Below are 487587 nucleotides of genomic sequence, written 5' to 3'. Positions count from 1 at the left end.
TGCCGTTTCTTCAACGCCGCTGCCCCTTATCTCCCGGCTTGAGACCGATTCTCTCTCACTCTCTCTCTCTCTCTCTCTCTCTCTCTCTCTCTCTCTCTCTTTCTCCCTGAGAAATGACCGGTTTACTGAAAAAAGCGGTCAGTTCGGATTTTTACATTGGCTGTTTACGTCTATTTCGCTGTAACGGACTTGAGATTGCGAGCGCGATTGTGAGCGTGCAGAAGCAGGATTGATCGCGCGGCTGTTGTAAAACGGGATAAATAAATACATCGCGATGGCAATAAAACATTTTTTTTCATTTTTCAATGTACATCTTTTTTACAGTGTATACAAAAATGCATCGGTAAGTACAGAAGACAATAGTGGACTCGTGTGTCATTTGTTAGTGTAAGCATTTACAATCATATGCAATCTGTCCGCTTACGAATCATTTGATATTTTCTCATAAATACAGCGCAGAAATCTGACAGATGCATACGCGAATTTACTGTAAAATTTCTCAGAAATTCCCGCGCTCTGATTATAATGCAATTTTTGTACTATGTTCATTCCACGCTTTCTTTTTTTCCGTATTATTGACACAGTAGAAAACTTTACACTTTCATGACGCAATCACAAATTAACACATCAAATAAACTATATAAGTTAGAATAATTTCTTCTCATCACAGTCGTTACAGATAAAATCTTGATATTCAATGTTGCTCTTTTCAATTTAACTTTCGCGATTAACGCGGGACACGTATTGCACATTATGTTTCATTATAGAATATACTAACTATTCTACATCCTTTCTTCTAACTGCATATAAAATGCTACACTATCCTCCTGGGATCGATTGTGCTTACGGTTAACATCACATCTTGCAACAATAATTATTTGCATAAAAAAAGAGAGACAAACTTTTTATATAAATCTATAATTAACAAGAAGTATTAACAAGTATAAGTAAGGTATTATTAAGCGCTCGAGAGTCACGTGCAAGTGCAAGTACCGCGCTTTTCGGATACGCATACCTGTGATCACAGAAAAACAGGGTACGAGAAGCGCGGTTACACCTATGTAAAGCACGTAAAAGCGAATCTACGAAAAGTATCGCGCTGCGTTCTCCAAGCAAGAACGCCGATATGATCGCTTCGATGATTCGCATTCGCGTTCTGACCGATTCATTGTCACGTTAACGTACAGTTCCTTAATAATATTAACTAGAATAAAAATCTGAATGTGTAACATGATGATTAAAAAACGACGTATATAATAGTTAAACACATATATAAAGATAAATGAGACCCAAAACTGCACACATTCTTCTTTTCGGTGCATTTCGGTGCAGTTTTGAAGTATGAAAAGATAAAACATGATATCGCAAATGTGCAGGATGTTTCGCAGCGTTCGTGATTAATGTAAAATATTCATTGCATTGATGTAATATTTTACATTCGTAATTCTAACGTTTACATCGATTGCGGAACGTCCTGCACACGTCAGAAGATATAAAACCGACGTTAAGCCTTCGCAGAGAATTACTTTCCAAAATTTCGTCTCCACTTCTCTTGAGAAACGGCAATCGCCGGGTTACTTAAAAACTCGGCAATATGCAAATACGACGAGATATTATGAGAAACGGTGTCGTATATCATGACCGAGAGGAGCGCCGCTCTCTTTTTCCCTTCTCCTTTTTTTAATCCTTTTCCGTCCGCGCGTGGAATTATTCCGCGAATGTTCACGCGTTTCACGCATATTAAGTAAAATTCGCAGTTTGCAAGTGAAATGTATTCATCGAGGGGGGCGGCGGTAACTCTCGTAAAAGTGATAAAAAATAGTCGGACTCCTCAAGTGTCATTGCGTGCGCACGAATTATTGCAGACTAGAGCAGCGTGTCCTCTTCTCCTCTTCTTCCTCCTCCTTCTCCTCTTTTCTAATACGAGAACAGGCAGTCGCTGAATAATTTAAAGACGAAGTTCACCACCGATTCGAGAAACCTGACCGCTTGGATTACTACGAGCGCGTGCAGCACCAAAATAAGTATCTCTATCTTATACATGTGCTGCAGCCTCTCCATCAGCGCGTAATAGATGCGTCGCGACGCCCGGCTGCTGAACTCGCTCAGCCTCTCCATCGTGTGGTGTAACTTCACGTGCTCACTGCACAATTTCTCTACAAACGGAAAGCGTCATATTAATTATACATATCGGCAAAAAAGTGTGCATTCTTTCCAATTAATTGATGATAATATCACGATTGTGTAATTTTCTTGACGTCATATACAAGTTATGAAAAATTGATCGCCATTAACATTGATTGTGTGACTCATATCTGAGCTTTAGAAAAATCGACTTATCTCACTCGACGAAGAAAATGTAAATACAAATATTACTAAATGTGTATACAAAATAAATAGTGTGGAAAATGTATTACATGAATTAATTATTAGTCTTATGAACTGTGCCAGACTTGGCATCTAAGAGGCCACTTTGAAAACTAAGAAAAGGAAAAATCAAATATGCGGAAAAACGAATTATGTTTCGCAAATCGTATATTCTTAATCAATATTTCCAATTCCGTCACGTCAAAGTTAACATGCCGTCAACGTACGAAGGAAACGTTACCTGTATCAGTGTGAACCTCCTCCTCTGGTGGCGGTAAGTACTTGTCCAGCATGATTTCTGCGAGATCGGTGGTATTGTCGACGGTCTTTAGAATATTAATACCCGTCTCAGTCGACATGACTTTGTCCGCCTGCTGCCAGCTGTAGACTCTCAGGTAGTGAACCTTGTAATACGTAAGCAGTGTCATGATCCTCACTCTCTGCTTCGTTTCCTGCTTCAGAACGGTAAAGGTCCTCACCGCGGGACGGAGACGTTCGGATACGATGGACTTGGTGCGGTTGAGTATCTGCATGAAAGAAATGTGTATAGAGTATGGTATATATTTCTATACATCATACATTACATAATATATTTCTCTCTTGATATAAATATCCAACAGTAATCCACGTACGAGCAGAAAAAGTTACCTGTTTAGGTTCCTCCTTGATAATGGGCAGCTTTATTTCAACGAAATCAATACCCTGACACAACGTTTTGTCGAGCGTGTAGATCGGCTTCTCCATCAGTCTGGCGACCGGCAGGGATTTCTCTATCATCGTGTTCACCACGCTCTCGACAGTGTCGAAGGCCCAGTTGACGAATGTGTTCGCGCCCTTCACGCGCTCGTACACCTCCGTGGATTTGTCCCACAAATAATTCACGCTGGGTATCTTACGAGCACGGTCGACCGCTTGGATACGGTAAAACTGATCTGTGAGTTCCGTGTCCATGGCTGCGATCGAGCCGAGACTTCCTTCTCCTGGATAAGACAGATCCTTTGGTCCTTTGTTTCGCGCGGCAGCAAAATCTGCAATAAAGAGAACAAGATTAAAAGTCTGGATAGAAAGCAGCAAGCACTGCGCTGATGCATGATCAGCGACGAATTAGCTTCTACTCTATTTCTGCACGTCTCATGGATTCGCCTTTGTATTTCACAAATAATAGAAATGCATTTACATTCTTCTAATATTTTAGAAGCTCATATCAAATGTTAATTTTGGTGCTCCGATAACTAAAGTAAAACTTCAATCGTAAACTGAATCTTGTCAAACGGATTCTTTACCTCAAGAAACAGAGGAGAAGAACAAAGAAACGCACATGTCGTTACGCGAGCCTGACGTAGTAAACTACTTTACATAAATTACGGTAAAAAATAAAAAGAGAAATAATCCAGGGATGCGGAAATAATTGTTTCCACGACACCGTTGCAATCAATAAAACATTCCTCGGCGTCGGCGTTGCATCATAATCGTCGTGATGACATTAGCTCCGAGGCACGTTGCAGCTGAGCAAGAGAGACACTCGCGATCTCATAATCACTGACGCAATTCCCCGTTTGCAGTTTGCCGTTCGCGTTTTCCGGCGAAAGAAAGGATGAATCGAAAGGAACATTCAAACGCAACGATCGAGTGCGATGTCACAACGCGATTGGAGCACAAAGCCGTACCAGCCGTAGGAGCACGCGTGGCCTAGTCTACTACGTCTCATTGTTGCGCGACCGATCGACGGCAACGTGCGAGGGAGCACCGCAAGATCAATGTCACGGGCGCAGAATTGACAGGTGGTGCAGACCGCAGCCAGGTAAATCAAGGTAAACCGGATGTCGGCTGGCACTCACCTGACAGTGAACGTTGTGAGTCCACACGAGCCTTCCTTCGGTCGGAGCTGCCCTGCGTGCTACTCTGCGCGTTTTCCCTTCCTTCCTCGTCGTCGGGATCCCTCTCCACGATCGGCCGCTTGTACCTTGATCCCTGACTCACACGGCCTCGTTCGACGAAATTTGTTTACTGCGATCGCAGCCGCGATCAATTATATATACACTTTCCGATCCGCCCGCGCGCCTGCCGTGAACCCTCTGTCATTTCTCACTACCCGACAACATCCGCCGGAGATACAGCACACTGCCACGAGATCGTGCTGCCGTTGCTGTGGATTGTTCTTGATGTAGTATACGAATGTATACTACATACTAGTTGCTACTGAACGAGTATACGTCGGTAACGAAACGACCGAGACGGTCTGCACCGAGGGAACGTATTGATCCGAGAGTAGACTTGAACTCGTTTCTGTAAGTTTCCATCCTTTGATTAAATAGGTCTTCGATCAAAAGAAGATATCAGTCAGAAAAATGTCATTCAATTACTCATCGTTTGATTATGGATGTAAACAGTCCTTGGAAAGTAAATGCAAAAATGTTGAATTGTTTCTTTAGAGTCTGATTGCAAAGTTTTCACTAGCAGAAGAATGTACAATTATTTCAGTATATAAATGTTTTTAATGATATTTTATATTTCGCACTTTTCTAAATAGAATGTTCAGAGAGAAGCAGAGTACATTTTCTTACAGTACCTCCTTTGGCAAACTTGGATTCTGTTTTCCTCTGCGAAAACTGAATATCTTGGTTCAATTTTCATTTTTCGAAGCAGTCGGAAGTAACAAAGTGTCACAAGCAACGTTTCCTTCAAAATTATATTTTATATGTGTATATAGAGTATACATTAGAATATTTTTTACAAAATATATATATCCGCGCTTATTTCTCTTATGTGTATATGCAGCAGTCCTTCGAAATGATATGCCTTGTGATGCTCAAAACGCATTTGTACATTATGCGTCAACTTTGCGACGCTAATAACAGTGATTCATCGATGAAAAGAATACTCCTCTGATTTCTGGTGCAAGAATCAGCGTAATTTCGCAGTTTGCTTCAATGTAACGTTTTCATGTGCATAAAAAAAGTAGAAGAAATGTACAATACATTATAATTACCGCTACCACGTAATGTGATGTACGTATACCGTTCAACAGAGACGTATAAAAATGCCAGCATATTCAGAAACTAGAAAATCAATCCATTCATCACGGAATTTTTGCATTAGGATCCTCAACAAGAGTAAACAAAAATTAATTTTTCGGTGCTGGCGTATCGTTATATTTTTAATATGACGTACTCATAATCAACATATTGAGAAACTATTAATATTTATAATATCTTATAAATATTAATGCCATTACGTATGTACGTGAAATTTTTAGGTAAAGATACGCTGCTCTCTCAGTTCGTCTTCGTATATTTTACACGTTTCTGTAAATATTTGAAAATTCTATAGTGTGTATAGTGTGTGACAAACGAGTCAGCTAAATTATACATTTTTCAATTCAAAAATTGAACGAGCCAAACGAGTTAAGCGAATTCTCAATGTTTTCAGGCTTATTTCTTCTCAGGCTTATCCTTCTTTTCTGTCGGGCTGCCTGCCTGTTCGTCCTCCTCCGCTTTCTGTCCAAGGTTCAAGAAGTGTGCGAGATGAAGGATGGACACCACACTAGATATATATGTCGCCACGTCTTCCTTCTTCACCGTTCTCAGCTGAGCGACGACCGAATGGTACACACGATTAGCGGTTTTCGTTGACAGCTGGCCAATTGTCTGCACCGCGTGCATCACCTTGTTCTCCTCCGCTGAGACTGGAGCTGCAACAATGCCATTACTTTTATTAAAAATAATCTGATAATTGCAATGGCGAAGGAAATCGCAATACTTTGTGAAACATTCTGCTCGATCCGAGATGCGTCACTTTCTTGAAAAAAGATATAGTTTAATTATAACTCTTTACATAATTCAGATTTTAATTGTAATTATTATTCAAATTGATTTAATAGTTGAATAAAAAATGTTTCTCTCATTTAAATCAAGCGATTGCATATAAATGCATCTCAGAATCGTCCATTTGCTTAGTAAAACTTTGCAAAAGTTCCGCACTTTGCTAGCTAGTATATAACAAACTTTCGAGAATACTAAAGAGACAATTATGTCATCACTATGTCATCATAGTGTAAACGATCTTCTCGCTGAGTATGCTTATGTGATGTACCTGGCGTATTCTCTTCTCCCTCGACTGGCGGGAAGTAATAGTCCAACAGGCGAGTGAGGAGCACACTGGTATTGTCAACACCCTGGACGGCCATATTACCGTATTGTGTGTTCAGAAGCTCGTTTGCCTTGGCTATGCTGGTTTCTTTCAGCGTAGATGCCTGTTGCGTGGCCGAGTCCTTTGCTGAGTTCAATTTCTCGATGGTAGGCTGCAATTTGCTACTCATAACCGCCTTAGCAGCATCGTATATCTGTAAAACATACATATCATCAGAAATCGTATATTTCTTGCATAAATTTCACATTAATTCGCAACTGAACAAAATAATATGTGAAATGAATTAAATTATAAATCACATAATGATAATTTGATCAAACATTTTTAAGAATAAAAGATATTTTAAAATATATGGAACATTAATAGAATATTAAAGAGAGTTAAAATTTTCAATTGCACAATTTCTAGAAAATTAAAATTTTTTAATTGCAAATGTTTACTTTTAAATAAATGTGCAGAATATTTTACTGAACGCTAACGAAGGCATGTTTCGCCATTTGTGATGAAAAGCATCCCATTCTGGTTCTGGGTTCAGAAAATGAAAGGGAGGCAGGTTTCCTTTAACGATTACCTGCTGCGGTGGCTCCTTCACAATCGGTACTTTTTGCTCAACGATGTCCAGCCCTTCGCAGAGCTTCTGGTCGACAGCGCTGATCTGTCCTTCGAATTTCTTGGCCAGGGGGGCTGTGATCGGTGCCGCAGTGGCGGTCGCATAATTCAGTCCGGCTTCGGCGTAGCTTAGTGCCCAGTTGACCAGATGATGGGAATCCTTGACGTAGGAGTACGTGGATCCTGTCTTCTCGATGGCCGAGTGGACCACCGGGATGTTCTTCACACGATCTATGACCTCCAGGCGAGGAGTACCCGCGGAGTTCGGGATGGATTTATTCGCTTCCGCCATTCTCTCTGAAAATCAAGCAACATTTTAGACTGGCATTCGAATCATTTACTTTAAAAACGGCATGTATCATATTTAACAATTCTTGTTAAAATTTAAAATTTTTATAAAAGAAGAATACATCGTGTTAGATTAGATTGTAATCTCGTCAGATGTATGAAATCAACATATGCACGTTTTTCTAAATTTATGATTCATATTCAAGATATGCGCTTTTTTCTAAATTTATGATTCATATTTTGAACTTTGGTACATGCCATTCTTCTGATGAATGATTGCAGCATTGACACAATAAAGTGATGCAAATAAAAAAATCATACTATGCAATGATACCATCGATAACGAACGATGACGTGTGCAGATCCAAATTGGATTCACGATAATAACACATTTCGAGGATAATCGCGCGCGTGCAATGAATAATAATTATTTTCTGCCAAGATCTTTGTACCTTTGGCGGCTCCGGCCAGTCGAAGTCGTTATCTAATCCGTTATTAAATTATGCATCGAAACGAACTCGCACTTTGATACCATCATCATTGCGCGCAGCTCGTTGCGGCCAAACCAACTCCATTTTTATTTTTCCAATGCACGTGTATGCACGATCGGCGAATTAATATAAAGAAAACACGATCGGTGCACGTCGCTTGATAACTATTATCATAGAAAGAGATGCCCGTACTATTTGATATCTCACACATTTATTTATGTGCATGTGAGAAATCGTCGTGCCATGAGTGCCGAGACACTGAGTGTACACAAAATTGACTGCTTGGAACGTTAATAAATAAATTAACAATTTACTCAACTTGTCATGAGATTATGGGCGTAATACATGATTCGTCCGCTAGACAAACAGGAGAGAGAATAATAGAGAATAATTGCCGTTATTATTGGAGCCAGTCGAGTGTTGCAATTGCGTTGCTGTATAACGTTTCAATTAAAGTTATTCTCGTTTCGTACAAAAACTTCTTTCGCAGATACTGAATGACTGATCGCCTGTTGCATCATTTCATAAGTAAAGCGCAACTTTTCTGTTGACATTGACTTGAGGCTCAATGCTATAATTTTATAATAAGATCTATATTGCAAAGTTTTCCTCGCAAAGGGGATTATTGATGTTTGTTGTAAAATATTCACACTAACTATAGATCTAAAAATGTGTCACTCGACAAGAATCTGTTACACGTGTCTGTATTACTAGATCAATGTAATATAACGCACAATGTAAATCATTGTATATTATAATATTAATAATAAATTATTAATAGTAACATAATTTCTTTTTATGTCTACAGTATGAGATAATCCAGAATGTAGTAAGAATCGTTCGCTGATTACTCATTAAGCTCATTAAGCAAAATTAATTAACGTAGAACATGCTTTCGTTAAATGGTCACTTTAAAAATACGATACGAAGGAGTAATGAGATAAAAAGTGACACACAAACGAGTGATATTTTTTATTACGTTGCAATATAGATTCTACAAACAGTTTTGTTTAAAGGAATTGTTTCAACGTTTCAATATCTTTGATATCTAATAAATTTAATTAGAGTTATCAATATCCTTATCACACTCCTAATACTTTCTAAAGTTATTTTGCAATATACTCACGTTTGTGGATCGCTTGTTGAAGAAACTAGTCGTGAATCACCGATTTTCACAAGACACCGGGTAAGACTGACGTTATATCTGTGTGAGGAGTTGCAAGTATCAGAGAGAATGCAATCCGGTGGGGGTACCGGATCAGTGCCGTATTTGCACGTACTCTTTTAAAGGGAAGTAGAAACCAGACGTCCACACTTCATCTGCAAAGAGAAACTTTATCAAATTATGAAACATACGCAAGGGATCGGATATAATGTCAAGCTCGAGAAGTCTAGCTATTAAGGTCTGAGTTTGAGGTACAAATTATTCGACTATTGAAAAATTCGGAGCACTAATTTCTACCACCAAACACGTAAATCATCGCTTAAAACAAAGTCTTAAACAGTGAATGATTACATGATCGAGAAAAAAATCTAGTTTCGTGAAATTAAAAAATTTTTGTATATAATATATTACGCATTATTGCATCATATTATGTGATCGCTTTCATTCCTATTTCCTATCCGGTATTGCCACACGCTTCCATGGATAGGGTCCACGCATCATACGTACGTTTGTGAAACCATTTGTGCTTCTGCGCAGAAAGCAGAGACGTTCCACCACGTCCATGACGTGGCGGTCACACGGTTCTCTTTGGCAGCTGCCTATAAATACACGTAAAAACTGAGTGGATAAGTCCACTGAGTGGACCTTACGAAGAATAATGATTGGAAGTTATGATGATGCTGTTTAGTGAATGTTTAATGAAGTTTAATGGATGAGTCTGATGCAACATTTTCATTCACTTCATGTCGCTCTGAGATACTCACGCGATCACGTGCGCTTCTTGCTTAATTGTTAATTAGCTTCAGAAGGTTTATCGGAATCATAATGCCTGCGAGACGTCGGGCTCGTAATATATTAATTCATTCGCAAGGAATAATTGCGTTATAAAGAACACGTAAACGTTTCGATAAGCTTTACTGCTCATTCATGTACTTGAGAGATTGTGGTCGCTTCCAGTTACAGAGATAAGACTGAAGGCCTATTATAGCTCCAATCAGCAAGAAAATTGAGGAATTCAGAAAAATAATAGCACAGTTCTCCGATGAACGTACTTACTGTTTTCGAAACATCGTTCTCCATTTACGATAAAAAATAGACACTTTTCTACAAAAAGACGTAATTTAAAAGGACGTAATTAAAAATTAATATTATTGTATTGTATCGTGATTGTATTTATTATATTTATATTACATCTATTGCAAGTACACGATATGTGTATCACTCTTAAAAAAAGAAACTAATCATTATCATATCAAATCTTAGAGCTTATCTTATTCCACCTAATATTAATGGAAACGATCTCGCGCGAACGTTTTCGTTTACTGTATTCGTAGTTCTTCAATTATAATCTATTCGTACTCTCTCACCGATTACAAAAGATATATAAATATAAAACTTATCTACAATTGTATATATATCTCACAATTATCCTTCCATATTAAAGATTATCATCTACTACAAGTGTACAGCGAACAAAGTAGAATCATGCGCACGTATTAATAATCGTCGATACTGAGTGCTTTTCGCATCTCGATTGCTTTCGCACCTGCAAGGAATAACCGGCTGATTTTCAGCTTGCGACGACGGACAAAGACCGCAAGAGGACGAGCGGTACGTAATAATTGAAAATAAATACGAAATTCGAAAAGAACGATATCCATTTTCAACGACGGGCATAGATGACGTCAATTTTCGAGCCTCGCGTAACCGTATATCGAGAAAACTCGACATGGAGGCCGAGGCGTTTCCTCATTCGTTCTTCTTCTCCTCCGGGTCTTTTTCCTGCGGTTCTTGCTTCTTCTCGCCATTCATGTGTGACGTATTCGTATTCTTTTCGTTAACCTTGTGAAGATATCGCGTAAGCCGGAGAAATTCGATCAAACTGCTAACGTAGCTCCTTAATAAGCCATTTTTGTTATTGGTGTTCAAGTGATACACTATGTTGGAGTATACGCGTCGAGCTGCTTTATTGGACAGGTGGCCGACCGTTTGCAAAGTGTGCAGCAGCTTATCTCCCTCAATCGTGTTTACCTCTGTGATAATGATATGCAAAATGTAAGATAATATAATCATAAATACAGGAGACTTACAAAATATTGTAGAAAAAATGTATTAATTGTAATTTTAATTGTGCAATCGAATATAATTAAGCCTCACCTAATATTTTCTCTTCTCGCGTCGCCGGGAAGTATTTATCGATGAGTTGATCAACGACGACAGCTGTGCTGTCCAGACCTTTTACAGCCGCAGTGCCATAATGCGTATCAAGTATCTGGTTGGCGGTGTACCAGCTGAAATCGCGGAGATTCACTGCTTGCGTGACGATCACATCATTTACGTGCGAAATCGTTGATACTGCTTTCTCATAAATCTGAGGAAATACAGCCCAGCTTTAATACATAGTACATTTTAATCAAATTAAATTAAAAAATATAAAGAGATGCATATCCAAATAATTGAACATTTGTCGTAACTACGTGACAAAAAATTGAATTCAGACCTGTGCGGGTGTTTCTTTAACCAGCGGCACTTTCTCTTCGATCTTGTCGAGGCCAAAACACAATGTACGATCGACGAAAGACAGAGGGGTCTCGAATTTTTTCACGATAGGCGCTGCGATGGGCACTGCTTGTTTCGTCGCGATGCTCACGGACGTCTCAGCGGTGGCGAGTGCCCAATGCACCAGCTGATATGAGTCTTTCACCCTGGAGTAGGTCTCCGCAGACTTGGCGATTGCCAATTCAACGACGGGTAATCCCAGCACGCGATCGAAGACCTTCAGATGGGGAAGTTGCACCACTTCAGCCGTCATGGTTTCGTGTTGTTGTATCACGGAGTGTGAAATAAGGTTTGATGATTAACTGTAATAATAAATTGGTATATTATGAGCGTGATAGATGTAAATAATACTTTCTCGTCTCTAAAAATAATTCTAATGTTACGTCAAGCAATCCGCAGGAATTTGCGTTAAATAAATTTGGGTGAAAGTTTTTATGAAACAGGAATATTGGAAGGATGACTCTCGTTTTAGAATGCAATCGCCTGCGAGAAGAGAAATTTCTAAATTTATGCACACACACACCCACCTGTGATGAGCATAGGTCAACGTACCCAAGTAATAGATCGACAAAACTTTCTCAAGCTTCTCTTCGAAGCGTATCTCACTTATTCTCTTTTCTGCTCCGCGAAATAATTATCTTTTATTTTTGATAACGTTGCGTGATGAAATTTTAATTTACTGTCGTGTTATGATTCTCTATACGAAACACTGGAATTCTATAATTCCGGTTGGCCTTCCATGACAGAGGACAATGGACAGAAACATAAATATCAATATTTTCGAGCACCGGTAATCGTCCTCGAGAAGCTATCATCATCAAAATCACGTGAATTAAATATTGATCATGAATCTAAATCATCAACATCACGTGAACAATTAAATATTGATCATGAATCTAGATCATCAACATCACGTGAACAATTAATGATCGTCGTAAATATTCCAATCATTTCTGTTTCAAAATACATGTAACTTATTAAATTTATAAATTAAAAATAAATAAAATAAATAGAAACGAAAAGCACACACGAATTATAATGCAAATTAAAATTAATAAAATGACACACGTATCGAGAATCGAAGAGATCGTAAAAGAGCTGATCAAATTTTTAGGACAAAATTTCATGGCGCACTTTACAGCAATAATTCTTTGCAGATCACACTGAGATTTTCAATACACATAAATAAAGCACAAAATAATTATCCTCACAGATTCTAACGCAAAATTCCTGTAGATACGTAGCTCGGAGCAACGGTCCAGTCTTTTCCTCTTTAGTCTCACCGCTGGACGACAATACTTCATTGACCGATATTAGATATTAAATAATAAATCAAAATTCGTTGCGATTCGTCGGGAATAATACTCACAGGTCGTTCAGATAGCCGCTACGTTGCCGTTCGGTACACTGCAAGTTCTCCGGCGCGATTCTCGAACGCGTCTGACACAGCGGCACGAATGCTCCCTTCCGTTACGCACGATGAACACTTATAAAGTGGAGAATGGCCTGCGCAGTGAACGCGGTTTGAATGAGCCAATGATAACCGAGCAAAGCAGGTCTGTCTTCTTTCTGGTCTCTAGATGGATGTACGTGACCATTTTCACGAATTGATCCTTGGGGTGGTTTTTCGAAGTCTTGGAAAGAAAACGCTGCTTGTCACTCCGAAAAAGCGAGGGTTGCCTTTGGTCTGGACAACCAATGAAAAAGCAAGCACGTTGAGATGCCTTTCACGACAACATCTTCTAATTGCTCATTATATATGCGATGTTTATTTCCATATTTACCTTATAATTACATGGATCGCAATTGCATTGTCCAATCCGGGCTGGATAGCGCGTCATTCTTTTTCAGAAAAAGCGAAATGCGTAACGCACGCGAGAGTCAATTTTGCGAAATAATGTATATGCAGTCGAAGGTGAAATGTTCTATGCTTTTTTTCTGGCTTCCTGCATTTTTATTTCACTAGATTAAACGATTTTCCTCAAATTAAATTAAAACATTCTGCTTTTGTACGATCGACATAAATGCTTGTACTAATTTACATGAAGCATAAATTGATAAATGATACGAGAGATGGTTTGTATCCGTACAGATTTGTATAATCATAATCGCGTCGTGGAAACTTTTGTACGTTTCCCATGATGCGCTTTTCCTTAGTTCCCTTGTTGCCATGCAGTGAAGGTGCATCGTATTTCTCACATGCTGCTGCGAAATGAAGAGGGGACAGAGTTCCCTGCTCTGTTCCTTCTCATAGTGGCCTGGTGCAAAGTCCGGTTCATCTACATCGTCACACGATCACGCCTGTGTTATCGTCGCCGGTGCGACATCGCCATAGACACACAGAAATGATTTGATGAGGAATTATCAGGAGAATCCACATCCGGGTTTCGCTGAGGAAATCTCAGCCCGAGGGATCTGTTCTTCTCAAAGAATTAGAGAATCATTAAATATCTGAGATATCGATTATTCATTTTTGAAAACTTTATTTCTTATATCGATACGATATCAGGCGTCTTATGCAACGTACAAATACAAATATCAATATTAATGATAAGAATCATTTAACATATAAATTGAATACCAAATCGTTACATATTGCGTTTCATAATTCTAAATAGCGTGGAACTGCAAATCATGAGGATTGGAGATGTGAAATTTTTCGTTAAGTATGTGTGATGTCGATCTTTTCAGTTTTCTAAAATATTTATGATCAGTTAGATTTGCATATGATCAGCAAATTGTACAACATTGAACTATAGTCAAAATTTTTTATGACTAACCAGATCAAAGTTAAAACGCTCGTTATCACATTGGTTTCACAATGTAAAGCGATTTGTAGTTGTCATCATTCTTATATCTATTTTTCCATTAAATTCCAGAGTCCATAACACGTTGCATCTAGGCTGTGCGATTCGCAGATAAGCGTCTTATCATGTATGTAATGCATGAAGTATCGCGTAAATACTAAATATAACACATGTCGCTTGTCTGTCTCGAGCGTTTGAATCATTTTCTCGAGAACTTTACAAGTCATGATTTAATAACATACGTAATTACATATATACGTAAGTTATAAAAATTTATATATAATATATATATTTATATATATTAAAACATCTTGAAGAAATCAAGAGTATTCTGAATAAAAATATGCTTATGAAAGTTTTCGCAGCGCAGAAAATAAACTTTATTCAAAGATATCATAAGTATAATATTACTTTCTAAAAGAGAAGTAGGTCGATACATTATTTTTGGTATCAATATTTAACAAAAACGATCTGTTGAATTACGAAAAACATGTATTAGCAACCTAGTAGAGTAACAGGAAGCGCAAGATAAAAATTCAGCAATTATCTAAAGATTTCTCCTAGCTTTCACTACTGGAAGAAATCTGAAGAGAGTGTAGCAAGAACGGAATATATGTGGATGTCTCTCGCAATTTCTTCGGCTGAATATCAAAGTCCACGGTTTTACACTTTAAACGATGCGCAAAAAAGTAATCGATTCGTGTTATCTGCGTATCTAAATCGAGAGATGAAGACTGAATAATTTAATATGTATTATCCACTTTTCTAAGCATAACATGCTTTGCGCAAGATCGGATAAGATATCTGTAATCATAAAGAAAAATATTATTAACTATAATATAATATTTACCTAAATATCAAGGATTATTGTTATCATAAGTGTTTCGTAAAATCTATGATGTTCAATATTAAATATATACTTATCTGCCAAATAATAAAAATTTGATTTAGCAATAAAAATAAATTTGACTTATCGCTATTTTAGACCTAAGATTTCGATACAGAAAGGTGAAATAAGTATCGCAGAACACGCGGCGATTACGATTAAACCAAGACGGCCCTTTATTTCTTCACTTACACTTAATTAGAAGCAACAGTGGAGACTAATGGCTAAATTGAGAAGCACAGAATGAGCGCGGCACGGGGTACACTGTGCCGATGATAAGAAATATACCTGTCGCTTGTATTATCGTATCGATATTCACGAGTACAAAATTGAATAGAACCGTAATAAAAATAATGACGTAACGTCACGGTTGACGGTTGACGACGTTATTTTACTTAGCAAGTGGCGAGCGACTCGGCGCGATTTCCATCCTCGTGTCTTCAACCTTGTAATCGAAAACCATACCGGAAGGGGAAAGAAACCTACACGTAGCAGGTTTTCGCAGGCGAGACTCTCTCGTTACTCGATACCGTTTATTGGGGGGCTGGAGATCACCGACATGTGGTTGTTGTGGTTCTGCTGGCAGTTTTGCGCGCACGTTGCCTTTTGGTGGCTGGAACGGCCAGCAAGAAATGCGGCGAATTTTTCCTGTGAGAGTAACATTTATTTTATTTATATAACGTTTAATATTGTTGTTATTATTTGTATTGGGCAACGTTATAAAAAGGTAATATAAAAAGAAAATGTTGATATGTAATACTCGTGGTAGACGTAATAATTATTCTGAGATTGCCAGAATTCAGATTTTGCCTTTCGTAAAATCGTAAACTATTTCTATCTCCTTCTTGTTCCTGAAATTCAATCGGATATCGAAGATGCTATTTCAGATAGGTGTAATACAAGATTATACGCACCAATAGTAGATTTGTCATTGCACTCAGCCTCTCAATGGCATCTCGTATGACGGATACTTGTTCGTTCGCCGCATTTGTGCTTTTACCAATCAGCGGTGTCATCTGAAAAATCATGCGTATCATATAAAATCTCTATTAAATATCGCTCAGTAATCTTATTGCATGATTTCACATTTTTGCAATCATGATAATAAACAAAATGAACATTTTTTTATCAGAAGCTTTCCATTTCTTCTTTGATAAATGCAATCGCGAAAGAGTGAGTGACTTTCGCGCGCAGCACGTGTCTATCGCATCTTTCAGGATTAATCGAATTGACTGATCAGATTAATTAATCAAGCAAGAACTAATGCGCCGGTTTAAATCAAATAAGTGAAAATTGATGTAACCTTCAATGAGGCGTCCGCGATGGCGAGCAATTGATGAGAGAGCCGGGTAAGGAGGTGACCTAAGCGACGCGGGGTCCTGGCCGCCAATGATGCTGTGCCGTTCACCAGATGGACCAGGCGCCGCGCGGACTCGCGTGTCAGGAGCACCAGCAGCTGCTCGAGTGTGGCCGGACGTGCCTGATTTTCCGGCTCGGGTTCACTCAACGTAGCCCACAACGCCTTAGCCTTCTCCAGCGCGAGTTTCGGGTCTGTCGCTATCTGTACATGAGAAAACGATAAGCTGAACGTCGGAAGATAGATGTGTAAACGGCGGGTGTATCTCCCTCGTGCGTACGATAAGAAAACGTCCTCTGGGATAGATACGAAATTCATGAGACCGTTCGGTGATCATTGCAAACGTTTGTGTTGCTAGTGTGAATCAGCTGAAACATTTCCTTCGCGTAACGCAAAAGATCCCAGAAAGAGAAAGAGACAAACAGAGAGAGAGAGAGAGAGAGAGAGAGAGAGAACATGAAAATTGAAGCTTGAATGTGTGTTATGTTTTCTTTATATCACTGTAGCAGAAAACTTTATCAGTTCTTGTGTAATTGTTATTTACGTTCCAGCGATTATTCACGATCTGCAAAAATCCACAAATGAACATTCTGCAGACGCTGCTCTTAGGAAGTCACTGTGGACCTTGTGGTATCAAGAGCATCGAATATCACGCATTTCATAAGTGCTTCTGGATATAAGTTTTCTCAAGCATAGGAAGAAACAAGTTTCTCGTTTAATCGACGCCTCGCGCACGGCAACGATATGTCGCAACGATATGTCTACGAGTCAGTAGTTATCTTCCACGAGCGACATTTTTCTAATTGATTGGTGGATCCAATCAATTGGTTTATGGTAATACCATTAATCACGGCGGCACGGAGTGTCACGCGCGATGCACGTACATTGTAGACGTTAAAAAATAATTAATTTTGCCACGATAACGGTAACTGAACGATATACTGATTGAATGTCGGGTCTTACCAATTCTACCACGTACAAAAGGACGTGGATGCACTCCGTTCCTTGCTCTTTAAGCGCGCGCGCCTCGGCCAAAGTGCGCCGTGTCAATCTCTTTTGCAGCTTTCGCGAGAATCTTGCGCCATGCTTGATCGCGCGTGTCGTTTTGCTCACGGGTTCACTGGGATTGACCTCTGAAAAGTGGATTGTCAACCATTCGATATTTATTGTCTCATTAATGTCGCGTTAATCGCTCTATCGCTGCTCTGCCGTTTTAATCTTCCTATGCAACAAGGCGAGTGAAAGCGTTAGAAACATTTCGAATCAAAACATATCTTCTTTGTGATAATCGCAAAAAGATATGAAAATTGCAATTAAACTACTAATTGAAACTCGATAGTATTTATTTATATTAGTGTAATTTAAATTGAATAATAGATCTAGCTAACTAATTTTATCATGCGTATTGAAATTTGCAGTAATATGCACACATTGATTGTTTAGTATGTCAATACACAGGTTAACACAATAATCTATATATTGACATACTAAACAATCAATGTATTATTGCGTATTACTGCAAATTTCAATACGTATGATAAAATTAATTTATAAAATTGACGTTGTATTTCCGCCAACGCGAAACAATATTTTATCAAAGTATAGGAATCTATTTGAACCTATCATCGTGCAACTATCTTACCATTTACGACTTTGTCAGATGGATCTGCCGGCAAATAATGATCCACGTACTTGTCCGCAACTGTCAACGCATCGTCCAATCTATCCGCGGCGGCATTGGCAGCTTGACTGCCAATTTGTTTAACACTTCCGGCACGCAGCAGAACCGGCCTCACAAATTTGTTATTTACATAGTCTCGTGTGTTCAAATACATCTTGAGCATGAAACGTAAAATAGCACTGAATTAATTTTTGCATGCAACCGTTTGGAAATTAATCGATAATATTGTATCGAGAATTTTCTTGTATTTCTCTCGCGATACAGCCATAAATAACTGATTGTTGCTATTATAATAATTATTGTCAATCTCGGAGAGGTAGAAATGTATCGGCGAACTTACGAGATGAGGAGGAAGGTGCACCACCGGCACTCTCTGCTCGACGATATCGATACCTTTGCACAACAGCTGATCGATTGTCGTAATGGGCCCATGGAGCGCGAAGATTGCCGGTTTTGCCGTCGCCGTTGCAATCGCTAATGACTGCTCGGCCGTATCCAAACTCCAGTTCATCAATGAATTGGAACGCTACGAAGGAGGAAACAGTTGCAACGAAATCAAGAGACAAATTGCGCTTTATATTATCCATATATTTGCATTTAATCAATGCGCATGATTTGTCAGTTCTCCAATGACGCGATGAATGATTCTGCCATGCGTGACGCATAGCTTTTGCAACATTACCTTTATTTTTCTGTACACATTGCCGGCGATGTGTATACCGCTCTCCACGATGGGAAGGCTCGAAATCCTAGCGACAGACTCGAAATGCGGCAAATCCGAGTGCCGCCTTCTCACGTTTGTTCGCGCCATGTGCGATACAGTCGCTGTAATGAAGCAGTTGGAGATTAGATTAACGATGAATCGGTAAAAATGTACATGTAAAACATACAAATAACATTATACCATCATAATATAACAATGTAAATTGCACATTACATATCTTATATTACAAAATACATTTTCTATAGAAAATATATGTATGTACGTCATGCATGTCATGCATTTCGGAACGCTTTCAATTACGATATAATCCATATATTTCTCTCCTAGCATCGTGCATCTGATGCTATCCGAAATAATTCGCTCCGGCTCAGCGTAATAATCGGTTATTTCCCCTTTTCTTCCATTTTAGCTTGCACTTTCGCCGTATCTAGAGACTGGTGCCGTTTGCGGCCAGCCGATAATAGATTATCGCAAAGACAACAATCCGTGGAAAAAATCACGTGCTTTCTTTGGCAAACGTAAACGGAGCCATATGTCAATCAAAAGAAACGACTCGCTCGGCATCGCCGCACCGATAAGGGAGGTCATACTGGGCGGGGATGACGAGTAAGATTGATTTTGCTTCGTGGTTAATGTCGAGGCTGTACGACTCTATTGAACCAGGCTTAAAACAACCTGCTTTAATCGTTGATTAAATGGTATCGGATCGCAATGCTGAATCGTTGTCGGTGACGAAGGAGGAAATCCGCCGCGCAAGTTCGTGAGTCGATCCGGCTACTCAATCGTCGCTTCCGGCAGAACTTTCACTCGCAGTTCACCGTGGCCTTACTCTTGCAAGTTGAAGAATTATCCGGAATCACTCCGGTGAAATCTGCGAGAAATTAAGCCGCTGCACGGATAGGAGGACTTTCTCGCGGAGCTCGAACTTTCCTTATACCGCCAATGCGCGCATCATCCTCATTGTCATCTGCAAGATGCTAATCCGCAACTGCAATCGCGCCTTAATTTCGTGTCGGTATAATTATTATTATATTAGCTTTGTTATGTTCACTGACGTGCATTAGAGTTATTACCGCGATGCTACCGCTATTGCTTCCGTTTAAGTTTCAATCTGATCTGTCGCGTAATTATGTATCGTCGATCATGCTTATCAGCCGTTAAAGCGATTCCAACGCGAACTCAACGCGGTCTCGCACAAATCCGGAATAGATCCGGATCGGCGGAGAACCGGCGGCGCATCGGGGGGATGCTTACCTGACGTCGAGGCGAGCTGAAATGACGAAGAATGCGAGCCTGAGGATGTTTTCTAAGGAATGGTGTATCGTGTAAACGAGGCCCGGATCGCGAACCCGGTGGCCGATGAGACTCGGCAGAAAACTCGGCGTTTCGACCGAAGAACGCGCCGTTGACTGCACGTCGCCGACTGCAAAACGATATCTCATCGGCTTGACCTATGACACATCGATTATATGCGGACGCAGCGGACGTAATGGCGCAGAAGAATAAAACTTTTCCCAGCGGCGCCGTCGTCGTCTCGCTGGATCAAGAAAGAGAAAGAAAGAGAGAGAGAAAGAGACAGAGACAGACTTTGATACTGCAGCTGAAGTCGACTTCAGTGCAGATCGCACTCGCGGATATCGGGAAGATCTGCGGTGCAGCCAGCCGCAGGAATCCCGATTCTGAAATATAATACATAAATTGCATCGAAATCTCGGTCGGCCGAGAATTCTCTTAGAAACGGAATATCTTACACTTGTTCACTTAAAGTTCGTCAGCTTTCTTCGGCCTCTTTTTTTATGCGAAACTTTTCGCTCAATGGAAGCCGCGAATCAATGAAAATTGAAGGCGCAATGAAAATCGCGGAGTCGCAAGTGCGTTCGTGTTTTGCGCTCTTATCGCAGATAGATCGTAACGTTTTTATTGGCCCTCGGTCCTTCCGAGCCGCGGCGATTGTTATTGTCCATTTTATCAGTCAAGTGTTGCGGCATACGTCACCGACGACGATATTTTAGGTACGTACGCGCGAAACAACGGCGCGCGTTCTCCATTCGGCTTCTGTACGTTCCTCGCGCGATCTGCGAGGCACGCACCTGCGTAAATATGTGGATGCGATTTGACGGTAATTGCGCTCGTCCCACTTTGCGATTGCAACATCGTGCCTGTCGTGGCGTGCATCGCAATCTAACACGCAAGACGAACGGAAATTATTGCTCTAGGCCACGAGAACGAGGTTCGTGAAAATGTGTATCGGCGAAAAAGAAAACACGGAAAACTCGAAATTATCGCTGGCAGACGCTCTTAATAGCCATGCAAAGTCCAGTTGGTCTGCACGAAGATCGACGATCATCCCATGAGCTCTTAAATCGCACTTTGCAACTGCAACTTGTATCGCGAACTTATATACATACATGTATGTTTGATTCTACATCGTTACATTGTTGAACAAGAAGACGAATGGTTAATGATATCGCGTCATCGTGAGACTTTAAAAGGTCAGATTAATAAAACAACCAGTCTGTCACTCATCCAGAGTAAAATTGTTGCTAGACTCAACTAATGTTGCTAGACTCAACTAGCCTGACCCAGCTAATATCAGTCAGAAAATTGCTGGGGCATTAATTCTCAGGAGCCTTGAGATGACTTTTCAATTGACGGAAAAACCGCACACGCGCATTTTCACGCACGGTAACTCGAACATTTGCACGCGATAGTAAATAACTCAGCTAAAAAACTCTGACAGTTAATTCATTTGAGATACTCGCCATTATTAGAACGCCCATTATAAGTCGATTATACGCCGATCATATCTGACAATTAATTAAAACAAAATTACATCTCTCCTTGTAATTATTATGTAATAAATTGATGAATCTTAAAAAGAAGCTTCGGGATACAGGGAAACCTGTATTTTGCATGCAACAAAGTGGTTTATCCATCTAACGATCAAAAGACTGACAAAGATAGTGATAAATAATCTAGTTAATTGAGTGACTTGTCAATTCAATTGATATCGCGATACTTATTGTTAATTACAGATACTTTCTCCATACATAACGTGTCCCATTCAGGGATCGCTAAGGTATATAAAAGGGGATGGTGGAATTTGTCACGTGTAGCACACATGTGAGCCTTTTCTTGCGGCATGCGCGCAATTACGAGACGATAGTGAACGTGTCTATTTTAATAGGTTGCAAACACACCATTATCCGAAACATCTTCTCATCCATAGGCGTACGCAAGAATATCTTTCACATGCTCTGCATGTTTAACCGCGAAGCTTCGTAAATCGTTGGCAAACGTTTATGGCAAACGTTTATGAAACACATGTCTTACTGCGAGCACTTTTACGTTAATCTTTACATGTTATGCTGCTTAACGTAGTTAAGTAATATAATTGAGTAAACTGACACTCCTACTTCGAAAAGAAAACGAGAAAAGATGAGAAGTTCCAAAACTTCATCTTAATATCGTTCGCTAGCAGTTTGTTAGTTTCATAATATAATATTTAACTTTTTATTTTAATGGCTGAAACTATTATTATTTATTAAGGAAATGTCTGTCTTCGCACTATAAAAATTTATATTTTATGTAGAAATAAACTTAGACTTAATATAGAAAGAATTAAGGGCTTCTTCCCGGGCGCCCTTGTTCGCCGACAATATTCCACCGTATACACACACATAACAATTATCCACGCTAAGAATGTCAATAAAAAGTTATTAGTTCCATTTGCACCGTTGTGCAGAACGTGTTACATGCAACGTAGTCTAATATTAGTTCCAATCAGTGCCAATAAAAAAGAAAATAACCACGTCACGAATACACGTGTACTTACATACAATCTTTGATATCTCGCGTATGAAAAACGATTCTCTTCGCGAATATATAAAGATACCTTAATCCCGAATGAACTGCGATATGTCACGCGAACGTCACCTAGCGCGCGAAATTGCTCGGTCGGATGTTGGAATGGAACATATTGCGGCTTGTCAAGGGAATCGTAAAGCTGTAAGATTATGACCGAATCAACTAACAAACGGGACATTAATTCCCTTCAACCTTCTTTACGGGACCATTATGTTCTCCTAGTTAAAAAGCGCTCGCGTTCCACCGCGATAAGCAAAGACGCGATCAGCTTCGCGGAGCAGCGTTAAAAGGGTGATATCCAGCAAAACGTAGGATCATCGGCGATAAGTTTGATATCGAAAGATCAGTACGTCCCTTCTGCTTTTTTTATTGACACATCCGCGTGTGGATATCACGATGCGCGAGGCCGAGACGCAGAAGGTCCTTCAGGACGAGCAGTGCTTCGAGATAATCCGCAAGAAGCTACAGCGGGACGCGATGGACGACTTCTCGCTGGTGGCTATGAAATCGTGCCAATCGACGTGGTGAACGGCTTCCTGGGCCAGTACTACACGCTGAGAGCCACCGTGGCGCGGTCGCCATTGGAGACTAAGAGCATCAACTTCTTCACCAAAACGCCGCCGCCGGTCAGCAGCCCGCAATACGACTTTATTCAGGAGTACGGCACGTTTAAGAAGGAGGTGGCCCTTTACACCACAGTGTTCCCGGAGATGCTAGACGGCCGTGATGAGCGGTGCATCCCGGAGTGCTGCCTCGGGGTCGAGAACGACGTGATCGTCCTCGAGGACATGGCTCATAGCGGTTACACGATGACCGACAAATTCATGCCGTTTGACTACGAGCATTGCGCGACCTTGATGAGGACGCTCGCGAAATTCCACGCGAAGTCTCTCATCTTCGAGCAGCAGTACAAGAAGACCCTGCACGACAAGTTCACTCCTTGCATGCAGGAGACCTTGTGGCCGCGCACGGATGGTCGGGCGAGGGCGATGTTCGACGCTGCCGTGAAGGGCATCGTCTCAATGGTCGATCTGCTGCCCGGGTTGAACAGCGATCACGACGGCTTCAAGAATAAGATCAAGGAATTGTGCGCGGACCACACGGATAAATTGTCGCCGTCGGCGAAGCATAAGAACGTATTGTGCCATGGCGATCTGTGGGCAAATAATATTCTGTTCAAATACGACGATGACGGGAAGCCTGTTGAATGCTGCCTCATCGATTTCCAGTTGGCAAGGTGCCGATATTTTTCAATCACTAAACCTATAATGTATTATAATATTAATGTAAAATATAATGTATTATAATATTAATGTAGGTTTTTTTTCAGAGAAAAGAGTAATTGTGATAAATCTAATTCTGATTAGTTATCACTTTTTAGATCATGATTTTATTTATAATAGAATTATATAATAGAAATTTATGTCTGTTTATTATTTTTACTATATTTTATTTACATAATAGAGATTTATGAATTAAATTCCTTTTATTAAAATTTAGTTATACAGGGTGTCCCGGGTTTTAACCGACAAACTGCGGGAGCATATTCTACTAGTAGAAATAAGAAAAAATTTTTATATCGAGTTTGCTTAGAAATGCTTTATTACAAAGTTATAAACCAATATTGAAAAGAAATATGAGATAAGTAACAACGGATTTTTTCACAAAAATAAAAATTATGTACGCAATGATTTAGTGACGCATTTCAAAATGTTGTCCTTGCACATCGATACAAGCTAGACATCGACGTAGTACAGAATTTGTTACAGCACGACATTCCTGAAAATTTTGTTGCATCTCAGTAACTGAATTAGTAATTCGTTGCTTTAAATCTATCTGGTACTCTCCTGTTAGGAAATCTACGTTGATACTCTCGTACGGCAGCTCGTGCATTTCCGTCACAGAATCCGTACACGAAATGAATATCAGTGTATTCCTCATTTGAAAACACTTTTGGCATTCTGATAGTAATTGCTAGTTGACACGACGATTGAAATCTAACAGCTACTGTTGTGAAAGTAATAATCATACTGAATCGTTTCAACATAGTGAACATGAATACATGTGAATACACATAACATAAACATCTTCGACCTTCCAAATTCTACACTATGTTCCGTTGTTACTTATCTGATATTTCTTTTCAATATTGGTTTATAACTTTGTAATAAAGCATTTCTAAGCAAACTCGATATAAGAATTTTTTCTTATTTCCACTAGTAGAATATGCTCCCGCAGTTTGTCGGTTAAAACCCGGGACACCCTGTATAATAAACTATGTGCGCATTTATTTAAATGTGTATGATATTGTTGCAAGTTTCATCCATTTTTCTATTATGATGTAGGTACAATCCACCAGCTCACGACGTACTATGTTTCTTGCAATTTACGACGACGCGACAGCTACGAAAAAAGCACCGCAACACGCTTTTTAGGATCTACCACGACTCCATGGTAGCTGTAATGAAGGAGGCTGGTCTGAGCATATCGGACATTTTCCCTTGGGACGAGTTCGACGAGTCGATCCGCGATTTGCACGTCATGTGCATGATCCACGGTGTCTTAAATACGCCGATTATGCTACTGGGACCTGATGCGGTTAGCAAGTACTTCTGTGAGAAACCGGAACTCCTCGAAAGCGTCTTGTACGTTGACAGGACACCGCTGATTTGCGGCCAGTTCAAAGAAGCGCCAGAGTACCGTGCTCGAATGATAGACGGCTTGCTGGAGTTGTACGATTACCTAGTCAATTAGAATCGCACGAGTCTTTGCACGTAGTTCAAACTTTAATGAGACGATAAAATATTCACGCTTCGTCGCCGAGAATAAAGTTTGCGACGTGCAAAGTTCGAAAGGAGTGCGAAGAACGCGCTTAAGATTCTTGGGTATGATATGCATGGATATCTCGGCATTGATAGTACCTCCCATAAACAAATATATGTTAACGTTAGATTACACTTATCGGGGAGAAGTTACCCAGCAAACATTTTCTGCAATTACAAATGTGGCAACAAATTATGTTTGCCGGAAGGTCACAAATGGAAAACATACTTTGTTAATATATTGGGTCGTCCGGAAAGTTCGTGCCGATTTTTAATAGATGGCGTTGGAACATGTCTGAATATATCAATGTTATTGAAAACATACGATTTATATACATATGCTTAAAAGTGACATTTCAACGCATCTTTAGGAAAAAAGTTGTTTCAGATAAATTGATTCGTGTCAGTTTTGTACTCTTTTGAAGATGGAAGAAAACAAAGAACATTTTAGACACTTGATGCTTTTCTATTACCGGAAAGGCAAAAATGCCTCACAAGCAACAAATTCGATATGTTCTGTTTACGGAGAAGGCGCTTTAGCTGAAAGAACCGTACGTAAGTGGTTCGCTAAGTTTAGAGCTGGTGATTTTAACCTTAAAGACCAAGAACGCTCGGGCAGACCCTCTACTACTGATGATGACCAAATCAAGACACTGATCGAGAATAACCCGCGCTACACGACACGTGAATTAGCAGAGATACTGAAAATATCGAAAACCACTGTCCACGATCATATAGTGAAGCTTGGTTACGTAAGTCGCTATGATGTATGGGTTCCGCATAATTTGGCCGAAAAAATTTAATGGATCGCATTTCCATCTGCGACTCGCTGTACAAGCGCAACGCAAACGTACCATTTTTGAAGCAATTAGTGACGGGTGACGAAAAATGGATCATTTACAACAATGTAGAACGAAAAAGATCCTGGGGTAAGCGAAATGAACCAGCATTAACCACTCCGAAAGCCGGCCTTCATCCAAAAAAAGTCATGCTCTGTGTCTGGTGGGATTGGAAAGGAATCCTATATTATGAGCTCCTACCACACAACCAAACGATAAATGCAGATAAGTACTGCTCGCAACTGGACGAATTAAAGACAGCGATTCAGGAAAAACGTCCAGAATTAGCTAATAGGAAGGGCGTCGTGTTCCATCAGGACAATGCCAGACCTCATGTTTCTTTGACTACCCGACAAAAGTGTTGGAGTTTGGCTGGGATGTGCTACCTCACCCACCGTATTCACCAGACATTGCACCTTCAGACTTTCACTTATTTAGGTCTTTGCAAAATTCTCTTAGCGGCAAGAACTTCAACTCTTTGATCGACATAAAAAACCACCTTGAGGAGTTTTTCGCCGAGAAACCTAAGAAGTTCTGGGAGAATGGAATCTTCCAGTTGCGTGAAAGATGGACAAAGGTTGTGAAACATAACGGTGCATACATAAGTCAATAAATATTTATCGACATAAAAAAATATTGCCTTTGAATTTTCCTTCAAAATCGGCACGAACTTTCCGGACGACCCAATACTTTGTTGCAATTCTGTTAGCACACTTCCGTCAATATGCAACATTTTCACCGTTCTATTGTCAGATCTGCTCTAATGTTGTCGTCAATTTGACTGTGGAATATGTTCGTCAGATTTGGTTCACATTGGAGACCAACTGAGGACACAGTAGGCTCTGGCTTTGGCATTATAGTTCCGCTGACATTTGTTTCTCATTTGGCAACATCCCACAACCAAAATGTTTGCTGGGTAGTTTTAAGATATGGTTCGCTAATTGACGCGACAAGACGCGTAATTTGAGGAGTTGCGCAAGTGTATCAAAGAGTATCTCGGCGGAACAGTAACGAAAATAAATTCAATATTGAAATGGAAATGCGAAACAACGACATACTAACAAGCTCCCGCGATCCCGTACAACGCGAGTATTTACTGTGTACGCGCCGAGTGTTTTTCGTAATTATTAGTAGCGGTTATCAGTAGCTCGTATAATTATCGGTAGGTTTCCACACGTAGCGATAACTTTACGACACCGCGATCTAACGCACTTTTTTATTAACGCATTCTGTCAACAAATAGCGAAATGTATTTTCAAAGTGGCGACTTTATCTTTATCAGCTTTTAAGAGATTTTCTCATCACTTTAGCACCGCGATTATCTTGTTTATCGGCGATCGAGTAAATGTTCACCAAATGAATGTTTTTGGGCGCAGATACGTTAGATTGCGTTAAATATTATCAGCGCACTGTGATATTTCGGAAATATATCTGTACTATTGTTATAGACTATAGAGCAGAACACATTAGAATCGTTAGCAATTTTCTTGTTCTTGTTGACAATAAAAATAATGTACATAAAGATGTATCTTGTGCACTTACCTTCACTGTATACGCTTTGTTATTTAAGATTTGACGTAAGACGTCTGAATGCATTCACAAAAAGATTCAACACAGGTTTCAATTGGAAATTTAAAAATTGTCAGATAACCATATAGGAGTATACATTAAAGCTGCTTTTTGTGTTATTCTAATATCATTTAATCTCTATCAGACGTTATCTGAATTTATTCGGATCAGACCTAAAAAACTGACCTAATTTTTTGGCACTTGACGAAATGACTGTGCGTCATTTATTTATGTTAAAGCAATAAGAAGCCTCTCGCAAAAATAGATCTTCCAACAGCGTTTATAAGAAACAATAACTGTTACATTTTTATAGTTTTTGTATTGTTCAATTCCACTGACAGAACGTAGAATACTAATTTAGAGATGGAAACAATTGATCATCTCCAATAATAAAAACTTAGTTTAATGCTTATACAAATAAAAATATGAGTCCAAAGTGATCCAGACAATGCCGGAACCGTCAATGTTGGGGCATCAGTGCATTCTGATGAACACCTCACGTGCAAGTAACAAACCGATACGTCGCGTATGTTTGTGGTAACTCGAGGAATAATTTTTCTCCTGTTCGAGGTGTCGCTTTCTCGCTTTCGTGTCGGAGTTACCGAGCTACGTGGCTACAAACTACGTGACAAATATAAATCATGGGCGTATGGATACTCCTGTCGGCATATCGAATACAGGCTCGCAGAAGGAGTACGGGAACACAGGCACTTTAACACCATTCCTCATGGCAGCGAGCGGTATTGCACAGATCGCGATTTTATGCCGGCAGTCTCATCCCGCCCAACACAGGTTTGTAAAGTACTTGTCTTTTTATTACAAAGTGACGTGGATCCGCATATCGAAACGCGAGGCGCATAGGGGTGGCGGGACTCTGACGGGGGTAAGGGGGATTTACTCTTTTATGTATATAATTATTTATATCATCAATTATAATGAATATATAGTTATGTACAATATTGAATCTCATTCTTTAACAATAACATCAACAACATGATTAAACAACGTTCCTCATTGGTACACAAATTGTAAATGTACAGATAAAAAAGCATTAGATGAGGTCAATGAGGCATTGAAGGTGGCGTACGCTCAGCGCGCCTTAATTCCCTCTCTTCTCTTTATACATTTGTTATTTTTATAATCTCCATATATATATATATATATATATATATATTTATATTTTATATCTCTCTCGAATCACTTCGAGTTCTTTGTTCGATTTTTCACATGTGGGCTTACTTATATTTATAATATATATATATATATATATATACATATTATACATATATTATAATATATATATATAATATAATATATATATATATATACATACTTCCTGAAGTGTTTACTTCGCTTTTTTTTCTTTTTTTTAGATACACACACGTTTCACATACACACAAATGCGTCATATTTGCTCCGCGCGACGCAAACGAGAACATGATTACGGCTGATGATATCGGATTGGAATCGGTGCGTGATTTAATTCTTAAAGAGAGTGCACGTGTGATTCGCGACGCGCGACGTTGGCCGGCCGTTTTTCTTTCCGTCGCGTTTTCATCCGCCGCAAACTCGCCGAACAGCGGAATCAGTTCGTTCTCACCTTAAAATATAAGTATCACACGAGGACCACATATGTTCTAATCGCGCGAGGTTCGTTTCCCGCATCGGTCCGTCAGCAATCTCTCAGATGTGCCAAGCAGGTACGATAAAACACGTGATCGTCGGGAATGAACCCAAGCAACTGCCGAAATCTTCGTTCCGTCTTTTTTTTCTTTTTTTTTCTTTTATTCGTGTTTAATTCGGCACGTCCCCTGCGCGACGCGAATCTCGACCGATCTAAGACTCTACACAAGGCTCCGACGAGTTTTCATTTTTCGTCGCTCGACAAACGACTTCCACGAAATCTAAACGCACGAATTTTGCTTTATCTTCGCACAGGATCGCGATCAAGGCGAGACGGAGGCTCGCCGAGGCTCTCTCTTAGCTCCCTCCGACGCTCGAAAACGCGAAAGGCTCTCACGCACGCACGTGGTTTGCCAGTAAACGTTCGTTCCTTCGCTGGGAGGCTCGAGGGAAGCGAAAGGAGAAACGAAAAAAATAGGATAAACGGACGTTTCTCGACAACAAGGCGATGCGCACGACAATCCGACACGCGTTCCCTCGAGACGTGGTCCTCGCCTTGCACGCAGCTTCCTCGCAGTCGATTCTCACGCAGATTCATCCCTCATCGTGAATCTTTCGGGGGCGGCGATCGTCGCGTTTGACGCGAGGAGACGCGCACGGTCTGCGAGAATGCCCGCAAACTCGCAAATTCTTCCCTTCTCTTCTCACAATTCTTTCCCGATCGTTCATCTTCCGCGTCCGACTGCTTGCATTGAACATGCGAGACGTCCCGTTGTCTCGAGTCTCGATTCGTGGCGGACGAAATTACGGCTGCGAGGAAGAGGAGAGACGAGGAGCAACGTGCGGAACTGATTTTCGCCGCGAAAATTATATTGTACATTGTCCATTTTTCACGCGAGCACCGTTCCGCGCGCGAGCTCCTACGTGCGAATCAGAAACGTGATTCTGCTTTCCGTTCCAAATCAATTTGGAATATCCTGAACGCTACGAGAGAGAGAGAAAGAGAGAGAGAGAGAGAGAGAGACCGCGTCGAGGAAACAAGAACCGAACGAGTAGCTTCGTGATCGATAGAATTACAAAAATATCCGGTCGTCTCTTGCGAACGAGGCAATTCGGGGGAGAAACGGTCACTCGATCCACGTCCAATCGCGAGTTTCCGGTTGCGACCGCATGTGCAAGTGCTAACGACGAGATATTTTGTAGCTTCGTAGCTTCACGAGAAGCTCTCTTGGGATACCAGCTGCACCGACGAATCCGGAGCTGATCTTGATCAAACAAATCTCTTCTTCATTCGCATCGAGCAATTTTACCGAGCACCACGACATCGTGACATGTCTCTCCCGTTCACTCACGTTGTCGCGAAGAGACGACTTCGAGCTGCAATCGAAGTTGATGAAATCGGAGGACTGTCGGTGCAACCGTGCCCAACCCTCGGCCGGCGCTACGTGCTCCCCGGTGTCACGCAGGGGGTACGTGTCCACACTCGCGCGCCTCGCCTCGCTTTCTGTTTCGCCGCACTCTCGAGCTATACATAGAAAGTACTGTACAACGATATTAACACGAACTGCAGTGGCAGTGAACAGTGCACGTGGATATTGCAAACAGCAGCAGCGGCGGCGGCAGCAGCAGCAGCAGCAGCAGCAGTAGTAGCGACGTCGACGACGACGACGACGACGACGACGGCGACGGCGACGGCGACGATGACGACAATTATACAAGGTGTACGCGTAATATACGAAACACGGCAGCGACTACCACAGTAAGTTTTCTTGAGTTCTGTCTGCTTCGTGATCTCGGTTCTCTTCTGTTCTCTTTCTTTCTCCTTGCTTTTCTGCTTTATCCCGGTCGCACCCGGTTACGAGTTCCCGACCTCGATCCCGCAGCGATCGAGCGCGGAATCGGTGCGCCCCGGGCCGGCACGCGTCGTCCGCTTGTCGCGTGTCGCCACGCGAGATCTTTTTTTTCTTCCAGTCGCATTTCGAGGTCCTCCTTCCGCTTCTTCCGGCTCCGCGTTGCCACTCCTCTTTCGAGAAGAACAGTCTCGCGCGTACGTGTCAATCCTTCTCGATCAGATTCTCGGTTTTTGCGTGTATGTGCGTGTCTATGGTGGATGTATGTGTGGGTGGTATGTGTGTATGTGTATGTATTGAATTGTGGATCATAGTGTGACTGCGCGCGCGTGCATCGTTATGTACATGCCTGTTCCTCGTACGTGTGTGATTGCATGTGCGTGTTTTCCGTTTTTTTTTACGAGCGAGGAGTCCATGTTGCACGCGCAGTGAGATAAAGAAATACAGAGAGAATATATGAGAGAGAGATAGAGAGAGAAAGAGAAAAAGAGAGCGTATATGTGTGTATATGTGTGTGTACATGAGAAAAGAGAGATAGAGTATTTTCGTGTATAGGTGTATCTGTGTATTTTTCTTACATATATTTTTCATCTTTTTTTATATATATATATATGTACGTCCGTATATATACACACGTGAGTTTCACAAAAATATATAAAAGAGAGAATGTCTATATGCATACATATATATATATGTGCATATATACTTATAATGTATATATACCGATATATAGACGATTTTTATACTTAGAGTTTTGTGTGGAAAAGGGTACTTTATCGTAGTTATCTATATGTATATATGTATATATTACATACATTATATACATATATATATATATATATATAGAACCTGTAGAAAGTGCTTGATTGAGATTCTCCTTCGTTTTCGTTTAGCCATAAAACAAGACACACGAGGTAAGGGTAGTAAGTCCGGCACTATGTTCATTCGCACGCTCGTTCGTTCGTTCGTTCGTTCGAGCAGACCTCCTTCAATCAGACCCAATTTTGGTAGGTCGAGTCCAGGATACGGGCGTTCCGTGAGAGACGACGCGGGATCCGCGGCGAGGCCTCGAGGATCTCGCGACGAGTCGCGCCGGGTCCAGCCCTCGTCGCAGCTCTCTCTCTCTCTCAGATCTGCCCTTCTCGCTGCTTGCCTCCTTTTCGCCTTTATCCTTCCGGCTCTTCGTTTCATCGTCCTTTTACGGCTCGCTCGTTACGAACGACGAAGTAGTGTTCTTCCTCCGGTACACGCGCGTTACGCGCATCGAAACGCGAAACGCGGAATTCCTACGAACGGCGATGCGTTTATTTACCGCGCAGGATACTTTACAATTTCACAGCACCCGAGTCAAGGGCTGCAAAACCACGCGCTAAAACTTTTTAGCTAGAACCCACCCCCGATCCGTGCTCCCCTGCCTCCTGACGAGGGGCAGGTAGTGGTCGAGGGGGGCTCCGGATAACACAGTGCTTTACGCTTCGCAAAAGTGTCCGATGTCCAGTTCTCACGACGAATCGTCCTCGCGCCCGAGGACGATTGTTCCTTCGGCTTTTAGAATAGGGGAAAGAGAAACGTGTAGCTACCCTCGGACCGCACAGCATCGTGCCAGCTTCCCGTTATCCCTTCTTCGTTCCTTCTTCCTTTTATTCTTCTTCTCGTCTTCCTCTCGTGATCGTTAGGCTTCTAGATCTTCGTTCTCCTTGCTGTCACGCATCAACTTCGAACGGTTCGACGACGACTTGGCGAAGAACAATCGGAGTCCTCTTCTTCTCTTTCGCAGGAGAGACCAAATCGACGAACGGGCGTTGTGTTTGTCAGTCGAGGAAACGGAAATGACTGCGACCTGCCTTGCGAATAATAATTCGCAACAGCTCGTTCACCCATCCTCTTGATGCGCGACATCATACGGTGGTGGTGGTGTTCTCCAACGAAGACGAGACAGTTGCAGGGATGACGGGTGGCACGATGATTCCCAACGCGCGATTAGATGTAGGAATATGGTCCGTCAGTGAGGGCGCTACACAGCAACAATCAGGAGGAGTCGTCCTTGCCGCGGGCACCTCTGCTCGGCCTGTACTCAAGACCCGGGTCGAACTGCATCAGCACGAACACCTGATGAACCGTGACGGCAAACCGTTAGAACGTGATTCGAGTTATTCGTTTGATTAATTGATTACTTGACTGAATTCAAAAGGAAAATTTGTATATTGATTCTTCGAAGAAAATGCAGTGCACATAATTACAAGAAAAAGATGCGATACCTGATCTGTAGGTAGCAGAGTAAAGTCGTCGGGTGGATTCGTGATCACGTACCGCTTGGAAGAGGCGTCGCACGACGAGCTGGTGTCTCGAAACCTAGAAGATTCAAGTCATGGGTCAGCGAGCGGACGGCACATGTCTACGAAAGAATGCGAGCTGGACTATGTACACCGAGTGTGACTAAACTAGTCCAAGACGAGCTGTAGAGTTTAAGCTAAACTAAAGTAAACTAAGCTAAACTAAACTAAATGTATGTGGACGTATGATGAATATAACTAAATGCTAATCAGATGACACAAAGACAGAAAAAGAAAGAGAGAGGAGGATAGAGAGATAGAGAGATAGAGAGAGAGATATATATAATAGTAGTAAAAAATGATAGGTATTTTTTGGATGAGGGCAACTTACAATCGTCGCTTTCATTACTTTCTTTTTTTTTGTTCGTGATGCAAAAACGCAAAGTGCAAAAGGTGTGCGGCAGAAAATCATAAGTCACACAGTATAAGTACGTGAATAGTAAGAGGTATATATAATAAACAGCGGTACAATAGTGGCAGCAATCGGAGAAAAGTCGCTGTTTCTCGGTAATATATGTATATGTACAAATGTATATAGAATAATACATATGTGCGTAGGATAATCCAATAAATACCATCGAGAGAGGGAAAAAAGTCCGGTACCTGTACCTGTACAGACCAATGCACAGCATTCCGTATGACTTTAATGCTGCGACAAAGAGGTCACCGTACTTGCCTCCCTCGCCATACTGAGCCAACGGTCCATCATACAACGCGATCTGACCAACGCGACACCGATCTCTGTTGGACAGGCTGTCTGCCGTACTGTAAACCAACCAACGTGATTCAGTCAGTATTATTCAGGTCTCATCAAGCAAAAAATTAATGCCGCAGATCACTAGGACTCTGATACCAAGAATCTAAAATTGACCACAATTAAAGACTTCATCACAACTAAGGTATCAAATTTTTCTGATATGACAGGATTCATCTGCGCAACGATAATTAATTGAAACAGGCCTTACCTGTAACCTCCCCTTAAGCCTGCCCCTTCAGCTAAGATCAGTTCCAATTCAGGCGTAGCTCCACCAGTGATCAGCGACCGGATCAGAGTCAACGCGTTTTGGTTGAAGTATGTCTGCAAAGTGAAAATGAATGATGATTTTCTAGGATTTTCTCGTTATGGATATTATATGACAAATGAGAATGTTAAAGGCCATCGCAAACAGATACGGAAGATGCGTTTATTCATTAATACTGACCGTCGACATGAGGGAATCCAATACGCTGACTGCGAAGGCAGTGCCGCAGGCGAACGGTTGTGTGAGGTAGAGCTCCGTGTCGGGGTCATCGTCGTCGTCCTGGTCAAGAAACTGCACGTTGCTGTCATTGACAAGTTCTGAAGGAAAAATAGAAAGAGGCCGTAAAAGTGCATTGATTCAATTTTATCCATCGTAAACTGCGAAAGCTTGATGAGACCTCACCTGTAATCATTGGCACATTCGCTCCGTAAACGGATCCTCGCCGCTGCAAGACGATCGGGCTGCCAACTGCGGTCAAATTACCTTGCTCATTATTTGCTGTAATTTGCACTTGAGATTTAATGATACAGTCTTTTTAGCAGGGAAGTAAGATGTCTATGTATCGCGTGGACGAGTAACAACATAGCGTACCTTGGCTGAGCACGCCGATCGTGTCGTCAAAAGTCATGGCCTTGATATTGAGGGACGCGAGGATAGCCTCCTTGTCGGCGAGGGTGGGGTCATCATTGCTAGGCACTTTTGCCGACAGGATGCAACACATGTCGCACAGATTCACGTTTACGGCACGCAAATCGGCTCTGCTCAATGGCGAACCCTGCGAAACGTCATTCTCGCGTTCGTCAAGTGAAACAAAAATTGCAGCAGGAATTACAATTAATTTCTTGCGAAACGTCGTTATTACGCTCACAAAATGGAGATGAGGTAAGACGACTAGTTATTTATTCCTCTTCTCATTCTTCTCGTTAACGTGATAAATGATCTACTCACATTTAGAACCGATATCTTGGGCAGATTCTGCAGCATCTTCCACTCGCGGCGTATGTAGTCCACCGACCCAACTATCACTACGTGTTTAAGCTCGTGGTAATGAAAATTGGAAGCTCGTAATGGCATGACAAGATTCCTCAGTCCGATGAGGGGCGAGTCGGGATCGGCGAACAGACAGACGACCACGTGCCCGTTCAGGACTGTCATCGCCGCCTGGTTACGATCCAGTATGCAGTCTTCGAGATTGCGGGAGGGGCTCCAGTGGAACATCCCCGTCGAGTCGTACTTCATCTCGGTCTTCTCGAAGTCGAAATCTTTCGCTTGATCATCCGCGATCCCGACCTGAAGACCGCCGTTGTTGTTGACGTTCGTGCCACCCGAGCTTCTGCTCGTCGGCCTGCAAAAATCGCGCGTAGTTGAGAGCCCGAGAGACTCTTGCGCGATATCGCGTGTACGAATAAATTTGCAAATGTAAAACGTCAATCGTCGACCGTGAAATGGTAGCGACAATAATCTGACACTTATCGGTGAGAAATCTTGAGGGAATCACACCCGACATTCCTCTCCAGACTCTTGTTAAATCGACAAGGACCGTCAAGCTGCACTGCCACATGCATTTCACACACACATACATCACATTATTTTCTGTTATCTGACACTACTGGTGGTTACTGGCTCTACTCGGACCGATTTTACCGTATGAGAGTTGGAGAACAAGTTACTCGACTGCGATAAATAGCGAAAGATGCAGAAGAGGTATATCAGATATTAAACTATCGTACTGCATGCATGCAAATACAGCGTTCTTGTGCTGGAGGTTTCAGCAGAATTTTGTCCCTATACGGAAATCATTTCACGATTCTTATTCCCCGAACCGATTACAACGTCACGAAATTTATCGAATATTTGGATTTACGTAATTGCAATCGTGCAGAAATTTCACCACTAATTAATTCAATCACATTCTCTGCAAAAGGAAGGAGAAACGTCTCATAACGTCTCGTAGCGATAATTTTTCGCATATTCCGAACGAGGCGCCACGTCGAACCCATTCCCCATACGACACCCACGTATTTTACGAGCCGGCTGCTCACGCGCGCGTGTGTTTCTCGAGATTAAGTATCCTCGTAAAACTCAGAGAGCTCCATAGTTTTTGCGGCCGCGTGACCAGTAACTGCAACGCGAAGCGGCGAGCGGATGATGCTTCATAGAAAACTTTAGCACCGCGTGGAAGATACCGCTCATTTATAATACTTATGTCCGACCGACGCTGATAATTTATCTGGAACTGAAAGTAGGAAGGTCGACTCTCACGATGCACATCTAGTTCGGCGGACTAACATTCCGCGGATTAACGATTCGAGCCGGAAAGGGACGCATATAAAAAGCCAATGGTGCATCCGGCATAACAGCAAATTCGTGTTCACATTTGCATGGTACATGAAGTACTTCCGTGAAACTTTTGATTCCAATATGACAAATTAATTAATTAATATGAATCATATTAAATCAAATTAAAATTGCTTAATGTGATAAATCATATTAAAATTAATTAATATGATTAATTAAAACTGAAAGTTACAGGAGAATGGCAATGTTCTCGATACTTAAGTTAGAAAGAAGAAAATGCGTCCGTTTCCGGGATCAATGCGGCAAACATTCTATCGCGGATCGGCGGCGGGAAACCGAGCGCCGTTTTGACGTGCATGGTGAATAGCGTTCGCTGTTAAACAGCCGCACAGGATGGAGCAGTCGCATAATCATGTCACAGTACACACACGAGGTAGAGCGTTAACAACAGAAGCGTACATGAGTTTTTTGACTTCGTAGGCGAGATGGTAGCCAGCGTATGCGGACTCCTCTTGCGATCTGGAATCAGAAGTTTTGCGTGACGTTGAATCTGCTCGCACGTGGTACTTTCTGATTTGACCCGCGGCGGAAAGGCGCAAATGATGACGATAGGATGAGTGATTCTTCGGCGATTACCACCAGATTGTCCGATCTTCCGTTAAGGGATCTCGTCGGAGGATTGCGGCTTACAAGATGCATCGCGAGGGTGCGAATCGCGTTCACTCGCGAGAACCAATGAACGGTTCTCGGAACAACAGCGGAAACTGCAGAAACTAATCTAGCGGACGTGTAACAGGTTCATCGGAAAATGTCAACGACCACCTGTGGCCCGTTACAGTTCGCGCCGTCCGATAACATAGTAGTAGAACGAGTGGCCATCGTTTGCGCGCGAACGATTTCTCTTGTGATTTATGCGAATGATTTGTCGTTTAAAGTTCGCGGCGTAAACTCTGTCAAAAATCGAGTAAAACGATGAAAAGCGCGCCACAGACCCGTAAAGTCGATGTCATCTCCGATAATCTACTCTACGCTAACGTAAAATGTGACCAACATTGCGGCATCTTGTAAGTTGCAACGTAACTTTTACATTGATCGTTTTTACTGTATCGTTACATTAATTCACGCAACGATTGTCGGTAATCATACAAATCACGAATTTGACGGTATCATAAAACAACATTGCACGTACGTAAAATTCCATTAAAACAAATTTACATTTGTCGAATATTATTTCCCGAATGATTTACGAAGATTTTGTTTCATAATTTTAAATCACGCAATTTATCCAATATACATAAACGTCAGAATTGAGATTCGATTGTTGATGAGTGATTCTGGATCGCATCGAAGATCTCTACCGAGAATCGGCACATTAAACCGTTACATGATTCGCATTTTTCAACAGTTTAACATGCTGATCGAAGAACAAAACGAATGCGGTGATTTCTGAATTACATTAATGTGCAGATCGTCGTAGTGCACTCGATCAGGGTGATGAGAAACGTCGTTTTATTAATAGATTAATCGTTTAGCTTGGGAAGGTACACGCAAAGAGGTTCACACACTTGGATGGCGAGATTCTGTTTCGTTCGTTGGATCTCAATCCCGAATTACGATCTACGATCTTGAATGACCCCTGTACGGTACGCGTGGAAGATTCAGCGTAACTCTAATCGTGCAGCTACAGCGAGTAAATACGTAAGCTTGTAACTGTAGTGCGAGATACTGATCATACAAGTTGTACGACAGGATAGAGAAAGATCAGAGTGTACTCCAAAAGGAAATTTATGTTCAAGCGACTCGAAGGAAAGCGCTCCGCTGTGTCACGTGGTGGTGTGTCGGACAGATCGGATGTCGAGTGCACTGTAAGTCTACCAAGTGACGTAGAGATGCGAGAAGAAAAAAGAAAAAGAAAATGGAGCAAGAAAATCCGAACGTCGTTGCTTCCCGCGGGAAAACCGATTCTCTCGCAGTTTTTCTTCGCCAAATATTAATTAATTACTATTAATTCTCGGTAGCCGAATAGAAATTCACGAGTGTTGCCTCGATCAAGTGCGTAATGGCCGCGCGAATACCTGGATGTTGATGATCGTGGACCGAAATGCGTCCGTTTTCATAAGATGGCGATGTAAGATGATGACGTTCGGATGAGCGGATGAGCGTGTGCACGTGGGGTGATAATGAGTTCGGGATGCGCGGGGGTTAATTAGGTACCTCTGATTATACGGCTGATTCGGGCTAGACAGGCTGTCGTTCGTCGCGCGGTTTACGTTTGGCTTCACCTTGTTCACCTGCTTCGTCGAGTTCATCATGGTCATCCCGATGGAGTTCCGATGGTTCCTCATGGCTGCAACATAGGGGAACATCGCTGTAGTGACATCGACACGATCGTTGTTGATGCACATATATCGAATTATGCCAAACAGTGATTATAATCATTATCGAGGTGGCTCATATTCACACTTGTTAATCGTGAATTTCTGGTTTGTTACAGAGATTTGTGCGAAATTTGGAACTTACCGTTCGGATCGTCCCGTTCACGGCTGATCTCACCTAAAACGGACGACAGCAGCGTTAATTCGACATCTGAGCATCCTATTTTATCATCAATAATCGACAAAGCAACAATGATCAAGACGATTAGAATGTCACACCGATCGTGACCTAACTCCCCCCATTTACAGCGCGTTATTACTTCCGATGCTGATGAGCCTACGCAGCCCCATGCTTACAGGCGCGCATACTTCACCCTACGCGAATTAAGCGATCAAATATATAGCAATTAATTAATGGCGACAATCAAATCAGAGAATGCTGCGATTGCATGGAAATCAAATAACAGATAAGCACGAGAGGATAATGTTTATCCCGGATCTGTCAGGCGCATGCACCTGCCAATAATGAACGAAACACACGAGCATATGCACAATCACGATTGAAACCAAAAGAATTACGCCTGTTCGCCTTCCTCCATTTTCTCTGATCTTCTGAAAACGTAAAATTCGCGCGTTTCAAACGTGAATAAAAAAAATGGCAACCGTTATTGCTGCTATTGTCCGACAAAAAACGTAAAGAATTAATCGTTTAAGTGTGCTTAACAAAGCCGAAACGAAGCGGAAAATCGCGCTCTCGACATCCGCGTCGAGAACAGCGATCTTCTATATTAAACTCAGTCACTAAGCGATTTTTTTAGTTGGTTATTACATGTTCCTGCAGTATCGCCGATCAAAATAAAAAAATTAGAAGGGCAGCTTGCGAGACTGTAGCATGGTTTTTGATTGAGGTGTAACTGTACCTCTTACGTGAACCATCTTGGGCAGTTCTGGCGGAGTGAATGTGGGGGGAGGATGGTGGTCGTCTGTAACAAACCACTACACATGTTAGCTACCCTAACTAATTACCTAAGGCCTAGTCGCTACACTATCGTTCGACAGTACTAAATTTGCGATTTAACTGCTAGAAGCAAAGTTCCGTTTCAGCGTCGTTCGTGCGATCACACTGATACTGATCATTCCGGAAGTCGCGATACGATTTATCGCGCTCACAGAAATAATATCTTCTGTGCTTATCATGCGCTGAAATCCACAGTAATAACAGAATAGCGGGACACGAGAATTTGATCTGCCATCAAGTCGTCGATTAAACGTTTGCTTTATTAATTATATAAGTATTTGCTCGTCAGCTCTATTAACTGCATGTATACTTAATAGACATAAAATCGATATATATTATAAATATATGACGATCAAATCGCCGCGATTGTGACGCTTACGTGATCAAGCTGAAACGGTCTTTCAGTAACGCGCTAACAAGATATCATCTATAACCACTAAAATATCGTAGACAGATGTGTAATTCTATAACGATTAAGAATTACAGTTCACGGCAACGTGGACGAGCGGACACGTACGAGTAAAACCAGGAGAGGTTTTATGAGGTAGTTTCCCATAACATGCGGGTACTTCGTCCACGTTGCGAGAACGTTATGCGACAGACTTTATACTAAAATCGATCTACGATCATAAACGTGCATGTGCTGAAAAACCATTCCTAATTCATGCCGAATTCGTGACGCAAGCGGGAAGACGCGCGACGGTATCGAACGTCCGCCAGGCGATCTTCGCCTCGTCTCTACGCTTCGAACGGAAGCGAGCAAGCAGCAACGGCGACCCGAACGTCGTCTCCAGCTTGCGTCATCGGTGGTAGTTACATATCATTATACTCGTAAGCATGCAACGGTGTGATCGTACAGAGTGAGAATATTTACTCGGCATTGTCAGTGTGCGTTTCGCATCCTCCAGGGGGGAGGGAGGGAGAAAGAAGAGAGTTTTACGTGCAGAATACGACAGAGACTTTTGGCGGAAGCACGGGGGGGAGTTGAAAGAATGCGTGAAAAGATCGATAGAGCTCTTCTACTGAAAGCGTAAGGTGGAAGATTCTCTTCGGGGCGGGATCTATGTCTCTGCGACGTGAACTCGTCGTCTGCGTGACGAGACGAGACGCGCCGATTGCGACCTGCGTCGTCCGTTTTTTCTTGCTACGTCGTCGTCGTCGTCGTCGTCGGCGTCAGCGTAGGAGTCGTTGTCGTTGGTATCGATACGGAACGAAAGAAATATATCGCCCGTGTGAAGCTCCCCTTTACGCACTTACTCGAGAATCCGTTGAGCGAGATAACGTCGCGGTAATTAGAAGCTATGGGCGTCGCGTCGTATCGCCTGTTCCCTGCTCGAAAAGTCAAAGCGAAGCCTCCTTTGACACGTTTCTTCCGAGGAAGCGCACTAATCTTATATCTCCGTTCCTGCGGCCATTTCGTGGGAACGCGAAATTGCGGAATTTGCAGTGTTCTCGGAAAAACGAAACGGAAGCTGACAAGGACACGGTTTCAATCGACGAATCGAGTTATACGAGAAAATATGTATTGCACCCAGCGGGATACGGAGAGAAATCTTTTCTTAGTAACCAGTTTTCAGATACGGAACGATTCAAGGAATCAAATTACAGACTTTGGGAAAAGTATTACGAAATAAATCTCCTTTTCACCATTAAACGTTAAATGCTACATCAAGACGAAGCAGTTAATCTTAAATCGACATGTCGCTCTTCACTCAATTGTAATTCAATCCCTCTTAATTGTCTTTTTTCAATCTCGCCTACTGTTGATCAATCTCACTAAAACTGTTTCTCTTTAATTTAGGCGAGATTAATGAGCTCGTTTTTCGTCGAGCGACATTTCTGAGATCCCGTAGCTCGCCCGGAGCATCGTTCCACGTTGGAGAACACGCTGCCCACGTTCCGATCCGATGTGAGCCTCGTCTTGTAGTCTCAACCTGTCGATTCGACATCCGTCTGGCTTGTAAGACCAAACGAGCTGGAAACCGACGAGCAGATCAAGCGGGACGTTCGAGTAAACGCGTAAGGGGGTGGTATGCTTCATCCTGGCGGTGGTGCAGCTTCCGCTGCTCTGTCAACTGGCGGTGAACATCCGCACGCTCTTCAGCCTATGCTTCTACAACGTACGTTGCAACGCGTGCGTGCGTGCACCATCGCGATCTAGATCGCGGCTTCCCCATAAACACGATCGCGGCAGATGTACGTAAAATATATATATATATATACATATATATTTAAAATATATATATGTCGTATATACAGAAGGAAATGCACATAAGAGAGAAAGAGAGAGACAGATAAAGAAAGAGTGAAAGAGAGCGTGTTAATATACACCCGCGCTTGTTGGCTGGACTTACTTGCGTACGAGAGGTCCTGGCCTATTGCGGTAGCGGAGGAGACGAGGAGGAGAGATAGACAGTTCGGACAGATAGACACACACAGAGAGTTAGTTAAAAAGAGAACCTTGCATGAGAATCTCGTGTTCTGTCGTGAGCCCGTGCGCGCGCGCGTGTCTTCCTCCTGTTTCTCCACGTGTGTGCGGATCTACGTATACGTACGTGTACGTGTGCGCGTGTAATTTGACGTTTAGTGCTGATGCACGTGTCTCGTCGTACATGTATGTACATGAAATATATATATTATGCGTGTACGCTCAAATGAGCAGTGCGAGTGGCGGTCGGTGAGTCCGTCGGTCTGTCCACGTCCGTGTTTTACCTTGCTTCACATACGCGCGCGTCGCTCACACGTGTACTTGTCTAGGATCTAACGTCTAACATCGTGAAGACTGATGCTCGACACCGGCTAAACATCGATCTGCTTTCGAAAAAGGAAAAATTGCCGATCGGAGTAACGATGGCCCTTCGCCGATTTCGTTTATCGATCTTCGATCACAAAGCGGATCGTCCCCGCAAGGCTGCTCCGATGGCCGGCGATCTTTCTCGCAGAGCACTTCTTGACACGTTTTCAAATGAAATTCAAATTGAGAAGTAATAAAAAAAAAACATTTTAGCCGATCATGAACAATAATTATGATGAAACAAATTCATTCAAGGAGTGCTCTGCGAACTCTTTCGTGACAGGCACATGAGTATGTTCAATAGCGACACTCATGGTTGTCACGAGAGATACATTTTTCTTTTCTTTTCTTTGCTACGATGATTGAAAGTACTTGCGGGATACCGAAGCGGATGATCGGATTACGACAACGAGACGAGTCACGAGTTTGATCGGTATCAACGAACGTAGTCTTTGCCACTGGCGGAGAGTAAAAGGAGTCCACGCACCGAAGGGCTAACTTCTAACAAAATATCTCTAATTTGCACGTCGAGTTAGATATCGAACACTGATATGCTGAGGTTGCATGGATAATTGGAAGTCCAAGTATTCAGAGTTTTCTTTTTTTTTTTGGACTCAAGGCAGTGCGCGTCACGCCGATTTTCAATCAAGTTAATCTCATGATTAGATCACTCACAACAATAACCATCGAGTAACATTGACAAACTCTCAGGAGAACTACATTCAAAACGACATTGATAGTAGTGTAATCTCGGTTGCAAAATAGTTAAGAACACCACACCAATATAGGGGGTCAAACACTAACACGATGTTCTACGCTGGAGCCACTTATCAATCCGAATAATCTTTGGCAAACTAGCACAACGACGTTAATTTTATTATTGAGATTTATCGTGGCAGATATGGATTTCGTAAGAGTAGAACAAATAAATATCTTGCGTTGCAAAGATCTCTCTATAACATGTTTCACGCGTTGTGCTAGTCTTGTCGAAGATGTGGACAGTAATTCTTTAGTTCGATAATTAATCCTTCGCGTTCGCGACCGCGAAGAATTTATTTTTCGCGAAAACAGGCCTTGATGAGACAACATTTATTGTTTGCATATTAAAGAGCAAAAAACAAATAACATAAATAATTCGAATTTACAGTTGATATAATCGTATAGAAATTATATGTATGTATATCAGAATTTTAAAATTGTCAAAAAAAAATAAAAAAAAGAAAGGCCTTGTTAATGAAATATTTTAAAATATAAATAATCTCAACTTAATTTGGAATTTTTTGCTTTCTAAATAATATATTCATAAAATAAACGGTGTAATTATATAAAACCGCTGTTGGCATAGCCTTTGAATCGAAATTGCGTGATGATATAAATAATGTGACGATATTAAAACAGCTTTGGCTGCTTATACAGCAATACATATTATTGTAAATTAAAGTTATGTTATTGAAATATCTCAAACATCACACACACGTAAGCTTTTTTAATACTTCATAATAATTTCGTATTAAAAATTTTGAACTAACAATTTTGCGCTCACATTTGCGTGTATTGTAAATGATATCTACATCTAGAAAGTATTTTATTTTTATTTTATAATAGCTGTAGCTATTAAAACTGTAACTCTGTAGAGTTACAATTGTATTAATACCTAATGTTTCTTCGAGTCGAAGGCCATGCCATTAAAACGTTATAATTTATCTTTTTTCCGTTTTTCCGTTCGTATTCGCGCTCCATTCAACGAATTTTCTCGGTAAACTTCCATACAATCGGAATTAAAATAAGAAATGACACTTGGTATACAGTCTACACACGGGAGATACGTACTTGCTCTTCCGACCATTTGAACAGCTCGCACGCCTTTCCGGAATGTGGCCACTGCCCGAAGGGAGGAGAACCAGAGCTGTTAGTTGTCACACCAAAACAATTGTCAACCTAGATGCGGGGGTCTCAACGGGTGTGTATAGGGGAGGGAACTAAATCCGTGGTCCCGATCGATATGTCACGTTTTAGTATACTCAAAAGTGTGACTTATCTTTATCAGATACTCCGACCGCTTTTTGCGATTTTCGACTTTCGAGTGCGATTTCTCATTGAATAATCGAAAAATTTCAATCATGTGTAACAATTTCTGTGCAGAAGCCGAAACATCGCAAGATCGCGTTGAAGACCGGAAATCTCAAGAGAGAGAGAGAGAGATCTCCAGCGCGATTTCGAGCGCGGTCACGGTTGATCTTGATAAATCACAAATACGTGTTCTCGTTTTTCGCGAAAATGCGCCGCCGTCGCTTACTGCAACGTGACCTTCGATAGAGGGATTTATTATTAATACTGGTGTTACAACCATTGCATAATTTACTTCGGTCTACTTTGGGGGCACGTCGTAACACGGAGAGATCGGTGTGCATCTGCACTTGGTGGACCGTCATGTGCTCGGGAATATATTATACCTCGCATCAAATCGCTTTCTCAAATGTCAGATATCGGTTGCAGAGTGTCGGCGTTATTGTTGTGATGTTGGTGAGGTGGTGTCAAATATGCTTGCGAAAGAGAGAGAGAGAGAGAGAGAGATACATATACATGTAAGGGGAGAAAATGAGATATTTTTAGCCGGTGTGTTCGATAAACCCTGGGCATCGATTATCATCGTCCCCTGCAAGCTGGTGTAAGCTCACAGTGAAGCTCACGTCTTCGGTGGACTTTCTTGGTTGCGTGCCGGATTCAATTAATCAGCCGCAGTTAGCGACATTGAAAATACAATATATCGCGGAAATGGAATTCCTCGTGCGCGCGGCCAAGATCGATACGTCGCGCTTAATAACGCGCTGACGTGGATCTTTTGCCAAGGTATTAAAAGCGGTCCGCAGTTAGAAATAAGAACGACGCGACAAGAACGCGCATCGTATCTCGTTAAACTTAACTTAAACCGGAACTTCTCTCGAGCGACGCTCGAGGCGTGCTCTGTCGAGTCTGTGCATGTGAACTGTGCTCTATCTTTAAAAAATGTACTCTATCATTATCTGTTTTCTTCTGTTTTTTTTAGGTGGATGCCGAAGATAAAATTCGCGTACTTCGAGTATTGACGCAAAACTTTCAAGATGGGCATCTGCAACCACTATCTACCTTCGTAAGATCGACGATATTGCATGTTGGATTAGATCAGAGTAGCACCAAAATTTGTTGCAGCAGCTTGATTCCAACAACGATTAATTGTACAACTTATTACAAGTAAGGGCAAAAAGACGTTTCTCGAGAAAGTATAAATGAAAATTATAACATTAATTCCACGTGCAATTGTAACATTGATTCTATGATACATAATACATAATACATGATACATAATACATTTAAGAAAACGACCTTCGCGAGAAACGTTCGATCAATGCAAAGACAATGCATACCTTTATATAAGAAAAATATACAAGGTGACTCAAAATAGTAATTAATCAATTCCGTTCAATTTTGCAGATACAAGAGGCAAATGTACGTGAAATATACAGTATTGGGCAACCTTGTATACCAAACAACACCCCAGCTCCAAACTGCCGCGATCATCGCAGCGAGCAGTCCAAAAAAGAAACTGAGCAAGTGAGCGCGATAATTTGAGACTGGGGATGAATGAGTTATCAATAAAAATCCACGTAAGCACACTGAACGACAGAACGAATAATCGTTAGACAGCAAGCCTGAAACATGATACGAGCGTACCCGCCGACTGGTGTTACGTGGCAACCACTTAACGTGAAGACATTGATTGTATATTACGGCTCGGCAACGTGCAAGAATGCGTTTCTGCGCGGTAAGCGGCCATTGTATTGTAATTGTATATACTTGTGAACGTGAAGCTGAACGTGTTACGCATTAAGTTAATTGATCTGCGACACATGATTGTCCGCTCCGTTCAATCTGCCGTGCTTGTTAATCAGGACCTCTTCGGGCCCCGAAGGGGACCGAGGAAGAAGAAGAAGCGGCCAACAATGTTAGTGCCAACGTATGCTAATAACGACTGTATGCTGCTGCATTAAGGAGGAGAGAGGGCGATGCGCTCGATAAACTCGCTCATGTAATGCCATCAGCTCTAGCGAAAGCCCAACGATAAACAATACGAGTATCGAACGGATCCAAGGGGGGTAAGTGGATGGGGATAAGGTGGAGGGTGAGTCCAGGGGATAAGTATCGAATATTGTGGACACGTAAGTGCACGTGGTAAGTGAGACGAACGGTGGTTCGCCGTGATTATCGTACATTCAGTGTACGTTCACTTACGCCGTCTTACCTCGTTACACGTGTCAGACCCACGATTTCGCCGGAGCTCTGCAGTAATTTTCCGTAATTATCACACTTTAAAACGTATTAGGAAGCTCACTCACATCATTTCGCCATTGATTGCGATTTCTGATACACGCACACACGGAAAATTCAGCGAGTCCGGCGAAATGTCGTTTTATCAAAATAACGAACGCGGATCGGATTGATCGAAGTGGTCGACAGTGTTTGTACGTGATTTTTCAGAAGCTTGTTGATTGTGCCGGATGCATTTGCGCGAACGCGTTCGTTTATTCTGACAAAGCTGTTAAGTGGGTGTTGATAAACGGGATGCGAAAAGGGATGGAAAAGGAAGCCGGTAACAGGCATACCGTCGAGGTAACTGCTGTAGGCAGTGTTTCCCTTCACCATGCCGGTCTGCATCATCATCATCCCCACATCTGCAAAAATCCAGCGATCGACCCGGACACGGGCTTGTAAGTGTAAATGGACAGACGTCGTATATACACGGGGAGGGGCGGAAAGAAATAAAAAACAATGAAAAAAAATGTGAACAGCTGGCGCGTTCATGGCGCGCTTTCTTTTTAGTAAGGCACTTTTGCGGAATTCGTACGTGCACGTTCACGCGAATGAATGCAGAATACGATACTTAAAAGACGATATCATTTATCCGATCAGAGAGAAAAATTCGATACTAAATTAATACAAGTAAAAATTCAACGAAGAGAAATTTCTGTACGATATATATCTTCTTCTTTGTTTCATCATGATATAATAGAATATCGGAGTAATTAATACCAGAATAAAATGATTCAACAGAAAAACATTGATTCCCTCGTTTCAGGTCCACGTACGAATTCCGGCATGGCATTAGTCACAACGTATGGATTACATCCAATCACAATGACGGGTAATACCCGGATACAGCCACGCAGGATACGCAATGCTGAAAAACAACAGAAAATAAGCTCTCGGACGAGTATCCAGCACTTCTCCGTCACTAGATTTTCCAGGAAACCTAAAACCATTGGATTAACGCTGATCGCGATCAATCAATCGATCGACCGCCTGCAGATCGCGCCCGGCACTCTGCACGCTTACGAGTACCGAGAACGTTGATTGCCCAGGGTTTAGATGGTATTATGCCATTCCTGTACATGGACAGAGACTCGATCGTGTGACTGATCGAGCGCAGCAACTCAGGGGAGAACAGAGAGAGAGAGAGAGAGACTCATCGAGTGGATATGGTCGTGTACGTATGGTTGTGTGTAATTCGAGTGTGTGGCTCGACCGCAAAACGCGGCAGTACGTCTTCCTCGCGTGTGACATGGACGGTTTCATCGACAGGGTGATCTGAATGTACCTCCCTTTTTTTTTATTGTGCCCCTGTACGACATCGGTACGAGGCGGAGGATGCCACTTCTGTCATAAGCGCGTCATCAGCTGATCCGAACTTCGCGACTCGGAAAAACGAAAGAAAACGCCGACGCGATCGGCGAGAGTTCTCATCGACAACATAGCTGGTACGTTGAGAGAGAAAGAGAGAAAGAGAAAGAAAAAGAGTGAGAAAAAATGAGGGGAGAGAGCTGGCACACGATTGAAGAGAATAGAATTTCGGAAAGAAGGGTGACTTCGCGGAGACAGCAAAAGAGAGAGAGAGAAAAAAAAGAGACAGACAATGATCAAGAAAGAGAAAGAGAGAAAAGCTGTCATTACCATTATGGCGTAAAACCGGGTCCGAATCCGGGAGCTAGTCATGCATGCAAGGCGAGCGAGGGGAGAAAGGGGCATTACACTAATATAGTGCAGTCTAGTTTTCGTTCTCGGTCAGGTGGACATGAGCCAACTGACTGGATTGGACTATCGAGGGGTTGGGAAATTACGTGTCCGACTCGCGGTACTTCATTTTTCACGTCATTTAATGCGATTGGTATCGCTCGCGAGATCGGAAAACGGCCACGAGGAACGAGCGCGTTCGTTCCGTCTGAGTTTCAACCCCTTTCCGTAGAGCGCGGATCGGCGAGGCATCTTCTAGAAGACGAACGACGTGACGGTGAAAAATGAAGAAGTACCCGATTGGTAGCATCGCCATTTTGTCTTGCATGGGGGGATTAAAGATGCAATCATTGTCATATTGATCGTCATCGTCATTATGATAGTCATCATCCTCATAATCATCATCTTGGCTTGCATATGCAAGAGATCGATTAATGTTAGAGATAGTAAACGCATCGATAGACACAGGGACAGAGAGAGAGAAAGAGAAAGATAGGCGGAAATGTACAGACAGAAAGAAAGATCGAAGAAGTAAACCAGAAAGGGAAACAAACGAGAGAAGAGAGGAAGAAAGAAAGATTAACAGAAAGATAGAAAAATCGCAAGGCGCGACAGATAGACAGATAGACAGACAAACAGAGAGACAGAGAGACAGGGTATCAGCACAGAGGCAAGAATGACAGAGGGCACAGTCAATATGAGGGTCGTTAATTGACGTCTGGTGATGGGGGTTCGGATCAAGAGCCAGAGATCGCATATATAAAAGGGTAAGAAGACAGAAACAGAAAAAGTAATACAATCGTTAAAGAGATAGTCACAGTACGATAGAGTAAAGTGTCAGACTTAACGAACGAGCGTGTCAGAGAGAGAAGACGTTACCTAAGTCCCGGCCCCAGGAGCGCTGCTGTTGCCCCACTAGATCATATATCACAAGGGTGTCACAACCATGTCACTTCGTTAATTAGTCGCATTTTATTACTGTTTATTACGCTCTCAAATGATGGAGGTGAGCAAAGAAAGGGATTGTTAGGTAAAGGAGGAAGAAAGAGAGAGAGAGAGAGAGAGAGAGAGAGAGAAAGAAAGAGAGCTTTCTGCGTGAGATCCGTTTGTACGTTACTTTACGCCATGACGGATTATACTTTCTTTTGCTTTTCTTTTTCTTTTCTGCGAGTCACACCGCAATCGGTAACACGCGATACTCGATCAATATCGATCGGCGGAAAAAGAGAGAGAGATAGCGAAAAAGAAAGAGCGATGGAGAGAAAGAAAGAGAGAAAACGGACAGATACCTCGCGTCGTGAGACTCGCAACGACAGATCGAGCGCGTTCTATGTACATCTGTGTACAGTTACATGTTAGATAATATAGACATATGTATAAAACCGATGTACAATAGAGAAAGACAGAAAAAATCAGATATTGTTTAGCAGAGAATTTGGCAAGAGAATCGAGATAGGTCATTTGTTATTTTTTAAAGAATCACTGGACTAGAAAGACTTACAATTTTTGCACTTGCACTTCTTGATCAGAGTCTCGTCTTTAATTTCGTCGTGGCATGCTTTGCAATAGAACCACGCTCTGCAAACAAAAGAACACGACGAATATTATTCATTTGTTAAATAATAGAACAATAGGAAAACAGTCACAAAATTATAGAAAATAAAAGTGCACAGTTTGATATTTATAAAATAATACAAATAAAACATTATTCGATATAATATACAATTATATTATTACATATACATTATTCGAAAATAATGTATTCTATGTTTGTATTAGATAATATTTTGTAAAAATTAATAAAAGAGATAATATGAATCGTAATGTTTGAATAAATTTCTTCCTCTAATTTTAGGAATATCGTGAAATGTCCTGGTGCGCTTACCGCTTTACTTCGTCAGCAGATTGAGCAATGAAGAATCCCTGAGTATTCGCAGCGATCTTGGCACCGCGCGGGTTAATCGAGATCTTACTGTCGGAGCCTCCTCCTTCGCCCTTTATCTCGATGGCCAGCAGTAATAGCTTCAGTTTCGTGAAGCACAACCTACGGCGAATCCATGCGTGACGTTCGGTGTCTCGTGAAACGACACATCGCGTGTGTATCAAGCTAACAGATTCTGCGTACATTTTGCGTACACAATACATTCATGAATGTGGCAACACATCGTGTACATGAAACTGGCCAATAATGAAAAAGCAGCTGAAGATGTTGCCGAGATAAAAACGTCGATGATAATGAGTTGTGCGTACGAATATGAATAATGTGCAAAAATAACATTTGAGCAATATTCCGCAATTATAAAAATGTTTATGGTGTCGATCGTTGCGCAACGATCTACGAGTAACGTTTAATATAAATAGCATTAGATTTTTTGTAAATTACGTGCTGCTGTCAAGAAAGTGGAACATCAGAGATAGCTTAGTCGAGAACAACTCAGTATCATGTACGTTGCACGGGCAAACAATGAAACTTGCATTCGCAAGAGATGGAACTCTTGTTTCTCGAGTAAAATACTAGTTTCGTTACAGCGTCCCATTGTAAAACAAATATCACGCGAGAATTATGCGACAGTCCTGCAAGAATCATTCTTTGCCGCGGCAAGACATGTTAAATGCAAAACGAAGGATAAAGTGCCTCCACTGGTTTTTTGAAATGCGCAACGCGCGAAAAGCACGGCAAACGGAAACGGCTGCGTTAAAGCGCTCGTTTACGCTTCACAACTCATCAACCGAGACATTGCAGCTCGGAAAAAAATTAATATTTCAAACGTGACATGTCTTCATTCACAGTATCTCATGCGATTTGATATCAGGTTTTTTCTTTCTGCACTTTATGCGCTTCGCTTGACATTGATTGCGAGTAACAGTTAGACGGGTAAAGTATGTGTATACACCCACAGCGTAACAGGACGTTGATGCTCAAAAACGTAGAGATGAATTTTTAACATTTTAATGTTTAGACAAGGTTTCCAAGGCCAATCATTTAAAAATTTCAGCATGTACAGTTATTCTTTCTCATGCGTTCTCATATTCGTTAAGAGAAAGTTAGATCCTATCCGCGTCTAAGCGCATCAACGCCCGATTATACCACCTCGGCGGTAAACAGAAACAATTAAACAATTATGCAAGCGGTGCAACGGAACATATGTACATATATCGATGAAACAATCCTAAGTGAGACCATGCAGGAAATTCTTACGTAAACGATCATTACTTATCTAATAATACGAGCCGAAGCATGCCAAGATAGACCGAAAGTTTCTCTATCGCTTTTCTGGGTATCCGTTATGCTCTCTAAGTTCCTAATCTACTTCGAGGTCCCAGAAGGCATTCTCGGGAGGTCTTAGCCGTGCGAGGATCCAACGGATTAGCCTTAACGTTCAACAAGCGTTTTACGGAGGTACACGGCACATCGTATACAGGTATACACGGCGATGAGAACGTAATGAAGGTACATCTATGTCGGTGCGTATCCAACAGTGAAGATTCGCTTCCTACAGGTAGACAGGTAGACCTCTCACACACGCAAACCAAATGACAGCGATAAGATAGTCCATAAGATAGTGTGCTCTTAAATCAAAAGAGAAAACTCGGAGGGACCGCAGCTCGTCTGTCTCGCGATTGAAAACGACGAATGCAATTCTCGACCGATCTTCGGTTACGCTGCGCTAGCGATACAGGAGACTCCTGCGATCTCTTTCAACGTTACTCTTCGAGGGATTTCTTTGAGATATTGTGAAATTCGCAGATGTATTTATCGCCGTACATAGCAACCTGCAATCAGAGTAGAGATCAGAGCAGAACGAGATTCTAACGCGACGCGTGAATTATAACACGTGATTTTCTGATATCGCTTTTCTCTTTTTTATAGGACGATCGTTGATGGTGAGGAATATCGTTTCGCTTTTTCTGCTTGACGTACATACTTTTTTCGCGACTTTTTCCGCGGTCAGTGCACACGCCATGTACTTTACATGGTACGCGCGCATTTATACGTATACTCTTCACGTGCGCGACATGCACACATACACGACTTTTCTAAAATTATCACCTGATTAATTCTGATTGCAAGTGACTATATATAACGCTGCGACTAATTTTTACTACATATACGTGTATCGGCGAACGTTCTCTACGGGACGTATTAGTGGTCGCAGGAAGCGGCACTCGCGTATGTTACCCCCGATATTTCTCGCAAGGACAGCACTGCGGGCACGATTAAAGTCGAACAGTGCGTGCTGGTAGAGATTTATACGTGTCCGATCGGAATCCAGCAAAAAGGATCGATTTTCCGGCTCGTAACGCTTCTCCGATAATCCTGTGTCAATGTGTTACGAGAGAAGATAAGTTCCACATACTTTTACATAGTAAGAGCAGCAGGCATGCGTGTACAAAGAACGCGCTTTTGTTAAGAGTAAGATTAGAAACGCTACATCTAAGAACACACACCATGACAAGGATACGGACACTGCCGACAAAAAGAGACAAAAATCTCGCCCGTTACAGCCTCGCGTGCTCGTGTAAAATTCAAAAGAGCGATCGCTCGTGATTGCTTTTCTGCTAAAAAAAAAAGACCAAATCAAAGTCGTTCGCGAAAAAGAGGGTAAAAATACGCGCGCGCAATCTTCTTTCTCATTTCATTTGGCGCGAGAGAACTACGATGTCGTCGAAGCAGGATACACCGGGTTTACCGGGAATGCGGATTTCGCATACACATTATATACTTCCTGCATACACGTATGATCGCAGCAAGTTGAAAAACTTGCAGGCACAACCGGCTGGTCACGTTATACCACGGCGCGCGATTATGCGCGATTCGAGATTAAAACATTCAAGGCCGGTAATTAAGTTGTATCCGTGATATTTAATGCGTGCGCGTTGCATGTACTTTGCGACACGAGTGCCTCGATTAATTTCCTTCCGCCGATAAAAGAGCCGTTTCAAGAAAATCAGAGAGAAGGAAAAACACAAGCTTATTCCGCGATTTCCGCGGCGCCTTTCCACGGACCTCGTTTCCGGAATCAATTTTGACCACGCTTTGCGACTTGCAAAGTGATATTTCCCGTAGCGAAACGTGCGCATAGAAAAAAACACTCGTTGGGAGAAACGAGAGCCTTTGAAAATACGCAACAAGAGACTTGCGCGGATAAACGAATCGAACTGCAAGGGAATTAAGCAACGCACGATTCCAATCTCGATATCAATTGTTCCGCGAAATAGCGTCAGCGATATAGCGGAGTGGTTCCGGTGGTCTCGACACGGTCGTCACATGGTCGTTCCCGATGGAAAGAGCGCTTTTTGAAATCGCGCTCGCTCGCATGTGAATCGCGCACGTCGATGTCTCTGGCAATTTCCGATTCGGACGTTTAAAACACTTTCGTTTCCGCGCGAGTCGATTCCCACGTCGCCAAGCATATGTGCCCCAATTATAATATCGAGTGCACCCACTATCGCATCCCCCGCGTAACATCTCGGTTGCAGCGAAGTCCGCATTCGTCCGCGACACGTATCTCTCTACTTTATTTCTACGCAATTCACAAAAAGATCTGTGCAGAATTTCGAACAGCCTCAAAAACGAAAAAGAAAAGAGAAATGAGAATGAAAAACGGGGATGAAGAAAACGTACGAAAAAATTGGGGGAGAGGGTACGGTCGAACGGAGGCGAGAAGAAAAGAGAAGACTCGTACAGCGCCAAAATTCTGTGGACTACTCTCTACGCAAAATACAAACAAAAGGATAGACAAAGACGAATATATAGTATAGAGACTATGATAAAGAAAATCGCTCATAGGCCAGAAAAGACCGAGGTGAGGGGCGATATATATACGTTCTCAAGTATAGATATGTACGTTGTAACACATGTATGTATCTCGGTATATATCGGGATTATAGTTGAGTGTGTTTAGATATAATAATGACGTGACGAAGATATAAGATAAAGAGAGATACTTAGAGACAGAGATATATAAAGAGAAAGTGACAGAGAAAAGAAAAAGAGTCATGACCGAGTGTATTTCGTGTCTTCGTATGTATTTCGCTCCTTCTTCGTTATGTATATGCGTGTGTTGCATCATAAGTCGTATGACACTGTCAATTCTGTATAGTGTACGTGTATGCGTGTCTGATCGGTACGTTAACGGTGTCTGACAGCCGTTGGCAGCGAGAACTTACTCGCTGGCTTGGGGAAATGTCATCCCGGTAAAGGACGGGGAGAGGGTTTCCGTGTACATCTCGCAGCCCGTGCCCTGCAGGTAATCATTCTGCCACGCCTGTGTGTCCGGCGACTGAAACACCAACCAACCAGGCCCCAACGTCATCAAAATCTTTCATGGACCGCGATTGCGGAGCGCGGTGCCGGATCCGCGTCCCCGCGGCAAGGAGTGTCATCGGCGCGCGTTTCCGGCGCGAGCTGCCACTCCTCGCGACGGGGTGATCGGGGGCGAAAAAAACGGGGCGCCCTGCGTGCCGAGAGAGAGAGAGCGGAGTGTATCGATCATCCGATCGACCCCCGCGCCCGTCTGGAAAAAAAATTCACACCTAACAATAAATGACACATACAATGCGCCGTTAAAAGTCCTCGAACGCGCTCGAGCGAGCTCTGTAAGAAAGTCTGATTAGGTTCTTTTCTTTCTACTGACAGGCTGTAGCTTTCTGTTGCATCCTCACTGGTCTCGCTACCAACACGGCCGAGAGGTATTCGGGACACGTCCCACGGACTTCTGACGGATCAGGAGATCGGTCGGACGTTCTCCCGGAATGACTTTCGACACGGTGATATCGCCGGGAACCATTTCCGGTTGGTGCAGGGAATGTAGGTCGGGAAACGCTCGTCGTTGACGTTGATCCCGGGCAGCGACGCGGTTCCCCTGTCGTTGTCGTCGCTCGTACGCTGCGTCCGATCACGCGATGATGCATTTCGCAATTATGGCGACCGACCGCGAGGGGAGTAGGAGTTATTACCGCCGTCGAAACGAACGACCGTCCGGTAATGATCAAATTCCAGAAGCCGCAATTTCGGGAGGGCGCGCGCGCAGTATCATTCCAGTTCACTCACACTCACTCAGCATCGCACATATACGTATGCGTATGTATGATCTTCTCGCGAGCGCACACACCTGACGCCCCCCGAACTTTTGGCCCTTCCCACCCATCGATCACGAATTCGTCGATCGTGGCCCAATCGTTCCTCGCGTTTTCCCTCCTGCGGCTGGGCTCGCGCGGCGTTCGCGCGCAACTTCTCCAAATCAAGCTGATTCCTTGCAGCGGCACAGCAGAGCTCGAAACTCTGCTGAGGGTGTTCTTTCATCGACATGAGAGGCAGCACGACACGTCTTCGATCGAATCATCGATCATTTTTTGCAGACCAATTTTCCAGATTCACAGCGCGATACTTTGATCATATTTGTTTCTGGTCTTAATCCTTCATTCTTAACTGTAATCTTCATCTGAGAAAATATTATGCTCTAAAAATGTTATCTTGCTTTAATACTTTCTGTATACCGCTTCTAATTGTACGTGATGCAAAACTCAAGAACGTTTTAATCCCTTAAAATGCGTCGTAAAATTAACATAATTGGCCATGTTAGACGGAGGGCAGAAAGAGAGATTTCGCGTTCTCCGTGTTTGCGAGTCTCTTTGTGTGCACGAAATTACTGCGAGGGGACTGAAAGTATGGGTCACACGGTGACGTGTTGGTCAGGGAACGTCTTCCGTCAGGTAACCGACATAACAGCAAATACACGGCGGAATTAGCAACGAGAAACTCGGATCAAAGGATCGCCCTATGAATCTGGTGACTCCGCCACGTGGTGACAACACGGGAGTTCTCACTATCCACCGTATTTACCCCGAATAGCTCACTATGGTGGTCTTACAAAAGTTCCCATCCGAGCTGGAAACTGTACAACGATGCGGATCGCGTCAAAGGAATTCAAGGCGCACTCAACGAGATCGAGCTCTAACGAGATCGAGACGTGCCGTTCCGCCAGTCGTACCTCCTTCCATCCGCTGTTAATCAATATGTTATTGTTACAGGTTCTTTCAAAGAGTTACACGTATATGTATATATATCAGTTGCAGAGAAGGGTGAGAATATACAGATACGTTACTGAAGCGATGAAGGGGTGGTTTACATCGATTAGGTGTAGCACAGAGATAAGGTTTTGTACAGTATATAATAGACACATGTTCATGTATCATGTCGTAATATACACACATATATACGCGCGGAGGCCCTCTCGCTCCGCGTCTCATATATATGTGCATATATATATATATATGTATACACGTATATACGTTTACGTATATAGCGGAGTGGAGCGTAGTGAGAGACATAGGCGAGGCGAAGCTTCATCCCTTTCTTTTTCTCGCTCCGATTCAAGAGACAACGGACCTCCCTCGAGCGGCTACGCCGTCGTTGAGCGGTCGCGATCGCGAGCGGAAACGGGTATTCTCGAGTTCCGGTACTCTTCTTGCTGCTAAGAGAGGGACAATTCGCGCGAGACCCTCTTGAATCCAATTTCGAGAGCGACTACGCGAGAGCGCGACGTGCAACGCAAAAAGTTCATAAAAATAGCGGGTGACCGCGAGTCCCTACTTTTCTCCGTCGTTAGATGACAGAATCGATCCACCGAACCACGTGTTCGCTACGTCACTGGTACTGAAAGAAGCATGAATTAAAAATAATCGCACGCGCGCGCACCGTCGTGTCGGCGCGGTTGAATCAGCGGTCGCATCGACGGCTTCGCTCATCCCCCGTGACGATTAAATTCATCTGATGGCCGTGAAAGGAGAAACGAGACGATTTACGATGAAACGGGATTGCGCGAGGAAGCGATCACCGAGGGGAGCAAACGGATTGATCGGCGAACGACGCATCATTGCAAAAAAAAGAACATTGTCGGTCCCGTCTCTTGAATCAGATGCGCGCGTATCTGATCGGATGTTGAATTGGTCCGTGGACCGACTTACTCAGTGGCTTTCGCAAAGGGCATTCCAATGAAGGTAGGGCTCAGTGTCTCGGTGTACATCTCCATTCCGGTTCCACGCAGGTAGTCATTCTGCCAAGCCTGCATATCGGGCGACTGGTACCAATCAACCAACCATTTCTAAATCACACACGCTCCTATGCATGTACGGATTGCGCGTTTGTCCACAGTGAGGAGTACTGTTTGTACCCGACTGTTACTTCCGGAAGTAACGCGACGAAAATTTCAAGTCGTTTTTATTTCACATTTTACCGATTTGATATTAAAAAATCGACGTATTAACGGGAATAGCAGATTGCGCGCGAATCACGAAGAAGGGATCCATCGGAGATGATCTCATCGAAGTGAAACGAAGCATCCGCTGCACGAAAAGAAGTCGATCACGAGATCGACGGCGAATTTTACGTCGGGAAAAACACGGTTTCTCTTTTCCGAATCACGCGATCACTGTGAACATCCTGATCGTAACAAAGACCTATACGAAGAACTTTCAGACATGCATGGAGTAGGAGACGGCAGGCGAATTGCCGCGCGGAGAACGATGATTTACTGACCGTCTTGAAGGAGCGCATCGCGAAGAGATTGGCCATCATCGTGCTGAAACCGGGCGCGAGGCAGGACTGCGCAATGAAGCCTAGTTTTAGCTCCGCCAGGCATATCACGTCGTCGCCCTGCTTCCAATCCCACGATGGAATGTTTAGTAAGTAGGCCTGGAACACACGATTTCGATATGACTGGATACGAAGGAACGATCGCTCGAAAAATGGAAACGTCATCGCGTGACGCAAGCAAAGAAAAAGCCCGATCATTGGAACAGACATTAAAAAAATATTTAAAAAATTTCCTCGGAGAAATCTCTTGATCTCTCAATGTATCCACATTCGTAGATTTTCAGTGTAATTGTCACTTCGAAATTAGGATTTATTGCCCGACAACGGTTACCTTGTTGTGATACTGCATTAATTGAATGATGACGCGAATGTCGTCCGAATAGTTCTTGATGGAGATGACGCGCATGATGTTCGCCGCGTCCTCCGCGTCCGGATCCTGGCAGTACTTGTTCGCCAGCACCAAGCACGCGTCCGCCTCATGCACCTAAAAAAGCACAGTCAGGATAATCCGATTTGCCCGTTGCGCTGCGTTCCGTAATTTGATTGAGGACAGGAAGAATGTATACTGGGCAGAGGACATTGGTCTCAAAAGCGATAGCGAAATGTAGAGATTGCTCACGAAGCGTATATTCGCGAAAATAGGACGGGGAGAGAGCGGTATAAAGTAAAAGTGTATACCGTTGCTACCAATAAAACGCCGCGTGCGTTCGTTCAAGAGCAAAGAGAGAAGCGATTCGGAAACTATTTTCGAACGAGTCGCGAGCGTCGTCGCAAGATCGTTACGTTGCGTGTAAGCTGCTAAAATCTCTACGGATTGTCGATCTACGCTTTTACTCGAGAGAAGATAATCTCTTCTTCTCGTACAGACTCTTTTTGAAATTGTGAAGAATTATGATGAACGAGGGAGTATCGACAAGAAGGTACAACATAGAATGGAAAACAGAACATTTCTCGATATGTAAGGATACTATGGGAAAATGTATACGATATAAGTCATATAAAAACATTCAATGAAACAACAATTGCTACTTGGTATCGAAGATTCGCACGGCCAGCAAGACTGATCGCTTCGCAGAAGAAATACTCGATTAAACTATTATAAATTTCGATAGGTTTAATCGATGTTACAGATTTAAAATAATTTAAAATAATTTCAAGCAGGACACAAAACTAAGTACTCGATTAAGGATACTGAATCAAGATTAATACAACAAGAAAGTTAATACTGATTCTTGATTTCAGAACAAAGTCTGCGACAACGGCAACGCATAGGCATCTTCGGTATAGGCTTCCTTCGTGCGTACCTTCGACGCAGTCGCACGATTCGAGCAACGATCAAAATATGAAAGCGAGCCTCTACGACACATTCCTCGGATATGCAAACCTTATCGATCATCGGACGGAGGAGCAGGAGTCGGGGGGGGGGAGGTCATCTAAATTCTATACATCTGAGTAGAATGGACAAGCGCCTCTATCTACATGCTAATCTAACTCGGGCTAACAAGACTTAGCATAAACGACTCGAACGAGGTGAAAAAGTAATTACGCAAGACAGTCAAAGAACGTACCGTCCCGTCTTCGGTCCGGTGCAGGATCGATACATTTAAACAAAGATAAAGAAACGCGATCGGCTATCCGATCGCACGCTAAGTGTCTAACACGGAGACTAAACGTAAACTGGAAACGTGATCGTCTGGCGAGCCAGCCTCCTCCCAACGAGAGATACAACGGGCACTTACCCACTTGGGTCGACAGCAGGCATTGGGTCTATCCGGTGGATGCAATACAACCTTAAAGGGACTCTTTCTCACGTAAATGTGTGGGTATACGCGAGTGTACGTGTGTCTACGTGTGCACGCGCGTGAATGTGGGAAAGATTGACGTTACTTTTCTCTCGGGTTTGCTACTGGGTATGTATAAGAAATAGAATCTATTGAGAGAGAAGAGGGATGAGACACAAAAGACGGAGAGATATAGATAGATAAATAGATAGACAGACGAAGCCCATCAGAGCTTCAGGGGAAAAAACTGGGGGTGGACGCAAAGTGTCGGAGCGTGGATCCGCGCTCTCTCAGATCCTTTTCGAGACGCATTCCCGCAGCCTTTGGAAAATCTTGTTGGGGATCCCGCAGACTGATCGATCGGATTCGAAGGCAGCGATCGCAAATTGACGAGACACGAAAGCATACGGACGACAGCGTATTATATATATATATATATACGGAGACGCGTCGGCGGGGTATCGTGTAACACACCGTCAACGTGTACGAGCATAAAGGGAGACATACAGGCAACAAACATCCTGGAGACAATAGCGTTTGTTATCGGCACAACGTCAGTTCCCGAACGTCTACCGATCGCCCACGGTAGCAGCCGTAACGTCGCCACTTTCCACACTATCGATTTTTCCGACCGTACCACGCCGAGCAGCAAATCATGTTGGGTTTGCTCGCTGCTCGCGTCGCGCAGTAAATACCGTTTAAAGTCCTCCGCAAGTCCACGTAAAGCGGAAGTGGCATCGCACGATGCACCTTGGACACGGCTATTTATTAGGTACACAAAAATGCAATTTCCGCTTTCTTCTCCCGTGAGAATTTAATTAAAAAATGAAGGTGACGGTGAATCGAAATTTCGAAAGGTCTCTGGAATCATCTGATCGTGATGCTTCGCGTTGATCGAAATGGCAGCTTCGAATATTTACTGACTGCAAGAGTGAAACGCTGGTACCGTGTGCGCCAATACGACGATCACTGATGGGTCACAGGGGGTCAACATAGAGAGGGAAGGTAAAAATGTAGTAAGAAAGTGATGTGGCGAACGTTATATGTAGGGAGAGATGGGGTTGTTTGTGGGGATATATCATATTGTGTATATATATGTATATATATATATATATATATATATATATATATATATAAATGGGTCGCTAATGCGCATATCTTGTATAGAGAGACGTGGACCGTTCGATCGTGGTAGCAGACTCACCTTAACCCGCTGTAGGTCAATCGGGTTCATGATGGTCCCCTGAAAGAACTCCACGGTGGTGAAGTGCCGCTTGAACAGTCCCTCCAGTTCGAGATCAGGCGGCTTCCTGAACGGGTACCACAAAACGATACGAGTTCTCTTTATAAATAACATTCACCTCAGCCATGACGTGGACGTGCGCCTTTTTCGCTTTTCTTTTTTTCTTTTTTTTTGTGACGAGAATATCGTCGAGCGACGGGCCGACGGTGGTCGGCGACGATTTCATTGACATAATTAGAAGTAACGTAAATGAATATAAATAGAGAATTGCGTCGTGCGTGCTCGCGATCTCCGTGGGTGGAACCGTGTTCGAAAAACCGTTTTCGTTACGTTACGGCAAACTGATCTCGGATCGCGCGCGTCCACCCTTCGAAGGAAACGAGCACGCCGAGGGCGCGTGTAGTAATAAAGTCTCTAATTAAGTCTCTACTGCACGCTGAGTCGGCTCCATAGCTCAATACAGCATACCATGCAGTCGCAGGCGGTTGCTTTCTACGTAAATATATATAGATACGTATGTATATATCTCTTGCCGTCCGGCAGCGCGTGACTTGGTATTCATGGGGTATACGCGGCGTAAAATATATATTGTACGGGAACGTGGTCCATTCTGACGTAACGAGCTCAAATAATCTCGCTTCGCGGAGAACATCGAGATGCAAGATGAAACATCAATTGTCGATCACGCTGCACCGGACGGCTTGATAACGCGTGAAAGATAGAAGATAGAAAGAGAAAGAGAAAGAGCGAGAGAGCAAATTGAGAGAGTAAACTCTAAAGAACGCAGCGAGCATTCTGGCGCGATCCGCGTACACGCGAATCACGCGGAAATACAAGAGATTCTATAAGAGAAAACATGATAGCGATCGTCAATGTGAGACTGCATGACGTGTGTGTATGTGTGACAGAGAAACATATTATAAATATAGATAATATATGCGAAATATAAATATATAAGTATATATAATCGATCGACCATCACGGCGTTATATCCAGGCGAATAACCGTGTAATAACCTAAAGAACTGCAAGGAAACAAGAAGCGCGAGCGGCCACGTGGAGGGCATTGATGGAGGGTTGATTGGTTGGTTGGTTGGTTGGTTGATTGGTTGGTTGATGGAGGTTTTCGTGTGGTTGGTTGTTCTAGAGTTCAGGGTACCTTGACGCGCTCCAGATCCACGGCATTCATCATGGTGCCCTGAAAAAACTCCACGGTCGTGTAATGCCTCTTCAGGAGACCCTCCAATTCGAGATCTGGCTCTTTCCTGAAAACACAAACCACCCCTTGCAACTATAGCGATCAGACCCTTCGCCGCCGCGGCCGGTAACCCCGGCCATCTCGCTCGTCTCACGAGTCCACTTAGTTACTGGCCATCCCTCCGTTGATGGAAAATCTCTGTTTGTAACATGAAACTTCGTTCCACGACAGCGCGGTTTTACGATCGGTGAGACGTAGAAGCTAACAGAATCTGATCGCTCTGAGTCGCACAACGACAGGAAATCTCTTGATCGTCGAAGGGCGACGTATACTCACCACGCAATCGCCAACGCATACAAGAAAGATTATTATTCAGTATAAAGAAGATGGACGATGGTGATGATGATGATGATACAACATTTAGCAAATGAATCTTATTAAAATAATGGGCGAGCAATTGTGCGTTCCATTTAGATAAAATTTTATTTAAATAAAACGCACGAATTCTCTTTTCCTGCCCAACGTCCTGCGCAATCCGATTATCGTTCAGCCGCGCAGAACAGTCGTAATGATGATGACCGAACGTGAAACGAATTTCACGAGACTGGTTCGAGCGACAACCCTTTCAAGACCACCCACGATATCAATTGCCGAGCTCAGCAAGGGTGAACGCTCGACAGCAGCCTCGATACGTGAAGGGAGACGTGACTTTTGCAAGGACGACGTTCATACCTGTGCAAGAAGACAACTTCCACGTCGACGTCCTCGCGATCCTCGTGCAGGAAATCCTTGAGGAAGTGCGAGACCGATTCGTAGGTGATGTGGCCGCACACGACAATATGTCTGCCAACACAACAAGCCGATTAGATTACATTCCCCTCGGGATGCGGATTATATGTACATAATGGAGAAAGAAAAATGAGAAATTGTCAAGCAACTACCATGTACACTCTATATAATATATATGTAATATCAACTACAGACCCGATTAAGAGTTCTTCTCTTTCCCCGCCTGGAACATCGCTTTCTTTAATCTGTCTCTCCTGTCCAGTTTTCCGAAACGAATATATCGTTTCTTGCGAGAGACAGGTACATGTACAGAGACATATGTACATATAAATACATGACTACACGCAGAAACGATGGAACAGCGGGGAAAGGGGAAAACACAATCGTCGATGAAAAAGCATATTATTTTTCCCTTTTTTTCTCTTCATGCCATTTTAGTCTGCTGCCACAGTGAGATCAAGCTTGGCTCTTCGCTTTACTTCGTTAAAATTTGTCCGATTAGTAAGAGATTTATATTTGTTACAAGAGTTATTTATCAACGTGTAGCGCTTATAAAAAGAAGAGGAAATAAAGCACGGATTTGGCGTTAATTGGCATTCCTCAAGAAAATTCTCGACGATCCATCGTGAAGTCGATAACGCGCTCGACAACCGAGTACACTTTGGAAGACTTCGATGGCCGTTAAAATAATAAAAAATAATAAAAATTAATACTTGACACTTGGACGATGCGCGCCGTTATCCGTTCGGTGATGAAGATAAGAAATCAGTAGGTGAGACTTACCAGGGAATTGGCGTGATTCGTTTCAATCAACTAATGTAAATAACTATGCACGCACACACACACACACACACACCTACATACGTGTCAAGTTAATTAAGAGAGAGATAGAGAAAGAGAGAAAGAGAGAGAGAAAGAGAGCGAAGAAGAGCACTAGGTATATCGCATACATACACATGTCACCAGTGTAAGATCAAGTACGCGTAAGTGAGTGCAGGCCCAATCGTGTGTTAGTCGTGGCAATATACGTCAAGCGCAAGACCCCTTCTACACGTGTAACACCTCTAGACGTGCCGTGTGTGTACCGACATACTGTGATTGTAACTCTCTACTCCTAGATGCCACATAACAAGGGTGAGAACTAGTGCGGTGGCTGTCTAGACAGTCTATCTAGAGTAGATCACAATCAGCAGACTTGCAGGGGAAAGACAGCGGAGTTCGACCATGATCATTCCATGCTTGGTGTTTTCTACATCTAGGTGTTTTCCATCTTTCTCGGTGGTGTCTGACGTTCGTGTCATCGAGAGCTCCATCGTGAACTCGGCGGCCTCGCCCTTCGTCACGCGACAAAATGATGAACTGATCGCGTGACAGGCGGTCCCACTGAATTCTCAACGCCAGCTCGATGTCAGCCCAATATCGAATTAGTTCTCGCTATACGGGGCCCGTGTGCGTGATGTGAGTGTCGTGGATACGAGGAGTTGTCGCGGGTCGTTCGTGTGTCGCTGTCGAGTCCGTCTGCAAGAAATGTCGCGGATCTACCGGATCCAGTCGAACCGCACGCACGTGTTCACACGATGAGAGCCGCAACCTGCGTTCTTCTCTTTTCGCGAAATTAATTCTCACGAGCATTCATGTTGTAGCTGGTTATTCTGGCATCGATGTGGTACCCTCGGGGATGCGTCTGGTTGATTAAGCTCGCAATACCTTTCGATCAAGCGACAAGGTTGACCCGTTAAGTATCAGTACATACGAAGAGACAATGCTCGCTATTGAAAATTCCAGTGAAATGACTAGCGGCATGTCCTTTGAAAAACGCGACAAAGACCGAGAACGATTTGCAACTTCTGCGACGAATAACAGAGTCTTGTGACGAGGCTGTCCTAGGTTGCGCGAATACGCGTGTTCTCTCCATCGGCCGTGGCGGCATGTGATCAGTAACTGGAGGAGAAAGTGCTCGAACAATGATGCAATAATCAGAAACAGCGTATGATTATCGTGTAACATCTTCTCGCGAAAGATCACAGCCATCTTTTGTTGAATAACGGTCGAGAAAGAAGGTTCCGTCGCCCCTGATCTATCGTCGTCTCGATCCACCGAGGGATGTCCTTCAAACCCTTAAGAATCCCTGAGCTACTACGTACGACCAACAATCTCAGCGATACACACGTTTTAGACACTCAAGACAAAGGTATCTCCTTTTTCCTTTTCGCCTCTTTGAGGCTTACGGATATAACGTAAAAACGATTATTAGTACTGTCTAAAACACCAAGATTATTACATTGAAGTGATAAAACATTAGATTATATATATATGCATGTATACATAATATATTCATTCTCAGTATTCGGATAATGCAGGGCACATGCTGGGCGTTGACCCCTTGCACTCGGAGAGAAATACAGCTCGACAGAGCAAAACGCGCGATTCGACGATACGTTGACTTTCGCTCGACCGCGACGCGACTTCGACAACCCGATCAAGTGATTAACTGAAGACTCGTTACGCAAACTTCCAGGCTTCAGATTATCAGCGCAACGTATATAGACGTTCGTCCGGTTCTCCAAGTCGGTCCGTATTTGCATACGAGATTATGGTAACCCTTTCGTCAGGATTCTGAGTCTTTCCCGATATCACGATTTATCACGCGGAAGTAAGACTCGAGCTTGATGCGATTCTTGCTGGAATCTTCAAACGGAGATTCGGAGATGCGAAGCGGAGATGAAGACATCTCTCGAACTTACTCGCGAACATCCACGCGTTCCACGTTTCACGTTCTCGCACGTACGTCAAGCGTATTAAGCCGTATTTGTCCCAAGTGCGGTCGGTGGTGAACAAACAAGCTAACACCAGTTGCTGAGTGTGGTGGATAGATGATCCGTGGTGCGGGCAGACGGGCTTTGGAGATTGGGTTCCGTCGAAGGGTTTTGCTTGGTAGGCTGGAAGTGGTACTGATACGGGGATGTTTTTTGGGATGGCGGCCGCGCGGCAACGGCTGCACTAAGACCGACTGACAACTAGTGCAATGAGCTGGTATGGAACTGCGGTTTCTTGCGAATATAACTAACACACTCATCTCTAAGTATATATATATATATATATATATATAATATAAATTTTTGTGAGGGGGATTCTCTCATCGGATCCGGGAGTTCCTGTGAATGGGGATCGCTGTACGTGCGTGTTTCTATCGGGGATTGCAATTCACAGGAAAGAGGGATTAGGACACCGGTGTTCGTGTGTGTGTCTTTCGGGGAACAGGCATGTATGCAAGATAGAATAAAAACGTGTAGAATCGTATAGAAACGTGTAGAATCAAATATGTACAGAGGCGTGTCGGATAGAGGAAGATAATTAGAGGTGGATATCGGCATATCAATCGTGTAGAGGATATGGGGACGTGGGTGGCGGATGGGAAAGTCAATCGGGAATCGGGAGAAGCTAATTGGTTCGTAGTGTCTCTCACCTGCGACCTCGCTCGTTCTTCAAAGTGCCGCCGTACTTGTTTCGCGTCCCGATCAGGTCAATTATCTCAGGGATACAACTGGCGAATATGGCCTACACCACGTAATAGAACAGAACATAACACTCGCATCAATACACTTGTATGACAGGGTTGGCAGTAATGGTTGCTTTTGCTGTTTTATCTTTTCTTTTTTTCTCTCATTTTTATCGGTTCGCAAATTGGTCGCGATCGGTCAGTCGGTCGGTTCGTGATCTTTTTCGTGATACTGTAATAGTCAATCAATAAGCACGGTCAATCGCCCAATCACAAATAGGACATTTTTTCACTTTTGTTCTCCTGTAAGGGACATTCGCGTTCGTGAGCGGAGAGACTTTGGCTAACGGCTACTTGGTCTGTGCGGCTGCTCATAGAGACACGATTATCAGTGTTGTACCACTATGCGCGCCGCGCCGCCGAGAATTAGTGATGTGAATTGGAGAACACGTTTCAGATAAAAAGGGCGGGCTAGGTAGACTACCTATACCTATAACTGGTCCTACACACCTACTTAAGTGAGCCTAACGGGATGCTACTATGTGCCGACATAGTCTATCTAGTTGATTTCGTTTCAATCGAGTTTTTCTTAACGCAACTTGTCCGCTTTTAATCACATCTTTTTCATTGATAAAAACATTCTTTTTATACAACATGATTCGATCAATCTTTGAGGTATCTGTTGAATTGTCGGATATTTGTTTATTGTTATTTTTAATCTAGCATTAGAAAGTTACATCGACAATTTTTTTAACTGATACAATATATATTCTCCAGTCAAGACCGAGCCAGCAATGACAATTTGCAAATCACCATATCGTTTTCTGAGTTGACAGTTTGTTTCCTCGCGGACACAATGGAATAAAAGACTGAACTCTCGAAGGTCTAGCCGACACATCGTTAGCGAACAATGTTAGTATCTGGTGTTAATACCAATCGTTTCTTCACACAATAGCGCACGATACAGTCGACACAGGACCACGATATACGCACCAACATTGTACAACACATACATATGCCTCCAGAACCCCGAAGAGAAACGTATGCACATCGTTTAATCACGATAACAGCGGAACCAGTGAAACTATGCTACAGCACACAATATTAAATGTCGACCTCTTTCTTCCTCATTTCAGGATTCAGGAAGCGTTCCTTTTGGGCATATTCTGAAGTGCTGAAAATCAATCCTCAAAGATCATCGACGGGACTGTCCTAACAAACGAGGCACCTTACTTCGTTAACGTTTCCGTCCCATCTTGTCTGTTATTAATGAACGTCACTTACAACTAACGACAAGTAGCAGCAATAATAACGGCGCTAATCAAATAACAGCCGATCGACAATCTACCGAGTCAGAGAACCTAATGACGCGAAGTGGTGCGTCTGCGGCAACGAAGTCTGTGAGCGCGTAATTGCGATGATTGTTCCCTTTGCGAGCCCGATGTATGTCGATGTGTGCCGTTTAGACGTTCTCGCCGAAACGCATTTCCATTTCAGGATATGGACCGATGTCGGATCTAACGCGTGCTTCGTTCCTACTTCTCGATTTATGGTCGCGCATTAATGACGCGAATGATTGCGACCGAAATTGCAGTGCTCAGGGACGGGTCCCTTTCGTTGAGATTATTACGTGCGTATCCACGTGCGTGTGCGCGTGTACACGTACGCATATACGACAACGCGAACGTTCACGATCATACGCCCATACGTTTCCCCTGCGGATGCACTTGCACGTGTCGTGAATAGGTCGGCTCGCGTGTCGTATGAAACGATGTGAGGTATGTGCGCTCAATGTGACCCAAGCTAGACTACCTGTATCACCAATCGATGGGATGAGGACGACGTTTCGCGGTGAACCACAGCGAAGACGGGAACGTGGACCCGATCAATTTTTCATTCGCTTTGAAGCAAAGGTCACAAAGACACTGCATTTTGCTGTATGCTTGATATTTTTACTGCGATAATCAAATTTCGCGGTAATAAGATTAACAACGAGCTCGTTTTGGAGAAGGCGAAATGTTTTATCAAATTATAAATGATTTATTAAGATCCATCGAGATTAATAATATATCACTCGTTCTGTGGTTAAATTGGTAATATGAATTTTGCGTATTTCTGCATCCAAATGTCAAAACCTTCAGTATTTTCTTCGATTTCCAGAATATCTCTAATTCGCGAAGAAGTACGATCGAATTCCAATCGGTTCTCGTTCTGAATTATCTTCAGCTTCGGGCTACGTCGTTCCGCGTCGAGTGTGATTATGGCGTCGTGTGTCGCAGTCAAGACGTGCAATTTCTACTGATATAAACCCCTAAAGAGCGACCGTGTGTGTGTGCCTACGTCTGCACCCGCTACTGCTGCGCTATTTCAAATGTCAAGAATCGTGTATATGTGTGTATATATGTGTATGTATATATATGTGTGTGTGTTAAGCCAAGAGGAAAGTTCGCGATGAACTAGAGACGGACCGCCCTCTTTGCTCGGACGAGAGAGGGTTGTTCTCTCTTTCTGAGGGCCATCCCGCGCTCGGGGGAAAGGTTGATCGCCTTTCGACAATCTACAGACTAATCAGAACACTATCGCATGCTACCAAGAAACTCAATCTGAAAGAGAGAGAGAGAAATATAGATAGATAGAAAGATGGATAGAGGAGAGAACGAGAGAGAAGGTTGTAGATAGTCAGAGACAGAGACAGAGACAGAGAGAGAAAAAGAGAGAGAGGAGTATCCACAATTATGCTGACGTTCTTTCTTCAGAAAGAAGCTTGGTCCAGTAATCGATCGAATTTTCTTCGCTCATGAAACAAGTTTCTTTTCGTCCCGACCTAATCGATAAATGTATCGATTGCCTTCATTGCGAAGCGTCGGCGTCATCCGCAACTCGCTGTTTCACAGCTATATCTGCGCTGATCATTCGTCATCCATGATGAATTGTCGGGGGAAATCGTGGCGTGTTCGACAATGCAATATCGCGTGATGCTGCGTGAGCAGCAATAGCCCCTTTGTATCGCTCAAGGGATAATTTAACCAAATATGATTCACACAGTGTGAACAGATGTCTCATTTATTTAAGAAGCGAAGATATCGTTGCACATAAAATTATTGTTCATATAATCATTTAGCAAAATTTGCCTTTTGCAGGAAAATGCGTTATTACTATGTGGGAGAGTGAAAAATGATTTTTCTAGACAAAACGGGGTAATGGTGCGAGCAAACGAAATGCTTTCGAATATATTTACTACAAGACTTCCATATTCCAATCGACTGCTACTTACTTCAATCTTTTCCCAAAGTGATTGCGTTCAAAATGCGAACTAATAGCCAAAGAACTGAAGCAATTTGCGTTTACTCGAACAATGATCATGTTTTTAATAGTGTTTAACATTATCTACTTGTGCTATCATCGCATTCGATACTCATCATCATTATCATTATCGATAGTATTCGCGCTGTGCGTGTAACGGGAAAATAAGTAAAATACTTTGTGATCGTGTTAAGAGAAGGAGAAAGAAAGAGAGAGAAAACGAGAAACAGACAGAGACAGAGAGACAGAGAGAGAAGGAGAAAGCGTTCGCTAGCTAATCTACACGGTAACTAGATTATCGTGGTGCATTATGCACGCGATGTAAGTCAACTCTCCGCACCCAGGTAACCAACCTACCTCTAATCTCGTTATAACAGGAAGCGAACTGGTGCCCTCCCGATGCGAAAGATATGTACATGTTAAGCATGAGGTGCCGTAACGGAGAAAAAAATAGTACGCAGCCCGTGGATGTGTACGTATACGTGTATGTGTGTGTTAAAGCAATAGGAGGATAACTATTCAAGTGCGTGTACATATCTATGAGGTCCTCGTGATACGTTCGTCCTAAGAATACATCCGGAGAACGGAACCCATCTTCGACGGATTCACGGAGAGTACACGAGGGAGAACGAGCTTTAACGAGCTACTTTATCGTGACCGTGCGAAATATAAGGTAAATCGTATATAATATACATATATGCGTATATAATATATAGACTTATTATACAACGTATGAGTGTATATATAGATAGAGAGGGAAAGGAGAGATGCAACAGTAAGATATACTCGTCTCATCTACTGACGTGTGTGTGCGTGTGTATATGGATGTCATAAACGTGTAATATAATAAAAACTCATGTGTGTTCTTGTCCTCTTTCCACAAGAGTCTAAGCATACCGGCACGTGTTACCAGGACAACTTTTTTGCTAACTTTGGTAAGAGAAGCGGTATAAAAGTCAGCGCAGGGTATTTTAAAGAAACGACGAGATTGGGGTGACTGAAGAGAGGAGACGGTGTGACTCAAGAGACCTATTTGGAGTACGATCTTCGCTAACAGTCACGGGTCCATCAGTGATGGCGTAGGACGGACTGGGAACACATTTGCTAATCTGAGAAAGTGATTTCGTCGCGGATAGCGAGAGTGGTCCCGTTCGTTAGAGCGCGAGTTTCACGAATTCTGGAGAAAGTAACAGCACGACTTCTAACCGGATGGCCACATGGACCAGCATTGCACACTCTCGTTTCTCCTTTCGTTTTCATTTGGAAGCTGCACTTTTTCATCGCGAGGGAAAACAGCGCGTCGCTGCACCTCGGAAAGTCAACGAGAGAGTCGCGCGCCAACGAAGATGCGACGACTATCAGGATACTTTGTTGCTTGGATATACCGCAGCTTTATCTAACTTCTCGTTCGCGCCTTTTACGAGGTGTTACACCGAGCTTCTCTTTATGGATATGATGGCAAAACGGTGAGAGACAAAACTGAAACGCATTAATCGCTTGCGATCTTCTCGGTAAGAAAAAACGATTTGCAATCATCCCTCATCATATATCTTATTGTTAATTTTAGATGGATTCTCACTGACTTGATTTTCATTTGTGATTTCATCGATCTAATGAAGCGACGTGGACATGCACGAGAAGATGAACGCGTGAACGCCTCACGACCGGACCGCTTCGCCATCCAGAGCGACTTTGCTACTTCTTATACTTATGTGACTACTACTAGGACAACACGAGGAGACGGGTCGGATTCGGAGGCTAGTTTGAAGGGGGCTGTTTTATGACTGGCTTCCACACCTAGGTGGATTATTCTGGGATACCTGCGTCCACGTTCGCGGCTGTACTGGCCACCGTACTTGCTGCGATTCGCGGCGAGCTCCGTGATCTCGGGGATCCAGCTGGCGAACACCGCCTACACACCCACAATCATCCGTTGCCGTCAGAACAGACCTCTAGCCTGAATCCTTTTATAATTTCTTTTGTTTCTTTCGTTAGCTTTTCCGTTCGTTCTTTTTCATTTCGCGCGTTTTCCCCGTTCTTCGACACGAGCGATGGAGAAGCGTGAATTGTGCGAACGGAGATGCGTCTTGGGATCTTTATTTGAAAGACAATATTCTTCTGCGTTCCTCCCTACTTTGACAAGAAGGGCCAACATGATCGAATATTTATATTATACAGGGTGGTCCACTTAAATCGATCATCTTAGATATTTCACTTGTTTTTGATAATACAAAAAAATGTCTAAGGAAAAAGTTGCACCGTTCGAAGGGGCTATCATGATGACAGAACAAAAAGTTTTTCAAGGCTATTTTTTTCGGAGATTCAAAGGTCAAGATAATTTTTTTAAATGGAACTACATATTTTTGTTTGCGCAATTTTATAGCCAACATCGAGAGGAGTTCAGCGACCTATGATAACATGACCTTTAAATGATCTTGAACGCGGGAAACAGAAAAATCAAACTTTACGCTCTTCAACACAAAAATTTATTTAAGGAGGTGTTCGAAATGATGTCCTCCGACTTCAATACATTTTCTAATACGATGCACAAATGATACTCTTACCCTTTCTATCATTTCTGAATTTATATTAGCACATGCATTCAAAATGCGCTCTCTCATGTTCTCTTGTGTAGTTGGTACATCATTGTAAACAGTGTTCTTTAACATTCCCCACAAAAAAGTCTAAAGGATTCAAATCAGGAGAACGTGCTGGCCAACTGATATGTCCTCCTCTTTCTATCCAGCGTTCCGGAAACATTTCGTGTAAAACTGTACGTGCAACACGTGCGTTATGAGCCGGACAACCATCAGGCTGATACCACATTTGTAAACGAGTTTCTAACGGCACCTCTTCCAATAAGTTTGGTAATTGTTGGGACAAAAAATCAGCATATTTTTAACCATTTAATGTACCATCAATAAAGAAAGGGCCAATGATTCGATTGTGTAAAACACCATACCATACATTAAAACTCCATGGACGTTGATGTTCTACTTGTCAAAGCCACCTTGGATTTTCAACGGACCAATAGTGCATATTTCTTCTATTTACTTGTCCATGGTTAGTGAAAGTTGATTCATCGGTAAACAATATTCTGTTGAAAAAGAATTCATTGACCTCCAACTGTTGTAGCGCCCATTGACAAAATTCTATTCGATTAATAAAATCATTTCCATGAAGTTCTTGATGCAATGCAATGTGATATGGATGAAATGAGTGGCATTTAGGAATGCGTAAAACACTTGTCTTGGAATACCAGTATTTCTTTGTATTTGTCGAGAACTGATATGTGGATTATTTGCCACTGCAGCCAAAACAGTAACTTCTGCTGGTTCATTAGTTTGCAAACGAGGTCGCATTTTCTTACGTGAACAAACACTTCCAGTTTCACGAAATGTTTTAATAAGACGGTCAAAAGCAGCGCGAGACGGTAAACGCTTTTCAGGATATCTTTGGCCGTACATTCTCTGCGCCTCTGTAGAGCTTCTTCCGCTTTCACCGTAAATAAGAAGCATTTCTATTTTTTCCTCTTTCGTATAATCAGTCATATTTAAACTCTGATATCGAGAAGCTCAGGAAATGAACTGAACTGTGAAAGCATTTCACGATCATAAATATTTACATACACATACACACACGCACACAATACATGTATGGAATTATTTCAATCTTACATTCCATTGAATTCCAGAACATGAGAGTGTTTACCGATGAATCAATGTTCACTAACCATGGACAAGTAAATAGAAGAAATATGAACTATTGGACCGTCGAAAATCTAAGGTGGCTTCGATAAGTAGAACGTCCATGGAGCCTTAGAAAATGTATTGAAGTCGGAGGACATCATTTCTAACACCTCCTTAAATAAATTTTTGTGTTGAAGAGCATAAAGTTTGATTTTTCTGTTTCCCACGTTCAAGATCATTTAAAGGTCATGTTGTCATAGGTCGCTGAACTCCTCTCGATGTTGGCTATAAAATTGCGCAAACAAAAATATGTAGTTCCATTTAAAAAAATTATCTTGACCTTTGAATCTCCGAAAAAAATAGCCTTGAAAAACTTTTTGTTCTGTCATCATGATAGCCCCTTCGAACGGTGCAACTTTTTCCTTAGACATTTTTTTGTATTATCAAAAACAAGTGAAATATCTAAGATGATCGATTTAAGTGGACCACCCTGTATATACAGGGTGAGGCACCTAAAACAGGCCACCTGAATATCTCGGCTGTTATTGGTGATAGAAAAAAATGTGTCAGACCAAACTTGCATGGTTTCGAGGGACACATAATTTGTTCTAAATAGCTTTTTATTAGGTGGACGCGTAGAGGTCATATGAAGGTCAACTTCGTTTTTTTAAATGGTATGATATGTTTTTTTACGTACCATCTAGTAGAGCGTTTGAAGATGCACATATTGATCTACGGGTCAAAATCATTCAAGGTCACTGAAGGCTAAAATTTCTAAGTGCTAGAACTTTTTAATTTCTGAGTTTACGGTATTTTCAATAGCAGAGAACTCTAGGCAATATAAGAAATAATGATATGAACAACTCAGAACTTCTCGGAAAAGAAAAAATTTCTAAGGGCTAGAACTTTTTCATTTCCAAGTTTACGGTATTTTCAATAGCAGAGAACTCTAGGCAATATAAAAAATAATAATATCATCAACTCAGAACTCCTCTGAGAAGAAAAAATTTTAAACTCGAGAACTTTTTCATTTCTGAATTTACGTATTTTCAATAGCAGAGAACTCTAGGCAATATAAGAAATAATGATATCATCAACTCAGAACTCGGAAAAGAAAAAATTTCTACGGGCTAGAACTTTTTCATTTCCGAATTTACGGTATTTTCAATAGCAGAGAACTCTAGGCAATATAAAAAATAATGATTTCAACAACTCAGAACTTCTCGGAAAAAGAAAAAATTTCTAAGGGCTAGAACTTTTTCATTTCTGAGTTTACAGTATTTTTAATAGCAGAGAACTCTAGGCAATATAAAGTAAATTATTTTCCCTTGCAGTTGGCCTTCAGTGACCTTGAATATCGTGGCGTGTAATACCGACAATTCCGAGTAATTAAGGTTGATTGCTAATAACGCAGCTCGCCTATTCTCGGAATAAGTGCAGGGGAACATCACTTTGCTTAAATCAGGGGACTGCAAAATAGCCGGTAATTATCTAGAAAATACCGGAAAAATAAATAAAATCCTGAATGATTTTGACCCGTAGATCAATGTGCGCATCTTCAAACGCTCTACTAGATGGTACGTAAAAAAACATATCATACCATTTAAAAAAACGAAGTTGACCTTCATATGACCTCTACGCGTCCACCTAATAAAAAGCTATTTAGAACAAATTATGTGTCCCTCGAAACCATGCAAGTTTGGTCTGACACATTTTTTTCTATCACCAATAACAGCCGAGATATTCAGGTGGCCTGTTTTAGGTGCCTCACCCTGTATATTTGTACATATAAAAAAAGGATAAGTAGTTTCGAAATACTTTCGTATAGCGCGATAGAATTGTCTTAATTGATGTATTCTTCCGTTTATCAATTATTCTTTTGGACACCACGACCTTGATTCGTTCGAAATCATTTAGTTCTCGCTAAGACAAGGTTTAAGAGGTTTCAAAAAAATGCAATACATCCTGCATGTGTAACGGGAAGACTAGTGCTGCATTCAAAACTACCATCATTCAAGCAGACAGAATGAAGACCAGAATCAATTATGAACCCTAGCCAAGCGTCGATTTCCCAGGATCGACAAATTCGTCAGCGTCAAATACAATCATGCGAATGTGCTAAACACGTCCGAGCGGAATATTACATCATGTCGAATTACGGAATTGCGTGTTAGCACGTAAATTGTTGATGCAAATTGTGCGTGTCTGATGGATTAATGCTGCACAGCTTCCTATAAAGAGATCAAGTGTTTCATAGCGAGCCAGGAGCAACAATACGTCGCAGTATTCTTGCGAGATGACGCGTGTTACTCGATCACTATCATCATAAAACGCAGTGCCGTTAGTTCCTCATTCTACAAACGTGCCATTTATTTACATAACTGACAATTTCCGGTAGTTAGTCGCTGGTTAATTAGCGTCAATTAATTCCACGTATCTCTCATTAGGCCGGAAGGACAAGTGCCATCGCAATGCGTAATGTTATGCGCGTTAAGTGTCATAAAAATCAATTTAACTGCATGCAGGCGCTATCGTGGCGTGTAATACCGACAATTCCGAATTAAGGTTAATTAAGGTTGATTGCTAATAACGCAGCTCGCCTATTCTCGGAATAAGTGCAGGGGAACATCACTTTGTTTAAATCAGGGGACTGCAGAATAGCCGGTAATTATCTAGAAAATACCGGAAAAATAAATAAAATCCTGTCTAGTGTGCCCTGCACACTACACAGAGATCGGTTGTGCAATAATGTGATCAGGTGTAGACGTATTACGTAACTTTCTAAGTGTAAAACAGATATTCAAATCATGCAAGATGATTGATGCTTGATCAGATAAAATTAATTAATCGGGTCATAGAAATTATGTTTATCTCTGTTTTTGTGTTAAGTTATCAATTGATAATTGATCGGTATTGTTTTGCATGATTTGATTTAAATATATATATCGGCGTATTATAATTATATTGAGTAATATAAATAATCAAAGAATAAAATGCACGTCAAAATGCATGTCAAATCATCACCGATATCTCAGTCTAACAGTGTGCAGTATATATAAAGATAAAATGTTGTATTTCTGTTCCAGACATTAAAGGTAGCAGACTAAAGTGGCAAACCATGTGTCTTGTGCAAAGAACTCTGCTTTCGATAAATGATGATTAATTTAATGACGGAGGCAACTTGACAGGATGTCGAACAGCTATCCAAGTAATTATTTCACAAGAATCTTTTTCAATCCACTTCCAATTAGTCGCTTGGAACTTGAAAATGTTATCAGACCTGCGAGAACGTAAGAGAATGCAATTCGAGTTCCATCAAGCTGCTCCCGCTTGCGCGTCATCTTGTGATGCATATTTCATCTTATGTGTTACGTGTGTTAATACGAATGCGAATGCTCTTCGTGTTCCTTCGTGCTGTATAAGTTGTGAGCGATAATCATTACACGATATAAAAAACCACTTTGATCGATAGTACAAGATGCATGCATCAGACGAACTTACTAAGCACAGCTGCTGCTCTCGTCACTTTGAACTTATTGTTAGACGCAGTCTACGCCGTCGACTTTTACCCTTCCGGTCAACTCGCCGTCGCACGATGAAAGGTCGTCGAATTCATCAGAATGCAATCACGTGCTCTAATTAATCACTCGATCGTCCTGATCTCGCGAACGCTTGCCAGTGAAAACGATCGGGAGCTGAGGCGTTAGTCCACAGTGAAAGTTAACTCTCATCGAGAGCCTCTTCGACGAACACGAATCAATCTCGAAAGCGTGCGAGCACGAGAGGCTGGAGAGATAATGATGTTGGCGTTAATGATCGCGCGCAAGAGGGTGCCGATTCACGCCGCAGCTGTGTTTTATCGACTTTAACTCGGCCAGTTGAACCGATACCAGAAAAGATCCGCTTCCGATTGCCGCAGATGGCTCAACATTTACTTGGCCGCCTGGCTGGAACAGCCTCCGTCTCCACGGTATGATAATAATAAAATCGATACGCTCATTTCACAACGATTGGCTGGCATATCTCTTCGCGAATCGCGAGAGGATGGAATCCGCGGTACGCCCATCTCTTATTTTCAGAACAGTATTAATAAGAATTCACGAGAATTCAGTCGAACAAAATGGATCTGTTCGAAGTGATTTTCGAAATGGAAAAAATACCGTTCTCGTAATCGCGAAGGAACGATTGCATTTTCGCAGAATTCCGTGTGCGGAAATTTCTGAATTTAATTAATCTTACAGACGGCAAATGGAAAATATGATTAAAAGAAGAAACAACGCGTACTTGCGTTATAATTTTATATAAAGCTCATCTATACGTTTCAATTACGTTTCCCATCACGCGGAAGTGAAACCGAATGGCGTTGATTCGGGGTGGTTTCGAGCGATGGAAAACGCGGCGACCGGATATCGGGATTCTTGATCCCGGGAATTTCACGTAGCCCTCTATCCCCCTTCACATCGTTTCGACCTTTCACCGTGGACGAGAGTGCCCGTTTGATTCATTGGGAAACGAAAGGGAATGCCAACGACGATTATACCACGCACGCGATACATGTATGCTTCGGATTGTTGTAAATTTTCATGCATTCGTCATCCGATCCTCGAATCTGCGAGGACTCGCCACATTGACGTGGAACCATGATCGAACGATGATCACTTGAATGTTATCGCGGGTGTGTTTGTATGCGTGCGAATGTTTGTTACACGCTCGTTAATCACCTTACGAGTAATTTAAATATAAATAATTAATATACACATACATAACTGAAAGAAAAAGTATGTAAAATTAAGAAATGAAAGACAAAGGACTGCAGGATCGTAAATTTGTTGGTAATACCTCTTTCCATGCTCCCGCTTGTACTCGCCGCTGTACTTGGACCTATTGCCTACGAGCTCTATTATCTCGGGTATGCTACTAGCAAAAATGGCCTGCAAATACAAAATTATAACTGGAAAAACACTATGCGACTACGGAATGATACGGAAGAGGGAGTGGGTGGTGGTAGAGCAAACTGGGTCAGCTATGCACGGTTTTGCGGGTCTAGCGGGGCAGTGCTTCCGCATCGTATTGGCGTAAGTAAAGTGCGTGTGTCGCATCGGGATGAAACGAGGGTGAAAACGGGGTGGACGGGAAAATATGGATGGGGAGAGTGGAAAAATGCGGCTGAGGAGCGACCATCTTTATTTTATGTCTCGTGTACGCGTGTGTGCTTGATTGTCGACGTGAATAACCGGACATATTGACGATCCTGGCTGACACCGTAACCTGGATCGATGTGCACGTGGAACGGAACGTATGGTATCAAGAAAGGTTAGTTTGCCGATAATCGTGCCAACGGGACCCATCGGGGCTGAATTCCGGCGCGGTAACGGCGACAAACCGACTCTGCTCTTTTCGCTCGCGATATTGCACCGGCGGAATGTATTAAATGCGAAATTCGAATCTCCACGGTAAACGTGTTGCGCGAATCCGCATTAATTCCGAGAAAAATGTCAAACTGTTCGGAATAATTTAGACGGCATTAATATATTTATTCTTGACGTGAAATTTTTATATAAAAATTTTAAATAGCTGTTGAATTACGACACGTGATTTGTGTCGCAATAATCATCGTTCTTTGTGGGTAGAAATCGCGTAAAACAGATCAAAGTCGATTTTGAGCCATGTTCAATGTGATCATAGCGAAATATTTTCTATCACAGTACTATTTTATACTACAAGTTTCATTGTTGTTATATTATACATCGATATACTTACATAACGAAGATTTTGTTGTAATCATACAGAATCGTTCGGTGTATATGTTTTATGTGTGCAGTATATAGTAATAATAATACGTGAACACATAGGTAGAAGCGCAGTACAGTAAGCAAGAGAGAAAATTATAAATAGAAATTATGGGAAATAGCAGAAATATATTTCCATTAAACATTAAAATCAGTGTTTTTAATTTCCCAATGAATCCATGCACTTCTAATCTTTGTAATCAGTAAACTACCAAGATAACTATCTTGCAGAATCAATATACTTATATTATTCATTCGACTTAATTAACAAAAACTCATCGCGAGTCTCTAGTAGAATTTAAAAATACTGGTTTCGCCAAATGAAATAATGACAAAGTTTGATATTGATCTTGCACAGTTCTGCCTTTTGCCCATAAAATAAATATTACTAAGAAAACACTAACAATAAGAGATGTCAAGTAATATAGGAGAAAATATAACTTATATAGTCAGCAATTATGTACAAAAGAAGCACAGGTGTGAAAAAGACGCAAGCGACTCCTTTGGATGAACGAAAGCAGAGAGGTGGTACGATAAATCGATTTTATATCGTGCATGTGTAAGGTTGAGGAGAAGCACTATTATGTAAACTGTCTACAATGGCGGATACTGTGAGCAAGATACGAGCCATCGTGAACGATCGACAAAACCGTGTCATGTCGCGGCCACGTAATTCTCCACTGATACGGGCACCAATATAGCGATCCACGACCAGGTAACTGATCGCGGTGCTTTGTGGATATACTTAGGCAACTAAAGACACTGCGATCAACGAAATCATACATCGTAAGAGACAGAACAGCGAGGGAACAGGGGTGTCGACGCCCTTTTGCGTTTGGCGTGATGCACGCTCCCGAGAAACAGCCAGCAATACATGTCCTGCGAAGTGTAGCATGGCGAAGCAGTATGTAATTGTACAACGATCGTTTCGCCGACGAGCGATGAGCATATGCAACGAAGTGAGAACTCACTCATCTCCAGAACTCGGAAGTTCTTTCTTTAGCAAGAATCACGTGTTCTGGAATTAGGCAAGTGAGATATTAATTCAGAATTTTTGAAATATAACAGTAACGGAAAGAGTATCGCGAGTACTTGTGTGCAGAATTTGAACGACAGTCGGAGCAGAGTTGAGATTTTAATCTGAGATTGCAGTACTCGGAAAATGTATATTTAATCCGCGAGATACGTCAACGAAATTAATGTCTTTGCAGATCTAAAGTTTGTAACCGAATAGCTGCTGTAGATATTTATAAAGATAATGACAATTTTCTTAATAATTCATGATTGAACTTTCTTAATAATTCATGATTTATAAATAAAATTCTGTAAATGTAAAAAGTTCTATATATTTTCCTGCAGCGATAAATGCATCCGCAATTGTATTATAAAACATGTTCGAGCGTTTGCGGAACATGTCGATTTATCTGAAAGCACATTACAACATTGAATGCAGTTTCTTTAACCCCGAGTGATCCTGAAACAACACGTAGCTTTCCTTTCTTCGGAGACAACGTGCAACTCCATTTCTATCTCGCTGTTGGGCGCCGAACACGACGAGCCGAGAGATTTTACCGATCTTCGAGCTCGAGCCCGTGCTCATTTGATTTACGATTGCGCGTCGTCGTCTAATTTCAGAGACTCGCTACGCGTCTGCGAAATATACTAGATTCGGTTAAAAGCAGTTTTCGCGCACCGAATAGAGAAGGAGACACGTGATATCATACTTTCAAACGAGTGCCAAGGCGCTTTGAGAGTGTTCCAAAAGAACCTCGCCTTTAAATGTTACGAGGACGTAATTTTTCATTCCCGACTGAACATGACTAATCGGGACGAGACTTGGACGATTCGGTTACAAACCTCTTCTCTTGGTGCAACGCGCAAACGTAATAACAGGCACTACACGTAGCGCTTTTTGCTGCAGCATCCCCAACAACAGATCGAGATACCAAACTTCTTACGTTACAAATTATGTTAAAACGTTTGAAGATGAAAGGAGGAATCTTCACTCCGTCTCTACTTCGCAAAAACAACTCAACTGAATTTTTCCGTTTCCGATAATCCGAAACCCGCTAATTTGAGGCGAACTTTCCAAGTTAATCGCGCAGGTACTCGGTCTGAGATGATTGTTCTCTAACAAAGTTTGCAACGCGCCACTTGAGATCGATAGAGAGGCGAAGTGGCGCGTTTCCCTTTTCTTCCGCCCCGCAATACAATAAAATTATATCACTTGTAGCTTTCGCCGTCTCTGTTGCGCAGAGGCAAGCGGATACTCCGGTAATACAAAGCGGACGCGCGTTGCTGTATCGATGAGGCCTCGCAGTTGTCGTTGGTCACCGGAACTCGTTACTGAAAGTATCGCAAGCGGTGCTACCACGCTCGACAAATTCAGAAAATAAGGTTTCAAGCGGAAAATAAGGTTTCCAGAATGATATTGCATCGTCGTAATGTGCCAGCAGCGTGTCAGCGTCGCAAGGAAACACACATATAGACAGAGTATGACGGATAAGAGAAGCGCACAGAGACACCATTGATCGAGAACACCGCAGAAAGTTCGTACAAAAAGACTTGCGTGATGATAATAGCGAGAACCTCGAATCTTCTGGCTGTAGATGGACGGATCGGTGCCGGATGGGCAGCGCGAGATTCTCAGCGAACCCTTTCACGGCCTCCTCGTGCTTTTGAACTTCGCACGGCACTCGTTCGATTGAGTGTTATCGCATCGCGTCGAGAAGCTATCATCTTGATCGCGGTCCCGCGAAAATTCCGTGAAAATCTCCACCTTTCGCTCGCCTTTCAGGCTTCTCGTTTCAAAGCGCAATCATTCAATCCACCCTTGTAAGTTTCAGTTGCAAAGAATGGCTAGAGACAATCCTTCTATTTTTTTTAATCGTTCAATTATGCGAAGGTGCGTAAGATTGAAACGAGTGCGCGACTTTTTTCAGTAATCACTTTTCTCGTAATGAGCAAGTGCTTTACACGCGTTTCCATCGCGCGGTTTTGATAATGTGAAACGATAATTAAGGGAGTTCCGTCGCTGCAAGAGTTTCGAGGCTCCTTAATCAAAGTCCTTCCGATGCTCGTTAATATTATCAAGAGATGAGGTCGCAGCATATACTGCAGCATTCGCAGCATGACAAGCCGAATCGATTCAATCGGTATGCGACCGATTCGTCGCTATTAGCTACAAGTGATTCTCCGATTGAAGAAAAAAGATAGACAAATGGCTGTAGCAAAATTCGTAGAATCAATTTAAGCTATAAGAAAGATAGAGACAGACAGAAATAGATAGATAAGTAGATAGATAGACAGATAGAGAGATAGATAGATAGAGAGACAGAGAGAAAGGAAGTAGTAAAATATATGCGATATCTACAATGTGTTGTACAAATACGTATCACCGTAATTATCTGTTTCACCATTTCGCGTAACACCGGAATCGATCGCTCGCGAATTAATTCGAGGGGAAATACGATACGGTACGAGCGAAATATTTCTACGCTAAATGCCGCACACAATGCATCGTTTTTGCAAATTACATTTATCCATTATCCATACGATCATCGATAACATCGAGCAAAGGTAATAATCGCGCTGGAAATTTAACAAGCCAAAAACCTCGACTGATATCCGTATGGAAATGATCGCTAATAGAACGAATAACGAACTGCTGAAACGGATTTCAGTCTCTCGATCTTCGCGTCGAGGCTCTCCAAGTTTATACCTCAAGCTCGCCTTAAGCTAGCAAGTTCTCAAGTCATGATTAACCTTGAAATAGAGCTACAAATTTTGTATTATTCAACAGATACTCGGAGCGATATCTACGCATTCTAACAATCTACGTTGTAAGGGTGAAGTCTTTCTCTCTTTCGATTACAGAGCGAGACATAGAAGTACGAAAATCATGTGAAGTCGCTGTCGAAATCCGAGTTTCGTATCTCCAACTGGAGCTAATATTGCGTTTACGGTCACTTTTAAGTACGCATCAAAAAATTACTTATGTAAATAGGACTTTTCAACTTGGTCTTGTTCCAAGTCTTTAAGTCTCTAAACTGGACGACTGTTTTGTAATGACGTAAAAATGAATATACTTTCTCTCAGCAGAGCGATCTGAAATGTCACGACGGTTCCGACAGCCGCATGATACATTGCAGAGATATAAAGCGGTAGGCTAGCTAGTATCTTTGTCCTTTTTCGTCTGTTCCGTCGTCGTTTTAGCTGAAAGTTTCGTGTGGTCGCGGTTGAAGCTACCGCGAACTGCCTCGCGCGGCGATAGCAATTTTTCGAGATGCTCCGGAGTATGAAAATGCAATTTGTACAGGAAGCGAGGGGCATATTTTACACAAGTTTGAGCGGCGCACGAGATAAGAAGTAAAGCTTGCCTGGTGACTTATGTTAAGTCTCTTTACATTGCCGTGTCGCGATAAAAGGCTCAACTGGCGACGAGAATGCAAAGTAAGTAGTAAATAAATGCAATTATATCTCGCGCTTGATATCTACAATTATGAATCACGTATGTCCTACTTAATAAAAACAAAATCGTTTCAAAGTCGTTGCTCCGGCTGGTACAATCGCAGCCTTTACACGCGATGGGAAAGAAACCAATGCTGCACAACAAATTCACGTATTTGTCGGTTGTACTTTGGGATTTTGCCTTCCCGGCTCGTTCGTAATCAACGTAATTTACGCATACTTTAGCATCGAGCTGCGGAACAAACGTTAGCGTGGATGCGGCGCGTTTGACGAACGTTCAAACGGCGATGCTCGCGTTCGAGCGAGAGGAAAGTGCAACGCATCTCTCTCTCTTGGAGGAAACCCCGAGGAGAACGGGGATGTTATCCCCGAGCAAGTCGACCGTGTACGCAAGGTTCGCGTGAACGATCGATAAACCGTACACGCACACGGACACACGCATAATGGTACACGTTCGCAGCAATGCGCGCATCGCCGTCCGAACGGATCGATCGATTTGACGTAACGAGCGGCGCCGGGCGTCCTCCGCCGTTGATTTCTGCCCCAAAAAACCATTTTCGCGTGACACTAAACGAAAGCGCTTGTTTCAGCGGCGGAACACGGTCGCGTCTCCCTTTATCCCGGGTCACGAAACTGGAAAGTATGAGAAATGTGATGAATTCGTGCGGCAACCAGGTACGTCCATTCAGAGAACGCACGCGCGCACGCTCTTGAAGTTCCACGTCTCGCGGAGAGATCAAAGCAGTTGCATTATTATTCAAATGACGTTTGAGTGTAACCAGTATTCGACATACGAAAGCTTTAAGCCACAAAACGTCGCATTCGTGAGAAGTTCACGTTAAAATCTCTCGAGCCCACGAATGACGTAATTGTCAGAAGGGCAGAATTACAGAAGATGAAGTTAAAGAAATGCGACTTTGCGCGCTTGAAAACACCGTCTTTCAACGACGGAGCCTGCGATGTAGCGAGGTACCAGTTCCGGAACCTGACGGAAAGAGATTCCGCGCGGATGAGCGCTAAAACACTCGCTGCAAATCCGTTCCCGGCGCCTTCCGGGACGCGAGAAGATCAACGGCCGGAGGACACCGCGTGCACTCGAAATATTCACCGTCTCGCGACTCGGAGGACACGTAAATCTCGCACCGTCGTTCGTCTCGCCAATCCTTCCGTTCTGATATGCTTTGGCAGAAGAACCGACGAGCCGGCGACTCCGCTTTGGTGAAACGAGCTTGTGCGAAGCGCAACGCGCGAACGGAGCAAGCGGCATCCGCGACAATATCTCGGGATCTTTCGGGATGAAGGAAGGCAGATACGCTAGATCCGAGAAGGACGAATCAATCCTCGATTTCTCTAGATGTAAAATCGGGGGAGAACGATAGTAGAGAAAAGATTATTACTCCGCGTGGATGCAGCCAAAGAGGCTTAAGTTTCGCAGAATTTTTATTTTCCTCCGCATTTGTAACGGTGAAGGCAAATCCGACGAAGAGAGTTGATCGTCGTGCGTTTCGTAAAGTTCATACGCTTTGCGCAAAGGGTTGCAGTCACGAAAAAGAAAGCAAAGCAAGCAATATTTCTGTAGAAAGAAAAAGTTTGATTTATTCTTTTAATTATGTAGATATCCGTAGAGAAGGCTGTCTTTTTATATACAAACGATGCTTTCTTTTTTATGAAGCAATCAAATCAGAATGGAAGAACCGCCGATCGACGGTGCGTTAAACTAGGGATGCGGTTTTGGAGAACATATCGCGCACGGTATTAGAGAAGCCTCCCCTTTTTGATCGCGATGTAAAACAAAGTCAATTCGGTTATATACTGCATTTGAAAAATAGATATATAAGGGATAACTTACCAAACCGACGAGTAGAAAAAATACTAGGAATGTGCGGCCGAGAACCGTCTGGCAGTAAACGTCGCCATATCCTACCGTGGACATCGTCACAATCAGAAAGTACACGCAGGTCCAGTACGAAAGCTGTTGCGGGTTCACGAACTCGAAAGGGTCCCCTGAGTTTTCAAGCTGCGGGCACCATATTATTACATTTCAGGATCGTCCGCCGCGCGAGTAGTCGGGAGTGAATTGCGGTTTATATCGGTGGGTCATAATCATAAGCTTTTACTGTCTCACAATGGTATAAACGGGACGCGTATCCCGCGGATTTCTATGGTGTCCCCCGGGAAATGTGAGAATCATGAAATATATCATCGAGTAGTAATATAAGATTATGTAAAGGCTCCTTTTATTGAAAATTTAGTAAAGTTGCATCTGATAAATGTTTAATAATAATACATGTCTCGTCTCTTTCATAATACCAAAATGCAATATAAGAAATTTTTTTAAAGGAAGTAAATATCTCGATTTTTTATATTGGAAATTTAATTCGCGCCAATTTAATAATTAATAGAATAATTCCTGCGTAATTAATGGATCAACAATTCCCGGTAATTAACGCGATATCGGTGATACATGCAGCATTTAATATATTGCATACAAAGAAAATAATCTCACCAAATGAATGATGCCAGCAGCGGTCAACCAGACGGAGATGAAGATGGATACGAGTTGGGCGAGACGAATAGAGCTCGATGTCTTTAGAATGTTGAGGTACTGGAGGATGTCAGGGACCGTCATCAGTCGTAGGGCTCGGAGGAACCTCAGTCCGATCCACGTCCGATCGAGATATATCGACACGAAGGACGGTGGTATCGTAAAGTAGTCCACGAACGAATACATCTCCAGCATGAACCACAGCTTGTCACTGGCGGCGATAAACTAGGAGAATGTGTGCGAGGAACAAGTTAGGTCAGTACGCTCGAATAAATCGAATACTACTGCATTACGCTTTGCGGGAGATCGCTCGAAAAACTTTTCAGTAAACAGACTTTTTAGGATGCAAGCAAAAATGAGTATATTACTTGGAGTTCTCAAGTTGCTGACATTTTACTCAACGTTTTTAATATCGTATAATAGAAAGTTTGATCGAGAACGAAATGGAATGGACGGTCTTACTTACGCGTATAAAAAAGTAGACCATAAAAAATATATTGAAAGCTAAGTCTATCTGCTGAGTAATGTTGTTGCTCCACTTCTGGCAACGCTCCACCTCTTCGCTGTAACATAAAAGCATGAGATTACGGATGTTAGGTCAGCACCTCTTATGAACTCTCGTAGAGTTCTCAATCTTTAAAAGAAGAAAGCTTGCAAGAGCGACTTAAAATAGCAGCGGTTAACCCCTTGCCTGACATTTTTCCCGCCGTTGAGCCCACCGTGTGAGCCAAAGTTATCTACTTAATTTATGCATGCAGATAATGCAAGCGCCCGCTGGATAAACAACTGCCACTTCGTTTATCTGTCAATTAATCGGATTCAACATACATTTTTATATATTTATATGTTAAACGTTTATATGTTAAACAAAAAAATTAAATTAATTAGTAATATTACATAGAATTAAAGTAATATGTATGTATATAAGTAATATGCGTATAAATACTATAATCTATATATGAGCTTGTAATCTATAGCACTTATTATTATTGTGAGGCAACTTGTTACACCAGCGATTATTAATTCGTCAAATATTCTTAATTAAAAAAAGAAAAAGCCATAAAATATCATTATTAATTTGCATAATATCGCACGATACAAAATCTTTAAACTCACCTGGAGGCATCGATGAAGTATATTATAAGCGATGCTATACTGAGAATGAAAACTAACACCACCTGAAACAAAAAATGAAGCATAACGTGAAACATTCGTTAAACAGCTGTAGGTACTATGAAATATACAGATAAAAATTAATATTTAATTATTTTATCAATTTTAATAATATCCGGAAAAGATATGATTGTCTTCCCGCAGTTTTAAACAATCGCATTGTAATATAATACAATCACAGTCGCGCGACGTGATAATCGACGAGAGCTCGTGCACTCGAATGAGCGCTTCGCACGTTGTTATTCCTGCAAATATTTTCGTTGGACCGCAATATCTCTTTATTTCCGATACGGCACGCAGAACGGCGTGAAGTCCGGCCAATAGCTGTCAGCAAATGTGAAGTAACGTTTATGACATGGTAGCTAAAGCGACAGAGTCGTGCTCGGCCACGGCACAGTGTCGAAGCACCGTGGTTACCGACGATATTAACGATCGTGCTATAAAGTCAAATTACTCCTCGTGCAACGGAACGGCGCGACTCGAAAGTTGCGCAAATTCTCGCGAACAAACGCGCTAATGACCCGATTAAGTCCCTCGTTAAGCGACTGGTACTGATTACCATCGCCGTACCGAAAGACAAGCGGTTAATTAAACCGGCGGGATGGAAGGGAGGGAAGGGGGTGCAGGACCACGATATAATTCGCGTGGAGTCCACGACAATCCGTTAACGTCTGTCGGCCGTTATTGATTGGAGATATTTGCGATCGTGTGGCGGCGAATCGAGATGTCAAACAATACGCGACGGTTAATAACGCTACGCGGGGAGTAATCAGAATGCAACGCCGCTGGACAATTTCGCGCATGAAAAAAAAAAGAATAAATATGCAACAGGAAAACGAGTAAACGAACAGAAAATTTCAACTCGCGGTATTTCGTTGTTGTTTAACGTGCGAATAAAACACGCGGTTTGCACGACTCGACCAAAGCGACACGATGTAAATCCAGAATTTATCTCGTTCCATCTCACGAGTGAAAAATGTATGTGCTTCTCTCTCTCATCAGGTATGGAATTGTGGGAGTTGCGCGCAAGCAAACCCACTCCCGTATAATCATTGTAAACAATGGCTAAGGCCGACATCAATTATCGTATGCAATTATGTAAGCACGCGATGTGTGCGCGCGACACGAGATCGATAAGCGTCCCGCATATATGGGATCGCGAGTCTATTGAACAATCTTTATATTTCCACGTGAAAAGGATAGTTAAAACGATAATTCAACAAATCATTTCGACGAATCATCGATAAATTATTGAATCGAAAAACGTACACATGTGACGTCTCATGGAAAAATTAACAAGTGATTTGGTCATGTAAAATACTAATCCATTTATATATTTATATATTTTTTCCAATGTATTTATTCATATTTTAATAATTATTCTCTTTTGCACGAATCGATAATGAATCGAACTTGTTCCTTTACAGATTGCCAGAACGCGAACGTTGAACAAAAGGCATTGGACAATGTTCTACTTTGCATGTTTTACCGCATCAGCGTATCATCTCTATGGCGTCTCTTCAAAAAACGATCAAAGAAAGACAATTTTCCAGAGGCGTCTCGAAGAGTAGCCCGTGTAATATCTCCGCTATCAGTCTACTTTACAACTACTTTGTGCGTATAGCAGAGCGTATCGCTCGTGAGTCTTCGCGAGGCCGCTTAAAGGGAGAAGGTATACTTCGGTGTGTGAACTAAATGCGAGGAGCGGAAAGGGCAGGAGGGACAAAGCGAGGGAGAGAGAGGCAGAGAAGGAAAAGAGAAAGGAAGAGAGAAAGGAAAAAGAGAGATGCGGGATCTAACTAGCATACCAACGTGATATTCCTGACACCGTCGGTCTCACGAGAACGAACCCCCTATACATAGTCAGCGCGCGAAAATAGACAGTAGGTGCGGCCCTCGGCGGAGAGTGAGGAAGTGGAGAAGAGACCGGAGAAGTGGCTATGAGAGAAAGAGAAGAGCACGAGAGGAGAGCATAAGTGGTGAAAAAAGCAAGCGAGCAGCTGACTATAATGCCAAACAGACGACACGATTATGGGAGGCATCGGTCAAACTTAGAGGAAATTAGAGGAAAAAGAGAGAAAGAACACAGGAAGTGAAAAAAAGAAAATAATCTCGGAGCCTCATGAATCCGAGTGCGATGCGCCCAGAATCGCGCGCTCGCTCACGATGCACCTTTTCGCGTTTCGGAATTATTTTTAACCGGCTGTACGCGCGTGCGGACCGTAGCCGCAAAGCCGCGCGAAAGAGCTCGCGTTTCCGTGTCGGGGCCGACGAGCAACGCGAGCTTTAAAGTTCAGGGTTATCGCGTCGCGTTAAAGACCGTAATAAGAAGCGCAATCCGGTCCGGCGCGACTCACCCCCGTGGGCGCGCGAGCGAGCGTGCGAGCAAGGGAGTGAGCGGGCCAACGAACCCTCGCGTCATTGATTTAAGTCCTTATCAAACCTGTCGTGCTCCTAACGACCGTTACGGCAAATTGATAAACGGTTGCTCGCGCGCGCGCGAACGCGATCATACACGTGCCGAACTATCGAGCGGTGATGTCTCGCCGAAGGACTACTTTACCCACCCTCGTCTGCGAGCGTGAACAATTCCCCGGGTGGCCCACACTAATAACTCGTTTGATATTCTACGCGATAATCACTGGCGTCACATCGATTTTCATCCTTACGTCCCCGGGGATATATTCTACGAGGATCCTCTCCATTTTCCAGAACGGGATTTTCGTTCTGCGGAATATCCGAAGACACTGTTCTCTCTTTCTCTCATGAATAATAAAGTCCGCATCGAGCGAAACGAGCGCTCCTTTTCTCCAAGCGCGCAGTGATGACAAAGCAGGAAATTTTGACAAATAACGCTTTAAGATGCTAAGTAAATAGCAGAGTATTCTTTTCAGCATTCATTATTATTATTATATCATTACCTTGGCAGAGATGAATCTGTTGTTTTGCATGCAAAATCATTAATGTTTATTGCCTGCTATATATAGCGACATAGTGTCTTGTCAGCGCGACATACGAATTGTACAAATATACATAATATTCCACCATGTGATTTAACTTGTTTAATTAACTAGAAAACAAAATGTATTAGCAATTCCGACGCATTCTCTAATGGTATGTACATGAACAAATTCCTGCGCAATTCTCGGCAATCGGAACATAAATAGCTGTCCTCTCTCCCGTCTCGCGAATCGGTGGAATATTTAATGCGAGAATTAATTATTATGCAATTAATAACAACTGCGAAATTGCCGCAGAGAACGGCAGTGCGTTTGATCGCGGGTGAAAAAAAAGTCAACTGCAGATATGCAATTGAAATGCGATGCAACATTTCCATTTTACATTCCGCGTGCTTGCCATGTGCATGTTACATCGCAGCTTGTAACAATTTCACGCGGCTTACGAGGTAATGTAGCGCGTTCCAAAAAGAACTAAACTAAAGTAGGACGAGCGATTAATGGCTTTCATGTATTGTCAATACTGATGTACTGCCCATCATACTGCTATAAAAGGTACAAATATTTCCACCGCCGAGCATATACACGTAGGTAACATCATTGATCGCCGCCGTAGAAAGTGTTACGGTACATCTGATGAATTAGGTATGTTACGAAAAGGTAGGAGGAAGGTGGTCTCATCACGCACTCTGAATTACCGTGAATCAGCCAGCGTGACCTGCGCGAGAAAAATCAATAAACCCAGTTATACGCATGTAACAAAACTATTTTACCAAGGAGAGAGAAAACGAGAAATTTCATTGTGCCCTATGTATAAGAAAAACGATTTTACGCTGTCTTCGTTCTGATTAACAACAACACGAACCACGTTATGCAAAAATTATTAATTGCCATCTGTATATTGATACGTACAGGAATACGACTTTAAATTTACTCGTAGAGAGATCAGAAAAGTCGGGAATCGAGAAATCCCGGCACGCGATAGCGTGCCATCGAAATTTCCATCATGCAGAAGCTGATTTCCAAATTTATTAAAGGCTCTGCGGCGACCTGATGCGACAGAGATACCCGCAGACACTCCATGCGGGAAACCAAGTTACGGATCGGCGATTCCGAGCTCGATGAGCTCGTATAAAACCGACGTGGTATCGATCTCTAGGTACCGGGATTTACGAGGAACTTTTATTATGTTTGCGCCGAGAGAGTTCGAGTATCCCGCTAGGTGGAAGAGCCGCGGATAAGCAACGGCGCCAAGAGAGCGCCCTGAGTGTAAAAATAAAGATCATCATTAGAGGCAGATCTTCTCCGTCTCTGTTTCTTTCTCCCTCTATCTGTCTTTCTCTTTTTCTCTTGCTTGCCACCATTTGTCAGCCAGGAGACGTAGGAAGGGGCGCAGAAAAATTCAAAGCGAACGAAGTCGACGCCGCCAACCAGGTGGACGCACGTAAAATACCGTAACTTGTCGATCGGGGAGTTCGCGCCGGACCCCGGCCAGTACAGTACACGTATGTGTACATCAAGCATGAATAAATAAAGAGACGTATAGCTTATGTGCTCCGCCGGCCGATCGATTTCACCGGTTGGCTCTGTTCCAGATACTCCCTCGTTAAATTTTCGAACAATTTCACCGCGCGACGCGCAAAGCAGCCCAGCGGCCGCAGCAGCAGCGTGTGTTGCAGCATCGGACCACCGACGCGGTTATCCTCCCATTAACGGACCGGTGGCTAACTCTTCGTTAGCCGAGAAGTCAGAGCCGTTTTACGCTGGACCTCGGTCATGCTCAAACCACCAAGAAAAATCACGATACAATCCGCTTAGCAGATATTCCGTGTTTCTAGCGAGAAGAATATGACATATTCCCCGGGATGACGTTGGAACTTTTAAAACGTAGATTATCCTTTTGCGTTGATATTCCACATTTTGTACCTTATTTTTCCTCGCTTCGTAGCGAGTTCCTCCCGCGAGATGATAATTGGACCTAATTACGACAAGTTAACTCGGACGTCGCCGCGAACGACTCCCTGATCATGCCACGGTACTCAAACTTTAGTTTCAGCGCGATAAAAATTTTTTGTGTCAACTCTCACCGGATCTCTATAAAATTCCATATCCCGCGATGCATGCATATTCCAATTAAAAACAAAAAATTACTACGAAAAATCTTCGTTTTATTTTCTCGCGTTTTTTTATATGTCGATTGATTGCTCGCCGCGGCTCAATCAGAGTCGTTCGACTCTGCTTCGCATTAACGATCGCTTGAACGTTAAATAATGTTTCCGGTAATCTCTTTCATATTCTCTCATGGCGCGTTTTGTAAACCCTCGCTTAACTCGAGGCGAATTTACCTTGCTGCCGTCACCATTGCTGCTCGCCGCCGCGCGTTTCCATTCCATGGCAAATTGATTTTCAGAAAACCGCCGCTGAAAAATGTATCGGCCGAACGTGCACGAGAGCATGGCCGTTTCGGTGTTCCCCGGCAACACGGCGACTCGAAAAATCGCGGAGCTCATTGCACATAATTCTCCGCTCGCGGTAACGAAGCGTGCACCTCGTGCTTCGCCTTCGCCTCGCTAAGCGATAATTCCCAGAGAGTGCGCGAAACATCTCGACGCAATAATTCAGGGATACTTCCCTGAACGCGTTGGCCGAAACGACTGTTCCGCCGAAAATTCAGCAGTGCCACGGAGGTGCATCCGGGTCGAATGAACGCGTTCTCCGAGCGCCGCGGTTTCCCGTTTCTCTCTCTTTCTCTCTTTTCCTCGATCTCTCTTTCGCCCTCTCAGTAAGAAAATAAAGTTGCAATGGGTTCCGTCGAGCCGTGTCCAATTTCGCGAACGCTACGTCTTTCCATGACCTGCAGATGTGCACGTACGATACGTGGCACACACGTAGTGCCCGGATCCTCCGGATGCATCGTTCCAGCATACAGCAGCACGGTCAGCGTGTTGCTGCTGCTGCACTATGGAGGATCTGGGTCATCCGAAAACGCTTGCAGGGCCGTGCACCGAGAGGTTCCGCATTTCGCACCCTCGAAAATCATCAGGCGAGACGAGCGACGGAGTCGGATTCGTCGCGGGACCACCGTCCATCGCGAGATCCGTCGCAAGATCCATTACGAAGAGGACTTCCGCCGCTCGTCGTTCTGAGAAATTCAACGGATAGATAAAGTGGGTCGCGCGTGAAGCAAAAATTATTACTTCGCCCGGGGAATAATAAAGTGCAGCGTATAAACGAATATACCGGATATATCCCCGGCACATTAAATTGTCACGAGTGTTAAATGGTCTGACCAGTCGCGCTGCTACTCCTACTCGCGCGCCGACTTTACGAGATCGATTCCCAAGTACGTTCGAAAAGAATGCAGACGGCGCTTATTTCCTGGGATTACTTCGTTGAGCAAGAACAGTTATTGATGGTGACGGGTGCTCGCCGTCCATCGGAATCATTCGATTCTCATTAATTGTTTAATTAAGAAGAAATTGAGAAAAGAGAGATTAATCGCCCGCGCGACGATTGTTACGCGGAATTCCCATTTACGAAAACGCAAATTAACTGCCGCGGCAAATCAGCAGCTAATTAGTCCTAATGAGACTCCTGTTGCTACGTACGTACGTATAGCACGCGTAATAGCAACGGAGGAGCCATGGTAAATGGCTGTCAACCACATAAACGACCGGCTGCGTACCGGTGACGGATACTGTACAATCCTGCTCGTGTTCTACTCATTCTGCGTAGTCAGTCGAATATGCATTTCTCGGATAATAGTGCGAGATTGTTATGATCCCGTTGTGCAGCTATATGAGACGCGGGAATAGATACCTCTCTGGTACAACGCTCTGGGAAGTGCGTTCCGAGAGCACGCGACCTTCCATCGAGTTGCAAATTCCGCGGCGATTCATCCGCGAATCATCTACAGGAATATATTCCCCAAATTAAAAAAACAAATCTGATATGAATGCTGATGGTGACTTGACGTTAAGGCTCCCGACAGCGAAAATAGGAATCCTTCTTTCCGCTCGTCCTGAACCGCGATCGGTTCAGCACGCGCGTGCGGCGCTGAAAATAGTGCACCGCTTCATAACGCAGTGACTCACCCGCGTTGATCCAGATCAAAATGCCCGCGATATCCACCTATATCTCGACATTCGCCGCGTGACGCATCGTGTAAATCTCTGTGAGGATCGTACGAGCGCACGCGTCACACCCCGATTTCGCTTCCCTCATTTCTTATTTTTTTCTTTCGTCGCTTCTCAGAATCCTCTCCCGTTTAAACGTTCTGCGCGAGATCTCCCAGGTATACCTCTTTTCTATTCGCCCGGGAATCGAGATGACGTCGATCCAGCGTGTTTCCGAACGAATGGATACATGTACGTACGTAGGGGGTGGCCATCCTCGCTGCATCTTCGGCGCCACCCTGCCCTGGTCTTACGAGCGAAGGCGACGTCGCCGTCGCGCTTTTAGCGCGACCCTAATCAAACGAGCCGCTTACTTTGCCATCCCCGGGCGACGTTGATTTAATTAAATGCCTTGTCTCTTTCTCTCTTATCCCGAGTCACGCAACTTTCTGCAGCAATTTTCTGTAGGCAGGAACTTTATTGGAGGTACTATAATATCGTCGAAACTACATCCGGCAAACTCCTGTTGATGTATGTAAGCTTGTCATGGTGGAAGTGACGGTTCCGCAAACTTGGACTAATCTATGAATATTGCCTACTTATCAACATCCACTTCCGAGCAGACTCAATTTCATCCTGTTTCTATTATATAAAACTCATTGAAAAATAAGTAACAAGTAAGTTTTGTAGATATTTTTAAAAATCTGTTGGACACATGTAATCATGATCGTTTCATTCTCGATAACTTGCTTGTGTGTGTCTAATTATATCTGATTGTACCGGATGACCGTACTTAATTATATCTAATGACCATCACGGTGGTTAATATATACCTCGGTTGTGTTTCAACGAAATTCTCCTGATATTCTTAGATAACTCTGCCTCTTGCCTCGCACGACAAGTTCGCGGATCCGCGTCAGCATCGGCAACTCTCGCAACGAATAAGCCAAGTCGAGAGAGAGAGAGAAATAAAGAGAGAGAGAGAGAGAGAAGGAGAGAACGTGCGAGAGCCATGATCCTCATCAATCACGACGTGATGCACGGCGCGTGTAGGTGCCAGAACGCCTCTACTACGGCACTCGCTTCCAATTTTCTTCTTCTCCAGCGTCGTGCACGAGCCTTGCGCACTCGCGCAACTCGAGCGGTCGAGAGCGAGGCTTGCGTAACATGGCGCACGATGGTCCCGTGGCACCACGGGGGATGGTGGACGTCGAAGAGGCGCTTTTTCGCCCGCACTTATCTCGGCAAGCTTCCCTCGTGGCGCGACGGTGATGCTGGAGCTGATAACGGTCGTGTGCACGACCGAGGACGAACGAGGGATGAACAGAGAGAAGGGGAGAACGAGGAAGAGGAGGAGAAGGAGGAGGAGGAGGAGAAGGCTGTTATCACCGTGACCGGTATCGATTGTGCCCTCCCCGATCCCTCTCCTTGCAGCTGACTGTACGCGCGAACGTCACCGGGTTAACGGAGTGCGGCTGCACCCGATGACGACCGGAGGGCGGCCACGGCGAGAGCGTGGGGTCGAGGGGTCGAGGGAGGACGGAGGGCGAGTACGTCGGGCGAGATGGAACAGCTCCGCTCCATCCGTGAGCGTTTGAACTTGCGTTTGAACTATGCCGACCATGCCGGCGACCGGACAACTCCGCAACCCCTTTCGTTAGGAAGAAGGAAGAACGGCCAAACGTTTCGGCCACCCTCCAAGCTCTCGCTCGACGCCATCGACTCTCTCGGGCGTCGCGGCGCGCCGCGCCGCGCGGGAGAATGTGGGTTACTGGGTTATCCGTTTGCCGACAGTGTACGGCTCCGTCCTCCTCCACCATCCCACCCTATCCACCCGCACCCTCGGCTTCGTTGCCGGAAGCTTTTCCGACCAATTGCTCGTACGAAAGGACAACGACGAAAACCAAGGAGGACCCAGAGCCACCCGAGAGTGTAATTCTTCCTCGGACGGGCAGACGCGGCCGAACGGGCGCAGAAATTTCGGAGGAGATTGCCGATATCGGAGAAGGGGACAAGGGATGAGAAGGATATCGGGCCTTCCGCGGTATTGGCTGCATCGATCTTTCTCTCTCTCTTGGGAGAGCCAGGAAAACCGTGTGTCATGCGTCTTTGCCGATTGCGAGCTGAAGCCTGGATGAATTTGTCACGACTGTCACACATACACACACTGGAATAATAAATCTCCTTCTCAGTCAACGATTAATTTAGTTCTTGATTATTTCTTCCCTGACTAATTTTCCCTTCCACGGCACGGATCAATATCAACTTGGAGAATCACGCTGTGGATTGGCAAGCGAATCACTCTCTCTTTGCTCTCCTCGCTCGTAGATTCGCTCGCGCGATGATGCTTCAGGTCCATATGTATGGGAAAAATTAACAACGTTACACAGGCGACTCTAACAGCATCAAGTCAGTTAAAAGCATCGATATAAGCCAGCAGTTCGTTCACTTTTTTACGCCTGTGAATCTAAAGCGAGCGAGGGGGAACACACTCGGCCCTTATAATCTGCTTTATGGGCAATTTCCGTTGAATCTGCTCGTTAAAGGCATCGGAGGCGCACTCACGCCGCGTCTCTATCTTGGATTTAATGCGTCAGGTGACACGTATGACGTTCGTAATTCAACTCACGAACACATGCTAATTAGCCTGTTCGACACGACTCGACGCTAGGCTGTCTTGTAATTGCGAATACTCTTGGACGGCGCGTATTATGTCTCGTGACTTATGGCCCGTTTTCGTTTCATAGATCTTCTAGAAGGCAGATCTTGCTCTCCTCCAATAAATCCAGCAAAATTCCAGAGCCACATTAATGTATTAATTAGAGCAATTGTAGATATTTCTTATTCTTGATTCGTTTTGTAAAGAATTCGCGCGTGCGATGTTGTATAGAGATACTATTTCTTTATGACTCTCTTACGTAATATTGGAAACTGCGTTTTCAGAGGAAAATTTATAAATTCAATGCATTACTCGTGACATATCAATATATAATGAAACTATAAAAGAATCTTGCAATACGTGACAAAAGATTATTTATAATATACTCTTGAAGAGACGGACGTGATAGATTAATTTTTTTCTTTTATCAGATAGACAAGTTAGCTAATAGATAGCGCGTAATCTCCAACATAAGTAAGCCGTCAAAAAAATCTCGTTACATATTACGTACCGCGCATAAAAGAGCTTCACAGTAAATATGTATCGGGGAGTCATCCGATTTGCCCCGTGTGAAGGCGACAATCTGACCTATCGTACTTCACTATAAATAAAGGTTGTCGTTCTTATTTTAGCGTGCGAATTAGCGTGGGTCTCGGGCAGACTCGTCACGAGCTGCCCTCGCTATTTTCGTATCGCGAGACGTATAGTCGAAGTGTCTAGCGACGGCATAACAGTCTTCGATCGTTTCAATCATTGTCCGATTAAGCGGTTAACAAGAATATTGGCGTTATTAATTAAATCAACGAAATGTCGCGCTGTGAGCGGTTGTGCGCAGTTCTCAGACAGTTCAATCTGGCTCTCCTTGGGTGGTCAATAAAAATTTTACTTGCGACACAAGCGGAGACACACGGGAATCGCAAATGCCGTCCGGTTTATTTCCAGGTATGCGCCAAGCACCGAGAATGCGTACATAATTGAGTACGTCGGAACATTATTAAATTATTAAAACGCATTAAACGGCGCGCAAAATGGAGGAAGGAGGGTGAAGAGCAAGTCGTGTTGCCAGGCGAGAGTTTTACATCCCGAGATGGCATATTCCCAAATCCCCCGTCGTTTCGCGCCAACGGCAGATTCGGCCGAGTTTTTCTCTCGCCGTGCTATTTATATGGAAAAGTAAGTCTCCGGGAATCTGTGGAGCGCGAAACGAGGTTCCTGTTTGCTGCGGGGAAAAAAAGAGAGCGCACAGGAAATTAACGTATCACTGGCATTATTATCGCCGCGTCTTAATTGCCCAACGACTGCCAGCAATGTTCTGCAATACGGTGTTTTCCGTAAGCGGAAGGTGATTTCGAGAAACGGAGTCGACCATTCTTGGCAACCGATTTACGCGACAAGAAAACAACGGCCGCGGAACAATTAACAAGGGCTAAGATAACGACATTGTTATCTCTCTCATTTTCTCTCATTTAATTTCATCGCTGGCAAGATATAGCATCAAGCATAATTAGATGCCGAGAAAGTATAGATTCCTTAAAAAATTTGGAGTTTAATCTTCTCCAAAGAAAATCTTGTAAAACATTCAATAAGTTGTTTAAAATTGTCGAGTGACTTAACCGGGAATGACAAAATTTCCAAAAATTGAGCTTCTCTCGTGGCGCGAGTCTGTTTTTTAATCGCGCTGTAGCATGCATGAGCACGATAAAAATAGCGCGAAGCATATCCTCGGTCGAATAGTGGACTTCGGATGGCGAACACCTGTTATTTTTTTTCCTCTCACGGAGAGAGAGAGTGGTGGTACCAAAAAATGAACTCGGCCGAAGAACTCGCACTCGAGAGAGAACTCACCCTCGGTTTATCCGTCCCTCGAAAGAACATCATCCCCCAATTATAACGTGCGTGAAACGTTTACATAAAAATCCATATCAACACGCTGCGAAAACATCGGGCGCTTATCAAAACAGCGGAAACTAATAAGAGCTATCTGCGCCAACAGTTTCCTGAGATAGGTCCAACATAAGCCTGAGATAAGTATGAAATAAAGAGAGAGAGGAGAGAAAGAGAAAGGAAAAAGAGAAAGAATAATAGCCATTATGATTGTGAGAAGAGGAACATTTTGCGAATCGAAAATAATGAAATAAATAGCGATTTATCTCGTGACAGATGCGGGGTTTTATCCGCGCTGCCACTTCCGCTGTGCACCGCGATGGCCAAACGCGAACGACGTAACCTTGCGCAACCGTTGCACAACACGAACGGCATAAGAGCGCGTGTCCATCTGGAATGCGTCGTCGGAAATTGAACGTACGTGAATCGTCATACGGGAGGCTGTAACCAGTTCGCTGGTAGGTTCAGGGGTCTATTTGTAATTGTTTTCTCAAGACTCGGCCGTGATGCTGAGTCACACGTCGTGGTCGTTTATATAAACGTGCCTGATGCACCGTCCCACCTAGCGTCGTGCGGAATCCGGAAATCTTATGAAAACAGAATCAAAATTCACTGCACGGCGAACCTATAAATAATTCGCGATATCTCATTGCATCTGCGATTATATCTGCACAACTCACAGCGATTCGGATGAAGAGCAATAAAGATGCAGAGCTCACGGCATGCTTCAAACGGCTCGCGTTAATGCTGATCGTTACATGATTATCGACAGTCATGTAACAAGAATTTTCTCTTCTGCGGACAACACAGCAACTAGACGAACTAAAATGAGTCCAAAACTTCTATGCGATCCTTCGCCCTGTCTCCTGTCTCCTGTCTAGGAGTCCTAAAAATGTTTCGAATTCGGCGAGAAGTCGTATTCTCCCACAGATTCTCCGTATTCTGGCGCCCGTTGCCTCAGATGATTGATGAGCGAACCGAATCCGCGAACGAATCTCTCAAGAGAGCAAGCGAGATTCGCGAGCACGCTGGGCAGACGGGCCCGCGCGTAAAGCGCGATCGATCTGCACGGCCGAAGCGGATTATCGATAGCAGGCCTTGGCATACTGAAATTCATGTCACTCGTGGTGGCAAGGGGCGAAAGGGAGGAAAGATGGGTGGGCGTGTGGTGAGCCGTCTAACGTTTTACCCCGAATGGATCGACGTACACGCGATTATCTCCTCCACCTCCGGCGTCGTGACAAATCTGTTACAAATCTTGGAAACCGATCCTGGCCGGCTGCCAGCCGCCGCTCTAACGACTTTTCTTCCAAATATGATCCGTGTTCCGATGACACACGCCTCCGAGTGAATTATGAATTCGCGCATGGAGAGATGCATATTTCATCCCCTGCCACCCTCTTTAGTTTTTCGAGATTTCCAAAGGAAAGATGTATCACACATCGCCGCATTTTTCGCGAGAATAAAAACGCGACGGGTAAGATTCGCCAAATGTGTACTCTTTTGATTTACGATCCCCTGTCGATACTTCGGGAAAGTAACGATCGAGTCGAATCGCAACTCGGAAGCGGAAATGTCACAAGCGGGATTCCCATATTCTCCCGCGACGCTCCCAAGATGATAACTGTAAAAGTAAAAAGAAAGAGCGCCTCGGCTGAGGCGCGAGAATATTGCAATCGACGATGAAACACAAACACTAACACCAACGACTCAGACTCAGCGTTCGTTAAAGATTCGTTGAAAAGGGAAGATCCCCTTTTCTCACGAACCGTTCATCTGTTTCGTCGCTTAAAATCTCCATCAAGTAAATTCCTTCCGGAGAATGGGAGAGACTGGCGTCTCGGCGAATAAACAGGCATTAATAAAATTAAAGCTCGAACTGTCTGGCAAATATTCCCAGTGCGATATCGCGCGGGACCGTGAATTATCGGCGCCGCTTGGTAAACACGCGAAAGTGTCAGCTCCGGTTCCCGCCGATTGAAAATGACCGAATTACGGCATCGCTCCCCCAAAATCCTGGCGCCATATCACCCTAGAAGGAAGAACCCGGGGAGAACCATGAAATGTATTCGGAAATGTACTCGGAGAAACTGGAGCAGCGACGTAAAGCGCAGCGCGCAGACCGCCGTAAAGGGTCCAAGTTTTGACACCCAAGAGTTACTCTTTGATCGGTGACCCCGGATGAGCACGCGCGCGTGCAAGGGAGAAAGAAAGAGAGAGATAGAAAGGAGAAGCTACCTTGATCCCCCGGTGGCGTACGTGCTCTTCACGCTCATCGGGTACCTTTCAACAAATCATCGACCGCGGAGGCGATACGTCTCATTGGCTCCGACACCGGACGATATTAAACCGCTCTAAGTTAGGTCGAGGTTCTCGTGTCCTCTCTCTCTCTTTCTCACTCTTGCTCCGCTGCGGCACGTACCGAGCTGGTAGCGAATACCCTTCTGAATCGCTAGAATAAGCTTATCATTCGGCCCGGTTGTGCAATATGAAACGTGACAAATTCTCCCGATGGCCTCGTACGTATCTTACATAAACCACTCCCCTTTTTTACGATGGCTCAGTCGAGGTTATGTCTTGCTGAAAACGGATGCTGATAAAGAAGCGTCGAGGTCAACGGGAGCAAAGTACAGGTCATGCTCAGAGAAAGATCATGACGAACGAGGAGGAGAGAACGCAAATCGCTAAAAGGCCTAATCTGAAATAATACGTGACGAGTGCACGCTCTATTTCCGCTCGGGATAACAAACCGAATTGAATCAGAGAGATCCGTCATATAATCCGGCAGATATCGCGGAAGGCGAGTGGATCGATCAGGAATCGGGCGGCCCGCATTTTAACGCGAACCGCTCCGATTTATTCGGCTTAAATTTCGGTTTATTCACAGGCCTCGTGCCGCAACCAGTTTTCTCACCGTAATTTCCTCATCGCTGAAAATAATTATACGTCGAATAAAGGAATACGCGTGTGCGCGTAAATAAATATACGAAATGTATCATTAACGAGTGTGCAACGAATATGAATTGATGATATTATCTTCTGCCGCAAATGGAAATCGTCGCTTTAATTCTGGATCCCACGTTCAGGGATTCTCGTGAAACGCGTGCTCGTTCGCGACAAGCTTCCGCCTCATTCACGGCGAATGGGGATGCGGATTCAATTAAATGTTATCGGGAAAAATGCGGTCGGATCCGACGCATACGGTGATCCGAGGAAGTGGAAGACGATGCGAACTGAAGGAAGAGGCTGATTTCGTTATATAGGTCGGCCGCAGGGTCACCTGCTTGGACGTCGGCTAAAGGTTAAATTCCAATTATAGCATGCGGATAAATAGGCGGCTATCGTCTCCTGTATGAAACTGTCACCCTCTCTCTTTCTCTTTTTCTCTCTTTCTTTCTCTCTCTTTTCTTCTCTCTCTTCTCTCTCTCTCGCTCGCTAATAGAACGACGTGCACTCCGCAAAAAGATACAGCGACCGTCAGCACAACCGTTCGTCACAAACCGGATGTAGATGGGTCGTTTCGCACGCGAATTATCTCTAAGATGAATCGTCGTGACCATTTCTAATTTAGAAATTTGGGGCAGTCATGTTAGTAATTCCAATCTTGACATTTCGAAATTCTTGACGAATACTTTCCAGAAAATTATTTCGGATTTTCTAAATTTGTACTAAAATTAAAAGAAATAACACATTTTACACATTTTACACGTAAAGATAAAAGAGTTGATTTCTATTTTTGGTAATCTTATTAAGAATTCAGAAAAATTCTAAAAGGATTAAGGATAGAATTAAGAAAAGACTTAAGAAAACTACTCGCAGAATTTATATGCGATTACGAAAACTGGATTAACGCTGCTGAGATATAAATAGCCGCGCTCGGGAGAGCGCCGTTTCCCGAATTAACAGTTAAAAAGCACCTGAAGATGCAAATGCAATTCAATTCAGGAGCGCGCTGGGGATTTGTATAAATCTTCTTTAATGAAATTCAAGCGCGAGAGGTATCTCGTGATGGCCCGGCACGAAGAACGAGACAAAGAGAGCCGCCTGTAATTGCGAAGACAGCATTAATCAAGTTTCGGTCGCGAAGCACTATGTAACCCGCGTGGTAATTTTCCTGATTAAGCACAGCAACGCTCCATCGTCGTTACCCTCGACCGCGATTCGCCGCGCGAAAACTCGCAGACGTTTTACGTATTTTCGAGACGCGTCACACGATATATGCACGTTTGGCAAATTGCTCAAAGGTCAGATGCCGATCGTGACAGTCGGCTAATTGCGGCTTGCATCTTGTCTACCGCCAACTATATTTAACGACATTGTCAATGCTGCCATTGATGTTCTTAAGCTGTGCAAACACCGCATCAGTTTGTAATTAAAAATTTTTTAATTACAAATATTGGTATCTGAATAATTATAATAGTTGACATTTCTAAGAAGCTAGAGTTTGTCATTAATTTGCCCTCGTGACGTTGATTCATTCAGAATAATGACCAAACGCTACGATTAGACCTCTATTTTAACACCCCTGTACGGGGCCGAGAGCACCATCAGCATAAATAATATATAAGGGAAAAGAATATGTGAGTTTCATCTCTCAAGATTACAGATCTCGAGGAATTATACGAAGCCATTGCGCGCGAACGCGCGGTCGATTCACACGAACGCCACTGAATAATTCATCTCGATCGTGGTCGCCAAATTTATCTCGCGTTTCTTGTAGCGGAAAATGCGGTGTGACACCAAATGTACTTTAGGATCTCCATTACAATTTTCTCTGTCTCCCGCGACATTACGCGTTATTTAGCGATGAAGAGCTCGCTAAACTATTACGCGCGAATTAAGAAGACCGTGTGTAAACCGCATACGTTTACATGGCAGTTATCAATTTTTTCGCAGCGGATGAGAACATCCAGCATCCATGCTCTGGCAATCGTCGCGAATTACGTTGCGAGAGTTTCCCCGGAAGATCTCCGGGAACGCGGAACTCCAACTTCCGAAGTTTCGAGCGACGAAGGGTCAGATATACGGCGCGAGGACGTGCATTCTCGATCAGCCATAAGTGCCTGGCTGCACTCGACCCGCTTCCGTTAAAATTAGAGGCCTCCGTCTCTGATGTGGGAGACCATAAGCTCGGCCCGGCCACCTTCGCGCTCTGTGGGCGCCCTTCTGTCTTCGGTGGCCGGGCAACAACTCGAGTGCGAATAAACTGCAGCCGCACACCCACACGTGCCGACATTCATGCACTTTCCCAGTGAAAACGAAACGCGCGCGCGAATTGCACGTGCATATCTATAGAGTCGGGCGCATTATATGCACGCCCGTTTTGTCTCCGCGATGCCATTATATCGCGACGCCGGTTCCATTTACGACAATGACGGCGACGACGATGACGAGAATGATGGTCACAATGGTTCTGGGGATATGGACTGATCGTGCCGCGTTATTCGTGCTCTTGACGCGAGTTCTGCGAAGGAGGCGTCAAATGCGCCGTTAAACGCGTCAACGCTCCGAGGAAAACGCGACCATCACGCGGGAAAGTCGTATCCTTTAGTGGGAACTATGTCTTTCCTCTGCACCGTTGCATCGTCGGACATTCAGTCTCACTTGGAGACTCGTGGTCGTTGTATACGCGACGTTTTCAGAGCGCGAAAGTATATTTTGTAATAAGGACAAGTTTACAGAGTTCTCTGAAGAAGAGTCTGCAACTGCAGAAATAGTCAAGAGGAGAGAAAAGATGTCGCAAGAGAAGGAAAGAATTCTCGAAGTAGAGTTTCATGACAGTCTTATAAAGACGTCGGGAAACGTCGAGATCTTGATCGGTTCGTACAATCGAAATTGCGAGGGGATAAATAATAAATGAAGATGTACATTGTACATTGAGGGTACCGTGACGCGCACAAAGCTCCGAGCATCGACAGCACGCGACGAGCAAAGCGTGTCGCGGAGCCATGGTCGCGGCTCGTACCATGACAATATCGCATTATTGGTCGATAAGAAAGCAATGTTTGCACAGTACACGGTGCCATTCGTGCCAGCCAACAGTACAGCCCCTGCTCTCCCCAGGGGTTGAAATAGGTCTAAGCTCGGTAAGGGAGGGAACGCGCGCGCGACTAGTCAGACAACAACGGGGGTCCGTGGAAAAAGAGAACGCGACATATCAAGCAACTCCATCTTACTTCACCTGTCTAATATTTGTCGAAGGGTGTTTTCTCCTTTATTGTCTTCTACAACCCCTCGTAGCCCGCACCCCCATCAGAGCAGTCGAGGTTCAGAAATTCGGCACGCCGGCACGTCGGAACGTACATTTACTCTCGTAATCCCCGTTATCCTGCCCGGTGCCGTTCATAATCCTCGCCTTTGTTCGTGTCAGGGCCGCGTGTCCCGCCTCTCCCTCACTGGGATATAATTAAGTCTCTCTTTCTCACTCGACTCCGAAATCCGTCACACGGTTGTACCCGTTTCTCTGCCACGTCACAAAGGCGCCTGCTCGCGCTCTTCGAAAGAGAACCGAGCATTATCCGATGGTTCCACTTTAAACCGGCCGAAAGAATCGCCCGCGTGTCGACGACGTGTGAGAGATATCGTCCCGTGCCTCGAACTAACGTGCGCGTTTCACAGTTTAACCGAGTTTAGCGATAGCGTAACAAGTTGGCGCAAAAAGTAAAGGAACGTTCGATCACCGGGTGTTCCGGATCCAATTGTGACGCACCCATATGTATGCAACTCCGCAGCATCATCAACCGCACGTTTACAACGCTGTTTGTGAAGCACGCTGCCACATTATGCAATTACAACGTAGCGACACGCGTTATATCCCATTTGCGTGACGCGGTGTTAGCCCCGGCTTGGCAAATATTTGCAGCACCGTGGAATAATACGCGAAACGTCCCAGAACTGTCGACCTTAATTTTAATGATGTATTTCTTGACGAATTCGGGACCGAATTCGCTTTAGAGAGGTATTTCGGCATTGCAGCGCGGTTGCAGTCTCTCCTCGTTGCGCAACTTCAAATGTTATAAATAAATACCGACGTAATTAAATCCCGAGTTAAATCCACCAAGTTAACAAACCAACATCCCGAAATTCTTTTCGAAACCCGAGAGTGCACACAACCCCGCTACGTCAAATCTGCTTGATTTTCGATGTGGAAAGCAGCGCAAGGGAGCACGCAGCTAAAACAGAATCGTGTTTATCACGGAACGCATCTTGACTGGCGCGTCGCTGAAATCATACAATAGTCTGCCAGCGCGTTTCGTTGTCTGGGTTATATTTAATACTCAGACCTCACAGACACACCGACTTCTTGCCGTGTACATTAGATATCTTTAACTCGACGTTCTTAACGTTATTAAAGAGATACGTTCTAATTAACGTAAGCGCAATAAGCCAGATCTATTTTTATTCGCGTCCAAGCACGCAACTAAATCTCATTCTCTTCCAAAGAGAAAAAGAAAACTAAATCGAACGTAATTACGTTGCACAATTAAGTGACTCATAGAAGCGAGGAGAAGGAAACGTTAAAATTAAACCCACGTCATTACTGGCTGGAGCCGAAGCGATTCTGGCGTGCGCAATGAAAGCTCCACCTTAACATTATCGTTATCTACCAGCTATATAATAAATCTCGGTGGTTCCCCACACACGCGGGGGCGCGCCTCTGCTGCAAAAACGCAGCAGCGGGACTATCCGTCCCTCGTTCCCGTCATGAATAATAGCCCAATAGCATTAAAGGTCTCGGTGATATCGCCGTTCAACTACCCCCGGTCGGTCGTTGTACCGACGTTGATTACTTAAAGCATTATCGGTCCCAGCCGACTCATCGCACTGTCGTTCGTCCGCTTACGGTGGATGGCTGGCTCCGGGAAGGATCGCAAGCGGAGTACCAAGGCGTCGACTTTCGCCTTTGGTCCCAAAGCGAGTATCATAATCGACACGCCACGACATGAGCGGGTTGATACACGCCGGAACCCTGAACACTATTTTAGCCCGCGCGTCGAGGCAGGAGATTGGCAACGAGCGGGAACGGAATCATCGATGATGGCCGCGGCGACGTTGGCGATGAAATTAGCGTGCCGAGGGGTCGTAGAAGATCATCATCATCGTCGTCGTCGTCGTCGTTGTTCTTGGTCGTCTTCGCTACCGCATCCGCATAGAGAGCGAGACGCTGAGCATCCGCGCGGCGGTTCAAAGGCACCTTAGATAGCCGCGTTGCGACAGCCATTAGCACGCCAACGGCCGTGCTATTAGTGTTGCGCCCGGCTCTGTTCGACGCGAACTTCGTGGCGCGTAGCCGGACGCATATAGCTTCCTGTTTTGCGAAAATTCTCCAGCCGACGTAACGTCGAGAGGTATTTGCGAAACGGCCGCGTTCTCGATTCATGCGCGAGCGCTGAGCGGGACGAAAGGCGACGTTGAGCTGATGAACCTGTTCTCAAGCTAAAGGCAAGTCCGAAGAAAGCTGATAGATGGAAGATTCGTGGTGATGTATGTACACATGCTTCTAATCGAATAGATAAATATGTTATTTGTCGCATTAATGATTAAATTAAAAATAATTATAAAAACCACAATAAGCTGCTGAAACTTGAGCTTATCTTGAAGCTCGTCTCAAGAAGAGCATTGCAAGCTTCTTGCAACCTATACCAGGTCACGATATCGATTCACGTTAAATTACCAATCGAATGGATACAGAGCAAGTGGAGAGCGCACATGGTTCCATCCTTGTAGGTGTGGTTAAAAAGAAGATGGCAAAAAAGAAGAAAAAAGTGAAGCGGAGAATATACGTAGTACAAGAGTACGGGTTCCGCTCACTCGCGGCTAACGATGTATTAAATCACACGGCCGGTTCGATTCGATTTCGCGTAGTCCAATTTTATCGTTTTCGCCGCGCGGTTTATGCTACAGCTGTGAATGACATCGCGAAGTGCGACGGAGTGGAGAGAGAATTTAGAGCCGTGAATGCAATCCGGGCAGGAAGCCGACCGGTAAATTAAAAGCGGTTTTATGTGCGAGTATCGATTAGACTCATCCTGTACTCTCACTCTGAAGAAGAACAAGACCGGAAGCAAAAATTCGCCGTGAAAAGTCATTAGATTTGAAGCATTTCATATCGATTGGTACGTTTGTACACGCCTACGCGTTTAATCGCTTCACATTTAGTTCGCATGAGGATTTTTAAATAACGACCGAGTGGACTCGATGCGAGAGCACGGTGATTAATTAATTCTTCGTACGATTTATAAATAAATCGAGAAAAGTAATGCATTTTAATAACGACGGTAATATTATCTCATGATTCTCTTGTTATTTTTGCTGATCATCCATGCGAATTTCGACGCATGAACGTTTCCATTTCCAGCTCCGACCGAATCGTTGAAACGATCACGTCACATTTTTCATGCGACATGCGGGATTTATAAGAGGACAACGTCAGCTCTTCCGTCTCACCTATTTCGCTTTATTCAACCCCATAGACAAACCCCTATCGGGGAACGGTAAAGATGCGGGCACACACGAGCACCGGCGCGCTGATCCACGGACTTTACGACGCTCTCTGCGAGCATCCGCGACGATAGTTTAAATTGCGGTGAAGAGCGCATGAAAACCCAATTTCGCGGAGACACCGGATATCACGTACGACAGCTGTAACCCAGTTTCTGACGGACGGACGTGCGTCTCATGGACGTACGCTACGTGAATGAAGGTTGTTGGTCACGATCTTTGAGTTGCTTCAATATCCTCCTCTTCTGTCTTCCCAGTCTTCCCTATCGTGTCACTTTTTCTCTCTTTTTTTTTCTTCGACCGATCATTTCGTGTGCAGCCTCCTTCTTTTTCTTTCATGTAACTTCGACAGATACTTCGCTCCCAGGCGACTCGTGGAGAAAAACTGAGGAAACCTCATTTCTCCTTCCGCACCACGCTGTACTTCGCTGACAGTCGCATTGTGCAAGGACTACGCGTGAAGGAAACTATTTTGCTACTTAGACGACTACTCAGGCGATACTCCGTTACGATGGAATAATAAACGCTACTAGCCACGTTAAACCGAGTTAAACATCTTCTGTGATGGTGAAAAGATCGGGAGAGCACTTGGACGGAATCGCTCACGATTCGGCTTTCGCGATTGTATCTTCTTGACGCGTGCGAAAGATATAGCGTTCTGTGCGATTGTGATAACTGTAATAATTAAGACAATTAATTGGAATGTCATCGCGCAAAGATCCTGAAGATGTCGCCTCGCAGAGATTTAATGTCGTCGGATACCCGATCGAAATTGCCACCGCTGTTGCGCGCATCTTATCAATAATTACCTATTTCCTTCGGATACTCGGCCGCTATCCGGATATATCCGAATGATAACGACTCCGGGCCGACGCCGGGCCAAAACACCCACGATCGAGAACCGATCCCGCGTAATGCAGTCCCTGAGAGTTAAAATCCGGCGGGGTTAACCGCGCGAGCGGGTTCGCCGACCAATTACAAGGCTCTCGCGATTAATCTCACTTCTACTTTCGGGGGATTCACGTCGGGGAAGGAAATCGACCACCTCCGCGCGCGCGCTGGCTGAAACATTTCGTAACCGGGACGGATTTAACGTACCACCTGAACCTCCGATGCAAAACCGCGATTTACAGCCGACCAACGGGGAAACTCGAGGAGAGATTCAAGCGAATTGCTCGGGTTAACTTGCTCGAACAACCCGTCGTGGAAACAGTTTGAGTTTCTTCTGTCTGTTTCTTGCTTTATGCTCCCCTCGACGTTCGCAGTTTCACAGCGGCGGAAAGATATGGGCGATCCCGCGGTCACGCACTTTTTACGTGCACGAAACGAATTATAGCCGCCGTTCCGACGGGAAGTGGATGAATGTGCTCTTTCTCAGCTCCTCCGCCCTTTTTTCTCGCGCTCACGTTTCGGCGATTCTTTCCTGCTGCGTATCTTCTCGCCGCACACCCCGAAGGGGAAGTGGTCCCTCGCGTTTCTCGCGAAAAAATCGCCGGTTTAGCGGTTTCGTTTCGCGACACTTGGCGTATCGATCCAGGCGGCCAGGCGGCCTGGTATCATACTGAATTAAACATACTCGGCGGATTCCCCGTGAGACGGCCGCGACGGATATTCTTCGTAACTTGATAAGTTCTAACGCGAGAAATAAGACTTTGCCTCTAGTCAGCATGCAGACGCTCCGATAGTGACTTTGCACTACTTTCATTGGATTATAATATCAGACGCCAGGGTTACATTGCGTTACATCGTATCACGGTTCTTCATGACTGTCTCCATATAAATCTTCGATTATTGTTGTATCTAACTTGACGGCTATGTCTGTATATATGTAATACAACGTTAAAGTTACAATCATTTTGCACGGATTAATCAACGTATCGTTAAGCCCGTATCAGACTACGTATTGGAGATTGGAGATTGCGAATTGGAGATTGGAATTTGACGAATCAAAACAAAGCAGACCCAAATTGCTTTGTTCTGATTGGTCAAATTTCAATCTCCAATTCGCAATCTCTAATCTCCAATACGTAGTCTGATACGGGCTTTACGCAATATTTTTCTCGATACGTGCTTCTCGATTTACCAATCTTTGATATGGAGAGATACATGTATTATTTTTATCGGTTTTCTCTCTTATTTCGTGTCCGCAGAAATCTCTTCCTCTCTTATCAAATCCAAAAAACGGTTTGCCTGGAGGTTTCCCATTTTGCGTTCTATATACGTCCATATACCGTGACCATTCCAAGTTGGAACTGGCTTTATGGGGAGACAATGGATAGCGACTCAATATATTTTGATGCAAAAAGCTCCGAGACCAAATACGAAGATACAATTCCACAAAGAGGGAGAGAACACGCGCGAGAGGATGGACAGACGGAAAATCAATTTTTCTTTCTCCTTTATCTATCGCTTCGCTATTTCTTCTGATCCGCCGACAGGAATGTCGTCTACTATCGATAGCATTGCTATAATCATCTGACCTCGCAGGACATCACGAAATTCGAACCGCTCTGCTCGATTACGCTCGCGTATTGATCTTTGTCGCGCTGAATTAAACATGTCCTGCCTCGGACATCGGTTTTCCGGTAACGCGGTGAACCTCGGTGCAAGAGTTGAGACGCCACAAACTTGAAGAGATACAGTTGTTCCGCGAGAAAATGACAATAATGGCCAACATTCAGCTTCAGCTAGGCTCCGGCGCTAAAATAACTTTAATCTCGGATAACGTTATCGTTTTACTCTCATCTTTCGCTGTCGCGGAAGTAACTGTCAGCGCCGATATCGACGGCCGGAGTGAACCAACGTGATTGCACGATGGAACTTCCATCCGCATCGAGGCTGTGACGAATACAGGAAATTTCCAAAGATAGAACGCCCTCGCCGTCTCATCTTGTCGAATGTTGGATCGCGAGCGAATAAAAGTTTCAACTGGTATCGTCGGCGGTTCTCGTTCTGCTTCTTTTCTTCTGCTCCTTTGTCTCTTTCTACGCAGCGTGCATTGTCCATAATGATACGATAGTGATGCTCCGACTTCCCCGACAATTCCGCTTCGTTAACCACTTTCATCGGAACAAGTATGCCAAATTGAGACGCTGGAAGCCGATTTCGCAAAATTGGTTTAAGTATCAAATCGAGTTTGAAGAACGAGTCCTGTAACGGACTTACGAGCGACGAATTCGTGATCTAGCTGTTGAACAACGCTGACGGAATCATCCCCAATCGTCGTACAACAAATTTATAGATATACAGCAACAGCTACAACCACCAGTCCGAGGATTAGTTATTGTGACAGCCATCGCGAAATTTATGTAAAGAAAATATAATTCCATCATGTTCGCCAATTTTTAATATTAAAAATAAAGAGCGTTATGTACGTTTATGTCATGTACGTATATACATCAATGTTTCATTTCAGAAAAAGGATCGTCTATTCCTAAAAGCATACGGAGCTACATAACACATGACACAATATGACGCAAAGAATACACGCAACGGCGTGATAATGTAATATAAAAAAATAATATAATAATACAGAAACATTAAAATAGAGTTCTTTTACTCTAAGCTGCAGAATGACGTTAGTTGTTCTAGCTCGGAAGTATTGATGTTATCGTGACCTACTATCCCATTTCCTTTGCAGAATGCGGCGCATGCATTTTAACAAGCGACAATATTTTAACAAGCAACATTGCGATGAATATCTTTATCGTATCGTATCGCGCGGTAATATAGAAGCATCTGTATTATATGCGATCTCCGCGACCGCGGCGGGGAGCGGGAGGAACCGCCGCTACACGCTATTCGGCCGTGCAGGCTTTGTCGTAAAGTGGTAATAGTCAGCGCCCCGTCAGACACAAGCCGATCGCTAATTGATCACCGAACGGATTTTAACGCGATTATGCAACCGCCATCAAACGTCTATCTGGAACGACAAATTTGCGGTCGAATCAGATTGCTCGAGAATTGAGAGTAATTAGAATAATCCCTTAAAATGTATTAATTAAAATGACGGGAAAATGACGGAACATGCATTATTCAAGATTCGCTTCGCATCGTTCCATAGAAACACCTCTCTTTAATAATATAACTCTGACGTCAGAAGCTGTTGCACAATATACGTATATACGCAGTGGCTACATTATTTTTGTAAATGTAACAAACACTGAATTTTTCACTATTTAATCTATCGCGCTCCACAAGAAAGATCACAACCCAGGGATTAAAGTCGACTGATTACAACTCCCGTTATCCAACTCGATTTCTGAACTACAGATTATCCGCATGACGATCCGCGATTTCGGATTGCAAGTTATATATTCTGATCGCTAAACAACGGATTTCCATTTGTTGTAAGAGAGTAAAGTAGTTTCGTCGATGTCGCTCAACGGACCTTCGATTAACTACTCGAACGTGCCGCTCGCTATTGACTATTCTGATTGAAAGCCGAGATCGGAAATCTAGCCGAGTTCCCATTATCCGCAAGTTGGAATGTAATTGCTATCCGTCGGATTCTACGTGACTCGATCGGATCGCGGACGGTCAACTGCAATCTGCCGTCTCGGCATCCATGGCCGAGCGGGCCAAGTTTTCGCAAGGGCACGACGCCGATAATATCCTTGGCGTCGTTAAAAAATGCGGAACAAGCGCAACTCGCAAGCGATCCATGCAATTCCCATCTCCAGGGTGTAAGAGAAGCCACGAGAGCCACAATGTTGCTGCCTCGTGCTAGCTCTCCCGTAAAAAGTCTCCCGATGTAACATCCGCGAGCGTAAATCGTACCACCCTGCCGATTTACGCTCCCGATAGGGCGGCAGCCTTTCACGACTAGCTATAAAATTTGAATAAAGCTATTCGTAAATTGGGCGCAGCCTTCCCGACCGACTTAACGCATTCGACCGGGGACGGGAGCGAGGGAATATGGGAGAGGCACTCTCCGAGGGTGTAAAAGGAAAAGGGCGGCTGGTGCACGATTCTAGGAACGAACACGAGGATGGCAAAAGGAGGGGTGGCAAAAGAAAGAGTGCCGGATCGGAATGCGCGATGGCGACGGAAACGCACTTCTGGGCTGGAACACGCACTGCGTAGAAACCACCCCTCTGCCGCGAGGCGCCGTTTCTGGTTCCACGAACGAAAACTGGGTCACCGGCCACGACTCCCTCGTACGCGAGCTCGGGACTAGGGGTGCCTCGTGGTGCGCGCACGCGCGCGTACACGTGTAAGTGGCCGCGAGTCTACGTGTATACACATTTCGCCACCAATTCTCACCCCGTGGCACATCCGGGACGCGCGACGCCAATCTTGCGTCCCGGTGAAGGGCACCGCGGCGTGATACAATTACGGGGGGTGCGAGGACGAGAGCCTTGAAGAAACCTTTCGCCGTGGTATCATTCTACAAAGTCAGATCGAGATCGAGAACTTTGAAACTCGATTAGATTTAAACGACAGTTTGATGCCGACCCGAATTTTCGGTAATGGCGCCTCGTGACTGGCACGAATCTGCACGGAACACTGTTAATCTGTATCCTCCGTTCCACCGCACTCCCCAGTTTAATGTTCGTATCGGGGGTTTCTTTGAAATAGGTTTTCTACCTCCCCTTTCGGCGTACACGACCTATTTAATCGAATCGCATTTAATTTTCTGGCGGTCCGATTGCCAGTAAAATTCAATGGCACATTGCAACGGAAGAACTTTATCAAGTTTGATAAACGTAGCTTTGCTTCAATGTTTCGAATTGAAAAGTCTTTCTCAGGAAAAAGTTTTCTTTGCTACTTGTAATACAGTCAAACAGTTGCAAAGTTAACATAATTTATGAATACACATTGCTGTTTTATTCAATTCTTATGAATATAAAGTCAATGCAAAGTTGGGAGAGATTTTTTATACGTCACAGAGTACTTCATAAATATTCATATTTAAATAACTTGAAAGTTTTCTTCGCAGAAATGTAAACGGTATAATCAATTCTTAAAATGAAGAGTTCTCAATACATTTATCGCGATAGGAAAGCTATATTTGCTTAAGATACTTGATGTTGTTAGTCCTTGAATAGAGAACAGGTGTACATGAAAATAATATTGCTGAATATTCGAATTCGAACATCTCGATATTCTAGTCTAACGTTTACATTTCTCTTGCAAAAGTAAAAGTGATTTTATGCGACAATTTTATTTTGAATTTTAGGTCAAGATCACGAACTAAAGTTAACATCTCGAATCTCTGAAATCAATAAAAGCTCAGAGCATTGTCATCATTGCGTATCGCTCATATACCAACGTATTTCTTGCGATTCTCTACTTCATATACATATTGTCGTAACAGGTGACAACGTGAAAAAAAAACAACACAAGAAACGTAATAGCGAGAAACACAAACTCACCAGGATACGTCCAGTGGTGGTTTGTCCGGAAATCAGCTCGCCGGCCCAGTCCTTCGCCTCGGTCATAAACGTACCCTCGAACTCCTTGCCCTGGCGGGCCGTCTTCTGCTCCTTCTGCTTCGGGTCATTTGGGGACAGCTCGGGCTCCTTGCGGCAGCAGAGGAAGGCGAACGCGCGCCAGAGCAGCACGATCAGCAGCCCGGCGAGGAAGGTGAAGATGCTTGACAGCAGGAAGCACCACCATTTCCGCTCCTTCAGGCAGTCGTCTACCGGGGGCTGCTCGGTCGTCCCTTCGGTCGTCATCCCGGCGGATCTCTGCTGCCCCCGGGTCACACATTCACCGGCGGCTATCACGATCAGCGGCAGCTGCGACGGCCAGTAGGGTGCACTTTATGCGCTTCATAATTTCGCGCCGCCTTCGAGGGTGGTTCGCGCGACGCGCCGCGGGACCCTCGCGTTCCCTCGCGTCCTCGCGGTGCCAGCAACCACGAGCTTTTGTCAGCGCGCGCTGGCCGGAGGAGATTCGTCGATCGCTCTCTCACTTTTTCCTCCCTTTTTCACCTCTCCCGCCACGCACACCCGCTAGCGCCACGGAACTGTCCTCTTCTCTCGTTCTCTCTATCCCTTTCTCACCCTCTCTATCTATCTCTCTCGTTCTCTCTCCCTTCCTCTCTCACTCTCTTTCTCTCTCTATCTCTTTCTCTCTCTTTCGCTCTCTCGATCTCTCGCGCGCACTCTCACCCTCTCACAACCTCTCTATCATCCCTTCTCGCACTCTCCCTTTTTCCATCAACCACCTACACTTGTTTCCCTCGATTCCCTTGTACTGTACACTATGTCTATGTCTATTTGTCTGTGTCTACTACGAAGGACCACTCGATCACTGCCGCCCTGGCGACGCACTGTCCGACCGAGGGTTCGCTACCCTTCTGCGCGGATGTACTCCCGAGCGCACACCCCACGATGGTGGGTACGTCGATGGTGTTCCCGCTGGGTATCCGCGAGCACCACTCCGCTGTTACTCCGCGCTTCTCGGTGTCCTTGTCCTTGGCAGACGCGCACCACGCTTGCCGTTTCTCGCGTAATCACGAATCCAGAATCCGTCCCGATTGATGGAGGGATCCGTGTGAACCGCGCGAGGTCTAGGGGGTTTTCACCACCACGCTCGGCGGCAGCTGCTGGCCGCCACCGCCGCTGCTGATTCCGCAGGTATTCCTGCAGGTCCCAGTCCAGGAGAAGGATAGTCACAGCGACGGGGAACAACAGGAGAAACAACCCCCACTGACACCACTGCCGCGTGTTACATACGCGCGCGCGCGCGTACGGGTGCACGAGTACGCGATGAGTACCTCGCTGTTCTCTTCCTTTCTCACTCCCGCTTACGTGTATATAATCGTATATATATATATGTATATGTATATATATTTATTTAATTATATTTACTTATATTATTATATCTCCTCTCTCTATTTTTTTTTTAATTTTCTTCTTTATACGACATACACAATTATACGTGTACGCGTGGATTGCGCCGCGGTGAGCGCGACTGATCGCGAGCGCGTAACGTAGCGCGACGTAACGCGAGAACAAAGTGCGCGACAACGACGACGAAGACGACGACGACGACGATGCAACGAGAAACGGGCTGTATTCTCCCTTATCCGCGATTGACCGCGCACCCGCTCCTCTTAACCTAATCGGCCGAGCACCACCGACGACGGCGACGACGACGACGACGACGACGAGGACGACCGAGTGTCCCGACGACCATACCACTGCTCCGCAGCAATCAATACGCAACAATGGACCGGGACCAATAAGCTCGGAGCTTTTCCTGACGTAGACGCACGCTCTCTCGCTACGGCCTGCCTCCCACCACCCTTACAGACGGCTAAATTAGTACGAGCGCAAAACGCGCGGCGGCGTGTCGCCCGCGCCGCGATCGCGGCTGCGCCTCAACGTGCGTCACTGCTTTTGCACCGTGGTCGGGCGGGTTGCATACGCCGCGGCTGCCGCGCGCGAAACTGTACAGCGGCGTCATTCATCGTGAAAACGAGCAAGCTACTCGTTCGTTGGGTTTCGGTGTAGATGATATTGGCTTGCAATCTTACCGATCGGATGCAGGAAAAATTATTTATTATTTTTCTTAATTCAGATTGTTTGTATTTCGACTGAAATTGTCTATGGTTCGTCGTTTGTTTAGGGATGCACGTCGTCGGAAATTTACACCGGATGTAAATAATATAAAAACATAAGGGACCGTAGCCGTCAGACTGGCATTTGCTTATCATCCGTCGCAAATACATTATATTTACAAAAATGGCACTGGTTTATACGAGGTAGACTGCGAGTTTTTATATTTATTGCAATATTGCGCTACTTTACTATTCGTCTGAAATAAAAACGACATGTTGTGCACTTTTCAGACTCCTGTGCCGGCGCAATGTCGATTTCCGACAATTTCGATGCTTGTACAAGTGCAGGTGAGAACTTATATAACCTCACATTTACATAACTGTCATCATTGTATTAACAATAGAGAATAATTATAAACTGATAATATGAGCTCGTTATAATTCTTAATAAATAAATCAGATAAATTCGTAAAAATGATGATAATATGACTCCGAGCTATATATGTCAAATACACAATATTTTTTATTTTTAACTAGAAGTAGCAATTCTCATATCCAATCTTTTTATTTAACACATTTTGCAAACTGTGATATAATAAAATACTTTGCGTTTCAGTCCGCTCAATGCGAATCCCACCGCTTCGCCGAACATGATCGCATGCGAGTCTCACGACGAGAGGAACATGCGCCTGAAGAGACCGATGTCGCCACACTTGCAGATCTACCAGATACAACTGACATGGGTGCTTTCAATAACACATCGTAGCACTGGCATGATGCTGTCCAGCTACGCGATATTCCTTGGCCTAGGTAAGATGTGCCGTCATACTCGACTTCTATCTGGCTTCTCCTTAATCAAATCATAGGAGGAGAGAAAATAGAAAGGGAGAAAAAATATTTTGCTGTCTCAGGTACGTTGTTCATACCGGGAGGCATACCTTGCTTCATAGAAACGGTACAGAATTTGTGTCTACCCACGTCTATCTTGTTCGCTGGGAAAACGTTACTCGCACTGCCTGCCACTTTCCACACATTCAACGGATTACGCCATTTGGTACGAAATGATTGTACAACGAATATAATCTTACTCATCCAGAGACGAATCTTGAATTTCATACTGATCAATACTTTTGCAGATGTGGGACTTGGGACAGCTTCTGACAATTAAGGAAGTATACAGTACTGGATACTTAGTAACCGGACTGTCGGTAATCTCCGCGCTCGCGCTCGCAATGATGTGAGCGTATTGTTCGTCACACGATTCTTCTATTAAATTAGCTGTTTTCGCAGACTACTTCAAGTTTGATCGAGTTGTATTAATTGCATAAATAACAGAATAATATAAGTTATTAAAACTAACATATAATTGGTTCTTTTATTGTTGAATATTATTATATTAAAGCGACACGCTGAACAAAATAGTTCCAGAATAAGGAACGAGGGAACTTGAATTATTTTCACGCCAACGTATTTACAATGCTCAATCACTTGAGAATATCGAGGGAGTAATTGTAATCGTATGTCATAATATATATATAAATGTACTATAAAAAATATAGGAGCAAGTAAAGAGCCTACATGAAGCCTTCCAAGGATGAGTCAATGTACTTCTTGTAAATCGCCATGAACCGTGCGGCGAAGGCTTCTAAGTGGAAAATAGGCTTCGAGCCCCGTATCAGTTTGTGCTGGTACTCGGACGCGACGTCGATGATCTCCCTCTTTAGCTGATCGTCGCAGTTCTTCACGCACTCCTGCAGCAGCCCCCTGAATATCAGGTCGCACGGTATGGCGCGCGTCAGTAGCTCGTAAAATCTGTTGCGTATATCCAGAAGGACCTTCGGCGACTGCTCGGACACCATCATGCTCGCCGTATTTCGTATGTGCACCTGCCAATCTGGCTCGGGTATTTTCTGATCGGCGGTGAACGGATACCTGAGAAAGTAAAATGATTTTTAGCAAAGGAAATGGCGAGAAAAATTCGTGATTTAAAAACCGACGCGAGTCCCACCCATGGAATGCAACGGATTTGTTACTAACTGTTCGACTTTGCAAGCCTCGAGCATCAATATCGCTCGCCTGAGGTTCCTGTCGCTAGTCACGATCACTCGATTCGCAAATTCGTCCGGCAAGGTGAGCCCTTCGCGCTTGCAGATGGAATGCAAGATACTCTTGATCTCGGCAGGCGTCGGCGCCGGAACCCGGATTCGCACGCATCGCGATCGGATCGCGGGCAGCACTCGCGACGTCGAGTTCGCACAGAGGATCAACCTGCACGAAGCGATATACTTCTCCATCGTTCGGCGGAGTGCGTGCTGCGCATCCCTCGTCAGCTGATCCACATTTGACAGCAGCACCACTATTCAAACAACATTTAAGTTAAGATTTGCCGGTTTTAATTCTTGTATAAATTATGGGCGGCTATTTTCCTTCGTACCTTTAAACTCTTTCTGGCCTATGTCTATGTGATGCGTTTGCGCAGTCGCTTTTATCAGCTCCATCACGACGATCCTGTCGTGTATTCCTGCATCACTCGGATTCACCTCTGTGTGATAATTGCTGCTTGTTGTCAATATTTCTAATTTCTTCTTAGACGCTGTCTATAAAAAGTGTTATCTATGTATTATTTTTAGTAATATAATTTATGTTAATTTATGTTAATATAATTTATATTTATAGTAATTAATTACAAGAATTTCAAACTATGTAATCTCCAATTTTTGGCATCAAAATAAGAGAGAAATAAAATTATGTCAAACCTCAAAGTGCATCGTCTCTACTTTTAATCTCTCCGCTGCGCTCCCATAAAGTTCCTTTAGAATGCACATTATTCGAGTTCTCTTTCCTGCACCGGGTGGTCCGTGCACTAACAAATGTGGGAAGTCCCGTTTTTGTACCTGTTTTTAAACAAAACAGATGATCGAGTTTTTACATCTTAATCAATTTAACACAATTCAACATTTATGTAATAATGACCATATTCTTTAAGTCCTCTGCCTGATCGAGATGATAGTCCAACTTCGCGAGCGTCGTTGGACGGTACTTGTCAACCCACAAACTCATTTTATTATACTAATCGAGCAAATTTATTAACGAGTATCAAACACGGTCTCCAAAATACTATTGTATTTCACTAACAAAAGTAAATTTCTAAATTACTCCACAGATATTATATATACAAATTAGTAATAACAATATTTAACAGAAATTCATACGATGAAGTCAATTAAAGCACAATAAAATTAAAACTAATAATAATTTATTTCATTTCAGCTATGTGCGACAACATAACCAAGCAAACTTTAAACGGCACGGAAACACCGAAAACATGTCAACCGACAATCGGAGCCGGTCGTGAAGGTACAAGGAGTGTGTAGAATGCATAGAATGGAAATCTCATCAGTCATTTATCAGATCTCGGCTTCCGAGCTCTAGTTTTTAGTTCCTGAAAATTCCATTATCAGCCTCCACTATCTCTTATAAAAAATTTAAAAGTCAAGTACTATTTTTAAAAGTTCTCGTTATAAGAAAAGACGGTTTAAATAAAATTCTCAATATATTTAAATAAGTATATCTTTAATAAAAATTCTGTTGTAAGTATAAAATGAGACTTGTGTATAAAACAATTGTGTAATACTCGTAACACATAGAAAGAATACTAGATATATCATGCAATAATTATGCTGTTAATAACGTAGACTAACACATCGTTACATATATGTATATTAACTTATATATAATCAATCTAATTTAAGTACAAAATTATAATTAAATCTACTATGGCAAATATCTGAACGTTCACTATAAACAGCTAATTGTAAACCTAACTACTAACAAGTATAATATTATAACGGTGCACCAGTAATTTTGATTTTTAAAATTATTTTGCTCTCTATTAAAGGAAATCCGAATTAGCGGCTAAACATCTTAGACGACTATTGATCCTAGATAACTTCTTTCGTTAACAAACGTTAACAGAACGCAGTACTTGAGATCAAAGTAATTCTTTTTCTTTTCCTAATAATTTACGAACGATTACTTTTCTGTAGAAGACGCTACGTGTCTCCAAAAATATACGGCTTATATTGTAACAATTTACATGCATATATTACGTACAAATATATGTCTTTGATTAACAATCTCATAAAATATCTCGTGAATGAACAAGATATACTATGATACAGAAGATTAAGTACAAAATAAAACTCGCTGACGATCTAGGTATGTAACAATAATTCTAGTCAGTTTTCCAATAATAAATGCATGAAGAAATTGCTTTAAGTATTCGGTAAAACGATAAACGGTAATAATTTGCGATACGTATTCTTTGATACATTCCTCACATGAGAAAGCGTCGTCGGATGCATCGTTTTCTATTCACACCCAGACGCCGTGTGGATTTTTGCTGGTGGGCACCGCTGTTTCCAATTGTCTCGGTGATCCTATCATTTTGCGGGTGCTGCCAGGTTTATGAGCACCTAGAAAAAAATGAAATAAAAATATGGCATCAGCTAGTTGCGTGTGAAAAAAATAATGAAAACATGAGAAATGCGTATAAGTGCCTTCTAGCAGAGATTTCACTTGTTCGTCCGAACATGCGACTGCCAGACTCTGCAGATTCGCCTCCTTCATGTCGGCTACCAGTCTCTCCACTTGCAACTTCTTCTCAACAATAGCCGACTCCAAATTGACCACTTCCAGCTTGAGTGATTCCGCGTGCTGCGAAGCCAGCTCGGTCGCGCGTTTCGCTTGCTCGACTTCGTTCTGCAGGTGCTCCACCTCGCTGATTATCTTCCGCTCCATCATCTGCCGCTCGTCCGACTCGCGACTTATGTTGTGTTGCTCCATCGCGAGCTCCTCCATAACCAGCCTGCGATTACGCGTTTTATCGTGAAAGAGAAAACGTTGCGGCAAAAATTCTATATTCGATAAATTAAATGTATCTCACGCAAATGAGATAAGTGCTTATTATATTTTAGACTTTTTATATTTCGCTCCAGAATAATATGATTACAATATCGGAAAATATTACGGATAAAAGTGTTTACGAATTTCGAAAAAAAATACATCAATCACTTACCTAATCTTATTTTTACATTGAAGCAGCTCCGTCTCGCAATTGGCAAGTTTCGATCTCAGCAGCGTTATTTCGGACTTCAGTGTCTTTTCTTGCTGCCTGACTATTTCGCTCTCTTCCTCTACGTGAGCCAATTCTTTCAGCTGATCGAAAAAGACGACAATTGAATGTCGTAAATTAATGTCAAAAAGAGAAAACGGAAGGGAAAACGATAATTAGCGTACCTGTTCTTCAATAATACGGCCAGTAGATTCGATGCGATTCATTTCCTGCGAAATATAATCCATCTGATGCATTTGCTCCCTGTTCTTCGTCTCCCAATATAATATTTCTGCATCAAACTGAAATAAATAATTTACATTACAGATCTTTGTAAGTTTATTTTATTACATTATAATTTATTAATTACAGGTGTAACTACCTACCTTCGTAAGATCAGCTTGCTGAGCGTTGATGGTATCCCGCTGTTTGTTGACTAGTCTCAAGAGCTCAACGTATCGTTGAGTGTAAGCAACAGTTGCCATGTTCTGCGCCGTGGCAGGAAGTGGATTCACGGATTGCGTGGGCACTTTTGCGTCCTGGAACTCCTACGAGGGAGAGGAGCGACGTTGAAAATATACAAAATAATATTATATACCGTGCATAATTATAGTATAGCAGAACCTGTATAAGATTCCTCTTCAACTTTATGCTGGAATTGCTGGATGACGGCTGATCGTCCTTGTGCACGTGAGGGCTCCCGCTGTTCATCCCAGGTACAAACTGCGATCTTCCAGGGCTGTTCAAATTCGGCGGCGGTGGGTCTCGGTAGGGCGGCAAAGTCCGTAACGGTGGCGAAGCTGGTCCCGGGGGCTCCCTGTACGGTGGAACCTCGCGCACCTTCTTCTGCGACAAGTGCGATGCAACTGGAAGAATAATAACAATGTAAAGACGAATTCTTACGAGCGAAACAAATTTATCGTAAGTAAAATGAGCGCATCAGCACGTTTAATATGAACAGATGATAAATTATATAAAAAGAACTACTTACTTTCGGTATTGGTTCCTCGCGTGGGCGACTGCGTCGGTTTCTGGGTGTTCTTTCGGATGTTCATGTCCTTATTCTTCAGGTGTGGTGTGGGTTGAACTACAGCCACGTTCTCCATTTGAATCTGCGATAACATTTATTTATTTGTGTATACACATAAAAATTAAATTTCGGTACAATATATAGATGACAAAGACACAAAACTATTTTTTAAAGCGCCTATATTAAAATATTTATTAAATAATAAATAATACGTTTATTTGTATATAATAAATTATAAATTAAATTTATTATATTAGTATGGCAATTATATGTAAGTATGCATGTAACATTGCTTCTTATTTAAAGGCATAGGTTTACCTCTGTATTGCCTTCTGTGATACCTCCGTGAAATCCACTAAATGTCAACGATTTCCTGGTATCCCTATTTCTCTCCAATCCTCCCTGCATGTCGTCAAAGTCCGTATTTTGCGTGACTGGCATGCTTTTGGTCCCATCTTGCACATCAGTGCCCGTTCCATGTTCAGATAACAAAACTGGCAATCCATTTGTACGTGGCGCGTATGTCAAGCGACTGTTTGACAGTGCAGTTGTCTTGTTGTTGTTTTCTGATGTGGAGCGTCTCAAGATTAATTGAACTTCCGAAGAATATTCGCCCCACTTCATCAAGATCTGTTCAAACACAATACATCATCAGCTTTGTTATTTTTTGTATACAAATATATTAATTTTAATTTCTTGATATTTATGTCTGACCTTCAGAGGATTTTCATAAGGCGCCAGCAGACGCTCATTGGTCCGCCAGCGTTCCACCAAAGTAAATCTACCTGTTTGAGCGGTAGCATGAGCAAGTGCGTATACCACATCCTGCAATTAAACAGTCATTAGCAGCAGCTCGCTTGAAGTTAACAAGAATGCTTTTAAGGCGAAACAGAACAAACAAAACTACCTTCTTAAAATGATTTATATTAAAACACTTATTAAGCAATAAATGTGAATAATATATTTATTCTCATAAAATAAATCATATATAAATTTATTACACCAGTATGACAATTATATGTAAATACACACGCATGTAACACTACTTCCTATTTAAAAGTATTATTTTGTTACGACAGTAGATATAATATTGACAATGCACTAATAATCTCTTTCTTAAAGTGATCACTCTCCATTAAATTAACGCCGGAATATCGAGAATTATTTTATAACGTAAATCATGTTGTCCGACGTGTACATATGTCGCACTAATCTCCGCAATATGTCATTAAACGATGCAGATGATATAGATACCTGACAGGTGGTGGTCTCGGTGACGCCGCATACGATCCGTTGTATCCCCTCGACCCACACCTTGAGCTCCATCGCGTTGCGAGATCAGCGACACGGAATTTCCAGCGTGATTCTGTGCATCGTAAAGTAAGCTCTCGCCGAGAAAAACACACGGAACTCGCTGTTCTTTATCTCTCTTTGTATGTACGCTGTTGCTATAACCTCTTACATGACTTACTGTTACTGTGGAATTCACCTTCGAACGCGAGCGAGGCAAGTTATTTTCGCGCAATCGCTTAATTATAAATTACGAGGGAACGAGGCTACGGTAAATTAATGTTCACCGCTTCATTCTGGCAAATTGGCACCTCCGAGTCGCGATGAATAATTATCGAAATTGAGGTGCACACTTGTGGTGATGCACAACACGGGCGACAGTTTGCAGTAAGTCATTATTGCATGTGTACTACGACAGTACCGATCGGTAATGTCAGTCGCAACTGATGCAGAGCATTTATTAAATAAATATATACGGTTTTATTACTTTTCTGAATTAAGTCATCCACTTTCCTTAACCGACCGTTAAAACGATCATAATTCTTTTCATTTAATTTATCTTGATTAATTATCTTAATTTTTGCGTCATTTTTTGAAATCAACTGGATGTTAAGTGTGTCAAAACAAGCGTCAACTTCTCACTGCGATCCAAGGAAAGTATTGTAGGGTTAAAAGAAGAAAAACAGTTTTAGTATCGCAGAATTTTATTTTTTGTACGTAAAGAACAATTTACAGAATTTATTTCTTAGGTTTCTTATCTTTAGCGACTTTCGTCACGTCATCAGGATTCTCTGAAGCATCCTTAACACGCTTGGCGCGTATGCCAACTAATCGCGCGTCTGCTCTCGCTTTACGAAGAGTTACGTATGCCGAGAATTTAGTTTCCTCCTCGGTGACGGGGCGAGCCTTCGCCTTGGCTGGTGCTTGGTGTCTTATGGGCATAGGATCTCCCGTAATCTGAACGGCGAGTTTCCTCTCCTCTTCAGTCGCGTCACCCTTCTTCGGCTAAAAATTAGAAAAAGCGGATTAATACACTTTGGGTAAAATTGTAATCTTGTATCACGAAAAGGTAGATTATTTTAAATATGAATTCGTAACAATAAGGTTTGCGTCATTGTGTCAAAATTTTTGTCAATAAATTCAGATTGTTAAATTAATGTGCAATGTCATTGTACAACACACTATCCGACAATTGTTACACAAATATTGAGATTTATATTTCAATAATTATACCATATTAGTACGGTGAAAGTGTGCCATACGGCAGCGTGAAAGATACATTCTACAACTCGGAGTTGGTTTAAAAAATATGACGATTACAGCAACAACGTACCTTCTTCTCGTTTATTGGGAAGAGGATCAATTTAGCCTTGTACTCCTTCAAGCGTTGAGCATTCGTTTGCAGCGATTCCACGGACTTGTTTCGCCGGCGCGGGTCAACTGCAATTCCAATCGTTCTCGCGAATCTCTTGTTCAGACCACTGGCTTTCAATTCGGCCAGAGTAAAACCTCTACCAGCACGAACCTTCGTGTGGTAGCGGAATGTTGGGCAATGCACAACAGGCCGCAAAAGGTTTACAGGCCTGGAAAGCAGTAAACATTTTATTATTAAAAGAAAATAATAAATTTTACATTAAAAATAAGGAAAATATGTTTTATATATTGTAACAAGGTCTGTAATATTGTTTAATTTTTTTAATGAAAAAAGATGACAAGTTCTGGAAAAATGGAATCATGAAGCTACAAAAATGGCAAATATTAGTAGAACAAGACAGTGCATATAGTTGAATAAATATTTGTGCACATATACATAATTTTGTCTTGGAATTTTATTAAAATAACGCTACAAACTTTTGTTACAATCCAGTATATGTAATATAGATATACAGAGTTAAATGTACACGTGATAAATCTTGCGTGCATACATACCTAGGTGCGACAGCTCGTGCCTTCTTGACACGCTTTTGTTTGCGGCGGAGTTTCCTTGCTGGCTGGTTAAACCAGGTTTTCACGTATCGCTGCCAATCCTTATGGAAATGGCCATTTGGGATCATATTATTACCTTTACCCATGATTGATATTTAATATCTGCAATGATACCATGAGAACATTTTACAATGTACTTTAATTTTACACGATGTGTTAATTGTAAAGCTATTTGCAAAGAACTACTTATAAATATATAAAATATTAAGAGAGAGAAAGAAGTTAGGGAGAAAGAAGATAGTTTACGATATTTAACAATTTTAACTTTTCTTATTATAAAAGTAAGAGGTTGTCTGGCTGGCATTTACAGTAAGCGACATGTGCAAATATGTTTATAAATTATTGATATTTATCTAAAAAAACCCGATGCTACCTCGTTGAGATTTTTTGAAAGTTTGTTGAAATTTCGTGATTTCGTGAACGAAAGTCAGGATAAAATGTTACAGAGTGGAAAACTGAAATTAATGACAACAATCGAATTCTAACCTCTCTCTATCGCTGTAAACTAGACAAAATCGTATTTATTATCTCCTTATATATATTATATATATTAAACAAAGTAATTTGAAATATAAAACGTTACGCATTTATAATGTTATACATTACGCAAATATCAAGATGCATACGCTTTACCAAGATCTAATACATCTCATAAGCCACTCACCAACTAAACTCACGCGAAGCAAACCGGAAAAAGAAACGTGGAGGAACTAGAAGTGGCGCTTCACGAAACTGAAACTCCTTTCGACCAGAAAAAATATTTTTCGGTACGAATCGACAAAATAATAATTATGTTATTAATTACATCGAAGAAGAGTTAACATTTCAAAGCGAGGAAATAACTTTAACCAAAATAATATAATTTACAAATCCAGACTTATCTAACGTGGTCCAGTAAAATGGCGGCCCACATGAACGTATTTGGATGCACGCAGTGGAATGGATAAAAAGTATCTTATTTTGTATTATTTAAATTTACACGGGAAGAATCGAGTCTAACGATGATGAAAAATATATCGTGCTCCCTTCAAGTGATGTCGCGATACAAGACGCGAAAATTTGTCACTGATATCCTTCGCCGGCGTCTGACAACCGCAGTGGATATCTTGTCGGTAAAAACCTTTCTGCTAAATATTTATCGCCGATTTTACGCAGAATGTTTAAACGTCGAATATAAGAATTCGCGTCTATAAGGCACTGAAGAACTTATTTCAATTTTACTTTTTATCTCGCCTCTGACATTCGAATACATATGTGATAAACGTTGTTTTGGATGTAGTTTATAACCTCTTTATATGAAAATGTTTTGGTAAATTGTTTTGTAATTGTATTCTATATATGTTAATTTGTATTTCATGTTTCTTGTTTATGCGTGCCTCGTTCAAGCATCGATTAATTTTAGTTACCAGAAGTCACAGTATCAACAAAGAAGGAAATAGAAAAGTACTGGAGGGACAAAGTTAATCCTTGCAAATATAGCGCTAACGACAATGCGAAAGATAAATTTTATGTCCTCTCCATGTTCCCCTATCCGTCTGGCGCCCTGCACATGGGTCACGTGAGGGTTTACACGATAAGCGACACTGTGGCTCGATTTTACAGACTGAAAGGTAGATTTAGCAAGAAAATGGTCATGATCAAAATTCTTTGGAATGTTTTGCAAGAAGTAATTTTACAAGAGTTCTCAACGTTAAATCAGCAAACTTAAAGAAGCATACTTAATTCAATAAATATTGCCAAAGGTAAAGATGTGATACATCCCATGGGGTGGGACGCGTTCGGATTGCCAACGGAGAATGCTGCCGTTGAGCGGAAGATCGATCCTGTTGTGTGGACGAACGAAAATATAACGACGATGCGGAATCAATTGAACATGTTGAACTACACTTTCGACTGGGAGCGAGAATTCGCGACGTGCGATCCGGAGTATTACAGGTGGACGCAGGAGTTGTTTCTCAAGTTGTTCGACAAAGGTTTGGCCTATCAGAAGGAATCCTACGTTAACTGGGATCCCGTCGATCGGACTGTGTTGGCCGAGGAACAGGTGGATCTCAATCAACGGTCTTGGAGGTCTGGCGCGCTCGTGGAAAAGAAACTGCTGAAACAATGGTTCATCAGAACGACAGCCTTCGCAAAGTGAGTGCAAAAATGCCAAAGACGTTCCAAGGAGACATCATACGTTCGTTTTTGACTAATCAACTAGCTGCTTCACAGATCACTGCTGGAGGACTTGGACGATTCGACTTTGAAGGAATGGAGGGACATCGTAAAGATGCAGAAGCACTGGATAGGCGACTGCGACGGCATTAATTTCGATTTCCAATTATTTTCCGATATTCCCAACTTCCCCAAGACGATAAACTTGTGGACCGACATGCCGGAATTCGTCGAGTACGCGAAATTCGTCGCCGTGTCGCCCGCGAGTATACTGCACCGTGAAGAGCACACGTACGACGTGGACGCCGGCATAAAGGCCCTGGACGCGGAGGTACTGAATCCATTTTCCGGTGAGCCGCTGCCGATCTTCGTCACCGACAAGGTCGTTTATCCGCCGTGGCGGCAGTCACGTTTGGGCATACCCTCTGCCTCGATGGACGATCTCAAGTTCTCGGAGGCGGTCGGAATACCATTCACCCGTCACTCGATACGCAGTTACGAGCAGCAGCAGCAAAAGATCACGGAAGTGCTCGGCAAGGCGAAGGAATGGGGGATAGGCGGGTACCCGGTGAGCTCGAGGCTGCAAGACTGGCTGATCTCGAGGCAGAGGTACTGGGGCACTCCGATACCCGTTATTCACTGCGCGACTTGCGGCACGCTGCCGGTTCCACGTGATCAACTTCCCGTGACGTTACCGAGCTCGACGTCGTGTCCGTCCAACGGTCTCTCGAGCCGCGATATGAAGGACTGGCTGCAGACCAAGTGTCACAAGTGCGGGGGAGACGCGATCAGAGAGGCCGACACGATGGACACGTTCGTGGACAGCAGCTGGTACTTCCTGCGGTTTCTCGATCCCAGAAACACGAGGGAGATGTTCTCGGCGGAGAGGATCAAGGAGAGCTTTCCCGTGGATCTTTACATTGGAGGAAAGGAGCACGGTACAGCGGAACAATGTTGCCTTAGCTCTTTCGCTGGCCTAACTGTCCGATCCAAAAGTGTTTCTGCTTCTTAATTGTTATCCTTGACGATGAAGAGATTAATTGATAAGTCTCGTATCTTTCAGCTGTGCTTCATCTCTACTACGCCCGATTCATGAGCCATTTCTTGCACTCGGAGGGCCTGGTACCGTGCCGGGAACCGTTCAGACAGCTCCTCGTGCAGGGTGTAATAATGGGAAGAACGTACAAAGTCACGAGTACCGGCAAATACGTCTCGGAGACGGACGTAGTGAAGGAGAACGATCAGTACGTTACGAAATCGGGCGAGCCCGTGTCCGCGAACTGGGAAAAAATGTCGAAATCGAAGCACAACGGGGTCGATCCCGTCAACTTGCTGGACAAGTACGGAGTGGACACAACCAGGTTACTGGTACTGGCTGATGTCGCGCCGACGTCCACCAGGAACTGGTCAGAGGACAGTGAGTTGTTTAAAGATCGACCGGGGTTTAGGTGTCAGAAGACGTGTTCATTCGTGTAATTGCACGTTGCAGCTATTCCTGGTATAATAAACTGGCAGAAACGCCTCTGGCTCACCGTTAAACAGTTTAAATCCGAGCGCGACGATACGTCGCTGGAGGAACTTCAACGAGAACCCACCGATCGCAAATACGCCGAGCAGGCCGCGTACATGTTCGACAGTCGGAATTATTTCTTGAAAACCGTGACGTTCAATATAATAGAATCGCAGCAGCTCAGCGTGGCGATATCCAGGATGCAGGGTCTCACGAACAGGTGAATATTTGGACAATTTTTTTCCTCCAATCTGGTAAACCTGATGATACTCTAACGTTAAATGAAATTGATTGACCTGCGATCACAGCTTGCGGAAGGTCAGCAAAGAGTGCTCGAGAAAGAGCCTTCAGTACGAACGGGCGTTGGCCGCGCAAATTATAATGCTCGCCCCGTTTGCTCCGCACTTCGCCGCCGAGCTGTGGGCGAATTTCTGTTCCGTGAAAAATCATCTCATAGACGGGAACGAGGTCAGTCTGGACAAGAATGTGTTCGAGCAGAAGTGGCCGGAGATCGACATGGATTACAAGCTCGTGTTAAATGTTTACGTGAGTGTGAAAAATTGAGAATGTAGTCTAATATATCTAACATTTTAGTAAAATGACTGCAAAACGTAACGAGCATTAGTAACGAACGGTTGGTTCGGTCCTTTAATTAAGCTCATGAGACTTTACGTATAAACTTTATTACATGTTGGATTTCCCAGTACGCTTCACGTAAATTACAAAATTATTTTTATTCTCAATCGCCGATTTGTGTCGTATACACTTACGTAGCATGATGTACTTAGGTAAACAACCGCCAGATTATGAAACTGAAGATTCCGCGATGCACGTTAGACGCGATGACGACGCAGACAGCGTTCGACCACGTGAGCCTCGAACCGTCGTATCAACAGCACACAAGGAATAAGGATGTATCACAGATCAATCTTCAGTCAGAGAAAGGCTGTGACGCGTCGTTGTACGTAACCATGGAAGAACAGAAGGAAGATGTGGCGTTATAACTTCACTTCCGCTGACGCGTACGCAATGAGGTATCGATAATAATATTTCAAAACATATTTATTGATACATTTATTGATATATTATGTCAGAAAGAGATACGTCTTTAATAATAAGAGAGAAATGTTACGTTTCAACAAAAACTGTTGACCTGAGAAGATACGTTCATTTACTACTCACCTGATGTCGTATTCCCCTTCGTATCCATTGTGCGGAATGGTTTTCAGGAATTTTATGTAACTGGCAGGTAGATTGTTCTCTTCCGCCCCTTTTACTATCATATCCCTGTAAGAAATACCCTATGATAATTCCAACTTTTTTTTAAATCTCGTCTATTGTTTTGCAATCTGCCTCTAGCTGGACATTTAGCAAAATGTGTTGATTTATTTATTCAGTGGGTAAGAGATCCTGCGGCATTCTTCGAATTCCGAATTTTGATCACTACAATAATAATAATAATAATCACTACGTAGAGATACGTACAAATACAACGGTGAAGGCCTTCTGTCCATCGGAAGATCCACCGGTTGCACGCGCTCCTTTGGATTGTCGCACTGCTGGTACACCCGACATTCTAGTGTCGCACCATCGCAAGTCTCGACGTTTACCGACATCGCGTGATATATGTTATCTTGAACACCTTCCTGGCAATCCAACGTAGATAAGTTGCACTTGTCCAGTTGCCAGACTACACCCCACACGGTGGAATTTTCCGTCTCTACGATCGTCGCCGACGTTCCGCGCCATCGTTTCGAGTACCTGTTAAAATCCAATCTGAAATTCTAACAAGAATACAGAGTGTTTCGTCGAGGCACACGAGAGAATAATATGGTTTACTCGCGAATTTATGGATAGAGACGAGCGATGCGTCCTTATCTCTCGCACTGGATTACCTTTATGTAACCAACGTCCCTCACTACAGCGGTCGGGTTATTTAACCGTATCCTCTTGGCCAGCAGATTGCTCCCGTAAGCGAAATACAAAAAGGTGTTGGACATTTTTTTTTACAGACAGGTACTCAATCGCGCGTTATGAAGCCCTCGTGAGCGAGCAAGGTGGTTCACCTCACGTGCGATTCGGTGTGCGACTACTCGCGGCTCACGAATACCGTCGGTCGCTGGTGTGTGTATGTGTGTGGGATGCGCGATGAATGCCGTGTGTCATGTGCTTGCGCATGCGCACGCGCAAACGCGCGAGATACGCGCGATGCACGATGACGGTACGCCGAGAATACGAAAGTCCGCGAGAACGGCGGCACTGGGGAGGAGCGCGCGATTCGTCGGGGCTCCCTCGGCGTCGTTCTGTCGCGGCTTGAGAGTCTCGCCGATTTTTCGCGCGCGCCTTTTCCACCGCGCGTATTCTAGCGGCTGATTCGACGCGCGCTCCGCTACGCGATCCACACCAGCCGATTGCATATGGCGGCGAGCGATTGAGGAAGTGTTTGTCTGTTTGCGGAGTGGTAACCCCCCCGCGGTATACTATCGGTGCGGCTGCCGCGAAATTGCAGATACGCGATTATTACGAGCGGAACGGATCGAGCGACCCTGCGAAGCGCGAACCGACGAGCGGCTCCGGCGGGACGCGACACGATGCTGCGCGGATGCGACAGCGGCGTTTCTCCCTAACCTCCCCGTCAGTCTCTCGCCGTGTGGAGGAGAGTGTAGTGCAGCAGGTACACATACGCATGCCGCGTCGCGTGCGGCTTTATCACCGCATTTCCCCGTTTATCACTGTTTATTTCCTCGGTCTGCGATCACGTCAACGCGTCATTCCGCGCGCCGGTCGGTACGTCCGATCGTTCCGCTTCCGTGTTCTCCTCGCTCTGGCGTGACAGGGTTTTGTTATGGCGCGAAAAATCACGAGATTCCTATCGGACCTGGCCAAGTTCCTATTCGTCTTGTCGGACACGCGCACACCACTCGCCACAATGTTGATCGAAATGAATTCCTTCCTTTTTCTTAATTGCGCGAGCCTGTGCTCGAAAGAATCGCGAGAACGCGCCGCCAAGAGTCGTGAGTTTCACATTCCTCTCATTGTTCTATCCTGTGATAATAAAAATGAAGCGACGAGTCACAACTTGATTACAAGGCGTAATCGTGAAGCTTCCTGTGCACGCAACTCGCTCGCATTCGCGTTTTCTTTTTCATGAGATTTTGTAGGAAGATTTTTTCGATTCTCGAAAAATTTCTCGCATGCAAGCGTTTTGTACGTTCTGTCGAATATAATGGACTAACTTGATCACTGACTGCAATGTTTTCCCGTCGCAGACATGCCACCGACAAAAAAGACTGATCTAGACAAGCTAGCTTGGGCATGGGTGGAGAGCATCAGCCCGGAACAGATCGAGAAGATACATCTGGAAACGGCGTACAGGATCGGATTGAAGAGTTGCAAAAGTTGCAAGTAAGCCGCGGCCGATTTCCGGGAACACTCGTAGAGAGAATTCACTCAGGCACTCTAATTAGGATACGCTGTGTTGCTGTTTCAGACGTAACTGCGCCAATAATCCCCAATGTCTGACAGGTTTAGGGGAGGAGAAGTACATGAAGTCGCAACCAGCCGAGATAGTGTCCCTGGAGAGCTCTCTGTCCGAACTGCGCGATCCCACCCAGTACGTTGGCTTGAAAAATCTAGGTGCTACTTGCTACGTCAACAGTTTGATCCAAATGTGGTTTCACAATGAGGACATGAGGTACGCAACGTACAGCCGAGCGCATTGATGCCGTTTGTGTGTCCACCTTCACCAGAATAATAATTTGCGATCTGTCGACTTTTCTTTTTTCTTTTTTTTGGTTCCTCACGAGCACAAAGCAATTGGAGACGTTACAGTTAATCGTGTAAGACCAAAGAACTTTCTTCTTAAATATTAAAGGTGCGATTTGATCGTCGAATGTGGGCGCAGTGGACGGCATTAACGCGCTCGATCGTAGCGCGCTAGGTCGAGATCTTGTCCAGTTCTTGTCCGCATCTCGTGGTCTTAATAAATTCGCTGGCGACAGGAGAATAATATACAAATGGGATATTACGGAAGATCCGGAGGAGAGGGAGACGTTGCAACAGACGAAGAAGGCGGGCAACTCGTACCACCCGGTGACCGCAGTCGGCCAGTTGCAGTACATCTTCGCGATGATGCAATTCGGCAATCGGAGCCTCCTCGATCCGATGAGTCTCGCGGTCGCGCTGTCGCTGGACACCAGAACGCAGCAGGACGCCCAGGAGTTCTCCAAACTGTTGCTGTGCCACATCGAGGGTAAGCTGCAGCAGAACACGGAACTCAAGCAGATGCTGCAGAGGCTGACCCAAGGAAGATACAGTTACGTCAATTGGTGAGTTTAATGCAATAAAGAAGAAAGAAAAAAAAATCGTTTATTGCGCAAACGATAACGACGCTCTCTTGAGAAATACGGTAGCGAACGATCCTTTGTCCGATCACAGTTGTTCAACATGTGGCACCGAATATCCGACGTCTACCACGTTCTACGAGCTAGATCTGCAGCTGGCGGCGACTTTGAAGGAGGCGATAGACAAGTATCTGTCGGAGGAACAGCTGACCGGCGCGAATCAGTACCACTGTGTCACGTGTAACGATAAGAAGGACGCGAGGCGATTCATACGACTGGAGTCGCTGCCGGAGACGCTGAACATCCAACTGATGCGTTTCGTGTTTCACAGGTAGGTTTCTGCGATTTTGAACGATGAAATGAGATCGTCCGTTTTCCCCGGTAAAAGATAACGGCGGGATTTTATCGCGGCAGAGATTCCGGACAGAAGAGGAAATTAAATTCGTATATCCAATTTCCCGAGGACCTCGACATGTCGGAATACGTCAGGTGTCAGCCGCAAACTCACTTGTACAGTCTCGTCGCGGTGCTGAGTCACAAAGGCCCGTCCGCGCATTCCGGGCATTACATCGCGAACATATGCAACTCGAGCGGCGAATGGTACCAGTTCAGCGACGACAAAGTCGAGAAGATGCAGAACAAGCGGATCGAGGATGGCGTGAATGGTAACTGAATACTTTGCATCCACACGCACATAAATTAATTTACGACTAAATTCTGATACTGATTCAAGAATTATCTTCTCTTTTGTATATGATAATAATAAATTTTAAGTTATTTTAAAGTAACAAAAAGAATATTTTTGCGAGAGAGAACAAGACTCAATGTCAGGCTCACAGACTTTTTTCCTCTTCCCTGTAGATAACGTGAAACCGATGAAACGCGGACGCGTCCCGAAAGGCTTTCTCTCGTCGAATACGGCTTACATGCTGGTTTACAAAAGATTAACTTCGGACTGCCGGACGAATGCTGCGAAGAAAGCGAAGTCGAAGAAGCCCGACGAGACAAACGCTTCCGGCGATGCCGTTCACGTGGAGAAGCCCGCGGTCAAAGACGAGGTCAAAGCGGACGGTTCGGACGAAACGAGGCAAAAGAATGATGTCGAAGTGCCATCGAGTGCCCAGGAAGGATGCCTCGAAAATCTATCAAAGGCAGATTCGGAGAGCGAGACGGAACCAAATGAAGTTGCAGCACCTCAAAAGACTGATACACCTATCGTGGTTAAAAACGAAACCGCGGAGCCTGCCGCTGACGCGAACGAATCGAGCGACGACAAGCACGACGATTCCACCTCGCCGCAGTTGCAGAGCAAGGTTCAATGCTTGAAGCAACCAGTAGTAAAAGTAGTGAAACTCGACTACAAGCGACTGAATGGCGCCGCGCACCGGGCGATGAGTTGCGGCGAACGAGATTTTTACGAAGAGGTACTTTGCGAATCTCGCACGCTGTAAGGTTTCTCACGAACGGTCGAACAGTGCGATTAAGTAAATCTGTGTTTCTGTCCCCGCAGATGGAGTTTGAGAACTGGCAAGTGAGCAACACGATGCGCGAGCTCGTCAGGCAGGAGAACGTTAAACACGAATTGAGTTTGTTGGCGGCGCAGCAGGAGAAGGTAGGAAAATTTGCAATTTGGATTTACAATTTTGATATCAAGTCAAGTTTCTCTGCGATTTCACCCGTTGTCCTTCACCTGTTTCCAGCAAAAGGAAATCGAAGATCAGAATTCTAAACGGCAGCTCGTGATAGACATATATAACATGATACAGTCGACTGTGTCCTGGCAGGAGTACTACTGGATACCAACCGATTGGCTGTCGAAGTGGCTGAACGGGCACTACGCGGCGGACAGTGTCCCACCGATCGACAACTCGACTCTCATGTGCTCGCACTACCGACTGGATCCGTTGAAAGTCAGTCGGGCGAAGTGCGTGCCGGCGACGGCGGCTGAGATGATCTACGAGACGTATCGTGGCGGTCCACGATTAGACCAAACGTCGCTGTGTGAGATCTGCGTGAGGAGACGCTGCAAGCTGCTGCGCTTCAAGCTGGCGCTCGAACGGGATCACAAAGAAGTCAGCGAGCTGATACGCACGTTCAAGGAACCGTAAGTGCTCTACGGTCATTCTGATAATCTAGGAACGAGTGATTGTTTTTACAATTTTTTTATAATTTTCGAAATTTTTTTCCGTTTTTAACATAAATTTCCAGGTTATTTGTCACGCATTTTTATGTGTGTTGCAATTATGGAAAATGGTCTTGTTTCATGCTGGCCAAACTAAAAAAAAAGTTTGATTGGCATAAAGTTCATGGTAAAACAGACGATTCCAGGATCCCCTTGCTTTCGTTTCAGTTCCGAGTCGAGTTACATAATCGGCACCGACTCGTTACGATCCTGGCGGAGGCTGGCCATGGAGACGTTCCTGGAGGGCATGGAGCAGGAGATGGACGACGGTCGGTATACTCCGCAGGAGGAAAGCAAAAGCATAGACAAGGATGGCAACGATTGTCCGAAGGACAACATCGAGGAGAACGACGAGAGCGAGGCCATCATAAACTTCAATGAGGACCTGCTGTGCGAGCATAATTCACTGAAGACTGCGGATTCCAGTAGGAGAGTGATACCACAGGAAGCTTGGTCGATCCTTCGGAAGTACTTTCCCGATTCGAAGGAGTATCCGGTTCAGTCGTCGTCGTGTTCGATCTGCGAGGTAGGCTTAGCATCTTGCGCGAAATGAATCATCGGAAAACTCTGTGAAGGCATGTCAATTGTTGATTCATCATCGACGTGTTTCCAGGAGAGAATGGAGAACGCACAGAGAGCGAAGAAGGACGACAAGATAAAGGCGAAGCAGCAGAAGGACCAGCTCATCGACTTGTACTACTGCAGGAACCGAAACGAGATCTCCAAGTGCGACGACCCGGGCAAGCTGTTCTACATCGTGGAGAAGGGCTTCCTCGACAGCTGGCGTTCCTTCATTCGGTGAGTCTCTTAATCCACTACGGCAACAAATTATCAGAGCAATTTGATTATAAATTTGATTCATTCGATAATATCAACGTCCGATTACGCGATAGTAGTAATGTTGTATTATCTTTGATGGTATCTCAGAACGGATACTCGGTGCGTGTCGATATCACGAAAGATTAAGGTCGTCCATTCTGTCGTACCCACTTGTCAGTAACGAACCTGTTAGTTCTGCACGCGGCGAGCGATGGCGTAAGTAGTGTTATTAAAAATCGTCGCTGCGTAATTTTTTCGAATTGACGGTGCCGATTGGTGGCGCTAGTGATATCGGAGACGCGTCTCCGCGCAGTTTTTCCGATCGTCCGTATATTGCGCGGCATAATTTTCTGCAGTATTTGAAATGAAAGGTAATGTTCGTTTTGTTTAGTAAATGTTACTCGAAATTGTTAGCAAATAATGTAATCACATGGATCAAGTGTTAACAATCTCAGTCTTTTTTTCTTATCTCATAAATGGAAAGAAAATTGAGCTAGACGATGTTCACCGCCAATGGTCATGCAATAATATTAGCGAAAAATTTACGAAAAAAGAATATGCATTGATCAAACTTCGGTATTCTGTAAAACAGAGCACATAATAGTGATAAATTATAAGGAATCGTTATCGTAAATGAAATGTTCTTTTCATTAAACAAATACGAGTTACTCGGCTTTTTAGTCAATTCAGTGACGTCATTGGCAGACATCTTAAATTTAATCGAATTGTAGTGCAACTTAACTTTGAGTGTCTGTCGGAAAAGATACGTTATAATCAGAAATTACACTGTAATGTAGAACAAAATATTCTGATAGGCTAACAAAAACATGAATTATTAATTCAAATTAATATCAACATAATTAGCGGACTTCTGATATTTGACGAAAAGTAGTTCAATATATTATATATTATACAATTTAACAAAATAACGACAAATCAGTATCGAATGTTTGCCACCATTCGTACGATCGCAAGATTTTTGCGGAAAACCCAATCGAGTGCTCGATTTCGCGCTTGTCGTGGCCGCAGTTGGTTGTCGTCGAACGTCGACACGGGAAGAGAGAGAGGAGACGAGCGGGAGGGTAGATATCCGGGACGTATTAACGAGCTTTTCCTAATTATGAGAAAAAACTGGACCGCGCGATTAAGCGAGCGCTGGCCGGTGCGGTGGGTTCTCTTCCCCTTGCTCGTGTGGCGGAGGACCTGTACGGGAAAACTAATTGAAACCGCTTAACGACCCGCCGGCAAATGATACATCGACCCCCCTGGCGAAGGGGCCACACCGGTGTCTTAATATCGTTTCGCCTTCCTTCCACGGTCAAGACCAAGAGTGGATGCAATTTGGACTCTCGCTCGATCTTCTTTGGGTTTCTACTTTTCTGGTATCCGTATCTTCCTTTCCACCGATCCGCTCATTTCGCGTAGGAGACGTTCCCGGGGGTGCGTATTCCAAGTACGTTCCCACCGAGGGATGTATTTCGGTCTTTCTCTTCTTTTCCCTTCGTCACGTTGCTTTGCCTGAAGCTCTGCGAATTTAACGTCGAGTATATGGCGAGAATTTTGGTTTAAAATAGATATTAGAGTCTATAAGCCGAAAGCTGTTTAATCTATCTATAATATACGTATAGTGAAAAGATTGCAAAGAAGAATGGAGATTTTGCGTTCAAATATGTGTAATATATCAATTTGGTGGCTTTAGTGTGTGAATATATCTTAATTATGCAATAAAAGAATAGCTTTTACTAACGTAACATATTATATAATAACAAAAATTCTCTCTCTTTCTCTCTTCCTCTTTCTGTACAATTACGTCTGTTAAATATACGCGGAGTTAGTGCAAAGAGTTTTTTCCCGCTCAAAATATGTATTAGTAGATTTAGCGGCTTTGCTTGAACGCGACGGTTCTCATGAATACCGTTGAGATCTTTCCGACAGTGAAAAAAGTCTTTTAACATCCGGGCCGGCATTATCCGCGTATGCTCCCTTATTATTATACATTCTCTCGCGCGACACGCTCCGACTGGACACTTCGGATTGACAGATCCAAATTCGCCGGGGCTTAAATCTCATGGTGGATCCAACGGCGTATGTACGTACGTGAGCTAAACCGGGATCAACCCTTCTCGCGGATTACACGTTTGTCGTGTCACGCGCGATTTCGGCGTATATTTCGGCACGAAAACCTCGAAATAAGTGGTCGGTTCCACCCCGCGTTAAACGAACGGTCATGAGCAACCAGGAGAAACGTAACAATTTCCGCTCCCTCGTGCGATTTTGCGAAAAATATGTTGTGTTTATATGTGACCAATTTTTAACGGTATCTCTGAAACAAGAAATATTGATCAGTCCTATTAGCATCGATTGCCATTCATGGGGGGAGAGGAATTAAAAACTTCGCTACGTTTTGTTTGAGGATTTAGTTTGAGAGAGAACGCCGAAAAAACGGTTATTCGCTGCTTCGTCTCGTTTCTTGAGATTGCGATTGTGGCCACCACGATCCATTATCGAGAATTTGCTATTAACCACGAGGGTAGGGAAAATGTGAAAAATATTTTTCCGGACCGCTGGCATTGTCTTCGACCGACTCCTTTGTGACGTCGGTGATTAATTTTTCAGCAGGTCGGGCACGCCGCCCTTTTTTGCGCCACCACTGCCAGTAATCGTTCTTTGTATTTTTCGAACAAAACCTCATAGTTCGTTGCTTCCGTTACACATAGTTATACTATACAGTACGTGCATAATGCGCAGTCTTTTTGCAGTACTCGGAATATAAAATTACTCTTTATTACTGTATCTCTTTCTCTCTCTTTCTCTCTTTTATGTTAAATTTTCTATGCCCAAGTTGTTCTGGAATCACACGTACAGAGATATCTTCATTCTTCTATCGTAAATTATTAATTTTTCTCTCTTGCTTCCTTAAAACTGTATAATTGTTGCGAAAGAAAAATCAAGTAATATACGTAGAACAATCGTGCACACGCAATTTTGTCGTAAAAAATTACTCGATATCATGAAAGGACGAGTTCACACTTTTCAGAAATCGATCTTGTTCCATCTTCCTCGATAAACGATAATTTGCCATGATAATCAGTGCCTTTTGTCAATAATTAACTAAAACTCGCTAGTCAGATGCGATGGAAGCTTCCGCACTTCCCGGGGAACAAATGGTGTCGAGGATTGCAATCCGTTTAACTAGCTTCAAACGAAGTCTCCCCCGCCAATCCGTCAACGTCGCTCGGATGGATCTTCGAAAGGATTAGGATTTGCATAAACGATCATTCAACTTCCGCGCTCGACGCCACTCGTCTTTTCTTCTGGCATGGATATTCCCCGACATCGGCGATTTAAAAACGTACACTTTGCACCGACTGCTTTCAGATAGAAATCATTGAATGTGACACGCACTTTCTGACTGACTGAACTGACTTGAGCAGATTCTTCAACATGAAACTACAATCGATTCAATTACAATAGATTCTTCCATGGACGTAGCATTCGCTTCATTGCGGCCGAGTGTAAGCTTTTTCCTCGCGATGTCGGCGCCTATTGGACTCGCATGCTTTAAGCTGACTTCCGCACTTTGGTAAATAATTATTAATGATCACGCTTTCCGGGAAAATGTGACCACGATCTTGTTGACACCGCATTGTAACACCGCGGACAATGGTGCTCCCGTCGTCGTCGTCGTCATCGTCATCGTCGTCGTGAGTTCCTCGGAAGCGTGCGTCGCCGAGACTGACGAGGGAAAGAGGTAGAGAAGCGGGTTCGGGGTGAGGGCAGAGGCCATAATTAATAACTGGGAATTGATTAAGGTGCCAGATAAGTCCATGGAGCCGCTAGCTTGTGTCTCGTCTCTCCTCGTCTTCTTCGTCGTGCTCACGGGCTCCCCCTTTGGCCGCAACGCGCGCGCGTTACGATATGATTAATAATTTCAAGATAACGCCACCGTCCCCGCGGAGTCCCCAACGTCGTCGTCGTTGTCCCTACGCAAAGGACCGATTTGCGGCCCCACTTACGGCCTCATAAATGACTAATTATTCTCGCCGTCCTTCGTCCAGGTCGCGCCCGGTGGCCATTTACATCGGTCAATCGAACGGCAAATCCTACTCGCTCATAAATCCGTATCGTACCCCTCGCACTCGTTTCGATGATCGTTATACTCCTCTGCGCGATGACGACGACGATCAGCTAATTCGTTAGTCGCGAAAAAGCGTCTGTGCGACTTCGTTTCGATAAGTCGATGCAGTTCGCCGTAGGCTTCCTCTTTTACAGCGAGGGGTGAAATACCGAAGAAATTCCGACTATTTTGCGTACATTTGGCAGGAGGGTGCTTCTGTCGAGGCGAACGTGGCGAAGAGAAACTAAAAGAGAGACTAAGAGAGAAACCGGGAGAGAAAGAGCGTGGAGCACGACGGGTGGGTGAGCGGGTGCTCGCAGAAGGAAAACTATAAATCATTCGACGAAACGAGCCACGTTAGAAAAAGAGGGGTGAGTCTTAGTATTGGAGGAGGGTGGCTCGTAGTCGTCGTGCATCGACTCGCGAAATCCAACTACCCTTAAATAAATTGATTCATTGCGAGAGACGCTCCGCGTTGCCACTGTAGACATCGTCCCCGAGTCTCCACCCTCTTGTCCGATGATATTTCGCTAATTTTCAAGGAATGGAGTTCTCGCGCATCCGTGAGGATCCTCGGAGCTTGATTCGGCCGGAGTTGATCGATTATTGCGTTGATCGGCGTCTTACTTGCTCGACGAGCCGTCATCAACAGAGGCGGCCGACTTTCCGATGTATGTTGGAATTAATCGAACATTTTCCCGATTTATATTCGCGCAAATCTCCTCAGACGCGTAATTACACGCGGGTCTAAACGCGAGCGGTCTTCTTTAATCGATCTCTATTACATTTCATCGGTAATTGGATTCGTACGTGTACAAATGCACGTGCGCATCGCGCATGGAAGGAATTCTTTCGGGATCAGGATGTATCTCCTCCTCCCTCGCTGTCTCTCTTTCTCTTTCTCTCTCCGCCTCTATTCCTCATTCTCCCGGGGGTGGCCAGTGTCTCGGGGGCGGTCATATATCATCCACCCTTGGGGGTGGCCGCGGGGGTAGAAGCAAAAAATCTTACCGAGCAAAAACTATCATCAGTGCTCGGTAAAGCGAGCTGAACGTTTCGCCCGCTTCTCTCTCTCTCTTTTATCTCTCTCTCTTCTCTTTCTCCCTATCTTTCTCTTCCTTCCTCTCCATCACGACGTCGACTATTCTAGCCAAATTTCTACACGTTGCTTCATACATCGCTTTAATTGCCGGTCTGTTACATCAACTTATCCGGCTCGTCAGCTTTTAGCGCGATCGCGATTTTATTCCGAAGGGGGGGCTATCGCACGGGCACGTTCATACGACCGATTTTGCTCCCCCTTTCTCCGCAACGGTGCCAATGTAAATAGACGGGAGCGGCGAAGCATAACGGGTGGCTGCGTTTTTCGTGGTGTATCGCGGTAGCCCAATGGTCACGCCTGGCGAACCGACCTACGCGTGTTGTTCTCCGATCGGGGACGCTTGATCGGCATCGAGAGGTCCGGCAAAAACGCGCTTAGTCGGCGCAACGATCCGCCTTGCAACGAGCGGTGCCCCGCAAAGTATTATATACGTTCGGGAAACGGCCCCGACAGATGTGTTACAATCCCCATTATGTTGTAAGCCGTACACGGCGAACGTATTACAGGACTGGCTTATAGAATTATCATACAGCGGACGGGTATGCCTCGCCCAGCGACGGTTACTGCGCTACTATTGATCCATTAAGGGCTATAATCATATCGTAAAGAAAATTGCATCATATTTACAAATTTTACACATTTAATCGTCTCGTAATTAATTTTATACATCTAATACGTCGTAATTAAAATTGACAAAGATTAATGAGACTATTTCTAACTGGTGAAATTTGACTTGAGCTTGATTGGCTTCCTCCGTCCAGCTACTTTCCGCTCTGGCGTTTCTCCGAATCTTTCCGATGCAATTCCTCGTGCTCCTCGAAGCAATCTTCGATGATCGATCGCCCCGCGATCCAGTGCCTGCTCGCGCTTGATCTCCACCCTGATCTGAACGCACTATGCGCATCCTCGCGGCTCCCGAGAGCCGGTGTGTATTCTACCTAGAGAGCGCAAAGCCGACCGCGGACAACCAGGAGCGCGCAGCATCCACCACGGATCTCCTCCCTTTTTATTACATCGGCGAAAGCCTCCGGTCGGTCTTCTTGTTTGCTCAGAGGGGGAGAGGATCTTCGGTCGCGCTCGGGATAGTCCTCACGGGCGAACGGAGGAGGAGGAGGAGGAGGAGAGCCTGAAGTTACACCGGCGGTAGTCCTGTTGACCGACGGACTGCGGCAGGATGTCGATTATCGATGGTTTTTGCCGTGATTCCCCTTTTTCGAGCCGAGCGCATAATTAGCTTTCGTTATTCTAGCGCGCACCGCCGAGCCCGAGCCGACGCGCGGCCGGCTTCCGCCCTCTGACGACGATCTCTTTCTCTCTCTCGAAGATTCCTCGCTCGCTCTTCCGCACGCCGCATTATACTCCGTCGCGATCTTCCTCCTTCGTCCGGCTATTGTCCCTCCGTCTTTCTCCCGTTCTCTTTCTCTGCCATCTCTTGCCATTCTCGCTCTCCTCTCCGCAGTATTATATCCTCTCCGCCTCTCCTTCGCTCGCTCCTCTTTTGGTCTCGGGCGATTTCAGCGGTCGCGCGGCACCGACACCGACGAGCAAGCTCGTCTGACGAAGGCCCGAGCATTTCCTTCGGCGATTGGTGGACGACGTCCGCGGTCGCGATGATGATATACTTTTCTCTCTTCCCGGGAACTGCAAAAGAGAAGAAAACGGTGACGACGTGATCCGAGCGTTCTCAATCGTAAGAATGATATTTCCGCGTTGCTGAAATTACCGGCTACAGTTGAGTCCGTTTTCATCAGGTGACGCAAAACGGTACTCTGTTTTCCAAGTCTTTTCGAAGAGTAAATTAGAGACGAATTATGAATTTACGTTACGGAGTCTCTTAAAATGCGGCTATCAAGAGAGCCCACTTTTCTCTCTGCCCTTGATGTCTTTAATAGAATGTAGAATAAGCTTCCGTTTCGTATATCCGCTTCTTTCCATCCCAATAATTCGGGATCGACACCCATTTTGGTGTCGCACGCCGGAAACGCCAGATTCGCCGGATCTGACGGAGGATATTCGGCGGCCGGGAAGTTGCTCCGAGTCGAGTTGTTCGTCTCACCGCTTCGTTTCGTTTCGTTTCGTTTCCCGCGATCAGCGTGGACGTACGTACGTACGTACGAGCTCTTCGCATGTTGTTCTCTTATTTTCCGAGTGTCCCGCGGTAAACCGGCAGCAACGTCGTTTTCCTCTTTTTGCCCTTGTCTCCCTCCGTCCTCTCTCTCTCTCTCTCTCTCTCTCTCTCTCTCTCTCGCCATCGCTTCTCTCGTTCCTCCGCCATCTATCTGACGACTGGTTTTTGGGATTCCTTTTTTAATACCCGGACACACCGAGGACCTTTTACCACGGACACGTAGGGGCCCTCCTGTAATGACCGCAACGCTCCAATGCACTCGGCGTCCGGAGCCGCATAACCGGTGGCGGCGGACGCGTAGGACGCGTCTCGTCAGCGTGTCCGTCTATCGTTTGTGTCTCGCTGACGTTTTATCCACATCGTGATTGTAAAAATAGAAAATCATCCGGTCCACAATCGTTTCCACAATTCCATAAGATCCTTTTCTGGCAGTGCAATTAATAATAAATGTTATCGAGATGAGTGATAGAGATAATGATAGAGATAATGATAGAGCTGTGGACCTTAGAATAGCATTTAGAATTGTAATAACATAACGATTAAATTAACGATTGAGACACTTGTCCTGACTCATTGGGATGATTCTCCGTCGTCGGCGTTCCCGGCCAATAATTCGTTGACAAGGGCGGTAATCTTTCTGGCGAGATCGAGAATCATCTAGTCAAATACTGGCGGGAGGAGCGCTAAATCAGGGAAAGCCTAGGGACACTCGTGTCGTGTGGGTCTCGGGGTTGCCCGAAAGACAAATGTCAGCGGAACACGCGGGGGAAGAGCCCGACTCTCTTCCTCTCTTGGCCTCTCTTACGCGTGGAGATGCGCGGTCTGCGGCGGTAAATCAAGGGTGGTGATATTAAAAGGCCGCTTATACGCGAAAACATAAGATTTATTTCTGCCGGCGGAGGAATGCCCGCCGCGAGAAGGAGCGGATAAAGGAGATTCGTGCACATCGTAGCGAAATCAGGAAGAACGGACGGGAATGACGAATTATCGAAACGAATTTTTCGTAGGCTGCGCGAACGGAAAGACGAGAGACTACTTCGAGCGATAGGCTTTGGTATCTGACATTTATAAGCGAGCAATCGTCCTCCGCTTCTCAAGAGCAGAATTTAATGTAATTTTTATATTGATAATACAAATAAAAATTTGGCTCCTTCTTTATTTCTTCCTCTCTTTCTTGATATTCAATTATATTGAGAAATTATGTACGAAATTAATCAGTTCCATCTACATTTCTTCCGGAGTATTTCTTTTTTGCAGCCATATTGTTGTAATCCGGTTCTCGGATTGTATCCGTGTAATGCTTCATTTTCTTCTGCGAGGACCGGCCAGCTACCGCGCGACGCTCAGCCGTCTCGGTTGATTAAGGCCATCCACAATGATGCTGTCACTAGGTTCGTTCGTGCATAGAACAGGATATTATGCACCGGTATCGGACAATAAGTTGCCGACCACAATGACTCGGCTCCGGCCTGTTTTTCCTCGCCGTACGATCCGTCCGTAACTCGTTCGGGGCCTCGCCGCCGCTGTACCAACGCCTTCGTTAATTCTTTCGCTACCAGAGCTGACTACAATCATTCACCATGACTGTTCCCCTCCACCCCGTGTTAGTCGGCAGTGTTAGTTGCTCAAGTATAACCAGCATTCCTGAGCTCGCCAAACTCGCACGTTTTTGTGCGTGTGGTTCCGCTCTCGCTTTTCCGAAGAACATGGTGTTACGTATGATGTATCTCCGAGTTGCGGAAATGTCACTTAAAGCCCATCGAAGACGCGAATCATATATGTGTTGGATGCATTTATCCTCTCTACGTGTCCGAAGGCAGAGGCGAAGCCGCAAACCAAATCCTGTTTTCCTCCTCCATCTCAGCGATCTCCGGGGAGCAATAATCGTTGCGGGGTGGAAAAATTTCGCGACGGAAGTTAAACAAAGCCTCGAAGCAGAAATAAAAAAGCGGGAGACCGAGGACGGGGGAGAGCGAGAGAAACAGAGGGACATATAGAAACCGGCGGCGGGGGTGTCCCCGGGTTCGACCGTAATAAGGGTGACCATCCCCCTTCGCGGACTCCGTTCGCTCCTGCCGCGCGCGCGGCGTTCCTCTGTTCTCCTGTTTGAACAAGGCTCATAATTAATACGCGCATTCGCTTCTGGAAACCGGGCGATCCCGGGGAAGGAGACATTTTTAAACTACGGCTTCGGATAGTCGCCTTTCCGCAAAGCGCGTTCGAGGCGTTTCTGAAGGGTTCCAATATATTCCCGATATCTCTCATCACGAATACCGGATTTTGTACGGGGAAAGAGAGAAAGAGAGAGACTGTTATAGGTCTCCTGTCTATCCGTATCTTTAACCACGCAAAGTTCTTATACTTTTTATAATAAAAATGAAGCTTGCAACAGCCTTAATCATTTAGACTATTATTTGCAGTTTTGCATTAATCGAATTTTTCTTTTATTCGTGTGTAATCTTTAAATTAATGTAAAACTAAATTAAACTCTTTAACATCTTTCGTTTAATCTGGTATTCAACTGCGTTGCGATAGCCCATTCAAATATTAGTGGAATCGATTCACGACATCTCAGTTCGAGCTAAGAATCGATTTTTATTACATCCGCGAACTGTTTAGTGTTACACGCCGCACAAATCCGCAAAGATCGCCGTCTATTCCCGTGGTGGAGTCGTATGACAGGGTACCTGACTCGTTTCGCGAGAGATATCTGTCTTTAAGAGCATTATCTGGATGGTTGTCGGCTAGGGGGATGGCAAAAACCATCCGCCCCCTCGTGGTATGTGAAAAATGATGCACAGCCCCGTCCCCTAAACATCACCTCCGGAAAGTCCCGAAGGAAACGTTCACTGTCGTCGTCGTCGTCGTCGTCGTCGTTCTCTTCGTCGTCTTTCTGGTTCGTAATCCAAAAGATCGTGTCACGAACGGGCTTGCGTTATCGAGAACATTTGACTCGTGTGTAGCTGTACAGCTGTGGAGATTGTTCGAAAGCTATATCTATCTTTAATATAATGAGTTAAAACGGTGGAGTAAGTAGAGAACGTGATTTTAATTGTTAAACTTACTAATTTAAATTTAATTGTTAAAATATAACAATTAATGCATAACGTCAGTCTCCATTGCCGTATTTTATTAGTTTTGCGTTCGAACTAGTTTAAAAAATTCGCACGGACTTTCCAGTAAACGCAAAACTTTTTATTAAAAATTAATACAAAGTTTTGCGTTTAAAATTTGCTAAAAACGATCTGTATGAAGTTTCCGGTCAATGCAATATAATTGCTGTTCAGCTGATGCTGCCGAGAGCATTAATGATGATATCTAAATAAGTGATAACAATGATTTATATATAATTACGTAAATATATACCACTTTATTTGATGTTAATACATTAACTGATGACTTGTTGATGTAGTTGCTTAACGCACACATGTGTGGGCATTTCTTGGTTTCAGATACGCCGAGATCTACTCACGAACGCCACCGGCAGGTATTCAGAACGCGTCGCTGCTCTGCGAGCCGCACAAAGGGTTCCTGTATGCGCCCAGAATCAACAACGACCTGTAAGTAATGCACAAGTGTGTTTCGCTGTAAAAGACGTACGTTTGTCGTTAAATGTATTAACGATCACGCGGGAGAACTGTGCTCGTGGGGAGACAAAGTTAATCGCACGAGGGAGCGGACACTCGAGGCGGCCCTCCGCTGAGGTTTCGGGAGGGGAATTTTTCCTTCACGGGAATTTCTCGAAGGACACTATATTATAAAGCGAAAGTGCGTGACCTCCTGGCACGCCTTTCTCTCTCTCTGCCTCCGTGCGCGCACACGTTCCTCGGCCCCCGTGACGTGATGGATACGCGAAAATGTCACTCGCACGCCCCCGGGGCCCCCAACGCGCCATCCAACATCCCCCGACCATTATGCTAAACCATTGTCCACTATCTGCCTAAGATAGCCGGCGGCTTAAGTCGTCCGTTTCTCCTACGGTTTCAGCGAGACCGTTAAAAAATAATTTTCGCCATTGTCAATCTTCGTGTGCGATTTTCCCGGTTGCCAATATCGAGTTTCATTTTCAATACACGCATTTAATTGCATTTCTAATGTGTTTGGTGTATGATTACTGATATTAATAATTTAGTAATATTTTTAAGAAGCATATTTTTTTCTTATGTGGGATGGATATAAGAGAATCTCTTGTATAAAGTGTTACGTCGTTATTCGGGTTAAAGATGAGATGCACGCATGCAGGAAGAGGGAGAGAAAGAGAGGGTTAGCCGAGCACTGCGTAGTCGGGGCCAGTATATATTTTTTCAGCTTCGATTCCTCCCCCTCGTCCTCCTTTTGTCGTCTCTGCTCGGTGCGCCCACCATTATTTGGGCGTTAGGCAAATACACAGGAGAGACGACAAGCTCGTCCGCGCGTTTTTGCCCCGTGAAAATTCAAATGAGACCGCGCGGCATATTGCGCTGAATCGAAATTAATGTCGCGCAACTAATTATCGGTCGAGTCATCATCGTTCCGTGCCGCGCGACCTGTCTTTCGTTTTCGTATGGTGACTCGCACCGCTGTATAATCGTCCCGTCGTTCTACTGGGGGGATAAACGATCGCGCCAATTATCGTATCGCCGCCTTAATCGCGTCTTGATTGATCGATCATTGATATCGCGTTACGTATGTTTTTTACGTATGAAATTTATGCCACGAGATTATGCCAATAGATCCAAATCGTCGGAAAATTTGATTCACACATTTTATTATAAATTCATCGCTGCTTGTGATTATTGAAAATTGAAGTAGGTTTTATATATAAATTAGTGACAATCGTGGTTGTACGATCGACATCAATCTAACAATGATAGACAGGCTCGTAAATTATCGTATATTAATGGCACGACAGTGCGCGAAATATTATTGATTGCATACTAACGCGAGATTCCCTCGCGATACCGAGGTTCAGGAACCACGCCAGGATCGAGCGAACAATTGCAAGGGCAAAAAGCTGGAGCCGTGGCACAGCAAGAAATTTCTAATTTGCGGTATAATTAAGGGAGACGATGCAAAAAGCATTACGGATCCTACGCCGTTGTCGGAAAATCGCAAATTCCATCTTGCAAATACGTCCCGATCACGTTCTCTCTCTCTCTTTCTCTCTCGACGTATTCCACGTGTACGCTGCGTTATAATAAATATCAAAAGCTTCGCCCTCGCGGAGGGTTTTGCGCCATCTTGCCCCGGAACTGCACCGGAAGATCATTTGACTGTTACAGATACAGCATACTTACGGCGGAAGAATGGTCGAAGCTCGCGCAATTCTACGAGGTCGATTTTCCTATCACCATAAAGAAGACTGACGACGACTATCAGACGGATCCCGGTAAGTATAGACTCTCTTGTAACAGAAGATTACATCAAATATTTTATTTTTTTGCATGAACGTTAGAGGTTCAGAAACGCGTGTTCAAGATACCTCATTGATGATGATGAAAAAATTGGGCATCATCGTTCGACGATCACGTTCAATGATATATCTCATACAGATAGAAGGGGAGAATGTGTGAGTCTCGTTCTCACTTCCACTTTGCCACCGCGAGCTTCCTCCTCTCCACCTGTCTCCTTCTTTCTCGTCCTCTCTCCCAACCTAACCCAAGGAATAATGCCAGAAGACATTAGCCGCCGATTTACATAAATCCACCTCCTGTCCCCCGACTCTATCTTCTCAGTTGGCTTCTCCTCCAGGCGCCCCAAAGTGTCTCATTATAATTAAGAAGTATCCTGAAAATTAACTGGCAGAAAAAGCTGCACCACGTCGCGGACGAGGGTGGAAGAGAGGACTCAGGCAACCGCAAATGGCCTCCTTAAAAGTTCCTCGGCCCCTGCACGGCGGGCTGTTTATCCCCTTTGCGTTTCATCGATTTATCGTGCGAACGATTCACGCCACCGTATTTGCAGTCGCCAAATTATTAACCTTTTATCACTCAGTTCATGAACGTGCTTGATTCATTTGTCGAACGTGCCGCTGTTTGTGCGAGCTGAACGGAAACGCAGGGGCCGAGGGGATTAAAGAAGGCTGATCAAGATTCATTCAAATTCAGGCACGTGTCGCAGCTCCTCGTCGGATGCGACCGATCTTTGTCGGCCGTCCGGCAGGCAAATTGGGGCCCAGATCGGGGTAACATCGGGGGACCGCTCGGTGATGCGAGAAACCGGGGGTACGATGTTTCACCGCGCGTTCGTCGTGCGCGCGCGCGCGCCGAGAATCGGGATCTCTAAACATCCCATTGTCTTGTCCGTCTCCCGGTCGTGAGTGCGCCACGTTCTTCTTTTTCTCTCTTTTCTTCCGGGGCATTTGTCAAGGCGCTTCTGCGATTCGCCGAGGGCTACGACGAGGAGCTGCGAGGCCGCCGCCGGCGATGGCATCTGAATTGCAAAGGTCCTCCGGTTTCTCGTTGATGGCGGTGAATCGAACGACCGATATCGCGGTGTCGGAACACGACGACAAGTCCGTTGGCCAAATGGAGACATTTAGGGCCGAAACGATCTTCGATTGCGCGAACATGCAAATAATCGCGCTAACAATCTGCGTTCTCGTTGCGCGATGCCAATCAATCTCGAGGAGATCCAATCTCGGAGGCTTAAATAACGACTAATAGAGAGAAAATTGACCGTTTCAAATTAGTGACGACTTTTCGATACATCTTATATGTCATACTCACATTTTCATTTCCACGAACGCACGAACTGCGTGTTTCTAGAATTATTAATATTAATTTTTGAATGATTTCGATTACTAATTTCGCTCGAATGTGAGACTGAAGTGGTGCAACAGTCTGCGAAGCGGGGAAGAGCCGAATTGCGGACAAACAGACGATTTAGCTTATTTCTAGGGCGCGCTTTGCGGGTACGGAAGGCCTCGGGCGGCTGCGGGGGAGGATCCGCCGGCTGGGGGACGGATCGCTAAGGGCAAAAAATAGGGGGTTGCTTTGGGTGACTGATACGGCCCTGACTAACGAGTCCTAGCCGGACGATCGTGCCACTCTTAAAGCTTTCGAGGATCCCCTTTTCTCGCTCTCTTTCTCTCGTCCCTCCTGTCCGCCGTCTCCCTCGATCGCAGAGGCACATTAGGTACCGTCCAACCTCGTATCAATCACCCCAGCTACCCCCGCGTCACCCCCGCTCGCAGGCCGTTCGCCCGCCGCTTGACAGAACCGGAGGTGACACGATTGAATACCACCCTCCGCGTCCCGCTGCTTCTCTGAGCAGCTCGATGACGACGGCGATGCTGTAGAGCGGGGGAAGAAGGAAAGAAACGCACCCCGTGACACAATCTCAATCACATATCTCGGCGGAGACCCATCGGCGTTTAACCCATTAACGGTTGGTGTTTCATTCTTGAGCCACAGACAAGAAAATTAAATTAATAACATTGAATTAAATTAAATTAAATGATAGATAACGTTCAATATAATAGATAGATATTGCTACAACGATGCAAACGATAATCTGAGATCTCAACAAGATCAATCGACCTTTAGACAAATCTTTTTAATTGCGTTTCGTGTGTTTGCCAAACAGATCGAGAGATTCTTCCCTCTCGAGCTGCACGATGCAATTAATAAATCGTGTTTCTGCCTGGCAGGAGACAAACTTTGCCAGATCGATGTTATGAGGAGTTTAGAGACGTTGTGGAGCGGCGAGTCCGTTTCGCTCGCTGTTTCGTTTCGCCGTACGTCGCTCATAAATATCGCTTAGGCGCCAGGCGGTGCCACAAATCAGGCGTGTCCGTAGGTACGGCACTGGCTGTATCGCAAAACCGATGAGGAACGAGTGAGAGCCAGACCGAGAAAACCGTGCGCGCGAGAGACAGACGGGGCGAGTGGATCGGCCGAGGCCGAGGGATGAGCAGTGGTGGTGGCTGGGGCCGGGACCGGCCTCGAATTAATATTCGGACGGCGATTTAGATTTAGAACACGAATTTGCTGATTAGTTCCCTCCCCGGGAATGCGGTCGGCCGCGTTGCAGCGGCCGTCCTTCCATAAACGTGCGGCCGCGACGTTGGCGTGGCGAACGGAGGGTGGTAAGCGCGCGCGCGCGCGAGCAGGGGGTTGGACCTGGACCTCGAGATTTAGTTTCCTGAGGGGGTTGAACTTGCCCGGGGGTCAAACGATCCAAAAGAGACATTTGTTAGCTCCCTGTCCCCACCCTCGCGACAAGTGCGCCGGACACGTCTTAATATATACATCCGTTGACCAATGAACATACTCTTATGATGCCGCGTGCGCTGTAATGGGCACCGACTTCCATCCTCGAACTTTTTCCCCCAAAAACGTTTAAATGCTTCCGTACGTACTGCTGATGGGTAACACAAGTCGTTGCAGTACGATACAGAAGAGTCTACTTCGATGGTTTCTGTCACTGTTAATCAGCTTATTTTTTTAAAAGAAAAATAATTATTCACATCGATCAAGATCGTGTAGATATGAATTTTAAAAATAATGATTTCGTTAAAAGATATCTGTGTTAGAGAAATTGTTATTTGTTTTATCGACACGTTGGAGTAATTAACTCTACTTACCCCGTTTGTCTTACTCGATTTGTTCTCCAAGCGAGGAAATTGACCGTCCAGCGAGAAACGAAAATTCATCTCTGGTCAGCACGACGACTGCGCGCGTTTTTGTACGACGGCCGCTGTACAAGATAAGAAAAACGGGAAGGCTTAGTTGAAACGTTAGCGTACGAAGAACGGAAAAAGCAGCGTTCTCGCGTAATCGCGCAGGAAACGAGCGAAGGCGGGCAGGACAAATTTCGCAGGGGCGAATTAGCGCGTCCTGCTAGGCCTCTCTTTCTCTGTCTCTTTCTCTTATTCTTTCTTGCTGGCGCGGAACCTCACCCTCGCTTCTGCTTCTGTTATCCCGAAGGAGATCCCCACTTGTCCGCGAGCCTACGGGGGTCCTTTTCCTCCAGGATTAAATGGAGCGCCTAGATGACCGATGCTCGTCCTCCGGCAGTGGAGTGTGCGAAGCGTGGTGAGAGTCGAAGGATCGCGGACGTGCGGGAACGGGAAGTTGGCGGAAAACAAGATAAAACAAGGATAAAGCTCGCTCAGAGGTCCCCTCTTCCAACGACACCAGAACGCATCTTCTGATCCTGTCAGAAGGAGACCCTCGATAATCTAGAGGTGTCTAATCGTCTATATCGCTTGATTTAAATCACCCTCTTTTCGGCTTTATCCCCTTTTATAACGAGTGAAACTTATATTGTGGAAAGTGCATGTTGACTTGCAACACTTTTCGCGTATATTTTAATTATTATATATTTTATCGCACGTAAAATAAATTAAAAAATAAGATAAAAAGACTCATCCGACAAAAATCGCATATTCCTTAGCCAGGATTTGTTGTTTCTTTTGTAATTTCACAGTTAGAAAATCGTGAATCCCAAAGCTGCACCGAGGAAAACTGGAGTTGGTTGATATTTGCTGTGCGTTTTCAGCATGTTCATCATTGCCATGGCCGATGATTGCGAAGAGGTGAATCGTCTTACCGTCGTTTAATTAACGAATCCGTTGATCGCTGATACTCATTTGCGAGCGTCGCCGGCAGTGGCATCTCCCTCGTGAGTTCCGCGATTCGCAGGGTGACAATCGTATTTTGCGGATTCCGGATGGAAACGCGCTTAATGCCATCGCGGGTGCCTGATTACACCCCCGCTGTCTACCCGCCACGGTGTCATCCTGTAAGAGGCTTAGATTTCGACTTTGTTGTGGCGCTCGAAGACGTTCGTTAGCGAAATCATTATTACCACGTCGATCTTCTTCCTCGGCTACCGCAACGTCGATGCTGCTCGTCTGTGCCGTGCTACCATTTCAGAGATTTGTTAATTCTAGACTGCTAATTACTGGCATTCGTTGACAAGTAAATTCAAAAGGTTGAGAGCATCTGAGCAAAAATTTACAACTGCAACATTTATGTGACTGTACGTCATATCAATTATAAGATATTAATTATACAGTTGCAACTTGTTATTATATCAAGCGCATTACATTATTTATCTTCGTTGCTACTGTCAGGTTTAATCGATTTATAGTAATGCAGCTGACAAAGTGAAAAGTCGTTATTTACTCACTGCGATAAGCAGTTCCTTTCTCTCCCGGAAACTCCAAAGAATCTGAAACATATTTTGATAGGGTGGACGTGGCTCCCCGTCTTTCTCTCTCGCGTCGTCGAGTCACGACGCTCGAGGGAACATCAATCTTTCATTCACGGGGTGACTCGGGAGTTATGAATGAAAGTCGTTCAGTCGTTTTAATATAATAGCGAACCTGGTGTCTTTCCGCTTAACGTGCTTTCGATTTTGATCGAAGAGTTTCCTCCAGTAACTCGTATTTTCTTTCGTCTCGTTCCGAATTAAGCTGCAAGTATCAGCGTTTCTATTTCGTTTACTTGGACTCTTTTCTGTCCAGGCATTAACTATTCGCTCAACTAAATGACGTTACCCTGCCAATTTGAGACTTATTTCGACGTATCCGCAATCACCGTGTAATTGCCTTCCGTGATCGATGATCATCGATCCAAAGTGTGATTAGCAGGGTGATTACTAGGTAGGACACTTTGTCTTGTCGGTGCCGAAGAAAGAGACTTGTCTAGACATTCCAGTTAAATGTATCTAATCGAATAAAGTCCCCATATGCTATCTTATATGTATACGTTGATTATTATTAATAATATAATAATTCTCTCTATAATTAAATAACTGATAACGTTACACTTATAAAATTTTACGAAGTTTTAAATTTATCTTTCTAAGAGGGAATTATTTTAAATATAATTGTCCATCCGTTTCGTTTGTAAAACGTAGATATTGGTACATCACACTTAGCTTTCGCTGCCAAAAGTTCTCCGTCGCAGTCCCGGGAGATCTTGATGTGGGCCGTTTAAACGATCTAAATAAAATTCCGAGGGAATCCGATTCTTGCTCGAGCTCCCGTCCGAAACTTCTTCCGTCGAGATTCCTGTCACAAGTTTCTGCTGCCTTTCGACGTCCAGGTTTATGGTTTGATTGCCCTTCGATGGTACTTTAGGGAAATAGACTTCAGCTCCCACGTCGTTCTTCGATCTTGCACGTGCGGCAGCCGTTAGAGCCTGTTGTGCATTATTTGCCAATAAAAACGGTTCTTCTCTTTCTCGTCCTTCTTGAACGCTCATAAAACTCTCGCACGACGTACATATAATAACATGAGATTATCTCTTTAAGAAACTAAAAAACAACAGACATTAAAGTACACTCGCTTGTCAACAAAATTCTCTGCAAGACAATGGCAATTATTATAGTTAAAAGATTAAAAGAAGAGACCAACTAGAAATAAAGCATAATATGTAATAATATGTAATATAGAAAAATTTAATAAGCTTCTTTCATAGGATGTAATCATCGATCTTCCTTCGAGCGTACCTTCACGTTCCGTTTCTCGATTGCCGGCTGGAAAAGCGCGGCCGGCATCCTCGATAGGCATCGTACTGTTTGTAGCACGTCGGCGGAGATTTGCATTCGCGGACCCTACGAATCTCTCATTAGCTTAAGCTTCCCGTATTTCCGATTAAACTCGATAGCAAACGATCCTATCGTACACGGATATCCCCCGTCGCCGCTCGCTGGCGGGTAATTAGGAATTCGTGGGGCGGACCTTCGAATTCATTTAGCGTACAGGGTCCTTCCGTTCCTTACCCCTCGTTACCTCTCGCTACTGCGGGAAATTAGTAGGTCCACGCGAACGACAGACGTCCGTCGTTCTTCGATCCAGGTTTCGCTCGCGACAAGCAAACGATCAACGTTTATTCTTCCTCGTTCTCTTTCGCGAAAACTCTCGCAAGCCTCCAAACTATCGTTCCACGATTAACGTCTTCGGTTCAGCCTCGTCAAATACCTTCTCACAATGTTCCCTTACTGACTCTTACGAGCCGGTAATTAGTGGTACGCGAAGGCGTAGAGGGGGCGGACGAATTCGCATTCAGTCGAGGTCACGATTTCCTCCCCTCGGCCGATCTCCCTTCGCCCGTTCACTGTGGAAAACTGTCTGAGCATGACGTAACACCCCGAGAGCACAACGCTCTTGGATACGAGAGCTTCGGCTTCGGACCGGCCGAAGCGCTTTTTGTGCTGTCCGGCCAGCAACAATGGCCGCTTCTTACACACCGGCCCGGTCACCGTATATTATTAATTACTGTATTAATCTCACCGTCCGTAAGCAATCTATTATACATGGGATAAGAGCCACCGCCGACACACCACCGCGCGCCACCCGCTCGCACCCTCTGACTCGACTTTCTAACTGCTGCCCTCTCCGACCTGTCCTCTGCCCGACGAGGGCTCGACGGGGCCAACGAAATCTCAACCCCCTGAGGGTGTTAATAGCGGGCGTCGCGACGTTGAACTACGTCGAGTTAAGTTCCCGCATTGTCACGAGGATCTCGTGACGATGCTTCCGCTCGCGTGGCGATCTCTAACGTTTCTTTGAGCGTAGACTTTCAGCTTCGATCAGCATGCGATTTATGGAACGAATACTCCACAAGTGCTCGCACAGGGCACAGACACACATTTTTTCATGTACGGATAACGTAACAGTTCATGAAGGTAGAGTCCATCCAAGTTGAGATGCATCGGGCATTATGGAAACATTGTTCTTGCGTTGTTCCAGGATCATGTGCAGCCTGCATGTTAGCAAGGGTCGAACAGGAGCGACTGGAGAGCTTAAAGTACGACAGAGCGACGATCTACATCAAGTGTATCGACGAGAACGGTGAAACTAAAACGGAGAACGATTCAGAGGTAATGTGTGTCTTTAATGTAGAATATTTTCTTAATTAAAATGCTTTTAATTTCTTTTATTGCTTTGTCTATTCATATGTTATATCGTCGCGATAAAGCCGTAGTAACGATTTTTCGAGTGCTTTTTCTACGCGTGAAATATTCTGTAGAAACTAAAAATTTTATCATGAGATACACGTGTATGCGAGTTACGCCGAAAGTTCGGTCGGTCGAACGACAAGGAAATTTTATTAATGGGCCGACGTGCCGAGTCATCGACTGTCTTGGAAGCGGTCGTTCTTTCTAGATCGAGTCTGACTGATAACGGCGAGTTGATGCCATCTCATGCATTTCACGATATAATAAGTATTATTACGTCTCCGTCCTCTCTATCTCTCTCTCTCTTTCTCTCTTGGAGTGACTTTAAGGGAGACGTCTAGTTCCTTTTACGCGTGGCTCGTTGTTGATTCATGCTGAATTAGGAGTAATTTTGTATAACCGCACGCTCGTTGCTCTTTTTATATCCAATACCATTCTATGTAATATGAAAATGTTTTATATTTTATGAAGTGCAATATATTACATTTTGCACTTATTTTAAATAAAAAAATATATTTTAACGCAGCAAGAAATACATACATCTAATTAAAATTCTAATAATGTATTCACATTTTTACAAGAATTCTTTTTTTAGTAATAATACTTTTTGTAAAAACAATTATATTTACTTGATTAGGAGTGCATTCGCTTTAATCGAGCATCTCGATGCATTATTACAGGTAGCGGCAAAGAGGCCAAAAATAGAGAACGTACGTCCGTCGCGAACCAGGAGAAAATTGAAGGGCTCCCACGAGCTCAAAGTGTCATCCGAGATTACCTTAAAGGAACTCAAAGTGATGGTAAGTGTCTCGTTCGGATTTCACTGGCAACATTAATTGTATCACGATTTTCCGTTCACTTGAAACAGCAAGTACGTAGATTCAGGAAGAGAATATCGCGAGAATAGGATCTCGATATCTTGATCTGTTTGCTCTCGCCACCTGCCGAAAGCGGAGCCGGGATAATCAATCAATTTGCGGCGCGAGTGTTTTATGGCGAGCTCTTATATTGTTAGAACTGAAATGGGAAGAGGCGCTCGCGCGCGCGTTCGCCCGGAGCCGAATCCGCAGCTACCATCCCTCTATCCCTCGGTACCCCTTTCCAGCTCTCCGTCCAGGGTACGGTTGTTCGTTCCCGGACTCGGAACAGTGGACGAGAGAGTAGTAAAGCGTAGTTATGGCTGGTTAGCATATGCTCGGGCTCGGTATGCTTAAACTATTAAGCGTATTTATATTGCGAGGCCGTAGTCATCTCCTCCTCTTTCTCCTCTTCCTCCCCCTCGTTCACCACCCCCTGCTCTCCGGCGGAGCCACTGGCAAAAACCCGAAAGAGCATAAACCCCGCGCTAATAACAGGTCTCCAACTTCTCCACTCCACTTCACTCCACTCAACCTTCCATTTGACTCTTTCTCCCTGTTCTCTCCCTCTGTCTCTCTTTCCTTCCCTCTTTGTCTCTCTGTCCCGTGCTCCTCTCCTCTATCCATCCACCGAACTCTCCTTCGGGCACGAATTTTTGTTCGTGTTCCTCTTTCACCCCATGGAACACACGTTCCTGTTTTTTAATACCCGCCCGCGAGAAAGCCTGTCGGCGTCAATGAAAGTACGAGACCTCGTCTCTTCTTCTCATTCACCGTCGCCTCCTCCGTGTGTTATTTCTATCTCTCTCAGCTTGATTTCGTCTTCCCCGTTTGTTTGATTGATCAAGTCATAGAGTCGGCTACTGCAAAAATTAACATCGGAGATACTCCCATCGCGAAAGATCAATGTGAAAGACATTTTTGTCGAGCGGCAGATCTCGCGACGCGACGCGAGTCACGATTCAAGGGTGTCACCATTCGCGGATTGGCTCGCACTCGACAAAAATGCGGCCTAGTCACTCGCCGCGCGCTCGTTGCTTTTTTCCTGTTCTTTTCTTTACCATCGTGCAAAAAGATCGGCGATAAAAATGTTTGAATTTCATGGTCGAGTGCAGTTACTCACAGTCGCGAGCTGGCAGCAACTGCCAGACAGAAGCTGAAAAATCGGAACAATAGTCGCGTCGCGCGCCAATCCTCATCGGGTCCGATCGGCCGGCCGGCGCGGCGGTGCGCGGACAGTTTTACGTAATCGTGCAAACAGTCGCTTGTAAATATTACTTTCCAGCACATTCCGTGTCACCAGTCTGATTTTTTCCGCCGCGGCACGCTGTACCGCTCTATTCGCCACCGTTCTTACTGCCGTGGTTGTACCACGAACACAACGGCACTGACGAAAAAACGTTCGTCCGCGCCGCGGATAGCTCGTTCGCCGGGAAAATTACGGCCGTAAAAACGTGGCCGTGCGGCCGCGCCGTGATTTTTCGCGGATAAATTGGAAAGTAAATCGTAGCAATCGGGGTCTGAAGAAGTCATTCGAATCGTCCGGAAGTTCCTCTCTCCCAGTGTCGCCGGAACCGGGTTATCGGGTAGCATCCGATAGGAGAGAGGTTCCAATGCTAACACGACTGTCCATCTCGAGGGATCTCGTATCGTCCTCGCAATGCGGCCGGTGGCTGTCAGGATTCGTAAAGATCAAAAGTTCCTCAACCTCGGGGCAATCTGGCATCCCGCCGCCTGCTTCGCAACCTTGTTAAACCCACCTCTATTTATCGCGCTCGTTGGGCGCCTTCCTTTAACGAGGAAGCCTCGAGGTTCTTTGACCCTGACCACCTCTTCTTTTCCTTCTTCTTCTTCTGCTTCTTCTGCTCCTCCTTCCGCTCGTTCGTCGTTTTCTGCCTCCCGTACAAAGTTCTGCAAATCGCGTACGAGGACTGTGTCCCGGCGCAGCGCAAACTGTCGATCTCGAAGCAGATCGAACGGCAATAAAATCCCACGTTCGTGGCTGCGTCACTCGGGCGGCTATGCGGCGGCAAATTGATGAGGAAAGAAAACGGAGTCGTTACGCGTCCCGAGCCGCGTTTCCAGGTTTGCGCACAATGCGAGCGCGATCGTGCGTGCGCTCATAATCGTCTTTTTGCGCGCGCGGTGTCCGCCCCTTCGCTTTCCGGCGCCCTCACAATTCCTCCCGGGGCTTTCAGCTTATGTTAGCTCAGCTCGGCACGGCGCAGCTCGGCTCGGCCCGTCTCGACGATCGTAAAACAGAAAACCGAGCTACGCGCTCTCCGAGGACGAGGCAAGCAGCAAAGCAGCTATCCCTCCACGCGGCTTCCACAAATTAAGCAATTACCGGAGAAGCTCATGCTCGTCTCGCGCACACTTCTAGAATCTCTTGATGACCGGCTCGGCTCCGTTTTTCCGCGCGAGCGGCCTCACGTTCACGCGCATGTTCACTGCTGGATATGTATCTGCAAACGGATTTTCAATTGCGGATATCGTTGGGCGGTCTTGTCGACCAACACATGCGAGTATTGTCCTCGTCCTGTCGTATCTCGACGTGATTAGATGATAAAGATAGTCGCAAGTTCCACTTGTTTTCAGATGATGCAGATCTGCGGCGCCGGGCCCTATGATCAACACATAATGCTGGGGGAACACGAACTCACTGATCATAGTCAGAGCTTGGCGGCACTCGGGATATTTCCTGGCTCGCTGCTCACGTTGAAGGTGAGTTTTACTGCGTATTGCATGTGTAATGCCTCATTAAATAGAAACGATCGAGGTTTAAGGGAAACAAGATTAAGTACGAAAATAGATCTGAAACGAGAGAACTAATGACAAGTTGAAAAACAACGTTTTTGCCTGCCGAAATAGGAGGAACTGAATTCCGATTTTTTCAAATGAACATCGGAACGTCCATTCACCGAAATTGGAAATGTCTATAACGAATGTTACGTTTTTCTGGCGATTAATCGAACGCGCTTATGCGATCGTTTAACTCACTGTTACTTGCGAGCGTCGATGCGGAGATTTGTAGTTAGTGTTACTCGAGATCTCACGCTTTATCGATAACGTTATTACGATTCGCCCGGCGCGGTGCCTCGGCGCCGTTACGCAGCGTGACGGCTTAATTGTCGTTACAACGATACGTTTGTTCCGCCCGAGCAGCGGACAGTGACAAACAGATGCAATTTAGATTTAAGATCTGGCCACTGTTTCCCTCAAGTTCGAGACAATGGATAAGTAACCGGGGCCGGCAACGGCCCCAGATAACGGCACCAAGACCGGCATTCTCGTGCCCGGGATTAGCCCAAAATGCCTTATTTGAGATTAGAAGTGTTAATCGCACCTTCCTAGAGCCTTCCTAAAGCGGTGTCGTAGGGACTAAGATTTGTCTGTGGAGAAGCTTCTATCTCTGCGAATCGCTCGATGCTAATTCCGTCGAATTTCGAAGAAATTGCGTAACAAGATTCGCAATAGATGATAAATACTGTTTCTTGATTGTAATCTGTAAATTAAAAAAAAATAGATTAGATAAAACAAAATGAAAATGAGTAGAATAAAATGAGATTAATGCGAACGAAAGAGAAAAATTTGCTTCCGCGGTTCGTAAAGATGATCCGTTATTAATTGTTGCTGATTTGTCGTGCGTAATACATTTTAGCGACCAATATATCGACTTGATGCTCGTGCGGATAGCGCGGAATAATCGCGCCCGTACTTTCATCCACGTTGTTTTCGCACTCTCCGTGCGGAACGTCGTCCGTGCGGACCCTCGCGACGTTTTTGCTGCAGCTGGCCGTCTGCGGAACAGTGTCGCGGAGAAAAATTCCGTCCGCTCGGTACTCTCTCGTTCGGCGGAATAATTTCAGGATGCCAACACATTCCGCTCGGTTCACAGTCGACTGATTTTATGAAAGCAGCCAGTGGGCTGAGCCAGCGAGAGCGCTCTCTGCACCAGAGACAGAGTCTCAAAACCGTTAATCCAAGTCGTGCTATCCTACGTTCGAAGGGAGAACAAAGAGAAAAGGAAAAAGAGAAAGAGAGAGAGAGAAGAACGGAAGGAGACGGTGGCCTCCGCCGGACTGGTTCACTGGTTGCGGTTGCACTAGCTGCGAATTCTAATTGCTATCTTACCTCGGAGAGAATCCAGTTTAGTTCGCAAGTCCGCCTAGCAACGTTTTTAACGACTCGAAACGCTCCGATGAGTTTTGCGGTTTCGAGAAAAATTTCTTCCTGCATCTCATTTGTACGCGTTAGATCCCTATCGACGTGATGACGGTTGACGGATGCGCTCGTGATGCACGAGAGTTATCAGTCCACTCTTCTCGTTTTTATCCCGATGATTCCTCGTGCCTTGACGATTCCTCGTTGACTTCCGTCCACGCACGATCCGCTTCGACGATCGACGATAATAAAATTTCTTCTTTGCGTTCGTTCTCCACGTCTCGTTCGTGCGCGAGATTTTCTGACTCACGCGATTGTGCAACTGTGATTTCGCTGTTGGTTAGTGTGCAATTGCTCCAGAATTTCTGCGCCGCCCGCCACACGAGACGGCATGGAGCTGTCGATCCTCGTCGCGCTCGAGGTGTAACGACGGTGATAAATCCTTTTGAGGCATGTCTAGTTGCTTTTAACTATCGTAGCCATAACGTGACCGAGAAGTACCTAACGGGCGGATAATTATTCGCGATTATGCGAATAACCATAGGCCGACTCTCTCGCGGAGTGCACGAGCAAGAAGCTCCTCGAGAACGAGATTGTTTCGCGAAATCTTCCGTCGTAAAATCCGCTCGTTCGCCCGGGACGACGAACTTAATGCGGCTCAAAAGCATAATATATAACAGCATAAAGCGGAGCCCAGCTGATCGGTCCAGTTCCAGTACTCCGCATTGCAGGAGGATCGTTACGTTGCTCTCGTTGCGAGATTAGTACGTTTTCGGTCTTCCTAAGTCTCTTCTAAAGTCTCCAGCTGTCGATATAACGTTGCTGCACGCCGAGATGCACGAGATCGTTCGCGAAGTCTCGGAAGAGCTATCTAAAAATTAATGTTGCCGTCGTATTTCGTGAATTTTTCGAAGAACTCGCAGGAACGGATTCAAGATCGGCAAACGAGTTTAGACTCTTCCGTTCTCCTTTAAACTCGCTCCGCTCTGCTCCGATATCAGCCGGTGTCGGAATCGCCGGAGATACTCCACATCCGTGGCAGATAGAGCGGATTAAAGCTTTACAGGCAAGGCTAGGCCTTGATTTTGCTACCGGTCCGGCGTCATGGCACGCACAATGATCAGGATGACTTGCGACGTAGATCGGTGATCGAGTGCTTCGCGAGATATCAGCTACCGCTCCGTCATCGTCCGTGCAATAATTCAAGGTCGTCGGAGTACAAAGTTAATATATCTTGCCACGTATCTACATTATATCACTACGTCCCTCCTTTTTCCTTTTCCTTTTTTTTTCTTCGTGGTCCGATCCGGTCGACCGAAGGAGATCAACGACATTACGTCGCGCGCGAGGTCGAGCCTCTCTTTCTCTTTTCTTTTGTGTCACTTTCGCTCCCTGCACTGTTCCCTTTTCCAGTTTGTTTGCGCGCTTTTATGAGCGCGTTACACGTCATGATTAATCGATCTCCTTCTCGTCGCAAATGGATCTCCTCCAAGTAGCCACATTGTGCTCAGTTCGGTGTTCAGTTTTAGCGCCGCCCAGGGTCGCGACTGCATCGCATCCGCCTGAAATGAACGCTCGGAATTTTTCACACAGGTAGTAGTATGTGCTATGGCACGATTCATGATTGCACGCGTGTCGTTTCGACAGATGAATCGTAATCAGTGAGGACTGCTAATGTTAATGATAGTGATATCAAGGAATGGCACATTATCGTATCAAGATGTAATTAATTGCGAAGGGGGCAGGAGGATGGTGCATTAATGCAGGGACGCTTTACCTCGCCTCTCCCGCGATAGAGCAATCGTCGCGATCGAGAACGCGTATCGAGAATCGAGCGGACGATAGAAAGGCGATAAAGAATAGCAACAAAGTTGCGCGCAACGTCGGGACGGCTAGGCTGTTTTTGATCCGCCCTTAATTTTTCCCGATTTTTTTGCAATTCCTCCTCAGACTGCTCTTCATGGCTGATCGACCGGGGTCTTTAGAGTCGGTCGGTCGAGTCTCCAACGGGCGGCACCCGCGTTTGATGTCGTGTGACGAATGTCCGCGTTGGACGCGCTCACCCTCCTCCCCCTCCTCCTCCTCTCCGGCTCCCCTCGCTGCTCCCTTCGTTGTTCCCCTCGTCATCTCCTGGCGCGGGTTCTATGCTCCTCTTTCTTTCGTGCCCGTTTCGTCGCTCTTGCGTCTCCCTTCCTCCCGCCTGCCTGTCCGTTCTGCGATCCGTCCGTCGCGGTTCATCCCGCTTTCTCGCACAAGAGAGAATCCCGTATGACGGAGACCCGAGGGTCTCCCTTCACGAGCGCCAACAGAAAATTGGAAACATCCGATAGGGCTGCGCGGCCACGATAAAAAGGTACGTGCCGCGCCGCGCCGCGCGCCGTCGGAACCGGCCCGCAAAATATGCCGATCCGTTGTGGACCCGCGCCGGAACAGCGATGCCCGATCTCGTCAGGCATCTATGCACCTCGCTGTAGAGGTCCCTGCAGATCTCGCATCCACCATCAGCCCATTCGCACCTGACGTTTCACTTCAACCCGCTCTTTGATCTCGTCGATTTTAGCAATTAATTAGTTCTCTTCCTCTTTTTTTTCTCCTCATTGTGTAATGCTGCGCTGAAAAGGAACGAAAATCGGGAAGTTAATTGAAGTAAAAATGGTAAAGTAGAAGCGCTAAAAGCTAAATGAGAAAAAAGAATAGAAATATAAATATTCGGACTGAAAGTACATATATTTAACACAGATAATGGAGAATTAATTAATTACTGCAGAATTTGATCAGTTAATTTCAAATTAAGCGAATTAAAGTCTCGTAACTAACGTCGTTGCTACATATGTACGTTCTCATGTGTCAGTTCTTAGTTTCATGATTCTACCACGAAATCTTTGCGTCTGTTCTTTTGCGAACGAGCTGGAAAATGAATATATGTTATCCTCTTTCTCTATCCGTTCCGTTCTCTATCTTGGCTGCATCCTGCCGACAAACGAGGATCCCGTTTACACGGGAGGTTACTGCAAGAGCATCCCGAGCTCTCCGATGAACGACAGACAGTAAATGTGCCCTCTCGTGCAGGTAATGGCGACAATTATCCGCGTCGGTGAACTCGACATTAAAATCGAATCATAACGACCAAACCTGACTAGGTCGAAAAGTTATCTTCCTTGTTTAGTGTACTTCTGTCTTCTGTCTTCTATCTTCGAGATCCATAAATGTTGATCCTTCCTATGAACAGCCAAAGTATCATCTACTTAAACGCTAGACGCGTCCTGTTTCTTAATTATTTCTTCGTGCTTATCATTTTTATTTTACACGTATGAAGAAAGAAATATTTATAAGTAAAACACGGAATGAAGGAAAAGAAATGATTGATTGCAAAACGTGCGCGTAAATATATAGTTTTAGAAAGTAATAGTCGAGATATCCGCGTAAAATCAGCAAGAAGGTGAGAAACATGCTTCTTTAAAGGTTTTAATAACGTGCTATTGACACTTGACCTTTCCGTGCAATGTATTCTGCGCTAATAACAGTGCAAGTAGCGACGTTAATGGGCTTTTAATTATTCGCCTTGGACCCGTAAAAATTCGCAATTTTTACCGGTTTATCTTCGCAACAATTTACCGAAAAATTGCATCGTAGCACTCGAGTTTATCGACTCCCGCACATATAAAGAGTTCGCGAAATTAAAATGATGGAAGTATACGCGACGCGATAAGAGGACTGTTCGACTCTCGTGATTGGAGATTGAAACGATTGTCCGCAACCGACTGCGGTGGGCATTGGCAAGGACATCGAGATATTACAACGTTACATTAGCGACGATTATCGCTGGCACCTTTTTTTTGTCTCGCCCACCGAAAGACCGGTAGCTAGAGGTCAGTAGCCGGAACACCGTAATTATCGCCCCTAATTATCGATGCCTGCGGAGATAAGATCGAAGAAAGGGCTCGCCGAGTGAAAGAGTCCTTCGGAAGGACTTGGCTGGCTTGTACACGTAGCCCCCTTTTTCGCGTTGGCCAATAGTGTGGACCGCGCGGCATCTCCGCATCCAGCGGTGGACCCCTCTCAGAAATAAATCAATTAAGCCGATGCAGGCTTAAAAGGCATCGTCATCGTCATCGATTTCGCTCCTGAATGCGTTGAAAATAATCGAGGCGGACTCCATGGAATTCCGAGCAATGCCCGTCGCTCGAGGGACTCCCCGCCAAAAGAATATCGATTAATCGACCTCGCCGTGAGATCCGACAAGATCCGGACTTATCCTGAACGTATCCTTGCTTAATTCTGGCCTGATCACACCCGATCCGTCCTAACTGAGATAAAGTCCGACAAGATTCAATAAAGTCCAATGAAATTCGATGCGGTCCAGTGAAGGCTGGCAAAGTCCAATGAAGTCCAACGAGGTCTGGCGAGAGATTTGGAAGAATTCATCAGAGTCCGATGAAATTATCTGGCGAGGTCCGGCGAAATCTAGTACTCCTAAAATTTTATGCTACTTTGATGCAATTTTCTTGAGACTTGAAACTTTATTTGATAAAAACGTAGTTGTCATTGAATCACTGAGTAAAAACTCAATGCTTCATTTATGATCGTTTACATACGACGAGTTTTTTCTCATTCTCAACATCGTTGCGTCGTTTTCTTGTGTCGATCACCGATCTCGCTAGCGGTGCAAGATGGTAAGAGAAAGAGTGTGGACCGCGCGTCATTCGACGACAGGTGAGATACTCATCGTGATACTCTGACAAGAAAGTGTGACACAGGAGACGTTGAAAAATGAAAATGGTGCAAGAAGCTCGATATTGCTTTCTTGTTGATGATCTTAGACATACGTATGAACTATACTTGCATTATTATTACTTTATTTTTAATGCATACAAATAATAAATAAAAATAAACGAAAAGAATCTCGGACTTTTTGCAGTTGCACTTGCATCGCAAGTGAGAGTACACCGTTATCGTTGTCGCTTTCGAATGAAATTACGGCGAATCGCGTTGACGAAGTAAAAACTTGAAAAGCAGCCTGTATCCGGTTGCTCGGTTTCCGTTCGATAGTAATCAATTCATATCTTGGAGACGAGGTGCAACGATCTGCTAGTGCTCCAGCGTCCCCGGAACTTTGGTTCCTCCATGAATTTTTCGGGGAACGCTGCCCAATTCCCAGCTGCGTCCTATATGAGATTCGTCCCTGGCATACGAGATTTTTTCGGTCCTCCCTCTCTCTCTCTCTCTCTCTCTCTCTCCCCAGACCGTAGCGTTTTTTTGCCCGCTCCGTTTCGGTCACTCGCGATTCTCGCCTTCTGGGCTGACTGTGGCCTAAGTTAATATTAATGGGGATATTTATGGCATGCCGGGTCAACGGTGGCCGCGAACGCGCCAGTACGGTTAGAGAGAGCCACTGATAAAAGGAAATCTGAAAATGCCATGATTTATGAGCCTCGATCTCTCGTTCCCTCGCTTCTCTACCTCGCCCCGGTATCGGCCTTCCCTTAAACGCTGAATAAGTTATGGTTGCAGCACGAGGGTGGACGTGCTGCATTCTTATTTTTGCATCGTGTGTTACGCGCCCCTTTTCCGCCGTTTTGACGAATTTGTCCGCATGATCGAGTCAAGGTTCCGATTAAAACGAAGAATCATCGCGTATCGCGAAAGGAATCCCGATGTGCCTTGAACCAAAATATATTACTAATCAAATTTATTATAGCATTTTAATCATATTTTTTTATCAAATTATTGTAACATCAAAGATATGATAGGACCTGAAACGCGATGCAACGGCGAGAAGTACAGCTGTTAGGGACGTTGGTTTGAAACACAGCCGCGAGGATCACTTCCGTAACGTGCAACGTGCATCTTGTCCACTTAAACCCTTTCGCAGTGGTAACAACTAAGCTTCTGTTTGTTGATACTGATGGCTCGCTCGCTTGGACCAGCCGACCCACCGTCGTCGTGTCGGCGGGTTTAGCTTTCGGCTCCTCGGTGGCCCCTGCTTCTCTTCTTCTCGTCAGTCGTCCTCCTCGATGTGTCCCCCTCGTTCTTTCTTCTCCTCCTCTGCGTCTCGTCTCGCTTCGTTCCGACTCGATCCGACCCGTCCCGTCTCGTCCCGTCCGTCTCGTCTCGTCTCGGCAGATGACGCGAGGAAGAGCCACTCTTTTCGCGGAGGGACATGTGGTGGCTTCTGGGCGAGGGCTGCCGGCAGAAAGAGAGCGCACTTTATTACGTCAGTCTCAAAGTATTCCGCTCTGGATGTATTCTATTATATATCTGTATAACTTTCGATACTTCGGTTTTAATTGAAGGATGCAGATGCAGCATCTTGTGAGACCAAGAGTTTCCAGAAGGGAGACATTATTTCTCAAGAGACACCAAATATTTTATTCGTTTAGCTGCATTCTTTACGTCGAGGCATGCTTTTCCTTCTTTGCTTTTAGAATCATATTCTGAGATTGTGAAGTAAATTTTGCGTTAATTAGTTGCTGTCATTTGTGAGGCTAATCGAGGGAGATCAAGATTAAGGTCTGAATCGAGAGAGAGAGAGAGGCCTGGTTTACCGAACTCTCGTAGAGACTTTCTTTTATCGCATCCAGAGCGTGTAGTCGCGGCGAGATATTTATGAGCGCGTACACGAGTTCCCACATGCGCTCGGTTCTATGTTTGGCCGCGCCGGCTAACCCTGAATTTCACCGTTCCCTTCCTTGTGCCACACGCACTTTCCGAGCATCGCACGCGGTATGTCAGCCTCTACAGGTTGCTCCTCCGAACAAGTGGTCTTGGGTGCGTGCCGATAATACCGGACACGTGAATCTCCTTAATCTTATCTCGCAGAATACTTCTAAGTGATCCCACTGTACCAGCGCATCGATATCGCTTTTCCCAGCACGAACTTGGAACTTTTCGACAATAAAGGAGAAATTGGAGCAGAAAAAAATTGCTCAAGTCTCTGGCATTTTGTTCTTCGAGGGATCAACGTTTAAAAGCACTTCTTTAATTGTATTAAATTTGTATTAAATAGCCGTCATTAAGAGAGACGTATGTGCAGGCCATAAGGCTTTAAAAGATTCACATACATGAAATATAATTAAAATAAGTAGGATTAAAACGTTGCCTTAAATTTATATCAGCATGCGATCGAATTTGCAGACAAATCTCGTCCACGAAGGCGAGACTCGCTTACCGTAGATGACGTGGAAAGTGGCCGGTCAATGCCAAAGACCGGCCGGACAATCCATTCCGGCAGCTTGCGCGCGCGCGTCGCCTTTACGGAGTCGCGAGAGGCTGCCTCGCCGAGAGAAGGAAGATTTGTTCCCTAATGTAGTCACTGGAGCCTCGGGGACGACTCGGCGAGGTCGGTGGGGTCCGCAAGTAGGCGTCTAGAAAGTGAGTAATGTTCACGACAAACGCAGCCCCCCGTGAGGTCTAGCGCGCCACGGGAGAAAGAGAGAGAAAGAGTCGAAGCTGACGTAAGCGAGAGAGAAGGAGGCGAGCGAGCCCCGTAGGGGTTGGCCCGAGAGAAGATCCCTGCAGATAGGGTGCTAAGCGACACGCTAAGACCACCCTGGACTACCCGAGCGTTTCCTCGAGGGGTGATCCCGCCGTTCCACTTTGCCTTGCCACCCCCGCCGTCCCCTGCATCTCTCGCTCGTGGCCACGGGACTAAATCGCGCTCGCGATCTCTAACGTTCTGCAATTTGCCAGTTCTCCTCCCCTTCTGCGTCGCCTTGAACGAGGAATACCGTATCACGGGGAACGGCGAGCTTGTCGAGCTTGCCCCGCGATCGATGTGCAACTCTGAAGAAATTAAGTCAACATATCTTCATTACCTGTTAAAAAAGGATTAAAGAATTGACCCTGAATAAGTCTGACGCAACGTCGAGTTTCAGTTGAAGGACTAATGTGACGTAGGTTCGCCCACTTAACTTTGCAAATTGCCGACGTCCGAATTATTAACGAATGGATTGTGCAAAACTGTAGGAATTACCCACGCGCATAACTATGCATTTTGATCGCGTCTGACGTCACAATCCGAAGTCACTCTCGCGAGACAACATAACGCGAGAGAAACTTTAAATATAAATAACAAGTATAGAATCTTTTATTCGCCAGGAAGTTTCTAAATTTAAAATATGGATTTAAATTTAAATATAAATGTTCTATTCGCCACTTATTTATTACCTTTTTCGATGCACGTGTTTGACATTTATTCGAGGCGACGCGCACGCTCAACGCGTTGCTCAATTTCGCCTATGTCGACGTTGAGGAGAGCGCAATGATGAGCCACGGCAGCAAAGAGGACGGTGCCCGGTCATGAAGGCGGCCTTTGTCCCCGGCGGAAGCGTGGCCCGTTCTTCATGGACGATGTGGCCTAAAGTGCCGCGTCCGCGACGGTTCGTTCGCCCGATCCACCCCAGCATATCTCCTCTCTGTGCAGTTTAGGTGTCCGAATTATACACATCGCGTTTTTAAACAATGAGTATCTGGCTTGCGGATTGATTGCGTGGAATAAAAGAAGTTTGACTCGTGAAAGTGTTTTACATAAATTCTAGTCTTGGAATTTTTGATTGAATGCTCCACAATTTGCGAAATGCATCATCGTTACTTAAAATAATTCTCGAAAAAATATTGTAACAATATTAAATCGACATATAGTTTGACGACACGTACCTTCTGAATCGAGATCACGCAGCGTTCAGTGCTCTGTCCGGGATTTAGGTCAAACGTCATCGTGCTGCATAGAAGGGGTGGAAAAAATCTAGGAACGGGCGAGCGTCGGCTTGGTCCGTTATCCAATCGAGCGGAAAACTCATCAGTCACCTCTCACACAACACCTCCGCAAGCCAGTAATCAAACTATCTGAGAAGCGTCTAATCCCTGCTTCCTCTTCTGACGTCTATAGTCTTCTTTTCTTTTATACTTGTTTTGATTCTTTTCATGTCGACTTTGTTTGCACTCTCACGGTGCAATAATAAACTTTCTGAATATTTTCATTGTTTCATCAGGTTATATAGATATTTCTCACAGAAAATAGAATATAGAAAATATAGAAAATAGAAAATGAGTGATCAATATCAAGTTTTGTGAAAAATGTAATTGTACTCTGAAACAAATAACGCTTTTGCGAGTGTTTTTCTTACATTGCATGTTTGTTTATGACTGTCAACAGAAACCGTATGCTTTTTCCGTAGTAAGTAATAGAAAGAGAGAAAGAATAAAGTATGAAGACATCCACCACGCAACGTTCTACCGAAAAGCTTGGCCCTTGAAAATAATTTGAATAATTACCAGCAAGTTTTTCATCGGGGATGCTAAACAGCTGTAGAGTCTGCCGTTCTTTTTCGGCCCTTCGCGGGACGAAAGACAATACGAGACACCCTTAATTTGCTTAAGAGACCTCCAGGAAGTTGATTCTCGCTGCGCCTATTGATAACGCTTCTCTTAAGCTAAATATTCACAATTCGATGTAGATGATTAGGATAATTATCCATGTATTGTCTGTACGATCGGCACAATTCATAAACATTATCAACATTTTCTCAACGAAATCAGAACGATTTCTAGTAGCACATCCCGCGACGAGGCTTGGATATTAACAGGCACGTTGGTCCGGGAATCCCGTGAAGCACGTACCGCTTCTATTAAAGACAAGATGCCCCCTTTTCGCAAAACACGCGGGTGCCAGTGGGGATGACTCGAGGCAACCCCCAGCAATAACTCCTCCGCCGAATTAGCGCCATAAGTTTGGCGCCGCGACAGCCACGGAGACAATATTAATCTACTTTGAATTTATACACTCTGCGGTCGCCGAAGCCTTTCGCCAACGTGGCGTGTATTAAGTCTTCCTGCAGTTTTTCCTCATTTTTCCGTCAGAAAAGTTCCTTGGAGAACAGACGAACTCAAACATTAATCGTAAACCGGAAAGTTTGTCGATCCTTCGTTGCTCGAACGAGAATATATCATAATTTAAATCTTCTGCATAAATGCTGCAATGAAAAATTTATTTTCTGCTCAAATGGTATAAAAATCGTAGACACACATTTAGGTAATTGTATTTTCATTTTTTTCGAGAAAGCAAGATTTGCCAGGAATTAATTTCTCGGTCAAAAACCGGAGCAAGCTAGGTGTTCCGGGAGAATTGCCGTTATGTCGGGTTATTAACTCTGTGGCTCGTAGTATGAAGACGTGGTCGAGGAGAAGGAGGAGGTAAGATTCACCCTCCTCGTGCAGACAGATAAATAACTCAGGACAGCCTGGGAATAACTTAAGACTCCTATTCCGATGTCTAAGTAAATTCAAAAGATGTGCTCATTTGTGGAGCGCGAATGCACGATCACAAGATTTTCTCGTCTTGTGATTACTGAAACAATTAAATTTCCTGATTACATTAAATGCCCTTCGATCGGCGAAAAATCGTGCACGCCCGCCTTCTAAAGTGACAGTGGAAACATAAAGCCTGCGATACTCCGGCGCTCCGGTTCGCGCGGGGGTAAAAAGCACGCATCTCGGCCGCGCGTACCTTAAACCGTACATTAGCCTGGAAATAAACGGGGTGCCGTTCGACGTTGCACATGCATTATGCGCGTCGAACTGCGTGCCGCGTTCCAGCACTTAGCCGGCGCATTCGCGCGCGAGCGAGACGTCCGGCGTTTCGCGGCCGCAGCGTTTCTCCCGGTGAGTCTCTCGGGCGGAAAAAATTTATGTTAAGCCCGAAGACCGCGCGGACCCGGCTCACTGCCGGGGATTAAGACATTCCCGGGCTAATAATTTTCATGCCCGGCCGTGAAATGTTTTGTCCGCGTCCGTCCTACCGGCCGGCGAGCGGCCACGAGGCGCCGATCCGCGTCGCGGCTGTCCACGCGAGTCGCCGGCGCGTCCGCGCGACGACCGGCCGATTTTTTCCGCACGCTGGCGAGCGATTAAAACGGTTCTGTCGGGCGTCATCGCGCACTCCGGCGTGGACAATAGGTGTCAGTCAGTGGAGAACGTAGTGCCTGAAGGTGCACGGTTCGAACCCCGAGTCTACAATTATGAGCCATACCACGTCGGGGCGAGCCTCATAACGAACTCACTATATTGCCGAGCATTTCAAAACTCGCCTTGTACCCTGGCGTAGAGAGAACGCTCTTTACCTGCTTTCCCTTCCTTCATCTTCCTCCTTACACGGCTGCTGCCTGCAACCCGCGCACCGTGCGGGATAGCGAGGCCTGAGAATAATGTTTGCCGATGAAAGAAAGGAACTTCGGGGAACCCATACCGTGGAAACGGACTTGTGCACTCGCGCCGCCGAGACCTCGAGAGATTGGAAACGCTCGACGTCAACGACGAAGTCGTCGGAGCGGATGTAGCTTTCGACAAGTTTGTGTAATCTCTTCAACCAGGAGTCTCGTTTGCGACGAGCTTTTAACGTGCAAAACGCGCACCTTGCACTCGCTGATTTATCAGTATTCTATTACCGTCATTGCCAAATTGTATGTTAACTTACTTACTCATTCACATCGTATTAATAATACCATTTTCCCCTACGTGTTTCTTGAGGTATCGATAGTTTATATGCACAAGTTGTATTTTACATTAATTTGGCGCTACGATTTTACCATCTCCGCCCGCGTGTAGCTTTATTTTTGCATCGCCTGTTGTATATGCACGTCGCCTTTGACCCTGGTCGTCGCGATGATCTCTCGTAGCGAATCTCTGGGATCCTATACTCGAAAATAAATCACATTGCATCGCGCCCGAAGGATGCTGCGGCCAGCATGGACCAGATGTGACGTGGCGCAAGACACGTGTGTCCAAGCCATCGGCTGACGCTATATTTAGTTCTATGGGAAAAGGGGTTTCGGAGAAGCGCATAATCACACCTACGCGTGCACTCAAATTCCCATACTAGGGCCTTCGAGCGATCAGGAATTCTCTGGCTGCTCTTCATTGATACCGTTACATGTCGTTACGTATTTCAACGAGTACTTTTTCATGCAATCTCTGCATTTTTTATCGGAGTTAGGGATTGGATAGTAGAAAAAAGCCTAATTGGAGTCATCTGTCAATTAAGATTACTCGGAACAGTATACCAATACCAGTATTTCATGTAAGTGTGTACTTCATCTATATGAGAAATTTACTTATTGTTTTTTGTTACGCTTACAATGTATAAAACTTATTTCTCATCAAGTTTTACTTATTGTTCATTTATTTTATATTTATTTATATGTATAGCAAAAATGCGGTACTGTTGTATCTTGTAATTGTGATGTGAATTGTACATGTCGTAATACGTTTACACGAAGCTTAAGACATAGTCGTGTAATTACGTAGAAGAACGCGTAGATTAGTGGAACGCACATGTGCGCTTCGAAAAGACGCGTGGGAAGATACTGTTATAGCCATTGGCATCTGTTCACACTGTGTCTCCGATGCGCGCTCAAATTTAATGTGGATCATCTCCTCGCGTCTCCACCGAATCTATGTCGGGAGTGAGATGTAGAATCCTTCTTGCACTTTATCCTGTTTTAATCAGGCGATTTGGTGAACATGTTCTTTTCTTGAAAATTATTTGCAATAAGAACAAAATATGTAATTTGTTTGACTGTCGTTATAAATATATGCGACATTTCTGATTGCAGATCGATGCGCCGATAGAAAACGAAACTGACGTTGAGTCCGACGTCCACAACTTCGAGTCTACCTTGCCAGAGAAGGGTTTCAAAGGTAAGTGACCAACAATTTGAGAACTGAATTTATTTTGCATGCAGATATATTAGAAACGTGAAATGTGAAATATAATATACGTTTCGTCACGAATGTGAGACGATTATTACGTTACCATTACGCGACGCGTCATCCGATAATACGATAATTTCATGGAGGATAATCCGCGAAGGAGCCAAAATATCCTGCGTAGTCAGAGATCGAAGAAGAGAGACGAGAATCTCCGGCGCGAGACTGGAAATTAAGGCATTCGTCGTGGAATACACGTACACCATATAGACGGACGAAACCAATCCACTTAAGGCGCCGCATCCCTTCCTGATCCTGCCCTCCTCCCTCTGGCCTCTCGCTTGCGCTCAGGGGTGGTCGGCAAGGTTTTGTTCTCGAACAAAAATCTGACAAATATGCCGCGATTTGCCGAAGAATGGAGGCGAAGTGCACCATCCTCTCGCCGTTCCCTGAGCTTCCTCCCGTGGTAACTTCTACCGGGGTTCAAGCCCACCCTTTCTTATTCTCCTTGCTTTCTCTCTCGGTTTCCGCCTTCGCTTCCCGGCCCCTCGGTCTTCCTCCTCGGCAGATGGAGGAGGAAAGGCGGAGGGCAAGACGGTGACTCTTAAATTACTTAGACCGAACAAAATGTAACAAATGACTGCGAATCGAGCCACTTATGCGATATTGGCCCATCACCACCATCCACGGTATATTGATACGTCGCATTAGGGCCGGCCCCGACGCCCTCCGCGCTGCGCAAAGCGAAAGACCGAGTCTCTCCGTTTCCTGCGTGTCACTTCCGAAATGAAGAGAGGGCCCCTCATTAGGGCCCCTTCCTTCTCGCACTCGTTTCACAAACAAGTCATCGAGTGATCCGAGTTGCTTTCGTAATAAAGCGATTACTTTCGATTCTAGCGCGCGCGTGCGAGTCTTCTTCCGATTGCGTTTCCGCCATGGACTGTGGTGCGATTTCACCCCGCTTTAAAAAAATAATGAAGGTGTAAAGCAGTCACCGCTCGAGGAGTTTCTCACGGAAGATCTGCGGTTACTACACGGGCTCTCGCCCGAATATCGGTTCCTCTCTTTTCTCGCCTGCGCGCCTCGCTGAGTCCTTTCGTTATTAATGGTTTTCGCGAACTAGGTTCATTAAGGAGCTCACGAAACTCCGCGGCACATTTATGAGAGAGAGAGAGAGAGAGAGCGCACCATCCCTTCCAGTTCTCACAGGATGAGGGGTGAATGTCGGTCGCGTACAAAGTGTCGAACAGAACGCGTGCAAGTGCCAAATTAATATAATAGTACACATTATTTTCACTTTTCTTCTCTCACCATTAAAAATATCAGAAAATTGACATTTCGGATATTAAATATCTTAAGTACTCTAGCGATATATTATAGATGCGAGCTGTTATACTGTTCTGTTATGCGTCTTCGCTAAATAATTCCACGGCAAACGGAAGCTGTTATTCCGCGCGATGAAGAGGACGCGTGGAATTGCGTCAATGTGAAAAAACGGATATTGAGGGAAAAACAACGGCGGGTCGCATTAGTAGTTTGATGAATGAAGACGTAATGAAGACATTAACGTGTCCATTACTCGCGTTGCGAGCGAAGGTGGAAGAGAAGGACGATGCACCTGTCACCAAACGCACTCGACCTCGGGGCGCGGATGATGCGCCGAATTATGTAAAAAAGAAGATATCGCCTCCGCCTCTTCCTTTTTCTCCTTTCGACTCTCTCATCATCTCCCCGCTAACTCCGGCACAAGCTGGCATTACGCTAGAGCACGATAATGTAATAATAAGTATAAGTTAGGCAGAAAACCGGAGCCCGCGAGAACGAGAGGTCGGCAAAAGGTAGAGGAAAGGAGGAAGAGAGAAAGAAGAGAACGTCTTTAGTACTGACTGACTATTATGTCGTTTAAGATGGGGCCCCGAGCATGCCATCTGGAAAGAGAGGCGATCTCGCATTTTTACCGATATGCAAGTCGAATCCGTTTCGCGCTCCTGCAGATCGCACTCGCGCGCGATTTTTCTGACGCCGCCGCCAAATGTGATGCTCGCTCATGATGCTTCACCGTTCCATCTCTGTCTCTCAGTTTTTCCGCATGTGATGTGTGCGCGATACGGAAGCTAGGAAATCGGAATCGTGGAAATCCATTCCACGCCGGGGGCCCGTCACGGTGCAGACGCGCGCCGACTTCGCGCTCGCGCTAGCGGAGTGACGAGGCCGTCGCCGCTCTTTTTTGCTATTAGCTAAGTATACCGCCTCTGGCTTATGTTAAGCCTCGGTAATTATTTGTCACAGTCACACAGGCCACACGACGAGAGACAGGCTGAAGGAAACGTGACGACGGGCGGAGGGGAGATCCTTTCTCCGCTGGCTCCTTCGTAGCGATATGAAAGGATCTCATCGATCGCGACACGATTAATTCTACTGGTATCCGCTTACGGCTCCTTTCCTCTTCTTCGTTCAAGAATTTATCTCTTTTTTTCTAGTATTAGGAAAAGAAAAGGAAAAATGTGTTTGAGAAGTAAACTTGTCACACTTTTAGCATAAATCGATTTATTAATATCGAGTGTTATTTGTTGCTACATCTGGTTCAATATTACTCGGATATTACATTCATCGTATTATTTTCGTGACATTCCTTGATCCTGCAGTTCTCCGCTCGTTCCTTCTTTCGTCCTGCAGCGCTTGTGCCACCAAACCACCGACCCGTCATTTTCGGCGCCACTCTCATCTCTAATGTGATTTTAAGGAGCGCCACGAGCAACACCATTGACTAGAGGTGATTTCCGTAGCTGCTTTGCAAATTATTTCCTCCGCTTCCGCTCATCTTTCCATCATTGCAGACTTCGTTTCCGCAGAATGATACGGATGCGATCATCCTTTTATTAAAGTGTATTCTACGGTACATTTAATTTTACATATGCGTCCGTGCAATCTACATCGGTTTGCCGTTTTTTTCACAATTTTCCCAACATTTGGCTTTCGAAGCTAGACTAGACTGACAAACCATTACTAGACTGACCCATTATCGTATCGCGGCGAACGCCCAGTCACGCGTCAATCGAGACGGTTCCTGCGTTTCCGTCGGCGCTCTAGGAAATCACCCCATGGATAGATGCGAAAAAAAGCGGACGAAAGGGTAGGCTCCGTTTCCGCGTAGAGCGGAAAAATGTTTCAGAAAAACCAGCCATGCGTGAGGCGTCCGACTCCGCGCACCATGTCCGACGTGTACTTATGAGACGAGCACGCTTACGAGTCGCGCATACACGAATACCGAATACGGGAATCCACCCTCTATGAAACAATAGAGTGAGCCTTGATCGACTCGCTTGGCTTATTTTCTACAAAGAAAGAAAATTCCCTTCGGCGGCACAGAAGAAAGTTTACGCGGCGGGGAAAATAGAAGTAAGGAGAGAGAAAAAGGATCGAGACGTCGGATGATTCGCTTCGTTGTATCGGAAACGCAGGATTGATAGAGACGAAAATGTTTCGCGCGACGAGAGAGTGCAGGAACGCATCAAAAGTATCGAGTAAAAATTCCTTGTGCATGATATCCATACTTGACGCGTAATGATTGGAACAGCGCTCGTTATTCCCACATGTTTGAACGGAGATGCACAGTAGAAACGTGAATGGAAGTTTTGCATATTGTTAAGGCTCGTATCGCTGCGATGGTGTTTTCAGGAAATGGTGGAGGAGAAGAACAAGATTGAGCGGTGTATGTGATTTTTGTTTCAGGAACGGAGCTGGTGCCGAGCTGATCTGTGTGATCCGACATAAATATGTAGCTAATTTCGTTTAACGTTTAATAATGATAGCCGATTTAACGCAAGATATTTTTATACATGATCTATATATATGTATATTGTGTACACACAATATAAATATATGTATAAATATATAGATACCTAATCCTTATACGCCCGTTACCAGCAGATTGTGAAAAGGAATACAATTCTATATGCTGTGTGTGTTACATTTATTATATAAATCTGTACAATCTATTTGTTAAGACGGAGTAGCTGCGATGATATTTGTGAAAGAGAGATGCAAAGATAGAGAAACACAAGAACAATGAAAGAGAGAGAGAGAGAGATAATTTGTTGATTTATTATTATTACAGTGACTTTATGATTTATCAGGTTCTTATGGATTATAGAGAAAATAAAGTAGAAACCTGTTAACGTATCTCTCCTGTTCTCGATTTATACATAAGATCGAAATGATATCCATGCGCTTGTGTGTATAAATGCGACATAATGATTTTATAGATTATATATTATATATATTACATATACACATATTATACACATACATACATACATACATACACATTACACACATACACGTATGTTCGTTCAGTACGCATGATTCGATAATACGGATGCGATATTTATTGTTAGTGCGTTTTATACGATTTCCAATCTTGCACTTGCAATTGCACATGTAATTCCTTTCGATTCCATTTAGGCATGTCCGCGATATGTATTTTACTAAATAGCACCGTCTTTTACTGGGAGCAGACAAAATTGTACGTACCAACGTAAAATATGTTATTGCATAATATTCTATTTATGTGTTACACGCGCGCCACCGTTCCTCCCAGAAAGGTGATTTTACGATGCAAAGAACGTTTTTATTTTGTATTCTCTGTGATTCCTCTCATATAATTTTCGCAATAAAACTCTGTACACACAGGATAAACGCGAAATTTTTCTACGAGTCTACGATCTACGAACTGCTGCGAAGCTGTACGAGCAAGAACAGAAGATGCAGGGTACGTACGTCTACATGTATTTGTGCGTGCGTGTGTTGGTCGCGCATTAATTAGTTTGCAAGGAGTTTAAAGGCAAGTCTGTGGAAGGACTTCGTCAGGCTGCTAGGTGGTCCCGAAGCCTCGAGTCATCATTGCCTCATTTACTTCGTAAAACAATCTTGCCGGCAGTTCAATGGGCCTAACTATATCAAACTTGGCACCGCGTAATTAAACTTCCTTGTAAACCAGCCGAAAGGTAACATGGTTTACATAGCTGTTCGAATTTTAGTATTTCGATACGCGGCAATAACGAATGGCCTGTATATCGCAATTTCGGGAAGATGAGATTAAGTGAAATGTACTCGACTGCAAGTATAATACATTCTGCAAGATTAGAAAAAGAGCATGAATGAAATTAAAATATTTTGTAATGAACAAAATTAATTTTGCAAATATATTTATATCTCGTGATTGGCGAATCGTGTTTAATAGAAAGAGCGAGATGAGAAACGAGTGAGGCATCGGCTTTACTGTGGGGAAAATCGATGCGAGATGCAAAAAGGACGCGCGAGATCGTCTTTTGAGAAATCGCCGTGGATTATTAGAGCGCGCCAGATTTTCACCGTACCAGGGGAAGATTTAAGCCGTTGTTTTTACCTATTCTCTTTCTAATCCTTACAAATGTCAGGGTCATCAGGTTTTTTTCCGTAATTCGTATCGCGACCGACCCGCATGCGGACGTTAATCTTGACAGAGCGGATCGCGGTTTTGTCTAGGGTAATGCTTGTTAAGCGTCGCCGTATTATTAACAAGCGCGAATATATGGTGGCGGTCGTCAGCTCGTCCCGTTGATCCTGTTAAAGCGCGACCATTCGAAACACATGTAACGTCACATATCTCTCAACGCCCTTTTATTGCTGATTTTCGGCTTAACTGAGAGATCGCGTCGAAAATCGGAAGAGAGGAACTCGTCGAGTCACGAAGAATGGATACCGCGAAATCGCATCGTAATGCTGCTTCCTCGATAAAACTTCTTCTCGTTTTTCCTTCTTCGAGAATTTCTTGGATTCGGCGATTCGCGAATGCGGAGACTGCGCCAGACTCTTGCCGAGAAATCCACGATACGATCTTCTTGGAGTGTCAAGAAGAGTGTCGGTGATCTCGCGATACGCTCGCTCCACCCTAGGACAAAACTATCCCCACGCGGCCGTAGACAATGGGGAGAAGCCCTGACGAGTCAAGCGCAAACCCGAAATGACAAATGACAGGATGTATCCGAAATACGTCGCGCCGGAGAAGATCGTCCTATTTTCTTCACGTCTCTTCTTTCGCCGAGATACGAAACGCTCGTGTATCTCTCGTTCTTATTTAATTAACGCATATATCTCGACAATAAATATCGCAAAAATATTATACATGGTTTTTGATAAATCAGTAATTCTATTCAGCATTCATCGGTAAGTTCTACGCAAACGTTACAGTTTTTAAAGTAAAAATAAGTTTTGCGCGAAACGTAACGACGGAAAATCATTCCATTTTCCTGCCAATACGAAAAAAAGTCATTTGTAAACCAACGCACTCGTGTAGACTGCCATTGCAGTCGTCGATGTGCAACCATGGCATCATTGTTGCGCGTTGGTATTGTTGTTGCATGAATACTGGAAACAGCTGTTTACGATGTGAGGAAACCATTCTCGCTGTCCTGTTCCTTCGCTTCAAGAAATTACCTCGGAAGAAAGAGAGAGGGAGGGTGGAATGGAGTCCGCGGAACAGGTAAGGCGATAGGGAAAAAGTGCGAGAACAATAATGAAGCTCCTTTAAACGCGCGCGCGAGCCTTTTCGAGCGGTGAACCGCGCTGACTGCGGGAAACTACGGACACGTTAGAGCGGGTGGTTACAATTAAGTCGTGGGCATCGGTATCCCCTCATGAACGTACGCAACGCCTGTCTACTTTCCTTCGTGGACGCATCGCACGCTCTGATCTATCCCAGTACGTACCGGCATAATTAATGTATTCGCGTTTGCAGCTCGTTAATTGAATATAACTGCGAGCCCCGTTCGGTTAACGAGCGCGGCAAAAGGCATCTCATTAAGCGGGGGCCTGGCCTGGACTGAACGGACCCCGGAAATCCGTGCCTCCCATCTATCACTCGTACCTTACACTTCAGGTATTAGACGAGATACGTATGAGCGGGATCAGTCCAGGATTCGCATAGTGCAGTTTACAGAACACAGCCGTTCTTAAAAAGGAAATTATACGAGTTTCGTTCTCTTACTGGGTTTTAAATGACTTGTGAGAGTGTTTTCTTGTATTATACTTATGTATTTTTTTTTATTGTATGTTGTTTGATGATTTTCCCGCGACTAGAGATTATTGTTCGGGATGAAAATGTGTTTTCATTTAGTTTTCGTACGATGTGCGATCCTCAATGTGCGATTTTCTTCTACCCGGTCGCCATCGACGTTGTTAACCTCCCAGTTCGAGATTCTCGCGGACATTAATGAGCGACCGAGTAATTCTAAAACCGAGTTCGCATTCATCGCTTTAAACCTCCTCGCTCCTCTTCTTCTTTTCCCTTTTTCTTTTTTTTTCTTACGCGCGTAGGGCCTCCTCCTTAACTCGGATCGCAGCAAAATGGCCGCGGGCCCCGGTAAATAAGCGACTGTCATCTGACGCCCGCAAAAAGCGGATACACCGCGGCAGACTGGTCTCCGTGCTCCCATCTTCGTCCTGCCCTCTCACCCTCGCTCTCGATGTCTCCCTTTTCCCTCTCTGTTCTCTGTCCTCTTGTGCTCTGCCACTCCGTCTCTCTTCCTTACTTTTATTTACCCGTTCGTTTATTCCAGGCATCGTGTCTCACTAGATCTCCCCGTCCCTCCCTTCTTTTCCCTCTTCGACTTCGCGTTCCTCCCTTGCGAGGTCTGAAGATTAATTACAAAAAATCACCGCGACGCGAATTGGAAACGTCGTTCCACGAACGGCGAACGGCCGGGAGTCGCTTCTGGGCGAGGAGGAAGGGCAGGGAGAGGGACAGAAAGATATGTCCATACCGATGAGCTTTTTGGCTCGCGAAAGGTGGCCCAATAAGCGGCCACATGTTTCGGATCCGATTGGAGGAACGTATGGCCGTCGCGGATTCAGCGTCGATCACCAGCCAGCCTCGATCACCAGCCAGCCTCGCATCGATAACAGCTGTCCAGCAGAACCGTATACGAAATGTAAATGCCTGCCGGTCTTACTCCTCGCCGAAAACGCGAACCCATTTATCCATCTCGTCCACCCCTCGCTCCTTTCCTCTCCCTCGCTGACTCGACGCGCGAATCTGGCATCGATACGTCCGATTGTCGATCCAATTAAAAAATATCTTTTCAAAATCGACGAATCAATTCGAAAACTGTAGACGGGAATTCCCATTAAAATCTCATTAATGGTTCACGATCTTCTCCAGTAGTTGTCTGTTCGACTCGCATTCTCCACATGTGGTTCGACGTACGTTAACGACTCCACCTCTTCTTCCTTCCAGCATCCGAAATATATCGTTATCTTATCGTGTAATTTTTTGATCCCTTTCGCGTTTCACGCGCGTCCCGTAATTTTTCTCGTTGGATCTCGAAAAGCGTGGAATTTGGGTCGATAGAAGCGACCGCGCCGCGGCGAATCCTTTATTTTTGGTAATTTCGAGACAAATGACCGGCCGACTTGACGGGCCATTATAATGACATTAGCACTCTACGTTTACGGCACGAACGCGCGCGCGGAAGGAACGAGGATGTCCGTGCGGTAAGCGATTTCTCGTTTTCGTGCCAGTCGGTCGTCCTGCCTCTTCATGGCTCACGTTACACCGGAGAAGTTGGATCCTCGAGGGAAACAATCAGGGAACAATATGCGGCTGGGTCGCAGAGATGATTATGCAACGTGGCGACAAAGCTCTGATATCTCCTATCGCAGAACCGTAAAAGGGAATTCGGCGTAATTGCTTGATCGATCGATGACGGTTTCCGCGTATAGGGGCTGACGTTTAACGAATCAATCAGTCGGTTCTCGAGATCCGCCTCGGACGATTAATAAAGATTTATACTTCTCATTACGACTACTTTCTATCACGCGGTTCTTCCGGGTAAGCAAGTAGGTTGCTGCGTGTCTGGGAAAATCAAGAAAATCAGGAACGGCAGAGAAACAGTCGAAAAAATCACAAAGAACTTGATGTCTCAATTTCAAATAATTTCGCGAGTATAGTTTCATCTGCGAGTATAGCGAAGCAGCTCGCATTTAGCAGGCTTTGATGGCGACTAGTGCCGGATGAAAATGTCACGCGATTAATGCCAAAATCTAAGCTTTAGGTCCCGAATTTCGGTCGATTAACGGTCAGCGCGGAAGAGGGGTCCGGCGAGTCCCTGCAGTTTTTCGTGTCACGCCACGCCAGGTCGGTGAGGCTTGGCAGTGGCGGAATTGGGAGGAATTAAAAACGAAGCGAAATAAAGCAAAAGCGCGGCCGAGTGGCTTTGTGATGTTTGCGGAGGCCGCATCAGCTTCCTTCTCCCCATCTCTTCCTTATAGTCCACTGTCTTTTGAGGCCTCGTCATCCTCGCCGTTCCTGCTCTCTCTCTCTCTCTCTCTCTCTCTCTCTCTCTCTCTCTCTCTCTCTCTCTCTCTCTCTCCTGTGCTCTTTCTCTTCTTCTCTATTGGGTCCACTTTCGTTCGCGGACTTTCATGCAGCGGACGACTAATTTGAAACGAGTGCGAGACGCGGTTCCCGGAGAGTTCCGAAGCCCCGTGGAGGGTGCAAAAACTAATCATCTTACCTCCGGACGGGAATTAGCATTTCTAATTCGCCTATCTCGAATTAATACCGCGATGGGCAGTCCGATTGTCGGTCGCGGCTAAACTGACTCGAGGGTATACCCCGGTAGTTTTACAGCCGATGCTGTGGACTATCGTCATTAAAAGTAGATTTAAGATATATGTATATTTCTGAAGGTACTTTTTCATTGTTCGGAACGCTGTTTATAGATGTCGAGTCGTAAAAGCGCTTCGTTCTGTGCGCTCGATGATCGAACGTTTAATTGATAAATAAAAATGTCACTCGATGTATAGTCGGTATACGTAAAAGAATCATGTTCGCGGTAGGAAGGGGGGAAGCTGATTCGTCGGAGGGTCAGCATTAACGATAATTAGACAATTAATAGCTCCTCTCAGGCCAATAGAGGAGATCGCTTGGCCGGCGCGGCGTGGCGACGGTAGCTCTACGCCGGCGATATAAATTTAGCAATTATCGCTCTAAAGCGTAATTGGGTCGATCTTCCGCTTGGGACTTTGTGGGAAAGCAGTCGACCGCGACATTGGCGCCAATTTACTGATCGTATTAAGTCGCTGCAATTGGTAATTGGACCTACACGTGAAATCATCGCCGAGCGATGCAGACACAACGCTGACACGTAAATACTGCGGGCACGTATTAACAGCTGTCACGTCTGATATTGTACTTACCGACATATCTCGTTAGGAAAAAATTGGATTGGCTTCAATAATGTGAGATTTAGTTTTAAAGGAATGTTCCGTTCAATGTAGACATTTATTTGCAATTATTATTAATATATTGACATTGGTATACAATATTATACCAATAGACATAACGGTATGTACAAGATGCAATGCATGATTGATGTGACTCGAATGACAAGTTATCGAATCCGCAGAAGGTCGTCTGCGCCAATTTACTCGTCACAACTTGCGAGTGCTTCGATTTAATGAGCACTGCTGTAAGAAAATTACTATCGTAATCTTGCAAGATGACGTGCGATGATATACGTAAGCTGCCCGGTTTCTGTTTCCCATAATTACATAATTAGCGAATTCTCACCCGTATCACGATCGTCTCGCGCACTGCCTTTCGCGATAACAAAGTCCATCTTCCATGGAACGTGTGGCCGGACCGTCCGGCCGCGGACTTTCCAGGAAGCCCTTTGCAGATCATGCCGAAAGGTACGCCCTCGAAGCCGCCTCGGATCCTGAAAAATGCACGAGCCTTCTTCGGACGACGGACTGTTCAGACATACCATCCACGGATCATGGACAATCGTGGCGATCCTGACATTCCACGCTGTCGTCCTACGAAAATCGCCAGGTTTCGTAGCTGCAGTTCGATGTAGAGCCCATTTTCGATCTGCAATCTTAAAAATCCAATGGCATCAATTAGACACAAAGCGTCATATCTATCCACGTTATTGTGAATGCGAGAAATTTGATTCTTTTCGAGCAAATAAGACTGGTAATGTGTGTATGTATTGTGTAACATTTTATTTGGCAATTTTTATTTAGCCTACTGTGCGTTACTTGCAGTTTTACTCGTCATGTAGATTTTAATTTCCGGTTCGGAATTCACGCGGATTTCGCAGGAGCTCGAGGTACGATCGCGCGTCTCGTTATCCCGGCGTTAGGCCCGCGACGAAGCGCCAAGTCCGCCGTTTAACGATGCGGTGCCACGGAAGCTGGCAAACCGAAAGAATATTTTCTAAGCGATCCAATTATATGCACGCGCGCATACCAGCGCCCGCGAAATACACCCTCACGCATGTATACCGCATGCGTGAATATATCCACGCGCGGTATAATGCGGGACGCCGCTCGAGCGTCCTGGATGCAATTATCCCATTTAAATTAAGCCGTATAATTGGACGACCGTCTATTCACACTCGTAAAGCACCCGTGCGCGCGCTTTTACTACCGCGGCCCGGGCAAGGATGAATTTAAGGAGCGACGAAAAGAAACGAGGCACCAGCCGCGCTGAAAAAAAGGATCTCCCAGCGCAGCGGGGGCAGCGAGAGTAGACAACGAAGGGCGGAGGGCGTATCTTCCAGTCGGAAGGATGCTGCTACCGTTCGTCGCTACAAAACGATTTGGTTCTTCTTCCTCCCCCTGCGCTCTCCCACGTTCCGTTGCTCCTTTTCCGCCGGCTCGTTTTTTCTGCGCTACCCGAATTTTAAATCTGCCGGACAACATTATTCGTTTGTTTGACGTGTTTCCCAAAGATCGCTGTCTGGATGGTAATTATATTATTAATTATTGATTTATGCAGAATTTTTTATTTCAAGCCTCCTGGAATTATTTTCTGCTAAATTTTGTCATTCTCTTATTCTCGACGCATACGAAGAATAGCAAAGAACGCGTGATAACCACATACGCCGTTTCGCTCTCATCCCCCGGAGTAATTTGCGAATTTTATCCCCGGGATTAGAGAATGCGGAGGTCTCCGCTTGATTCTGAATTCTCTTTTTAAAAGATTCGAATAACATCCGGCTACACACAAAAACGAAATTAGCCCACAATCCTCATTAATATTATTCGTGGAGCGCTTAATTGCCCTGCTAAAGTTAAAGGGTAAATATAACGACGTTTCTAAACATTTTCATCAATTACTTCTAAATGTTATAAATTCTCTGATCAACTGTTAAGTAAACTGAAATAAAATATTTAATAATATAATTTGGTCAATAATAATTAGCCGTCGAGAATTAAATAAGCACACTCTTGTCTTAATAATAGGATGTAACATTTGTGCGGTTTCATCGAGACGTATGATAAGGCGGATCACTCGTTTAACGATCATCTCGAGGATGAGAAAAATCCCGAGTCACGGGAAAAAGGGATTCCCCGTGCGAGGGAGAAAGGACAGCCGAGTGAGGGTTCGCGCGCGCGAGAGATTACGCGGCAAAATCCGCAAACGAGGGAACTTAGAGCGCGTTCTAATTGCGAATATGACTATGCTTAATTCTCCCCCTGGCCGCGCCTCCTCGTCCCTGTGTTACGCTCGAATTAGTCTTACCGTTAAACTATGTGTCTATCACTACGATAAAAATCGCGTAAGTCAATCATCAGACAGCGATTTGCAAGTAACATTCTATTCGAAAGTAAACTGCATACGCGTTCATTTAAAGGAAAAACGAAAATCTACAAATAAAGCATTCGCGAAAAATATCGCAAAAGGTGAATCTGTGATTATAATTATCGTAATAAATAAGTCTTTAACTGGGCGTGGATAGTTACTTGATATTTACTTGAATATATAAATTTAATTTGACATTTAATTTAATTTGGCAGTCCAAGTATGCTTACATGACATACCAGTGTGAACACATTGGATACAAATTAATATTTATTTAAATTGCTTTAGAGTCTACATTACATTTTAATCATATGATATTATCTTTTTGGTCTTATCTATTTTTTTTTATTTTTAATCAGATTTGCTTGCGATCTGTTACATGAGAGAATTGCGTACCGCAAGATGAATATATTCAGCGTAGATACTTGAAAATTTTGCGCTCTCTCATTTTCTCCCGCGTTACATTGAACTTATTTCGTTGTCCTCGCGAGTCCATCTAAGCGTGATGGATGGTATTACAGTTAATTTATCCGATCAATCGAATCTTGAAACGACTTATCTAGATCTCGAGCCGCCGGCGATAAACTATATGACTGCGGCGTGAAAATTGGATTCGTAACATCAGTGGCCGCCTTTTCGTCACGGGCTTTGAAAACGCCCGGTTTAAAAAAAGAGAGTTATATACCGGGATAGAAGGAAATTGTCCTATGTCTTCTTTTGGAAAGGCGACGAAGCAAGAAATCGACGACCAACTTTAGATCTACGGCTCGTGCGTTCGACTGTCGATACCGTTATTATCCGAAACAGTGAAAAGTGTTACTCGTGATATTTCCAAGTACCTATTTGTAATATTCTACATAAAAGTTTTATCAAGCTGAACGAAACGGATGAATACTCGACATCGCGATCATCCTCTCACTGAATTACACGGTGCCACAAATCGCCATTATTCACGGTATCCACGAAGAGATCGAGCGGCGCGCACGCATTTCATCATTCACGATCAAACTCTAAGGCATCAATCTACATTTTTGAAATCTATCTCCGCGTGAACTCAAACGAGTGATCATCAACCGTTCGTCGGATAAGAGCAATCGGTTGGAAGCCGCGTTGGCACGCGCTGATAATCGATGGAAAGCATCACCGTCACGCGGCCGCGGCGATCGGATCGAATCTCGACGGATCTTGACGAACTCGACGGTTCTCTTGATGGCAAAAAGCCATCTCTTCCGCGATCCCTTCCGATTCTCTCGATTCATAATGCAGCGCCGTGATACTTGTCATCGTCGTCTTCGTCGTCGTCAGTATCGTCAGCAAGACCGTTCCTTTCGTGCACCGGTCGTGTCATTGACATTGTCACGTCCTTCCCGTACTGCGAGAAAGTCACGCGTTGCACCGCGCGACTTTGAAGAAAATTCCATGCTCGCCTTTAAGGGAAGAGGCGAGGTTGCATCGCGATGCCGTGATTACGGCGCGGCGACAACGAGTCTTGCACGCGGGAAGAGGGAAACCGGCGAAACCGTTGCATTAATGGAGAGCGCAGCGGCGCGTAGCGAGTTCTAACGATGACTCAAGGGAGATCGCGTAGATAGAGAGATGATGGATGGTTTTGATTCCCTGCGACCGCTCGCCATTTTCAAAATTCCCAAATTCCGACGAAAGAAACTCGTTACGATGGTCCGAATGCATATATGGCCATGGAATGTCGAAAAATAAGCTTAGAATGCCACGCGGCATTCTTCGGCCCTAGCCAGACGCCGACTTTCGATAAACACATTCCTGCGTCCCTTCAGCGAACCTGAAGTTGCAACTATGATCGTGAACCTCGTGGCGGGCACAAGTGTTACCTGCAATCGCAACGGGAGCAGTCAGAAAAGGTTAGTGAACGATTTCAATCAGAAGAAAGAAGACATTCCAAGGGGATAGTCAGAAAAAAGACCACAGCGACATATCGGCATGTTGTTTCAAATTGTCGAATATATTTTATGTTTCAATTTATTTTATCTTTTTATTAACAATGCGTATGAATCAAATAAGAGTACCTTGTAAAAGAGAAAGATTGACATTCACAATATCTTAAAAGATAATATTCAAAAAACATGATTTAAAAAGCATTCGTAGAAATTATACTGTCTGACTCTGATTACCCATTACTACTTCCTATAAATGTTGCTTTCGAAACAGCACCGCGCAATCGGATAAATACTTCTCAAGGGGTTTTCTTCAAAGAGTACAAGGGATAGAATCCGAGCCCTCTGAGGAACCATTGGGAGGGAGGGGTTGGTGAGGTGAGGAACGGATAGGTGGCGGCCAAGGGAAAGGGGGTGAAAGGGGATTTCTTGGATGCCGTGATGGCGGCATCCAAGAGCCGGTGGTAACTGGGAGTCAACCCTCGGGCGGGGTTGCCGAACACACGCACACACACATACACATACGCACACACACATGTATAGGGCCTCATCGCCATCCTGCGTGGCGCGGTCGGAACCAGCTCCTGTCCGGCTTCTTCGTTCTCTTCTCCTTCCTTCACCTCCTCCTCCTCCTCCTCTACCATCTTCGTCTTCCCTCACCGTTTCTCTTTCCTGCTCGCCGTCTACGCGCCCGTCTCCACACCGGCCACCTCTCGGCTCCTTGCTCGCGCGCTTTCCTCCTCCTGGAGGGGATCGCATTTTTTTCTGGTTGCGCCTGCGATGGGTGGTAACCAGACCGGTCTGCGCCCGTCCAATGAGGAACGCGGCCGTGGTAACGCCTCTGCCGGAGTGCTCTGACAGTGGTGGCCTTCCTCATCGACTACTCATCGCAGCAGTCCCTCTTTCTCTCTCTCTCAGTCCCTCACTGTGCCTCTCCCTTCGCCTGAAACCCTCACTCTCTCTTTTTCTCTCTCTCTCTCTCTCTTTCTCTCTCCTTCAGTCCCTCTCCGAGTCACTCACTCTTCCTCGTTGTACTCCCTCTCCGTTCGACCGCTCGCTGTCCTCCTCCCTCCGCTGGTTGTCGTCTATGTTTCAGCTCTTCCCGCACTTCTTTCCTCTTCTTCGCATCTTGATATTTTTCATTAATTTCTCCCGAGCTCTCCAGATGAACCTCTGTCTTCCCGCGAACTCACACTCCCGACCTCCTCCCCCGTTGCACCGTCTTGTTACAGTGTCGCACTCGGACTCGGATCTCTCTCCTTCTCGTCCCTCTTGTCTAGCTCTCCTTCACGCGTTCGCGTCCGCGCGACCGCTGTCTTTCTCACGAATGACTTATACGTATTTGGTACCCCTCGCTGGAGTTGCTCGCGCTCACGTCCTTGTCCCTCCGTGAGGAGGAGCAGCGCGTTCCTCGCTCGCTTCCCGAGACACGATTTCGCGCCATCGTTAGCTTCCTCCAAATATTCTGTTCCTGGCGGGTAAAATTTTTCGCGCCATTTTGAAACGAGGAGTACCTGCTAATTCAACAATCGCGATTCACTCGTCGCGTAACTATGCAATTCTCTTCGTATTTATTAATTCCTGGCGGATGTACTGATTCGAGTCGTTTCCTCTTCCTATACGAACCTTTAAATTTAGGGCTTCTCGTTATTTCGCGACAGGTGTGGTCAGTGCCTTCCTCCGCGCGAGATCGACCTCTGACCTATCCTCCGTGTGAGAGTTAGGAAGGGGCAAGGTACCGCGATGGCAGTCGTGGACGCGCATGGCTGCTTTCCGGCTCCTCTGTGTTTCCGAGACTGCCGTACCACCTACAGAGTGACCTACCCCTTCTCTAAAGGGTAGTTTGCAGAACAACCATCTCGGAATTCTTATTAAAGAAGCGAACTTTTGCATTTTAATTACTCAGTTTCCGCCATGTATAAAAGCGTCACGCTATTTACAACAATTGCATCAGAATAAATATGTTTGATATAAAAATGTAGAAGAAAAGTATAAATATTATATATTACTCCGATGTGCTTCCACGTTTGGGTGAGGAGGGTGCAGAATGTAAGACTGACCTACGATGATTTGACTGCAGTACCAGTTTATTTAAATGGTGTACAGATTTCCTTAAAGTTTCGCGTGGACCACATCGGTGATCAGCTGACTCGCTAAGCGCTTATCCTTGCATTTATATAGGATTCGGTTATAGAACAAAAGGTAGCCGCTATCGGCCGCCTAAGGTTTGACGGTGTTTTGGCAAAGTCGGCGGACAGTTCGATTCGACTGTCATTCGAACAAAACCACGCATTTCGAGCGAGCGCATTTCGCCCTTTGTTTATGCCGTTCGATAATTCTTTAGCATTGTTGACCGTCGGCGACTTGATGGTCGCTCACGTCAAACATCGCGGCGCTTTACGATCTTATACGTTCAAAATCTCTTTGCCATTTTCGGCATTTTACGCGACACGAAAGGGTGTCGTCGTGAGCCACTTCATTTAAGAAAAGACGCCAATGTCGCTGCTGTTGTTTCGCGTCGCGGATTCATTTAAATGCGCGACTGCACGAGCACGATTAACAGCAATAAACAAAGCAGATCCGCTTTAAAGCGCAGAACGGAGTCACGTTGATGTGATACGGCAAAAAACGCCACCATTTTCCCCGTAACGCGCGGCCCAGCTACGGGGGGTCCTCCGAACGGCGAAGGATCGAAGCCCTGGTCCTCCGCGCTCACCTAGGTGAGGGATGAGGTGAGCGAGGTGCGCATGTTCGCCTCGCGGAGGGAGCACGCCCCCTCGCGAAGCGCAATTTCATTTTCTAAATGAAGTGAGCCAACCCCCATGGGAGGGGGAGGAGTGGAAGGCTTGGCCGTTTCGTGTACACGCTCGGCACTCGGTTCGGCTGCAGTCGAAAGCGCATATTCGTTTAATTAATCATGTATGAGGTTCACCGCAACTGAAACACGGGTCCAGCGTCCACCGTTAACCCGCGCGAAAACGCTTCACATCGCCCGAAATCGGTCTGGTATACGATCATCGGTGATTGCTAGCACCTCTCCCGCATTTCGTTCCCTTTTTTTCTTTATTACGAAGCAACGTATTGTTGTTCACTGTACTTATCGTAGATATTTCCGATTAAATAGATATACGATGATTTCTCACGGCGATTCGCGATAAAAACGAGGCGATTTTTGACAGAATTGAATTTTTATTCGAAATAACTTGCGATAACTCGCTCGTATCCCTCCCGACGTCGCACGTACACTAGAAGACCGTTTATCCACGCTGCCGCGGTCTTCGACTCGGGTTGACCTTCTTCCATCATTCTTTTCTCTGCTAGATTCGTTTCTCATTAATCTCTGTCCCCATCCTTTTACTCCGTTTCATGATTTCTTGCTACATTGCCCCGGTCCGTCCCCCGTGGCCCTTTTCGCTTTGCTCCTTTGAGACAACATGGCCGATCGACCGGGCGCCATTGAGCGAGCCGTTGCAGGATTTTTAAGAACTTCATTTGCTTGCTTTACCGTCGGTCCACGCGAGTAATATTCGCTGCTACAAAGTTTTGCTGCGTATCGCGAAAAAACGCGTACGTGCGGATCAAAATGATTGCGCTCACGTGACGCGCCATCTTTTGATTTGCCAGTGATAGAGAAATAAATGATTGTGAGAACTTTCAAAGATACTTTTGTACATTACTGATAGTTTCCAGAGATTTTCGAGCTACCAACACGCTTGCTGTCGCGATCGCGTGCGATAATTCTGTTGAGGATCTTGCTTGCTCGACAACATTATTGCAACTCTGCTTATCGTTTCACATTGATGCTCGTCGACAATTTTCTGAAAATTTTTTGGTCTCTGTGGACTCCGGCATTTCATGGGAGCCTTGGGGGTTCGTCGAATCGACCGAATGCATTCGTAGGACGCGCCGTAAATCATTTGAACGATTGGCAATCTAGCAGACACGAGATCCCTAATCCGTATTATCAGAAGCTCCTCGAAAAAAATGTTAAGGTGTCCCGCGATATCACCAGGAGAGAGGGGGAGAAAGAGGGAAGAGAATGGCTGGTCAAAAAACGGTCTGGCGCCAGTGAGGAGCGAGACTAGAGTCGGGCAGCAGCGGGGTCTGTCGGTCTGTCGGTCGGCCTCATAGCAGTGCCAGAGCATGGAAAACAAAAAAGCCCGCCTCCACCCCCCGTCCACCCCTATCCGTGCCGTAGCTATCTTTGAGAATGGCCTTGAACTTCGAGGGAGAACCCCATTGGCCGAAAAACCGTGTCGCAGTTTTTCCCCCGAGGGCAGCGGCAGCTCTACGAGCACGAATCACCGGGCGAAACGGGCTCTTCTTACAAGCTACTTGTTAGGTAGCTCGGAAGGTGGAACGAACTCTCCCCCTTTAACCTAACCGGCAAAACCCCCTCCCCCTTGTGAGAGATCTTCGCTTCGTCCTCCCCCGAGCTGATAAGATTTGTGGTTATAGCTTGTTTTTGGAGCACTCCGCGGGGGTCGAGTGCGTTGCTGTTCGCTTTCAACGAAGGAAAGGGGAAGGAGGAGGGTAAACCTATTAATGGCCAGTGAATGAACCCGCAATGTCGCCGGTTTCTTCGGACGAGACCGCTGTGTGAGAACGCTTTCGATCTGCAACTTCCCTCGGAAGAGTTTCGTCGGACTGCTTGCTTATACGCGGCACTAACATACTATTATAAATTTCCATGATTCATGATCTTATACGTGACGATTAACGCTAGCGAGTAATCAGGTATGCGTTTGTCATTGAAATCGATCGATTTCTTTTAGTCTTGCAATGAATCTAACTGTGATTTTGCAGCAATTATATTATAATATATGATCTCTCCTTCCCACAGCATTCATATTCATACTCTATAAGACTTTACACATTTTTTCTGATTTAATGAAAACGCGCCGCATACTCGTGCATATTATTTGAGATTGCAGCGAGCTGAGATATAAATTATCACATGTAGCGTGCTGCATTCTTACCAGTGTTCCAATATGGACGCCCGCGGGATTACCTTCTGGTCCCGCGTCCCGTTCCACTGACCTACGAGGATATGACATTACCGGGAGCGCACACATTTAAGAAACTGGAGCACCAGGAGTTTGGTGACCCTCTAACCATGACCATCAACCCCATTCTAGTCTTCCTCCGTTTGCGGCGATAAGATTTGTGGTTATAGCTCCTTACTGGTCTACGCCACGGGGGTTGGCGACATCGCTTCTCGTACGTCTCCCTTTCTCTTCCTCTTTTTATTCGAAGTTGGCGGGATGGGTGCACGGTTCAAGGTCGATAGTGAAGCGTAACGGAAGAAGCAGTCCTAGGAAGAGATTAGCTTCATTTCGGTGAATCGCCGATTTAGATACTTGGAGCGACGTGAGCTGACGAGCCGTTGAAGGCGCCTCCGCTTCCTGCCTGCCGAGGCAGGCGAGAGGATCATCAGCTCGTTAAAATATATCCGCGCTCGGGTTCACCGACCCCTTCGCGATGGGTGACTTTTTATCCTAGGACCGTTTTTTTCCCTCCCCCTCTTCCATCGAAGAAATTCCCCGGGAATTCGTGAACCATTTCAGGGGCGGGTTTTTGCATGATGTTTCACAGCGCCCGCGACCTTTCCCAAGCGTCTCCGTGCCGAGGACGGTACCGTGGAATTAGGTCGCGGGAGGTCAGAACCACGTCCTTCCGTGTCCACCGTTCGAGATTTTTACCCGTCAAGGCCAACGTGCGGTGATTCAGCTAGGTTTTTGCGTACTGTGTGATTTTGAGGGTTCGCGTCGCTGCAAAACGATCGTTTTGGTGCGTCGTTGTTTTCTCTCCCCGCGAAAATTGACGGTTGCACCACTGTGCCCCTCCCTACGCGTACGCCATGAAAAACCACCTAACCATCGTGTAATTATGACACTGCGACTCGCCATTATGCCACGAGCAGCGTCGCCTTGACGAGCGGATACGCTTATCCTAGTTGGTTAGCGTTTGTCCCATAATAATTTTTGAGCGATTATAACATCTTGGACGAGCCAGATAATTAAGGGTTTGAATAATCTAGCGTTATGTTCACGTACATTTGAATAAAATTTATCGGTCCTATTGTTCGGTCCTGAAAGAAACGAGTGTTTGGTATGCTCCAGAATCGAATTGACTCATGAGAATCTGACGTAACATAATTACTTTCTTCCATCAAGTTAACATTTGCCACCGCGGAATGCGATGCAAACACAATTTTCTTCGAAAAATGGGACAAAATAGAGATTCCTCCCTCGCCTTTAGATCTGTCCAAATGGCGTTGAAGCCGGCACATCGCCAATGCGTCGCGTTCAACCAAGAGAAGCTGTTGCTCCCACCTCGGTGGCGTCCGGCGATCAGGAGAGAACGACAAGGAGATCTCGTCAGAGTGGAGAGAAAGATAGAGAGAGAGAGAAAGAGAGAGCGAAATTACGCCTCTCCCGCGTACCCCGCCACCGCTCTACCACCCTTCCGGCGGGCCGTCTTCCCCCGCTGTTCGAGAGGCGCACGGCACGAGCAAGTGACGGAGGACCGTGAGGGGCAGACACGAAAGCCGCCGGAGGCGGCCGAGCACCGCCGAACGGGCGTTCGAATCGCGGCTCCCGCGTCAGTGCTGAAACCGCGTCCGCGGTTCACGGTTCACGATATCCGGGCTTTGCCGCGGTGCCGCACATTTTTTTGCGCATCCCGGGCCGGTCGGCTGCACGCGGAGGGTGAAGACGGGAGTGGGCGCGCTTCCGGCGCATCTCGCCGCCGAGGAAGTCGCGCGCGAGTGGTCAAGAGTCACCGCGAGTCTCATTCGACAGGACAGTGTTTGCGTTTGAAAAAGAGAGGAAAAAAGGAGAAAGAGAGGAGGAGATTAAAGCGAGGGAGAATAGTGATAAGAGAGATTATCCTGCGGGCGGTATCCCGCAGGTGAGCCTCTCCAGCGATCGAGTTCGAGATCGAGAGATTGCCCGACTCGCGGCCGCGATTATGGCGCGATCCGAGCGCTCGCGGATCGCGCCGCGGATTTCGGAGCCTTGGCGCGCTCGTCCGCATTGAGGCGCACGGCCTCTCGTTCATCAGAGTGCGTGAATCCTGCGTGTATCGGGAACCACAGCTGCGACGCGCCGCGCCTTCAGCAAGACGGGATGACTGACTCGGCGACGATCGCCGTGCGATAAATCGATCGATCGCGCCGGAGGATCGGTGCTGGAATACGTAATATTCCGCGATCCCGAAACAAAACAGCTCGGGAAACGAGCGTGTAACGTGAGCGGCGCATCGCACGCGTCCGCATGCGTGCGTACGAGCGCGCGGGCTGCTCGCTCCCGCTCGAAACTCGCGCGCGCGAAACCGGGCGAGGAAGGATCAGGCGGCAGGGAATCTAGTCATCCAGGAGTTTTCCACCTGGAAGGGACACTTTGCCTCATCCCTCGCGGGAGTCACGCGAGCAAGAGGGGGTGGTCTACGCTGCTGAATCGCTGAAGAGCCAGGGGAAAAAACGTAAACACAGTCGATTGGACAGGAGAGACAGAGAGAAAGAGACGCACAGATAGGCTTCGAGCTCTCGATCTCGACGCAAGGTCGCGTGCCGGCTCGGTGCGATATTTGTGTTTAATATCGCGCGGGACGCGAACGGGACCAGAAAACAGAGAAGACGCTCGACAATTTTCCTCGATAGTGGACGTATTCACGCTCGGACGAACAGCGCGGCGCGGCGCGGCACGGAGCGAAGCGGACCAGTAACGACGACGACGAGTGATCACGTCGATGACCGTAGTGCCGCCGAGAGGACGACGAGTCGGACGTTCTCGGTACCGAGGAGGAACGCGCGGCACGCGACAGCCGCTCGCGGCGCGAGCAGACCGAGCGGGCGCGCGCGAGTTCGTTCCCGGCGCGCTCGTGTCCAGGTTCGTGCGCGAGTGCCAGTGATCTCGAAATTCTGCACACGCGATTTCGGACACGCTCTCGACATCGACGCAGGATTCTGGAAGTCCTCGCGAGCGCGATATCGCGCCGCTTCTCGCGATGCAGTGACACCACCATTGGCAATCGGTGTATCGTATTGTTGTACATCGTGCATTGCACATTGTGACATTGTATCCTGAAAGGAAACGGTAGAAGAGTAGGAACAAGAAAAAGAAGTGTACGGATACCGCAGAGCCTGGCGTATCTACGAGTGAATTTGCCAGGGACCTGCTGATGGACCAAGTTTATCTTAGGCAAATCTTGCGGAAATAGTGCTTTCTACGTGTAACTATGTATCCGTGGTACCGGGACAGTGTGGCGGCGGCTGCGGCAGCTGGCCTTGGCGGGCCTGTTGGTGTCGTAGGCTCTGGATTCTGCTCGTCTGGACCTGGCCAGGGTGCCACGACCATCAAGACTGAGAGTGGATACTCCGACTGCATGCTCGCTCTCGACTATGTCCAGAGCAAGGTGAGTGAGACACTTTCCTCCCGTCCAAGTTTCATTAGCAGCCTGTAATTGCCTCTAATTTTCATACGAGTGCAACCGTCGTCGCGATTGATTCCGTTTGTCATGAGAATCGCGCGCAATGTCAACAGGATCGGACAGGTCAACGGAAACAATTAACGTGTATGAACGCGGGATCAATGATTCTGGAGAGATCTCTCTTTGAAATCATTTATCGGTCCATCGAGATTTGAAACGTAAAGTTGCGGGCAGCTGCTAGTCGTTACAGAAACATTGAAGCTATTCAGACATCGATATCAGCATAATTCTCTCGACTCGGAATAAACGTCGCATTATAGGGCTACGAATAATTTATTTCGGCTATAGTCGCCGCGGCATTTTGGATCCCGCTGGCTTGCCGGTTTGTTGCCGCTCGTATACGATCGCGAGCGTTCGCGCGAGCGGTATTTCTCCTTTCTGACATTTATACGACGAGTAAACGAGGCAAAATGTTGCTGCCTCTTACCGAGAACCTTCGGAATGTAAACAAAAATTCTTCCGAGCTTATTGGAGAATTTATGGATTAATGTGCTGTACATAAGCCTTCGCGCTGATCGTGCGAATCGAACTTCCCGAGTCTCGTTCTATGGAAATTTGTGCTATTTTGCGCTGTTGTTGTAGAAACGCAGGTTTCCTGGTACCCGAGTGAATATGTAACATGTAAGTTAAGTAATTCGCACGTAATCGCACGACCTTTTCACGGCGTATAAATTATCCTCGGGAACGTTATGCTCAGGACTTAAAAAGTTAATCTCGTGAAGCGCAAATCGCTTGCAGACTCCCTCAAGTTCGTGTCTCGCATTTTTACAGGATCAATTCAGCAATAATATTCTTAAAATACATTTAAGAATACCAACTTTAGAGCAAACGCTCTTAAAATAGCAGACGACGCGAAAAAACACTGATCATCTTGTCTGACCGGTTGTGTGTATTATCTACTATTATTCATCTCGCGCTCATACGTACGCACGTTTGCATGCTGATACTTAGTACTCGGAGTCATTAAATCGTTGGTGAAAAAAGGGAGGAAAAAAAGAACAACAACACTGCCTAGTAGACGCAAGAAAGGATGCAACTATGACACCACTTATGAAATCGATGCTAATTGCTCGATGACAGATCGGTTGCGACCTGATGCGCCGGCAGGACGTAATCAGCGATCATTAATGAGCCGATGTACCGCGCGCGTGCATGGTACAGAAACGAAACAAATATATTATTTAAATGGCTAATTATTCGATATAGTAAATTTCCGTAATACTGTTGTCGCGGGCCGCAAAAAGCCCGAGTTACTTCTGTCGCCTTTTTTGCGGTTGTTGATTATACTCGTGGCCTGCACAATATAATAACATCGTCTTGTAAGTGCACGTAGATGAAGATTAATACTCGGATAATCGCACAGTGGCAATGAACCTGATATTTCAAAAGAAGATTATCATGTATGATTATCCGCCCGTCGTCCCGTTCGCGCTCGCGTATCCTTTACCTTCAATGTGCACTTAACGTTATGCATTGCAATTCTTACGTGTTTTTGCATTATCTTTCTTATACATTATTGCTGTTCTTAATGTGTTTCTCTCGTTAAGGAATTTATCTCGAATGAATTTGATAAATTGAGCAATATTCCATATATATGTTAAGGATAATAATATTATGATTGGTTGCATACTTTTTAATTGTTAAATACGATTTTGTAAAATTACATATCTTACCGCTTTGGTGGATGCAACGGAGATTTCTGTTTCAGACAAATCTGACTTTACATCTCGAGTATTTTGAATGAATACTTGAAGGCTCAATTTTGTAACGCACCGACGGCAAATGAGCAGGAGGTCGGAATTGCAGGATTTAACTTTGCGCCGTGTTCATTCAGGTTCAAATGGCAAGCCATAAATTATCGCACTAATCGTTCGATCTGCTTCTTATTCATTTTGCAAATATTGTAAATACTGAACAGGAAAAACAGAAGAACACGTGCCGCTAAATGAATAAGATAATAATCTAGTATATCAATCCGTGAAAATAACTCGCGCATAAAAAGAGTGTGTACTATGAAGTGATCTAGAGGCGACATAACAAAATGTCATCATTACTAACTAAAGATTGTATACTATTTAATCTAAATTACAATATATGGCAGGTAGAACCTAAACTGCTTGCTGTTGCAATTTCAATTATTTAATTCATAATAGTTTAATGTTTTCTTCGATCGTTTTACGCGAATAGTTAAAAACTAAATCTTAAAGACTAAAGATAATTTTAATTAACGAAATGTCGTTTGTATGTAGACAATACCTTTTAATTTCACGATATTTGAAAGCGTTCCCTCTGCTAAAATAACAGTTGTCGATTGCAACGATTCGAAAAAAAACGAGACACATGGGAGGACTCGAGAATTTATCGGAGCTTTGCTTTCAAATGGCAATGACTCGTTTCTTTCAAATATCGTGACATGTCCATAAATGCACCTCTTTCTGATGACGATGATACGAATGCATTTTTCCCAGCTACCGACGTAAAACGATGTTAATGGCCATGATGTACAATCAGGTATGACTGTAGCTCGTTTTCGACAACGTATAACTCGACTGGTTTTTCACGGATTATAGTCAATTACCTTCGTTGCTCCGAGCGGTATCATTATGTGGTTTATACGATTTTATCGTTCCTCCCAGCCGCACCATTCGTGAGCACCGTGAAATCGCGAGATAAAGTACTTATAAATCATAATTACTTATTTAATTGTCGATTCAGTTGTCAATTATATATTCAATTAATATGTTCAAAAAATATATTCAATTATATGTCGCATCGTATTGAATGCAACTGTTAACAGCGTCCATACCATGCTCTTTCAAGGATCAATCAAGAGTTTTGCTGAAGCTTTTCTTTGTGGAAACGCGGCGAATTAATTCGACCATCGAAAAATTCCGCGAGACACATGCATTTTTCCTTTTTTCATTGTAACGTATAATGAAAATTGTTTAATAGCTACCTAACGTGACCGTTACGGTTAACGACGGTAATTAAGTAGAGTGTTGACAACACGGCATCCATTAACGGGTGATTATGATCTAGAATCGATCATAATTTTTTGCAATTAGTCACAACAATAATAAATAGTGCCAGTTGCGCGCAACACTGATTTATCTATATTATTTTCTGCATTGCTTTTTATTTTGTTGGTACCGTTTTATCACACACGTGATATAATGCACTGCATTATTTCTTTTTCTCAGCAAAAGGCTGCATCTTTTTATCGACTCGGAATCACTATTTGAAATATACGAATGAATAAAGATACAAGACATCGTAGTTAAAAATGAATGATAGACGTAAAGAGAGAGACTCGTTCGCAATTTTTCATACCGCGCGATTCGCCATAATCCGTGAAAAGAGGGAAAATGTCGAAAGAGAATTTCAGGTCCGCGCGATTTTAACGAATCACATCCCGCGTCGCTGCCAATAATTATCGGGCTATGGGGCGGTTTTTTGCCGCGGGTCACCGATCTGGCCACGGCTCCCGTTCGTGGCGTGCGCGGAATAGATTTTCCATGCGATGTCGGTCAGTAAATTAATGGCCGCGCGAAATGAATATCGCGCGCTTGTCCGCGCACGGGCGCAACGTGTAATTGCCCCCCTGCAATTATGCAAGCGTTCTTTTAATTATGTTTATTATATGTCCGGCGCGCGCGCTCCTGCGCTGCGATTCTTTGTGTGTCCTTTTATTACATTTTCCCGCGATAATTACCCCAACAAGGCCGGCGAATGTATGCGCGTTCGATGTGCGAGTGGATTGCCGGGAAAGCGCGACGACAGCTGATTGTAAAAATAATTATGACGTATGCGAGAGTCACGGGGCCGTGACTAATTACTTCTCCCTCGGGGCGGAATCACCGTGCCGCGATCTGTAAGTCGATTCTCGGGTTTCTCACGCGTGTTCATGATAATACCACCCATCGATACCTAAGCGTATCTCTCCTTTAGGAACGCGTCGATGCGTGTGCATCTCTATCTTTATTTCTTTCTCTCCCTCTCGCTCTCTCCATCTTTCTCTCTCTGTCTCTTTCTACTCTCGGGAAATGCGATGCAGTTTGGCTTAGCCCTTTCACTTTGACTCGAACGCGGCTCCTTTTTCCTCGTTGGAAAATGCGAGGCAAGAAAACGGGCAATCCTTACACTCTGCATGCCGGTGACGTAGATTTACGTGTCCTGTGCCCTCACGGTAACACCGACGAACATTAATCTATCTTCTCTACTGTCTCGCGCTAGCTTGTATTACCATCTCAACGTTAAAGTCCATCGTTGCATGCACTGTCAGTGCATGGAAAACTTCCCGAGTACAAATTGCGTACGTAAAAGTGTCTCAAAGTATCGCACAGTAAGTAAAACGTAAAAGTTTGATGATAAGAATGCTGCATATCGAGTCTATCAATCTATTTCTGGATATTGAGAACGCTAAAATAACATTAATTATATAATTTTATTTCATCATATTAACGTATTAAAAATTCTTTCATTCGAAATTTCTGTAATTTTGCGATTATCTCTGAAAATACCCTCTTGGTTATCGTCTCGCGATTCTCGCGATATTCTTTTCCAAAATTTTGCTCAAAACTTCGCTATCCGTATGTTACGCGCTTGAACCGATCTTATAATAAAATCGTTTTGTGGCGAATGAATCTGTCGGATAAGCATGAATGAAACGAAGAAGTGTCGCTCGGTGCGTTCGGCTCTCTCTAGCGTAGCAGCGCGACGACGGTTTATATTTCTTGTCGGCTCGAACGTGGAAACGGAGATGGTTCCATAAAGACCGAACGAAAGAGAACTTCATTGGCTCCTCTCGACTTCGCAAAAACGCTCTGAAAGTGTAACGTGCAACCGATTTCCCCTTCGTCTTGCCTCACCACTTTTCCAGCGATCAGAAATACCGCGGTTCTTTCTTTGCCGAGGAGCAACGGAATGGTGACATTACCGCGGATAATCATACACGCGTGAAAATATGACGAATTATCAGCTTCTTACCATGCGCTTATCATTTTATACCGATTTGGCTTCTTGATTTCTCAGAACTTCTCGTAAAGGGAAGACGCGAGTTAAATGGGGCCTTTTTCTTCTTCGACGCTGTCTGTCTTGCCAAGCGAAACGCTCATGAGGCTCTCAAGTGCGATGTGTATACGTATGTGTGTGTGTGCGTGCGTGCGTGCGTGCGTGCGTGCATCACTCTCAAATAATCAGGATCGCTCTCGTGGGCCGTCTCTCATAATTCCGAATGAAATTAACTGGCCGTGTTGATTTTTCCGCTTGATGAACCTGTGGCCGTTACGAGGGGGCGGCTCGTTCAACTAAGAAAAACATTGTGCCGCTGCGGCGAGTCGAAAACGCGCGGAAGGAGTCTTTTCTCGCGCGCGCGGAGTCGCAGTCGGAAATCTGTTTTACGCGAATTTAAGGACAAACGCGTTACACGCGCGAATGGACATTTTCCTGGCACCGTGCTGGCGATCGATCGCGGCAAGCTGTAAGCTCTCATTTCGTCCGATAAATAGCCACCGTTTGTTAACGATTTTATAATTTTTATAACATTAAATCCAGCGAGAGAAATATCGCGGATTCATCAAGCATTATCGACATCTTCATTGATTTTATACGATGATTTCGCAAATTTCTCTGTGACGCATCTCTGGATTGGCTAACATCCTTTGATGTTGCATTTTATCTGTTGCCGGCTTGTTTTTGTTGCTCGCGATACGCATGTTTTATGAAATCAGGTTTCGACCGTAAAGCTTCTCAGATATTTCTCTCACGTTTCTTTACCGTGCAACTCGGTATCGCGACAAAGTTGTGGCTCGAGTTTTTACGCTGAAACGATAAATTGTAATGAAGCTTAACTTGCGAATGCTCGCTGTAACATCGGTATCGCCTCACGCGCGCGAGATTTTCAAGTTGAAGGCGGCCATTGACCGTCAGGGCTAGGCACCCGTAAAAGGTCGCTCCTGGGTCCAGGCGGCTTTCCAAACTTGGCGGACCCAAGGACCCTTTTGCGCGGCCTGTTGCAAAAATGGCTCGGGCGGTGCATGACTCGCGCTTCTCCTTACCGCCGCACCACCGTCTAAGTTCAAGGCAAATGACACTCGCAAAGTTCGTAATGTCGCCTGATTGGCGAACTGATACAATGCGTGTAACGCGATATGCAGATGATTGCATCCGCAGCGAATCTAAGCGTGCGCAAAGCGCAAAGATGTACACTCAAATGTTCAGTGAGTGGACTTTCCTTTTTAAAATTGATTTTTTTATTGGCACCAAACTCGGGCGAACGTCAGGTCATCGCGTTCGATATTTTCACTGTGATTTTGATTTGCTACGGTTAGCCCAACTCAAGAACTAAGAGGCGACGATGAGCACAGCGCGACGGCACGATTCGCGACGTGGAAGAGAATGAAAGAACTTGGTCGCGTCAAAAGGGAGAAGCTCGAGGTCGCGGCCATTACAGCCGATAAACAGCTCGAAATCGCCGAAAGAAGAATTCAGTGGTAATGGGGCGGCCGGACAAAAACGCGTCCGCGCGCAAAGAAAATTAACGGCAAAAGGGAAGGAAGGAGCGCGCGAGCGCACCTACGTGGCCTATCGAAGGGAGAAGAGGTCTCTCCTCTCCGGTCCTCCGCACAAAGAGGCAAAAGAAGGGAAACGAGACGAGTGATGAGGAGGGCGGCCGCGGGAGGCGAAGTGGAGAACAACAAGAAGGAGAATGCATCGAGCAATAGCGGCCGGCGCGATGTATGGGAGGGCAAGAAGAGAGGAAAGGAAGAGAGGAAGGTGCGATCGGAGCGTGCGCGTCCCAAGTGCTGCGGAGGATGCGATGCAGCATCTCTTTCTCCTTCTCTCTCTCCCTCTCTCTTTCTCTCCTCCCTCCGTCCTCCACCCGTTTCTCGCTCGCACACGTCCGCCATTCCGTTCGTCTCGCTCTCTCCCTCTCCCTCTGTCTCTCTCTTCCTCTCCCTTTCTCTTTTCCTCCCTCTCGCTGTTCCTCTCTGTTCCTCCTGTGTCGTCGGTGACTCGGTTCTCCAGGTAGTTCGTCCTCCGATTGGCGGGCGTGGACGCAGGTGCGCGTGGGTGAGGGAGGCGTGGTGCCCACCTCCCATTGGCTACCGGGGCTTATCCATACCGGAAGTGGGGCGCGTCGGAGGAGGAAAGAGGGTTTAGGAACGAGGGGGGCAGAAAGCTGAGGGCAGCTCCTCCGGCCCGGGCACGGCCGAAGGGGGCAAAAACGATATCGCATCTCGCGCGCAACGCCGCAAAAACCTGCCAGGTGGCATTTCGCCTTACCTTGAGGGTTACTGCCTCTTGCACGCGAGGCACACACGCGCGCGCGCGCCAATGCGCCAGCGCGAGGGCACCTACGTGTATCTCGGAAACCCCCGCGCGCCTCGTACCCCGCACTTCGCCCCCATGGCGAAGCAACTAGACGCCGCCATGCTACGAGGCAGCGACGAGGGGATGTACTCGCACCCCCTCGACTTCTCACCTACAGGGAATGGGCCCCGGATAAAAGTTTCACACCCCCTTTTTCCACGATTGGGAATAAAATCGAGTAGGTCGTCAAAGCATGAGACTGCCATATAAATTAGAATGCGATAAATAAAAAATTAAATCTGCGGCGAAAAAGTACCTGGCAATTTGACTGTTGCTCAGGAAAATCTAGGGGTCAGAAAAATCCGGGAGGGTTCATCTCACAATCGCCGAGATGTTTGCGATCGTTCAGCCGCGTTAGTTCTCGCTCGCTCGATTCCGCGCGAAGATAGCGCGCCGGCTTGAGCGCCGCGACAAACATCGTGTTAAAATTAGGAATATGCAAATATGCAAACGAAGCATGAGCCATAGATAAGCATAGTCTATAAACATTTTATGTAACTCTTACGTACATACTCGCACGTACTCGTACTTGCTGCAGCTTGGAATCGTAACAGGTACAAGCTCGCGCGATCACGTGCGATCCTTGGAACTTTACGTGTTTTCCCACCTCCTCAGCCCCCTCATTTCGTTACGAAAAACGCAGAGTTAAGCTCCGACTGTTTGCAGAGGGACCAAACAAACACGACGCCCCGCGTGACGCTTTTGTGGCCGCTGCATAAATCTTCGCGAATAATAACGTGTCCCGTCCACGCGTCAGTGCGATTTTTGACGGGCCAGCTGTAATTTAGATTCCGGAAACAAATGGACGGGACCACGGAATGCGAATCGAATCGTGAATGTTTTAGACGCGAAAAGAACTGCTCCAGATCAGCGCGATAAAGTGCACGTCGTGCGGACGCGCGGTATCAATCGTGCACTATATGAATACCTCAGACCGATATCTCAGACACGTGCGAAAAGTCGTTGCGGAACGACGTTTGGGAAGATTCGTGTGAAAATCGTCTCGCCATCCAGTCGGCGGAAGGTGTAACTTTCAAGTAATCGGGAACTCATCGCCCCCGCGGATAGCGAGTGATAATTGCGTTTTCTTATCCGCCAGCGTGGCGTGTAACAGCGAGTTCCGCGATTCCGTCTCACGGCCGTATCTTTCGCAAGAAATAGGGAGGGACATGTACCATCACAGTATACGTAATAGCGATACGCGTATGGATCATACGTGCCGCACGGCCGACGCATCGTGCGATCCGCGAACAATGGCAAATAGCGGCCCCCGCGGGAGAGCTAACTCCATGAATAAAGATCAGCTCGTAGCGGCGATCGTGCCGTCACTCATCGCGAAATCCACCGTGAAACGTGATTACAGACACTGTCGCGAATCGGTATCGCACGGCACGGCTTTTCGCACGAGTAACACATTTTCGGAGCGTGCAATGGGAAGAGAATGAAGTCTGCTTTAATGCACACTCGATTCTACTATCAATTATTTATTAGTTAATTTATTATATTGGTGTTTAGATCGAAAGTAGCAGTTGTTGCAGTGCTTGTTTTCATCGGCGGTGCCTCTTTTTAATTTACAAAGAGCAATAGACGTGGGAATTCTCATTGATATTTTATAGCATCTTTTAATTGAAATTTATCGAATTTTAATTTTCATGATAAACGTGATGCATGAGAAACCATGACGCTGTTCTCGTGGTGTTCGCGGTTTTCCTGCGTTCTGTTCGCTCACCGGGAATACGAGCGAGCGATCGAGGCCGATTCGGGTCGCGATTCGTGAAGGCGAGGGTACATAATTCCGGGAGCATAGCTAGGTATAAATTAATTAGACAATTAATCGTGTAATGGACTTTAATTGGACCCTGTTAAGTGTCAGCGCAGTGCCCTCGACGGGCGTAATCTTCGCCGTAGCATCTGCCCTATCTACATGCGTGCAATGCCATGTACCGCAGCCCGATACTCGCGATTCAGGTAAACCGACCGGTGGACCGGTCCGCCATCCGTTGAAACGCGAATCGGAGGCCTCGGAGTCGCGGGCGGTTGTCGAGATTACAGATAAGCCTGCGAGATTTAGCTGATACCCGATATCGCCTGATAAGCGAGCATGCACCGCATGTAAACGCAGATACCGCCCGCGACACGACGATAGTCCCTTCCTCGTGTCTAAACTAGGGATGCTTAAATTTATTACCGGGACACGGCGAGATCGCCTTTTGATAAGCGTTGATCTCGCTCGTGGGACTCGCGAAAGGAATTCTCTACGATAATCAATCGAGGAGAAGTAAAACTAATCAGGACACGATATTAGGATAAAAACGTATATGTAAAATAATTTATATAACTATCGTGTTTAATATTAAATAAATGCTCGATCCGTTGCAAATAAGACATTCGTAATTAATTTCATGATATTTCAAACATCTTCGATAGAGACACGTAAGAAGAGTGATAGAGTGGTTACATAAAAATTCATGTATAATGAACTTGCTAAAAGAAGAAATAAATTTAAAAACGTTTAATCAAGAATCAACTCTATCTCGTGTCTGCGGATTTTCTTCGAAGATGTTATTACTAAACACGCTTCTCTCTCTCTTTCTCTCTCTCTCCCTCTCCCTCCCGTTTCTCGGACGTTCCGAGTTCCCACGTGTGCGGATGTCGTGGCCGGCCGCGAGTCAAGCGGCTCATTCAGAGCTGGAGGAACCCCGTTCGGGATATAATTACAGAGCGCGGACGGACGTATATAATTTCCCCCCTCATGATCGTGATCGTGCATTTCGATCGTAACTTCCTCGGCTCGCGATCGCCGTGACTCGCGTCAAAAAGTTAACATCGTTCTACGCGACTGATTAGCGTTGACGGTTAATTGCCGTACGCGCGTCGACGAGAGAAACAAGAAGGACCGACAAAAACGAGCGAGATGCGATGTGCCGAAGCAGTAAGTTTGCGTCCAAAGAGAATCCCGAACGCTGACGGAGACATCTGATTATTACTCCGTTTTTACATTCGTCCACACGGTTGCGATGCTCTCAAAGTGGAAAAAACGCACGGTGGTTTGGCACGGTCTCCGCTTAATGATTAAAGTTGCAGATTGACCCTCTTCGTTAAAACAACGCTTTTTAATCAAGCTGATTTCCAGTCTCCTTAAAAAAAAAGATGTGAAATATCAGAAGAGAGGATATGTGATTTCTCGGCTATCCGCAACGGGAGAAATACGGGAGAGAGAGAGAGACGGGCGATCGAGGAAAGCGGATGCTGCGCCGCGCGCCGCGGGAGATTCGTCTGTACCATCGAAGCTTCTGCGCTTGGGGAAATGTCAAAACGGTTCTGCCTCTCGTCGTGGCATGGCGCTAGTAGGCGCGCCGATATATAAACGCGATATAAACTCTGCGACCTCGGGACAGAAGACCACGTGCGAGGCCGCGTTCACGTACGAGAAGCCGTTCTCGCTTCCGACGCTTCCACTTAAGTAGAAAAAGTGGCTGCCAGTTCAGTTCAGCAGCACGGCTTCTCTCGCGCGCCTCTCGCGAGCTTCGTAACAACCAGCCACGTAACGTCCAGCGTTATCCGCTATTTTTTCAAACATGCAACGCGCAAAAATTGTCTGCCATCGTTTAATCATGCGCGCGATATGACGTAATGGCAATCCGCAGCGGAAGCCACGTGCACTCGCGCGAGCGCAATTTTCCGCCGATCAGCGTCGATCGACGTATTAAAATCTGGGGAGAATCTGGGGGCGCGCGGCAAGCGCAAAACTGGGCCCAAGAAAAATAACGTGCAAATGCATTAAACAAAGGAAAAAAGCAAGGAAAAAGACCGTGTTAAAAGGTAATCCATGCGATCGATATGCGCAGGTTTTTCCCATGAAGAACGAGGGGAAAAAGGGGATAGCGCGCGCGCGCGAACGCGGGGGATGCTTGTTTCATTGTAATCTGAAAATTGATACACAGAAAGAGCGCGCGCGCAGCATCACGCCGACTTTTTGCAGCTGGAGAGCGCGCACTCACGCGCGAGGCGAGTCTGTCTTTTCCGCTCTCGTCGTCTTCGTCGTCGTCGTCGTCGTCGTCGTCGCCGTCGCCGTCGTCGTCGTCGTTCGCTCGTCGTTGCATTAGCTTCACGCTGGAATGACTCTTGCCTCGGTTGCATATTTTTTACATGCGACTGCCTGTCCTTCCTCGCGCCAAAGGTCGGATTAGTGTCGTTGCACGCGCGCACCGACATGACACTTCTTGGCACACTTTGTACACCCCCTCGCCCTCCCGTCGTCCCTACCCCGCTCCCCCGTTGCCTTTTGTTTTGCATTACTCCCCGAGCCCTTATTTTAAATTCTCCTTTTTTCTTACGGTGTCGATGCAACTATGCGGAAAATCGATCGCCGATACGGCTCCGCGCTACGGCGCCGCGCGATGTTAATTTTAGAGCATAAGCGCATAAGAGCGAGAGGCGCGCGCGTTGCATCGTGCACGTTGCACACATTCTTCCTTCTTCTTCGTTCTTTTTTTTTCTTCTTTATTGAAGCCGGGAACCGCGCGCGCTAATGGTGGCCGTGCATTTCGACGCGCAACGACGGAGATTATTTAATCCCTGCTCGATTGCGGGAATTAAAAGCCTGGTGGACGCACGGATGAGCCTCTTTTTGCAATAGTAAATTACGCCGCGTTGGAGGAAGACGTGATCGGCGGCGCGATTTTTGTCGTGGGGTAGCATTGCAGATGTAATTGATTTAATTTAACAATGACGAAAGTGTGGTGGAATTTATTGTGCAATAAATTCTTTTAATGGTTTTGCAATTTTTTATTAAGCAAATGCACTTAATGCTCTTGCTTTCCTTACTGCAGTTTTCCTTTCCTCATATTTTGCAACAGATGGTATTTTTTCTTTACATTTTTTTTACAATTGTCAGACAGACATTATACTACTTTATTACGTCGCGTCGCGACATCGGCGATCGATAGACCGAATAGCGAAGGATTCAATTAATAATCACGGGGATTCTCCGAGAGAGGCAGATGATTAAAGGTCAAGTTTCATGAAACCAGTTTGGAATTATGTCTGTTCAAGACACAGGCTCTCACGTTCGCGCTTAATGATGCATGGAATTTTTCGGATGCAGTAATCGCTATTTCTGGATGCCATTTCCGCATTTGTGATGCAGGACTTTTCTCATGTCAACCAAATTGCCCCGTCTTTTTATATTTGGCCCTGATCATTGATATGTTTTCGCAGTATTTATTGCTATTTATGTTCCAATAATATTAGGAAATGTATCAGTTCTGGTTATACCAGTTCTGTTCGCGAGAGCAACGTATTGAAATTATTTATATTATCGTGATTAACACACTTCCACATATTTCATATAACAAATATCTTCATCAACGATGACAATTTAATGAGGATTGGAACGGGATGTATTTCCGCAGCAAACATGCCGTTCAGCAGCAGCTTTTTCTTGAATATCAATATCTCATCATGATGCAAATAAATAGGCATAAAGAATCAGACGTAGGTAATTAAATGGTCTCGCTCTTTTTCTCTTTCTCGCGTTAGGTCTTCCATGAGTAATCAAACGACACGCATGCAATTCGCATGCAATGCGGCAGAAGTCCGCGTAATTTTCGCATCGCGTGCACGCGGCAGAGTGAGCGAATTTTTGGTGTCTGCTCGAATGAGGAGAACACAGACTGGTTCACGTATATACGAGACAGTGAGCGGCATTGTTCCGGCAGCGTGACGGCCCGAAGAGTAGGGCTCTTTCTTCGAGACGCACGTCACTGACACCGGGACGCGAAACACGATGCTGCGGGACGCTGTGGACCGCCACGCGGATGGCTACGTCCGTCGACGATGCGTCTCTTCTAGCGTAGCCGACGAGCGTCCCAGAAGTTACGACTCCCCATTAAGAGAGGGCTCGCCGATTTTTTTGAGTTCATTTCGAGCCGCATAAAGCAAGCTGTTTAAAACCCACCGGCGTAGGAACTCGCCGTGTCACGCTTCTCGCGCGCGAATAATTTTCTAATCGTCAAATATGATGTATTAACTTTATATTTTAATCCAAGTCGCGTCTAGATGACGATGAATCAAACCAATATTAATTACAATATTTCTATACGTATTTAACGTAATTATTGTACAGTTACATCTTACTTTGCCTTAGCTTTAATTTAAAACAAATCGCGTTTTATTTAAAGCCTATTTGCCTCTTCCAGAAGATGGTTTCAATTCAGAGTTGGAACGAGAAATTAATCTGTGAACTTCGGATTCGGGCGTGGGTTGATGATCGTTGCTACACGCTTCCTTAACTTACTGTATGCACGATGACTCGGTCGTTAAAGGCGCACCGGAATTGCGGTCCGATACTCCGGGCCTTTTAACGATTAATCCTTTGCGAGACCTTTCGCAGACCTTTTCCCTTTAGATTATTCGGTTAAGTGCATGTTATTTAACGTTTATTCGACGTTTACGATAGTGGAAAATAGTGACACCGGCTGTCACGTCCAAGACGCGGGAATGCGACGGGCAAGGGTAATCGGCGCCGTCGTCGATGACGTTAATCGTGCGCGCGCGACCTTTCAGCAACGGCCCACATGCACATGCACCGAGAGGAGAGTCTCTCGAGAGTGTTCCATCTGGAATCGCATGAAAGCCACTTTGCCGCGGGGATACGCGAGAGATCGCAACGAGTAGTCTCGAACGGACGACCGAGTCTTATGCACTCGCTCATGTAACGTTAGCGCGTTAAGTTTAAGTACGCAAGTTCACAGCGCGTTTAACGAGATTACAACGTCAGGTTTCAAGAACCACATAAGGAGAAGCGATGAAGAGGAGAAACGCGTCAAACTGATGAGGGTGCCTGCGAGTCGAATCTCCATCGCTAAAAATAATTGCTAGAACTGCTTGCAGTCTTACTTGGTGCAGCCTCGTCAGATGAATGAAAAGCATAAGATGAAGGAGAGACGAAGATGAGGGTGGAATAGCAGGGGACGCGAGGGGATAGTTCGCCTTCTATTTGCAGGACATCCGCGCCACTGGGCACCGAGACAGTTATGACTCTCGCCCTCCTTGGACCCGCCGAGTTGCTTTGCGGCCCTCTCGTTGCTTTTGTTCCGCGTTGTCGGTCGCGTTGCCCACGTCCCCCTGCGCAGCAGTCCTCCGCCGCCCCCGTTCTTCTCCTCCCCGCAGCGGAGGGCGAGGATCGTTCCGCCGCGTTCCTCCTCTCGTCCAGTTCGTCTTCTTCTTCTCCTCTTCGTCCCCTACGTCTTCTTCCCTCACGAGCATCGACGGTGGACTCGATACCGAGCGAAGCGCCCTGGTCTCCTGCCCCTGTTTCCACCGTGCGCGCGCGTGCTCCTCTTTTCTTTCAGTCCTCCTCTCCTTCTTTCTCTCGAGATGCACCTCTCTCTCTCCTTCTCTCTTCTTCTCTTCGTCTCTGTCTTGCTCGTCCCTTTCCGCCTTCTCTCTCTCTCTCTCTCTGTCTCTTTGTCTCTCTCCTCTGGCTCTTTTCTCCCATCCCTCTCATCCCAGCCGCGTCCTCGTACACTTCGCCCGGTAGTCGCCTTCTTCTGGTCTCTTTTTCCCCGCGTCGTACTGGTCTTTTTGCCGGCGCGGAGGCAAGTCTCGGGGCTGCCCGAGAATGGGGAGAATGGAAGGGCGGCGGGGAACGGGGGACGGAAGGACGATGAGGTGGAGGCGCTCTCCCGCTTGAAAGGAGCCGACGTTACGTACGGTAGCCGGCCAGACTGTACCTAATTATTCCGGCGTGCTATACTAATGCCATGGACCCCCTTGACTAACCACCCCTTTCTTTCTCTCCTATCCTCATAATGCGATAGAAGGGCCCCCGGCCTCGCCGACAGCTCCTCCGGGCGACGCACGGGAGCTTCCTCGATCTTCGACATCGCGCTCGAAACAGTGTATCACGACAAACAAAGTCCATCAACCCAAATTACTCGTATCTTGCTGCTTGCAATTATTCCAACGAATTCTTCCTGCGCTAGCTTGCGGCGCATGGATTCTATAATCGAGGATTTCTGTAGATTCTTCCCTGACGCTTCTGCCTTTGTAATTTTGTTTGTTCGACCAATTGCGCTATTAAGATCTTAATATTCAAGCCGTAAATCATAGGTCCCCTTCCACTTAATTACGTTCCGTTAATAAGGCTGCGTCTCCCCGGGCGGACGCGACGCCTGATTGTTTCTAAGGTGCTTTCCAGGAAAGAGACCGTCGTCGGGAAAAAAGGAACATCGGATGTGTGTTCGCAGTAATAAAACGCCGTGTAGAACCCGTACGTGAAACATTCGTGAAACATTCGTGAATCATTCGGTCGAGAGACCAGACAATTATCAACGAGAAGGTCAGAACGAGCGATAACACGATAGACTGTTTCGAGTCGCCGGTCCAGTCGCTGACCCCAGAATTCCGGGCGGAGAGGTGGCAAGCGAGTACCGGGAGATCCTTTCTTCTCGCGCATTGACGTCCTCGATGTCCTCGGCGCATAAACGAGGAGGCGCAGACATTGCAATAAACTCGATACGTCAAATTGGATATCGGACATCGGCGCGCGAGAAATTTATCGGCAATAAATAATGCAAATCCCTTTACGGCATAAAAATGCACGTTACGGTAAACAAGCGATAACAGCGTCAAAATGAGGATGGAGGCCGGCAAACAACCTGACGAAACTAAGTTGTGCCGCGCAGATAACGAACGGGTATCGACCGGCGGCAATTAATGCGAGAGGTAAATAAAATACAAATTATTAATTGCACGATACGCTCGAGCGAGTAATCAAACGGTCATTCACGATCGAGGAGCACAAGTAGTACACGATTAGTTGTCGGAGAAATTTTGTCGCGGACTCGCGTGCGTCCTTCTTCTTACACCGAGATCTGTCTCCTTTTTTCCTCGTGGACAGGATGATGGCATTAAGGATTGTATTAATCAGCTGCTGTCAGAGCGTGATTCTTCTGCGCGACTCGCGGAAGGTGGGTGCCGAGGGGGATGGCAGCTACGAGGTTCGAGGAAGAAGAATGACACAGAAAGAGAAAGGAGACTGAGAAGGAAGCGCGAACGGTGCTGCTGGCAAGCTGCGGGAGAGACACGAGTTCTGGCCACGGTTTGCTAGGGCGGATCTGCCGATGACGTCGAGAAATGACGCAAAAAAATAACAGCCAGACTATCTGGCACCGAGGGAGTTACGCTTCGCCTTTGTTGCGCGTGTCTAGCGGTTGCCGCTAATCGCGAAAGTATCCGGGAATACGTGAATCCGGTCACGACCCTCGAGAACCCTCCCTCTGACTCGATTGCGATAATTCCGATGCGGTAATTCCGATAATCCATTCGCGACGATCGCAAGTGCCGCGATCAATAAAACGATGTGGCCATTCAGCCATTTCCTTTTTTGTGGCAAAAGTAGACTCACGTATCTCTGCATTTCGTCTGGATTTCACGTGCATGTAGAGCGCGGTGGATTTTTAATTATAACGTCAACACGGCTCCGCCGCTACCGGTTGCAAAAATGTGGCGCATCGAACGGTGACCAACAACAACGACCTGATGTTCTCCCGCCGGAGAAGCGCATCGGGGCTACCTAAGCCGCGGTTAATGCTCTTATTTGAAACGCTTCTGGTCAGAGGCGGGTTATAATAGTAGCGTGGCCCCTTAAATGGCCCCCGTGTTTAACAGCCCTCAAGTATTTCCAATATCCTGCAGGGGAGTGAGACTCGTTTCGCGTCCTCTTTCCTCATTCCGCTCTCGCTGTTCCTATTCTTCCTCTCTTTCTCTCTCTGTCTTTCGCTCTCGCTATTTGTCATTCTCTCTCGCTCTTTCTCGCCGTTCTCCATCTTCATCTCTCTTCCTCTCTTTCCCTCTCTAGCCGTCTATCTGTCTATCCATGTCGCTCCCGGCTTCTCTTCACGGTTGCCTTCCCAGAGTTCATTCATGCCTCCTGGTGGCGAGGACCTCATTACCTACGGTGAATGGATCCGTCCCGTTCTCCCCGCGGCCGAGGGTTCGCGCCGCTGCTTGAAATTCTCGTTGCTCCCGACGTCGCTTCTCGATATACTCTTCTCCCGTCTCTGTGCTTCGATCACCTGCTCCCTTTTCTAAAGATTTCTTTCACGGGGCACGCTTAACAGGGAGCCGAAAGGGCGAAGGCAGTACCTTCGTGATCGAAACTATGCGCGACCGTGTCGTGTATAATTAATGTTCGTGTATCTCCTGAAAAAGTGATTCTCTGAAGATGATGATCTCCGCCACGTCGTAAATCGCGAATCGAAAAGATTCCGTTCCGACTTCCGACTGACGGAGATTTGATTGCAGACGTCACCCTCTTCACGATTGTCGTTCCACTTCTTGCGGATTTCGTTTCTAGGAAAGAGGCAGGGCGAAGAATCGAAAATCTACTCAAGTAAAAGGCACTCCTCGCTCACACCCGAGACCAATGATATCGTCACGGTATGCGCGGGGTGGCGGCGGCGATAATCTGCATCGGCGTTTTTCCCTTTTTGCATCCGGCGCGCAGAAGGTGCAATTTCGGCAGCCGCATTTTTCTTCGCGCGCGAAAGGTTAATCGAGCTCCGAGCTTTATCTGGCGCGTTCCGCACACCTGGAGGCCGCGGCCTAATGTCTACCTGTTCTGTTTTCGGGAGCCAATCATCACGTTCGCCACAGGCGCGTGCAACGATCTGCGTCTCTTGTCCCCTTTCTTCCCCCCCCCCCCCGTGTGTGGCCATTTCTCTCGGCTTTCTTTCTTCTTTCGCGTCCCGGCAACGATGACTTTGTCAACGTTGCCGTTGAGACGTCAGGCTCCCAATGCCCCGCATCTTCATTTTAATTTTAATCTCTACGCGAGCGGAGAAATCCGGGTATGATGGAAAATGAATCTAGAGTGACAACCACACTTACCAAAGACATATATTAATCTAAAAATATAATATATTTTTTCCGACAAGCTGCGATAAAAAGACGCCAATCGTAGCAGTGATTTTTATTGCAGGAAATTATGTAGCTCTCGTGACCTTTGCTCTCTCGAGCGGTAGGGGAAAAAAACTGGTCTTTGGCACGCGTGTTTGCGTCGATCTTGTAAAAGAAGGCCATGGTTACACGCATGGTTATCTGTCCCGATAAGCGTCGTCGTCGCAAGCACGTCGTAATCGTTTGCGTAACCGAACGTAAAAGTGGTAAACAAATACACAGTTCTTTGTCAGAGAGACTACTCGCGCGTGCACCTTATTCATCTCCTATCCATCTTTACGTTGTTCATTGCAATCTTTTTTCTGCGATTATTCAGGTTTCGATATGTCGTTCTAATATGTTAACTTTAAAACTGTGCGTGAGGATCCAACAAATCTCTCTGCATTTTTTCCATGATTGTAGATTTTTACACTTTGGGAAATATCGATTGTGTTTTATTACGCCATGTTGAGCATTTACGTGGCATGGGAATCCAATATCCGCTTCAAGCTCGAGCCAAGCGAGAATTACGGGATATTCTTAATAACGTTTTTGTGCAGCGTGTGAGGGACGTTATCGTAATAGACGCGATACGGCCGGCAACCTTCGACCTCAGCAGCTAGCCCTTGAAGAAAATTATCGTGCCGATTTATCTTACGGTATCGGTAGCGCTGTGACATCTCGGCTTCTTGGAGAAGATCGAGGTACAACACGAGAGCATCAACCCGCAATTGCAACTGTCGTTCTGAACGCTAACGCTCTTCTCAGAATTCAAAGCCGAGTTACGAAGACCTTCTTGAGAAAATTACGATTCTTTGAGAGACTCTCTCCGGTCGCATTCAAGCTTCTCAGAAAAATCTTGCAAATCTCATAAATAAAACTCTAATCCGACGCTAAAATAGCGTACCAAGAATAAGTACTAAATTATATCTTTAATATTCTTTTAGAGGTTTAAAAAACTTTTTATTAAATTGGAGGATAGATATTCTCTGCAGAGTAAAACGGAAACAGGCATTCCAGTCGACACAGCTTCCACGTTGTGTAACTATGTCAGTCTCTCCTTTACATGCGCGTCCTAATTCTTGCCAGAAGGCGCGTTCGTTTAAAGCGAATGGAGGAACGAAGATCGTTTATGTCTTACTCTGCGGCAGCGTCGGTACGTCTTCTTCGTTCGCTTCTTCATCATCTCCATCATCCACCGGCCTCCCTTTCGGACTCTCCTTTTTGTGCAACGGTAAAGCAGTAAAACGCATTTCATGCAACGCGCAAAAAAGAAAGCCACAGGGAAACACCTTCGTTCGCCGAAAAGTAACACACCGTTAAAATTGGAAATTGTAATCAAACCCGCGGCGAAGATCATTAAGCGCCGTCCAAAAATTTGCATTCTCCGATCTCCCGTCCGCCGATAATCAATCAGTTTCTCATTGCTCATTTCCGATTTATCGCGCTGGAAGTATCGCAACCAGCACGACGATTGGAAGAATATATGTTGTGCTTTGCGACGTCGAGCAGTTTGTCGGTCACGAATTCGATTACGTTGGAAATTGTCAAGTATACTAATATGAAACTAACGTTTGCGTGATCCTGATTAGATCCTGAAATTGCAACGCGATCGCATCGCGTCGCATTTGGTTCGCGTCGTTATCTCGCCGGTGCGTGTCGCAAATTTGGAAAGAAAACGCAAAGAAACCATAGAGACGCATAGAGGCGAACATTAATTCTGCCGGAGATAATCTCGATCACGCTTTTAATGTCACTAGCGTGTCAGGGTCTTTATTGCCTTTCCTAATTTCCTGACCGCAGGCAACGGAAGCGCGATTAATTTCGGACGGCAGTATTCTGCCGTTTCACCGATTCGACATGGAGGCTAATCATCCCTTCTCCCCCTTATCTTCGTATTCCTTCGCCACTACATAATCACCGCTCGACGATGACGCGCTCGGTCCGCCACGGAATAATATTTTTGATGGCGACCGAGAGCTGTCACAATTAATTAACAACGAAGCGTCTCCGCGGGGAGACGTTACTGTATAATCAGCAAAAGTACGAGACTCGAATTTTCAAGTCACGAGGCCGCACGATTCTGCGACCAAGAGAAATCGCAATTATCGCACGCGAGGGAGAAGACACGTCTCTTCAATTACTGTAATGTATTTTTCCGCGATCACGTCGCGACGTTTCTCACTAAATGCGTATCGAACGGCGGTTTGGAAAATTGTCTCGCCATGTACAATAATATCATGTGCATGTAGCACCTGCGCTATATGATTATGCAAATCAGGGGAATCACGACTTTGCCACCTTCGGCCGAGTCACGCTTGTGCGATGTTTGCACGGATAGGAGCGCGACGATTAAGCTAACTTGCCATGCTGGTGTATATTTACGTCCGTGCCATGAGAGATACAGATTCGTTGTATGCCTATCATTAAAAGATTACCGTATTGGACAACAACATACGCTGCGTACTTGCGTACGTATCTTTCCGATAACGTTCGATTACATTTATTCGATCTTATTTATTCGATCTTATTCGAGCGACGGGACGACCATGCGCGCAATTAGTCACAGCATCTCGGTCGCGAGATGCATAATTAATGTATGTTAAACCGCGCTCGCTTCCAGTGTTGTCGATCACGCGGCACGGCCGTTTGAAAAGACAATCGAGACGCATACGAGTGCAACAGGTGAGAGTGCATCTCCAATGGATAAAACGCGCATCACTCGCGATTGCATCGACAATTCGCAGCCGATTATGACAATGATTCTCTTTTTATTTTTACGTAATTAACGCGCGGGAATTTATTCAGATGAGTACGTATATTCCTCATACGAGGACGCAAGCTATTTCTTCCTTCTAATTTTACAGCCAAGATTAAATAAAATTAAGCCAGAGATATCGTGTTGTGCAATTTTATGATCTTATACATCAAATTCTTTCCCTGCGAGATTGTTCACTGTGAAAAATACACCGAGCGAAGCAAGAAACGAAGCAAGAGAAACGCCTGTACAGATCGATTCGCAAGTCACTTCTATGCCGCGAATGCACGGTGACCAGACTGTGTCATCCTTCGCACAAAGGATACTTAGTATCCTTTATAGTACTTTCACCGTATAGATGACCCCCATGGCGATCCGACAACGAGCATCGCTCGTTGGAACGACCGGTAGTGGATATCGCGTGCACGTTCTGGGCGGGTTCCGAGCCCTAAGGCGATCGCTCTACGAGGACTCGGTTGTTACCAAGAAAATCTTTTGCCGCGGTGCCGTCCGGATAATCGAATCGCTACACATTGCGACGACGCCGACTCGTGGCCGCTCGCTCGTTCACTTGATTCGTTTCAGACGATACTGAAAGACCTGAGAAGATCACCTTCCGAAAGTAGACGAGTCATCTGCCTTCTATGTATTTTGTAATGCACACAGAATTAATATTCGAAGCAGCCGACGACCGAAAAAGACTAATACGCGTCGATAAAAAGATGCATCTTGATACAGATTGGTTAAATAATTACAATCTTGCAAGGATAAAAAAGTGGAGTGTGTAGCGAAAGAGAGCTCTTTTAAGACGGTTTATTAAACTTTCAGCGTCGCCTTTCTGGATGTGTTATTATCTGGCGTTATAGTATTTTTATGCGCCACGAATTTTTCATCGCCTCGATTTCTCCGTAATTAATTATTACGGAGTACTTCGTTATTATCTGGAGACCTAACACCTTCGCGAAATTATCGACGTGTCGTAAAAGTGCTTTTAGTCATGCCGCTGGCAGGTGAGTAACTTCCCTCGTTAGGTAAAACGCGGATCCCGATCGTGATCGCGATCGCGATCGCGATCGTGGTTGTTCTCCATCGTGGCCATTGCCTGTCTGTGCGGCACGACAGACCTTACCCCCTCGAATAATGCAGGGCTACGCCCACATGCACCACGCCCTCGTCCTTTTTTTTCGGTTTAATTAGGAATACGGAGCGCAATTACGAGAACCACACCCCCGTCGGTTAGATCGTCAGTCGTTACCTCGATTTAATGTATCAACGTCTCGGGCAGGCTTAGCCGGCGCGCGACTTTATAAGCCGAGGGGTCATATGCAAATCCGGAACCCTCCCGCGCGTTATCATACATACATTTTTGCGCGTGTACGCCGCGGCAAAAAGCAGCAACAATCAGAAATAAAATTAAGTGACTGCGACAAATTTCAAGCACACGCGCGTCACGTCGCGCTTAATTATCCAGCTCCTAGGAAATGTATCTTGACGGCAAAAAGTTTGCTTGATGACGTCAGATAAATGTCGACAACATAAAGATCGGAATCAAGCATTTTATACGCTAATAATGTTAATCATCGTTATAAAATAAATATTATAACGACGACAGGAAATTACAAATTCATTGAGATAATAATCACAAAGCTCACGAAGAAATTAAATATATACGCGTACGTATGGTGAATAATTACAGAACGTTCCACCCTCACGGTGATGACTTTTCTTTTAAGCTGTTGTGTGATACAGTTTATCGGTGTACGCGCAGCAAATTCCGCGCGTTTGTTCGTGCGTACGCTGTCAAAGATACAACACTGGAGCAGTAATTATATTCTGCAAAGCGACACGACCCCTTCGTGGTAGCCGCAAAGGGGTGGTTGTCAAGGGGTCGAGCGTCGTGCAGACGCCACCCTCTGTCGCGGCCGGAAGTGACGCACATCTATCTTGTCTCCGCGTTTCAATCGCGCGCTTCCGTCTTAGAACGAAGCAGGGGGCGGGTGGACAGGAGGGGAAGGGGTGACGAAGGGGGCTCTCTTCTGGCACTGTCGCGTCTCGTTAGGAAAAAAAGCGGAAAAAAAAGAAAAAGATGTTAGGATCGAAGTCGAGTTGCGAGTTTATGAATTAACTCGGGGCCGCGCATCGTCCCTCTCGTTTTTGTCGGACGATTCAATTAGGCCGCCGATAAAACCGCGTTCGGTTTACGGAAAAAGAACAGGCACGAGCCCGCCCGGTAATTGGGCAAAACGCACGTACGCCCCGAAATTCGGCAGCTAATGGAGATTTATTATGCCTATGTAGCAGGCTGAGTGTTGCAGCTGCAGCTGCAACAAAGCGAGACTTTCGCGCTGCTAGGAGCACCAGCTCGTCGCGTAGCCGTTGTCGCGTCTCGCGTAGAATTGCCAACAATGGGGCAGGTGCTATAGTGATACTTATCGCGAGACATCCCGATACTCGTTTTTTTGCTCCGCTTATCGAGATGTAGGATGTATAAGACAAAGGATGATGATGTGCTTAATAGGAAAATTCATTTACAGCGTTGTTGCGTCATAAGTTTGCTTCTTCATGATAAGGTTTGTGTTATAATTGTGATGCGATTCTTAAACAATTTACTGCTAAGTAAAATTCGTACCGTGTTTCCATAAGGCGCGCAGAAACATGACGAATTAGGCGGAAAGATGGAGAGTGGACGGTAGTTATTTAAATAATTGACAATGTTTACGAACCGTTTCGTGATCCGGTCCTCCACGTGAGGGGGAATCGAATTAAACGCGTACGTATGGTGAATAATTAATCGGTAGACGCTTACTTAAACTCTCGCCGACGAAAAGAGAATCCCACCGCGCTACGAACGATGCCGTCGATCGTTGAATTACAAGTCCTTCCTCTGTTACATATTCCCCTTTGCCTTTAATGTTAATCAGACACGTGACGTGTAAAACTCATCGAAAATTTGGAATAAAATCTCGAACAGTATTTGTAAAGATATATACGCTAACTAAAAGATTTTGTAAATCATGATTAAATATTCTAAAATAGAATCTTCGTTTTCACAAATCGTCGTGTATTCGCTAATTTGCTTTTTATATAAATTGAATGGCGAATGAGGATGCGCGAGGACCAATGGTGAAAATTGAACGTTTTAAAGCATTCGCCACCCTCGAGTCCCCCGAGACCGTTCGAGCAGAGTCCGTTCCGCCGTGAGCGAAATCAGGCGAGTCGGGGAATGTCGAAGAGTAAAAATGTAACCGCGCCATCGTTGACCTCCGAAATTTCGTTCCCCCAATAATTCACGACGCTTTGACATGCGAGAGGCGTAACGATATCGTTATCTTCTCCGCGATTAAGCCGTCTCTTTGTCCGCGCGCGTTCTCTCTTTCTCCCTCTGTCTCTCTCCAAGAGCGAAAGCTGCTGGAGAAAAGTGGCCTGGCCGGATGAAACGGAGGAAAGAGAAGAGAGATAGAGAAGGAGAAAGAGAGAGATCCTCATCCATGCACCGGCCACCACCGTCCTTCTCTCTCTTTCCCTCCTTTCTCCTCGTCTAATGGTTTAGGAGTCGTTCCGGACATTAGCTTCTGCGCTAGCGCGCGGAGGGAAGCTCGTCGTTGTCGTCGTCGTCTTCTTCTTCTTCTTCTTCTTCTTCTTCTTCTTCTTCTGCACCCCTGCCTTCCCCCGACTCTCCGGTTTCTCGTTTCATCTCCCTCCTCGTGCAGAAGTTCTCTCTGTCTCTCTTTCAGGGGCCGCTCTTTCCCCCTCGCTGCCCTTTGAAAAATGACCCGCGTCCTCCCGGAGAAATAAGAGTGTCATCATCATTAGCCCGCCGAGTTACACGGCGGACCTTACGCACACACGAAGCTACGCGTACACGCGCGAGCGCGCGCGCGTGTTCCTCCTGCATCCGCGACAATGGGTACGAGGACTTGCTCTCGGAATACGCGCGATCTGGATTTTCGTGGCGAGTAATCTATTCGAGAAGTTTCAGTCTTCGCTTCATTCGAACTTTAATCAGGAATCATTTAACTGTGTCCAACTCTCTTTAATCGCGATTAAAGTCGACATTCCATATAATGTAAACGGGGAGAGAGATGATCGGAGGTTTGGCTTCTCATGGAAAAATTATCTCCTTGCGTGGCTGTAACATTGAACTCTGGATCCATCGATATTAATTCACCGGATCGAACTGACTTTTCAAAGTAAATTCCAAAACGGAAACGGAAAGATACTGGCGGTATCGTACAGACGATAATTTGCTATTTATTTACTGTTCTCGTAACAATATCGGAAATCGTCGAACCGTTTGCGTTGCAACGCTTGTGATGCCGATATGCGCGTATGTGTCATCATACCTGTACGATTGTAATTTATCGGAGGCCGTTTCAAAGTGCAAACTTAAACCAAGTTCAATCGCCGTCCGTCGGTGTCGTCTTAACGGATATTACTTTTGCACTTTGGAGCTTGACGTCTCGCCGTGTTGCATCACTCGCGAGATAAATCATCGAATTATCGTCGTCATATACGAGCGAACATTCTTTTCTTTTATATTGTTGTGAAAAAATTCCACAACTTTAACTTCACGTACAATATATTATGTTATATGTGCATGCAACGCCCGTCTTCCTCATTTATGTGCGATTCTGGAGAATCAAACTATACAATCGCCGATTTGGTTTAATCGAGAAGAGAAATTGGAGAGATCAGCATTCTCCATAGTCTTCATAGCGAGAACGATCGCGAGAGGAGAACGGAGACGCTGTACCAGGCGACGTGAAGCGACGGAAGGAGGTTTCTCATCGTGATTGGAGGAGTCTGGACGCATTCTGAGCTCCTTCCTCCTTCTCGCATCGGCATTTCTACGACTAGCCGAGCTTTGACGAGAGATTGATGCCTGCAGCGGCTCGCTCTGTGAGACGGATCGGCGCGCGCTACCGACGAAGAGCGACGATCCGTTATCTCGCGAGAAGACGAGAGAGGCCAGATTCCGGATCGTTGGCTTCAACGTAGATCGGGATGAGTGTGAAAGGCGGAGCAAGGGGAAAGGAATGAGAGAGAAAGAGAGTCGGAATTATGCGTTTTCCTCTGTCCTCTCGTCGACGATTCCGGCAGCGCAGGGATGAAGGAATGGCGAAAGAGAGAAAGAGGGGAAGAGAGGAAGACGAAGAATGAAGAAGAAAGAGTGACCGCTGGCAAAAAGAAAAAGGGTGAAGCACATCGCGGGGACAAAAGGCACCGCCGCGGAATTTTGAGCGTCGGCTCCTTCGGCCTCCTTTTAACGGAGATTCGCGCGCGTACACGCGGGGATCCAAGATTCGGCCACGCTGGAAGAGTCCGACGATCTCTGTAAAAACCGAAAATATTTTTCCCTCCATGCACGCACACGTATCCGCACGCTGGCACGCAACAAGGCTACCGTGCGATGTCCACTTTGATGTTCTCGCAAGCGTCAGCCTCGCGATGGAGCGATCCGGCAAGAAAACTTAATCCGTTCGATCTTACATGTGTATGTTTATGCAATACTTACATTTTCGCGCTCACGATAAGCACTCTACTCTCATCTACATGATTATGTTCGTAATGCTACCGAGTTATCAATGCGTGCAATAAAAGTGCAACGTAATGTAACGTTGAGTAACACCAAGAATCGTTAGAACTGACGAAGTCGGCGATGCTTACTCGCGTTTGTCTGAAAAAGTCCGGGAGGCCCTCCCGAGGGAAGGTTCAAGTGGTAACGACAGGATAGATCCTATCGGCCGTTCGATCTTCGATCCTGAATTTAGCGGGAGAGGCCGCGCCGCAGTCGTTTATGCCGCGGGGGATGCCATTAATCGTGCGATTCTCCCCTAAATCTCCCATCGCGTGCTCCGGGGGACAGCAAGCGTGTCTCCATCCGGGAGCTTCTTGGATAGAGAGAAAGACGAAAAGACAGAGAGAAAGAGAGAGTGAGAGGAACGGAGAGGGATACACTTCTTCCGGAAACCGGAAGCCGGAAGCTGGCGCGACTTAAAGACGCGTGCACGTACCCGAAAGCGTGCGTAGGACGAAATATTCCTTACGAGAGATAAATCTGATTCGGTGCGCGCGCGAGCACGAGAGAGCTCCTCGCCGGTAAACGTGCATTTCCGCGGATATAATCGTGATGAATTTTATTGAAAAAAAAAGAGAAATATCGTTAGATATATACGTTTGTTTTACGTGACGTTGTAACCAATACTTACTCACATCGCTCGTTGTGCCCATGTTCTTGTTAACTATCTTTGACATCGCGACTGCAAACGCTAAGCAAATAATTGTCAATCAGCGACACTTATCTTTAATGGCGCGTGTATTTCATTAACTTTTTCAACAAGATGTTAATTGTCGGTTTGCATAATTCGCCGTACACTCGCGACTCCGTAACTGTCGCGATCGCGCTTTTTCGTGATCGAGTCTTCGCCTTTTTGCGATGATTTTTCTCTCTGGGTTTCCTCGGTTACGAAGCTGTGACATGCAGCGACTCGCGCGAAAGAATGATAAATACGGTATGAATGATAAACACGACGTAGGCGTGATGATTTATGCATGTTACATTCTAATTCAATTTGTACGTAACTGTGTACTCCGTCCTGACCGTGGAGGGTGTAACGTAGTTTTTTTTATTGAGAGATCTCGTTTTTTTTGCCGGTTCTATTTTCTTTTCCACGTTTCTTTGCCGCTTTGGTAACTCGCGGCGGAGAAAAAGATCGGTCGCTAATATCGTATATACATTTTCCTCCCGAGCAGTAATTAAAACTATACGTAACTTTCTGCGTGATTCGATACGACTGCTAACCGCGCGATGAATAATGCAAATTATTAACATAACTTCTGTATTTATGTACAACGAAAAAAAAGAAGGAACGAAAAAAAGTGCTGCACGTGCGGATACGAGCGCATACCCCTCGCAGTAAATAGCAATTAAGATTTCACGTAATCGAACAGCCGCGCGGTCTTCGGTTTGCTAACGGAAATTAATTATGCAGTTTTCCTTGCGCTTATTCGTAAACGAGCCATTCCGTTCCATTTTACGTAAACCCGATTTCGCTCGCGCGTCGTTCAGCCTCATCAACTTCTAATGTCGCCTACAAATGCTCGAAATTTATAGGATTCTCTGACAATATATAACGTTGTTCACGTTGTCGAGTAACCGTAGGTGATATCAGTAGGATCGATATCGATTACGTGTAATATCGTGCGGATGCGCGCGGCCGCTTCCTGAAAATATTAACTGTCGCAATGTTCCTATCAGGAAGCTCTCTCTCTCGGCTGCAATTTAGGGGTACTTCATGCCACAAAGAGTTACACGCCGTAAAAAGAGCATCGGGATACCAAACATCTCATTCCTTTTTAATCGTGTCCGGCATAATATCGGCCACGGTAGCGCGCTCAAGCCATATCGCCGTTATAACTTTCTGGCATGTAGCCGGACATTGTTGTTTGGAGACGTTTTAGGCTTTGCCAATTTTTCGCTCGGCATACGCTTATGTGAAAAAATTTACCGCTCTAATAAGCACGGTCTTTCTACGGTAGACGCTAATTAAATTTCATATGACTTTGTGCATCTCTCCCCTGGGATTTTAGCGTGCCATCGTGACGATAAGCGCCCGATGATGATTCCGTGATAATTATCTTTCCGTAATAACTCCGTAAAATGCAAATTAATATTTTTTTTAATGAAAGTGCTGTCGGACACTCGCTACAGACTCATAATCTTATATATAATATGAATTAACGAGATTTTATACGCGCACATAGCATTATTAATATTTAACGTTATTTAAATCGTTGCTTGTATGTTATTTTTATAATTACCTTCACCTTTTATAAACACCATGCTTGGAAAAAAGTCTTTCTAAAATATATCCACTTTTGCAGAAAGAAAATTATAACGTATCAGTAAAAAACGATTATAGTAATCCTAAGTTGCGCAAACCTGAAAAAAGCGGTGTAGTTTAATCATTTATTATAATGAAATGTATATTATAGTTAAATGTTATAGTGAAATATCTTGTGTGTATCACACGCGCAATAATTAATGTCATAATTATGATTATTTCTGTAATTCTGTACGTCACACAGAGTTTTGTTAGATTTTTGGTAAAGAGAAAAAGAATTTCATTAATCGTGACAGATCACGAACGCTGCTTGCTGATTCGCTCATCCTTTTTGCAGAATACCGATGTTACCAATCCTATCGCATCCTAAGTAATTAATTACATGCGAGATTCTGAATCCACAAATAATAGATTTCTATTAATAAATTTTAATAATAAATGTATATTTTAAATTACAAGCTACAAGTTTGTTACGCTCATCTTTCTACCATATTTTCGCAAAATTATTTACAATTTATAAAATTTCGCGTATGAGTCTGTTCGGTCTATTTATACTAGTCATCGGTCGAAAACTGCATATTCGGGGGTTGGAACCTCCCCAGCAATCGTCGCAACAATTGAAGAATGAACGGCGTTATCGGTGCAGCAGAGCGCGGAGAGCATTATATACCGCGCAGAGTCCTTCCCTCTCGTCGATCCGGGGCGAATTTTACCACCGCGCGATGCGGAAGGTTCCAGTTTACCCCCGCGATTTTGGAGGGTCAGCCAACCCTTATCCGCGGTGGATAAAACAGGGAACTTCGGGAGGTCCTGGCGCACGTACGAGGGTGGGAAGACGGTCTCGCGCGAATTACCAACCCCCAACGCGAGGGATGCGCAGCCCCAAACTGGAGTACCGGCCCGCACCGAACCATCCGAGGGAACGAAACCTGCGTCGGTTAGGGCGCTCGATTATCATGGAGAATCGAGCGCGACGGAACGGGAGGGACCTGTTTTTACTGTTGACGGGGGACACGTCCGAAACCTTCGCGCGTCTCCCGAATTCGCGTCGGTTGAATTTAGGAGTACGCGAGAGCGTCGCCAATTAACGCCATATATATCTATGTGCATGTCAAATGCATGAGTATGTCCGGCGACCAATATAGACGCCGCAAATAAATTAATTTCGTTGACGAGAACCCTTTGCGCGGTTTGGAAGACGCAAAAAATGACCTGGATGAAGAACGTGAGGGAATATCGATATTTTATAAGTTTCATAAATGCCGGCGGAGATTTAGCAAGGAAAGAGTTAAATTTACCGCGCGGCCACGGTCGAGTTCCCGGCGCATTTCTGCGCTTTTTTCGCGCGGAATCCCGATTCTGTCGACTGCACAAGCGGCTGCGGTGTCAGTTACTTGGGGTTGTAATGTAACATAAAGCATTGTTTACTCTTCCATTATTAAAAGCCGATCGCTCGCTCGTACAGTCAACAGATCGCAACAGGTAACCGTTTAATATTCTCCCTCTCTCTCTCTCACTCTCTCGCGCGCTCTCCTCTTTTTTTTTCATTCAGAAAAACAACGACTGGCCGCGATCCGCGGACCGTTTCGACGCACTCTCTCAATTACTTTTATTTGACAATCCGAACGCTTGTTTTCCCGCTTGTAGCGTTTGCACTGCAACAGGTTGCAAAGGATGACAGAGATAATTTTTTTCCGTCCGAAAATAAAAATAATACCCGGGCGTGATATATGATCGTGTTTTAAACGTTTTCATCGCCGCTGCCACTGCGTCGCCCGTTGCCAAAACGGTCGTTTACGTTATCGGGATTAGTGCACTGAATGTCATTCGCGCCACGGATTGCAACTCCGATCGGCGAATCGACTCGACGATTCTCGATCATTTTTGTGAAACTCGACAGCGGCAGCAACGACGAAACTTTTAGTTTGATGTTAGAATGTTAGCTTTTCGCCGCCGATTGTGATTTTGTTCGCCGAACAAAAATATATCATTTACTTGTCGAAAAACGTATCAATTACGTATTTAATTTTTGCTTGACTCATCCGGTGATTTTGACTCGTCGCAGCGATCGAAACGAACGGAAAACCACGTTTGGTGACGCGTTTCATCGCACGGGCGCTCTCGAGAACTTGCTCGTTTGGAATTCCGGGACACCTAGAGTTACCATGTTTATGCAACAGGTGAACCTGGCGGCCGTGCACGCCTGCTATTAACAAAATCTGCGCTAACGAGACGTTGACGCTTCCCGCCGCTCCACCGTAATTAGCGGCGACGCGCTTTTCGAGCGGCTTCGATCCTGCTTTTTCCTCGACCACCAATTGTCTTTCGACTTGACGCGGGATGCACAGCACCGGATGCTGCGCTGAAACACGTTTCAGCACGAATTATCCGGACGATCGTAAAGTGAAGCACCGCGGGCGAAATTGATCATGCACATGATTGCGCATGAAACTCGCTCGTTCGCGGTTCGCCGAATCATTAAGATGGTATTGATTAACATGGACGCAATTAGTATCGAGGCCGTAAAACGCGACATTCGCCTTATCTTAAAGTGGAATTACAATCGTCACGGTATATTATGTCTCAGGATTCTTTTTTCCCACAACCATGGCGGGAAATGGTTGGCTCTTCTGAAGACACATTAAAGTGCGTTCGCGGTACATTCTTGTTGTAGACATGATTTTCATAGAACTTTTGGAGATACGAGACATACGAGCATATATACGAGCGATGATGTAAGAGAAATTAAGGATAAAAATTAACATTTTAAGAAAAATACTTCGCGAATTGTTCCGTGGTAATTTTAATATATATTTAAAAATTTTAATATATAATTCGTTTTATATCGAGCAAAAGCTCTTCTTAGTTCCAAAATAATTCGGAAGAGTTAAATGATTTAATATTTGAATAAAAGGAAAATACATATATAGTAACGGTATAGGAATATAAATATTATTTCGATATGGTGTAGATTACAATTTAATTCAACACTGAAATTGTGCGAGGAAGAGTGCTACATTTATCACGCAGCGAGGAGTAATTAGCAACGCTTTGGATTCGGTGATCAATTTCCAGGGGGCAATACGACAAACAAAGAGCGGCGATTGATGAAACATATTTTTCATCTGCGCTACGGTTTTTATTGTAGTTTTACACCTGCCTTGTTTTGTGACTGCAAAAAGGCATAAAACAAGTTTGGTTTTACTTTCGGCTGGTGTTTTCATTTCGAAATTTGCAAGCCTCATGTACGCCATAGAAGCAAGATATAACGATGACGGCGGCGAGGAGAACGGGGATGGAGAAAAAATACAGATCGACACGCCGCGGGCGGGGGCGGCTGAGGGGGGTGGGTGTATTTTTTCTGAAAACATCGCTCGCACCTCGTCTCGCCATCGTCGCCCGCGAGAAGAATGGAAAAACAATATTTTGCCGTTTTGCCTCGAGTCCTCCGCGCTCGCTCCTTTATTGCCTTTTTCTTCTTTCCTTTTTCTCTTTCCTTTTTTATTATTGCATAGCCTGACGTAATTCGGCAAAATTCAAAAGGCGCCAAAAGTCGAGATCATGCGGCGAGATCGATGGAGACGTCGAGGAGATCCATTGACTAGTCGTTCATAAGAAAAGGACATTCTCATTTTTCACAAATCACGAAGGATTTAATTGTGCATCACATACATTCTTAGTGCGAATCGGATCTCATAGATTCCATATGTGTCATTCAGCCTCACTGAAAAAAAATCATATTCGTCTGTGTACATCAAGCATCACCATTGTGTCACTATTATTAACGACATCTCGTTATCGCGACCGATCGACGCGGCTGGCGAAAACCTCGATCCCCTTTCGCCAGACCAGGACCGGTTTTCTCGCCTGCGCTCCATCCCCTTTAACAATGTTTTCGAGCCGATCCGCTTTAAGGGATGGGCCTTTATTTAGGCTGGTGGTATGAGAGTACCGAAGTACAACGCGCGGCGTCTGTACGCCCCCACGATCGTCGTGGTCGCTCTCTCTCCTTCTCTCTCTCTCTCTCTCTTTCTCTCTTTGTCCCTTGCTCTCGTTCTCTGCCTGTCTCTCCTCTTCACCCCCTTCGGCCACCCCTTTAGTCAGCGACCTCATCACCCTCCGCCGCCTTCGGGGGTGTTGGTCGTCGCGGGGAAGGGGAGGAGGGGGGGTCTGGTTATCGATTAAAAAATGTCTGCCCTTCAAGACGGCCTAGGTCACGACCCGTCCGTCACACACGCGCGCGTGTATCGTAAATCGCCACTTGGAACACCCGCTGACACCCCTAATACGCACCTTTGTTCCCCAGGTTCGCCGCACGGTTAAACACCCCGGTCGTTCGGCCCCGTTTCGCACAATTTCATATTCACGGTGATGTGCGGCGCGGTAATAGATTTATTTGCGTGGAAGATTTCGTCAATTGGATTCCGAAACGCGAACAATCGGAACTGGATGGCACGTGCGTGATATCGATTGCCCGGCAGTTTCGCCTACATCGCGATAGCGACTTAATAGTCCGACACTAAACGTTTAAAGAAAACTGTGAGGATATTTACACACTCCGCACTCCCTTCGGAAGATTTAACATATCATCTAAAATAACATGTTGGGTAACGTGAAGTATCATACCTGATGTTTTCCTGACGTACAATTTTCAACCTGTTTCAACCTGTTTCAACCATTAAGAAAGAAAAGACTTTTCCCTGGCATTTCTTTCAGACATGAAACACACGTTCTTCATTCTGCGCTCTGCATTTCATCTCATTTTTCATGTTGCGGTTTGCATTTTGCGACGAATAAAAATTGCCAGTAACAGGCGGAACTGTTCTCTTTATACATTTCAAGATAATCAGCGAAATAAAATTTTCAGATTAACCAACGATGTGAGCGCGAAATATGATTCCTCACTCATGCTGTAAATCTCGCTACAATTATTATTCCGTAATCCTTTCGCATGTCTTTCACGTAACATAAACATTTGTCATGAAAAGCGGACGCTATATGCAACTGAAAAATTGAAAGAGTAAACGTTGACGATGCGATACGGGGTTACTCCTCACAGCTGGGACCCCCAAATCGAGCGCGTCCCCATAAGAGGGTTCCAAGTGCCGTGCGTAAGCGCGTAGGTGGTTTGCGACAGGTCAGGAGCACGGAGGAGGACGTGGGTGGTAGTAGTAGTGCGACGGAGTAGTGAACCAAAGGGGGGAACGAGAGATAGAGAGGGTAGTAGCAAAGAGGGATACGGATGGAGGAACGGCGGAGGAAGGATGGAGATGTATAGCTACAGACGGGCGACAGCGGGACGGCAGAAGGGGGATGGTAAGATCGGAGGGGACAGACAAGGACAGAGGATAATCGATAGACACGGCTAGACGCCGCCCCAGACAACCTTTTGCCTTAGCTTAAGGACACGCCGACCCTTAAACAATTTAGCCTACATAAACTGATACGCACCGCCACGTTTCCCGACGTTTATTCTAGGACCGCGTCATCTCAGCCAGATCTCGGAGATAAGACTCTTTCTCTTCCCCTCACTTGCCTCTCCACCTAACTTGCCGAGCTTATTCTGTGAAATGGCGAAACTTAAAGTCCTCCTTTTCTGTCTAAATTTAATAACTTTAAAAGTAAGCTTTTATGGACTTTTTTAATACCTGTATTTAATACTTGCAGTTTTTGTCGATGTAGGTCAATAAAAATAAATGCACCTATTAACTTCTAAGGCTTAATTACAGTTGCATTTTGCGATTCTATCATTTAATCATACGACGAAACGGTGTCAGTGAGCATTTTGGGACACGTTGATGCTTTTGGACATGTACGTTTTTAGACGCGAGCGAAATATCGCGGTACAATCGGACCTGGTGTTATCACGCCTCTCTCTTTTCATTAACGCTCCCATTAACATCGTATGTATGCATTAATAATTCAAAATGGCCGTACCGCGGGAGCCCTTGTGGCCGGTGCACCATGGAGATTCCTGCGGTGCGATAAAAAAATAAAGGAGGGTTCCTCGCAGCGACGACCAATCGCGCCGCTTCCCGATGGTATCGGCCGACTTAATTTATTATTTTATGCGTTCTACTACGCGTGTGCGCGACCTGCAGCGACGATAATGTTACGGGGCGTGCAAAGGTAGCGCCTTACGGTATTTCATCGTAGCGCAAATGACAACGCATATGTTTTTAGTTATATTAATATATTAAGCATATATGCAAGCGGAATAATGTATCCGTAATTAAACGCAGAAAAAGTTATGTTATAAAGATAACATCATAAATACGTATACGTGTAATATAAATATGCGCGGTACCTTTTTGCATCTGAAACACAAAAACAGTTATAATAATTATCCGTCCGAAGATATTAAAATTCAAATCGGGATCCAAAGCGAGCATCTGAATGCCAACGGTGAATCCTTTCCACGCCGTCGACCGAATGATTTACCCCGAATATATCTTCCCTAGTTCGCACCGAGTTAAAACAAAAGTGATTCACAAGTGACTCATAAGATCAGCGTACTCGTTCGTCACGAGGGTCGCCACAAGAATCCTTACGAGGACCATTTTAACGCAGACAGAATCGCGCGCCGGACAGAAGCGGTTCAATGTGTGCGCGCAACCGCCGCACGGAGGGCATTCGGCACTGGATGAAAAGGGTGGAAAAACCTACCTCAACCAGGACGCCGGAGGGAGGATTCGTTCGCGAGAGCAAGAGGACGAAAGAGAAAAATAAGAAAAGCCGGAGCCGCGGAGGAGACGGCGATGTCGTCGACGACGACAACGACGACGACGACGACGACGACGACGATGGCGACGACGACGACGGGATATCTGGGTCGAGACTCGTCGTCGCCGGCGTCCCGGCGCCAGAGATCCTTCTCTTTGGCTTTTTTCGACGGGCCGGCGAACGGAAAAACGTCCAGAGACGGAAAAGTACTGCGGTGCTCCGTTGTCCCGCGGTTTCTTCGCTTTATCCCAGGAAACGAGGAGGGCGTATTTCGGCTGTGCCGCGTCGTAAAGTGACGTTAATTGCAGATTTTTTAAAATGGTCCTTGTGACTTTTCCTTTGTTCCAGATTTAATATCTGTCAATAAGAGCACAAGCCATCCAATTTCCGCATTCAATTTCTTTCCAATCAATGGTTTCATTATGTCAACTGAAATATCCTGGAATTATAAGCACTGGATATAGAATGCTTATTACGCTACTTTGTAAAAAAAGTCTACAGCAACTGGAACGCGGAATATTTTTGTTATATATTCACCGCAAGCGTAATGCAGGGATAGTTTCCAAACTCGAGACGAGACACGGACCTCGCCTTGAAGAGCCTAACGGGTTGGCAGAATCAAGTTGGGTCACTAGTGTTCGGATTTAATTTCGTAAAGGCCGATGGGATGATGGTAAAGAACAGCGTAAGGGCAGGAGGGAAGGAGGAAGGGCGAAAACTCGTCGCGCGAGGGTCGTCGGTGTAAAACTGGCGGAAGGCCGCTGGCCGTTACGCGAAAGTTAGAAGTTAGTTACACGGGGGTGGCCGCCCCTCATCTGCATATCCGCGCACCATCCCTGTCCCCCTCACCCCGCTTCGCCACCCTTCGCCCACCGTCGCATCCGCGGCCCCTCTACCCTTCTCTACCCTCGTTTCCGAGTCCCTCCGATCTTCCTCTAACCCGCGTGCTGCCACCACAAGCTGCTCAACAAGTGGTTCTTCGGTTTAGCGCCCGGCTTAGCGCTTCTTTAATTTTCATTGCCCTCTTCTTCGCGATCTTCTCGCAGCCCTCGCGACCCCCGTCCCACAATTCCCCCTCGTGGGCGCGAGCGAATCTTTCCTGAGCGGAGCGCCTGTTACGCGGCGCTAGGCTTTGATATAAAGCCATTTCTTCGTCGGGCTCTTTATTGCGCGCGTGTCTCTTTCGAGGATGGATCTTCTCGGTATATCGTAGGCTTATAGACGGGCTTATAGAATAAATCTACTCATGATGCATCACAACGAAAAAATCGACTCTGTACAAACAAGCTGCTGGAGATCTGCTTCCTCAACTACGGTAATGTCGGAGTAATAGTGTACTTCGCCTGATACCCGGCAGTGGAATCACGACGGAGGAGATATAGGGAAAGCAGGGGTTGCGCACCGCCTCGAGTACTTCAAAGGGTGACTTCTCACGCGAGCGGCAGGCACGCATTCGCATGCGTGACGAGCGCGTAATAACGGTAATGACTTCTAAGCTCGTGACAAGAGGGAAGGCCGCTTCCCGGAGGACGATACGCTGAGAAGGCATGAGAAATCGTGGGACGGACTCTCGCGAGCCCTTTGCAGACCCTTCGCGGGCATGGGCGACCGGTGAGCTACTCTCTTCTCTCTCGTTTCCTTTCTCGGCGAGTTCGCTCCACCCCGAAAACCAAAACACAAATAATATTGTGCGCGGCACGGCACACCGCAACGGAGAAGGGTGGCGCTCGTCGGTCCTCATCGGGCTATTTAGGGCGAAAGGAAGAAAGGGTCCTTCAGCAGTGCGAAGCTATCTGCATACCAATGGTACAATGGTAATTAGGGATGCACCGTTAGAGGCATTAGAGGCACATCCATCTCTCATCCCCGCCTGCTTGGGCCGACGTGCTTTTGCTCCGATTATATCCTCCGTTAAAGAAGAGAATGAATCTCCGAGATCATCGAGGAGTCACGTTCTCTGTCTCCATCTTTTTCGCTCCGTTAGTTTTCCTTCTCTCTCTTTCCGGACATTCTCTTCTCGCGTGTGTACATCCGACCTAACCCCAGAAGCTGATGCCACTCGAGAAGGAGCGCGTCACTACCTGCGCGTCTCTGCGTGGCCCGCCCGTCGTCGGTTATTTGTGGGGTATTTCTTGTAAAATGAGGCTAACGTGTATTTGCGGCGCCGATTATTCCGTGCTTCGGGCCGGCCGGTTTGAATCTTTTATGCCGATCGATCGTAACAAGCCACGTGACGTTTCCGAGGCTCACCGAAGGTGATCAGATTATCTTTTGATGTCTCAGTGAGCCTATCTTTGTTCTGACATCTGTTTTTGAAGAAGTTCTTTTAAACAAATCTGACAAATATTTCCAAGTGCTCGAATTAAAACAATATCGAGTGCAGTGTATTATCGACCGTGTCCTTTTTTGAATCTGAATATTAAATGTTAGATGAAACGTTGTAAATGTAAGCGCTTTGAGAACGACGAAACAGCTGTTTGAAAGCAGTTACACGGACCATCATCGCGAAAACTAGGGCAAATAGATCGAGCCAATAATAAATCCCTTTTAGGCACTTTTCAGGATCTCGGTGCGAGGTAAATAAACGAATTTCAGGAAAAGCGAGCGTGGCACGCGCATTAAGCGAGGTTTGTCGCGCCACCGCCACCGCCACCGCATCCACACAGTCGAGAGAAAAGGTGGTTAATTTATGCGGGGAGCGCCGTTGAAAAGTCTGCGCTTAGTGGTGGCCATGTTGCTTTCGACACGCTCGTCAAAGTGTTCCTTGGCGTGCACATGGATGCGCGTGTACACACGGCATCGCCACGATCTTCTAAACCGCCCCTACCGCCACTTCACCCCCGCCTCGAGCACACGTGACACTCGCACACATCGATTCCTCGATGTGTGCTTTCTGGTCGTCGCAGGGCGCATGCTGCACTGCGCACAATTCCTACCACCCCATCCACCTACTTCCACCGCCGTACCTCTCTTGCCGTCCCGCCGCCACCCCCGGTCCCGAACTCTCATGCAGCGCGCCATGCAACCCCCTAGGAGGCGACTCTTATTATTTCCATTTTTCCAATTCGGTTGGGGGGCGGGAAGCGAGCGTGCAACACACTCCCCCATCCCCTTCTACTTCCTTGCCGCCTTCGCTCCCACCCTACGGACCGTTTCCATCCACCCTCTTACTTGCACCCCCTCCTCAGGTGGCCGGCCGAAGGAAAAATATCTATATTTATCTGTTTCTTCGCGGGCTACGTCTCCCTCTACCCCCTCCTCGTCCCTACCCGTTGCTACCTCCTCTCCACAATACCATCCTCCGCCACCACCTTCGAGATTCTCTCTGTCTCACGTACTTTCTTTTTCTTTCTCATTCCTTGTGCGCTTCCTTCTCCTTCTTACTTCCATCCACCACTTCTTACCGCGGCGCCGCGCGTCCGCGAGACGAACGAGAAGAGAGAGGGTGGAAAAGACGGACGGAGACAGAAGTTAAGATAGAAGGAGAGAATGCCAAGGCAGGGAGGGTAGAGAGAGGAAAAGGAAGTAAAAGACGGAGGCTACTACGACGACGACGACGACGACGACGTCGACGACGCCGGCGGCGGCGGCGGCCACGGCGAAGCGTGCGCGCCTTTCCTTGGCCCGAGCGCGAGAAAGAGAGATTGAGAAGGAAGGAGACGACGGTAGGAGTAGGAAAGGATAGAAAGGGAGAGAAGGACGGAGAAAGAGAGCGCCCGAGCTTCCGCTTCCTTATGCTCCGCCGCGGACTGCATCAACCAGTCGCGCGGTCGCGCTCACATAAGAAACTGGGATTCGAGAGGCCGACCCCCTTCTCGAGTCATCGCGCGGTTCCGCAAAACGGAAGGAAGCGAACGGTTACCGGCGAGTGTACGTCGCGCGGCCGTCGCGAGACCATCCGTTGCACGTTTAATAAAACAAGGAAACACGTACGCGTGCACCAAGGAAGAGCGTGTTGTCCGCGCTCTACCGAGGCTCGAGTACGACTGACCGAACGTTTACCCCCACCACCTCGTTGACGAGAGAAGCGAGGCGAGTCGAACGTTGTTCGTGATTCACGAGGGGCCCCGTAGGGCCCGTCGAATCGGGCCCGACTCAGGCCCGTCGGCGCCGATCGGCCACGCTCGGCTCGACGACAGTCGCGTCATTCACGCCGACGATGAAGAGAGGGGGGCCGCGCGGCCTCCTGAACGAGTTCCACGAATACACCACGAGAATGACGCTGTCGGACGTAACGGAGGCTTAAGGGGATGTTACTCGATGCCACCTCGCGCCACCGAGGAAGATGTTTCTGCTCCTTTCAGTGCTTCCTCTTCCTCTTCTTCTTCCTGGCGACGGAGAGATCCGACCAGGTGGAGGAGGACGAGCCCGGGGAGGATGCTGCGTGTTCTCATTGAGGGACAAATCTTAACGAAGAGGCAGCATCGGCGCTAACGTCGCGAAAACGGGAGAGATCCCAAGACGGTCAACTAAAGTTCCTATTTTTCACGTGTTTTAGCCCAAGGATTAGGAAATTAAGGGAGCGCAAAGAGTCGAAGAGGAGTAATAAGGGAGAAAGAGCGAGAGAGCTAGGAAAGGACAAGAGGAAAAGGAGAGACCGAGATGACACATGTCGGAACCTCGTGTCCGCGACGAGAATGGAGCCTCCCGCGCTAATTAACCAGCCAATTAGAAAGCCCGCGGCCATGCGTAATGAGCTGCGCGCGCAAAAGTTCCTAAATGCAATGCGGTCTTTTTTCCTGCGAATTTTTCGCGCCGGTTACGAAGCGCGACGCGTGCTAATAATATAAATTTAGATACACTAAGAAAACGCAAAACTCCTCCTTCTCGCGATCGTATCGATCACGACCGCCTTCGGGATTACCAGCGTGATCGAAAGGCGAAGAGCCAGCTGCAGGAGGAGGAGGAGAGGAAAGGAGCGCGCTTTAGTCCTCGAGATACTAGTCCGCTAACAATCATAGTGATAGTAATATAATACAGCGCTAAAGGGGTTAATTGTACAACAGCGAAGAGCGCCTTCTGCCAAGACAAGCCGGGAGGAGGTGAAATAAATAAGCAACGTACTTGTGTCTTATGGCGTCTGACACCGCCAACAGGCAATAAAATAGGAAGCTCGGGGCGCGAACGAAGACGAGACGTCAAGGGGAGAGACTTCTCTCTGCAAAATCCTATCCCGCACGGAACTACGAGAGGTGCGTGAAAGGGAGCCTATTTTTTTTTTCTGCGAGACAGTATGGAATCTGTGGACGGGCACGCTCGACTTCGGAAGCCAACCTTGCAGCTCCTCAAGCAGTTTTTAGCTGTACGCTAATGTGCCACGTGGGCTCTTGAAGCAATTTCTCAGACCGCGCGCGCCGCGCGGTGTTTTTATCCTCTTAACTGAGTACGAAGTAAACTTAAGTGAAGATTAAGTAAAAGAAATACCGAATAAAGATAAACGAACAAATAAATAAATAAATAAATCTATATATAGATATATATATATATATACACAATTTAAGAACACCTATATATTTAATTATATATTCCTATACATATACAAGGAACACATGTACAGGTATTTTATTAGGTCCCTGCGATTTTCAAACTCACCCTCACGTTGAAATAAAAATACGCGAAAAGCGAGATCCAGGAGGTGAAAAGGAGACCAAGAAACCGATAGAAAGAGAGAAAGAGAGACAGCGAAGGGCGCTTTTCGCGCGTCAAGAGGCTAGAAAGATATTTTTCACTGCGTCGAATTGAAGGTGTAAACGAAAGAACGGTAAAATGTCCACGATGAGTGTCGTCTCGAACTCTTCTGTCGAGGTGGATTCGGACTCCTCGAACGACGTGTCGAGCAAGGACGACGGCAGTGCCGATAGGAAGTTTATCCTACGTAACGAGCTATACAACAGTCTGCTGGCGAGCGCGTTAGGCAAAACCGTGCTCAACAGACATCTCAATTTCAAGGAGCAAGGGATTAATTTCAATCTAGCGAACCTGAAGGACAACTTGAACGCGCTCGGTGCACTAAAGGAGTTGAAGGACCTGAAGGGCTTGACCGTCAGCAGCGTGCCCGCTTTCCCGAGGAACTTGGCTCTTCATCGGGAAGATCACGATGAGGTCAGACCCGAGTCGCTGAGAAGTTTTGCATTGCGTTGCTCGTTGCTCGTTTCTTGAGTTACTGCTATTCCCATGTTTGTGACAGTAACCGGCAAATTATGCATGCGCATTGCTAATTGTTCTGTTTTAGCCAATTTATAGATTTAGAACCTGTCCAGGTATACGGGCAGACAAATAAAAATCCATAATCCTTTCCTCCTCGCGTAGACTTTATACAGTTTCAACATTAAACAGAAGCAGAGGGAGGCAGACGAGAGATAAATTCAGATGTAGGTCGATAATTCCTAATTTTTCATATTTACGCGGTTTTATTTCGTGCAATTCAAGACACGTGCCAAGTAAGATTTAATACACGATTGTCACTCGTGTCAAAGTGAAAAAGAAGACGCAGTTGGAAAAGTAACGCACAGTTTAACGAACGTCACGTGGACACAGTACTCGTAGTATATTATAAGAGTATATAAGCGGAAGTGGAGGAGCACCAAGTATGAAGCGGGTGGACGTAAACGATATCGTCGGGGATCGTGAGGATAGTTAGCGAAGAGTTAAAGGCCGGTTGACAGGTCGGCGAGACTGTTTGCGAGATAAAGTACGTCTTAGCGTGGTTGACTGCGAGGCGTCCGCCGTCGGTATAAGTTGTCGGTTAAAAAGTTAGAGCATAGTTAGAGCGACGACGAGTTTTCGCGTAACGAGAGCATAAAACGCGTGACCGAGCCGAGATTTTGTTCGCTCGGATAACGCGCCGTTCTGTTGACTGAAAATAACGAACGCCGTTCTTGAATCCGATGAATGATTCCTCTTTCATTTAAAATCTGATTACCCTTTACTTAAAAGCTAATTTACCTGAAACCCGATTAAACTTTCATTATTCCGCCAGCGTTGATCCTTATTATCCATTAAGTTATTTCACCCTGGAATTTAATACATTCCTCTCGAGTGTTTAAATGTTATTCCGCACAAAAATCAAATTAATTAACCTTTTAAACATAGATCCCGTGCGATTGATACTTCAACTTTTCTCCTTAATAATTTCTTAATTTGCCTCAGTGCTACAAGCGCAGCCGTTGATTTCCTGTTGCTTCCTTTTGCTTTTACCCGAGTTGCAGCCACGGTGAAACTTTTCTTGGCACGATTATGGTTTTGGCTCACTTTACCCGGAGCTACAACGATTCCTGGTTTAAATCCATAATGCACCTGCGCGTTTGTTCCGTTTCGATTAAATCAATAAAAATGTATCTGTTTTGTAACGGTCTTTGTGAAAAATAAGTTTTTTTACGAATAAATCATACCGAATCGATCAATTTGTTTCTATTAAATATTGAATCTTTTTGCGGATCTGTATATTTTTAATTCCGTAAGATTTTTTGTATCCTCTCTGTTGTTAATATATTTTTATTGTTATAAATAGAATACGCACCTTGATTTTCACCGATTTCTGTAATAGTATCAGAGAGTTTAATTGGAATTAAACATTCTCGTGTTATGGCCGAAGATCGATAAGCGTACGTATTTATTATCGCGTCCGTTACGCTATCGATCACTAAACTTGGGCCAGTAACCAATCAACAATTAATTACTTCTCAATCTGGATTTTACCGATAAGCGGAGAGCAATGAAGCTGCGGCTAAACTTAGACAGTATATTACACAGACACGATAACTATCAACCGAGTCATTATGAGTTTTATCCATCCCAGATTTAAATTATTCACACCCATTGACAGCAAGAGATTATATCGTTGTGTTTAACACCGATTAGGCGTAATGGGAAAGTAACTGGAAGAGACACAGTGGTTTAAACATAAAAAGACTACTACGAGTCAAGCGGCTACCTTGGGAAGTTGATCTTACATTCTTTTGTCATTTCTTTTATCATTATATTATATTTTTAATATATTAGCTGAAGCGTATTTTTTATTTCCTCACTCTCTCCGCTCATTCCAGTAGCTAACGAGATGAAATTGCTGAGCTCATGTCTAGTTTGAATAATGAGACGTCACGGTCGTGGAAAGTTAATCTTACATTCTGTATTTTTAATGGTTCAAGCATATCTTTTCTTTCGTTGTTCCTTTATATTTATTCTAAAGACTAAAAGGGAAATTGTGTGATGTGAGCTTGCACATCGAACCTAAGCAGTCCCGGTCGTCGTGCTGCGTGCTCGAGAACGTGTAATTAAGTTGGTCGCAATAATGAAACGCATCATCCCCCTTTGAGACTCCCTTAAGAAATAACACCCCAGGTAAAAAAGAGGGAGAAAGAAAGAGAGAAAGAGGAGGAAACTCTGGGGATGGCTATTCCAGTAACTAATAATCATGCTCGCAATATGCAACGCATTTTTCTCACGACGCGCCGCTGCGCGAGCAATTAGCGACTTCAATCCAGCAGCACCCTTAATTAACGATTTACCGCGATTAGTTAGTTGTGCCACACGAGTCGAGACTTTGCTTCACAGAAAAAGAAAACGATAATAGAATAAAAAGTTACTCTAAAGTTATGTAAGAAAGTAAAAAAGTCGGGTACATATTTTGTATCCGACTTTAATCATTGAAAAATTAATTAATCATTGAAAAGAGGGCAGTACTCAAAGAAGTGAATTTCTGCTCTTGGCGTTTTCAAACAGAAACAGATAACACGGTGCCGCTGTCGCGCGAAAGAATCACGAAAGCGAGCATCTGAAAGGATAATTTCAGTTGCATCTACTTTTATAACCGCCATGCTCATCGCTCCCGCATTCGACGACGTATCGATTGGCCATCGCCCGACGTTCTCTCTTCTTTGTCTGGGGCTATGAATTTCTTACGACGTCTCCCGCGGTCGATAGCGCCGCGGATCGGTATAATTACACTCGAATTCACAAATGTGCGCATGATGACCGCTTTATGCGCTATAGAATAATCCATACGCGCCGCGGTCATTAGATTTGCCTGCGATACCTTCGTAAGAATTCAAGAGTACCGAGGGTGAACATTTCTCTCGTTTTCCTCGATACGTATCATTGCGTGTGCGCCTACCATGGAAAATCCGTAAAATATGTTTAAAAGATCCAGGGTAAACTACTTAATATTTTAATCTGAAATATCTGCTATTCTTCTTGATGACAGAGGGAAATGTGTATGAAAGAAATTATTTTGTACAAGAAAGGTAAATACGTTTCATTTTTACCGTTTCGCAGTAATTAATATTTTTCGATCACTACGTAATAGTATACAAAATAATATGTAAGAAGTGATATAATATATTGGGTTGAACGGAAAATTCATACTGACCTCTTTAGCAAAATTCCAACGCAAAACTCTGCATTAAGAATTAATATAACATTTTGTATCTGAATCCTGCCAAAAAGACCTATATAGACCTTTTGGTAACGTAAAACTTTATATTAACTTTTAATGCAGAGTTTCGTTTGAATTTGCTGAGGGGGTTAATATAGACTTTCCGTTCAATCCAATATGTGTATATATAAATTTTATTTTATATATATTTTTATCACTTTATATTTAATATTTTATTTAATTTAATAATACACACGAGAAGCAATGAAATTGGAAAGGTGCCCAGCAATAAAAAATTCGCGTAATGAGTTTAGATGTTTTGACATCGGGTATTTTCTGGCTCCGTGCCGGCCGATTCATCGATCAATTTATTAATGGGCTAACTCTTCTCGCGCACTCGATCATGAATATCTAATGTTGCCTCGCCGGTCAGACGGGAATGAGCGAGCTTAATAATCATCCCGTGATTAATGCAAGGAAGATTCATTCGATCCAAGATCCCCCCATCAAGTCAAAAAACCCGACTTTTCTAATTAATTATACTTGGAAACCCTAAAACGCTCCTCGAAACGTGACACATGAAATTTCCTCTTTACACGTCACACGTTCTTAAAATTCATAATATTCACAAGCATAGCGGAGAAATAAGCACGCCGATGCAACGAACCGAAAGAAAATCAAGACGTCAAAACCAAAAATACGCTTTTAATGTAAATCTGTATTTAGACATTTTACGCGAAATGCAACTTGACATTTCGAGAACGTTATTAGGGAAAGACAAAGAGCAAGAATAAACCACGCAGCGTCGAGTGCACGCGTGTTTAACAAATTAATGGGTTTTCTTTACAGAAAAACTCGTTCGCATGGTCGGAGGGTGGCGAAGAAGGCGGCGGCGGCGGCGGCGGCGGCGGTGGTGGTGGCGGCGGCGGAGGGACGGGTGGGACCGGAACAGGTGGCACGGGTCCAGCCACCACTGGTGGTGGAGGACTGGCCCATTGGGTTAGTGTCATGGCGGAACACATTCACAATCCGCACTCGACCACTGGCGTCGGGGTTCACCATCAACAACAATCCCCACCTCAGCCGCCCTACCCGTGGAACAACGGCCTTTCCAGCGACGTGAGTACGCTTTTTATTGCATCTCGCACGTGCAACCGATACGCTAATCTCCATACGCTGAAAAAACGCCGTTAACCAATTACCGGCGATTTCGATACCTCGGTCGATTTGATCTTAGATTCCTTCTTGGAGAAACCGGTCGAAACCGCCGGGAACTCCCATACCGCTCAATGAGATGGTGCTCCGCAAATCACCGAGTAAAGTGATCTCCGGTAATTCTCGGGAAATGCTGATCGCGTGAAATATATTGAGTAAATATCGATGTAATAAGCGGGAGTAAAGTAGATCATTACGTGGTACCGTAATCAGATCGCGCTCCTAAATACGATTAGATAACGGAGGTGAGTGTAATTGTTTCATGCCTGTTAAAAGATCTTGGTACTCAACAAGCACCATCGAGCTCTGGATTATTCCGCTGCAGTCGCGTTTCTCGCATTTCTCTCTCGACGAAAGTTGCAGTCGCGACAAAAAGATTAACGGAAAGAGAAAAAAAAAGATTCAAAAGAAAAGAGCGGTTAGGGAACGAAAAAGGAATGAGGAAGAGGAGAAGGAACGTTGCCTGAATTAAAAATGGCCGGAAGAAAGACACCGTTAAATGCGCAGCAACGACGGTACCAAAGCTTCAGAAATGGCAGAAAAAAAAAGTATCCCCACGCCCGACATTTTTTTTTAATGCGCGGTGTCGACGGAACGGAATACGCTACCCCTGTTTTGATTTTGTTTTTTTTCCTCCACCCTTTCGTGTGCTATCTCCGAATGAGAATCCTGCATAATTTAGACGAGACTGGATTAGAGGAGATCGTCAAGAGAGGAAGAGACAAAGGCTACGAGAACAAGAGAGAAAGAGAAAGACCGAGTGGGAAAGGGGCGAAGCGGTAAAATCGAAATGGAAAGAATGGGGGCGAGAGGCGGGGTGGGGTGCAAACGACTTGAAAAACAACGGCGAAAAAGGGCGCCAAAAAGGGTTGAAGATCGCTTTACACAGCAGCGTTCTTTCGTCAGGTTCCACCTCGTGGTAAAAAAAACATAGAGAAGGAAAGAAAACAAATAAACGGAAGCGCGAAAAAAGAGTTTCGAGGGAGGAGAAGAGAAGAGCGTGTAGGTGCATTCGCGTGAAAGGGAATGAATAAGAGAAGACGGGCGTTGATCGAAAAGAAGATTAACGAACAAATTCGATTCTAAAACATGATTTACGGATTTAAACAAATTTTGTTAACTTGCACTCTTCACGTTTACGCATAGTCGCTTTTTCTGTTTTTTTTTATTTCGATCATTTAATTAAACTATCATGTACAATTCGCCTGTCGCCCATATATGAGAATCGCGACGCGCGTTCCATCCCTCTTGTTACTCGATCTTTGCACAATGACACCGTAAAGAATCCTCCTCAATCTTCACAGAGGACTCGTTTGTTTTTCCAAGACAGAAATTAGGGTGTGCCGGTCTATCTTGGTGTGGTGCGAAAAAGGACCGGATTTGAATGTGAATGAAAGCCGACAGACATTTCGAGGACGCTCTTTATCGGTCGTAGAACCTGCAGCAGCACGCGGAAGAGTTATTCCGAGGCCTTGTTTATTCTCTCTCCCTCTCACTCCTGCCTCCTCTCCCTCTCCTTTTCTTCATCCGTTGAACGCTCACCCGGTTTTTGTCTATGGTTATGGGTGCCCGCGGGACCCACGCCATGGGACTCTCGCGGAAGCCTCGGCAAAAAACAAGGAACCACGACAACGGAGGGACGATTTAAATAATCCGCGGCATGCTAATGTCTTCGGCATTCTCACGGGACACCGTCCGTAAAAGTTTTTCGGGTTGAGGAAGGGGACGGGGAGGGAGGAAGGGGGGAAGCGATAGTCGGGAGAAGAAAAAGAACGAGCCTACAAGACAATCGGCCAATCTGCATATGGTGCATACAGGCCCTGAGGAAGAGAGCCTCACCCCACGAGGGACACCTCGAGGGGATGATCGCGTTATCTCGGTGAACGACTCATGACCAACGAATTGTCTCGATCGAAATCTAACGAATTGTCAGATCTCAATGGAAGAATCTCGGCGAGATTCTCGCTCGCGATAGAAATGAGCTGTTAAACTCATCACGTTCGCAATTTGCTGTCGAGTTGCGGTAACTTTGGTAACGGCGACCTTTTCAATGGCGACGCGATCGAGAGCGCGAGGAGCACGATGGGGTGACGATGGGACGACAACGGCGCGCATGACGTCGCGCTAACTGTGTCATGTGCAACAAAATCGGTAACACGTTTCCGGAGGCTTGTAATCTGTCGCCGGTTTCGCCCAGCGGGTGGTCAACCCTTTTTCCGAGCTTTTTTACGCCTGCCCGACCATAATCCCTTAAAACGCTTAGAGGCGTTCTTTAGGGTAATTTCTCGTCGGTGAAGAAGGGTTGCGCGTCTCATCCGGTGCGCGGGACCCGAACGTCGTTTTATTCGGCGAGATGCAAAACACTCTCTTCGTACCCCGGGCAACGGGAATCGCTCCTTCGCGCGAGCGAGCGAGCGAGTCCTTGGCCTCGCGCGAAACACCACCCCTGACGAAGATTATGCAAAGGAAAACTCATCCCATCCCTTTCTCTTCCCTCCTTCGTTACTATCCCTCGCCCCCCGTGACCCCTATCTCGCTGACAATCTCTCTCTCTCGCACTCTCCTCCTTTATCTTGCGTCATTTTCGTCCCCCTCGACACGGTGGCAGTACGAAAATTAAAATAATGGTTCCCGCGACCCCTGCGGCACTTTTTTACTCCTTCGATCGGCTTTTTCTCCGTGCACCTTCGGCGCGGCGGCGACAGCCGGCATGCAAATCGTGCAACGGGATTTTTGTCTCCGTTCGGCGAAGAGACAAAAAACGAAGGAGGAGGGGGGGTAGAGGGGGAGAGAAGTAAGGCACGGTTCATTGTCTCGGTGCCGCGATCGTTCGTTAAGGGACCACTGTCGAAATAAGATTTTTTTTCTATCTCCACGCGGTCTCTCTGGGTGACGAAGCCGCGTCTCCGATTGGCTAATGAATTTTCAGGGCAACGTGCCGCGACGAGGGAAAGAAAAAAATAAAATAAAAAAAGAGAACCGGCGCGGCGGCAGGGCTAACGTTCGCTACGCATTGAACCAAATGAAACGGTAGAATGAAAGTTTCACTATGCAATTTGTGTCGCGTCATTGTGTAACGATACCCCGATACGATCTTTTTCATATTTGCACTTTCGGCGTTTCTCTCGTGCGGATAAGAATATATTTCACGAAACATATCTCTTCAAATGGTTTCCATAGAAATTTTCTTAATTATTATATATTCTTTTGCTAGTATCTCGTCAGATCAGTACTTCTGTACTTACACGTTCTTTATTGTTTGCAAAGGAGAGCGCGAGTGACGACAATCAAGCGCGAACAACACTTCTGAATGATAAATGTTTAGAAAGCCTGTACCGTTACACGTGCAGTTCTCGCCCGGTTATAGATTCCTCGTTCAGGCTTGTTTTCGCCGCGTCATCGTTGCATACGATGTTCCTCGAAAACCACCCCTTACAGAGCGAGGATATTGGCGGCCAGGCTGTGCAACAGAAACAATAGAAGGAACGGTGAATGCAACGTTCGCGCGCATCGACCTAACGCCGAGACCTTTTTGGCAACGGTGTCACAACATTTGGGCCCAGGATAGAGTTATGGCCGCCCTTTTCCCGTACTTTTCGGCGCGCCGAGCCCCTCGCCGATCGTGTTCGCCGTTCGTCTCCCTGCTCGTCCACGTGGAAACAGTGTATCTCCTCTCTGCTCGATCCGACAGCGCCGCTTCCACGCTCCGTGCGGTGCAATGAATTTACAGCTCGACGTGAAATTACGCTCTCGGGGGTGCTGCCGAGCTGCGGAGGAGCTCTGTCCAAAAATGACCCCGCGGAAAATGCCCGCGCGAGCCTTCCGTTTAAGTATTCTTAACGCGCGACCGTACGATTGCTCTTCGAGCAACCGGGAGTAATAGGTGGCGGGGATCGGGAGACGCGGTTGCGTTTCCCGACGACCGAACCGACGCGAGACGTGACTAGGAATTCATCGCGCGAGAATGTACCATTTTCCGCGAGGGCGCACCGTTAAAGGGTTGAGGAGGAACGAAGGGGAGAGGAGGGGAGGAGAGAGGAAAAAAAATTAGCACCCGTTCCTCGCGCATCTCGGGAACGGTAGAAGAAAAACAGCCTCGGGTGCGCTTCCGGCGTGGAAGACGGCGGAACACCGGCTTCGGGATCTCTCCCGGTACCGATCCCGGTGAAGAAAAAAACCGCATATAGTTTTTCGACGCGCGATGGCCGCCCCTACGGGTGCGTATAGGGGCGCGTATGCAGATCATCGTGAAAGCCAAGTACAAAGGGCCCATAGTCTCACGCTATTGTGCCGTGGCAGGTAAGATAAAAGTGGCCGGCCCGCGGGCCCCGTGGGCCCTACGCGCGGCTGCTACCCCCAGAAACACACTAATACAGATACACACACATGCGTATACGGACGGCCGAGGAGCCTCGGGTGACCCGGTCTGAGTAGGACAACTCTTGATGTCTCTTTAATTTTTATTAATGACAGTGAATTTGAATTTCTGCATCGGTGATATGGGAACCGCGTTCCACGGGGACCGTTCGTCAGGTACCGAGCGGAGGACGTGGCGTGTACGTACGGAGAGGGCACATCGTCGTAAGTCGCGCAGCGTACGTGACCGTGGCCCTGGGAGCCGCGCTTAAGGGCGAGCCTCGTCCTCGTCATCGATCATAATTATCCGCTTTCGTACCTCGTTGATCCGTTCCGTGGCGACAGGTGAGGATTCCTGAGATTTTCCGATCCTCGCGCGCGAAACGGCCGCTGATATCGGAGCGCGTTCCGCAAACGCACGTCCGAAGCGTTCGACGTGGTGAGGAAGCGATCGTTTATTTTATAGCTTTTCTTATTTCTTAAGGAAACTTTTCCTTGAGAAGTATAGATATTTTTTCAGACTACTTAATTATTCTGAACCACCGAACTATTTAGTAAAAATATTTGGAAAATATTTTTCTGATTTAACAGATGCAGATTAGGAAGGGAATTCAGATTACATTAAAGTCACGGTAAAAAATCGAAAAAAATTTAAGTAGTTGAAGGAGTCATGCTCCGCGTGAAAAATATTTTTGCAAGGAGTTTATAATATATTTTTAATTACTTTTTCCGATTGGTAGTATTAATAAGCGACGAATTATTACGCCGGGCGATTAAGAAATCAGTTTGTTCTATGTCGCACGGTCTGATATCTATAGATGAATGATCTGTACGACGGCATCGGGTACTAAAAGGAGGCAATTAATACGTTGTGCACATCGTCGTCTCTTCAAAGTACGTGCGGAGCAAAGGACGCCGCGGAAGAACAGAGAGACCAGTGTCTTCGAAGGGCCACGTGTTTTTTAATGACGAGTAGCAGACGCCATCGCGATATGTTCGATTGATTGTGACGACCTAAAAATCTACGTCCTGGGAAAGCGACAATTTTCACTTGCGAAATCAAAACGAAAATTGTTTTCGAAACGAGTACATATAAAATAAGCATAAAATTGTAAAGAACAGAAATATAAAACAATAGTATTATTCGTCAATTAAATTTAAAGAAAATTTTGAATAATTTTCTGCCGGGCAAACTTCGCGTTAATTATTCCGATGCGTATCGAAAAAAATCGAAATCAGAGACAGCAGTTCAAAGTCGCGCAATTAAACTTTCAAGCACTTCTCTCTCATCGCAATCAAGTTTCTCGCGGAACTTTCACCTATCTCGGGAGATCCTCAAAAAGTTTCGGTCAAGGTGTCGGTACGGTACGCTCGGAAAGTTCGACCACAAAGGAGGACGAGTTTCGCGAGCATATCGCGCCACATTTTCTACGCGAATTGAACATCATTCGATTCTTACGGATTTCTCATTCTCTGCAATATCCATTAACAACGGAGAACGTCACAAAAATCGTTGTTCAAAGATAGAGCATTACTGCGCATTGCAAGTCAACTCGGTATAAAGAAATGCAAGACATCATCAATCTTCGCCTGAAAATACTAATTCACAGATAGTGACACATTGGCAGTAGATGAAACACACACAAATATTGCGTAAAATTTATTGGTCTAGATTAAACGGGATCAAAGCGATTTGGTCGGTTCTTGCAATAAACAAGTCATGGAGAACGAGTCAGATTTATTTCCGCGTCCTTTCTTGATGAGTAATCACTGCGGCAATAATGCGGTGAAAGAATGCATTCTCGAATCTAACGGTATACAACTTGATTGAAGAATCCACAGAGTTTTATGATATAAATACATTTATATCGTATCGCGTTTCTACATTTCTAAGTGAAAATGGATACATACATAGTCGTCCCTCTTTGAAAGCTATTTATTCTTGAGAGTTTTCTCCATTGATGTTAAAACTCTCGGAGGCTGCGGGGAAAAGGTGGCAGAACTCTCGGTTGCGCGAATCTGGGATTTATAGCCGCCGAGTGTCGTCCTCGAGAAAATACAAGGTTTAAGCACGTCCTCACCCTAAGATCATAGCCATCAATAGTGCTGGTTTATCCCGCGAAGGTTAGCGATACCTCCGATACCGCAGAGCAATCGAGAATATTTTTATAAAGTACCGACCACACGCGCGCATACGTGCACGTACGCATATACACGTACACACGCACGCACTCTCTTACACACGCACACACAGCGGAGGAAGTCGCGGGTTCGTTCCTCGTCCGATGAAAGCGGGAAAGGGTGGGAAAAAGGGCGGCACTCGTAGAAATAGGAAAAAAAGGAAAAACAGTCCGGGATCGATATTGAACTGCGGAAAAAAGAAGGGCGGGAAAGAACGAAGGTGGAAAAAGGAAGAAATCGAGGAAGGCGAGCCGGGGGCTTTGAGGAACGACAGTATGCTGACGATAAAATGAGATTTTCAATACTTGCATGGAAAATATTATGGAGGTATTCGCCGTTCGTCTAGACGGATGAATCCATTATTTTCGCGGATTATATCAATATTAAGCGTTAAACCGATTCCCCATAAGATCAGATGCACACGACAGATGCCCCCTTTCCCCCCGCATGTAAAGCGATAACACAGAGATCCGTTGTTTCACCATTTCAATGTTTAAACGTAAACACGACTAATCTGATCCGTTGCAATTTTCCTCTGTGTGTGTGTGTGTGTGTGTGTGTGTGTGTGTGTGTGTGTGTGTGTGTGTGTGTGTGTGTGTGTGTGTGTGTGTGTGCTGCGAGAGATCTCAAATATTTCTTTCTCCTTCCTCTCTCGCATCGAGAGGTCAAATGTGGGATCGTTACATGTTTAAAACTCTCCTTTCGCCGTGCGGCTATCGGAGGGCACACAACTGCGATGCCGGCCACCATCATCTCGTGTTCGCATAATCCGTGGCGAAGAGGGTTAATTAAAATACAACTTGGAAACGTTGCGCGAGTGTGGAAGTGCACGGCGAGTAAAATTAAGCTAAAAAAGACCGTCGGTTGTCAAAGCAGAGCAAAAGTAAACGCGCTATTAGCTGAGTCTCCCTGGCTTGCGTCTACAATCTTACACGCATGCATCAGAATCGTAACAACCGACGCATCTCGATGCGATAACAACAACAATAATATCACGATATCATCAGACGAATAAACGAACAATTATTCCGTTTATTGAAGAGCGTGCAAGGACCGGTGCACTTGCACGAACTCCGACGATGTTTGCTATCTTAATATTGTAAAGCCGGGAAAAAGTTGCGCGTACGAGCCAACTCGAACAAAAGATAATATTTTATTCTGGAGATCGAGGAATATAACTTCTTCTGGCTACACGGTGAAAAGGGAAGAACGAATGCCTGGAAATGACGAGCGTACGAAGGAAGAAAAAAACCAAGGAGAAATATCAGGATCGATATTCGACCCGGAAAAAGGAGCAGCGGCACAGAATGGGGAAAGGGCAGGCGGGCAGAGGGGCTGCGCGGGGGGCTGTGCGAGGGGGACCGGAGGGCGCTCTGCCGAAGGGGTAGGGGCACGAGGGAGGGGGCGCCGGGCGGGGGGTCAGGAAGAAAAGTGAGAAAAAGGAAGCGCCGCACATCGCAGAACCCGGGGCTGCACTTTGAAGAAACGTACAATGGCGAAACGCTTCCTCCTAATATTTACAGAAAGACATTCGCGCAAGTCGTAAAAATGTCTCTTCCGAATAATAACAAACAGGATTGCGCTTCTTCTGTCTTCCGTTCGAGGTAATATGCGTGGATCCATCCTCTCGATCACTTCCGTTGTTTCGACGAAAAAGGAAAAGAGGAGAAAAACTTCAGAGTCGGGCAATTTTCGGGGGGTGACGCGCATTTCCAAAGATTCGCATCGGCGAAATCGACGCCACCCTCGACGAAAGCGGCGCTAATAAACGCAGATCGCGAACTGGTACAGACCAATTATAGAAACTTGCGCAGATATTCTTAATGTCGTCTCGTTTTGGTGTTGAGCTCCAATTGTTGTAATTCAATTTTTAATACCGCGGAACAATTGGCCTAGTGGCACAGATAAAAAGTTCCAAAGTTGGCTCGACGATGTCGGCCGAGAACTACCCCGATGACTACCTGACCCGTAACGACGTAATCCTTCCGTGACACCTCTCGGCTGCCTCTAATACAGATCCGATCATCATCGATCAATCAGCGCGGGTAACGAGGCGAGGATCGTTCTCCTCCGTGAAAATCGGGTGACGATTTGCGAAGGCATCTTTTTCATGCCTAGATTGATCAAGATCGATGAGCCGTTTGATAGTCGAACTACCGATGTTCTGAATGCAACGTATTACGTTTAAACGTAATGCTCAAACGAGCGCGCTATCAGCGAGATAATATCACGTATGTGAATATGTTATACTAAAAGCGTGAAGAGAGAGGATGAAATGCGTTCCTTCCCAGCATCTCTTTGCCATCTTTCCTAGTGATCTTTCTCTAAAATAATAGTATAACACATAACTATATAATTTTATATATATATATATATATATATATATATGTATAATAATTTAGATGTAATATTATTAATGCCAAAGTTGTACGATCGACAGCCATATCAGTTCATCGGGAAGGAAAACAGATTCGTCGTTATCAATGTTCGATAATCAGTTTACATAAATCATATTTAAAACAGTTTCGGACGAATACGTGACGCTGAGTAGCAGTTAAAATCGCACAAATGTCTTTAATAAAATATATTAATGTTCCGATATGAGGAAAGAGGGGGAAGAGTTAATTCAGATTTCGAGCGAGGAGAACGGGCCACTTGGCGATCGCGTTATCGTATCAAGCTAATGAGATTTCATACGAATCGGAGATTTAACTGACATGTTCCTGGCTACCACCACCATAAATCCAATAGCACGTTAAAGTATCCGTGCTTGGTATCGGGACGACAGTTCGATTATGAGCTCGACAAATCCGTAGGCCGTACACGAATCGCGAATTCGCGCCTATCATTTCAGGCCGGCCACTTCCGGCAGCAGGTGTCCTGCCCTCTTCTCTCTTCTCCTCTCCTCGTCCGAGCCGGCACCTGCCTACGGGCTTGCCGTAAGCAAGATTGGCGGTCGCCTTTTGCCATTGCATGAAAATAAAAAGTGCGAATCGATCGACGCACCATCTTCTGATTTAGTCTCTCTCTTCCTCTATTTCTCTGTCCATTTTCACATCGAGAAATCAAGCAAAGGGCCTTTTCGTACCGCCAAAAATAATCTCTCGTTAGGCCGACTACGCGGATGTACGTACACTCGTGTGATGCGCTTTGATGAGCGCATATCATTCGGCCTACAATTAATTTCGCGTAACGCGGCACGTTCGCTGTGCGGCGGGGAGAATAAGTAAAAAATTCCGTAAATAATAACGGCGCTCGTTGCACCGATACTGCAGATACGTATGAAATTTGTATAGCGTTACGGAAGACCATGGGGATCGTTAAATGAATTCTACCCCGAAAAAGGAGATATTCGCATTATATACACCGTTCTCGGACGAGCGAAAAATTCAAGATTTTACATCGAAATTCATTTCGCATCGGAAACTGAAATCTTGAAGCGCACAGCCAAAGCAGAGACAACGTTGTTCCCGCTGCGTTCTCGTTTTTCTGATCCGTATCACGTATCTGCGTTTACGAGACGCATGTTCTACTATTAAGACGAAATCACAAGATCTTTATGGGCATGTTACTTGTCTCCGGAAACTGGCCTGCTGATAAATTTATCGTTCGTGTCGCCACCCCGCCGTCCAGCGCGGCTTATCGTCAAACGCGCCGATTCGGAATCTCGCCACGAGAAATATTTAGCGTTTCGAGGACACCCTCGACGCCGGATCGAGTAGCCACTTGTGTCGCAGCCGTCGAGAGTGGAGTAGAGTATCGCGAGGACGTCATCGCGGCCATTAGAAGGTCTCGATCTCATTCGCGTCGGGCAACCGTCCTCCTGGAGAGGGCCTGCTCAAGGGTGCCCGCGCCGCCTCTCTCCGCGTGAGAATTTCACGAGACAAACGCCCGTTTGTGCTCCTCTGTTCACTCTGCATCCCACCTCCTCTCTCGCCCGCGACGTCGTTTTTGTTACGCGCGCTTGCTCGCTCCTCTCCGTCTCGTCAAGAGAATAAGACGCGACGACGACGCAACGCCACGTCGCCTAGTGCCAAGTGCTTCCTCCCGGACAGGAAAGATCCTCTCGAGACGTCCTCGCGCGGGCGCGCTTGTCCTAGCTCCGCCAAACAGATATCGGTATACTTGCGCGCATTTTTCACAACAGCTGGCTCGAGCTTTCGCTTCGTGTATTTAAGTTACGCGTTCCGAGATATCGCTATGCGTACTCGAATCTTTTTTGAGACATATCTGCAATGATCAGGAACATCGTCTCGGGTGAGTCGCATCGCGTTTTGAGTAATTCGCTCGATGATGAACAGGTTTCATCATCATCATCATCATCAGGAAATTTGACGTCTGACTCTCGAACATTTTCTGGACGGTTATTCGCCGAGATGTCGCCTCGTTGTTGTAACATTAAGGAAAGAAATTTCAGAGAGTCAACTCTTTCTCTCGCCTGCATCCTTTCCCACTTCCTCGCTCCATCCTGTTCGTCCGTATAACGCGAGAGCGTGATTTCCATGGACGGATCCCTCGCGCGCGCTCGTCGCAATTTTACTTCCTCTCCGTTACCCTTCGGTGGCTGCACACATCCACCCCCCGTCTGGATGCAGGGAGAATGCACCGACCATCGGGCGACGGGAGGAGGAGGACGGGAGGGAGACGGGCGGAGGCGCGTAGACGGATAAAGGCAACTCGTGGCGCGGGGTTAGGAAGGGCGGGCGGCGGAGGGTTTAGCGTCTCCGCTATTCCTCCCCCATCGAGCAGGTCGCGCGCTGAGTGCGCTGGTAAAACAGCCCCTTAAAACGGTTTTACTGCCGCGCATGGGGCGCAACGACGTCTAGACGCCGAGACCGTAAAGTTTGACCTACTCACCCCCGACCGGTCCGCCCCGCTTTTGCCTCCTTTACCTCCTTCAGCTCCTTCCGAGTCTCCCTTTCTCTCTCTCTCTCTCTCTCTTCATCTCTGTTTTCCTCTCCACCTTTCTCTATCTTTCTTTCTCTTCTGTCTTCACTCCCTCGTGCTCTCGCCTCGCTCTCGCTCCGTAAAGCTCGAGAGACACCAGCCGGCGTCCCTTAACTCATGTACCATGGACCTTGAGAAGTAGGCCAAAGGGTTGTACGTCGGCTCCCGTAAAAGAGACTTCTAACCTTATACAGGGGTGTTCGACCCTTTGCTTTCAGCGTGCCGTGTCTAAAACAACCTTTCGCGACAGGACAGGTTCGCCTGATCGATTCGTCGGAAGGCTAAAATTTTCGCAATCACGAGCGTGCAATTTTCTTTTCTATTGACAGTAATTATCGGTGAAACGTAATGAGACTGAAATAAAAGTGTCGCTCTTGTGCAGGATTGCATATTTCAACAGGTTCTATTTTTTCCCCAATGAAATTTCGATAGTTCGATCGGTCTCGATTAGCTCAATCCGCTAAATGATTCTTGGCCCATTGAGAATGTTTCTCAATGAAGCCGCAAAGATTTCGTAAGCTACGCACCATTGACTTCGAGAAACGAAGGGTTGCTTTGCCCTACTGCGCCAATGGAGGGTCGTAATGTCGATTGACTCCTTCCACCCCTCCATATATCTCGCTTCAGACGCGGCAATGCATCTTTATCAAAGAGAATTTCTATCGCCTTTAAACCCGAGATATGCATTGGCATTCGCTGTGTGAAATGTTTTGAAAATATAACTCAATGTGCTATTATTTATTAAATTCTCGTGAAGAAATAAACGCTGTTAAATAACGCTGTTAAATAATTTTTCAAATATTAATGCATATGTATTAGAAGTGTTTTCTCACTTTCAAAATTTTCAAAAGTATGTTTTCAAAAATTTTATACCAGAACGAGAAACGAAATTTAGTTTTCTCTTGTGTCTCCGGTGCTGCAACTCGTGTTTCATCCATTACCCTTTTCCGTCCCCTTTCGCGACTTTAATCCGCGTGAATAGATGACGAAACTGGGGCAAAGGGTTACCGTGAATAGGGGTGGCCGTAGAGAGAGATCGACCCTTCAGGAATTTCATTTCGACGCGTCTTCACCTACGCGACTCGTTTCTCAACGTATTTTCATTCAAGGCGCTATCAGGCTCCTCCCGCGGCGGTAGTCAAGAACGATCGGTCGAAAAGCGATCGACTATATTTCGCCTAGAAGTGGAATTTCATTCTACCTCGGAATTCTCTCACGAATGCATTTTTTATCGTCATCGCAACGAAACCCGGTTATTTTGGTTACCGCAATAAATTCCACGGGACATATTTTTACCGATGAATTCTATCAGCGATAAATATGTATAGCTCATTTCGTTCAATATTGACGTTTTTTACGTGACGAAATTCGATTGAGTACAAATTGCTATAGATCACGCAGATTCAATGTTACAATTACAAATTTAAATTTTCTAATATCGAATTATAATACATACGATCGTATTTTTTCGGTTTTAATTGCCCTTTTAAAGTATCGGGCGTTTTACGTGAATGGCCGTTTTTTTGGAGTCAAGTTTTCGAAATAACGCTTAAAGGGTGTACGCAACGCAACGCCAACATCCGCGAACGTTCGCCCTTGAGTTTATGCAAGCCGGAAAACTCGGTCAAACGAAAAGTCGGACCTAAAGGGAGTCACGTGGCCCTTTTGAAAACCGTCGAGTGCCGCCACGGCTGGTAGAAAATTTCCGAGAGTGTTCAAGTATCCCGGGACCTTTCAGCGTTAATTGCAAATTTTTTTTCCTGATTTTCTGTAAACGGAAATTACGTTGTTAGCGCAGGTGGCAGCAACTTTCCTTGACAAACGCGGGAAAAAATCTCTGATGAAACTCTCGGCGGCTGTGTTTTCGTGTAAACTCGTTCCAAGTTAATAATTCACCCGTGGAACATCCGCGAATATATAATTTCTACCGCGATTCAATATTGCATGAAATTATCGCGCGATTACAAAAATCGTGTGAAATTATACGAAACGGCGAAGTCGTTAAAATCACGATTCGCGACCGACAACGCGAATCGTGAACGATGGATCGCGATTTGCGGCCGAGCGTAAGTTTTTCCAGCAACGCCGTGGTGAAAGAGCGATTTTTCGCCGCGCGAGCCGCTCGCGGAAAACGCATCGATCCATCGCCCCATCGTGCCGAAACGATTCCCCCAGCAAGGAAATATCCGTCGGCGAGTTTCGCCCTCCGCGTTTTTACAGCGCGGAAAAGTGCAACGTGCGGCCTGCACTCCTTTCTCGCGCGCGCGCACCCATGTGCGAGTTCGTGCTACATCCGGAAGAGTTTCCATTGCCCTCCCGCTCTCCCTTCTGGTCCTTGGAATACGACTCGATGGTTAGTGCTGAAAAAAGGAGAATTGCCGCGAGGTTCTTTCAAATAATTCTCCTCGCACGCTCACCAGCCCTTCCACATCTCTAAAACGAGCTTTCTACACGACTACGATCGTGGCAGAAGCTTTTCTCGGCCAGCGCGAGAATTTCTTTCGGTCCCGGGCTTGTGAGGAACCGCGTAGAATGATTTCCAGTTAGGGATTAATCGGATACTCCCGCTCCACTCGATTTGCAATTTTCGCCTGATGCGATCTACGAAATAACTCAAACTTTAAATATTTAGTGTTAATAAATGTACGAAACGTACCGTTACAATTTCCTCTTTTTCGTTTAATGACATTTGTTCCGATAAGAATACCTTTTGAGTTTGCTTTTGCTTCTTTCTCTTTGCGAAATTGAACACACGTGTCTACGAGTTTTCGCGTTGTCATTCGCTTACGCAAGTATCTTTTTACCGCTTGTTTAGGCTTCACATTAATTTTTTATCACAATCAATAAAGTTTCGCGCTCAGAATAATGTGTTTTCCATTCCGCGAACAGAATGGGAAGATTACCCTGACATCTTCCGAACGAATGAGAGAGCATTAATGACATGACTGCATTAATGATAATTAACGTTACGATAGCGTAGTGGCGCATCTGTAACGTAAGTCTATTTTTCTTGTACATGCCTATGTATATGTAAAACGAACGAGCATGTAAATTTCAACACAATGCTCACACACACGCGCGCAGAACGTTCCGGGGCGAAGCCGGTCACCACGTGTTGCCCTCTCGGTTTATGCCAGGCCAGAAAGAGGAACACAGTAATGAGCACTATGGGAAAAAGTAAACCGGTAGAGTTGAGGATCACGAGTTTAAAGTCGTTCATGGAGCATGAAGCTTTGCCGGGTACACAAGGAAACAAATATTATTCCTGTTTGCTTGTAATGAACGCGATGTTTGTAAAATTGGTGAACTTTTAGTACGCTACAGATTGTTATTAGATTAGAAGAATACAATTCGTAGTGCATTCTGGACGCTTCCTAAAAAATTTACCGGATTTACATTTGAATCTCGGCTGTTTCATTAAGCACGTAATTGTTTTGAGCGATGAAATATCGTGCGAGAAAGACGCGGGGGCCGGGTAATAAGACGGAGATAAAGGTAACGGCAAATGACGGATAAACGTCGAAGCGAGAGATATATTTCCCGTTCCGGCAGTATTTGGCGGCACTAGCTGAAACGGGGGATATAAGAGCAAGAGAGAGATCGGAGATTGGTGCGGGGGTTGGAGAGGTGCAGGTGCGGAGGTGTAGGAGATTGGAGGTCGTAGGTAGACAGGCAGACGTATAGGTTTATGGGTTTCCGCGACCAGGCCGCGGCCATTCCGCGCGTCTGGAGCTCGGCTACTTTCCCCATTCTCCCGCCTGGCCCACCCAGCACCCCCATCGGCTCCACGCAACCCCTGTCGCGGCGGAATCGGCGGGGGTGGCTGTAAAAATTTTACTGCGAATTGTCTGCAGACCCGACCCGCCGCCGCTCGACGTTACGACCGGGAAAAATAGGAAACCCCCGGGAAACCGGCGGAAAAACTCGTCTGGGTCAGATCTATCCTCCACGTTGCCCCGTTCCGCCCCCCTCCCTCCCCCTGTTTGCTGCCCGCGTCCCCGCATGCCATTTAGGTCAGCGATCTTATCAGCCAACGATGATATCGCGAGTGGCCTCGTCCGTCTTGAGGCATCCTGGCTCATTCTTAACTTTTATCGGCTCTAAGGGTGCCAAGCATGTCGTATCGTATCTTTCAGTCGATTTAAGCGCCGTTCGACCCCGGGTTAATCTTTACGGTATTCTGACGAGTGCCTCTGCAGACGGTCGTGATAGAAGCATCGAATTTTTGGGACGTAAAACGTGGATGACAACGAGCAATTCGATTGCTGTTACTACGATTATCAAGATTCACAGATACGTCTCTTGACGACGACGATGACTCGATCTCGCTTTGGTTTCGTTCTGACGCTTCAGAAAGAGGGTCATTCGAAAAGCGATTGGCGATTTGATTTCCACCGACTTGGAGAGAGGTCGAGAAGAGCGGCCGGCGACAAGAACCACGAAAATTCCAAATCGGTCGGTTATCAGGATCAACGCGTTTCGGCGGCTTTTGCCGCACCGCCGAGGAGAAGGGCAACGCGTGAAGAGTGAGAAGAGCGAGAAACACCACCAATCTGGGGCCAACTGTTGAATTTTATCACTCCGGGTGTCCCTTCCTCCCTCCTCCCACGCCTCCACCGACCATCTCACTCAGCGCTCACATGTCCTGGGGCAGCCGAGGGAACCAGGGACGAGGGAGGGGAAAACAAGAGTCATGGACCACATGTGCCTCGTTGGCCACCCCTGCACTCCTCCCGGGTCTGAAGGACAAAAAAAGCTACGAAAGCGATATGGTCCCACTGACACTCTGTGGGAAGACACGTGTGTCTTACATATTCCTAAATGAATGGTGGCGTCGGAGGGTCTTTAACCGGAGATAAGTCGGAGGAAGACACTTCGTCTAACTCAGACGAAGAATATTTCCAGCGCGGCTGGGAAAATTCTTTAATAACGGAATTTCCTCGCTTCCCGCGACTTGCGTGTGTACACGCGACATCTTTACAATTGCCTGGAGAGAGACGCGTAAATTACTCTCGCACAACGATACAAGATTTCTTCCTGGAAACTATGCTACTGAGTACTTGCAGTATTTAGGGCTGTAACTCTTGTTAATTTTCGCCAGAGATGATCAAATAATTAGGTCGTTGAATAACTAGATAATTAAATGGGAGAAAATTAAATCCCTGTTATATTCTCCCTCGTACTTATCATCCACACGAAATCGCCGAGCTTGCCTATTCAGTCTCGTAAAACGCCAATGTCCCAATTTCTGATATTGAATAATCGGCTAATTAAGCCATCTATTAAATTCTCGCTTAAACGGACCTGGTTCTTCACATTTATTAGAGGATACATTTCTATTCTACTGGACTTTTTAGGGCATCTATATATACACAAACCGGTGCAGGAGACCGTTAAAATCTTATTACGGACGTTTTCGGCTAAAAATCGTTCGCTCATCCCCCTTTTCGGGTGCACAAATTACGCGATGACGCGCTCGCAATTTCTGTAATTTTTCTTTCAGACAAACGTTACGCCTCGCGCCTCGTCGGCTCTAATTTTTTCCTCGCGATATCGATTTTCAATTTACTTGAGCCTGCTATATATCACTTTCGAGTCCTCATCGCGGTTGAATATTCGCTTTCATTGAGACGCGAAACTGGCACGTCGGTCGCCCTTTTTCGTTCGCTCGTGTTTCGTAATTTCGAGGATCGCTGCTATTGACACACCAGATAGCCGCTCAATGCTCTTCTCTCTCTCTCTCTCCTCCCCTCTTACCCCCTCCGTCAGGGCCACGTGTGCCACGTGTACCACGCCGCGTAACCCTTGAACGGCCGAGTTTTACCAGCTGTCAGCGTCCTATCGGACCGGAGTAACCGTCGACCGTTCATCGACGAGACGATCTCCAGTGCCGCTCTATCAGAGTGGAAATCCGAGCTTCTGGTTGGGTTACCGCGGAACGACGGCCGTTCGTTCCTTCACCCCCAGCACGGTGCATCTCTCGCCGGATTCTCGGTATCTCGCGTCCTCTGGGACTCACGGGTCGTGAGCCCTCCTTCCCTAACACGTTCCTGTCATCGAACTCTGTGTAGGTGACAGGTCCCTGGATCACCGCTGTTCGAAGCCACCGACTTCGACACGATCGACTGATCCATCATCGATATATCAAACGCTGATCATCTGCCGTTGGCTTTGCGAATCTCGCATTCAAATGAATTATGTAAAATAAAGAAATCAACGCTCCTTAATAATTTCAAAATTTAAAGAACCAAATCGGCAATAAGAGCGAAAACGCAGTTAATGATACGTGTTAGTTAGTCATTTATAACTAACCAATTATTAAATGCAACTAATGAACAAGGCATTAACTCATATATAAAATTTAATGAACAAACAAAGGTCACTCGAACGTTTCGGCCTCGCTTCTGGCCATCTTCAGCGATACATAAAGATAAAATTACTGACAATTCTCCTCCAAACACCTCATATCCCTTCAAGTTCAAATGATGTGGTAAAACCGATAAAAAATATGATGAAAAAACTTCAGAAATTCCAGTATGATAAAGTAAACGTGATTGTGAAGATGCCAACCTCCTGTAAGTCAATAAATAAAAATAATAATATTCATTAATAATATAGCATACTGAAACCACAAACACTCACCACAATCATGAAGAAACATGAGAAACCAAACACAAATGTCACTATAATAGTTCCGAAACGGTTTAAAAATATACATTAATTGAACCATTAGGATCGGACACGTCGTATGAAACCAGCTACCAGCAGAACAATGAAACTTCGCTATAAAACTCGGAACGTTCAAAACATATCACAGTCAAAAACAAATTAACCTTGAAATTGAGATAATACACAGCTCATCGAAACCAAGTAACAGCGCAAATACATAGCATTGTCAATGAGGCAAATTCGGTAAACATTGTGCAGCGCGAATACAAAATTTCGGTAGAGTAAATATAAACATTGTGTGTCAATAAGGCAATTTTGGCAAAAAGGAGATATAAACATTGTGTAACGTTTCAGTGTCAATCTGTAAATTAAGTCCATTTTCTTGTAATTTTATGTAGATCATTTCTGAAATTAACCTTTTTGCTAAAAACCTCTCGTTGTCTAATATCCTGACATTCTCCCAGTCAAATTCATGGTTTAAAGCAAGTCTATGTTCTGTGATAACCGAATGAGTATCAGTATTCCTTCGGATATGATTTTTGTGTTCAGATATTCTAATTTTTAACTGTCTCGACGTTTGTCCCACATAAGTAGCATTACAGTTCATGCAGGACAACTCATAGACAACACCAGTACGTAAATTAACTGGGAGAACGTCTTTCAAAGGTCTTATTATTCTTTCCAATTTATTCAAACTGAAAAACGCTGGTTTTATTTTAGGATATCCCATAATGTTGTTAAATTTTTCCGACACTCCATGTATGAATGGAATCGAGAACCACTTTCGCCCTTCACTACAGTCATTTTGAAATGACAAATTAGTCTGTTTTTTAGTCTTATTATTTAACAAACTGTTGATTCTACTATTAATTGTGTTAAAAATAAAGTCTAGAGGGTAGTCGTTATTTCACAATGTGTTTATAATAAAATTAAGATTTTTACTGTGGAATTTTGAATGTGACAGCAGAAATGACCTGTCCACCATGCCAAGTACAATGCCCCTCTTCTGAGAAATCGGATGTTGGGACAAGTAGCTGAGATACCGTCCGGATAAAGTAGGTTTATGAAAACAGTCAAATTCTAACAAGTTGTTGTCATTATTGATAATCGTAACGTCAAGAAAATTAATCTTTTTACCACCATTTTCTAACGTAAATTGAATTCTAGGATGAAATGAGTTAAAAATGTCAAGAATCCACTTTACAGAGTCTGCTGGAACTGCCATAACTATGTCGTCAACATATCTTTTATAAAAAACCGGGGTAATCTCAACCTTGTCCAACGCTTTCTCCTCCAAGTCTTCTAAAACAATATCCGCTACAATTGGTGATAAAGGAGAGCCCATGGGAGTACCAAATTTCTGCTTATAAATCATGTTGTTAAAAGTGAAAAAAGTAGAGTTAAAAAATAATTTCAGTGCTCTCATCACTTCAACTTTTGGAATATTACAATTGTCAGAAATAAAATGCCACCTTTTTTCCACACTGTCAATAACTAAGTCTAAAGGGACGTTCGTGAATAACGAGATAACGTCAAGCGATATCAAAGTATAATTATTTTCTACCCGTGTCCCATTTAAATTTTGTACTAAATGAAAACTGTTGTCAATATGACTTTTTGGTTTAGGAAAATTGTCAGAAAACAGTTTATGTAGAAATGTCGCTAAAGAATACATAGGACTGTTTATGGACGAAATAATTATTCTGAAAGGTACATTTTCTTTGTGGATCTTTGGCAACCCATAAGCTCTTGGTAGGACACCATTACAACAATATATCTCTTTGTAAGTCGCTGCAGAAATGTAACCTAAATTCTTCCATCTGGAGAGTAAATCCCTCATATCACTGGTGCAACCGTTAATTGGGTTTCTCTTAACTTTGATGTAGGCCTCCCCATCATTAAGCATCTCTTCAATACTACTAATGTAATGATTTTTATTTAGCGCTACAGTGATGTTGCCCTTATCTGCTGAATTATGTAATTAAACGTTATCTCGATGAAATCTGTCCACCATTTTTCTATGTATTTATAAATAATATAAATAGCATAAAAGATATATATTTTCACGTTTCAGAAATTATGCACTATATTATCTTGATAAAGCCTGTGCACCATTTTTCTATATATTTAAATAGCATAAAAGATATATTATATATTTTCGTGTTTCCGGAATCGTAAACCGGTAAGTCATCTGCCAACTCCATGTTACCGATAAAATGAACGCGAAATGTAGCTCAGTTCATCGTGTGGTATTTATCGGGGCACGTTAAACGTCGGAGCGAGTTAAACCGTGGTAAAACAACTTGAGTAACAATCGCACGTAGGAATGGCACACGGCAAATGTGCTCGGTCGTACATAGTACCGTTGCTTACGAGAACTTGGAGTTCAACTTTTTATAGGTCGCGCATTCCTGCATAGGCAATCTTTGTACTTTCAGCCGTTACTATTGTCGAGTTCTTCTGGTCTCTAATCTCTTCCCCGACGAACTATGTCGCGTAACGAATGTCTCTCGATGGAGGCTGAGATATAAGACGTGAAGGTAATTCTATTAAATAAATCATCGTTTCACGGACTTCGCGACGTCATTATATTTAGAGTCGAAATACTTAGACGTATCCAGAATCACTTAAACGTCTGATGTTTGACCGATAAATGGACTGTGCATAATTTAGATGGCCACCGCGTCTTGTCCGGAGCGAAAGGTTGTATTAGATCGATAGTGAGCGTTTCCATTTGGTCTACCAAGCCCGTAGCGAGCGACTACGGACACAGCGCGTGGCTCCCGGCGAACGTAACAATGTGCCATAATGTGCATTCGACGCATTACATGATAAACGAGGCTATCTTATCTGCATAACAGGCGTGAATTGCGACTGCCGATTGCCACTGCTGTCATAGAATGGCCAATAAATATTAACTCGATCGCGCGAAGAGATACATTTGTGGTCGTATCACGAGCGGCTGGACAGATTGCAAGTGGTGAACGACGGAAGACTAGTCATTCCCCAAGTAGCTCTCGCGCTGGAACGCGTCTCATGACCACGTGCAGCATCCAACCGCCTTGGTAAACAAACCATGCCGTGCCATCAGACCGGTGCATCTCGGTGGCGATGCGTTCTCTGGATGCGTCGCGGCGTCGAAAGCCGCAACTCCCACGCGTAACTCAATGCTACCTTAAGGACGACGGTCGTGCCGACTTCCATCGACATAAAAACGCTCCTTCCCGAGACTTTTTACGAGTCTTCTCGCCGCGGTCGTCGCGCGCGACGTCGCGACGCGTCGCGACGCCGTCGTGCGCGCGAGCAAAGAAAAAGAGTGACGTCACACCGGGCAAGTCTGTTGGGCTAGGTCGTGGCACTCCTTGCATCCCACCTTCTCTCCATCTCCTCTTCCTCCTCCTCCACCTCGTCCTCCTTCACCTCCTCCTACTCTTCCTGCCGCCTCAACCATCGACTTCTCTAGCCGTCTTTCTCCGACGTACGGCGCACGACCCTTGCACCCTCGCCCGTCGCTCCGCGCCGCGCGCCGTGCCGAAAAAAGCAAGGCTCGCAAAAGGACGCCCGGCGTCGTGGCGCTCTTTGGCTGATCAATACCCGCCGCCTCGTACGCGGACGGACGGTCACGCATGTGCACGGTGTGGGCCGCTCTCTTTCTCTTTCTTCCCCTTTCCGTTTCGGTCCTGCTTTTCCACCCTCCTCGCCTTCGCCGTTCGCCGTCCTCCCCCATCCTCCTGGCCGCCCACCCACCCCCGCTTTGTCTGTCTGTCCCGCTCTTCTTCATCTCTCAGCCGCGTCCCGTCTTCCTTCTCTCCCCCGCTCGACGTTTCACTCGTCTTTCCCGGCTGTTCCCGTCTTCGTCTGCCTTCACTCGTTTTGCCTCTCCCGCCCCCGTTCGCTACCTACTCCCCCGTCCCCTTTCCCTTGTTATCTCTTCGTCTTTCGCGCGCTCTCGATTTTTCTCCCGCTTCTTTCACCGTCCCCCCGATTTTTCCTCTCTCTCGTGCCTGTGTCCGCCGTCCTTCTCTCGTTCGCCACCACCTCCTCCAACCCAGCTCCTCTCTTCCACGACTCTCTTCCCAACCCCCCGCGCTCTATCTTTTCCCCCCGTGCCGCTCTCTACATACCCCCGCCGCCATCGTAGAGACGGCCCGATTTTTTCCTCCCGTTTCCTCGGCTCCGACATTTTTTACACCTTTTTTCTCCCCCCTCCAACGGCTGCCCATGCGCCGCTCCCCCGCCATCGGGAATACCGCCTCGAGCATCCGCTCCGTCTCCCTCTCGCTCATGTCTCACATACGCACACGATCTCCTTCCCTCTCACTCGCGTCCGTCTATCCTCCGCCCTTTTCCTCCTCTCGCGTTCGTCCACCTCTCGCCCCCGCCCTCCTCCTCCTCTCTTTCATTTTTCCCTGCCTCCGCGCACCACCCCGGCTTCTATCTTTTTGATTTTTTTTTTCACGACTACCCGACCACCTACCGACGCCGCGCGTCGGCGTCCTTTTTCTATCGGGACGCTCTTCTCGACCATCGGCTCGGCCACGTACTCACGTACATGCACGCGCGCGCGCACAGACCTCTGCACACACACACACGCATATACACATATGCGCGCGCGCGCGTACGCGCCTCACGGCGAGCGCGAGAGGGAGAGACGGTGAGATAAAGAAGGGCGTAAAAAGAGAGCTGGGATGTGGGAGGAAAAGGAGAGTCGTGGGGGTGCATGAGAAGAGCGGTAGGTGGGTGGTATAGAACGGACGAGGGTGGGAGGGGGTGAAACTGGCTGCAGTGCCTGGATGCGAGCTAAAATGTATTTTTTTTTCCTCCTTTCTCTATATCTTCCCTTCGAGCGAACCGTGGTAGGTTGGATTACCAATCCAGAGCTGCCTCCGGCACGTTCTTCTCTGTCGAGCACGTAGGGCGCCGGACGTAAGGGCTCGACGAGCTGGCTCGCTGCTGGACGGCACTTTGGTACATATCGTTGATACCGGAATGGAAATTATCCAGCTGAATTTTAACCGCCGCGCGCTCGTACACGCGCGCGCACAGACTCGCCGGGATTCAATTTGGATTGATCACGTGCATCCGCTGCTTTCGATATCCTCCGATGCTCGGAGAAACAACCACATTTTTGCACGACACGACGCTTCGCTTCTCTCTGTCACTTTGTCTTCCAACTAATAATATTATCCTCGCGTATTCGCATTGTGACGCTTTGGAAATGTGCCTCGGCTTTTGTCTTGCGAGGAGAGAAAGAGAAGAATATGCATACACACATATAACGATACCGATAATAATTATTAGCTCGCGAGCTCGTTCAAATATTCATTAGAATACTTATTAGATTGTGATCAGTAACAAGGGATGTAAACTCATCGAACATTAAAGATTCCCGTCTTATTTTGCTCGTTAGAAACCCGATATTACCCCACTACCCTGATTCGACGAAGATGCCGATTTTAGAATCGTCACTGGCGGCGATGCCATCTGGCAACACACGCTCGGGTTTAAAAATCCTCCCCCCGTTCGACCCAACACCAACAAAGTCGATCGCTCTTGAACGTACGTGCGCGACCCTCTACCTACCTCCTTTATCACCCCTCCGCTTTTCCGTCTTTAAAATAGACACGAATCATCTCAGGGACTTCCGTCGTACGAAGGGGAAGAAAAGCGTCCCCGCCATGGTATCCTCGCCCACCGTCCATCTCACGTCACGGTCTCACGTAGACGCGAAGATCACGGATCCGCGAGGATCGTCGAGGACCGCGATCGTTGGTCGTCCGATCCAGAAACGCGTATCTTTGCCCCATTCGGCGCGCTTACGGGGTTCCGACAGAATCGGATCGTTTGACGAGCCACCTGTAGCGCGAAGGGCTACTACCGGCCCTTCTGCAAGACGGGCACAATCTCCGTCCCCCTTTCTCGCCACAGTTCGGTCCATACCGTCATCCTGTGAAGCCCTTTGACCTCTGAGTATATATATTATGTGTGTGTGTATCTGTGAGTGGTCGTAAAAGCATCTTTTGACATGAGTGCTCCTTCCAGCATTGCGTGCTACGAATGATACACCTTTTTGTTAACACGGAACGTTATCAGATATTTATAGTAGATATTTTTTTGACGATAGATAAATAGATATATTTATATCATGAAAAATATCGTATAAAATAGAAAGGACATTACTATGTACGCAAATTCCATGATGAGTCACGCGAGATGCACTCAGTGATCTTGCTCGTTAAGCAGAAAGACTCGCTATCAAATACTCTCTCTCCACCGTACACGTCAGCGAATGATGAAAATACCTACGCAGCGGTATTCTCGACGCTTTAAATACGTTTCCTCATTCATTTATCGATCTCCTGGGCACAGAGACGCTTCTTTCGCGACATACGAGTTCGAAGTGCTTTCATCTCGGGGAATATTTTTATATAATCTAAAATTTATATTTTATGTAAACACATATATCGTTTCTGTGGTGACGTCGAAGGGAATACATGAGATTGTTATATCTTTCTTGGTTTCTGATCATTTTATGACTACTTGGGCGATTTTAATGCGACGCGCCAAATAAATTCGTCTTGATTCTGTCACAATGCATCTCCTATTTTGAAAGAGATTATTTTAAGTAAATTTATCCATTTATCCATTTATACAAAAACAGATATGTCATTTAAGATATTTTCAAGAGATACCAAAGGCCATTCTATATATATCGTATTAAATATCCAAATCCTTGCTTATTTGTCCGACGAGGCATTTCCACCGGATAGAAACTCGGAAGAAAGTAGTTCGAACTTTTGGTTTACGAGGTTTAGCCCGCTCCGAATTCTCGGGCAGGCGTACGCGACCTGGCGCGAGCACTGTCGGGGTGCGGAAGGTCATGTCGGGGGATGAATGTGGTTTAGAGGGTCGTGGGAAGGGAAACGGGGTCATCCTTCGATGGCTCTTGTGGTCGTTCTATGCGTGCCATTGAGCCATCGCAAGGTGGCGTGGACGATTGATCCGGAAAGAACGGAAGTTCTCTGAGGGAGTGTCCGAACAATAATTAACGTCGAACAATTTATGACGAATAAATTGTGCGCGACAGTCTGGAAAATTTATTTGTCGATTTTTATTTAAATTTCTAGTAAAGAAGTTTAATGGAAAAGGAATAATATGTAGCACTTTGTTTTATCTATTTTTCTCTCCGTAAAATTATACATACGTATATCATATGTGTATATATCATAATTATGATTATTTCATCTCGAGATGGAGATTTCTTTTTATGTTGCACTCCTCTAAACCGATCGACTAGAATTTACTTTGCACGAAGGTGTTCACCGTAGGCGTAATAGTATAATAATGGCGAATCTCTTTTGTGTTGCAGCAATGCACCCCCCACGACAAGGAGAGCGACTATTGGGGTGGCGGCCGGGGCGCGAAACAGGGTTACGAGGTGAGACAACCCACTTCGAAATATTTTAGCAGCGTATTTCATATACATGCGCCGTCGTGCTAATTCTACTTGGTGAAGCGCAGCACTTTCTGTTACAGGCGAAAATGAACGCGGATCACGGTCAGCTGCAAAAAGGTGAGTCCACGATATATACGCGTGTACACTTAATATATCTGCCCGTCTATTTCCACGCAGCGCGGATTGACGTTTGCGCTTTATTATTTAGATCATGGTCCATCGAGGTTAAACTATGTAGGTAATCACTTACACAAAAGTAGGACAGTGTGATATTAACATCTATTGTAGAAAGAGGAAAAACCGGCAACGTGATAACGATTTAATGCAGAAAGTTTAATGAAGCCCTCACGTCGCGTCGTGTCGTAAATAATTTTTGACAGGCGCATAAATAACGAAATCTTGTTCTCCATTTAATTAGACGGACTTTGTCACGGTAGAATCATAGTGATCAGCAGGCTCTTTGTCGAAGAAATTGCATGTTGAATTGCCTAGTGTAAAGAAAAAAAAAAAGATTGACGGCGCAAGAAATCATCAAGTATTCTGCGGTGCAAATAAAAATAACTAATATATGAGATTTCTCGAGTACCATTATCAAAGATCGAGACGGAGATGAGGAATTTGTTTACCTGGAAAATTGGGACCATCGTAGGCAGTTAAATCATGCGAAGAGACTGAACCGAGACCTCGCCGAGGACGTCTCGGTTATCTGCTGGCGTCACGACCTCGCGTCAGAGATGCAAACACTTCCTAAGACCTGACCGCCGGTCTCGGAAACCGGTTGTGACTGCACGCGTAACGTAAGACCGCTGATTAGGAGCGAAAGAAAAAGTCGCAGAAAAAGAGTGGGGACACTGCACCAAGCAAGAAAAAAAGGAACGCACATGAATTTATCGTCGCTGGCGCTCTTCTCTCGCGCCTGGGATCGTATTTTTCGTCCCTCGACGTTTCCTAATTCAGCTTCTCCTCGACGTTGCGCTCCCGCTTTCACGCGATTCGCATTTCAGAATTGTCTTCGTTTACATGCGCGAAGCTTCCACGGGTAGGCAAACTAGCGAAATTGCTAACGGACGTCTCCTTTTGTGGCGCAGATGCGTTCCCGGAAAATCCCGAATGCGGGAGCGCATCTGCAATCGGAATTCGCTTCCGTCTTCTCGTTCATAAGTGGAAAGGAATTAAGCAATCGGCGGTTTCATTTGTAAAAGGAGCGGCACGCTTTTAACGTGTTTTTCACTGCCAATGGCACGCGCGCCGACCGGCCTAGATTGGCCATTTACGAGATAAGCCCACCACCCTTCCATTCTCGTCAGGATCGGCTGACTCTTGTCAGCGAGGTGATTCATGCCGCGGAGAAACGCAAACCTGCCAGCAAGGAAAAAAAACCTGCACGACCGCCTGCAACATTTTCCTCGATATCGCCCTCTGTGATTTGACGTGTTTGCTTTCGCGACAAATATTATTCCGACAATATCGAACGCGTCATCAGTCCTGTTATGCCACTCCGGCGTGATGGCGTGAAAACATCGCTTCGATGGACGGACGGACTTGATCATCAACGTTTTTCTGTTTATTTTTATCGCTAACGCATTTAGAACTTTACTTATGCAATAATTTCTATTACTAATCCTGCATGATTAATTTTTATAGCGAAAGATTCACGTCACTTTTATGTCACCTGTACTGTTCTTCGTGTTTTCAATGGACGTCTATCTACATCAATAATAAACGTCCAAGTGTATCCTCCAGTCTATTTCTGATTCTAATTCACCGCCTTAATGCGTTCTCACTCGCGTGGATCCGCGCGCGATCATTATCGCATCGCGTGCACCGAAAAGGAAATTTTCTCTTTCATCGGCGCCCGGAACGGTTTTCGCGCTTCGTGCCCATCGGGCCCGACGTAGACGGGCCCTGAAATTAGCCCTGGTCGGTCTGGTAATCGCGCAAGGACCCACGACTATTCGTTAATGCACGGATCGCATGATGCCGGAATTTCGGGGCTCGCGAGGAACCGGAGGAGGTGGTGGACGTGTGGGACGATGGCGGGGCCTCTCAAGGCCCTCTTCGCGCTCGTCTCATTATCGTATTCACTCGTCGAGTAATGCGAGTCGCTCATTTGGAAATTCCTCGTCGGCAGCCTCCAGGAGATCTGTCGCGCGATACGTCGGTTTACCACGGCAGCCACGTAGATGGATTCGTGTCGTAACGCGAACGTATGATTTATTCGGCCAACGAGGCTGCATTTTGATGAGTCGAATTAGAGGTGCCATGAAAGGCCAGCGCGTCCGCTTGTACGGCGGTCCCTTGCCGGAAGTAGCTCCTATACCATGACTGATTAATATTATATTTTCTGGAAACTTGCTAATCCTCGGCGCGGTGAAGAGTTTCGCGTTATAGCATCGAAAATTCACGCTTTTCCATTTCTGCAAAACACTCAACGATCCTTTGCCGGTTGATTGGAGGGAAGAGAACAGAGACGAGGAAAGATTCATGAATTTCGAACAAGCGGTCATATTTCGTCTGGCTGTCATATTTCATGTTTTTGTTGGGAGCAAAAAGTATACTGCCAATTAAAATGGTCTACGGGTCCTTCCGTTTCGGCGACTAGTCGACTTTTACTTCGCGCAACAGCCCTTCGTCCTAATGTTCTACGTTAAACGTTAGGCGGTGTCGACGCAGATATGGTCTTGCAATTTGGCCGATATCGTTCAGAATATATCTTTACATTACGTCCAAAATTCAAAAGGCGAAAACTAAATTAAATATTCCAGATTTATTTCTGTAAAATATTGAACGTTAAAGCTGGTTTGGTTCTTCATAAAAAATTTGGGTAATAAAATATATTTGGATCCTAATAATTCTCCCAATAGGCGAATCTTCATTGCCGATGTCTCGCAAAACTTGGCGATGTGTGATGCCTTGCTAGAAATCAGCTAAAATCAATTCCGTACACGACAAGTAGTAAAAGCTACGTGTCTACTTTCCGCCAACTCCAGGATATGTTTTTTCGAAAACCAACGGCAGCAACGTCAATCCGGGAACGTCGTAGTCGCCGTCTGGCGATCGTCTAGTTTCCACGATCGGTGCTTCAGGTGTTTTTACGGCTTTTCCACTCTCGCTTTTCTTCTGCGTCCTTATTCTGCCGTCGTCGTGTCGGTTTGACGGCTTTCCCGGAGGTTTTACCATGAGTAAAGTCTCCCTTCATGTTCGCGCTTTACGACGTCGTTCCGCGATTTTATATCGCGGCATAGTGGCGCTCCATCGATCAGAAACGAGTCGATCTACTGCTTCACAAGACCGCCGTCACGGAAACGATCTTATTCCAACGTGATCGTGCGCGATCGTAATATTATCGTAATGCTATCGGGCATTACATAACGCGCTCATAATGCCAAATTGATTCATTTAATACGTACAAACGAACCGACTAATGACACTTATTTTCTGTCAATGGCGGGCGTTACTTCGGCGATATGCACGTAGCAATAAATAAATTTTACGACGGCGGAAAAAAGGGTGCTGTAAATTTAAGTAAACGCGTGAGCCGAGGCGTTTTACGTCACGAAACGTCTATGTAATAGGAGCAGCCTATGTAACGACGTAACATGCGGTTCGCCAAATTGATTTCGCGAACTGGAGAATTGAATTATTCTTTGTAAAATAAAAATTTTAGATCCTATTAATTCTCCCTGTCTTTCTGCGTCTCTAAAATTCAATCCACGGTAGGCGCTCGTCGGCCTCGTCCTAATCGTTGCGCGAATCGTTATCAACGCCACGTGCGTAAGTTATTTTGCCCCCCATTTAGCCTTCGCCATCGAAATCGTCCTTTCGTATCTAATCGATATCGTTACGCTCGTCAATAATACTACTTGTAATTCATTTTTTATTACCCGTCCGTTTGAAATAATCTGTCCGACGTCAATGAAGTCATCGTGTCTACGAAACGCAAGAAACGAGAAGGAATGACGAGAAACGATTCATTCTGGTATCTTTTGCTCGATATGGACGTTGATTTTCGCTCGAAGCAACAACCGGCATCAGGCTGGTTATAAATTGTCTTAGGCGGACATTAGGGACATTCTTCGATTTGCTTATGGAGCGTAAATTAAAAGCCAATTACAGAAACGGAATCCACTCGGACTGCTGCTAACTATATCGTCACTCTCGCGAGAAGTTTATGAATTTCATAACTCGCTTCGGATTCGAATCGAGTAAATGAAACCGTACGGTAGGAGGCGATCGAGATCCGCGCGGCTCGTTAAACCGACGAGATCTATAAACGTCATATTGTTGCAATCCCGGACGACGTTAAATCCGCCGTTTGCCATATAATTAACTGTTATCGTAATGAGATGCGGTGATACGACCGGATCGGGCCGGTCAGGGAGACGATAACGCTAATCGGTATCTCCGACGGTATCCATCGTGGACACGGAAAAGCATGCGACGCGCGCAAACAAGCAATTAGAAATCGGATTTCAGAATCGGCCGCCTCCGGACGTATAATGGGACGGGTTTTAAGAATGGTGCCTGATGAGAGAACGTGCACTCGCGCCGTTTTCATTTCGACCGGTTTAACGTAGGTATGATGAAATTATTCGCAAATAATTTATCGCAATGTCGACGGCGCGGCGTCCAGACGCATGACCGATCCGCTCCGGCGAGGTCTTTTAAAAATCATGTTTCCCCGGACCGGTTCGACGTATACGGATACGTATACGTATCACAATGGCAGTTTAATGCTCGCCGAGCGGACTTATGGTTACGAAGCGCGTCGCCGTGACCTCGCTGCTCTTACTGGAGAGCTGCATCCGACATCTATTTTGGCCGTCACTCGGTCTCCGGATCTTTTAAGTCGAAATAATAGTCGCCGTCTACGCGCCGCGACGACTCATCGACGAAAATGCACGTCGATTCGGCCGCACCGCGCCGCGTCCGCGCCGTTTCGGCGTGATGTATTACCGCAAGTCTACGTCCGCGCTGACACATCCGTCATGAATCGTGAAATATTATTTAATATTCAACCGCACCCTGACTACTTATCCGTTGAGGAATCTCCGTGAAATGCGACGATACAATGAATCGCGGAGATTTTCGGAGATCGCGGCGATGTAAGCGACGAAGAATTATGAGCTTACTGCGTGTAAGATGGAGCGATGAAAGAAATAATATATGATAATAATATATATTTTTAATTATATGCAAATTGTAAATTCTAAAGTTAAGTAGACCTCTGCGATGATAATTATATAAGCTTGAATGCGAGCTGAATTAAAATCAACCTGAAGCAGGCTGAACGCAATTCCGTGTCATCTGCAGCAGTGCAGACGCTAATCCATTCGTGAATGAATGAAATCTTTTCCTTGGCGATTTTTTTTGTACAACTCGCGGGACGGAAGTGGAATATCGGGGTCCCGGCGGATCGGCGAAGACAAGTTGTAAGTGGCACATACGTTTCCCGTTGAGCATCGGATCGAACGAAAGGGTTGAAGCGTATACATACATACATACGTGTAGCATACAACGTCGGATCAAACGCACGTGTGTAAATCAAACGTGTCATTATCGTTCCGCTCTACGTGCTGCCGATGATATCTATCGGCTAATATGAGCGGGACTCACAAAGAAGCAGAAATCAACCACGGCTGCACAAACAAGAGATTCAGTAATCCCGGATACGCTTAACCAGGTTGCGGAGCGACTGCGTTTGTCTCAATGCAAAAAGATCTCACTCGCGATAGATATTCGTCAGGCCTGTTTTTCTTGTTCGCGCAAGAAAATTATCTCTAGAAATTTTCTCAAGATCTGCTAAAATTGTTATTAATTTTTTAAATATTCTATTCACATGTCCAAGTTGATCGATGAGGCCGAGCAGCCCGATCGAATCGATCGATTCTCGATCGCCGTGCTGAAGCGTGCGTCACACAGGCATACATTCGTCGCGTCGCACACAAGCGTAAAGTATCATTAGCGCGTACTCAGTGGAAGCTAATAATTTACGTAAAACGCGGCTTTTACGAGTTTTCAGTAATTTAGCAATAACGCGCGGCAATAAATTCCGCGATAAACTTTCAGCAATAAACGGAATGTGCCGATAAGCGAGCGCGGAAACGAGCGCGACTATGGCGGCGCGTAATGCGCTCGCTTAAGCTTTAAGACGCGAATTTCGCGTTTTTACGCGGACGTGTTTCCGCGATGATTGCGGCGTGCGGCACTCATCGCGCGTTCTCCATTTGCATCCGTCCGTCTATCGTCACTCTGCTTTACATTAGTCACATCCAGTTGTGCGTCTCCTTTGCTTCTTCTCGCGCGCGCGATCTCGCTCGTTTCCTTCATTTCCCCACAATCGCCCGGCTATCTCGCTCTCTTTTCTCCGCGTGTGTCTCTTACGTGTGTTCGCGGTTCGTTCCCGGTTGGACGAGCGGCCCGGACGGACCCCGTTGCAAGTCGATGGATCGACCGTCGTCCGCAACCACTGACATTTCCAAGCGGAGTTATTTGCATAATTTACTATCGACCTCAACATTAACGTCCACTACGTATATGAAACCGCGTTCTCGCGCGCACTCAAATAATTCCGAATACGCGTGCACGGATGTACGTGTAAATATAAATAATGGACGTGGGCGTACGCGTATATATTGCATATGTAATGAGCGCGTGCACACACACGACGGATGCATCCGCGCGCGAGCGTTTTGATCTGCTGTATTTCGCATGATACTACTTTTTCCTTCCTCCGTCTCTCTCTTTCTCTCTGTCCCTCTCTCTATTCCTCTCTTCTATTTTTTATAAGTCTATCCGGCCGATAGAAATATGAAATATGGCTGCGAAATTCGACGTATTGCTAACTCACGACGAGATCACGGGTGGGGACCGAGCGAAACGAGCCGAAAGAACGTGGGGATGCATCGCGCCGCGCGACGCGGTGCTGCAATATTGATGCAGAGAGCGGAGGCAGGATCCTTGATCCTATCGACTCCAGGCGTGACGTCAGGATCGATCTGCGACGATCGCGCGAGCACAGTGAATATTCATGAAGAACTGGGAGACAAGTGCAGGCCACGACACGGCGTTCGTGCACTTACGATTGTCGCGGTTAAGACCCCACGAATGAGTCAAGCGCAATAACACGTGGATTTGAGCCATTCGAATTTGCATTTTTTATTTTGGCCGTCAAAAGAAATCTTTCGTCGTGGCCTTCAATGTTTCGCAGTTTTGAAGGAATTTCGAAACGCGAGGAGCAAACACGGCAGACACGTACGCCGAGATATTATCGCGTTATCATCGTATTAATATTTCGTAGTGTTACGCTGGAGCCAACTGAAAGATGGATAATTTTGTGAGATTTTATTTAACAAATTCTGGCCCGATGAGATTTTCAGAGACGAATTACACGCGTTTTAAACATATAATTGCGATTTAAACATGTGTAATTAAATGTAATTACGAGACTTGAAAATATAATGTAAATATGAATTTATGTAGCTTGATGTAATTTGCTCGATGTGTATCGCTCGTTCGCGTGCATTCGTGCTTTGTCATCGCGCGTATTATCAAAGATCTTTATCCGACTTTTCGCTTTACTGGTCTGTCGGCACGGGGCCGATCTGTCGAGGCTCGTTGAATTCCTGCGTCACACGAGGTATGACACAGCTGGTAAACAATTAAATGTGTTACAATGGATATAATTGCCGCGCTCCCACGATTATTATTAACCGCACTTCCCGCAAGCCGGGCGCGGAATGAGAGAGGACCGGTCAGACTATTTCTACAATTTCGACTCTTTGTCACATTTAAAAGCGCGCTGTATTTTTTGCCGATTTTTCTTTCCTATAGCCTCCTGTTCTTATAATGTCGTTAATTATGGTTTCACTAAATTCATTATAAACTTATAAATTATAACTGTTATCATTTGCGAATAATTAATGCTCTTTGCATCCAAAGACACTCGTCAATTGTCCGGAGAATCTAATTCGAATGGATCTGAATTGATAATTCGTTCCCGCTCAATCATGACGTGACGCAAAAATACGTTAAATCAAAGACCACTGCATAACAAAAATATCGCTGCTGTGCAAAGTTCCGATGAATATTTTAGCAAGCCTTTTGGCTATCGCAAACTTACTCCACGTAATTTGTCTTATTATCCACCTCGTGGCAAGTAGTTCGTTAGCAGAAACGCGCTTACGTTGTTACGTAAATTACTACGCGATAGATTTCACCCGCTACGCGTATACCAAATGTAACGAGGGCCTTACATAGAACGCACATTATGCATTAAATTGCAGGAAAGACAGAAAGAGAGAGATCGAGAGAGAAGGCACGATTCCGTGAAAGAGCGAAGCGGGACACGTGCAGCGGCGCGACGCGCGTTAGTCAAGTTAATCCGAAAATGGTGAAACGCGAGACGCGGGAATTTTATTCGCGTAGGTGCCGAAAGAGACGCGATAATTCTATTAAAATTACGCACCGCAAATAACGCCGGGAGGTGTGTGGCGTCATACGTCATTAACGCTCTCGTCACGACGCGCGAGCGCGCGTATGTGTGTGCACGTGTCGGTGGCACGTAGAATGGAAAACCGGAGAGAGACGGTTTAAGCGCCCCGTTCCGTCAGCAGCCAAGCTGGACCACGTGTGCGAAAAATAACGCTGGCGTACCGGGGAATTGGAGGACGGGGGGATGCGCGCGAACGTCCCGCGAAAATATATTATTATCGCGCTCGCAATGCCGATCGCGAAAAATATGTTGATCTCGCAGCGCTCATATCGCTTTGACATGACGGATGCACCGAATACGCGGACTCGCCAAGCACTAACAGATGCAAAAGAGGACAACAGATTCATCAGAAATTTACTGCACCTGCGTATTAATAAAATCGAGTTCACGCGACGGCTCCACGTCGTCTCCTCGGAGGCGACTTCTTTACTGGAGCAACTGCGTTCGCGGAGGCAACACGATTTAATATGACACGTTATTTCTTGTTTCAGAGATACAATTTTATTCGACTCGTTATCCGGCGCGATCTCGCCGAGCTTTATTCCCGTTGAAGATCAACGATTCCGGACTCGCGTCATCTTGCATCGCGTGATGCAACGAGACGCGCGAGACAATGGCGAACAACACCGCCGTGAGCGTAAAGAAAAAATAAAAATCGCAACGAGCGCTCGAGGACGGGAGAGCAGATCACATCTCGGCGAAACGTTATAAAGGATCGCGCAGATTATATGGATTACGAAGGGTGGTAGATTTCCGCGAACGAGCACGAAGCCGCCGTGAACACTCGCTGGCAGCCTTCGTCGTCTCCACGTCCACCAGTTCCATTTAGATTTTCACTTTTATCCTTATTTTCATGCGCTCGTTCTGGCTTCTGCAAACAGGTAGCAGCGCGTTTTATTCCGCGCTACCTGCATGCGAGAGAGGCCTACGCGTGCGAGTCCTCTCTCTCTCTCTCTCTCTCTCTCTCTCTCTCTTCCTCTCTTTCATATTCTTTCTTTCTCTCTCTAGCGTTTTTCCCGATTGCGCCGTAATGTGTGCCGACTGGCGGCAGTCGAAGGAGAGGCGGTGGCCTCTTCGTCCGGCATTATACGGCCAAAGAGTATCGTGACTCTCGCGAGTGCGAGTGCGCGAGCGCGGGCACACACGGGATCACGTATGTAAATGATAATTATCGGGTTCAAGCGCGCTGGAAAGATCAATTAGTTATGCCGCGAGGAGAACGTTACGTATGTACATACGCGCGTACGTACATACGTAATCTCGCGCGCGTTCCGAGATCAGGTCGATTAGGCGAAAAGAACACGCGCGTATAACACGGTATGTACATGTAGATACGGACACATTCGCGGCAATGGAGGAGACGTGATTTGCAGAAATCCATACGAGGAAACGAATCTGAGCGCGGTCCGAATCTGAAGTGACGTTCAATCATTATCTCGGGTCTCTCTGGTTTTATTCCCGCGTTTCCCGGAACTCGATTAACAGCGACAGGCGTTGTAAATTTTCAGTTACTGCGCCGGTGCGAAGTTAATAAATAATCCGCGCGAGCAGCGCGAATCGCGTGACGAAAGTCGCCGACGTGTCGTAACGAGATCGAAATAATGCACGTGTAATTAAGATTTCGCCAACAACGCCAAGTATCCCGACGATCGGAAACTAAATCGGAAACGAGATCTGAAACGCCGTATAATCGCCGCGTGTAAATCACAGGGAATAATTTTGATACGACATCACGCGCCGTTCGTAACCTCGGCTCGCAGATTTGCGTGCGTGAGATTTGCACGCCGAAATAAATGATAAATCCGTAACAGCAGCGGCGAATGAAGCCCGCTTCGTTAAACTCGTTTCGGAAATGGCACCGTTCCCACCTGTCTCACGTGTCTGATTAAGGGTTTCGTGGCAGGCTCGTGCTCTTATCGATATCGGTAGCGTTTGCGTAACGCCATGCGCCCGTTTCGCGCAATTAGGCGAAAAGGAAGGCTGCGTAATATCGGTCAGAAGGAATTCAGGTGACAGTATTCGCGCGACACATTCGGGCTATTAAAAAAAAAAAAGAGTCGCAAATTGCGCTAATTCGATAAAGTTTTAACCCGTTACGTAACACGGCGGCATAAAACCGCCGTTTCGAACATCCAAGTCGCGTCGCGTCGTTAAAGAATTGCATGTCGTACGTTCGTGCCTTGAACTTTGATGCTGCGCTCGATATTATGCTTGTGTACCTGATCCCGCGATTCACATAATGTCGCAACAATCTCCAACGATTGCTTTAATCCTAACGCGGACGATGATTCTCGCTCTGATCTAAATTACTAGATCGCTGTGGCAGGTTTAATAATTCGGAATATGAAACGCTGAGATAAATTGTCGAGCAAATCGCATTCAATGGCGATTATCCGTTGCTTCGTCATTGATTATCGTCGAGGAAAAATGAATATCACATTCCGCAACTGCATTTCGCTTTATATTTTAAAGTGTATCAAATGATCTATTTTTTAATTTTATTTAAATATTTATTTATTATACTATTTAGTACGTAAACCCGCTTATACATGTCATGTGCAGTGCGCATGGACAGTCACAAGAATCTCTTTTACGTGCGCGCGTCCACCAACATCGATTCGAGCAAGATCACCGCGCGTAGGCCGCGTTCTCGCGCTATGCACGTTTAGAGAGATGCGCGTCTCTTCTAGCCGCCTACGCGCACTTCACCGAACACGTTCTCGCATTGTCGTAAAAGTCACAGGATGCCCCGTCCTTGTAAGAGAAGGGTCCTCGCTTCTGAACTGAACTTAACGAGCGTGGATGCGCGAGCGCGAGCGGTAATAGCGTCGTGCGCGCGCGCGCGAGCGCGTGAAGAGCAATAAAGGAGCTATTAATAAATTATGAAGTCATTAATGGCAGTGCGAGTCATTAGGTTCTTCCTTTTTTTCTTCTTTGTCTGTATTTTTTTCTTTCTCTTTGGAAGTTTGCGCGACGCTTCATAAAAGTGAGTACGAAAATCGTATTTCACTCGGCCTCACGACGCACAACGACGGAATTGAAGAATCATATTACAGACTGCGTATCGACGATCGCGTCGTAAAATCGCTTAGACCGTAGACGGAGTGAGAGGCGTTACTTTTGAGGCGTTTGCACGCCACCCAAGGTCGCGCGATAACTTTTCTATTATTGGCAGGAAACAGATCAAGTACGTAATTTATTACAACTTCCTCTCCATTTAATGCCGCGAACGCTTCCGGTCGGTTTTTTTGCCGCTGGCACGCTGACTTTCCCGAGAAACCAATTCAGCGAGGAGGATGTTCGCGTGCGCGTAGAAAAAAAAGAAAGAAAAAAGAACAAGAAAAAAGTGGGATTCGCGTGGCGCTCGATCGATATTAAACATATAATTCAAGAAGATCGAACATTGAAACAAGCCGTGGCGGGGCGAGGAGGTATCGTGCGTCAGCAAAAATCCTGGTAAAGTCTAATTACACCTCGATGATACTTACTGCCAGCGATCGATTGCGTAAAATGCAGCCGTGGCGAACACTTGAAATAGAATGCGCTAACTCTGATTTAACAATTTAATGTGCATCTTTCTGGAGAACGTTGATAACGCGAGCGGATCGCGAAAGCACTCGAAGGCAGTCACTCGTTCGCGTGAAATAAAGCAGCGGGTAATTTCTTTCCGTGGTTGCCAGAGTCCCTACAATTCATGTCTCTCTCTCCGCTGCCAATATCCGAGAGGGGCGTGTAGATTGCCCGCACGTTCGAGATATTTATTATCCGTCGATCCGCCGAGAAAGTCATCTCGATAGAACGAACGGGACTTGGAGATTGCGAATGGAACCCGCGCGCCGAAAGAATCGCATCGCTGGATCTCTGCAGCTTGCGATGGACCACCAGGCATTTAATACATTGGCCGTCATGGGGAGCGCATCGGTGACCGACGCTATCTCGGATTAATTGAACGATATACGATGAAACCGCGACGCTTGCGAAATTCTGCATAACATAAATGCTATCCATGACAATGTACGATAAAGAGTGTACTGACTAATTAAACGCTTAAATATATAAATGCTTGTAATTAAACGTCTTCTGTTTCATAACGCTCTCCTCCAGTTACTCGATAGCAAAAATAAAATTTCATCGTAACATGGACGATGGAGAACGTGCAAAATTCGCTGGACGGTTAATGCGTTAAGTAACCGGAATAGCAGCGGAATATCGCGCTCGATGATGATATAGCTAACGCACAACCTGTCGGCTCGACTCGCGTCGATATTGAGAACTCGGCTGTAATGACAGGCACTCGTAACGCAGGATCGCTCGTCCTTGCAACCCGCAGGATCCTTGCCCCTTGCACACCGACAAGTTGCGTCAGCGGCCGACCGCTCGATTGTCCGTGTGCTTCTTTCTCGGTGTTACGTGTGTGCGTGCGCAAATCTGTGCGTGCGCTTTTACGTGCAATCAGGTGCGTTAATGCTGTCCGGTGCGCCAGTATTCAACAATCCAGTCTCTCAATGATATTTAAAAAATCTGTCGTATCGTACGATCAATTGTGCGATTCGGCCACATTGCGCTCGTGAGATTCGAGCGGGATCGACGAACTGCGTGTCGCAAAATGTCTTCGTGGGATGCGGACGCAGTGGACAGCATTATTGCATTTATCGTATGCACAGGTCTTGATTGTCGAGTGTCATTTATGTGTCGCGGCAAACGCAGGCGAGGCGACTCGCCGATAATTCTCGAATTGCAATACGCTGGAATGAATCCACTTTCCGTTGGCGATCTACTTGCCATGCACGGCGCTCTGAGAATTACTCATTAATTGCGTATCTGCAATTAATTATATGCTCTAACGTTAGTCTAATAATAGTCGAGTGTTATCGCCGAGAGAGCAACAACAACGCACGTGGTGCGTTTCGCGTGGCGTTTTCAATTCGCAGTGAATACCGGCGTGCATCATGAAATGCGATACGGAAAATCTATATCTCGTGCGTAAAATGTATCGCGTATCGTAACGCGCGCGCACACACAGCACAATCGTATATCGTTCAATGTATCATTAGCGTTCGATTAAGCGGCTGGGAATTGCTGATGATTGCCATCACTTTCCAGCCAGCGCTTGATCCGCTCTGTAATCGAAGTGGGTTGCGCCGAGATCGGTGCAGATCGATCGCAAGCGCGGTAATTAAAACATTATTATCCGCCCAATGCGCTTAAGCGGACGGGGCTAATTTGCGCAGTACGAGGCTAACGACGATGACGTTTCACCGTCACTCTCAAGGCGATCTGATCCAGTTTCGAATGTCTGCGAATTGATTGCAGGTGACGAGCAGTATCGTGGCGCCGGCGGCTCGAGTAGCGGAAGTCCACCCGCCAGTCTGCTGGTGGTTCCTCAGCCTCTCACCGTGAAACCCTCCCATCCGTCGCATCTCAACTCGCATCTCGGTGGTCCACACTCGCATCCACCGAGGAAGTACCAGTGCAAGATGTGCCCGCAGGTGAGTGCGATATCGTACCAGCCATGTTGTATCTCCGTCTGATCTCGGGTGATTAGATCACTTTTTTCCCCGGCGACTTCCGCAGAAGAAACGCTGCCACGTGTCGACGCGCGATCAACTATCAATTTGACGTTGCATATGCGACGCTATTAATATCGCGCAACCAGCGCATCGAAACACACCGTCATCTCACGTTAAACAGTCACGCTGGATTTGCAATCGCGTGCATGCTCGTGCGTCCGTACGTAAAAAATTGATGCATTGCCGACCTGACTGTAAGCGATCCTTTCTTTTCACGGATACGGTAGCCCTTTCCTTAACCGTTAGGTCTTTCTTCCATTTTCTCGTCGAAAGGAAACCCTTAATAGATTATTTTATGGAGCTTTAATCTTGCTATCGGATCTTTCTCTTTCCTTACGTGTTGCATGTTGCACGGTGGTGCCACGGATCAACGCAGGTATGTCACGCTGCGTCGCACGCACAAACGTCTCGACAAAGAGTTATTCGGCTGTCTCGCTATTGTAACAAAAATATCCGGCAGGCACTCTGTCCTCTCGAAATAGATAGTAAAGCAGGGGGTTTTAGGTAATATTAGCTATTAAAAACAGGAAAATGGTTGACCCAGCCTCTCTTGAGTCGTATTTATGACTCATCTCCCACTCGTGCGACTCGTAAAAAAGGATACTCAGTATTACCGACATCACGTTTTCTTCCTTTACCCTTTCTTTACCCTTCCTTTTCTCGCCCTACTGTCTTACGGCCACGTTCGCTATTCCTGGTGTCGCGTTTTCTCACATTTCTCTTCGCCTGATTACGATGTGGCGTTTCCATTATGAAAAGTCGGCAAATGCGACTGATAAAAGCGAAGGTCATCGATCGCTCGAATCGAAAATCTGCGATTGTAATCTTTCTTTCGTCATTAATCCTTTACTGCGTTATTTTCCCTATTTTTATGTCTGTCTTTCCTCATAGGCATTTGTAACAGGTAACAGCGCAAGGAAAACTGAAGAATACAATTTTAGAAGTTGTACCGTTACGTCCTTTTTTCTTTCGGCGCATTTACGAGCAGATTTTAGGGTCTACTCAGTATTGGTCTTAGGTAATTCTCGGCTCGTTTGTTTAGCGAAAAGAAATCGTGACAATCCTTTAAACTGCCCGTCTGCAAGAATTTCCGTTAAAACAGATTGCCTGCAATATATAATAAAAGATAATAACGGTACTCGCGCTATCTTCCTGTCATTGCTGGTGTGGCAGGAATTCCAGCAGCGTTGCGATATCCTATCGCTCGCAATCGCGTATTATCGGCTTGATCGACTTTGATGCAACTAAACAGACACTAATTTCAATAAATGTTAATCAGGCAATCATTCATCGTTAATAATACTGACATAAATGCATATTGAATTATTGACGAAAGAATTCTTGCAATATAATAAAAGCTGACAGGCAGGATCGACGAGTTCGACGTGAAACGACATTCGACGAGCTCGGCGATACGACATTCTTTCGAGGCTGAAAACTGAGTGATTTGGAGAAACCGAAAACGTCAGAGGATCCGCTGAAATAGTCAGGGACTATAACAAATTGATTTTGCGAGCCGTAGATTTCCTTAACTTTCATATTTGATCGGATTCCCTTCGACGAAAGAGACGCTTCTATCTTGTAGCGCGGGATATCGTTCTATCATTGATGTCTGTTCGAGAGGGAGCACTTTGAAACTTTGATCAAAGATGCAATATCCTTACGCAGCTTTAAGATTTCGACGCGCATAATTCATCGCTAATAAGGTCTTACGACGAGACCCGACCTCTGAAAAATTTCTTGTCTCCATGCCATTAAATCCACCGCGTGACCGTCGTACAGCGATATGTGCGCGCACGGCTGCGCGCGATTTATTATACATCCCCAATGATGGATTTCAGTTTCGCAAATTCGTTAACGCGCGCTTTACGAGCCGTTCGGAGGCAACTGTTAAAGTTTACAGCTTTCCGCGCTTTCCGCGATAATTGCACGAGCGACGCTGCGCGAGACGCCGTGCGACGACGATGACAGAGAATGCAAAGAGAGAGGAGGCTCGAAGGACGCGACACACGACATTCCATAAGGCGAATCGTTAAAATTTAATGATATTCACCGGAATGGTTATAGAATAGGGCGGATTATCATACACCGGAGGTCAGCGGCGGAACGAGCCGGTATCGCGCGCGCTCGCGCCGGCGCTTCGGTCCGCGCGCTCGCGCGTTCCGCCGAGGGGAAACAGGAGCAAAACGCGAAACCGGCGATTAAAACCAGTTATTGCGTGTATATCTGCAGCGGTTAGGTACAATGTGACACGAAGGGGCTAATTTGTCGCGGATCGCTCGACGCCGCGCGAGGATTCCCGCAATCACCCGTCCGGCCGTCCGTTAACTAGAATATCTCAATGAGCAATTTTTTCCTCAAGAAAATGCTTCCTTTTTTTGTTCGTGCCGCCTGATTTATTCCCGTTAGGCGTTCCCGCGAGTCGGTCGGAAGGAGCGATCGGGGAAGGAGCGACAGGAGGCGGATAATCGTTAAGATGCGGACCGGACAACGCGGCGCGCCGCTCATTAGCGCACGGTGCACGAAATTAGTAAACGAACAAATCTAAAAGCCCCGCGTTAGAACGCGAGCCTGCTGCTGCTGCTTCGTTAAGGACGTTTCCACCGTTAATGACTAATCGGGGCCAGACTCTTAATCGGCCGGCGGCCTTATCTGCCGGCCGGCGACGCCGGATAATAAAATGATAGCTCGCGTGTACGCGACGCGACCCGCTTTACTCGTCACTTTCGGTCGTTACCGCCCAGCGCGGTATTAGGCGGACGACGGTAACGATTATAACGCGCCGTAATTATAACATTGGCTTTTACTGCCGCCTCAAATGATCCGCTATCGCGCGATCGTGTACAGTTGCACTTAAATGTATAGCGAAAGCGGTCCAAACAGTTATATTTAGTGTAGATCCAAAGAGATATAAAAATACGGAAGAGCCGTGCTTGTCACAGTCCGTTCTGCTTCTGGTGATTGTATTTTGCAAGCAGGCTACTTCCGCGCTGCACTTTTCAACGAACTGCACTTCGGTAGCTGTGTCACCTCGTTTTCTTCGTTGAATAGGCTGATCCACAATAATTTCTGGTGTAATTTTCTGTATTTTTAATCTCCCCATTTTGCAAGAAGCAATCGGGTCTAAAAATCATTGCGTTTATTTTTCGCCTTCCTCTACGCAATAATAAATGCTCGCTGACGCGCTCTCGAGCACGGCGTGGCAGGCCAGACGGAGATTAAATCGAATCAAATTACACATTTGCGGCGGGTAAAAAAGTTTACAAATTACACAGATTTCGTGCAACGGTACCGGCAGATTCTCAGCGATTAATCGGCCGTGCGGCACCTTACAAAGTAGTAGTTTCTCGTTATAATCGTTTCTCTTTATCGGATACCCCTTCGAGGAGCAAGACGCGAGCAATTCTCTCGAAAAGAGAATTCGAGAAAGGAATGAGAGAAAAGATTCAAAGGACCAGAGAAACGAGGAAGGGAGAAAGACGATGAGAAAAAGGAGTGCGTGGTATTTACAGTTATCAAAATGATTATTAATATTACTATTATATTATTAATATAATTACACACAATGAAAATATTTTGCTCGCGTTTACGATACATTTCCCAGGGAGAACAGACATTAGAAAGTATGTAACAAATATATGAGGATAATTACATGGCGCTACGTAATTACAGAACGGCAACATCTGTATAATAGCAGTCCTCGCGATGTAATCCTAATTATTGAGCAGCGGCTCAAGGAAGTGGAACGAAAATCGTGGAACTTATAATCGCGTGGCTCTGTTACATTCATAATTCCGAACCATAAATCAATTCGTTCACGATGCAAGTAATTCGAACGATTCTAACACCGCGGACACATAATGGGCGTGTTTCCCGTACGCTTACTCGCGTGCTTGCGCGCGAAGACGCGTTGCTAACAAATTTATTCGTGATTGTCACAACGCATCGACCGAAATGCCTACAATCGACCCATCTGTGGGAACAGGAAGCTCAGGGGAGAAATCGGGGGCAGAGGGTATGAATTCGATTTGGAATGGCAGAATAAGAATTCAAGAATCCATAAATTGCCGCAATCACCACGCCCCCTCCCCTTACTGAGGCAGGAAGTGGAATTATGCTTCATCTCGCGCAACGGTGCTGTCACGCTCGTTTCACTAATGTCTTCTACGATTAATCGAGTTCGTTGTCGCCCCGCGACGTTGACCTCTCTTCTCGTCTCGTTTGGTCTTCCTTTCAGGCCGAACTTTCAACATTCTTCGCGCGGAACCGGCGGGACGTGTTCGTCTCTAGGATCTCAAAATTTAGAATCTTCACGAGACAGGGAATTGTTTTTGAAGTCGAAATTTTAGCGTTTTTGGTTCATCGTTGCTTTACGACACTTTACACGTGACGATCGCCATCGCCGTGCGCGGTCGCTACTGTTCTTCCTTATCGAACATTTCACCACCGAGAAGGGATACATGATCTCGCGGCGGCGTGACGCGCGGCCACGAGAAGAAATAAGACGAGAATGAGGCGGCAGCAAGATAGAGGGAGAGAGAAAGGAAGCGAACGAGGAGGAAAACGAAAAAGGTGACCGTCTCTCTCCTGAATGAAGCTATGCACCTCCGTAGCCGGAGGGCTCGGGATTCAAGTCCGGAGGCTAGTGTACCGTGACGGCACAGCATCCTGCCTCGGTCCTCCCGTCCTTCCCCCCGCGCCCTTACCTCGCCGCCTTCCGCGCTCCTCTCATCGCTCCGTGCAGAACCCCTTGCTCTGCTCCTCTTCTTTTCCTCCGTGTCGACCTCGGCGCGCGCGGCCTCGTCCTTCTTCGTCCGACTTCAGCTCCCCGCGACGTTCCTCTCGCTATGTAACCCTCTTATTTTGCCGCTAATGTCCCGCGCTTCTTCCTTTATCATCGCGTTTCTCTTGGTCTCCCTTTCCTTACTTCATTAAGGCCCCTCGGCCCGCAAATTGAGGCCATCCCTCCTCGCCCTAGGTGCGTGTCGCCGATTCATCGCGTCCAGAATTGGATCGCTCGTACTCCTATCGTCGTTTTCTTCCTCGTCGTCCTCCTAATTCCGTGTCTCTTACGCGTTGCGTAACGCATCTGGCCGCTTATCAGTCGAGGTGTCCGTCCAGGTGCAGCCTCTCATCGCCTCGGCGACTTTCCGTCAGCAATTTCACAAACCGTGCCAGCGAAATTAGCGGTTTTCGTTCGTCCGGCCCTCGCTGCTTTCCTTTTACCTTTCACGCGTTACGCGGCTCCGCGGCGCCGATTCGCGGACTCGCGAGGACGCTGTTCCGTTTCGTCGTGCTTCATCCACCGTCGTCGATGTCTCTCCGCTCCTTCACCCGACATCACGTCGATGCCCGGCTGTTCTCTACCTTCCATTAACATTTCGTTTCACCTCAGCGGTTCGAGCGCCTCGACGTAGCGCTCTTCCTCTCCTCTCCTCGCGTCTACCTACATCTCCACCGATACACCGTGATCTTCCTCGATCTTCCTTCTCCTCTTCATGCTCGATCTCTTCTTCTTCTTCCATCTGCTCTCGTCCTTCCCGTTCATTCTGTTCGTCGCGTTCACGCAACTTCTCCCCGTTTCCCTTCATCTAGTCCCTCTCTCTCCTCTTCTTTCTCTTTCTCTCTTTTCCTTATCCACGGTATTTCCTCCAATTTGCCCCGTACTCCTCGGTTCCTGCCAGGCATCATCATCGTCCACTTCGGCCGATCGATATCTGAGGCCGAGCTCCGTGAGGCCTCCGTTCTCCAGCATCCCCGTCCGCGTCTGAACGCCGGAAAACCGCAACACGGATCTAGTTAACCGCGCCACGGAAATCATTCGTGGAATAATATCGGCCGTGGATCTAGGAATCGATTCACGATCATCCAGGAACTCGGCCGCGCTAACTCACGCGAGACGTCGCTTCCGCGGGCCGGAAGTCGATATCTGTTTAGCCATTTCCGCTGGATCCGGCGCAGTATTTGCGTTGTGTTTCCGTGAACCTCGCTTCGACGAGAAAAGTCCGGCTCTTCTTGATGTTGAATGCTGATCCGAAGTTCTCTCTGTGTCTTCAAGATGATTCGATGCATGTACACTCAGTTATTTCTTTTCCTTCTTTTTTTTTATGGTGAACATCGAATTCTTCTTATATGAAGCGTACGTGCGCGGTCAGCCCGGACCTGGCAATTCTCTCGTCGGGTCTCCCGTTAACGGGAGGCAACGTTTACGGAGGTGATATCGTGCGATGAGACGTGCGATTCGAGCGATGATTTCGCAAGGCGCGCACATAGTCCCGGGCAAGGTCCATTCTTCTCGTTCTCGCAGTGGCCGCGTGCGCTCCGTCTCTTCCTTTCTCTCTCCTTCTCTCTATCGTTCCCTCTGCCTCTTCCTCAAGGCACACGCACGACGACGACGATGATGACGATGATGAGAAGGTGTACGGGCGCGCGCTCGCGCGCGGACATTATTGAGAGAGCGGCGCGGTGTGCGTGCACATCGGTAAGGGGGTCTCCTCCTCACCTGATCACGCACCACGGTAGCGAGAGGCCCGTCATTTTTTCCACTCAATTTTTTTTATGCTCTTTGTGGGCAGCGTCCCCTCACCGCACGGCTAGTAGTAGTAGGTCGGACCAGAAACGACCGCGGGAGGGAAAGGAGGAGGAGGGAATCGGAAGAAGACGAAGAAACGCACCGGTTCGTCTCGTCTCGTCTCGTCTCGTCTCAAAAACATCGGCTCGTTAGATCTAACGCCGATCGAAATTCGTGAGAGTCTTCTCAAGGCTGCGCGCTCGTCGCGAATGTAACGAAGCGAGCGGGCGGACGCCGCGCCGCGTTACGCCGCGCGGCGCCCGTTATCGTATCGTAATCTAAGCCCGGTAAGCGGATTTAATTGAGACGAGAGATCGCACGGAGCTACCGGCAAACTCGTCTTATTCATTACGGCGCGATGAGAGATGCGTATCGTGCGACGCACAATGCGGTGTCGCATGAACCCCGCGAATTCCCTCAGAGATTCCTCCCCACGACGAGCATCGAGCGGAATCAGCCCTTCCGTAAGAAATCGCTGGAGGAAATCACTGTCGCGTAAATTCACCGGCGATTCATTGATCCTCGTTAGTTTCGTTCCATTTCGTTATTTCGTTATTATCCAGACCGGCAAGAAATAAATAAGATTATCGTTGCGTAACGAAGTACGCCTCGAGTTAATCGATAAATAAGAAGCGCACAATAAAAATCCAGCGCTCGCGAGCTCGGATGTAAGGATCGCGCCACGGATGGATTCGAACGAAAACGAAAACTGCCGATGAATGAAAGCAGGTTGAGCCGAGAATTCGGCCGGATCAAGAGGACTGGAGCGACTGTGATGCGGAGGGAAACTGAAAGAGAACGCATGGGGCAGCGCGCGCGGTAGCCTCCCACGCCAAACAAAAGTCCTTAAGCCTTAGACTGAACATGATACCCCATTTACTGTCTATGTACTAAATTTTCAAATCCAAACCCTCCACCCCTGCCTCCCGGCCGTTCCTAAGCGCGTCGTCCCTTATGTGCTGGCACAATACACCTCTTCCTTCGCGGTCTTCGATCCTTCGTCTCTCCACTAGTGGAGTTATGTAACCGTCTGTCCGTCCATCGTCCATACGTCCGTCGACGTGTCCTGACAGACGTGCCCTTTCTTCCCTGAATGAGCCTGGATTATAAGAGGCACGATAGATTCCTTGATTCGGGACGAGGGGTTCGATCGTTCCCGAAGCGTCAAGTCGATCCAACATCGCCAAGTCGATCCTGGAACCCTTATCACAGCGAGGGACTAGAAGACTCCAAACCTTCGCGGTGGCTTCGAGGTGGATTCGATTCACGATTTACAAGATTCGTAATTCCCACCGGGCGCGCATGCATCTTGACGTTAAACAGGAGGAATTAATGTGGAACGTTGACTGCGATTAATGCAAAATGTCACCAGTGACGTCTGTTCGCGTGCGTAATCCGCAGGACGACAAAAAGCGGGGACGACAGTTTTGCAATCGTCGCAGTTCCGATCGGACACGTGAAACCGACGTCGCAGCTTCACTCAACGTGATCGGATCGCATCGAGAGTCCAGATTGAGAACCACGGCGCTACCGTGTCCAGATATCTCGAGGGGCCACCGGTGATAATGCGTGACAATTCGAATTTACTTGCAATTACCTATAGCCGAGTGATCGCCGGAGTGATCACGTGATCGCTGGAAAGGCGATTAAAGTGCCTCCATATCGGTTCTCTTTCTCTTTTTTTTCAGTCCCTCGGGCCCCGGTTCATCCGCCTCTTCTCCCGCCCTCTCCCTTTCTCTTTAGCTCTCTCGTGCATTCAATATATATATCTCTCCTTCCTTCCCTCATCTGACCTGCGTGTAACTAAGGGACCGTAACTATTTGACTCGATTCACCATCTTTTCTTTTCTCTCCGTCCTTCCGATGGTTCCCTCATCGGTTATTTCGTCTTGGCGAGATCTGTGACGAAAGTGCAAGCTACTCGGTTTCTCCCGGTAAATTATTTTTTGTCGGCGACTAACTCTTTTCACTCCTTTTCACACTTGCTCGCGTCATGTTCTACCGTGCGATCGGAACTAGATCGAAGAGGAACTTGGAACCCAAGTTCGGGCTCTCTCGTCGATTTTTTATTAATTCGTTTCGCAATGTCCAGACAAAAATTTCGAGCGGTTCTTAGCCTTGACTTTTCGATGCGACACCACCAGTCTTGCGACATTTCGTCGCATTTGTATTCGCAAGACATACGATATAGAATATAGATGTCGACAAGGAAAACATTTTTCTTTGCGTGCAAGAGAATCGAGTGGAGATGCCTCGCGACTTGTAACGCATATTCATTGCTCGTCACGCGATTAATTACTCTCACGATATGTTTCGATGATAATTCAATTACGACACGTTCGACTAACGTGCGTCATGTATCAACGTTATCCGGAGTGATCAATCAAATGCTTAAGCACGGGAACGATCGGAGATTTCCGTCGCGTATCACTGGAATGCTGATGCCGCGTGTCAGAGCGAATCGAGACGAATCGCATAGACTCTCGAGCACTTTGATGAACGGACCGCGGCAATGGTTATTGTCTCGCGGAAACGCATCGGTCGCGTGGCGGTTTTCACGTGCGCGACCTATCCAGATCTGGTGTGAATGGGATGAAAAGTGACCGTAGATGGGGTGGTGACCGCGCAGAAATGGGAAAAGGGCAGCCGCGGCCGGACGACGAGGGTACGCGGGATAGGAAGGGCGGGATATAGGGAGAACGGGAGGAGATGCATAAAGAAAAAGAGAGAGCAAGAAAAGAGAAGTAAACAAGACGAAACGAAGTGGTGCTCGCGGAGGCTGCCGGTCGTAAATCTGTGGCCGGGGCCTCATCACCGACTGAATATTTTCTCTCCCTGTCCGATATGCTCCTCCTCCTCCCTCTTGTCCACCTCTCCTCCCTGTCGATGCTCCTCTTCCCGTTTACCGTCTCGACCGTCTCTCTCATTCTCGCTCCCCGTCTCTATTCTTTTCCTTCTCTCTCCCGCAGGAGCCCAACATCCTCTCGTTGGTTCTCTATCCGCGCTCGATCTCTTCTCTTTCGTCTCTCTTTCCTTTCCGTCTTTTTTTCGAACTCACGCTCCCTCGTCCTCCCGCCTCCCCCTCGCCGTCTTCCCCTCCCCCGCCTTATCCGCTTTTTTGTTGGCGCGACTAACGAAAATGGGCCCCGCGGCCTCCGGTAGCCGATTCCCTCGGAAATTGAGTAGCTATAAAATTAATTATCCGCCGTACTTTATCGCTCCGCGCCGTTCTGGGCCGGGGTGTACCAGCCTCTCTCTCTCTCTTTCTCTCTTTCTCTGTTTCTCTCTCTCACACGCGCGGTCTCTCTCTCTTTCTCCTTCCTTTTCTCCTTCTTCCTGTTCTCGCGCCGTACGGCAGTAGGTACACGAGACGAGTTCTGACGCGGACCGGAAAGCCTTAAGGACTGAACGAGGATATCGGTACGATTGGCGATCGCGGCGATCGTGACCCGTTTCCGAGAGGAGGGAAAGGGAGGAAACGACACGCCGGAAAAGCGACGAGGTCGAAAAAGTGGAGTGACCCGCTTTCATACGTACGAGAACCGAAGAGAGCTTTTCCATTAAGCGGCAAGACAAAAGCGCAGGATCATTTAGAACGCAGCGACACGCTTTTTCGGGAGAGGAAAAAGCTTAACTTGGAGTTGTTAATATTATATCCCTCAAGAGAGAGGATGAGAATATCTTGCATTTTGTTGCAATTTGCTTCATGATGTCGAATTGTATGATAATCAAATTGCAATATTCTACAATTCTTCCATCCTTCCAACATCCTCGAGATGTTAGCTGCTACCTCGCTTTGGAATTCATGTCTTCATTCCGCGATTACAATCAGACCGGCATGTCAACCACACGTACGCGTACGCGCTCGTTGCGCGGCTTCTTCTCGCCGTTTGATTTTAAAGTCGCCTCGCGCTTAAATTTAACAGTCCTTAATGAAGCTCCTTTCCGCGAGCCGGGACGATGTTACGGAATTAATTAGAGAGCTGCTCTGCCCCATTTAAGTTTACGACCGCGAGTTTACGTTAATTATTACCGGGAACTAGTTGTAATTAGTCTCCCTCGAATACAAAATATCGTTTACAATGGATGGAGAGCGAAAAGAGACGGCAGGAATTACGCGGCCGGGCAAGGCATCGTAAAACTTCTTAATGACAACGCGGATTTCTTGAAAACGTGGGGCGTTGGGCCGCGCGCACACGCAATTTATCGATTCGCGACCGATAAATCGTGCGAGCACATGCATTCCGGTCGCTACTGGTTTCCGCGTGTGATCCGACTACTTTCTACGGATGTGTGTTTTTACTCTACATAGTTCATTCACATTTATTCCAAACAGTTCTTACATAGTGTGCTAATTCAGCGATTTTATCGCGGGGAAAGTTAATATGCACTTTTCACAAAGTTATCAGTGTTGCCAGCAGTAATGTCCGCTTGACATGCATCTCGATACGCGTATCGATCGCGTTATCAAATTATTGATTTCGACGCCGGCCATTATGCGCTATCTCAGAGGAGAGAGAAAAATGCTTCATTTCCGAGTTTTTTTTCTATTCCAAAGTTCATTTCGGACTTTATAGATTCAATTTCCGTAATTAATATTATAATTTACAATTTCTAAGTTCATCGAAAGAAGGAGATCAAGTTTCTCAATTGACTGGTATGGGGAACAACTCGTATCGTGCGATGAAGCAAGATCAAGCAAACTCTCTAGACACATCCTCCGTCGTTAATCCTCCACGTTATACCATGCAGAAAATATATATTACATAAATTCTATAACGTCGTCTCGCACGTTATACGTACAAAATACCGTATCGAGGTGCCAGTGGATCCGCGTAACGAACAGACGGAAACGGTCATAAACACTATACCGATCAACAGCCGTTGTTAAGATCGTATCATGCAGCTCGATGAGTCCCTCCTTCGTCGATCCTCCGAGAGACAGGAAATCTGATGACGTCCGTCTCACGTCGACGAGGCCGGCGAGATGTGCGTTAGGTGCACGCACACCCTGTGCTCCTCTATCTCTCTATTCCTCATTTTCTTTCCCCACGGGGGATACCCAATGAGAGCGTTCGGCCGTAGCGTTGTCTGCTTCACGAAAGCAAGAAGGACAGAGACGAATAGATAGATAGATAGAAAGGGAGAGGTTGAGAACGAAACAAAGACGGAAAGGGAGGACGACAAGGGGAGAGAAAGAGAAAGAGAGAGAAAGAGGCTTCTTTGGGCGCATTTTCTAGGGATGCTGCCCCCGACCGAAAGTCAGGTTCCCATGCTCTCTGTCTCTCCGTCCTCGTCGCGTAACAGGAGACCCACGACCTCTCTCTCCATTGAACAGGGCCCCAATCTGCCACCTGTCCCTACGTCTGGACCCCGAAGAAGGGACCGCGTCTCTTCCTACTTGTACAACACGCATCGCGGTTACCCGTTCCTTCTATCGTACAACTTCCTCGTGTCGCTGCCCTCCTTCGCACTCTGTGATCTTTGCGTCATTATTATCTTATCGAGATCTGCTCTTATATCCCATCCTTGTAAAATCGTAATAACGTTCCGTTTATATTTTCCCTCTTTGTAAATCACAATTTTGTCGGATACAGACGAACTTTGACGCGTCAATGTAGTTAATGTTGAATACGCTAACAATTGCGATCTAATTGTCAGTGATTACGCAAATAACCGAGTTGTATAATAATTAATGGACAAAATCGACACTAGTCGATTCGAAAGAGATAGTATGATCAAAAGCGCGGCGATCAACCAATTGTGTGGACTTTTTTCTATCGTTATGCATTTTACATTTAATTTAAGAAATTTTATCGCGATGCATTATCCAACTGCAATTTATGTGGCAATGAGGACGATGTTATATTCAACCTGCTCGTTCATACATCATCGGGCTACTTTTAGGCAGACTAATCGAGTTTTGATGTCACGTCATTTTATTTTACAGCTATTTAGAGAAATAGCGACCGGTGAGGTCGCGGTAATATCGATTACTTGTCATAATTGACAGTGATGCCACATTAAGAATTTGCAAGAAATATATATATTTTAAGAGAATCTCATACATGAACTAAGATTGTACAAAATCGTATAATGGAATAATAAACTCGCAATCGTGCTTCAACAAAAGATCTTTTTTATGCGAGATGACCCTTTAACAAAAAAGATCATTCGAAGATGTAAAGAGTTCATAGAATAAAACAAATTTTAAATATAATTGGCGTTAATATAAATGATTCTCATTTCGTTTCCTGTTTGACAATTGATATGATAATCATTGATATGATAATTATCAAGACAGTCATTATTAGAATAAGTCATTGCATTATTGTGGCCTTAAAGCAGATATGGATACTCGAATCTCTCTCTTATCATGGTTCGGTTCTTTATTCTTATGACGAAATCGCTTCTCTAAGCATCTCTGGATCGTGTGAGAACCGGATACCGAGCTCGTTGCCCGCAACTCCTCCGTGAAAACGATCCAAAGGGACTCCCCCAGATTGATTTAGCGACCTAATGACGAACCAAGCCTCCCACACGATCTACCTATACGCTCCGCCACGGCACCCGAAGATATTTTTTACCTGGATTTTCGAGGGCCCGCCGACATCTGGTCAGATTTTGTTTCACAAAAAAGTTCAGCGGCCCCTTATCAAATATGAGCCCTCGGGGGTTCTCTTCTTGTGGGAACGGCAAGCTCGGCGAACGATCGACCGTCCGAGTGACTGACTAATCGAATCTGCCCGATTTTTCCTAACGATTTCCGTTCCCCGTCGTTAAGGGCGAGGCGTTCAACGCAACGAGACTCGGCCCTCCGTTTCTGCGATCCTTGGTCGTCAGACACTTGTCCCTTTTATTCCGGCCGCACGTGCCTTCTTCTCCTGCAAATGTTTTCGCGCGAGAATCGACGACCAACAGGCGGCAACGTCGTGGGGAGGGATGCAAAAGGACGCCAGCACGCGTGTCGCGTTGCATCGCGACGCATCGCCACACGTTTCTTTTTTTTCACCCGGATACAAATTTATGAAGGTAGAACTTCCGGGCAACGTTAAAATCCTGGGCTACTCGCGCGTCCTGCTTCTCCCGCCCGCCCGTCCATCCCGCTTGGTACTCTCCCCAATCGATCTTTCTTCCTACCGTTGCACCGCACGAGGTCCCCCCTTTTTGTAAGAAAAAAACAGGAGAGGAAAAAAATCTCGCAGCTTCCCTTCCACGCGCCACATGGCTCGTTGCGCGTTTTTTTTCCATTCGCGACGCGAGTTCCCCTATATATCGTACCCTCCCCGTTTTTCCGCCAGTTCCTGAAATCTTGGATTCGGGGAATCCCCTGTCCACGATCGGACCCCGCGTCCAACGTCCGGCAAGACCGAGGTCTCCGATCAGGGTAACGAATTCTGTTGTTTTTTTTACACGCGCACGCGTATTCCCTTTCTCCGCGTTTCTTCATCTCCCTTTTCCGTTTGGTTCGTGCGCGCGTCGGTTGGCGGTCGGCCATAACACAATGCGACGAAAAAAAATTTCATTGAAAATTTGCTTAACGGTACAACCGAAACTGGACCCGGTGTGGATCCATAATGGGTTTCCTTCTCGCCCCGCGGGTCAATCTGAACGAGCAGGACCACGTTAATGTCTCCATTCGACCGTCCGTTCTCCGGACGTCGTTACGTTTCACTCGCGATTTTTCCAATGCAACTTAAGTATGAGAGAGTGTAAATAATGTACCGATAAAAACTGTTAATGCGCTTTGAAATTAAAATATCATAGACGAATATAAATTGTAGCTCCGATCAAACTTGAAACTTGCTTCTCATTGCTCTTGGCGTAAAAATACAGCTGAAAGAAAACAAGTATCGGTTTTCTTGTTGCGTGATTTACAGTCTAAAAAATGAATTACGTTCACCTCGCGAGGACCTTCGTCCTCGCAAGAATCGAGCCTGTCTCGAGCTGTCAGCCGGAGAGCGTGCGCTTTCGTAACGGATGATTCGCATGACAATTAAGGATCTCGACTGTAACGCTGCGAGCATTATTGGGAAACGTGGCTTCGAGCCCCGCCCGGAAAATCCGCTTTGCTCCTTCTGCCCGCTCGCGTAGAATTACGTGCGCGCGTCGCACGCACGCGGCATTATCGCGATCCCGGGGCACGCCGATCGATGTTTTTCCGGGACAATTCACGGTGGCGAGGGTGAGAGGCAAAGGAATCAACGTCGATTTTTGACAGGAAAGAATCGGGCCTGAATGGAAAATTTGCACGGTTAAACGGATTACAGATGTTTTCGGGCCCCAGCGGGCACAATAGCGCGAGCCCCGAAAGTCGTCTCGAGGCGATCTCTCGATTCGCATTCAGAAGAATCGAAAATTCCGCGCCGCACTCCTCCTCCGTTTCCTCCTCTGACTCGGCACGCTCTTTCATCCTTGCCTTCCTTCCTTCCTCCCGGCACCCTTCTGCCCTTTTGCCTGCTCTCATCGTGTCTCTCTCTCTCTCTCTCTCTCTCTCTCTCTCTCTCTTGTCAAGAACGACGGCCCGTGTCGCGACACATCACGAATATTTTCCGAGGGTATGAATAATCCGTGATCTAACGCCGCCGTAAACGTCGACCATTCCTCATCTTTCTCCCCATCTGCCTCTTTTTAACTGCACCGCGTCCCTCCTGCGGGCTCATACGTCCGAGAAATCGGGACAAAGATCGGCGTTACGACGCGACGTACGTACGTTTGCGCAACGACGATGGTTATGCATCTCGCGGATTGCGCTCGACTTTACGCAACTGTGCTCTGAAAAAAACCGCCTATCATTTGCATTCGAATTAAAAACTTGGATATAAGTCGCAGAAGAACGAGCGTCTATTACGATGGACAGAAGATTTTTGTCGAGTCAACTTACATAACGCTACAGCGGCATGATGTATTTCGATGCTGATGTGATGTGGTGAACGTCTCATTATTAGCACGAGGGGAAAAGGAGAGAGAACGGACGAGAAGGTTTACGGGGAGGGTTCGGGAAGGTCACGGCGGAGGCGAACGCGTGATTAAGGCAGGCGCTGCACTTGTTTCGAAGTTTGTCAGGGTCCTATTTGTGACCGGCCGACCGTTGAAAATCAAAGCAACGGCAAACGACGCCGGGTCTACCTTCTTCCTTTGCTCACCCACTCGTCTTGTTTTGCCTGCTCGTTTGCTCGATACCTCGGACACACGCCAGAAGCCTTTTGGGACCTGGTCAGGCTCCCGGGGACATTCTCGTCTTGCGGTCCGGATCAGCGAACCGGCAGTTCCTCTTTAAGGCAATTTCTGGCATAGGCACGAGACCGCCGCGCGTTTGTACGCGTCGAACTTGTCGCTCGGCGGGATCGTATTCAATCGCACGGATATATCAGAATCCGCGTAATGTGCGACGGATTTACGGGCGCGAACTCAAAATCGGACGATAAATCCAAATAAAGAGCAGGCGCACGCGGTGCGCTCCGATTTGCGTGGGAGCAGTTGCGACGTGACAAATCGCGGTTTCAAGAAAATAAAATTTGAAACGTATCATTTTCTGTATGCAAACCAAGTGGGTGTACAATAAACATGTGCCTTTAAAAATTCTGAAAGCTTGACTTATGTAGCTTTGCACATTTTCCATCGGTCGCGTGCCGCTTCGAATCCTCGATGAATTTCATCGAGTTCGGGCGAGTCGCAAAAAGTGATGAAAAAACCCTCGTTATACCCTCGTTGCACTTGCGCGGCATCCTTTCTTTCTCGCTCCACCTGTTCTCAAGCGAAGTGAATAAAAAAGACTTATGTATCGCGGGAGCGGTGCGTTTCCGTCTTCGTAATCCGGGTACGACGAGAAGCTTTTTTTATCGCGTGACGAAAAAAGAGAACCGTCAAAAAAGGGGCGCCATACCGAAAAAGTGGCGCGATCGATGCACCGAACAGATCCACCGCGTTGTGTTTGCGGTCCCCTTCTCCTTTCTTATCTACAATTATCCGGCACCTAAAAAACGCGCTTTTTGCTGTTTCTCGACCTGCAACATTTCTCGCCTCCGTGGCACGTGTACATATGCCTAATGTGAAAAAGGGTTTCTCCAAACGTGTTCCAGATTCAGCTTTGTGACCGAGCCAATTTAGATAGCAAACCACGATCGATGAAGAGTTGTTGAACCCTTCCCGATGACGAGCGTCATTTCTTCCTCGACACTTCTTCCTCGACTAACCGCTATCGACGTATCAAGCCTGACTGCACAATTATTTACGTTGTACATTCGAAAGACTTAATAGAACTGAATGTTGTTTCGCGCGTAATTATGAACGTTATTACGCGGAAAAATCGCGTCCTCGTTTTTTTCGTTTTTCCATTCGCGGGCTCGAGACTAAGACGCGTTTAAATGCCGCGGAAATTAATGAAGGCGACGCTTTTCGCCCCGGACGCTTGTGGTTTCTGACATGCCGACAAAACGAGCACGAGATACCACGTCACGACCCAGTTTTCCGCCCGCACGCGCGCGCGTCTCCCCCTTTTCCCTCGTGATACAAAAAGCAGGCTTTTGATATTTCCTAATCTGTAACACCTTTCTCGTAGCCTTGTTTGAGGCGTGTGCCACTCGAAGAAAGGGTATTTCCGCTTTGCGGCTTGACGCGGCCGTGCGGTTCCATACGGGACCCCATCGAGCTTTGTTGCCCGAGCCAATTTGGGTATTGAACTGCGATCGGAAAAGGGGTTCGCCTCTTCGGCCGGCTACCCCTTTCCCCACTCCCTGCTCACGAGTTCTCTGCACTCTCGCGTTCGTACATATAAATCTACCACGATTGCATTGTCGGTGTCGGTATTGAGCCATCAAAATATTAAGGGTAGCGTGGCGCGTTCTCGCCGCTTACAGGTGCATCGGCTTTTTGTAGACGGTCCTCTCATTGTGCCGACGTGTTTCTCCGCGCCGGGAAAAAAGGGGTTCGATGTCGACGGATTTCCCCATTGATCGTCCCTCGTTACCTTGTAACGATCGATTCACGTCGCGTGATTTTCTCGCGGCGCACAATGAACGCGACGACGAGCATTTACGGGGAGTTTCCCATTCATAATCAGTCTCGAGGGAAGGTAACGTTAATCTTGTCAGATAATCATCTTTACGAGCCTTGCTTTTCGATTTTATTGGAGTTTCGGAAAATTGGCCAATGTCAGTCAACTCGCATTAAAATTTAAGGGGAGAGATTGATTATCGAATTCTCTCGCTGTTGTATTACTTAATCTATGATTTAATTTATATTTATCTATGTATAATTTATTTTATTGAATCTGCCGCGTTGCTTAATACGTATATTTAATATCCGTACAATATGCAGAAATAACTTCGCCCTGAGCTCTGACTCTTTGCAACGCACACAGTTGCACTTATTGCAGTCGACTATTTATAGCCTGAATATACATACATCAGCGTATGTGACTTGACGTGATTAAGAAAAATTGCATCTAGCTATCGCGCGACTAATATGTCGTGCGAAACAATGCATGGATCGAGAGTAATACGTCTTGCGAAAATTTATTGGAGACCAACGGATTATCGACAGGTGCGCTAGGCTGCACCTCCCCTCGCTCCTTCCCCTCGCGATTCTTTTTCTCTTCTCTCTTTTGATCCGAGGAAGGGTTCAACACGTTCGGAGGGCTTATTTATCGCACGCTATATTTATCGACCGATTTGCGTAACTTTTCTTCTTCTTCTATCCTCTCCGTCGAGTTAGCTCTTCCGCGTGGTTGATTGAAAAGCTCAATAATACGTTCTTAATAACTCGGTTTTCGCTCCCGTCATGCTCGCACTTCACACTCACGATGCGTTTTAAACTCGCTTGCGTCGAGACAAAAGTGTCATATGTGTCAGCTTGGAGTCGTAATATTCAACCAGTTTGTAAGAGTTTATAACAAGTGTAAAGCAAGGGGATGCATTATGCCTAGAGATGCACAAAACTACGTCAGAAAGATTGAGAATGCTTATAGTAACCATAGCTGAATCTCTTCACTACTAAGGTAATTTCACCGATGGGGAAGAATAGACGCGATTGGAAAAATCTCTAATGACAATTAAAATATGATCAGATCAATTAACGAAATGTGCATATTTCTCTTTTTAATCGTAACGTACTATGACCGAAACTCCGTAAAGTCTCCGTTATCCCTGACAAACAGCATTCGAGATTCTGCACTTTGCCGATTTTTAGCCGGATTTGCCGGTCACGCGGTCACCCGCTCACCTGGCCATCGATGACGCGACAGAAAAACACCCCGTCTCGCGCGACTTCGAGGGGGAGAAAGAGAGAGACGGAGAGCGATCTCGGAGGGCCCGTAGTAGTAGATCCGCTGGACCCCCATGAGTTCCCATGACCTCGGCCGACCCCCGAGGATCGCAAGAGGGAGGAGAGTGCGCTACGCGTCTTTGGCTTCGGTCAGAGGTCACGCATATGTTCCGTAGCCGTTGCTGCGACTTCCTGTATTTTTAAGAAATTTTCCCAAAAACTGCGGCCAGTCAACTCATCTAGTCGCGGGGCCCTTTGAAATCGCGCGGGATGGACGTTTTATACGAGACACCCCACATTGGTAGCCAAATAATGCTCTCTTCGTTTTCAACCACTGCCCACTTCTAATTTCTACTTCATCCGATGACAGACTACCTTGGGAAACGCCGTTACTCATCAATGTCTACAATCGGATTTCAAATCGCGATGTCAAAAGTCCCATAATGATTTTTTGATTCAGAACAGATTGACGTCGCATTTCTGCCTACCACACCTGCATCTAGCTCTGATTACCTTATTCGATTTATCGTTCGATTATATTGATTAATATGAATAATTGGTAGAAAGTAATTAATTTTCGAAACATATTTTACATATATTACCCGATACATCAATGTGTAATACCTAATGTAATGAATAATATCTAATAATTTATTTCTTGTGATTGCTCTCATTTGTGCCATTAATTAGTGCAAATTATGCGGTACTCGCGAGCATCACACGCGTAAAATACATAGCGGAGAAATTGTTGCGTTCTTCTCCTTTCTATGGCCTGATATCTTGAGTCCAATAAAGATTTACTATCACATCGCAAAGATTTGCGGAAAAAAGGGGTAAAAACAGAGATCGCAGGGTGGAGGACGCAACGGAGAAGCGCTCACCCCTGAAACCCGGTTCAACGTGGAACTTATGACAGGATAATCCCTCGGCTCTTGTCATCTTACGCCCAGTCACGAATAGCCTGTAAGGCCCCGTTCTCCACGGTGCGAAAAGATTGAATAAGAAAAAAAGAAAAGAAAAAAAGAGGAAACGAAGACAAGGCTGACTCGCGACTATTACGACATCGTAAAGTGAAATTCGTGCCATAAAGGCGAGCGCGCAACCCTTTCCTCGTTCTAACGGGACTTCTTCCCTATCCGTCTTGCCCCGTCTCGCCCTTTGAGACCTTCTTCCGGCAAATTCTTTCAGCCTTCCAACCGATCACCCAATGTTTTTCTTCCAATTTTTTCCGTAGACCGTTCGCAAAAAATATTCCGACCGCGACAATATGTAACGCCTATGCGAGACGTTTGCAATTCGGAGAACACAGGACGAGACTCTCGACATTTGCTCTCCTGGTTGCAAATCATTCCTCAGTTCGCCGCACCCCTTTTACCCCCTCCTCTTAAAAAAAAAGGGGCAATAGAGTGAATAGTCGCTTGTGTCAAGTTGTGTCTAATGGTTTTACGCTTGCGAGAAACGAGAAATCCGCATCAATAAACATACAAAGTTTTTGCCACGTTTTTGCTACGGATATTTGTTGCGAGTTTCGAAGTTCGAAATGCCAGTCGAAATTTCTCAAATTCTTGGTATCTGACAATACAGAAATGACAATCTAAAATTATCAGCTTTTTTGTCGAAGTGAGGACAAATAATTTGTACTGTTATTTATTTATTTAACTGATGTCGGAAATACGCAAAGAAAGCTATTTTTTGGATGTTTCCCTGTAGAATTAAATGACTTTTTTACATATTTGTTTCTTTTTTTATTTAAAAATTTTAGTTTATTTTTTAATTGTTTAAGCATATGCCCTGCGCGTACCGTTAGATGCGAGATCTACAGCATTGCAAAGGTTTGATCGATACGTGAAACGCTGGAGTCGCACCGTCGCGTCATCTTTCTACGTTCGTCATAAAGGAGCTACCGGGTGTCAAGAGCACTCGAAAAGAGAGCCAGGCCCCGGCTACACGCTTTGACACCCGTCCCTAATTCGTCCGGCTAAAGGATCTATGCGGGGGCCGAGGTAGATCGGAAAAAAACGCACCAAGTTGGCCCAACGGAGTACATGCTCGCGTTGTGTCGCGTGTTATTCGTGACGAGAGCATCAAGAACCGTGACCGTGTCTTATGGAGGAAAGACCGAAAATTCTTCGTGTTGCGAGTAATGAAACACGGAGAGAGAGAGAGAGAGAGAGAGAGTTTCTTTTCAATTTCTCTCCCCCCTTCAGGGTGCATGGAACTTAATTTCGTCACTTGTCCTCGCTCCGCTATCGAGTCTGTTGCGATAGACACGATAATTTGAAATTTACCTTTATCGCGATGGTCCTGTTTTTCGAGGAATTTGGAATGTTCTACTTTGAAAGAACCTTCATTTCAAATCGTGAAATTGTTATCGGGAAAATCCGGTGCTTTTGACGCTGTACCCGTGATCTCGCGTGTTTCCGACGAATAAGGATGATTCAAAGCGCGGCGAGAACGGTGCTCAGTTGTTGTTCCTTTAAAGTGGATGTTCGATATGTGCGCACGGCGTTCATTGCGATTTGCATACGCGAACGGAGACACTCTGCATACGTTACGCGTCTGAAAAATCACTCCAACGTACGCGCTGTCGCAGCTCCCACGGAACCACCCCGCGTCATGCGGCTAGAAAAATCGAGAATTAAATCGCTAGGACGCGCCGTGAAGAAATCGCGATCAGACCCGCGCGAAGGAAGCCACCGATTTTCCGCGACTATCATTAATCTCGGCCCTTAAGTAGGAAAAATATTTGCATATCGGGTTACGTCGCACCGCCGTGGGCCTGGGCCCGAACCGATTGCTCTGCGCTCCTCCGGGGACCAGTGCGAGCGAGACGAAAGACCGGCGGAAGGTGCGAGAGGTAAGAGAAGTGGAAAATCGTCTTGAGGCCCTGCCTGAAGGGCCCGCACCGCCGGTCATTGTCATTCAAACGATTTGTATGCACGGTTAAAATTAGGGCGGCCTAGTAAAAGGCTCTGTGAAGCCCCTCTCCTCCTTTTACTCCTCTCGGCTCCTGATTCTTCGTACGGGGATTCGGCCCGTGCCCCCCACCCTGCTCTCGTAACCACCTCGAAATGAGGCGAGCGGGCACAGCCACCGGTGTGTCCACGTACTTAAACAAGACAAGGGGTGGCACCGCGATACGAAACGAGAGAAAAAGGGAGGGAAGGGAAAAAACAGCTCACGGAAAGGGGGGGATGGATGTCGCGCCGGTAAGAGGTCCGACCATATGCAGATCCGGAGGCACAGATGCAACAAGAATCATTCCGACCGGTTTTTCTCTTTTTTTTTTCCTGACCGGACCTTGATCACGGGCTCTGACTCCCTCTCGCTTCGACGGAACGCCGACGGAACAACGGAAAAAACGAGGGGGAAAGACCGCGCCGTTAACCGCCCCTCTTAATAAGGGTGACGCCGCTGACCGATCGCTATCATTAAACCGCCACCGATCGATCGAGCCGCACAGTGACTCGCATGGTGTGCGATCTCGCGTCGGCATCCCGCGGCACATTACGTCACTTCACTATTATCTCGGAGCGCGGGCGTTTTGGCGCGCAATATCGAGCGTGTCCAGGCGCTCGGATTAATCTGCGATGGTGATTTCATTGTGACACGTGTCGCAACTAGAAGAGAGACCGAAATAAAAAGAAAGACAGAGAGGTCGTGGTGCGCCCTCCGATCGCGCTAAACGCTACATCGATACATCACGTCCGATCGTATTGGCAATTTCTCACGCACGAGCGCTGCACTTGGCGGAGGCGAACAGAAAAAAGACCCGCGAGAGAAACCAAACGACGGTAAAAAAAAACAAATGGAAAAGAGCGAGCGCGGACACCGCAGCGATGCCGGACACCCGATGACGACGACGTCTGCTTACATCGATTTACCATTATTACGATTACCATTATTATAGGCGATCGCGCGTGGACGCGCGCAGAAGGGGGGCGACTCGTTGCGACGAGGTTGCGCGCGAGGTTTCGCGACACGTATCTACGGAATCGGCGACCAGCGGACGCGCGGATTGTCTCCGATCGGTCACGGTTCTCCTCGAAGACGCGGAACGACCGCGATCCACGCTCCGCTGCTTTTCGGTATATTGGAAGCGAGGCTGCTAGGCGACGGTTACGGTCCACGCCGTGCCGTTTCGCGCCACGCTTGGTCGCTCCTAATCGTAATGAAACGCGCCGAGAGGCGCCTACTTGCGCGGACACCTTAAAAGCGGCGATTTCTATCTGCGCCTCTCCTCGTCATCGGCACTGCCCGTGTTTCTTTTCTGCCGCTTTTTTTTCCTTATTCTCAGCAAATCGCGCCTCTCTCCTGCCGCTCGCACGATGCAAGTTCACGACGAGATATCACACCGCGATACCTCGGTACAAAGTGATTTTGGGAGCTTAAGTCGCGTAAAGTGACGGGACGCAGGTAGAGAATTCTTGCTTGCTTGCTTGCATGTAGAAAATCGTTCGGCTTCGCAGACTCTCACTCTCTTGTCCGTTCACTTTGGACGATGCACTGGACCGTGGACAGTTTCGGCAAATTGTTTCTACATCGATATCACACGTCGATAGCTCGAGAATGACGAGCCCGTTCTTACGCTGCGCTTTTTCGGTGAGGAAAACGCGCGGCTTGCTCGAAAAGCGAAAGGTTCCCCAACGCGAAAACGGGCTTCAGAAAACGCGGACATATGGCAGCCGTGGAGCCGAGGTATGCGGTTCCTTTCCGCTCGACTCGCGCTCGCAGGGGCCCGCTTCCGAAAAATCGCCTTTTTCACCTTTTTTCTCACTACCCTCTTCTATCCCGCGCACCCTTCCCGCTGCCCCCGATATGTCGTCTATTCGCGCGAATAAGCAGATAATTATCACCGTGGGTCGAGAAAATCCGCCACGCGTTGCTCATTGTAGCAATAGTTGCGCAAATCCACCGCGTGAATGGGAATTTCACGGTACACTGTGTATATATATTCAGCTATAAACAGCTGTAATATACTGCAATAATATATAGCTATAACATGTGCAAGCGATATTGTAGGGCAGTTCTGTAAAATGTTTTGCAATACTGCAAACTGGTTTATCATTCTTATTAAAGAGTCACGTTGATCTGCTTTGTTGCAATTTTTCGATTAAATCGATTAAACAAAATTCAAATACGATTATCAATTGTACGATACTTTCAGTTTTCTTATTGAAAATTAATATACTTTACTAATTACTATGCATGCATTATATTGCTACTTTAATATAAATATATAGGAGATTCCGAATAAATAATTTCGTCGCTTCCATTATTTGTTAAATGCCGGTAACAAGAAACTATTGTATCACGAGTATAAGTGAAATGAAGACTGAAGAGCAATCGATGAGCGAATACAGAGCGGTGAATTTCATCGGTGGACTGTGATGGACTACGCTGGACTCCGACGAAATTATTTATTCGGAATCTCCTATGCTTGGAATCCCTTGTAGAACCTCCCACAGATTCGATTGTTATTTGTATTTCTTTGATTCGCGTCTCTTGATCGTATTTTTTTAATGCATTTCTTATGAGTTGCACTTCAGTCTTTATACTGCATTTTCCATTATACACTGTACACTTGCACTCGTGACGTGATGCTACTGTTAACGATATTTAACGAATATTTATACTTCTTTACTGTACTTTGCACTCACTTGCACTCGTAATGTGATGCTATATGATATTTAATAAATATTTATACCGGAACACAACTTACTTCCTTTCACTTCGATCGTGATATGTGATACTTCTACTGAATTGCTTCACACTATGATAGCAACTTCTCGTCCGCGGTATAAAACGTATTAATCGGATCACAATCGACATCTAGATGCTATACATATAAGTCCCATGAATCTCCTTCGGCCATGAGGCTCATACGGCAGGAGAGCGAAGGAACCTATTTGCGAAGGTTTTCAAATGATCGCTCCCCGTCCTCCCCGTGTCGAACTCAAAGCTGAGAAGGACGCGAGTGGCAAGATATCACATGATCTGCCGGCAGTGTGTTCACCGACTAACTGAGACATTCATAACCAGAGTTTTAGAATTTAAGGAAATTAACATTAAGAATAAGTATTTTTTATATACCTTATCAACATATCAAGAAAGAAATGTTAAAATACTAATGTACTTAACTACATTCGCGAAAACTATTTCCCTAAATTTTGAAAACCGCCATAGAAGGCGTGAATTAAATCGATCGTGGTATTCACGCGTGTATCTTTGCCCATTGATTAGTTCGGCATCACTAAAGGCATGAAAGAAAAAAAATAATATTACTGTCTCATTGCTGCTTTAATTCTTATTTCAAATCGTAAAATATATTCTTCAAGAAATATCTGTCGGAATATATTTATGAATTTAGTTTCACAATATTTTCCACACTAGCGATGCGGTTATATTCCTTAACAACTTTCAATATAAAAAGTTAATTTGATTTAAATACATTTACTTTTTTCAAATTTAATTACATAGATACATATTGTTCACATTTTAATTTATCGAATTATATATCGCATGATAAATAATTAATAATTAAAAGTATCGAAATATTCATGAGCAGGACAAAATCGCAAAATTATGTGTTCAAATTCACGCAATCTAATTAAATTAATGCATCTGAAATAGATATGTATGCGCTATGCTATCTAATAAAATTTAAAACACGCAATTTATTAAAATATTCAATTAATAATGCGATATATGTACAGAATATTACTTGGATCGATGTAGTCGCGTTAACTACGAGAATAATACGCGTTCTTGAACTGAAGGTTGTGATGTTTTGTAGTGTACGGTCACACATACACAATTTCAAGGATATATAACATTACCCGAGTCGAAATTTTAGTTCTACATTGAACCTCGAATTCTTCATTTGAGGCGTTATTCAGCGTCTATTTAGCTACTACTTTAACACTAAAATATGTCTGAAATTTCCTTTTTTGCCGCTAGAGCGTCAAAGCAGGTTACGATCAAGATTATAGCCGAATGTTGCAGGGTCAAAATAGCATCTTAACATCTGTTTGTAGGAGTTTGAGTTTCAATGTAAGAGTTCTAGGTTCTATTTTCCTAAAAGTAGGTTCGTACGACTGCTAAAAGCATTAAAGTAGGCGCAAAATTTTGATTCGGGTAGTGTCTAGAACTTAATATTTTGGCTTCAACTTTTCTTGTATATTTCTGTTGAAAATAATAATTGTACAATTGCGTTTGACTAATACGATATGAAAAACGGATTTAATAAATTGTAACATTAGATGAATGCAAAAGTTTTAATCTTTCTTTCCACGCTTTAGTATTATTACTCAAGCTTCAAATATAAAAATTCTTGATTCTTTACGTTTTTAAAAAGTTAACATCAAAGTTTATGAAACATCATATGTCATGATTTAACGATGATGAACATAACTTCGAAAAACAATAGCGAATGCGATGAGCAATGAAAAGTTCTATGTGCTTTTCGTATTCAGCAAATCATTTTGAACTTGGGCTGGAAAGTTTTTCCACACGTGGCGTATTCATCCAACTTGGCGCCTTCGGATTACCACTTATTCCAATCGATGCAGAGATACGAAAAAACTTTTTTCGTATCTCAGCCACATCTCGAAAGTACTATCCAGTTAAAAAGTACTGCTTCGATTGGAATAAGTGGTAATCCAAAGGCGCCAGGTCGCGTGAATACGCCGCGTGCGGAGAAACTTTCTAGCCCAAGTCCAAGATGATTTGTTGAATACGAAAAGCATGTATAATTTTTTATTGTTCATCGCATGTATTGCTTTTCGAAATTACATGTATTGTTAAATCATGATATATGATGTTTTACAAAATTTGGTGCCAACTATTTAAAAACGTAAGAAAACGGGAATTTATTTGAAATTTATAATAAGTAATTAATAATAGTTAATATAATACTAAAAATACTGAAAAAAGAAATTAAAACTTTTGCATGCTTCTCTATATATATAATTGCGGTAAGTATTTGGATTTGTTTTAATGCGAAATATTTATGTTAATTAAACGAATAAATATAATTGTCTTCAATGATGGAGGAATAAAAAATGTAATGAATATATGTTATAATCGTTTATGATTTACGTGATTATTAAGATTCGACATTCATAACGCATTAATTTTTTAATGGATTTTAATGTAATGGATTTTAATGGATTTTAAGTAACGAACAATTAAGTTTGATATCTCTATTGCACAGTTATGTATCTATCAAATATATAACAAAATTAAAAATTAATTTAACAAAATGTACCAGTACTAGATATAAAATTATACTTGATAATAATTGAAAATAATATTAAAAATAATTATATCAATTTTAGTTAAATTCAGAATTTCAGAAATTCGAAACAAAATTTGATAAATTAAAATATATACGCGTGTTTAACTATTCGCGACCTTGCCCTGAAATAATTTTATTTATTCAACGGATACATTATTAAATTTAGTATTATACATATTTCAACATAAAGATATTTTCAGCAAAGAATCAAACAAGGAATTTGCATAGTTACCTTCCAGCTGATATTTTTTTGCATAATCCGGAATTTCCGGTGCAGCATTTGCTATCTGGCCAGAACTACTGCATGCGTGTTTGCAAAACAGAATTTCCTTAATTAGATTCAGGTGTAATTGTTCGATTAATATATATATACTAGCATCCCCCGTCCCGGCTTCGCCCGCCGTTTATTTATGTGTAGAATTAAATAAAAACACATTTTACACCTTCTCACCCGTTAGGGATGGAATTTCGGAAAACCCTCCCTTACTGAGCACCTACGTGATAGTAGGAATATACCCTTAAAATTTCAAGTCGATAGATGCAGTGGTTCGGGCTGCACGTTGATGAGTGAGTGAGTGAGTGAGTGGTATTTGGCTTATATATATATAAATATAGAAGATATGCATATATTATATGAATTTTTTAATATAAATTTTAATAATTTATTAAATACGCGCATTGACACAGCGCGTCTGCAAACTAAGAGAGTGACACCATATCATTTCAAACATTAATCGTATATGTGAAAATCAATCATTTTACGTATGTGTGGATAGGTTTCTACAAATCTGCTGGAATTCTAGACGTGCTGTATAGTGTCACACGTATATATGAACGCACATATACATACACACACGTACACACACCTTATCCTGCTATTTTTCAGACATGCTGTGTATATAATATTTTACGACGAACGGGATGTGGTTCATATGTTCCAGTACCCTCCGCTTTCGACGTATTCCCATTTTCGTCTCCCCTTATTAAAATCCACCGCTCTTCTCCCCGTTCTTTTTTTAGAACTGTCGTGTCAGTACATCCGACTGTGCGTAAGTGTCGGCACGCGGGGTGGAGGGAGAGGGAAAGCAGAAGTTAGTGTGACAGAGGGTGGAAAAAGAGGCTTGAGAAGTAGAATTTGGTCTCGAAAAAAGGAGCAGGTGACATCAACAACGGGTGGCCAGAATGTGTCGCAAAAAAGTCGGTCAACCGCAGACAAATCGGTAGAGACATCGAAGAATGTGAGAGAGAGAAAGAGAGGCGAGGGAGAAACGGAGAGAAACAGAGGAAGAGCACTAGAGGCAGTAGAGAGACGCGAGGAAGTGGAAGGAGGCGAAAAAATGAGACTTTGGGATGACGAGAAAAACCGATTGACTCGTCGCAACGCGCGTCAGAAAGCAAAAACCACCGCGGCACATCCCTTTTTTTTATCACGGTGGCGCCTAAAGCGCGCACAGCGCTTTGCGCCCTTTATAGCCTGTAAAATGTAGCCAAGGTCGAGAACTTGCAGTAAGGAGGCGGGTTAATGGATCGGGGCGCGGTGTGAATCGAATTTTAAATTCAGAAGTCATTCACCGGAGCACACTTGCGCTCTCGTCTCGGCTCGTTTTCTCACCCCCGTTCGCCTGTTGATCGGAAAGCAGTTAGCCGTAACATCCACCCTGCTCTATCCTCCTCAAAGAGTGCCGCGTGCCTTTAACTTTAGTCTGATTCACTCTTTGATTTCCGCTTGATTCGCTAATCTCTCGAAATAGTTTAATGTTGGAGCAGTTTTTACTTTTGGCTAAGTTTGGCCGATTCGCGATCCGATTCCGATCGAGGACGTCGTGGTCTAACGAGGGACGTGAAATATGATGTCACCTCCCTAGCAAAAGGAGAGACGGGGGTCGGAACGGCGTTTATAGAGACGTGTAACATGGCAGCACTTTTTGACAAATTTCGACTTTCGACCAGAGCGAACAGAGAGCGAGCAGGGGCGGTCCGCGTGTTCCATTACAACGCGAAAAGATTATCCCTGTCGGGTTTACGGGATCCGGAGCGAGCGCGGGCGCACGAGGTAAGCTCGTCGGAAGCCTGTAAGGAAAACGATGCGTCACCTTGCACCCGGGACGATTTTTCGGGCTCGAGGGTGAGGAGCGTTCGAGCAACAGAAGGCAACCACGTATGACGATGCGTTTTCCTCCGCGTGAACGATCGCTGCGGTGGGAGCGAACGAGAGAATCGACTGTTTAAGTCGAGTGAGAAAATTCGAGTAATTACGGAGCGCCGTTGAAGGATACGATCGACGCGCGAGAGTCGAGTCCCTTTAAGAACGCGTTGCTTCTTGAATAACGAGCGAGAAACTCGAAAAAGTTCAATTTGTACGGGAGAGTTAATACAAGTTTCTCGTTGATACTGAAAATGTCATCCTTCTTAAAAAAACGCTGAAGGCCATTAGGTGAAGTATTGCCCCGTGAATCGTTTCTTGCGATGATCAAATATGTAATATTATTCCTGACGTTAATATTTTTTTTATCATAAATGTAACGATGATAAGTTTCCGTTGGCGTTGTGTCAACGTATCCTCTTGAAATGAACGTACAAGCGCGCGATGCCCGCATCTAGCATTATATATGCGGCGAACACTTTTGGGATCAATGTAGCAGAAGAGATAAGACGTGGGAGATATTGAAATCTCGTAAGTCTGCTAGAGAGTGCGGGAGATAGATGAGGGCGTAAGATAAAGGGAAAACGCTCGGCAGGAAAGAAACAGAAGAAGTGGCCGCAGCTCTCTTTCGTCTGACACGTTCCGCGATGGATGCAAGAAAAAAAAGGATCATCGCGGGAGAGTTTATAAACGGGCGGGAAAAAAAGCGAGATAAAATCGCGTTAGATGTACGCACGGTGGCACGTGCGCGCGCGCGGACCTCGCGATTAATTACCGCTATAATTATCGCGCGCGTCAACGCGCGTGGACGGCGCGTACGGCGCGTCCGCTCGAACGCGCGCGAGTTCGGCTGGACCGAAGCTAAAGTTCACATTCCACGACCGCGATCAATCACGGGAAACAGGTTTCTAGTTCTAGCTCTCAAGTTCGCCTCGGCCAAAATCGGCAAAAAAAGTGCATTTTGTTCTCCAGACAAATCGATTAATATCGTGTCGCAACGACTGATGCGCGCCGGCTCTTATTCTTTCGCGAAATTTATGTGCCGCCGCTGCCGCGATGCATAATACAAATACAAACAGGTGATTATTATTTCTCCTGCTTGTTGCGTCTGGCACCAGCGACGAATATCGCTGAAATTTTCAGAGAATTTATTGCCTTCGATTTAATCGGAGAAGCCGATGCGACACCTTCTCCTTGGCGGTGAAGTCCGTTTCAACTTGATGAAACCGGATGAAATTATGCAGAACGGAACGGTGAGCAAGCAGGAGGGTGATGTCCGGCGAGATAGGGTGGCAAAGGGTATGCGGACGCCATTGCTTGATTACCGCTGGTTTAACCACCGAGTGTATCCCGATTTGTCAAACGAAACTCATGATGAGGAAAAAAAGCGGCGAGACGGTTTTTCAGACTAGTTCTGTTTTTTGTGTGTTGTTTTTCAGCGCTGGACTATTTGACCAAAGTTGAAGAACTGCGATCGCGATTGTGTCAAGCTACAAATTAACTTGTTGTTTTTTCCTCCGTCTTATCAAGCAAAAAAAGTGATGATTTATGGAAAAATATGTTGTTAGAATACATTATGCATTATATAAAAAATGTAATTTTGTTGAACAAGTTCTTTGAAGAAAATGGTCGTTTCCCCAGGCGAAGGAAGCAGTATATACCCGACGAGAGCCGACAAACAGCGGATAATGACGGTAGTATCGAACGATCGTGTACTATTATTCTGATTTATGGATGCCCGCGGACGGTTCGCGAACTCGCTACCGATTGCACGATAATTACAACGCGTTCCCGGGTGTTTCGCGATCTCGGCCAGTCCGATCGGTTGGCCGAGCAACCAACCGACCGACAGACCGACCATTTAATGTACTGAGACCAGCGCACGGTGTCTGCCTTTTTTCAACCGTGAGTCGCGAAAAAAGGGCTACTCGCGGGGCGGTTTTCATCGGCCCTATCCAAAGTGGTAAGGTAGTAACCCCGCGCCCCGTAAAATAGAGACGCTCGGTCCAGAGGCGCAGAGGAGCGTTGGATCCCGCAAAGAGTGAGAGTGAGAGATGACGAGAAGGGGGTAACGGGCAGAAAGAGGGGAGACACGAGCGAACGACGGAGACGGAGCGAACTCGGCGTGGTTCGAAAGAGCGGTGGAGATGGAGAGGCGAAGCGAGATCGAGATGAAGAGAGAGAGAAAGAGAGAGAAAGAAATAAAAAGAAAAGAAAACAGAGAGAAACAGAGAGAGGGGGGAAGGGGAAGAAGAGAGAGGGAGTACGCGAACCAGAGACGGTGGTACGGAGGACGCGATGTACCCGCTTAATTATCCCTCCGTGCCTTTCTCACGTATGCGCCTAGCTTCCACACTCGTATCTCGATCACTCCACCTTCGTCGTCGTCGTCGTTGTCATTGTCATCATCATCGTCGTCGTCGTCGTCTTCGTTGTCGCCGTCACCGTCGCCGTTGTCGTAGTTATCCTCATAGTCGTCGTCATCGTCGTAGTCGTCGTCGTCGTCGTCGTCGTCGTAGGGAGAGAAGCAGCGGCAGCGACCGGGTGGTGGGAGATCGGCTGTACGCGCGACGGCAGCGGGTGCGAGCGAGACGGCGCGCCGTCGTAGCGCGCTCGGCTTAGCCGGCGGCTTGGTGAGAGAGGAACCCTGGTGGGGATGGTGCACGCTCCGGCCGTTCCGAGGGCCGCTACGGCGGCGCAAAACATTCAGTCGGCAAAAAGTAGCCAAGGGGTGAGCATCACCCTGAGGTACCACGGCGCGCACGCACGCACCGAGCGAGGAAACGCGAGTAATCGGCAGCCGCGAGTCGCAGCCGTAGGCCGCCGTCACCGTCGACGATCTCTCCGATTTCTTCTCCGTGCGCGAGCAAGTTACTCAACGCCGTCGAGGAACCCATCAAAGGTGACAGTCCGCAGCGGAGCGTCGTGACAATCGGAGCACCTCGCCGTCGTCCTGTCCATCCGCGGACTTTTTCGTCTCCTTTTTTTTCCTTTCTTTTTCCCGCCGGTGCGAGGATCGCAAAGACGACGTGCGTTTCGTCGACGACGGGAGTGAACACATCGTGGTAGACGCGAGTGCGTATCTCCGTCTTCGTAATCGTCGGAATCTCACCTCGCGCAACCCTCTTTTATTCCGACGCCAACTCTCCCGATCGGGCCACCGTTCGCCGCTCCGCGTGGCATCCGCGCGGTGTGCGCGATCCAGGGAGATGAGTGGGACTATCGTCGTGGATCGTACGAGAGATCGATGATCGATTCCGGTCCCGCGGTCCCGTGATCATCGGTGATAGAACCGCGGAAACGCGCCACTATAGTCGCACGTCCACCACCTGCCGTCCTGCCGAAAGATCGGCGCAATGAGCCGCGTGATCGCGCCGAAGCGCGACGTCGAGCAAGGTCGCAGCAGCAGCAGCAGCTGAGACTTTCAAAGTGCGGGACACGTCAAGGTCAGCCCCGCGCGTTCCTCCGCGCGTGTCCTGCGCCGCCGTACAGCCACGGCGACGGCAACGACGACGACGACGACGACGACGACGAGGACGACGAGGAGGAGGTGGTGGAGGAGGAGGACGATCGCGAGCACGACGAGGAGGTGGCCGAAGACGCGGGAGTGGAGACCCACAATAGTAGCGGCACGCGAAAGCCGCGGCCGAGGTACCGAACGCGATCGGCATGGAGGTGCGCGCGATGGAGTACCGTCCCGTGGTGCTCGCAGGGATGATGCCCACCGGACTCCACCAGGACTATCATGCCGCAATCCCGGATCTCAGTCCGCCGAGGAGCCAGGGCTCCTCCACCGGCGGCGCTTCCTCGCTCGGCGACTATGTGCCACGAATGTACACGCCGCCCACGCCGCCCACGCCGCACGAGGACGAGAAGGTAAAGGGAAGGAGGGCTCCGCGATGTGCCCCGATTCGCATCGGCCGAATCGGAGCGAAACCGCGATCTTCGGGGTGACACGCGTACCGCCCGTCGCGTCGCTGCGATCCGATCGAGTTCGCCTGCGCGATTGCTCGCGGAGGTATCTTATTTTCGGGGGGGGTAGCACGAGTAGAACGAGGTGGCTCAGCAAGTCCGACAAAGGTATTCGAGAGTTACATTTTCGGAAGAGTGTGATGGACTTGGTGCAGTAACGGTCTCATCTACTTTTTGAGAATCCGCGAAGATTGATCTAAAAACGATCTTCTCGACTTCGAGATTGAGTTTTTCTGAGATTTCTCCTGCGTTCTTGAAAGCGTGAGCTGACCCACCACTCGCAGTGAGGTTCACGATATATATATATATATATATATATATATATATATATTTGCCTCCCTTTATTTAGCGCTAAGAAAGCTCGAAGCTTTTACGCGCGGAATTGTGAGACGAACAATAAATCCCGCCGTTACGGTACAAATTGAGCCTACTTGACGTTTGCGCGAACGATCGTTGCGATTCAGATTGCTCGAAATAGAGCGAGAGAATTAGCTTCGAAAAGGAAACGCACTTAGGTGCTCATGCTCGCGAGCAAATGCACGCACGATAAAATAGTGAATAAGGAAATTCGTTTTGTTCATTCATTTATCTCTTTACTTACAATTAGCGTTATGTGTAAATCGTGCACGAAGGCGGATATCTTCGACGATGCGATTTTAAAATCTAAACAAAGTAGCCAGCAGGCATTACAAGTTTCGTAAGTCTGCGCGGCGCGGAAGATTAATCGTCTGCAAATATTTGACCAGGCCTATTTTATCTAATTAACATTCTTGCAATCTCGCCAAGATACTGCACTCTAAAGGCACTCAAGTTGCAGATACGTGAACGCGCGAGGACGTTAACAGTACTAACACATTAACGCTAAATTTATGAAATTTAAGAATCTGCTAGAACTTCCACGTAAACATGAGGAAGGCTTATGTAACTCTTACTCTCTCCAACTTGTTCATTTAATCGCGATACATCTAGTAATATGACAGTAATAAAATCGCGTCAGATTCCTTGACTAACGACTTGCATTAGTGATGTCTTGTATGATTTTCGATGATAAATAGGCAACTTGTATCAAAATCAAAAATTGTTAATTGTATGCCATCACGCGTCTCGTCGACAAGCTGCTCCAACTTGGGAGAGTAGCGCGTCAAATCGATCCCATTAGAACTGAAAAGTCGATTGCCACATGCGGGGAATTATGAATGTAAATACAAAATTACCAGGACTGGCGACACATTTGAATCGCGCGTATCACGGCTGTACCGTTTACGTTTGCTAATGACGAATGAAAAATAAAACTACGGTTCGTCGACGGTTCGTCAATTCCGACAATAAGCGCGAAACGAGCCGGTAACGCCCGGTAATGAGATCACCGTCATCCGCAAATTTCCAACGTGATGCTCATTATTCGATCACGTGTATGGAAACTCACGAAATTTTATCAAACGCGATACTCCCGACGAGGTCGAGGACGAGCAGTCAATCACACGCCGACAGAAAGGTCCGCTGGAGAACCGAACGAATTTGAGATCAAATTGTCGAACGTACGTCAAGTAAAATTAACCGGATCGATTTTATTGATGTGCAAGCGTTAAAATAAAAAGGGCGTTTAGCGCGTTTCTATTAATCATTCGATGAACACTTTCCGAAGTCTGTGTCCTTCAAGAAATCATTGTCTGATATTCTGATTTTGCAGATAGGAATATAATAAATTCAAGAAAACACGTGAAGACATTAAATTAACAATTCCATTTTATTTTTTCTTATTTATTTCAAATTCAACGATTTGCGTAGACACATAAATATTCATCATACAAGTTTAAATAATTTCGAGCTTTGACGCATAAGAAAAATAAATATTTCATCGATTTTTTTCTCGCGGCATTTCATTGTGCAATCGGGCAACGCCGTGATATTCCATGGTGCAACTAAAGTTTCCTGAGCAAGCTGTCCTTCTAAATCGCTGGAGCAAGAGTTCACGTCGGCGAGGCGAGGCGAGGCGAAGCGACGCCGGGAAGCCTTCGCGTTCTCGAATTGCGTTTTGTGTTGCACAATCGCGCGCGCGCGCGGACAATTATATTTACGCTCAATAAAAAGAAACTGTCGCGATAAAGGTTCGCCTTGAAGCGGGCGATATTTGCTGCGGGTTCGGTCCCCGGGAGTCCGCGCTAAGAAGTCCAATCCGCGCTTAACTCTACTTTCCTTCAATAAATTTCACAATATCCCGTCGCGCGTTGTCTCGCGAGAGAATCGAATTAGACATGGCTCCTGAAATGCACGCGGCCGCGCGAAGAGGTCTCGCATCGCAGCCCCGACAGAGAGAGCAAGATCGAATTATCACGCCGAATTCATGAATAAATGTAAATCGCTGTAATGCGATCTCGGTTAGTTCTTCGGAGCTTTCTCGCGGAAACTTGTGAGATTCACAGTGGGGAGGGACTCTCACTAAGAAATGAAGACTCTCCATGCTGAGAGATAAAGCCGACTAACAGGAAGATGCATCCGTAATATATTTCTTTTCTCTTTTTTTCTTTCTTCTTTTCTTTTTTTCGCGAGACTTCACGAACTTGGATCTATCATTAATGCAAAGCAGTAAAAGCAGTACGAAGGAAGCTATCGCATTATTCGAGCAGTAAAATTATTCGGGAGAGCAGGAAGGGTAGCGCGCGTTTCCAAATTAAGGTCGATTAATTTGGTGTTTGCGACGTGGCACAAATCTCTTTCATTTGATTTACTACAGTTTGCGAAATCTTATTAGTGGAAATTTTTAACCTTTTACCTTTCGTATAAATAAGTCAACATTTCTGCTGAGAGGAAATCCGCTTCAAATTGGGATCAAGAATTTTTAGTTGAAGGGACGCGTGAGGCATTATACGCGCTCGGTTTATACCGCGACAGCCTGCATATCGAGAGAAATAAGCGAAAAACAGCACGATTTAAGTCGGAGGAAAATCAACATTGATCCATCCCCCAATCGGCTTTTCCTCGCTCGCGAGGAGGACACGGTGCGTGGCTACGGCGTGGACTCCTCTGTGAGGCCGCCTGTCTTAAGGATGCTTTCACAGAGCGCAATTTTCCAGAATCGCACGACAATGACGCTGTCACAATAAGGACTTCTCCCCGGGCCGCTGGAAAACGAAAAAGATAATCTGCTCGGGGTACAGAAATAAACGATACAATCGACTCCCCGTGTATCGAGGGGCATCTCTGCTTTCCTCTCTTTCTCTTCCTCTCTCTCTCTCTCTCTCTCTCTCTCTCTCTCTCTCTCTCTCCCCCGTACCTCATCCTTCATCCATCCGTTGGTGGGGGCGAATCTTGAATGGCCGGTGAGGAAGGAGCGTACCGCGCGCGCGGATTGAAAAGGGACGGCAGGGAAGCGGGAAGTGGGAATTGGACGACGAGGGGGATTGCGCGCGGCGGGGTGGAGAGGAGGAATCGCGCTCTATACTTTCTTTCGTATTCGGCGAGTAATTCCATTTGTGCGTCACTGAGATTCTGAAACTTGACCTGTTAAAAAGTCTTTTTCTGCGGCGGCTCTTGTTCACTCACTCCATGCTCTCCGCTCGATGTCTTGCAAGAAAGCGCCCCTCGGGCATATCCCTCCCCCCCCCCTCCGATTCTCATGGTTCACGAGAAATCGACGAAATATTGTGGCAGGCTCGATCGATGCGCGTTTACGACGGTGGAATTAAATTTCATTTTCCTAAATTTCGCGGACCGGCGTATTCGATTGCATGGCTCCTGGCTCCGTGAAATCCGACGTTTCCATCCAGCATTTGCGCGAATTATTTCGCTCTACGTGAAAAAAACGTATGTCAAGGTATTTCTGATACTTTTCATGTTTTTTCTGCGTCACGTTAGCCCCACTGTATACCTTGGCGATATGAAAATTCGTACTTTCCGAGATTATCTCTTGTTGAACGAGCCGCGCTTGCCTCACCGTCTTACAGTCTTCGAATAAACGGAGAATATTAACGGCAACGACTGTAAATACTGTTAATTCTAACGAATCGTATTTCCGGCGCAGATGGAGGCAGAGAACCCTTCACCTTTCGGTTTTCCAGCTCGCCGGCTGGAGTTGCGACAAACAGGGAGAATGGTCGCGAAAAGGAATATCGTTAATTCACTTGCGTACCTTGTTTTAATAACTCTTTCGTCACCAGGATAGTCTCGTTTCGTTTGTACGTCGACGAGATCGCGTAACTCGATGCACTGGAAAAAGTCCTTTTGTCCCGGATGCACGTCGTGCGCTCCGTAGAAAATTGCAGAGAAACTCGGCGAGAAACGGAATGAGGCGCAGCGCAGTGCTTTGCACAATGGGAAAAAATAACGAAACCGGTGCAAATCGACAAGAGAATTAATTTCGATAACGAGTGCTCAAGGAGGATAATTTTTTCGGGTGTCTTGTGCAAATTGCTGTGATCGTTTCCGCGTGTCCTCCTGATTCGTCGACGATTATTATCGTCAGGATCGAGGAAAGGAAAATGGGAAAACAGCGAATCTCGCTCTCGCTCTCGTGTGCGCGTCCTTAAATAGAAAATACAAATTCGTAGCGTACATTAAGCCCGCGTCCCTTTTATTCTCTCCGACTCTACGCAGGATACCATATCTCTCCTGCGGAAGTTATAAAAAAGCGTCGTCTTCAACTAGGTTGGGTGAGAGCCCACACTCCCGCGTCTCTATTTTTACTACCGTGCTACTTAAGAAAAAAATAAAAAAAGATTGGAAGAGTAGAAAAGTGAGAAGGAACAATTTCTCCCTTCGCTCCGCCGACCTTGACGAAAAAAAGTTCGTGACGTTATGCAGACCGCAGTCTTACATATTGCATCCAATCTCCTTTAAACGGCGATACGTGCGGCCGATCCATCAATATTCAATTTCTCAGCAATCTCCGCTGTCGAAATCCACGGATACACGTATCGATTAGACTCTGCACGGTGTTATTATCAATGCTAAACGATCGTCCGGGACGTGACTCGTCTTCGTGTGCCATTTTCTCACGTTGTCGTTCGGACGTGGTCTTTATGCGCCGTTCTGTCTTAACGAAAATTCAATCGTGGACTTAATTGCCCGCGCATGTATTGAAAAAATTAGATAACTGCGCGGAACACGAACCGACATCTCATCGATATAAATCTGATTGATCATCTTCGAATTTCAACTCGATGCAACGTTCCGAGGAACCTTTACTTTGCTTGCAACAATCTACGGTAATTCCCTGCCGCCGGTAACTCGCGCAGCGTCCATCGTTAGAGGAGAGTACAGTTGGTCAGAGACACCCCGTATACACACGTATATACGCACAAAGGGTGGGACCGGTGGCGTAAAAGAACCCAGGCGCTCCGAAACACGAGGCTAGCCTTCTGCCGCGTCGCTTCAGCTTTCATTAAGGAATCGTTAGCGCCGTCGCTCTCGTCGGCATTCTCCTCCTCTTCTTTCCTACGGTCCGTTCCTCTCGTCTCGCTTCTCGGCTCCGTCCTTTTTTCCTCTCTTCCTCTTTCTCCTCCTCCTCCTCTTTCTCATCCTCCGAACGAACGAATATCGGCGCTCCGATTTTTTTCCTTTTATCTTCGTACCGCTTACCGTCTCGCCCTTCTTTTCGCTTTTATAATTTTCCTTATCTCTTTTGTTTCGAGCGAAAAATCGAACGACGTCGACCGCGATTTTTTCGTGCATTCGAGGCATTCAGGGGCAATTTGCAGTCTTTAATCGACTCCATTTCCTTCGATGTTAAAAGATTTTCGAACTGTAATCTCTATTCGGATATCCTATTTTTCTTCCATCTCGTTTGGCGGCCAATTTCGACGGCCGAGAATCGGCGTACGTGCGTATTTTTAGGTTTCGGAGGTTCCGCTGGCGCGCGTGATTTCCAAAACCGCTTCGAAAAAAACGAGCACTGCGTGCACTCGTATGCACCTTTCGAGGGGCGCAGATGGCCGCCGCTTCTCGCCTTTTAGGGTGTGCGTGCACGCGTACGCGCCAGCTACTCCTAATGGAAAAAAATCCATCCCTAGGAGGCATACGTACACGGACACCCCGCCGCCATAGTTATCATAGCCAAGGGATACCATCCCGATTGCAGCCGCGAGCCCCCTATCTCCGACGATACATATACGCGTTACCACAAGAGGGTGGACCCTGCTAGCGGGTGAAGTATAGAGGATTTATCAGAACGCCCTCCACTATTCAGGCCAGTTTATATTCTCCATAGTTTAACGCGAAAGTTTATCTTATAGTCAATTTCAATATCCGAACGTACCTGTATTAATATATTTCTGAAACACATACAGTGCGAATGCATAATGCATCCGAAACTTTCCCCGACTAAATTAATTTTATCGGCGCGTTCATTATTATTACCGCGAGCTGTCATGTATTTTTTACCAGCTAGTGTCATCATTGATGATGATGCTGGAGAACGCAAAAAATTCGCTAAAGTAAATCGATGAAACTCTGAGCCTATCGAGAGAAGAGGCAGATGATTACCGGCAATTAAGGGTTGATCAGATTGAGGGAAGTAGGCCTTTCCTACTGTGTTTCCTCACAGTGTTTCAATCACTGGCGTGAACATGGCAGGAAGGGGAAAGGACCCGCGGGTTTTACGACGGCCAATTGTTGCAGGCGAATGCATTCCTTTGACGCCGCTCGTACCGCGGAAACACTCGCGGAAAAATGATCAACGCCCCTCTCTCTCTCTTTCTCTCTCTACCTCCTTTTGCTCGTCGCTTCTTCTGCGCGTTCCATTCATCGCGTATCAATTTTCTCTGCTTTTTCCTTACACTCATCTCACCCGACTACTCGTCCCCCCCGCGGTCGGTCAGATGCCTTGGGCAGTTTTTATTTCGCTGCCGAGTCGCTGACGAGTCCGTGGGCTCCATCCGGTGACCACGCGAGCACACCTCACGTCCATAAACAACGCGTTACACTCTCCGTCTGGAATCACTTCGCCCGATGCATTTTCTCCCCTTTCCCTCCTTTTCTCCCCTTTTTTGTTTTTCCAGGCTTCCCCGTGTACGCGCCCGCGCGCGTAATTGTTCGCGAGTCGCAATACTTTTCGCTTTTGCGCGCGGCGCGCGAGTCATTTCGTCACTCGACAAGCGCACGAGCGGTATTTTTTTCTTCCGGCGACGCGGTATTAACGGTGTTTCCGCGCTTTACAGCGCGGCGAGGCACATCCGATCGCGAACGGAATTTGGAAATTCTGTCGAAAAACACGTTCGTGGCTAATGTTTATGATACGTTCAATGAAATGCAGCGAACGCGGTTTAGCGGCAGTGAAATCCGGCCGCGCGCCTTTTACCGTATTAATAAAGTATTATTATTCTCGCGTAAAGAACTGCTTTGCGCTTCATAAAGCATTTTATTTCACGGAACACTGTATACGAGAGTTAAAACACTGCACGGTTCGCCGGAAGGGTGGGCGGAGGGGGGAGAAGAAGGGAAAAAGTAACGTCCTGCACACATTGATCTCTCCTCTCCTCTTACTAATTACTCTTTCTCTTGTAGCGCGCGCGCGAGCGCGCTACCGCTCGGTTTTTGTTCACGTCTCGAGGCTAAAGCGATTCTGAAACCGTCCCTAGTAACCGCGGTCTACGTTAATGAATGGCAGGAATGAAGAGAATGAACCGTTGCGTCTGTTTCGAATAGCCTCTAACAGGAATTGGATCGCGCGTTATTCTTTTACAGGGAGACATCAATTCCACGGAATTTGTACTTACATACAGTCGCGGTGATCATCGATCTGATGAACGAATATAGTTAGAGAGCTCAACTGGGATCACCGTCGTCAGTTTGGGTTTAATTTTCGTCCCTTTTTCTTTTTTGCTGACGAGCCGGATTAAATCCCGATTAAAATTACGTTTATAATTAAACGGGGAGATTCTCGTTTGCGACCGTTACGCCAAAATTGTTCGGCAAACGATTGAACGCCGCAGAGATTCGCATTAGCGGACACGCGTGCCGCGTGTTGCGGGAACGCAATCGGGTATTTTTACGGGTTTCTCATCAGGCATCGTTTAATGAATTCCAATGTAACGTGTAATTAGTTGCAAAACTCTAATCATCGGTCAACGACGGCATCAAGCCGCAAAGGTCGATCGTACCTGATTGCAAAACCATTTTGTCGAATTGTAAACTCGCGACTCTAATGTGATACCCGATTATGAGGCTCGCGTATAAATGACTAGTTCAGTATGACTAGTTTAGAGTTTGCGCGCTCGGTGATCTCAACAAGCGCGGCCACGAGTTTAATGAATAGCGGCTTCGCGGCCAACCAGCGCAACCAGCTTAAACCGAGCCCACAATTACCGCATATTGTTTCAAACGCGACCGTGCGTTTTAATCCGTTTCGCTGGACGGTACCACATTTATCATTATATTTCGGCATTCCTGCCGCGCGAAACGCTCAAGATCGCGTGATACAAGTGCCCCAGCACGGGACGCGGATCGAAAATCCGTTTCACTGTAAAATGATTGCTGTCGATTGTGAAAAGAGTATTAGAGCAGAAGAGTAACGAGAGGATCACGTACGCCGAGTTTCCGCGGCGCAAAAGTTCGCGTTTTTGGTTTAATCGACTTGGCGTACCAGCGTCGGTGGGTCAACTGGCGATTTTTGCGTAACGCCGCACGATTGCGTAACGCTTCGCACGCAGCAGAAACGGAGACACCGAGCGTGAAGCGCGCTATAAGCGTCGGCGAGCGTAATACGGAAGTCCGGCGTCTTCCTTACGGCGCGAAGAGGAATCCGCAGACAGCGTTTTCTTGTTTCTCATTGGGGTGGTCCAGAGGCGAGCCAATTAGACAGGGGATTGTATAATTGGGTAGATAAAGAATCGGGCGGATATTCTCCCAGGCACCTGCCAGCTGCCGTGCGTGGACAAGGACGAGGCGAGCCTCCGAGAGAGGAGGAGGTCGAACCGGTCGCCTCGCCGTGCGCCGTCGTCGTTTCTTCGTTCGTTTCGACTTTCCGATTCTTCTCTCGACGTCGTAAAAATCACCTTTCCGTCGCGTTATCGTCGCGACTTCCTATATTCCTGCGGTGGTAATCGCTCGTTTTGCTTTGCAACGATTATCTGATTAATCGGATCGATTGGAGTGACGACAGGCCGCCGCGAAGATCAATCCTTCGTGGCTAATTACGCCGCGCCGTCTTACTCAATTCCATCGTCGTCCTTGCAGCCGCAACCGTTACCTTCGGCAACTCGTGGACTCGTTTAGCCTGAGATACTCATCGCGATCGTTTCTTATCGTCGATTAGCGGATGCCGATGCGATTATCGTGTTTATCCGCATCGTTATCGATTTTAATATTCAACTATGATTCCTGCATGTCGTGGAATCGTATTTGAACATGCGGATACGTCTTCGTGGTGGGTTTTTGATTGTACATGGATCTGCTATTTCTCGAGATGACTAAATGATAATCTTAGGAAGGAACTCCTAATCGACGTTACGCCAACTCGACTATCGCGACTAAATAATAATGAAACTACACGATCGTCGTGTGTCACGTGTCGTAAAATGCCGCGGCATATCGTGTATCCTTGCGGCGATCGCGCGAGAACTCGTTTGACTGCGACTTTCGTGTGTAATGGCCGTGTATCATTAGACGAAACGCATGGCTTGAGAATGTTGGCTGTTGCTGCTGCTGCTGGACCGGAATGATAGCGGTGGCCCCGATGGCTTGAGAGAACCTGTCAACCGCGACGTGGCGCGTTGCGTAATGCCGCTCCGGTAAATTGTAACTTCTGGATCGAACCGGCCCGGAATCCGCTTAGTCAGTTTCCTTTTATTAGAATAAATGCTTCCTCGGAACACAATATGCCAGCACCTTTACGCGATACGGCCGCAGCGAAATCGCGAACGCGCTGCTGGGACAATTTGCCCCGACGAACGCTCGGCTCTCTTGCTTGCGTTGCATTGGCGATTAAGTCATTAGACAATTTGCACCGAACGTGCGTGCGTGCGTGTGCGATACATTTAATCGCGATGGCGTTTCCGTCAGACGCCGACTAATTTCACGTGACACGTGTAAAACGCCAGCGTTTGCAAATGATTTGAATTCTTTTACGTTGCCGCAATTTGTCGTCGCACGTTCCTACGATTTCTTCCAATTTATTATAATTTTATGCGCGAGTTCAAGGTCTTTAGCTATGTGAAGCCTCATGCTGTGCAGATAGATAGATAGATAGATAGATAGATAGATAGATAGATAGATAGAGAGAGAAAGTAAGAGAGATAGAAAGAGAGGGACAAGGAGAGAGAAAGACAGAAGGAATGAGTCATACGGCTCTGTGAATATCTTTTAAACATATATACGAGGTTCTACAGGGTCCGTTTTCACTTCTCCCGTCCCGCGTTTTTTTCCTACATACGTCTTAATATAAACTTTCGGCACGTCGACGGGAATTTCGATAATTCGCTTTGCGAGCAATCGATTGATTGTACTCGTCCCCTGAAACCGCCGCACACGACTCATTGTCGTTACCAACGTTTTTCCACTTTCCTTCCTTACGTTCTCTGGCTCTGCTCGGCTTCCATTGTTAATTCCGAGCCAATTAGCGCTTCAACGACACCAACGTTATATAACCGCGGCTTCTCGGAATCGAAAAGTGTAATTCATTATGATCGCGATACCTCGCGGGAATGTGCTCTGCCAATGTATGATCTCAGGACGGGAAAAAGCGTTTCCTCCGGAAACGCTGCGAAATTCCGTGTGTCGCGGTCTTGTTTCGCGTCGCCGCAATTACCGTTTGCTGCGTGGCGAGCGCGGACGCCCGATTTGTCGCGTTGTCGGTTTGATTTTCAGCCGACAAACGCTCGACAGTCGACCCGGCCACGAAAATCCCCATTCCTATCAACAGGTTGTCACCGACGGCACTCCGGCCGGGCACTCCGCCGCAGCTTCCAAGCGAGCGGAAAACCGTAGCGCGAGCAAGCGCCGCGCGCACGCGGCGTGATTGTTCATTAATTCTTAGATTTCCAACTGGTGTTCATATGCAGATAGGTCCTGTGGTGAAATTGCCGGCGGAATCTTCTTCAATCCCCGCGCGTAATTGTTTGACCGAGATAATCGCGCAGAATCGACAGTATCGATGATGCTAATAAGAAAGATGAACGTTTTATTAACGTTTTATTAATTAAGTGAAGATTCCAATTCCGTGAGCTCCGCATTATAAGCGTTCGAAGCTTGCAGGATACGAGCAGTATTTAAAGGATAAGTCGATTTCATTGGAGCTGACAGGCTGACAGAGTAATTATTTGTCATTTTCGCGATTTTTTTAATAGTCCGATTGTCCGTTCAATACGAGGTATTGAAAACACGAATGATCTTGACATCGCTGCTTAATCACCAACGAGATTATTGTATCGCCATGGCGTTTTACGTGATTAATTAGTCGCCTTCAGGTTTGGCGTCCATCAATTTGTTTGCACAAAGATGCTGCATGTCTTTATTGTTCTAATGAATTGGCTTTACGAGCTAAACGCAAGAGAAAACGATATGCCGATAATCGTAATAAACCCAATCGCATTTAGAAGCGCTTTTTAATTCGATAAAATTAATTATCTCAGCAGTTTTATTTTGACTTCGGCTTATCGAGCGCTTTATAAATTTCGGCATGCCGAAGAGTAACGCTTTTACACGATGAGCTGCGTGAATACGTGCGTTTATCTTATAATATACGATGACGCAAATCTCAGTTTGAACAGAATAAACAATTCACGCAGAATACGTTCATAAATCATTGTTTATAATTCAAAAAGTGTTTTGAGGATCAAACAGGTATTGAGAAGTCAGTCTGTCTGGAAGATATGCATATCTAATATATGCATCGCATTAATACACATTACTTTATGTTTCGGAACTATCTCAATATTAATTAACGCATGACCTGATGCGCTTATGTAATCCGGCGCTATCGCGTAGGAATTCACGTGAATTTCACGAAATCACGAGAGTTCCCCGACAGATTTTGGCCTTGGAAGCCTCTTTTCCTCGGAGATTCCTTGACGACTCTGGCATTATCGCTCGGATATTCCTCGATATCGTCACGAGACAGATTTATTAAACGCAGCGAAATGTAAATAAAAATTGCAGACAGATATCTGCGCGACAGCAGCGCATAGCGTTAAACGCTTTGCCGGTTTCTTAATTAAAATGTACTTTTATCGGGCGCCGACACCGACCTTGACTGCTGCGATCGCCTTCCTCCTCCTCCTCCTCACGTCTTCGCGATCATTAAGGCCGAAATATTTAAATTGAATTTACGAGATCTGGCCCGAGGCTACTTCGTAGATCACTTCGCGGAGGTTGAAGAACCAGACGAGAAACCGTGCGGCACATGTACACAGAACCAGTACGAAGGCACCGTCATCCATCACGAAGCACAACGTGAACTTCGTCGGATGGAACGGTGTCGAAATTCTTGACTGTACGTGTGCACACGATTGCACATGATTTCAGCTTTCGGAGACGCGACGACGCGACGGCGAGAATGTGTATCAGTCGATCGGTGCGCATCGACGCGAGAGGACACGCAGTAATTAATCATCGTTTCGTCAAAAGAATCGAACCGGCGGAAGCGAATTCACCTACACGCGCGCACGTACGCGGTCGAGGCGATCGCTCGTGGGTCATTAACGGATCTTCAACGTTGAAAACGCTGATTCCGGCATGGGAGTTTAACGTCGCGATGCAACCTCTCCGTGCGCGCGCTTCTAAATTCCGCTGATGATCCCGGAGCGTACGATTTATATACTCCCGGCCGCGTCACGGCGAATGTACTTGGTCTCGGCTGTTCTTAAGTATTGCCTAAGTAAATCGACGTCGATTAATCAGAAATGACAGGAGGACTAGCCGGTTGCCCAGCGGGCATAGTTCCTCGTCGGTTTCGTAATTATAAGAGGCGCTAATTTCGCGTACCTGCGCGCACAGTACGCGCCGACATAATATTTCTGGATTTATCGCTATTATTTTTCTCTTGTAGCCGCGCATCTCGCGCTGCCAGACGAGAACGAGAGAAAGACGCGAGGGGCAGGCGTGAGATTCCGGCTGTCCGGTTCAATTCAACAGGACTGCTTCGAGCCGTCACGTCGCATAAACGCCGTTTCGCTGTCGCGCTCGCATTTAGACGTTTTAAAACATAATTCAGACCTTCTTGCGGCGGTGGATTTCCTTCAAACCTGGATAAGCGAATAAGTCGCGCTCGCGTCTCCGCGCACGGTTAAAGAGTGTCTTCTGTCAATTATAAACGCCAATTTTTATTTGGCGCTGCCGTGATTTGCATGGAGAAATTCTTTAATTAAATCAAGTCCATTGAACGGCGAGAGATCTCTTCCAAGTTCTCTCAGGAAAGGTCTGTACGCAAATATTTAATCTGCCAATCAGCGCGAGCTCTCCTCGATTCTTTCAAACATTTCGCAATTGAATAAACGAATAGAAGAGGAAAACGAAATTTCATTTGGAAATTTATAGTTGCCATTTTTGGATAAATCAGTTTTTCCTTTGTCAGAATCTATAGCTTCCTATCCGCGTTATTCTTCTCGTCTAAATTATTTTTAATCGATTTCACAATATGCGAAGTAAATAATTGTTTACCAGTAAAAGATATCAATTTGCTGATCTGACAATACTGTACATAAAAATGGTCTAAAAATTTAGGTCTGGTATAAAAATCTAAGGAAAACCAGAATTTGTTTATAATACCCATCTATTCAAAAACTTGAAAATTGCTATAAAAAACCCTGGCAGAACTGCCAAAAATTATTTTATTCTGCTATTTTATGATTTAATGTTGATAATATAAATAATCCTCGCTGTGTTCTCTTTAATTGTGCTCACGGGCCTCTGGATTCTCCCGTTCGCTCGACGTGTTGAAGGAACGAAAAGAAACTACGCGTAGCAGAGACTATCGCGTTACGTGGACTATGCGCGAACTTGACACCGGCAAGGACGCGTTTCGAAAGGAGGAAATAAAAAAATAGCTGCTCCAACCCGTTAAAGGACGCGCCAAGTCAGCCGTTGAAGCCTCGAGCGAGACCGTCGATCGATTACCGAATAAATCACGATCCACGACAACCGTAAAGCGATCGTTAGCCGAGTCGCCGTTAGCGTGCTCGAAGAGATTATCGCTCTTTCTACTTCCGTTAAATATAGCGCGCACGAAGATTTAATACAGAAGAATCCAGATCCCTCATAAATCTACCATCGTTTCGTCACTGTATCGCGTCACCAGCACGTTGGCTGCATTATATAATGCAGAAACTGACATTTTCATTCAGCGAACAACAAAATTTCGAAATTCCAAGAATTTAGTCGGCCGGCCCGCCTTGTACAACAATCGTGAGATGGTTTGATCGCTCACAACTCATCAACGATGCGCGTATCGTTCCCAGGCGAGTCTCCTTTCGTTCCGAACGTAAACGATTCAGAAATTTTCCGGTGACGGATACCGAAGTGCCTGCTCGTCGAGGGCGGTAACGAGACGCCATCCTACGAGCCCTCGCGCCGCGCCGAGGGCCCGGATCGTCCTAGATCCTCGGGCGTGGCGATACAACGATCTTGGAGAACGAGAACCCGCCGTTTTACGTAATAATCTCGGAGCGAACGGAGCGGAGGGAACTGGCTTCGGCCACTCGTTTCGTTCACTCGTCGCTCTTCGCGTGTCCAGGATCGTTTCTTCGACTCCGACACGTCATTCCGGTGCGATACCTTCGTCCACCGCGGCGTCGGAAGACAATTCACTGCCCTTTCCACGAAGCCAAATGCTGCCCGCACGATCGTTACCTCGGAGCATCACGGAGGATCTCGTGACCGGCGTAATTATTCGGTAATGATGCGCGCGTTATTACGGATGAATGAGACGTTTTAGCGGCATTAGTAACCCACCGTGGACGGGACGAAAATTTCGAAAGAAAGCGGAGACCGGAGGGGTCGAAAATGGTGCGAGGACGCACCGATTATCCCGGGACCATGCTACCTACATCCCACGAGCGTGAATGTTCACGTCACATCTGATCGACTAATCGCGCACGTAATACCGAATCGGGCGACGAATACCGAGACGTTATCACGTTTTAAGATTAGCACCGCCGACGATTTATACGCGAAATTATGCGCAGCGTCGGGAGTTATGGATGGAGGTATGATAATCATGGGATCGCTTAATGCGCGCCGCGATCGGAATTAATATGTTAAAATTCCCGTTCGATCGATCCTGCAAGATACACAACGATAATACGTCACGTCTCGCAGCGATCGAAAAAAAAGATATCGGGAAAGATAGGTGCTAATAATCGCCGATCGTGACGACTGCCCGTCCCGCTCTCCACCTCGTCGAGAAGCACAAAAGAAAAAGAGACTGAAGCAAAGAGAGAGAGAGAGAGAAGGAAAGAAAAAAAGAAAAGAAGAGTTAGGTGAGATCAGAGAAGAACTAGAAACTAGCGTGCGAGGAACCGGCGAACGGGACGGAGGAGTAAGGGGGATAAAGGAGGAGACAAAACGAAGCGGCAAAATGAAGGAGGAAGAGAGCGAGGATACTAGAGTACAAGGGGGAACGAGGGGTCAGGAGGGATGCTGGGAGGAAGGGGGGAATCTCTATGCGGTACCCGAAGCCAGTCGGTCGGATATGCCCGGAGGCTAGGCCGTGATAGACAAGGTCAGCCTCTCCCCGCCTCGTTCATATGCTCGGACTACCGGCGGTGCTCCTTTTACGTTTATTTATTTATTTATAAATATACCACACGGGCGCCCGGTTAATGCGCCGTGTGCAGCGGCCAAGGGGGGAGGAAAGAGACACGACATGTCGTGCCGACGTCGTGTCGTACATGGTGATCGTTGCCAACCGATTCTTACCCTTGGCCGCGGTTTGTCCCGCCGAACGTTATCACAAAATGTTGCAAAACGCGAATGCATTTTCCGGTCAGCAGCGCATACAACCTCATGGCCACGTCACATGCGCAGGACGTTCATTAATTTACATTTTATATAAGGAAGTCTCTCGTGCGCTCTCTGTCTCTTTCTCTACACCTGAATGACGCGATCGATGCGAATTACTGAACTCGTTTCTCGCTCGTTCTCTATACGTGTTCCTACGTTTCCCTCTAACATGAAGGTGTTCCTTCTTTTTGCAGATATTCGGTAGCAAGGCGGACCTGCAGCTCCACACGCAGATTCACATGCGCGAGGCGAAGCCGTACAAGTGCACGCAGTGCTCGAAGGCGTTCGCCAACTCCTCGTACTTGTCTCAGCACACGAGGATCCACCTGGGCATTAAGCCGTACCGCTGCGAGATCTGCCAGCGGAAGTTCACCCAGTTAAGCCACCTACAGCAGCACATCCGCACGCACACCGGCGACAAGCCGTACAAGTGCCGGCATCCGGGGTGTACGAAGGCCTTCAGCCAATTGAGTAACCTGCAGAGCCACTCCCGATGCCATCAAACTGACAAACCGTACAAGTGTAACTCCTGCTACAAGTGCTTCTCGGACGAGCCCAGCCTGCTTGAGCACATACCGAAGCACAAGGAGTCGAAGCACCTGAAGACGCATATCTGCCAGTACTGCGGCAAGAGTTACACGCAGGAGACCTATCTGGCGAAGCACATGCAGAAACACGCGGAGAGGACGGACAAGCGGCCGCCGATCATCGGCAGCGGCCTCAGGCCGTCGATACACGCGATGACCGCCCATCATCAGGACCACTATTGGCCAAAGGTGAGCCCGGACTCGGTGATCGGCGACCTGCACGAGAGACTGCCGCATCATCACGCCGAGTACCATCAGAACCAGAACCCGGAGATGCTGCTGCCGGGACACGGGCATCGCACCGCCGAGTCGATCGAGAACGACTCGAGGCAACAGACACCCCAGCCCGGTGCGAATCACCATCCCAACAGCAGCTCGGCCTTTACGCCGATCTCGTCGATCTCGATCAACTCGATCTCCTCGATGCAGCACCCGCTCAATCCCCTGAATCACCTGCACTACCCGGGTGGCCACCATCCGGCGTCCCGGCCGTACCTCTACGAGGCGTTCAACACGACGCAGAAGTCGTCACCAACGTCTTCGTCGTCCGGCGTGACGCCCGGCACTACCACCAACCAGAACGCCACGTCCTTCCCGAATCAGCTCATCAGCCTGCACCAGATCAGGAACTACGCTCACCAGCCGAACCTCGGGAATCTCGGCAACCTGGGCAACCTCGGGAACCTGAGCAATCTCAGCAATCTCAGTGCCACGATGGAGAGCCACGCGCTGCTGGGTGGTCTCAAGGAGAAGCAGTAACTCTGGAGCAGTAACTCCGGCCTCGGAGATTAACTTCAGAAAGCGCTCGCGCGCGCTCGTGCATGCTCTCCGCTACGCGCTCCACGGCTCCCCTTCTGTCTTTCTTCTTCTGCTTTCTGCGTGAACGGCGCGTCGTGAACACCTCGCTCCTACCTAGCTCGATCGTCTTCATCTCCGTGATCTCTCTTAACCGTCTAATTTATTTTCCGCGCTCTGGCGTGCGTCCCGAGACTTTTCGGGGAGACGCGTTCTCGATGGTAGTCAGCTTGGTCTCACGTTAGTGTTGCACGCACAGGTACGTACGTACGTGAAGAACCAGATGGTGTGTCATCGTAATCTTTCAGTAGATTAATGCGTACGCGATGAAAGCCGTCGAAACGAATAAGAAATACGTGATGTTTGCTCGAAGATCAATTTTCGACAATCTGCACAAGTCTTTCAATCGTAGTCTTTAGAGTATTCTTTTACCTTTTTTGTTCTCTCGTATAATGTCCAATATTTGAACCAGTAACCGATTTACAATTATAATCGTCCATTTTACGATTCCCATTTTTTATGATTATTAATAAAATTGTTTATTTCTGTGCCTTGTGTTCTGTGTCGAAAATACGATCGATTCACTTGACTCTCCCAGATTCTCCACGCTTCTCGGCGTGCTTCACGTCCCCGCCAATGATCACGCGTGCCAATTACGAGCTAGAAAGTTCCATCAATACGCATTCGTCGCGATATAATCCCGTACAATCTGACACCGGCCGTTTAAAGACTGACGTTAAAATGATAAAGTGGAGCACGATCGTGGATTAACTTGTATTTGAATGGACGATACACTTTCATGATGATAGAAAGTACACGATGATGAACCGTGAGCTCGACCGCTTCCTCAGTTTATCGAGCAATCGAGTAGGTTTCATTGAAAGGTTCATCCGTCGCGAAGACAGATCGAAATTATTTTCCGTTGATGTTAACGACACAGACCTCTACCTTTATAAATTCGCTGTTAAACTATTTTTGTTCGTGTCGGATGACACGCACTTTCGATACCCCTCGCTATATCTCTTATCGTTTTTATCACCTTATCGCGATCGCGGGTTTCTTTCAGGACGATCGAGATTTCAATCGAAATTATTTTTTTTCTGCGTTGTTTCAGAGAAACTCGATGTACGTTCTAAGTTTGCATTAAATGCACATTTCTCTTTCGTTTCATTTGCTTATTTTCCTTCGCTTTACGTTTCTCATTTCCTGTATGTGTGTGGGGAATACTTATTCAAAGAGCACTTTGAGGCTACGTCTCGGACGATGGTATCGGACGCACTCCCATTTTGGAAGACACCACTTTCAACGACTCCATTGACGACAAGGCTCCAAGATCGAGTTTTAACGAGACAATTTTATCGGATCGATGCTACAGTATCATGTTTGATTAAACGAGAAATTTGATCGTGTTAATTTTATATTATCCCATCGGGAAAAAATTCGGCTATATTTTTTTTCAGAATTATTTACTTAAAGTGTAAAACACTGCGGTCAAGTCACTTTGATTTTCGTTAACGCACCGAAATCGTTTCATGCTAAGTACGTACGCCCCGCTTCCGAATTCATAGAGGATCACGAGGATTGTTGTACAAATTTTATTGAAAGCGTGGTTCGCGTTTGTTTAAAAATAAAATTTTCTCGTTACCTCTCGTGATCATTAAAACTGTCATTATTTTAGAACACCGTCGCGATTTACGAAGACAAACTCGGAGGGAAGATGCAGAGTTATCGGGACTGATACGTAGACAGAATTACACGTACAAGCACACATACGATAGGACAATGCAAATGTTGCGTTTTTTATGCTACACGGAGAAGACCAGTGAGACACATAGGACTCGTTATGGAACATTTGGAAAATTATCTAAAAAACTAGTGTCTAAAAAATCAGTGATAACGAGGATGTAGGGCGGAGAGGAAAAGAGAACTCTAAGGAAAGCGCTGAAGAGAGAGAGAGAGACTGGTACGCAAAGAGATGCACACACACACACACACACATACACACATAAGACTCGTATAGGGATATATACGGATACACAAAGTGTAAAAGCATCACGCACACATACTGCAAGAGAGCCGCACGGAGACCTCCTTGTAAATAGGTGCTATATAAATAAATAAATAAATAAGTATATGCATATATTAAGAAATAAAGATGAATATATGCATATACGAGTGCATACACAAGTACATAAAGTAAAGAAATAATTATTATCATCACCGAAGCCATCATCTTCATCAGTACCATTATTGTCATCCCTATCATTATTATTATTTTTATTTACATTATTATTATTACTATTGCTATTATTATTATTAATATTATTATAATTATTATCAATTGATTAATATTTCGAGCGCGACATTTGGTAGGTGTGTGTGTGAGGTAAAGAGTACACACAGACTCTAATAATGAGGATATTCTAAGTACCTTATCTAATATCTAGATAATCCGATGTAATCAATCTGTTACGCGTGCGTATATGCGTGTATGCGAAGAGAAGAAAAAGGCGAAAGGCAGAGAGAAAGCAAAAGAGAGAAAGAGAGAGAGAGAGAGAGAAAGAAAGAAAGAGATGAATATGTATATGCGAACTATTGTAGATAATTTGTTGTTACGGTGCCAGACGTGATCTCCCTCGGGGTTCCTACGTTTTATATTAATCGAATTACATTTCGCGAGCACAGTCGTTACCGATCGTCTTAAAGTTTCATCTTTCTCAATCGCGAGTCCCGCTCTTGTTTCCGTTACCGTCGATCGTACCTGAAATCGTCGGTGCGCAAAAGACGAAGTAAGAGAAAGTGATCGCGCGACGCCGATTCATTTCCATAATTATTTCCGTAATTATCGCGCGCAGGATTCAGCTGACTTGAGAAACCACGAACCCCGTGGCGGTCACGACTGCGCCTCACCTATGCTCAAGTTGTTTAAAACTATTACGTTGTTATTAAGATGATGATAGGACAATGAATGAGAGAAGGGGCGAGGGGTACACACAATAAAGGCATAAAAGAACCTTTTCCACGAAGTAAATCACTTTCTTGCCACGTGAAGCCACGACCAGATTCCTCCGTAAAAGCGGCGTGCGACTCGCGCTGTCTCTCTGAACGTTCCCTCCCCCCACCCCCCCTAAAAAAAAGATTCAACAACGAACGGAAAAGAACGGGCAGATGCATAATCAGTGCGTACGCGCTGGAAAAGCGTCGAACGTTGCCGTACATTCTTGACGGGTTGACTTGATGAGGCAAGGAAATACGTCTCGTATGAACGCGTGATCGGCCGACGCGATAAAAATGCTGGAAAAGGAACGGATATCATTTCGTCGCGAGATTCGCCGGATATGTGGGGAACAAAGTATCCTATTTTAGATGAATTCGCATGGGAGCAAGGGACAGATGCAAGATAAAACAAACTCCGAGCCCGCGCTTTAAATGTGATTTCTTCTGCCTATATCTTTAGTTTCTTTGATTATATTATTATTATTAATAATTTTATTATTATTATTAATATTATTATTATTTCGTTTAATAAACTGTCACGTGTTAAAAATAAAGGCAAAGGAGAGTTTCTCGACATGTGATGCTGAGTTGTTTTTGTTTCTCCGTTTTCGAAACGAGAAATTTACTTTGGCCTTCTCTCCTTCTCACATGCAATCGTCCCTCCTTTCGTCCATTGTTTCTCGAGAAAGTAGTTCGGTTTTGCACACACCAGCGACTGTTAATTTTTGAGAGACGACATTTATTTATCACGTTTCGGTCTGTAGACTAAAGTATCAAAAATTCGTGAAGAGAACATCGAGTGGTGAAGTAATGCACGGCTCATCTATGGTGTTTTAATGTGTTTCTATAGAGATATTAAATGTTGAAACACACATTAGAATAATTAGGACAAGGAGCTCGCGTCAATTTATTCCGCATTAATTTGTAAGTGCACACAGATGACCCTTTTTGCTGTTAACATAATTATCGGATTATGATAAATTATTTTCGTATCTAAAAATAGATAATTTAATGAAAAGAGAGAAAGAGAGAGAACTCAATAAGCGATAATATATTTAAATTACGAACACAAGATTTATATATCTGACATCCATTGCCCGAAATTATGATTGTTCAAATGCATCGTTATCGAAAGTGGGGTGTTGGAAAATATCCAAGTTTCTTCTCCTATGTGCTCTCGCATACTTACGAACTACACAAGTTACATGAAAGAATAAACTGGTATAAGCCTTCATAATCGATTTTATTCCTCATCGTATCTCTTCAGCATGTTTTCCTTGCGCTATCAAGTTTCGCCAAAGTATTCCATGTCGGATCAGTACACGCATATAGAAAAGGGTGCATACTTTCCAGTTTGGCAAAAGCAAAGAGTCAATATAATACATAATTTCCAAGCTCTAACTCGCTGTTTCCGCGGTAAAAGTGTCAATAAGAGACGTTTTCTCGCTAACCATCGCTAACTCTCCCTTCTGTCGTGCACCACTTGGTTCCTGCAATTCGCCACTCGGATCATTTCATCCTCCACTGATTCTGTCGCAATTCTCCCGTTTCTTACGTTCGATTACGACAAATTTCGCGAGACACTCGAGCGCGCTCGGTTCCGGCGGGCACTTCGCGGACACAGATGCCGTCCAATTATTCTCTCGTCGCATAATGCGAGCACAATGGAAGATCGTGCGTCAACGGACATTAAACGGAGTTGAAGATGTTTCGTCTACCCTTTCACGGCACCCTCTTACGCGCCAAAGAGCACTGCTTTCGGACCGAATGATAAAGTTGAAGAAAAAAAAAGAAGAAGAGTGATCGTGAGATTGCTCTCTGTTAGTCGCGCGCGATCAGTTCCTTCCAATGACAACGATCCTTTTGAGAGACGCGAAAAGGGGAGGTAGTAAGGTACACACACTTTAGCAATACTTAGCAAGCACGAAGGGAGAGGGAGGGGGTGCACACGAAGTCTTTCGGAAAAGGGTGTCGACGAGCGATCGTTCAAGCGCAAACGGATCTTCGCGTTCGAAGCAATAATTTACAATCCGCGTGAATCGTCGCGCGTACAGACGAGAGCGGAGAGGTCGACGCATTCGCATTCTTCGGGGATTTGCAGACTGCGCAGCGGGGACATTTGCGTTATTGAAGTGATTCGGAGGGAGCGGATAGAATAATAAGATAGAGACTGTATACTACGATCTCTTTTAGCGAAATCGAGAACTGTACGTACGTATATTCTTTTAATTGAAAACGCGATACTACGCGATACTCATAGCAACGAGGTCCATCGGACTGTTCCACCTTGAAGAAGAAGGCTTCGCGCAACCTCACTCTTTATATATCGTTCTCTCTTTCGGTAATAGTTATTATTACTATATACTTCAAGTATACAAGCTGTAAATGAATGTTTCTACAACCAGCATACCTTGCGTAACCATTAGTCGTCGAGAGGAAAAGCGAGGAAATATATATATCTGTGTGTGCATGCGTGCGCGTACGCGTGAACGAATGCGTGTGTCTTACACGCATTTAAGGAAACGCATGCGTGGAGGAGAGAAATTGATAAAAAGAATGTTTGTGCGTGAGTATGTGCACGTATGACAGCGTATATGCATGTATATATAAATATATATGCATATTCGTTTGTATGAGAGAAAGACAGAGCGAGAGAGAGAGAGAGAGAGAGAGAGAGAGAGAAAGCCAGGGAGAACGAGAGAGAGAAAGTGAGAGAACGAACATAAGCGATATAAGGAGAAACAATATATTAATTATTGCGTGGTACGAACAGAACTGTGATATTTTATTGTATAACTTTGCGGAAGAGAGAGAGAGAGAGAGAGAGAAAGAGAGCGAGAGAGTGAGAGTGAAAGAGAGAAAAAGAGAGAGAGAACGAGAAAGAAAAGACAGAAGAATGAAGGGAAATCTCTAAGGAAAATATACTATTACACGCGAGCAAAGGGGAGAATATTACTGTATTTTACAAAAAAGTGCATCCTTAAACGCAATTAAAATGCAATTGTGCGGGAACTGTACATACACCTGGTGTCTCCTCGGAGGATATTAGGGTACCATTGATTTCCTCTTTTTGAGTTTTAGTTGCGTAACGTATCTATATACATACATATACATATAAATATATATACACACACATAATGCCGTAAAAACGCACGAAAAAGGGACATTCTATTGTTCGATAGGAGGCAAAATGGAAGCTCTGTCCAGTCGTTTCTCGCGACTCTATGTGAGGATATGCTCGGTGTTCTCGGGCCGCGAGCCCCTCGTCTGATCGTTTCCTGTTTGTAAAGATATATGTATAAAATATATATATATATATACATACATACATACATACATGTATAAACTCTAAGTGTTTCGTGAAAGCGCGCATGCACGGAGCCGGGCGACCGCACTGCGACGACGTATCGTACGATCGCAAACGGAACGAGAGAGTAATAACTAGCGTTAAGAGCACGTTGCGTCTGTAAACCGCGAAACGCCGAGCGATTAACCGATCGTCCCCCGCGCCCTGTCCTATTTTCTCTCCCCGATCACCCACTTTCCTTTATTCCCTTGCTTCTTTCGATGGGATCGTTCTTCCCGTTTTCCCTCCGCTCGCTGATCCTCGTCGATCGGCGATTTTCGACGCGGTTTTCCAGCGCGGTATAATCTAAGAGAGAACGTTTCCCGACGTTCGGAAAAAACGATTATCAATCTGAAAAATTCCACCAGCGAACGGGGAGGACGCGCAAGAATGCCGAATACAACGGCACACGGTCGCGAAACTGCGAAAGCCCTTTACGTCACGAGACTCATCTTCGAATGGATAACGGGCTCTCATTGGCATTATGTTAACGTTTCACTCCCCGAAGCCGTAGCTCGTATCCTCGCTCGGGCGCATTTGAATGCAACTGTGCGCGGTCGTCCGATTATCGCGGCACATTTATCTAATCCACTTGAGACGGACGCGCGAGACGAAAATCGAGGAGATCGGCCCATCTGCGTATAAAGCTGACGCTAAGTGCGCCCCGAGAATATGAGGTTTTATCCCGCCGAACGTAAACGTAATGCGACGCCGTACCAAATATTTTCAATGAACCCGCAATTTCCAGATCGTATGAGGGTATGAGGGAAGATGAAAGGGAGGAGGGGAGGAAGTAACGTAACTATCGATTTTCGCTGTAGCTCCCGCCGCCGCGAAACGAAACGCCGTTCCCTTTGGCTGCATCCTTTTTTTTGTACTTAAAACGAGCGTGTATTCACGCGTACTCGGAGGCAGGAAAAGGGAGGCGGCGAAATAGCGTGGAAGTACAGAGAGAAAGGATGACCAAACAGAACGGACCCGCGAACCCGCGGCGACTTTCCTGAGAATCAGGTTGCTGGGGGACTTTACAACGCTCTCCGGATGCGTACGCGATGGTTATCAACACAAGGGAGATAGGAAATAGAAGGGAATGATTTTTCCGTATTTTCTCGCGTCGCAGCCAGTTATACGTCTATCGTACTAGGATATAGCGGACTAAGAAGATATACTGCACTGCGCGGGAGCGCGAGTCCGCGAGCGTCGTTTAACTCTTCCAACGGTGGCTGCGAGATTCCCGTTTCCGCAAAAAAAATTGATTTATGCAAAGTTATCCGGACGCGAATCACCCGTTGTTATTAAAGAAATGTGATAATTGCCGCTGACGGCCACCACCGTCCGGCGAAGAGTTAAGCGGTCGCGTTGCCGCGCGATTGTCCGAGGAAGTCGTCGAGGGATTTCGGAACGGCCGGAATCTCACGGAACATCCCGCGTTTTCTCCGAGTCTCACGTAGCTTCTACGTCTGAAGAGTCCTTTTTCACGCGAGCACGATACGCATGTACAAACAGTGATGGCGTGATGGAGCTCGTTGCTCCGTGTCTGTGGCGCGGAATTCGTACGTCGTTCGCGTTCAGCTCGTCGTTCGCGCGTGACTCCAACCCCCTCGTATTTTGGAATTAAATTGAGCGATGTCATCCTCGAATTCGGAGCAGACAGATAAAGACCTAAATTCCTCATCCGCCGTAGGAAGCACTTACAGTAAGGAACGGAACGGCATTTGATTCAAGAAAGTTAAAACTGACAAATAATTGGAAAGTAACGTAATTATTATATACAATTACGTTATCGTATAGAATTAACAGACATTTATTGGAAGTGGAGTAATGAATATTTGGCAGCGCAATGATAATAATGGATAATTGATTTAATTCCCTTGACGGAGAATGAAATGGATTCGGTATTTCTTATGACGTCAAGACTTTTTTGCGATGCGTCCTACATCTAAGCACAACAACCCTCTACTATTCTATTTTCGGGCGAGGAACAGGAGAATTGGCTGTTCTGATTCCGAGGTAATTAATTAATCGTGAAAACGATCGATCCAGGAATATTTAGCAATTTCGGTCTCGCGTACGTCTTCGCGCGAGCACCCGGAGAGCAATTCAATATCACGACGTACGATTTTCGCGCTGTCCCGTTCAAGAACGACAACCTGAAAATCGGAGGAACCCTCGCGCGAGGTCTGCGAGAGGCAGGAGCTGTCCCGCTCTGTTCCGTTCGCGAGAAACGTCTCGCGATGTTGCGCTCCGCGCCAAAAGAGACGCCGTTTCTCGTCGCGCGCGTTTTTAACGCGTGATCGCATTTGATTGTAAGCGTGCGACCGAGCGATTAAATTAAGATTTCGCACACCGACATGTTGCATTTAGCATTAAGCGCGCGATCGACACGCGAGGGATCGCGCGAGAACGTCAAAGATCGTCATCGCAAGGTCCGACTCGCGTTTCGTAAATCACCGATGCAAGTTTTGTCCTGAATGTTGCGCGTGCGAGAGAGAGAGTGCGAGATGGAGAGAGAGAGAGAGAGAGAGAGAGAGAGAGATTCGTGAGATTTATTCCACCGTTATATTAATTGTTACTTTAAAGTGAGACAGCCCCTTCGTCCCTCGCAGAGTTTGCCCGGAGAGATCTAGAAAAATCGTCTCGTCGAAGCGAGAGACGTCGGTCTCGTCTCCGTCGACATTCGATTTTCAAATCGATTTTTGCGACCACTTTCTCAAGTCTACGTCCCGCGCACAGCTCTGTAAAGCGACACATGTACACACACACATACATACACACGTACACACATATACATATACACACACCACCTGCCCCGACATCGAAACACACTTAATTGTTCGTCCTTTTTAACAAATATAACAGAACTTACGTCTTACTCGACGCGCGTGCGAACGCGACGGGGTGTCATTGCAGTGGAATCTCGCGCTGGGAATTTTTCGCTTTCCGACAAGCGACAGGGGAGGAGGGGCGGGAAGTTGAAAGAAGGAGGACAATTCCTCCTCGTGCCAATGAGGAGGAGGTATGACAAGGACCAAGCGTCGGTCTAGCGCCCAGCCATTGCATTGGCATGCCGTTTCGTCGCGGTCTTTTGTAACCCTGTGCCAACCCGATTTAATCGAGCGTTACGAACGATTGAAACGCAAGAGTTGCCATCGATCCGATCGGATCGGCAGCTTTACGGCTCGCGAACGAAACGTAAGTACGGTTTCTCGGGGTTTCGTCATACCGCGACGCGATTATCTATGGATCGAGGACTCAATGCGCGGATAAATATAAGACCATATAACTTATATTCGTGTACATACATATATATATATATATGTAAAGAATCAGTTTATATATACACATATATTTATTTATTTAATAGGATTATATATCGATCCATGGCAGGAAATTATTACGAAAGACTTTTTCAAGTACAACAGTTACATGGTACGATGATTACGGATTTTTCTTTATTTATACCTTAAAGCTATTCGCCGCGATTCGGCGAGGTGTAATAAATTCGGAGATAAATCGGTTCAATAATTCGTACGTCGGGTTGATTAAATCGTTAACTACGCTTCAGCATCATCAAAAGGCGTGCTTCGGTTACATCCGTTTTAGGTACCACCAAAATGGCAGTACAGACGACCTCCATCGCGGATACATGCATCGTTGCAATCAGGGCCTATAATGGAGGAGTGCAGAGAACACATATGTGTTCCATTGTACCAGGTTCAGGCCGAGAGTCCAAAACGGGACTCGGGATTCAAAAATACTAATTGCAACCTACATTATATATTATTGCAATAATTTATGTATGGAGATTTTGTATTTCATACATCCCTTTTTGGCCTAACAGTTCACGGCATAAAATAATGTGGTAGATAAAAACAGAATGGAAAAGGGGAGAGGGTCCGAAAGAAACTTTCTACCCCCCCGATAAAAATTCCCTCAGAGGCCTCTGATCGCAATAATAGCGTAACACAAGATTTTCTTTCCAAGCAAAAATTTATATATAGAATAGATTCTGCTTGTATAAATAGATAAACATTAACTCGTATAGAAATCGAACAGTCGCAGTATACCTCGTACTCGAAGCAAGTAGCCTAATCCCGTGACGTCATCGTGGCATCCCGCGACGTCTCCTTGCAAATTGAATTCTCCGCCGAAGAAATGCGCCTCGCCTCGACTTTCGTCCCGCGCGCGGTAAACACTCGATTAAACACTTTGATCGTCACACTTATCATTCCGGCGCATACACGGCGAGGAGATAATCGACTATTATGCGACGGTTAATGATACATTACTACGTGCACTTTAACCGGCAAAACTTTCGCGCGCGGATACGCCGCATCTCCTTTTCGTCGCGTTTTTGAAATTACGAACAGTACTTGCAGCGCCATCTCGCGCGAGAGCGTCTCAATTAGGAGCCCCGTCTTTTTCCTAATGCTTTTGGAAGCTCGAGGCACGAAATGGTACTGGTTGTGTCATCTCGCGTCAGCTCGAAGCACTCCAAGCGATTCACCATCAATACCGCATCATTTCATTCCATGCTTTCCGACGGAAACAAGCTTCGCGAATTAGTTCAGGCATTTCTACGTGAGTGACGCCACCAGCACCGATCGGCTCGGCTCGACAGAAATTTGCAAATTTTGTTGGAAAATAATTTTTGTTTCGACTTATGTCACGCAAGCGAATTTGTTTTTGATATTGTAAGGCGATATGGGTAGAGATCTCTCGCACGAGAGCGTCACCAGTACCGTTTGATTCTGAGCGACTCGAGTCGATACGTGCGCATTGTCGCGCATGCGCGAACCTCAATGTGTCACCGCGAACAGCTGATACGGCCAGCTGTGCGCGACAGCGGGCGTGTGATGGAGCGTTAATTGTGTACGTCGCTGTCAAATAAATCGGCGAAAACGTAATAATTTCCTCGATGCACACGTGTAACTAGACATCACTTTATTTGCCATGGCGTTTCTGGAGGTGAGTTGCTTCCTCTTGATTTATCTCTCTCTGCCGTTTCCCCTTTCTTTTGGCTTAAATTCTACTTTAAGATCTGAACGCTAACCTCGCGTGTCATTTCCCCTTTTGCAGTGGAGACGCTTTAATTTCTTTGATTTGAAGAAGGAAGTCGACGCCGGCAAGATCGCCACTGCGTTCGGAGTAAGTAAATAATCAATGCTTATATATATAGCTAATAGGATCGGCTAAAGTACATTTTACACGTACACTGTGCGACTGACAGAACGGAGTAATGCAAGCTAGAGCTTGTAGCACTAAATGTTAGTACTAAATGTTACTATTAAATCCACAAATAGTTTTGAAAGAATTAAATACGTCTACATACTTTTCTATCTACGTATCTATAATTTGCATATAAATAAAAAATATATTCTCTCAGTCATGCAATAGAACATATATACGTTGAACACTTCTGCGTGTTCCATTGATCAGATTAAAACATATTGAGAGGCTTCTTCAATCTTTTTTATAAGTTTTATTCGTTTGTTTCTCATTATCTAAATTAAACTTTCCTCTCATCGCTCTTATCAATGCGTTTCTCTCGCAGGGTGCGCAAGTCGCGGCAGCTACCAGCGGCAATGGCAACCTGGTGTTCGGAGACAACACTGGTAACATCCACCTGATCAATCGGGCGTACGAAGTCACGACTTTCCGGGCTTACGAGATCACGCTGACATTGGCGCAGCAAGTTCAACATTCCACTTTTCTATTCACGATCGGGGTGAGTGGTGCATCACTGTTTACTCTTTCAGCAAAGTATCTCCGCAATTCAGGAGAAATAAAAGTCATCGCAATTATTGATCGTCGAAATGCGATGTGTCCGCAGGAAGATGAGCCTGGCTGTAACCCTACCATAAAGGTCTGGAACTTGGCGAAACTGGACAAGCAAGGCAATCCGACGTGCGTTCGCATAAGCAGAGCCATACCCAGTTACAGAGCAGTCCCAGCGACGGCTCTGTGCGTCCATTCTAGTCTCACGTTGATGGCCGTCGGGTTCGGCGACGGCTCTATCATGCTCTACAGGTGAGCATGCCGATCTCATCTTCTACCTCTAGCTTTGCCTTTATCTCATCGATGGCTGTTTAGCTTTATTATACATTTTACGCCATGACATGATATTTTATGTCGAGAACGTCGTGTCTGCACTTCTTATCTTTTCAGAGGCGACCTGACCAGGGAGAGGAAAAATAGAATAAAAGTGCTGAAGGACGCCAATCTGTCTATTACCGGCCTCGCGATAAGAGCGACCGGCAAGCAGACGCATCTGTTCGTCGCTACGCAGAACAGTGTGTTCTTGTACAACGTTACTGTTAAGGATAAGGAGTTCAAGTCTACTCTGGACAACATGGGCTGCGCGCGAAGGTGTAGCGTGCTCGCAGACACCATGCAGGACGGCCACTTCATGATCGGTCGTAATGACGTAAGTAGCATGTATCTCTCATGCTACTTTCACGTTTTACAAAATATATATAGATGACTCCAATAAAAAAAACAAAATTATTGATTTTTCAGGCTATTTACTGTTACACGCCGGACGGCAGAGGCCCGTGCTACGCAGTGGAGGGTCAGAAGATAATGCTGGAATGGTTCAGGACGTACCTGGTGATAGTGGCGAAGGAAGCGGCAAACGTCCCGCGAACGACGACCATATCCGCCAAATCCAAGTAATGTCCTCGAAAAATCAGCCATTCTGTTCCTACCTAATTCTTTGTACTATCTTTTACATGACATTGCGACGTGTATATTGGGTCTTTGCAGCACGATAGAGCCGATACCACCTGGCGTGGACAAGCACGTCATCACGGTGCTTGATATCCAGAACAAGTTTATCGTCTTCTCTGCGACGATGGTGTCTGTTCAGGCAGTCCTGTCCGAGTGGGGTGGATTTTTCGTGCTCAGCGGGGACAACAAGCTGTACCACTTGGACGAGAAGGATCTGCAATCCAAGTTGGCGCTGCTGTTCAAGAAGAACCTGTACGACGTTTCCATACGGTACGCTCGATGATGTCTCGAGTCCGATGCGATTGAATCGGAGCGAATGAAGACGATGATTCCTAACAACAGAATGTCGCATTATTGTAGAATAGCAAAGAACCAACAGTACGACGCGGAAGGTCTGATCGACATATTCCGTCAGTACGGTGATCACTTGTACTCCAAGGGGGACCATAACGGCGCGATAGAACAGTACATCAAGACTATTGGCAAGCTGGAACCGTCTTACGTGATAAGAAAGTTCTTGGATTCCCAGCACATCGATAACCTAACGACGTACTTGCAGGCGTTGCACAAAAACGGAAAAGCGACCGAAGATCACACTACCTTGTTACTGAACTGCTACACCAAACTCAATCATACCGATAAATTGAAAGAGTTCATCATGGTAAGTTATCTTGAATACTTTTTAACGTGGATATAAATATAAATTATAAATTAAATTAAATAAATATTACGTCATATAAATTATTACACTTTACGTGATATATTTAGACAAAAGATCGCGAAGTCGACTTCGACGTGGATATAGCGATAAAGGTTTGCCGGCAAGCGTCGCCAGAAGACGCTCTGTTACTCGCGCAGAAGCACGGCAAGCACGAGTGGTACCTTCGTATTCAAATCGAGGACAAGCAGGAGTATAAGAAGGCGCTCGAATATATAGCTACGTTAGAATTCGAAGAGGTACTGTTAAATTTTTATTTACGCCTCTAGACCATGCATTTTCGTTACGCAAAATACGGATTTAAAAATTGCCTTTAGGCGGAGGCTAACATGAAGAAGTACGGGAATATCCTGATAGAGAACGTGCCGAACGAATCTACGCAGTTTCTGAAAGCCTTGTGCACGAATTACAAACCTTCCAACAAGCCTCTCGTGGATCAGGTATGTATGTACCTCTCGCTCTCATCTTCTTCCATGTCTTTTAATCGGGATAAAGAAAACAATAAAAGATCAAGATTTACTTAAGTAAAAAAATAAAAGATAAATCTTTTTCTTGCAGGAAGCTTTAAACGGTTACACGGAGCAACGTGTCGACAAAGCTAATCCAGAAGACTTCATTCATCTGTTCCTAAATAATTCTGAGCGACTGGTGGAGTTCTTGGAGCATCTGGTCAAATCAGACACCAGGTCATACTTCAATAAAAAGAAAAAGTTAAATATTTTCGATATCGCGATATTAACTCCTCGTCTCCCTTTCCGCCTCCTGCAGATGGAGCACGCTTGTTTATAACGCACTGGTCGAGCACTACTTGCACGTTTGGTCAGCGTTGGACAATGACGTAGCTAAGATACAGTACGAGCAGAAAATCGTGCGACTCCTGCAGAATTCCGAGGCCCATTACGACAAGGACCAGATATTGATACTCTGCCATCAGCACAACTTCCGGAAAGGATTACTCTTCCTTTACGAGGAGAGCAAACTGTGAGTTGTGCGTCTGCGTAACGGAAAACGTTATCGCAGTTTCCCCGTGAACAGACTCAATGTGGATGCGCGCTTTATCGCTTCAGGTACCAAGAGATATTGAGGTTTCACTTGCGCGAGGGAGACAGCGAGCAGGTTCTCGCCACGTGTAAACGATTCGGTCATCAGGACCCGAATCTGTGGGTGCAGGCCTTGTGGAGCGTGGCTAAGAACAAGGATGCGCCGACGAAACTCCTCGCGGACATCCTGGCTTACATCGGTGAATATTAGCGGGACATTCGATTCTGATTTGCTATTTAAAATTCTAATTTGTAACTTTCCCAGCTCAAGAAAGACTGTTGTCTCCCCTCATGGTTATTGATGCAATTTCCACATCGCTGACGTGCACTCTGGGGGACGTCAGGAGTTATCTGTGCAGCGTACTGCGGACCGAGAACGAGCAGACGCAAGCCGACGCGGAACTGACGGAGAAATACAAAGCGGATACTCGCAAATTACGGGAGCAAATAGAGGCGATAAAGAATAGCACGATCATCTTTCAGGGATCGCGATGCAGCGCGTGCCATCATCAATTGGAATTGCCATCGGTGCACTTCATGTGTCAACACTCGTATCACCAACAGTGAGTTCTCTTCAGTCTCACCATTATTAATTCGCAATTTTTATTTGATACTGATGAGCTTCTCGCGCGGCTTCTGCTGCAGCTGTTTCCAAAGCTTCTCGGAAAATGAAAACGAGTGCCCGGCGTGCTTGCCGAACAACAAGAAATTGCTGGACATAATAAGGGCGCAGGAGCAATCGAGGGACCTGCACGAAACTTTCCACAGTCTGCTGGATCGAGCGGAGGAGCCATTCTCCCTGGTAGCTGATTACTTCGGTAGAGGCGTGTTCAAAAAGTTAACAGTGATAACGGACACGGATAAATCGTTACCCACGCCGACTAGGCCGGAAGAGCCTAAACTGAATTACGGTCCAGGCGCGGAAGCGAGACTCAGGTTGAACGAGGGAAAGAGCTCGATCTCGGGTACGATCGTCTCTTCGTTTTTGCGTATTTCTGCAGCAAATATAGAATTTGAGCTCTTTGTAGTTTTAATGTTTCTAATAATTTCAGTGGGAAAAGCAGAGGCGCGCCGAGCCGCACACGACGTTCCGACGCTAGTAACGGACGATCGTTATCGAGGTTTCGCGAAGCCGGACGTGTACTCGTCGTCGTTGGAAGCGAACATATCGAGTACCGGAAGTGGTTTATCGACACCGCGAGGTAACTCGGCGAAAGCCTCGCCGGTGCCGATCAGGGAGGCCCGCATAATGAACAGCACCACACCAAAGTCATCCCCGATCGAGAGACCGTTCGTGCCGCCGAAGGCTCCGATCGTGCCATCGAATCCCTTCGAGACGGACGACTACGATGAGTCGAAGAATCCCTTCGTCAACGACGACGACTACGACAATTCGAAAAATCCCTTCGCCAATGACGACGACGACGACGACGACGCGAACAATCCGTTTAAAGACGACGACGACAACGACAACGACGGAGCTGGCAATGACGATGACGATTACAATAGAAATCTGAATCCGTTCGGCAGGTAAACCGCGTCGACGCGCATTTTCCGCGAAGGAGCCTTGATTCGAGTCGGATACATATATTCGGACTTATATGTATGTATGCTGACGAATACTTTGCGATACGTAAGAAGAAAAGATGCTGTTGTCAAATGCATGCTTCTCGACAGTGAGCGTTACGCGATAAACTTGCGAAACATTGCGTGAAAGGAATTTCTGAAAGAATAACAGCAAGTAAATTTTGGAAGGTACCGTCAGTTGCGGATTCTACAATTCATTATTTGCCTCGCTTCGCGTTTGGCTGGTTCACTCGACATTTTCCATTCAGCCATGAACCGTACATTTGGACTTGTGTATAATAAATATTCTACTTCTCGCTCATTCTCTTCCATTCATTCCTCCTCTCGTCTTCCCAGTCCCAATTCCCCAATCAGCTCTGTCCATTCTATCATTTTCTTGTTGTCTTTCCGTTGTCTTGCTGATTTTCTATTCTCCCACCTGTATCATTCTCTCCCAATGTTACTTTTTCTGCTCCGCGTATCTTACATTATATTCCTGTTACATGTCTCTTATTCTTTTCTTCTTGTTCCACAATATCAGGTAGCTTTCACATTTTGCCTCTTAGTTTCTCACATCTGGCTACTGTACGTGACTTATTATTCACGTCGGCGACTAGCGGAAATATATTTTATATCCTACGTAAAATGTATCCAATGTAAAAATGTATCCAGACACCATTTATATTACAAAACAGTTAAGAATAAAGACTAAAAAAACAAGCTGAATTGATTCTCTTCTCTTTTCCGAGAAATCCTGATTCTGGAATCAGCATATAATTTAAATAAAGTACTCTTTTATTACAAATTACTGAATTATGAGTCGAATTTCAGGTCACTATTAAACTGACTATTTAGTCCACGATATTCTTTGAAATTGCCAAGTAAATTCCGTGGCAAATCTTGAATTATTAATTCCACAGGCAGCTTTGTTCGCAGCAACAGTTCGTGTGTAGCTTGCCTATAAAACTTTTATAGGTAAGCCTTTTGGCCTTACAAAGCTACAGCTCATAGTATAAAAATCGTACAGTGAATAAAAATAGGATGACTTATGGAGAAAGGCTGGGGGAGGCTCAAAAGAAAATTACTCTGATAAGATTCCTTTCAGAAGCCCTACTTGTGGGAACAAAAGTTCAATTTTCAAGATTCATACGTCCATTACGGCACCACCGTCGCTGCCATTTTGCGATTGTCCGTCTCGCCACGGGGGTAGCGCTAGTGGCTAGTGGTTGACGTCATTGTTGAGCTCCGAAATTGAAATCAATAAGCGATGTGCAATGTCGTGTGTACATCACGGACGGTGGGAAATGGCGATTATGCCAAAACATCGTGTTAGATCGCGTTGCGCTTGATTCTGGGAACGACAAAGAGGCTGCCCGTCAGCAGAATGGCTCGCAACAGCAAGAGGAAACTCGCGATTTTCGCGGGTACATCGAAGTGTCTCATTTACGTAAGTCGCCTCGTCCTTCACGGACTCGCTTGCCCTAATCTCGCTTTTTATCATTCAAAAAAATCACGTATCGGGTTTAGAAATTATTAGTTTTGCTCCGGGAAAATAGTCTGTTCAAATAATTTATTATATGACGTATATGATTTAATTCCACCGAGCGTCATTACTTTTGCATGAAGTCGAACAATGGAGGAGTCTCATGACATTTCGGGAATTGGTATTAGAAGTCCCTGTTATTTTCTCGTGGAAGAGAAATTTATTTCTTCTGACGATGCTATTTCAAATCTTTCCCTTTTTTTAGGCAGAAGCAAAGTACTGTGCCTCTGAAATGCCTGGAGAAATAAAATATTACGAGTAAGTTAAGTCTTCGATGCGTGCACGTTAATCAATCTCACTTTGCCCTTGTTTCGCGTATCAGCTTTAAAATGCACCTGAATTGGATAAATTATTCGTTAGATTATTTATCAATGTGCTATTATTCATAATATTTGCGCATAAAAAATCACTCTTCCTTAATTTTAATTTTAATACGCAAACGTGTGTGCAGATGTTTGAAAACAGAGTATTGTTGCGCGTTTGGTTGTTGCGTATCACCCGGACTTCACTTCCACCACTTGTGGTATTACTGGTAAGAGGAACCCTCGCCAATCTTCTTCTTCTTCTTCTTCAGCAACAATAAATACTTCTGCGCGAAGCATTCCTACAATTATCATTGACGCACAATTAATTCCTCAGGATCCTCGTTATAATCATGTTCCTGGTGTGTTCCGGTGGCGGCTGGTGGTACCGATACTGGCTGCAAGGCAGATATCGTGCGGCCGCCTCGGCCATCCCGAGCCGATCCTCCAACTCTCGGTCCCAGAATTCTCTCCGTAACGCGCCCTGCCAGGCGCAGCAAGCTCGCATCACGTACAACTCGGCGCGGAACACCGTCCTGCTGCATCGTATGTGGAAAGGCTCGTGTTCTTTTCTGAGGAATCCGTCTCGTAAGCTAGAACAAGCGGGACGCCGCTGATGTCGCGATGGTACTCACGTGACGTTTCGTGTCAACAGGTCCCCAAAGGAGCACGGCGGCGCCTGCGTACAACGGCAACGCGACCACGTCTACGCACTATCAGAACATGAACGTCGTGCTGAACGACACCAGTTGCCCTTACTATCAATTATACGGGCCTCCGCCGAGCTACGAGACGGTGATAGCACAAACGCGCGGCAAAATCGGCAGTCCAGCGTCGCCGGCGACGGCGGCGGAGCCGTCGTCCACCACGCGGCTCAACCACCTGCAACCGGCGAACGTGATACCGAATCCGAGTGTACCGCAGTGCTTCTTCTACTGTAGCTCGCCGGCGCGGTTGGTGAACGGTGGCGCGAATCAGTGTCATCAGGCTGACAACGCGAGCGAGGGTGTCCCTCCCTTCGCGCATTACTCGCAGTACTGCGCGGCGAACGGCGCCGCGATCGGCCAGAACGTGTGCGTGCCCCTGGAGTACCCGGAGGAATCGGCAGGAGTGCCGGCTGCCGTACCCGGTGGTTTCGCTCATCAGCATTACCCGGCCAGCCCGCAACGTCCACCAGGATACCCGGTGGACGTGTCGGACGTCCGGAACGCGGAGGGGCACGCGATGCTGAACGTCAACGGCGCAACTGATAGCTGCGTCGCTTCGTGGTGCCCCGCGAGCGATCAATCCGCATTGAAGGTGCACGGCAGGGTCACCGTGCCAGACGGCGGATGCGGCATGACGGCCGCGGGCACGCACACTTCCTCGCCGAAATCGGAAACGAATGGCAGCCTCGAGGGCGACGCGAAGCGGAGCGATGTCCTGTTCGCCACGGTGGTGGTCCCTGAAGCGACGCGAAGAAGCTTCTCGCGAGAGCGTACGGGTTACGGCGGCTCGCTGCGACTGCCACGCCGAAGCACGGCCGGGGCGATCGTTCATCGAGGTGACGGCTTCCACAGAATCTCCTTCAGGGGCTCGTCGAGCTCCCAACGGCGCGTTTGCGATTCCGCGCGGACGACCGTCGCCGAGAGCGCGGCCCGCGACGCGAGTCAGCTGGAAGAACGCGCGGTGCAGGCCGACGCGAATTCTTCTCAATCAAATCCATCCAATAATGTGATATTAGGATCGTTTATTTGCGAGAGCACGCGATCGCCCGCGTGCGAGAACGCCGGGGAGGCGCACGATGATCCTCGTGCAATGAATCGGAGTACAAACTTTGATCCTGAAAGTAAACACAAATTAGACAGATCGAAGTCGCTAGACTGAGCGTAGATGGGAAAACTCTCTCGTCGTTCCACTTATCCGCCGTTATTCTTGTACGTCTCTGTTATTCGCGTGGCGAGTAGTTAATCGTTTGTACAGAGCGGTTTGATTCGTTCAGGATCGGAACATATCGGAGTGGTCTTCAGCTGGTTCCATTTTATTGAAAGTAATGCGAAATTGTTTTTTTTCAGCGCGTATATGTACATGCGTGCTACGTTCAATGACGCAGATGCGGCAAATGCGTCAGATAAATGAGCGTTATATTATTTTATATCATATTACGCCTTTAATTACCGAATCCGAGGATTGTGTGTGAATCTCGTGTCGTACTCGTTGTCGTATCTCGCGCGGACTTAGCGAATCTAATGTACTTGACCTCAGACTTATAAATCGCACTTCTGCAATATTTTTCGCAAATAATACCGCAATTCCGAAGCTAAACTATTTTGATTACCTACTGATATACTATAATGTTATTGTCTAAGTGTGATAGACGGTATAGTTCTATTCGAATACTCGTCGACGAGCGCATCTCATTCCCGATATCTGCGACGCAAACTGCCATGAAAGAGATCTTTTCGAATCGTCGTATCGGACAAACTTCGATCGAGACTTTTTATTTCACCGCACTGACACTCTACGTAATTTAAGGTCTTAGAACGATAATATGCTGTCTCAAAAGCGCGTATTACCAGCGGCCCAATTCAATCCACTTACGCACAAACGAAATATCATTCTGTTTAATTGCTCCGTATTACAATGGCGCACGTAAACGAATAATTATCTCATGTTTTTTTTTCAATTCTCGAAGACGCACTTGTGAACCAGGTCTTTACGGAAGATACAGTCCCTCTCTCTATCTTCTCGATAATGTATAAGATTCATTTTAAATACTACAAATTTTGATGTATTTTCTATAACGATAATATTAATATCAAACTTGACAATGCCGAAACGAGCAGAGTGTATGCGCGCGCGCGTGTGTGTGTACTGTGTGTGTATGTGTGTGTTTCAAATCGGTTTCCTCTACATATTTAAGCCTCTATTATATATGTGCACGTTAATATTGTATCTCGATATCGAAGGGCGCGCAAGTTTCATTTACTATTTTACTCACACATATACTTAACGTTAAGATCTAGTTAAAAAAGGGGAATTCTAATTTGTTTACAAGCAAGAACGAAGCACGCTTCGATGAAATCGCAGAGAATGAAAAAAAAGAAGTTAACAGAGCAGAATTCATGCAATGAACAATGAGGAGGTATATATGCTGGAGCACATGACAATTCAATTAGACTTAATTAAGCGCGGTCACGCTCGTAAGTGTGACGCAGTCATTATAATTTCCACGTGCACGATCAGAAGCGTCCGGGTACTCGCACATCCACTTGCCTCCGCATGTGCATGAAGGGTGAAAGACTGTCCTCGTGCTGTGACGTGAGTATTTCGTTTACTCTGATCCATATCAATTGTTAATACAACAATTAAACATCAATCGCACGTTAGATTAAATTGTATTAACTCAGCGATCGATTAAAACCCGCGCACCATTTCCGTTTGTTTCGCGATACGCGCTGATCCTTCGGAACTTAATTGTCGTCGAAATATTCTACAATACAATCGTCAAGTGCGCTGATCCTTTGACTTGGGTTCTCGATCATTAATAGCGGTCCAAGAAACGCGTACGTGCCAATAGCGACAAGTCCGTTAGATAAGTGTCGGGAGCATCGGACGAGCGAGTCCACCCCCATGTGGTCTCACAGCCAAGGAGGTCTTACCTTTAAGATGCAAAGCAGAATAAGAGAGAGATATATATACACAATTATTTTTTGTAACCGATCCTAATTGATGAGCAACAACGGGCCCGCTCAAAGACGGGCCCGCGTGATTATATCGTAAGCTTGTACTATTGTATATCGTATCTATACACGGACACCGAGTCTACGAGAAATTTTTAGTCAGAAGCCACTATATTTTGTGTGCGTGCGTAGCCTGCGCGTTATATCGTATTATAGCTTTAACGTTAAGCTCTAGTCCGGACTCGGTCTTCTTCACCGTAATGTGCAATCATGTATTCGCGCGGAATCGATGACACTGTTAGATACTGTACCTAATGTGAAAGGATGTCTGTCCGAAATAAAGACATGAAATATTTATTCACGTACATACCTAAGATGCTACAAGTTTTGCAATTATGAGTCGTGTTCCTACATCTATATATCTTTAATCCCACGGAGAAAATTCCAAGAATTTCCGTGAGAAAATCTAGGAGAATCTAGAGAATGAATTCTTCGCTCAATTCTTCGCGCTCCGAGTTGAGAGCGTACATTTTATTTTTATAAATTAGCTACTTTAAAGAAAATTTCTTTCTCCGTTGCACATTTGATATTTTCGTGACAGCAAGTGAAATTAGCATACTGGAAATAGCAGCAGCAGACTCAGAAAGCAAATATCTGAAGTCAATGATCGATACGTCCCGTTTCTACAGAACAAACATCCACCACAACTTCGACAACTCATGGAAACGGAATTGCGTCATCGTATCGTATGAGTAATCGCGATGATAACGCGGTACCTATCGCGAAGCGACGATAAGAGATGGCAGGTACAACCGCACGCGCGAGAAATCAATATAAACGGGATTCACGCGGGGGCAAGGGTGGTGGGAGGGCAGATGCAAAGGGCGGGCGGCAAGAGCAACCCCCGTGAGACTGCCGCGGTCGCCAAGACCAGATTGCAGCACGTTTTGCAGCGGCCACGCTGGCTGAAACGGCGGAAAATGCCGTAGTCCCGGTGCCAGCCAGGAATACACCCAGTGGAACCTCTTCTCCCCGTTCTCTCTCTTTCACCCCCTTTCTCTCTCGCGTGCATATTTTCTCTCTTTCTCTCTACCGTCCACCTTCCTCGCAGCTGCCACGCATCTGCCCTGTCCATCGGCCCTCGATCGCTGCCCCTGGCCCGTGTGCGCGTGAATGTGTGTGCATTCCACCCTCAATGGTGAATCAATAATTAAGGTGACAGTGCAGTGGTTGCGCGAACCAAGTGTACCAGACCAAGATGTCGGTGAAGGTGAGTCCTCCTGGGCATGCATCCCCGAATGCAACGCGAGCGTATGCACGCGAGAGGCCATTTGCCGGTCTCGTGACACGGCGGAAGGGTGGTGGACTGATCGGTGAAACGGCCGCGCGTTGGGATGATCGACGTGGAACGTTCCTCTCTCGTACGTTCCGCCAGGAAAGCTACACGGCGTTATGTAACGCGTGATGATCTTGATGAATTTTACGCGAACCACTGAAATGCGTGCGCAACGACGCAGACCTCATTTGCGATGATCATCCAGTCCAGTGAAGCTCGCGTGACATTTTAATTACGGTCTACTGCTCTTGGGGATTAACGATCACGACGACCTGGTCATCATAGGTCATGACTCGCTGCGACGTGGACCACATCACGATTCTCTGGCTCGCCTTTATTTATGCGTATTTACGTGCGTGAATGCAATTAGTCGCGTGCGATCACGACGCATCGCTGGCTGAAGCTATCTCTTCTTCCGACATTTCTTCCTCGACTTCTTCGGCGTTATAAAAAATTGCGAGGACTGAAGTCGCGTGGTCTACCGATCAATGCCTCCTGAAGCCTTCCTGCTCCACTGTATCGCGGAGCGGCGACATCTTATCTTTTCTATCTTTTTGAGTACGCGACAGTGTCGATGGTCCACTTCGCTTCACGATGTGTTGTACGTCACGCCTCCGCGCCGAGCCGTGCCGATTTGTTGATCTTGTTACGGTGTAATGTCCGCGCGGAGACGGCCGCCGCAACAAGCCGCGAAATATTTTAATGGCAATAACGGCGTCACAAGTGTCCGCTTCCTGCTGAAGCGAACACTTCGGCGAAGATAAACCGAGGGTCTCGCGCACGAAGACATGCGTGCGCGCAGCGCGTGCGTATCGAGACACGCGCTTTTCGGCGCGTCTCACGTACGCACGCACGCACGCACGCACGTACGCAACGTACGCACGTCGGGCACGACGCGTGCAGACGACGACGAGTTGCAGTTGGAGGTGCGTGTCACCGTGGCACCTCGCGCGCGTTCCGTCTCTTTTTTTTAACACCATTCTTCCGGAAAAACAGATCGGAGTGCACGCAAATAGATCAGAGTGAAAGTGCGCTTGTTCCTGGACCGAAATCTCCGAGAGCGATGACGACCTGGCTCGCCCGCTTTGAGATTCATTAACTGGACGGGGATCGAAATCAAAGGTCCGTCGATTGAAAGTTTAATTTGCGAATAATTTGCGGCGTGAAACAATTTACCGTGTTGTATGTTGCATTACGCCTTGCGCGCGAATCTTCAACTACGAGCTAAGGCACTCGTTCTTATTTATGCGATTGTCGATGGAAGTGATTTGTGATGCGGTGAACTCCGATTAGCCCGCGTGAACCAAAAGATTGATAAGGTCAATCCATAGCATAACAAATAAATCGCACATGTCTTACGAGAGCGTTATATAATCGATTTTCAAAAATCCTGGAGCAATCTTTTCTCAAGAGGAAAATTTAGTTTTGAAATTTCCAATTTTTCTCCGTTGCAGATTGTTACTCAACGTCATATCTCAGGTGCGAGATCAACGCGAAAGTTTTCCTCGTTGCCTATTCCGCGTACAACAGAAACGACGAAGCGTTCTCTGATAAAATTCAAGTGATAAACGCACGTATCGTACGTGACACACGTACCGATCTGAAAGAGGAAGCGAAAGAGAGAAACAAAGAGACAGACAGAGAGAGAGAGAGAGAAAGACTGGAAGAGAGGGAAATAGCCAAGTGTGATGTTGGTGGTCGAAGCACGTGCAATGTATTTGTGAACCTGTCATCTGCTTTTGCTTACGATGACGTAAATGTTATCGGCGAATCTCATCTTGCACGGAGGCTGTGTAACATTGTCGTACTCGGCGGAGACTCGTCGTTCCATAAACTCAAGTGTGATAGTGGTTACCACTTATCATCACGGCACGCGTGTCTCGTCCGATACAATTTCCCGCATCGTTCCTCTAAATATCGAATAATTCACGCGACTTGTGATTGATAAGTGGAGAATCGCAAGAATCGTTCCGCCGCAACGGACGACCGGTAACCCGGTCGCCTGATATCGTCCAAACGCGCCTCTTCGAAGAGGCCATACGTTGACGTACCGCGGGGGGCCTCGGGGGCGAGGACAGGCGATGTGTATTTTTAGTACGGTCTAAAATCGTAGCTCTCCTCTACGAGGTTCGCGAGTGGTTTTCGCATCCTCCGGACCAAGTCACGCCGTCGGAGTCGCGCCGATCGCGTCGAGGAGATCGCCGGTTGGCGATCTCGGATCCCGCGTTGTATCCAGTCCAGTCGCAAGCTCCGGACTTGATCGGGTCTCGCAGCTTTTTTTTCTGGTTAAAAAGCTCCCCCGGCCTCGTTCTCGGGCAACAAATTAGCTATGAGGCTGATAAGATACGCTCGCCGACACAATTTGATTTCAAAAGTTACGCGATAATCGCGCACCGGCATCGTCATTGTGGACGGTATATTTGCGATATTGAATAATTCATTATTAAAGCAGAGGAGGCGGGACCTCACGTTATTACTCCAGCGGATTTAATTGCGATGCTACTGACGTTCCGTGAATTTCATTTCCTTGTCGCGGCGCAGTCGTGTTAAGAACGTCGGTAGCTGGAAGCAAGTGTGCTGATACTGCGTTTCAACGTTTGAATTAAGAGCATTGTGACCATTTTGCGTCTGCTTGCGGCAAACGGTGTCACAAAAGACAAATGTCTGCGAATCGGAGAGATAGATGTAAAGTGTGTCTCTTCTGCTAGAACAGTTTCTGCTATTAATAATCTGTCGCGCGGTGAGTTCCACATTTTCATTTTATTTCATTCATAAAGAGAGAATACAATTTTTAGGGTATTTCTTAGATACCTCCGAAATAAATTCGGAAATCTGCGAATTCCACATTAAAGATTTTTATCGTATTGTTAATGACTAATTTCTCAATTGATTGGCCGTTTGTTTCCTTGAATTAAACATTTAGATGTCAAGGTGTTAAATATTAAATGTGAGAAAGGTTACACGCCTTCCACAAATCACGTCACAGAAAGAGATTAATTTCAAACCGGTGTCAAAAAATTAATCTGCTATTAAAATTCTACAGATTTAAATTGAATGGAAATTTAAATTAATCAGAGCTGCTGGAATTCTTCGCATATTTGCGTTCCAACGATTATGCACGCTGCATGTAAAAAAGTTACACGTAACGTGCGTCATAGATACCTACATAAGACGAATAAATATTTTGCATGCTAATAATTTCGGGAATCGTTTCTCATTAAAATATTCACAATGAGGAACGACCGGGAGAGAAATAAAAATGAATCTCTCTCCTTTCTTCAAATCCGAACGCGATAGCAACACCTTTATTATATCCTTACGGTAAAAGACTTGCAAACCGTAATGACGCCACTGTTTATTCGTCGTCGCTGTATTAATGCTACTGCGACCAGTAATTTACACAACCAATAATTTACGATCAACTAATTGTCTTATCTTAAAGACTCGCGAGACACACCCGCTCCGTACTTTATCTTTTATTTGCGAGATCCGTAATCAGAATGGCAAGGAAAATATTGAATTTTTGCGACATCCATCGCGCGACTTCGTCGCATCGCTGATACACATTTTTCCATGAGATTCTCGCGGATTGCGTTCAATCTTCTGACGTACAAACTGCGAAGATCAAAGGCACTATTTATTATCACAACTCTCCGCACCATGCGTGGCGTGTACCGCGTATATCGGCCGGCTGTGTTCGATTTAGATATTCGCGTCGAATCCGTTTAACGTACACGTTCTACGCACAATTCTGATCTTGCTTTCACGATCGTTCTTCAGATGACGAGATACAAACAGGCCGAATTCGAGGATGAGGACAGCAGCAGCATCGGCTCGGTCGCCCTGAACAGCGAAGGCATCAGCACGTCCGCCACGCACATACGATATCACTCGGTGAGCTTAAGCAATCCATCATTATCGTAACATTTGCAAATAAGACTGATTAGAAATGTAGAAAAAATTAAAAAAATGAGTTATGCGGGAGTAAAGTCCCGGATTTCGCGATCTCGCGTGCCAGCTGAGATTCATCGTTATAGTCTTTTCGTGTCGGTGTTTTTCAGGGTACAACATTGTGGAAGGCGAGGAGCATTCTGGAGAGATGCCTCCTAATAATTTGTGCTATTTTACTGCTGACGATCGTGGTGCTCGCCATCGTGATCAGCAGCAGGAATGGCTGGGACGAGGCCCAGATTCTTCACGTCACCTCTCACGGGGAAGGTACGGGGACGAATCTACCTATCTAGATGACTTAAAATTCATATCTCGTTCAAAATCGCAGCTTTGCTAGGATATTGACGGAGAAAGGCAATTAGTTCACTTCGTTAACGCGGCTGCTCAAATCAACGTAATATTATAGCTAATCAGCATAGTGGATTAGTACAATCAGCTTCGATACACGAATTATTGCAGATGGTACGCATTGCCTGACGGAACACTGCGTGACGGTCGCAGCATCCATAATCAACAGCATAGATTATTCCGCCGACCCGTGCGGCGATTTCTACGAATATGCCTGCGGCGGCTGGCGAAAGAAAAATCCCATTCCGGACGGAAAGAGCGTCTGGGGTACCTTCGGCAAGCTGGAGCAGGATAATCAGCTGGTCGTCAAGAACGTTCTCGGTAAGCGCCAATGATCGTGCTAATAATCAGCTGACAGCGGTGTCCCACAATTTGTGTACACAGGAAGCATTCCATTCTTCCTTCCTTCTGTTTGCGCAGAGAAACCATTCAGCGAGATGAAGTCGAAGGCCGAGAAGAAGGCGAAGTACTACTATCAGTCATGCATGGACGCGAACGAGACGATCGAGGAGCTCGGCGCCAAGCCGATGCTGGAGCTGCTGGAGATCATCGGCGGCTGGAACGTATCCGGCAAGTTTGACGTGAACACGTGGTCGCTGCAGAACAGCATGCACATACTGCAGAACGTGTACAACATGGGCGGCTTGTTCTCCTGGGCCGTGAACGAGGATGACCGCAACAGTAGCAGACACATAATCCAGGTAGGCTAGAACTATAGCAAATCAGACTATAATCAGACAAGTCGAAGACCGAGACATCAGAGAGAGAGAGAGAGAGAGTCGAACACGCGTTTTCTGTCTTCTATCTTTGCTTCGATACCATCTGAGATTCGTTCTGTCTTCAAGATCGATCAGGGAGGCCTGACGCTACCCACCGCGGACAACTACCTCAACGTGACGGAACATGGAAAGGTCCTGGCTGCCTACTTGGACTACATGACGAAGGTACGAGGGTATTTCGGGATGCACCGTGCCGTTTGTTGAGCTGAGCGAATCGAGTTACTGGTGCTCACGCACGGTTTTCAGATCGGCGTGCTCTTAGGTGGCGAGGAGAACTCCACGAAGAGGCAGATGCAGGATGTAATCGATTTCGAAACGAAGCTCGCAGAGATCACCACGCCGCCCGATGAGCGCAGGGACGAGGAGAAGCTCTACAATCTCATGTCGTTGAGCGATTTGCAGCGCAGAGCGCCTTTCGTACGTTTGTAGTTTGTTTCGAGAAATCAAGCACTCTGAAAGATTCATGTTGCGATCTGCGTAAAAATCCTCATAATTATTATAATATTGTAATTATTGCAAATGCAATTAATGATACATTATATAATTTCTTTCAATATTTTAATATTTTTCAATATTTTTTTCGCTCGTCTATATAATATATTTTTTAGTCGTTGTTTTGCTATCACGGCTTTTATCGCATCCTGTGTACCACATCCGTAAATCATATCTTGCGCACCATATTCTTTTAATTAGCATAAAAGAGCATGAGAGATAAAATTCGCGGTTTAATTTTTAATCAGAGTGATTATTGTTTCTGTTAAATAGTTGATGAAATAATGATAATAATGGTTCTTGTCTGCTTAGATGTCGTGGGTGGATTACTTCCAAAACGCCACGCGCCTCGTAAATAAGAAGGTCAACAGCAAAGTGATGATCGTGAATTTTGCACCGGAGTATTTCGTGAAATTGACGAAGCTTGTACAGCAGTACAATAAGACAACTAATGGAAAGATGTACGTATGCGTGCGTATAGGATATAAACGTGTGGATATATAGGAGGTGTAACGCGCTTGCCCTAAAATGCAAACTTTCGAGGCCATTAATTAATGTTTAATAATTACATAATTAATTAATCCTTTTAATCAATCGGTTAAAAAAATTTATACACATACATAATATACATATAAATTTAATTTAAAATAAAATATTTATGGATATAATTGATAAACGAGATTTTATGAATATTTAATTGTAAGATTAATTCATTTCTTACAATCGAAAAGAAGTATGCGATTTCCGGATTGCATTGCGTGTTCTTTTCGGTCTCGTTGAGAAGAAGTATCAGTCTTTTCCTCTACCTTTTTTCTTTCCGCAGAATACTGAATAACTATCTGGTTTGGCAGACCGTGAGGTCCTTGACGGCGTGCCTGTCGAAGCCGTTCCGTGACGCTTACAAGGGCTTGCGGAAAGCCCTGCTAGGCTCCGAGGGTCACGAGGAACAATGGCGTTACTGTGTTAGCGACGTCAATAACGCCATGGGTTTCGCCATCGGCGCGATGTTCGTCAGAGAGGTTTTCCACGGCAAGAGTAAACCCATGGTTAGTTTTCAATCAGAAAAATGAGTTTTAATAGCTATCCTCTGATTAATATTTTCCGTCGTATAGGATAAAATCCTGAAAATTTGCAAACGCATCTGAGTTAAATTTTCAAGTCTCAAAATATCCGACGTTGATTTTCAAATTCGAGTTATTATTTAGATATCTACGAGACGTATCTTTTAATTTAGGAAACAATTTCCTCATTTCGATTATCACTTTCAGGCGGAAGAAATGATCGATCAGGTTCGCAAGGCGTTCACAAAGAACTTGAAAAACCTCGATTGGATGGACGCGGAGACGAGGAAGGCTGCCGAGGAGAAGGCGAACGCCATCACCGACATGATTGGCTTTCCAGATTTCATTCTGCAACCCAGTGCGCTCGATGAGCGTTACCGAGACCTGGTGATTAAGCAGTATGAATATTTCCAGAACAACCTGCGCGTGAATAAGTACAATTTAAAGAAGAATCTCGAGAAGTTCGAACAAGAGGTGAACAAGACTACCTGGATCATGACGCCGCCAACCGTGAACGCTTATTACACGCCTACTAAGAATCAAATCGTCTTCCCTGCCGGAATACTTCAAAGTCCGTTTTACGATATGGAGAACCCTAACAGTTTGAACTTTGGCGGCATCGGCGTCGTGATGGGACACGAACTAACGCATGCTTTCGATGACCAAGGTACGACTCCAGAATTAAAATTAATTGCTAAAATTTCTTCACAATTTTATCATAAACAAAGAACATTGAGAGTATTGCGCTCGAAATGTACGAAGAGATCTAAAGAAAAAAAGTTGTAAGTTGTAGATGCAAAATGTAATAATTTAATAATATTTGATACGTTATAATAATTTGAATAAAGTATTAATTTAGTAAAATGATTTAAATACTTATTTGCGATTAGAATAAAAACAATTTAATACTTTTGTTATACTTGTTTGGTTAATATTAAATAGGTCGGGAGTACGATTTGCATGGTAATTTGCATCAATGGTGGAACGACGCTACGATAGAGCGATTTAAGAACAGAACGGAGTGTTTCGTGGAACAATATAGTCAGTATCAAGTACAAGGCCGGCACGTGAACGGCCGACAGACGTTGGGTAATCATATTGATCGTTAATGAAATTGTTCGCTGATGACGAAAGTATCAGAATTTAGACCAATCGATTTTTATAGGAGAGAACATCGCCGACAATGGAGGCCTTAAGGCGGCGTATCACGCTTACCTTTCGATGCCTAAAAGCTACAAGGATCAACTGCCGCTACCCGGTCTCAACCTGACGCATCGCCAACTGTTCTTCCTGAATTTCGCACAGGTTCTTTTTTCAATAATTACACAGAATTACATAGAAGCTCTGAAATTTCTTTTAACAAGGTTTAATTAAATCGCATTCTTGTCGGAAAAACATGCAAAGTATATTTCGTTAATATTTGTTTTACTTTATGATTCATTTACTTGTTTTTCTAATTAACGATCTGCCGATTGTTAATCATACAAGGGCTGTCCTCAGGTTTGGTGCTCCGCCATTACATCCGAAGCGGTGACCCTTCAAATCGAGAAGGACTCACACAGTCCACCCAAGTACAGGGTGAATGGACCACTTTCGAATCTGCCAGAGTTCGCGATGGAATTCAACTGCCCTAAGGACTCGAAGATGAATCCGGGCCACAAGTGTGAGGTGTGGTAACGCCTCGTGCTTCCACCCACCGCCGATTCGATCGAGAGGACAGTTCGGTTAAACTTGATTTCGTGCAGCATCGCGATGCGATCGCAGGGACTTCCAAGCGCCGTTGCGTGAAGAAGAACACACGTCACAGAACACGAGACTTGCATCGGACTGTGCGTTTCCTTTTTCGACTCCGTCACGTGTCACCGCGAAAACTGGCTACTTTGCGTTAAATTTTGCATGTTTTTTTTTCTCATCATATTAGCAAATTTCTCTGCCGGTTTTAAAATGTACGTTGTCAGGGAGAATTCTCGTTTGTCAAAGAGATACTAGGACTATTAGATGTATTTCTTTTATTATTTTACTATTAGCTGTATACGCTGAAGACGTATTGCGATCTATCGCTCCCTTTGGCCTTGCCAAGCGAAGGATTGTCAACCATGGTTTGTCGAGATCAACGGAAGCGTTTAAAGTCGACTGGCAGCATCGAGAACCGCAGAAATATTCTCAAGTTTTTCACTTTTATACATGGAATCAGTATTACAATAATGCTCGGTCGAATCAAGCGTGCAAAGCGATAGTATTGAGGGACGGACGATGAACAGAACTGATAATAAAATGAATAGAGATAAATAGAGATTGGATCTGCCGTTAACTTGGAAGACGATAATTTTTTAAATTCACTTGTAACTTATTTTCGTTCATCTTAAATCTCGGTCGGCGGGAATGTCTTACTGTCTTACCAACACCAGCAGTATTTATGACAATGTATTAACTGATTGATCTGTTAATTTATAAAATAGTTTAGAGAAGCAATGTATAATGATAAATTTAAAAGAGTGAAACAGTAAGAGAGTCTCGCAAACTCGATTCTCATTTTTTCCACATTGCGAAATACATTTCGCTGAAAGAAGTTGAGCTAAACCAGCATGATTATTTGGCATCTCGACATCAATCAGTCGTAATCGATGTTTAGGAGCGCAAGCGTTACTTTGCTTTCGACGATCTCGGCAAGCCGATGGTTGAACACGAGTGGGATACCGTTCTTTCGCAGGCAGGATCTACTAGTGTTTTATGCTTGAGAAGCTCGTTCTATAAGAACTATTTTCGACTAGCTAGACGGAATCCGGACGTTGAAGCCGCGGTAACGCGATACGCTGCACTGACACACCGTATCGCTGATGTCGAGGAAATTTTTTTAAATGTGCTTAATTGTATATTTTGTGTCATACAGTGCATATTTCATATTCGTGTAAAACACCTTTTGGCTCTTCCGTCTGACTGGAAAACCATTTTTATTAAAAATAGTGCAATTAAAAAAGAAAGAGGAAAAAATTCGACGTTGCAAACGTCAAATTTTTGTGAATCAGACGCCACTCTCACGAATTGTTGAATTTTCTTCGGAATTTTGAACATAGAAAGAGATATTCTGTAAACTCGACGTGCAATTACTGATTGGGAAGATTAAATATTGTATTTTATTGTGCAGTGATCGATGATTCTCAGAGATGATATTAGAGATAATGTTCGCATAAGGGTATCTGCGAAATGTCGTTTGACTTGATCTCACGCTTACGCAGAATTGTCGGAATATATTCCCACGTATGTATATTTTTTTCTTAGTTCAGAGTTACGAAACGTTTTATTGATGAATTAAGAGTTTATGACGTTTTATTGATGAAAGTTGAACGGAAAATGTAGATAATGTGATTTTCCGATTGAGAAATTTACGTGTTCACAGCAGAATGGGCCGTGGACCTTTGTTAATTACTAACTCTTTGAAGTTCCGATCGTTTGCCGTGTTCTTAGCTTACCTGTATTTGCTCATTATTTTCATGAGTGCGCACAAAACTTCTAGCTCGCTTCTTGAGAAAGATAAATTGAGAAATGAATCTGAAGGTCGAAGAGGAATTTCGAAATCTCATTAATGAAGTGTGATGTATCTGTGAATCCATGTAGCGTGCCATGTCCTTTTACATGTATTTCTCTGTGTCACGAATTTCATTCCCTTTATCGTAGCAATATTGCAGCTCAAACAAACTTCTTAAAAGAGACGCCAAATCAAAACTCGCTCATTTTTGACACATATCGGAAAAACACCGAGACCAAACTCCTCCGTGCAACAATTTTCCATAAAAGAAACAGGATATATATTATAGGTAAGCGCGAAACGTCATTGTACACCACGCGAGACACTTATTATTGATGCACTTTTTATTAATTAATTTATTATACAATATTTCAATTTAACGTACAATGCTCCAATAATTACCGTGACATTCGTGTAACGAGCGCGGCCGCAGACACAAGATCATCCATAACGATCGGAATGAGTTCTTCCTCAGGTTGCACCATCGAGACGCTGAGGAAACCCCCCCATTGGAACGTCATAGTGGTAATCCTAAAAGTCTATCTTCGTACACATCGAAATCATACCTACGCGTCTCTCTTCGTTTCTTTTCCTTTTTTCTATCGAGTAGAGAGATAGGCGAGACTCGTTTCGTTGGAAAACCCTCCGGGGAATATCTTAGGCCAGAAAATAATCAAACACAGTTAAATACATTTTTATGCTCGAGGAGAATACGATATATTTCGCAAGATAAGGGAACGCTGAGGTCCACGTTGGACATCTTAGGATTAAGTTTAGGATCCCTAATAGAATTAAACCAGTCGTGGAGATCGATAATGCGGAAGCGGGGAATTACTTAAAAGATATCTGTCGAGACACTTCGTCTATTAGGATTTCGCTCCTCGCTGAAAATCGTCCCAGCCAAACTATCTCTCCTCGCTTCCGTATTCCTTCTGAAAAATCAAAGTTGCGGGACACCGCGTAAGAAGAAGCCAAAGTTTCTCTAACTGTAACGTAAGATCTGTATAGGCCTTAAAATATCTGATGCCGATGCATAACGCATTTGTAAATGTCCGTTGTTTATAATAATTGTGAATAACATAATATTGTAGCGACGAGAGAGAGAATGAGAGAAAGAGGGAGCTCCGTTGCATCGGATTGCACGTTGCAATTCTAGAAGGAATCCGCGTACGGATTGGCGTAACGCGGAAGATGTGTCGGTCACAGTGACGATGTTCGCCATGATTATTTTTCTGTATTGTATACTATGTACTACGCTATCAAGATTAAACGAGGCGAAGCAACCCTTCACGCTCGCTGCTAAAATTGCGCTCTTTGCATTGTTCGCTCCTATACGAACCAAATATCGTATGTTTACAAAAAAACGGTTTATCAACCGTTTCCAGCCATTAATATTCAATCATTAATATTATTCAAATCTCTTAATGAATATTTCATTCCATGCGCAGGAAGTTATGTAATAAAATAATAACGTGCTAGATAGTATTCTTCGGGATGTTTCGATGTGATTTTTTTAAGCTCTAGAGATGAGACACATTGACCTGCGGATCATGCCGTTTATCAAAAACGCAGTTCGTTCCAGATAATGTTGCAAATACAATTCTTGGATGTATTTATAATCGCGAGCGCGACATTTGCCACCGATTAATTCGTACTGTAACATTCTGAAAGAATTCGGAATTGTTTGTATCGAGTAACAATATTGAATTGAATTTTCTGCGCCATCTCAGCCGTGATCTCGCTTGATACGCTTTCGTGAGATTCGGCTTGCTATCGCGCACTCCCAGTAATATCAAAGTAGAATTTTTCCTTTGCGATTTCTCTTGCTGCTTGTACCAAACGTTCTCCAAGATGCAGATGAACGAGCTGACGAACATCATTATGAAAAGTGCGCAGATGGTCAAACGAATGTGTACGAATTCCACCGCTTGGAAAGTGTTCGATTGAACATGCCTAGCTGGGGTGTTGAATTCGTCCAGGATCCACTTTTTCTCGAGGTATGTCAGTATCCCAGCCGACCGCATACGCATTAAGCTATCAACAGAGTAACAATACTTAATTTCAAATGAGTTTAATGTCTGTCTTTTTTTTATTTTAATTTAATTTATTTTATTTTGATAAAATAAATCGACTTGTGCGAAACATATGATGTAAAGTACTCACTAAGCGTCGATGAGTTGTCGGTGTGACGCCGTTTTTGTGTGCACAAACGACAATTTCCTCTTCCAGTACGTGGTTTGCAACTGCAGGAGCTCGCAGGTATGCTCAACCAACTTATAAGTTGGCAGAAATACGCCTGGTACTTCCAGGTACACGAAACCCGGACGACACATTTGCGAAATGAGGACCTCTTTGTTCGACATGTCGGGACAATCCTTGTTCACCAATTCTTTCCACTTATCTTTAAGTTCGCTGTCCTTTGTTTCGTTCTGCGAAACATCGCGTTTTGTTTTGAGACGTGATCTTCCATGATCTTAATTTCGGGACACGTTCTTGGCATCGAAAAGAACGTGCGTTTTATTTATGCATTTTTTCTTTGTTCCTATTTTTACGTACCACAGTGAAGTAGCCATACGCGCCGCTATTGTTCCTCATGCAAAGCGAATGCGATCGCTTTGTCTCTACATCTTCAAGGTTGGTAATGGCGACGGAGTTTCCTTTGCTCGTCAGGCAGGAAGTGAGAGTGCTGCTGAATCCGTAGGACAGCAGCATCCCCATCATCAACAGTGCCAGTGCTATTATGCGCATGGACAAATCCCTCGGTACTTTCTGCAATCCTAAATAATGAGTGCAATAATCCGCGAGCTTTATCTTTTAATTCTCAATTTCGTGATTTTTTCATCATCTCGTAGTTCTTTGATATTGAGAATATTTGTTTCCGGTTTCACTTCGTACGTTACCTTGACCAGTCATGCCGCCCAAGACGTAAAGGATGTTGAAGAACGGTGAAGAGAACTCGTCATCGAAATGTTTTTTATTAATGCATGTAAGCTTCTTTACGCGCTGCACTCCTATGATACTGCACGCGATACACATGCCGAAGACGAAGGACACTGTCCATGCACCGTCACTGAAGATGTTGATGTACCACCATGTAGTGATGATCGCGCCGTCTGGCTGGATGAATAGAGCGTACCTAAAGATAAGAAATTTTTTTAATTACAACAAGATTTTGTATTTTATCATCGAATTATTCATAAGTAAAAACTGCCATTATTAATAATCATTAGTAAAAATTATCCGAGCAGATATATCTTCGAGAAAAGTGCACAAAAAAGGTGTATAACATATAGCAATAATCGGTTTGCATTCTACAAGATCGCGTTGCATCTCGTCTTACGATCGCGTGTGTACCTTTTACGTGAGCGAGAAAGAAGTTTCCTCCAGATAACGATCGAATCCGCAAACTTATCTTCGCTCTTTCCCCCTTGCCGCCTATGTGGAACGTACTACAAGTGACGCGGGAGGGGAAACCGCGAAAACCAAATCAGAAAGTCATTAGAGAAGCAAGATACGATCGCGGGGGTGTATATCCCGCGAGAGGCCAACAGGAGGGTGTCTAACCGGAAGGGGTTAATGACCGGTGTAAAAGCTCCGGCTGAAAAAGCTCTGGTTGCGCGATAAGGGCGAGGTAAGCGCGTGTTTTTCGTTCCTGGAGGAGCCTTCGTTCGACTGTCATATTAGAAAACAAATCGGTTGAAGGTTCGAGAGATCGCTAGCGTTCAACTTACCAGACGGTCGTGAACGGCACGCTGTACGTTAGGTAGCTCGACGAGTATACGTACATCGATGTAGCGATCAGTAGTTCGTCGAAGTTCGTTTCCAACAGCGTCCAGAAGGGCGTCCATTTCACTTTCTTGTAGATGGTCCTGCATTTTTGACGAAGAGAGAAAACGCTTTTAATGCGACTACTGCGTAGTCGTGCCAATCCTCCACACACATACACACACACCACCCCACCGGTCGTTCCCTTCCCGCCCTGCCGCTCTTCCTTTCCCTTCTCTCCGCCCGTCCCTCTCGCTCTTCGTTCTCGTCGCCCCCGCGCTACCATCTGCCCCCCATCCTGATACTATACTTATACCTGTCTAGACGAATGAATCATGCGAGTATTTTGACCCATACCGCGTGGTGGCCACCGTGGGTGTGGGTGGTACGCGGAAAATTGGGCAGGTTCCACGTACGGCTTCGCGTCGCGCGTATACCCCTTTGAAGAGGAGCGTCGCCACGAAAATTGTCCGTGCAAATCGCCGTCAAGGCAAGCCACCACCACCAGCGCCTCGACTGTGCAGACCTACGCGAGGGAGAAAACGCGAATGTCTCGCGTGGTCTTCGAACCTTGCGGCAACGTACGTGATTTCCGACGACCACATTAAAAATCGATGAACTGTCTCTCTTGTTATTTTTTATAAAACTTCTTAAAGTCTTAGATTATCATATTGCTACACAAGCCATTTTTACCAATTTGGTACTCTTGGTTTGGAAATTAGATTCGAAAAATTCGAATGGGCATTATCAATTACCTATTCAATCTTTTTCACAGACAATTTTATGGCAATATTTTGTTAATTGCACGAAATGCTTACTTGAATTCCAAAATTTCTTCCAAAGTCTTCCAGACATCTCCCATGAATCCCGTAACTTCATTGGTACTTGCGTTTACGATGACATACGGCACAATCTGGAAAAACATAATCAGAACACATTTCGAGTAGACACGATTTTATTTTGAAAGGTCGCGTTAACGCAATCGAAGGTCCATGCTCACCGAGTAATCTGTGCCGACGATGAGGGTCTTGCCGCGCAAGTCGTTCACCAGGTCGACGCTGCAGAAAGCGGAGTTGTCCAACGTGAGCGCCTCGAGACTCTCAAATTCCGCCGTGATCGCGTTCCAGCGCCGAATGTACCCCGGTTTCTGCAGTAGAATCTCGGTTTCCCACTCGTTCTTCAGGAATCGCAGACAAATGCTCGCCGCGACGTACGGAAGTACCGCCTGGAACAATGCGATTGTCATGATCAAGCTGGAACGATCAATCAGTCAACTGCGAACGACAGACGAGAGTTCAAAAATAACGTAATCAATTCTAAATTTATTTATAAATGATCAAAATATGATATTTTGAAGAACGCAACACGATGTTCGCATACTGCACCGATAAAAGAAGATACTTCATCGTGGCGATTCGGCGTTTCGCTACATTCTGAAGACCGCTTCCACTTTTAGTATGAAAGTGCGAATAAGGTGAACGCAAAGTGAATTTTTCTTGTGAGGTCTTTCGTCGCGCTGTGTGAAAAGAGTAATTGACAGGTTTGACGTGGGAGACGAAGGGCCATTGTCAAAGTCCATCGTGACGCTGTCAATTATTCACATGAATACCTAAGTACGCAAAGGAAATCATTACGTTGCATGTACATACACTCATATGTTCTTAAAAATAAAAAGAGAAACTCAACGCCGTCCGCCTGCGATGAAGACTTCAACGCTTGGCAAACGCTGCAATCGTATGACGCAAATAATAAATTTTCCCGAGATAAATGTTACCATGATTAAGTCAGGAATCACTTTGTTCTACTTTAAAATATTAATAAAAACTGGTAAGTATATAGTAAAATATTTTTAACTTTAAAGTATTATGTAGTTTTTTTCATTTGTCTCTCTCTCTCTCTCTCTCTCTCTCTCTCTCTCTCTCTCTCTCTCTTTACCTGCAGAGGAAGAGGCGAAAAGAGAAGTAGATCGTTACGGTGATCCAACGAATGAAGGCGCCCGTAAAAAAGGTAGAAAATCATGCTGAAAATCGCAGAGATCAAGGCGAGATATCTTCGGCGAAGCTATAAGCAATATCCTCTTCGCGTGGATGCAAATCATCATAATTAATTCCGGAAAAGGAACGACGAAACGAACGACCGGCGGGAAATATGGAAATTGGTGTGTGATCAGGCAACCATAAAATTTTATTGAACGACATAATGCAACGAGGGAGCAGCGGTTACAATATCGGGCCGATCCATGGTTCACCTGTAACCCGATATGATGAAAGAGTCCGTTGCCGATCGGCATACATACGCGCACACACGCACGACACACAGGAGATGCTCATTACTTCGCGATCGATATGTTAACGGACACACGGAGCACATCGTGGAGATTTCGATGGGACTACGGTCGAGGGTGCCTCCGTTTTTCTCCCTCCCCGTGGATAATCGTAAGTTCTTTCTTGAACCGAACTGATATTCTCGATCATTCGGAGACTCCCGAGAGATACCTCTCTCACGGCGCTTTTGCAATTTAAAAATCCGCCGTGCCGATAGCAATTCCGGACGACCGATCCCGATTCGAGTCCGACCCCGATGCAATCGGCCGCGCCAATCTCTGAGTCTTGCGTTCGCGAGGAAGATGTATGCGGCATGCAAAAGGACCAGTGTTTAGAATACGCGCCGGTACGGGCGGTGCATCTTCGATCTTGCGCGCCGGGGGGATTTGAATCGTTTTGAGAGTCCCATTTGGATTTCAAATGCCGACGCGGACGGCGGGGATCGGCCATGGCTATTTGGTGTTTACTGGACCCGATCGTTCTCCTCCTTTCTCCTCCTCCTTTGCGATTTTTCTACTTCTTTTTTATCTTTGTCATATTTCGCTATCGTGCATCGATGGGACAACATATACACACACACACACATACACACACACACACACACACACAATCGGGATTGATTGATACGCGCCCCCCGCGTGCGCCCTCGATCTCGCGCGGAGCGCAAAGAGATACGATCGGCCGATCGCACGCGGTCAAGACCGTGCACAAATTGCACACACTGGCGCGGCGCGTGCAACCGACATGACGAAATTTGAAAGTTTTATATGACACAAGATAAAGGAGCACGGCGCACGCCGATCGGCCGCGCGTGGCTTAAAATAGGAACTAGAAGACAAATTTCACAACTGGATGTGCGATCGCCTCAGTGTGGCATGATACTAGTCGACTGATGCATAAAACATTCCCACGCGGCCACCGACCGACCACACTTTCGTACTTTTTCACTTTCATACTTGTTCTTATCCAACGCTTTGTGAAGATCTCGAATTCTGCGGTTAACGAGAGATGAATAATAATCACAACAGCAAATAATAATTACTATTATAATAATTGCTATAATAAAAAAAGATCGATTGCACAGAGAACAGCACAGAAAAAATATTTTTAGGAATAAGGGTGGCTGCCATGTCACCCTATGATGTCTATTGACATCGATGGGAATGCAGATCACGAGGTCTAGTACAAAAACGATATGCGATAACTCATGCATCATGCACTTTCATGGCATTTTAAGTACAACGCAACCCTTACGTAACTCTCCCGTTTCCAGGAAGCATTGGAGTGCAGGAACGGGCGTTAGCTGACCTCGAAGACTTTTTCAAGGAATTCTATGGTTCTCTCTTGTTGCACAATCGGCGGTAGTCGTCATGGTGCACTCATTTACCGGAAGCGGTCAGGTCGGAAGCTCCTCGGCGGTCGTGAAGCCGGATCTTGAGGAACCACCGGCGCGTGCCGGCCGGCGATTTGCGAACCGGCGCGTATAGGCGAACGAAGCTAGCGCGCGTCGTCGTTACCCGCGCGAGGAAATCGCGGAGGCGAGCGGTGTGGGGGAGAAAAAGAGAGAGAAGAAGAGAAAGAGGAGGAGGAGGTTCATGAGGAACGGTGGGGTCGCGTCGGGTGCGACGGTCGACGCGCGGGTTCGAGAGAGGGAGACAGAGGGGGTCGGTACTCGCGGTGGCGGACGACGCGGCGACGGCGACGGCGGCGGCGGTGGCGGCGGCGGTGGCAACGGCGGCATCGGCGACGGCGACAGAAAGGGTTGGGAGCAGGGGGAACAGCGAGGGAGGCTGGAGGGAGGACGGAGGGAGAGAGAGGAGGACATTTGTTGGCGGCGGGTGTAGGTATACGTTCGGCCCCTACGACGTGAGTGCGTAAGATACCACGGGAGAGAAGAGACGGAGAAAGAGACAAGTTAGCGGTGTGCGCGCGAAGGAGGGAGATGGCGAACTAGAGGAGAGGATAGAGAGAGAAAGAGGGAGTGATAGAGAAACGGAGCGTGTAAGAGAGAGGGAAGAAGAAAGAAGAAGAAGAAGAAGAGAGGAGGAGGCCTCCACATCGGACATATATGCGGTGAGAATTCGCGCCTCCTGTCTCAGTGCTTGACAGGCCGGCAAGCTCTTAGGATCCATTCGGGTTCTATCAGCCCGTCACGGACGATCATTCCTCTTCGACCACGGGATCCCGCCGGATTTCGCTGGTGGTCGGTGATCACCTGGCCGGTGAGACAAGGGTGAAGCAGGTCAAGAGAAAGAGAGAGAGACTACTGGTCCCCGCAGTAGTAACGTCCAGTTGGTGCCGGCCGAGTAGCGGAAGTGTAAGAGCGCGAACAGGAAAGAACAAAGAGCCTCGCGAGGAAGATAGGACCGTGTTGGTCCTCCAGAATCAATTGGAACTCGAGAGGCAACCCAAGAGTCCAGGATCTGGTGTTATGACGTTCAAATCACGCACGATCAAGAACGCAATCTGTCACTGAGTACGCGAGGACGCGCGTCTTGGAATGACAGCGGGCTGGCGCCAGGGCTGAAGGTCACGAGAATGCAACGGACCGCACGGTTTCCGAGAGGCTAACCGAGACGCTCAAGTGCCTTGTGATTTTCTCCCGCGGTGATTGGTGTGCGTGAGAGAGGTTTTGGTGAATCCCATAAAGTGGAGAACACCGGAGAGCATCGGCGACCCTTTCCCGATCCGGAAGGAAGGAAGCGAAACTGGATCGTGCGGATCGTGATCAAGGCCGGTCGCCTGGTTACGGCGGAGCACCGACTTCAGGGCGGATTGACGAGTCCCACGATAAGGACACGAGGGAAGAGGAGAACGTGTGGTTGCGCAAATTCAAGAAGAAGTTGGCGCTACGCGATAAACAACGACTAAAGAGACTCTGCCTGCAAGAGAAGTGAGTGTTGCGCGGAAACACCAAGTAAAACGGACGACAAGAGCCGAACGGTGCAGAGAGAAGAGACTTTTCCGTTCGCGGAATTAACGCATTAGAGGATAAATCCCAAGGGAGAACTAGGAGGACTTGGCGTGAATTGAGCGACGATGCTATCGATCATCTGATCGTTTCTCCCACGACCGAAGGCCGATCGTAGTTGATCCGATCAAGGGCGACCTTGAGCCAAGATGGTCACGAGGGCGCTACTGCTACTATCTCTGGTCCTCCTCGGTGCCTTCGACGCCCCCGGCATCGAGAAGGCCCCCGTCCGGCACCTGGCGATGGCTGGTAATGCCTGCAACGCTTGCAGGATGCATGAGGAGATTCGCGCGCTCAGTCTGGAGGCCATCAAGGAGCAGATTCTGAACAAGCTCGGGCTGAAACAAGCGCCGAACATGACGGGCTGGGCCCCGCCGAAGATCCCGCCGATCTCGAAGCTGATGGACATGTACGGGATGCAGTCCGATCAGCCGCTCGAACCCGGTATCACGTACCACGACGAGGTCGACGAGTACGCCGCGAAGACAGAGAGCGTCTTTGCCTTGGCGCAGCCCCGTAAGTTTCCTTTTCCGTTTCCTTCTTTTAGTATGTACGTCCCATAGAACTGAGATAATGATAATATTTAACTCAGGTGACAGACTAAGCTCGTGATGTCATTTTATCTTGTTTTATTCTTGAGTAAAATTGATAATAAATTTCACACACGAAATCGCGAACTTTGATGAAAAATTGCCAACGTCGTGTGCGAGATACAAATCATTTGGAATATTTTCTTTCTTAAGGGTCGGCTCTCGACTGTTTTTTCCGAGATTGAACAGGACACTTTGCGGTGTCAAAGTCGAAAAAAAGGATGTCGATAATATTTTCCACTACTTAAATTCGCCGGTAACAGTAAGAAATGCAATTGTTCATATGATAAATGAATCTGTAACCAATATCGCATGGCTCGATGCAACGTTGCCAAACGTTTGACAATCGGCGTTGCAAAATATTAGATGTAATTCAATATTTGCTTCTTCTTAAAGTTAGTATTGCTATTTCTTTTTGTATTTATATAAATGATTTTCATCTGTCAAGTTAGCACCTCTACCATAAAAAATCGGAATAAGAATAGCAGAAAAAATGTACCAATATTAATTGCTATTTAAGTGCTAATTTAGTGCTCTATTCCTAGCGTGAATCTTCTTTTTCTCTGGCAAAAGTCACGGACAATACAGAAGTCACAACAATAGAAAATATAGAAATAATATTATCGAATGCACTCACGAAATCTTCAGATATCATGATATATCAATTATTAAATATTATGGCTACAAGTATGAAAAAGAATTTATTCCTCTTTTTCTCTTCTCCCAGGTCTCTGAGATTGCATTGTTAATTTTATGCATACTTTTATGATAATTATGCTTACCTTTTTACCTTTTTTATGATGATTATGCACCTTACCTTTTTACCTTTTTGCGAATTTATACATGTTTGTATCGGAATGCAACTCTTATCCTTTTTATGACTTTTTTCTTAAAGTTTGGTCTTGGTCGAAAATTGTTTCGTGTCATAATACGTTGAAACTCCAGAAGAATTATCTGTTATCGGAAACTCCGACTGTATTATATTAGTAAATCATTATTTTCACGATTATAAATACTAAATTATGATTCGACTTCTTTTTACGAATGTGTCACGACAATAAAATTGAATGTCAGGGAATTTCGAGATTCGCGGAAGGCGTCCTCACCTAAGCGCGCAACTCTTAATTAATATGCAGAACGTGGCACAATGTATATACATGGCATATCAATAACCTCCCGACAAATTATACGAATGCGTTATATGCGTTGTGGTCTCGACTTTTTGCAAGACGGCGCAGCGGTTCAGACCGAGCTGCGCGGCTGCAAAAACTCTTATGCATATCTCTCAGTAACAGGTAGCGTTACGGTCCCAAAGACCGTGTCACCCAGGCGCCACGGTTTGTTCAGAATTAATTACTGTGTGTGGTAATATTTCATACACCACACTGATCATGTTTTCCTTGGCGACGTCAAGTAAATGAACCTGAGCGACTTGGCGGCGATCCGCCCGGCATGACTCGCGTGTATGCACGCGCGCGTACGCCGCATGCAACATTATACATTACACTGAATTGCATCGTATCATCGTCACCGATGAGCATCTCGTAACTTAACAGTCGAAGTAACAATTATATAACCCGCTCGAAACATCCCCGACATCCCCTTGCTTACTGTTAAACTCTACGATTACCTGATCGCCGGATATAATTCGTTCGCCGATAATTTATTTGTTCAAATACGGTGAAGTAAAATGCGAGGAAAGTAAAATCAATTGAACATCCTTCGATCCTCTCGCGCGATCTTCCAACGTCTCCGCTCGAAAATTCGCTTCCACCCTGTAGCCTCTCGAGGACCCTCGCAAAGCGATAATGGGCCTTATCGAGGCTCAGTGCCTCCTGAGTGCAGATTCCCATACAATACCGTATACCAGGTGTCCCGGAACTTCAGCAACCCTCGCGAAGGTTTCCTAGAAATTGTGCGATTTTTCGTCGCACGAGTTGAGCTACCTGATCACATATCCGTCACGTGCATTGATCAAAATCGCAAACATCGACCGCAGAAATCTTCGGACAGATTGCAAAAATACATGTCATCGTTATTTATAGATGGTGAGCAGGATGTGCAAAAGATTAAGCACGGACGGTCGCGCAAGTGGACAGCCGCAAAGACCGAGGAGGGTTAAGGATGCCGCGCGTTTTCGGGGACACCCTATATGCGCTCTGCATATAATATACACTTGTTAAAATATAAGGAGCAGAGAGAAGGAACTCCAAACGGTTTGCCGCCGCCGCACGAGTCCCTCGGGCGAAACTGTCTTCGAGCCACTTGCCGCTAAGCACGTAATAGTGGTGGTAGGACCGCAACCCGTTATTAAGGCCCCCGTGTTCGCGAAAAAAAAAGTGAACAAAATAAGATCAACGACCTGCTTAGGAGCTCGCCGGGGAAACCGATCGGGCCGGCGGTGCGGGTCTTCTTTTCGAGCGAATTTGAATTTTATAAGCGTAATTTGCCCCGCCTCGCCTCCGCGATGACGATGATGACGATCGCCGGCCGTTTGACAAAGTTCACTAGCAGCCCGGCCACATACTACGGACGATTATCGCGCCTCGCGTGATTACGGACACTTTGGTATTCCGATGATAAGCGTCGACTTATTATTATTTGTAATCGCGCCAATTATGGCTTTATTTTCTGCCAGCACCGGAGGGGGCGATCAGAATATACGAGGGCCCCGGGATCGAAGTTTCCGCAACGATCTAGCGCTGCATTATATCGCCAGTTTTTCGGCTTACGCCACACAGAAGGGACCATAAAGAAGTGAACTGGATGAGCGATTCGTTCGTTGAATCCGCGTTATTAATTAGCGCATTTTCTAAACCAATCTTGTCGTTGCAGCGCTCGAAACTCAGCTCGCGTACAGCTTGTATATCGAAATAGATAACGCGAGCGTGTCGAGCCACGCACACGAAAGCTCGAAAGTTACGCCACTGCCCGGCATTATCGGTGAGATTAATAGCCGGAACGATTTAGTGAAAATAAATATATAATTGGATAATGCGGCGCCTTATAACGCACGGTGCGTGCGTACTGCGCGCGTAAGCGAAGCGCAGCGGTAACCGCATCCGCGGCCACCGGATCTCGATACCGGCGTCGCTGCGACAGGAGAATAAAAATAGAACCAGCAGTTGCATACAAATATTAACGAACTTTCTGTCAAACAAAAGAAAAGAAAGAAGAGTGATCAATCCGGTATCGTGTACTCGTGGCGGGTTATCGCGTCTCACCCGAGATCGCCCGCTTCCACCCGCTCGCGGGGAAGGATCTTTGGAAATTCATCTACACGAATTTTTGCCCCTTCTTGCAAAACGGTATTCATATTTTATTCCATTTTTTAAATTCCATTATTAAATCGTCTTGAATGTGATCTCAAGAAATTTATTAGCCAATCAGATCGCCATATTAATGTATTTAAGAGATATATCTAATTATCTCGTTAGAAGAATAGATTGTAAATGGCGCTCATAAACAATTAATACTCAGAAATTGCCACATTACACTTTTCACTAGACGCAAATAAGTTTTGCCTTTCATTCCGATTTCGTTCGCGATTGTTCCCGCAGCATCTTTCTTGCACTCGTCATTTTTGTTATTTTAAATTCCAATTTCGAAGTCTGCACTCGTGCTATTTTTAACATCGTCCCTGTTTTTCTTTCTTCTGTACGTCGTTTTTTATCGATGTACATTGCACTGGTCTATCAGCGTTTTATTCAATTTTCTTTCTGCTATCTTTTCCTTTTCTTATCTGCGCTGCTTGACCGCTCCTTATGCGCGATACTTGCGTGCTTCGTTCTTTATCATGTCTACAGTGCTCGACTATTTTCTCTCATTGTGAAGGAATCTCGTTTTTCGAAAAGATTTTAGATTTCCTTCCTTCGTCGTCCTTCCGCGTTTTTCTTCATCGAAATTTCGTTTCTGGATCACAATTGATCCTCTGCGTTCCTTTCTTTCTCTTTCCTTTGTCCGTTTTCTTCGATTTTCACGCGCGTTCCTTCAGTATCTTGATATCTCCTTCGGCGAATCGACCAGCAGTTTTTTGCCCGATGTCTTCGAGAGATCGAACGATCTCGATCACCTCTTGCTCGCACAGGTCGATCGGCCTATGTGTAAGTACACGAACGGATAAGCGTGTGCGTGTGTACCTACACGTACGTCTGCGAATCTTGCATCGCACGAAGCACCGATAAGTCATTGCACACTTGCTGGCGATATCTTTTATTCTTCGCCGTGTCAGACCGAATCAACGATTTATAATTGCGGCACTTCTCCAGCTGTCGCGGATGTCGCACGCTCCTTTTGAACCGCAGATAGCGGGAGTCGCATTCAAGAGAAATCGTGCTCGTTCCGATATCGCGGCCTCGATAAACTTACAGTTTTCAAGTAACTGCAAATTAATTAACGGCGTTTGCGATATATGGAGGTCGGCGCAATGGGCTCTACTGCGTAAATGACAATTCAGTACTTTCCGCGACCGGCAATCGCGCTGTCAAAAATCTATCACGAGGATCCGCGTCTCTTTGTAGTCACCGCCGCGCAACCACGATGACGTTAATCGAAATTATTCCCCGCAGGAAATATACAGCGCGCACACGTCGGTCCGTCACTGTAGACGTGATTGATTAACTGCCTTTTAAATGTTTTTCTCGCGTGTATCGCCGACGCGTATTCAGACGATACCAGATAGAGGGGCCAATTAAGTGCATGAAAAAGTTCAATGACAATGACACCGTCCTGTGCAGATAAGGCTGATAGGCATCAACGTCATAATTAGCACAGGCAACGGGGATTTTTTCCGGGACCAAGATCGCCATACTGATCTCGCTTTTATTCGCAACGAGCGCAAGCTCATGCCGGTTTTCTCCCAAAATTATTCTTCGATACAAGAGAACTCTCTCTCTCTCTCTCTATTGACTTTAATTTTTATTCTTAATAGATGACGTTTCCTGAAAACGAGAATCGCACAGCGAACCTCGTAAATGTGAAGATTGAAATTTGAAGACGGGTTCTGTCGATCTCTATTCTGATTCCACGCTCTCTCTCTCTCGCTCTTTCTCTTTCGGATCGAGTGTAGACATCATAAGTATAGAGTCGAATCGCCTAGATCGACGCGATCGTCGAGTCTCGCGCGAATGCATACGTGTGCGAACGACGAACCGGCCTCCATCCGCAACGAAGGTCATGGCCGGTGCACAGCCTAGGTCAGGCCCATCGCCATTATCGCGTTAAAGCTGTCTGTAGGTGACTGGCGGCTGTTAGGACCACATTATGTTAGGACGGGGCCTAGTCCATGACGTAGCGCCCGGAGCTACTCTAGGAAGGCAATTTACACGATGCTCAGCTGGAGCAATGATTGCTCAAAGCGGCGGCGCGACCCGGAGATCCAGTAGGGAAAGAAGAATTGCGGAATAAGATCGTGCTGAAATATTTTTACAAGTGTAGATATGTAGAGTGTAGTCTATGGTGTGCCTCGCAAGTCGAGTTGCATAAAAAATTTTTTACATATTTCGAGCGTTTCCGAGGGTAGCATTGACGGTAGTATCGATTCGAGCGCGCTATAACGTCGGTCTCCCTTTTGTTCTCTCAGTTTTGTAGCGTGAATAATAATTTATTTATAAGTACAATTTATTTATAAGCGCCAATTTTTTTTTCGTTGCGTTATATGTCAGATTTTCACCAGACACTGCACGTGGGATCAAAGTTGAATTCATGCGATTACATTATTTTACAGTAAATTTCTTTTTATAAATTTCTGTATATATAATTATTACACTATAGTGATATTTGGTCGCTTATATAAGTTCGGCGAGTTTATCCATGTCACTGAATTTTCTATTTTTATTATTATTTGCAATACTGACGCTCGTAAATCACTCTGCAATTCGATAATTAATGCGGGGCACGACCTAATTAAGAATTATTAAAAGCGCCGTTGTGTATTGCCTCGAAAATATTATTTTTCACAGAATGCGTCGGCGCTATCACGGAACTGTTTCTGCGAATTGCATCAACATTGCAGTTGAAACTACGTCGCCGTTCATGCTAACGTCCAAGTAACACGATTTCCTTTTCGATATGACGTTCTTCTCTTATATCTCACTTTTATTATTAAAACACCGTGTTTTTAGTAGCTTAAACTAAAAAATTGTGTTGCCGGAATCATTTTTTATACGGTAGCAATTTCTTCTCAATCTGTTGGTCTCTCTTTCTCTCTCTCTATTAAATTCAGAAAAGAATGTGCGATTCTACGATATCGCGCCGACATTCTATCTGTAAAAAGAATATATATATATATATATATATATATATATATATGTGCGTGTGTGTGTGTGTGTGTGTGTGTACACATATTATCGCGAACTACTCAAGACTTAAGACTTTTGAGAGACGAGAGCCGTTTTCTCATTAAATTAGACTCACGCGCGGACGTTTGGTAATAGTCATGGACTTGACAGAGTTCCACGATGGACGGAGGATCGCGCGGCTGATGGTTCGTGATGCTGTAGGCGAGCCTGTCCATTATTCACGCAGATTATCTTTTGCACGGCTGTACCGCTTTTGCCACGATTATTCTCATCGTCACGTCCATCTCCTCCCCTTTACTTTCTGCCGATCGTGAGTATCACCCTCGTGCATCACTCCCGTCCACTCTCTCGCCCATTGTGGTCCCTCACTCGACTGTCATTCCGCGTTGCTCTTAAATCAGCTTGTCCCAACGAAATTAGCAAATCTGACATAAATACGTATCCGATGCGAATAATGATAGACGCTAGATAGTGCCACTGCGGTCAGCATACTCGCAGACAGGTGCCGTGTTTTCAGTGGTGCTCACTCGCCTCGGTCTTTCTCACCTTTTCGATTTTCTTGGCCTAAAAGATCCCCGATGTAATTACGAAACACACGTAATTGCAACGAATTCAGAGATATTCGAGTCCATTTAGAGTCCATTCATGATAATCAAGACGCTCATGTAGCGAGACGTTGTACATTTCTATTTTTATTAAAATTATGGATTAAAAAAAAGGAAACTATGATAACAATTGTATGATTTCAAATTTCCTTTGTTATTTTTTAACACTCGATTATCATTTCTGATGAAATCGTAGTTGGATGGATTTTATTAAAGAGACCGTCGGTAGAACAGCGTCGATGAGAAACTCCACGCACGATCTATGAGTAAGTCTCGCAAAGAAAACCAGTTTGTCGTGTTCCTGACTCCCCGGAGCGAGTATTAAAGGTACGAATATCACATCGCTCGCTGTGAGTGCATTTAAGGGTTACTACTGTTACGTAACAATCTGACGTGTGTTATCGTTGCACGATATGCAAGATCAGGTCGGACTTGATCGCGTATCCCTAGAACGCGTATCCAGCTTGCCGAGGCGTTCTATCATATCGCAGGAATATCGTAATCGAGGATTTCGGTGCCGCGCCAAAGAGCTTACGCGATCACTTCCGGCGGCTTTCCCTTTCCGTTATCCGACAGATTTACTTGGCGAGAAGGCGCGATCGAGGTGCACAAGAGGCGTTTCCATTTCTTTTCTACCCCCTTTTACCGCACGCTGTGCCGTGCTCCGAGCAGGGGCGCGGGTGCATAAACGCACGCGATACCGCAAGGCAGGCCCTTTCGAGGGAAAAAGCGAAACAGGTAGCGGGAACCGGACACACACACGTACACACGTACGTAAGGGGCGAGAGAGAAAAAAAGAAAGAGCGAGAAAGGAAGGCAGGCGGAGAGAAAGAAGGAACGAGCACGAGAGGAAGGGAAGGAACGAGTACGCGTGACCCAAATGCGGATTTTATCGAGTTACGCTGTTATACTGTCGAAGTGCAGTCGCAATTGCGGGCCGCCTGTGCGTCACGCGATGCAGATTACTCGGGGACGGCAGTTTTTACATCCGGTTTCGCTTCGACGAGCCACCCCCGCGCGAAGGTGATCCCTCGACGTTTCACGAAGACGGGAGGGTGCACGTCCGTTCGCTCGTTTCGCGCCACCGGAAAAACGATAACTGCTTGTAGATAGGTAGTGCGGCACCCCCGTGCCCGCCTGCGTGCGCGCGGGGAATTAGAATTATCATCGATCGTGTTGAACGCGCGATTCTCGGTAATAAATTTAACGCAACCGTTGCACGCGTGAATCCGGCGCGAGTCGCACGAACCTTTCGCGAAACGAGCGAAACTTTTTAATGAGGGCTTGGATGTTTTTTTGGCGCCACAGACGATCGAAAGCCTGATGTGCAATGTTCTTTATCAAGTTTACGCGATTGCAAAATACGTACAATGCAGATTTTTAGGTAGATCGCAAGATTCTCGTAGATCGTTGTCTACTTGCTTTCGCGTTCGCTGCGAGTGCGTTCTCCACGCGACAAATCCGCGAAGGGTCGTTCACCCCCGCGCCCTACGGGCTTGCAGAATCATTAGTGCAATTAGGTATTCCCACAAGTCGAAGTCAGAGAGCAGGTTATTGAGCGGCTTTAGGCGCAACGAGACGGCAACCAGCTGGGGGGTGTGGGATGAGACGGGACGATACGGGGGGATACGACATTGCGTTACAACATTAATTTCGGGGTTCAACGCTCCGCGCGTGCGAGCGGGTGGGTGTGCGTACAGACAGTTTTCGCGTGTAGACACACGCAAAGCCCACCTCTCGACGGTGCTACCCCTCGGCTGTTTCAGCCAATTCGGACGTGCAAGTCGACGTCTCATCGTCCGCAGGAACCCACTCCTTTCGACGCTTTCAAGCTGGATAAACTGCTAACTGCTGTAAAATTAAATTGATTAAAATTAAAATTAATCGAGTTTATCGAGAAATTAAGAGAGCGGAGTAGAATTAATTCAAGACTCGTGATGATTCGCGTATTTCTGAATGAGAAAATTTTTCGGTCGTCGTCTCAAGGTCGAAGCTACTCCGCTTTTGGATTCTCGCCGCTTCTCCCCGATCCCTTTTCGTTCCACCGTGCCTTGAAGGTCGGACAAGGGGAGGCACGAGCCGCTGCGTCGGGATCGGCCGGGAAAAACGGAAAGAAAGTAGGCGCCAAGACGGGAAAGATGGTGGCTTATTTTCGTCCAGACGAGGCTGCAGACCGTCTGGCGCGTGAGGTTTCGGACTATATTTAAAGTCGCGGCCAGAAAAGAGGCGCCCTTCGCCAAAAAGCGGTGAGTCGCGCGAAGATGACGCGCGTCTTTCTCGTGGTGTCATTTAATTCTGGCGACACAAAGAGATTTTCCCCGCAAGAGACTGAAGATTATAGACCTAGATTGAACAGTCAGATGTGCACCTTGAAAGAAATAAGAACGAGACAGTCGAGATGCGACCGAATTTGATCGTTTGGATAATTAACGACCTTCCTCGATGAAATCTGAAATTGATTACCACAGATTGCTCTGAGAAGATTGAGAATGTTTCAGCAATTTAATTCGATGATGTAAACCCTCTCTTTGTCCGGTAACTTTTATCGCGTACATGTGTGCTTAACAATTCGTCAGGATTGCCAATTGCGACTTTGTGAGAATTACGCTTCCGAATGCATGTGACGAAACGCGAGTTCTCGAGCCGATGCGTCGTCGCGCAGCCACAAATAAATGCACGCCGTGAATGTGACAGCCGGCGTCGTGGGCAGCAGGCAGGGGTGGGAAAGGTAAAAGACAAAAAGAAGGAAGGGCACGGGGTGAAAACCAAAGCCAAAGCACTAAGTACATCGTGCGCTTCAGCGCTTCAGCTAAATATAGATTTTAGCGAACGGAGGTCACTCGCATTGCACGACACGGCGAAACAAACGTAGAAAGACTTTCTGGCTGCCGCGAATATGCTTCAGCGCGTGATAAAATCGCGCCGAACATTTTTAATCGCTTCACGGGATCGCATCCGAGTTATCTATTTTTTCAAAAATAATCAAACATCGATTGTCATCGACGAATATTCTTTCTGGAAGGAAAGTAATTATAAATGAAATAAATTCGGAGAAGAAATTTATAAGACACTCCATGCATATTCGTTTGCAAAAATCATTAATATAATTCAAGAGAATATGCGAATGGCTTCAGAAATTTGCGAGTGGGACGAATTATCGCCTAACGAGGCAATCTCGTCGAAAACATCTGATCAGCTGAACAGAACATGCGCGCACGGAGTATCACAATGAGATATGAACGATTTGTCGCACGATATTTTTAAACGTTCGTCGCTGCTCTTACGTTGCGAGGCGCAGTCTTGAAGAGCGAAAGAATCTTTGGCCGATAGCGGTGCAAAAGTGCATCGGGAATGTGTCCCGGGTGAACGAGAAGGGAGATCGCGGCGCGCGTTATGGTAGGAGGTCGTCGCGTATCAATTATTTCTTCGCTTTATTTATAGGCAGGGCCACGACACCGCGCGGTATCACCGTTGTTTTCCATGATTTCCACCCGCTCGTTTGCGTGTTCTCCTGTCTCTCGCTTTCCCGATCGTTTTCTGCACGCGCATACGATCAATCGAACCCGAGTTTTCTCCACGTCGCGAAACGCCGACGCGATCGGCGAAAAGCGCGATTCCCCTCGCGAATTAGCTGGAAAATTTCCGCGGGTCCACCGCCGATCGGATCGGCACGACCGCGACGGTATTCGCGATATTCTCCAGGTCATCAAAAAAGAAAAAGAAAACGCGTAAGCTCCAGACCCGGAGAAGTGTCTTGCACGTGAACTCGCGATAAAATTTGCGATAGCGTAATCGAAATCTGATACGTTAACGAATTGTTTGACACTTTGTTGAATAAAGTATCACGACCGGCGCCGGTGATTGCGGATATCGCCTTTCTCTGATTGAATTATATCGCTTGAATTATCTCACTCTTTGGCCAAATAAGCTCAATAATTATTCGTCAATTTACACGGCCGTATCGCCGGCCGATTAACAGCGAATCCGCCGAGCAGATTAGCAGTCGCGGCTGCTGTGCGATGCGTGTGAGAGGCTCTTGGAGCTGTCAAACTTTCTCTCGTTAACGGCCTGCAGCCAGCTCAAAACGCGTAAGGGCGTGCGGGGGTGCGCATCCGTAAAATCCACAAAGTTGACGTGATTAATAATAATTAATTTTCCGAGAGGGCTGCAAGCGGGAAGCGAGAAGTGAAGGATCGGGTAGACGTTTGCCCGCAAGCGTGACGGGTAGACACGCGGTAGCACCCGTACACGCGGGTGGATGTCTACGGGTGGACGTCTACGGGGTAGATGCGCGCGTCAGACGATAGCGTCGTTGGCAGAGAACGGAATGACTCTGTTGTGTGACGGGTGACAGTGACAGCGACGTCGAATAAAAGCGAGACGAGGGTAGATCGCGAGGGGCGGTGGACGGGTAATCGAATTATTCCGAAATGCTGGAAAACCGGGAGATCCGGGGCTCGCAGGCGCGGCTGATCGTCCGCGTCACCGGTGCACTCTCATGAAACGTTCACGAAAGTGGTCCCACGTCACGCAATTCCGCCACCCGAATTATCCAGAATTATGCAAAATTGAGGAAAGTCTAAGTCGCGTGTCTCTCATCCCACCTCCCCCGGCCTCCCTTTCGTGTACTTGCGTGTGTCGAATAACGGAAGACATCTCTGCTCGAGGATCTCTGATCTGAAATGTTACTCTCACGGAGTTTACTCTGATACGGATCTCTCGTGCTAATTGCAAGCCACGGACTCGCGTCGCGCCTCTCGACTCCGCGGGCGTTCTTTCGCGCACTCGTGAGGAAACGTTCCCTCCACGTGAGATTCATAAGCTTCATGGAAAACTTCTTACGCGATCGGCGACCGGCGAGGAACCAGTCGAATACCAGGACGAGCGCAGAAACCGGCTTAGAAGATCCGAGTCGCGCCGGAGTATCGATCGGCGATTCACGAGCGCTGATTGATCGGTCGGCAGAAAAACGTCGCTCGCTCTCGCGTAACGGTACGATTTGAGGTGGCTTTACCCTTCGTGGAAGTGCGGCCTTACCGCGAGCGTTGCTGGCCTGAATAGAGGCCTCACCGAGCTCCAACCGTGTACATAAATCTACCTCCTGCTGCTTCCTTTTTTCGTTTTTCCATGCATGCCGCCCTCCCCTTCTCGCCGCCGATCGATCGATCGGTCGATCCAAGAGATCCAGGGTCGAGAGTCCGCAACGTCGGTCATCGGGGTAAAATGCGGGACGCACGTGCGTCGCGAGTTCGTACGAGCAGCAAGAAACTCGAGGACGGCTTCGTGCTGAGCCTCGCTTCCTGATTTATTGCCGATCCATCAAGATCGATCGCGAGATCAAGGGAGAAATCGCTGGTCCTTGCGCGGGTGAGGCGTTTTTTGCGAAACCGCCATTCGCCACAGCGAGAAGGATTTTCCAAGCTGATCGGACCTTCTTATTTTGAAAACCAACCACGTCCACGAGGTTTTGTCGCTAATTCCATGCAATCCCGATTGTGATAAACTGGACGAGCAAATCGATATCGAGAAATACCATTACTTCGTTTAGGAGATTAATTTCGGAATTTATTTGTGTGTGACTTTTTAATTTTTCACTAAAAGATTTATTTAATTAATGATTCAGTTTTCACTTTTTTTACTTTAGAGGATACAAAAGTAAATTCACTTCGTCTCTGGATCTCACATCTGTTATCGGAGAAATTCTCAAGTTGCTGCGGCGATCCGGAGAGATCGATTTTATACCGGATATTATCGTTCGCGATATTGTCGTATATAGAACGGCATGAATAATCGTTCCGTTAATCGCGATTCGTCCGATGCTTTCGATCGTTGCCGAGGGCGCATCCCGCTGATAACGTAACGTCGGAAATTTCACGTCGTTAATGAAATTGCGATCGCGTCGAGGAAGCGCGCTCTTAACAACGCTATTAAATCGTTACCGGCACTCAGAAAAACGAGCACTAGACGTGTGTCCCGCTCGATCTCGCTCGCGAGAGCAGCGGCGAACGACGAAGGAAGTATTGCTTTGATAAACTTATTTTGAGAAAAGACGCACGCCGATCGTACATACACACTTGCACGAGATTATGGCGTATAATTCGCGTGCTCCCTCATTCGTAAAAAGCCTGGCAATCGCGCGGAAATAGCGACGACTACGTCGCCGTTATAACACCGATCGTAGAAAGTGTGCGCGATCGCGTATCGATTATCGTTTTCGTATCCGCGGTATAAGACACTGTTTTCTAACGCGCCACTCTTTTATCGCCCGATGCTTTCGCCTCGTTATCAGTCACGATTGCGGGTAATTACTCGAACACTCTCGACACGCATCGCCAATCTAGATCACCTCTAGATCACCGGTAACCACGCCGTGATCCCGATTGCGCGGAGCGATCGATGATCGACGCGATCACTCGTGCCGTCGTTTTCCGCCCGCGATCTACTACGGTGTCTCTCTCCCTTTCTCATTTTTTCTTTCTTTCCTTTTTCTTTCACGGACTCTCACTTGCAAGGCGATCGTGCGATCGCAACGATCGGCGATAAGAATCAACCGCGTCGATTCGCGCGTCAGCTTCGGATGTTAAGCGTTCCCGAACGTTAACTTTGTACCGTTCGCCGCGAATAGCTCGAGACGAATACGAAGACGATTATCGCGTTCATTTTCTAGTCCCGATAACCCCACATTCGACTGAACGAACAAAGTTGTTCCAGTCTCGCGTTAGTGCGGAACGATCTTTGGCATCAACGGTTCTCTACTTTCTTGGGCGCCTCTCGCGTTTTTACATCTTTATCTTGCCGCCGGGTGCAAAGGAAAAATGGCCTCTTGTAGCATAGTGCATCTTCGTTATTTATGTGCCGAGACAACTTTCTAGATGTTGGAAATACGACGCGAGATATTATTCTTGGATCCGAAACGAGTGCGCGAGAAAATCGAGACTCGGTCTAGTATCACCGAGATGCTTGCGGAGCACTTAAACGCTATCAGAAATCGTACGAGGAAACGTACGAGGACGTACTCCGTTTTACTCGAGACGCATCTCCGCATACTAGCGCCTCCCAAAGCATAAAAATATTTGCGTATTTTCATTTTGCCGTAGTTTTAATTGCATCAGTCCGCGCTAATCTAATATTTCCGTTCACGCAGATAACACAGTGGCGAGGAAAATGCAGTGTAGCGATACTTGTTTATCGACAGCATGTGGCAATGGACGCGCAATGGTTTGCCAAGAATGAGAATCCGTTCATTCACGAAGAATAAATAACGCAACGCGGATCTGCAGCGCATTGCGGAAATGCGAAAAGGCGCGTTCACGTGCGGAGGCAAAGAAAGGCATGCACTTTATCGCGCCGGCAACGCGTTATGTGCGTCGACGTGACTATCGACGGGAGACTGTATCGCCTCCTCGGAATTTTCCGACATAATTGTTGACGCGCATCGCGTATGCTACAGCATACGCAGCATTTACTAATCGTGTGTACGCGATCGTACTGAAAGAAAAGATACTAAGAAAATATGCAAATCTGTTGATCTTATGCAACTTTATGCAATGTTTTGAATCTATTGCAATCATGTAAAACGAGACTTCAAGATACATTACTTCCCTGACCTCTCACGTTTACTTCTCTCTCTCTCTCTCTCTCTCTCTCTCTCTCTCTTTCTCTCCGTTTCTCGATTTATCTTAATATGATTTATAAATAGCTAAGAATTGTAAAGAGCTAAGAAAGAAAGTCAACAAAGAAAAGTAAAATAATCGCCGATGATTATTGCGCGTCGCAAGTGAATGACTAATCGAGCGATGAATTGCTGCTTTCTTGCAGATCAGAAACTGAGGCACTCGAAAAGCAACCTGGACGTGCTGTACTTCAAGTTCTCCGACAAGGTGGTCCAACATCGCGTCACCAGGGCGGAACTGTCCCTATGGATATGGGGTGTAAATCCAGAATTGTCGGAGCACGGCGAGTCGATGGAGAGTCTGGAAAGCCGGGATACCGGTCCGGTAACGATCACGTTGCAGAGGATCCTGCGCGGTGTGACCGAGACAGGTGGACCGCTGCTGGGCCCACCCTTGACCACGAAGCACCCCCGGCCGTACAATCGACGGGGTGGCTGGATCACGATCGACCTCAGACGGATGGTGGCTGAGTGGTTCAAGCATCCCAGGGACAACCTGGGCGTCGCCCTGAAGATCACGGGACCTGGCAGTAATCATCGCAGGAACTCGGGCAGGCTAGTCGAGACGAATGCCGGCGCGGAGTACGCCCCGTACCTCGAGGTGCAGATGCAGGAGCTCGACTCGCGACGAGCCTCCAGGATCAAGAGGAACGTGGGGCTAAACTGCGACGAAGCCAGCCACGAGACCAGGTGTTGCCGGTATAAACTCACGGTGGACTTCGAGAAGTTCGGCTGGGACTGGATAATCGCGCCCAAAAAGTGAGTATCTTGCATCAATTCTCTTGCTTTGTGCCAGCCATAAGAGCGATATGGACAAGTGTGTTTCACGATAAGCGAGAACAAGCCTTCTCCGTATGAAGGCATAATGGAAAGATAGATCTTTCTTTGAGAATGACAGCAGGATTCTCCGTGTAAGTTATGAGAACGCGATACGTTTCACGCCGTTTCATTCCATTTCTTTCAAGCGTACGTAAAAAATATCTGAAACGTGCGTACTTCCGCGAGAATAAATTGTGACTTGTGACCGGCGATTAATGCATCGCCGGTCGAGCACGTACTCGCCGGAGATTTTTCCGACGAGGGAGAAATATTTGAGCGAAGCGCGGCTTGGTACCTTGGTATAATGGAGGTACCACGGCTTTCTTGCCAGCACGTAGAACGGTTCTACATCAACAATGCTAAACTGTTGTTGCGCACGTTCGGTCTAAAAATATTTTTTGTGCGCTGTGCGTTACCGGTGCACGTGCCTATACTTCGAGTACAATCAACAATACCTAAATACGTAACGTTAATTGATCAATTATTTTGCCATTAATAGTAATTACAAAATAGAAATGGATATTAATTCAACAACAAAATCGATTAGAAATTATATTTTTTTTAAACGGGGGAAATCTCCTACAATCGATTTTCACTGAATAGATTATTTCAGTTTAAAAATAATTTAAACATATAAGCAAACTAAATTATAATTAATAATCATCACGTCGCGAATTGATCGGTGACATCCGCAATTAATGATCGGCAATCCCGAACCTTTGTGCCGCAGATACGATGCCAATTACTGCTCGGGCGACTGTCCAATGGCCTTCCTCCCGACCTATCCGAACACGCACATCGTCAGCCTGGCGGAACCGCCAAACAACACCGGGCCATGCTGCGCACCCAGGAAGCTTTCCGAGATCACAATGCTGTACTTCGACAACGAGTACCAGATCGTGTTCTCGCGGTTGCCGGGCATGGTCGTCGAGAAGTGCGGGTGCTCATAGTCCACCCGTGATCTCGGCAGGACGAGAGCGACTTGGACAACGCCGAGAGCCAGCCGCGTGACGTTCTTCTTACGGTCAATCCCGACGACTGTCCTGATCGTCACCAATCGTCGTTGTCAATCGTCGTCGTCGTCAATCGTCATCGCCGTGTCCTCGGCGATTCCTCATCCGATAGACTGAAAGTGCCTTGTTCGGAGAGTGGTTGCGCGTGACGCGGATCTCCCTGGAGTGCGCGGAGTGGACTGATGGTGTTCCTCGAGGATCTCCTTTTGAAGACGTCCGCGCTGCGAACGCCTGCGGGCAGTCCGAGGAGGGATTCGCGTCGTCGGCGGGAGGCACCACCACGGTGATCCATGGTCCATGGCAAGGCGGATAGTTCCTAGAGTCACGGTATTATTTTTAAGACGCCGACACGTTTGCATCCGATCCGCGACCGCTCGACTCGCTACGATTCGCCCAGACGCGAGAGAGGCCTGGTTGGATCGCGTAATACCTGTGCATGACACCCGACATGGTCCTTTACGACGAGCAGTACAAAACTTTATCGAAACGTTCGCAATCGCGCCCCGGCATGCGATTCTCTATTTTAATTTCTCTACACGGATGCAGGATGCACACGACGTCAGTCACGCAGGCGGAGATCGTCGATGATCGATGGAAGCGTGTTGGCCAACAGATCTCGGTGTACAGTAAAATCGTCGTTTTTCTAATGTTTTTTTCCTCTCTTCCCGCCCGCCCTTCTCCCATCGTCTTTCTATTATATATATATAAATATATGTTTCTGTCACTATGACGGTTTTTTTTTAGCGAATTGTGAGAGTGCGCGTGCGAAAGAGCGTGCATCGAATTCTGTAAATAATGAATCGTAAGGGGTAAGAGTGCGCGGCATCGCTTCGCCGAGGCTCCCGGGTCCCGGAAGAGGATCCAACGAGGGCGCATCCATACCTGTCGGGCGGATGACTCTGTCCCTCCCTAGCCCCCATTTTTTCTATTAACGCGAGTACGAGCTCTAAGTAAGTTGTAGATATACCGCGCGATATCCGGCTTAACCGCGCGCGAAACCTTTTATACTGCGGCAACTGGATATCTCGTGCATTCTCCCGTTCGCCATTTACCGGTCGCAGAGCAAGTATTCGAGCGTTTCTCTTTCTGTCTTTCTACCTTTCTGTTCCATTTGTTAGACGGATGAACGTTGTTTTCGCGTAAACGACGGACGCAAAACGCGCCTGATTTCCGCTAGCTTTCCTCGTAATTTACGGTATTAATAGCTGCATTTTGCAACGCGTCGGGAGATGCACCCATCGCGACGGAATAACGTTCCCTTTCATGTGATAGGGAATTTTTAAACGATTGGAGTGAATTTTGAGGGAAAAATTCTTCCAGTCGCCGTCTGACGAGTAACGATCTGAAACTTTATCAATTTTCACGGATCGATCATATCCGCGCTCCTGGTCCTCGTAATTGTATCACGATGACGGAGAGAAGGACCAACGTTGCAGTGTATATAGACATGTGTCTGACGCATGAACAGTCATATATACATATATATAGCGATTGAACTAATATAATTTCGGTAAATCCAGATTTCCGTGTTTTATCGGTAAAAACGCGGCGCGTCCTTTCCTTCACTCTTAATTTGTAGCTCCGAGAAACGGATTTACCGAGATCATACGAGTTTCAATTCACTCGTTGTATAGCGATCGTCGGAATTATCCGGGAATACGTCCAAAATTTTCTACGCTACTATTTAACACTCAGCTCCGCGTTTTCTCCCCTCCTCGGCTTCGAGTCAAGTGAATTGTAGCTGGCGTTTTGTAAAATAGTATACGATACACGAACTGACTTGTGCGCACCGTCCCTGAACTTCATGTGATGTGTAAAGGAAGAAGAAGCAAGCATGTACGAGTTTATAGGAAAAAAAAACTTTGCGATTTTTATAAAGCGATTATTAGGACATAAGAGAGAGAGAGAGCTCTTTGAAAAGATCGATTCTTTTGTAATTCATCCTCTTCCCTCGCATCAAGCTGTCCTCGATCCTTTCCTTCCTCCCTTTCCTGTCACACTCCCTCCATTTCTGAATTTGTTTGTCAGTATACCGATAATTCAAAGGAAATAATGAAATCTTTGCGCATACTTGCGTGTGTCCAACGTATGGATGAGGACGGCAGAAAAATGCATACTTATATGTATAATGTGTACTTCCTAGATAGGCAGCATAGATAGAAGAATATTTATTCCATGAAATAAATGGTTTTTCGATGAATACAGAGTATTTTTACTTCATCACTGTCCCCCTTCCTGAGTTACCACGTTACCGGAAGCCGAAGCAAAACTGAAACTGTTGCAATGCATCTACTCGGCGCAGTATTGTTTGATTGTTTGATTAATTTTCTTAGATTTGATTTTCTTAATTAACGAAAGACATGTGTATGTACATACGCAGTTTAATTTATATGATGTCTAGTATCAGTTAACGCAATGTTTAATATCGGCTTCGATAAAAGATCTATCGCAGAGCATAAGTTATTTTTTCACTTAAAGTGAAAATTTGTAAATTTGTAAATTTAATTCGATTATTTTAATTAGTTTAATTATATTCGCCTTTTCTTTTTACTTTACGATATTCTATTTATAAAATAAGCGCGTTTCGCCATCTTAGGGTGCGTTACGCATTTCGTATTTATTGTACTTTTACAGGTCAGTTAAAATGCAATTAAATTAATTCCGTTACACATTGCCTGTATTTTTAGCAGCGGTCAGTGAATATTTTGTTAAATCGCATTCGATGCTTTTTAATCAACGCGATATTCATGGTGGGCGACGATAAACTTTCGGGGCACAAAAACGATTGTCATTCTGCGATTTCTTTTTCGTAGCCAATTAAAAGCAGCTACGTTTGCCGTCGTCGATTTCTGGGACCCCCAAGGAGGAAAAAAAATATTTTTCGCGATTACGTGTGCCATCAGTCAGCGTATTGAATTGTTTCTCTATCACATATCATGGTACAAAGTTTCTACCCCCGGACAACCGTAATTGCATCGATCGTTGCGAAAATACAGCCGATGCGAGGTTTATGGATGTCGCGAACAAGAAGCGACGAATGCACGCAAAACTTTTATCAAATTTACTTCGCATGACATTTGCTTTGTGGCTTGCAAAATCATGCATCTGTCATATCAATTTTGAAAAGCTCGCGCGATCGTGCGCCCGATATCGTTCCCCGCGGTAGGAAACCGTGAAAGGATATATCGCGTTATTAAAGTAATTGACGTTGACCCCCCGACCGCGTGTTAATGCATTTCTTGTGACTAGTGAACTTTAAGCGATCGTGCGGAATTTATCGCGTGTCAAGATACCTTCTCTCGTGTCTGTATGGTGCAGCCAGCAAGAAGGAGCTCGCGTTACGAGGAGAACCGAGCAAACCGGTGAGCAAACAAGAGCGAGACGGAGCACGCGAGACAATACGTATTAAAATTCAATCAGGTGCGATTCAGATATCCAGAATTTCAGATAGGCAGATCTCGTGCACACATCGTATATACTGATAATGCCGAAATTCAGGCAAACTGGTTTGCGTCATCTGTGCCACGAACCAAAACGATCTCTGTAAATATAATTATCGCTTTATTTATCGTTAGTGATTAATAATCGACAAATACGTTGCTGAAGGAAACATTGTAGAATTTGTCATCAAAGCTTGCTTATTTTTTCAACAGATTAGATTAAAGTCTATTGACAGTGTCTGGCGATTGCGGGTGCAGCATGCGCACGACGCATTAATCGCGCCAACAACGCGATGAATCTCTCTGTTCAGTCGACTCGAGTGTGCTTCTAATTAGGTATTCAATTACGCATAACAATCTGATGAGATTGATTGGACAACTAAATGATGAATATATATTTGTCAGACTTTCATTATTTGGATCAATCAACTTTGTATAGACCATATATAGATTTTTATATGTTTTATTGATATAATAATTATTTCGTCGTAATATGTTTGTTTGACGTATCGCAATCATTATGAAAAAAAACATGTTTACCGAGAAAACGTGTATGGATATGGATTTATCGATTCCTCACGGTGCAATCAGGACGCGATGAAATTTGGTCATTGCACATTAAACTACAGATGGAATTTTTTTACGTAATTTATTCGTGTGTGGGTTATTATAACTATGTCACGGCTTTTGTCATTCGCGATAACTGGAGCAACCGTAACGTGGAATCGAAGGGAGGGTTATCTTATTTGTCGTTAACCAGATCAAAAGGGTGCCAAGGAAAAATTTATTTAAGTTGGTTGGCGCCGTCATTATATCGATAACGGAACGAATTCTACGAAGAATGCGAGCCATAATCGGACAACAAATTTATCAAGCTACGTTTCAAGTAAGCTTGCGGCGAACTTTAAACTTCTTTTATAAAATTATTAAAATCCAATTTAATTAATTGCGGACAATTAATTTATCTGAAGATTTAAATTTCCGGGAAACGTGTGTCGCAATCTGTGCCTATTTTGCGCGACGAAATCTCGAATTTAAAGCAAAGTCTCTTCGGCGATACGGTATGTCAGTGACACGGTCAGAGCCGCATTACTCGGAGACGTGTGACGATAATTCGTGCATATAATGCGATAGTTAGGTGCACGTCCTGGCAAGGCGACCAGTTGAATTGGCGGCAGTCAACTGTTTCGCCAGACGTGCCAATTCTCGTTTTATTGTTTTTCTTCGGCGGCGCCTTCAACTACGTCCTTGCCGACGGTCGGGTTACTGCTCTCCTTTCGTCGAAACAGAAATGCCAAAATCAACGTTAACCCGAAAACACCCGGCCAATTTATTAGTGCAGGAATAGCCGACGCTCTATGCCGAAAATATTTAAAATAAAATTAGCGCCGTGAGAAAATAAATTACTTGACAGCGATCTTTTTTGTCACAGCCGAAAACGGTGATCAGTCAGGAGACGAAGCCTCTCTCTTGGAGCAAGCGCCTTTTTTTCAACAAATTAAATTAAATTAAAATTCGTATTGTTATGCAAGCAACGTCCCATTCATTTCATTTTATCGCCCGTTTTTGTACAAACAGGGAACGTTCTTTCGCAGAGAACATTCCCTGCCACACTCGAGGTGTTAAGCGATTTCTGAGCAGGCCACGTTCTCCATTACGAGAACGAATCGTTGAGTAATCCGAGGTCAAGCTTCGCCTGCCGTCGATGGCAACGAGCTCCCGAATGCATTGGCCCCCTGGACCAATCTACCTAAACTCGCCGATCGTGCCGGCGACCAGACTATGCCTTAATAACCTTGCACTCTGCGCGCGAGGCGCATGGCAGGCGTATTGGCCGGCTCATCGGATCGGCATTTATATTGGTAGTTTGAAACATTCTCGCCTAACTTTCCTCCTTCCACTTAAAAAGGAAATTTAAGAAACCGAGCTCCCTTCGCAGACGTTTCGCGGACGTCCACGTCGAATCTGCGAAACGAAGTTTTCTCTAACGTGGATCTGCCGACCGGAAGCGCCGGGTACGTCAAACGTCATCCGCGGATGTTGAAGCGTGCCAGTACTTTTTATCGTTTTGAACGTCCGCGAATCGGTATCGATCAACCAAGGAAATCTTTTGGATTAACTACTTATGCGAATTGTATTGATGGATTCATATCCGAGATAATCAAGTAATAAAGTAGGGATTTTACAGTCACGATAATGTCTTTTTGCATAATTCCGTGATATTACGAAACCGGCGGCGCCATGTGACCTAGGCCACACGATTTTACTGTGTCTCACTTGTCGCAGATATATTTAATCTAGTATCTAATGAATTATTATTTTCGCTTAATCATACGCACATTAGTTTATCGCAATTATACAACAAATTTCTGATAATAAAAAGTCACAATAAAAGTTCGGGTGAAAGAAAAAGAGAGAGAGAGAGAAAGAGAGAGAAAGCTATCTGGAAAAGATAAATTCTTATCAATTTATACGGCGTATGTAATCGCACATCGAGCAGCTTTGGGTTTGCTCAAAGCTTGCCGCGTGTACGTTGGCGGCTTCAATAGCTGACGCGCGCGAGGAATCCACTCGTAGGAGTGCGCGGCGGTGCCCCTACCGAGACAGCGAGTGAGTTCGCAGGAGCGAAAGCGGATGTAGGCCGGCGTAGGGGCGCGTTTCTTGTACACGGCCGTTAAAGAAGCACAAATGTGACACGGGGGTGACACGGGAAGCGAGGGGGCAAGATAGGAACAATAATATTACTCTCGGAGCATACAGCACGCGGGCTTTGACATAATTGTCATGGTGGTGGTCCCTGGCTGCGTTTTACGATCCATTCAACGATCCGGCTTAAAGCGCGGCCGGGTACGACCATTACCTGGATTTGCATTTTACGAGTGAACAGGCGGAGGTGAACGATAGATCGGACAGAAACAGAGAGGAAGTGGCGCGAGCGCGCGTGGAAGTGGAGAACACCGGACGAAGACGGCGCGAGCGGACGCCGGTTGACGATGCTGATTATGCATTCATACACTTTCTGGATGGTGTAATTCAATTTCTTCGTCAACCACCATTGGTCGGGCCGATTATCCGTCGTACCACTAATTAACACCGCGTTTCACGGACCGCTCACGTAAGCGCCTCTTATTCCTCGGTGCTTTGTGCGCCGCGAGAATCTCCCGCGTTCGAGGGCGGAGGATAAAGTGCTGCCTCTCGTTCGCGGAGGACTGCGTCAACCTGCTGGTTTTCTTTTTTCTTACGGAGGGTCGAAATAGTGGAGAATCTAAAGAAGAGTTCGAGTTCGAATCGCGAGGGTGAACGCTACTTCTACCCTCGAGCATCCAGCGAAGTGCACATGACGATGCACCCAGATAACTCTTCGCGTAAGTCACGTTTAGAGAATTCACTTTATTAAAGCGAAAAACGCGGTAAGACATTTTTCGTCTAGCGCTATTTTCCTGCCTTCTTCGTGTTTGTTGGATTCGCAATTCTGCGCAATCAACAATTGCAATTTGTTGCCGCAGTCGTAGGCGGATGTAGTCGGTAATTAGTTAAATCGGAATGGCGGCCCACGTTAGAAAGAAGCTCGCGGACAAGAACGAGAGGAGGGAATGTACGTAGCGACAGCGAAGGCGATGTACTTGAATTAACTTAAGGTGTATTTCTAGCACTCTAGGTTTAGCTCCGGAACATTCACGGTATGTTATATGCTGGCGAAGACCTCGCGATTCTCTCTCTGAGGCTCCTCTCGTCGTGGTCTCATCGCGCTATTGCACTTCAAACATCCAACTGAAAACTGTGCTTCATTAATTTCGTTAGCAATGTCAAGTGATATTTAATTCTCTCAACCTTCTCATTCCTTAAATCGACCTTCATAGAGTTACAATGTGAAAGAGTTACGCATGGCGAAGTTCGCAAATCGAGTCATCAAACCAGTTAACGATTGTACATGCCTGTGTAATTCGCAAATCACAATATTGGATTTCTGGAGAGCTCACGGACGATAACCGCGTGAGATAAGTGATGCGTCGTCGCGTGTAAGAGTGCGAGGGGAAGCGCGGCGCCTCATTTACGCGATATCGGAATCACCTGTTTCCGAACGTTGGCCCCTAACTGATCGTAAATACAGGTGTGCTCTTAGGTGACTAAGTGGAATGAAGAGGAGAATCGAGAGAGGAGAATAGAGAAAGCGAGCGAGAGAGAAAGAGAGAGAGAGAGAGAGGGAGAGAGAAAGTGCGATAGAGAAGGAGTGGTACGAGAGAAACGCGAATGAGGGAAGTGAAGAGGGCACGCTATGGCCGGTATTCATAGTCTAATCTTATATTTAAGACCGTCTTAAGGTGATCCTGGAGTTGCTAGTGAAAAGTGTTGCCAATTACACACATACATATACAAAAATTAAAGATGAAATGCTTTTTATAAAAATTTCGCAATTTGTACGTACAAAATTGCGGCGGTCCCAACTCGGGATAAAATAAAGGAATATAATGAAGCTTTTCGAGGTGACTTTAGAAGCGTAATAAAAGAGAAAAGTATATGTGAAACTCTTGTATGTATGTATAAGTAGGTACAAGATTTTCACATATACTTTTCTCTTTTATTACACTTCTAAAGTCACTTCTAAAAGCTTCATTATATTCCTTTATTTTATCTCAAGTGGTGGCCGCTGCAATTTTGTGCGTACAAATTGCCAAATTTTTGTAAAAAGCATTTTATTGTGCAAATGGCAGCACCATCGCGAAAAAATTCCCTGGTCACTCCAGGATCACCTTAAGTGTATCTTCAGATACTCCATAGCCAATGAAATGATCCATACAGCATCTTCAGATAAACTTAAGACGGTCTTAAATATAAGATTCGACTATGAATACCGGCCTATGTGAACAAGTCATGTTTCCCGGGTGAGCATTCAGGTTTCGGTCGTTTGGGTGGCTGCCTGCCTGCCCGTGTTACCCGATGCCCCCTTCACCTTCACTGCACATATAAGGGCTGCAAGCCCCCGCGCACGCACAAGCGAAAAAAATGCATACGCATACGATAACGGGGGTGCGTGCCTGAGGGCTATCCTTATGGGGCTTGGGGAGGCCATACAATACTTTAGTAACCCCGTAATGCCCACCCCTTTCGCGCAGGCAGGCCGACAGGCAGGTAGAGCCTCTGAGTATAAAGTAGCCGGAGCCGCTGCACATCTCCTTCTCTCCTTCACATCGGCGTGCACATCGGGATTAAAGGGTTGGCGAGAGTTGACTGCGTCAACAAAAGGGATGGTGGTATCTCACGTTTGTGTGCCAATTTACCGAAGAACGGCTTCTCCGTTCCCTCCCCCGCCGCGATAAAGAATTCGGTTACTTGCCCGGAGCTTCAGGAAATGTCCCGCTTTTCACGGAAAAACGTGAAGTTGAAAATGCAAGAGCGGTTATTCTTTCTTGAACGATCAACTACCAGTTAAGAAAGAAAATCTTTGCGAAGCATAATAATTGCTGTCGTTATCGGAGAAAGAAAACGAAGTGAGATTTGGAAAATGCATATTTACATTCCTCCTACTGCAATTATGTAATCAAAGGATTACTGTTGATACATTTGAAGAAATTAGGTACATGTAATATATTCAAGCATCATATCATATTATAAATCATGCATTCCATGCTAACTCTCTCTCTAAACTCTTATATTACGTCGATGGCTGCAGACGGACGACCTTCCGCATCTAAAAGCGCGATATACACGCGTACTTATCGTTTCGATAAAATTTTTTTTCCCCCACGGTCATAATACTACGTAAGCGAGTGGACTGATAATTACAGAAGCCACGAGCTGTCAAACCCGGCACCGGCTCGCGCGTATTCGCCGGCCGCACGTTTGGGATTTATTATTCGCGTAAAGATTCCGGTGAATAAACCACGATCGGATAACGATGCCGCAATAATTACCAGTAATTTCAGCGCGAAGGGGTGCTTTAGAACCGCGGGATCAAGATGCCGCGGGGACTGAAACGGGGTGGTGAACGCAACGGGGGAGGCGCTGGCTCGACCGCGAATCGCCACGCTGTACGTCGTGCAATTAAAACAGCAGCCGGATGTGACGACGCGGGCGACGGTGCCGGCTTTCGTGTCGAGACCCCGGGGACCTCCCCGGTTTTGCAGCGGGGGCACACGAGGGTGCATAAATCGCGCGGATGCCGAATATTCGGCTGCCGTTTCGGAAGGTCCCGAGCTGCAACTCCGGGTGCAGTCAGGCCGAGACACCCACACGTACACAAATGCACACAAACGCACGTAAATGCACACACGCTCCACCGGCCCTCCTATTTATACCGCGAAATTCCCGGAAGGAGAAGGCAGATAGCATCGAAACACCGACATGTACGAAAGAGGACCTACCCATAATTTTCCCCCGATTCGTGGGCTGTCGACCACCGGCCACCGGCTGCACGCACATCCGCATTCAATCAAGCCGCGCAACACAACCGCGAACTTCGCTTTTCTCCTTCTCTCCCTTCATTTCTCTCCCCCCGACCCTCCGCCGGGCCCTTCCTATTCCTCCCCCTGTACGCGCGCGAGCGCGAGAGTTCCTCGACTCTCTATTCTCTTTCCTATCTTTTTCTCGTCGCCCGAGCGGAATGTCGCCGTATTCCTCATTCTGTTCATTTTGTTGATCAGCGGAGATTTTGTTTCGGAGGGTGGCGGATAGAAGAAGGATACGGAGAACGCGCGATTTTTCTTGTGCCGGTGAACAATCGAGAATCACGTTGCGACTAACACGAATAAATAATTTTACATATATTTGCCTCATTAATAATTGAAGATAAATTGAAACGATCTGAGAATCTTTCATTTTTTTATTGAAATTTCCGACTGCCATCCACGTGAAAAGCATGATGAAAGAAGAATTTAGGCGCGGAATCCATCCAAAAAACCGCTTTCTCGGATCCCGTCGTCTTCTACAAAGTGGTTAATGCGGGACGTACGCGAAATCGGTAATCGGCCGCGGGAATTCTGAGAAGATAATATTTGCCTCGATGGCAATCAAGCCGTCCAGACGGCGGCCAGACAAGACAATGATAGATCAATCTTGCAAGTCTCGCACGCTCGGATGCGCGTCACGTCAAACCCGTTCACCCGCTTCACGACCTCACGGTCGTGTTTGCCGACGTCGGGCTGGCTGACTTGGGAAAGATGATGACCGCGATGATGACCGCGGTGCACGACCGTGACCAATTGCGAGTGGACAGCCGCCGTTTTCGACAGTGAGGTAAGCGCGTCTTCCTTCGTCGGCCAAGTCAGTAGCCCCGAACGGTCGAGAGGTCAACGGTAGCGAGAAGTGGACGGTCTGTAAACACAGGAAGTGGCCGATGGACGATGATGATGACGACCCGGTCTCGTCGGTGGACCCTTCGGTCATCTGGCCGAGGCGCCATCTCGTCATGATAAAGGATGCCCCACGAGACCGAAAGAAGCTGGTTCCTCCTCGGAGCGGTAAGAAAGAGCGCCCTTTCTTCCGGGAATCGAGAATCGTTTTCAAATCACTGGCGAACGTTAACGTCACCAGTGAGCGCGGCCGGCTCGCACTTTATAAATTATTAACGTCCCCGTTTTGCAATTCCTGCGCCTGTCGCAAATCGCACGAACGCGCTACTTCTGACTCGAATCAGAAATTGAAATAAGCCTCCGGCGTATTATAAATTTTATCATGACGTGATTGTCATATTGCTATCAAGCATGCGCGTCCAACTTTATGCATGTATGGTTACAGCTATCACATGTATATATCGAGCATACATTTGCAAGAGATACTTTTGCCATTTTAATCAATTTTCAAGTTGAAATTATTTTCGATTTGTGGTGTGTACGGATCCATCGCATGTGAGTCTCTCCTCCGTTATCATCCGCGCTCGTTTTAATCTCTTCCTTCCACTTTTTCTTTTCTGCTTCTTTTTATCGATTCAATTCAATTTATTGATTTCTGTCCCGAGTTAGGCGCACAGTACCGCGCTTTATTCTTCGATCGCCGCGGCTATCTTGGAGTTCCTGTACGGTAGTCTACTTTTTCTTCTCTCTTTACGCAGATATCCGTTCGCTCGTTTTCCTTCTTATCATCCTTCGTCTCGGCGAATAAGTGCCATTGCCCCGTTTGCCATTTCAAAGTATTGCCTGCTCGGCACGTGGCTTCGGATCACAATTGTTCGGACGTAGGGTCGGACTTTGTGGGACTTCCTTTTCCTTTAATGGGCATCTGCTCCCGTAGGGACGCAGTACCATACCCTCTGTTCTGGCTTGCTGCTTTTGAATCTACCAACACCGGCCGAGATGGCGTTACCAAACAGCCCATATTCATCGTCCATTTCTCTGTGGATAATGGTTAACTAGGAAAAGTGTCAAATATACTTTTGAAAAAATATGAAGAAATAAAATCAATGCCGAACATAAAGAAAAGGGAGCGGAATGATCGATTGATTACGCCATTTTATTCTTCCATTTGCTCCCATTTTACATATTTTATTAGAAAAAGTGCAATATAGTTACATTAAATAGACATTTTAAAAATTTTCATAATAAAATGTCAGTATATTGCATGCTCTCGAGTGTAAAAACAACAATATTAAAAGAAAAACTACAGTACGAATAAAACTGAAAAATGATGAAAATAATGTTTTTTATACAGTCATAACGTCAAATTTCGCGCTCTAAAGCAAACAATATGGCGCATACTTGGCATCTGTAATGGAGACAAAAAAAACAAGTTCTCGACGACTGACGGTCCTGACTGGAGTAAACATAATTATTGATTGACAGACTATCGGCAGACATGTGTACGATACGCAAATACGAGATGCAAATGACTTGAGAGCGAAGTAAACAGTGACTGTCACGTGATGTAAGTGGCGATCGTGGCATTAGATTTGTTTTTTGTGGGGTCTCGTTCAGTTTAAGCACTTAGAATTCTTCCAAGAAGCATTACTCAACCATTGCACATCAATTTCGATGAAATTTCTTTCGGTGGAAGCAGCTACGATATGAAGAATGATATCGCCGATTTGATCGGCAATTACAGGAAGATTAGAAGTATCTTTCGTATGCATTAACGTCACGTTAATTTCAGAAGATCGTAATTTCCTGCGGCGCGATCATCATCAGCATCATGTGGGACGAGAGCCTAAACACCATTGTCCTACCTACGTTGTCTACCATGATCTTCTTCGTGTTCACGTTCAATTTCCTTCGCTACCTTATGGGCAATTCCCATATTCAGATTAGAGATGTCACAAAGGAACATAACTGGAAAACAATCACTGGGACCACCAAGGTACTTTCGAGGATTTCTAGGACCGTGCAAACGGTTCCTTGTCGGTCTCGATGAGGCAAAACCACGAGATCGCTCTTTACATATGTACACCCCGTGTGCAGGCGTATTACTGTAGCATTTGCGAGTCTCTGTTGTTGAATCTCGATGGTTTTTTCTGTGATTCGTGTGGCGTGTGTGCCGACCGAGGCTGCATAAAGCTTGCTGACAAAACGCTCAAATGCAAGGCTATAACTCTCAGCAGCGATCAGCTGATGAAGCACCATTGGATCAAAGGTGCGTTCAGCTTGTTTGTCTTGCGACAGATACAATCTCTCGAATTTGTCATTCTCTGACTGCATCTAATACTGTTTAAAGGTAATCTGCCACTCGTTGCGACATGCTATGTTTGCGAAGAAGACTGCGACGTTGAACCTGGCCTTGCAGACTGGTGGTGTTGCTGGTGCCAGAGATGTGTTCACGAAGCATGCAAGCCTGCACTCTCCGAAGTAATAATTAACGAAATAAAATATCTCCCCTTTGCTATTGTTCCTTTCAAGTTCTTTCACCGTGTAGAGCCATTGTAACGGTCATTAACAGACATTTCTCGAGAAGAGTTACTATGATGACTTGCCGAAGACACTTGGTATGTACTTGAAGCCATCAGAATGTCTTGCTGCAATCTTTTTTTATGCCTATATAGATACCGCGTGCGTTTGAATTTTCGACAGTTTCCTAAACGATTCTGTCATCGCGAAGAAACAAGATTCCGTTAAGTAATCACGCCTCTTTTTCAGATATGCGACTTTGGAAAGTTCAAGTTGATGATTATCCCGCCAGGCAGTCTAGAAGTGATAAATCGTCGCAGCACAGTGAGGCGCAGATTGCACCTTCGTTCTATTATACCACCAAACTGGTCGAATTGGAATCCGATCATCGTTGTTGGTAAGAACCAACTGCAATCAACAATAAATTACTCAAAGTACTCGCAGAGGCAAGGTGATATTATTTAAATAATAAATTTCTTTCATGATACTTTTCCTTCTATTCAGGTAACGGAAAGTCCGGGAATAATGACGGCGGGCAGATATTATCTCTGTTCAGGAAGGTACTGAATCCCGCGCAAATCGTGGACCTGGCAGAACGTGATCCAGTGACTGCCTTAGAATGGTGTCGCCTGCTAGAAAAGACTCCGTCCACCATACTTGTCGCTGGCGGCGACGGCACCATCGCCTGGTTGTTGAACACCATCAACAAACTCGAGCTGGAGGTGAACGTCTTTTTGATCTTGGCACGCGAACTTGCACTTGCACTTGCACCAAAAAATCTCAGCACCAGTATATATTTTATTTACGTTTTTATGCGACCCTAGCCGGTCCCGTCTGTAGCAATAATTCCTTTGGGGACAGGCAACGATCTGTCCAGGGTGTTAGGATGGGGAAAGCAGCACGACGCGCATCTCGATCCCCTGGAGGTTCTGTGGAAGGTGCAGGCGGCGGAGAGAATAAAACTTGACAGGTATCAGACGATAAAACGCGCTAAGATCACTTTGCGATCGATGAAGATCTACAGGGAGTTCTGAAATTTAGGTGGTCCGTGACGATAAAGCCGTACGGCCTGGGATTCAGGGGCTCGAATCGCAACCTGTTCATGTACAACTACATAAGCGTGGGTGTGGACGCACGAGTAACGCTGAACTTTCATCGCATAAGGGAAAGTCCGTTTTATTTGTTCAGTCATAGGATATTCAACAAGGTACCTCTCTTCGTCGAACAATCTCTCGTTTCGCCTTTATTTTGCATGCGAGTTCAATAAAATGATCTGTGCGCTTACGTTGTGTGGTAGCTGTTGTACTTGGGTTACGGCACGCAACAAGTTGTGGAACGAGAATGCAAGGATCTCGACAAAAGTCTAGAAGTCTATCTAGACGGCAAGAAAGCGGAATTACCTTCGATCGAGAGCGTAGTGATACTTAACATTCCGTCTTGGGCCGCTGGCGTTGATCTATGGAAAATGGGAATGGAAGGTTAATCTGTTCTTAAAAAAAGAATTAGTACTATAATAAATATAATTAATAAATAATATAATTAATATTTAATACTTAACTCAAAAGTTAACTCTTTGCGCTCGAATATCGAGTCTAACTTAAAGGATATCATCAAGAAAAATTTCGATTGCAAAGGGTAAATGATTAATACGAATATCCATATTTAAATTAATTGTAAACGCATGTTATTTAACAGATGATCCAATATCGGTACAAAGTATCAACGACGGTAAGCTGGAGGTAGTGGCTCTTTACTGTTCATTCCACATGGCTGAGTTGCAACTAGGCCTGTCGAAGCCGTATCGGATCGGTCAAGCGAATACCGTAAAAGTATCTTGAGAATTCGACAGTTCAAAAGACGCTTTGTAACATTTGCAATCCTAGATAACGAATATTGTTTTCTTTTTTTTCAGATAAAATTATTGCGATCATGTGCTATGCAAGTAGACGGCGAGCCTTGGTATCAGCAACCGTGCGAGTTTAACATAACGTATTGCAATCAGGCAACCATGTTGATGAGTAAGCTCGAAGTTGAAGCTTGAATACGCAATGTGGCGATCCTGCATACCTTTGCACAAACGCATTTATTGGTACTTATTGTCGTTTAAATAGTTAAATGAACGTATCTGCCTAAATTTTACAAGTCAACACGTTAGCTCGATTGAAATATTACGGGGTATTACAGTCTAGTCAATGTTATATGCCAAGAGAGTACGCTATATATGTTATATTAATAACTATTTGGTAATGCTATTATTGACGTTATATTTATAATAAAAATGTATAAGCAATGAGATAATAAAGATATTTTCGCCGTATATCAAAATTGCAACATTGCGAAAAATTTTATTTGATTTGGCTGAATGAAGTTGATATAACTAACAACATCTCACTCTTATCAATCGCGCGCAATTCATTGGCAACTAATTTCGGATAATTTATCTGTCTCGAAATTCATCTGTCATGAAACTTCAATGTAAATTGTATTTTATGATCATATGATTTTGAAATAATCTGAAAGAATAGTATGAATAGAAACAAGAAAATTAAGTAGAAAGTTAATCTTGTTAAATTATGACCGAAAGACAGATGCATTTCCTACTCATTTTGGTGACTGTTTGGATTTTGTACGAGACGGCTAGAATAATGAAAGACATCAACTGAAATGTATTGAAAATTGATGGAGAGTAAATTTAACAATCGTTTAAAATCATATTTGATCGAATAAAATCCTGAACATTTAACAGAAAAATTTTTGAATCCAAAATGAGACAGAAAGATTATTCCTGTGAGTACATACCGCGATGCTAAAAAAATAATTTATTAAAATACAGTTATATTATACAGTTATAATTCGTGAAGACTGCACGGAAATTTGCGAACGAGAAATCACTAATAAACTATTAGTAATATTCTTCACGAAGCATTTGTAAAAATTCCATTTTTTTAATTGAAACCAGCAATTCAAGAGAGATAAAAATGGACTGTTAAATATCATTATGTTTAATAGAAGACAATTTTACTTTCTTATTATTTAAATAAAGTTTTTTCTAAATTTCCATCAAAATTTTGGCATTCTTGTTCCACAATTTCTCATGCGGAAGCCTAGATACAACAGTTGCAATGTAGACATATAATAATTATTGGACTTGTCTTTTCTTACTCGAGAAAAATTAAAAAGATTCCTTCCTAAAGCAGAATCCAAATTGATCGCATTTGTATCGAAGAATTCTGGCAAGTTGCGGCGGCCCGCAATAGAAGACCGTAATTTTTCCTTTCTTCTTGTCCTGAAGCTGTTTGAATACTTTATCCCAGTTGGGACGACCGGCATTCGTCCTCGTCTTCAATCCTGTGATGAGATCTCGCTTCTCCTAATTAACAGAAAGTATAATTAATAAATTCCAAATTAATAAGTCGGACATTCTCCATTCAAATTCTACTATCATGCACATGGATATTGAAATAAATTATTTATAAAACTTATGAATGATTATAATGATTTCTGACCTTCTCATGCAGAAGATCGAGCGCTAATTGCAAGCCAACCGCCTTCATGTCGTCCTTCTGTAACGCGCTTGTGATGTACATGTGCATCTCTAGAAAACGTTCCATAGTGATGCCTAACTCAGCCTGTTCCATCTCGAGTTGCGACAGCAGGTTGACGAACCACTCGAACGAACGTTGATCGTGGTTGATCCAAAAGAAGTCCACCTATATCCCGTAAAATTAGAATTAACGCGACGATCACATGATTAAAAAATATAATTATATATTAATTTTATCTATCTTAATTAGTATATAAGATCTTAATTAATATATAATAACTTAATTAACTTTATGTGCTATCAATCGAGATAACAATGACTAGTCAAGTTTTATCTCAAGATTAATAGAACCCGAAATTCCGACGCGGATGCATTTACCTTTCGCAAATTCATTACGGTGGGCGGGATTTCGCTGGCCCAGGAGAACGTACACTTCGGGCAGGTGTGCCTCGCTTTCCAGTATCGATGCATAATTGACTGCAGTATAGAGGCGAAAGGTGTGACTCCGATTCCGGTACCGATCAGAACAGCATGCTGCGCTCGGAAGATGTGACTCGATGGTGCTCCGTAAGGACCGTCCAAGAAGATCTACGGTGGTAATGCATTAGTTGATCAATCAAAGCAACCAAGACGTACGACAATTAGAGGATAATTTTTTTTACCTCCAATGGTTTTCCTACGGGGTAATTCACTGACGGATGTGGAGAACCGCCAGAGTTATTGAAGTTTAGGCTCTCCGAACTGTCTACCACATCACTGGAGGATTTTCTTTTTAATCTACCTTCCTCCGCGGCGATTTGTATGGCTACTGGTGTGGTTGACGTCATCTCGTTTCCTCCCGCGTTTATATTTGACACTATAACAAATAAATTATTTTTTATGTGAGTTTAAGATAGTTTTTTAATAAGATGTGACTATATGTTGTTTCGTCTGTGACTCACCGGACTTCGGCGATGCACCGAGTTCATAGTCACACGTTTCGAGGCTGGGTGTTTTAAAAGCGATGATGGTCGGCTTCGTCCGCATGTACCGGAAACTCTGAGCTAATGATTTATTCTGCGGACTTAGATATGCTAGGCCCAGTGACTTCAGTCGTGCGCGTTTCATCTGACATTCGTCGAAACTTCTCTCCGATTCGGATCTCGTGTAATCCCGGAGCCTGTGGCGACAGCATAGACAATTTATAGACATTTTGAATTGCATGCAATGTTACGATCTAACCAACCAATTTGCTATATTGTTGCATCTGTCTCTGCTCATCTTGTTTTTATATTAGGCCGCCGTTAATACATGTTATGTTATTTCAATACATATCTTCCAGATTTCTGGAGCTTAAGCAATTTTGCATTAGATGTGCGATGCAAAAACGCGTTCTGAGATAATTTCTGACAGACCACTGGACCGAACTCTCATTTACGCCGCATGGCTTGACCAGTCACTAGAGTATTCGCTCATTCGATTAAAAAAGAAACTCAGAAGTGTCCTCTGATTTTTAAGAGCGTAAAATATATATACTGTATTTAGACCAAAATAGGAGACATGTATTTTTTCAGAGCGTATAACATCGAAACTATTGTACAATCAGTTCCGTTGGTTTTCTTGTATGTGTTATGAGGCATCCGTTCACCACAAATTACAATTTAATATATAGATTGTTATATGATCATTATAATTAACAATGAGAAGTTTATATAACAATAAATAAAAATAAATCACTTGACTAAGTTTTACATATTGCAAATTTACTCACGCCCTGAGTCGCTCCTTCTTCTTGCTTTTCGTCTGCATGTCGGGCATCGAGCGTGATTTCTCAAGTGGCGTTTTGCTACCGAGCAATAATTGATGGAGTCTCCTGTCTCTCCTCGCAGACACATCTGTTAATCCCTTATTTAATTCTGACGTGTCTGTTGATCAAGTTTGTAATTTATTTAACAATATTGATAATATGAATCTTAAAAATATATTGAGATTAAATGTTGTCTCTTAGTTACTTTACTTACTTTCTGGAGTTTTTAGAAATGCCGATTGATTGCTAACGGGTGTATTCAATGGTGACATGGTCTTAGCCAAATCAGACACGAACGTAGGATTGTCAAGTGCATGAGCATGAGGCAGGGATTCCGTCGATAGCTTCTGTCTCACGATGAGGGGTGGTTTCTTGCCATTAAGGAATCTGTAAAATTGGAGATATTAATTATTTTTAAAGTATTAATTGTTATTTTTTAAATAACGTTGCGAATTTTCAAATATGCGATTTGCAAAATTATTTTTCTATAGCTTATCATAAATATTTAGTTTAATTGCAATGAACTTACGATTTTTTTCGGGGAGCGCTCGTGACATCGCAGCCTTCAACAGGTAAAATATCGCCGCGGTGAAGTTTGATTTGTTCTTTTTCAAAGTACGAGTACAAACTGTTGGTCCATTCGCCGACTGCGCGGATGTGCAACCATATATAATCTACATAAAAATAATTATGATCGATCATTTTCGCGTATAAATCTCAAAGTTTATGTTATCAATAAAGCATAAACTTTACGTTTTGGTAAGAACTCGCGTAAGATCGCTCTCACCTTCCTGTTCCGGAGCGCTGCTAATGGTGAAAGGATGCCACTCGTATCTCGCAATCACTGGGATATTAACGAACACATAATCACCGGGATGAAAATGGAAATGGGGTGGTCTCTTGATGACTAAGTGAGTCACTTTCGAAGGTAACAGGAGACCGGAACTTATGTACGTTTTTCCGCGCTGCGAGCGTAACCACATCAGCCGACGGATCCTTTCCACCAAATATATGATACCTGGACCGACGAACCACTTCCAGTAATTCGGGCCGTGGAAGATCATCAGGATCCAAAACGGTATGTACAGCAGGTGAGACCAGTAAAACACCTTGCAATAAAAAATAGCAAAATAATTATTTAAAAAACTGTTTTCGTGAAAAATTGTTTTCAGATCGCAAGAATTGTGGATATTTAAGTGGAAAAATGAAAATTTGGGATAGTAATGATACCTCAAAACAACCGCCGCGGCGTACGAACGGCATGGAACAGACAGTCATGATGACGAGTATAATTAGTAGAATTACTCCGGTCGGATAAGCACCGCCTGCTACCAAACCAAAATATCCGGGTCGACTTGTCAACAGCCACTCGGACATCGTGTAATTCCCGCTGTTCATCTCCTCGTCTTTTATTATCACCGTACCTACGCATTGTTGAATCATAATTGTATTATGTGTAACTGTAAATTAAAAATCTTTCAAAATGTTCTTTAAACAAGCATTGAATTCTGGACACACTTATATGACAATATTTCTAAAGAGATTATTAATTATTATATCATACCGCAAAAAATGAGATGCATCATGATGTGAATAATGCTGAAAAAGCCGATCAATATTCCTGTGATTTTATGAAGATATATGTGATGATCCAGGGGCACGACGGAGTTGAAGCCGTGTGTTCGCAAAAACGTAATACACTGGCGCAGCATCAGGATCAGAATAAACGTGCAATCGAAGTTCAGACATTGTCCTGGAACACATTTTCCAAAATCAGTATATATTTCTGGCTTAGACTGTCCTAGTAGATTTTAAAAAATTGGCATTTAATTTGAAGCTTAATTTAATTCAAGAAAAATTGATTTTAAATCTTTCAAAAAATTTATAGCTGAGGGAAAGTGTCGTTTCGATATATTTACGTGATATATTTTAATGTTGCGGATTAAGCAACAAAATTGCATTAATCTCGTATTGTTAAATATTACAATAATTATATTTTCTTACCACACGCACGCGCGAGCATCACATAGCCGCTGTGATGTCGGTATTCGTAAAGACGAGAAACGAAAAGGGCCACGTTGATGAGGATAAATATCGAAATAAAAGTGATGTAAACGTAATTGTTCTTCATGTACGGTTTCGTGAGTTGATAAGGACGGAGAGACGAGAATATACCCCAAGTAGACTTTCGTTTTGGTTTCGGTTGCGGTGGTACCAGCCATCGATCTATGCTGTAATTGTTACGGTCTTAAATTAACTCTTTGTTTATAATATTATTTTATTATGTATTTCTGTGTATTTCTCTTCCTGTTTCATAATTTTATATTATATTTTGTCTAACCTGGTCGAGAGATTTTCCAAGAGACCATCGTGCTTCTCCAATTGCCTTTTTAGAGCTTCGAAGGTAATTGCTCCTCTGTTACCTTGATCGGCATCCTCAAAGAGCGCGATTGTTAGATCCTCAATTTGCTCATCGCTGAACTTCATTCCATTTTCTTCCATGCATGCTCTCATTACGTGTTCCAGCTCGCGTAGTTGTATTAATCCATCGCCTTTTATCGTTTAAAGCAGAAAAACGTTACCGTTATTCAAAACGTTAATCAAAGTAAAGAAATAAAATAAATTCAATTGATTAAGCACAGATGATAATTTTTTAACCCAAACAAAAAAATTTTAGCAATGATTTATTGATGATTATTACCATCGATATCGTAAACTTTAAAGAGAAATCGAATCTTGTCATCCAGAGATTTTCCAGCAAACTGATGTATGGCGTCCAGAAATTCCTGAAGCGATATCGTGCCGGAATTGTCTTTGTCGAATATCTGGAAGATTCTCTCAGTGAAGAATGGCTGAAAAATAATTCAAATAAACATTATCTGACTTAGTTTCTCAATAAATAAAATATCTCGCCTATCTCGCTTCACTACGAAACTTTTTGCACTTTATCTCGCTTACAGTTTGATTGCTGGACGATAAACGTAAAACGCAAAATAAAAATGATGAAATGAAAAAGAGACGGAATTACAATTATTCTATGAAAAATTAAAGTTGAAACTAGAGCTCTGAGCTTGAGATGAAGAATACTGATGCCTCCTGCCTACGTTCTTCGAAGTGACGATCTTCTTGAATTCCTCGCGGCGTATCTCCTTCTCATTTCCAACGGTTTGCTTGAATATCATCTCCAGCCATTCGAGATTGCCTTTGTCGAAACCAGCAGGTGGCCTGGTACCAAATTTTGGTATATATTAATTAATGATGATAAGCTAACAAAATTAATAAATTCGGTAAAAGGAAAATTTTTATTATATTTTAATTATATTAACTTAAATTAATGATAACGAATTTTTATAATTTTACAACAAGTATATTACCTCGTAGTACTCACACCGGATATGAACTCCATGATCTGAGTTGACAATATGCATCCTGTATTCTCTTGATCGATCAAGCGGAACAATTTGTCAACGATCTACAATATTTCAAGAACATTTAAATTCGATGCGATTATTATTATTATTCGCTCAATTTGGCGAATAATAATTTATTATATAAAATTACAGTATAAATTTTAATTTCTCTTCTTCTTTGTGCACATAAAACTCACTCCTTTAGTATAAAAAATCTGCTGGAAACTGAAGAGATTCACGGGATTCTCCCCGCACAGCACATACGCCACGCTTTCGATCTGATCGATGAAATCATTTTGCTTCTCGTTTCTGGTAAAATAATAAAAATAACACGGAAACAAATAAATATAGCTCAAATATCCCAGAAAAAATTAGAAAAAGAAATATCCATGAATATTGAAACTCGATCTTACGTCAGCCTCTTCTTGAGGAATTCGATCCATTCATCTTGCTTCAGTAACTCGTCGCGATCTTGATCAAATAGTATAAACAGCTTCCCAAGAAGCAGCTGGAAAACATGAATCTATTATAAATAGCTTGTAGACGTTAACACGCCTGTCGTAAAAATCTCAACTCATTGAAAATCGTATTGTGTGAAGTGCAATAAATATCTGGGCTAATGTTAATACGCGATAATAGAATCTCATTTATTAACATTCTAGCCTCGGGTATGTACGACGACGTCAGCATTGCCATCGATATGACGCATATCGATCGCCATCGGTGTGGATCTCGGCGGTGGGCCATGCGCACGTACACACATGAGTGTTTCACTCTCGATCGTTAAGAAATGGGTCAGTGTCATAAGAGATTATACCGCGTGCTCCCTCCGGCACACGCACAAGATCCAGAAATGTGTCCCAACCTTGCGGGATATCGGCGAGCTTGATACAAGCTGCAGATTGTTTCTCTGATTCGCATCTCGTAATCCTAATGACGGATCCTTTGAATGATCCCGCTCTTGTTTTACTTTGACTCGCATTTAAGATTAATTAAGACTCTCTTTTTCGGGAGAAATTTATTTTAATTTAATTTAAATGTCAACTATGAGTAATGATCTAAATTTCTCATTTAATATCGACTCTGAGCAGAGGACTCTGTTGCAAGATAAAAAGTGATGAGTTCATAAAAATAAATGTCGATTTATTTTGACATCGGCATTTATCTTGACCCGAAATTACGTGCAAACAAAAAAGGAGGGTTTCGCGTTGCAGTTACGACGTCGTGACTAATCCCATGTCTGGCTTTCGAGCATCGAACGATGCGGGAAAGAACATACAACATCTTCAATCAATCATTCTTAATTTCTGCCTCTCGCGTACACCGCGAAAGCAAAAGAGGAGATAACGATCAATCAGTAATTATGTATGTAGGTTTGATATGACAACCTAATCACTTTTTCGTGATATAATTTCGAACGAAGGCTCCTCTGATTGAAAACTTGATGTCGACTTAGCTACTTAACGTTAGAAACATGTGTAAAACATGTGCGTTTGTTACATCGGCTCGTCCGCCCGTAAATGTGTCTCTCAACATTCCATTCGATCCCTTCGAATTGAAACTTGAATTTTTAATGATTCGTTTCTTTAGATTCCGACGTCAAATTGGACGCGCTAATAATACCGATTAGATGCTTGATGATGCTGGATCGATAATGACAGTCGATCGATGCGCATCGATGATTGAATGGCGGTTAAAGGGTTAATGGATGGTTGGCAAACGAGATACCGAGCCCCGGGCTCCAACCGATGCTGTGTTTTACTCTACGAGTGATCACGACGATCGATTGATCAGTCCCCAAGCGGGATCGGAAGGCGCTCGGGGCACCAAGGCCTCGCGCCCGGAGCGATCGGCCACCTTGATCGAAAACCGGGGGCCCTCAATAGAGTCTCTGGTTTCCTTCGATCATATCGTCACCGTCACCTCGGGTCCCCTTTTCCTACGCGGATCATGGTCTCATTGCACGATCACGATCGTCTCACAAAGGAGACAATTGTCTGGTAAATGGTACGGGCCAGCGATCGCGAATCTCGATCTCGAACATTTTACCTGGCCGCGATGAGAAGGTATTTTGTTGAGTAATGATCACTCTGAAACTTCTTTTCAATTTCTTTATAGATTTATAATTACTTATTTGTCGCTAATAAAGTGAGATTTAATAAACGCGTACGATATCGTTATTGATATTATTGATACTTAATTCGTTGCGTATATCTGACGTACTTGAATCAATCTGAAACACGAAGGTAGCCCGACACGATCGAAACTTTACGTCTCGATACAGACGATAAGCATATGTCACACTTGTCAAACAGCATTGCGCAATGATAGACGGTATAATGACAGTACGTTCTGTCGGAGTGTGAAATGATTGACTGGACCATTACAATCGCAGATCTGCAATTTGCACGAGGACTTTTGCTCCGGGTTGTCCTCTTTCGCATTTGTTCTTCCTATATCGCGATCGCAGTGCACAGCGGCAACCGGTCATTCACTCCCAGAACTCGATTTGGAGCGGTGGCAGGACTGACTTTCGAACAAAAACGAAAACTGGTAAATCCGCGTTGTTTTTTCCCTTATTCGCCACGCACGAACCAGTCTTGCTACCGTGTTGATTAATGAGACAGTATCTTTCAAAAAGTATCAAAAGCGAGACGTTGAATATCTTATTCGAGCCAGAAGTTCACCAGATTATTGAACTCTGACTTTCGATCGTTCCTTACTACGCGGAGAACGTTCTCGTTACAATTGAAGCTCAAATCCAATTCGATTACCGTTCTCGCTAATGGTCGCAGTTACGTCGTTCGATAAGTACTACTTTATTATTTAAATACAGATAAATTACGGGCTGAAAAAATTGACAGAATATACACGAATGCGCGGCCGTTTAAGAGAATCATAATCGCCTGTCAAGCCAATGTATCCGACGTGATGCAATATCGAGGTCTCATGTCTAGTGCCACGCGAGCCTCCTTTTTCCATGCGAAAGAAAGCGAACCAGCAGGCCAATAATTACAATAATTGCAATTCTTCATGGCCAGCGCGAGAAAGTATCGATCGTCTGAGAGGATTATCGTTTCACAAATCTCATCGTATTTTGGATTCGGTTAGATTAATCATCGGAGCATAAATTCGCGGCACCGCAAAAGAGCAATTCGAGATTTGCATCCGTACCGGGACGATTGTTGCACTCGCAGCACGGCAAGATGAATTATTAACACAGCTTCTTACAACACCTGCTGTCGACAAAAAGCTTTCCACGAAAAGAAATTATTATTCCTTTGCATTCGCGTGCAATTTCTTTTTTACGTTGTTCCAGATATTTTGCCCGTAATTTCGATCGTTTAGTCTTATTCCGAACCAAAGTTTCATTCGGAATTATCTAGTCGATTATAATAAGCGAGGGTTTTTTGTGAGCGTCTGTAAGTGAAGTTTAACGTTTTTTGCCGTGTACGTATAATCGTCAGCAGACGATTTAAATTGCCCGACCATATTTATCATGGTTCCCGCCCTTCAGTGCCGCAGTTTAACGATCTTTGTATTTGGTCGTAATCACTTTCTCATAAGACACGACACTTTTTACGCGATTTTCTCTCTTTTGGGATAACGTTTCACTTACTTCATGCGCGACGTGTATTGAGATGTTTCATAATCCACAAAAAAGCCGTCGTGAAATTAGTCCGCGCCATAAAAGCAAGGGTTACTGTATAACACTCGTATTTTATGAATGAAGGCGGTAACGTCATTTCATCGAGAAAAACTCGTGGCAACTTCATCAAACATTTAGTACGGTCCAAAAAGATTTACACCAATATTTTACTTGCATTTATACTTACACAAAATTTATTTATATGAAAGCAATGAAAATATTTGTGATTTAATTTTAATTAAATTACTCTCACACATAATGTATTATAATTTCTCTTTCTCTCCTGTTACTGCTTTTATGCAGTTTCTGTTATAATCCTTTCGAATACATACCTGATCTTGAAAGAGCCTCCGAAAAGTCTCCTTATTGTAGCGCCCGGATCCCTCCTCCTGCAAGATCTCTCTGCACTCCTTCAGGATAATCGCTCTCCTCTTCTCGATCAGGCATTCCTCCTCCATGCAGCTGATGCAGTTTTCCTCCATGTTACTGAACACTCCTTGCGACAGATGTTGCGAGGAACGAGGGTGCCACCGAAGAAACGGGATCACAGCCACTTCGGTAATTCATCACGAGATCAACAAGATTCCTGACATTTCTCGCCGCTCGCTCGTCCGTCGTTCTTGTTTGGGACAGGAGTGATTCAACGCGAGTCAGTCACGTACGTGGAGATCGCGAGTAGTCACGTAATGGAAGATTACGTTTGTAAATCCCCGTCTTTGTGTTAGTTCAAAGATAATAACATCTGCATTATCTACATTTAAATATATTCCCTGTTAGCTAATATCACGAAATGTTGAACGATGGTTTTTTCCTCTGTTTAGGTTTTCCTTCCTTGTTTTTGCATTTTATCGAAACCGCGATGATCGAAAGATCAGCGTCAATGCACAACTTTGTATAATTCTTTACAAGAGTGATTTGAATAAAACTATTAAAGTCTTAAACATTTCTATAAAATTAATATTATTTCTTAATATTTCCTTAGATTTTACTCTAGCATCAGTATTCGCGATTTAAATTAAAAGAATGCAAGTTATGTTTTCAAACTGGAGTAGAATCTCATCTCTAATAAAACAAAAGAAAAAAATAGAAACCGTCTGGACGAACCGGGCACAGCGATCTTTGTTCTATTTCTACTATTTACCTTGTTCTCACACGAAATTCGGAAACACGGGCAAGTACGTAAATACGTAGATTCTCTCGGCGGCGCTCTACCTCGCGACTATGAGAAGTGAATTATCGCGGCTGGCTTTTCAGAAATTTTCCTTGGCCGAGCGTTGACTCGTGCCAATCAACAGTGGTAGACCCCTTCGCCCATAAAATCTCACTTTCAAACTAGAACCATGGACCGAGGAGAAACTTGTCGTCGCTTCCGTAACATTTCCCTTAGGTGCGAGCGAGAGTTCGGTGACAGCTCTCCGGATAATTAATTCACGCGTATGTAACAGTCCTGCCTCCACCAACACGGCGAGTACTACAGGATGCCAGTTCAACGTACGTACGGAAACTCACTTATCGCGCGCGTATCAAACGAAATCGCCGCCGTGTTCACTTCTTACGGCGTTACTGAGAGGCAGTCCTCAATGAAAATCATCCTGGGGGCATCAACGGGCCGGCGTTCGCTCCGTTGATGGTGTCGTCGGCTGTGCCATGGAAGTGTTGGTGCCGGTCCCGTATTGGATCACGGGGAACCAGGCGAGTGAAAGAAAGAGAAAAGGAGACGGAGCGAGGAAGGGAGACAGATGGATAGGTTCTTGCCGGCGATGCAGATCGCGTGGGGATAAAGGAGACGGACAACCTTTCACTTTTTGACAAGCTCTGGGTTCCTTCTCCTCCTCCTTCTCCTCCTGCTGCTCTTGTCTCTTTCGCCGTTTCTGTCTCTTCTCTCCTCTCTCCGAGATTTGGATGCAAGCGCGATCTAGACTCCTATAGGAATTTATCGGGTCCCGTGTACGAATTTGCTGAGAAACGAGTTCCATTCTGGATGATAGCTTCATCCGGGTAGTACCCTCGTGCTACCCGGATGATGGCTTCATGAGTGTCCTCAAATTTTTTTTGGTTCCGTTGCAGCATCCTTTGCTAATGTTCTCCGATCGCGTGAACAATTCGCAATCGCCTTGTCCGCAGATCCCTCGCTCGCTCTTATTAATATGCGACGCACGATCTATTAATCTCCACGATCATTTCTCAAGCTAAATTAAGCAAATTGCTCGCTCGGCATTTATACATATAATTTACTCCGCCTAGCCTACATTCATATTGTTACATAATGCAACGACTCTTAAACATTCTATCTTTAACACATTCTTATTTAAATCACTTTTTTGAGTAACTTTTTAACTACCTTTTTTGGATAGAAATACTTACAAGTTTTTAGCGTCGAGTTTTGGCGTCGACAAGTTTTAATTATTGTCTCTTCCTTAAAATATGCACGATTGCTAAAAGATAGGAGATATTAAATTTCCAAGTGTTTCATAACGTCTATTACAACGTAACATATATTGATTACGAGCTGACGCTAAAATTGGAAGCCATATCCGGATTTGGACGATACCAGTTTCTTCAGAAAGTTTTTCTTCGCGTGAGAAACGAGAGAAAGTTACGGCGTTTCGGCTGGTAGATCAATGATCTAATAATAGTTGGGACTCTGCAAGCGCTTATCGCAAAAATCGTCAATTGCAGTCGTAAAATGTCATGTGGAAATTTCACGCGGAATTTCACGCGAGCGTTAATTCTGCCGTTCACCGTGCGAGTTAATATTAAACGTTGTCTAAATATCGGAGCTTTCATATCGCTTGTTTCTTGTTTCCACATTCGATCCATAAAGGCCATCCGCAGGCGCGCTTGCGCCCCTTGGAACTTCGCACTTGCGCTTTGGAAGTCACCCACGAGTCGTGGAGTCCTCGACGTGTCTTGTTTCCCTCCTAATCGGGAGAAGACAGGGTCGACCACGAGCTATGAAGGTGTCCTGAAAGCCGACGCTTTTCCGGAGGCGAGTTTCCCTCGTCTTTCAGGCAGATTTGATGTACGTTGGTTTCCGGAGCAGGTACGCCAGGAAGTAACGGAGGAAGTTTCAGTTAAATCCTGGACGAGGTTTGTTCTCGCGAATGTGCAGTTGACACGATGTCGCGTGTGCGAGATTCCAGCATGAATATTTTATTAGGCTTGATTTGAATGTCTGCAGATGACGTCCGACATGATTCGCTTGACGAGTATGCTGTTGTTCTTCCTATGGTGTCCCGGCGTAATAAAATCGTACACCATCGTACCCTGCACATTTAACACTATGTGCATGTGCTGGGTCCAGGACGATGACGACGACTTTACGAAGATGGACATTAGCTGCATGGGAGTCCAGTTCGCGCGATTTCCTGGTAAGCAAAAATTTAGTTTTAATCGTTAATTTCAAATAAGTACAAATCGGTATTTGTTAAAGTAAATTTTGAGATATAGAATAAATTAAATGAAATTCATGTGCAAATCACCATTTCAGATGTATCGGTGAGTTACGTGGCACAGTTGGATATCGCCGGCTCCGGGATGCAAGTGTTGGACAATGATGCGCTTGCAAGCTCCGCGGGTGTCGAAGGTTTGGGACTGATGAGCAATCGATTATCCAGCATCGGCGACAAATCGCTGTTGTAAGTTTAAATTTGTTTTTGTTATCTTTAAAATAATAGATAATTATAATAATATTGCGTTTTAGTTGAATTAAGCTGTTTTATACTGATATTTCGAATATCATTATTAACAAAGATTAACTTAAACATTAAAATTTCACCTTTATAATGCAATTATTAATATAGTTATAATGTTTGACCAAATTTGTATAACTGTAATTAACGTAATTAAGATATTAAGATCTCTGATAAATTTTTCGTAAGAGGGATCACGGACAGTCTACGCTCGCTGGACCTGAGTTACAACTCCCTCGAGGACGTGCCTTTCAAGGCTTTTCGCGATCTTAGAAAATTGAACTGGCTCAACATGCACAGGTACATGGAAAACTCGAATGTTATGAAATAATATGGCAAATTGATATAATAATTGATATAATAATTGATATATAATTAATAATTAATAATAAAAATAAAGTGCTTAATCAGGACGTTTGTTCATTATCAGCAATCACTTAACATCACTTGATGGCGACTGGGGCCGCACTAGAGAGACTTTGACGAATGCATTCTTTGGTGACAACTCAATCACCGAAGTACCCAAAATCTTCTCGAGTTTCGACACGCTAGTATGGCTGAATCTGGACAGCAACAATATTGAAGAGCTCTCTAAGGATTCTTTACCGCCGAACATGCACACTCTGAGCATCAACAATAATCTGCTGAAGGAATTCCCGCAATCCCTGGGCGATCTCAAAGGCCTGACCTGGCTGTACATGAGAGGCAACGATTTCAAATCTCTGGAATTACCGGATTTCCGCAGCTTCAATCTCGAACTGATCGACGTCAGCGAGAATTCCATCGAGTGGATGAAGACATCCTTGCGCTTGAGCTTGAACAATCGCACACTGAACATAAAGGACTTCAATCTCGCAGGAAACAAACTGGCCTCGTTGCCAGGCAAAATGTTTGATCGTTTAAAGATCAGAAGGATCCATTTATCATCGAACAGTATCAGAAACGTCGACAACGAAGCCTTTCACGGTCTGGAAGACACTCTCGAGTATTTGAACTTGGAGAACAACGATCTTCCGGCGGTACCAGGTGCAGTCAGTCAGCTGCGGACGCTGTCATATCTTTACTTGGCTAACAATGAGATCAGAAACATCTCCGGCGATGCCTTCCAGGAATTTGCGGAGCATTTGAAGGCCCTATCTCTCGCGACTAACAGTTTGGATGCTGTACCTGTGGCCGCTTTATCCAGGTACTTCCAACATCTTTTTATAAGACAAAATTTCCGCTGGTATTTAAGGTCATCAGATACGTTTAATAAAATGTTTGATATTTTACATTGAAGAAAATTGAATTTATAAAGTTAATAGAATGTACAAACAGAATTTTCACTATTTTCGAGATACAAAATTTTTTTTACTTTTATTAGCTATTCGAGCCATTATTCAAATTAATGAAGTGGAACCGATTGCTACGTGTATGTAACACACTTATCTGAATGAAGTTCCGTGTTACACGATAGATAGATCGTAAAGGTTAAAATAAATCATATAGCACGGACTAATAATGCGAGATCCTAATAGCGGGAAGAAAGCTTATAATGCGATGTATCCGACAATTAATTTTCGAGACAGATGCCAGAGGCTACTGCACTTGAATCTCGGTTACAACAAGATCTCCCACGTAGAGCCGGGTGATTTCGAGTGGGCCGAGGACCTTGAGATCCTGCTGCTCAGGAATAATATCCTGACGAAACTGAAAGCCGAGACCTTCAAGGGAGCAGGTGCGTTGCTGGTAATTCCGTAGTGAAAGTTCACTATTCGCAATAATTAATATACGTCAGTTTAAAAATATACGTTTCAGTCGTAAAAATATAAGTAATCGGACATTGTGCGTTTTACATAGCATGTCATTTATCATTCTCAGATCAAACTACTTATACCGATAATACACCGTTTATATCTATCTTTACGTTATTTATAATTAATTTAATTAATATTCTGTAACAATCTCTTATACACTAAAAATTTAATAATTGTTTTTTAGGCAAATTGAAAGAACTCAGTTTGTCCTTTAATCATTTGACGGAACTTGACGATGACTGCTTCGTCGGCATCGAGGAGAGTCTCGATATTCTCGAATTGAGTTTCGCCTTCGCTACGGACGTCTTTCCTCAACGAGCACTTAGGCCACTCTCAAACCTCTTGTGGCTGGTTCTAGACAACAATAATTTCCAGACAATCGAGGCGACGGCTTTTTATTCCTTCCAGCAATTGCGTTACATTAACATGGAATCCAACAGACTGCACTACCTGCCTGAGAGGATATTCCTCTCGAGTGTGCATCCTGAGTTGAGGGATGTCAAGCTGGGATACAACTTCCTCGAAGCGATTCCCGAGTCGAGTTTCCACAATCTAACCGAGCTGCGCTCTCTTGATCTCACCGGCAATCGAATAAAACTCCTGGCGTCTGGCTCCATTATGGATTGTCCGAAGCTGGTGACGATCTCGTTGGCTTACAACAGGATACAGAGGATGGAGAGAAACGCTCTCTACGGTCTAGCCAGCCTACGTTTCCTGCATCTGGAATTCAACAAGCTGACCGCGCTGGATCTGGGCGCGATCGCTGAGATCGGCGGTCCCGACTTTGCCCTGAACGTCTCGTACAACGCGATCGCATACGTCGACTCGGGATCCACGATGAACAATCTCACCAGACTGGACCTCAGTTTCAACAACATCAGCCACTTGTCAGCGGACACGTTCTACGGCACGCCCGACTTGAAGAGCCTGAATTTGCGCAGCAATTTTCTCACGACGATCGATCCAGGTGACGTGAGAAATCATACTTATGATTAAATCTCTGCACTCCTCCTCTGAATTACAAAGTAGACAATCCGGTTATTCAGGTGATAAAATTTTTTCAACGGTCGTAACGTGTACACCTCTCTTCCAGGAACATTCGCGCTTTCTCATCTGGAAATTCTGGACCTAAGCGAGAATAGAATAGACACGTTGCGCAAGCAATCCTTCCATGGCCTGGAATCCCTGCAGCGGCTGGACCTAAGCGGTAATGACATCGTGCAGCTGTCCCCGGGGCAGTTCAGGAACCTAAAGAACCTGAGGATCCTGAACTTCTCGCACAACAAGATCCGCTCGTTGCTGAAAGACGTTTTCGAGGGTACCAGACTGGAGATCCTTGACCTCAGTCACAACAAATTCACTGTCGTGCCGTCACCGTCGTTTCTGGAGGTCGGCTACACGCTGAGGGATCTCAATATGGCGGAGAACTTCCTGGATCACCTGGACTCGACCGCATTTCCGACGTCCCAGCTGGTATCCCTGAATCTGGTGCAGAACCGCCTCACCATTCTTCCAGACAATTCTTTCGTTTCCCTCGGGAAATTACTGAGTTTGAACGTATCTCAGAATGTCCTCCAGGCGAACTTCAAGGAGCTATTTCATTACCTACCGGATCTTCGGCAGCTTTATTTGGCCAACTGTGGTCTTAGGAGTGTGCCGTTGCTGCCGTTAACGAATCTGAATATTCTAGACTTATCCTTTAACAATATCGACGAAACCATCGACAAACAGTTTCAGTATCTGGAGAGCCTGAAGATCCTTTTCCTGATGAACAACTCGTTGACGTCGATGCCCGGCGTTAGAATGAGCCTTTTGAGAGAACTCGACGTTTCCGGCAATCCTATCGAGGTAAATCTTGATTTTTCTAGTTTTTGAGAATCTTGGAGCAGCATCTCTAATAAAATAATTGCAAATTTTAATAACACGCTCGATGATTTCACAGGAACTGACAAAGGAAAGCTTCTTGGGTTATCCAAGGCTAGAAAAATTAAACCTAAGGAACCTGAATCGCACCAGATCGGTAGACAAGGATTGTCTGCGACCTCTGAAGTACCTGAAACACCTGCGTATCCAGACGTGGCCGCAGGCCGACGGATTTCATCTGCGTCAGCTACTGTCCGGCCTGCCGCTTCGTACAGTCGAGATTCAGGTGACGGAGCACTTGCTGAAGCATCAGATACAAAACGTGTTCACGAAACAACTGAGGGAGTTGACGATCACCGGAAGCGACCTCGAGTTGATCTCATCTGAGGCATTCTCCACCATCGAGGGCGGAGAACTGATACTGCGAATCAAGGACACGCACGTCCAACGACTTCAGTCCGATATCTTTTTGTCGTTGACGAAGAGATTGTCGCAGCTTACTCTGGACCTGAGAAACAACCATATCAATGAACTGAGCCCGTCAATAATTTACGGAAATCATTCCTGGGAGACTGTGGGGACCAACATGGTGGCTGGTGAGTGTTTCACCCTCGCTGTCTCCAATTTGTTATCTAATTTACAATTTTCTTATTTTTTTATTAAGTTTATTGAAAGAAAGAATCGATAACAGAAACAGCTCGATATCGAGCTCAGAAAAATTATTTTTACACTGTCGAAAATTATGAAAAAACTATCGTTAACAGTAATTTTCCTTCAGGCGGACTGCAAGTATCTGGAAATCCGCTCGAGTGTGATTGCGAGATCGCCTGGCTGAGCCTGTGGTTGCGCAGGTGGCTCAGGGAGTCCCGACAGATTCACACTGCGTCACAATCAGATGCTAGACAATTAAGAACCATCGCTGGGAAGGCCGTGTGCACCGAGACAACTCCGTCTTACTCTTCCGACAAGGTTCTTTTAACTTTGGGCACACCGCACACTGCCTGCCAGGCCTCCGCCCTCAGTTCAGGAAACTATGAGAGACTGGCGACAGCTTGGCTGGCCTTCGTTAAGTTCTTCATCCTCGTTTTCGTCGCGAATTAACTATGAGTTTTCCGGGCCTAATCTTCTAGACATGTCTTCAACATCGATGTAGAAATGTCAACAAGTATTTTCGTTAAGGAAACCCTTCCTTACGAAAGACTGATTTGTTTCTAAACGTAGAATTTGATTTCAAAATAACAAGAGCAACATGTAAAAATAATACTGAAATTTTTAAATACTTTCAATATCGTTGTAAAATGTAATGCCGTGCAAGATAATTAATTCCGCGATTTGCATTAACACCAGAATGATTTTTACAAGGCCTCTTTTCATGTTACGAATACCTAATGTTAAAAAATATGTCCTAATGGACATATTTACATTTACATTTCGTACATCGCATGTACATATTTCACGCGACATTGTGGTGTTCACTTCGTATTTCCAACGTTGCTAAGGTATCATTAACTAAAAAAAGGCGTCATACATTACATAAGAGTTTAAGATTCCGATGTGATTGATTCATAGATCAAAAGTGAGAAGAAACTCCAATAATTTAAGCAATTTCCACAAGATTGCGAGAAGTTTAATATTAGAAAGATACGCGTGTAGAAAAAAAAGTCCACAAAGAAACTGTCTGCGAAGAAACGTGGGCGTGAAAATATTTCCAACAGTGTGATTTTTTAAATGTAAACGTTAGCAATAAACATAATTAAATAATTAAATCGAGAATTTTTATTTTTATTTACAAACGCAATTATCATGATTTCGTTTGTGCTTTATACAAATGGCGAGGGTAAGAAATACACGAGAATGGATAAGAGAGCCTTAAAAAGTACAGATAGCGAAAGTATAGACAATAAAGGTAATTGCGTGAAGTATAATATGCGAGAAAATAAATTCGAAAGAAGAGAGAGGACTTCATTATTAGGCGCGCGATGATAATATGCTTACTCTGTTGCTTGCGAATTACGTAACAAATACTTTTAATAATATTACTTTCCCTAGACGTTCATTCGCTTTCGTTCATTCTTTTCTCTTGCTTTTTTTAATTTACAATTTCGCGTGCCACAAAGTGATCACTTCGTTGCATTTCGCTCGCTTTTACACGGGCGGTGCCTGCGTATGATGCAAACAACCCTCGACGTTCTCCGGCCAGTCGCAGACGTTCTCGTTCGGATTGAAGACCAGATTCACTGGGCACGGCATGTGATGCTTACGCTCGCCCTCGCACATGTAGTACATCGTACAATCGTTCTTGTCCGCGTGATAAGATATGTGATTGTCCTCCTCGTCGCACATCACTTCATTCGCTACAAAAATTATATGTAGATTATTTTAAAAAAGTTCAGTTACTTGAATTATGAAAATATTTTGTCTTGACTGTAATCTTGTTTTGATTGCGAAGTTATATATCATGGAATTTGCGACATCTTTAATATAATAAGACAAGAAAATATTGCGAGACAAGCGTGGTGATATGTTGTGATTTACTTACGGTCCTTAGTGGTATATTTTCCATTTCTCGAGGTGCTTTCATAAGGACCGTCATATTCCAATTTAACTTTGTAGCTCTGCAGCTCCTTCTTCATCGCTTTGATCAGAGGGTACTTTCCTGCACCACAGGATCCCCTAAAGTCATCCATATCGACCGACCAGATCATGACACCACCGAAACCTTCTTCCTTGAGCCAAGCCATCTGAAAGCAGCGTAATTCGAAATGTAGGCAAGGTACGAAACGTACGAAATGTACGCGAAATGCGGATTAATTATTTATATCCAAAATTCCACTCTTAAAAAAGCCGTGTTAAATCAAATCAAAATCATTGTTGCCTCTTTTCCGTGACGCTGATTGGTTATCTCGATTCGCGTTGTGCGTTATGTTCAGTTTAGATTACCATCGCGCGACTGTCTTCGCGTGGAGGATAACAATTTGGTAGAGTGTGATAATTGTGCATTGTGCATATAATAAATAATAGATGAATATTATTATTCGAAAACATTATTAATATTGAAAAATAAAATAGCACGCGCATAGCGCGCGCCTGTGTTGTACTGGTAACAATATAAATATTCCAGAACTCCTCGGAAAAAGAAAAAAATTTTAATGGCTAGAACTTTTTCATTTATTGTTTTAACGAATTTTAAATCATCGAGAACTCTAGGCAATATGCCAAATAACAATATAAATAGCACAGAACTCCTCGGAAAAAGAAAACAATTTTAACGGCTAGAACTTTTTCATTTCCGAGTTTACTGTATTTTCAATAGCAGAGAACTCTAGGCAATATAAAAAATAATGATATCAACAACTCAGAACTGCTCGGAAAAAGAATAAATTTCTTAGGGCTAGAACTTTTTCATTTCTGAGTTTATGGTATTTGCAATAGCAGAGAACTCTAGGCAATATGCCAATTAACAATATAAACATTTCAGAACTCCTCGGAAAAAGAAAAAAATTTTAATGGCTAGAACTTTTTCATTTCCAAGGCCCAATTTCTTCACCTCTCGATAACTTTATCCAAAAGATATCTCGTAGAATCAGTTTTCTTCACCTTTTTAACCTGACAGAATATGGTAATTTATAATAACATTCTAGACACTTTGTGTCAAAAGTGAGTAGTATAAAGAATAGCTATCCGTTAAATACGTAATCAGAGGTTTCAATGAAGAAAAGAAATTTTTAGTTATCTGGAAGATAGTTATTGAGAAGTATGAAGAAACCGGGCATAAATCTAAAGGATTTTCAATCGCCGAAAACTCTTCGTAATATGTCAAATCCACTCTTAAAAAAGCCGTGTTAAATGTCTTCGCATGGAGGTTAACAATTTGGTAGAGTGTGATAATTGTGCACATAATAAATAATAGATGAATATTATTATTCGAAAATATTATTAACATTGAAAAATAAAATAGCGCGAGCATAGCGTGCGCCTGTGTTGTACTAGTAGTATTAAATTAATTGTTGAGTACCTTGTTGATAAGACTTCTCTCGTCGTCGAATCCGACCCATTGATTGTCTCTGTACGCAAACGGTACTTGCTGTTCACTATCCCACACTAGAGTCGTGTTGTCTTCGTTCAAGAAACTGCAAACCTGTTTACGTAACATTCGTTTACGAAACATTCACAAGTAGAAATATTTTAATGAATTACCGCAGCATGCATAATAACTTGATACGACCTTTGCACAATAAATGTTTAACGACCGTGATTAATGTTAAAGATAACGCAATCATAAACAAGATGATAGCTGCGACGTACCTCGTAATAGGATAGGAATCCAGACTCATTGGTGAAGTTACCCGCGACTCCACCGCCGGATGCTGGTGCACCAATGTCGAATTTGTCCTTGTCCACCAGTGTGAAGGATCTACCGTACGTCGGCATTCCGATCATGAGCTTCTCCTTCGGTGCTCCCTGCTTCACCCATTCCCGCGCGCTATAATCCTAGAAGCAAACGATGATTTGGCAATAATGCAATGTCTGAAGCTTTAATATTGAAATCTTTAATATTGAAATGATTGTCACGCGAAATGGTACTGCCTTCGTACTTACCACCGTCAGCTTTTTCTGATAGCTGGTGGCACTTTCTAATGGATACAACGGACTGTTATGGCCTACTTGCCTCTCCCATTGACCATGGAAATCGTACGCCATCACGTTAATAAAATCCAGGTACTTAGATATTTCAGGAACATCATATCTAAAAGAAAGAAATATAGTTTTCCAGACTATAATTATTAGCAAAATAAAACAATGTTTATATTAGAAATCGTAAAAATGATTAAGTAAAATATTACTCTACTTGATTTTTAAATATGCAAGATATTGCCGTTATTTGAGTTTCTATCGATATTAAAACACGATAATTACCCTGCAGCAATAGCTTCGAAGCTTGCAGGCACTGCGGCAGACAGAATTAGTTTCGGTTGACCGGAGCTCTTGGCTTCACCCTCGAAAGCCAACCTCAGCTCTTTTAATAGATTGACGTAGGCCGTTCGATCATCAGCTCCCCTAGAAAATATTTCAGAAAATAACAACATAATTTTATATATCTAATTTATCTGTCTGTAATAATAAAATTAATTCATTGAAATTTCATAAATTTATTTTTATTTTCATATTCTCTCTTAATATGTTATTGAAAAATTGAAGCAAAAGATAAAGAATATAAAAAGAACCTCGGATATTCCCAGTCAACATCCAATCCATCAAATTTGTATTCCCGCAAGAAATCAATAGCCTCATAAACAAACTGGTTCATTCGGAAAGTATTGCTAGTCAGCTCCTTGAAGGGCGTCGAGCCGAATGCCCAGCCACCGATCGCGAGCAGAATCTGAAATCATTATCGCGAAGTATCAGCAACTAATTTCAACTTTAACGAGTATTTTAAAAAATACAAATGTAACAAAATGCGATAAAATGATAATTGTATAAATATAAAAAATATCCAGCATGATGTGTGTGCGGTAGATACCTTGATGTCTGGATTCTTGTCGCGGAGTGCGATCAGTCTGTGGTACATTTCAGCGTCTTTGTCGCTTCCTTCGGTAAGCAGATGATCCTTCAAAGTGGCAAAAGCGTACACCACGTGTGTGCAGAGAGTCGAGTCGATATCCTCCGGACTGAATCGTCCCATTCCCGGTCTCTTGTGTGACCAATTTGTCAGGTAACAGATGGTTTGCGCTTCTCTCTCTGTTAATAAGAATTTTTATTAATATATAAATATTCTTATTGACGCTCTATTTTTATAAAACTTATTATAATTGTACCGAATCACAAAATCTAAAAAATATCTTTAATTAAATAGATGGTTACCCTGAATTGGAGTGTTGATGACGAGTTGCGTAGACTTTTGGTGTTTCTTCGACTTGCTGAGGACCTCTGAGACGGCGATCTTGTAAGGCTCTGGTTTCTTCACGATCGTTTCCACGATGGTAGTTGCAACCGCACTCCAATCGACATCCTTGGCGTTAGTACCGCGCGAGATACCCCTGAGTTCCTCCCTCATAGCGCCAATCAGAGGATACCGAACGTTTCCGCCGCAAACGGTACCGTTAAAGTCATCCATGTCGATCGTCCACACCATCGCACCTCCATATCCTTTGCTCTTCAGCCAGCTCATTTTGTTCCTGATGGACTTCTCGTCGTCGAAACCTACCCACTGATCGTTGTACACCAAATACGGTACCTTCATCTCGTCGTCCCAAATGTAAGCGGCTCCGTTATGCAACATTTCGCAAATCTGCAATCGTACAATTCAATTTCAATCAATTCGTGGCGTGACAAATAATTTTGTCTAAAAGACAATCTGTATTTCATAAAAAGAAAGAATTCTTAATAATTTTTTGAGATATTAAAATTCCATAATTTAAATATTCAGTTTTAGATTCGATAATTATATTAACTATTAATATTATTATATGCAAATAATAATCATTAGGTATATTAATTATTTAATTTTTAATTTGTTAAAGATAGAAAAATATAAAGAGAGAAAAATACCTCGTAGTACGCGAGGAAACCTGACTCCTTGGTGTACTCGCCGGCTTTTCCGCCACCGCTGGCCGGAGAGTGCACGCGGAAGTTGGCCGAATTCGAGAGGGTGAAGGACCGGCCGTACGTGGGCATGCCTATAATTAATTTCTCTTTGGGTGCACCCATCTTGACCCACATGGTAGCCGCGTTGTCGACACTCAATTGTTTCTGCCACTCCGAGTCCAATGACGAGGCGTACAATGGAGCGTTGTGACCGGTCTCTCTCTCCCATTTCCCGTGGAAGTCATACGCCATGACATTAATGAAGTCCAGGTAACTGAGTAGATGAAAACATTTTAATCATGTAACAGACATTTCATATCCTAATTTGATTATATTTAACGCGTTGACTTAAAACTTTCGTGTGTTAAAGACAAGAATTATTCAATTATTTGACAGCGTGTTTTAATTCTTACAAGCCTATTACATATTTCTTCAAGTCTGAAGTTTCCTATTAGAATTTTCATACCTGGCGACAGCAGGCACATCGTAGCCGCTCTTAACGTTGTCAGGCCCGACCGGTACCGCGGCGGTTAACAGGAGTCGCGGCTTCTTCCTCTCTTGCGCTTCAGCCTCGAAGGCCTCTCGGAGCTCTGCTCACGCGTGCGGGAAAGCGATGAGAAATTAAATTCACGTTGCAACGTGACGGACGGCTCGTGACGAGCGGCCGCACACGAGCGACGAGTGGAAATGTCAAGTGTCTCGGCACGGCGTGCTTCACGCGTTTCACGCTGGACTTCGCGTAATCTCGCGGAATAAAACAATGGGCAATATAAACGTCGCCTTATCGAGATCGGCGCGCCTGACATTTCCAACGAACATCCCCCGGGGCGACGAGGGAGGTTTGCGTCGCTGCCCTTTTCCGCGGCGAGTCTCCTTACCCTTCAGCAGCAGAACGTAGTTCTTCTTGTCGTCGCCGCCCTTTGGGTACTCCCAGTCGATGTCCAGGCCGTCGAAGTTCCTGTCACGCAAGTACGGTATGGCGCTGTAGATGAAGGTCTGCCGAGCGTATCTCGTGGAGGAAACGTCCTTGAACTTCTGCGTGCCGAAGGACCAGCCGCCTGGATTCACAACGAAGCGAAAGAGAGCGTTGTAACTTTTACGAGACTGTGCTGTGTGTCGCGTGGCGTTCGCCAATCGGAATTGAACGTACTCACCGATCGCGAGCAGGACCTTCAGCGACGGGTTGGCTTTCTTGAGGTTCACCACCCTCTCGTACAGACCGATCTTGCCGTCCTTTGTCTCGTCGTTTGACTCGAAGCTGGTCAGTTTGTTCTTCTTCAGCCATCCGAAGGCGAAGATAACGTGGGTGCAGAGGTCAGGTTGAATGTCCTCCGGTAGGAACTTGCCGATCTTCGTGCGATACTGAGACCAGTTTGTGTAGTAGCACACCAGCTGGGGGGTGAAGAGACCATGAAATTAATGTGGGAGAATTAATGCACGAAATGTAGCCATGAAGACTCTCTCTGTCTTACGGCACTCATTCCAAACGTATAATTGAACTCGTTTACTCGAGGAGAAGCGTAATTAAGCCGCGTGAGAGAACGCGCTCCACTCGCGCGTTACGACAGCATCATCATCATCATCAGCCCGTCTACCTTAACGCGTACGCCTACCTTGTAATCGTTCGTCCTGCCGGGCTGAAGCTCATTCTTCGTGCTCTTGTTGCTGACACGATTTCGCGTAACCTTGAACCTATTGACACTGGCTGAGACCTCCTGATCGCTCGAGATCGACGGCGCGGAAGTCGTCGGCCTGCGGAATCTCTTCCTCGCACCTGACGACACATATACATCGTGTACACCCACTCGGTATCCGGACACCGGAATAATTACGTAAGGTCGCTTCGATTCTCTTCCTTCGTGGCGGATTGCGCAACCGGTGCACGAATATATGTTTCACGCGTTGCGTAAGTTTTCGCGCTTACACGCGACACGAAACTTCGAAAGGCAAGTGCCTTTCACCCGTTAGAATCGATTACTCTGGAACCGTTTTGCATACGTGACGCAATTAACGACGACAACGACGATGATGACTACGACGACGACGATAAGCGATAACGAGGAGAAGGACGACGAGAAAGCCCTTTCCGTTTTTTCGGATACATTGTATAACGCCGACTTGTGTAACGGAAGGCATTTTCTCGCGCAGGTGAGTGCTTCTGATGGATCGGCCGTCACCTGCGCACTTCCGACACTCGCCTCGTTCTCGTCGATCGAGGTGAAAAAAATTTATATAATCGCGACGCCGGAGAAATTATGAGCCGTCGTCGTGCCGATAAGAGTTAAGAATCTCTGACGTAATGGCCATCGGGAAACAACGCGTTACGTTACGTCGACAACCGATCAATAATGAAACGTTTGTTAATAATCGGTCCCGATCCCCGCTAATCCGCTGCGAAGTACGAGCTCAAACGGCCCATTGATGCCTAATGATTTGGCATCGTCACGATCCCCAAGAGCGATCGTTATGAAGGTACAAATACCACTGGAGATTGATGAATGCAGAAATTATAGATTACCATCGGCATGCTGGAGGATGCCTAACAGCAGCACGGTAAAGCAGACGAGCAGCAGCCTCCAGGTAGTTCTGCTGGTCGATACCTGAAAGGAAAGTGAAGGTAGACACAGCACAACCAGAGACGGGCAAGTACAAAGGAAACTTTAGCGAGTTTAATGCACTCGCACTCAGGCTGTCGCGCATCGCTTCCGATCGATTCCTCCTGAAAGCCTCCGTAAAAAATCCCTTTTAGATGTAATTTTCCAGTAATAATTATGTTTAAACGAGGCCGAACTTTTTTTTTAAAGTTTCCTCCGCTCTCTTATGTGTAGAAATATCGAAAGACAGAAATGCACTTTACGTTTTTTTCTCCTTGTGCATAACTATTCATGCATGATGAGGTCAAAGACCCAAGATACGGTTCGTGAGTATCATTCACGTCTGCGTCGCGTGCTAGGGGGAGGAAGGGAGAGAAATTTAGAATACCGCTCGTTAGTATCTGAATGCCTGACAAAGACGAGCGCCGGCGAAAGTCGTTTGCGGTTCTGACAATCAATTACCAAGCAATCGCGGATTGTTCTACAACAGCAACGAGCATCAGCTTCTTCCTCATTAAAAAAAATTGAATACTTAATCAAATGCGATTTCGACGTTCCAAGGATTCGCATCACGCGAATCGGAAAACAAAGTAAAACGTGATTGTCATCGTTTCTCGATGTAATCAGTTGGAGTAAATGGAACGACTATGGAATAATTCCATCTTCTTATTTGTAAAATAACAAAATCATGTGGAAAATCGTGCATACAATATACAACTTCACCTCGTCCAGCTGAATCACATCTTCAAGGCGCGATGCTTAACGTGCCTTATTGAGGTAATTATCCGCGATAACGGCACACGATTACTAAGACAATGTAGGATTGTTCATACTCGCTTAATGACGTTCTCACTCGCCAGATTCGCGTGAGATCACGATGGTAGTCACGCTTCATCGCGTTCTCCGATCAAATAGATCCGCGAGCGGGATAAAATGGCCGGCGAGCTAGTCGTCCTCGCTCTTGCGGTAATTATAATATTATCGCGAAACACGGGACAGTCGCCGGATTGGACGGAGAACTTCTTTTTTTCGAGGCCATGGTCGGTCGGGACAACCGAGCGGATTTTTGTATTCCATATATTCCAGCCACGAGACTGGAAAGTTCTTCACCTCGTGAACTCGCAATGGGGACCGAGCCGAGATTGTTGAATTTCATTACGACGCGCGCGGCTTAATGATATTCTGCGTGGCGCATGATTCCTCTCTCTCTCTCCCCTGCCACCCTCCTTTTATATCGAACCGAGAAGCGTTTCCCCTTGGTTGGACGCCGAAGAAGTGAAACTTCTTCTTTCCTACATGCTCCACAAAGTGGCCGTTCCGCGCTGCGTGGTTTATCGAGAGAGCGATTTTATTGGAATCTGTCGATCTTTAGCGAGATCTTTCGCATGGCTCACAAGTTGTTATTTTGCGCCATTTGACATTCCATTTCCATTCGCGCCCATGTAGTACCGCGTCGTCCTGACGTTGAAGACGCATCACGCTTGATACGAGACTCTCGCGAAGATCGTGCGAGAGATCATTTTCCCGAGTCGTCCCTGACGAGTTCGCACTCCGCGACATTGATAGCAACGATAAAGTGAAAACGTAATTACGCCTTTACTCATTCCATTCCGATTTCACTCGGCGCAAAGGTGCGCGTTTGCGCGAGATTAATCGGCTGCTTAATTTAAATCGTCTCATATTGTTGCAAATGCCTCGCGAGACTGCTTTTGAAACGACACAGATCCATCAGCATGTATAATGCATAAAATTCAACTGACTTTTCTAATAAGATAACGTAAATCAGCTCCGGATTACTTGTGTCTTCTCCCGACGCAAATTACTCAAGGAATCTGTCGCTAGCATTACGGATCGGAGCGCAAATCTCATTCCAAGACCTCCTGCGCGCGTCTCTCATCCAGTTAAGCATCATTTATCTTCCATAAATGTCATCGAGAACCGGCGCTCCACATTCGCTGAATGCGCTCTCCTCATTCCGTACAGTGTCATCATCGAACGGGAGATTAGCCCGTCCCCTTCCTCCTTTTTCCGCCTTATTGCTCATTGTCAGCACGCTCATTATCGCCAAGCGTCGTTCAGACGTCGCTCGCTGCTGATTCTAACGTGGGAGCGAGTCCACGTTACACTTCTGCTCGAGCGATGACGGTCATTAGCGCAATTATTAATTAACCAGATGCGCGACGGAGATTAACGTCACTGTGGAGGATACCAAACAGCTTTCAAGAAGAGGTCGGGGTCCTCGTTGCAACGCTCGCGGTGCCCCGAGAGCGTATTTGCATACAAGCGTGCGGCTCGTGCGCGTTTCTGCACAAGAGTTTCTCTCTCTTGTTGCATCGCCGCGTTGTTGCGTCGTTGCATACTTCCCCCCGTCATCATCGTCGACATCGTCATCTTCGTCCTCTTCGTCGTCCTCGTCGGTGGCTGACCGTGCACTCGCGCTCGAGGAGAGAGCGAGAGAGATTTCTATGCCAGAGACTCATAGAACGAGCGGCCGCTATTGCCACGGTGCACGACTCCCTCGTGTTATATAGCCAGTCAAGTATCCGTGACTCGGCAGGATGATAATTTCCCCTTATAACAGTTGCAGTTGGTCTCCTCGTGCATTCGCGAGCGAGCGAGCGAGCGAGCAAGCGGGCAAGCGAATTGCTGTACGCTAAACGTACAGACACGAGCCCATCCGGCATAAATTCCCACAGATATGACCGAGATGCCTTAAATTGCACTATATCGGGTTTCGTCGGCACTATATCGTTTCTTAGAGGGATGCGAGGGGATAGTATGGGGAGCTAGCACGCTAGTTGCCAGTTTTATTAGATTCGCCGTGAACAGAAACGCGCGATTAGGCTCTGTCTAACAATCTTTTACGATGAGGCTCGTTTCGAGTACTTTACGTATAGGAGATGATCGAGCGCACTTATCTTTATGATGGATCGTGTGGTTTTCCATAAAAACTGGAAATTTACGATCATAAAGTGAAAGCGCTCGCTCAGATCGATCTTGTCAAACATCGCTTGGTATGACTAGCACAATAAATTGCACGAGAATATCCACGCTTTTAATCAAGCTAATCGCTCCGGCGTTCCTTCATCTCCGAGGAATTCCTTCCCGTTTTGACGCAATGCTCGCTGTAAAAACGCAAATTTTATAGCTTAGTCGTTCAAGTAAAATAATTGCTATTACGTTGGCTGCTTGACCGGTTTACTGTTGTAGCGACATCTCGTCGTATCAAATTTTATAGTTGTTCAATATAATATCTCATTATAATAAAATCCAATGTCCTCTTTATTTTTCAGAACGGAAAATTTGTCATCTTTTGTCATTGGTGAAATATTAAATTTATTGCAGATGTCAATGAGATATGTTACTCCAAAACTATCAACGTCACCTTGACGTCATTTAATAAGCTCATCACAAAACTTGTGTGCAAGTCTCTCATTTTAATTCGAATTCTCACGGCGAGTATTAATTACCTGTCCTAATTATAGACGCGACTAATAAACCACGAAGCTAAATAGTCAAACTCGATTCGAGAGACCAGACATCAATTCCACTCCGTCACGGATGATCGAGTTCCTCGGTTTTTCTGGCAGTTTGACGATTTTTAATTATGTCCCTCCAGTTCGCCTTACCCGCCTCTTGCCAGGTGCACGACGACGGTAAAAGTTTCCAAAGCGGATGCAAACGCGATCTGAGACAGCTTCGAGAGGTGTGCGGTATTGCAACCCCGAAAATAGAACGCAAATAAAATCGATAAGAAAAATAATTTCGCGTATCAATACCATCGTATACCAGCGAAAGAAATGCGCGTAAGAAGCATCGAATTAATGAAAAATTATATGAAGAAAACCTAAAACGTGATTGTCGCTATACTTTGAACATTCAATTTGTAATAATTGTATAATGTAACATTCATCGAACATTTTGATCCTGCTTTGAATCCTCTTTAATAGTTAAAGACTAAAGAAACTTGAGAAATCTGAGAAACGCATTTTCTGCTTGCTCATATAATATTGATTAAATAGAATGAAATAAAATCTTTAATCAGTAACATTCCTTCAAACGACTATTGACTGTTAATATTGGTTTAATATATAACAATAATAACATATATTCTCGTCTCGTTTATTTAATGTTTTTAATAACGAATAAAACCTAACATTAATTTATTGCACCGCTGAGTTTATAAACGAAGTTTATACTTCAATTTATTCACATCTGCATATCCGGCTGACGCAAAGCAAACCGCATATTTTCTCATCGAGTGAAACCGGTATTGATCCTGTCACGTATGAAAAGTCTGTGCCGAAAATCCCGGCGGTTGTTCGCGACGTTATTGGAACGCGACGAGATTGCCGCGAAGCGAAGAATCGCGAGCACGCGTTATCTCCTGGATTAAAGTGTGAAATCCTCGTGAAAACCGGCGTGGTTCGCGTCGTACGACTCAAACGAATCCTCTTCGTTCCGTCCGGCTTAGTTTGAAGCTCGACACCGCGTATGCAGGATGCAGGCGAGTCCTGTTGGTCGATTTTGCGGTGGATTCTAGATCAGTGAAGCCGTCCATCCGTGAAAATTTCACTGACGTTCCTCACGCCTTCGCGGTTATACATATGTATGCACGTACATACGAGGAGTTCGGGATTTTCGAAAGTTGTCCGTCGCAAAGGTACGCGCGCACCCGACCCGTCTAATTGTTGATTCACCGCCAGCCAGAGAAATCGAATCTCAAACGCCGCCTATTAGATGGGGGAAATGCAATTACGCTTAACGATTATGTTCGCGGCCGGTATCGCGGTTCTACAACGGCGCATTTTCCCTTTTTCCTAGCCTCGGAACTCGAGCCGGCCGGAAAAGCTGCGGTTGATCGACGATCAACGATCCCACGATCAATATTTGTGATAGTGTGAAATTTAAATTCTTCTCTCTGATTATAATTAAACCACTATCGAAAGTGTCATCGGTGAAATTATCATGTCTCATTGAACGAAGTAAAATACTTGTTGACGCGAGTTGGATGTCTGATCAGCGCGCTGGGAATGATCGCGCTTCAATTAGATAATCTTGGAATTCCGTGCGTGAGTCATGCGATACAGGCGAAGCACCGTGAGATGCAGCGAATCCATTTCTACCGGTTTCTACCATACTATGCTTTCTTTTCGACCATGCCATGTTGCTCGTTACATTTACCCGGTTTCCATTCGAGCGCTCTCATTCAGCCCGCACACGGTTGACTTCGCTGCCCTTAGAAATCTTACGGTAAACGCGATGTGACCCACTTTATCTCCGCCGAATACTTCAGCTAGTGGCACCAGTCCTGACCAGTTTCGACAAAAATTTGATAAGACTATCACGACCGTATATACAGTGCTCACCATAACAAAATTACACAAATTTTACAGATTAATGCATTCATATTTGTAAAATTGAGAAAAAATTATATAGAAAATTCTTTCTGTGAAAATATTAATGTCCTGGAAGAAAGTTTTAACTTAAAATAACAAATTTTTAAGGATGAGTACTTTTTTATGGCGAATATTATATGTATATACAGGATGTCCCAGAATTCGCGGATACGGAATACACAGTATGATTGTCTGTACCAATAGAAACAAGTTTTTCTTCTGGCAAAATTACGTCTGAACATTACTTTTTAAACAATAGCAATTTTAAGCTAAGCAATGAGCGCTCTGGGTTACGCGTGAATCAGGAGCGGCACGCGCACGGTGTTCATGGCGCATGAGAGCGTCTACGCTATTTTACTATTTCACGAAAGATTTTGTAAGAACAATATATGAAATCTAAATATCGCTATTTTGATTATAACTTACGTAATAAGAGAACATTTTTTAATCAATATCATTGAAGTAAAGACTGAAAGTAAAATAAATAAATTAGATAACATTTTAGTGAATAATTTTGTGAATAATTGTTCTAACGTTTTAAAAATGTTTGTGGCCCTGAAAAGGGCCGATTACATATTTTAGAGCATATGCTCGAGATGCAGGCCTTCCATTTGTATACACATATTTGCTCTGCGGATAAGATTTTGTGTATACAAATGGAAGGCCTGCATCTCGAGCATATGCTCTAAAATATGTAATCGGCCCTTTTCAGGGCCACAAACATTTTTACAACGTTAGAACAATTATTCACAAAATTATTCACTAAAATGTTATCTAATTTATTTATTTTACTTTCAGTCTTTACTTCAATGATATTGATTAAAAAATGTTCTCTTATTACGTAAGTTATAATCAAAATAGCGATATTTAGATTTCATATATTGTTCTTACAAAATCTTTCGTGAAATAGTAAAATAGCGTAGACGCTCTCATGCGCCATGAACACCGTGCGCGTGCCGCTCCTGATTCACGCGTAACCCAGAGCGCTCATTGCTTAGCTTAAAATTGCTATTGTTTAAAAAGTAATGTTCAGACGTAATTTTGCCAGAGGAAAAACTTGTTTCTATTGGTACAGACAATCATACTGTGCATTCCGTATCCGCGAATTCTGGGACACCCTGTATAATAATAGTCTTATCACAGAAATTTGTATAATTACTATCCGTATTTGCACACACAAAACAGAAAGTCGAGAGCATTTGCTTCAAAAATTATGGAACAATTGAATAAACCTGCGAGTTTTTATGTTTGTTCGATTTCCACTCGGAGATTTCACAAAAGTCTAGTATTCCTCGTGCCTTTTCTGGTTTCAAGAGCTTCGCCGACTGCCATCGGATTTCTACGTGCCGAGGTGCATTCCACGTTAAATTGCTCTCGCCGGGAATGAGTGGTATCATGGGTTTCCGTCGTGTGTCCGCGGTTTTTCTCATCTGTGCGCGTTCCGCCGCTTTACCTCCGTTGCACGGCTCTTGAGAGCCTTGCGCTCCTTTTTCCTCTCGCGTTCTCCATTCTTTCTCACCGCGTCCGCCCCCGACACGTTTTCCAGCACCGCTAGTCACCGTCATTGTGATTTACTTCTCCTTATAAAGGATTCCTTACCCTTGCTCTGCATATTACGATCCATATAGCGACGCAAATGCAAATGCATAAATTGCGTTCTATGCAGATTCGCGGACATCCTAATGCCCGCGTAATTCCCATCGTCTATTCAATCTCGCTAGTACCAATGACACCGTTGCATCCACGGCATGAAAACGTGACCATTAAATTAATCCCGCGGCGGCAATGCAATCCCGTTGTGTCCGCTCGCGAGGATCGCCGGGATCGCAATTGCGATAATTAAATGTAAATCGCAACCTGATTTATCACGAACGACAGAGCCGGGCAGAGCCGGAGCGTCTTACGACCCCGCCGTGCAACAATCCCCGTCGCGGTGTGTCAGGTCAATTATGAAAACTCGAGAGGCGAGGCGCGTCCCTACCGCCGCATACATATTTCGCGCATTAACGGTAATTTGCACGCAGCATGCTGATGTAACAATCGCTGGAACGTATGCACGTGCATACATATGCGCGAGAGATGCACTTTAATGAGACGTGACTTTGGGGTTCTTTCTTCTCTCCTTGTTCGCGACCTTAGAACCGCTCACCTCCGGCCTTCGTCTTCTTTTCGGCGCGCATTGCCGTCTCGCGCCGTTTACAACCGGCTAGGGCCGCTTATTACCGTCCTTTTATCTAACAACGTTAATTTATGCGCACTTTTAAACTCGCACCGAGGCTGACAACTATGCCCGCGTGCCCCTCACGTACCCCGTAATCTTACATCTTACGGCTTTACAGCCCGTTGCGGAGAGTCTTTGCTCGTTATATAAAATTGCCTGGCGCGCGCTTCTTTGACAATGTGACACGTATTTTTCCGCGGGACTGTATGTAACGTCGCGATAAATAACGCTTAATCCACCGCGGCGAGCAGTTCAAGCGACGTGCCGCGTTTCATTGTCGCCCAATTAAGCGGCAATCCCGGCCGTTATCCGAGCTCAGTTCCTTCCTGCTTTCACCCGAATTTGAATTTCGTCCGTTCGATCCAGGCGTTTTTGCGTGATTCGAAAATCCGGGCTGCGGATTTATTAGCCGGCAATTAGCGCTCAACCTGGAAACCACCTGGGTGAAAGCTTCAACCGTGAGAAGTAAGACAGTCTATTATTCTCGCTGCCGACTCTGCTGCGGCGCTGTGACCATCGGACTCTGTCTTTGTCGCCAACGTACTCGCCATTGTACTTACTTGCAGCGCCTTGCATCATTTTAAATGTATCAGCATGGTTCACTGACGCTCCCGAGATGATTCGTGTCACGTCATTAAAATCAGGCGGCACGGAGACGAAACCATTATTACGTGAAACGATATCTCGCGTTATGTAAAACGCCGATGTAAAGCCGCGCGTGTCTCCTTCGTCGTGGGCGCGGCTCGCGCTGTAATAAATATTTCACCACGCTCGACGGCGTTGGCCCCTCGCGTTGCATCTGCAAGTCCGGATCACCTCCCGAGTGATTTTTTCTATGTAGTTTCCTCATTCCGACTTACCGCTCACTCGCGTCGCGTAATTGGAACGCGAGAATCCGCGGCGCGCAACCGGCGCGCGCGATCCGCCAACGTCAACGCGTGGACGTCCATGCGTTAGCGGCGTTCGCCAACAATATAAATTATGGGCGTTAGGCTGTTTTACGAGCGACGCAGAAACCGGCCGCCGATCGCGCTCATTAACAGTCAATTAACGTTTAACCCGGCGGTCAGGTGAAAGTGCCTGCGGCGGCGGAAAAAGAAAAAAAAAGAAAAGAAATCATCTATTATTATTCCCCTAATCATTTCCGTTAGTCCGTACGTTCGATTGCGCCAAACTTTCTCAAAGTACAGTCGCGGTATCCTTTAAACGCGTTTCTCACGACTCAACAATTTGTTTCCTTTCCTCCCACCCTCCCTCCCTTCCCCTCTTCCCGTCACCTCTCCCGCCCCGCCTTGTCATTCTCCAGAAACTTTCTAATTAAATGCTATCACACTGATATGTGTCGCCGGCATGCCGATGTCGATATCGCATCGATCACGGTGCACGAATCGAAAATTCTCTTGCAACGAAATTAATTGAATTAATCAAATTTTATTGAATCCGCCCAGCGCGAAGTAGGTATCTTAATAATTAGCGAATTACCGCGAGCTCTCGAGTCGCGATCGTATCGCGGTAGAGCGGTGGCTCTTGCCGCGATTTCGCGCCGTAGATGCAGCCGCAAGATGCATCGACTTGGCTCGGTAACACCGTTTCGGCGCCGCGCGCGTTTCAGCTACGCCGCTTTTCCATTCCGAGCTCGCGAAACCCGCTCTAACCGCTCGCTCGTGTGGTCCATCATTAACACCCGCTCATTAGAGTAAAATCAGGTGCGTTGGCTCACGGCGCGCGTCATTGTGATCCGCTATCGGTCGAGGATCGATCTTTCTTTCTCATCTCACGATCGCGATCGCGCTTCTATCTACCGCGGCTCGAAACGCCCGGCTATTCTCATTCCCATTTCTTCTTCCCATGGACAAAGCGCGCGCTTTATATCCCGACCTGCCCCCTCTAATGTTATTATGAGGTTTACGTCAAGATTCTCAGGTCTAAGTTCGTAAAAAAGGATGAGCAAGAGAAATAAGGCCGTTAATGAAATTAATGACAGGCTGTTTGATTTCAGCGCAGCAGACAACGCGAATTAAACGTGTAAGTCACGGCGATGTACGACATGCAACATGGGAAGAGCAGGTCGACGCTCGTGAGACCTCCCGTACATCGCGCGCGAACCGCTTTCTAATGTAAAGCTGTATATCTCGGCAATCCATCGGTTTCGATAGAGACATCATATAATGATGCCTGACATTGAAATCCGATGTCGAACATTGTCTCTCTGATCCGCACACCTCGAGGAGAGCGCCTATATCTTGTTTGGAGGCTTATATAAGCTGTGCAGACCCTGCAGACACGCGACACCCGGTGCAAGCGTGCGGCGAATCTTAATCTGGAGATGACCCACTTGGGATGAAAAAAATCTACCATTCTCAGGTGAACGCGCTGGGTCAAGTTTTTGAGTTCGGCGCACCTCGGGCGGAACGCTCCGGCAGAATTCTCGAATGAGTGTTCGCATTCTCCGTTGAATCCGCGTGAATCCTCGTGAAGCTCCGCGCCGCGATGCGGCTGAATCAATTTCTTTCGGGTGCCGTGTTTCCTTTCAGCGTGGCAGACGAAACGCGTCGTCTTACAAAACGGCGACATGCGTTTCGTTATTCCGCGTGCAGAGTCGGCTTTTGACGTGAGCGATACTGCGGGAATAATGCAGAGAACAACGCCTGAAACACTCGCGTTGCATTGGGCAATCCGAAAGACAACGCGCGCGCGCACCGACGAATTTCACTTTCCAAGTTAATTAACCTTGAATGACGCACCAGATGCTATCAGTACCGGGGGATACTTTCGTAAGAAGAAAAAAAAAACGTGGCCGCGTGCAATTTCTTCCTCGCGCGGATCGAATCGAGGAAGAACTCCGGCGCGCTTATCTACCTGATCTGTCAATTAAATCGCGGTGTCGCGTCGTCGCGCGCGCGAGATGAGAGCAGAGAAGCGTTTGCGTACGCGTCGAGAATATATTTCGGCGATTCCCTATCTCTTGCATATATTTAGCAACCGGTAAATGCTTTCGACACCAAAACAGGATTGCTAGACAGTCGCTATCCTTCGGACAGTCGCTGTCCACGCAGCTGTTTCGTGAAAAGTTCTTCGTTCGGCTCGCGCGTACTCCATTGAACCGCGACGATCAGCGATTCGGTCAGGTATCGACATCCTTTGGCATTGAGATCTAAGCAGCCTTGCTACTTCCAGAAAAAAAAAAGAAAAATGCCGGTTTTAGAGTCGATCACCGGTGGCGATCCACGCGTTACATTATACCACGCGCGACTGACTTACATAAGGGCAACCTGTTAAACATGTCCTGAGGAGGGCCTCCCCCCGCGCTTCTCCACGCATTTTAAAGCTGGAAACGACCCGGTTCCGAGCAAAAAAATCCGTTCCCGTGTTGGAGCGAGCCCGACAACTGAGCGCCGCTGTCTGGATAGCGATGGGATCGATACTTTCGCCGGTGTGTATCGAAACTCAACGAAAGTGTATCGTAAAGTGAGTATTTCGTAAACTACGTCAACTATGCGAGCACGCTACGCTGGGTCCTCGGAACATATTCACATATCCGGTTTACGTTATCCTCGCACGTGATAGCTGACCTGATTAATTGCAAGACACGATTATGAGATCGCCGAACCATAAATTACGGAAATGTGAGAGTATCAAGTGAATCAAATCAAATAAATTCGCAGCGGTGTATGTTGATAGATAGCATTATCAGCCGCGTTACCAAGCGGCGATACTGTTTCAAATGTCAATGTCAGCGAGTTGGAGAAAGATCTCCGAAAACGAGAGAAATTAATCGATTGAATAAATGAATAACTGAGTACACGTAAATCGGCTGACTTTTGTAACCCAAGACCGCCGCAATCTTCTGACTCACCCGATACGTGCCTCGAGCCTCTCGTAACTCCTTTGTAACACGCGAGCGAGGTTCATCCTGCTCGTTTGCAGCCTTTGACTATTTCCCTTTCGCATCTGCTTGGTAATTGCACCGAGAGGATTTCCGAAAACTTATGTTTATTTCGATGAATATATCCTTCCCTTCCTTGTTTTGCAAGCAAAATTTATTCGGCTTGAAATCGCAAGCCCATCGTTCAGCTCAACCCCATCGCTACACGCACCATCGGTGCGTGCGTATCGATTTGTTTCCAGGCTACGCACGTTTGCGAACCGTTTTCACCTGACTTCCGCCGAAGGGGCCTCTGGGACCGCGTGTGGTGTCGCGCGCTTATGAAACTTCCACTGGTTTTCTGCTACGGGACATGCGGTTAATTTGTGGAAGACCGCTTGTCCGTTTCCTATCTACTTGTTAAAACAAAGCTCAAAGCCAGCTTTTGAAACCATGCAATCGTACCTGCGTATCCATTTCTAGCAATTTATTGCAGTACTGTGATAATATATGAAAAGGGATCAGTTTTCCAAGTATGTTTGGTATTTATAAATAAATTAGTTGTTACCTACTTTGTATTTTGATATTTTTAACGTTTTACGTAATGTATTTAATAAAGAGGATTAGTGTCAGTTCTGTCTAATGTTTTTAGGAATTTCTTTTCATCCGCGTTTTCCTTTGGAGCAGCTTCACGCTCATGCTAGTAAAAAAATTAAAAGAGAGTTTCAAATGTGTTATGTTTGGTATTTATAGATAAATTAGTATTGCCTATTTTGTATTTTAATATTTTTAACGTTCCATGTAATGTACGTGATAAAGAGGATTGCTGTCAATTCTCTATTTAATGTTCTTAGGAATTTCTTCTGATTCGCGTACGTTTTTCTTTCGAACAGCTTCACAGCGCATGCTAATAAGAAGATTAAAAGGGTTTCATTTTCTTTAAGCAGATATAAGTGTATGTAGGTTACGATGGAAAGCTGCTGGAATTGAACGCGTCGCGGACTGCGTAATTGAACGCGCTGTTTCCACAAGAAGTTTTTACTCTTTTTCTCCTGTACAGATATTATTATTCTAATTTTCATTATCCACCATTATTCCGCCGTTACATATATTTTAATTAGATATTTCTACGCACGTACAATAATAATAGATTATTATTACGCCATAGAGTCTCTCTATTTTCTAATTCTAGAACAGCGGTCTGTATGTTAATTCTTTTTTCATTCTGCATCGAAGTTCTAATTTCTCGTCTTTTCTCAAATTATTCCTACTTATATTCCCATGTTTATTATTGAAGAAACTATTCTTGTCTATAAACGCTTTTTCTCTTTAAGACTAATTTTCCATTTTTATTACTTGCTTTCTTTCCCTTTCTTTGTTCTCTTGTTTTCTCTTGTTTTCCTGTTCTCTTGTTTTCCACAATTCTTTCTTGAAAGGAACCACTCCATCGTTTCACCACTGCTCATAATTTCTGCGGTTCGCCCACAGGAAACGCCTTATGACATCTTAAAATTTACTGCCCACGCAGAAAGATATATTGTCTTTCTCCAAGTGACCATTTCGCGACGAGTTCTCTTCCCCTCGTCTTTCTAATCTCAATTTGATTTCGCACATTTCGTTCATCCTTTCGCCGGATTTTAGGCGCATTATGCGCGCACGAGCTTATGAAATTTCCACCGGCTTTCCGCCGCGAAAAACATGACAAGTTTCGTGATACACTACGTGGATGACCTGGTTACGCTTCCTGTCGTTCTTACTTTTTTCCTCGTCTTTTTTTCACATCCTCGCGCAACATTTCTATTCCGTGGAACTTTGTATTCCAGAGACAATCCCTGCAGCCGCCCTTTTACCTCGTTTCCGCCGGAAGACGTCTTGAAGCTGCACGCACGCATGCATCATGATCTTCTCGAAGGATACGTTGAATTGCTAAACGTTCCGCGAGCTTGTTCTCCAACGCACGTAACGCCTGATGTCTTGCTTTTTGAAATTAAATCTTCCCGCATACATCGACAACAGAAATAAAACAGATATTACTATATTGCAATAATAATTATTATTTATCTGCATTTGTATGAGCATCTCTATTTTTCATCACACCGATGCATCTGGTACACGCATCTTCTCGCGATTTTTTCCCCTTGGAGAACAATAAAGATGTCGTGAACACGGATGTCCATTAATGTCATCGTCGCTTTCCTCGCCTTGGTGTCATTTCAGGAACCCGTTTAAGCCGCGCAGTCCTCGGTAATTCGAGATAAATGACGCATAATGCGGCTTCGTAACCGGCGTGGCGGAAAACTTCTCATAGAAAGCCGGTGCGAGAATCTGGTTGAATTTCTACCCGACCAAGTCCACCCCATCCGTGGCAGGTAGCCGCGTTTAGATACGTTCACCAACCGCGAACTCGCGCTGACAGAACGCACGCGGAACGTACTCTCCGCGCTGGACCGCGGGCGAGTCTGCATTCTGCACCCGTTCGCGTATCTTTATCCTTAATTGGTGCAGGATGATTTTTGCCAAGGGATTCCGCCTCTCGAATCCGCTCGTACTTCTAGATACCTGTGCGCGAATGCAGCAGTGCCCGCAGCGCGATAGACGTCTCGATGTATAATGTAAAGCACTCACTTGCAAAACGCTGCAAGGGTTGCACGTTCGAGAGTTACATTGACGTTCCTAATAAACGCGAGTGCATTAGAATTGCAGCCGCGCGACTGTCCGAGGCAGTCTGCGGGCGTCGGATTTACATAGGTACGCGATGATATTTAATGCGGTTCGCGCTCCGCTAACGTGATAGAATTTTCAGGCGATAATGAAATCCATGAATGTCTGGTCATTTTATACTTTCAAGCTATGTGGAATCTCTTTTACAGCTCGCACGTGTTCCCGAATAGAGATACACGTGTGTCTTTATCAAAGATATTCAACTCACGTCGTCGTAGTTTAACGTCATAGTATTATGTGCGTTATAAAATCGTGAGTTCTTACATTCGCCGGGACATGCGTAACGATTTCAAGGTAGGTACACGAGACGCCGTATCACCGGAGAAGCGAATGTCAAAGCGTTTTGATGGCAAAAGACGCCATAAAACCCGGTTCTCGGAAGTTTCATGGATATAACATAAATAGAGAGATAGATAGAAATAGAAAGAGAAAGAGAGAGACAAGCCTTTTTTCTTGCCGTACCGTTATAGCGGCTGGTCACGATTAGCGACGCTCATTAATAATTCAGCGCGATTCATTGCATCCTGCGATTGTGGCGGCGGTACCAGACGATTTCTCGGGTCGAGACAGGTATGTCGCTTGAGAATACGAGAAGAGAGGCCGAATCATCGGCTTGGCAAACGTTCCATCAAACTCGTATAAATAAAATGTTAATACATTTCTGGAAAAGGGGGCGATCCAAAAAAGGCCGCGGTAGTCAGATTTATCGTTAGCATTCTACGTTATGCTGGCGAAGTCGATACTCCGGGGCGTGGCACAGGATGAGATAGAAAGTTGTAATACGATAGATTTGTAGTATCGCACGGCGACCACGAAGCGACACGCTTTACAATCGCAATTCGTGCGGTCCGCCCGGCATTTTTATTCCAAGGAAAAGCGTTATACCGCGGCCCTGTGGCACGTAAGTTTATTCAAGTATGAAGAAACTTGGATGGAAAAAAAGGCTTCGCTCTCGAAAATTGCTATGTTCCTCGATAATGTATAGCGTGTCTCAAAACTCTCGCGCTTTCTCCAGCAGGATTCGACGTAGAGGTATAAAATGTGTGGAAAGGGAAATAGAGGGAAAGAGAAAGAGAGAGGTGATAACACAAGTTCTTCCCTTCCATATTTAAGTGTACATATTTGATAAACGAGTGAAATTGAGGTATGCGCGCCACAAGATGAAATTCATGATCAATTTCATCCACGAATCTACGAAACTTATAAAGAATTGCCGACACGATGCAACGCAATAAACACTGGCTTTTGTTCTCCTCCTTATGACTAGAATTTCTCTCCTTCTCTCAAAGTCGGTTTATTTTTCAAATATACCGCAAATGTTTTTCAGAAAGTTGACAACAAACAGCATGATCTTATTATTCTTTACCTCTGACAAACGCAAACGTCACGAATGTATGTAAAAGAAGACAAACAATGTAACCTCGGTTATATTTCACATTTTCAGATAAATATTCGATACCGTTTGTTTCAGTGCTGACGCATCGAACTTTCAAATTAATTTAAATTAAAATTAAAATCGATTCGTGAAGCACACAAGATAGCTTTCGTGGGCAAATAACGAACACAGATTAATTAACTCCAACGAAACCTCCGCGAGCAGAGAAACTGCTGTGAGGGGCTGCAGCCATGATCACGTAACTTTCTTCAAGTCGGCGAGATTCGATCGGAACGAGCTTTGCCCGAGATTGAAAACGACGAGAAGAGTGAGAAGCTCGCGGCGCGATTCGATCGCACGCACGATCCTCGCAGATTGCGCGCTTTCACGGCGCGCGAGCAGGTGAATCTCGCGGCGTAACGCAGGAAGACGCGGCACAACAGTGCGAAACTACCTTACGAATGAAGTCGTGCGATGGGATACGTTTCTTCTCTTTCTTTCTTTTTTTTAAGAGACCCATTCATACGTCCGAGCACACGGAGAAAAGGCTCTCCCACGCGCGACGAGAGCGTCACGCAATTACTCGGCGATTTCGATGCCGCCGTTCGGCGAGGATTTATGCCGTTATGCCAGGAGGAAAAATGCGTCGCGACGAGGTCGTCGCACGACGAAAGTGAGAGGAGTCGCGGGTACAACCCGGAAGGACAGACGAGTTCCCGGTTCTCCGACGAAGGTCCGGACGGTGGATTCGTGTGCGTGCGAGCGCGAGCCGCAGGATCGCATTAAATCGATCGGGACTGGCCGAGATTAAATCCTCGAGCGGGCAGAGTTTTCATCGCAGCGGATTTTTCGAAACGCTCGAAAGTTTAGCCCGAAGTAACGACGTTGATGTTTATCGCGCAATGCGTGCCGATGCTCGATAAGCCGAACGTTCTTGGCTATAATAATTATAATCGCTTATGGGTACTAATGTTCGCCACGATTTCCGGAAAGGAATTTCGTGTCCGCTTCTTTCATTTCGATTAGAATTATTAGAAATTACTTTTACATAAACGCGTTTAATTAATCGCTAGCTACAACAAAATCTGCGCTCTAATAATGACGAGGCGAGAATCGCGCGATTTCGCGCAGCTGTTTTTATCCTTCACTCGAGTCCAACAGTTTTCGGACCGGTTCTACGATGGTCCCACATAAAATCCACGCGTGTGATGTAACGACTAGTTGCGCGACAAAAATTTCAGAAACGAAATCGCACGGACGGAAAACGCGGTTTACGGGAACGTTCAACCGCGAGCTGTCTGTTTGTGCGAGAGTGATTGCGGTGGTCGCTTTTGATCACGATGGTCGCGAAACTCGAGCAAATTATTCGTACGATCTCTCTCCATCAAAAGACCCACGACAACTCGGCAAGATCGGCCTCGAGTAAATTACGTTCCTTGCCGAATGTAGATCGCGCAGGTATGCGCGCAGGACCGATTTAGAAGATAATTACTCGCTACGCGCGACAGCCTTACATAAATTGTTACGTAAAGTATCGACGTTCAACATTAAAGTTTAAAAAAAAAATATTTGAAGCGGTTATTGGTGACAAGATGCAAGTTATTACGATAATGTAATCGTACTCACCATGATCACTCCAATCACTCAAAACAACAACAAACAACAACGGTCTCTGGCTCGGTAGCACCGTGCGTAGAGCAGAAAATCAGCGAGGAAACCTCCCCCGGGACAGACGTCTTATCAATGGGGGAAAAACAGTGTAAAACGCAAAAGAAAACTCAACAACGCGCGACAAAACTGCGATCGGAGGGAGAGAGAGAGAGAAAGAGAAAAAAAAGATAGAACGGATCTCGTTAATGATACGGATCAATGATCGAGGATCCGCCGCCGCATGATCGGAGAACTGTCACTGACAGCAGTTCGGGAAACACTGACTTGGACTGGCGAACGAGCCTACTGTCATTCTCTCTCTCGCTCTCTTTCATTTCCCCTCTCTCTAGCCGCAGCATTCTCTCTCTCTCTCTCTTTCTCTTGCTCCCTCACTCCCTCTTTCTCTCTTTCTCCTTTTGTCTCTCTCTCTTTCTCTGTCTGTCTCTGTCTCTTTCTTTCTGCACGTAGAGTGCATCCTCTCTCTTCTGCTCCTACATGCTGCACATTTTTCGCAACACACTTCCAGACGACGACGACGACGATCGCGATGATGATGACGACGAAGACGTCGACGTCTTAGTCGCGACGGCAATTAAAGCCGCCTTTCATTTTGCGTATAGTTAGTGACAGCGCGCGCTATAGATCGGCGCTGGCGCAAAGGCGATCGCTGGTCAGTTACGCGAAAATCAATCACCCTCGTTGACTGATCTTGTCCGCAAGTTCGAGCTTTCCCCTTGCCCCTAATCTGAATCTCCCGTTCTTCAAATTGATATGGATGATTGTTTGGAAACACATGATTGGTGGGAAACACTAGGACTAGCAAGAACTTTGAGACGATGCCGGGCAGTTATGCTCGCCGCTGTTGCCTAAAAGATCATATCAAATTAATAACTAGAATGCGTAATGTGTAAAACTTTACAAGCATCGTTGCGATATGCACGCGTGAACAATAACTCAACAAGTTCTGCAATTATTTCGCATTTGCTGCATATCGCATGCACGTATGGTAAAGTTAGTTACACGGAATTCCGATAAATGTATTAAAAAAACAGACGATCTTTTTACAAAATAAATATCTGAGATGCGATGCCGATGACCGATACAAAATGAAAAAAATCAATTGAATAACGAAACAGGAAACTGAACCTCGTGATTGCACGAATGTACCTTAATGCAAAACACGAATCGGCTGAGCATAATGCGATCGGCGTAAGCGTAATAGATTGGTTATTTAAATGTTGCAACACTCGCGCGATATAATTGGGGGAAATATTGGTGCGGCAAGTTATATCGATAGCGATCGCGCAATTATTCTGTATAACAGTTACGCGCGTTATAATAAATAATCTAACGGTATGCACGGTGTTTGCGCCTGTAAATAATCGCGCTGCGTGCCAGCACTCGCGGCGGTCTTACTCGCGCGAGTAAGGATATAGAAAGTCGACAATCGAATTTACATCCAGAGAAATAGAGATCGTACAATCGCGCGCGAATTGTCGTTCGCCGTGAAAATCTCACCGCAATCTCGCTAAATCTCGGCAGCCGAGGAGGCGCGACATCATTGTTCCGCCGCGAGATGAAACGCGCTTCCGCTCGCGCGGGCGTAGTCGGAGCCAGCGAACTTTCTTGTTCGTCAGCGCACTTCGAACGAGAAAACGTCTCGGTTTTTAAATAGAATTATGAGATACGATTAAAATGTCTGCTCTACGATGCCTGCAATAAAGTTCTCCAACGAGTTCTGTTCCGATCGCGAGGCACTTCGAGCGAACGCATCGCACGAGGAAGATATTCGAGCTTAACGAGCTTCCGTATGAGTACGTATGTAGTTCTTGATTGCAGGCCTGCTTTGATCGATGGTATCGTTCTAACTATCTACCGCAGAAGGCCGGGGTGTAATTAAGACCGAAATTAGACTTTCGCTAAAAACGAAGTCAGCAAATTACTTCCAGTGCGCGTACTAAGTGGTATCCTCTTCGAAGATGTTCCACGGACGCGCGCGGAAAGACAACCGGTTGTCACTCTAAACATGCTCCAGAGAAAGGAGGAGTAATGCAGCTGTTTTTTGTCGCCTGCCAGTCAAATTACATTGTTCAAGCACATATTTTAGAAACCTAGGTGCCAAAAGGAATACGCGTGGTGCTCGCCTATTCAGCTCGCTCTTCAGGATTTGTCACTCGTGAATAATACAGTCGGATTGAAGCGCGAACGTCAAGATTGTGCACGCCACGATTGCTCGCGTCTTGCGACAGCTCCATCTCATCATGCTAAATCGCTTCGCTAATTGAAATTGCAAATCGACTCGCGGGAAGAGAATTCGCAGGAAGAAAGTAAGAAGATTCTAACTCGCGCGACGTGGTCGATAATTGTCGCGCAGACACGCGCCGCCCATAGATCAAATCATGGATCTTCCTGCTCATCTGAAAAGCGAAAGTGACTCTCTCGCGATCGTTTCCTCGCCGCTTTCCTCCGCTTTTCCGCGGAGAAGCATTCAGCTTCCTCGCGTTCTAAATTTTATCTCGCTCGTTCGTGCGAGAGAAGAGCTTTAACGCTCTGTCAATATGCGGAATGCTTCGCCGTTCCTTTCTCTTAACCGTTGCGATCTTATAACGATCCGCAGGTGCCTGCATAATTAACATTATAGAGAAACACAAATCGCTCGGATCAGCACGTAGCCCAACCGCGAAACGATCATTAACCCTTTCCCTCTAGACCACTGCGATGGTAATAAGCGTGACTATCGGGCTTCGAAAATTACTTCTGTGGAGAGTTATTTGTTATACGTTACCCGCACGTTCCTTTCCGCGTGTCAATGTGAATTACTCAATACGCTCGTGTTGAGAGAACCCTTAATTGAAAATGTCCGCAACAAATTAGGAGGTTTCTTCTATCGTTTGAATGGGATTTCACGCGATCTCGCGATGAAATCTCGGCACGATCGAGCACGAAACCGAACGCATCAATCACCGTTAGGATTTATTCGCGATGATGGTTTCATGGTGATGGAACATTTTATGACAGAGCGTCTCGCCATATAAATATTAACGTTGATCAGACAGTGATATAGTAAGAGACATTATGTATTCAATATTAACAAAAATGTATTGATCATAAAAAATTAAAAGAGGTGACTTAACGATTCCAGGGTTTTGCTCGTATCAGTGAGTTGCTAGTAGAAACGGTTAGCATGTAGTCAGACGATGGGCGAGACTTTGATGTAGAGTAATGACTTCGATTTTTTGACGCTATTATTACAAATCCATTGCATCGAGACCTGACAGTGATCGTAGGGATCATTACGTCACGCTCGATCATGATCTCTCGACAAGAATTGCAGAAAACGAAGTCGGGATTTCAGTCACTGGTCATGTTATATTTTCGTAAGAAATTCGCGCAGAGATACAAGAGTAATTATAATTATCATTAATAACCGTATATTGTATAATATATGGTATATATATGTATATGTGTATGTATACATGTATGTAGTGTTAGAATAAATTGCATTCATGATGGACTGTGAACGGGGGAGTGTTTTATACGGCAAGAGTGTGCATCGGCGAGTGTGACATGTGCAGCGCGACGTGGCGCGACGTGCGGCTGTCGATTCGACGTCGATGGATGCTATAAGACGAAGGGTCCAAGGATCGGTAATCCATCCAAATTTTGCTACCGCTTTTCTATCCTTTTTCCAGTCTCCCTTGGTATTCCGCAATCGATTAAATTCCCTACAAATTGTTGATCTCGATCGAATCACCGATCTGTTTCTGACTCTTTGCGTTTCTCTTCTTCGCGTTCACGAGCTGCCGATTATCGCTTCGCGGGTGGCATATTGTTGGCAAAGAACGATGTATGTGTGTATGTATCGCGAGACGAGTATCGAAAGTTAACATCGGAAACCGCACGCCGCGCAATGGCAAGACGATTCCGATCGAGGAAACGGAACGGTCTGGTAGATTCGCTGTAGCCCGATGCCGATCTCGTCGACCGGGCGTGATCGATCGCAGGCCGTGATCGTTCTTCATGTCCGAGACAACCGCGGACGATCGTCGATGACCGCATCGCCGCGATCGAGCGGATCCGCGAACCGCGATCGCACCGCAGTCCACGTCCACCGGCCTCCTCTTCCTCTTCATCCCCGATTTTCTTGGTCTCTGCCTGGGATTCCGTCCACCGCGGATGAACGACCGGTTCCTCTTCGCCTCCTCGATTTGTATGCACGCGTTTCCTCCTCCTTCCGCCGCCGTCTTCCTCCGCGCGCCGGCACCGATTACATGATTATGCACTTGCCTTTCTCGGCCCAGGGATTGTTCTTCTTGTCGGGCGCGTGTATCAGCGGGTCGCTCTTCTCGTTCTCTTCCACGTACTCCCGCATCCTGTCGAGAATAAGAAGAGGAGATGGATCAGTATGTATGTATGTACGTACGTACGTCGCGGCCTCGCATAATGCTAAAATTGCAGCCCAGCAGCGATGCGTCCGCAGAACGCGGCTTGCCCAAGAACGTGACGCAACGTACGCGCGATTGTGATACGTTTTAGCGGAATTAATCCCTCATCCTCTCGCGGCTCTTCGCGCGTTAGTATCTCTTGTAGCTGCTCCTAGTCTCTACGTTTGAGAAAGGATAACGAAATAAATCGATCTTTAGACGTAAAATACGGGGTGTTTTACATTTGAAGCGAGTGGAAAACATGAGACACGCTCGAAGCTATAAAATATGTAATTACCGTTGCTAATCGTAATACGCGCGCTGCGGCTATTAAAGCCTTTTATTATAGTGGTTAAATTATTACAGCTATTAAATACTGTGACTTGTAAATGCGACACGTTTTCGCTCGTTATTATATTGTTGTATGTATTTGAGTGGGTTGATTGGAAAGTTCATATTGACCCTTCTGGCGAACTTGTTGATTTAAGACTAACACGAAGTTTTGCGTTACCGAAAACTCCGTGCGGATGTTTTCGGCAAAACTTTGCATTAATTCTTAATGCAGAGATTTGCATTTGAATTTTGCTAAGGAGCAGTCGGCCCAATTTAGTCAAACCAATATCACGTCATTTGCTCTACTTTAAAAAGGAAAGCCATCGCTATTACATATACAAATATTTCAATGTTTTATCCATTTTATTCTCGAGATTGCACGTGCGATTCACGACGACACAAAGCACGGCGTATCGCGAGTACGCACTCGAGGCTCTTTGCGAACGTACTCGGCTCGGCGTGCATATTCCAGGATCTCCCGGGGAGAATGTCCTGCGAAGTGCTCGTGTACGAGCGATACGTTACCTCCGATTTACTAGATCGCCGATAAGTTCGCGCCTCCGCACGCGTAGCGGCGGCCGGCCGCGTTTATAGCCGCTCGAACGGTCGAAGCGAGTGAGCGAGTCAGCGAGGTGGTCGTTCATTCGTCCATTCGTTCGTTCGTTCGTTTCGATGCGAAGAAGCCGGGTGAAAGGAACTTGGGTTCGCACTCGCCCGATTTTGCGTTCAAGGAGAGTCGCGCGCAGAGCAAACGGCCGGTATCGGCAATCGACGAAGCTTTCGGACTTCGCGAGACCGCTCGCGAGAAAATATTCGCGGAATTCCTTCCCGCGGGATACGCGACCGCCGGCCACGTGCGCGCTTTTAACCCTTCACTGTGGATTTCGCTGCATGGAACTTGCTTGAAAATCAACATGCTTGACGTCGTTGCCTGGAGAATCGACGTGCGGGCTTCGTTCTTGACGCAGCGGATAAATAAATGCGTGGCCTGTAGCTTGAATGACAGTAGCGGCGCTCTCGCATTAAATGGACGTCGAAGCTGGCCGCGCAGCAGTCGTTCGTATTCGCATTTGTATTTAAAATAAACGCGCTTAAAATAAATCGAATTGCACCGAAAAGCTCGTTTGATTATCCTGTTCCTTAGAATATCGTCACGCACGACGAAAATGTTTCCCGAGCGTGAATAAAAGAATTATCCAATGATAGATTAAGTCGCATATAGTTCGCACGCTTCGGCACATTTTTCGAAATTTCTACAATGTGAGAGAGAAAGCGCGCGCGGCTTCTTATACAATCCACGGGAGCGAACGGGTAAAGGAATATTTTCCTTTGCACCGTCTTCCTGATTTATTGCACCGTTACGCGCGCGTGTAAATCTGATTTCGTTAACAATAATCGCGTCTTACGGCTGATCGGAGCATTGATTTATCCGAGTTCGCTTATGGACTTTCACTTATCAGGGTCCGTCGTGCGATTTTTAAACAAGGGTGAACGACCTTCCCCGGTCCGGTGTTGTAATGTGACCGATTCGCGATTCTGCTCGATGCCGATTATTTATTGGCCTATCGATTATCGATCGTTTATATAATAAACGGAACGATTCACGGTGCGACAAGCAACCGTCGTCGAGCAAGCGCCGTCAAGCGAATCTGCCACGGAAAAATAAGTCGCGATTCTGCTCGCTTCACGCTCGAATTCGCGCGGTTTGTCTCACTTTCGTGTCTCTATATTTTCATCGGCCGATTGGAAGTCGCGATTTAATATACGAAGATCGAGTGAAATCACCGCGCCTGATAAAAATGCCGGGGAATATTCCAGTATTTCCAGTTTCACTAAACATTCGCGCCGTCGCGTCGATATATTTTTGTATCTGTATATGTCACAAAATTCAGGAGAAGGCACGAGGCGAGCGCGCGCGCTAACGGTATGAGTTCTCTCGGCTTCTTAATATCAATTAAGCGTATAATTAACAAGCGGGCCTCTCGAGAAGAAAAAAAAACAGGTATTTTTGGTACGTCGAAAGTTGAAACGTATAAAAATGTGTTTGCGCTCTGTATTTCTGATCACTCTTCGCCGTACGTTTATGCTTACGCATCTCGCGAACGCGATTTCCGCAGCATGCGGCTGAGAAAATGAGAGCGCAACGTGACCCACATTTGCGTGCAACAGGCCAGAGGCGTCGTCGTCGAGTTCGGCCGAGATTAAAGGAGGTCATCCTAAATTCTGGAACCGACGAAGTAGCATCGCGCGTATCGCATCTCCGCCAGCCGGACTGCCAGCTCCGAGCTGATCCCGCACGGCCAGACTCCAACGGCGTGGCGGTCCAATTAAACCGGAATTTAACTGTCGAGCGAGAGAACACCGCGTGAGCGATCCTTGACGTCCATCGACAGCACGCGAGAACCGGGTGACGCCGATTCGTGCCTCAACCGCGCGTTTCCCGCTTGCGGAAACCGCGCGGGTATCAGCCTGGCTCCGGCAGGCGGTTCTCCAGGCGAATCGCCCGCGAAAGCAAAAAGTTTCCGCGGTCTCGCGAGACTTCTCAAGCGGTGAAAGGCAGCCGAGTTCCCGCGTCTGTCTCCCCCGCGCCTCTCCCCCTTTTTTCCCACCCACCTGCCTTTCTTTTTATCCCCCTGTGCCGATCGACCCAATCTCGCGCCCTGATAGCGGCACGACAATGCGTTTACACCCGCTTCCCGATCCCACCTATCGCCGCGATGATGTAAGTGCCGATTTTGCGAAACGTCACGGTGCGAGTGATGAGCAGACAAGAAAGAAACGCGAATATCTGACGACGCCGATCGCGCCGATTCCCCTTGATCCTCATCGCTAGTTCTCGATAATGATTGTGGATCATCGGCCGATGACCAACACGCGAAGCATGTAATCAGCTGCTCATCGGACTGCAACAAGCACGAGGATAATCGAGGATAATCCTCGCGCCCTTTGGTTTATTACGCGTGACGAAATCGCACGAGAACCACGTTGCAACGTGACGAGATCGCTCGAGATCGGGACTGCCGCGGTCCGCAATTAGATCATCGATCATCGCCACGTTGAGTCATCGTGATCGCGACCGCGATTCAGGTCTGCGCTGCGCTGCGCCTCTCCGGTGTCCTCGCTCGCTCGCTCGCTCGCGCGCGTATCGCGCTGCGCTGTCTCTGAAAGTGATCGCGCCGCGAAAACGCGATTAACGCGCGGACACACACCGCCCGTCCAAGGAGATCCTGTCCCTCCACGTTAATACACTGGGACGCGAGCATAATTCAGCCTTGACTGTGCCAGCGGTCCACGCCATTGCGTCCCACCATCGCTGCGCCGCTTTACGGGCGCGCAAGATGATTTATCTGGGAAAAAGGCCCGACTCGCGCGCGATCGGCACGAAATCGACGTCTTGATTTACGCGCTTTCGATTTTGAGACGCGACTTGAATCGGAAATCGCGTCAGGCCCATCGCGCGCGGAGCAGATAAATCCTACCGTGCGGTGCACCGATGGTATGATGTAATTAACCCTGAGACGGCGATCGGCGATTCCCTTCTAGCGCACGGAAACAGCCACGATACGAATAGACAACAAAAATAGAAAGAAGGTTGAGTTACGCCTTGTAAATATACGTACGTAACGATGGTGAGTGCAAGTCGAGTACCACAGACGCAATACTCGGATACATACCAAGCATGCATTCGCACGCTATCGGTGGCCGGCCGCGGCGTAGCGAACGTAACGATAAGTAATTGCGAAGCACAATAAAAAGAAATACGTGCAAGAGTAACTTATCAAGTTATTCCATTCCTACTTAAATCATTTGTCTGACGGCAAGAAGGTGCGGGATGAATTATTCATTGACAAGTTAATTTCTACAGAGTGTCCCAGAAATCCCATCGCCATCGAAATCATTTTCTCCTAGGGACGCAGGCGAATCGAACCATGAGAGCGCCGATGAATATATAATCGGCGGAAACTGCGGAATTTCTGGGACATCCCATGTGTGTGTACGTGTGTATGTAGATGGACAACATCTTGTCGAGTGTCCAATAAAGGTTCACGAACGATACAAAGGCAGACAGGCAGGCAGGAACGGCTAGGTGAACGGCTAGCGGGTGGAATGCAAGGGATGCTGACGACGACGAACTTCGCTGGTACCGCGATGCACTTACGCCGCGATGCTCTTCGACAGAGGCCACCGTTCCATGGACGCCTGGTACTTCATATTCTCGATCTGCTTCTTCAGTGCGTCCTTGTCCATGGTGGCGAGTACACTGGGATCCATGGTTACAGCTCCACCCCCCTGGTCTCAATCGGCAACGGAATAGCGCGTGCGCCTCCACGGGAAAATCAATAGGGTCTCCGGCTGCTATCGGGTGCTCTGCCTGTAACGCGAGCGTTTCGTCTTTCATCAGCTACGCGAGGGAAAGAGGAAGCCCGATCCCTCGAGAGAGAATTCGACGAGAGATCGTTACCAGACGATCGTCGGGTCGTTCGTGAAACATGACGAGCGCAAACCGATCTGAGAGCCGTTCAGCGCGGCGTATCGGATGAGGGAGCTTGATTTATTGCGTTTGATTATTTGCATGGTTTACTGATACCCAATACCCTGGGACAATCGTAGTACGCAGGTGCCTCTTTGACCTTTAAATCACGATCTTTGACCCCGACCGATTCCAATATCCGATTACAATGGTCTCGATAAGTGGAGCGCTCTTAGTTTTCTTCCTGAACGTACTCTAAATTTCTGATTTTAATTAAAGTATACATATAAGTAGAGAAACTGCAGGTTATATAAGAAAAAAAGCGATGAATGAATAGAAAAAGTGGCATATCTTGTATAAAACGATTAGCCGCGTTTAACAAATCTGCAAGATTGACATTCTTACATCTTGCAATCGTCCGCATTTTTATATTGGATACTTAATGCGTAATAATAATATGGTATTCTTTAGTATGCTCTCTTTTCTAGTATGTTTATACCTAGTATATTTATAGTATCCGTATATTTTATATCGCGTTATTGAGTGCATCCTCACCGAAGCGCGTATGATCGTTAATACAATAATCGTTAATAACATTATACAAATCTTATGACCTAATTTTTTTATCGCAACATTGATCCACTGCCCCATTAGTCACGAAAGCGCAATTAACATACTCGAGTTGTTACTAACGTTGTTTGCTCGATCTCAATAACACACCCTGGAATCACCGCTTAATTAGAATCTCCGATAAACCGCTCTGATATCCGATCTACAATCTCGCCGTCATGATTCATGGGGATTTGCTGATTCAAAAGCTAATTTCGCAGAAGAAGGCTTGCGTCGAGGTGCACTCGATATCGTCCATCCCACCGTCCTTCGTAAGAATTCCACAGTGTTGCTTCCCATTGTAATTGTCAGGCAGGTTTGCAATTTTCGAAGTCCATTTTGAATAGCCCGAAGCTTCCATGGGCTCGTCCATGATTGTGTTCCAATCGCCTTCTTCATAGAGATCGTGCACGCCAAGCCATGCCTGGTTCACCTTGTTCTCCTCTAAGATACGCAACAGTATCTTCTCCTCCGAATTGGAATTGATGACAGCCAAGTGACCTACGTTAACAGGCAGATTTGTGATTTTCGACAATTTCCAGAAGTCAGTAACGCCAAACGACGAAACGAATTGATTAGTCTTTGAGAATCAAATTTCATTGGACTTGCCCGATGTTACTCTTAATTTACTGAAGAGAGATCAGTACATAGTTTTTTATCGTGAAATACGATTGCTCTTGGGAACTCACCTCCCTCTTGGAGACAAACTCTACGAGCCTTGTTCCAGGTCACTTTGCGGACGTGAAGCTTATGAGCACTCATACCAGGTGTTACGAGATAATCGTTTCTTCCTTTTTCTATGAGATTGACGGCATTTTGCATATTCCATTGCAGTCCGTAGACGTAAATAATTTTTTGCGGTGATGGCAGATTGCCGTTCACGCCATTTAATGGCTTGCCTAAAGACGTAGAGGATCAACAGTTTCACAAATTGAGATACCTTTCTACACATCGATTGCAATCAAATAATAGACACTGTAATTTTCTTCGATTAATTTATCTGACCTGGTAAGTTGATCGTTGTATCGGTCCCATCTGCAGGAGCCACGAATATTGCATTACAGCACGTTGCTGCGTACAAAAACACTACCAATATATATCGCAACATAACTATTACATTAATATGTTAACACTGCGGATTCCTGAAAACAAATGCTACAAAATGATGATAGATGCGTTTATATATGTATAGATAAATTACATGATAAATTACTATCATGAGCGGGGAAGTACGCATCTTTCTTGATAGGAATGTGTCTGCTTGATAAGAGCATCAACAGAATGTTTAAAAAGAAAATTTATTATTTTTTATGTTCAATAAGAAAACGTATAATAAAATGCAATTTAAATACTTCTTTATATTATTTACAACTTTAAAAATTTTATAGAAAATGTAGACTTATTACTTTCTATTCTTAGTCATAGGCATAAAAAGTGGGTTTTTCTTTTACGTCAAAACGTTAGTAGAATTTATTCTGCTAATAAAATTTAAAAATTGATAAAACATGATTACGATATAAATACATTTTTTATAAGATTTAAATTAGAAATCTTTAGAAAACATTTTTCGAAAACAAGGAAACATATGTGGCGTACAAATTTTCCAAAAATCTATATTTAAAAAGGATACAGAGAACATTCTAAAATTAGATAATAAATTCAATAAACCATTGTGAATGCCTATGACTTAACATGAAAATGAAAATTACATTTTTAAATGAGGAACAAGTTATCGCAACAGGATTCTGGAACTCCCGGCATGTATCATTATCATGTGACTAACGATATGACTAATTTAAAGCAATCGCAATTTAAAGAATATCGCGAACAAAATATCACTTACATTATTCTGTTAAAGGTATATGTTACGCAAATTTCTGACGGGAAGCTTTGTTTGGCCGCTCTGTATCAAATAAATATTAAATGTAAAGTATCGAGTAAATATTAAATGATATATCGCAACATAACTATTACATTAATATGTTAACACTGCGGATTCCTGAAAACAAATGCTACAAAATGATGATAGATGCGTTTATACAGGCTGTCCCAGAATTGTGTATGAAGCGCTCGTGAGCGGGTAGAACGCGTCGAACTGAGAAGAAAAGTCCTTTATCATTTTGAAATTTTCGCAATAGTTAACGAGTTATTAATTATTAAAAATCGCTATATTAGTCCGGCCTACCGCCGAATGCAAGCGCGCGGCGAGATGCGACCGCCTAGAGATCGAGGTTGCTAGGCGCGTGGGGAATTGTTTATTACAAGTGGCAATGGCTAGGCAAGAGCGACTTGTAATAAACAATTCCCCACGCGCCTAGCAACCTCGATCTCTAGGCGGTCGCATCTCGCCGCGCGCTTGCATTCGGCGGTAGGCCGGACTAATATAGCGATTTTTAATAATTAATAACTCGTTAACTATTGCGAAAATTTCAAAACAGCAAAGGACTTTTCTTCTCAGTTCGATGCATTCTACCCGCTCACGAGAGCTTCATATACAATTCTGGGACACCCTGTATATGTGTAGATAAATTACATGATAAATTACTATCATGAGCGGGGAAGTACGCATCTTTCTTGATAGGATGTGTCTGCTTGATAAGAGCATTATTCTTCCACAAAAACGTGAATCAATGAAAATAGAACGTGATTCGGCGCGTGCATTTAGCTTAGGTGCACGAGATATTTCTGGAGAAAACGCAGTATAATTGCATTCCAGATTGAAAAGTTCAAATGTCACTGTAACATGTGATCTGGTGTGCATAGTAAAGCAGCAACAAAATGAACTTTTACTCTCAGTGATACGTGATCGTAACGTTTCTGCTCGCATTGCTCGCATACGTGTGCTCATGTGCGCGTACATAAAATCTGCAGTTGATTTCCGCACGCTAATTCAATTATACTTAACTACGTTGATACTGTCTACGTTGGTACACAGTTGCACAGTTACATGTTTTACAACGTCGAACTCGATATACTCATGTGAGACCACTGAACCAGATTTTGTTAAATAACGTATAAACTATGCGACATATTGCAGAATTAACATGCACATTAATTATACTAATAACACATGTAAGACGTAAGATAGAGTTTATAGATAGAGCACTGTTTGTAAAATCTTAAATTTTCAAACTAGTCTTTCTAATATGCTTAACAGAAAACTTTTGCGTAAAAATAGTAACAAGTGCAGGTTTTTCTCCTCTCAGATCGGTTTGCAATTTGTCTTATTAACTAAAACTTACGGGAAATATGATTGCGAGGCAAAGATTCAAGTATGGTACTCACCTCGTCGAGGAACGGAAGAATTCTGTGACGAGGTGTTGGTTAGCGGGTTTCGCGATTTCGCTTATGGAAGCCTCAGCAATCTAGATAATCTAATTTAGATGTGATTTCCCCGCTAATATTTTTAATTTTTGTCAGTAAACCTGCAATAACGATGCGCTCCGTTAAACTTAATATGAATGCATATTCCAGATGACCGACTTTTATGTTTATAGGATTAAAACGTAATTAGTGAATTAAAAATTTGTTCATCGAAGGAAGCATTCTATTTTCCTTTGTGACTGTGTATTTTAAGAATATTTGGCGAAGCACTTATTATTGATCGTTCTTAAAATATTATTCGTACAACGTTAGAAAATATGATTATTAAATTGTAATAAACTGTCCGTTAAATTATATGTACAATTTAATTATACATATATTACAATAATACACACAATATGTGCGTGTTAATCACATAGTTATTTTTCAAACATATGTGCATATTATTAATATAATATGCATTATTATGTTTTTTTTATTACATTACATTTATATAATTCTTGTTTTAATTACATTGACTTATTAATATTAAGATATTCGTCACATTACAATGTTCACATTAATGTTATATATACATAATATATAAATATGTAATATAAATTACATCCTATAACATTTCATATAAAATATTGGAAATATTTAAAATATAGAATAGACCCCTCCACTGTCTATTCCCATTCCCATGAAAACGCAACCAATATTTTATTTTATCGTTTTACCGATTTTGCACACGAGACTTGTAAATATGCTTCTAGCATGAAATATATCTTGAACCACATTGCACTTACAACCCACATCTGTGAAATATTTATGAAACTAGTTCAGTATTGATTGCCTTTGGCATAAAATATTTCTTTAAATATCTTACTTGCAAAACTAGTGTGAAATATTTATTAAATTTTTCAACCTGACAAAAATTTGGAATTAGATAATCAGTGAATTTTAACTTATTTCAACAAGTTCACTTACATACAAATGCCTCAACATTTATTAATAATAAGCTGTTACATGAAGAAAAACCTAAAGATTTTCCGGATTACGATAAAAAATTGATACAGAATTATCTTTTCGACTTTTCACGTAACTTTCAAATAATAAAATAAAATATGATCGCATATGGCACTGTAGAGATATTACAATAATTAGGCATAAAAATAGTAAATGTATTTTTAATGACTTAATTTTTATATCTCACAGATATCACAGCAAAATTAATATTTCAAATTTGCAATCATATTTCTTTACAAATCTCAATGTAGAATTAATTTTTAATTAATTTTATGGTTGGTAAAGTCTTATTCACATTTTTATTGCATCAGATATTAATATGATTGCAAAAACGTGATTAATGATGAAAGCTAACGAAATATTTATGAATCGCGTTTACATCGGGAATTTATATATTCGAATCTCCACAAAGCTTGATTAAATTAACGTGTTCGAGAATACCTAGGCATTTACTCGCATACTTTCTAATAACACTTGCAATCTAATTTAATTGATACTTAATAATGCGTATAAATATACTATTGTACATCCAAAACATTGCAATAGTTACTTGGCGCCTGATCTTATAGCAACCCGTCCACCAAACGTGCATGTCGTGTGTTCATCGGCAATCGTGTGTGCAATCAGCTGATTTACTCGCGATCAGCTGTGCCGTTCTGGTCATGACGCGTGTGCGAAGAGTGCGTTCCTCTCGTCCATCATTTGAGATTCACCGGAACTATCTGTAAATTTATGGAATAAAAAGGTGAGTGGACAATTAACGATGCTGGTTTTTCCCTAAATTGGCTGTTTCTCGTTTCGAGTCCATGTAAATTCACACAGTATAACCATAAGATGAATCCTAACCTCATCTTCCTCGCCTCTTAGACGCACTCTCGACCAGAAAAATAGAAGAGGTTCACGTTGATCATTCAGTGATTGAAAATCACGCCGAAAGATGAGTAAATACGTGAACTTGGCAACCGTGGGCACCGCTTACGCCATGCGCATGAATCGCCTGAGCAACCGGATATTCGGCGAAGTGGTCAGGCCGACTAGCAGGAGGTCGATGAAGGTTGTGAAACTCTTCAGCGAGAAGCCGGTGAACAAGCGGCCGGAGATCGTGGAGTATTACCCGAGGTTCAAGGAGACGGAGGTACTGATGAAGCACCTGCGCAACTACGGGCTTTTCAGGGACGAGCACAAGGACTTCCAGGAAGAGTACGATCGTCTGAGAGCGCTGCGTGGCAAAACGAAATGGATACCGCCACCTTTCCGAAATAAAAAGGAGGAAGAAAATAAATCATAGATTCGTACATCATCTAAGCTGCAAAATGTGTTTCACTTGTAAATAAATCAAGAACAGTAAACCAGTAACCAATGGAGTAATATTGTCTTGCGAAAAGAATCGGTGCAAGTACCTGAGGCTGGGGCCTTTTAGGAAATATAAAAGGAGTTTATTAGAAAACTTTTAACAGACACAATAAATATGGCACACACGTATTCACAAGTATAGGTATAGATGCGATGATATTTACATCATTTTTTATGGAGCATTGCATGCACCCACTATGCGTCCCATGCATATCGAACTTAAAACCGTATTTCGTTCAAAAATTTGTTACGTGTAATAAAAAGTATCGACAAAGTAATGGCTCTTTGTTGGTTGATGGCAGTTTATTCCCGCATATTTTACAATTCTTGCTTCGCAGTCGGGGAATCATCCTTCCTGTCTTTCTTACCAGACACCTTCTTCTTCTTTTGTTTCTCGAGATCTTTTCCGGTGTCGCCCTTCTCGTGCAAGCAAGAGTCGTTTTCTCCCTTCAACGCGCGCTCCGAGCATAAATATCTAAACGATGGAGAACGAATATTCATGCTGATAAATAATGTTTCATAACTGAGTAAAATAACATGCGTAAGGCAGAATAATTACCTAAGTAAAGGAACCTTCCCCTGATGGTTATAATACCAGTCCTCGATGTCTGCTTCATGATTCTCCAGCAAGTCCTCGCACTGTACTTTCAGCGTAGTTATCTCCACGGAGGGCTTGTCCCATAATTCGTAGGGGATCCCTAGGTCCACCTTGACTCCCTTATCCCTGTACACATATTTCTCAGTTTGCAAATTAACATTGCATTTGACACAAGATTAAGCTGCATTAGACTGATTTTTATTTTTAGTATTAAGTGATTGCAAAAGTTTGCGTGATATTGAAGCTATTTGTTAATAACAATGAGATAACATGTAATATTTTAATCAAAGTAAGGCTGTTGCTATCGACAAGATCTTACACAAGATTATGCAGTGTCTTGAACGTTTGACTGGTTCCTCTGGCAAATCTCGTGCTGTCCGTGCGCTCTTTATGTATATTGTACTCCAATATGCGTTCACAGACATCCTCGAGTGACTCTAGTAGCCGTAGCTCCCTGAGAAGGAAAAAAAAACGTTCTGTATAAATGTTATCAGAAGATGATCTCACATGAAATTTGATTTTGCTGCTACAATACTCACGACTTTTTGTAATCCTTTTTCTTCTTTGGTGTAACGTCATCCACCGAATACCCAATCTCCAGTACATCGTTCGTCCTTCCCGTTTCATCTAGCCTGGCTTGCAGCTCTGTAGCTAGCACTTTGCATACTACACACACATAGACACACATTTTTATTGTTAATCATAATTTAAATTATCAATATTTGTAATCGTCGAATAAAACTTTTTGGATGATATTGGATGATAAAAATAAAAATTCAGCCAGTAGTCTAAAAGAATGACGCTCAAAATTGAAGAACAAGAGGTACCTTCGCACTTGTTAGCGTAAATCACGCCTTGCTCCTCTTCAGGACTTCCGAAGACGGAATACACGAGTAACAAATTCAATAGAATTACACGATTCGAGAGTAACATTATGATGTTGCGTCGAGCGAAAAAGGAATGTTAACCGGGAAGCTCATAGAGTAAGTTTTGGAATGTTACTGAAATACGCGGCGCGTAATCTAACACAGCAACCGGCGATAACTCACACTGATCATAACAAAGTCTTGATGCTCGTACGCCGATTTATAATCACCGTCGGTACAGCTGACAGCATGTGGATTCCGTTCATTGGCCACAGGAAAGAGAATTACAAAATTCCCCAAAGTATCTTGACAGATCAACTTCCCAGAAATTAGTGACAGAGCCTTTTAGATGGGCAGGGGGGTGGGTGACGTGATAGCGATAAAGGAATAGTATGCTGACTTTGAATACTGTATTTTTTTATTATTTATTTTTCTAATTTATTTATTATATTATAAGACAAGAAATATAATAAAATCGAGATGTCAATGTGATGAAATGGCTACGTTTGAGTCTAGAGCCATACAGATTACGATGTTGTCAGCGGGACCGTGTTTTCTGCGGATGCGCAGTGAACGCGACATCAGTGAAGTATTTTCGTTGTTGTAAAAATTTATACATTTATTACTAAAGTACAATCGATTTTTTATTAGTATTCTTAAACAAAAGTATTTTATAATTAAAATTTAACTTCGATCTCAATTATTATTCATTTAACGCACGTATCTGAATCACAAATAAAAAACGAATTAGTTTTAAAAATAAATATATAATATACACGTCAAACAATATTAAAATGTTCCAATTGTACTTTTACGCCCCTTTTCAGCAGCGAGAATTACGCAACCGCCGAGGCCTTCGAAATCAATATTTGAAAAGATCTCTCGACTGTCTTGAAGGTTTCTTACGTCATATCCCTGCAGCTGCGCTCGCACGTATAAATAGGTAAAACGAAAATTAAAAATAGTTCCGGATATTTGGATATCGTGATTCCATCTCATTATGAAATTGGCATACTGCGAATTTTGCGTAATACATAATTGTAACATAATGTGGAAGCTATGTTTATTGTAGAAAATTAAGAATAATTAATACGCGCTTTATTTTTGTAAGATAAAATTAATATTTTTTAATTTATCTCAGATTTTCTTAAACATATATTTTGAATTCGTGTGATCTAGCGCATTTCAAGGACAAAAAAAGGAAGAGAACTCGTAGGACAGTGCAGAGAATGATCAACGCAATATATAATAGATTATCTTTTAATTCTTGAAAAATTTAAATAATTTAAACTTAAAAAGAAATATTTAAATAGATAAAATTCTGGTTTCGTTCCCGTTTTAATCTCAAAGTTTGGAGATAATGTGTAAATATGAAGCAATAAAGAAGAGGAAGAGCAATAAAAAAGATATTTCCGGCCTCGTATCGAGGATCGCACATTTCATTTTTATTTTCTCACGTGTTCCCTTGCTGCTTGTCCTATCAATGAAATTCACGATCTTCTCATATATGTGACCTAAATTCGCGAATCGATCGCATATGCCGCAATGAAGTATTGTCTCTGGGAGGAAGCCTTCTAACATTTTATCTATTTAAAAAAATATATATATAATTACAAGAAAACGAGAAACGAAAAGAGATTCATATCCATTACGGATGATAGATCTCGATAATCGGTTTTGGTCTAAATTCAAAGCTTTTTTTTTATGAGATGTGCCACATGCAGATGGTAAAACACAATAATGTAATGCGTGATGGTTCGCGCAAGTTGCTAATGCGCACTTTCTTCAATTTATTGACAAAGAACAGGAAAGAAATCTCATGACTCTTCCTTTGTACTGAACAATTGCACAGAACAAGTTTTTGATCTCGTTTAAGTAAGACAATAAAACGATGCATTTGCCTTAACACCTCGCGTCCTTCGCACTAACGCATACTAAATCGTTAACGTAATCGTTTTTAATGTTTCTCGTCCGCGGAGAAACATATCATTTATAACGTTCAGTATAATTTTCTTATTCTGCAATTTTCTTATGCACGAGTTTTCGAGTTAAAAATAATCAGCTAGCACTACGCACTTTAAATATTGCGTACGTAAATGACATAACATTTTCCTTGAATGTAGCTCCAACTTTTTCAAAATCAGACGGGACTGAATATTGAACACTTTGTTTGAACTTCGTTCACGAATTACGATAATTCGTACCATCGTAACCGTCTATGTCTTCGTTCAGACGACGATCCACGGCTTCTCTCCTCTATCAGTATCACGAGCTCGTAACTTAAACGTGACAATCGACTATTCGGAGTATTGTGTTCGGACAGTTAATCAAGAAATGCGTTAATAAGCCGTCGCACAGGAGACTCGGAATAATACTCTTTACAACCAGCTGCTTAGAAAGAATTACGTTACATCGTCAGTAGTTTCTTACGCTAGACATGTAATTCGCTGCCTTCAACAATCTCATACGTGTAACAACCACGATCTGTAAGCGCGCGTGCTGTCGCCTCTCGCAAATTATATTACCGTTAATTTTCATCATTTTCGCTGCCGTCGGATCTACATCGAAATAACAAACAACTGACAACTGGTGGCGCCCATTATTTTCGATGGTAAAGCATTGGTCGTTTCCTCGCCGATCCTATTGATTCCTATCACGTAATTATGACGAATGTTACATTATGAGATTATTGGTCAATGATCCCTATCACCATTTTGTACGATAAGGCTACTCCTCTGTAGACTTAAACGTATGTATGTAACAGATGTCTCGGTTAAATGGCGCCTACTTGTAGCAACACGAAAGGACGATATCAAATATCGTGTTTAAATCATTTGTAATCTCGAATACATCATACATATTTCATCCACTCTCTTTCTCTCCCTTTCTCTCCCTCTCTTTCTTTCTCTCTCTCTCCCTCTATCTCACTTTCTCTCACACACACACACACTCTCTCTCTCTCTCTCTTAGGCTTGACACCTGTTGTTAAATCGTCGATAACACAATAAATGCTCTGTCAAAATAATTATTAGATGTATTAACGAAAATTGTTCGCGCGATTTCCAGTAGTAAATGAAGCGGCTGACGTTGATAACTTGACGAGAGAAATCAAATTTATTACGATTTATTACGAATATATTTTCTGTTTTCGAGATTCAGTCTTATAAACAGAAGAAGGTATCCGCGTACTTTAAAAAGCAGTCTATCCTTAAATCATCTTACGGTTATAGCTTTGTGTGATGCAGTATAGCGTGACGTAGTATAGCGGGTGTGTAAAAGCAACCCTCGTACAATTAAATTAAGACTATAGCTGAAACTTAAGTCCTCGTTACGGTAATTTACTGAAGAATGGAAGCTGCGAGAAGTTCCTTTCGAAACACATACGAGTTTCCGGCGCGAAGAAGTGTCGGGGGAAGAGATTTTGCCTTTCTTTTTACACGAGAAAACGCTGCTGCTCCGAAGGCTCAGGCTTAATTTATTAATGGGCTTACTTAAATCTAAAATGGCTGGAATTTATATCACGTAATGCAATAAAAATACAAATACAAACGTTGGCGACAGGGGGATCCTATAAAATAACATCTCACTGAAACGAAGGTATAAAATAACGGCAGTAAATCGACAGGACACCCGCGTTTTCCTTTTTGCATTCACACGACACCCACGCGCGGTTGAGCGGAGAGGGATACTTAGACTTGGCGTTGGCAATGAATCAAACACCGAAGAGACTGGACGCCGGGCGGCCCGGCGGAACGTTTCAGAAAGGCAAAGTCTTTTACAAAAATGCACGCGTCATTTTTTTATATAATGCTCATCGATCGGCGGTAGCGTTTTCTAGTATTAGTTATAACAGGAACCGATACGGGGGCGGGTGGGGTTACAGGAGTGACCGGCGTCACCGGCGTGAGTGGAGTCAGAGGAGTTTCAGCCGTCTGGGCTGAAGAGGGGGGCCTGAGCTACCAAATGTAGTTTTCGGTTTGCGGTGCTCGCATCACTCCCACGCCGCCGCCGAGTCGCCTGTAGTTCATGCAGCCGCACAGCTTCCACTGATTCTGCTCCGGGTCGTACACCTCGATCGTCTTCAAGTACGCGGTTCCGTCGAATCCGCCCACCGCGTACAACTGGCCATTTACCACCGCCAAACCCACCTGGAATCCGTCGTTAAAACGTGAGAATTTGTTGTTCCGGCTCACGTTATGCGTTATAAATCGACGTGCACTCTATCGATCCGAGACGCCTTTGAGGAAGAAAAAGAAAAAAAAAGCGGAACTTACTCCGCTTCTCCTAGACGTCATCGCTACTATGGGGCTCCACGAATTCGTATGGGGATTATAACGCTCCGCGCTCGAGAGCTCCATGCAGTCGTCTCGTCCTCCCACAGCGTAAATTAAATTATTAAATACAGCACAGCCTAGATGTTTGCGCCTCGTCGACATCGGGGACACTTGCGACCACTTGTTGGATCTCGGATCGTATCTCTCCACCGTGTTGAGCGGTGACTGTCCGTCGGACCCGCCAATAGCGTACAAGTAGCCTCCAAGTACAGCCACGGCCACCCCCAATCGTCTAGTGGTCATCGGCGACACTTTAGACCATTTGTTTTCTTTAGGATCGTATCTGGAAAAGTTATATCTGCCGTTGGCTAAAGGCGCACTACTTTACACATTGGTGTGTCGATTATCGAAATATTACACGTAGATGTATAATAATCTAACGGAAATACTTGCCGTTCCACGTGATTGAGGCATTGCACTCCATCCTGGCCACCGACCGCGTATAGAAATCCATCCAACACTGCGACACCCACGCTGGTCCTACAGGAAGTCGTAGGAGCAACGTCGCAAGACCACTGATTCGTTTGAGGATCATACCGTTCGATGCTGTTCAAGTAGCTCTGCCCGTCGTGTCCGCCAACCGCGTACAGCAAGTCGTTCAGCACCGCTACGCCGACGCCGCATCTCCGTTTGCTCATCGGCGCGACCATCTTCCAGTCGGCGGTGTTGGGGTCGAATCTCTCGACGCTGGCGATCGCGTCGCCCGAGCACCATCCACCGACGGCAAACAGCACCTCCCCCCGTCGCATGGGCTTCCTGGGTCTCGTCCTTGGGCCCTGCATCAACGGCCTCTCTTGCGGCAGCAGCAGATAATTTTTCGCTTCATCTACCAGGTCTCGACAGGCATCGTCGGAGCGAACCAGCAGGTCGGATCCTACGGTACCGACCAAGAACTTTGGGCTGAGCAGTGGCAGTCGCACGTGTTGCAGAACCTGCGACAGATGCTGCCGTCTCTCCGTCACGTTATACTTGACCCAATTCATCACCGCGCTGAACACCTGCTCCTCGGTGCGCACGTTCAGCTCGTCCGACGAGATGATGTCCACCAATTGGCCGACTGGCAGCAACAGAAACTCCTCGCTTTCCATCACCTGTGAAAATTTCAAATTTCTATTCCAAACTCCAGAATCTTGCGGTCTCGGGGCTCAAGCGATATTTTTATTTCTCTCTTTTTTCTCTTTGTTTCGCGAAAAATGCGTACCTCTTGAAAGGACTTGCTTAAAGGCATGAATGCATAAGTGTTGGTGTTGGTTCGTGAGAGAATATATTTTAGATTTCTTTACAGAGGAAAAGGCGTAGATTTACAGAAACAGGTAGAAAAAGAAAGCAGAATGCAGAAGAATGAAAAAGTATGTGAAAATAGAAAAGAGTTATGTGCAGCTATAAGAAAAAGGAAATTTGGTAATAACAGCTGGCAGGGATGGAATACCTTTGAAGGCTTGGAAACCTGGAGAGGATTTGTGATAAGAAAAGGATTGAAAATTCCAAGAAGATTTGGAGAAAAGAAAGAACTTTTGAAGGATGGAGAACGTGCATTGCATTGAATTGTAGTGCCACCGTAAAAGTGGTGATAGAGAAAAGATGGATAATTAGAAAGATACTGCAATGCCCCTTTTGCTTGAGGCAAAAGGTGAACGTAAATCTGGAGAAACAGAAGAGAACAAAGTAGAAGAAGAAAAAGAGCGAGTTAAGCAGGATAAGATAAATAGAGGGAAAGAAAAATACAAGAGATATACAAGAAAACAAAGATCAAGACAAGAATAAAAGATAAAGGAAGAACTTGTAAGAAGATTTTCAGAAGGAGTTATTACAAGAAAAGAAATAAGACAGGAGAGTGTGTGTGTGTGTGTGTTTTGAGTCCAGCCTTATTCACTCTGTATAGTATGAAGGTAGATAGGAAATGGAAATTTTAAATTGGCATTCGTAGAATAGGTTACAAATATAGGATCACAGTAAGAATAAATATCAAAGTTTCAAGATGTTAAAGTTTAAGATTATAACATACAAAAAGAAGAAAAGAGAGAGAACGAAATGTAAAATGACTGTGATAAGTTATCAGGTTTCTAGTTTTAGGTTAGCTCTATTTTTTTAGTTTTACTTGGTGAAAATTCAAGCGCTAAGTTATTACAACATAAGATGTGCGAAGGAATGAGTGCGTAAGGAATTGTAAACCAAGTCCTTTTATTTCAGCCCTAAGGGCTGAAAATAAATTATATTGCCTTACCTCTTGAAAGTTATGTTGAGTAAATTTGTCGGCGATACGCAGTAGCTCGCGGCACGCGTGAGTATCCGCGAACGCTCGGATACCCAGGCAATTCGATGGGTCTAATTGGCGTTTGAGAAACTCGCAACATATCTCTTGGATCTCTACTAATTGAAGAAGGCACGCTGCTGGAAGGAGAGTTTGAACATTCGCTTCTTCGACGATAATGTGAGAAGTGTAACAGAAGTCTATGAGCAGTTCCATAGCCATCTCGTCGATGTCGTATATCGTTACTTCTCTCAGCTTCTGTTTAGCCTCTGCCAACTCCCCGGTAAACATTGCCCTGCAGACAGAAAGATTCGATTCGTTGCAGCATTGTGTGATGCGCCTGCCTCCACGTGCTTACACTACCAAGAATGTCTACAGCCGTTAGCCGAATTTTGATTATTGTGAGTGCATAAAGTTCCATTATGAATGGGAAAGTCTTTCAGCTGAAACACATTCTTGAGTGGTGTAAGGACCAGGCATAAAAAAACTGTTTGCTGCTTAATTACTTGAAATATGGGCTGCATGCCGAAAGAATGGCACGATGCGCGTGTATCTTCCTGGAACCGACATTGAGAACAATGTCGCAGAGTTCCTCACGGCGGCGCAGGCTATTAAGCTCGGCTAGCGTCGCGCGCGGATGCTTCTCGGAGGTGTGACTGAGGCGTGCTGGGGAAGGAGCGCGCTCTACGACTATCTCGCCCATCCTCTGCGAGGATGGGGCACCCGTAGCCGCTCTCCCCGAGGTACCCCTGGTCCCCCCGGTTAGCTGGAGGCGCAGCGGGGGTGACGCCCAGCCCCACACGGAATCTATCTGCAACACCATTCACCAACCACCACGGGTCTCAAATGTGCCTGCAGCAGGTCCTCTAATGTTGTGGTCTCCCTATAGAGACAAGACAACATGTGACGTCATACATAAAATATATCATCATTCAAGAAATATTCATCGTCAAATAAATGGCTTGTTAATTATCGCTAGTTTGCAAGGTTCATTTAGAATGTAGACCAATGCCATACGGTGTGTAATAAAAGTTTGAAGAGAATTAATGGTAACTAGCTAGTAGAGAGAAATATACATTTAAAATACTGCATAACACAACTTGGATGAAACTAATAAACTTGCAAACTGCGTCAACACGCGAAACCCACTCGGACGCACATTATTATTCACTGACATTCACCGAAATGACCGTATTGAAATTTATGGAAATTTACTGAGATTAGCGAATAACGCGGAGCAAAGGATATCTCTTTCCTCATAACGGTGTCGAAAAGGAATACAGATTTAAATGCAGGCGCCGATTGGCTCAAGAAACTAAGACTCTCGCGTTATCTCCAGTTCTCCTGATAAGAGTTAATGGTCCCAGATGCCTCGGTAATCACTTGCATGACTTTCGGAGCAAGTGTGTCGCAAAGACGCCCGCGTGCGCATGCACGCATGCATGCGAGAACGCACAATCGCGAGAATTGATAGGCCGCGTGTACACACTTTTGTTTGTTTTCTCCGAACTGTCAGACGATATCAACGAAGGAGCTGCCAGAGCGGTCGCGAGTCGCTCGACTGGATCTCGGCTCGCCGTTTCCGCCGTCAGCGCGGACGCTCGTCGCGAGACATTGGACGTTCCCCGCGCGCGCGACGACGTCGTCGACGACGACGTGTTTCCCCTTGGCACGTCGATCGTAGCTGCACCGCGTACACGCCGCACTCGCCGCGAGATCTATCACGAGGGTGTTCTCATTTTAATGTTTTTCTACGTGATGACACACGTCGCGACCCCACGTACCCCCAGCCGCTCGTGAACTCAACCTCCTGGGAACTCCAGGGTGCGCTCACAGTCCTGCCAATCGCGATGACCTCGGTGATTGGTGCAGGCTTTCCCTGTGTGTTAGCGACATCGCCGTGAATGCCGTTGGAGTAGGAAACTGTAGGCAGGTAGCGATGTTACCGACACTCGCGCGATCGTGCAGAGTTCTGTAGATGAGATGTTACTTTCGGGTTTCGTTCTGTTTGCCGTTGTTCTTCATAGGTGACGGCGCCAATATTAAATTCTGCTGTGCTGTGTAAGTCGGCTTTTATGTATTTTATATTCCATAAAAAAAGAAACATTTGGGTAAGTCCAATCGAGCACGATTTTAATTTAGTGCGCCGATGGGTAACTGTATACAAATTGGATATTGGTTAAAAGATATTTAAAAGTTATTTTAAAGTTATTTTATATCTATACAGTATAAAAATAAAAAAAGATGAAAAATAAGCGTAACGTGTTTGATATTTCTGATTCGCAAAAATTACAATGCGTTCGGAGACCGTGATTCCAACGCAGAAGATTAAAGAAATTCCATCCATGATATATCGTTTGATAATAAATAATAATAAAAGAACACCATGAAACATGCGTTACATTTCGCGATGTGCAACGTCGTTATGCAACGTGCAAGAAAGACGTTCCCTTAACGGAATATGACAAGGTAAAATTGAAACGTTCTTCGATGAGCCCGAGGAGATCGGTATCAGGGAACCAGTATCGAATCGCTGAGGCATCATATCGCGTTCACCATCCGTGAACTGTTGAGTGACGAATTCGGCATCTCGGCTTTTTTTTACGCTCAATGAACCCGGGGGCACGTTCGGTCGGCACGTGGCCCTACGTCGACGACGACGACGGAGGAGCGCAAGGTTGCGCTCCCAACGAACGGACTCTCGGCTGGAACGTAGAAAGGGGGGCACCTTGCGCCAGCTGTCCGACGCTTCTTCGATCTGGAAAAGCCTGAATCATCGGGTTTCGGGTGCTTCTTCTCTTTTGTCTCCGGCATGATTAAAGATAGCGCGTCCCAGCGAGGGACACTCGCGTACAGTTAGCCCTCCGGGATCACGAATAACCGAGAAAAAAACGTTACGTTGCGCGGGAGCGGGAGCGGTCGGGGTTCGCGCCACCGAAAGTCGGGGCGAACTTTTTCGTCCTGGTGATGCTTATCGCGGCCGCAGCGCCGGGAGTGAGTCGTCAGCGTAATTTTAAATTTGCGCCGCGTCCCACCATCGCCATCAAGCTGGTACTTGGGGGTTTCCAGCCCCCTTTCGAGCGATGTTACCGCGATTTTCGTGGCGATGAAATACCCTTCGGGTGCTCATGATCCGCGCAGATCATGCGCGCCGAAAGAGGGTTGCCAGCGGCGGTCGGTCGAAGATCAAAGCGTACCCTCCACCCGCCCGCGGTATCACCCCGTGTTTCAAGTCCTCGTCCTCTTCCTGGATGAAATTTCTAATGTAAAAATATTAACTATTAACTATAAGAAGGTGTAGAAATAGCTCGCCTCCCCGAATTGAAAAAGGAAATGATGGAAGTATTTACCTGCATTAAACGTTTTTACGGGCTACGAGTATGACACAACACAGACCGCGCTTCATCGATCCGGGTAGCACGTGCCCGGCCATAAGCGGGTGCAAATAAGCCGGCATAAAAATAAGTGTCGTGCAAGAACGGAGCCTCGCAGTCGCGCGTGTATCCTCTCCTTCTTCCTCTCTCTCTCTGTCTCTCTTCTCCTCCCTACCGGAGGTCTTCCTTTCTCCCAAGACGCGGTTAAACCAGCAGGGAGACAGCTGAAGACGTACATGCGCGCATGATGCGCGGTACGATCGTGCGCGTGTATGTGTGCATTGCACGCAGTAGATTTATACATATATATGTGCAAATAAACATGCTGCACATTCGAAGCGCACTTCTATAGGGCACTCTGAAAGTGGCTTCCGACCGCGGTTGACGCCGATAAAATCGTCATCTGAGTGATTTTTGTCTACTTAACGTGCTCACAACTTTACAAAGATCTATTCTGAACGGATTTTTCTGTATTAATTTATACTCAAGCAAAGATATATATATATATATTGTAGAATCGTAGATCAGTAAAGTGTGTTACATTGAGAGAAAGACACTCTGTGCGAGAGGCAACTGTATAATACCATACCACAAACACATGCGAAAAATAAATATGTAGATTGTTAATATTGTATTATATATGTATAATATTATAACAGTAAAATATTATATTATGTTATTATATAAAATATAATATTATATTATCAAACGATAAATTCCGAATTTGTTCCTTGCAGGAACCGAGCAACGAGGCACGATCGACAGCTTTGGGGACGCCCTGTAGGCGATACGCGTGTACGTAACCGACGAAGATATATATATATACGTATGTTATGAATGTGCACGAGAGTGTGCTGTGCATTAAACCGTATCGGTATTAATGCGCGCGAATTATTTATCATCATACACTTGGCCCAGTTTAAGGCGCGCGCACGTCGGGGTTGCCTCGGCAATTTCCAGGACGGCGACGATCTCTCATCGCCCGGCCTGCGGACGATGCATACACCGCGTGCGTCTCAGGGGCCCTGTAACAGGTACACGTACTGTCACGTTGTAACCGATGCAACCTGCGTACATACAACGTCGTGCCGATGTATCGCACGCCGGCGGTTTTCCTCGCTTCTGCGCGCATATCTGATCAGCCGGCGGAAGTGGACGGGCCCGCGAGCTTGGTGCGAGCTTCTCTCGAAACTGGGTCTCGGCGGCGGTCTCGTTGCAGATAAAACGCGAGCACGTTGCAAACGGAACCGGTTTAACGACGAATCGGGAATCGGTTTCGGCGATTCGCGTGTTCCTCATTTATTTTCTTCACTCTTTCCTTCTTTGTATCACCTGCTGGTGGAATCGGAGGAAATTTCAGTTAGATCAAGAAGCGCGCGCGCTTCGAGTATGGATTTTGAGTGCGAATCCTGTACAAGTTTCCATATGAGGTACCCCCGGAGAACGCCGCGCGCGCCGGTCCATTTTTCAGGCCCGACGAAACGGTAATGCTGAAGATTATATATTAAAGGGAATTGCTGCTGCCGCCTTCTCCGGTCGTAAAACGCATAAAAGTTCGAGAGTGTGTTATTATGATTTCCGAGCACGACGGCCGAAAGATTTCTCGACACTCGCGGCGACCAGATATCGTACTTCCGTATCCAGCCGCCGTTCCCATTAAGCGATATTCTCATCTCAGCCGGGATTAATTGGCCTCTGGACACTCACGCTATCAAAGTTCGTAATGATATTAAGAATAAATTTCTCTATAATTAAAACGACTCACAATGTTGAAATTACGGTCCACCGTGTTGGAAATAATGGTGATTCATGTTATGGAGCGTGAAATTGCATTGCACGAAAAATCAACAATTTATTCGAACGAGTCACGGGAAATCGTCTTGATTAATCATCATACAACAAAGGATCATGACGAGTTGTGCGATCGCTCGGACGCGGTAATATCCGAGCACCGAGCTATTCCTGCGAATATCGATGATCTCCCACCCCCGAGGTCCAGCTGGAGGTATCGCGCGCGCATCAGCTTATTTGTTCCAGCGGAGCCGAACGAATTTTTAAAGACGGCGCACGAGCGAGGGCGGCGGTCGGGCCCGGCGGCTCAGGCAACAGGTGAATTATCGCGGACAATTTGTTTCTCCTGATAAATCAGTGTAGATAAACCGCCGCGCGTCTAGATGGCTCGCCGCACCTGTTTTACTCTTTTTCTCCCGAAAAACTACCTGCCGGCTGACTCGTCGCTTTCCTCGCGCCGAAGCCGAGACAAGAAACGGCGACGATTCATTTTAAGGGAGTTGCCTGCCTTCGTGCAATACCGTTTTGTGGTCTCGTACCTCTAAACACTCGCATTAGTTCGTATAATCTCGTATAATCGCCGCCCGCACCGGATTAATTTATAAGCGTAATATATAATTTTAACAAAAAGAATAATAACTGTGTTGTAAAGTCTAACAAATCCCGTTGGCGCGCAGTTACTTAAGTTAGAAAGTTTTATAAATCTCGCACGATTATCTGAACATCGAGATTATTGCCAGGTTTGATCAACTAATCACTAAAATATGAGTTTAATAATTTATTGGCAAATTAATAATTTCTATAGTAATTATAAGCGTAATACCCTGCAAGAATTCATGAGAATTCGTGAAGCTCGTCAGCTATGAAATCTGTAGAACATGAAACGCGGCTCGTGAATGTTTCATGGACGTTACTTGAGCACTCGATCGATTCGTGAAATTCAGAAGAGTTCAGAGGGACGAAGGAGGGCTCGGGTGTGTCTCGTGCCGTTTGCAACTTCGATTATGCGGCGAATGATTGCGAACGAATGAACGAACGAACGAACGGACGCGTTGCACTCGCGTGATACCGCGGTAGATGCAGGTGGTTCTTTTACACTACCACCTGTGCGGTGCACAGTCTCGCGTATGTACGGTCTTGTATATCTTTCCGTTGTGGTCCCACAGAAAGTGCCTTTAAACGAACGCTGCGGGTGTCATCGGGACGTAACAATCCGCAGTTTATGGTTGCAACATTCGTAAGACGTCTGTGGAGATAGTTCACTTACCGTTCAATACCGATTCTGAAAAGACATTGAGTGATATAAGCGAATTTTTCGATCAGTATTTGTTGAATTGATATTTATAATACCGATTTCGTTACTTTTCAGATATGTTCTGTGAACAAAATGGTGCAAATTATGTATAGATGTATGAAGAATATATTAGCTAATTTCTTACTTTGTAATAACACATTTATGCTGCAGATTACAGATTAAAACTAAAAAGCACGAGTGAAACTCGTGAGTGCTATGTTTAAAACGTTCCTTGCCAAGCCGTTTTTGAGTAGTTGTCATTTTCAGGCCATGTGTACCAAAAACGGTACACGTTATAGAGCTTGATAAATATATAAAAATGATCTTTTTTTCGCTTTTTGTAAGTTGGAAATTTATTTTTTAGTAGAGTAAATAGTGAAACTTGATGCAACTTAACAAACATCATCATAGAGCATATAATAATGATACCAATAATTATTTTCTTGCACTTTATCTACCAATGATAAAAATATCACTTTGCCTGAAAATGAGTTTTAATATATACCAAAAATATTACTACTTAATTCCCTCTCTCTCTCTCTCTCTCTCTCTCTCTCTCTTTCCAAGAGAAGGTAGGTATGTACTGATCTCATCAATTGATGAAGATAAATAAAGAGAAATAAAGCCAAACGTTTATGCAGCAGGCACTTATCTGAACACGTAAATTAAATCAACTTTGGCTCGCGCAACGATGGAGAAAATGATATAAGGTAAGGAGTTAATAATATAATATTAATAATATAATAACGATATAAAAAAATGACACTCTATTAAAAATATGACACGCGCGCGCTGGAAAACCAATACACACGCAGTGAAAAGTGGACTAATTTCCCTTGTCAGGGAATGATGGGACCACGATGACACAAGCGAGCCATCTGCCCTTGCTTACGTCATTACTAAATGCGCCGATTATTACAGGGAGGCCGAGGAAAGCGAGGTTTCCAATTATCCCAGATCCAGTCCGAGACACTTTTTCGGCGTCGTCCTTTCAAAACGAAACTTACGGCGAATCTTTCACGCGCGCTCACGTGCATGGCCACCTGGACCGAAAATCGGAGGTACGGATCGTTCCACTGTGCTGCTCAGAACTTTAATAAAATTCGTTAATGCAAAAGATACGCAAACTGTTAAAATCATCAGATTTAAAAGAATGCCTGAATAAATTATCCGAATAATTGACTGCCGTGATATAGGTACATAATTATAATATTGGCCGTAACGCAACACTGACTCGTTAGAGTTATTACGGGATGTTACGGTATTTTAATATTTGCTCAATCGCTTTCCAAAAGCGTTCATGCATTATGTATATGGCGCTCTCCGCGGACGTATATGCGCCATAAGAATTAACCGAACGGGTTTAATCCCACATTTCCGGGAAATCTGTTGAAAGCGTTATTTACAAATCGATATTGATATGCGATTGCACGATACCAAGTGTCTATAACAAAGCACCGTGTATCCCGTATCACGCCATAATGCTTGTACCGCAACCTCGTCACACGTAGCCTCATAGCGATGACGTGTGAATTCATTTGCATAAGAACAGGAACGCATTGTCGATCGAACGGATCGTGTGGATCACAAATAGGTGTTCGACTGACGTCGCGACTTCCTGTCTGCAGTCCCGTAAGGATTTCGTACGATTCAAAGTGGTCGTAACGAGGTTTGCGGTCCAGCGGCTTTTATCACACCGCATGTTCGACTTCTCGCGCGCGAGAGACTTTGAACGCCCAGAACGGAAGTTTCTCGTCTTCCTCTGGCAGGCGTAATCCTCGATCTAATCACGTGCGGTTCGTTCTCCATACAGCTGTATCAACTGGTGGAACAAAGCCCTCCAAATTAAGCTCCCGCGATACCACCACTGCCCGTACGCCCTGCCTAATGCTAATGTAGAAATTTATGCGCCTCCTCGGAGGTTCCCTGGTAGCGGTAAGAAGCATAAATAATAGATCTCCATACGAGCAGAAACAAATATTCAACATTATCGAACCAGAATACGGGGTAGTGACTCAATCAGTTGATCACGAGAAGAGAGAATGTTATACGATACAATTTTTATAGAAAATTCTTTCTGTATTTGGCGCTTCCTTCAATCTTTCTCGTAAAAATATAATTTTTAACAAAGATTCGCACACGTGATATTTTTCTCAGAATCGTCGTGCATTATGCATGTGTCGTTATTCCAAAGTTGTGTCGAGGAGTCGGATAATACGGTAAGAGTCGTTCCGCCGGTGTCAGCACGGGCAGTCTCTTCACCTGCGCGGCATATGGTGGCAGGATACGCGAGCCGAGGGATGCTCGGGGATGTGCCTACCAAGGGGTGGATAGGTTTTTGGCCGCTGGTGAGTGGGGCAGGCGAGTGGCGATGCTTCGACGCCGGTTAATTTGTTGTTCATCCACGTGACCCACTGCTTTTCGGGAGAGGGGCACGTACGGCGACTACTTCCGGTACTTGACCCTTCTAGGAGGGGGTCACGCACTGCTGGTCTTCATCGTCGATGGTCTCTCTTACGCTACCGCATATCGCCGCGATTACGTCTCGTTTCAACCACGGCGGTGTTAC

General features: G+C 45.1%; 27 protein-coding genes, 2 long non-coding RNA genes and 1 other non-coding gene across 91 annotated transcripts; 15 read left to right on the top strand and 15 right to left on the bottom strand.

Moving 5' to 3' along the window:
- Positions 1–275: 275 nt before the first annotated feature.
- LOC105279367 (lipid storage droplets surface-binding protein 2) lies at positions 276–4933 on the bottom strand. 3 transcript variants are annotated; one of them, XM_011339092.3, is made up of 4 exons: positions 4206–4933; positions 3016–3395; positions 2609–2933; positions 276–2156 (listed from the first exon to the last, which is right to left on the bottom strand). In XM_011339092.3, the coding sequence occupies exons 2-4, from the start codon at positions 3316–3318 to the stop codon at positions 1918–1920; spliced, it is 867 nt and encodes a 288-aa protein (XP_011337394.2). In that variant the 5' UTR covers positions 3319–3395; positions 4206–4933; the 3' UTR covers positions 276–1917. The 3 variants fall into 3 exon arrangements, with proteins under 3 accessions (XP_011337394.2, XP_011337396.1, XP_011337395.2); XM_011339094.3 differs by having other exon boundaries at positions 2609–2894; XM_011339093.3 differs by lacking the exon at positions 4206–4933 and adding an exon at positions 3651–4144.
- A 567-nt stretch (positions 4934–5500) lies between these two features.
- On the bottom strand, positions 5501–20506 carry LOC105279364. Its single transcript, XM_011339086.3, is given in 15 exon segments — positions 5501–6058; positions 6460–6709; positions 7088–7422; positions 11227–11440; positions 11570–11925; positions 13054–13113; positions 13116–13190; positions 15852–15969; positions 16236–16337; positions 16625–16882; positions 17642–17811; positions 18321–18513; positions 18700–18885; positions 19042–19184; positions 20338–20506. Coding segments are annotated over 14 exon segments (2706 nt in total). The 5' UTR covers positions 19171–19184; positions 20338–20506; the 3' UTR covers positions 5501–5798.
- Positions 20507–23346: 2840 nt separating this feature from the next.
- LOC105279362 lies at positions 23347–25933 on the top strand. Its single transcript, XR_003406563.1, has 2 exons — positions 23347–24187; positions 25296–25933. It is a non-coding gene; the product is annotated as an uncharacterized LOC105279362 (transcript).
- Positions 25934–28483: 2550 nt separating this feature from the next.
- On the bottom strand, positions 28484–118007 carry LOC105279361 (calcium-activated potassium channel slowpoke). Of its 40 annotated transcripts, none has more exons than XM_020031667.2 (28): positions 116108–118007; positions 88558–88619; positions 87908–88004; positions 87403–87666; positions 86746–86913; positions 67613–67704; positions 64090–64200; positions 62122–62227; positions 59468–59620; positions 59080–59235; positions 55710–55822; positions 51424–51582; positions 51040–51116; positions 48134–48202; positions 45324–45374; positions 43054–43074; positions 40602–40664; positions 39827–39859; positions 39521–39653; positions 37766–37825; positions 35957–36353; positions 35600–35783; positions 35411–35506; positions 35189–35325; positions 34952–35064; positions 34590–34751; positions 33912–34005; positions 28484–33762 (listed from the first exon to the last, which is right to left on the bottom strand). In XM_020031667.2, exons 1-28 carry the CDS (start codon positions 116408–116410, stop codon positions 33682–33684), a joined length of 3555 nt encoding a protein of 1184 aa, XP_019887226.1. In that variant the 5' UTR covers positions 116411–118007; the 3' UTR covers positions 28484–33681. The 40 variants fall into 40 exon arrangements, with proteins under 40 accessions (XP_019887226.1, XP_019887227.1, XP_011337384.1 ...); XM_020031668.2 differs by having other exon boundaries at positions 34596–34751; XM_026968742.1 differs by lacking the exon at positions 55710–55822 and adding an exon at positions 58509–58621 and having other exon boundaries at positions 33682–33762; positions 35411–35476.
- Positions 45245–51482, top strand: LOC105279359. Of its 4 annotated transcripts, none has more exons than XR_893918.3 (2): positions 45245–47626; positions 51394–51482. XR_893918.3 is itself a non-coding variant. In XM_011339044.3 (2 exons), exons 1-2 carry the CDS (start codon positions 48172–48174, stop codon positions 48879–48881), a joined length of 342 nt encoding a protein of 113 aa, XP_011337346.1. In that variant the 5' UTR covers positions 48134–48171; the 3' UTR covers positions 48882–49411. The 4 variants fall into 4 exon arrangements, 1 of the variants encoding a protein (XP_011337346.1); XR_893919.3 differs by lacking the exon at positions 51394–51482 and adding an exon at positions 48607–49411; XR_893917.3 differs by lacking the exon at positions 51394–51482 and adding an exon at positions 48009–48127.
- Positions 76374–78111, top strand: LOC105279360. Its single transcript, XR_003406406.1, has 2 exons — positions 76374–77301; positions 77724–78111. It is a non-coding gene; the product is annotated as an uncharacterized LOC105279360 (long non-coding RNA).
- A 278-nt stretch (positions 118008–118285) lies between the features above and the next one.
- On the top strand, positions 118286–119599 carry LOC105279356 (succinate dehydrogenase cytochrome b560 subunit, mitochondrial). The gene is made up of 5 exons (XM_011339043.3): positions 118286–118446; positions 118534–118590; positions 118859–119052; positions 119154–119296; positions 119379–119599. The coding sequence occupies exons 1-5, from the start codon at positions 118427–118429 to the stop codon at positions 119481–119483; spliced, it is 519 nt and encodes a 172-aa protein (XP_011337345.1). The 5' UTR covers positions 118286–118426; the 3' UTR covers positions 119484–119599.
- Positions 119600–119601: 2 nt separating this feature from the next.
- LOC105279355 (replication factor C subunit 3) lies at positions 119602–121660 on the bottom strand. Its single transcript, XM_011339042.2, has 5 exons — positions 121216–121660; positions 120999–121136; positions 120677–120839; positions 120280–120598; positions 119602–120174 (listed from the first exon to the last, which is right to left on the bottom strand). Exons 1-5 carry the CDS (start codon positions 121300–121302, stop codon positions 119817–119819), a joined length of 1065 nt encoding a protein of 354 aa, XP_011337344.1. The 5' UTR covers positions 121303–121660; the 3' UTR covers positions 119602–119816.
- A 138-nt stretch (positions 121661–121798) lies between these two features.
- Positions 121799–126095, bottom strand: LOC105279354 (ras association domain-containing protein 8). 2 transcript variants are annotated; one of them, XM_011339041.3, is made up of 10 exons: positions 125640–126095; positions 125100–125210; positions 124704–125015; positions 124347–124467; positions 123980–124221; positions 123742–123894; positions 123541–123657; positions 123320–123459; positions 122802–123109; positions 121799–122717 (listed from the first exon to the last, which is right to left on the bottom strand). In XM_011339041.3, exons 1-10 carry the CDS (start codon positions 125709–125711, stop codon positions 122617–122619), a joined length of 1677 nt encoding a protein of 558 aa, XP_011337343.1. In that variant the 5' UTR covers positions 125712–126095; the 3' UTR covers positions 121799–122616. The 2 variants fall into 2 exon arrangements, with proteins under 2 accessions (XP_011337343.1, XP_011337342.1); XM_011339040.3 differs by having other exon boundaries at positions 123742–123903; positions 125640–126094.
- A 266-nt stretch (positions 126096–126361) lies between these two features.
- On the bottom strand, positions 126362–128420 carry LOC105279353 (60S ribosomal protein L13). The gene is made up of 4 exons (XM_011339039.2): positions 128326–128420; positions 127605–127763; positions 127009–127258; positions 126362–126680 (listed from the first exon to the last, which is right to left on the bottom strand). Exons 2-4 carry the CDS (start codon positions 127745–127747, stop codon positions 126414–126416), a joined length of 660 nt encoding a protein of 219 aa, XP_011337341.1. The 5' UTR covers positions 127748–127763; positions 128326–128420; the 3' UTR covers positions 126362–126413.
- Positions 128421–128662: 242 nt separating this feature from the next.
- On the top strand, positions 128663–132479 carry LOC105279379 (probable leucine--tRNA ligase, mitochondrial). 2 transcript variants are annotated; one of them, XM_020031669.2, is made up of 8 exons: positions 128663–128773; positions 129064–129271; positions 129404–129797; positions 129876–130756; positions 130882–131235; positions 131308–131548; positions 131637–131874; positions 132117–132479. In XM_020031669.2, exons 1-8 carry the CDS (start codon positions 128663–128665, stop codon positions 132330–132332), a joined length of 2643 nt encoding a protein of 880 aa, XP_019887228.2. In that variant the 3' UTR covers positions 132333–132479. The 2 variants fall into 2 exon arrangements, with proteins under 2 accessions (XP_019887228.2, XP_019887229.2); XM_020031670.2 differs by lacking the exon at positions 128663–128773 and adding an exon at positions 128781–128970.
- LOC105279351 (gamma-glutamylcyclotransferase) lies at positions 131995–133462 on the bottom strand. The gene is made up of 4 exons (XM_011339036.3): positions 133224–133462; positions 132814–133112; positions 132511–132615; positions 131995–132274 (listed from the first exon to the last, which is right to left on the bottom strand). Exons 1-4 carry the CDS (start codon positions 133326–133328, stop codon positions 132253–132255), a joined length of 531 nt encoding a protein of 176 aa, XP_011337338.1. The 5' UTR covers positions 133329–133462; the 3' UTR covers positions 131995–132252.
- Positions 133463–133573: 111 nt separating this feature from the next.
- Positions 133574–181334, top strand: LOC105279352 (ubiquitin carboxyl-terminal hydrolase 48). Of its 4 annotated transcripts, none has more exons than XM_011339037.3 (18): positions 133574–134002; positions 134598–134733; positions 134819–135022; positions 135330–135656; positions 135766–136002; positions 136086–136336; positions 136533–137095; positions 137182–137283; positions 137372–137775; positions 138022–138379; positions 138467–138651; positions 149472–149579; positions 151281–151387; positions 158705–158835; positions 159594–159713; positions 162369–162494; positions 176543–176627; positions 180369–181334. In XM_011339037.3, the coding sequence occupies exons 2-18, from the start codon at positions 134600–134602 to the stop codon at positions 180389–180391; spliced, it is 3465 nt and encodes a 1154-aa protein (XP_011337339.1). In that variant the 5' UTR covers positions 133574–134002; positions 134598–134599; the 3' UTR covers positions 180392–181334. The 4 variants fall into 4 exon arrangements, 3 of the variants coding, with proteins under 3 accessions (XP_011337339.1, XP_011337340.1, XP_026824566.1); XR_893915.2 differs by lacking the exon at positions 180369–181334 and adding an exon at positions 171069–171305 and having other exon boundaries at positions 133869–134002; XM_011339038.2 differs by lacking the exon at positions 133574–134002 and having other exon boundaries at positions 134603–134733; positions 134854–135022.
- Positions 181335–186932: 5598 nt separating this feature from the next.
- Positions 186933–273373, bottom strand: LOC105279348. 2 transcript variants are annotated; one of them, XM_026971119.1, is made up of 3 exons: positions 272137–273373; positions 187249–187558; positions 186933–187145 (listed from the first exon to the last, which is right to left on the bottom strand). In XM_026971119.1, exons 1-3 carry the CDS (start codon positions 272152–272154, stop codon positions 186961–186963), a joined length of 513 nt encoding a protein of 170 aa, XP_026826920.1. In that variant the 5' UTR covers positions 272155–273373; the 3' UTR covers positions 186933–186960. The 2 variants fall into 2 exon arrangements, with proteins under 2 accessions (XP_026826920.1, XP_011337331.1); XM_011339029.3 differs by lacking the exon at positions 272137–273373 and adding an exon at positions 213945–214320.
- On the top strand, positions 239048–345350 carry LOC105279350 (zinc finger protein rotund). The gene is made up of 6 exons (XM_026971123.1): positions 239048–241415; positions 245536–245805; positions 271424–271492; positions 271576–271627; positions 285318–285493; positions 334948–345350. The coding sequence occupies exons 1-6, from the start codon at positions 241080–241082 to the stop codon at positions 336097–336099; spliced, it is 2055 nt and encodes a 684-aa protein (XP_026826924.1). The 5' UTR covers positions 239048–241079; the 3' UTR covers positions 336100–345350.
- A 1783-nt stretch (positions 345351–347133) lies between these two features.
- Positions 347134–353257, top strand: LOC105279347 (vacuolar protein sorting-associated protein 11 homolog). Its single transcript, XM_026971098.1, has 16 exons — positions 347134–347446; positions 347558–347626; positions 348033–348206; positions 348312–348508; positions 348647–348905; positions 348998–349149; positions 349244–349477; positions 349568–349868; positions 349976–350164; positions 350243–350365; positions 350484–350611; positions 350694–350906; positions 350993–351165; positions 351231–351528; positions 351611–351930; positions 352018–353257. The coding sequence occupies exons 1-16, from the start codon at positions 347432–347434 to the stop codon at positions 352497–352499; spliced, it is 3327 nt and encodes a 1108-aa protein (XP_026826899.1). The 5' UTR covers positions 347134–347431; the 3' UTR covers positions 352500–353257.
- Positions 353258–353761: 504 nt separating this feature from the next.
- On the top strand, positions 353762–358410 carry LOC105279346. Of its 3 annotated transcripts, none has more exons than XM_011339026.3 (5): positions 353762–353978; positions 354280–354332; positions 354526–354606; positions 354714–354922; positions 355032–358410. In XM_011339026.3, the coding sequence occupies exons 1-5, from the start codon at positions 353916–353918 to the stop codon at positions 356240–356242; spliced, it is 1617 nt and encodes a 538-aa protein (XP_011337328.2). In that variant the 5' UTR covers positions 353762–353915; the 3' UTR covers positions 356243–358410. The 3 variants fall into 3 exon arrangements, with proteins under 3 accessions (XP_011337328.2, XP_011337326.2, XP_011337327.2); XM_011339024.3 differs by having other exon boundaries at positions 354714–354964; XM_011339025.3 differs by having other exon boundaries at positions 353763–353978; positions 354714–354934.
- Positions 358411–358929: 519 nt separating this feature from the next.
- On the top strand, positions 358930–370836 carry LOC105279344 (endothelin-converting enzyme homolog). 3 transcript variants are annotated; one of them, XM_011339019.3, is made up of 13 exons: positions 358930–359308; positions 363155–363268; positions 363436–363592; positions 363785–363994; positions 364094–364374; positions 364519–364617; positions 364699–364869; positions 365257–365405; positions 365768–365990; positions 366213–366672; positions 366948–367094; positions 367171–367310; positions 367506–370836. In XM_011339019.3, exons 1-13 carry the CDS (start codon positions 359297–359299, stop codon positions 367680–367682), a joined length of 2340 nt encoding a protein of 779 aa, XP_011337321.1. In that variant the 5' UTR covers positions 358930–359296; the 3' UTR covers positions 367683–370836. The 3 variants fall into 3 exon arrangements, with proteins under 3 accessions (XP_011337321.1, XP_011337322.1, XP_011337323.1); XM_011339020.3 differs by lacking the exon at positions 358930–359308 and adding an exon at positions 360210–360496; XM_011339021.3 differs by lacking the exon at positions 358930–359308 and adding an exon at positions 360562–362114.
- LOC105279345 lies at positions 368633–373600 on the bottom strand. Of its 2 annotated transcripts, XR_003406780.1 has the most exons (4): positions 373263–373600; positions 372432–372667; positions 371695–372308; positions 368633–371565 (listed from the first exon to the last, which is right to left on the bottom strand). XR_003406780.1 is itself a non-coding variant. In XM_026971115.1 (3 exons), the coding sequence occupies exons 1-3, from the start codon at positions 373580–373582 to the stop codon at positions 372049–372051; spliced, it is 816 nt and encodes a 271-aa protein (XP_026826916.1). In that variant the 5' UTR covers positions 373583–373600; the 3' UTR covers positions 368633–372048. The 2 variants fall into 2 exon arrangements, 1 of the variants encoding a protein (XP_026826916.1); XM_026971115.1 differs by having other exon boundaries at positions 368633–372308.
- A 3894-nt stretch (positions 373601–377494) lies between these two features.
- On the top strand, positions 377495–397789 carry LOC105279343 (growth/differentiation factor 8). The gene is made up of 3 exons (XM_011339018.2): positions 377495–379107; positions 393904–394516; positions 395307–397789. The coding sequence occupies exons 1-3, from the start codon at positions 378741–378743 to the stop codon at positions 395524–395526; spliced, it is 1200 nt and encodes a 399-aa protein (XP_011337320.1). The 5' UTR covers positions 377495–378740; the 3' UTR covers positions 395527–397789.
- A 9930-nt stretch (positions 397790–407719) lies between these two features.
- LOC105279340 (diacylglycerol kinase epsilon) lies at positions 407720–411155 on the top strand. Of its 3 annotated transcripts, none has more exons than XM_011339014.3 (11): positions 407720–407885; positions 408114–408314; positions 408416–408587; positions 408669–408799; positions 409088–409235; positions 409343–409560; positions 409663–409808; positions 409880–410045; positions 410136–410316; positions 410534–410667; positions 410751–411155. In XM_011339014.3, the coding sequence occupies exons 2-11, from the start codon at positions 408150–408152 to the stop codon at positions 410877–410879; spliced, it is 1590 nt and encodes a 529-aa protein (XP_011337316.2). In that variant the 5' UTR covers positions 407720–407885; positions 408114–408149; the 3' UTR covers positions 410880–411155. The 3 variants fall into 3 exon arrangements, with proteins under 3 accessions (XP_011337316.2, XP_019887231.2, XP_011337315.2); XM_011339013.3 differs by having other exon boundaries at positions 407721–407885; positions 408111–408314; XM_020031672.2 differs by having other exon boundaries at positions 407720–408314.
- On the bottom strand, positions 411154–422442 carry LOC105279341 (NADPH oxidase 5). 2 transcript variants are annotated; one of them, XM_011339017.3, is made up of 20 exons: positions 422369–422442; positions 421560–421780; positions 417992–418086; positions 417776–417887; positions 417543–417640; positions 417273–417393; positions 416870–417020; positions 416510–416720; positions 416173–416399; positions 415733–415921; positions 415399–415592; positions 414956–415277; positions 414698–414842; positions 414383–414555; positions 414133–414286; positions 413324–413541; positions 413045–413238; positions 412761–412970; positions 412345–412548; positions 412011–412208 (listed from the first exon to the last, which is right to left on the bottom strand). In XM_011339017.3, the coding sequence occupies exons 2-20, from the start codon at positions 421707–421709 to the stop codon at positions 412011–412013; spliced, it is 3366 nt and encodes a 1121-aa protein (XP_011337319.1). In that variant the 5' UTR covers positions 421710–421780; positions 422369–422442. The 2 variants fall into 2 exon arrangements, with proteins under 2 accessions (XP_011337317.1, XP_011337319.1); XM_011339015.3 differs by lacking the exon at positions 422369–422442 and having other exon boundaries at positions 411154–412208; positions 421560–421709.
- Positions 422443–424157: 1715 nt separating this feature from the next.
- LOC105279338 (chaoptin) lies at positions 424158–430339 on the top strand. Its single transcript, XM_011339011.3, has 10 exons — positions 424158–424317; positions 424409–424598; positions 424718–424865; positions 425109–425219; positions 425350–426105; positions 426488–426636; positions 426900–427682; positions 427809–428563; positions 428658–429174; positions 429357–430339. The coding sequence occupies exons 2-10, from the start codon at positions 424409–424411 to the stop codon at positions 429677–429679; spliced, it is 3732 nt and encodes a 1243-aa protein (XP_011337313.1). The 5' UTR covers positions 424158–424317; the 3' UTR covers positions 429680–430339.
- LOC105279339 (probable chitinase 10) lies at positions 430340–458194 on the bottom strand. Its single transcript, XM_011339012.3, has 16 exons — positions 454965–458194; positions 437682–437763; positions 436777–436937; positions 436318–436555; positions 436042–436221; positions 435630–435753; positions 435128–435437; positions 434441–434867; positions 434100–434317; positions 433804–433958; positions 433496–433636; positions 433178–433325; positions 432884–433069; positions 432594–432716; positions 431118–431319; positions 430340–430932 (listed from the first exon to the last, which is right to left on the bottom strand). The coding sequence occupies exons 1-16, from the start codon at positions 454965–454967 to the stop codon at positions 430724–430726; spliced, it is 2907 nt and encodes a 968-aa protein (XP_011337314.1). The 5' UTR covers positions 454968–458194; the 3' UTR covers positions 430340–430723.
- Positions 458195–458340: 146 nt separating this feature from the next.
- On the bottom strand, positions 458341–464060 carry LOC105279337 (guanine nucleotide-binding protein subunit gamma-e). The gene is made up of 2 exons (XM_011339010.3): positions 463905–464060; positions 458341–459361 (listed from the first exon to the last, which is right to left on the bottom strand). The coding sequence occupies exons 1-2, from the start codon at positions 464015–464017 to the stop codon at positions 459256–459258; spliced, it is 219 nt and encodes a 72-aa protein (XP_011337312.1). The 5' UTR covers positions 464018–464060; the 3' UTR covers positions 458341–459255.
- Positions 464061–464545: 485 nt separating this feature from the next.
- On the bottom strand, positions 464546–466880 carry LOC105279336 (hemolymph lipopolysaccharide-binding protein). Of its 2 annotated transcripts, XM_026973016.1 has the most exons (4): positions 466669–466880; positions 465831–465967; positions 465515–465724; positions 464546–465326 (listed from the first exon to the last, which is right to left on the bottom strand). In XM_026973016.1, the coding sequence occupies exons 2-4, from the start codon at positions 465931–465933 to the stop codon at positions 465028–465030; spliced, it is 612 nt and encodes a 203-aa protein (XP_026828817.1). In that variant the 5' UTR covers positions 465934–465967; positions 466669–466880; the 3' UTR covers positions 464546–465027. The 2 variants fall into 2 exon arrangements, with proteins under 2 accessions (XP_026828817.1, XP_011337311.1); XM_011339009.3 differs by lacking the exon at positions 466669–466880 and having other exon boundaries at positions 465831–466127.
- A 2896-nt stretch (positions 466881–469776) lies between these two features.
- Positions 469777–470513, top strand: LOC105279335 (28S ribosomal protein S33, mitochondrial). Its single transcript, XM_011339008.3, has 2 exons — positions 469777–469902; positions 470025–470513. Exon 2 carries the CDS (start codon positions 470095–470097, stop codon positions 470443–470445), a length of 351 nt encoding a protein of 116 aa, XP_011337310.1. The 5' UTR covers positions 469777–469902; positions 470025–470094; the 3' UTR covers positions 470446–470513.
- A 63-nt stretch (positions 470514–470576) lies between these two features.
- On the bottom strand, positions 470577–472228 carry LOC105279334 (protein canopy 4). Its single transcript, XM_011339007.3, has 5 exons — positions 471936–472228; positions 471648–471774; positions 471428–471562; positions 471070–471234; positions 470577–470985 (listed from the first exon to the last, which is right to left on the bottom strand). Exons 1-5 carry the CDS (start codon positions 472039–472041, stop codon positions 470829–470831), a joined length of 690 nt encoding a protein of 229 aa, XP_011337309.1. The 5' UTR covers positions 472042–472228; the 3' UTR covers positions 470577–470828.
- A 472-nt stretch (positions 472229–472700) lies between these two features.
- On the top strand, positions 472701–474305 carry LOC105279332. The gene is made up of 2 exons (XR_893914.2): positions 472701–472917; positions 473154–474305. It is a non-coding gene; the product is annotated as an uncharacterized LOC105279332 (long non-coding RNA).
- On the bottom strand, positions 473731–480400 carry LOC105279333 (kelch-like protein diablo). 3 transcript variants are annotated; one of them, XM_011339004.3, is made up of 6 exons: positions 480049–480400; positions 479066–479442; positions 478533–478854; positions 476702–477399; positions 476249–476591; positions 473731–476122 (listed from the first exon to the last, which is right to left on the bottom strand). In XM_011339004.3, exons 2-6 carry the CDS (start codon positions 479380–479382, stop codon positions 475931–475933), a joined length of 1872 nt encoding a protein of 623 aa, XP_011337306.1. In that variant the 5' UTR covers positions 479383–479442; positions 480049–480400; the 3' UTR covers positions 473731–475930. The 3 variants fall into 3 exon arrangements, with proteins under 3 accessions (XP_011337306.1, XP_011337308.1, XP_011337307.1); XM_011339006.3 differs by having other exon boundaries at positions 479066–479370; positions 480049–480399; XM_011339005.2 differs by lacking the exon at positions 480049–480400 and adding an exon at positions 479719–480042.
- Positions 480401–487587: the final 7187 nt, after the last annotated feature.

The sequence above is a fragment of the Ooceraea biroi genome, chromosome 1 (assembly GCF_003672135.1).
Source record: "Ooceraea biroi isolate clonal line C1 chromosome 1, Obir_v5.4, whole genome shotgun sequence".
Lineage (NCBI taxonomy): Eukaryota > Metazoa > Arthropoda > Insecta > Hymenoptera > Formicidae > Ooceraea > Ooceraea biroi.
Note: the sequence above shows the minus strand (reverse complement) of the source record. Positions and strands in the feature narration are given on the sequence as shown.

Excerpts from the sequence above, each read along its gene's own strand:
- LOC105279367 (XM_011339092.3), bottom strand. The coding sequence starts at position 3,318 with ATGGACACGGAACTCACAGATCAGTTTTACCGTATCCAAGCGGTCGAC. Across the intron at positions 2,934-3,015 it reads TCAAGGAGGAACCTAAACAG|AAATATATACCATACTCTAT; the intron begins GTAACTTTTTCT and ends TATGATGTATAG. Across the intron at positions 2,157-2,608 it reads GGAGGTTCACACTGATACAG|AGAAATTGTGCAGTGAGCAC; the intron begins GTAACGTTTCCT and ends TTCCGTTTGTAG.
- LOC105279359 (XM_011339044.3), top strand. The coding sequence starts at position 48,172 with ATGCCGGTCTGCATCATCATCATCCCCACATCTGCAAAAATCCAGCGA. Across the intron at positions 48,239-48,606 it reads ATCGACCCGGACACGGGCTT|GTCCACGTACGAATTCCGGC; the intron begins GTAAGTGTAAAT and ends CCCTCGTTTCAG.
- LOC105279361 (XM_020031658.2), bottom strand. The coding sequence starts at position 116,410 with ATGACGACCGAAGGGACGACCGAGCAGCCCCCGGTAGACGACTGCCTG. Across the intron at positions 67,705-86,745 it reads TTTTTCTACTCGTCGGTTTG|GCCATATTCGCCAGTTGTAT; the intron begins GTAAGTTATCCC and ends TACGTGGTGTAG. Across the intron at positions 35,065-35,188 it reads TGGATTCCCTCATGTCGACG|ACATACTTCAACCAAAACGC; the intron begins GTCAGTATTAAT and ends TTCACTTTGCAG.
- LOC105279356 (XM_011339043.3), top strand. The coding sequence starts at position 118,427 with ATGGCACTGGTTTATACGAG. Across the intron at positions 118,447-118,533 it reads ATGGCACTGGTTTATACGAG|ACTCCTGTGCCGGCGCAATG; the intron begins GTAGACTGCGAG and ends TGCACTTTTCAG. Across the intron at positions 119,297-119,378 it reads TCAACGGATTACGCCATTTG|ATGTGGGACTTGGGACAGCT; the intron begins GTACGAAATGAT and ends ATACTTTTGCAG.
- LOC105279355 (XM_011339042.2), bottom strand. The coding sequence starts at position 121,302 with ATGAGTTTGTGGGTTGACAAGTACCGTCCAACGACGCTCGCGAAGTTG. Across the intron at positions 121,137-121,215 it reads CAGAGGACTTAAAGAATATG|GTACAAAAACGGGACTTCCC; the intron begins GTCATTATTACA and ends GTTTAAAAACAG. Across the intron at positions 120,840-120,998 it reads TAGAGACGATGCACTTTGAG|ACAGCGTCTAAGAAGAAATT; the intron begins GTTTGACATAAT and ends CACTTTTTATAG.
- LOC105279354 (XM_011339040.3), bottom strand. The coding sequence starts at position 125,711 with ATGGAGCTCAAGGTGTGGGTCGAGGGGATACAACGGATCGTATGCGGC. Across the intron at positions 125,016-125,099 it reads CTTATGAAAATCCTCTGAAG|ATCTTGATGAAGTGGGGCGA; the intron begins GTCAGACATAAA and ends GTGTTTGAACAG. Across the intron at positions 123,658-123,741 it reads AGCAAGCTGATCTTACGAAG|TTTGATGCAGAAATATTATA; the intron begins GTAGGTAGTTAC and ends TATTTATTTCAG.
- LOC105279353 (XM_011339039.2), bottom strand. The coding sequence starts at position 127,747 with ATGGGTAAAGGTAATAATATGATCCCAAATGGCCATTTCCATAAGGAT. Across the intron at positions 127,259-127,604 it reads GCACGAGCTGTCGCACCTAG|GCCTGTAAACCTTTTGCGGC; the intron begins GTATGTATGCAC and ends ACTGCTTTCCAG. Across the intron at positions 126,681-127,008 it reads TCCCAATAAACGAGAAGAAG|CCGAAGAAGGGTGACGCGAC; the intron begins GTACGTTGTTGC and ends TCTAATTTTTAG.
- LOC105279379 (XM_020031669.2), top strand. The coding sequence starts at position 128,663 with ATGATGAAAAATATATCGTGCTCCCTTCAAGTGATGTCGCGATACAAG. Across the intron at positions 129,798-129,875 it reads AGAACGACAGCCTTCGCAAA|ATCACTGCTGGAGGACTTGG; the intron begins GTGAGTGCAAAA and ends GCTGCTTCACAG. Across the intron at positions 131,236-131,307 it reads CAGGAACTGGTCAGAGGACA|CTATTCCTGGTATAATAAAC; the intron begins GTGAGTTGTTTA and ends TGCACGTTGCAG.
- LOC105279351 (XM_011339036.3), bottom strand. The coding sequence starts at position 133,328 with ATGTCCAACACCTTTTTGTATTTCGCTTACGGGAGCAATCTGCTGGCC. Across the intron at positions 133,113-133,223 it reads GGGACGTTGGTTACATAAAG|AATTTCAGATTGGATTTTAA; the intron begins GTAATCCAGTGC and ends TATTCTTGTTAG. Across the intron at positions 132,616-132,813 it reads AGGCCTTCACCGTTGTATTT|GGATATGATAGTAAAAGGGG; the intron begins GTACGTATCTCT and ends TATTTCTTACAG.
- LOC105279352 (XM_011339037.3), top strand. The coding sequence starts at position 134,600 with ATGCCACCGACAAAAAAGACTGATCTAGACAAGCTAGCTTGGGCATGG. Across the intron at positions 134,734-134,818 it reads AAGAGTTGCAAAAGTTGCAA|ACGTAACTGCGCCAATAATC; the intron begins GTAAGCCGCGGC and ends TTGCTGTTTCAG. Across the intron at positions 137,284-137,371 it reads TGGCGGCGCAGCAGGAGAAG|CAAAAGGAAATCGAAGATCA; the intron begins GTAGGAAAATTT and ends ACCTGTTTCCAG.
- LOC105279348 (XM_011339029.3), bottom strand. The coding sequence starts at position 213,977 with ATGCTTTTCATTCATCTGACGAGGCTGCACCAA. Across the intron at positions 187,559-213,944 it reads ATCTGACGAGGCTGCACCAA|ATTGCAGATCGAAAATGGGC; the intron begins GTAAGACTGCAA and ends TGGATTTTTAAG. Across the intron at positions 187,146-187,248 it reads GCGAGACGATCGTGATACGG|CAGTGCTCATTAAATCGAAG; the intron begins GTGAGAATTCGC and ends ATTTTCTTACAG.
- LOC105279350 (XM_026971123.1), top strand. The coding sequence starts at position 241,080 with ATGTCCACGATGAGTGTCGTCTCGAACTCTTCTGTCGAGGTGGATTCG. Across the intron at positions 245,806-271,423 it reads ACAACGGCCTTTCCAGCGAC|CAATGCACCCCCCACGACAA; the intron begins GTGAGTACGCTT and ends TTTGTGTTGCAG. Across the intron at positions 285,494-334,947 it reads AGTGCAAGATGTGCCCGCAG|ATATTCGGTAGCAAGGCGGA; the intron begins GTGAGTGCGATA and ends TTCTTTTTGCAG.
- LOC105279347 (XM_026971098.1), top strand. Across the intron at positions 350,165-350,242 it reads CTACGTTAGAATTCGAAGAG|GCGGAGGCTAACATGAAGAA; the intron begins GTACTGTTAAAT and ends AATTGCCTTTAG. Across the intron at positions 350,612-350,693 it reads CTGGTCAAATCAGACACCAG|ATGGAGCACGCTTGTTTATA; the intron begins GTCATACTTCAA and ends CGCCTCCTGCAG.
- LOC105279346 (XM_011339024.3), top strand. The coding sequence starts at position 353,916 with ATGGCTCGCAACAGCAAGAGGAAACTCGCGATTTTCGCGGGTACATCG. Across the intron at positions 354,333-354,525 it reads GGAGAAATAAAATATTACGA|ATGTTTGAAAACAGAGTATT; the intron begins GTAAGTTAAGTC and ends ACGTGTGTGCAG. Across the intron at positions 354,965-355,031 it reads TTTTCTGAGGAATCCGTCTC|GTCCCCAAAGGAGCACGGCG; the intron begins GTAAGCTAGAAC and ends TCGTGTCAACAG.
- LOC105279344 (XM_011339019.3), top strand. Across the intron at positions 363,269-363,435 it reads CGCACATACGATATCACTCG|GGTACAACATTGTGGAAGGC; the intron begins GTGAGCTTAAGC and ends GGTGTTTTTCAG. Across the intron at positions 365,991-366,212 it reads ACGGCAAGAGTAAACCCATG|GCGGAAGAAATGATCGATCA; the intron begins GTTAGTTTTCAA and ends TATCACTTTCAG.
- LOC105279345 (XM_026971115.1), bottom strand. The coding sequence starts at position 373,582 with ATGGTAGCGCGGGGGCGACGAGAACGAAGAGCGAGAGGGACGGGCGGA. Across the intron at positions 372,668-373,262 it reads GTGCCGTTCACGACCGTCTG|GTACGCTCTATTCATCCAGC; the intron begins GTAAGTTGAACG and ends TCTTATCTTTAG. Across the intron at positions 372,309-372,431 it reads GGGCGGCATGACTGGTCAAG|GATTGCAGAAAGTACCGAGG; the intron begins GTAACGTACGAA and ends CTCATTATTTAG.
- LOC105279343 (XM_011339018.2), top strand. The coding sequence starts at position 378,741 with ATGGTCACGAGGGCGCTACTGCTACTATCTCTGGTCCTCCTCGGTGCC. Across the intron at positions 379,108-393,903 it reads CTTTGCCTTGGCGCAGCCCC|ATCAGAAACTGAGGCACTCG; the intron begins GTAAGTTTCCTT and ends GCTTTCTTGCAG. Across the intron at positions 394,517-395,306 it reads TGGATAATCGCGCCCAAAAA|ATACGATGCCAATTACTGCT; the intron begins GTGAGTATCTTG and ends TTTGTGCCGCAG.
- LOC105279340 (XM_011339014.3), top strand. The coding sequence starts at position 408,150 with ATGTGGGACGAGAGCCTAAACACCATTGTCCTACCTACGTTGTCTACC. Across the intron at positions 410,046-410,135 it reads GTCATAGGATATTCAACAAG|CTGTTGTACTTGGGTTACGG; the intron begins GTACCTCTCTTC and ends GTTGTGTGGTAG. Across the intron at positions 410,668-410,750 it reads GTCAAGCGAATACCGTAAAA|ATAAAATTATTGCGATCATG; the intron begins GTATCTTGAGAA and ends CTTTTTTTTCAG.
- LOC105279341 (XM_011339017.3), bottom strand. The coding sequence starts at position 421,709 with ATGGAGGAAAACTGCATCAGCTGCATGGAGGAGGAATGCCTGATCGAG. Across the intron at positions 417,394-417,542 it reads TCCGGTGTGAGTACTACGAG|GCCACCTGCTGGTTTCGACA; the intron begins GTAATATACTTG and ends ATTTGGTACCAG. Across the intron at positions 416,721-416,869 it reads TAAAGTTTACGATATCGATG|GCGATGGATTAATACAACTA; the intron begins GTAATAATCATC and ends AAACGATAAAAG.
- LOC105279338 (XM_011339011.3), top strand. The coding sequence starts at position 424,409 with ATGACGTCCGACATGATTCGCTTGACGAGTATGCTGTTGTTCTTCCTA. Across the intron at positions 425,220-425,349 it reads AACTGGCTCAACATGCACAG|CAATCACTTAACATCACTTG; the intron begins GTACATGGAAAA and ends GTTCATTATCAG. Across the intron at positions 426,637-426,899 it reads CGAGACCTTCAAGGGAGCAG|GCAAATTGAAAGAACTCAGT; the intron begins GTGCGTTGCTGG and ends ATTGTTTTTTAG.
- LOC105279339 (XM_011339012.3), bottom strand. Across the intron at positions 436,556-436,776 it reads GCAGGACGAACGATTACAAG|CTGGTGTGCTACTACACAAA; the intron begins GTAGGCGTACGC and ends TTCACCCCCCAG. Across the intron at positions 433,070-433,177 it reads ATCAGAAAAAGCTGACGGTG|GATTATAGCGCGCGGGAATG; the intron begins GTAAGTACGAAG and ends GTTTGCTTCTAG.
- LOC105279337 (XM_011339010.3), bottom strand. The coding sequence starts at position 464,017 with ATGGATCCCAGTGTACTCGCCACCATGGACAAGGACGCACTGAAGAAG. Across the intron at positions 459,362-463,904 it reads CTGTCGAAGAGCATCGCGGC|GATGCGGGAGTACGTGGAAG; the intron begins GTAAGTGCATCG and ends TATTCTCGACAG.
- LOC105279336 (XM_026973016.1), bottom strand. The coding sequence starts at position 465,933 with ATGTTGCGATATATATTGGTAGTGTTTTTGTACGCAGCAACGTGCTGT. Across the intron at positions 465,725-465,830 it reads TACAACGATCAACTTACCAG|GCAAGCCATTAAATGGCGTG; the intron begins GTCAGATAAATT and ends CTACGTCTTTAG. Across the intron at positions 465,327-465,514 it reads AGTTTGTCTCCAAGAGGGAG|GTCACTTGGCTGTCATCAAT; the intron begins GTGAGTTCCCAA and ends CTGTTAACGTAG.
- LOC105279335 (XM_011339008.3), top strand. The coding sequence starts at position 470,095 with ATGAGTAAATACGTGAACTTGGCAACCGTGGGCACCGCTTACGCCATG.
- LOC105279334 (XM_011339007.3), bottom strand. The coding sequence starts at position 472,041 with ATGTTACTCTCGAATCGTGTAATTCTATTGAATTTGTTACTCGTGTAT. Across the intron at positions 471,775-471,935 it reads TTACGCTAACAAGTGCGAAG|TATGCAAAGTGCTAGCTACA; the intron begins GTACCTCTTGTT and ends ATGTGTGTGTAG. Across the intron at positions 471,563-471,647 it reads AAAAAGGATTACAAAAAGTC|GGAGCTACGGCTACTAGAGT; the intron begins GTGAGTATTGTA and ends TTTCCTTCTCAG.
- LOC105279333 (XM_011339004.3), bottom strand. The coding sequence starts at position 479,382 with ATGGTGTTGCAGATAGATTCCGTGTGGGGCTGGGCGTCACCCCCGCTG. Across the intron at positions 478,855-479,065 it reads GCATGCAGCCCATATTTCAA|GGCAATGTTTACCGGGGAGT; the intron begins GTAATTAAGCAG and ends TTCTGTCTGCAG. Across the intron at positions 477,400-478,532 it reads CTCAACATAACTTTCAAGAG|GTGATGGAAAGCGAGGAGTT; the intron begins GTAAGGCAATAT and ends AAATTTTCACAG.